At 38.9% G+C, this 576,716-nt stretch overlaps 2 pseudogenes; both read right to left on the bottom strand.

Annotated features, from left to right (window-relative positions):
• Window positions 1-36,452: 36,452 nt before the first annotated feature.
• Window positions 36,453-38,646, bottom strand: LOC149239442 (phenylalanine--tRNA ligase beta subunit, cytoplasmic pseudogene; annotated as a pseudogene).
• Window positions 38,647-47,290: 8,644 nt separating this feature from the next.
• On the bottom strand, window positions 47,291-48,440 carry LOC149239441 (phenylalanine--tRNA ligase beta subunit, cytoplasmic pseudogene; annotated as a pseudogene).
• Window positions 48,441-576,716: the final 528,276 nt, after the last annotated feature.

The following is a 576,716-nucleotide window of genomic DNA, read 5'->3' as shown; positions in this document are numbered from 1 at the left end:
CTCAAAAGCTCAGTATCCCTTACTTTCTCCTTGAGTCCCTCATTGACTCCAATACCAAGGTACAAGAAGGAAATTCATAGCAACTAGCTCACCATGGCCTAATCAAAATCCTAGTAGAAGTATCCCTCCATACACTTACACTCCCTATAGCATGGGAAGTTTTCCGAAATATGATAGCTGAGGATGACATAAAGGCATTAACCTATGATGTCAGTCCTGCTGTCAGTGAGGAGGAAGAACAACAAGGAGGAGAAGATGAAGTCAGTGGTGACATAGCAGAGCAAGAAATGAAGGAGGAAAGAAAAGAAATAGAGGAGGGAAAAGTTTAAGAGATAGAAAAAGAGATAGAAGAGGGAGAAAAGGAGGCAGAGAAGGCAGAGCAAGGAGAAGAGTCCCCTAAAACTTTGGAAAGAGAAGCAACAACTGCCCTCACTACCCTCAGTACACCAATCAAGCCAAAGCAGGAGAGGAAAAGAAAAACCTCCATATATTTCAGGGCAAGGAAGAGTACAAGAATTAAAATAAGCAAACCTCAGCCCTCCTCAAAGATTCCCATTACCATTTAAGATTCACCATCTGCCAAGGTGAAAGAATCTCCTTCCAAGACACCTATAACCTATGAAAGGGGGACTCCAAGATCTTCTACATGGAAGGGAAAGGCAGTTCTACAGGACCCCAAACCAGACCTACATGAAGCTGAAACAGTCCTACAGGAGACACTGTCCCAACTACAGGAGACCCCAAAAGCTTGAGAAAAAGGTAGGAGGACAACCGACGATAAAAGAGGAAGCACAAGAGCTACAAGAACCTGATCCCCAACCTAGTCTTGCCTCCTATTACAATCTGCCTGAGGGAGGCAAGATAATCCCACAGAAATTTGCAATTCCATTATTTTTCGAATTGGAGAAAGAGAGAGTGAGAACAAATAGGTGGATGAAGATAGCCAAGTCCAAAGGAGTTGAGGATATTGAACACATAGAAAACAAACTCAGGGAAATGGGCAGGGAATTGAGTGCTCTTAGAGATAGAGAAGTCATCACAAGAAGCCACCTTGAGAATGAGAATGAAATACTAAGGAGGCAGATGCAGGAGAAAGAGACTCATTTTGCATACATGGCCAACTTATCCATGGAAGCATTACAATGTAGAACACCAACCAAGTCTTATGGCCTCTATCTGAAGGATCAATGGCTCCAATTCCAAATAAAAACTTTGGCACAAAGAGGCACCATGCCTTTCCAAGACTACAGGCAATTCATGGATTTGTGTGACCAAAGCACCTCAGAGGATAAAGAAAAGATGGTAGAGTTCTACCTACAAAACATGGCCCTCATAGACATGAATGTGTGGGACCCCAATGCCAAGTTAGGGAAAGCACAATTAATGGCCATGGCCTCATGGATGAACCATGAAGAATTGAGGGAAACAAAAATGAAAAGAGTGTTGGTAAAAGAGTAGAATGAACCATTAATGATAAGAGTTGAGCCATCAGATCCTATGGCACTCATCAGCACACACAACTTGCTTGCTAATGACCCTCAGATTGCCCCTAAATATCTAGCCAATCAGGCACAAGCCATTGCACACTTTGAAGATATGCAAAGGCTACTTGGGGATGACAGTGTGCATGCAAGCATGAGAAGATGCAACACCATACTCCACAGCTTGCATATCAGAGAATACCATTCCCAAATGAGGCTGAGGGAGGCATTGAAAAGAGTGCCAATGTACAAGCACTCCATGCAAAGGCTGAAGGTCAACTGGATTGGCCTCAAGCTGAGTCCTCCACTCCTATTAGGCATGCTGGAAGGCAGAAGAGAAGAAGAAGAGAAGGAGTAGTGGAAGGACATAGACAAAACAACATGATTTTATGGAGAACATGAGCAGACCACATCAAAATCTTGGAATGCTAGGGAGGCCACCGGGGCCACAAAAGATGAAGAGATTGACTAGGTTGCTCAGAGGATGAGCAACACCTTTAGTAGGGGGGGTGATGATGAGCCTCATAAATGGGTAATTATATGGGCTCATTTTACCTCTTAACCTAGTCAAATCAACCATTCTCTTAGCTTATTATATGATTTTCTAATTATATTTATGCTTATAGGGTGAGTTGAGTTAGTTATTATGCCATGTGGTCTAACATGTATTTAATGCAGATTATTGATGGATTTTGAGGTCAAAGTCAAGGATTTAGTGTCCAAACTGCAGCAATAACTCAAAGTATATAGAGGAGAGGACTTATAAGAGGTAATCCCCCTCATTTATTGATTGTCACTTCGAATTCCCATTCATTCAGCTCGGAGTACAAGCAGTCGAATCATGCACTAGAAGGCAGCCGAGCAAGTGGAAGATGATTGAGAGTTATCTCGAGTTTTGGGAGCCAAGTCTCCCTGATTTTAGGGAAGCTGTTGGTAGCTTTAGATGTATAAGTAGAGAGGCCTAGGGCCTCACTAGGGTCGGATTCTTTTTTCTTATGTAAACTTTGCTCAAATTTCGAGCTTATTATTTTGTGATAGTTTCATGTAATCTTGTTATTGTTTCGATAATGAAGATGGAATCCTTTTTGAGCTAGCACTGAGTTACCTTAGAGGGCTAAAGCTCTTGGGTTAGGGCCCAATCCAAGCAGCCAAGCTTCTCTTTACTTGTATTTGTATGCTTTACTTCAGTTTGTAGATTAATTTGTTGTTAGATGTATTTTCCTTATGGTTAAGAATAGGTTGATTTTGATGATTTAGTAGTTTGATTCCATTTGTGCTTTCTGTAGCAGGTTAAGCAGTGATCAAAAAAGATTCAAAAGGCTAGAAATAGTGCCTTGGCCTCTCTTCCTCCATCTGGGACCATGATTTGAGGCAAAGACTCTCTTGCTGCCCCAAAAACACAGATTTTCCTCATTCATAGGACTTCTAGTGTTTGCAGCTCTTTAGTAGGTTGATAGTCCAGTTTTGCTTTGCTTTAGATCTCCTTTATCATGTTCACTTCCTGATTTGCAATAGTCCTTTTTCATGCTTTCCTTTCTTGCAACATTTCTCAGCATTTCATTTCATACATCATACTTTAGACCACTTTTATGAAAAACTTTGTTTTTCCTAGGATGCACTCATTTCATTTGTTGCTTGATTTTCTTGGTTGACTATCAGTTTCTATGTAGCAGATCTCTTCCAGCAGTAGGCCAGCTTACCAGCAATCACACCCTCCATTTGATCCATGCCCTATAGGTCTCCCAAACCTCACCTCAATTCTGCCCTAGTTTCCTTTATTTTCCATAGAACTTATTCCTCTCTCCTTGAGCAAACCCAATAATCTTTCTCTCTCCTGGTGGTTCATGGTATACCTTAGGCACCCTAACACCTCATCCCAACCTTCATCCACCTTTTCCACCCACTCTCACACCCTCAAAGCAGCGAAAATTTCTCTCGGCCTCCTCCTGTAGGCCTCCTATAGTTTTCCTGTTTTCCTCCTGTAGTTTCCCTATGTCCTCCTATAGTTTTTCCTGTAGACTTTATTTTGAAGGTCGAGTGTGGGAAAAGCCTCTAGAAGGCCACCTAAGACCTCCTAGAACCCATCCACGCCATCCTACATCCTCCCAAGCTCCAAAACCGCCCTCTAACGCCACTTGTTCGCTGCCACACTCACACACAATAAATTAGATGCATGATTAAATTCACATAAAAACACATAAGAATCCAAAAGTATGTTTTTCTACTTATTTAATTCTAGAAATAGCATGGTTAGATGTTACTTCCTTGAGTAGGTAATGGAATTTCTTTCATGGTTTTCATAGTGTTTTTGGCAGAAGTAGAATTGGCTTGTTAATTAGGCTTTACTAAGTTTTGCTTTACATTCCAGTCTTTCTCCTTTTTGCAGTTAGAATAGCATTTGTAGAGTAATCTTTCTTTCCTTTCATCACATATAGAGATTCTTCTGAAATCTATAGAAGTTGGCTTGAGCTCCTAGTGATCTTGTGCCGGCTGACCAAGTGACAACCTACAGTGAGAACTAGTACTTGTGCATACAACACTGACGCTTCCAAGTTTGTTACGAACTACCGAGTTGATAAAAGTAAAGTTGGAAGCCTAGAAGTTGCAACATTCTTGCTGCAATACTAGCTCTCACCAATAATGCTTGGGCCATGTTCCAATGTTCTATGAATTACACTTTTAATGATATTAAACATATCGTGCAACCCTATTTAGATGATCTCCATGCTCATTCTAGACATCAAGTTGATCACCCGATGCATTTACGGGTTATTTTCCTCCATTGTACACATTATAACATTTGACTTAACTCACAGAAATTTGTTTTCTATGTTGGTTCTGGTCAACTCCTTGGCTTTTTCATTTCAAAACAAGGAATTCGTATTGATCCCATGAAAGTGAAAGAAATCGTTGATTTTCCTACACCTTCTTCTCTTGTTCAGTTACAAAGACTCCAAGGGAAATCTAACTTCCTACAGAGATTTGTTCCTAATTACGCTAAGCTAACCAAAGGATTCACTCACTTACTGAAAAAAGGGATTCCCTTCCATTGGGATGATGTTGCTCAGAAAGAATTTGATGCCTTGAAAGATGTATCGATTCGGGTATCTCTTCTATACCCCCTTGATTATCAACGCAACTATTTCATGTATCTTGTTGCTGCCATTTCTACTATAGAAATGGTATTGGTCCAAGAAGATGATATAGGGATTGAACATCCTATTTATTATCTGAGTTGCAACCTTAAAGATACTAAAATTAGATATACTCACGTAGAAAAGTTGGCTTTAGCGGTCGTTCAAGCCATCCCAAGGTTTGGCCATTACATCTTGCTTAGGAAAACTATGGTCATTTCGGATTGCAACCTATGACATATATATTGTCACAGAAATTTTTGGGGAGAAAGTACTCTAAGTGGATCGTTATTCTCCACGATTTTGACCTGGAATTCATCAAATCCAAGTCGAAGAAATCCTTAGTTTTCCCCGAGGTAATGTGTGATCTTCCTTCCCCTGATTTTGAATCTACATATGAAGATTATATCCCTCATGAGTCATTTTTTCTAATATCATCATCTGATCCTTGGTATGGATATTTTTTTATTTATCTCTAGACTCAGAATTTTTGACCTAATAGCTCTCGCTCCGAGTAGCAACGTATTCAATACCAATCCTAAAATTATGTTATTATCAGCGACACCCTTTACTATCATGGTATATATACGATCTTATGGAGGTGTCTCGCCCTTGAGGAGGCCAAGAAAGTACTCATTGAATATCACTTGGGGGCATGTGGTGGACATCTATCTGGTTATGCTACCGTGTAGAATATTTTATGCAATGGTTACTTTTGGCCTACTATCTTTCGCAACTACATCCTTGTCGTCCGTAAGTGTCATGCGTGCCAGATCTAAGATCGTAAGGTCTGTGCACCACCTGCTCCGTTGCATCCGGTTGTAGTTGTTGGTCCCTTTTCGAAATGGGGTATCGAATTTATGACATGTAACCCTCACTCGGTCGGGGGCATGGTTATAACATTGTCGTTGTTGGCTACTTTACTAAGTGGGTCGAGGTAATGCCTACATTTAACAACATAGGCGAAATGGTTGCGTACTTTTTCTTCAATCACATTATTTCTAGGTTTGGTGTTTTGCAAGCAATAGTTACAGATCAGGGGAAACATTTCTAGAATCATATGATGACCAAAATAAATGTGAAGTTGGGACTTTCACAATAAAGTTCCACTCCCTATTATCCCCAAGCTAATGGACATGTTGAGGCTATTAACAAATCTTTTAAGACTATGCTTCAATGTATGGTAGGGGTCGACAAATCGGACTGGCACTTGCTTCTTTATGCTACCTTGTGGGCATACCAAACCTCAGTTAGGACTGCTACCAGATTCACACCCTTTCAGTTGGTCTATGGTCTGGAAGCTATCCTCCCCATCAAATGTGAAATTCCATCATTAAAACTAGTTGTCGAACTTCTTCCTACCACTTTCATAGAGGAGGAGTGTCTTTTACATTTTACTGTTTCTATGAAACCCAAAGTGATGCTACTTTAGCCAATGAAGCTCATAAAAGACACATCAAGGTGCAATATGATAAAAATTTCAAGCCTCGTGTCTTCTCAGAAGGAGACCTGGTTCTCTTATATGACCAGGAGGTCGATAAGTTAGGTCCAGGAAAGTTCCAACCCATGTGGTTGGGTCCATACATTTTCAAGCGAGTCCTTGCAAAAGGGGCCTATGAGTTAGTAGACTTTGATGGAGTTCCACTGGCGTAGCCTCATAATGGGTTGTACCTCAAAGGACCAATTTTGTCCCCAATCTTGCAAACATTTCCTTCCAAAACTTGGAAGTGAACTTGGCATCTCTATCTTAAATAATTTTCCTAGGAACACCATGTAACCTCACAATCTCTTTAATGAATATTTGAGCCATTTCACTTGCTAAATTGGTGGATTTAACAAAGTGAGATACCTTTCTCAACTTGTTAATCACCACCATAATTGCATCATATTGTTTTGAAGTTCTTGGAAAACTAGTGTGAATTCCATGGAGATCATTTTTCACTTCCAATCTAGAATGGGAATGGGTTGCAATAAACTTGTTGAATGTTTACATTTAGCCTTCACCTGCCAGCATTATATGCATTTTACAACAAAATCAACCGCCTCCTTTTCAAATTAGGCCAATAATAAACTTTTAGATGGTTATGAGAGTATTTTGGTATCCTGGATGGCTAGAATATGGTTTTGCATGAAACTATTTCATAATCATTTTCTGGTACATAGATTATGTTCTTGAATCGAATTAGACCCCCATCCTTGATATTCCTCATTCTCACCATATTGTTGCAACTTTTCCTTCACTTGCTGATATTTCTCATCATGTTGTCAAACATACTTGATCAGTTCTACGAGATCCATTCATAAGAACTTATGGCTGCTATGTGGTTCAATTGAATTCTTCTACTGAGTGCATAAGAAAACTTGTTCTCTTTTCCTTTGATGTACTTTATCTCAAAGTAGAATTCACTAAGTATAGCTAGTCATCTAGCTTATCTTGAATTCAACTTAGGTTGATCAAATAAATAAATGAGTCCACCATGATTTTTCATGAGCATGAATTTTTTGTTGAGGAGGTAATATCTCCACATACTCAATGCATGACTATTGGTTGCTAGCTCCAAATCATGAGTCACATAGTTTGTCTCATGCTCATTTAATTTATGTGACTTACATCAAACTATCTACCCTTCCTATATCAAAGCTCCAACCAAGTCCTTCCTTGTAGGAATCTATACAAACCACAAAATATTTGTTTGGATCTGCAGTCCTCAACACTGGTGCATTAATGGGCAACTGCTTTAACTGCTCAAAGTTTATTACACATTTAATTGTCCATTCAAGCTTCTTTCCCTTCCTATGCAAGGTCTATCTTGGAGAAGTTTCTGATGAATCTCTTGTAGTAAGTTTCTAATACCATGAATGATATAATATCATTCACTTTTTTCGATGTCGGCCATTCCATGATGGATTTAACCTTTTCCTAATTAATTTATATCCCTTCCTTCGAGATAGCGTGTCGTAAATAGTGCATATGTTTTTGGAATAAATCACACTTGTTGATATATGCATAAATCTTCTGCTCCTTTAGCAACTGTAATATTGTATCTAGGTGCTTCTCATGTTCTTCTTTTTTCTTTGAATAAACCAATATGTCATCAACAAATATAATCACGAACTTGTACAAGTAAGGACACAACACATTGTTCATTAAACACATGAAAATGGTCGGGGCATAAGTAAGCCCAAAGGGTGAAACTACAAACTCATAGTACTCATATATTTTTTGGAAAGATGTCTTATGGATATCTTCTTCTTTAATGTGCACTTAATGATACCTAGATCTTAGATCTAGCTTGAAGAAGATCATTTCTCCTCTAAGCTAATAAATAATAAATTTGGGGCAATGGATACGAGTTTTTGATTGTCACTTTGTTCAACTGACTATAATCAATGCAAAGTCTAAGTGTCCCATCATTTTTCTTCACAAATAATACTAGAGCTCACCACAATGACACACTTGGTCGTATGTAACCTTTATCAAACATCTCTTTCAGATGTAGCTTTAATTCAACAAGCTCAGGCATACTAATCTAGTACAGTGCCTTGGATGTGGGTGTTTCTTTAGGCACTAATTCAATAGAGAAGTCAACTTCTCTATGAGGATGCAGTCCTGAAATATCAATTGGAAACAAATCTATGGATTTTTGCAAGATGAGATGCTTCTGCTACACTTCAATTTTTTCTTTCCCAGCGTTGTCATTAGCTTTTCCATCATTGAAAATTTGTACATAAAATAATTTTCACCCTTTTTAGAAACTATGCTTAGCTTTCATGGCTATAATTAGTCTCACTAAAGTTGGTTATGCTTACTCTGCAAGATTTTTGTTTCTCCAACATCATCCAGGCATCCAATTTCCTTTTCATAGTAGACAACTTTAGTTATGTGCATGTACAACCAATCCATGCCTAATAATATGTTTTATGCACCTAATGGTAGCAGATTTAAGTGCGTTGTTTTTGGTATATCAATGAGCTCAAGTGCACATGATTTCACCCAATAACTATTTTTTTTTCCTAGTTGAATTAACCAAGGTTCTGTGTGCAATTATTTGGCTATCTTGAACTTTTCCACCAACTTCGTACTGATATAAATATAATTATAATGAGGATCAATTAAAATAGAAATAATATGATTACACAGTTTAACTTCCATCTCAATTATGGATGCCTAGTGGTTTTCCTATAGATTATCCACATTTGCATAGATTCTGGGTAGACTTTGTGCCACATCCCTTGTAGTCTGAGCTTCTTGGGAATTATAAATTTTTGGAGCGACATTTTTCTAGTTTGGGTGATCTCCCTTTCGGTGATTTTCCCCACAAATCCAACATTTTAGCTGCTCTTTATCTTCAAATCTACATTTTTCTCCTTCTTGGTGATGTGCACTACCTTTGACAATGTACTATATTTCTGTTGAAATCAATTTTCATTGGATGAATGGATTCCTTCCTACTTTTCCATAGTTTTTTTAGGCCATTTATTCATATCCTTACTATTTTTCCTTTTTTTCCAAACATTTTTAAATTCAAATTTTCACCTTGCTTGTTCATAACAGTGCTTTAATTTCTTTATGGCATCATCCATATCTTTTGGTTCATAAAACTTTATGCGGTATTTAAAAGACACAGGTCACCCACTAATAAATCGTTGAACTTTCTCATTCTCTTCCTTGATATATGGCACATATCTCAACAATTCCATAAATTTGGTAATATATTCTTCATCTATCAAATTCCCATTTTAGCTTATAAAACTCCTTCACCTTCTTGTAATATTATATTTCTGATAAGTATTTTTCATTGAATAATCTCTCAAACTTGCTCCATGTCAATCTCTCTTTATCTATGTCTTTTACACTCTTCCAGTTCTCCCACTATATGTTAGCTTTTCCTTTCAAACTATAGGTGCCCAATTTTTCTTTCATGTTCTCGATATAATCATGGATTCTGAAAATTTTCTTCATGCTAAGAAACCATGCTTCTCCATCTTCAAATGTTTTCATCTCTCCATCAAATGTAGGTGGTTTGGCCTTCTTAACTTTTTTAGGAATATATTCCCTTTCTCTTCTTCTTATCTAATGACGATAATGATGAGAATGATGACAATATATCTTAGTGGCAAGCTAAAATTTATACTAGAGTGATGCCCATGAGTGTTGGTTTTTCTTTCTGATGTGCTCAATGGTGCATCTCCTCTCACAATGTCCTCACTTTCACCTCTATGTCTCTTCCTAGACCCTCCACAATCCACCCCATTTGTTTTCTCTTTTGACCCTAAAGAGTGTTGCTTGCCTCTATGACTAGTTCCATGTTCATGTTTCCTTTGTATTTGCAACTCTAAGAGGCTTTGGAGTATTACTGCATTTACCTTAGCCTACCTTTCTTGAGCCTTCATTAGCCTTTTGTTATCTACTTTTCATATTTGAATCTCAGTCTTCAGGCTTCTCAAGGTATCCATCCAATCAGGAGAGTTTACCCCTCCCCCTTATCCAACTGATCTTTCTTCTTCATTCATCCTTACTGCTTCATACTCGTGTTGTGATTGATTAGAGTTGTATTGTACCATTCTTATCCTCATTTATTTATCTTTCTTGTGTTTTATTGCTTGTGATGTACTGTTTTCATTCACATGCAATTGTTAGATACATGATAATATAAATAACAATAAATCTTACCATGAACTTTCTTTTGCAAAGTTTTCATAATAAGGCCAGTTGTAACAAAAAACTAAGCGAGTACCTATATATATACATGCATTTCCAACAACATATTTATGTCAACACAAATTGTTAGCTCATCAATAACAGTAAAAACATATCAATCATGCGTGAATGCATTAAATCATTCACATTCTAGCTAAACATGCTACTTTTTCTCATGGAACAGCCCATCCAGTCCAAGTGTTGAAGTTGGATGCTCTGATACCACTTTTAAACACACCTCCTCCTAACCCCAAACCCAACCAAAGTTAGAAGGTTGTGGTTACTCTGGTGACCCAGATCCCAAAGTACAACTATGTGAATGGGAGATAAAAAAGAAGTTACTTTCCCAAAAAATTAAATAAACAACATCATTGTGTTGGTCTTATTGAGACGGTTCCAACAAAATAAATTTTTCCTCAATCTGGCTTATGGATCAAAAGTTATGGACCTTTAAATATTTGGCCAATTACACCTTGTCACATCATCATTACACCCAAGTGGCACTTGATGCACCCACGTTGCACCCAAAAAACCCATGTGGTGGCCCACATGACAACTAACACACCCACATGGCATTCCATGTGGTAGGCACAAACCCCGAGGAAGGTCAGGATCAGCCTCCTTCTGAACGTGATTTCTTAATAACGAGTGATATGACCTGCCTCGACCTCTGAACTAGGTCGGGGCTGGGCCCCACTTCCAGTGTCAAACTATTTAACAAGGGTTAGGGCTGACCCCCGACCTCTGACCTAGTTTGAGGTCAGCCCAGTTCTATTAGTAATGTAATATAGAGGGTCGAGTGGGTCCGACCCTCAACCACCTAACTCCTCCTACCTCTGACTTCCCGACCCACAGTATGGAGAGCTAACTCGTCCCATAAATGGTCAGGCAGCATGGCGCGCCAAAGTTCGAGCCTTCTAGGTCAACCTATCAATTCTTGACCTGGATGACCTGTAAAAGTAAATTTTAAAAATTTAACTTAGATTTTCCAATTTCTATTAAACTTATATTTTCCAGTTTTCTATTAAACTTATATATTCCATTTTTCTATTAAACTTAGATTTTCAAAATTTTTATCACTTTGACATTGCTTCAATTTTCTAAATTTTTTAGCATTTCCAACAGTACTTCTAATACTAAATGGTCAATAATTTCATTAGAAATTTGTGACCAAACTTAAGAAACATTCTATCACAGGCATAATAGAAAATTTAATGGCATTTTCAAGTGCATTCTTCACAAAGATGAAAGATAACTATAACAGTTCATTAACATAGTAAAAAATTGACCTTCTTGATTCTTGCATGACAAAATGCAACCACAGGGAATGGAATCAAACTTCCTAACCTTTAATTAAGAATGTACCCAATAGTATGAAATAAATCTGTCAATACTTATACAACAAACTAAACATGCATTCAACACAAGATTTCAAATCTTTCTACATTATTTATTACACTATGAGCACTCATTTCCCCTAGTGCAGCTCAACATTACATAAAAGATAATCTATGCAACCAATATGTTAGTGTAAACCATGCATTCTATGCATCCACACTTTCACATCTTTGTGTAGTTTGAAATTTACACATTAAATATGTATGATCCTGTAATTTAATCAAAACCATATCACTGCAATAAAGAATATTGCATGCTAATCATTGTAAGAACGAAATAAATTCTGCCACATCATGTTCTAGCACCTTTTACTTAGTGATAAGAACTCATTGGTTAATCATAAGATAAAGAAACCACGAATTATGACATGAATAAATGAAATTTTCAAACCAATAATGAAAATAGGCATACATATATATAAATTCTTGGTTTCTTGAGAACATAAGAGATACTTATCTCAAACTAATGGGAAATTGAGTATGGTACTTTGACTCTCCACCCAACCATAGATAACTATAGCCAATTCTCACTTGTAGTTATCACCCCCAAGCTGGATTCCATAGATTGAGGGACCTTTTGCTTCAAGGATCAAATATATTGATTAGTTGAAACAAGGACTCTAGAGATTCAACCACCTCCACCCACCGGTTGAATTAAACCAACAAAAATCATAGGGATTCGAGAGACTAGAGATCTCCATCCTTCAAAACATAACACTATGGTTCCACCCAAGGCAAGGATTCTAGAACCCATTGAAAAAAAAATCAAAACACAACAAAGAAGCTTCTAGAGAACCCCCAACGATTTTCCAAGATTAATTCCTCCACCCCAGCCCTTTGGGATTTACTGAGAAACACCATCTCCATCCTCCAGGCCACCAGGGATTCAAGAGGCAATCAATTCCCCACATGGTGGTTTCTTCTAGCTCCCTTGCTAACTGAAAACTTCATTCCTTTTTGTTGTTCACTCTCTCTTGGTAATTCAAATTCTTTCTTTTTCCAAATCAAATTATTTAGGCCAAAAATCCCCTCTAATGTTGTTCAAATTCCTTTTATCATTTTTCTTGTGTCCCTCCATGTTCCTCATTGAACATTCTTGTGTGTCTCTTCATATTCCTTATTGAATTTTCTACATATTAATATTATTTCTACCAATTAATCACCCCAAACCTATGGAATTTGTGTCCCATTACTCAACCCATCTCTTTTTATCATAATTTTTACATTGCATGCATAATATAGATTAATGAAGGTTGTAACAAATGGAAAACCTAAAGAAAGAGGAAGAACCAAACATGTTAGTATCTACAATGAGGCCAAAATAACGAGGCATTTGACCCTCCCCCTCCCCACCCCCCACAGCAAAAATGTTCCTAATGCGACAACAAGGGGAGAAGGTAAGAGGGAAACTCACGTTATGAGAACCCATTTGTGAGCCTTGGAAATAAATATGTGTAAATCGAAGAGGGTGAATCTCAACACCCATAAGAAAATCCACAAGATAGTGAACATTAGGAGAAAGGTGAAAAGATGAACACAATACGAATTCCTAAACTTTAAGATGCCCCAACAATCCAAACTGTGACATAGATACAAGTCATAGGATGAATAGGGATTCAAATCCCCATAGGAAAGGATGGTTCCCCAAGAAAATCCCATCTCCACTAAGGAAAAGTCAGAAATAGAGGTTGAGCATGAGATGGTGAGAACCAAGTCTACTAGGAAAGTCAGTAAAAATTCCAATATGGAAGTCGAGCAAGAACATGCTAAAAGGGACAAGTAAAAGGGAACTCAAGGGAGTAATAAACAACTCATCATACAAAATAATCAAAAACCAAAAGAAAACCAACAACCAAAAGAAAACAGTCCAATAGGATCCTCCCTTAATGGAGGAGCTAAAACTAGCAGTAAATAATGAATATAATCTCCTAGAATTATAGTGGTTGGGAAACAAAAGATGGGAACAAGATATTAGAAATTTATTAATATTACAAAATATCCACATTCTGCTTCTCTAGAAAACAAAATTAGGGGAAGAATAATTTCTCCTTAAATGTTGAAGGATATGGAAAAACTCCAGTGCTTCAACCTTGGGATCCATGGGTGCATCGAGGGGCCTATGTACCATATGGTCCTCATCACTTTTCCACCTTCTCCCTGAAGATAAGTCTTAGCATTGGATCAACACTAAGTTCTTGCACATCCCAACCAGGAAAATATGTATTGTTTTCAATATATACATGCCCAAAAATTATCAATCCAAAGTTCAATGTAGGGGATATCTCCTAGGAGAGGAATATCAACTCCATAATTATGGCCTCATAATAAGCAAGGACTTTAATGTCACTATTCATCCGTGGTAAAAGGTAGGAGTAATTCTATTAAGAGACTGGTTCCAAAAAAGATGGAGGAACTTATTTCTGAGCTTGATCTTGTTGATGTAAAACCAAATTTTGGAGAAATAAACAAATAGGACCATGCTAGACCTAGTTTTGGTTGGCAGTGAGCTTCTTGACCAGCTAATATCATATCCTCCACCCATCTAACCTGGCGAGGATCTTATCATTACCCAATAAAGCTAGCCATTGAATGGTTGCCAAAACAAGGGCCCATTCCCTTCTAATATAATATGCTATGGGTGAATGAGACATAATTCAAAGCCTTGGTCAATAGTGTTTGGTCTAGATGGATTGTGGGATCACCTATTTTTATATGGGAACTAAAAATAAAAGGCCTAAAGGAGGTAATAAATAAATGGGTCCTTGATCCATCCTAATCTAAATTTGATGAATCCCACCTTCCTCAAACTCAATTAGTAGAAAATCTTCAGCGAATTGAAGATAATCCAGTGACCAAGGAATTACTTCTGAAAGAAAAAGAAATATATGAATATTTACATAAGAAACTAAGAGATGAAGAAGAAATGTGGAGAATCAAATCAATAAGCCTATGGTTAAAATATGGAGACAGGAAAACAAAACTTTTCCACCAATAGAAAAAAATGAGGGAGCATAGTAATAAGGTAAACCAATTTCAGGATAATGGAAATATCATTTCAGACCCCTCCAAAATAAAATAAGAGGCATTCTTGTTATTTCAAAATTTATACAAATAAGAAGGAGATGTGGAGCCACACAAGAAATCAAAATTCTTGAACCATATCCCACATCTTTTAAGTCCTTAGATCAATTCCAAGTTAATGAAAGCTACATCTACCAAGGAAATTTGGGAAATGGTTTGGTCCTTTGATCTAGAAAAGGCCCTAAGACCTTACGGGTTTACTAGCTCATTCTAACAAAAAAAATTGGGAAGTGATCAAATTTGACTTATGTGGGATGGCCTCATTTGGTCAAAAATTCAGGATGAATGGGGTGGGGTTTTTAGTTCCTCCTTCCTAGCACTGGTTCCAAAAGAGGTAAATTCTTCCTCATTTGAATATTTCACCCAATCTCTTTATGTAATTTTTCATACAAAACAATCACTAAAATTGTGTCTAAAATAATGCAACCTATCCTCCCTAATCTCACTTCAAAAAATCAAGGTGGATTTATAAAGTAAAGAAAAAAAATTGGATAAAAGTGTTCTAGTCCAGGAAGCAAATCATTCTAGCAAGTCTAGAGGGGACAAGGGAATGGTGATCAAGCTTGATCTAGCCAATGCCTTTGATATAATATGAAACTCCTTATTCTATGTTCTTAGGAAAATGGGCATTGAAAAGGAATTCTTAAAATGGGTGGAAACCTATATCTCTTCTCCTTATATTTCCCCCTTGGCTAATGGCATCTTTGTTAGATTTTTTCATGCCTCTCATGGTCTCAAAGAATGGTGTTCCCTCTCACCCATCCTCTTCATTTTTGTGGGATAATTGCTAAGTAGGTGCCTTGAACATGATCGCCTCTCCAATCTCCTCTAGGGTTCAATCTAATTCATGGAGGGCATCAAAATTATTAATCACTCTTGATTCCTTGATGATACCATTCTGTTAGGGGGGTAATGTTTCATTATAGATCACATATTTAGATCACTTTTAGATGAATTTATGGAATCTTAGGGGGGGAATGAAGGGAAAATACATCTATATAGTTGGAATATCAACAAAGGATTGCAAGGGTGGACACTTTAAATCCTTATAATATCAAGTAAATATTATGGGACCAAATTCAAATACTTGGGGAGTCCCATATTTTTAAAACCTTCTCCCAACCCTTCATGGAACATTTTTATAGAGAAATTTAAAACTAAATTTGAGAAATGGGGAGCTATATGGTTGAATCCAGTAGGAAGGATAACTTTGATAAAAGTTTTCCTATCAATGCTTCTTGTTTATCAATTCTTTGGCCTCCTAGCTCCCATGTCTATGAAACTGGGAATGGCCCAAGAAATTAGAAATTTTCTTTGGAAATGGGGTAAAAAAAACTCTAGAAAATTTAATTAATGAATTGGAAAACAATTTTCCTTCCCAAAAATATGGGAGAATTGGGAATAAGAGATCCATCTCTTATTAATATTGCTTTTGGAGCCAAATTAGTATGGTGTCTAATAACTAGAAATCATGATTAGTGGAAACAGGTTCACCATCGTAAATAATTTGTTGGGGAAAGACATTCATGCATCCTTCAACCCCTCCCAAATAGGGCAAACTCTTAGATATGGAAAAATTTAGAAGAATCTATTCCATTGATCACATCTAAATTAACCTAGATCCTAGAAAATGGAAAGAAAATTAGCATAAGATATGATAGCATCATGGTGGGCTAGCCTCTAGGCCTAAATCCTTCCATCTACCCCCTTTTTAGAGTAGCTCTGCTATGTTAACAAAACCACCTTAGAAGATATTTCATATTAGATGGAAACTGGCACATGGGAGTCCTAGAACTGGGGAAGCATCTTGGAAAAGTTTATCAAAGCAAGCAAAGAAATGGAATCACTTTTAGTAGGTTGTGCCCCAACCTGAGTCGACGAGGTGTATTCATGTGGTTGGGGGTGGTCGCTCTTCTCTATTAAAGGAGGATATGACCATCTCCTTCTCCCCGATCTAGAACCACCTCCATCAAGGATATGGAGGGAAATATGGACTCATGATTACCTCCCTAAGATCAATGCTTTATGTTGGACTTTGGTCCATAAAAAAATTATAACTACAAAAAACCTCTCAAAGCATTGGATTTAGTGCCTCTCATGGTTTGTACCCTATAAAAACAAATGGGAGTCTATTAATCATCTCTTCCTTGAATTCCCCTTTTCTAGGGAAACTTGGTATATGGTCTTCAACTCTCTTAGGAACAGAATTAATGTTCCTAATAGTATCTCAGATCTAATTGGGAGATGTTTTGGGTGCTACATGGGATCATTTATAGGAAAGAATAAAATGAAAGGGGTATGGGAAAAATCTGTAAAATTAGTGTGTCAGAAAATATGGTTAACAATAAAAAAAAAATCATCTTTGAAAAAGAGGAAGAAAATTGCATCAAAGTTGTTGCAAAGGCAATTTGACTTATAAGAGATTTTTTTTGGGCGACAGAAATAGAGGATGAGGACTCAAAATTTAATCCATAAGAATTAGTCTAGGTAAAATCCTTCAATATTTCCTCCACCCCCTCGGTTTGAAAACAAAGCAAAGAGAATTGGAAAATAAGAATCACAGGAGATGAAATCAAGACATGGACCTCTCAACACAAAAAAATACATTCTATATTTTCATGGTGTTGTGAAAGGAAATTCAGGGGAAATAGGAGTAGGGGGTGATCATTCATCCTAAGAACAAATAGGAATTCAAATTTGCATGGGGATTGTGAGAGGAAACCAACAATGTTGCGGAATCTTATGCTCTATAACAAGGAATAAAACAAGTTGTTTAATTGAATATCTAAGATATCATAGTGATTGGATACTCTCCCTTCATTCTATCCATAATTATAAGAAAAATTTTCCCATGGATATTAAGTTTGCTTAGATTATCAAGCACATCCTTTATATCATATATCTCATCCCCATAAATCAATTCTTCCATGTTCTAAGGGTGAACAACTTGGTAGCATATGAAATGGCCAATATGGGCTCTACTCTCCCTAACGGAGACTTAGCATGCCAAGTCCAGATTGAAAAAGGCCATCTCCCCTAATATTCTCTATGAATCACATCATATGTTATAATTCAATCAAATAAATAAATATGGAGGGTTCTCTCCTTATGCACCCCATATGTCTCCATGTGAAGTAAGCACACCCTATGCAATAGACTGCATCTAGAGTGTTCAAACTGATATCCAGTGGACATATAAAAAGCATGCTTAGGGGTAGTTCTAGTCCCATCATTTCTACACTCACTGTAGGTCTTAACCCTATATAGAAATTGCCCGCAAACAAATTCTTAAAACAAAAAATATACAATGGTGAGAACATAAAATTATACACAAAGATTTTCTTTTAGAACCCAAAACCAGGGAAACCACATTGATTTTTCATTATATTTCGGGGAGACTTAGCATGCCAAGTCCGGATTGAAAAATGCCATCTCCCCTAATATTCTCTATGAATCACATCATATGTTATAATTCAATCAAATAAATAAATATGGAGGGTTCACTCCTTATGCATCCCAGATGTCTCCATGTGAAGTACACATGCCCTTCGCAACATATTGCATCTAGAGTGTTCAAACTGATATCTAGTGGACATATAAAAAGCATGCTTAGCGGTAGTTCTAGTCCCATCATTTCTACACTGACTGTAGGTTTTAACCCTATATAGAAGTTACCTACAAACAAATTCTTAAAACAAAAAAATATACAATGGTGAGAACATAAAAATATACACGGAGATTTTCTTCTATAACCCAAAACCGGGAAACCACATTGATTTTTCATTATATTCCTTTCAATGTTGTAATACAGTATATATATGTCGAAACTTTCATAAACCCCAATCCATTAACCCTGGATTAGAACATAATCGTAGGTCCCTTGAATGTATCTACAAAATACCATAAGAAAAACCATCATTCCCAAAAAACTATGTGCAAAAACCATGCACAAAACCATGGCTAGGTTTGGGCCAACCATCTTTGGGTCAGACCCCATCCTTAGGTATGCTCACTATTAAAGGGTGGTTCTAATCGGGGAAAAAATATAACACACACCCGACGTTATCCCACTTGTCACTTTCTTTCCACATAGGGGGTTGCACGAGTGCATAGTCATTGGTCCCAGGCTGTAATGCCCATTTTTTCTCTACACCAAGAAAAAATCTCGGTGCTCACAGGCTTTGTCAATGCTTCTGCAACATTCTTCAAAGTGCACATCCTTACCAACAACATATTTTTTTGTTCAACCATATCACTCACAAAGTGATACTGAACATAAATACAATTTTTCTTTTAATGATAAGAAGGTTTCTTTGCCAAGAAAATTGAACTTTGGTTGTCACAGTCTGTCCTTATATCTTGTTGTACCAAACCCATACGTGAACACAATATTTATAACCAAACTCCTTCCTTTCTTTCATGAGTGGCGACCATGTATTTAGCCTTTGTAGTTGAAAGTACCACTACAGACTGTCTCTTGCTCATCCAACTGGATGCTCCTCCAAATAGGTTAAACACATACCCACTTGTATATCTTCCCTAATCCATATCTCCAACCCAATCTACATCAACAAAGCCATGTATGTCCAACACTCTGTCCAATCCTAGTCTTCCTTGGTAGCATAAACCATAGTCACTAGTTCCACGCAAATACCATGTGGTTAGTCATGGAAGGAATATAGAACATACCCAACACCTACAGTTATGATGGGAATTCAAACAAAGCCTATGAAGAAGCAGTGGTAGACTACATTCCAGAGGAAGTACCTAAATCCTCAGGAGAAGTTCAAATAAACTCTTTGGAGGTGAAATGTCCAATACATAATTTCAACTGCAGGATACTGTATAGTTGAAACTCATGTCTATGCATGATGGTTAATGGTCGAAAGCTTCATTTGGTTTCTTCTTTTGGTCTATAAATCCTTTGTATCGAACTACCATCTTTGTTTCTCTATGGTTGTTACAATTGTATAAATTCCTTATAGATTCAAACTGGTAATTGTAATATGCCAAAACAATAGACTTGAATCTACTCTACTCATTAGCAGAAACAATTAAATGATCGTGAAATCACGAAGCATATAAGATAAAAAAATTCAATCAACACATTACAAAATGATTTCCTGGGGAAAGCCACAACTAAAAACCACTACTATCTGTATATTGCATTAGTCAGAAAATATGAGAATATTACAATGCTTTTCTCAAGCTCGAGAAACCTCTGCACTATCTCTATATGTCTCGCAACTTCTTAAACAAGCCCATGACAATACTTAACCAATTTTATACCGGCCAAAGTCCTTATTTCCTTGCGTTGTTTCCTTGGGAATTAGCCCCCTATTAATTAGGGAAATTCCTCAATTGGAATTTCACAATCCTCATAGACCTTCCTCTGATTGCATGAACCACCTATATAATTCTGATGATTATACAAATGATAATACATTGTCCCTAAACTCCACTATAACTCTCAGATCTGACATGCATAAGTTATTTATGAGTGAATCATCAGTTTACTAGTTGATCACTGCAGGTAGTACCAGACTACACTGTAGGTAGCACCACACTACTAGGCCTACCACTAGTTCCTCCAACAGTTGGAACTATTGTAACTGACTTTAACTTAGTTAAACTTAATTAACTAATTACAACTCAAAATAAACTCAACCAGGGCTCCTATAAAGTAGGAGACACTCTACATGACTCAAGTTAAACTCTCAACTCAAATTAACTGATCCAACTAAGTCAAATTAACTTAGTTAACTAATACAAGTTATCATGAGATGTGGAATTACAATTTTATTCCCTATTTAATTCAAGGAAAAAATTAAATTAAGATTTTCTTGTTTCATTTTCAACAACAATTTCAATAATGGGTCTTCAACCTTCCTTCTAGAGTGTATATCTCAAAGGTATATCTCTTTCCCCTTCCCTTATGATCTTTTTCCTCTTGGTTTGGAAACCCCTAGCCTCTGTTTTGAGGTTGTCTATATCATTTTTATGTTGATTTTTGGTGTATCCTCTTGGTGTTATGTTTAGTGACTCTCTGAGTCCCTTATTTACTAGGAAATGCTCTCTTCAACCTCAATCTTGTCTTCTTTTTCTTCATGTGTCCCTCTCTCCTAGTAATCTTAGATTCAAAGGTATCATGGATTTATTGAAATATTTGTCTACTGTTTCTCAATATTTTAATGGATGGAGAATGGATATTGATGTTTCCCTTTCTGAATTTTAATATCAATCCCCACAAGGTTGATACCCTACTAGAGAATGTTCGAGACACCAAACATTGTGTTCTTTCTATGTATTGCATTCAAATTCCAATTGCAACTCAAAAGAATATGACTTCTAGGGGAAATTCCAATGAAGACCATAACAATATTTTCCAAGAGAAGAGCTCCTTCTCTATTGTAGGAATGCAGTCCAATCAAAATTACATTTTCAGTTTGAAAATTCAAGTGAATGTTATGTTTCCCCAATTGGATGAGGTGCATACTCCAATGGAAAAGATACAGCAGGAAAATGATGAAGATGAAACCATCCTCAAGGGAAATCAATCTCATAAATAAACATAGTGGATGAATTGCATTTGTTTTTTTTTTTATTGAATACTTATGGTGTTGTTATAAGTGATGTAACACGACTACTAGCAGTGATTGTGTAAAAATGAAATGCATAGAAAACAGAGTTTGCATGAAACTAGAATTAGAAACTCTAGGAAAGGTCTCTCTAATAAATTTTGGCATGTACAATCTAAGCTTTATGACCATGACATTTTAATACAAAAAATTCATGGTTCATGTTAAAAAAAAGAGTTGGAAATGGCTTCATTGCCAAAGCCATTTTTTATTGAACCAACTCCATTGTTAGGCCAATTTCAAGTTCAGAAGATATACTAGAGAGAATTCCAAGGATGAAAGTGGAATCTAGTATACTTTTTGGAATCCAATAGTACCTCTCTTATAATATCAATAAAAAAATCAACACAATCTTATAAATGTGGGCGGTGGTTATGGCTTCAGCCAACCTATCTGTGAGAATTAACTCTCTCATTGGATATTTTCAAAAGGACCTAGAAAATGATGGATTTTTTTATTATAAAGAATAAAGAAGCATTATCTACATTCATTAGGAAAATATCAGATATGAATTGTAGGAAAAAGTAAAGAGAAAAATATTTCATCATAAGGGAGAATCAAACAATTAAAAGCTTATTGGAAGGAAACAATTAAGACACTCTATGAATTAATTTCTAAGTGTAATAATATTAAGACAATAAAAAGTGATTTTTTCTTTAAATTAATTGAGGTGGCGAAAGAATTTGAGGGGCATAATATCATCATATATACAATGCTACTAAATAGGGAGAAAATGCAAGAACATGCTGATGTACTATGTGCCACTTGGGGAAATGACTTCAATCAACTTGTTGATTTCCCAAAGGAACAAATTTATAAATGGTTGATTCATTTCTTTAGTATGAACAAAGATCAATCAAACATAGTACATCAATTCGGTTATTATTTGAAAGATATTGAAGATGAGTTTTTTGAATTATGAGTGAGGAAAGAGCTTTTCATGGCAACATTGCAAGAATTTGTTAAGAAATTGTTAAGTTATGGTATGTTCTATGCTTATAACAGTTTACTTCTTTTTCTTATTATACTCCACAGATTAGTGATCACATGAACATAAACTAAAGTACAGATAGAACATTAAATGATCGACAGAAAACAAGCCAAGACAAGAGACACAAGATGTGGCGGCTAGCCAAGGAAAAACCCCACAATGTGTGGGGAACCCTTTGATCAAATCTTCTTTTATCTTCAATAATTCGGCAGAGAGAAATAGTACAATAAATCTGATTCATATCAGCAGTAGCAAACCCTAGATTAGCAGCATCAACATTAGCGACTTCATTATCAAACTAGGGCAGACGATATCTCACAAACTGACCGTCGAATTGACTTCATTCCACCACCAAAAGTTGCAACTTCCAGAGGAGGTTCAGATGAACCTACAACGTAGTTTAGATGAGGAGATCTTCTAGGCTACTCAGGTCAATCTTTACTTCTACAGTTGCAGCTTCAGTTTCAGCAGTTTCCGACTTCAAACTAGGGCAATCGATATCTTGCAAACCATTCGTCAGATTGACTTCATTCCACCACCAAAAGTTGCAGCTTTTAGAGGAGGTTCAGATGAACCTACAACGTAGTTCCAAAGCGGATATCTTCTAGGCCAGACAGGTCAATCTTTGCTTCTGCAGTTGCAGCTTCAGGTTCAACAACTTCCAGCTTCACATGTGTGAGAGAGAGACCCATTTCTGCGTAGTAGAGAAGAGAATCATTTCTGCGTAGTAGAAGGAGAGAGATGTGATGAGAAGAGTGAGTGAAAATGAGGAAAATTCCTCTTATATTTATACACAATGTTGGTGTTTGAATAGATGCGACTGTTGGGCTTCTGAGCCTACATGAGTTGTAGGCCAGCTTGATAATAATTCCATAATCAAAATAAATTCATATCTCCATGAATACTTATCGGAATCGGATGATCTTTATATCAATCCTACACCTCTCGATGAGAGGAATATAGTAAAAATATTATCAGCCATGAATAAGATGACCCACATGAAGTTTTTCCCTTGTTGCCAATTTTAACACTCCCTCTCAACTAGGGAGAACTGCATCTGCAATCTGTCTATCGGTCGTTACTATTCATCCATCAAATGCATTGCCCTATACAGACTAACCCTTGCCCTGCTCTGCTCTATTCTGCCTGTTCTGCTTTGCCTTGTTCTACCCTGTAGTGATCGATATTGCTTTTCTCTGTTCTGCTTTGCTCTTGCATTGTTCTGTTCTGCTCTGCTTTTGTCCAAATTATGAAGAAGAAGAAATGATCGAGGATGTATCATACTAACTCAAAGTTAGTCTCAGAGTATGTACCACTAGTCCAAGACCAGTCTCAACCAACCCGAAGTCAGTGTCATAGTGAGTACAACTCCACTGGTCCTAGACCAGTATCATCCTCCACTGACTCAAATTCAGTCTTAGAGTGCGTACTACTAATCCCAGACTAGTCTCAACCGACCCGAAGTTAGTGTCATAGTATGTACCACTCTCACTGGTCCCAGACCAGTACTACACTGGCACGAAGTCAGTCTCGGAGTATGTACCACTGGTCCGAGACTAGTCTCAACCGACCCGAAGTCAGCGTCATAGTATGGTACAACTCCTACCACTGGTCCCAGACCAGTATCATTGATCCCATATCAATGGAGGTCATCCTAGCGTAGGGAGTACGGTAGATACAACGATGCGTCCATCGGTACTACTATGGTTCCTAACTTCATTTCCCTTCTCATTGATCAGATGAGAGGTACTTCCCATGAGTCCTGGACTGCATGGGTAGGATGCCTCGATAGGAGAACTAATCAATCCTGTCCTCATAGGAGAACACATCAATCCTGCTACAATCGCCATGGAGAACACATCAATCCAGGCCACCATGGAGAACACATCAATCCAGGCCTCATAGGAGAACTAATCATCCTGCTGCACAGGAGAGAAAATCACCTTGTTCCACAAGAGAGCAAATCATCTTGTCGCACAAGAGAGCGAATCATCTTGTTTTAGTGCGCACCACCAGGGGAGGGTGAGTCACCCTGTGGTCGTATGTTGTTCCAGTAAGAATCGAAAGCCCTCAAAACTCCCAGAGTTCAATGTATGCAGGACCCTTTTACAAGGATTTTTTGCCGACTCCAAGTCATTTGGGAAAATCACAGATTAGATCTTTCCTCGGGGCTTTGACAAGGTGTATCGACCTCTACATCATCTTAATGCGATGGAGCCTCCTTGCTCATTGACTTGCCATATCCCAATTGATGTTTATCTGCTGGAGCAATCGAAGAATACGAGATTCCTCAATAATCAAATCCCACCTCTGGTTGTTACAGAGAATCACAGTGGTATCCAATGTAAATCCAACAACTCACACGAGGTCATGCTAACAACAATATATTCTGCTTTAGCGGTGCTCAAAGCCACCAAATTCTGCTTCCTGCTCATCCAGGATATCGAAGTAGATCCCAAGGTGAAACAGCACCCGAAGGTGCTCTTACGGTACACCACACTGCCTGCCCAATCAACATCAGTATAGCCAAGTAGTCTCACATCTCTGACAGTGTATCTTAACCCATTGTACCACGAAGATATCTCAGAAGATTCTTGGCATCAACCCAGTGAGGCTCAACTAAATATGAGCTCACAATGCTAACTGCAAAACATATGTTCGGATGGAGGTTCACCAAGAACATCAATGCGAATGAGTTTATGAAACTCAGAGGCATTTCCCAAATCTGGTCTGACATCACTACCATATAACTTCTAAAAGTTAAGATCCTCGAGGTAGTCACAGGCTTGCAGTTCATCATACCGAATCTTTCCAATATCTTTACCACATATTTTCTTGAGATAGGAAATTTCCCTTGGCTTTTGCCACACTTCAAGTCCTTGGTCCTTCATTTCAAATTTAGAAGCCAACTCCCTCTTACATTTGTGAATGAGAGGGTTTGCACCTGTTAGAAAGAGGTCATCCACATACAACACCAGTATGAGAGGCTTGTCATCTTCAACCTTAAAGTAAAGGTTAGGATCAACTTCACTCCTAGTGAATCCCAGCTTCATCAAGTAGCTGTCGATCCTCTCATACCATGCCCGGGGTGCTTGCTTCAGCCCATAGAGAGCCTTCTTCAACCTGCATACATGAGATTTTCGATCATAAATTTCAAATCCTTCGGGTTGCTCCACGTAGACCTCTTCTTTGATTGAGCCGTGTAAGAACACAGTCTTGACATCCATCTGATGTAGGTTCCATCCCTGTGAAGCGGCAAGGGCTATGATCGAGCGGATGGTCGTATATCTGGAAACAGGTGCAAATATCACATCATAGTCTATACCTTCCTTCTGGGAGAAACCACAAGCAACAAAACGAGCCTTATACTTTTCCGTACTTCCATCTGCTGCATGCTTTATCTTGTAAAGCCATTTGGAAGTAACAATTGTCTTGTCCTGGGGTCTGGGAACTACTTCCCAGACATCATTCTTCATGATAGACTCATATTCTTTGGTCATAGCATCCTTCCATACTTGATGCTTGACGACATCTGAGAATGATTAAGGCTTATTTTGTATGATCGTGCTCATGATGGTTAGGTATCCCTGATACCTATTAGGTTTCTTACTTTCACAAAAGTTTCCTCAGGGTGCAACATGTCCTTCAGCATCATCAACTAGCCCCCTAAGCTATGAAGGCCTCTTCCTAGAAGAGGAAGGCTCATGTGGAGGAGGATCAATTGGATCAGGCATTGATTCATCATCCTTTTCTTTTGGTTCCCTGGTGTCGGCTTCTTGAGAGCTCCTCAAAGTTGGAAGATTGTTCACCTTGTTGAGAGCCATATCTTCGTCAAAGGTGACATCATGACTAATTACGACTTCCCTTTGACCAGCTACATAGATTCTATATCCTTTAGTATTTTTACCATATCCCACGAAAATTCCCTTCTTTCCAAATGCACTCAATTTATTTCTTTTCTCTTTCGGCACATGAAAATATACAAGGCTTCCAAAAATTATTAAATGAGAAACATCAGGTTTCTTACCGGTGAACTTTTCTTTAGGAGTCTTGGAACCCAATGCTTGATGAGGGCATCAATTTTGTACATATACGGCAGTGTTTGTAGTTTCAGCCCATAGAAAATTCGGAAGTCTTTGATCATGTAGCATGGCCTAGACAACTTCCACAATCATTTGATTCTTCCTTCCCGCCACACCATTCTGCTTAGGAGTACATGGTGTAGTAGTCTCCTTCTTAATGCCAGCCTCAGATATGCCTGAGTGAACCAACTGTAATATATCAGAGGTCTTGCTTTGGCTTGAGGGGAATGGTCCCCTTTTGAGATTTCCTTAGGCACATCCCAAACATACACCTTCTTTCTCTACTTGGAATTTGGGCATCCCTGTTACCATCTGTCTTACATCAGGTAGAGCTTTGTAATGAAGGTGGGCAAAACTCCGATGCCAAAGTTTGCACTGAAGAGTTGTGTCACAAGACATGACACCTAGCGGACTTCCATCGACCTGATATAATAAATCAACACTAAACCCAAGAGTAAAGGCATCTTTAACATTATTTTTCCATATACATACCTTACCATTGCTGAAGGTTACCTTATAGCCTTTGTCTTCCATTTCCGAGATGGACACTAGGTTCTTTTTGAGGTCAGGTGCATTTAATACATCCTGGAATTTCTAGCCTTCTTGAATGGTTGTCCTCTTCCTCAATCCCCAGCTCTCCTCTTACCTTTGCTATTGAATTTTTCATTCCTTTGATTTTCCATCAGAGGGATTTTGATCATCGTCCTGGTGTGAGTCCTTTCTATCAAGGCACTCCCTTGCATAGTGACCCGCTTTATCGCAGATGTAACATCGTCCTTTTCTTCCACCCTTAGGTCCAGCCTTTCCTTTTGATTTTGTCCCGGAATTATTTCTTTTCTTAGCATGAGAAGAAAAGGCAGCAGGAGGACCTTTAGGCATGGGCATTTCTTGCTCTTCTACCCTTGTTTCTTCTTGAATGCATCTAGCCATTAATTCCTCGAAACTAGGAATTACATTATAGTTCAGAAGAGTAGTCCTGAACACGTACCATTCGGATGGTAATCCTCCAAGAGTCGTGAGTGCCATTTCCCAGTCTATCGTAGATTTCCTCGGAGGTGTCCAGTTCAGAGATGTAGGCCACCAAGTGCTTGTCGATAGAGTCCTGGATGATCTTCTATTTTGACTTCTTCAGTTTTCCATTTGTTCCATGCAGCAGCACATGCATTTGATGGAGGCTCAACAATATTGCCTCTTACATGATCCAGCACTCTTGGATCTTCTAGGGTTAGATTGATAGACATCTTCCATGCATGATAGTCATCTTTCTCACGGAGCTTGTCTTCAGCAGGAAAGAGTGTTGAGGACCCCATAGTTCTTTTAGGATAGCCTTGCCAATCTTCTCTTCGGTTATTGCTCCTGCTCTTGCTCGGACTTTGTCTTCACCTCAGCTCTAATTCCATGTTAAGTTATGGTATGTTCTATGCTTATAACAGTTTACTTCTTTTTCTTATTATACTCCATAGATTAACAACCACATGAACATAAAGTAAAGTGCAGATAGAACATTAAACGATCGACAGAAAACAAGCCAAGACAAGAGACACAAGATGTGGTGGCTAGCCAAGGACAAACCCCACAATGTGTGGGGAAACCCTTTGATCAAATATTCTTTTATCTTCAATAATTTAGTAGAGAGAAATAGTATAATAAATCTGATTCATATTAGCAGAAGCAAGCCCTAGATTAGCAGCATCAACATTAGTGGCTTCATTATCAAACTAGGGCAGATGATATCTCACAAACCGACCGTCGGATTGACTTCATTCCACCACCAAAAGCTGCGGCTTCTAGAGGAGGTTCAGATGAACCTACAACATAGTTTAGATGAGGAGATAGTCTAGGCCACGCAGGTCAATCTTTACTTCTGCAGTTGCAACTTCATTTTCAGCAGTTTCCGGCTTCAAACTAGGGCAGTCAATATCTTGCAAACTGTTCGTCAGATTGACTTCATTCCACCACCAAAAGTTGCAGCTTTTAGAGGAGGTTCAGATGAACCTATAATGTAGTTCCAAAGAGGAGATATTCTAGGCCACGTAGGTCAATCTTTGCTTCTGCAGTTGCAGCTTCAGGTTCAACAACTTTTGGCTTCACATGTGTGAGAGAGAGACCCATTTTTGCGCAGTAGAGAAGAGACTCATTTCTACGCAGTAGAGAGAGAGAGATGTGATGAGAAGAGTGAGTGTAAATGTGGAAAAGTCCTCTTATATTTATACACAATGTTGGTGTTTGAATATATGCGACTGTTGGGCTTCTGAGCCTACATGAGTTGTAGGTCGGCTTGATAATAATTCCATAATCAAAATAAATTCATATCTCCATGAATACTTATTGGAATTCGATGATCTTTATATCAATCCTACAACTCTCGACGAGAGGAATCTAATAAAAATATTATCAGCCATGAATAAGGTGACCCACATGAAGTATTTCCCTGGTTGCCAATTTTAACAGAAATTTCTCAAAGATACTTTCAAAAAGGTAGTTGCTTTAAAAAATTTAATCGATAGTTCCAATAGTTTCACTTCTAACATATGCTTAACATTTAAAGGAGGATATTCAACAAAAGAAACATACTTCTTCCAACATTGTAAGTAAACTTTTAGCTTTGGTTTCCCATCCTTCTTCTCACTTAGAAATCGTATAACATTTTTTACTATGGAATCTTCCATAAATTAAGGGCAATTTATAACTGTTATTTATTTTCTCTTCTAGATCCTTAATTTTATTATATGGTTCACGAAATCCCAATTCCTCTCCTTAAATGTATGAATGCCTTTACATTTCTCGAATATTATAGACTTTATTAAAAAAATTGTTTATTCTTTAAGGTTCCTCAAAGAATTATTTAAGAGTTCATATTTAGTGCTATCTTTGAACATTGAGCTTTAAGATTAAGATCGCAATGGTGTATCCATTTTCATCCCAATGAATTTCAATGAACATACGTTTTAAATTCCTCTAAACATGTGTGTCGTGATTTCTTTCTCTAGTCCAAATGTTTGATATTTTTACTTGCAATTATTTTGGAAGATCTACGAAAATATAAAATATTGAAATTTATTTAAAGCTTTTGCATTTTTCAGGCATGGTCCTGTCTTAGGATTCTTTCTCTATTTTCTTTTAAAATGTGTAATTATTGAAGAGGAGTACCACCTCTTTAAAAATGAGGAGAGAAAAATATCCCTCAAATATTACCTTTGAGATTTGGCCAATCCCCATGATTACTTGATGATCAGACTAGGGATTAAACAAAAGTCTAGTTTCATAGACCAATGAGTCTTTTATGACATGAAAAGGTCCAGTACAACCCCAATTACCAAATGGAATTAAAGACTAAAGGAGTATACTTAATTATTTATATGAGATAGTCTTAGAGATTGCACAAAATCAGCAAGAGATTGGACACTCCTTGAAAGTTCTTGTTCAGCAAGAAAGAATTGTAGACTTGCAAAGAGAAAGACAGGTAGAAATACAAATACAAAGAAATTTCATCGAACACTATATTCCCATAAAGATATTCAGGACTTATAACAAAAAGTAGACAAATATTTCTTTAGTTAAATCAAAAGCATCAGTTAGAAAGATCCACTATTTCTGGAAAAAAAAATTGAGAAAAAGATAATACCATTGTTGAAAAATAAGAATAAGAGAATGAATAGCAACCAAAAATTTAAAAATTAAATATATAAAATGATAGAAAGAATCATCAATGAAGAAAAAGATCTAAGCCTCTTTATATTACATGCTAGCTCCATCCTTTTCCTATTCTTCCCCTTGGGATTCTTCATGTTTTAAATGTTGATGGTTTAATGGATAAAAAGAAGAATCTAGATCAATTTATTACTATATGTGATATTCCTCTAATTTAGCACACTAATTTCATGGTCAAAGTTTTTCTACAAATGCTTATTGGACTTGTATACTACTGGTATATTTCACTTACCACCAAGGAAATATCTTCTCTTAATGATATGGATCAAGTGTTCATGTCAAGGACTTGTTTTTTTTATCATACTTTCTTTACAAAATTCACTCAAATTCATCTTGGGAAAAATGAAAGGATCAAATATTTCAATCCCCACTTCTTTGAGGCCCTATAATAAATCCCTTTAGAGTGGTGATTGAATGATCTATTAATATTTGGATGTTACCTTAATTCCTTACCATAAATTGTAAAATACGTTTATTAATATTCCCATATTGTATAATTACAAGAATCAATAAGAAAGCCCTCAAAATATAGAAATATATGATCGAATTCAATGATAACCTAAAAATCATCCTTGGACATGTCCATAGACAAGCCTTAAGATTAACATTTTATTCAAAACTTTCCTCCTCATCAAAACCTCCCACAATATTTGATAGTTGGAAGAGGAACTTCACAAGGTCAACGAATTTAAGGAATTGCAGTTCAAGATCAAGGAATTGGGAGTGGAATCTTTCAAGGAAAACCTTGAAATATAAGGAAAATTTTAATTAGGTCTCAAGAACATGGAAAGTGGTAGAAATTGCACAAATCAAAGAAACTTTGAGAAAAATGAAAAATGAGATCACTCATCTTAAAAGAAATGATAGTTTTGTTCCATGATAAGCATAAATAATAGATAGAAATAAGAGACCCAAACGACATAGACCAACAATGCCTCGTCCTCTTAACCCAAATGCAGTCACAATGGGAGAAAGTGGCATCTTTGAACAAAATCAATATTATCTAGATACTTTAATTGATGAAAGAGATGTAGCATCTAATGTCCTAGAATTGATGCAGTATGAAGAATATGTACAACTCTTACTCAAGAGCATTGTGATGAGCAAGCAAATTTTTAAGTAGATTAGGATAATTCGATTCAAACAAGATCCCAAGAAAGCAATTTCAAGCCAGAAAATAAAATGAACAAAGGAAAATCAATTGATAACAATCATCAATCAACATTTCACCAAGTTGAGCAATGGTAGACAGGTGAACAATCTAATGTAATGGCAATGATGACCTACAACACAATGGATGAACTTATAAAACTATAGATAACTCTCCCTTTTCTTGAGGTGATTAAAATATGTTAACAAAGAGACAATTTTCTAAAATCATTGGAGAATATGAATCTTTTAGGATAAAAAATAGAAGCATCTTTCATATGTAGTCAACAAACACCCACATACTTTCCAGCTAGAGTCGAAGGAAAGGTACCTCCTTTTTTTCTTTCGCTTGAAAAACATGATTTTGTTCTAAATAATTTCATGGTCAATAGCGATGCTACAAATAAAATAATGCCACTTTCAATTATGGAATCTTTAGGATTGGAATGTACCAAATATTATGAAGCTGGAGAAAGTCTATATGTTATTGTTTCAAGAAGGTTCCTCCCTATGGTGAAATCAAATACTGTTGTGCATGGATAAGCTCTACGCTACAAATAAATGCAATCTTCACTATAATTGTAGTTGATCTCCCATCGAATTATGGAGTTGTTCTTGGTTGTGATTAGTGCTCTATGATAGTTAGATACATCATGAATGATGACAATTGTATGATCTTTGCTAATAAAGATGGATCTCTTATTAAAATCTAAAGAGAAAAAAGAAAGCATGTATCCTTTGAAAATAAAGGATCATACCTTGTGCATATTTGCATGGACTTCTTGATGGAGAATATAGTAAGGAAATTGAAAGTAACATTACCCAAGGATTCTGGAAAATGTCATTTGATGATGCTTATTCTAGATCTAGAGTTGGAATTGGGATATTATTTGACATCATGAGTTCTCATATTTACCCTCATGCTTTTATATTGGAGTTCCCTTGCACAAACAATGAAGTAGAATATGAGGCCTTGATTCAAGGGTTGATCCTTGCCACCAAAATACACATCAAGAATTTAATTTTTAAAGGATATTTTGAACTAATAATAACAAAATCAAGACAAATTACAAGAATAAAAAGGAACAATTGAAATCATATGTTATGATGGTTTGGGACATTCTTGAACATTTTAGTTCTTTTAATATAGTTTTTTTCCCATAAGAGAAAAATCAAGAAGTTGATTCTTGGTTGTTTCATCATCCATTTTCAATATAAGAGACCATATATCTAAAAGTTATTTTTATGTAGAGATAATCTACCATCCTTCTGTACCTAATAATTGATAGTATTAGAAAGTATTTGAAAATGATGAATATATTAAAGAATTAATTTATGATCCAAGAGATACATCATCATACAAACCAAGTATAGATGACCCTTGGAAAGATATCAATGATCAAAATGTAAAATTCATGAAGGATGTAAAAAGGATTTATCTTTCCAAGAAATATGTTTGACTCAAGTCTCTATTTACAAGCAATGATAAACTACGAAATCAAAATATGAAGGAATAAACTTCTTTGAGAAGAGTTCAAGATACTCATAATATTAACATTGGTACATTAGAAAATCCTAAATACTTGAACCATTCAGGTAGAAAATGAAAATAATAAATCTAAAATTGAAGCCACTAGTCAATCTTGAAGTTGAGAAAATGAAAAAGATGGTATCATTTTTCTAGTAAGATATTCTTAAAGGATATCCAATTTGGTAGTAGTAAGAAAGAAAAATGTTGAAATTTGTCTTTGTGTATATTTTAGTTATCTTAATAAAGCATCTATAAAAGATAATTATCCATTATCAAATATGGGATTTCTCTTTCAAAAAGTTGCTTACTTAGCTTTAATGTCAATGCTCGACAAATTTTCTAGATACAATCAAGTGTTATTTGCCAAATATTTTCAAAATAAAATTTATTTTTCCACACCATGGAAACATTTTCATATCCTAGAATGTAATTTGGATTACAAAACACTGGGGAAACATTTCAAAAAGTGACGAATTGTGTATTTAAAGACACTATAGGAATGTTCATGGTCGAAGATGATCTTACATTACCTTCAAAACTAAGATAAAAACATATTAGACATTTGAGACAAGTATTCTATCATTATAGGTCATGTGGTCATCTCTTAATCCTAGGAAATGTATATTTGTTGTCTCATAAGGAGAAATTTTGGGCCAAATTTTCAGTAAACAAGGAATATATATTGACCCAAATAGAGTGAAATCCATAAATTATATGTAACCTCCAACTTCCCAAAATGGGGTGCAATAATTCTTTGGGAAAGTAAATTTTGTACAAATATTTATACCAGACTATGCCTCAATAGTGATTCCAATTAATAATTGTTGAAAAAGTATCAAAGCTTTGAATGAACACTTGAAATGCAGATGCTTTCATGAATAACAAGTAGGAAATAATGACAACCCTAGTTTCAATAAATCTATCCTTTCAATGACACTTCATATTTTATTGGTTTTTCTTTGAACATAACATTACTTCCATTCTTAGAAACTATAAAGAAATAATAACTTCCAATTTCATTCATGAGAAAAAAATTACACGATTATGAATTGAAATATTCAAATTTGGAAAAACAAACTCTCGCCTTAATTATATCTGTTTCTCACTTTAGGTCTTATATCATCTCAAATCACATTATTTCCTATGTACCAAAACCTCTTATTAAAACCATGCTTAATCAACAATTCAGGGAAGCAAAATGGGAAAATTGGCTTGCAGAATTCCAAGAATATGTTATCAAAGTAAATCCACTAAGGAAATAATTGGATGGGTATTGTGTTATTTTATCATAAGCATAGAATTTGTAAATACCATTTCTATGGATGATCAATACAACCCTATCATTTCAAGGCGTAATTGGTTTAAGAATATTCTATTTTATTTAAATACTAGACAATTATAGGTTAAGATGACCTCAAAGGAAAGAAGAGCATTAAAGATGTGTTGATGGGAAAAATGTACTGCCAACAGTAAGGGGATCTCCTTGTGTGAAGTCTAAATTAGACCTCGCACTATTTGGGGTAGGACTCCCATCTAGTATGTGGGCCCAACTACCACCATGTTTGTTTCATCTTAGCTTTCGAGTGAAGAGAAGTTACTACAAGGGCAAGAGTGAAATACCCGAAGAGTGAGGAATAATTATCACACAAATGTTAAACTTAAAGAATAAGGTACAAGAATACAATAGCACTACAATAAGACCAATTATATCTCAAGAGGAGATACTTAGCTAAAACCATCCAAGACATACAAGAGTGGAAGAGCACTGGAAATTAATTATGAAGTAGTTCACCAATAATAATCAATGTAATGTATAGAATGAAATAGCACATATTCAAGAAGATGTGTGAGTGATAAGCCATGAATTAGTTCATCAAAATATAACCCATATGAAATCAAACATGCACAAAAAATAGAAGTATCAGATAGCCATTACAACTACCATGAAAGTGAATGAGAATCTATGACAAGAGTGAATATCTTCTTATTTGTGATGTTGCAATATCATGTGCATGCACCACAAGCCCATAAAAATCCAATAGTGGAAAGTGGGTTGCTCATATCCTCTCCAAAAGAAGTCCCTAGCCTCACCACAACTCAATCTAAAAGTTCCAAGTGTAAGAGTGCTCAAAGATACATAAGTGCTAACATTTATCTCAATGCTAAAAGACTCAAGTGCTAAAATCCCCCACCTCTAGAGGCATTATGGTACATTTATACAAATGGGTAGGTGACTATTCACCTTCCCCATGATTGTTCAATTTCCTCATAACCTATTCAACTTCTAGTAACTTTCATATTATTATGACTCTTACATAAATTTTAGCATTTGTTATTTTCATAATTATGACAAGAATAATATTTGTAAAGTGACAAAGAAATACAATGAGTTTTGATGTTGTAGCTTGGGAAGTAAATATTGTATTTCGAAAGTTGACCGCTAGTGTCTTAGCCAAACCCTGTAGTAATTTCAATTCATGATATGAAGACTTATCCAAAATCCACACATACTTCCATCCTGAATATACATAACTCCATAAACATGTCCAATACGCTTTAGTGGAAGCTCTTTAATACCCCCTTATCAAGCTTGTAATGAACATGCTCCTCGAATACAAGAGGTTGCATGCACAATACCACACTCTGATGATAAAACATATATGACTTTTGCAACTTTCCACACATACCTCTAGGTGACAAAATATATGATTGAAGGTTCATTTGCAGGCGTGAATGTTGTAGGCATAATTCATTATGGAGTTTAAATTCTAGAAAAGTTACAATGCATGTTTTCCCATCAAATTTCTCAGGCCAACATATGCCAAATCTCTAAATTAACCATACAAATAACTATAGAGCTTATTTCCAAAAATTTAACCTCGGTGCCCTTTGAATTGTTGTCACATATTTCAATTTAACATTTTTCAAAGTTGTTACCATGCTCAATCCCCAAATATTTTTCACTATAAGACATGTGATCACCTTTAACTTTACCATATCATCCAAATAAGAAACGTAGCCTTTGTTTTTAATTACAGTATGATATTGGCTTTGATTTAAACTAGCATGATGAACTAGAGGTTTGGTTAGTGCTTTCATCACAGGATTCCTTAGGTAAATGTGAAAATATACAAATAAACTAAGTTCCATTGGATGTGTGTACATAAGGTTGGTGGTTTGACTAAGGATAGAAATGTGTCCATCCATTGTGCAAGGGGTGAAAGTATCCACTCACAAAGGACTCTTAATACTAATCAAAGAAGTTGCATCTGAAGTATTGGTGATGAGAAGATGACTCCAAGTGATCATATGAACATTATATAGGTTTTGTTGTACCTTTCAAATTTCTCATCTCCAACAGATTCAAATCCCAAAATTTTCCTCTTTGATGTTACTTTTTCAAGATGAAGACATTGTATGTAAATGCAAATTAACTCCATTTCCTAAGTGTAACTTAGATTCAACTCTCCTCAAAATAGAAGAAACTTCTACTATTCCACCTCTACTGTCACCTAAGAATTATGTTATTTTAAGCTAATTTTATTTAGGGATTTCTTTATTTAACAATATTGGATCCAAAAATATCCAAAATGACATCCTTTCCATTCACCATATAAGATTTCTCTTCATAAAAGCATAATATCCATGTTAGTACTTCTATGAATTCGTCCATGGAAATCTATGATCTTATAAAGTTGTTGATATGATACAAGTGTTTTTACACACATAGGAAATATAAACATCCTCTATTATATCACAGTTGTGGAGAATATCACTTCTAGTTGGTGGAACAAATATCAGAATCTTGGAATTTTGACTTTGTGCAGACAGCTACAATTTTTCCAATAGGCTTATAACCTCAATTATTTTGAGAGGAACACCAATCAACCTATGAATGTAAGGTAAATCAATCTCAAAATTCCAAATGGAGAGGCTCATTTATACAACTAATTTTTCATCTAGGTTTATGATATCAACTAGCTCAACCTCAAACTTCCTTTCACAGTACATAGAAAACATTATCATCATTGTGTTCAGTACAATTTTTGCTTCAGTCAGATCAGTTCATATGCATTCAATGAGGGCATTCTTTTTTTTCAACATGATTGCAGAATGTGCACCATTGATAATGGGATGCAAAGATAATATTGTTCCTTTTCTATCAGAAATCATAAGAAATATCGATGAGTTCTTAATAATGTGTAGAAATTCTTTAATTTAATATCTAACTTGTAGTATTCCATAAACTCGTCATCTCTGAACTCCTTCTTCCCATTCAGTTGAACAAAATTGATTTTAGAAGGTGATAGTGCCTCATATATAATAGTTATTTTCAAGGTGTCCAATTCATGTTTGCAAATAGTAACCAAATCTCTCCTCTTGCACAAATTTTGATGGGGTTTGTCTTGAAGATCAATAAAGTTATTGTACCTAGCTTCATCAAATGTGATCCACATCAACACAATACAAAAAATAAAATGTCATATCAAGGATTTCTTAGGTTTTACGTGCATATTTAGCATAGAACTAACTAGTAAATCCAAAACTTTATAGTCTGGAACCCCCATCTTTGCCAATAAATATGTCCAATGCTTGAGCAAGTCCTTCAAGACATTGTAGATAATAGCTCCAATGAATTCAAGATAGGACCTCAAGATGAGTCTTCTATTTTGACAAATTAAAATTAAAATGATACAGCAAATGGAAGAAATACTTTGGAAAAACGTGGTTCATATAATTGATAGCTAGATTGAGCATTCCCTTGAATATTGACAATAAAAATTTCATAATAAGGTGCATTTGGGCAAGAAATTTTAAATTTTTGAGACTTTGTTGGAGACAAATCCTCAACTTCAACAAATTCAGATAATTTCCAACCATATTCAAGAAATCGATCCAAATTGATATGATCTGAAAAACTCCCTTTTCACCTTGAAAATATCTTAGAAGGGAAGAATAGTCTATGAAATCAACAACCACCCGCACATCTTTGTGGTTTTTGGTAGTTTCCCTGATCATCTCTATCCCACCAATATCAATGTTCTCAATCCCATCCTCAAATCTTCCATGAATTATGTTGGTCGTTTCTTTCAAGAATACATCCATGCATATCAAGATGCAATATTTTCACACAATCATCAAGCTACCTAAGTAGAAGTCGAGCCAGAACTTAGAGCCAATAATTTTAATGTCTTGACATGCACAATCATTCAATATTGTGATCTTTGGAATTAAAGGGTTGGGAATTTGAAACATTTCTATTATATTCCCCTTTTATGCATTGTGACATTGAGAGCCATCTTCCTTTGCAATGTAGTGTTATGAGCCTTCCTTCTTTGCAATGAAGCACTAAAAGGAATTTCCCTTTGTGATGCAATGCTAAGAGCCTTGCTCCTTTGCAATGTAGCTTGAATCTACTCACACATTTCTTATATATCATTTTTATCAATACGTCCATCAAGAATAATAGGGTTATCCTTCAATACATTTATCTTCTTTATGGAACCAAACATATCGGCTACAACCTTTTCAAGCTTCATGCCAAGATATTCTATAATCATTTGACCACCAGTAAGTACAACAAGATTCTCCAAGTTAGTTTTTATATTTTCTCCAAACCCTATAGCTTTGAATGCACATGCCTTGACCCTAGCACGAAATTTATTTAGAATTAAGGTTTCTAGTGCATCACTTCCTACATCCTTAGAAACAATCATAAGAGCTCTTTGCTTTTCCAAGGTCAAATTCATTTCTTAAACAACTGGATTCAAATTTGAAATTTACTTTTGGTGCATCAAAATCAGAGGATTCTCTAATTCTCCATTTTGAGCCTTTTCATTTGTGATAAAATAAAGGGATAAATAACCCTTGTCTAGCTTCATGCCTTCAACAACCTCTAATTCATTATATAAGGTCTTCCAATCTGCAATAGTTATGACTCCCTCCTTTCCAACTTTTTCCATTTCTTTGGAAATATTTTCACAAATTTTCCTTTCACCATTTGCTAATATGATGCCTACCTATGTAATTTCCTTGGATTTACTTATCACCATTGTTGTCCTTTTCAAAATGTGTCACGCATCAACTTCCATGGAAATGTCTCATCTCAATTCCAAGGTGTTCATCCTAGCGGCAGCTAACTTACAGCCTTTTGTGAATATTGCAGAAATGAGGATGGTAGAACATGTAGTGCCATCTCCTACAACATCATTTATAGAATTGGAAACTTGCTTCATAAGAGTTGCACCAACATTATTTCTTTAAATTGCAACTGAACTCAATACTTTTGCCACAGTGACACCATTCTTTGTTAGTTTTGGAGCACCATAACATTTTTCAATAATAACATTGTGACTATTTCATCCCATTGTTAGATTTACAACATCTTCTAGCTGTCCCACACCTTGCAGCATTGCAGTTATGGAATAAACACCAAATATGATATCTTTTGTAGCATAATTCCTCCTCTAACCAAATCTGTTGAAATTATGTTTGTAGCTACTAATCCTACTTAAACAATGGAAATGATGTCAATTCTGGATAATTTTCAATGCAAAGCTTCTTCAAGGTGTCTTTGTCAAGGTTCCTAGGAACTGCAATATGCACATCCATTTTAATCTCTACTAATATGATATTAGTATTTCCAGAAGTATCTTCAAGAACATAATCAATATTCTTAAAGCAAATCCCCTCTGACCTCAGTTCTAATTGATTTGAAGATGTAAAAATGTGAATATCACTTGAAAAAAAGCTTCCTTGGGTACATTATCGATGAGGGACCATCATATTCCAACAACTTGCGAAGAAAAAAAGAAGTGGATTAGGGTTTGAAATACACTTTCCATCTTTCAGTTGTAAGTCATCCTCCTTGTAACAATGGTAAGTTTGTGTATTATTGCTTTCAAATGAACCATGCAAAGAAAGGTATTTGGGGGTTTTATTGTCAACTACAATTGACTTCTTAATAGGTGGAATATCCTTAATCTCAACAGAGTCAAGCATAGTCACCTCATGAATTCATCATAAGCTTGATTGTATGCATAAATAGTATCTCCTAAAAAGGTTAAAAAGAGGTGAATATTTTGATTATATGTAGATTCTCTATCATCAGTGCTCATATTCTCCTCATCTTCAATTTAAGCCCCATTGAGGTCCATAGCTTGAAACCTTGAACCTTATAATAGTTTTGTACTGATAAGATGAAAGATTTCCTTCTAATTAGTTGGGTTGTTGGAAGATTTATTCAAGGAAATCATTATGGCTTCCCTGAAATGTTTTTTCTTAAAAATATTACACTTATTTCAACATTTTGATTGTCAACATTTCATCTTATAAGAGCAATAACACATGCTAGAGTGTGACAAAGACGATCCTTGATAATCAAGTGGGGAATTCCCTGGGATCCATCTAATAGTTATTGTTTATTATCCAGGAAAGGCATTGTGGGAACTGTGGTGGTTAAAAATTGTCCAAACATGGGACCATGGCTACCATGATGTATCATAAGAAGATGTAGATGTTTGTATGTTCTTTATTTCTAATAAAAATCTATTTATCCTTAAAAATATAAGTTGTCACGCCTTGCTTTCTTTCTCTTTCAAAATCATGGCGTCAAGCATATCATTGTGTCCATTTAATGCATATGACTATAGAGATCCATCTCTATAGTAATTCCTTTATGTTGAGATTCATGATTGAGCCACTTCATTATTCCACACATTTAGTAATCATAGTAAAAACTAAATGTTTTATCAATCTATCCTTTCAGGAAATAATGCCTAATAATGGAATTCTTTCTAGTTTGATTGTAACACTTTCCAAACCTTCGACATGCAAATACATGAATGAGTATAGGGTGGATGTGTATTATATGTTTTATAAACCCCTTAAAGCATCCTCCGCATATGGAAATTGATGTTCAACTGTAAACACAAGTTCCAGCTTTTATATAAGTCTAGGAAGGAAAGAATGAAGAACAAAAATATAACGCATATACCACAAACAAACAGAAGAGCATGTCTGGCCATGATTCATTTGTGGGCATGCATTTAGTGATGATTAGTTAATTAAAGATTTTATATATAATGAAAACATCCATGAAAATTTAAAAAGAAAAGGGGGACCCAAAATTTTAAATGTACATGATGAAAATTTTGGGGGTGTTGTAGATGTTACAACAATTGGTAAACCATTGGTAGAATCCAACATATTTTCCTTCATCCCATGAAAGGATAGAGTCTTAATAATGATGTGAGGAGGTATGGAACTGATATTGTAGGTATTTCTTTCAGCTACTTAGCCATTTATAGATATGTCATTTGTTTATCTCATAGTTAGGTCATGTTAGTCCTTGGACACCAAACCAAGAGTTCACATGCATAATTCTTCAAGAATGACATAGATTACATGAAAAAGGGATTATGATTTGAAAAACATAAATTTCATTTTTGGATTTTCTCCATTTCCATCAAGAGTCCGTAGCCCTGACGAAGTCACTCAATAAGTCACAAGTATTGCTTTACTATTAGAGAGCATCCATAGCCTCGACATAGTCACTCAATAAATCACAAGAATTTCTTCACTGCCGCTGAGCATCCATATCCCCCGCTAAGTTGCTTGCAACACCTATTTGTGCAGGAAGCCTTTCTCATGGCTTTACCATTTTATTTGATTTTTTATTTACATGCAATTTTGCATTATTTGAGCGTTCTTTGCACCAAGGAAAATGAGGGATCCTAATTGATTTGTGACTGATTTTATGGGTAGAGAGGTTGTTCCTTGTTTTATATAAACTTAGATATTTTCTGACTTGGGTTTTCCCTCATGCCATATTTCCATGTTACCTCTACAACTCATAGGTGGAAAGTAAACACACAAAATCAAACATTCAAGACGAGACCAGAAATAAAATTCTAGTTATAGATGTAGGTCTTATGAACTCAACGGAGTTCCCCATGTGTATTGACTCGTATTTTCCTCACTAAAAGGTTAGACTCATGAAAAAATGTTCTAGACATAGTTCGAAACTAGGGTCTTCAAGTGATTTCCTCTTGGAGCAACCATCACAACCACACACAAACACTTATGGGATTTTAGCATTTGGGCAAGGTGGGTACAAGAATCTCTTTTAGATTTTTATTTATATACAAGTTTAAAGAAAATGAATGCTAGGAATAATGCTAAATGAAATAATAAAGGAGGAATGCAACGTAATGAAAGAGAAAAAATTAATGCCAAGGAACAAAGATAAATGAAAAAATTGAATGAGCAATGCAATGCAAAAAGTAAATCCAACTAAAAAATCAATTCAAAGAAACATAGCTAACTAGAAAATAAAAAGAAAAATGCATTGGAGCTAACTAAATTTGAAAAAAATTTGGAACTACATGTGAAAGAAAAAAAAAATGCAAGGAATACAACTAGCTATGAAATAAAAACGCATGGAAAACTACTCTAGTACAAGCAAAATAAACTAATCCTAAACCTAGTTAAAATTAATAGAAGATTGGGCTCATGTGAAATCGAAATTCTAATGAATCTATTCGAGTTTCTCCCAACCTGCAAACACATAGATATCATCGATCAATACCCATGTAAAACAATGTGAAAAAGAAAATATGTTTACCTTTATAACATACACAAGAGAGATAAGGTCCAGCCTACTCGCAGAAGAGTTTTCTAGAAAGGATTCTTCTAACCAAGTTGCAATCCTATCTTGATATATAGAATGGTAAACCTGGAAATGTTGAATACCTCTCAAAGATGAGCATCATTAAGTGACATAGTGTTATAAAGGGACTCTTGTGAAAAATCCTTAATATGATCTAGTTCAAAGATTCTATCAGGATCTTGAGATCTTTCGATAACCATCAGCAATAGTTGGAGTGCCTCATTCTCCTAACAATTATTTAAACCTTCAAATGCTATACAATCAAATTTTGGTGGCTTGGTAAGATAAAATAATTTATATGGGCAGCCATCATTAGATGTACCAATGAGATCATTTTCAACAAGATGACAATTGTTAAATAAATGGGTTTGATTAGGTGTTTTGATATTGTCAAACCAATCATCCAAAATGAAACTTTCTTGAAGGATCGTAAAAGGAGATGAATCAACCGGAGGAATTTCATGAATGTCATAAGTGGTGCAATTATCTTCTTCCCATGTTGAGGATTGGAAATAAAAATAAAAATGGGTAGTATTTATATTCTTTTCCTTTTCCAAATGTGAGAACTTATTTCCTTGATTGCAATTTAACTCAGGAAAATAAGAATCTAGAGGATTCAAGATGGATTTTATTGTAACAAATTCATGAAACAAGTTAGGGTACAAGGAGTAATGATTTGTGGAAGAAAGAACATGAAAATAATCCCTTGAAGAAAACTTGATTGCTATCAAATCTTATTCTAACTCTAGGTTTTCATATTCATGTCTTCTTGAAAAATCAGAAAATCGAAATTCATTTTATGCTCTATCGAACCATTCAAACACTCACTATTATCCAAGACAATGTCTTGTTCATAGAAAGGAGGTAAAGCACAGATCATACATATCATGAGCAGATTCGGGGATGGTTCCTAATGGAAGATTAACATAATAAACTTGAATTTCATGAGCATGATAAGGAAGAAATGGTTTTCTAATCTCAATTTTGGCTTGTCCCACCTCTGAGAAATTTATCACAATTTGAGAAATAAGAAAACTTTTTTCTTCTTCATTTAAAATTTCTTGATTGCCTAGATCATTGATAAAAAAGATTCATTGTTAGCACAAGAGATCATTTCATTGTGTGATGAAGATGGAGGTGATAATTTCCTCCTCTGAGGTCTCAAATAACGCTTGAATCACATGCGAAAAAAGAGAGAAAAATTGGCACTACAAAAGTTGGCATAAGTTGTATCGCATTGGTAACTTGCAGATCAATAGAATCATCTGATAATTGATTATCATTATTTAATTCATATTTAGAAAGGTAAACCAATTGTGGAAAAGTTTTGTGCAAATGATCGTAATCCACATCTCTTTCAGGAAATCTATAATAAATATTGATAAATATATATGAAAAGTCATCCAATGATTCATTCGATTTCATTCTAAGCTCACTAATTTCTTTAAATAATTTCTTAGGAATATACCCGTCAAAAGAATATTGAAACTCATCAACGAATTGTTCCATAGAATGGATAGACATGGCTGGTAAGGTTTCACACCATGCATTGATGTGACCTTCAAATGTGAGAGTGAAATTTTTTGCGTATGACATCTTGACGATACACATTATTAGAAACACAATTTTAAATGAATTGAAGGATATGTTCAAATGAAAATATCTCACCATGGCCTTCAAAAATACTTTTTGACATAGTTTAATTATCTTTATGGGGATTATGATATCTACTTTCCTAGGAAAACAACACCAAATAGAGATTTGGGAACCTAGAGCCATCTAACATAAAAAAATTGAGATGAGGGCTCCATAGGGCTAGCTTGTCATCATCCCTCCTGCTAGTGCCAAAATTGTTGATGAGGCAAAATGTAGCACCAACAGTAAGGGGATCTTCTAGGTGTTAAGTCCCAATTATACCTCACATATTTTGGAATAGGAATCCCATCTAGTATATGGGCTTGACTACCACCATGTTTGTTTCCTCTTGTCTTTCGAGTGAAGAGAAGTTACTATGAGTGAAAGTGTGAAATGCCCAAAGACTGAGGACAAATCAACCTACAAACGATAAACTTGAAGAACAAGGTACTAGAATACAACAACACCATAATAAGACTAAGTATATCTTAAGAGGAGTTAGTTAGCCAAAACCATCCATGACATATAAGAGTGAAAGAGAAATGGAAATTAATTACGAATTAGTTCACCATTGATAACCATTGTAGGTGTGGAATGAAACAACAAAGATTCAAGAAAATGTGTGAGCGATAAGCCACGAATTAGTTCATCAACATATAACCCATATGAAAGAAAACATGCACACACAATAGAAGTATTGGATTAGCCATTACAACTACCATGAAAGTGCATAAGGATGGATAATGTTTCAATATCATGTACATGCACCACATCTCCATCAAAATCCAATAGTGGAAGGTGGGTTGCTCATATTCTCTCCAAAATATGTTCCTAGCCTCATCACAACTCAGTCTGAAATTGCCAATAGTAAGAGTGCCGAAATCTACCTAAGTGTTGACAAGTATCTCAATTCTAAGAGACTCAAGTTCTAAAATCCCCCACCTCTCTAAGTGTGAGGAAACATTTATACAAATGGGTAGGTGACTCTTCACCTTCCCCATGACTGTTCAATTTCCTCATAATATATTAAACTTCTAGTAACTTTCATATTCGTATTACTCTTACATGAATTTTAACATTTTTTTATTTTCAGAATTGTGATAAAACTCATATTTGTAAAGTGACAAAGAAATACAATGAGTTTTGATCATGAAAATTGAGAGATAAACATTGTATTTTGAAAGAGAACCTCAGGTGTCTTAGCCAAACCCTGTAGTAATTTCAGTTTATGATATGAAGACTTGTCCAAAACCCACACATACTTCCATCCTACTGATACATAACTCCATAAACATGCCCAATACACTTTAGTGGAAACTCTTTGATACCCCCTTCTCAAGCTTGTAATGATCATGCTCCTTGATTACAAGAGGTTTCATGCACAATACCACAAGGTTATACTCTGGTGATAAATCATATAGGATTGGTGTAGCTTTTATAGACCTACCTCTAGGTGACAAAAGACATGATTGAAGGTTCAATTGCATGTTTGAATGTTGTAGGCATCATTGATTGTGGAGTTTAAATGTCGACAAAGTTTCAAATAATGTTTTCCCTTCAAATTTCTTAGATCCACATATTCCAAATCTATGAATTAACCATACCACTGGGTGAAAATATTATTACCAATAATTTAACCTCAAATACCTTTGAATTGTTGTCACTGATCCAGGTTATCTTTTGTTTATAGATGCATGAAAATAATTACATAAACAGTTTGTAGCTTAACCAAAGAGAAACTTAATTGTGCACATGTGATAAGAAGAAGAAGAAACACATAAGCATGAAAAGAAGACAAGAAGCTTGATAACGGAGTTCTTCCCTCCTGGACTACATCTTCGGGCCTTGCTCGATCAATGGGGAGGCCTTCATTCATTAAAAATGGCATCAAAAGAAGTTACATTCATCAATTTACAAAATGGAACATTATACCTCCATGCTGAAAAGTGCTCGAAAATTGGAGAGCTCTGTTGCAGAAACTGACACCACCAATGGATTCTCGTCGCCGAGAGGTGTAAAATCCATATAAAACTTGCCCAATTCTGAGTCTAGACCAAAATCACCCTCCTGCAAAAATGTTGCTCAAGCAAGGTTCCACCAGTGTTTCTCAGTGCTCAGGGTTCCACCACCTTGTCTCGAAATTCGTGCCACTGACCTCCTCCTTCGCAATGGTTAAGAAATGGGTTTTTATAATTTTGAGGGTAGACTTAACTATAATATTATTATGGTTTATATTTATCAAACCCCATTTTTACATAACCATTTACCAACCGTATGTCCAAAAAATATATAAAATATATGTCTGTTTGACTTTGATTGGGGAGTGGGCCCGTACTCCACGGGACCGCACTCCCCCACCCTATGGAGCATGATTTAAATTAGGCTGTATGTGTGGGCGGCGAGACCACCACATGGCTGCCCCCACCCACCATATCTCCATGCGGATTTCCATATACGTTGCAATACCCTGTTTATACGTTGTTTCAACCATAATCTTTGTTGGGATAAAGTGTATGAGCTTTATATGGGTTACAATTGTGCTATATATGTGTTGTATGGAACCATATATTGTGCATATATAACCTTTTAACCATGAACCATATCTTACTTCCCATACGTAGGTTGGTGCTTTCATCAAAGGACTGCTCAGGCAAATGTGAAAATATATAGAGAAATTTAGTCTCATTGGATCAGTGGACATAAGGTTGGTAGTTTGAACAAGGATGACAATTTTTCCATCCTCTGTGCAAGGGTTGAAAGTGTCCACTCACAAAATACTATTGATAAAAAAAGTGGTATACGATGTGTTGGTGACGACAAGAAGGCTCTAAGAGATCAAATGAATGATGTATAGGTTCTACTACACCTTTACATCTAATTAGTAATGCCTTTTCATCCTTCTCATCTCCAACAGGTTTAAGTCCTGAAGTTGTCCTCTTCGATACTGCGTTTTCAAGATGAAGACATATAGTATATAAAGGAAAATTGACTGCATTTCCTAAGTGTAACTTAGATCCAACTCTCCTTAGCACATAAAAACTTTTGTTATTCCACCTCTGCTATCACTTAAGAATTTTTTCATTTTTAGCTCAGTTTCTTGAGGAATCATTTGCTTTAACAATATTAGATCTATAACTATCCAAAATGAAATCCTTTATGTTCACCATAGAAAAATTCTCTTCATAAGAGCATAATATCCATGTTAGTACTTCTGGGAAACAAACAATGGAAATCCATGACCTTATCAAGACACTGAGATGATCCAAGTGTTATTGCTTTCCATGAGTAAATGACTTTTTTTTAGCCTTTGAGATATTTCTAAACCCATAGGCAATAAAAATGTCATATATTATATCATACTTATGGATAATATCACTTCTAGTTGGTGGAAAAGATACCAGAATCTTAGAATTTTTACTTTATACATATAGCTACAATTTTTCCAATACACTTATAACCTCAATTTGTTTGAAAGGAACACCAATTGAACTACAAATGTAAGGTAAATCAATCTCCAAGTTCCAAATGGATAGGTCTGGATATATGACTAATTTTTCATCTGGGTTTATGACTTCAACTGGCTCAACCTCAAACTTCCTTTCGCAGTACATAGAAAACATTGTTGCCATTGTGTTTGGTACAATTTTTGCTTCGTTCAGGTCAATCCTTGAGCATTCAATGAAGATATTTATTGTTTTCAAAGTGATTTCGAAATGTACACCATTGTTAATGGTAGGCAAAGATAATATTGTTCTTTTTCTATCACAAATAACTGGAAATACTAATGAGTTCTAAATCATGTGTAGGAATTTATTTAATTCCATATCTAACACTTAGTATACCATAAGTTCATTGACTATGAACTCCTTCTCCTGTTTCAATGGAACAAACTTGATTTGAGAGGGTGATAGTGCCTCATATGTAAACGTTCCTTGCAAGTTGTCCAAGTCATGTGTCCCAATAGTAACCAAAGCTCTCCTCCTGCAAAAATAATGATGGAGTTTGTCTTGAAGATCAATAAAGTTATTATACCTTGCTTCATCAAATGTGAGCCCCCATCAATACATTACAAAAAATAAAAGGTCGTGCCAAGTATGTCTCAGGTTTTATGTGCATCTTCAAAATAGAACTAACTGGTAAATCCATAACTTTATATTCTGGAATCTCGTATTTTCCAATAAATATGCGTAATGCTTGAGAAAGTCCTTCAAGACATATTAGATCATAATTCCAATGCATTGAAGATAGGACCTCAAGATGATTCTTCTATTTTGACAAATTCAAAGGACAAATAAAATGGAAGGGATACATCATAAAAACCTAGATCATATAATCGATAGCTATATTGAGAATTCTCTTGAATATTGATAATCAAATTTTCAAAATAAGTCGCATTTGGGTGAACAAATTTAAATTTGTGAGACTGTGTTGGAGATAAAACCTCAACTTTAGAAAAATAAGAGAATGCCCACCATATTCAAGAAATCAATCTAAATTGATTTGATCTAACAAAGCTCCCTTTTCACCTTGCAAATATCTTATAAGGGCAGGATATTCTGAGAAATCAATAACCACTACAACAACTTTGCAGTTTTTACCAACTACTTTGAGTCATCACTAGCCCATATATATCAATTTTCTCAATTCCATATTCAAATATTCCATGTGATGTTATTGTTCCTTTCTTGCAAGAATATGTCCATGCACAACAGGATGCAAGGTTTTCACATGACCATAAATCTAGCTAAGTGGAAGTTGATTCAAAACTCAGATCTAATAATCACAACATCCTGACTAAAATGATCGCTCAATCTTGTGATCTTTGGAATTGAAGGGTCAGGGAATTCAAAATGTTTTGGTTAAATGCCCCTTTTGTGCATTGCAGTGTTGAGAGCCTTCTTTCTTTGCAATTTAGTGCTATGATCCTTCCTTATTTGTGATGTAGTGTTGAGAGGACTTTTTCTTTATGATGTAGCACTATGAGCCTTGCTTCTTTGTGATGAAGCACTATGAACCTTGGTTCTTTGCAATGTAGCATTATGACCCTCAATTATTTTCGGTGTAGCCTTAATCTAATCACATCTTTCTTCTATAGCCTTCTTATAACTACCTCCATCAAGAATAATAAGGTTATCCTTCAATACAGTTACCTTATTTGCTTAACCAAACATATTAGTTGCAACCTTTTCAAGCTTCATGCCAATGTATTATGTAATCATTTGACCACCAGTAAGTACGGCAAGATCCTCCAAGTTGGCTTTTCTATTTTCTCCAAATCTTGGAGCTTTAATTGCACATACCTCAACTTCAACACAAATTTTATTTCGAATTAGGGTTGTTAGTGCATCATTTTCTACATCCTTAGAAGCAATAATAACTCTTTTTTTTTTCAAGGTCAACTCCATTGCTCGAACAAATACACTCAAATTTGAAATTTACTCTTGGTGTATCAAAATCAAAGGATCCTCTAATTTTCCATTTTGGGCCTTTTCATTTGTGATAAAATAAGGGGATAATTAGCCCCTGTCTAGCTTCAATCCTTCAACAACCTCCAACTCATTGTACAATGTCTTCCACTCTTCAATAGTTATGACTCCCTCTTGGCCAAATTTTTCCATTACTTTGGTAATAAGTTCGCCAATTTCCCTTTCACCATTTTCTAAGATGGTGCCTACTTGTGTAATTTCCTTGGATGTACTTATCATCATTGCTCTCCTTTAAAATGTGTCACAACTGCATCAACTGCCATGGTAATGTATAGTCTTAATTCCATTGCATTCATCCCAACTACAACTGGCTTACAACCTTTTGCTAATATCGCATGAAGATGGTAGCACATGTAGTTCCATCTCTTGCAACCTCATTTATAGAATTGGAAACTTGCTTCACAAGACTTTAACCAACATTTTTTATTTAAATTTAATTGAACTCAATACTTTTTGCCATAGTGACACCATCCTTTGTTATATTTGGATCACCCTAAATTTTTTCAATAACAACATTGTGACCATTTTGTTCCATTTTCAAATTTAAAACATCTACTAGTTTTCCCACAGTTTGCAACATTACAGCTCTGGAATCAACACCAAATATGATATATTTTGTATCATAATTCCTCCTCCAATTGAATCTATTGAAACTATGTTTGTAGCTACTACTCCTGCTCAAACAATTGAAATGGTGTCAATTTTGGATAATTTTAGCGTAAAGATTTTTCAATTCATCTTTTCCAAAGTCCCTAAGAACTGATATATCTGCATCCCTTTTAAGATTTGTCAATTTTATATTGGTACTTCCAAAAGTTTCTTCAAGAAACTAATCAGGATTCTTCAAGCCAATTCCCTCTTACATGAGTTTTAATCGATTTGAATATTTCAAACTATGAATATCACTTGAACTGTAGCTTCCTTGTATATAATGTCAATGAGGAGCCATCATATTCCAACAATTTGTAGAGAGAAACAAAAGTGGATCAGAGTGTAAAATAAACCTACCATTTTTTTATTGTAAGTCATCCTCCTTATAGCAATGGCAAGTTTTTTTTAATTGTTTTCAAATGAATCATCTAAAGAAAGGTATTTGGAGGTTTGATTTTCAAATAAAATTTATTGCTTAGTAGGTGAAACATCCTTAATCTCAACAAAGTACAACATAGTCAACTCATTTTCTAAGGGACTTTCATGAGCTCATCATAAACTTGATTATATGCAGAAAGAGCATCTCTCCAAAGGGTTAAAAAGAGAGGTAGATTTTTATTGTCTTTGGATTCTATGTCATCAATTATTTGATTCTCTTCATCTTCATTGCAAGCCCCATTGAGTTCAACATCTTGAAACCTTGAACCTTCTAATTGTTCTTTAGTAATAAGATGATAGACTTGCTTCTAATTAGTTGGGATGTTGGAAGATGCCTTGAAGGAACTCCTTATGTTTGCCCATTCAATGTTTTCTCCTAAAAATATTAAACATGTTTCAACATTTTGATTGCAAGCATTCCAAATTCTATGAGAAATAACACATTCTAGAGTGTGACAAAGACAATCCTTGATAATAAAGGGGGGGATTCCCCAAGATCCATCCAATAGTTGACTGACTATTATCTAGGATGGGAATTGTGGGAATTGTGGCTATTGACAGTTGTTCAAAGATGGGACCATGGAAACCATGTTGTATCATTAGCATATGCAAATTTCTATATTTTCTTTATTTCTAAGAACATCCTCTTTATCCTTAAAATAATTTCTTTTGCCATACTTTCTTTATCTTTCAGAATCATGGTGTCAAGCATATCATTTTGTCCATTTAATGCATATGATTGTCGAGATCCATCTCTATGGTAATTTCATGATGTTGATGTACATGATTAAACCACTTCATTATTCTACACAATGGGTAATCATGGGAAAAAACAAATGTTTTATCAATCTAGCCATCTAGGCAATAGCGCATGTTAATGGAAGTCTTTTTGGTGTGATTGTAACCTTGTTGAAACAATGGACATGTAAATAGATGAATTAGTATAGGGTGAATGTGTATTATATGTTTCGAGAAACTTCTTAAAGCATCCTCCACATATTGCAATTGATGTTCAACTATAAACATGACCAACTTTTATATAAGTCTAGGAAGGAAAGAACGAAGAACATAAAATAATGCATATACTTTGAAAATACAAAAGAGCTTATCATGGACATGATTCATTCGTGGCCATGCATCCAATAATTATTACGTAATTTAAAGAGTTTTTCTACAATGAAAACATCTATGAAAACTAGAAAAGCAAAAGGGGACCCAAAATTTTAAAGGTAAAGGATGAAAATTTTGGTGAGTGTTGTAGTCACTACAACAAGATGAAAAGAAACAATTATGTTTTAGATGCTAGTGTTTCATTTAAACTTTAAATGTTTATGGTGTGTTGTCAACATGTATGAATCTCCAAAGGTCTTAGAAACTTCTTCAAAAGTTAAATGAAGGAATTTTTGGTCGACACTTTGCTCCTCTTGTGATTGCACATAAAGTGATCAAAGTTGGTTCTTATTGGCCAACTTTATTTAAATATGCTTATTTGATAATCATAAAATGTGTTCCATGTCAAATTATTAGGAAAAAAAAAGAGCTATTCCATTAAAACCAATTACATTTGAAATCCCATTTTCATAATGCAGCCGCGATGTTATTGGACCCATAAATTATCTAAAATACATTAAACGACATTCATATATCTTTACCATTATGGACTATTTTTTGTGGCATTGAATATTGCAAATTATAAACAATTAATACATTTTTTGAAAGAAAATATTATGTTACAATATGGTATCCTAGAGAAGTTTATAACAGATGATGGTTTTATATCTATTGGATCCTAGTTTACACAATTCTATGAAGAATGTGAATATTTATCAGACAAACATCAAATTGCTACTGTTATATAAATGATTTAGCCAAATCTACCATTAAGTGCTTAATCCAAGTTAAAATAAAATAATTTCCTCAAATCAAAGAAATCAACATAAGAAATTGTTGGATGCGCTATAGGAAAATAGAATTACTTTGAACAAGAGTGTAGGACAATCACCTTACATGTTGCTATGTGGAAAGGATGTTAGACTTCCCATACATATAGAATTGAGTGCTTTATTGATTTTTACTGGGATGGATGATGAAGAAGATGCTATTTCACTGCAGACAATGTATTATCAACTTCTTCCATTTGAAGAACAATGTATTCAAGCAATGATGAATATACAAAAAGTACAAAAAATAGTTGAGAAATATTTCAATCAAAGATACACCTTGAAGTATTTTTGAAAGGATTAATTGGTCTTATTATGGATAATCCAAAAGAAAAGGTCCCACTACAAGCAAATTTCAAATCTCTTTGGATTGGACCACATTAGTTAAAGAGTATTTGGATTCAACTCTTATCTTCTCAAAGACGCGAATGACATTATTTAGAGATTTATTTTGAACAGGAAACATATCAAACACTTCTTATTCTAAAATTATTGTCCCTTCCTATATATTCTTCCCTTCTTCTATGTATATTTTTCCACAATGTTGAAATAACCCATATTTTTTTCTTATTTTTATGACTCCATGCACCCAATGGGTTAGATCCTCTAGATTCGCAACAACCCACAAGGGGCTGTGGTCCCATAGTTGGAGTCAAAAATTGACCAAAAGTCATTGATCAATTAATTTCAACACCATCATACTCTATTTTAACATTGAACCTTTATTTCCAACACTTATCCCCTTTTATGATTGTGGGTTATTGAACACCTCTTTTCATTACCTCTCTTTAACCCGTGAAAACCTTTATTTATTAGTCTTCCATTGTATGTCGGTTGTAACCCATCCTTTTATACAAATAATCTCTCACGTGCATTCCAAAAATTATAATTTTCTCCCACATTTCTACAACATACAAATTACATCACTCGTATAATTTTTCATTTTCCCTCGCATGCAAGTTTTATAATGATTTTTCATTTTCCCTCGCATGAAATTTTTATAATGACCTTTCTTTACTCCCTATCTTGCATCACTTTGTCCCAATTGACACTCTCAAATACTTTTATACATGTTCATTTCATTCATATGGAGATTGAGAACCTTCCATAATGCCTTTTTAACCCTACATGAATCACCCCCGCATGCTTCCATACATATGTGTTTAAACATACAATTTATGTTTCATGGGGATGTGGGAGAAACTCCTCAGAAAAGTCCCATTCTTATGTCTTGTAACCTACATTCGATATACTTTATTTATCAATCCTTTATAATTTTGAGATGCATTAATTGGTAATTCTATAACATCCCTCCCATGACTAAATTTATTTATGGTATCAAATAAGGTGTGTTTATTGCTATGATTTCATTATCTTTCTGAATCAATATAGTATTTGTTATTTATGAACCATTTCTTTTGTACGAATCTACATATCAAGAATTAATAATATAATTAAAACATTAAACCTATCAAATCAACCACATGTGATTTACTCATTCATTTAACAAGTGTTAATAAGTTTCAAATAGGCATGTCAAATGATAATCCTTTTGTGGAGACACCCTCAATACAAATCTAAAATAGGACTGTGAATCTCAATGGTGAGTAGCTTACAGATGGTATTGAGACCTTAGTGCATAAAAAAAGAATAATAAAAAACCTAGACTTTAGGTATTTTGCATGTTGGATGCATGTTTGAAGTCTTTGATTTATCAGAATTGATTTCATGGTGCGTTGATATATTTGACCCTAGGAAAAGGAACACTCGTACGTTGGGGGCAATCCGTTATCACTAAAAAATTGATCATCTAGCCTAATTTACTAGATGGATCGAAGTATACCATGTAAATCCAATTTTACCCTAGTAAAATTGCTTTCACTGTGAGAAATTACCTAATAACCCACCTTTATTAAGTAATTTATAGTTAAACTCATGAATAATAATTAAATAAATCATTATTTATTTGATTTTCTTCTAGGAATAATTAATTTAACCACTGTTTTATTATTATTCCTTGTCAAATTTGACTCAATCATGAAAAATAAACAGACAAATCATTATTTATCTTATTTTTCTCTAAGAATAATTAATTAATCACTAATTAACTATTATTCTTTGTTAAATTTGACTAAATCCCTTAGGAATAATTAAATAAATCCTTATTTGTTTATTATTCCTTAACTAATTCATTGATACAATAAATAAATCATTTATTTATTTATTATTTCTAAATAAAAATTTAAATATGTTTTCCCTCCTAAACAAATATAATAAAATATCCCAAGTGGTTATTCCAAGAATGGGATCAATAATATTTTATTATTGCTCATTATTCGATGATAACTTAATGTTTTTAAATAGAAGGGTTTTCTATTCATTATTCACTTTTGATTTTTTTTAATGTTGCACTCACTATTGTAACTCTGATTATTTTCATTGTCACACACCATATTTTTGTTGGGTTTATGCATTATAGAGGTGGGAGACTCTACAAAAGCTGAAGACGTTTGAGGATAGAAAAGAACCCATCCCATAGAGGGGCACTGGTAACATTTATCTGTTCTCTTCATAGGTGTTATTATTAAATTATTCTTTACACATCTAGTTTCCATTGGATTTTTTGGGGTTATTACTCTTTCTTTCATTGTTTAACTATGATTGCAGCATAGATCAGGATTTTGGCAGGTTTTATTTCTATCAATAGCTACAGATCTACAATGTTTAGCAGTCATTTATATTGTTGATATTGTTTGTCATCCACAATCTTAAGTGGGTTCTTTTCTTACATCATTGAGAAGAAAACACTACAACAAATTGGCGACTCCACTAGGGAATAATTTCGATTAAAAAACCTGGGTCTCCAATACAACAAATTGGTGACTTAACTGGGTTTTATACTTCAAATACATAAACATGGGTGACCTTTGGTTTTTAGCTTACGGTTTCTTATTTTTTCAATTCTATTAATGTTTCCTAGTGTTTTAACCCTAGATCTGATAAATTTCTGACTTTCGTAAGCTTTCTGGTCATTTCTGCAAGTCACAGGAACCAATCGCGGCAAAGGCGGCACTTTTTTCTGAAATTTGCAGACTGGGAGTCTCGGAACATAAATCATATTTTTCCACCCAAAAGGTGCGATCTGGGCTCTAGAACGCAACTTTCAGCCGAAAAAGTGTGATTTCATCAAAAAACAGGTCAGAACCTGTGATTTCTGGGTTTTAGGGTTTTTCTCAGATCTATTTCTGGGTTTTGTTGAGAGTTATTTGTTGGGTGTCTGACCTCTATCTCATCCTGCTTAGGTCTTGATCCATTATGTTTTACTCGTTGAAGTCGAATTTAGCCTCCCCTAGGGCTTCTAGTACACTTCCACCTTTCTAGGAGGAGTTTAGCTAAGTGAGAAGTCTGAGTTTTTGCAACACTTTCAGCCACATTTTCCAGATTTGTAACCTTTTGTTTCAGATTTGATAAGATAGGTTGCTACCATCCATAGTTTCACATTTAAACTTGTTTGGTCATTCTCTTAGGGTCCCATCGGTTTCCCTACGTGTTTCACCCATCTCCCTATCTTTTTGTAGCGATCTTCCCCTCTAGTTTTTTATTGTTGTTGCACCACTTTCTAGCAACTTAGAGTCACTTGATCCCACTCACACCAAAATTCAGATCTCTTGACCATTTCAGTGTATTTTCCATCAGTTTAGCCATGAAGTAGTACAGTGTTTGCAAACCCAATTTGGGTGGGGTTTAGTTAATTGTTTTGCTGTTTATTTTATGTTATGTATTTCAGTTTATTTATAGCAAGATTTTTTCTTTTTTACAAACACGAACTGGGCTTAATCAATTAATACAATTGCACACAAAAGCACACCTTAAGCGAAGGGTGCTTGGTTTACACTACCAAGCCAATACTTAACATAATAAATTTATCTCACCACATCAGAGACAGAAGATATATTGTTGGTCTCCCTTCACCATTTCCGTGTTTTGTGTGTCCTTCCATCATTGCACCACGAAGGTGTGTGTCGCGGAGAATGTTAGGTCTTCACCCCTAGTTTCTGCTTGGGTGTATTACTCCCCGTCTGGTTCGAGTTCATAGCCCTTCGAGTCCCCATCCTGACTCTTCTCCTGGTCCTTCTGATTCCTCATCTGATTATGAGCCTCCTTCACCGCATATCATCACCATGTCTGGACCCACAGTTGGTGTAGGAACCCAAAATGGTGGTGGCTCTGGTGCTATACCGGTGATCACATCAGGCGGAACAGTCTCAGGAACCGTTCCGGAAGCTCCCATGCTCCCCTATATCGCTAGTTTAAGTCTACCGGATCTTAACCAGTTGATAAATGACCCCATACAACATGATGCTGGTTGGCCCCTTATGCCGACTAAGCTTCTCTCAGACATCCCAAAGTTTGAGGGTATTGCTGGAGAGGATCCTACCAACCATGTTCGATCCTTCCACATGTGGTGTTCGCCGAACTCCATAACTGATGAATCCATTCATCTTCGGCTCTTCCAATGCACACTCACTATAGACGCTGCAAAATGATATGTAGACCAGCCCTTCGCCTCTCATTCTATTTTCGTGATGCTTGCTAAAGCGTTCTTATCGTATTTCTAGTTACCTCTCCGATACGACACTGGTACTAAGCTTTTGACCACATTTTATCAATCCTTCGCTACTCACCTTTATGACCATGTTCAAGAGTGGCGTCGAAGGAGGAGCACATGTCGTGCCCCGCCTTTCGAAGGCCATGTCTATCTGGATTGGTTTCTTAAGATCCTTTTATCCCCCAACGAGAAAGATGTCACATCCCATTTTTCTCAGACCAAGGAAGAAGCTCTCTAGACCGCTTTGAGATATGATCCGATTTATGCTTGATCAGGTTGCATCTATATCATTATTCCAGACCTTCCTTGTCGTGTAAGTGCTAATGCACCGAGGGCATCTCATGCCACCGATGCTATTGTTGGATCCATTTCACACTCTTCACCATATACTCAGCAGAGTTATGGCTATCCGTAGGGGGTCACCAGTTCCTCCAACATTTATGCCCCTCCTGCTCGCAACATGTTTCTAGGGCCTCAACCCATCTATCAAACTGTTGCTCCTTCTTATGCACAGCCTGGTGCTCCAACCCCTCAAGCATTAGCACCGCAGCATCCCATGCATCCTCAACTCCAGCAGCCATCCCCCCCCTCAAGGTCAGGTGTTTGCACAACAAAGTGATACCAATCCCAAAAATTCGAAGAAAAAGAATAAGGGGAAAGGTAACAAGGGTAACCAACGTAACCAAGGTAACCATCCTAGTGAACCCTAGGGGAACCAGCCTAACACCAAAAACTAGCAACAGGGTAGCCAACCCAAGCAGAAAAAGGTTATTCATACGAACAAGCCTTGTGCATGTTGTGGTGTACATGGCCACTATACACATGAGTGTCCTCTTTTACCCCATATGCACCAAATGTGGGAAGCTCAAGCAGATTTTGGAGGCTAACAATCGCCTCAGAATCCTACACCACCTCAATCGGCTGTACTCACAAATCCTTTCTGTCGGCAAGGATTCGTTTCTTCTCAACCCTAGCCAGGTCAAGCTGCCCACCTTCCCCAACCTTCTGGTCCCGGTGACTACCAGATCCTAATGATGAACTCTGATGAGGTTAACCCCTCCCATATCAACCTACAAACTCAATCGCATCAGTATGAAAAGCCTTCCACTTCATCAACTACCGAGTCCAAAACCAAAGTATTTGCTGAGCCTCTTACGACACCAAATGCTCCTTTACAAATCCCTCAACCCAAAGTTGAGGCCATTCCCAAGATCGCAAAGGGACCATTACTTTGTAATGTGGCTTCTAACAGAGTTGTCGATACATACAGTATAATGGATGACTTGGCACAATCACCTACCGCCATGTCAACATTGGAAATCCTCCAGTTGTGCCATTCCCAAAAGAAGGCTCTACTAACTGCCTTGGGTGCAGTGGATCCTTCCGATGATCTTCTGATTGTCTTCTTGGTTGATACATCAGAGCACCCCCCATTACCTTCGTCTATTTCTTTCCAGATACCAGTTAGAGTTCGGAATGCCATCATCTCCAAATGCATTATTGACAAAGGCGCATCCACATGTGTGATGTCCGCTTCTATTTGGAAACAACTCAAGTCACCCAAGTTGTCCCCCTGCACCATTACCTTGCGTGCTTAGGATGGACACCCCTCCCAGCCCCTTGGCATGTACCGAAACTATCCAATGACCCTTTCGGGCAAGACTGTCAGTTGATATCGAATTCATTGATGCCCCTTTAGATTACAACATCCTCTTAGGTCATAGTTACACACATGCCATTTGATTTGTCATGTCTGCGGTGTTCCTCAAGATGTGCTTCCCCCATGAAGGGAAGATCATTACCATTGATCAATTGAATTACTATGAACCGGCATCTATGACCTCCCTCGAGTCCATCATCTCATCGATGTCCAACAACCAGCCTTCAACTCCTTGCGCTAGTGTCTCACTCGGAGTCTATAAGGATTCCTCACCGTTAGGTGCCTTCCCTGGTCCTCCCCCTCCCATTTCTGAACCTACTTCCATGAGTGTTTGCATGTTACAAGCGTCACGGGTTGCCCTTAAGTAGTCTGGTACACCTGATCAACAACCAGCTCCTCAACATCCAGTTGTTTCTCTTCCAGCTAAACCCTCTGGACCCACTCCCCCAGGACCTCCTCCATTCGTGGGTTCCTCTCCTATGTTCCCTCCAAGAACTATTCCTCCAGGTCTTAACCATCCAAGAGCTATTCCACCAGGACATTATCCTGCCAGCCAGATACCTTTCTTATCCTCCCTCTGGGAATTTTTTATGTACTTGTCATGGATTCACTGCTCCTTCCTAACATGACTCTAGGGACCCCAGTATGGTACATCGATCCCCCTACAAACACTTCGCCTGGTCAGCCAAGACCATATCACGCTTTGACTCCAGTTCAACCGATCCTCATGACCCCTGTCGCTGCTTCAGTTCCATCACAACCTCGACAGGAACCAGCTCTTGTTGCAAAAACATCTGGCTAAGGGGGTAAAGACAAAAGGAAAGATTCGATGGACAACGCTCCACAAGCTCCTCTAGCCCCTAAGGACCAAAAGCTGACAACCCCGTGCACTTTGTGTGAAGTCGTTAGGCACGCCACCAAAAATTGTCCTGAACTTCCTCAACTTAAACCTTTGGTTCATGAAGCATTCCCTGAGTCGAATATTCTAGAAGTCCATGTTAACATACCACTCCCACCTAAGAAACTCAAAACACTTCGCACAAACCACCCTTGTGCCCTTTGTGATCTTCATGGTCACTATTCCCATTGTTTCCCTCGTCTCAACAAATTTCGTGATTTCCTTGGGGCAACTCGTGAATATGATGCCACTCATAGTAGAGCCTCTACTCCTCTACTTATGGATTCTAGTACCACCAGTCAACCAGAATAAGGAAACTATAGCCCTCCTATTGTGATCCCTCCTCCCAATGTCGAGATGATGGACACCACAGGCCTTGTTCTTTACCTGTTGTCATCCTTGAGTTCCTCATCGGAAAAACTTCCCGAGGTTGCTGCACGCATTTCTATCAAACCTTTTTTGATAGAATCTAAGGTCTCAACATCAGTAGGCCCTCCATCTACCAGTTTGTCATCTTACATTCAAGACGATGCGTATGTGAACCTTATTCCTCAGGTTGATGCACTAGGTAATGTCATCACATCATGTAGTTAGTCTTCCTCCCATTTTCCCATCTCCCAGCCTGATGAGGGCACCATGGAAGTTATGTCTACCCCTGATTATCCCTACACTTGAGTAAGGGGTCATTCCTTCAAGGGGATTTCGAAGGCCATCTCCTTCATAATTCTCCCAATGTGATCTACCTCCAGAAATGTTTCTCACTGCACATCCCTTTGATTTGCACGTCTTTATTTCTACCATAAAGTTAGGTAGATTGGTTCATATCATTCGTTGTCTTTTGCACATTTCATATGGATCCATCATCCACACTGTATATTGGTCATGCAGACGGTGCATGACGCTTCTCCCAGAATCTAGCCTCAGTAGCCTGGGCCATTTTTACCCCCTTGCATACATTAGTCCTTTCAAATGGCATGTGCATTAGATCTTCCACCAATAATCAGGCCGAATATGATGCAGTGATAGGTTTGTTAGTCGATGCCCTTGCTCATCACATCCTTCATCTTCATGTTCATTTAGATTCCTTGCTACTTGTCATGCAATTGAATGGTGTGTATCATGTGCATAACCAAGTCTTATTTAGAAAGTATCTATGAGTGAAACTATTGGTGCATGAATTTGAAACCACTACTTTTAGTCATGTTCCTAGATCCCAAAATCACTATGTAGATACCATTGCAAACAAAATTCTAGATTGGCATTTATCACATGTATACCACAAAAGACAACCATAAATAAAACAAATGGTGAACCATCATCGTCATATAAAATGCATAATCATATTATGTATCATAAAATTATTTGGAGCCATAGCTCTAAATACATCCGACATGCCCATAGCATGTTACAAAAATCACAATCAAAGGGACCCACATGTCCCTGCATCTAGTCACTATTCGGCGGATCTTGCGCCAAAGGCTCTGCTCCACCTACACGTAGATCATGTAGTGCCTGACCTACCATCACCACGCATTGCATGATACCTCGCCACTTTGAGGGAAGACCGGTGCACTCATCGATGTATCGATCCTATAAGTCGTGCCATCTGCGCTCTGAAACCCCAATCAAGAGTACATCAAACCTACGATGCAAATTATCAAGAAGCGCAGTATCCTCTGGACCTTGTTGTGATGATGATGTCCCCCGGTTTGCAGCCCCAGGTGTTGTGGCTCGGCCTCCATATCCTACTGGCTCCACTAGTGCTATGTCTGCATGTTGTTGGGAAAAGTATCTATTCAGAACGCCCCTATCCCACTCTAAGGTGTGATAGTGCCTTAGCAACAAATAAGGAAAACTACTTGAGTATTCTTCTTTATGAAATGTAAATGAAGAGGAAGGATGTAACTAACCTGTGCCTTTCGCTAGTTTGTTGATCCAATCGCTCCTCTCTTTAATAGCTCCCAGCTCCCTGCTCCCTTACTGGCCCAGCTTCACCGAATTCTTGGAAGATCACAAAAGAGAGGAACTACACGAAGATATAGATTTACACTCATAAAAAGCTTAGGATCAGATTAAGCTAAACATGCAAATATAACAAAACATCATTGATACATAGCATGTAAGAGAAACTCAAATAATTTTATTGATAAGATAAGAAAGTCCAAGAGGAGATACAACCAAGTGAGTCCTGATCTAGCATCTACCTCCCAGCAAAGGAATCCCTTCCTCTCCTCCAACAAAGCATAAATCACCCAATGTACTAATCTCAATCTCAAACCAACAACAATTCTCTGCAAAGTACAAAATTCCAGCCTCTGGATTTCTGGGATGAGGGATCCATATATAGATGTAAGCGGAGAGGATGAGTCAGCTTATGTTTTGACTTGTGGCTTCTCTCTGTCAGTTCTTGCTTCCACTTGGAGACTGAGAGCCTCTTACCCATCACTGGTCGAATTCAGTGAGGCAAGTGCCATTGGAGAAGATTATGGAAGCTTCCATTGTCTCTCCACCTCGTTGAATGACTCTGCCACTTGTCATTTCCCGCTCAACGCACCTGGGTAGTGCATTCAAGTGCGTTGCAACGCACCTAGCCAGTGTATTTGGGTGCTTTGCAACGCAGGCAGCTAGTGGAGCTTCTGAATTGATCCTGATTTGACTAGTTTTGAGCAGTTTCTGGTGGAGAACTTCTGGGAGAAGCTGTCATTGGTTGACCTTGTTCCTTTAGGAGCTATAACAACATCTTTAGGGACTTTGGATCCCTTGGATTATGGACATTTCATGCTCAAAGCTGTAAGGCACAAAAATGTCTATAACAGTTGCCCCCTAAAGTATGAGGCTGTTTATCGGGTGAAATGCTTTATTAGGAGGATCCGAAGTTCTTTCAATGCTGGGAGGAGACCTGTAATAAGATACAATACAATACATTATTTTTCATACTGTTTTCATGATCTAGCTGAGGTGGGCATTCCCATGCTCAGCTTTATAAATTCATTTTTATGTACACAGGACAGACAATCGTCTGATGGTAGACTGATGATTTTGATGAAGTCATCATCCCTTTGGTAGGATGATCATCTGTGCTGCAATGTTGTACATGTCAATGTCTTTATTTTTCCTGAATATATATCGCAGCCTGGATGGATGAAACTAGATCTGGGGTCTTCAATCTCGTCCGATCTTCACTCGAGGTACAAGTCGATCCATGTGAGAAATGTTTTGAAGTCGAACATGGAAAGACATCGCTTGATTACCAGTCAATGATGTAAACTGTTAACAAGCGCGAGAGGAATCACCGATAAGGATGATGAACCTCAAGGTACTGCAGTACAATTCACGTGGTGTGAATAAAGGACTTGGTGTCGAACACCACGCAAAATCTTTCGGTCGAAGGTCATTGATGTATACCTGTCGCCGGAAGTGAGAAACTTGCCATTGAGGCATGCAAGCTTCAAAGTACTGAAGGGGGTGTTCCTAGATCAACTTCTTGGATAATGAGCTGATGTCGACAAGAAGCGATCCGTCAAAGGAGGGCCTTGATGTATCCCACATCAATGACACGGAACGGAGCAAATGATTTTGATGGAGGTGAAAACGATCTGATGATATATGGTTCAGGGTGGCGGTCATGAAAGAATGAAGTATAATGTATGGTAGTGGATGGGACATGGATGACTTCTCTGGATGACTTCTCTTGAACATATCGGCGACACTTATATGATGGATTGGTAGCATTTACCCCAAAGGTGGATAGTATGGCGAGACCATGGTGATGTGACCGATGAATGAAACAACCCAACCCGACTCAGGCACGGAGTGGAAGTGTCATGTTCAAGAGCGACTTGCTACCAATAAAGGTTCTTTGAGTTTCTTCCCAATTTTTCCCCAGTCATTGCTGACCAGTACCTCTTTATTTTTGTCAAGCTTGAGGAGGATAACATATTCTTGTTCTATAATTTGCCCTTCGGGCAAACCCATCGCTATGTTTTAATGAGCCTAGCGATAGTGAAACTCGTTCTCGTCTAAAGACAAGTTTGTCGCTATTAATGTTTTTAACGAGTTTAACGACAAAGATAACTCGGTCGTTTTCATTTTTAGAGAGTCTGAAAAGGTACGTAAAGTTAACTCTGGAGTTCCTTTTTCGTCATCTAATCCCTTAAGTCCGAAAAAGTATAAAACAATACAGAAGGGATGAATTTTCGATAGTTTTAACGAGCCGAACAAAACAAGGGCTCGATCTTTTTGTGCAATAATCCCTCAGGTCCAAAAAGATTAAAATCTAGAGGAGGGATAGCACTTCCGGTCGCTTTAACGAGCTGGAAGGCCAAAACTCGGCAATCTTTTCATATTTTACGAGTCAGATGAAAAGAGCTTAAAGAAGACTCGTCTTTTGAGGAACGAGTGATAAAATGGGAAGCAGCTGATTCCAGGTAAGGGTTGGAATTTTCCAATCACGGCAGAGTCACAAGGATGGCTAGTGAAATCACTCTTCGCAGCTGTTCCTCAAAATGGGTAAACAATCAAATGGAGGTGAATGATCGGCCAATGGAAAAGTGGAGGTGATGGTGCAAACACGACCAAGGATTTAATGGCTGATAATGTTACATTCACGGTGGTTATTTACCAGAGGATAGTTCATTTTTTAATGAGCTTAAACGCGGATTGAAACACTTGCTCGATCTTATGTTTATTTTTTAACGAGCATGAACTATGCGCTAAAACTGCTCGATCTTATGTTTATTTTTTAACGAGCATGAACTATGTGCTAAAACTGCTCGATAAGATGGTCTTGTTTTGATTTTTTACCATAAATAGCTTTGCTTTTCAAAGATAGTACTGTATCTTCAATTGCTTCATCAAACTAGTTAGAAATGAACAACATTTGCTTGAAAATGAGATTAAAATGCTAATATTTTACTTTGAACTACGTAAAAAGCAATTAAAAAGTGTTTTACCTCTCATTTTACCATTTCATTTGAACTTGGTTTGTTGGAGCTTTGGAGGTGCCTCTTCCCCCTTGATTTTCATTAGCTGATTTCGGGAGATTCTGTGGACGATTCTCGGCGCCGTCTGGACCAGGTAGGAGCTAAACCTGAGCTCTTTCATTTCATGGTTCCTTTTCTGCATTCTGTGCTTCAGTCCCTGCTTTTCTGAGCCCCTGGGGTTTGATGGGTGCGTTCTGCCATCAACGCACCCTAGGCATATCGAAACCTGCGCTGATTGTGGGTCATCATGAAGGTGACTTGACATTCAACGCACCCATAACACATGTGTAGGTGCGTTGGGCGCAGAAAGGAAAGTTGTTGCACAGTTTTTAATGGAATTTTTCCCTGTTTCTCATCAAAATTAGGATTTAATCTCCTCTCTTGTTTGTTTTTGCAGAGATATTGGAGCAAAATGACCCTTACATGGCGAGAACGAGAACATGAAGAAGAGGACATGATTGCCCTACATGATCCTGTTACAGTGAACGCGCTGCGGAACTGTGGTTTGCTGAAGTTCTTCCGCATCTCTAGCATGAGACAGCAGATCAACCTAATGTAGTATTTGCTCGATGCTTGGGATCCTATCAATCAAGTTTTCCAGATTAGGGGCAAATCTATCCCCTTGACCACAGTAGATATTTACTTCTTGACTGGCTTGTCGAGGCGGGGTGCCCCCATTTCTTTGTCAGGTTCGGCCCGAGGGAGTGACTCTATGAGAAATTATGTCCGCCAGTATTGTAGGGAAGGATCTCAGCCGAGTAAGGACGGCAAGATCATTATCCGAGATGTCACTGACAGGTCCCTTAGGTCTATCCTGTTTACTTTTGGTAGGATGGCCGGGAGTGCGTCTCTTCATGTAGCCAACAGATCCTATATGAAACATGCCTTGGAATGTCTCCAACCGAAAATATTCAACTGGTGTGATGCAGTACTTCTTGTGATGAAGAGTCAGTTGACCAAGATAAAGGACGGGAGGTTGAAGAACTTTGGGTTCGGTTCTATTTTGACCGCCTTTGCCTTGGAGAAGATACCACTGATGCAGCGGCAGTACATTGCACTCGACATACCTCCTCCTGCTGAACCACGTATGCAGAGATGGGTTGACCATATGTCTAGGCATGCTGGTCAGTCTCAGATTTCGTTTTCCGATACCTTCTTCAGGTGGTTTGATCGGCAGGAGATGGCTTATGCCAAGTATCCATATGCTGGCATGGACTTCCGGGGTGATCCGGATTTAGTACTGCCGGATGGCGAGCAGTGGGGCGCTATTGGTAAAATCTTTGACCATATCACTGTTTACTGTTTTTATTTATAATTTCCTTGTGCTTTATTCTATCAAGACTTTTAATCAAACTCTTGTGTTCATGCAGATGTTGGTCCTGTTAGCCCAGTAGTCCGTTTGAGAGTGCCAGCCGCTGCCCCAGCAGGAGAGGCTGTCGGGAGGGTTATCCTTCGTGACCTTGATGTGGCTGAGACTCTCACAGCTGTACAGGAGCAGGTTGAGAGCCTTACTCTCGGTATTCCCGATGTGAGGATCGACGAGCTACCTTTGCAGTTACAGCGGCATACTACTGGTGTGCCTAGACGATGGACTCGTCTCTTATGCATGATCGCACAGGCTATGACTTGCTATCACGAGCATCATTAGACTAGGGTGCCCCCCAGCATTTTGAGTTTTTGGGTCATGTGACCAATTTTGTCTTGGTTACAGAACATTATATGTAAACCATAAACAGCTATATATATATTTTGATTTTCAGGGTTTTATTCTGGTTGAGCTATATGATCCACATGTAAAACATTGATGATGTGTTTCTTTTTATAAATGTCGCAATTGTCTATCTAACACATAGTTTGCTAATGAGTCGGTTAATGTGTTTAAGTTTCTGGAAATATGTTGGTATTGAATAAAATCAAATTGTCTTTCCAAAATCTTAACCCTTAGGAACATGCGATAAATAGCTGGGTTTCGGACGGAATATATACCATTGAGTTGTAGTACTACGAGTTGTGAGTCTAGCCTGACGATTAGTCGACGTATACCATGGGTGATGGCATCAGAGAGAAGTTATATCAACGCGCTATACTCATCGATGTTATTTGTTGACTGACCAATACATACCCCTCTGAAACTTACTAACTCGCCGCTTGGATCAAAAATGGCCCAGGCTGCGGAGGACAGGTTCTGCGAACTACGACTCGCTCTGTCGGCATATCCAACACATGTATCCAAAAGGTTTGACATCTGCAATAAATTTAAAAATGTGGATTACTCGACCAAAACGAACACTTTAGCGAAAACAAAATACAACAAAAGCATATTGGTTACTATTTAAGCATAGTAACGCTTGAGGTACAACCCATTACGAGGTTGCGCCAGTGGAATTCCGTCATAATCCATTAACTCGTAGGCTCCTTTTGCTAACACTCGTTTAACAGTATAGGGGCCCATCCATAAAGAATTAAATTTACCTGCTCCCAATTTATCGGATTCTTGGTCGTAAAGCAAGACCAAGTCACCTTCTGAGAAGACACGGGGTTTGACATTTTTGTCGAACTGCGCCTTGACTCGTTTCTTATGGGCTTCGTTAGCCAAAGTGACATCACGACGGGTTTCATCCAATTGGATTAATTCCAAGAAACGGGCCTCTTCTTCTGAAGTTCCGGGGAGGAGATCGATTGCGAGTTTAAGAGACGATATTTCGCACTGGACTGGTAGGACTGCTTCCAGGCCATATACCAGTTGGAAAGGTGTGAACCCGGTCGCATTCCTTACCGATGTTCGGTAAGCCCACAAGGCTGAGTACAGGATTAGGTGCCACCTTCTTTTGTGAACTCCGATCATCCTTTGCAACATACGCTTCAGGACCTTGTTGATCGCTTCAACTTGTCCGTTGGCTTGCGGATAATACGGAGTAGAGTTGTCGTGAGACAATCCTAGCTTGGCAGCTAATTCAAGCATCATGTGATTGCGAAAATGCGATCCATGATCCGTGACTATAGCTTGTGGTACGCCGAATCTGGCGACTACATGATTGAAAAAGAAAAGGGCAGCTGTTTCACCAGTGTTATCTAATGTAGGCATCGCCTCGGCCCATTTGGTAAAATAGTCAACTGCGACTATGATATACCCATGCCCCCCGGTCGAGGTGGGGTTACATGTCATGAAATCGATGCCCCATTTGGCGAACGGCCCAACAGCAACTATTGGCTGTAGAGGTGCGGGTGGTCTTCTGGTTTTGCTATCAAAAATTTGACAAGCATGGAAACTTCTGACTGCGGTTATGCAATCTTTGAACATTGTTGGCCAGAAGTATCCTGCTCGTAAGATTTTTTGTGCTGTAGCATATCCAGATTGATGCCCCCCACAAGCTCCTGAATGACACTCATTCAGGGCTTTCTCGGCCTCCTCATGGGTGAGGCACCTTCTCAGAACTGTATCGATACCACGACGGTAAAGTGTATCACCGACGATCATGTAGTCTTTTGCTTGGTATCGTATACGTTTCTGTTCAGAGTGAGAGGTGTTAGGCCTAAAATTTTGGGTTTGGAGATAAATTATTATATCTCCATACCACTCATTGCTTGTGGATATCAGAAACAAATTCTCGTCCACGATTGATTCTTCGGATGTTTCATCGTTGGACGACGATGGGAGATCGCATAATAATTCTGCAAAAACTAGAGCTTTCTTTGATTTGGATTTTACAAATTCCAGATCAAACTCTTGAAGGATTGCTATCCATTTTGAATATTTGCCCCCCAGCAACTGTCGCGACAATATATAAGTCATGGGGTTGCAATTTGACATAATGGTAGTTTTCCGAAAGAGGACATAGTGTCGAAATCTTTGTATCGCTTGAACAGCTGCAAGCGCTAGTTTTTCAACATAAGAATATTTGCTTTCTGTATCATTTAAGTTTTTACTTAAATAATATATAGGGTGTTCAATTCCATCGACTTCTTGAACTAAAACCATTGCGATGGTTGTATATGCTGCAGCCAGATACAGGTTAAAATCTCTTTGATAATCGGGGGCGTACATTAATGATGCTTTCATTAAGGAATCTTTTAAAGCATCAAAGGAAGCTTGCGCAACCTGATCCCAGACGAAGGGTACCTCCTTTTTCAAAAGACGTGTATAACCTTTAGCAAGTTCGGCGTAATTTGGAATGAACCTCCTCAAAAAGTTTGCTTTCCCTTGGAGTTTCTGAATCTGAAGCAAATTTGAAGGTGGAGGCAAATTTATGATTGCCTGTACCTTGCACGGGTCGAGACGAACCCCATCCTTGGAGACTACAAAGCCAAGTAAACGACCAGAACTGATGCAAAATACACATTTGTGTGGATTGAGTCGTATCTTGTAGTGTTGGCAACATAGAAATATCGCTCTTAAATGCTGCGGATGATCAGTCCATTTTCGCGAATGAGCCGGAAGGTCATCAAGGTATGGTTGAACGATGTTCTTGATGTCATGGAAGGCATAATTCATTGCCCTCTGAAACGTCGCCCCTGCGTTCTTTAAATCAAAGGGTAATTTTCGATATGCGAATGTGCCCCACGGACAAATGAATGCAGTCTTTGACTGGTCCTGTGGGCGGATATTTATTTGATTATATCCTGAAAATCCATCCATGAATGAAAAGATTTCGCATCCGGCGCATTCATCAATTATCTGGTCGATGAAGGGTGTAGGGTAGTTGTCTTTCGGACAAGCTTGATTTACATCCCTATAATCGACACACACTCTAATTGTCCCTTGTTTCTTCATAACAGGGACAATATTCGATACCCAATCGGTTAGAGGAACCAGGTAGATGAAACCAGCATGGAGAAGTTTTCGAACTTCTGCCTTAATGGCAGCGGCTTTCTTGGGGTGCACCTGCCTGAGTCGTTGTCGTACCGGTTTGACATCTGGATACATATTAATTTCGTGTTCAACGATACTCGAGTCGATGCCTGGCATTTCACTATATGACCAAGCAAAGACATCTCTGAATTCGCGAAAAAGAGTGTTATATATTTCCAGTTCTGAAGGAGAACAACATTTGCCAACATATATATTCTCTACAACATCTGTTTTAGTCGAGATATTTATGGCTATAGTCTCTTCAATGTTGGATAAGTTTCGCTCGGAATCCACCGTATTTATAGTTTTTGAAAGGAATTCAAAAACTGAAGGATGATAAAGGTCATCTTGAGTGTCTTCTTCATAATCCGGAAGAAGGGAACGATGGTGGCAATCATTCCATGGTGCCCCTTCAATCAACATTGATTGTACAATTCCTTCGTCGGTTCCATGCACTCGCGACCAAGGATCTGAAGGGGTACCATATTCTCTAGACCTATCTACCCAAACGCTTGACGAGCGTTGATTCGGGTTTGCCTCCCATGCTAGAAACATTGATTGCTATAATACTTCTATTGGGCTTGGGGGCAAAACCATTGCATGATCCATGTTGATATCGTTTTCTGAAATCTTTGTGGAAGATATCATATTGCAGGTTCCTATCGACGCTACTTCTGCCAGATTGATTGGAGGTGGAAGAGCGAAAGTTCCCATTAGTATAGGATCTTTTAGTAGGCCTACTCCGATATTCTGAAGCGAATGAGGGCTTCCATGGATCATTGGAATGCTTCCTGTAACTTGAGAACCATTAGGGAGGAAGTTTTGTTGATCGACGATTGTAATCCCTCCTTGGAAGGGAAATGCAATCTTTCTAAAATAGGTCGACACAACAGCTGCCATGGCATATATCCATGATCTTCCTAGTAGGATGTTGTAATCAAGATTTCCATCGATGACTTCAATGTCTATTTCTATTGTTTTCCCCCCTAGTTCAACCTTCAAGTTATTTAGGATACCGTATGGGGTATATGTCCTTCCGTCAAATGCTTTTAATGTCGTCGAAGATCGCGACAAGGTTGGAGATCCTAAAGTTTTCCAGCAACTCATCGACATAATACATGTAGATGCCCCCTCGTCAATAATTGTTCGATGAACAGTTTTGTTGAGGGCTTTCACTTGAATAAGGAAAGCTAGTTGGGCTGGTAACTGAGGATCGTATCCTTTGTGGTCGAAGGATACAAGATTGGAATCCTTAGGATCAACCCCACCAATGGCTGATAACAAAGCTTGCCTTTGGGATGGGCAATTTTGTAGTACTTCAAGAGTCGACATAGCGGATGGCGATTGGGCCAAATCTTCCACTATGTTATAATGCTGCGCCGCTCTAGCGCGAGGATTAAACGTCGACTTGTGTACTACTCCCTTTGGCGGTTTTATTGTTAATTCAGGAATGATGGGTGGTACAACTTCTGTCAAAGTTGTTGTCGAACTACTTGGTTGATCTTTATCCTTGTCGTTTGACAGCTGCGGATTCCCGTAATCCTTGTTCCTTGTCGAAATCAAAGCATCATTTTGTTGTTTCGAAATTGACAACATTAGCACTTACGACGGGGAAGCATTTCCACTTTCAACCAGATTTGTTCCTGGATTTGGAAACGGATCAGTTAACACAGCTGAGGTTTGCGAACTTTTAAAGAATATTTTAAGCTCAGCTTTGTATGGACATTCTCTCGTCCAGTGATTCTCATCACATATCTGACACCCAAAGGGGGGTTTCCTATTTCCAGGAGGGTCTGAAGAAGTTTTTTCAGGAGATGATTCACCTTGTTTCTTCTTCTTCCCTTTGCCTTGTTTCTTCTTGCTTCCTGGTTGTTTGGTTTCTTTGCCTTTATCTGCTGATATGGCATTTACTTCCGAAGCAAGAATTTCGTCTTTTGCATTTTTATCTGAAATCTTACGGACTTTCTTGGACGTAGCCTTTGTCGATTTCGCGTTTGTAGTGCCAATCACGCCATCGTCGGTGTGAGAGTCATTGTTTGATTTAGGGGGAGGAGGAATTAAGAATTCCGGTCTAGGGGCATCAGGTATTTTGTCATAGAGCATGCTGGACTGAGTATAGACCAAGTCCAGATATTGCGCACGAGCGATGACTTGCTCTTCCGTTACGACTCCCCCCTTTGCCACATCTTCCGTTATGGCAGGAAGTAACGACTTGATAAACCATTCAGCTAATAGTTGATCGGGAACGTACGTTTTTACCATCCTACGACGACGTCGCCACTCATGTATATGATCAGATATGTGAGTGGCTGTTGTCTGTTTGAAGTTGGTTAGGATTTCCGTTCCCGTTTCATACCTTATCGGTAATTGAAAATGGGTTAAGAAAGTCGTGGCTAAGGTACCGAAGTTATCGAACGAAGCTCTAGGCAATTCAATATACCATTTTGCCGCTGGACCCGTTAACGTCCTCTGAAAAAGGCGAAGCCTTATCGAATCATCGTTTAGGGTGTTTGACGAACACCATAGATGAAATTTCATCACGTGATTCGATGGATCTTCACCTGGATTTCCATTAAATTTAGGAATATCTGATGGAAGTTTGTGTGGAATCGCTGGCCACCAAGGGGCATAAGCAATTGGATCGTTTGTTAACCGGTGTAAATCAGGTAACTCTAAGGTTGCCATGAATGGCAACTGCTGATTCAGGTTAGGTGAAGCATACAAAGGATACGATGGAATCATCTGAGCAGTCGGCCTTTGCATACCAGCATAATGCAGTTGATGCTGGTATGACTGATACGGTTGGTGGGCATGACCATTGTAAAATGGTTGATTTTGACCGTTTTGAATGTACGGCTGTCCACTGTTCGCAAAGATCTGCTGTTCAGAACCTTGGTATACTTGTTGGAATTGTGGTTGTTGGTATTGCACCAGCCACGGTTGTGAAGCCATGTTCTGTTGCGCTATACTAACCATTGGACCAAGGTGTGGGGTAATTGTACCCGTCTGGACTTGTGTCGCCTCACTAGTTGGCGATTGTGGTTGAGTCACAGGGTCAAGGGGCTGTTGCATTACAACCTGAGAAATCTGAGGTTGGCATACAACAGGCAGCGTTTGAACTTGTGACACCGTCACAATAGCTGGTGTAGTCGGGATGTTCGACATAGGTACACATTGTTGCATAGAATACACAACTCTTGGTTGTTGGGGTAGTATAGGTACCCAACCACTTGACATAATTCCAGTATAACCTGAATACTGTTGTGAACTCCCGTATGGATATCCTCCCGGAGGGGGTAATGAAAGGGCATACCCCCCCCATACGGTGGTAATCCGGAACTCAAGGGGATTGTTTGCCCTTGGGGACTGGATTGCCCAAATTGACCTCCAAATGGATCAATTTGGCGAGTCTCAACATAAGAGTTTCCGGATATTATTCCGTAGGAACAAACAGGAACGGACCATACTGTCGAAATAGCCCCTGGATGGACTCCTTCTAGCGGTTGTGAGCTAGTCGGGATAGATGGTATGCCAGCAAACATTGTCGGTGTGACGGAAGGGAGTTCTGCTGTCGCTGTGTCAGTCGACACAGTCCTAGATGTTGACGATTGTTCAGACATTTTGAGTCTATCCAAAAGATTACCTAGCGATTCTACAGGAACTTCCACTGGTGGTAGACTAACTTCTGATGTCGAAGGAAATAGAGTGACCCCGACTCCAAAATGTGTTGGAGTACTTGCTTGCGGATCTTCTACAATTTCCTCTATCGCAATCAAACCAGGTGGAAGGGGAAGACCGTCAGGTCCGTAAAATATTTCTGGTGCCGAAGAAGGGGTTGAATCGACAGCGACAGATGTTTGAGGAGAAAGACTCTCTGAACCGGTTGCAGATGGAACTGGTTCAGTAACACAAGTGTTTGCTCTCATACTAGGATCAGTATCACTGTCCCTCTGTGGCTGTTGAACTTCTTCTGTAGAGGCAGAGTTTCCAGAAATGTTTGGAGTAACCGGAATCTCGGATGTTGTTGGAACACTTGTTCTAACTTTAATAGGAGATTTCGAACCGGTTAAACGAGTTCGCTTTGTCCGTACTGTTTTCGATTCCGGAGACAAAGACGGTTGACTCGTAAGCCTCCGCGAACGACGGGGTTTCAATTGACTTTCTTCCACGATTGCGGATTACTCGATCAACTAAAATACAAAAGGGGAAATATGTTTCCGAATTAAATGAATTTTAGATGCTTTGGACACAACTTGCTTTTTCAATTTTAAAGAGTCGAGAAAAAGCAAAAGATGACTCTAGTCTCCTTCGATTTTTAATGAGCCTGAAGTGACAAGTGCTCAGATGGACCTTTTCCGTTAAGGAGTCTGAAAAGGAACGAAAGGGACTGCTCTGGAGTTCTAGGTAGAGGGTGTGCCAAACCAATCGCAAAACCACAGAATACTTTTTAGGGTACGGGCGGTCAATCTTCCCGAATGCTGTGTTCAGTGCATTGCGATCAGTAGGGCGGCCGACACGGCTTCCTATGGATAAAGGTTTTATGCCTATAGGGGTCTCCCAATATATACGCGACGGTACGTGGGAGTACAATCCTTACTGGCACTTATCGTCTCTCAGGAGGAATCACCCAACCATCAGTGAGACCGACAGTCACCAGGTTTTACGACGCCGGAACACGTCTCTAGCCTAGACCTCTATGTCGTGCGTTAAGTTACAAAGCGTTGTTAAGTTCATTCAATTTATTTTAGGTTGATATTTCTTAGAAGTTTGCCTTTTTGGATCACCACGAGATGTAGATATAATTCCTAAATGCAGTCTAAAGATGATAAGCAAGCTTTGATCTCTTTTCAACAATGAAAATCCTAGCTACAAGGGGAAAAGAAAGACACAATCTTTTCTCAAAGAGCAAAGAGCACACTGTAAATGCACTTTCCCTAAATCAAACCATACAAACTATCAATATGCAAATGCACATGTGCATGTATTTGTTTTCACTTTCTTAATATTGATGCCTAAAAAGAAAGTTGTTGTACAAATTTGAATTCGATTTCAAGTGAAAAACACAAACAAGCTTCTTTTTGAAATCAAAAGATGATTACGAAACTTTATGATTTTGAAGTAAACACTTGTTTCGACACTAGAAATCCACAAATTCAAACCAAAAGACAAAAGTAAAAGCGCAATCAACTGTCAACAGCAAACAAACTTTCTCTTAAGATCAAAACGACACTTACGACAGGTCTAGATCTAAGGGCGACAGTATGACTAGTTTACTTTTGTACTGGGAAACTGCAAATGATGTAAAAAATACACAAAAACAAATACAGTTTCTTTTATACAACTGAGGCGGAATTAAGGCAAAGAAAAGGAGTTTTCAGATAGGTACACACACTGATAACAGGCTGCAAAAATCAAAGATAAAACTGAACAAAATGAAACAAAGAACCACAGCTGCACAGGGCAAAGGCTGATCAGCGCACCTGTTGCACAGAGAAACTGAATTGCAGCGCAGGTAGCCCTCTCGGGACCTGCGTTGAAATGAAGAATCTCTTCACAGAGCCTGCGCTGAAGCAGAAACGAGAATTGTCTCCGAGTTCTGGGTCACGGTTTGCAGTTTGATCTAAGGTTTTTGGCCGGATAAAAGCTATCAATAAGGTACAATTAGAAGGATGATTTAAAGGAGGACTAAGAGCTATCACAAAGGGCAGTTAGAGCATTTGTGGATCAGTTGTTCAGATCATAAACAGGCCCAGTGAATGGACTAGAGTAGAAGATCTCTACTTTGCATTTGTAAATGGCAAATGCAGTTCGATTCGCCACTCCTAAGTTTATGAGAAGAACAACAATAGAGACACAAATAAACTAACTATATTCCTCCCCAGTGGAGTCGCCAATTTTTTGTTGGGAAAAGTATCTATTCAGAATGCCCCTATCCCACTCTAAGGTGTGATAGTGCCTTAGCAACAAACAAGGAAAACTACTTGAGTATTCTTCTTTATGAAATGTAAATGAAGAGGAAGGATGTAACTAACCTGTGTCTTTCGCTAGTTTGTTGATCCAATCGCTCCTCTCTTCAATAGCTCCCAGCTCCCTGCTCCCTTACCGGCCCAGCTTCACCGAATTCCTGCAAGATCACAAAAGAGAGGAACTACACGAAGATATAGATTTACACTCATAAAAAGCTTAGGATCAGATTAAGCTAAACATGCAAATATAACAAAACATCATTGATACAAAGCATGTAGGAGAAACTCAAATAATTTTATTGATAAGATAAGAAAGTCCAAGAGGAGATACAACCAAGTGAGTCCCGATCCAGCATCTACCTCCCAGCAAAGGAATCCCTTCCTCTCCTCCAACAAATCATAAATCACCCAATGTACTAATCTCAATCTCAAACCAACAGCAATTCTCTGCAAAGTACAAAGTTCCAGCCTCTGGATCTCTGGGATGAGGGATCCATATATAGATGTAAGCAGAGAGGATGAGTCAGCTTATGTTTTGACTTGTGGCTTCTCTCTGTCAGTTCTTGCTTCCACTTGGAGACTGAGAGCCTCTTACTCATCACTGGTCGAATTCAGTGAGGCAAGTGTCATTGGAGAAGATTCTGGAAGCTTCCATTGTCTCTCCACCTCGTTGAATGACTCTGCCACTTGTCATTTCCCGCTCAACGCACCTGGGTAGTGCATTCAAGTGCGTTGCAACGCACCTAGCCAGTGTATTTGGGTGCTTTGCAACGCAGGCAGCTAGTGGAGCTTCTGAATTGATCCTGATTTGACTAGTTTTGAGCAGTTTTTGGTGGAGAACTTCTGGGAGAAGCTGTCATTGGTTGACCTTGTTCCTTTAGGAGCTGTAACAACATCTTTAGGGACTTTGGATCCCTTGGATTATGGACATTTCATGCTCAAATCTGTAAGGCACAAAAATGTCTATAACACTGCATACAACATATTTCACACTTAGTACCATATACATGTAATCGAAATATTAAATGCACCATAAAACATAGCATATTAACACTTACTTTCTGGTCGCCATGCTCACCCGGGCGAAAGTGGCAAGTTAGGATCTCCCTAGTAGTTCATCCTGCTATAAGGGTAGTCATCAATATAAAGGGGCATCTGGTCCCAGTGTGCGAAAACCTTGGGTCGGAACACCCGTCCAACTCACCGTCCTCCTCCTCTTCATAGTAGTTGCCCCAGCGGTGCATCTTGGGCTCCTGTGGGCCCCCATCTCAGATTTGTACATGAGGACATATCATGGGTATCTTCTCAAATAAGAACACACGCAATACTGTACCAAAAGTGTAGTCACGATTCACCTACCTCCTACAAAGACTCAACTGTCGTTTCACCGATGACAGCATCATCTGGGCCCACCCATAGTAGGTCCCAGCCAAAACACTCTCAACTAACATCATCTGCCCTCCAATGATGTGGTGGAATGCCTGGCTGCCCAAGACCCGTAGCACAGTTACGGCAACAGCCTGTGTCTCTAGCCTCTCTAGATCAACAAGTGGGATAGTCGTGCCCTTGACATGAACACCCCGTCGACAATGGCGCTCCATGAACTTAGTAATGTTCCTCCCACAAGGTAACACCAGATGAATATCCCCCACCACTCCAAGGGGAGGAAGTCTGGTCAAGAAGTAAATATCCTATAATGTGAGCTTGATCTTATGCCCCTGCACGACAAAGACCTCTTGGTCTGGATCCCAATAGCTCACAATTCTTGATAGCAAGGGCTCACCTACCCTCATCAGTGGATTCTCTACCAACTTGAGAACCCCATAACGAGCCAATGTCCCTCGAACTGCCTGATCCCCCTGGATCTTGGATCGAAGAGTATCCAAGTCTCATTCATGCCAGTTGATTTTCAGCTCTGCCATATCTGCAAAACACCACATGTCTTTTCAGTTCAGAAAAGAAAACAACAGGCTACACTGATCAACCTATAGCCCCCACCAAGCCAACAAACCAACCCTTCCTCTAGCCAAAAATCACAGTTTTTCATCCCAGAAAGTGCGAGATCGTAGGTTTCTAGCTGTTTCCTATGATCCAGATCGTATTTCTGGACCCAGAAAGTGCGATGTAACCGTGAGCAAGGGAAAGGCTCTATCAGGGAGCTTCCAGGTGCGAAAAATCAAGAAATGAACTAATGAAATTGAAGAGATGAGTAAGGCCACCTACCTAAAGTCGCAGATCCTGACTCCAATGATCGGTTTGTCTGTTATGATCTCCACAAGGTTTAGGGCCTTTTCCTCCTCTCCATATTCACCACAACTCACTTAGCAAATGAATCCAAATTGGAGGAAAACACCCTTTTATAGGAAAACCCACAATTTTACTATCACCCATTGTGACTAGACCGTAGCTCTATTTAATGAACTATCAACACTGTTGGAAAGCTTTCATCGAGCTCTATAATGGATCTTCCTCAGTTTTTGATGACTTGACACTTCACCAAGAAACCATTTTTCCATGTAAGGTCACTTCGTCACCTCCTAAAATCGAATTTCACCATAAAGCGACACTTGTACTTTGAGTTCCACCTCCTCTTAATACTTGTTGTACCATATGTCGATTTTCGTCGTGAGTAACCATCATTTACTCATGTTTTCATGGTCCCCACCGGGCCTAGTCTATGTGGCAGCGTCATTGAGTCACCCTTGTTCAGAGCATCCGTGATGAGTCACCCTTGCATTCTTGGAGTCTATTTCATGTCCCATCATATCATGTCATAGTATTCCATCCATATTTGCATATCGTTCATCTTGTGTTGCCCATTTTGGCCTCCAGTCATATTGTCCCCATCCCCTCCAGAGTTGAGTCAGTTGCTGCCAGGTCAACCATGCACTTTATGCTCTGACAAGGATAGTTGTTTGTTTGTCCCTTAGTCCCCTTTTCCCCATTATCCCTGGTTTCAGTCCATCAGTCACATTACTATTTTCCCTCATGCTTTAGTTGAGGATCCTCATTGCCTCACCTATCGCGGGCCTTATTATGTCGACGTCAGCTCATTTATTCCAGAAGAACAGCCTAGAGGGCGGTGTGTCTTGGTTCCAGCTTCCATTCTTGTTTGACACCTTGGATCAAGTAGAGGGTATCATTATTGCCCTTTGACTTGGTCGCTTCATGTTCATGATCCATACACTTGAAGGTCTAGTGATGTAGCAGATTGTACCAGTGATTCCCAGGTGTGTGTGAGATGTTTCAGACCTCATGAGGGGGTGGCCCTTCAGGTAGCCCCCCACATGCCTAGATGCATACCTATTATGCTACAGCCTCAGATGCAGTTCCACAAAGTTAATGGGTTCAGTTCCTACCGGTCGCAGTGTCCATAGCATGCACGTCTCCTTCAGATGATCTGTTCAATTTTGTAGATCCCGCTGTTCAACATTGCTTCTCTGGTTGTTCTATCCTCTCTCCCACCCATTTCTTGAGGGAAGGGGAGTTGTATCTCATGTACTAAGATATTATTGTATTCAGTCCTAGCTCATGTTTTTACCAGGTGCATTATATATATAGGACACATTGTATTATTTTTTGGCTCTATTATGCCAGCATGTCATGTACCATTCAACATGTACTTTATTACTCAGTTTCATATTTCTGGGTGAGCCATTATTTTTGTACTAAGTCATCTCAGCGGGTATGCATATGCCCCCCCCCACCTCATTGAGGTCCGGTACCACAACATAAAAGGAGACTTGTAATAGTCTCACCCCCTCTATCACTATCCTCTCTTAGCTTCATCTTCATTGGTCTCTGTATCTCTCTCTCCTTGAATCCCTTGTGTTGTCTAAGTGATTGTGTCTTTACAACGTATTACGTTCATACATTTTTCTCCTAACACTCGTACGTTGGGGGGAAATTTGTTATCACCAAAAAATTCATCATCTAGCCTAATTTACTAGATGGATCGAAGTATACCATGTAAAGCCAATTTTACCCTAGTAAAATTTCTTTCACTGTGAGAAATTACCTAATAAACCACCTTTATTAAGTAATTTATAGCTAAACCCATGAAGAATAAAATAAATCATTATTTATTTGATTTTCTTCTAGGAATAATTAATTTAACCACTGTTTTATTATTATTCCTTGTCAAATTTGACCAATCATGAAAAATAAACAGATAAATCATTATTTTTCGTATTTTTCTCTAAGAATAATTAATTAATCACTAATTAATTATTATTCTTTGTTAAATTTGACTAAATCCCTTAGGAATAATTAAATAAATCCTTTTTTTTAATTATTCCTTAACTGATTCATTGAGACAATAAATAAATCTTTTATTTATTTATTATTTCTAAATAAAAGTTTAAATACTTTTTCCCTCCTAAAAAAATATAATAAGATATTCCAAGTGGTTATTCCAAGAATGGGATCAATAATATTTTATTATTGCTCATTATTCGAGGATAACTCAATATTTTTTTATAAATAGAAAGGTGTTCCATTCATTATTCACTTTTGATTATTTTCATTGTTGCACTCACTGTTGTAACTCCGATTATTTTCATTGCTGCACACCATATTTTTGTTGGGTTTATGCATTATAGAGGAGAGAGACTCTACAGAAGTTAAAGACGTTTGAGGATAGCCAAGAACCCATCCCATAGAGGGGGAACTGGTAACATTTATATGTTATCTTCACATGTGTTACTATTAAATTATTCTTTACATATCTGGTTTCCATTGGATGTTTTGGGGTTTATTACTCTTTCTTTCTTTCAGAATTTTGTCAAGTCTTTTTTCTATCAATAGCTGCAGATCTACAATGTTTAGCAGTCATTTCTATTATTGAGATCATTTTTCATCCACAATCTTAAGTGGGTTCTTTTCGTACATCATTGAGAAGAAAACACTACAACAAAGGTTTTATATATATTCATACCTAGTAAATGCCATGATTTACTACAACATGTTTGAAGCTCTCAGAAAGTCGCACCATTATAATTTTGACATTGACCCCATTTAGTTGTGGTATCCATCCCTTTGGAGACACATCAATCAGTTCCATTTCTATTCAGTTTAGAATTATTTTCTGTCAAGATATAGATAATGTTTATTAGTCCACCCAATAGAATATCCTCCCAACAAGCCCTCGCACTTTTAGAAAGAACATGAATTTTTTGGACAGAGCAAGAGTTTTCAAACATTCAGCCAGGGAAAATTTTAAGAACCCCCCCTAAATTTATATGTATAATAAATGGGCGAATCTCCATGGTATATAGGAAAAATGGAAGGCGATTTTATCAATAATATAATATGTATATATAATTTTTTGGCGAATCTCTCACCAGGCATGGCGAATATTTTACTCAATTATAAAATCTTGTAAGATATTGGTGAGTCTTTCACTAAATAATAAAACTTCGTAAGGTCCTAGTGAATCTTAGCATTGTGAACTCTTAGAGAATTTTTTGAAAAAGTATCAAACCATATATGACAAGAGCCACATGGTGGCAATATCACTGTTTTTTTCACATTTCCACGAAATGGAACTTGTTTATAAAATTATAAAAAAGCCAACCAAGTCCCTTATAATATGTTGGTAAGCTTATAACAGATTTTGATACATCTACTATGCTTGTCTTCATTCAAGTGTCATAGCTGCTATACTTAACACTGTGAATCACAACTCTCTCAGAACTCAACTCTATAGTGTAATTAAAACCTTTGGAAATTGAATCTGACAACTCTATAAAAAGGATTAGTGAAATAGAAGCTTTTGTGAATGAGACCACAAATTATCACTGCTAAACAATAAATCTAAACTATGAAGTCTTCCATCTTGATCACAATCGTGCTCACGATCAAGGGAGTGCGACCACCTAGCCTGACATAATGGCCATCATAGCTTCCAATAATCAACAACCACCTTGCAAGGACATCCTAGCTCATGTCTCATGAATTTTATTCATCAATCTTAACTAATATAAATCTTATAAATATAATATTATAATCCTCTCCAGATTCATTGTTAATACAAGGGTAAAGGAAATTTCTAGCTCAAGGCACTAGCCAATACCAACTTTGGTATTTGTGACCCCTTTGTGGGGATGCACCTACCTTGCACCGTTGGGTTTCTGCCTTGTAACATAGTTCAAGGATCACAAGACTTTCCAATCTTCCTACTCCATTAGACACACTTTACATGCTATGCATAGTGAATGGAAAAGAAGCATTATAGAACACATAATTTCACAGAAGGAAGAAAAATATTAGCCAGTTCAATATCAAAATCTTAACCACTGATTAATAAAGAATAACAAGTAGTGTAATGAATTGTTCCGAGTTATTTATTTACAAGCTGTAAAGAATGTAGTGGAATGGAAAATATTACTTAGGCAACCCTTCAATATTTTCTACTAATATGTTTGTGCATGTACATATGAAATTAAGAGCATTGTTGAATACAAAGTTTCCTTTTCTCTTGCCTCCATTTTGACAAATTAGTGTGAAATCAGTGTCACTTTGAATCTCCTTTCCTGTGTGGATGTTTTTACAAATCAATGTGAAATCAAAGTCACTTTGAATTTCCTTTCCTGCGAGGGATCACATCCACAGTTGATTAGTAAAATATAATCTACTATATATTATGTTCAAGAAACTACTGCAATTTACAGTGGAAACGAGACCTCAAATCTTATTCTGAATTTGAATATCTCAGGACAACATAAGAGATAAAAATGCATATGGCCTTAGTAGCTAGAAAACAATCACTCTATCATTACAAGACCACCTATATTTCGGCACTTAATCTAAATAATGGCACTAGTTGTAGTGCTTATTTGCATTAACACCATGGAAAATCAACAACAATGTTTCAAAGTACACTTACTAGAAAAGTTGTAATGTTCTGAGAATATTTAATGATAGCATCTGAACCTCATAGCTATGATGGGGAAACTAGGGAACCCAAATATTGGAAGATATCTCATACCAAATCGGATAAAAAAAAAAAGGGAAAAAAAAATAATCTATAAATCAAGCAATGAATTGTTTACAAATCAAATACAATTCCTTTAACTAATAGTTAAATTGTGGTGATATATTTAAATATTTAGTAAGAGGGTAACTTCAAACCATGGAATATTACCTTTGTCATTACTGTCATCCCTCAGTGACTGAGATTACAAATCAATACTTATGGAAAGATTGTAAGAAATTCTGTGAAATAGTAAAGCATAACCTCTATTTTCAAGCAACAAAATCAAGACATTGTTACATCAAGAGCCATAATTGATACATAATCCATGAATCAAGTCCTTGTATGGCACAAGCCTGTTTCACAACCTCTATTTTCTCAATAACAAAATCAAGACATTGTATGTGGTTATTTCCAAAAGGAAACTGCGTTCTAATTAGGAAGAGGATCTTATCAAAAGACATGGATTTATTTAAAGCTACAAAGCTTAATGGGTTACTAAAAAATAAGTTGGAATATGGGATCATGATACTTAAATTGAAAAAATATGCTTTCCTTTTAGAAACATTACAGTTATACAATGTTTTTTGAAAGCATTAGAATTTGAAATTGGGTCGTTCTATCAAGACAAATTTTCATTAACAGAATGTACTTTCCTACCTAAAACATTGTAGATATCCAAGAAAAACTTGAAAAGCATAAGAGAACTTAGCATAATGTACTTTCTTTCCTTCCTTAACATTCTTAAAGAGTTGAAGTTCCCCAATTCATCAGGTAACTTTCGAAGGAAATGACAGTTAGTAATAGTCCAATTCACAACTGAAGATGTGTCACAAACACAAGGGGGCATCTCCTCCAAATCACAAAAGTGCTCCAGGTTAAAATCTAGCATTGTTGGAAGCTTAATGCTCGACTAATTGTTATTGAACCCAAAATTTTTTCCATTCTTCACTAAAAGCTTACAGATAGCTTCTCTAAGTTCTACATGACTTTACTATGCTCTTGAAGTGGGGGCACATGCAGGCTCTCCAAGTGAATAGTCTTAAACTAAGTGAAGATAAGGCTGATAGATCATTCATTGTGGACCTCTTTAACCCATAATTGAATACTATGTCTCTCTTGAACCCATAATTGAATACTATTAGGACTTTAAAATTTTCATGGAACTCAAAAATGTTGGAAGAAAGTATTTGCTTCCAAAAAGAGTAAAACTAAAGCCTTTGCTTGAGGACAATTGATGTCACACCATTAACACTTCTCCATGGAATCTATATAGGTAAACCACAAATGCATAATTCCATTAGAATATTGTGTTTATTGAATACACAAATGAAATCATTGCATTTCTTTAAAATATCTTTTGAAATCAAAATTAGTGAAATTACATATTGATAACCTAGTGGGTGTAGGATAAAATTCACCCGTGTCATTCACAAAAAGCATGAGAAAAAACCTAATACTATATATAAAACCAAGAAAAATTCAAATTCATCACTTCTAGCGATCTCGTAACCACCCTGCCAATACACAAGTATGTTCCTGTTTGGAGTTAGAAAAAATACCCAAATTACAATCTGTTTACTCCAGCATATGTTGGAAATTTATAGAAGGATGACTAGTGCAATCAATCCATTCCTTTTAGCCCTGGATTTGTTTCAGTTTAAAACAGAAGTATACAAATATACTTGTCCAATGTCTATGCTTTAACCATTCACCTTGAGATGTTTTTACAATATAATTTCCTAAGTCTATTTAATATCTTCATTATCATAAAAACCAACCTATATCCATCTTAACTCCACATCTACCACTCTTAGGGGGATGAAATCTATTTATCCCTCTGAGCACTTGGTAGACCCAGAAGAATTAAGATGGATCTAAGATGATAGAATTTCCCCTTTAAATACTCTATGCTCACATGAATACCATGGTATTACCATGGGTTATCATAAACCTCGAGCTTAAAAATTACTATTAGTAATTTATAAAAATTAATAAAATTAATAGTTGAATTTTATTTTATTTTTTATTTTAACCAAGGTAAAATGTTTAACATACATTAAATTACAACATCCATTTTTACTCTTGATCCACCAAGCCCCGAGAGGGATCAAATATTTTTTCACTCTATGCTAGTTTGCATACCACGATATTTGATACCTCTCGTGGGTTAGTAGATCCAGAGTAAAGATGGATCTATGTTGTTTAATTCCCCCATTTAAATAGGCTACATTCCAAGTGAATACCATGGGTCAATACCATGTGCCATTTTGGTGAATACCATGGGTCAATACCATGTGCCATTTTTAATTTTATTAATTTAAGTATGGGGGATTTACGCAGTGCATTATATTAGATATCATTTTTGGGATTCAACTGCGTTAAGTAAGTCATTCAAACGTATGACCATTTCCATGAGAGGTAGTCGTAACTGACTAATTTCTCATGATTTTTGAATAGTTCACTTAGCACTCATTGCATCGGGTGATGCTCACAGGGGTGAAGAAGTGGGATTGAAACTAGTGAAATGTGGAAATCACGTAGCATCAATCATCACTTCCGGGGCTTGCACCCGGTAACCAGGACTTCCCAGGAGGTCACCCATCCCAGAACTCCTCTGGCTCAAGCGCGCTTAACTGTGGAGTTTTTCCCACAATCAAGCCCACTTAGCTTGCTACCCCATTTGCAAAACCTTAGCAAGTATTGTGCCTCATGAACCATTCAAGTAGAGATCCCTTGACTCTTTTTGAATTTAAGTATGGGGGATTTACGCAGTGCATTATATTAGATATCATTTTTGGGATTCAACTGCGTTAAGTAAGTCATTCAAACGTATGACCATTTCCATGAGAGGTAGTCGTAACTGACTAATTTCTCATGATTTTTGAATAGTTCACTTAGCACTCATTGCATCGGGTGATGCTCACAGGGGTGAAGAAGTGGGATTGAAACTAGTGAAATGTGGAAATCACATAGCATCAATCATCACTTCCGGGGCTTGCACCCGGTAACCAGGACTTCCCAGGAGGTCACCCATCCCAGAACTCCTCTGGCTCAAGCGCGCTTAACTGTGGAGTTTTTCCCACAATCAAGCCCACTTAGCTTGCTACCCCATTTGCAAAACCTTAGCAAGTATTGTGCCTCATGAACCATTCAAGTAGAGATCCCTTGACTCTTTTTGAATTTAAGTATGGGGGATTTACGCAGTGCATTATATTAGATATCATTTTTGGGATTCAACTGCGTTAAGTAAGTCATTCAAACGTATGACCATTTCCATGAGAGGTAGTCGTAACTGACTAATTTCTCATGATTTTTGAATAGTTCACTTAGCACTCATTGCATCGGGTGATGCTCACAGGGGTGAAGAAGTGGGATTGAAACTAGTGAAATGTGGAAATCACATAGCATCAATCATCACTTCCGGGGCTTGCACCCGGTAACCAGGACTTCCCAGGAGGTCACCCATCCCAGAACTCCTCTGGCTCAAGCGCGCTTAACTGTGGAGTTTTTCCCACAATCAAGCCCACTTAGCTTGCTACCCCATTTGCAAAACCTTAGCAAGTATTGTGCCTCATGAACCATTCAAGTAGAGATCCCTTGACTCTTTTTGAATTTAAGTATGGGGGATTTACGCAGTGCATTATATTAGATATCATTTTTGGGATTCAACTGCGTTAAGTAAGTCATTCAAACGTATGACCATTTCCATGAGAGGTAGTCGTAACTGACTAATTTCTCATGATTTTTGAATAGTTCACTTAGCACTCATTGCATCGGGTGATGCTCACAGGGGTGAAGAAGTGGGATTGAAACTAGTGAAATGTGGAAATCACATAGCATCAATCATCACTTCCGGGGCTTGCACCCGGTAACCAGGACTTCCCAGGAGGTCACCCATCCCAGAACTCCTCTGGCTCAAGCGCGCTTAACTGTGGAGTTTTTCCCACAATCAAGCCCACTTAGCTTGCTACCCCATTTGCAAAACCTTAGCAAGTATTGTGCCTCATGAACCATTCAAGTAGAGATCCCTTGACTCTTTTTGAATTTAAGTATGGGGGATTTACGCAGTGCATTATATTAGATATCATTTTTGGGATTCAACTGCGTTAAGTAAGTCATTCAAACGTATGACCATTTCCATGAGAGGTAGTCGTAACTGACTAATTTCTCATGATTTTTGAATAGTTCACTTAGCACTCATTGCATCGGGTGATGCTCACAGGGGTGAAGAAGTGGGATTGAAACTAGTGAAATGTGGAAATCACATAGCATCAATCATCACTTCCGGGGCTTGCACCCGGTAACCAGGACTTCCCAGGAGGTCACCCATCCCAGAACTCCTCTGGCTCAAGCGCGCTTAACTGTGGAGTTTTTCCCACAATCAAGCCCACTTAGCTTGCTACCCCATTTGCAAAACCTTAGCAAGTATTGTGCCTCATGAACCATTCAAGTAGAGATCCCTTGACTCTTTTTGAATTTAAGTATGGGGGATTTACGCAGTGCATTATATTAGATATCATTTTTGGGATTCAACTGCGTTAAGTAAGTCATTCAAACGTATGACCATTTCCATGAGAGGTAGTCGTAACTGACTAATTTCTCATGATTTTTGAATAGTTCACTTAGCACTCATTGCATCGGGTGATGCTCACAGGGGTGAAGAAGTGGGATTGAAACTAGTGAAATGTGGAAATCACATAGCATCAATCATCACTTCCGGGGCTTGCACCCGGTAACCAGGACTTCCCAGGAGGTCACCCATCCCAGAACTCCTCTGGCTCAAGCGCGCTTAACTGTGGAGTTTTTCCCACAATCAAGCCCACTTAGCTTGCTACCCCATTTGCAAAACCTTAGCAAGTATTGTGCCTCATGAACCATTCAAGTAGAGATCCCTTGACTCTTTTTGAATTTAAGTATGGGGGATTTACGCAGTGCATTATATTAGATATCATTTTTGGGATTCAACTGCGTTAAGTAAGTCATTCAAACGTATGACCATTTCCATGAGAGGTAGTCGTAACTGACTAATTTCTCATGATTTTTGAATAGTTCACTTAGCACTCATTGCATCGGGTGATAATGTTTTTTTGGATGGTATTAATAACAATCTAGTTCATGGTATTTTTCCCATAGTATTTTGCCCATAGGTTTCACCTAAATATAACACATTTTTTGCGTGTTCGTAAATATAAGGTGACTTATGGAGTAAATATAAAAAAATATTTTATTTGTTTACCATACCTCTCGTTTATTTATATTTTTATTAATTTACCATACCTCTTTTACAAATATGGTATTTGGCCCATAGGATTCACTTAAATAAAACCTCTTTCTTGAGCCTTCATAAATAGAATGAGGGTTATGGACTAAATATAAAAAGAGGTTTTATTTATTTACCATACGTCTAGTTTATTTATATTTTTATTTATTTACCATACCTTTTGAGTAAGTATAAAAAGACGTTTTATTTATTTACCATACCTCCACTTTACTTATATTTTTATTTGTTTACACCCTTGCATGTATATAAGGTGACTTATGGAGTAAATATAAAAAATGTTTTATTTATTTACCATACCTCTCATTTATTTATATTTTTATTAATTTACCATACCTCTTTTATAAATATGGTATTTGGCCCATATGATTCACTTAAATAAAACCTATTCTTGAAAATGGGCGAATGGAAGGTTGTAACTCCTGTTCCAAGGGCTAAATTTACCTTTTTTACCCTCTCCCTTAAAATTTCAAGGGCTAAATTTACCTTTTTTACCCTCTCCCTTAAAATAAGGTGGGCTATTTGAGGTGATTTTTAAAAATGTGCTATGATACAAAATATTTGCCCACTAAAAATTTAAAACCCCTTAATTCCCCCAAAGGGCGAACATTCGCCCCTAAAATTTTCTACGCATTCAGCTACTTGGATTTGAAGGGAATCCCTTTGTACTCCCAATTTATGTGTACACAAAATTCTTTTTTAAAAAACTATGTCAACGTTATAGGTCATGGGCTCACATTTTCAATGAAAAAAGAAGGAATTAATTTATACCTCTTCCAATTTCACTAGGATGTTTTATGATTAATAATATTTCTGGAATTAACAAGTATGCTACTTATCTAAATGTGTTTAAATTAAACAAGTTGGAAGAAGCTAAAGGTTTTTACCCTGAATCTATGTTTTCTAGTGGATATGGTACTTCATTTCAAGTGAAGCAAGTTGAAGGTGACGAAGACAATCAATTTTTTCCTAATACTCCACGAGATTTTTATTAAAATGCAAGTTTCTTATACAACACTAATTTACTAGAAAGACATGTACGTTCAATTGCAAGCACTAGCTTTACTCCCCAACACTAACAAAAGAGCACATATACTTCTAAGAGTCATCCTCAAGCAAGAGAGCTCAACAAGAAGATTAGCAATAATGTTAGAGAAGGCGGTGATGGAAATCAGCCAGAGTTTAACCTTGAAATATCTTATGTTGTTGGAATTAGTTCAAAAATAAAGATAAGAAACCATCACAACATATTCAAAGATGCAAATATTTAGGTTATGTAAATTGATGATATTGAGGAAACACTAGAGGAACTGAAATGTTCCAAAAGGAAAGTCTTGGAAATTCATGTCATTGTTGAGGAACTAGCTCAACAAGAGCTAGTCGATTTTGAAATTAAGCTAAAAACATTGCATCACAAGGATTACAATAAGAATTTGAAAAATAAATGCCAATAATGATGAAATTATTAGTAAGGTGAATTATGAAATTGATGTCAAAGGAATAAATCCTCTAAAACTATTTGAACTTTATCAAGCTATTTGAGATGCAATGGCCTGCTCCATCATAGAGCAAGAAGTGTAAAATATAACATTTAAGAAGAGGATAAAATAGTTGGAAATGGTTTTACTAGTGAAAACATTGTTTGTTGAACAAATCTCTACTCTTACGCCAATTTTGGCTTTAGAAGACATATCGAAGAGTTGTTCAAGGATCAAAGTGGCATCTAATATACTTTTTGGAATCCAATAATACCTAGATAATAATATCAATAAAAAAAATTGATACTATAACACTCCCTCACACCCCCTTATGCCTTTTCGAGTTGTAGGAGGTGTTACTTGAAAATTTACCCGGCCTCCATGGTCTGTTATGAAGATGGGGTTACCAAAACCTCATTCTCCAAAGTTATAAAAAATAAATTATAATATTACCATTGTATTTGGCTCGTTGAGAGCATTCCGATGATATAAATTCAATATGAATCCAACACCTAGATCAAAAGTTATGCCCATTTGAATTTTTACCAACCAGATAGTGCCACATTAGCGAAGCACCGCCATGTGGCCCCTACTCATTCGTGGAACCACCTCAACTCTTTTACTATGTCAATAAGCTCCACATACTCTCAATCTTAGGTCCCCAACCCATCCCAACCATGGAATTGTATTTTCACTTAGGGGCGTACTATTGGGGCTTAAGACTAATCCCTAACTAATAGAACTTAAGCATGAGATAAGAAACCACCATATCTTCTGACATCACTTGGATAGCTTTGCTTCCAACTTATCATCACCAACCAATTGATTGTTTCCACACCACCCTTCTTCTACCACATCCTTCTAACATTGTACTACCACATGGCATCCACTTGTGGTGCCATGTGTCATCCAAAAATAGACCAATTGGCCACCCAAAGTGGTGATTATAATCACCATATGTCATGCAAATATTGCGACATGTCATCAGCTTGGCCACATCAGTTCCACGTCCTCCTAGTCTCAGGTCTTTGTCCATGGAGCTTTATTTATCCATAGGTTCATGCTACTGAGGTAGAGGCTAATACTAGATTATGGCAACTCAAGCTTTGTCGAGGGCTGGGCTAATCCCACTCTTAGACCTCAGCTATGCTCCTCTCATGGTCGCATGTGGCATCCATGTTGAAATGTTGTTCGCCTATCAACACCTTCCATGTGGAATTAAGTCATGGGATACAACAACCTAGCCCATCATGTTTGAAACCACTCTTCGTTAAGGCTAGCCCACATAACCATGTCATTGTGGGCCTGGGTCCCTGGCCCACTCCAGCTACACACCTTCAAACTTAACCTTGAGATCCTAAGGCCATGCATATGTCACCCCATCTCAACCCTTTTAAAATTGTGCCAAAAAATAATTTACTTGTGGATCTTGGGCCACATGCAAATCACCCCTACATAATCCCACCCCAGTCCTTTTCAATGAGTCTCCAATTTGAATAACCTAGAAATCCTAGGATTATAAGCATGTGAGTTGTTTCAGCTGCACTTCTTTACCTGCAGATGAAGAAAAGGGGAAAATACCAAAAACTTTGTTTCTCTATGCTTGTGGCACAAGGGCTTGATGTTAAGGGGTCACTAATGATGGATGGTAATCAGATATGAGATCAAGGACTTATAAACATTGAGAATACAATTGTTCAAGAGACATGAATGAGAATAAGACCCAACATTAACAAGACACTGCCCTATATCAAATGTTGATTAAAGCTTATGAAATGGCTCTAACAACCATATTTCTCACAAGCCATGCACTAACTATGTTATCTCCATGAACTAATTGAATCCACACATTATATTAGCATAACCAAACACATTCAAGCAACCAGCTCATTCATGTATCTAGATTTGTACCTCATAATATGAGCAACAAACACATAGATGTAAAATATTCAATGTAGCCATGATAGTAGATAAAACAAACCATTCAAGTTGCACATTACAAAGATCTCAACAACCTTTCACATGTTGAACCAATATATACATTTTAATAGCACATAAAAGACATTGTTCATCAACACATGGCACAAATATTTGTAAATTAAATACACATATAATTTACTTGAATGATTAGAAATTAAGGGAGGGACTTCAACTCTCTGCCCAACTTTAGGCGAGCTATACCAAATCCTTTCTTATATCTGACCACCCCCAGGCGAGATCCAAAATCTAAGGGGATGCTCATTCAGGGAATTCACCCAAGGTTTAGTTAGGGTATTTCTCAGTTCCAGGAGTAAGGATCTATCATCTAGGTGGTTGATCAATTGTATTTTCAAGGTAAGAACTGCAAGAGTCTGTAGCCCACTATCCAAGTGGTTTATCATCTTACTTAGCAAGCACCAAGTGGTTTATGATCTTCCTCAGTAAGCACTTAGTGGTTTATCAACTCTTTTCAGCAAGCACCACAGTGGTTTAACTACCCTGCCTAGTGATTTATTAGCCTTATAGAAAGCACTCAAGTGGTTTATCAACTCTTACAACAAGAACTCATAGTCCAATCCTCCATTTATCCTCCCACTGACTATTCAATATTGGACACCACAGTCCAACAACCTCAACACACCAACATAAGGGATCACACCCCAATAATCTAAGTAAAAATATTAGTCACAGATCCTGCTTGCTCCTATGCTCATGCTCTGCATTTTTCCTTAGAGCTCTTTATTTTCCTCTAATTCTCTACCCCCATTTTTTCTTGCATTCTCCCTTTTTCCTTAAGACCCCTCGTCTCCTAAGATACTTTCTAACTTCCATTCACTCACATTGTGGAAATAGGAAAAGCATGGGAATTCCCTCTACCCAATCATTCCTTACCATATACTAGGTGGTGGAGTGTTTTGTTGCACCAAAAAACACCACTCTTCCACTTCTATGTCCCCCCTCAAACTTTGATTTATGTGTCCTCCCTCTCATGCCAACATTTCATATTTAACTATTCTATGACTCAATATCATGTCTTATCCAACCATGGTCTCTATGTTGGCATTACACAGTAATCATTTTAAAATTAGAACAAAAAAGTTTAACATTGTGGGTGTTGAAAATAAAGCCTTATAAGAGTGGCAGGTGGCTATGGCTTTAGCCAACTTATTTTTGTGAATTATTTCCCTCATTGAATATTTACAAACAAACCTAGAAAATGATGAATTTTTTTATAAGGAAATATTAACTACATTCCTCATGAAAGTGTTGGATATGAATGAAGGAAAAAGGAAAGGGAAAAATCCTACATCATAGGGGAGAATCAGACAATTAAAAGATTTTTGGAAGGAAATAATCAAGACACTCTACAAAGTAATTGCCAATTATGATAATATCAAGACAAGGAAAAGAGAATTTTTTTTAAATTAATTGAGGTGGTAAAAGAATTGGAGAGGCTTAGTCTTATCATGGACTCGGTTCTATTACATAGGTAGAAAATGTAGGAACATGTTGATGTACTAAAAGTCACTTCGGGAAGCTACTTCAATTAACTTGTTGATTTATACAAGGAAAATTTGATAAATGGTTAATTCATTTTGTTAGTAAGAATGAAAAGCAATCAGATATAGTACATCGTGTTGGTTATGATTTAAAACATATAGAAGATGAGTTGTTCAATGTACGAGTGAAAAAAGAGGTTACCATGGCACATTATGAGACTTCATTGAGAAATGGATTAAAGATACTTTAGAGAAGGTAACTACTTCAAAATAACTAATCGATGGTTCCAAAGATTGCACTAATATACACCCGACATTTAAAAGGAGGAGATTAAACACAAGAAAGAGACTTCTTCTAGAATTGTAAGTAGATTGTCTAGATTTGGTTTCCTATCCTTCTTCTTTATTGGAAATGATACATCCTCATTTACAATAGGTTCTTCCAATAATTAAGGTTGATTTCTAATTATTGTTTATTTTCTCTTCTAGGTCTTTAATTTTGTTATATTGTTCAGAGGAGCCAAATCCCTATCCTTCAATGGACAAATTCCTTTACATTTTTTGAATATTATAGACTATTAAGACATCTGTATATTTTAAAGGTTCCTTAGAGAATTATTTTAGAGTCCATCTATAGTGGGATAATTGAATTTTGAGTTTTAAGCTTAATATTGTGAGGGTGTAGCTCTTTCCATCTAGAGGGTTTTCAACAAAAATATATTTTAAAGTTCTCTGAAAATGTGTACCGTGATTTCTTTTTCTAGTCCAAATGCTTGGTATTCTTACTTCAAGTCATGCTAGAATATCTATGAAAATATATGATTCTTGAAATGTTAAAATTTATTTAATGTTTCTATCCATATGGATAATATTTTCTAAAATTTTCAGGAATGGTCTTATCTTAAGCTTCTTTCTTTATTTTCTTTCGAAATGTGTAATTGTTTATTAAAGAGAAATACCATCTCTTAAAAAAGTAGGGGTGAAAATTATTCCCTCAAATATTATCTTTGGGATTTTTCCAATACCAATGATCAATAGTGCCAGAGCATCAATAGATGTATCTATTAGCTCAATACTATTGGAAAGGTCTAGAACACGAAAATCATAATGATACTTTATAACAATTTTTATTGCTTGATCATTCACTTGATTTTTATTCTGGCATATATTAAGGGACTAAAAATGAGTGAATTTAGGAGCAAAAGACATAAGTAATTTACTCATGTTCGACATACACAATGATAAAGATAGTTATTGAACACCAATGCAGATTGCCCCTCTTGAGTGAGTACACTTACTAGATCCAATAATTATGGTCATGTTGATGGTGTTGGATACCACCAACATACAGGGTATCTCCCTGATATGAAGTCCCAATTACACCTCACATAGGAATCCCATTCATAATACACCCTGAATACCATTTACTTAAATATATGCCTTGGCTTTAGTAGTTAGCATGAGAGAGAAGCGCACAAGTGATTTTGAATAAGCAAGAGAGTGTGCCTTGTGAATGTTTGATTGAAGAAGTATTAAGGTTCTTTCACTGCAAAGGTGTTAAAATTGGCAACTAGGGCCAAACTCCATGTGGGTCATCTTATTAATGGAAGCTGATATTTTTCTTAGATCCCTCTCATCGAGAGGTGTAGGATTGATCTAAAGATCATCTGATTTCGATAAGTATTCATGGAGATATGAATTTATTTGTGTGATGGGACAATTCGTCAAGGTCGGCCAGCAACCAAATAAACCCCACTTGTGCTCACGGTTTTAGTATAAATAGAGGTGGCCTTCAAGTAATTTCAACACACTTGGGATCTCTTCCGCTCTACTTGTCTTTGGTTTTTAGTAGGAGGAGAAATCCTAAGGGATAACGTTGCCCTAATCCAAAGGGCGAAAGCCAGAATTGTCGGGAACTATCGGAAATGTTGGGAAAAGTCGGAACTACCAAAACTGTCGGGAATAGCCATAATTGCCGGAACTACCAAAATTGCCGGAACTATCGGAACTTCTGGGAAAAGCTGGAACTGCCGAAACTACTGGGAATAGCTGAAATAGCTGGAACTGTTAGGAACTGCCAGAAAAGTCGAGAAAGCTGACACAGAGGGAAGAAGACGTAATAGCCGAAACTGCTGAAATAGCCGGAAAAGCTAACGCATAGGGCAGAAGCCGAAACTACCGAGAATAGCTAGAATTGTCAGAACTGTCGAAACTACCAGAACTTCTGGGAATAGTCGAAATAGCTAGAATTGCCGGAACTTCCATAACTGCAGGGAACTGCCACAACAGGCAGTAAAGCTGACACAGAGGGTAGAAGCTAGAACTACTGGGAATAGCTGGAATTTCCGGAACTGTCGAAACTGTCAGGAACTGTCGGAGGTACCAAAACTACCAGGAACTGTCAGAACTGTCGGGAATAGCCGGAACTGCCAGAACTATCGGGAACTGCCGGAACAGCCAGAGCATCTGTCTCCGAAGGAGAGTAGCATGCAAGGGACAACTAACTATCATTGGGATAGTTGTATGGTACTTAGCAGCAAATACACCAAGCATGCAATGTTACAGCTAGCATGCAAGGGACAACTAGCATGCAACAACAAGCATTCTAAGGACAAAAAGCATGCTAGGGACAACAAGCAAGCAAGATGCAGCCAACACATAGGTCAGTATGGAAACATGGTGCAACAATGGCACATAATGCAATACAGTGATGGTACAGTCATGATTAATGAAGCGTGATGAGATGCAACATAGTGATGATGGGTGTAGCATGGTGCAACGTGGTGAGGTGCAGCTGACGATGAAATGTAGCACAACGATAGGTGAAGGAGTCACCTTGGAGAATCAGTTGAAGCAGCATGTCTTCAACTGATCTCATGTATCATCTTCTTAGAGATTATCTGTGCTCTTATCTAGATAAGTCAAAGTGTTGACTTCTGTTGTAAACGTACTATCTCTCTCTCTCTCTATTGAACTATTGAAGAACATATAAGAAGAATTGATCAAGGGTTTCCCCACATTGGGTTTTGTCCTTGACTAGTGCCACATCTTGTGTCCTCTTGTCTTGGCTTGTCTTCTGCGATTTATGTTTATGTTCTATCTGCAGTTTACTTTAATGTTGATGTGATTGCTAATCTAGAAAAGCTATTGAGCTAATTGTGAAAATTGAAATAAATTGCTCTAAGCATAGAACATACCTAAAATTGACATGGTTTCGAAGCTGAGGTGAAGAAAAAGCCTAAGAAAGAGTGAAAAAGCAATCACCAAAGACAGTTGGTAAAAAAAAAAGGATCAATGGATTCCTAATCCCTCTTCAAATTCACCAAGGGTGAAGTCGAAGTAGAGAATATTATTAGAACAACACAGAAGAAGTTTCTGATGGCCTACCTAAAGATCACTTCAATGGGAAGTCCGGATCTAAGGGTGGAAGGAAAGGTAGATGCCTTGGTTGTAATAAGTTCGGCCATTATGCGAAGGAGTGTCTAAGGAGGGACACGTCACTTGATGATGATAACAATCATTCCAGGGACATCTTCAATGATCAGAGGAATGACAGGTAATGCAGGTCATCAAGGAAATGACCGACTCTTCAGAGAAAGCAAGGAACCCCAAGTATGAAGAATCAAATGTTGTTTCTGATTCTTTGGGAATATGTCTTATTAATCATAGTGCTTCAAGGCACCTCATCTAATAGAAGGGTGCTCTCTTGAACTTAGTAGAGACGAAAACAACCATGGGATTATACTTGGAGTTGATGCCACCTATCCTGGAAAGGGTGTAGGGAATGTTACCCCTCAATTGAATGAGGGTAACTCTATTCATTTACAAGAATTTGTTTTATGTACCTAATCGCAAGAAGAACCTGGTGTCCATGTCGGAAATGGAAGTCAAAGGTTTTAGGGTGGCATTCATCGATGGAAAGGTACGTGTTAAAAAATAGAATTTTCAAAGATGATTTTTCTCATAGGTTCAGGGTTGGTAATTTGTATCAAGTTGTACAATGGTCCATTGGGGATCATGTCAATTGACATATCGCATCTATAACATCGGAGGTCTACCTATGGGGCTTTACCCAATGTGAGTCAAATGGTGATAGGGATGCCTGAATTCAAGAAGAGCACGAAGGTACATGTCTGAGATGTACCGAAGGAAAATCTTATAAGGGGACCATTCCCCTCATGCAGCAGGTCCACAGGTTTGGAAAAACCCGAGGAGTTTGAGATTCATGATTCGGAATCTCATGTATATAGGTGGAAGAAAGCCCTCTATGGCTTGAAGCAAAACACCCCAGGCGTAGTATGAGAGGATTGATAGTTTTCTGATGAAACTGAGATTCACTAGGAGTGAAACCGATCCAAACCATTACTCGAAGGTTGTGGATGATAGACCTCTCATACCGAAACCTTATGAGGATGACCTGTTTCTGACAGGTGCAGACCCTCTCATTTGTAGAAGTAAGAGGGAGTTGGATTCTGGATGTGGAATGATAAACTGCAAGCCTGTGACTACCTCGAGGATATTAACTTTCAGAAGTTATATGGTAGTGATGTCGGACCAGATTTGGGAAATGCCTTTGAGTTTCATAAACTCATTCATGTTGATGTTCTTGGTGAAATTCCATCTGGACATATGTTTTGCAGTTAGCATGGTGAGCTCATATTTGGTTGAGTATCACTGGATTGGTGCCAAGAATCTTCTGAGATATCTTCGGGGCACAATCTCTCATGGATTGAGATACACTACCGGAAATATGAAACTGCATGATTATTTGAATGCTAACTGGGCATGCAATGTGGAGGATCACTAGAGCACTTCTTAGTGTTGGTTCTCTTTGGATTCTGCTTCGATATCATGGATAAGAAGGAAGCATAAGTCGGTTGCTATAAGCACCTGCGAGACCGAATACATAGCTATGAGTATGATCTTGTGTGAAGTTGTATGGTTCTAGAAGCTCTTAAGTGAGTTGTTTGTACACATGATGAATACCACTGTGATTCTCTATGACAACTAGAGGGGGGATTAGATTATTAAGGAATCTCGTATTCGATGATTGCTCCAGTAGATAGACATCAAATACTGCCTTATCTGGGATATGGTAAGTTGATGAGCGAGGAGGCTCCATCGCATTGAGCCTAATGTATAGGTCACAAACATTTTGTCAAAGCCCTGGGGAAAGGTCAAATCTGTGACTTTCCCAAATGACTTGGAGTCGTTGAGAGACCTTCTTATAAGGGTCCTGCATGTTGCATGCATTGAGCTCTTGGAGCTCTGGGGGGCTTGGGGTACTTACTGGAGCAACATACGACCACAGGGTGACTCACCCTCCCCTGGTGGTGTGCTATGTACAAGATGAGAGGTTCAACCTTCCCCGGTGATACCCCGTGGTGACTGTGGAACAGGATGATTAATTCTCCTGTGGGCCGGGATGATTAGTTCTCCCATGGAAACTGTGGAATAGGATGATTATTTCTCTTCTGGGCTGGGATGATTAGTTCTCCCGTGGAAACTGTGGAACAGGATTTGGGCCGGGATGATTAGTTCTCCCGTGGCGACTGTGGGGCAAGATGATTCATTCTCCTATGGACAGGATTATTAGTTCTCCTGTCGAGGCATCCTACCAATGTTAGGACTCATGGGAAGTACCTCTCATCTGATCAATGAGCAGGGAAATGGGGTTAGGGACCATAGTAGTACTATTGATGGATGCATCGATGTATTTACCGTACTCCCTATGCTAGGATGACCTCCATTGATCTGGGATTAATGAAACTAATTTGGGATTAGTATGAGTGGTTTGAGACAATCTCTTGTGATATTGATATGCGATCAATAAAACTGACTTCGGGTCAGTAAGAGTGATGTGACACACTCTCTTCACATGAAACTGACTTCGGGTCAGTAGAGAATGGTATGAGAAATTCTCGATCAATTCTTCTTATTCATGGTTTAGTAGAGCAGAGCAAAGTAGAGCTAAGCAAAGCAGAGCAGTGCAGGGCACTGATGGCAGAGATAGTACAAACGGACATATGGATCAGCGAATGGAGTTCTCCCTAGTTGAGAGGGAGTGTTAAAATTGGAAACTAGGGCCAAACTCCATGTGGGTCATCTTATTAATGGAAGCTGATCTTTTTCTTGGATCCCTCTCATCGAGAGGTGTAGGATTGATCTAAAGATCATCCGATTCCAATAAGTATTCATGGAGATATGAATTTATTTGTGATATGGGACAATTCATCAAGGTTGGCCAACAACCAAATAAACCCCACTTGTGCTCAACGTTTTAGTATAAATAGAGGTGGCCTTCAAATTCATTTCAACACACTTGGGATCTCTTCTTCTCTACTTGTCTTTGGGTTTTAGTAGGAGGAGTGATCCTAAGGGATAACGCTGCCCTAATCCAGAGGGCAGAAGCCGGAACTGCTGGGAAAAGCTGGAATTGTCGGAACTGCCGAAACTGTTGGGAATAGTTGGAATTTTTAGAACTATAGGAACTGCCGAAACTGCCGAGAACTACCGAAACTGCCAAGAAAAGTCGGAACTCCTAGAACTGTCGGGAATAGCTGGAACTGTCAGAAAAGTTGGGAAAGCTGACATAGAGGACAGACGCTGGAACAGTTGGAACTACCGGAACAGCTAGAACTACTGGAACAACCAAGAAAGCTAATGCACAAGGTAGAAGCCAGAACTGTCGGAACTGCCAGGAATAGCTGGAATTGCCGGAATTGCCGGAACTGCCAGGAATAGTTGGAACAACTAGAATTGCCAGAACTACCGAGAACTGCCAAAATAGGCAGGAAAGTTGACACAGAGGGCACAAGCCGGAACTACCGGGAATAGCCAGAATTGTCGGAAATGCAAGAACTGTCGAAACTGCTGGGAACAGCCGGAACTTCCGAAACTGCCAGAACTTTCGAGAACTGCGGGGAACTGCCAGAACTACCGATAATAGCGAGAACTGCCGGAACTTCTGGGAACTGCCAGAATAGCCAAATCATATGTCTCCGAAGGAGAGCAGCATGCAAGGGACAACTAACTAACATTGGGACAGTTGTATGGCACTTAGCAGCAAATACACCAAGCATGCTAGGACAACACGCATGCTAGGGACAACAAGCAAGCTAGGGACAACAAGCAAGCAAGATGCAGCCAACACATATGTCAGTATGGAAACATGGTGCAACAATGGCACATAATGCAATACACTAATGGGTACATCATGATTAATGAAGTGTGATGAGATGCAGCATAGTGATGATGGGTGCAACATGGTGTAGCGTGGTGAGGTGCAGCATGATGATGAAATGCAGCACAACAATAGGTGGAGTCACCTTAGAGAATCAGTTGAAGCAACATGTCTTCAACTGATCTCATGTATCATCTTCTTAGAGATGATCTATGCTCTTATCTAGATAAGTCAAAGTGCTGACTTCTGTTGTAAACATATTATCTTTCTCTCTCTGTTAAACTATTGAAGAACATATATGAATAATCGATCAAGGGTTTCCCCACATTGAGGTTTGTTCCTGGCCAGCGCCACATCTTTTGTCCTCTTGTCTTGGCTTGTCTTCTGCGATTTATGTTTATGTTCTAATTGCAGTTTACTTTAATTTTGATGTGATTTCTAATCTGGAAAAGGTATTGAGCTAACTCTGAAGATTGAAATAAATTGCTCTAAGCATAGAACATACCTAAATTAACAAAAGGGGAAATAAACTAAGCCTTTAAGAGAGAATTAATAGTAATACCCTAATGGAGACACAGATGATTGAGAAGGGCTTGTCTGACATCAAGTGAAATAGTTCACACAGATGCGACTATTTTTACAATCATTACAATACATTTCCAATAAGTTAAGCACCAAAGTCATTGAAATAGTTCAATTACTTCAGTACATGTGAAAGCAAACATGAATCATAAACATTCAAATAGTAGCCTTAAAACATACACAATCCATGTATGAAAATGTGTTGTCTGAAAGGCTTCAAGTATTAAGCAAAAGTTGAAAGATACATAGGTACAATGAACATCACTAGCTCCAATAATGGAGCATTAGAGCCACTACTTGCTCCCCAAAAGTACTAACTCTATCTCTCTAATGCCCTGACGGAGAAGCCAAGGTTAAAATTTAATTACATGAGTAATGAGGATCATTTTATAACTTGAGGCATAAACTTTCACATTGCCATGACTCTTGACTTTCCAACTCCTAATGACCTTTGGACTTATACAACCTTTGGACTTCCTACTGACTTTTGGAATTACATATGACTCTTGGTATTGCATGTCTTTTGGACTTCTATGGCTCTTTTGTCCATATATGACTCCTTGACTTCCACTCATTTGTATTTACAATGATTACATCATAACTTCCACATCATCATGTGATGATACATGAATAGTCACTATCCTTGGTGATTGGGAATAATAGTGACTGATGACATGGACTTTATTCCATGGGTGACATGGATGCCACTTGTGTCTTCATTCTAAATCTAGCTTCTGATCATTGATTTCTTCACCCGCCAAAGGGTCTTTGTGTTATCGGGAAAAGTGTCTATTTAGATCTACTCTATCCCACTAAGGTGTGACAGCTACCTTAGAAACAAACAGAGAAAACTACTTTTGTATTCTTCTTTATGAACTATAAACAAAGAGAAATAGGATGAACCAACCTGTGTCTTGCGCTAGTCCTTTGATCCAATCTCTCTCCTCTTTGACAGCTTCCAGCTACTTGCTCCCTTACTTGTCCAGCTTCACCAAGTACCTGTAAGATCACAGAAGAAGAAAACTATACAAAGACATGGGTTTATATTCATAAATAACTTAGGATCAGATTTAAGTTAACCATACAAATGTAATAAGCATCAATGAAACACAAGCATGGAGAAGAAACTCAAATAGTTTTATTGATATACAAGAAGATCCAGGAGGAGTGACAACCGATGATTCCTGACCCAGCATCAACCTCCCAGCAAAGAAATCCCTTCTTCAACCCCAACAAAGCATAGATCACCCAATTCTCTGATATGTATCTCAAAACCAACAACAATTCCTTACAATGTGCAAAATTCCAGCCTCTGGATCTCTGGGATGAGGGATCCATATATAGATGTATGCAAGGAGGATGAGTCAGCTCATGAATTGATTAGTGGCTTCTCTCTGTCAGTTCTTGCTTCCACTTGGAGACTGAAAGCCTCTTACTCATCCTTGGTCGAATTCAGTGAGGCAAGTGTCATTGGAGAAGATTCTGGAAGCTTCCATTGTCTCTCCACCTCGTGGAATGACTCTACCACTTGTCATTTCCCGCTCAACGCACCCTGGTAGTGCATTTAGGTGCGTTGCAATGCACCTAGCTAGTGGACTTAGGTTCTATGCAATGCACTTGGCTAGTGGAGCAGCTGAAATGATCCTGATTTGACTTATTCTGAGCAGTTTTTCGTGGAGAACTTCTGGGAGAAGCTATAATTTGTTGACCTTGTTCCTTTAGGAGTTAGAACAACACTTTTAGGGACTTAGGAGCCCTTGGTTTATGGACATTTCATGCTTAGAGCTGTAAGGCACAAAAATGTCTATAACAATTGCCCCCTAAAGTATGAGGCCGTTTATCTGGTGAAATGCTTTATTAGGAGGATCCGAAGTTCTTTCAATGCTGGGAGGAGACCTGTAATAAGATACAATACAATACATTATCTTCATACTGTTTTCATGATCTAGCTGAGGTGGGCATTCCCATGCTCAGCTTTATAAATTCATTTTCATGTACATAGGACAGAAAATCGTCTGATGGTAGACTGATGATTCTGATAGAGCCATCATCCTTTTGGTAGGATGATTATCTGTGCTGCAATGCTGTACATTTCAATGTCTTTATTTTCCTGAATATATATCGCAGCCCGGATGGATGAAACTAGATCCGGGGTCTTCAATCTCGTCCGATCTTCACTCGAAGTACAAGTCAATCCATGTGAGAAATGTTTTGAAGTCGAACATGGAAAGACATCGCTTGATTACCAGTCAATGATGTAAACTGTTAACAAGCGCGAGAGGAATCACCGATAATGATGATGACCCTCAAGGTACTACAGTACAATTCACATGGTGTGAATAAAGGACTTGGCGTATACCAAAATATTTCGGTCGAAGGTCATTGATGTATACCTGTCGCTGGAAGTGAGAAACTTGCCATTGAGGCATGCAAGCTTCAAAGTACTGAATGGGGTGTTCCTAGATCAACTTCTTGGATAATGAGCTGATGTCGACAAGAAGTGATCCGTCATAGGAGGGCCTTAATGAATCCCACATCAATGACACAGAACGGAGCAAATGATTTTGATGGAGGTGAAAACGATCTGATGATATATGGTTCAGGGTGGCGGTCATGAAAGAATGGAGTATAATGTATGGTAGTGGGCGGGACACAAGTGGCCTTTCTGGATGACTTCTCTTGAACATGTCGGCGACACTTATGTGATGGATTGGTAGCATTAACCCCAAATGTGGATGGTATGGCGAGACCATGGCGATGTGACCGGTGAATGAAACAACCCAACCGGACTCAGGCACGGAGTGGAAGTGTCATGTTCAAGAGCGACTTGCTACCAATAAAGATTCTTTGAGTTTTCTTCCCAATTTTTCCCCAGTCATTGCTGACCAGTACCTCTTTATTTTTGTCAAGCTTGAGGAGGATAACATATGCTTGTTCTATAATTTTCCCTTCGGGCAAACCCATCGCTATGTTTTAACGAGCCTAGCGATAGTGAAACTCGTTCTCGTCTAAAGACAAGTTTGTCGCTATTAATTTTTTTAACGAGTCTAACAACAAAGATAACTCGGTCCTTTTCATTTTTAGAGAGTCTGAAAAGGTACGTAAAGGTAACTCCAAAATTCCTTTTTCGTCATCTAATCCCTTAAGTCTGAAAAAGTATAAAACAATACAGAAGGGATGAATTTTCGATAGTTTTAACGAGCCGAACAAAACAAGCGCTCGATCTTTTTGTGCAATAATCCCTCAGGTCCAAAGAGATTAAAATCTAGAGGGATAGCACTTCCTATCCCTTTAACGAGCTGGAAGGCCAAGGACTCAGCAATATTTTCATATTTTATGAGTCAGTTGAAAAGAGCTTAAAGAAGACTCGTCTTTTGAGGAACGAGTGATAAAACGGGTAGCAGCTGATTCCAGGTAAGGTTTGGAATTTTCCAATCACGGCAGTGTCACAAGGATGGCTAGTGAAATCAATCTTCGCAGTTGTTCCTCAAAATGGGTAAACAATCAAATGGAGGCGAATGATCGGCCAATGGAAAAGTGGAGGTGACGGTGCAAACACGACCAAGGCTTTAATGGCTGAAGTGCTACATTCACGGTGGTTATTTACCAGGGAATAGTTCATTTTTTAACGAGCTTAAACGTGGGTGGAAACATTTGCTTGGTCCGGGTTTATTTTTTAACGAGCTTGAACCTGGCGGTAAACACTGCTCGATCAGATGGTCTTGTTTTGATTTTTTACCATAAATAGCTTTGTCCTTCCAAAGATCGTACTGTATTTTCAACTGCTTCATCAAACTAAATAGAAATGAACAATATTTGCTTGAAAACGAGATTAAAACGCTAATATTTTACTTTGAACTACGTAAAAGTAATCCAAAAGTGATTTTTACCTCTCATTTTACCATTTCATTTGAACTTGGTTTGTTGGAGCTTTGGAGGTGCTTTTCCCCCTTGATTTTCATTAGTTGATTTCAGGAGATCCTGTGGATGATTCTCGACGCCATCTGGACCAGGTAGGAGCTAAACCTAAGCTCTTTCATTTCATGGTTTCCATTTTGCTTTTTGAGCCTGATTCCCTGCTTTTCTGAGCCCCTGGGGTTTGAGGGATTCGTTCTGCCATCAACGCACCCCCAGTGTATCGAAACCTGCGTTGAATGCTGGCTTGTATGAAGACGGTTTGACATTCAACGCACCTAGAACACTGCTGCAGGTGCGTTGGGCGCAGAAAGGGAATTTGTTGCACAATTTTTTATGGAATTTTTGCCTGTTTCTCACCAAAATCAGGATCTAACTCCTCTCTTGTTGGCTTTTCAGAGATATTGGAGCAAGATGACCCTTACATGGCGAGAACGTGAGCATGAAGAAGAGGACATGATTGCCCTACATGATCCAGTTACAGTGAACGCGCTGCGGAATTGTGGCTTGCTAAAGTTCTTCCGCATTTCTAGCATGAGACAGCAGATCAACTTACTACAGTATTTGCTCGATGCTTGGGATCCTATCAATCAGGTTTTCCAGATTAGGGGCAAATCTATCCCCTTGACTGCAGTACACATCTATTTCTTGAGTGGCTTGTCGAGGCGGGGTGCCCCCATCTCTTTGTCAAGTTCGGCCCGAGGAGGCGATTCTGTGAGAGATTATGTCCACCGATATTGCAGAGAAGGATCTCAGCCGAGTAAAGATGGCAAGATCATCATCCGCGATGTCACTGACAGGTCCCTTAGGACTATCCTGTTTACTTTTGGTAGGATGGCCGGTAGTGCGTCTCTTCATGTAGCCAACCGATCCTATATGCAGCATGCCTTGGAATGCCTCCAACCGAAGGTGTTCAACTGGTCCGACGCAGTACTTCTTGTGATGAAAAGACAGTTGACCAAGATAAAGGACGGGAGGTTGAAGAACTTTGGGTATGGTTCTATTTTGACCGCCTTTGCCTTGGAGAAGATACCACTGATGCAGCCGCAGTACATTGCACTCGATTTAACTTCTCCTACTGAACCACGTATGCAGAGATGGGTTGACCATATGTCTAGGCATGCTGGTCAGTCTCAGATTTCATTTTCTGACACCTTCTTCAGGTGGTTTGATCGTCAGGAGATGGTTTATTCCGAGTATCCATATGCTGGCATGGACTTCCGGGGTGATCCAGATTTAGTACTGCCGGATGGCGAGCAGTGGGGTGCTATTGGTAAAATCTCTTACCATATTGTTGTTTACTGCTTTTGTTTATAATTTCCTTGTGATTTGTTCTATCAAGACTCTAATCAAACTCATGTGTACATGCAGATGTTGGTCCTGTTCGTCCAGTAGTTCGCCTGAGAGTACCAGCCGTTGCCCCAGCAGGAGAGGCCGCCGGAAGGGCTATTCTTCGCGACCTCGATGTGGCCGAGACTCTCACAGCTTTGCAGGAGCAGGTTGAGGGCCTCACTCTCGGTATACCAGATGTGAGGACTGACGAGCTACCTTTGCAGTTACAGCGGCATACTACTGGTGTGCCCAGACGATGGACTCGTCTCTTACGCATGATCGCACAGGCTGTGACTTGCTATCACGAGCATCATTAGACTAGGGTGCCCCCTAGCATTTTGAGTTTTTGGGTCGCGTGACCGATTTTGTCTTGGTTACAGAACATTATGTGTAAACCATAAACAACTATATATATTTTTGATTTTTGGGGTTTTATTTTGGTTGAGCTATATGATCCACATGTAAAACATTGATGATGTGTTTCTTTTTATAAATGTTGCAAATGTCTATCTAACACATAGTTTGCTAATGAGTCTGTTAATGTGTTTAAGTTTCTGGAAATATGTTGGTATTGAATAAGATCAAATTGTCTTTCCAAAATCTTAACCCTTAGGAACATGCGATAAATAGCTGGGTTTCGGACGGAATATATACCATTGAGTTGTAGTATTACGAGTTGTGAGTCTAGCCTGACAATTAGTCGGCGTATACCATGAGTGATGGCATAAGAGAGAAGTTCTATCAACGCGCTATACTCAGCCATGTTATTCGTTGATCGACCAATACATACACCTCTGAAACTTACTAACTCGCCGCTTGGATAAAAAATGGCCCAGGCTGCGGAGGACAGGTTCCATGAACTACGACTTGCTTCGTCAGCATATCCAACACATGGCTCCAATAGGTTTGACATCTGCAATAAATGTAAAAAGGTGGATTACTCGACCAAAACAAACACTTAAGCAAAAACAAAAATTTAACAAAAGCATATTGGTTACTATTACGCATAGTAACGCTTGAGGTACAACCCATTACGAGGTCGCGCCAGTGGAATTCCGTCATAATCCATTAACTTGTAGGCTCCCTTTGCTAACACCCGCTTAACAATATAGGGGCCCATCCATAAAGACTTAAATTTACCTGCTCCCAATTTGTCGGATTCTTGGTCGTAAAGCAAGGCCAAGTCACCTTCTGAGAAGACACGGGGTTTGACATTTTTGTCGAACTGCGCCTTGACTCGTTTCTTATGGGCTTCGTTAGCCAAAGCGGCGTCACGACGGGTTTCATCCAATTGGATTAATTCCAAGAAACGAGCCTCTTCTTCTGAAGTTTCGGGGAGGAGATCAATTGCGAGTTTGAGAGATGAGATTTCACACTGGACTAGTAAGACTGCTTCCAGGCCATATACTAGTTGGAAGGGTGTGAACCCGGTTGCATTCCTTACCGATGTTCGGTAAGCCCACAGAGCTGAGTACAGGATTAGGTGCCATCTCCTTTTGTGAACTCTGATCATCCTTTGCAGCATGCGTTTCAAGACCTTGTTGATCACTTCAACTTGTCCGTTGGCTTGCGGATAATATGGAGTAGAGCTGTCGTGAGACAACCCTAGTTTGGCAGCTAATTCGACCATCATGTGATTGCGAAAATGCGATCCATGATCCGTGACTATAGCCTGTGGTATGCCGAATCTGGTGACTACATGATTGAAAAAGAAGAGGGCAGCTGTTTCACCAGTATTATCTAATGTAGGCATCGCCTCGGCCCATTTGGTAAAATAGTCAACTGCGACTATGATATACCCATGCCCCCCGGTCGAGGTGGGGTTACATGTCATGAAATCGATGCCCCATTTGGCGAATGGCCCAACAACAACTATTGGCTGTAGAGGTGCGGGTGGTCTTCTGGTTTTGCTATCAAAAATTTGACAAGCATGGCAACTTCTGACTGCGGTTATGCAATCTTTGAACATTGTTGGCCAGAAGTATCCTGCTCGTAAGATTTTTTGTGCTGTAGCATATCTAGATTGATGCCCCCCACACGCGCCCGAATGACACTCATTCAGGACTTTTTCGGCCTCCTCATGGGTGAGGCACCTTCTCAGAACTGTATCAATACCACGACGGTAAAGTGTATCACCGACGATCATGTAGTCTTTTGCTTGGTATCGTATACGTTTTTGTTCCGAGTGGGACGTGTTTGGCCTAAATTTTTGGGTTTGGAGATAAATGATTATATCCCCATACCACTCATCGCTTGTAGATATCAGAAACAAACTTTCATCCATGATTGATTCTTCGGATATTTCATCGTTGGATGACGATGGGAGATCGCATAATAATTCTGCAAAAACTAGAGCTTTCTTTGACTTGGATTTTACAAATTCTAGATCAAACTCTTGAAGGATTGCTATCCATTTTGAATATTTGCCCCCCAGCAACTGTCGCGACAATATATAAGTCATGGGGTTGCAATCTGACAGAATAGTAGTTTTCCGAAAGAGGACATAGTGTCGAAATCTTTGTATCGCTTGAACAGCTGCAAGCGCTAGTTTTTCAACATAAGAATATTTGCTTTCTGTATCATTTAAGTTTTTACTTAAATAATATATAGGATGTTCAATTCCATCGACTTCTTGAACTAAAACCATTGCAATGGTCGTATCTGCTGCAGCCAGATACAGGTTAAAATCTCTTTGATAATCAGGGGCGTACATTAATGATGCTTTCATTAGGGAATCTTTTAAAGCATCAAAGGAAGCTTGCGCAACCTGATCCCATACAAAGGGTACCTCCTTTTTCAAGAGACGCGTATAACCTTTAGCAAGTTCAGCGTAATTTGGAATGAACCTCCTCAGAAAGTTTGCTTTCCCTTGGAGTTTCTGAATCTAAAGCAAATTCAAAGGTGGAGGCAAATTTATGATTGCCTGGACCTTACACGGGTCAAGACGAATCCCATCCTTGGAGACTACAAAGCCAAGTAAACGACCAGAACTGACGCAAAATACACATTTGTGCGGATTGAGTCGTATCTTGTAGTGTCGGCAACGTAGAAATATCGCTCTTAAATGCTGCGGATGATCAGTCCGCTTTCGCGAATGAGCTGGAAGGTCATTGAGGTATGGTTGAACGATGTTTTTGATGTCATGGAAGGCATAATTCATTGCCCTCTGAAACGTTGCCCCTGCGTTATTTAAACCAAAGGGTAATTTTCGATATGCGAATGTGCCCCACGAACAAATAAATGCAGTCTTTGACTGGTCCTGTGGGCGGATATTTATTTGATTATACCCGGAGAATCCATCCATGAATGAAAAGATTTCGCATCCGCCGCATTCATCAATTATCTGGTCAATGAAGGGTGTAGGGTAGTTGTCTTTTGGACAAGCTTGATTTACATCCCTATAATCGACGCACACTCTAATTGTCCCTTGTTTTTTCATAACAGGGACAATATTCGATACCCAATCGGTTAGCGGAACCGGGTAGATGAAACCAGCATGGAGAAGTCTTTCAACTTCTGCATTAATGGCAGCGGCTTTCTTGGGGTGCACCTGCCTTAGTCGTTGTCGTACTGGTTTGACATCTGGATACATCTTAATTTCGTGTTCAACGATACTCGAGTCGATGCCTGGCATTTCACTGTATGACCAAGCAAAGACATCTCTGGATTCGCGAAAAAGAGCGTTATATATTTCCAGTTCTGAAGGAGAACAACATTTGCTGACATAAATATTCTCTACAACATCTGTTTTGGTCGAGATATTTATGGCTATAGTCTCTTCAATGTTGGACAGGTTTCGCTCGGAATCCACCGTATTTACAGTATTTGATAGAAAATCAACTACTGAAGGATGGTAAAGGTCATTTTGAGTATCTTCTTCACAATCCGGAAGAAGAGAACGATGGTGGGAATCATTCCATGGTGCTCCTTCAATTACCATAGCTTGTAGAATTCCTTCGTCGGTGACATGCACTCGCGACCAAGGATCTGAAGGAGTACCATATTCTCTAGACCTATCTATCCAAACGCTTGATGAGCGTTGACTTGGATTTGCCCCCCATGCTAGAAACATTGATTGCTATAATATTTCTATTGGGCTCAGGGGCAAAACCATTGCATGATCCATGTTGATATCGTTTTCTGAGATCTTTATAGAAGATATCATGTTGCAGGTTCCTATCGACGCTACTTCCGCCAGATTGATTGGAGGTGGAAGAGCGAAAGTTTCCATTAGTATAGGATCTTTTAGTAGGCCTACTCCGATATTCTGAAGTGAATGGGGGATTCCATGGATCATGGGAATGCTTCCTGTAACTTGAGAACCATTGGGGAGGAAGTTTTGTTGATCGACGATTGTAATCCCTCCTTGGAAGGGAAATGCAATCTTTCTAAAATAGGTCGACACAACAGATGCCATGGCATATATCAATGGTCGTCCCAGTAGGATGTTGTAATCAAGATTCCCATCGATGACTTCAACATCTATTTCTACTGTTTTCCCCCCTAGTTCAACTTTCAAGTTATTTAGGATACCGTATGGGGTATATGTCCTTCCGTCGAATGCTTTTAATGTCGTCGCAGACCGCGACAAGGTTGGAGATCCTAAAGTTTTCCAGCAACTCATCGACATAATACATGTAGATGCCCCCTCATCAATAATTGTTCGATGAACAATTTTGTTGAGGGCTTTCACTTGAACAAGGAAAGCTAGTTGAGCTGGTAACTGAGGATCGTATCCTTTGTGGTCGAAGGATACAAGATTGGAATCCTTTGGATCGATTCCACCAATGGTCGATAATAAATCCTGCCTTTGGGATGGGCAATTTTGTAGTACTTCAAGAGTCGACATAGCGGATGGTGATTGGGCCAAATCTTCCACTATGTTATAATGTTGTGCTGCTCTAGCGCGGGGATTAAACGTCGACTTATGTACTACTCCCTTCGGCGGTTTTATTGTCAATTCAGGGATGGTGGGTGGTACAACTTATGTCAAAGTTGTTGTCGAAATACTTGGTTGATCTTTTTCCTTGTTGTTCGACAGCTGCGGATTCCCATAATCTTTGTTCCTTGTCGAAATCAAAGCATCATTCTGCTGTTTTGAAATCGACAACATTAGCACTTGAGACAGGGAAGCATTTCCACTTTCAACCAGATTTGTTCCTGGATTTGGAAACGGATCAGTTAACACTGCTGAGGTTTTCGAACTCTTAAAGAATTTCTTAAGCTCATCTTTGTACAGACATTCTGAGGTCCAGTGATCCTCATCGCATATATGGCATGGAGTTCTTGGTTTCCTATTTCCAGGAGGGTTTGAAGAAGATTTTTCAGGTGATGATTCATCATGTTTCTTCTTCTTCCCTTTGCCTTTCTTCTTGCTTCCTGGTTGCTTGGTTTCTTTGCCCTTATCTGTCGATACGACATTTATTTCTGAAGCAAGAAGTTCGTCTTTTGCATTTTGACCTGAAATCTTACGTGCCTTTTTGGATGTTTCCTTTGTCGATTTCGTGTCTGTCGTGCCAATCACGCCATCGTCGGCATGAGAGTCATTGTTCGATTTAGGAGGAGGAGGAATTGAGAATTCCGGTCTAGGGGCGTCAAGTATTTTGTCGTAGAGCGTGCCGTACTGAGTGTAAATCAAGTCCAGATATTGTGCACGAGTGATCACTTGCTCTTCCGTTACGACTCCCCCCTTTGCCACATCTTCCGTGATGGAAGGCAGTAATGACTTGATAAACCATTCAACTAATAGCTGATCGGGAACATACGTTTTTACCATCCTACGATGACGTCGCCATTCATGTATATGATCAGATATGTGAGTGGTCGTTGTCTATTTGAAGTTGGTAAGCAGTTCTGTTCCCGTTTCATACCTTATTGGTAATTGAAAATGGGTTAAAAAGGTTGTGGCTAAGGTACTGAAGTTGTCGAACGAAGCTCTAGGCAATTCAATTTACCATTTTGCCGCTGGACCCGTTAACTTCCTCTGAAAGAGGTGAAGTCTTATCGAATCATCATTTAGGGTGTTTGATGAACACCATAGATGAAAGGTCATCACGTGATTCGATGGATCTTCACCTGAATTTCCATTAAATTTAGGAATATCTGATGGAAGTTTATGCGGAATCGCTGGCCACCAAGGGGCGTAAGCAATTGGATCGTTTGTTAACCGGTTTAAATCAGGTAACTCTAAAGTTGCCACGAATGGTAACTGTTGATTCAGGTTAGGTGAAGCATACCCAGGATACGATGGAATCGCCTGAGCAGTTGGTCTTTGCATACCGGAATAATGCATTTGATGCTGGTATGTTTGGTAAGGTTGGTGGACTTGACCATTGTAAAATGGTTGATTTTGACCGTTTTGAATGTATGGTTGTCCACTGTTCGCAAATATCTGCTGCTCAGCACCTTGGTATACTTGTCGGAATTATGGTTGTTGGTATTGCACCAGCCACGGTTGTGAAGCCATGTGCTGTTGCCCGATACTAACCGTTTGACCAAGGTGAGGGGTTATTGTACCCGTCTGGACCTGTGTCGCCCCACTAGTCGGCAATTGTGGTTGAGTCACAGGGTCAAGGGGCTGTTGCATTACAACCTGAGAAACCCGAGGTTGGCATACAACAGGCAACGCTTGAACTTGCGACACCATCACAATAGCTGGCGTAGTCGGGATGTTTGACATAGGTACGCATTGTTGCTTCGAATACACAACTCTTGGTTGTTGAGGTAGTATAGGTACCCAACCACTTGAGGTAATTCCAGTATAACCTGAATGCTGTTGTGAACTCCTGTATGGATATCCTCCCGGAGGGGATAATGAAAGGGCATACTGCCCCCCATACGGTGGTAATCCAGAACTCAAGGGAATTGTTTGCCCTTGGGGACCGGACTGCCCAAATTGACCTCCAAATGGATCAATTTATCGAGACTCAACATAAGAGTTTCCGGATATTATTCCGGATGAACAAACAGGAATGGACCAGACTGTCGAAATAGCCCCTGAGTGGGCTCCTTCTAGCGGTTGAGAGCTAGTAGGGACAGATGGTATGCCGGCGAACATTGTCGGAGTGACAGCAGGGAGTTCTGCCGTCGCTGTGTCAAATGACACAATCCTAGATGTTGACAGTTGTTCAGACATTTGTAGTCTATCCAAAAGATTACCTAGCGATTCTACAGGAACTTCCGCTAGTGGTAGACTAACTTCTGATGACGAAGGATATAGAGTGATCCCGACTCCAAAGTGCGTTGGAGTACTTGTTTGAGGATCTTCTACAATTTCTTCTATTGCAATCAGACCAGGTGGAAGGGGAAGACCGTCAGGTCCGTAAAATATTTCTGGTGCCAAAGAAGCAGCAACAGATGTTTGAAGAGTAAGACTTTCCGAACCGGTTGTAGATGGAACTGGTTCGGTAACACAAGTGTTTATTCTCAAACTAGGATCAGCACCACTGTCCTCTTGTGGTTGTTGAACTTCTTCTGTAGAGGCAGGGATTCCAGAAATGTTTGGAGTAACCAGAGTCTCTGATGTCGTTGGAACACTTGTTCTAAATTTGATAGGATACTTGGAACCGGTTAAACGAGTTTGCTTTGTCTGTATAGGTTTCAATTCCGGAGACAAAGACGGTTGACTCGTAAGCCTCCGCGAACGACGGGGTTTCAATTGACTTTCTTCCACGATTGCGGATTACTCGATCAACTAAAATAAAGGGAAGGTATGTTTCCGAATTAAATGAATTTTAGACGCTTTTGACACAACTTGTTTTTTCAGTTTTTAAGAGTCGAGAAAAAACAAAAGATGACTCTAGTCTCCTTCGATTTTTAATGAGCCTGAAGTGACAAGTGCTCAGATGGACCTTTTCCGTTAAGGAGTCTGAAAAGGAACGAAAGGGACTACTCTGGAGGTCTAGGTAGAGGGAGTACCAAACCAATCGCAAAACTGCAGAATACTTTTTACGGTACGACAGTCAATCTTCTCGAATGCTGTGTTCGGTGCATTGCGATCAGTAGGGCGGCCGACACGACTTCCTATGGATAAAAGGTTTAAGCCTATAGGGGTCTCCCAATATATACTCGACGGTACGTGGGAGCACAAGTCCATACTGGCACTTATCGTCTCAAAGTGGAGGAATCACCCAACCATCAGTGAGGACAACAGTTACCAGGCTTTACGACGCCGGAATACGTCTCTAGCCTAGGCCTCTAAATGTTGTGCGTTAAGTTCCAAAGCGTTGTTAAGTTCATTGAATTTATTTTAAGTTGATCTTTCTTATAAAGTTTACCTTTTGGGTTCACCACGAGATGTAGATGTAATTCCTAAAATGCAATCGAAAGATGATAAACAAACTTTTATCTCTTTTCAGCAATGAAAATCCTAGCTACTAGGGGAAAAGAAAGACACAATCTTTTCGCAAAGAGCAAAGAGCACACTATAAATGCACTTTCCTAAATCAAGCCAAACAGACTGTCAATATGAAAATGCACATGCATGTATTTGTTTTTCACTTTCTTAATATTGATGCCTAAAAAGAAAGTTGATGTACAAATATGAATTTGCTTTCAAGTGACAAACACAAACAAGCTTCTTTTCGAAATCAAAAGGTAGAGATGATTACGACACTTTATGATTTTGAAATAAATACTCTTTTTGACACTAGAAAGTCACAAATTCAAACCAAAGGAAAAAGTAAAAGCATAATCGACTATCAACAACAAATAAACTTTCTCCAATGATCAAAATCGACACTTTACGACAGATCTAAATCAAAGGATGACAGTACGACTATTATACTTTTGCAATGGAAAACTGTAAACGACTCAAAAAACACATAAAAAAATCTACAGTTCTTTTGTACAACTGAGGCAGAATATCAGTAAGGAAAAGGGGTTTGAAACAGTGAAATACTAATCATAGGCTGCAAAAAACAGAGACAAAACTGGAAAAAATGAAGCAAAGAACCTCAGTTGCACAAGGCTAGGCTGATCAGCGCACCTGTTACACAGAGAAACTGCATTTCAGCGCAGGTAGCCCTCTCGAGAAGTGCATTGAAATGCAGAACCTCTTCACAGAGCCTGCGTTGGGGCAGAAACGAGAATTCTATCCGGGTTTTGGGTCACGGTTTGCAGTTTAATCTTTGGTTTTTGGCCGAATAAAAGCAATCAATAATGCACAATCAGAGGTATATCTAAGGGGGGTTCTAAGAGCTATCACAAGGGCAATCAGTTAGTTTATGAATCAACTGTTCAAATCATAAACAGATCCAGTGAATGGATTGAAGCAACAGATGTCTACTTTGCATTTGTTAATGGCAAATGCAGTTCGATTGCTACTTCTAAGTTTATGAAACAAACAACAAGAGAAACACAAACAAACTAACTAGACACGATCCCCAGCGGAGTCGCCATTTTGTTATCGGGAAAAGTGTCTATTTAGATCTACTCTATCCCACTAAGGTGTGACAGCTACCTTAGAAACAAACAGAGAAAACTACTTTTGTATTCTTCTTTATGAACTATAAACAAAGAGAAATAGGATGAACCAACCTGTGTCTTGCGCTAGTCCTTTGATCCAATCTCTCTCCTCTTTGACAGCTTCCATCTACTTGCTCCCTTACTTGTCCAGCTTCACCAAGTACCTGTAAGATCACAGAAGAAGGAAACTATACAAAGACATGGGTTTATATTCATAAATAACTTAGGATCAGATTTAAGTTAACCATACAAATGTAACAAGCATCAATGAAACACAAGCATGGAGAAGAAACTCAAATAGTTTTATTGATATACAAGAAGATCCAGGAGGAGTTACAACTGATGATTCTTGACCCAGCATCAACCTCCCAGCAAAGAAATCCCTTCTTCAACCCCAACAAAGCATAGATCACCCAATTCTCTGATATGTATATCAAAACCAACAGCAATTCCTTACAATGTGCAAAATTCCAGCCTCTGGATCTCTGGGATGAGGGATCCATATATAGATGTATGCAAGGAGGATGAGTCAGCTCATGAATTGATTAGTGGCTTCTCTCTGTCAGTTCTTGCTTCCACTTGGAGACTGAAAGCCTCTTACTCATCCTTGGTCGAATTCAGTGAGGCAAGTGTCATTGGAGAAGATTCTAGAAGCTTCCATTGTCTCTCCACCTCATGGAATGACTCTGCCACTTGTCATTTCCCGCTCAACGCACCCTGGTAGTGCATTTAGGTGCGTTGCAACGCACCTAGCTAGTGGACTTAGGTGCTATGCAACGCACTTGGCTAGTGGAGCAGCTGAAATGATCCTGATTTGACTTATTCTGAGCAGTTTCTGGTGGAGAACTTCTGGGAGAAGCTGTAATTTGTTGACCTTGTTCCTTTAGGAGTTAGAACAACACTTTTAGGGACTTAGGAGCCCTTGGTTTATGGACATTTCATGCTTAGAACTGTAAGGCACAAAAATGTCTATAACACTTTGATCTTATGGAGTCTTCAGGGTACTTTGATCATCAATACTGCAATGTGTTCTTGTTCTTTTAATGCTTCCTTTGTTTTCTTTATTTGCATGATCTTCTTCATGCATGATTTCCATGATGTTCCTGAAATACTTGTAGTTGCAATCACTCATGTAAAGAAACCATCAGAATAAAAATATCCTATTCTAAAATGTTTCATGCAGATTCTATGTTCATCCCTTAATAGTGTGTCTGGATAGAGAAAGGAGAGATTCTAGGAACAAGGGTGCATTTCAAAAGGTTGAAGGGTTGAAGGAAGGGAGTTTTAGGACATCGAGATACACTCATGCGCTCAAGAAAGAGTACACTCAAGGGAGGGCACAAGGAGCATGTCTGAAGGATGAAGGAGGAGGCTTCAGGCTTCCCAAGTAAATTTTGTGCTCAAGGGAGAAAAGGAGGGTGCATGGTGTAGATCTAAAGAATGAAGGAAGAGGCTTTAGGACTTTGGGGTGTGGTCATGCACTCAAGAAGGTAGAGGATGGCACATGACGCATTGTTGAAGGACGAAGGGTGAAGCTTCAGGGCTTCATAGTGTGCTCATGTGCCTAAAAACACAAACAGGGAACATGGCACATTTTAGAAGGCTGAAGGAGTTGAGCTTTGGGTCTTCAAGATGTGCTCATGTGCTCAAGGAGGGCGCATTCCTTCATTTCGAAGGAGAACACTCAAAGGAAGATTTATTTTCTCAAAGGGTGCAGTATGGAACAAGGAAGGGAAAAGGTGTCTTAGGAGTGAATTAAGCACCCTTGAAGGGTGCAAGGTGCACTTCAAACAATGAAGGATTCTGACTCAAGTCTTAAGAGTGCGTTGATGTGCTCCTACCATCGAGGGGTTCACTTTTGCAACAAAAATCTGTCTAAGTCTAAGGGATAAAACAAGGGGCGAACATAATGAGTTTAGACACAAAATCATGTGCAATGAATACCAACTCAATAAGAAAACTTATAAAAGCTTGAATAAGGATGAGTATACATCAAAATTCCATTTTACATAATTCCTGAAGTACAATAGACAAAGTGAGTGTGACTATGACCAAAATGTGTTGTTTTAGAATAACAAAGGTGTTATGACCAAGACATGCGCTAAATATGTTCTAATCAATGTGACGACACATAAGGATGATCAAGAACACCTAAAACATATAGAATAGCCTGAAATGACACTTGAAAACCAAAGAAACACTAGAGACAATGGTGAAGTAGTATCCAAAATTTGAATGTAATGAAATTTTTGGAGGGTGTTGTAGCAGCGACAACACTTGGCAACACATTGGGCAAGCTTCAGATTCTCTATTTGGGAATAGATTTTCAATTAAATGTCAACCCTTCAGGAAGTATTGATTCATCAATCATATTACCTTGACTTGCACCTTTCAACCCAGTTATATACATAATATCTCACTTTATTTCACTTGGTTCAACACACAAAAGATACACCATATCACAATTTTTTCAATCCAGGAAAGGGTAATGTGCGTGGCGAGTTTATGATATTAAGAGTAAAATTTTCCATATTTGGTGTTTCTCCACTTCTAGCAGACTTGGTTAGTACCCTAGTGTAGTCACTTCAGGAGAAAAAATGTTGCTTCGCTACTAGCTGGCCTAGACAGTACCCCGACGAAGTCACTTGCTTCACCTCCGTGTGCAGGAAGCATTTCTCTTCATTCACCCTTTATCTATTTATTTAAGGAATGTGCTTCAAAGCTTATTATTTTCAACAGGAAGAAGAGGGATCCAAACTTATTAAAATCAAAGGAGGTTTCCCCTTTAGAGAATTATTTTTAAGACCTTTGATATAGGTTTGCTCGCTTTAGATTTTCCCCTTATCATTTCTCTACTAGATCGGACAAGCATTAACACACAAGTAGATTCATACCAAGTTGAGTAGTTTGGATATTATCATAGGTGTGGATATAATTGGTTCCCTCAAGGTTTTCCTTTTGGATGTATCATATTTTCCGTTCAAACTTAATTCAACCTATAGCATCTTCCCAAAATAAAGAAGAAGAACAAACCGAAATCCAAGCATTGCGGTTGTCACATTTTCTCTTTTATTCCACCACAATGTCCTTTTCAATCATGCACTTTTACACATGGTATTACTTATGTATAATGACCAAGGAACCAAACAAGACATGACATGACTAACATGACACACAAATGAATCAGACTAGTGAAAAGAGAAGAAAAGGAAAAATTGTACAAGAAGTGTAGCTTGTAGCTGCTATTAAAAGAAATGCTTCAAATCTCCGCCATTTATATGAAGGGGATCTTTCCTCTTGTCTAACAATTTCAACTTAAAGGTATTATGATTGATTTTATCTTTAATGGTAAAAGGGATGATTCATAGATGTTGGAACTTTGTGTGTTTTTCTTTCTCTTCATGGGATTTGTCCCACTTCAGTACTAGGCTACCCACATGAAACTCTTAGCCCATGCGGATTTTTTTTCGAACTAGCACTTAAGATGATTTTGGTGAAAGGAAAAACTCTCTTTGGCTTTGAGCCTTTCTTCCTCAAGTTTAAGTAGTGTGTTTATCCTACTTTGGACCAGAAGGCAACGTCTACCTTAGGACTCTTGGGAGAGTTGCAAGGCCGGGATATATAGGTTCAAGGGCAAGATAGTTGTTGGGATGGAGTCCCTAGGGTCAATTTTGTTGAGTTTTGAGTCATTTTTGGAAAGTGGAGCCCGAAGATAGGTAGAGTCAAAGGGGCTTTAGTCCCTTAAGTTGGGTAGGTGATAGAGTTGTTTTGAGGCCCACCCATGGTCCGCAGACCATGGTATTGTAAAGAAACTGCTATAAATAGATGAGTCATAGCGAGTATTAGAGATAAATTTTGTTGAATAATCATTGTAAATGCAAGGTGTTAAGCCAGGAAAGGTTTGTTTCATGTACTTAGGTGAAAATGGAAGGCTCCTACAGCTGAGTGCGTGGAGACCTTGGTAAGTTGCATGGGCCCTTGCAACTGAGTGCACAAGGAGAAAGAGTCTATAATTGAATGCTTGTCCATAATAAATACTGTTTGGAGCAATTCTGATGCATATATGCCTTGTTATTTACTTATGTTCAAATTTATGTATCTTCTCTTTATGATTTGTTTTATATGAATTAATGGTTATCTACTACGTGAAACAGCTAGATCTGTAATATTTATGCATAATAAGTACACTTAAATACCTTCACGAAGATCTATAAATAGTTATATAAAAATACAGAGATTAATTGTTCAGAAGAATTAGGTCTGGTTGAAGGCAGATCTAAGCTATAAGGGCTTTAGAATACACATCACATAGGCCTCTGAATGCAGAAACCTGGTTCTAGCATTCCCCAATATTGCTTCGGGTGAGACTGCAGCTTGCGCTATGTGGGTTGTTGCCGAAAGGGTCAGCAGTGTAGGGTTTTGTTGGTTGGTGCAGCTAACTCTAAACCTAGGTCAGGACCCCTTAAGCCAACAAATGGTTTCGTTTCTGGGATCGAGATCTATCTGAGGAATGTGTGATGTCAAATAAGTGGTTCCCTACTAAGAAAGAAATTGAGAAGTGGCTCGATCTAAAGGAACACACATTTGCATCTTAGGAGAATATAAATTTGTTGTTATCCAAGGAACAATGGTTGAATAGATACCTATACTCAGAAGAAACCGATAACTTTTTTTGTTTCTTCCCTTGTGAATTTCACGAGTGGTTGTCTAGATTGGCGGATAGTTAAGGTATGTGGATACTTGACGACCCTATTATGTGGACTCCAAAGCTGGTGAGGCTCTTGGAAGCTTTAGAAAATAACATCATGCATGTTGTTGATCACTGGATTGATCGTATCATAGGAGGATTCGTCACTGAGATCACGATTGTTACGTCCATTAGCTACAGCGAAGCAGAGCACAGTCTCTTCAAGGGACTGCAAGGTAAGTATTTAAAATCTATGAAAACTTGGATTAAGATGTTTTTATGTGAAAAATGGATTATTCCATTACCTTGATGTTTGGGACTATGCGAAGTGGAAAACCCTTCAGAAGGAACGAAGAATTGGGCTCTGAATATAGTCTGTTATTGGGATCCTCTTCAAGTGACGACAAAGGAACTATTCTGAATACACCGTGAAGTGCACTGCAGTTGGTAAGTCAGGGTATCCCACGGATACCTCATCCATCCACTCCACCTCCACTGCCACCTCTGCCGCATACACCTACACCTTCACCTCCACCTCCACCTCCACCTCCACCATTCAACATGGAAAACGCAATGAAGATGCCGATCTTCAAAGGGGTAGGGAGCGAAGACCCTGAACAATTCTGGTTCGTTGCAAATGTTGTGTGGACAGTGCAACAAATCGCTGATGATAATCTAAAGAAAGCACAGTTGGTCACAATGTTGTAGGATAGGGCGCTCACTTGGTATATCAAGTACTATCAAGACAAACCTGGCGTGACATTGGCAGAGACTCGGCAAGTGGTGAACAACGAGATTAAGAAGCCTAATTCTTAGGCACAGTCTATTACAAATTTTAAGGAGATACAAAAAATGGTAAATGAATCCTCATGGGATTTCGATCAGAGGCTAATATGAACATCATAGATGAACAACACAAATATCGGTACATTGCTTCATTGTTGCCTCATCTAATATTACCTTTATCACAGTAGAAGATAGCAATGAAAGCCGAATCTATGGAGATCGCGATGAGGTTGGAAGCCTCGTGGGTCCAAGTTAAGAACATTGGAGTACAACATATTCACTCGCAGTTGGCAAGTCTGCACCTAGAGTTGCAGAGCCTGAAGAAGGGAAAGGAAGCCCATCCTAAAGTTCGTGCAGAAGTTTGGTGCTTGAAATGCAAGAGCCACGGCCATGATAAGGATCATTGTCTGGTTTATCAGAATTATCTTATTCGAGGGGGGCATGTCCCCCTAAAGCCAGAAAATACCACTGGGCCAAGCACAGGAGCAACGTCGTGGTGCATTATTTGTCAAGTTATAGGACAACATGCGACAGAAAATTGTCATCTATTATAGAAGTTTGTATAGACCCCTGAGCAGTTTTTTTGCAATTTCTACAAGTCTGTAGGTCATGATGAGCACCATTGTTGAATTTATGAATTAATGATGGATAGAACCCCTACCTATCGAATGTAGGCAAAAAAATTGGCCTTAGGATCAGAGCGCAGGTGTAGCGCACTAAGGATTTCAAGGTCGGGGAAGAGGAAGAGGAGGAGGTGTTGGAAGAGTTCGTGGACAAGTTATTTGTTATAAATGTGGCGAAGTTGGACATTTTGTGGTGACTGTCAAAACCCAACACATCTATCTTATCAATATTGTGGATAGTTCGATCATGTGATAGAAGATTTCCCGGTACATATAGCATAGATGCAGGAAAAGAAGACGCAGGCCCAGCAGCCTATGCAGAATATCTAGATGATGAGGGTGGAGCCTTGCGAAGAAGATCATAGCATCAATATCGTAACGCACAGCGATATGGACATAGGAGAAGATAAAGGAAAGCATCCTGAAGTCGAAGGATGGGTGCACAAGGCTTCTGAGAAAGAAGTTGGATTTTACCTCAACCACGCTAAAAAAAGGTTTATGGAGGCTAGAAAGAATTTTGTTGAGGCTTCTACCTTAGGAAGTGAGGAAAAAACAACTGTACAAAGTGAAGTGCAAGAGGTAGACCCTTCGCTATTGGCCACTTTTTTGAAAACTTGCATGAAGCTATTGAGAGATTAGAAGGTCGTAGAAGGAATACAGAAGATGATATACAATTGTACGAGTAAGATTAAGATTCCTTTAGAATAGCGTGTTGTAAGAAAACTGGGTAAACATAAGAAGTGGACAGGGCGCGAGATGAGGTTGACCGCACAGATAGGAGAGTATGAAATGGACCAAATCATCCTAGATTTGGGTTCTGATGTGAACGTACTTCCTAAGCAGACATGGGAAAGGATGGGGAGACCTACACTGCAATGGTCTCCTATACAGCTACACATGGCCAATCAGCAGAATATCATTCCTATGGGAGCCTGTATGGGGTAACTATGGACATTGAAGGAGCAAGTGTGTTCGTTGACTTTCAAGTAATCAAAATTGTGGATGACAACAATCCTTACCCTGCGCTACTAGGAATCTAATGGGCCTTTGATATGGATGTGGTGATCAATCTAAGGAAGTGAAGGATGACCTTTTAAAAGAAGGCACTCAGGGTTATAGTGCCACTCGACCCTACTGAAGGAGCGCGCTATACTGAACCGGTCCATGATTATGTGGAAGGTGATGATGATTTAGATCAGATATACAAGATAACTGCGCATGATGAAGATTGTATCAATCCCACTATAGATGGGCGGATCACATGAGATAGAGACAACTCTCGTACCTCAGATTCAGATGAAGAGCTTGAACATTAGCAGAACAGGTTGCATGAAGTATCCACACTACGGTGCAATATGATGAAAAAATCGTTGCGCTATGTATCAACAGAGGTAAGAAAGCTTCCCCATTATGATGGTTTTATTGATGTTGATCTATTTTTGGATGACTTCGAAAGGGAAGTACCCGAAGAACATCAATTCCAAGCACTTGAGTTAGCACTGCGCTACGCCTTCCCATTGGTGGGGTACGCACAAGGGTAGATTCACTGGTTGGAAGGAATATAGAAGACTGATGAAGTTAAGATTTGGATATGATAATACCTAGATGACTGAGAAATATAGTAGAAAGGATGATCTGCACGATCACTTGGTGCGATAGACTAGGGCCTCGGGTGAAGAGCCACAATCGGAGTGGGTACATGTCTTTTGTCATAACTTAGATACTATCCCAATGAATTGGTACTTAGAAACAGAGCTTCGCCATGGGACAGCTAAATGGGATATCTTAAGGGAAAGTTGTTTACTAAATTTTAGCTTTGAGGATGGGTTTGAGTGCATTGATGAAGCACTCTAGGAGATCAAGGTTGTTATCTTTAGAACGCTTGAAGAGCCAATGGAATTGGTTCAACTAGACTGGATTACACAGCTGCGCCATGCGCTGGAATGCTACAATATGACTGTTGAAGGAGAAGAATATGATCCAAGAAAAATCAACATTCTAGAGGCTGAAGGACAACGTGATGTTGACATACCTAAAGTAGAGAACCCTGATATATCAGAACCATTGAAGACCAGGGAAGTAAACATTAGATCAGAGGCATAGACCAAGTTTGCGAAGATAGGCAATTCCTGGGACAAAGATATCGTTGATAAGGTTGTGGAGTTGTTGCGTGAGTACCAGGACTTGTTTCCCACTAAGTTCTCGGACCTAAAGAGAATAGTAGGAGATCTGGGTGTCATGAAGATCACTCTAAAGCCTGATGCGAAGCCTATGAAATAGAGACCTTACCAGCTGAATCCCAAGTATAAGGAAAAGCTGCGCAAAGAGCTAGATAAAATGCTAGAAGTAGGAATCATTGAGCCAGCTGACGAATCAAATTGGCTAAATCCTATGGTGGTTCAGGAAAAGAAGAAATAGGGTGAAATCAGAATATGTGTAGATCTGAGAAAGTTGAACAATGCATGTGTGCATGATTTGTTTCCAACACCATTTACAGATGAAGTTTTAGAAAATGTTGGAGGATAGGAGGCTCGTTCATTCACTGATGGGTTCTCAGGGTACCATTAGATTAAGATCGAATCAAAGGATCACAACAAGATGACCTTTGTGACAGATTAGGGATGTTTCCAGTACACAATGATGTCATTCAGGCTGAAGAATGCACCAACGATCTTTTCAAGGGTCGTAATTTCCGTGTTTAAAGAATCTATCCATAAAATTCTCAAAGTATATTTTGATGACTGCACTGTGTTCGGATTGGTAAAGCACCATGTTGCAAGTCTGTGCCTGATACTGGATAGTTGTCGCATATTTAAAATTGCGTTGAATTTGAATAAATGCATATTCTGTATACCATATGGAATCTTTCTGGGTCATGTGGTCTGCAAACAAGGGTTAATGGTACACCCCACGAAGATAGAATTGATTGTCAATCTCAAAGCTCCGAAGAATGTAAATTAGTTGTGTGCAACGTTAGGGTACACTAGTTATTATAGAAAGTTTATCAAGTCTTATGCTCAAATAACCACGTTGATGGAGAAGTTATTGAAGAAAGACGTGACTTTCTGTTGGGACGAGGAGTGTCAGCGCAGTCTCGATGTACTGAAGGAAAAGATGATGAATGTTCCTATCTTGGTGTTCCTAGACTGGAAGAAAGGGTTCCACGTTCATGTGGATCCCCCCTATATCGCATTGGGTGCTGTATTGACCCGGGAAGGAGAAGGCGAAATTGATCATCTGATAGCCTTCGCAAGTAGAAAACTATCAAAAGTTGAGAAGAATATTCGACTATAGAGCGCAAAGGATTGGCAATGGTCTACGCACTGCAAAAGCTTCGACATTATTTATTGGGTGCACATTTCAAAATGTACACATATCACTCCACTCTCAAATACCTAGTCAATAAGCCTATGTTGGGGGGGGGGGAGATCTGTAGGTGGTTATTGTTGTTTTAACAATATGATTTTGAGGTGATTTTGAAGCTTGGACAATTTAATGCAGAACCAGATCATCTATCCAGGATTGAGACAGGAGAAGAGCCAACGAATTTCGATGAAGGATTACTAGATGTGTAGCTATTTGTTGTACAAGTAGCAGATGATCATTTTGTTGATATAATTCAGTTTCTAACTACTGGAACAACTCCGGAAGGGTAATCTACTCAACAAAAGAAGGAATAGGTGGTCCTGCTGACTTTTCTGTGAGAAAGGGACACTTGTATAAGATGGGTATTGATGAAATATTGCGTAGATATGTTCCTTAGTTTGAGCGGTTTAGTATCCTTGCCAAAGCACATGGAGGAGTGGCAGGAGGACACTATGCAGGTAGAGCGACTGCGCAGAATATTTTGCGCGTAGGGTTATGTTGGCCAACAATTCCTAAGGATTCTAAGGTGTATTGTAAGGCATGTGATGCTTTTCAAAGGATGGGAAAGCCATCGCGAAGGGATGAATTGCCCTTAAATCCTCATAGTTCATTACAGGGATTTGACAAGTGAGCTATTGACGTTATAGGTCCGATACAACCACCAGAGAAGAAGGCAAGTGCATTGTACATTATTACTATGATGGAGTATTTGACAAGATGGGTAGAAGCACAACCGGTGAAGGATTGTACTTTTTCTACAGACGCAAAGTTCCTGTTTGAGTATGTGTTGACCAGGTTTGGATGTCTGAAGATACCAATGAGCGATAGGGGTACATACTTCCTCAATGACACTATTGTCACGATGCTCGAAGAATTTCAGGTGTATCATCAGAAGAGTACGCCCTATCACCCGCAGGAAAATGGAACAGTTGAAGCATTTAATAAGAGCCTAGAGAACGTGTTAACTAAGGTATGCAACACGCAGAGGAATGATTGGGATGTGTACATAGCATCAGTTCTATGGGCATATAGGACGGCGTGTAAGAACTAGAAGCTAACACGACAAACCCTGTTCATTCTGGTCTATGGGATAGACGTTGTGATACCCATGGAGTATATTGTTCCAATTTTTTGAATCGCAACATTGATTGATATGGCGGACTGCGAGACTATGGAGGAGCGCCTCGCATAGTTGTTAGAATTAGAAGAAGATAGGTTTTTAGTAGGATTTCACCAACAGGTGCAAAAGGAGCATGAAAAGGCATGGCACGATTGAAATATTAAGTTGTGCACCTTCAAGGTGGATGATTTAGTGTTAATAGACAATAGGAAGTTTCAAATTCATTGGTTGGGACCTTATATCTTTAAGGAGATCACGGATGGTGGCACAATTCAGCTCGCGAAATTGAATGGGGAACCATTCCTAGGAAGATTCAATGGAAGCCAACTGAAGTTGTATCAAGGAGATCCTACCCTTACGTGATGACTATATGATGGCAGGACAGTCTTAGCACTCCACGCAACCGCAAGGAGATACAAGACTATAAACTACACTACCCAAAGAAGGGGGAAACAAATTAACGGTGATATGTTGTGGAATTTTAGTTTTTTTGTGCTAATTTCAACTTCATATTTAAAAACAAATGCTTATCTTTTGCTTCATGTGCATAAGTTCCCTTATGGTGTTTGTGAATGAAAACAGGTAATTTTTGTCAAGTTTTATGTTAAGTTCAAAACCAAGTACTGAACAACAACAAGTAAATGTACAACAAACCATCAAAATGACCACTTAACACAATGTTTTCAGGAAGGATTTCACCCCTCTTGCACTACATCTCCTTGGTCTAGCTTCCATGACTTGGGCCTCTGTATTAGCTCAATAATGGAAAAAATTATGTTTACAATTCTCTAATGCTCTTGAAACCTACTTCAATGTGCTCACAACATCCAAATCATCTAGGAAAACCTTTTCTTGATCCCAATTTGGTCGAATTTTGCAAAAGTTATGGCAAAAATTGTTTCTCCTAGTAAAACTCCAATAAAATTGGATGAACTCCAGTTAACTCCACTAAAACTGGAGTTACCGCCAATTTTGGAGGGACCACTAAACATGCCGCTGAATTAGTTGCAGGTTTAATTATCGATTAAAATCATATTAGTGCATTTGGCGCGATTAAGCTAAATGTTATCTGCTTGTTACACAATAGTGGACATATATGAGCATTAAATGTTAGCGGTTTTGTCTTTGTGTTGGCCGTTGGTTAACCGTAACCGTAGTCACCAAGGTTGTGGTTGCATTCATATGGGAGGGGGCTGCCATGCGGGCTAGTCCTCTCCTCCCCCCAAACCACAAATCGTTACATAATAAAAACATTCGGAAACCGTAGTAGGTTAATATCCAATGTGGTGGTGTAGTGGCAATACGTTGAGTCTATTCGGTCGAGGTCGCGGATTCGACTATGTCGACCTTCCATAACATTTTTTTGAAGCACATTGATGAACCCAACCTTTGGGGAGGGAGACGTGGTGACCTCTGGGCTTGCCACTTGTCCCCTCCTCATTAGTCAATCCTTCATCCAATGAAAACAAGCCACATCACCACACCTGTAGACCAACCACAATATGAAACTTGGTGAAACCTGGTCGGAATTTGACCATCCCATTGACCTGCCTAGTCACTTGCCATGTCAGTAGTACGGACTATTGACTATGTAGTGACTGTACTTTTTTCTTTGCAAAATTCCTTTGTTTGGCAAAGAGGACAGAAAGCATCATCTTCCCCATACGAACTCGGTTTTGAGTGAAACGAGTTGCATTGGTTTCGTATCACCGAAACGGATGCAGTCGTTCAGGTTTTGAGCAATTCCGAGAACTTTGATTTTTGAGCTAAATATTGAGCACCTGATCATTCCTCCCCTCTAAAAGCCTTTTGGACCCCAAAAGATACAATCAATTGTTTAGTAGGTGAGGGTGGAACTCCCTCACCTTCTCGATCTGCAACCATTTGGCCTTAGAAGGATTTTGTCCTTTCAATCCCACTCAAAGATATTCAACATTCCCTCTCTTTGAAGTTCTAGTTCTTCTGTCAAGTATGAGATCTTGCTATAGCTCATCAAGATATTTTGGCGAGAAATCATCTATTGATAGCAACTGAACATGCTCTCCTTTATCATCAATCAAAGGAGGCTCAAACAATCTCAAATTCTCAACATTAACAACAGAGTATATTTGCATATAAGGAGGCAAATCTAGCTTAAATGCATTGTTACCAATCTTTTCCAGAATTTTAAAAGGACTATAATTGATTGGCTTAAGATTTTTACCTTCCCCTTGAAGTATCTCTTTTCTAATATATAACCAAACTTTGTCTCCAACTTGAAATTTATGATCAACGCAGTGTTTGTCACACCTTACCTTGTGGCTGCTTTGACTTTTTTCAAGTTGTTCTTCCACTGTGTGATGTAACTACTGAATTTGCTATATGGACTTCCTTGCCTTATCGATGTCGTTATGACCATCAATGGTGACATATTTCTCAAAGATGAAGTCCAATGGCGATCTTGGCAACTACCCAAAACATGCCTCAAATGGCGATGTATTTGTAGAAGAATGCTTTGCCCTGTTGTATGCATGATGTATGTAATTCAGTTTTTCATCCCATAACTTGGGATGTTTGTTGCAAAATCCTCTAAGAAGATGAATGACTGTCCTATTGACGACCTTGGTTTGTCCATCTATTTGTGGATGAAAAGTTGTACTCTTCTTCAACTTAGTGTCCATCATGTCCCACAAATTTGACCAAAAATTCCCAATAAATCGAGAATCTTGATCAATTACAATGGAAGTAGGAAGACCAAAATGAACCCAAATATTTTGAAAGAAAAGTTGAGTTGGTTCATCTGTAATTTTATTTTTACATGGTGTTAGAATACACATCTTGTTGAACCTGTGTACAACTACATACAAGTAATCATGACCTTTCCTTGGCAATGGAAGACCTCCTACAAAATCCATTGAGATACTCTCCCATGGACGTGAAGGTATCGGCAGTGGGGTGTACAATCCTAGTTTCCTATTGCTAGTCTTGTTGCACACAAAGAACATCCTATAATGAAATGAGATACATTATCAAACATGCGTGACCAATAACAATACCTTGGTAGATTTTCTACTATTTTGCCTACACAAAAGTGTCCAGCAATCAATGAAGTATGCACCTCCCTTATGATAATGTTTCTTTCTCCCTGTGGAATCCATTGAGATACTCTCCCATGGACGTGAAGGTACCGGCAGTGGGGTGTACAATCCTAGTTTCCTATTGCTAGGCTTACTTGTTGCACACAAAGAACATCCTATAATGAAACGAGATACATTATCAAACATGCGTGACCAATAACAATACCTTGGGAGATTCGCTACTATTTTGCCTACACCAAAGTGTCCAGCAATCAATGAAGTGCACACCTCCCTTATGATAATGTTTCCTTCTCCCTGTGGAATACATAACTTGCCCAAGTGATACAACAAACTCTTATGTACATGGTAATCTAACTCTTCAATTTGGTTTCCTTGCCTCAAGCTTGCATAGACATCTTGAAAGTCATTACCATATGCATATTGCTCAATTTAACTTTCATGTAAAACATAATTGTGTTGGAGTATAATAGATGAATTTACAATAGGCCTATAAAGTATATCAACTACCTTACTGTAGGTTCCCTTTTTTTACTTGATAACCAAATGAAAGTTTTGTAGAAAACCCATCCATCTGAAGTGTCGTGATTGCTACAACTTTGACTATGATTATAAGTACTGTAATGGTTGATGGTCGGTATGGATAATGGTCTCCTTCCCCATCAAGTAGTGTTTCCATTTTTTAAAACTTTGTACCAATGTGTAAAATTCTTTTTCATAAGTGGTATAGTTAGTCATAAAACCATTAAAAATTTCATAATGAAATGAAATGGGCTTACCATGACGCATAAGAACTTCTCCCATGGCGTAATCACTAGCATCCGTTTGAATATCAAATGGTTGTCTAAGATCCGGAAGAGCCAATATCGACGTTGAACTAATCTTTTTTTTAAAGCATCTAATGCTTTTTGTTGTACATCTCCCCAATGGAAGACTTTCTTGACACTAGTCAATACATGTAATGGTGTTGCAATGGAAGAAAAATTAGCAATAAATTTCCTCCAATATTGTGTTGCCCCAAGAAATATTCTTACCTCTGTAACTGTATTGGGCTTGGCCAATTCAGAATGACCTCAACCTTAGATGGGTCTATCTTCATCTCACCTCCTCCAACAATGTGTCCCAAATACACTAAATAAGTCTTGATAAATTCACACTCCGACATCTTTGAAAACAATTGTTCTTTTCTCAAGACATCAAGTACTTTGTTCCCATGCATGACATTTTCATCTCTGAATTTGTTGAATATGAGAATATCATCTAAGTAAACAATGAAAAATTCATCTATAAATGGTCTTAATACATCATTCATAACTCTCATGAAAGTATCTAGAGTATTTGTAAGACCGAAAGGCATAACAAGCCACTCAAACAATCCTTGTTTAGTTTTAAATGCAGTTTTCCAAATGTCTTCTTCAGATATTCTGACTTGATGATAACTACTTTGTAAGTCTAACTTAGTGAAATACTTTGCTTACCTCAACTGATCAAGAAACCCATCAATTCTTGGGAGTGGATAACGATTATTTACCATTATTTTGTTCAGTGCATGGAAATCCACACACATGCACCAAGTCCCATCCTTCTTTGGCACCAAGAAAATGGGTGAACCACATGACGAAGTAGATGGGCATATGATACCTTTGTTCAGCAATTCTTGAATTTTCTTCTTGATTTCCATGCTCTCCATGATCAACATGCGATACATGCCAATGTTTGGAAGTGGAACATCCTGTTGCAGTTGTATCTCATGCTGAATTCCCCTTTTGGGAGGTAACCCCTTTGGTTCCTGAAACACCTCACCATGCTTGCTTACCACATCAAACAAATAATATTTTAATTTATCATCAAAACTGTCAAAAGATTCATAATCAATATCATTCTTTTTCTTGATCATGAGAAGCACAAAATGTTTACTTTCATTTACTGGTCTCTTCATCTTCCCCGCATTAACCAAAGAAATATTTAACTTTTTGAGATGGGCTCTCACAATATACTCCACTCCATCCTTGAGCAATAGATATTTTTTCTCATGGTGATAAAATATTGATTTCCTATCATACAAATATGGGCTCCCCAGAATGATTCCTAAGATTTCAAGTGGAACTACATCTAACTCAACTTCATCAATGAATTTTTCAGTAATGGCAAACCTGAATAAGAATTTCCTTGTAACCTGTAAATTTTCATTATTGACTATCCAACCCAAGGGATATGACTTATGATGAGGTACAGTTTCAAGGTTAAGCTTTTTGACCAAGTCTTCTAAAATTAAGTTTTATTGTGACCCACTATCAAATAATGCATTAATCTTTGTATGATTTGAAATTACCCTTACATGGAACAACTCTATCCTTGATTCTTCATTTGGAGTGTTGTTATGACTATGTGAGGAACTAGTGCTTGTAACAACTTCTTTTTCTTTTGTCACTATGGCTGAAATCTTGGTCTTATCACCAGAATCTGATCCACTATCATGTTGTGTGGTAGTGGTCATCTTTTATTTTCCCTTATTGTTTGGTTTCTTAGGCCTTAGTTCGGGATGTAATTTCCAACAATGTGTTTCATCATGCCATGCTTTGGAACAATGTTGGCATATATTTTTCTCCCCTTATTTCTTCACACTTGCATTCTCCTTTCCCTTCCATTTTCCACCCTTCTCTTTCTGCTTCCCCTTGAATGGCTTCTTCCTACTACCCTCTTCCTAAATGTTCTTTCCTCTTGCTTCAAGGTGTGTGGCTTGCACACATACCTCATCTAAGTTGCTTGGATTGGACATAAGGATAGTATGTTTTAATTAGGAATGTAAACCCCCAATATATTTCAAGAGTGTATCTTGGGAATTCAAGTTTACTCATAACAACAAAGCCCTCTTCCTAAACTCCTGGGTATAGTTTTGTGCTGTTTGGCCCTTGAGTTGCCTAAAATTTTGCCAACTCATAATGGATTTTTTCATATAGGCTAAAGGATAAAATTGTCTTTTAATTGCAGAAACAAATTCAACCCAAGAAATGGACATCTTACCATGAATTTACATTTCCTCTTGAGTCTTTGCTTCCCACTAGACTAATGCTACTCCTTCTAGCCTCAATGAAGCCAACTGGATTTTTATGTCATCTTCTTGAAGGTTCTGAATTCTGAAATAAACCTCCAATTGTCAAATCCAATTGTCTAACCTTTCTACATTCACTTCACCAATGTACATGGGAAGTTCAAACTTAATGTCCAATTTGAGTAAGGAAGTTTTTTCCTTTGGGGTTTTTGAATGAGTATGAGCAGTTTTTGTGGTGGAAGTGGAAGATGATGTTGTTTGAGATGATGAGCAAGATGAATATGGTGGATATGGAGGAGGCTTTCTTCCATTACCCTTTGAATCCTTATTTTCATCTTTTTTTATCTCCTGAGCTTCCCTCTCCATGTGGGGGCTTAGAACTCTCTCTAGACATTCTATTATTCCTCTCTTCGTAGAGGACTCTAACCATGTTAGTTAAGTCATAGAAAGATTTCTTGAATGCGTCCTCTTATGAAAGACCTTCAATTTCTCTTGCTCCAGACATGATGGATTTGGATTCAAGCTCAGCTTCTGGTACTACTTGTACCTCCTCAATCTCAATTGAAGGTAGAAATTGAGGTGCTTCAAGTGCAACTGGGATTGGAACTTTGGGTGGAGATTGTGGCCTTGTGGCTCTCCTTCTTCTGGTCACTACCTCAAGAGTTACTGTTAGGTTCCTATACCAATAGGTTTCATTTTTCATGATTGACTGAAGAAGTGCCAAATATGGTCATCCATTCCATGCTGCAAAGGTTCCATATTTACCAAAAAATCAAAAAATTTAAAAAATGTGAAGAGGGTATGCCCTAAAAGAAAAATCAAAGGGAAAAAAGAAGGGAATGGTCAAGAGAAAAATAATAGAAATGAACCCCAAACCAACAGACTAGGAAAGTGTGCTAGTTCAAATGCCACTACTGTTCCATTTTTGAAGAATTTCATTGTGTGCAGGTGGTTGAATCTTGCCACAGTTGATGAATAGCCAGACAGTTCAATCCTAGCTAGGTCATGTTTGAATTTACTTGTCTTTAGAATAGAGAATAAAGGTCTGTCCAAACATTTCAAGCTTGGTAGATGAGTAAATAGGTAGAAAAACAAAGGAGCCCAACTGCTTAATCTGGGCCCTTGGAAGAGATAAGGGTAGACTTAGATAGGAGCGCAGTGAAAAGGAAAACAAGAGAGAAAGGGTTTGCTAGTTCAAATGCACCGTGAAAAAGTGAAGAAAAATGTTAGGTTTGTTAGACTGGGTAGGCAGTTTTCAGGTTGCAGAAGCAGGTTTATAAGCAGTTTGATCTGTTCAAGGTAGTTCATATCTCATGGATATCTGAAATGCAGTGGCAGTTGTTTGGCTGCAAAACAAGTGAAGCATGACTAATTTCCCCTCTCATTTCCCCAAGAACACTTACTAACATCCCTTCAAGGACATTGAGATCTGCTCAGTGGTCCTATTTCATTTCATTTTATGAGAAATACTAAGTGGAACTCTATGTTTACTTATCAAAACAAGCCACATTTCTTGTGTAAAAATAATCATTCCATTTTCCTTTCATTTCCCTATGCCTAAGTTTTTTTCACTCTATAAACTTAGCATTTATTCATACAGTTTCATCCCATATATTCATATTAACATGTTAACTTATTGTATAACTCCCATATAATATTCCCTCCCCCATTATGTATAACATACATAAAAACCCCAAAAAATATAATATCCCTACCCCTGGCGAGTATAGCCATATAGCAAAGTTTCGGGAACTAAAAGGTTCACCAGAAACCTTATAATAGCCCTCCGCGTTCAAAAATCATTGGAGTTTATTTAACACTCAGTTAAATAAACAACCGCACCTAAGCCTCCCACATAAACCATATAATAACACCTGCGTGCATGTAAAAACGTGGGTTTCATTTAACATTCGGTTAAATGAATAACCATTCCGCCAAAATCCAAAGTTAAATACATTATAAACCCCGCAAAAAACATTATTAAATGTTGAAATATTAATGCGGGTCCCCTTGTTATAAACCTCTGCCAGCTACACCACCCGTCAATCGTCGGATCTAACGCCATAGATCTAATGGCTGTCGGCGATATCGAAACCCCCCATGTGCCGAACGTTAGCGTCCGGGGGATGGGTGGTATTTTTGCCGTACCTGAGACATGCGTCGGCTTCCCGGCGTGATCAGAGCCCCCCCCTCCAAAACCACCATGGCCCAATGGCGGTGCGGGGAATACCGCTTACCGCCCCACTGCCTCCCCACTGACGTCATGCCCACATCATCAGCTGACGTCGCATCCACATCACCCGCCACCACTCCGTATCAGCACCATGTCACCTGCTGACATCACCACCTCACCTCTGTGTCACCCGCCACGTCATCCGACATGTCATCCTCCATACCCCGCTACACGACAAAATTACGTCATGCTGACGTCATCTAACAGAAACGCGCCAAAGCCCACCAAAGTCAATTTTTTGTTAAAAAAACCACAAAAGCGTCGTTTTCACTCATTTGTGTTTGTCTCCTCTGCACATCCTCCACATGCTCTTTTACGTTTGAGGCAGCATTTTAACATCACGGTCCGCCACCTAGCAAATTTACTCCATAGCTCGACCCCTCAGCTCAACTCGCCACCTGCTAATCGCTCATTTCACAGTTAAAACAGGTATTTACATGAATTTTGCTCCCAAACCTGTTTTTCTTTGGGTTTTCTCTAAAAAATCGCTTGAAGAACCCAAATTTGAAGAAAAACGTCGTGTTGTCTTCAGAAATATACACCATAACCTATGTTTTGCCCAATTTTAATCAAATATCCGTCAAACTCCATCTCCCTCTGCAAAAATTCGCCCACTGAATTAGACCCGAGGTCACATTGAATTTGCATTTGCTAAATGAAAAATCCCTAAACTGCTTGTGTCTATTTTGTCACTAGAAAAACTCTGTGTACTACTTTTTCCTACAATGTGTATCCAGTGAATTAATTCTGAGATCGAATTCGGTCTGTGTTTCCCAGAAAAAATCCACAGAGCTATTATTTTGCCTATTTCACTTACGCAAACCCAAAAATTCAAATTTCAAAAGCCACAGAATTAAGCTATGGAAGCTCCAATGGCCTTAAATGTTACCCCTCTCAATGCTCCCCACAAGGAATCGGAATCGCTACCTTTGGCCGATCGAGATTATCTAATCCAAGACTTGGTTGGTGACAGAAACCACCTGCAGGTATTCTGTGAGCTCAGGAACAACCATCTAAATAACAATTATTTCTATGGGATATGGGAATCAAATCTACCCATATACTTCCTCCCCTCTGTCAATGTCTTCCCTGAGATAATTCACCTCTACTGTGAAAACTATGAACCAACCCAAAGGGCAGTCAAAACTCCATCTGGGACCATCCTCTTTTATATAACTCTTAATTCCATAAATCAAATGCTAAACTTCAAACCAACTCAGCTTCTATTTCCTCTTACTATGAAATTCTTGCTTGATGAAGGTTCTAAACTCTCCAGCTCAGAGATAACCCGAATTGCCCAAGTATTTACGAGAGCAGATCGCCAGCCTACAGAGCGACCTCCTTTTCACTATGCATGTTTCAATGAAGTGGGTAAAAAAAAAATTGTTGATATGATATCTTATGTTCTAGGGTTCAAGACAAGTGAACATATTGATGAAACTATATTGGTCTTACTGTCCATATTCACCCCAGGGCAGCCCCCTACTGTGAAATACAACTATGCCAAATTCATTGCCAACAAGATACATGACCAGCTCTTGAATCTAGATAGGGAGGGAGTCTTCAAGTATTCATCCTACATCTATCATCTGTTCCTGTATTATCAGTCAAACTATTTCCAATTTCCCATCAAAAAATTGGATTCTAAAGGAGAAAAGAGGTCTGTGATTTTTTGGACCTCAGTCTTTCATGAAGTCTACAACTCTCCCTACTCTTACTGTGAGTTCATTGACATGTTTGTCTATCCAGTCTCTTCTCTCCTAAAGAGAGCTCCTCTTCCTAGACTACCTTATGATATGCAGAAAATATTGCAGCTCTCTAAAAGCTACAAAATAGGTGACTGGTACTTCTACCAGAATCACATTGTCATCAGGATAAATGGCTATGAGCTGTGCCCCTACAGGCTGCCAAAATATGTGCCAATGAGACTATTGCCTTGGAATATTTCAAGCAATTTATCAATTCCGATTTGACTCATTTCCATAGCACCAAGAAAAAGGCTCAGTTGAAACTGAGAGACCAACTAGGCCCCTATGTCATGAACAAAAGGGAAGGATGGCAAGAGGATGATCAGATATTGGGTGAAAAACTCAGATTAAAAAGGAGTTTTTGGTGGGTATCCTATGACCCAAATGGCTTTATCAATGCAAGAAAAATAAAATATACGCTGTCAGCCTATGAACATTGCAAAATCCCAAAAATAGAACAATTTTCCAACCAAGATGAATGGGTAGAAGGCACACTAATTGAACAGTTCACTAAGGAAGAGAAAATGGAGCAAACTATGAAAAATCTGGAAAAAACCCTTGACTTAGATTCTTTTGGGCATGTGTCATTCAAACTTCCACAGCAAATTGGAGAAGGCACATCAACTACTGCAGCTTCACAAGATGCCCAAGAAAGGACTGCACTAGCAGCAGGGACAACAAAAGGCAAGGAGGTAGTAGATACAGAGGAAGCAACAATGACAGACCAGCCAACTATCTCAAAGGAACAGGGTCAAGGGCAAGCCCCTTCACTACAGACAGAGGGACCACAGGTACCAGCATTACAGACTCCTCTCAATGAGGAAAAAAGCAAGAAACGGGACAGAGAAGAAACCACACCTGCAAGTGGGTCAATAGAGCAGCCAGAGGCCAAAAGGCAAAGAGTAGATCCTCAACCTGAAGAGGAAATTAGTGAAGAAATCACAGGGAGTCCAAGGAAGGAGAGGGAAACCAGCCAACAGACATCCACCAACTCTCACAGGCAAGAAATGGAGAGGCAACATGGTATGGAAGTGTCCTCCTCAAGGCGACAAAGTAGCCAACAATCTGGTATTAAAGGAACATTCATGGAAATTAAAGCCAAAAATGAATTACTGAGAATACAAATTTATGATCAATTTCTCAAAACAACACCCTCCAAACAGCAAAGACTAATGGTAGCTTATGACATTAAGGAGGAAAAAATGATCTTAAGTCATTTCAAGCCTAAAGTTCAGCAACCACAGACAGCTGCGGACTACATAAGAACAAATCTAGAAGTTCTCGCCAAAGAAATACACCCAATGGACCAAATTGAGCTGCACAAGCAAACAAGCGAAATGGTCTATGCTACATTAGCGGACAAGGAAATGCTGGCCCACCAATTGAAGGAGTCATTAAGCAATACATCCACCCAATTGGATTTGGAAAAAATATATTCCTTGGCTAAAGACAACAGAATAAAGACCTTGGAGGAAATTATTATTGAACTAAGGCATGATCCTAAGGATGCCAAGAGCATCAAAGCCCTTATAAAGAAAAAGGAAGAAGATATTGCTGCACTTAGAAAGCAATTAAAACTGCCTGTAACCATGCACCCACAAACTACAAAACTTGCACAAGAAAAGGCAGGTGAAGACATGATGGATTTGCCGATGAGGATGAATCAAGGGCTAACTGCAACGGAGCAAGAATTGGAGAAAGCATTGCAAGCCAAGCAGGGAGAGTCGACCTCCCAGCCACCTGAAACAGCTCCAACAGTCACCACTGCCCCTCCCACAGTTGCAGCAGCAATCCCTCCTATCATCCCAACATCGACAACAGGTACATCAGCCACAGATGGTTCAGCAATAACAGCACCAGACTCTAGCATGATTCTGGAAGAACTGATGGAAGCAGTAAAAGAGCTAGAAGTCCAAATGTCAGAGCTGAAAGAGGCCAAAGAAAAGTTGGCCAAGCTAGAGGTGAGCTATGACAAATCCAAGATAACAGTGGCAGAGAAAACCAGAGAGATAAAGGCCTTGGAGAATAAGGTGAAATCCTTGGAGAAAGATCTCACTCTTCATAAACCTCTAGCAGACATTAAAACAATTTTGTGGACCAAAATTGGCCAGTCTATCACTGACCAATGGAAATCAATTCAGACGATACATGAGCAAATAGAATTGATAGAAATAGCCCGAGCAGAGATTCAAAAGGCCAGGGCATCATTGGGAAACATGCCTGAGCAGGCCAATAGACTCATTCAATTTTTGAATACTCATACCAAAGAACAACTAGCAGCTCTTGATATCAGAGATAGAACAGGTACCATTTTGATAGTTAAAAAGGTACTAACCCTGAGGAATTTTGTTCAAAATCTGGAAAGAAAGTGCCAAGAAATGCAGACAGAAATAAATGCCTTTAGAGAAAAGTTTGCAATGTTACAAAGCAAAGGATTACCCAGCTTATTGACCAGCAATGGGAGACTGTTAACACATGAGCAGTATGCTCACATGGTAAATACCTATGTTACCAATCAAATTACAGCATCATCAAGAATTTCAGAAGAGACAGTACCTCCCTCTGGACAGAGTTTATATTAGAAATTGGAAAATCTATTCTATATTGAACATGAAATAAATCATCTTTTTGAAGTCCAGCCCAACTTCTATAGGTATATTGAAGCTGATGAAACACTAACAAAAATACAAAGACATCAGTTTCCAACAAACCAATGGTGGCAGGAAATGTTAGAGGTTTTACCAAGGTAATTTTGGTTCTTTTTCTTTTTGATCATCTGCATATCAGCAAGTTCAAATGCATGGGCCACCTGTTAGAAACTAAAAACAGCAGAAGGAGGAAATCAGGTTGGGACTGCAGCTCATTAATGCAAGACTGCGCACAGATAAAGGGCGGGGACAATAGCGCAGGAATGTAGAATGAAGAGACAGCTACCAGCCAACTCACTCAGTTCAAATATATCTAACAAACTAAACAGCCAGCACACCAACATTTACTTCTGCATTCATTTCTCTCATTTACTTCTCTTGTAGAGTAGGTGGAGGAAGTTATTGCTTGATAGTTTATCTACACGATATTTTGTATCTCCTTTTTGTATAAATACCTCCCCATGAGATGTATTCGTGGTTGGTGATTTCTTCTCTGGACTGCGCTGTAACTCTGAGACATTTTAATACAAAGGCTGTTGAAGTTCAATGCTGCTGGACCATCTGAATGTGGATTTGATGTTCTAGGGCCTGCTACAGAATTCCTGTGTCTTTCTATGGATCAATAAGTTGTTCTAAACCGTGTTTTGTGTTTTCTGTATTTGCAAATTTCATATATGTTTCACAATCTTAGTAACAGGGAAAAAGAATAGCCCAGAATTTGTTTAAATACACTCTGTGTTCAATCTCTGTTGTTAATTATGTTTTCTTCAGAATTAGCATAAACAAGAATTCTTAGCTGCTCCTGTTTCCATTGATTCTTTCACTTTGGATATTGCCAAGGAATTCTTTACTGCTCCTTGATAATATTCATGCACTTTCCCTCTACCAATATGATGAAGGATTCTTAACTGCCCTTCACCCCCTGGCTTACATTCCATCAATTTCCAGATTCTAAAATTGTTCCAAGATCGATTATCTTACTCTGTGGTATTGCCCTTTATCAAAGAAAACACACTCAGTAGTTCATCCTCATAGACTCAATTTTCCCAATGGAATAAACTATTTTAGACTTGCATCCCAGCTCCATTTACGATCACCATCCAACAAACTTAAACAAAACTCTGTACATCATAACTAGCCTAAAATACCTCAAAACAAAGCTAAAATATAAAGAGAGAGCCCTCTCTGGTTGCAAATTGGCTAGAATCTGCAGCTAAAAGACTGGTTAGTGGTTACCTCGGCTGTATTCCCTCCTTAGAGTTTTCCTGGGGAACAACCTGAGTGATAACATCATTGGCAACTCCACTGGGGAACTGAATGACTGTTTGTTACTGCTGTCTATTTTCTAAAGCTACAGGTGGAGCCTGAAGTTAGCCAGGTAGCCTTTGAAACAGTTTTTGCTGTGCATTTACAGGAGTAAATAAATGCTGCTTCAGTCAATCTCCAATCTTGTTTTAGGCTTTAAACAGCTGTCACAAACAGTTGATCAATTTCCTTGTTTTAACATATTCAAAGGAAAGCCCAAAGCCTCCTATATTTCAAAAGAGCTTCCTTCAAAATATTGTCAAAAACTATGATCTTTAAACATTTCCAGAAAATACCAAAAACAGATTTAGAAGCTGGCTCCAAAGAAGAAAGTCCGTTACACTAGATCAAATCCTGATCCAGATCCTCCAGCTATTTTTGAAAATCCTAACTTGATCTCTAAGAGCCTCAGAAGACAAGAAAGTCTAGAAAATTCTACTGATTTACACCTTGATATACTTCAACAAAATCTTACAAAATCCGAGCTTACTCCAGGGAGGGCAGCAGTCCTTTCTGTCAATACTACAGCCTCTCCAAGTTCTTCATCCACACCTCAAAGCATCCTCTCCACGCCCCCATCCACTGCCCATATTTCCACTCTTGTCCCTGTTGTTCCAGCTGTCCTATTTCTTCCTGTTGTCCCATTTATCTCTGCAAATATGGCAAATAGATATGCTCCTCTACTGTTGCCTGCAAATCCAGGGGCTATGCCTCAAGATTATCAAAGAAAAATTACATATTTTGATGGCACTAGCACCTATACAGCTCAACAGCATACAAAGAAAATGCAAGATTATTTTGAGAACTATGAAATTGATGATGATGATGTGAGAATGAAAATATTTGTCCAAAGTCTAACTGGTGATGTAAGGACCTGGTTTAGAGCACTTGCTGCAAACTCTATAGCTGACCCAGATGCCCTCTACCAAACCTTTTTGAACAGATGGGAAAAGAAGAAAGACCCATTGCATATCCTCTCTGAATATGAAAGCCTGAAAAGAGGCCCACAAGAAACTGTCCAAGACTATTGTGCTAGATTCAATAATGTGTACAATGCCATTCCTCAAAACCTTAGACCTCCACCTGGCTTAGCCTTGATCAAATTCCCTGATGGATTTGATTCCGACATGGCATATCAGCTAAGGGAAAGGGCTCCTCCTAGCTTAGAAGACATGCAAAGCATAGCGGTTAGTGTAGAGGCCAACTTGATATCTAAGAGAAATCAGGCTAGAACTGAAAGGAGAACAACTTTCAAAGAAGAGCCTTCTGCATTTGAGCAAAAACTAGATGCAATCATCAAAGGTATGGACAGATTGGGTGATAGAGTGGAAACCATTGAAAGGAAATCTTCTTGGGATGGTCAACCAAGTAACACCACTAGGAATCCAAACTTTAGAAAAAATCAAAATCCTAACACCGGGAAAGCTGGCCCTGATCAGAATATCAGACCTCCATTTCAAGAGAACTATGCCGAAGCCTCAACCTCTAGTGAGCCAACAGAGGACACCCAAATCAACCTAATGGGTTTAAACAGTGAGCAACAAATCTTTCTAACACAAGATGACCAAGAGGCTCATAATTTCAACCAATTTCAAACCAAATCCGGAGAATCATTTGATTTCAGGGAAGGGTATGATGCAGCTGTCTATGAGGTTCATAAACAATACAAATTAAGGAGTAGAATGGTAGATGTGCCTAAAATTAGCAAGCTGAAAGATGCCAAGCAGCCTAAGAAAGCAAAGGATAAAGCGTCCTGACAGAACCCCCTGTTAAAAAAGACCTCAACCCAAAAGAAACCACTATCGAGGACATATCAGATTTACAGCCCTCAAAAAATCAGCCATCCACCTCCTTTCCCTCAAAAGAAAATCTGAACTGTCCTCCTGAAAATAATTTCAAAACAGATTTAGTTCAGAGCAGCACTCATGAGGAAGAAAAGGTCACTGACAACGCAACAAAAAAGGAAAAGCTTGTTGTCCACAACACAAAAATCCAAGTGGAAAAACCCTTCAACCTAGAAACATAAATAGGCAAGTTAAAAATAGCAATTCCACTGTCTGAATTGGCCAAACATGAGGTTTATAGGGAACAAATCAACAGGTCACTTCAAATATCAAAGAATAGAGATGCAGTCAATGTTTTAGATGACCAACCAGAACTAATTTTTGGTCCTGAAGTAAACGGTAAAACAGTAGATGGAGGAGTCCCTCCATTCTATGTAAGCTTAAACATTCATGACAAAGTGCTGCATAATGCAATGTTTGATTCAGGAGCTTCCCATAATCTAATGCCTAAGTCTGTGATGGAAAAGCTAGATCTAGACATCACAAGGCCCTACAAAGACTTGTTTTCTTTTGATTCTAGCCAGGTCAGGTGTCTAGGCCTAATCAAAGACCTCTGTGTATCTCTAGTCCAGTATCCGTCCAAAACAATTTTAATGGATGTGGTGGTAGCTGATATCCCACCTAAATATGGAATGCTTTTATCCAGATCTTGGGGTGCAAAACTCCAAGGATCTTTGCAACTAGATATGTCATATGCCACCATTTCAGTCTTTGGCCAGCCAAAGAGATTGTACCGGGAGACATTGATGAAATATGTGGTCAGCAGTCAAGAGAAACCCCAAAACTTCCCCATTTATTCCCTGCATTCTGATATGGATTCGTTTATCTTATACAATGCTGAAATATGTCCCAAAACTGATGACAAACTACTAGAATTATCACAAGCGAGAGACATAAATGAAGAATCTACTGCCCAAGATCAAAAAATTGTTGAAATAATTGATGCAACAAACAAACAAGACATACCATATGATTCACAAAATCCAAATCTGCCTATTAAAACAGTTTCCAGAACTCCTAAGGTTGGTTACAATCAACAAATATTATGGTACTTAGAGTTTGATGGGTCAGTAAATAAGTTAGGAGCAAGGGCAGGGATTTGGATACACAATATGCAAAATGACCATGCCCAAGGACATGCATATAGGCTAAATTTCAGATGTACAAACAATATGGCCAAATACGAGGTCCTTTTGCTAGGACTTAAGTTGATCATAGGTCTAGGGGCAGCTAGGATTTCCATTTTAGGGGACTCTGACTTGATTATCCAACAGATGAAGGGAAACTTTGTTACAAATGATCTCAGGCTGAGGTCTTATAGAGGGGCAGCAATTGAAATACTCAACACCTTCTTAGAATCTCAGCTAACCAAAATTCCTAGAAACCACAATTTACATGCTCACAGCTTGGCAACTTTTGCCAGCACTTGCAAGCTTCCATTTGAGCCTAATCACCACTTCACTGCTGAAATTAAACACAGGCCCTCTGTTCCAGACAATGTTAAAAATTGGCAGGTGTTTGAAAATGATACACAAATCAATAATTTCTTGACTTTAAGGGAGGAATTTTCAAGCACAAACATAGATACAAGCACCATTTGTGAAGAACAACAAGTAGACAAAATTGAGGAAAATATATCAGCTGAAACAACAAATCACATTTTGCATCCAACAATTTTTACCAGCAAAAATTTACAAGAGCTGAAGCAAATGGACCTTGATGAAATGGCTGAGGGAGAATCTGAAGTAATTGAACTGAAGGATAATTTTCTGCCCACAGGCCTAACTCCTTTGGAAGATATTTTTGACTCAAATGATATTCCAAGAAAGCCAAAAATGCAACCATTGAACACAGAAATTGAGGACTGCAATATTGGAACCACAAAAAATCCCAAAATGATAAAACTGTCCAAAACATTGCCTCCTAACCAAAAGCTGAAATACATTGAGTTGTTTAAAGAGTTTCAAGATGTCTTTGCATGGGGCTATGAGGACCTCAAGTCCTATGATACTTCCGTCATCCAACATACAATACCCTTGAAAGAAAATCAAAAACCTTTTAAACAAAAGCTTAGAAGGGTGAATCATGTCCTCCTCCCCCTTATTGAAAAAGAAGTTAAAAGAATGTACGAAGCTGGAATAATTGCACCTATCAGGTTCTCCGAATGGATTTCAAACCTAGTGCCTACTAGGAAGAAAACGGGAGAGATAAGACTGTGTGTTGACCTAAGAAATTTGAATAAAGTCTCTCTCAAAGACCACTACCCCTTACCCAAGATGGATTACATTTTACAAAGGGTAGTGGGAGCTTCTAGGATCTCATTGTTGGATGGATTCTCAGGATTCAATCAGATTCTAGTTCACCCGGATGATCAAGATAAAACTGCGTTTACAACACCTTGGGGAACCTTCAAATATGTAAAAATTCCTTTCGGACTTAAAAATGAAGGGGCCACATTTCAACGAGCAATGGAAATAGCCTTTGCAAAAGAGATCCATGATTTCTTAGTCATATATCTCGATGATCTCATTGCTTTCTCAAAATTAGACCAAGAACATTTAGAACATTTGAGACAAGTGTTCCTAATTTGCAGAAAATATGGCATATCATTGAACCCAAAGAAATCATTGTTTGGCCTAGAACAAGGCAAACTCCTAGGTCACATAATTTCAAAAGATGGCATTAGAATTGATCCGTACATAATACAAGCTATTCTCCAAGTTCCTCACCCAAGGAACATCAAAGAACTACAAGCTTTTTTAGGAAAGATCAATTTCCTAAGAAGATTCATACCCAACTTGGCTGAACTAATAAGATTGTTGAATAACATGTTGAAGAAAGATTCCAAAGTCAAATGGACAATAGAAGCAAAACAAGCCTTTGAGGATATCAAAATAGCTTTAACAAAAACACCAGTCCTCACAAGCCCCAAGTTTGATAGAGACTTCATAATCTTTTCCTTTGCATCTGAGCATACTATTGCTGCTATCCTATTGCAAAAAGATGACCAAGGATGTGAGAAACCAATAGCCTTCTTCAACAAAGCACTTAGAGATGCACCTTTAAAATATCAGATCATGGAAAAACAAGCTTATGTCCTTGTAAAATCCATCAAGGATTTCAGAGTTTATATCTTGTATTCTCATGTGACAGCTTATGTCCCAAATGCCATGGTCAAAGACATTCTAACTCAAGAAGGAATTGAAGGAAAAAGAGGCAAATGGATAGCTACCATACTAGAATATGACATTGAAATCAAGCCAACAAAACTGATAAAAGGACAAGGACTAGCTAAACTTATGACTGAAACCAACTTTCAAGCCCTTGACATAAATCAACTGGATAATGAGCAAGAGATGGCGACTCCACAGATCAATCAAGCCTTTTTACAATCACCTTGGTATGCTGACATATGTTTTGTATTGTTAAACCTGCAAGCTCCTCCAAGATTATCCAGAACTAAGAAAAGATTTTTGAAAACGAAAGCTTCCAAATTTTGTGTTTTAGACCATGCTCTCTTTTGGAAAAATCATGAAGGTGTTTTATTAAATTGTCTAATCAAAGAAGAAACTGACAAAGTACTTACAGAATTTCATGCAGGGGATTGTGGTGGACATTTATATTGGAAATCAACTGCTGATAAAATCCTAAGGGCTGGGTTTTATTGGCCCACCCTATTTACTGATGCAAAGAAATATGCAACTTCTTGCCACAAATGCCAAATTTTTGAAGGCAAGAAAAAGCTGCTACCCCTGCCCCTCAAACCCATTTCCACTGAAAGACCATTTCAACAATGGGGTTTAGACTTCATTGGGGAAATCCACCCTTCATCTTCTGGCCAGCATAAATGGATTTTGACTGCAACAGACTACTTTACCAAGTGGATAGAGGCCATCCCTTGTAGGCAAGCCAATGACTCAGTAATCATGCAATTCTTAGAAACCAACATCTTGTCTAGATTTGGTTGCCCGGAGAAGATTATTACAGACAATGCTGCTGCATTTAAATCCAAGAGAATGATCACTTTTTGCCATAAATACCACATTACCTTAGGCCATTCCACAGCCTATTACCCTCAAGGTAATGGCCTAGCCGAATCCTCCAACAAAAGCCTGATCAACATCATTAAGAAAGTCTTGGAGGAGAATAAAAAGAATTGGCATAAAAAACTTGTAAATGCACTATGGGCAGACAGATTGACCACCAAAAGATCCATTGGAACAAGCCCATATGAATTGGTTTATGGCATGGAGGCAAGATTCCCTTCATCTTTGGGAATCCTAGTGATAAATTTGTTGCAAGAAATACAGGCAGAACCTAATGATATTCAGAGAAGGATCAATCAAACTATTCATTTGCAACAGACAAGAGAGGAGGTATATCAAAGATCGTAGGTTTTACAAGAAAAACTTAAAAAGGTATTTGATAAAAGAACCAAAGCAGAGGATTTATTCATTGGGATAAAGTTTTAAAGTGGGATTCCAAAAGGGAAGACAAAGGAAAACATGGAAAATTTGATTTTCTATGGAAAGGACCTTTTGTTATTCAGGCTGTACAAGGAAACAACACCTATTTTTTGAAAAGCTTGGATGGTACAGAGGCAGATGATGGGCCAGTAAATGGTCAAATGCTAAAGAATTATTTTGATCCGGTTTGTTGATGAAATCAGCACTTTATTTTGTGCATAACAATGTTTACTTTCTGCAGTTTATTACAACAATATGATAGGGAATAAGATGCAGCAAATTTTGAGGGAAAGGCAAGGAATTGTGCCACCTTATGGTATTACATTTTGAGTTTATCAGAAGAAGTTAAAAAGGAGACTTGGGAGCTGTGAAAATGATGACAAATATTCAGACAGAGTAACCTAAATAGAGTTGCAACTAAGTGAATGAATTCATGAGAAACACTTAAATTTTGCAGAGGCACCATTTTGTGTACAGCAAAGGAGAAATTTCAGAATACAGCAAGAATTGAATATAAGGCCCTCTGACCTACTGTTCTTGACTTTTCACCAGGAAAAGCCATCCCCAAGTGGAGCCACTGTTAGGTTCCTATACCAATAGGTTTCATTTTTCATGATTGACTGAAGAAGTGCCAAATATGATCATCCTTTCCATGCTGCAAAGGTTCCATATTTTCCAAAAAATAAAAAATTTAAAAAATGTGAAGAGGGTATGCCCTAAAAGAAAAATCAAAGGGCAAAAAGAAGGGAATGGTCAAGAGAAAAATAATAGAAATGAACCCCAAACCAACAGACCAGGAAAGTGTGCTAGTTCAAATGCCACTACTGTTCCATTTTTGAAGAATTTCATTGTGTGCAGGTGGTTGACTCTTGCCACAGTTGATGAATAGCTAGACAGTTCAATCCTGGCTAGGTCATGTTTGAATTTACTTGTCTTTAGAATAGAGAATAAAGGTCTGTCCAAACATTTCAAGCTTGGCAGATGAGTAAATAGGTAGAGAAACAAAGGAGCCCAACTGCTTAATCTGGGCCCTTGGAAGAGATAAGGGTAGACTTAGATAGGAGGGCAGTCAAAAGAAAAACAAGAGAGAAAGGGTTTTCTAGTTCAAATGCACCCTGCAAAAGTGAAGAAAAAATGTTAGGTGTGTTAGACTGGGTAGGCAGTTTTGAGGTTACAGAAGTAGGTTTATAAGAAGTTTGATCTGTTCAAGGTAGTTCATATCTCATGGATATTTGAAATCCAGTGGCAGTTGTTTGGCTACAAAACAGGTGAAGCATGACTAATTTCCCCTCTCATTTCCCCAAGAACACTTACTAACATCCCTTCAAGGACATTGAGATATGCTCAGTGGTCCTAGTTCATTTCATTTTATGAGAAATACTAAGTGGAACTCTGTGTTTACTTAGTCAAAACAAGCCACATTTCTTGTGTAAAAATAATCATTCCATTTTCCTTTCATTTTCACTCTATAAACTTAGCATTTATTCATACAGTTTCATCCCATATATTCATATTAACATGTTAACTTATTGTATAACTCCCATATAATATTCCCGCCCCCATTATGCATAACATACATAAAAACCCCAAAAAATATAATATCCCTACCCCTGGCAAGTATAGCCATATAGCAAAGTTTCGGGAATTAAAAGGTTTACCAGAAACCTTATAATAGCCCTCCGCGTTCAAAAATCATTGGAGTTTATTTAACACTCGGTTAAATAAACAACCGCACCTAAGCCTCCCACATAAACCATATAATAACCCCTGCGCGCATGTAAAAAATTGGGTTTCATTTAACATTCGGTTAAATGAATAACCATTCCGCCAAAATCCAAAGTTAAATACATTACAAACCCCGCAAAAAACATTATTAAATGTTGAAATATTAACGCGGGTCCCATTGTTATAAACCTCCGCCAGCTACACCACCCGTCGACCGTCGGATCCAATGCCACAGATCTAATGGCTGTCGGCGATATCGGAACCCCCCATGTGTCGAACGTTAGCGTCCGGGGGATGGGCGGTATTTCTGCTGTACCTGAGACACATGTCGGCTTCCCGACGTGATCGGAGCCCCCCCACCCTAAAACCACCATCGCCCAATGGTGGTGCGGGGAATACTGCTTATCACCCCACTGCCTCCTCGCTGACGTCATGCCCACATCATCAGCTGACGTCGCATCCACGTCGACCACCACCACTCCGTATCAGCGCCATGTCACCTGCTGACATCACCACCTCACCTCTGTGTCACCCGCCACATCATCCGACACATCATCCTCCGTACCCCGCTACACGAAAAAATTACGTCATGCTGACGTCATCTAACAGAAACGCACCAAAGCCCACCAAAGTCAATTTTTTTGTTAAAAAAGCCACAAAAGTGTCGTTTTCACTCATTTGTATTTGTCTCCTCTACGCATCCTCCACATGCTCTTTTACATCTGAGGCAGCATTTTAACAGCATGGTCTGCCACCCAACAAATTTACTCCATAGCTCGACCCCTCAGCTCGACTCGCCACCTGCTAATCGCTCATTTCACCGTTAAAACAAGTATTTACATGAATTTTGCTCCCAAACCTGTTTTTCTTTGGTTTTCTCTAAAAAATGGCCCGAAGAACCCAAATTTGAAGAAAAACGTCGTGCTATCTTCAGAAATATACACCATAACCTCTGTTTTGCCCAATTTTAACCACATATCCGTCAAACTCCATCTCCCTCTGCAAAAATTCGCCCACTGAATCAGACCCGAGGTCACATTAAATTTGCATTTGCTAAATGAAAAAGCCCTAAACTGCTTGTGTCTATTTTGTCACTGGAAAAACTCTGTGTACTACTTTTTCCTACAATGTGTATCCAGTGAATTAATTCTGAGATCTAATTTGGTCTGTCTTTCCCAGAAAAAATCCATAGAGCTATTATTTTGCCTATTTCACTTACACAGACCCAAAAATTCCAATTTCAAAAGCCACAAAATTAAGATATGGAAGCTCCAATGGCCTTACATGTTACCCCTCTCAATGCTCCCCACAAGGAATTGGAATCGCTACCTTTGGCCGATCGGGATTATCTAATCCAAGACTTGTTTGGTGACAGAAACCACCTGTAGGTATTCTGTGAGCTCAGGAACAGCCATCTAAATAACAATGATTTCTATGGGATATGGGAATCAAATCTACCCATATACTTCCTCCCCTCTGTCAATGTCTTCCCTGAGATAATTCATCTCTGCTGTGAAAACTATGAACCAACCCAAAGGGCAGTCAAAACTCCATCTGGGACCATCCTCTTTCATATAACTCTTGACTCCATAAATCAAATGCTAAACTTCAAACCAACTCAGCTTCTGTTTCCTCTTACTATGAAATTCTTGCTTGATGAAAGTCCTAAACTCTCCAGCTCATAGATAACCCGAATCGCCTAAGTATTTATGAGAGCAGATCGCCAGCCTACAGAGCCACCTCCTTTTCACTATGCATGCTTCAATGAAGTGGGTAAATTACTTATTGATATGATATCTTATGTTCTAGGGTTCAAGACAAGTGAACATATTGATGAAACTATATTGGTCTTACTGTCCATATTCACCATAGGGCAGCCCCCTGTTGTCAAATACAATTATGCCAAATTCATTGCCAACAAGATACATGACCAACTCTTGAATCTAGATAGGGAGGGAGTCTTCAAGTATTCATCCTACATCTATCATCTGTTCCTGTATTATCAGTCAGACTATTTCCAATTTCCCATCAAAAAATTGGACTCTAAAGGAGAAAAGAGGTCTGTGATTTTTTGGACCTCAGTCTTTCATGAAGTCTGCAACTCTCCCTACTCTTACTGTGAGTTCATTGACATGTTTGTCTATCCAGTCTCTTCTCTCCATGGAAAATTTTAGGGGCTAATGTTCGCCCAGTGGGCTAATTTTCCATGATTTTTCCACAAAAAAGATTCGCCAATTTCCAATTTTATAAAAGACGATTCGCCCAAATTTTAGAATATAAAATTATTATACCTTAAAAATCGCCAGCATTATATAGAGACTATATATAAAATAATTATAAATTTGATTAATTTTACAAATATATCAATAAACATTTATAATTTGCATATTAGGGATTAGTGAGATTCGCCAATGTTTTAAACTTCAAGAAAATTTTCCATCCTTAAAATTTTCCTTGCTTCTCTCCTAAAGAGAGATCCTCCTCCTAGACTGTCTTATGATATGCAGAAAATATTGCAGCTCTCCAAAAGCTACAAAATAGGTGACTGGTACTTCTACCAGAATCACACTGTCATCAGGATATATGGCTGTGAGCTGTGCCCCTACAGGCTGCCAAAATATGTGCCAATGAGACTGTTTGCCTTGGAATATTTCATGCAATTTATCAATTCTGATTTGACTCATTTCCATAGCACCAAGAAAAAGGCTTAGTTGAAACTGAGAGACCAACTAGGCCCCTATGTCATGAACAAAAAGGAAGGATTGCAATAGCCTGATCAGATATTGGGTGAAAAAATTAGATTAAAAAGGAGCTTTTGGTGGGTACCCTATGACCCAACTGGCTTTATCAATGCAAGAAAAATAAAATATAGGCTGTCAGCCTATGAACATTGCAAAATCCCAGAAATAGAACAATTTGCCAACCAAGATGAATGGGTAGAAGGCACACTAATTGAACAGTTCACTGAGGGAGAGAAAATGGAGAAAACTATGAAAAATCTGGAAAAAAACCTTGACCTAGATTCTTTTGGGCAGGTATCTTTCAAACTGCCACAACAAATTGGAGAAGGCACATCAACTGCTACAGCTTCACAAGCTGCCCAAGAAAGGACTGCACCAGCAGCAGGGACAGCAAAAGGCAAGGAGGTAGTAGATACAAAGCAAGAAATAATGACAGACCAGCCAACTACCTCAAAGGAATAGGGTCAAGGGCAAGCCCCTTCACTACAGATAGAGGCACCATAGGTACCAGCATTACAGACTCCTCTCAATGAGGAAAGAAGCAAGAAACGGGACAGAGAAGAAACCACACCTACAAGTGGGTCAATAGAGCAGCCAGAGGCCAAAAGGAAAAGAGTAGATCCTCAACCTGAAGAGGAAATTAGTGAAGAAATCACAGGGAGTCCAAGGAAGGAGAGGGAAACCAGCCAATAGACATCCACCAACTCTCACAGGCAAGAAATGGAGAGGCAACATGGTATGGAAGTGTCCTCCTCAAGGCGGCAAAGTAGCCAACAATCTGGTATTAAAGGAACATTCATGGAAATTAAAGCCCAAAATGAATTATTGAGAATACAGCTTTATGATCAATTTCTCAAAACAACACCCTCCAAACAGAAAATACTAAGGGCAGCTTATGACATTAAGGAGGAAAAAATGATGTTAAGTCATTTCAAGCCTAAAGTTCAGCAACCACAGACAGCTGTGGACTACATAAGAACAAATCTAGAAGTCCTCGCCAAAGACATACACCCAATGGACCAAATTGAGCTGCATAAGCAAACAGGCGAAATGGTCTATGCTACATTTGTGGACAAGGCAATGCTGGCCCACCAATTGAAGGAGTCATTAAGCAATACATCTACCCAATTGGATTTGGAAAAAATATCTTCCTTGGCTAAAGACAACAGAATAAAGACCTTGGAGGAAATTATTATTGAACTAGGGCATGATCCTAAGGATGCCAAGGGCATCAAAGCCCTTATAAAGAAAAAGGAAGAAGATATTGCTGCACTTAGAAAGCAATTAAAACTGCCTGTAACCATGCACCCACAAACTACAAAACTTGCAAAAGAAAAGGCAGGTGAAGACATGATGGATTTGCTGATGAGGATGAATCAAGGGCTAACTGCAACGGAGCAACAGTTGGAGAAAGCATTGCAAGCCAAGCAGGGAGAGTCGACCTCCCAGCCACCTGAAACAGCTCCAACAGTCACCACTGCCCCTCCCACAGCTGCAGCAGCAATCCCTCCTATCATCCCAACATCAACAACAGGTACATCAGCCACAGATGGTTCAGGAGCAACAGCAATAACAGCACCAAACTCTAGCATGAGCATGGAAGAACTGATGAAAGCAGTAAAAGAGCTAGAAGTCCAAATGTCAGAGCTGAAAGAGGCCAAAGAAAAGTTGGCCAAGCTAGAGGTGAGCTATGACAAATCCAAGATAATAGTGGCAAAGAAAACCAGAGAGATAAAGGTCTTGGAGAATAAGGTGAAATCCTTGGAGAAAGATCTCACTCTTCATAAACCTCTAGCAGACATTAAAACAATTTTGTGGACCAAAATTGGCCAGTCTATCACTGACCAACGGCAATCAATTCAGATGATACATGAGCAAATAGAATTGATAGAAATAGCCCGAGCATAGATTCAAAAGGCCAGGGCATCATTGGGAAACATGCCTGAGCAGGCCAATAGACTCATTCAATTTTTGAATACTCATACCAAAGAACAACTAGCAGCTCTTGATATTAGAGATAGAACGGGTACCATTTTGATAGTTAAAAAGGTACTAACCTTGAGGAATTTTGTTCAAAATCTGGAAAGAAAGTGCCAAGAAATGCAGACAGAAATAAATGCCTTCAGAGAAAAGTTTGCAGTGTTGCAGAGCAAAGGGTTACCCAGCTTATTGACCAGCAATGGGAGACTGTTAACACATGAACAATATGCTCACAGGGTAAATACCTATGTTACCAATCAAATTACAGCATCATCAAGCATTTCAGAAGAGACAGTACCTCCCTCTGGACAGAGTTTATATGAGAAATTGGAAAATCTGTTCTATATTGAACATGAAATAAATCATCTTTTTGAAGTCTAGCCCAACTTCTATAGGTATAATGAAACTGATGAAACACTAATAAAAATACAAAGACATCAGTTGCCAACAGATCAATGGTGGTAGGAAATGTTAGAGGTTTTACCAAGGTAATTTTGGTTCTTTTTATTTTTGATCATCTGCATATCAGCAAGTTCAAATGCACGGGGCACCTGTCAGAAATTGAAAACAGCAAAAGGAGGAAATCAGGTTGGGACTGCAGCTCATTAATGCAAGACCACGCACAGATAAAGGGTAGGGATAGCAATGCAGGAACGCAGAATGAAGAGACAGCTACCATCCGACTCACTCAGTTCAAAAAGTCAAATATATCTGACAAACTAAATAGCCAGCACACCAACATTTACTTCTGCATTCATTTCTCTCATTTACTTCTCCTGTAGAGTAGGTGGAGGAAGTTATTGCTTGATAGTTTATCTACATGATATTTTGTATCTCCTTTTTGTATAAATACCTCCCCATGAAATGTATTCGTGGTTGGTGATTTCTCCTCTGGACTGCGCTGTAACTCTGAGACATTTTAATACAAAGGCTGTTGAAGTTCAATGCTGTTGGACCATCTGAATGTGGATTTGACTTAAGGGGGCCTGCTACAGAATTCCTGTGTCTTTCTATGGATCAATAAGTTGTTATAAACCGTGTTTTGTGTTTTATGTATTTGCAAATTTCATATATGTCTCACAATCTTAGTAAAAGGGAAAAAAAATAGCCCAAAATTTGTTTAAATACACTCTGTGTTCAATCTCTGTTGTTAATTATGTTTTCTTCAGAATTAGCATAAACAAGAATTCTTAGTTGCTCCTGTTTCCACTGATTCTTTCACTTTGGATATTGCCAAGGAATTCTTTACTGCTCCTTGATAATATTCATGCACTTTCCCTCTGCCAACATGATGAAGGATTCTTAACTGCCCTTCATCCACTGGCTTACATTCCATCAATTTCCAGATTTTAAAATTGTTCCAAGATCGATTATCTTGCTCTGTGGTATTGCCCTTTATCAAAGAAAACACACTCAGTAGTTCATCCTCATAGACTCCATTTTCCCAATGGAATAAACTATTTTAGACTTGCATCCCAACTCCGTTTAAGATCACCATCCAAAAAACTTAAACAAAACTCTGTACATCATAACTAGCCTAAAATACCTCAAAACAAAGCTAGACTATAAAGAGAGAGCCCTCTCTGGTTGCAAATTGGCTAGAATCTGCAGCTAAAAGACTGGTTAGTGGTTACCTCGGCTGTATTCCCTACTTAGAGGTTTCCTGGGGAACAACATGAGTGATAACAGTTACAACCAATAGTTTCCCTTCTCCTCTCTGCAACTTTAACCTTGTAAGCATCACAAATTTGCAACCATTAAATCCCTACTTTCACAAAACTCAAGCAATCAAGAAAATAAATCTTTGCTTTGATACGAACTTGATATGTTGTTGAATGTTAGTTTTGTTGTGCTAATTTCAACTTCAGATTTAAAAACAAATGCTTATCTTTTGCTTCCTATGCATAGGTTCCCTTATGGTGTTTGTGAATGAAAAAATGTAATTTTTGTCAAGTTTTTTGTTAATTTCATGAGTAAATAACATGAAAATCAAGTGTTGAACAGTAGCAAGTAAATGTATAGCAAACCATCAAAATGAACACTTAACACAGTGTTTTGATGAAGGAGTTCACCCCTCTTGGGCTACACCTCCTTGGTCCAGCTTCCATGGCTTGGGCCTTTGTATTAGCTCAATAATGGAAAAATTGTTGTTTACAATGCTCTATTGCTCTTGAAACCTACTTCAATGTGCTCATAACATCCAAGTCATCTAGGAACACCTTTTCCTGATCCCAATTTGGTCGAATTTTACAAAAGTTATGGAAATTGTTTCTCCTAGTAAAACTCCACTAAAACTAGAGTTATTGCCAATTTTGGAGGGACCGCTAAACATGCTGCCAAATTAGCTGCAGGTTTAATTATTGGTTAAACTCGAATTAGCGCATTAAGCGAGGTTAAGCTAACTGTTATCCGGCAGTTACGCAATAGTGGACACATATGAGCATTAAATGTTAGTGGTATTGTGTTTGCGTTGGTCATTGGTTAACTGTAACTGTAGCCATCGGGGTTGTGGTTGTGTTCACATGGGAGGGGGCTGGCCCTCTCCTCCCCAAAAACTGCAAACCGTTACATAATAAATACATTCAAAAATCGTAATAGGTTAAGATCCAATGTGGTGGTGTAGTGGAAATACGTTGAGTTTATTCGGTGGAGGTTGCGGTTCAACTCCACTGACCTGCCATAAAAAAATTGTTGAAGTACGCCGATGAACCCGACCTTTGGGGAGGGACTCGTGGTGGCCTCTGGGCTTGCCACTTGTCCCCTCCTAATTGATCCATCCTTCATCCAATGAAAACAAACCACATCACCACACCTGCTAACCAACCACAATATGACACTTGGTGAAACTTGGTTGGATGTTGACCATCCCATTGACCTACCCAGTCACCTTCCACGTCAGTAGTACAGAAAACTGACTGTATAGTGACTATACTTTTTTTTTCAAAATTCCTCTGTTTAGCAAAGCAGATAGAACGCGATATCTTCCCCATATGAACTCAGTTTTGAGTGAAACGAGTTGCATTTGGATCTTATTGCTGAGACAGATGTGGTCGTTCAGGTTTTGAGTGATTCCGAGCACTTTGAATTTTGAGCTAAATACTGAGCACCTGATCAAAGGGGGCTACACGAGGAAAGCAAGCAGCGTTCCAGGAGGAGGTGTGTCAAGAGGGTTGCACCATGGAGGATGGTGCCATGTAGCTGGGTCCAAAAATAGTCATTGAGTTCACTGTAGCTGATTGGATAGAAAAAATCTCATTAGGAGGAGTGGGTAGGAAATTTATGGCACAAATATTTGGAAATCTACCACCAAACATACATTTATGATCAGAAATTGGAGGTAATGGTCGGATTTGAATTCAAAAGCACCTATAAATATGGCATGTTTGCCTGTAGAAGAACACTTTGCCTTCCAAGAATTTTCTATGGGCTTCATTATCTGAAATTTATGAAATGATAAGATTGGGAGCAAGTTATTTCATGACTGGGGTTAGCTATGTTTCCTGAGTGAAACCAAAAATCCTTCTTAGACCACATGACTGGCACCAATCCTGTAGAAGTCGCCATTTCTGAAGTCGCTACCTCTGAAGCCGATGTATCGGATAGCGCAGCCCCTGAAATTGCATCGATGGAAGCTACGCCATCTGTACCTATGGCGCCGAGGTCGCCTAGGCCAAAGTCATCTGCTGCTAAGGAAAAGAAGAAGAAACCTCAAGTTTTTCCAGTCTGGAAATCACCAAGGAAGAACCCCGCGGAGGTTTGGCAAAAAGGAAAGATGGACAAGGAAAAACAGCCATATGAACCCCTGGATCTGGACATAGAGGAGCTTTGCGACAGGGTTGAAGAGTTGGATGTTAAGGAGGGCAAGCCTATCACTAGGCTCTCATATTATATCCCTCTACGAAAGGGCAAAGAAAAGGTACCCAAGGATCCATATTCTGGAAATTTTATGGTCTCTACCCTGCTATTACTAGGGAAAGTGCCATTTGAAGGCATGCAATTACGATGTATCCCTGCACTAAAAATGGAGGATTGGGATCTCACTGATCACGAGAAATTCCCGCATTTGTCCAAAAATAAATATCTTGCAAAGATATGTTATGAGGATACCGAATTTACACGATTGGAGACGATGAAGTGGGTCATGGGGGTTGAAAAATTTGGGTTGTTGAATATGTTATGGGTACCACGCTTTAGCGAACCACTATCAACACGGTGTGCATACACCAACTGATTGCACTGGTGCATGATGGGTATCTCTGGTTGGGAGAGCCCATCCCCATCACAGATATGTTGATCCATCGTGTCACAAGGTTTCCCTACCAAGGGTTGGATCCTACCAAGGAATTTGGAGGCAAGAGTCAAGAGAAACAAATTGCGGACAAAATGAAGCACGAGTATGGCTTAATCAAGAAATTATGTGGATACTCCATCTGCTCCATCACTGATAATGCAGTATAGCTCACTGCTCAGAGCTTTGCCTACAAGATCATGAGGAAATGTCACATGGACGAAGTGTCAGCACCAGTAACCTCATTGGCTGCACAATGTGTGAAGGGGGTGCAATATAACTAAGCGCAGTACCTATGTAAATAATTATTTTTGAAATGTCACAAAGCAGAGGACGATGGAAAGGATTTTCACTATGCCTGGATTTTATTATTTATTATTCTCGTCACATGTAGACTTCCAGAGGATAGCTAGTTCCCTCTAGAGGATGAGGATTTACCAGAAGCCACGAAGTTCGCTTCGCTATGGGCAACGAAGGACTGAGAATGGGTCATGGAAACAAAGGTATTTGGGGTGATGATGGAGATAGAAATTTGCACCATGATTAATCAAAGGCCAAGGCTATCACCAAAATTGTTTGAACAATTGGAGGCCTACGTGGAGTTTAAAGTCGATTTTCATAATGTATCCATCTGCGTGAGGAAAGACCCTAAGAAAATGTGGTACAAGTTACCATACCTAGTAACAGATGCAGATGTATAGGAGGTTATAGGAAAATGGCCAACTGAGTGGAGGTAGCCATCAGATCTCGATGCAGGAACAAGAATGATCAGGGAAAGTTCCTCCGCTCAGGCCACAACAGTGAAAAAAAGGAAAGAGGTTGAGCAGGCTGCAACCTGAGAGAAAGCATCACAACAAAATAAGGAAGATATTGCTAAGGCAGCTGCTGAAAAAGAGCGAGTCACGAAGGAAGCTGCTGACAAGGAGCATGCTGCAAAGGAGGCCACAGTGGTAGTAGATGAGTCTACTTCTCAACAGACTGCAGATAAGGATGGGTCCAGGGAGAAGGAAGGAGGTGGTGGCAAGGAGCAAACCACCCCCTTCAAATTGCAAAATTGGACCAGGGAGACCACTTCCGAGTCCAGAAAGAAGCAAAATTCTAATAAGTAGGCACCCATGGATCCAATGGTCCTCACTAAGGGGAACTTGGATGATATCGGGGACAAGTTCCATGACACAACGACAAATTTGTGGACAGAGTTTGAGCAACAGTACATGAATACATTGGGGAGCATCCATAAGTATCTGCATGAGTTGCAGATTCAAATAGGTAGAATTCAGGAAAGCATGGGAAAAGCGAGAGGGATTCAAGTGAGCACAACAATATTAGACTCAGACCGAACTCTAGACCTCAGAGTTATCCCTTTGCCTGAAGGATCACTACGCATAGAGGAAGTGGAAACACACACTCAGGTCGGGAATCTAAAGAAAGTAGGCATCAATATAGAAGCACATCCCATTTAGACCCTTCACACCCTCCATCAGGGAGTATCAGATGAGATTCGAGTCCAAGAGTAGCGCATGCTATCAGTCATTAGTGAAGTCAAACTAAACAATGAGCATATTTTTGCAGAGAAAGCTCAGGCGCTGAAGGAAAAGGAAGAGTTGGCCACACGTAACCATACACTTGAGGACACCATTGCACAAGTTTGTAAGGAGATGCCAGAATTGAATATTCCATAGGATGTTGCATCAGCAGTTAAAGTTAGAAAAATAGTTGTGGCAGTTCAGGAGTCCAATTTGCATTGCAGATGCAGATTTCGGAGCTATAACTAAAGTTGCAGCCAACTACTCTGCCAAACGTCAGGGAATAGTGCAGAGTAGTTATCTGAGAGAGTATGGATACTTTGGATACCGCAATCACAGGTTGTACAATGATTTTTGAATGAGCCATGGAGTTTTGGAGGAACCTGCAAGAAAACCCAAACCTACAGAAAATCGGCATGAACATCAGGGATTTACAATAGAGGTTTGATGAGCTCAGGGTGACCGCATGCACGTTGGCGCTAATCTAGCGCTTAACCCGACTACAGGAAGGAAAGATGTTGTAATAAAAGATTGAAGAGATACAGAGAAAGGAGGTTGTTTTAAAGGCCAGACTATAGCCATGGACAGAGGAAGCATGTCATCTTACTCTGTCAATCCAACAAAAGCTAATGATGATGCAAAAAATGCAGAGGATGATGCGCCTTGCGGTAGAAGGTCTTACGACAGAAACACTGGTGGAAGAAGTGTAGCAGGCCACACTGCAAGGTTCTTCTAACATCGTATTATTCAGGATCAATTTTTCAAAACTCTTCAACAATATTGAGGCGCCAGCCGAGTGACTCAAGCGTGAGTCACCATATTTGTGTTGGGGGCCTATTAGGATGGGGTCCCTGGAGTCAATTTTGTTGAGTTTTGAGTCATTTTTGTAATATCTTTTTGTAGAGAAGGTAAAGTCTCCACTAAATGTGGAAAGTGGAGCATGAAGCTAAGTAGAGTCAAAGGGGATTTAGACCCTTAAGTTGGGTAGGTGATAGATTTGTTTTGAGGCCCGCCCATGGTCTGTAGACCATGGTATTGTAAAGAAATGCTATAAATAGATGATTCATAGCGAGTCTTAGAGATAACTTTTGTTGAAGAATCATTGTAAGTGAAAGGTGCTAAGACAAGAAAGGTCTGTTTCTTGTACTTAGGCAAAAGGGGAAGGCTCCTGCAGCTGAGTGCGCAGAGACCTTGGTAAGTCTACAAGCTAAGTGCACAGGGAGAAAGAGTCTATAATTGAATGCTTATCCATAATAAATACTATTTGAGTAAATTATGATGCATCTATGCCTTGTTATTTACTTATGTTTAAGTTTATGTATCTTCACTCTATGATCTGTTTTATGTGAATTAATGGTTATTTACTGTGCAAAACGACTAGATCTATAATATTTCTTCATAATAAGTACACTTAAATACCTTCGCGATGATCTAGAAGTCATTAGATAAAAATACAAAGATTAACTGTTTAGAAGAATTAGGTCTGCAAGAAGGAAGATCTAATATATAAGGGCTTCATAGCACACATCACACAGGCCTCTGGATGCAGAAACCTAGTTCTAGCGTCCCCCAATACTACTTCTAGTGAGATTGCAGTCTGCGTTATGCGGGTTGTTGCCGAAAAGGCCAACAATGTAGGGTTTTTCAGTTGGCATAACTAACTCTGAACTTGGGTCAGGACCCCTTAAGCCAACAATAGCTTCATTAACATAAACTAGAAAGTATGGTGAGGTCTTAAGGGAAGGCTTAGGAGTTACATGGTCATCCCATAATGCATTTTTCAAAGCATTGTACCGGTTTTGTTGTCAGAGAATATGGTTTTCTTGATGATGTGGATAAGATTTTTATTTGTCAATTCAGCTAAACCATTTCCCCACAGGAAATAATTAGATGCACGCTTTAATACAATCCCATTTTCTAATGCAAAATCATAAAGTTTCAATAATGAAAAATAAGTTGCATTATCAAATACAAGATACGTTGGAATGCCAAACCTGGTTATAATATTCTACTGCAAGAAGTGGATGACTTCCTTGTCATTTACTTGTCTCAAGGAACTGCTTCTATCCACCAAGTAAAATAATTTATAGTTGTCAAAATATATTAGGGTTTCTTTTACGAATGTGGAAATATTTCTCTGATAACATCTAGGCCCCATTGTTGGAATGGTTCCTCGATTGATACTAGTAGAAGTGGGGCGGCTAACCTCTGATCTCAACCAGAACATCTCTGACAAGTTGGGAACTTGTAGACATAAGCATTATTTGAATAAAATGGGTCAATAATAACCAACCCTCATCATCTTATGTGCAGTTGTGTCACCCACATAGTGACCACCTATCGATTCGTCATGTAGATCTCTAAGTACCGCCTTTGTATCTTGCGGCTCAAGGCATCTTATCAAGACACCATTGTGGTGCTTTCAAAAAAGCACTCCATGAACAAGTTGGTAGTATAGAGATTTTAGGAAAACATCCCTCTTTTGTTTGTTTGATAAATGCGTGGGCAAGGTGTCATGCTCTAAAAAATTCCATATATCAGAATACCATTGCATTGTAGATGTGGACTAGGGAACATGTTCAATGTTTTACATTTCTATTTCCTGTTCCCAACCTGAAATATCTTACTCAAGAGCATCTCTTGCTTCGGCTGATAGCTGACAAAGGCCATGACCCTTTATGGTATGAATTGGTTTAAACTCTAAATCATATTCTTGTAAGCTAGTCATCCAATTTTCCCTCTTCTCACCCATCTCTTGTTTCACAAAGAGTGTTCTTACTATTGGGTGAGGCACAAATATGATCGTGTGAGATTTTAGAAGATAGGGTCTGAAGTATTTAACTGCCTTATATACAACATATTCTTGTTTTTCAATGCCAGGATAATTTAGCTCTAACCCTTATAAGATAACACTCATGAAAGATATAGGTTTTTCATTTCCTTCAGTATCCTTTTGGGTCAATACAGTCGCAATATATGATCGAAGCAAAGGTATAAAGTAGGAAATATTTGCCATAGACAAGACTAAATAAAGCATCTGCATCTTCGATATCTTGTTTAATATGAGCAAAAGCATCCTTTTCCCTTTTATCCCATTTATAAGTTGCATATTTCTCAATCATCTCCTCTATAGGTCTAACTATTTGAGCATAATCAGAGATGAATTTTCACAGGAAAATAATCTTCCCTAAGAAATATTGCATAGCTTTCTTGTTTACAAGGAATGGGATCTGATTTATAGCTTTGACCCTCTCGAGATCAACTTTAATTCCACTTTTTTGAATGATTTTCCCTAAGAGAGTCCCTTCTGACACACCAAAGATGCTTTTCTTGGGATTAAGAGAAATCCCATATTTACAACACCCCTCAAATATTTTTTTCAAATGAAATACATGTTCTAATCTTCTTTTGGAAAGCACAGTAACATCATCCAAATAAACAACTACACTTTGACTGATAAGACGACGAAAAGAGATGTCCATCTCTTTTTGAAATTTAGCACTGACATTGATAAGACTAAATGGCATTCTCTTAAAATGGAATGTTGCCAATGGTCCTGAAGGTGGTTTTCAAATGATCTAGTTCTGCCACTAGCACTTGATTGTAACGAGAGAAACCATCTAGCAGCAAAAACATCTCAGACCCAAATATTGTTTGGAGGATAGGTTCCATGGTTGGCACTAGGTAATTATATTTTTCAGATTCTCAGTTGAGATTGTGCTAGTCTACAGATAACCTTATCTCACCAGAATTATTTTTTACTGGGACCAAATTCGAAACTCAAGTGGAGTGCCTGAATTTAAAAATGATTTGAGCATCAAGCAGCTTTCTCAATTCCTTTTGGATGAAGGGCTCCAGTGTTGGATGAACTTTCCTTAGTTTCTGCTAGAAAGGTTTTATCCCTTCTTTGATGGGAATGACATGTTGGATAATATGAGTATCATATGTCTTCAAGTCATTATATGTCCATTCAAACAGATCACAATATTGTTTGAATAAGAGGATGAATTTTTTTCATTCTTGTGGAGAACAACATGTATTGAGGTTTACATACTTGGATTCTTTTTGAGTTCCCAAATTGACTTGCTCAGATGATAACTTTGAGCTCTGAGTCTTGGTATTGGTTGGTCCTATGAACCAATTTTGCAGGTTGTATCATTTTTACAGGGAAACCACACCTTTAAGCATGGTGTTTCCTTTAATTGCATTAGATGTCTCTTGCAAGGCCTTATCATTCTCATCCTATTCTATGGAAATATATTTAAATACATATGCATTAGCCATGAAATGTAGTATTTGTTGGTCATAATTGAAAATGTGAAAGTTATTGATGTTGTAAGACATAGAAGGTTTATATATAATCTCAATTGAAAAACCATTCCTCAATGGCAACATCCTAGCAGTTGCATTTCCTAATGCATCTGTTGCAGCGTTTCTAAGCCTAGGAATAGAAATAATATTAAAATCCTTAAAATTATTAATTAATCGCCATACCTCTTGTTGTTAGTTTTCAAGATTTGGCAAAACACAGTGGATAGTATCCCATACTTGACAAGTCACCACCTCTGAGTCACCAATTACCTTGAGAAACTATACCTTCACATTGATGGCTTTCTTTAGTCCAAGTATGAGTGCTTCATATTCAGAAGTATTATTGGTACACTCAAACTCAAAATGGCATGCAAGAATATGGTTCTTATTACCTGGTTATATAAGTACATAACCAGCTCCAGATCCATCATGCATCTTTGAACTATCAAAGTATAAAGTCCAAATATTATTAGCTGCTAAAATGTTTCCTATACTATTATTACTATTACTATGTATATCTATATTACAAGATCCATTTGCAACAGCTAGAGAACAGGAAAGGATCTATAGGATTCATTTGCACTGGGTGGGAACAAGAAAAGAGCTCCAACTTTATATAAGGTGGGAACAGTGATGGTTGTGCTTGACAACACTCATGATTAGTTTCCAAGGAACAATTTCCAAAGATTAAATCAGCAAAGGAATCAGGATCATTGTGGCCCTCAAGTGGTGTCACAGTGTATTTCATGTATGATTCACTTTCCACTCGAATCTAGTTATTTATCCCCTTATATGGAAGTCATAAATGTGACCAATCGGTAGAAAAATACCCTTGTAATTTACTAGGCCGGTCTCTACTCAGGAGTAGGTCATAGGCTTCAGGGATGTCCACAATTACTAAATTTATACATTGGTGAACTCAATGATTAGATGATAATTGGATAACAACATTCCTGAGTTCCCCAATAGCTTAGACAAGAGATTTCCCAGCTAAATGATTTGTGCATCAGTATTGTCCCATTTAGCATTTATTTTCTCAGCAACAGATAATGGAATTACATTCACAAATGCACCGGAATCGACTAAAAAATTATGGACATTGTAATTAAAAATATCAAAAGTTAGAAAAAATGGAGGGTAGAGAGTGTTAGCATCTAGTGTTATAGCATTTACACCTTATGAGAGGTAGAATCTTTGTCACCTCGCGAAGGTTGTGAAAAGGATTGGATGAGTAGTTCATTTTGGCCTACTATCTTAGCGAGCTCAAAGATGGAAATATTGGCTCAAGATCTCTTCAAATATTCAACTATGTTATAATCAGTTGTTTCATTTTTAGCAGGTAGTGTCGAAGTGTCTAGAGGAGTGGATTTATTTGACACTTCCAGATTGATGGACTTACTTTTACTACTAGAGGAAGTGTTCTTGGAAGTACTAGCATTTCCAAACTTACTTTGTGCATTCTGAGCAAGATTAACTAGTGGTGAGATTCTTCTTAATAATTGTTCCTTCAATTGTGTTTCGTCTCCTCCTATTCTGAAATATGTCCTTTTCTCCTCAAGTTATATCAACCATTATATTTCTAAGGGGGGTCTCACTTTGAGGTGGTTCTTCAGCACTTTCCTTTTCAACGTTAAGGATACAATAAAAAGCATTCACTGCATGTCCAATACCCATACTTTCTTCAGTCGTTGTAGGTTCTTATGTTTTCTTCTATTTGCTCAAACTGCTAATCTGGTAGTAAGGAATCAACAATGTGTGTGGCTAGAGAATTCATGTTGTGGTTATATCGTAGGCATGTTTTCTCTAAATAATATTCCTGGTGGAAAGAGAAATAGTTATCCATGCCCAAAATTTCAATATTTAACACAATATTCAAACTTTAGGTAGATTTAGTAGGTTGATTGTTGTTGTTGTTATTCCTTTGGAATGGGAAAGACTTGGGGGCCTTGCTACTCGTGTAAGTCTCACTTGACCTTCTCGTTAATTCTAAAATTTCATTGGTAAGTGATTTTATCATTCTGGTCAAGCTTTCAATATTTGACAAATCCATTTATTTAGCCTTAGTTGAAGAAATTTGAGACTTCCTAACAGTCTCCTTGGAGTCTTTAGATTCATCATCATCAGTAATAACTCCAATAGCATGCAAGACTTTCTCCACAATGATTGCTTCTACAAATTTTAGTGCCAATGTTTCATTCACATCTCTTTTAACGAATGATGAAATGTTGGTAGGCAAGGCAGTTGTATAATAGTCAATAGTGATTGAATCGTGAGGTTGTGTGCCCAAGGGAAACTTGTTCAATATGTGATTGAACTTTTGATTGTATTATTTTACTTTCTCCTTTCCCCCATATTATTGTTTTTTGAGCTCTTTAGATAACATGGCGGGAGTCTTTTCATGAGTGAATTTCTCCAAAAATAATTTTTTAAACTCCCTCCAACTATGGATTGAATTGACAGGCATAATATGGTACCATGCTACTACTCTACCTTCTAGTGTAAAAGGAAAAATCCTACAAGAACATCCTTGTACCATACCTCTAACATCTGTAGATGCATGTAGAAATCATTTATATGATCTTCTACCTTCGTCTTCTTATCTGGATCAAACTTTGATAATATATTTTCTTGATGTCTAGCCATTTTATGAAGTTTATCTGGAAGAGAAAGGGGCCCTTGGGCCATCTAATATAGGTCTTGGTTGGCCATGTGTTCATCCATCTATTTAGCCTTAGTTGAAGAAGGTTGAGACTTCCTACCAGTCTCCTTGGAGTCTTTAGATTCATCATCACCAGTAGTAACTCCAATAGCACGCAAGTCTTTCTCCACAACAATTGCTTCTACAAATTTTAGTGCCAATGTTTCATTCGCATCTCTTTTAATGAATGAGGAAATGTTGGTGGGCAAGGCAGTTGTATAATAGTCAATATGTGATTTAAATTTTTATAGTAGTATTTTACTTTCTCCTTTTCCCCCATATTATTGTTTTTGAGATCTTTAAATAATATGGCGAGAGTCTTTTCATGAGTGAATTTCTCCAAAAATAATTTTTTAAACTCCCTCCAACTACGGATTGAATTGACAGGCATAATATGGTACCATGCTACTACTCTACCCTCTAGTGTAAAAGGAAAAATCCTACAAGAAACATCCTTGTACCATACCTCTAACATTTGTAAATGCATGTAGAAATCATTTATATGATCTTCTACCTTTGTCTTCTTATTGGGATCAAAATTTGATAATATATTTTCTGGATGTCTGGCCATTTTATGAAGGTTATCTGGAAGAGAAATGGGCCCTTGGGCCATCTAATATAGGTCTTGGTTGGCCATGTATTCATCTCTAAGCCCCTCCTCCTCATAATTAGATGAGCCTTCTCCTTCACTGTCTAAATCATTGTTGAACTCAAATTCAGTTCCTCTATCTTCTTCGTTATAAAAAACAATGTCTTCCTCGTACCCTTCGTTAATGGGTGGAAGTGAATCTTATTGAACCGTGTCTTCAGAAGACTTTGTTAATTCTTCAAGGGTGGAAAAAACCAAATCTTCCACTGAACAAACCATTACACTGGTACGAGTTTATTCTTTCTTCTTAGGATGATGTGAGAGATTATGAGCAACAAGGAGTAAACCAATAGCTTTTGCAAATCGACGGGTTATAGGTCGAAGTGCCCAGAGTTGTTCATAGGTAACCTCGTAAGACAACTCCAAACTAGGTTGAGAATACCCTCCTACTTCGAGAATAGGAGTTAGAATGATACTCAGAATATTGTTACCTCATCCAAAAGATGAATGAATAGGATGTATGGAGTTATCAGCCATAAAAAATTGGATGCCCTCCTTCTAGCGCCATAATGTTGGTGGTGTTGGATACTGACAACATAAAGGGGATATCCCTTATATGAGGTCCCAATTAGACCTCATACCGTTTGGTGTAGAAATCCCATCCAGAATATGGCTCAGTTTTGTTTACTTAAAGATATTTCTTGGCTTTAGAAGTTATCACAAGAGAGAAGCACACATGTGATTTGAATGAGAAAGAGGGTGTGCCTTATGAATGCTCGATTGTAGATGTATCAAGGTTATTTCAATGTAGAGGGGAAATAAAGTGAACCTCTAAAGGAGAATTAATAGTACTACCCTAATGGAGACACACATGAATGAGAAAATCTCATCTGGCATCAAGCGAAATAGTTCACATAGATGTGATGATAGTTAACATAATTAAATTACATTTCCAATAAGTTAAGCACCAAATCCACTGAAATGGTTCAATTACTTTAGTACATATGAAACAAAACATGAATCATAAACATTCAAAGAGTAGCCTTAAAACATCCACAATCCATGTATGAAAATGTGTTGGTCGAAAGGCTTCAAGTATTAATCAAAAGTTCCAAGATACATAAGTACAATGAACATCACTAGCTCCAATAGTGGAGCTTTAGAGCCACTACTTGATCCCCAAAAGTACTAACTCTATCTCTCTAATTCCTTGTGGGAGAATCCAAGGTTAAAAGTAATTTTCATGAGTAATGAGGATCCTTTTATAACTTGAGGCATGACCTTTCACATCCCCATGAATCTTGACTTTCCAACTCCTAATGACCTTTGGACTTCCAAATGACTTTTGGAATTATATATGACTCTTAGTATTACATGTATTTTATGAGTGAAATCATCCTTTTCCCTTTTATTCCATTTATAAATCGCATCTTTCTCAATCATCTCCTGTATAGGTATAACTATTTGAGCATAATCAGAGATTAATTTTCACAAGAAAATAATCTTCCTTAAGAATAATTGCATAGCTTTCTTGTTTACAAGGAATGGGATCTTATTTATAGCTTTGACCCTCTCGAGATCAACATTAATTCCACCTTTTTCAATGATTTTCCCTAAGAGAGTCCCTTCTGACACACAAAATATGCTTTTCTTGGGATTAAGAGAAATCCCATATTTACAACACCGCTCAAATATTTTTTCCAATGGCATACATGTTCTAATCTTCTTTTGGAAAACACAGTAACATCATCCAAATAAACAACTACACTTTGACGGATAAGACCACGAAAAGCGATGTCCATCTCTCTTTGAAATTTAGCACTGCCATTGATAAGCCTGAATGGCATTCTCTTAAAATGGAATGTTCCTAATGGTCCTGAAGGTGGTTTTCAAATGATCTAGTTCTGCCACTAGCACTTGATTGTAACGAGAGAAACCATCTAGCAGCGAAAACATCTCAGACCCAAATATTGTTTGGAGGATATGTTCCATGGTTGGCACTAGATAATTATACTTTTCAGATTCTTGGTTGAGATTGTGGTAGTCTACAAATAACCTTATCTCATCGGAATTATTTTTTACTGGGACCAAATTCGAAACCCAAGTGGATTGTCTGACTTCAAAAATGATTTGAGCATCAAGAAACTTTCTCAATTCCTTTTGGATGAGGGGCTCCAGTGTTGGATGAACTTTCCTTAGTTTCTGCTGGAAAGGTTTTACCCCTTCTTTGATGGGAATGACATGTTGGATAATATGAGTATCATATGTCTTCAAGTCATCGTATTTCCATTCAAACACATCACAATATTGTTTGAATAAGAGGATGAATGTTTTTCATTCTTGTGGAGAACAACATGTATTGAGGTTTACATACTTCGATTCTTTTTGAGTTCCCAAATTGACTTGTTCAGATAATAACTTTGAGCTCTGAGTCTTGGTATTGGTTGGTCCTATGAACCAATTTTGCAGGTCATACCTTTTTTACAGGGAAGACACACCTTTAAGCATGGTGTTTCCTTTAATTTCATTAGATGTCTCTTGCAAGGCCTTGTCATTCTCATCCTATTCTATGGAAACATATTTAAATACGTATGCATTAGCCATGAAATGTAGTATTTGTTGGTCATAATTGAAAATGTGAAATTTAGTGATGTTTTAAGGCATAGAAGGTTTATATATAATCTCAATTGGAAAACCATTCCTCAATGGAGACATCCTAGCAGTTGCATTTTCTAATGCATCTGTTGCAGCATTTTTAAGCCTAGGAATAGAAATAATATTAAAATCCTTAAAATAATTAATTAATCGCCATACCTCTTGTTGGTAGTTTTCAAGATTTGGCAAAACACAGTGGATAGTATCATGTGCCTAACAAGTCACCACCTCTGAGTCACCAATTACCTTGAGAAACTATACCTTCAGATTGATGGGTTTCTTTAGTCCAAGTATGAGTGCTTCATATTCAGAAGTATTATTGGTACACTCGAACTCCAAACGGCATGTAAGAATATGATTCTTATTACCTGGTTATATATGTACATAACCAGCTCCAGATCCATCGTGCATCTTTGAACCATCAAAGTATAAAGTCCAAATATTATTAGTTGCTAAAATGCTTCCTATACTATTATTACTATACTATGTACATCTATATTACAGGATTCATTTGCACCAACTGGAGAACAAGAAAGGATCTATAGGATTCATTTGCACCGGGTGGGAACAAGAAAATAGCTCCAACTTTATATCAGGTGGGAATGGTGATGTTTGTGCTTGACAACACTCATGATTAGTTTCCAAGGAACAATTTCCAAAGATTAAATCAGCAAAGGAATCAGGATTATTGTGGTCCTCAAGTGGTGTCACAGTGTATTTCATGTATGATTCACTTTCCACTCGAATCTAGCTATTTATCCCCTTGTATGGAAGCCATAAATGTGACCAATCAGTAGAAAAATACCCTTGTAATTTACTAGACTGGTCTCTACTCAGGAGTAGGTCATAGGCTTCAGGGATGTCCACAATTACTAAATTTATACATTGGTGAACTCAATGATCAGATGATAATCAGATAAGAACATTCCTGAGTTCCCCAATAGCTTAGACAAGAGATTTGCCTAGATAAATGATTTGTGCATCAATGTTGTCCCATTTAGCGTTTATTTTCTTAGCAATAGATAATGGAATTACATTCACAAATGCACCGGAATCGACTAAACAATTATGGACATTGTAATTAAAAATCTCAAAAGTTAGCAAAAATGGAGGGCAGAGAGTGTTAGCATCTAGTGTTATAGCATTTACACCTTATGAGAGGTAGAATCGGTGTCACCTCGTGAAGGTTGTGAAAAGGATTGGATGATCGGTTCATTTTGGCCTGCTATCTTAGCAAGCTCAAAGATGGAAATATTGGCTCAAGATCTCTTCAAACCTTCAACTATGTTATAATCAATTTTTTCATTTTGAGCAGGCAGCGTTGAAGTGTCTGGAGGAGTGGATTTATTTGACACTTCCAGATTGATAGACTTACTTTTGCTACTAGAGGAAGTGTTCTTGGAAGTACTATCATTTCCAGACTTACTTTGTGCATTCTAAGCAAGATTCACCAGTGGTGAGATTCTTCTTAATAATTGTTCCTTCAATTTTTTCTCGTCACCTCCTGTTCTGAAATATGTCCTTTTCTCCTCAAGTTATATCGACCATTATATACCTACAGGGGGGGGCTCACTTTGAGGTGGTGCTTCAACACTTTTCTTGTCAACATTGAGGATACAATAAAAATCATTCGTTGCATGTACAATACCCATACTTTCTTCAGTCATTGTAGGTTATGTTTTCTTATATTTGCTCGAACTTCTAATCTGGTAGTAAGGAATAAACAATGTGTGTGGCTAGAGAATTCGTGTTGTGGTTACATTGTAGGCATGTTTTCTCTAAATAATATTCCTGGTGGAAAGAGAAATAGTTATCCATGCCCAAAATTTCAATATTTAACACAATATTCAAACTTTGGGCAGATTTAGTAGGTTGATTGTTGTTGTTGTTGTTGATGTTGTTGTTCCTTAGGAATGGGAAAGACTTGGGGGACTTGCTACTAGTGTAAGTTTCACTTGACCTTCTCTTTAATTCTAAAATTTCATTGGTAAGTGATTTTATCATTCTGGTCAAGCTTTCAATATCTGACAAATCCATTTATTTAGCCTTAGTTGAAGAAGGTTGAGACTTCCTACTAGTCTCCTTGGAGTCTTTAGATTCATCATCATCAGTAATAAGTCCAATAGCATGCAAGTCTTTCTCCACAATGATTGCTTCTACAAATTTTAGTGCCAATGTTTCATTCGCATCTCTTTTAACGAATTAGGAAATGTTGGTGGGCAAGGCAGTTTTATAATAGTCAATAGTGATTGAATCGTGAGGTTGTGTGCCCGGGGGAAACTTGTTCAATCTGTGATTGAACTTTTGATTGTAGTATTTTCTCCTTTTCCCCCATATTATTGTTTTTGAGCTCTTTAAATAACATGGAAGGAGACTTTTCATCAGTGAGTTTCTCCAAAAATAATTTATTAAACTCCCTCCAACTATGGATTGAATTGACAGGCATAATATGGTACCATGCTACTACTCTACCTTCTAGTGTAAAAGGAAAAATCATACAAGAAACATCCTTGTACCATACCTCTAACATCTATAGATGCATGTAGAAATCATTTATATTATCTTCTACCTTCATCTTCTTATCTTGATCAAAATTTGATAATATATTTTCTGGATGTCTAGCCATTTTATGAAGGTTATTTGGAAGAGAAAGAGGCCCTTGGGTCATCTAATATATGTCTTGGTTGGCCATGTATTCATCTCTAGGTCCCTCCTCCTCATAATTAGACGCACCTTTTCCTTCACCGTCTAAATTGTTGTTGAAGTCAAAATTAGTTCCTCGATCTTCTTCGTCAGAAATAAAAATGTCTTCCTCATGTTGGGTTGTGTTATATTCTTTCCATGACTAGCCTACGTAGTTAACCAGGGGGTTAGATGGTGGGCAGAGCCCCCCCTTCGTTGCGCTGATTGTGTAGTGGGGGGCGGGGGGGGGTCACAGGGGGTTAGAGGGGTGCAGGTAACCCCCCTCTATGGGGTCTAAGGTAGTACCCCATAAAATTTTGTTTTCTAGACCCTATATTAGGTTGGGCGGACCTACCTATGGTTTTTTGCATGTTTTTCGCACATGGTTTTGGACGTGATGGTTTTCGTTCCATGGTTTTGGACGCGATGGTTTTCGGTCCATGGTATTGGATGCTTCGGCATGTATAAATATGTATTGTAACATTGAAAGGAACATAATGAAAAATCAATCTGGTAGTACTGGTTTTGGGATCCAGGGGAAAATCTTTGTGTATATGTGTTTTATGTGTTATTCTCTCACATTGTTTATTTTCTATGTTTTAGAATTCGTATGCAGGTAATTTTTGTATGGGGTTAAAACTTACACCTCGTACCCTTCGTTAATGGGTGGAAGTGGATCTTATTGAACCGTGTCTTCAGAAGACTTTGTTAATTCTTCAAGAGTGTAAAAAACCAAATCTTCCACCGAACAAACCATTACATTGGTACGAGCTTCTTCTTTCTTCTTAAGATGATGCGAGAGATTATGAGCGACAAGGAGTAAACCAATAGCTTTTTCAAATCAATGGGTTATAGGTTGAAGTTCCCAGAGTTGTTCATAGGTAACCTCTTAAGACAACTCCAAACTAGGTTGAGAATGCCCTCCTACTTCAGGAATAGGAGTTAGAATGATACTCATAATATTGTTACCTCATCCAAAAGATGAATGAATAGGATGTATGGAGTTATCAGCCATAAAAGGAAAAAATCCTACAAGAAACATCCTTGTACCATACCTCTAACATCTGTAGATGCATGTAGAAATCATTTATATGATCTTCTACCTTCGTCTTCTTATCTAGATCAAACTTTGATAATATATTTTTTGGATGTCTGGTCAATTTATGAAGGTTATTTAGAAGAGAAAGAGGCCCTTGGGTCATCTAATATAGGTCTTGGTTGGCCATGCATTCATCTCTAGGTCCCTCCTCATAATTAGACGCACCTTCTCCTTCACCGTCTAAATCATTGTTGAACTCAAAATTAGTTCCTCAATCTTCTTCGTCAGAAAGAAAAATGTATTCCTCATGTTGGGTTGTGTTATATTCTTTCCACGACTAGCCCACGTAGTTAACCGGGAGGTTAGAGGGGGGGCGGAGCCCCCCCTTCGTTGCACCAATTGCATAGCGGGGGGGTCACAGGGGGTTTGAGGGGTGCAAGTAACCCCCCTTTATGGGGTCCAGGGTAGCGCCCCATAAAATTTTGTTTTCTGGACCCTATATTAGGTTGGCTGGACCTACCTATGGTTTTGTGCATGTTTTTCGCACATGTTTTTGGACGCAATGGTTTCGGTCCATAGTTTTGGACATGATGGTTTTCAGTCCATGGTATTAGATGCTTCAGCATGTATAAATATGTATTGTAACATTGAAAAGAACATAATGAAAAATCAATCTGGTAGTCCCAGTTTTGGGATCCAGGGGAAAATCTTTGTGTATATGTGTTTTATGTGTTATTCTCTCGCATTGTTTATATTTTTTGTTTTAGAGTTCATATGCAGGTAATTTATGTACAAGGTTAAAACCTACTTTTTGTATCAAAGTTGTTTTGGCTTCAAGGGGATGCCTTTGATGCTGAGGGGTTTCGCTTGGGCCTATGGTAGACCCTGTTCAGTGGGAGATCTGCGAGATCGATTCTAGTGGTGAAAGAAGATGGCGAGCAGTGGAAAGATAGAGATCGAGAAATTTAATGGTCAGAGTTTTGAGTTGTGGAAACTCAATATGGAAGATCTGTTGGTGGATAAATATCAATGGATTGTGGTAGATCCGGGTGCTAAACCAACGGGAGTGTCTGATGAAGAATGGAAGAAGTTAGATCGGAAGGAAAAGAGCACAATACGATTGTGTGTCTCAGATTCAGTATTGTTGAATGTATCAGGGGAAGTTATGACGAAGGCTTTTTGGGACAAGTTAGGGACTTTGTACCAATCTAAGTCTTTGGTAAATAAACTGTTCCTGTGGAAAAAGTTGTATAACCTGAGGATGAAAGATGGAGACTCGGTGATAGAGCATCTGGACGCATTTAATACTATGTTAAGTCAGTTATTATCTGTTGATATTAAAATTTCAGATGAAGATAAGTGCATCAGTTTGTTGTGTTCTCTACAAAATTCGTGGGATAGTTTGGTTATTGCAATAGGTATCAATACAAATACCTTGCAGTTTGATGAAATAGTATCATCCTTGCTGACGGAGGATATGAGGCGGAAAAATATGGAGAGCCAAAATGGTGATACCTTGTCTGTACGAGGACGGTCCCAGAACAGAAACAAAAATAATTCATCGAGTGGGAGATCTAAATCTAGAGGGAGATCTAAATCTCCAGTAAAACCTATAAAGGTGGTGTGCTGGAAATGAGGAAAGGAAGGGCACTACAAAAGGGACTGTAAATCTAAAGCTCCTGATAAAGGAAAGTGATTTGATGATGCTCCTTTTGCATAGGTGAAAACCACCTCAGATGAAGGTGGGGAAGTGTACTTGGCTTCTTCAAGTACACAAGTAGATCATGAGGCATGGTTGATTGAATCAGGTGCATCCTTTCACTTCACTCCCCATAGAGAGTGGTTCTACGAGTATGAGAAATACAATGGTGGTGATGTCTTCTTAGAGGATGATAGGAAGGCTAGAATTGTTGGTCATGGAAAAGTAAAGTTGAAGTTGCAAGGTGGAAGGGTTAGAACACTTCCGGGTGTTCTACATATTCCTGCATTGGCTAGAAATATGATTTCTGTAAGCAAGATGGATGATGCAAGTGTAAAAACAGTGTTCGAGAAGGATACCTAAAAGATGGTTCGGGGAGCACTAATATTGATGCGGAGAGTTCGGATTGGAACTCTATACAAGCTGCAAGGTAGCACTGTTGTTGATGGGTGCAACAGCTCTGTGGTTCCTGAAAGTGGAGCAGAAAATCTAGTGGCCTCTGGAGAGAAGACCATGTTGTGGCATCAAAGGCTTGTACATATTAGAGAGAAGGGCCTTTGAATACTTCATGGTAAAGGTATGGTAGAAGGTATGAGTAATAGCTCTCTGGATTTTGATTTCTATGAAAATTGTGTATATGGGAAGCAGAATCGGGTGAGTTTCCCGTCTGGTGGTAAGAGGACGAAAAAGATATTAAAAATTGTGCACAGTGATGTGTTTGGACCTATGAAGGTTCCATCACTGGGTAAGTCTGTGTACTATGTATCATTTATAGATGACTTCTCAAGGAATACATGGATATATTTCCTTAAGAAAAAATTTGAAGTCTTTGATAGGTTTAAAGAATTTAAGGCTCTGGTGGAAAACCAAACAGAGAAGAAGATAAAGGTGTTGAGGACAGATAATGGTGAAGAGTTTTAAAGTAAGGAATTTGAATAATTCTATAAGAAGTGTGGTATAGCACGGTAGAAGACTACTCCATACACACTTAGCAAAATGGAGTTGCAGAAAGAATGAACAAGACATTGATGGAAAGGGCAAGAAGCATGCTCAGTGGTGCCAGGTTAGGATAGGAATTCTGGGCAGAGTTGGTGGAGACAACATGTTACCTGGTCAACAAATCACCTTCATCAGCGTTGGAGGATAAGACTCCACAAGAGGTATGGACTGGTAAGAAACCCTCTCTTTCACATCTGAGGGTATTTGGATGTGATGCATATGTATATGTTCCAAAGGAGAAATGAACCAAGTGGGATAGTAAGTCTGAAAAGTGCATCTTTATTGGGTATAAGGATGGTTTAAAGGGTTATAAGCTTTGGAACCCAGTAACAAGGAAGGTTGTGTATAGCTGAGATGTGGTGTTCAGAGAGGTAAAAGATGTTATTAAACATGAATTCCAACCAAAGGAACTTGAGAAGATAGAGTTTGAGCTTAAGGAGGAAGAATCAAACTCTACAACAAAGTAGGAATCAAAAGATGAAGAGCCACAAACTCCGGGTGTGAGAAGATTAGTTTGAGAAAGAAGGCAGCCAGAAAGGTATAGTCCATTTGCTTTCTGTTCAAATTTTGCTTTATCTATTGCTGACGATGATCCCAAAACTGTGAAGGAAGCAGTAGATTCAGAGGATGGAAAACTCTAGAAAGAGCCATGGTTGATGAAATGGAATCTTTGCACAAAAATGAGGCTTGGGATCTGGTGGAGTTGTCGGCTGGAAGGAAACCCATTGGCAGCAAATGGGTGTTCAAGAAGAAGACAAATGCAGAAGGAAAGGTGGAGAAATACAAAGCTCGGTTGGTAGAAAAAGGTTATTCCTAGGTGCCGGGAATTGATTTTGGTGATATTTTTTCTCATGTTGCCAAGGTAACTACTATTAGATTACTTTTATCTGTTGCTGCTGCTTTTGATTTTGAGGTAGAATAGATGGATGTGAAGATAGAATTTCTTCACGGGGATCTGGAAGAGGAAACCTACATGAAGTAACCTGAAGGCTTTGTGGTGAAGGGTAAGAAAGAACTGGTATGCAAGTTAAAGAAGTCTCTGTATGGGTTAAAACAGTCACCAAGGATGTGGTATCAGAAATTTGATACATTTATACGGGGACTTGGCTTCACCAGAAGCAAAGCATATCACTGTGTGGATTTTAAATTAATTGGTGATTGTGTTATTTATCTGGTCTTGTATGTGGATGGTATGTTTCTGGTTGGAAATGACAAAGAAATTATCCAGGATTTGAAGACCCAATTGTCCTCCAACTTCGACATGAAAGATCTTGGTGTTGCAAACTATATTTTGGGCATGGAAATTAAAAGAGACCGGCAAAAGAGGAAGATCTGGTTAAACCAGAGGAAGTATGTCGAGACTATACTACAGAGGTTTAATATGCAGGATAGTAAACCGGTGAAGGTTCCTATTCCTGTAGGTGTGAGGTTATCTGTTGAACAATGTCCCAAGACACAAGAAGAGGAAAAGGACATGTCTCGTGTTCCATATGCAAGTGCAGTCGGTAGCCTGATGTATGCAATCGTTTGTACTAGACCATACATTGCACATGCAGTGGGAGTATTGAGCAAGTTTATGTCAAAACCAGGGAAGGAGCATTGGACAACAGTGAAGCGGGTTTTCAGGTATTTGCATGGCACTAGTGATTATGGTTTGTGCTACCAAGAAAGACCAACATTGGAAAGAGCGTTGGATATTCATGGATTTGTTGATGCAGACTAGGCAGGAGACCTGGATCAGAGAAGATCTACAAGTGGGTATGTGTTTAACCTATTTGGAGGTGTAGTCAGTTGGATGAGTAAGAAACAATCTGTAGTGGCACTATCAACTACAAAGGCAAAATACATGGCATCCACTCATGCAAACAAGGAAGTAGTTTGGTTGTAGAGATTGTGTTTAAGTATGGGGTTAGTACAGGGAGCTATAAAGATAGACTGTGACAGACAAAGTGCAATTTTCTTGGCAAAGAACCCTACATATCATTCAAATACAAAGCACATTTATGTTCAGTATCACTGTGTGAGGGATATGATAGAAGACAAAAAGGTGTTGCTGGTAAAGGTGGACACTTTGAAGAATATTGCAGATGAATTGACAAAATCTATGAGCTCTAAGAAGTTCTCTTGGTGTAGAGAAACAATGGGTGTTGCAGGGCTATATAAATGATTAAGCTCTCTTGTGGCCCCCTATGGAATGAAAACAACAAGTGGGAGAATGTTGGGTTGTTTTATACTCTTTCCATGACTATCTCACGTAGTTAATCGGGGGGTTAGAGGGGGGGTGGAGTCCCCCCTTCGTTGTGCCGATTGCGTAGCGGGGGGGTCACAAGGCGTTTGAGGGGTGCAGGTAACCCCCCTCTATGGGGTCCATGGTAGCGCCCCATAAAATTTTGTTTTCTGGACCCTATATTAGGTTGGGCAGACCTACCTATGGTTTTGGACGCAATGGTTTTCGTTCCATGGTTTTGGACGCGATGGTTTTTGGTCCATGGTATTAGATGCTTCGGCATGTATAAATATGTATTGTAACATTGAAAGGAACATAATGAAAAATCAATTTGGTAGTAATGGTTTTGGGATCCAGGGGAAAATCTCTGTGTATATGTGTTTTATGTGTTATTCTCTCACATTGTTTATTTTCTGTGTTTTAGAATTCGTATGCAGGTAATTTTTGTATGGGGTTCAAACCTACACCTCGTACCCTTCGTTAAGGGGTGGAAGTGGATCTTATTGAACCGTGTCTTCAGAAGACTTTGTTAATTCTTCAAGAGTGTAAAAAACCAAATCTTCCACTAAACAAACCATTACACTGGTACAAGTTTCTTCTTTCTTCCTAGGATTAAGCGAGAGATTATGAGCGACAGGGAGTAAACCAATAGCTTTTTCAAATCGATGGGTTATAGGTTGAATTTCCCAGAGTTGTTCGTAGGTAACCTCTTAAGACAACTCCAAACTAGGTTGAGAATTCCCTCCTACTTCGGGAATAGGAGTTAGAATGATACTCAGAATATTGTTACCTGATCCAAAAGATGAATGAATAGGATGTATGGAGTTATCAGCCATAAAAAGTTGGATGCCCTCCGTCTAGCAACATAATGTTGGTGGTGTTGGACACTGACAACATAAAGGGGATATCCCTTATATGAGATCCCAATTAGACCTCATACCGTTTGGTGTAGGAATCCCATCCAGAATATGGCTCAGTTTTGTTTACTTAAAGATATTTCTTGGCTTTAGAAGTTATCACAAGAGAGAAGCATACATGTGATTTTGAATGAGAAAGAGAGTGTTCCTTATGAATGCTTGGTTGCAGATGTATCAAGGTTATTTCAATGTAGAGGGGAAATAAAGTGAGCCTCTAAGGGAGAATTAATAGTACTACCCTAATGGAGACACACATGAATGAGAAAAGCTCATTTGGCATCAAGCGAAATAGTGCACGTAGATGTGATGATAGTTAACATCATTAAAATACATTTCCAATAAGTTAAGCACGAAATCCACTGAAATAGTTCAATTACTTCAGTACATATGAAAGAAAAAATGAATCATAAACATTCAAAGAGTAGCCTTAAAACATCCACAATCCATGTATGAAAATGTGTTGGTAGAAAGGCTTCAAGTATTAATCAAAATTTCCAAGATACATAAGTACAATGAACATCACTAGCTCCAATAGTGGAGCTTTAGAGCCACTACTTGCTCCCCAAAAGTACTAACTCTATCTCTCTAATGCCTTGTGGGAGAATCCAAGGTTAAAAGTTATTTTCATGAGTAATGAGGATCCTTTTATAACTTGAGGCATGACCTTTGGACTTCCAAATGACTTTTGGAATTAGATATGACTCTTGGTATTACATGTCTTTTGAACTTCTATGGCTATTTTTTCCATATATGACTCGTTGACTTCCACTCATTTGTATGTATAATGATTACATCATTACATCATAACTTCCACATCATCATGTGATGAGACATGACAAGACATTATCCTTGATGACTGACACTAATAGTGATTAATGACATGGACTTTATTCAATGGGTGACATGGTTGCCACTCGTGTCTTCATTCTGAATGCAGCTTTTGATAATTGATGTCTTCACCCTCCAAAGGTTCTCTGATCTTATGGAGTCTTTAGGGTACTTCGATCATTAAGAATTCAATGTGCTCTTGTTCTTTTAATGCTTCATTTGTTTTCCTTCTTTGCCTGATTTTCTTTGTGCATGCTTGCCACGATGTTCCTAAAATACCTGTAGCTGCAATCACTCATGAAGAGCAACCATTAGCCTAAAAATCTCATATTCTAACATGTTTCATACATATTTTTTGTTCATTCCTTAATAGTGAGCTTGGATAGAGCAAGTAGAGGTTATGGGCACAAGGGTGCACTTCGAAAGGCTGAAGGGTTGAAGGAAGGAGCTTTAGGGCTTCTAGATGTGCTCCTGCACTCAACAAAGTTAGACACTCAAGAGAGGGCACAGGGTGCATGTTTGAAGGATAAAGGACGAGGCTTCAGGGTTCCCAAGTGTGTTGTACACTTGTTGGGCATGGAATCCCCCCACAACATGTTTTAGGGCTCAAAGCCCAAGTTTTGGTCAAATGTATTGTAAGACTTCGTGAATTACGGGCGCGGAGCGTGAAGTATAGGATGAGTCATAGGGTTGTCCCCCCTAAGTATTGTAAAGTAATGTAATTTCATGTCGGCCTACCCATGGTTCACGGACCATGGGGTATAAATAGAGCGAGGCTCTAAGTTGTAAAGATAGCTAAGGAGCAAATAGGAGAAATAGATGAATACGCATGGTTCGAGCATAGAGTAAGAGTATAAGTGTATTGGGTCGTAGTAGTAGGAAGAGGCTCTGTAGCTAAGTGCGTAGAGGCCTAGTAGAGTCCACAGTTGAGTGCGCAGACCCCTACAGCTGAGTGTGTAGGGCAGTGTTGAGTTTGTAATCTTGAAGGAAGAATAATAAAGAGAAGTTGATTCCAATTTCTGTGTATCTGCTTGTGTATTTCCTTCTTTACATTTATACTGTTTTGTTTATTGTGCGCACTGATATGATTGTTGGATATGCTGTTAATAATCACTAGTCTTACACAAATAAGTTGAGTAATCGAGTAATAACAGATTAAATAGCAAGGAACTGGGGCATAATACAGGTCACACCCCGAGTAGGGCTATGCGGAAGTAGCATCATAGGTTGCGAGGGACTAACAGGGGCATGTAGCGACGTGCACGTAGGCTCAAACCGCGGACCTCTAGAAGCTCATCAGACATCCCTAGGGTGTGGAAACCTAGTTCTAGCACCCTCCCATACTACTTCGGGTGAGACCTCAGTCCGTGCTTTGCGGACTGTTGCCGAAAGGGCCAGTAGTACTGGGATTTGCTTGTCTAAATCACCTCTAAACCTGGGTTAGGCCCATACAAGCCAACAGATGGTTCTGTTTTCGGGACCAGGATCCGCATAAGGGATGTCTGATGTTGTGCCACTGGAATCCAACAAAGAAAGAAATTGAAGAGTGGTTGGGCAAGAAGATTCACGAGTTCGTGGCACAGGAAAATAGAAATCTGCAGTATCTAAGGAACAGTGGCTGGAATGCTACTTGTATATGGAAATCCACGAAATTTTCTTTGCATCCTTTCCTTCTGAGCTGTATGAATGGATCGCGAAGCTAGAAAACAGTCAAGGAAGGTGTAGGCTCGAAGAACCAATCGTGTGGACTCTAGAATTAGTGTGTAGACTAGAAGCATCAGGAGATAAGATCGCACGAGCTGTGGACCATTGGCTCGACCAAATTATAGGACGATTTATCACTGAGTTCGCAGTAGATACGACCATCAACTACAGTGAGGCAAAGCGGTGTTTCCTCAAGGGACTGCGAGGTAAGTATATTAAATCTTTGAAAACTTGGATTAAGATGCTATTATGTGAAGAGTGGGTTATGCAAATAAATTAATGTTTGGGACTACGCGAAGTGGGAAGATCTACAAAAATGGAAGTAGTGAAGAATTGGAAACCAGTGCCTTAATTTCCCCCTCGCGGGAAAGCGAGGAAGAGCTCGCGAAAGTTTCTCCAAGAAGCACGGGCAGTCTGATAAGGCAGTGCATTCCGTGTTTACCACCTCCACCTACACTGCCACCCATCTCACCCTCCTCACCTACATCTCCACCCACCCCACCTCCACCACCACCACAATTCAGCATGGCGAGTGCGATCAAACTACCGGTATTTAGAGGAGTAGGGAATGAAGATCCGAACCAATTATGGTTCGTGGTAAGAGTAGTATGGGAAGCACAAGGGGTCATGGATGACAATATAAGGAAGGCTACGCTGGTGAGAGAGTTGCAGGATCACGCATTAACATGGTACATCAAGCATTCTAATGACCATCCAAACGCAGGAATCGCAGAAATCTAGGGCGCACTAAACAAGGAATTTAGCAAGCCAAAGTTGGAAACACAATCAATCATTGGGTTTAAGGAGATCACGATGCTCCTGGGCGAGACCCCTTGGGATCTAGACCAAATATTGAAGGGTATGATTCGCGAAGCCAACATCGTTGACAGATGCATAGCATCGCGCATGGTTTGTAGCATCATTGAAACTGCACTTAAGGACGACGTTGTCACAACAAAAACTTTCCACCCAGGCTGAAGCTTTAGAAATGGCAACGAGATTGCATGAGACCCTTATACAAGACCCTGGTCTAGGAGTCCAACAAATCCATGCGCAATTGCAAAATCTGTGTCTGGAAATGCAAAGTTTGAAATAGGACAGGACACCTTAGCCGGAGGCACGCAAGGAGGTATGGTGCATAAAATTCAAAGGCCAGGGGCATGACAAGGACCATTGTCCAGTGTTCATGAACTACTTAGTAGGAGGAGGGTTGATGACGTTAAGACCTAAGGCACATACAGGACCGAGCGCGGTGCCTGCATTATGGTGCGTGATCTGTCAGATAGGAGGAAAATGCACTACGGATAATTGTCATCTATTGCAGAAATATACGCAGATATCCTAGAAATTGTTTTGCAACTTCTGCAGGTCGATAGGCCATGATGAGAGCACCTGTAGAAGCTACGAACTAATGATGGATCAAACCCCTGCCTACAAGGTGCAGTTCGAAACATGAGCCCTCGACCCGAATGCAGGAATGGTGCGCGCTGGATTTCAAGGGCGCGGTTGAGGTCAAGGTGGAATGGGACCAGGAAGGAGTCGCGGACAATTAATTTGTTATAATTGCAGAGGGCTAGGGCAATATGCCCGCGATTGTACAAACCCAATGAGGACATCATGTTTGTACTGTATTCAATTTGATCATGAGGCAGAAGACTGCCCTACACTGATAGCGAGACTGCGTGAAAAAGGGGTACTTCAGCCCCCTCCAACTCAGAATTTGTAAATGATAAGGTTTGAACCGCGCAAAGAAGACCCGAATGTGAACATGATGCTCAAGAGCGGTATGACCACTAGCGATGATAAAGGTAAGCAACCAGAAGAAAGTGTGTGGGTTTGCAAGGCTCCTACAAAGGAACCCAAATTTGATTTAGAACACGTGAAGGAGACATTCATAGAAGCTAAGAAGAGCTTCACGGAGGCCTCCACTTTAGGTAGTAAGGATTAGTTAGAACCAAAAATGGATCCTTCAATGCTCACTACCTCTCTAGAGACATGCATGAAACTACTACGCGACAGCAATGCAGTAAAGGGGCTACAGGAACTTATCACTAGGTGCATGGGTCAGGAGAACCACGCGTGGTTCAGAAACTCAGAAAGCATGCATTGCGCACAGGAAAGGAAATGAGGTTGACTGTGCAGATCGGTGAATATGAAATGGATCAGGTAATCCTAGATCTGGGATCGGACATGAATGTACTATTAAAACAAACATGGGAACGCATGGGTAGACTCGCGCTATAGTGGTCTCCTATTCAGTTACGAATGGCGAACCAACAGAAGATCTTGCCCATGGGAAGATTGCAAGGGGTAACAATAGATATTGAAGGTGCGAGTGCGCATGTAGATTTTGAAGTGATAGAGATTTTCAATGACAATAATACCTATCCGGCACTACTAGGAATAGACTAGGCCACCAATATGAACGGAATCATAAATCTTAAAAAGAGCAAAATGATCGTTGAGAAAAATTCGCTACGCGTAGTAGTACCGCAAGATCCAGCCAAAGGAGCGCGATACACTGAATTGGTGCACAATGATGATAGTGATGATGATCTCGATTGTATTTACAAGGTAACTGCGTGAAAAGAGGATTGGGTGAATCTGATTGTAGATGGAAGGATTTCGTGGGAGCGTGAAAGCTCCTACACCTCAGATTCAGAAAAAGAGATAGAATGATGGCAGAATCGGCTGCATGAAGTAACAACGCTTAATTGCAATATGATGGTTAGATCACTGCGCTGCGTGACAATAAAAGCAAGGGATCTACCGACATATGACGGGTTGACAGCAGTGGATGAATTCCTAAGCAAATTTGAAAGCACAGTACTAGAACAATAGTGGTTCGATGCACTGAAGTGGGCACTACACGTGACGCCCGCACGATGGTGGGGTACACATCAAGGAAATTTTGAGGACTAGCACAGATGCAGAAGGATGATGTGCCTACACTTTGGAAAACCCTATCTCGGAACGCGAGCCAGTTAGCAGGGGTAGAACAACTTGCACACCCACCTTTCTCAATGGGTACAACCAGCACTAGCGCACACCACTCCCAGAATAGAGAATCGGAACAAATCGCAGCAGCAAGAAAGTCGAAGCGTGCTACCAATTATCCACGATGAAGCATTCAATAGGGTGTGCGAAATACTGAACAAGGTTCACCAAGCAAGAAGCACTGATTGGAACCTGCGCGTGCCAGCGGTTCGATGGGCCTATAGGACCATTTGCAAAACCCTGACCATGGAAACAATTCCAAAGGTACGAAACAGAGTAGAGACCATAATTTTTGAAGAGAATGTAAAGAGGAATCCCCACGTAATAGCTCCAGTAGTTGTGACAGTACACGAAGACCAAGGCGAAGAAATCACACAACACTGCGAGGTCGAACACATAGAGATTCAGGAAGCCATTCGACGAGGGAACCTTAGACTTCACAAACCCGAAAAAGATCGGGTATGACTGAGGAAGAAAAGCATTTTGATGGATCGAGATCAAAAGGCTAGAAAACGAGATCAAGCAAGCAGGTCTCATCGATCAACCAAGGATAAAAAGACAAGGTGCAGATAATCATAGCACTGGAATAGAAGATTGTCGCCAAGAATTTATGACTCTACTGCCATGGCTATAACCCACCTCACCAAATGCAGTAACTAGGGGAGTGCACTACATACAGTAGAACGTGAAGTGCTGGCTGTCGCAAAGGTAATTGAGGAGTTTCTGCGGACTATATTGGAAGGCGAGTTGAAGTCTTGCATAGGTGGTGTGGCCACCTGACTAGCTGTAGGAAGCATAGTCTCAGTGCTCCAGGCAGCTGAAAGAGAGTGCGAGACTATAAAAGAGTCTGTTTGGGAGTTGCACGATGAGGGAGGTGCGCACAGAATCAACATGTCACAAGGGTCGCGACTACGCACAGGGGGCTGCACTGCCACGCAGGTAGGCTGGGAAGTGACCATTGGTGTCACTATTCATGATGAGATGTCAGATTTAAGGCAAAAGGGAGCGGGCAACGGGCATTTAAGACACGAATTAAGGAAAAGATTTGGGGCAATCTACCGCCAAGAAAGCATTGATGGCCCGAAATTGGGGGGAATGGTTGAATTTGAATTCAAAAGGTGCTATAAAACTCCAAGGGCTAGCCACAAGACAACACTTGTTCACTTGAGATTTGAGTGGTTGATTAGAACACAGGGTGTTGAGCCCTGAGCAATATTTGAGCCCCGAAGTTCGCGAACGAGCACAGACAGTTAAAACAGGATGACGACTACCAGGAGAGGTTTGGGCTCTATAGAAGGAACCACCGACGAGGCCGTGCAGAACCCCATGGTACATGATGTTCCTGGAGATACTGGGGTCGCGCCAAAAATCCCAAAATCACCTTGGACGCTGAGGCCCAAGAAAGATAAGCAGGCAGTGGGACCAGTTCGCATGTCCCCGAGGAATCTGCGGTTCGATAAACTCTCAATGGAAGAAAAGGGCAAGGCTGTCACCATTGAGATAGATGACGAGGAGGAGGACCTATAGGCTCTTGTCGATGAGATAGAGGAAGCAGAAGACATGGAAGAGGACATCCAGCCAGTGCACTCTGCAACAAAATTGCCTGAGTACGTCCCTCCGTGGAAAGGGAAAACTAAGATACCAAAGGATCTGGATGCCACTAAGAGCACACTCCAGACCCCACTCCTCCCCGATGGAATTGTGTTTGAGGGCTCACACCTGGGCCATGTGCCCACAATGAAGTTTGAATATTGGGACCTCGTAGATAGCGAGAAGTTCCCACACTTAGAGATGGAGAGCCTCATGAAGCAGAACACAGAGGGGCCAATCACAACATTAGACCCGCGAAAATGGCTGCACGGTGTGGAGAAGGCCAGATTACTTCATCTGCTATGGATTCCACACTTTCACCACACACCCATCACTATTTTCGTCATCAGGTAGCTACTTTGCCTGGTGCACGATGGGTACTTATGGTTGGAGGAGCCTATTCCCATCACGGTGGATCTCATCCATAGAATTTTTCGGCTCCCTTGTAAGCGAAAGGACCCTGCAGTGATAGCAGGAAAAAGCAGAGATTTGGCACTCACAGAGGCCAAGAAGAAAAAATACAAGCTTGAGAAGAAAAAGAGGGGTTACGCAATCAGCAGCGTCAAAGATAAAGGGGTGCGTGTAGCCACCCAACTCCTGGCCGAGAAGGTAATGAGAAAATGCCGCAGCAATGAGGTACCAGCGCCAGTAGTTGCGTTGGCCGAACAATGCACAGAGGGGGTCCAATTCAACTGGGCTGAGTTCCTCTACGAGGAATTCTTGACCAACTGTAAGGAAGCCCAGGAACAGGGCAAGACCTTCCACTACGCGTGGTTTCTCTTATCCATTTTGCTGGTAACATGAGAACTGCTAGAGGACAGTCAGTTCCCTAGCATTGAATAGGAATTACCAGAGGCCACAAAGTATGCGTCACTCTAGGCTACCAAAGACATGAATCAAATTCACAAGACAAAGATCTTCTGGGTGATCATGGAAGCAAGCATCTAGATGTGTATCAATAGAAGGTCACGCCTGTCCCCCATAGTGAACAACAGTCTGTGGAGATTTGCAGACTTCAAGGCGGACATGTATAATATTTACATCAAGGCCCATACGGATTTGGCGAAACAATGGACCAAGCTCTCCTTCATTGCCATTGATGATGCAATCTTTTCAGTGTTAGAATCATGGCCTCCCTAGTGGCACGCCTCGGATCTAGCGGAGCTGGATAGGACAACAGCACAGAAATGAAAGGATGAGGCCAAGTTGCGCATTACTAATTTGGCTGAGAAGAGGCGCAATGAAAAACCGGCCACAAAGGTAAGAGCTATCTGCGAGGCAGCAAAGGCAACTGTGAAGCAAGCAAAGGCTGTCAAAGTAGCATCAGCAATGCAGACAATAGGGGCCACAACAACACAGGAAGAAGAGGGCCCAGAATTGTCTACGAGACAGGAAACAAAGGACACAGACCTTGCAGAAGAAGGTGTGGACCTAGGCATAACTTCAACCCAACTAAAATGGTCGCGCATCACAGAGAGATCGGGTCCACAGAAAAAGGTCAAGGCCTCCAAATTGGCCATCGACCCGATCACGTTAACAGAAGGTGACCTTTACGACATCGGCGACACGGTTCATGACGTCACCAAGGAAGCGCTCCAGGAAGCCATGTTGGAGCAGCAAATTGTGTTAGGGGCCCTAAGGGTGCAGCTGCAGGAACTACAGGTGTGGCGCCCACAGGAAATAACTGTAGCCACCTACGGTGCAGCAGGCACATCAACAGTGGAGCAGCTACTACGCGCAAAGATGGCCAACACCATAGTGCTACCAAAAGGAGTGCTAACAGTAGAGAATGAGGACGACAGAGCCAGAGTGGGCAGGATCAAGGGACTTAGCCTTAATTTGGCTTCCCTTCTGCGAGACACACTATACCAAATATAGGATGGCATAACAGCAGAGCTCCATGCCAGGGAGGGCCGCACGATTCAAGTGATGAGTGAGCAAAAGATCAACATCGAACAGCTCAGCCTGCAGCGTGACGAATTAGTGTCACAGAACAAGCAGATCGTGCAGACAGTTGATGAAGCATGCTAATGAGTCCCAGAGTTTTCCATCGTCGTAGACCTACCAACAGAGATGCAGATCCATTGTCTGGCAAGTGGATTCCGAAACGCGAGCGAGGAAACAATGCGTGTGCATTTGGAGCTGAATATCCAAATTGCCGAGCTGCAGCTGAAGGCACAGCCTTCCACTCCTCCAGAATTTAGAGAGTAGCACGTTAGTGCTATTCAAAAAGGATTTGAAGAAATTGGTTGGGTAGTGCAGGATTGTACCAGTATGTTGGACCAAGCCTTTGGTTTCCCCACATCCTTGCAGGAGGACCCCAACATACAATCCCTGGAAACAGAGGCACGCGAGCTTCAGGAGCAGTACGATAATGTAAGGGGAACTACGCAGACAGTCGTCCTCACTCAACGACTGGCAAAGATGCAGCAAGCAAGGGCACTGAAAGAGCAGGTGGATGCCGTAAGAAAGAAAGAGGCACTTCTCAAAGCACGCATCTAGCCATGGATTGATGAGGCCTTCACCATTACGGCAGATATCGAGGGCAAGCTCACACAGATGCAGGGACTCTATGCACTAAGGCAGGCAGTTGATCCTCACAAAGAAGCATTGGAAGAGCACATGTAGCAGGTCTAGCAAACCGCAGAACAATGCATCGCGGACCTCCAAGCAGTACAGGACCAGTTGGAGGGGCTTCGCACCAACAGAGTGACTTGGGACGAATCACGATGATTGTGTTGGGGGCCTGTTGGGCATGGAATCCCCCCACGGCATGTTTTGGGGCTCAAATCCCAAGTTTTGGTCAAATGTATTATAAGACTCCACGAATTATGGGTGCAGAGCACAAAGTATAGGATGAGTCATAGGGTTGTCCGCCCTAAGTATTGTAAAGTAATGTAATGTCATGTTGGCCTACCCATGGTCCGTGAACCATGGGATTGTATAAATAGAGCAAGGCTCTAAGTTGTAAAGATAGCTAAGGACCGAAAAGGAGAAATAGATGAATACGCATGGTTCGAGCATAGAGTAAGAGTCTAAGTGTATTGGGTCGTAGTAGTAGGAAGAGGCTCTGCAGTTGAGTGTGCAGAGGCCTAGTAGAGTCCGCAGCTGAGTGCACGAAGCCCTGCAACTGAGTGCGCAGGGCAGTGTTGATTGTGTACTGCCTTCTTTACATTTATACTGTTTTGTTTATTGCACACACTGATATGATTGTTGGATATGCTGTTAATAATCACTAGTCTTACACAAATAAGTTGAGTAATCGGGTAATAACAGATTAAATAACAACGAACTAGGGTATAATACAAGTCGCACCCCGAGTAGGGCTGTACGGAAGCAACATCACAGGTTGCGAGGGACTATCAGGGGTGCGTAGCGACGTGCGCGCAGGGTCAAATTGCGGACCTCCAAAAGCTCATTAAATATCCCCAAGGTGCAGAAACCTGGTTCTAGCACCCTCCCATTCTGCTTCGGGTGAGATCTCAGTCCGCGCTCCATGGACTATTGCCGAAAGGGCCAGTAATACCAGGATTTTCTTGGCTAAATCACCTCTGAACTTGGTTCAAGTGCATACAAGCCAAAAACACTCAAGGGAGACAAGGAGTGCACATGGCGCAAAGATGAAGGTTGAAGGAAGAGGATTCATGGCTTTGGGGTGCACTCATGTGCTCAAGAAGGCAAAGGAGGGTGCATGGCATATTGTCTAAGGATGGAGGGTGAAACTTCAAGGATTCAGAGAGTGCTCATGTGCTCAAAAAGGAAAATAGGGCACAAGGAACATTGCTAAATGTTGAATGAGTGGAGCTTCAGGTCTTCGAGTTACGCTCGTGTGCTCAAGGAGGGCACATTCCTTTGGGTCGAAGGAGTGTGTTCAAAAAAATACTTGCTTTCCCAAAGGATACAATACGAAACAAGCATGGGGAAAGGTGTCTTAAGAGTGCGATATTTTCTCTTTGAGGGTGTTAGCACTTAGAATGAACCTCAAGGCTGAGAAGAGGCAATTTTGAGGTAACCACAGACCAAGCTTTTGATCTGGCATCTAGCCCTGCCAGACCAGAGAGGACTCTCTCTTTGCCAACTGAGGGTGGCTGAAATAAATGAATCTTAGGCTAGCTATGAAGAACAAGGATCTGGTTGAAAATTTTGGGACGAAAACAGAAAGAGAAGGGACCATTGTGCTATGGAATCGAGGCTAGTTTCTGCCAGCAAACTTGGGGCAAAGTAAGCACAATGTTCAACCGTATTAAAGATATAATGAGAGAAGAAAAGGGGAAAAAGACCACTACCCTATAGAAATCAATAGGGGATGGATCTATAGTGGCAACTTTAGAAGAAAGAGAAGCACAAGGTTACTCAACAAATCTTCTAACAGAGGATGGATTTTGAAAAGATAACCACTACATTAAACAACATAATCATTGTGAAAGGAGCATTGTGTGTGGATGGATTCCTAACACTTCCCTTAGATAATGTTGTAACGAAATTAGCATAAAAAACAAAGCATGGAAATGAATTTACAAGAAAAACATGCCACACATTAAACACTGTGATGGATCCTAAGTTTAAAGGGCAGAGACTACTCCAATAGAATAATATTCAAAAAAGTTTAAGCTTTACACAGTCCAATAGCAGCTTTCCTCTGCTGAAAAATTCGAACCCTTTACACTCTAAAATTCATAAAATAAATACAATTAGCTCATCCTTGGATGAAGTGAGTTGAGCTCAACCATCTCCCTAAAGATAGAAATAGTTACATTAAATTTTGCATTCCCTTCTAAGAATAAGGACTGAATTTCTGAAAATAGGGGTCGAATATGAACTCATATCTCTTGAGCCATAACACCTGGTACAAAACTGAAAGAGGTTTTGTAGATAAGGTTATTTTTGAGAAAAACCTCTCTCAAAGTTTGGAAATTTGGTTCCAGTTTCTCAGAACATGTGCCACAAAATAATCTCTAAAATAGAAAATCATTAAATATTTAAATCTGTAAAAATAGGCTGTAAAGATCTAGTCAAATATTCCAATTCACGACACCTGTGAATAAAATGAAAGATTTTTTTGTTATATTGCTCGTGGTTGAAAAAAACCTCCTTGGGTTTCTCGAAATTACTTTCCATCTGTTATAAACTGGCACCAAAATATAATGACTAAAACAGTAAAAAAATGCAAAATTTGTTTTTTTTTTAATGTAGGCTTCAAATCGCGCTGCATATCTCCCACATAGTAACACCTGTACATAAAATAAAGGAGGTTTTTTTTATTTGGTATGTGATTGACAAAAACCTCTTTCACTTTTGTAAAATTCATGTCCATTACTTCAGAAACTGATTTTGCAGTAAACTTGTCCCTGTGTGTAGCAAATGACCTCAAAACCCCAAAAAATCATGCCAATCACCTCCTTCATAAATCAATAATATTGAAACTAATGCTTCCACACATTATAGCTCACATAATTGACCATATTTCACTAGATTTGCAGCTATAAACCATGAAAAAGGTGAAGGAAGTTTTCACAATGTAAAATTATAAGAAAACATGCATCATGCATAACCAAGAATCAATCATTCATTTCGATCATATCTTCTGATCCAGGAACCGGTTTCGGGCGTGAAATATACTATTGGAAATATCTTTCCGAGCTGCTTCTGATGAACATACTTAGGATATGATTTGCACTGAAACTCATGTGCAAAACATCTCTGAAAACCAGACATAGTAAGAGCCCATTTTGATCCCTGGTGATAGGTTGTGAAGACTGGAACTAATAGAGGGTACATGGCACACTTCCAAACAATGAAGGATTCTTTCTCAAGTCTTAATAATGATCTCATGGGCTCCTAGCCTTGACAACTTTACTTTGAAACAAAAAATTGTCTAAGTCTGGGGGATAGGACAAAGGGAAAACACAATTAGTTTAGACACAAAATCATGTTCGACATGCACCAACTCATCAAGAAAACTTAGACAAGATTGAACAAGGATAAGTACACATAAAAATTCCACTTTATATACATTCACCAAGTACAATGGACAAAGTGAGTGCGACTGCGACCAAAAAGTGTCGCTTTAGAATTAAAAAGGTATTATGATAAAGACATGTGCTAAAGATTTTCTAATCAATGTGACTACACATAAGGATGATCAATAACGCTTGAAACATATAAAATGACCTGAAACGACACTCTACAACCAAAGAGACAGTAGATATGACAATGAATTAGGCTTTAAAAATTGAATGTAGTGAAATTTTTAGAGGGTGTTATAGTAGCGACAATAGGTTGTTGAAAATGACCACAAGAAATTCCTGATTTAATTTTCCCTTGAATTGAATTAGGAGAAAAATTGTAATTCCACATCACAAGACAACTTGTATGAGTTAACTAAGTTAATTTGTCTTAGTTGGTTTAGGTAATTCGAGTTGAAGGTGTAACTTGAGTCATGTAGAGTGGTTCCTACTTTATAGGAGCCTTAGTTGAGTTTATTTTGAGTTGTAATTAATTAATTAAATTCAACTAAGTTAAAGTCAGTTAAACTAGTTCCAACTATTTAAGTAACTAGTAGGAGGTCTAGCAGTGGGGTGCATCTTCAGTGTTCAACCATTTAACTGAAAGTTCGGCCATAAACAAGTCATGCATGTGTGAACTACAAGTTACCCAGTTGAGATTGGAGTTCAAGGGAAGTGTACTATCAATTGTATAATCATCCAAATTGTACAAGTGATGAATGCAGTTGGAGGAAGGCCTATGATCGATTGCGCAATTCTAATTGAGGAATTTCCCGAATTAATAAGGGCTAATTCCCAAGGAAATAGTGCAAGGAAATAGGGACTTGGGCAAGAAAAAAATTGGTTAAGCATTGGACAAGGTTTTTCTAGGAAGTTATGAGACAAATAGGGATAGTACAAAGGTTGCTCGAGCTTGAGAAAAGCATTGTAATCTTCTCATATTTTCTGACTAATGCAATATACAGATAATAGATATTTTTATTTGTGGCTTTCCCCAGGAAATCATTGTGTAATGTGTTGATTGAATTATTTATCTTGTATGCTTCGTGATTTCTCGATCGATTAATTGTTTCCATTGATTAGTAGAGTAGATTAAAGTCTTTTGTTTTACCATATTGCATAAGTAGTTTGAATCTACAAGGAATTTCTACATGGTATCAGAGCTGAAATCACAATAGAAGAGAAGAATAAAAATTTGTCTTTGTAGGATCTAATTTGCATAATCAAATCTTCAGAGCTAGTAGTATGGTCTTCTATGGATTGAGACTCAAATATGCCCTTGAGGGCAGTGTTGGAAGATAACAGATTGAAGGAATTTGTAGATACTAATATTCCTAGACCTCTAGCATCTGATGCTCAGGATCTAGCAAAGTGAAAGAAGTGTGTTGCAAAAGAGAGGAGGATCATATTGGAAGGAGTTCAAGATCATATTGTTTCAAACCTCCATGGGAAGGAAACTCCATATTCAATGTGGCACTCCTTGATAGAATGTACCAGAACAACAGTGACCATAGGAATTTGGCACTGAAGGACAAGCTTGAAATATCAAAATGGAGAAGGGAAACACAATACCACAGTACTTAAGCAAGTTCACTCATTTTCAGGATGCGCTTGGGAGCGTTGGTATTACAGTTGTTGAAGATGATCTGGTCAGCCTATCACTTCTAGGTCTTCTCAAGAGTTGGCACAACTACCAAGATATGGTAAATGGGAGGGAGCATCTACCAAACTGGGAGCGATTGTGGTCTGACTTGGTGCAAGAAATAATAAGGAGGAACACCAAAGGTGGAATGTGGAATCTCATCCAAGCATGATGATGAGGATAATTGTTCCTTGGATGGAAAGGAAAATAAAGGGAAAGGGAAGAAATCCCAATCCAAAGGAGATTCCAGTCAGGCAGGCAAGAAGGACTTGTCGAAGATTAAATGTTTTCATTGTTATGAGATTGGACATTATGCCACGAAGTGTCTGCACAAGAAGGCCTGCAAGAAGCCGTCAAGGGGAGGAGTCGGTGAAGCTCTAGCTTCACAATTCAAGTTGGATTTCACCCTCATTGCATGCATGGTGACATCGATGATGGGTAGTGTGTGGTATCTGGATAGTGGAGCCTCATTCCATATGACGGGAAACAAATAATTTTTTAGTGACTTGGAGGAGAAGGACCTCTAGATGCACATCGAGATGGGAGATGATGGAAGGTATAGCGCAATCAGAATCGGTACTGTTACTTTTTAAAGGGAATCTAGTTCTCCTCTCACATTAAAAGATGTCATGTATGTTCCAAGTTTGAAGAAGAATTTAGTTCTAGTTTCTATGCTGGAAGATTGTGGCTACGATGTGATATTTAGTAAAGGAAAGGATTTCTTTCGTCACATAGCCACAGGAAAAGTGAAGTAGATTGGGGTTCAGGTGAAGAACCTCTACAAATTTGATGTAGAAGATTGTGCTGCTTTGAGCACAAAAGCAAAGAAGGTGTAGAGCCGAGACAATGGTGATTTATGGCATAAATATTGGTCCATTTGCACCATGTAGCCTTTAATATCATGCAACATAATTCTACAGGACTTCCCAAGGGTTCACTAGAACAACAAGATACACGCAAAGGGTGTACATTGGGGAAGTACACCAAATCCACCTTTCACGATAAGGACATTTGATGGCAAGCGATCCTTGAAAGAGTCCACTCAGATGTGTGTGGATCATTCTTGACAACCTCCACAAACAAGCACATGTATTATGTGATATTCTTATATGATTTGTCATGTAAGTGATGGATATTCTTCATGCAGAAGAAAGACTAGACATTCTGAAAATTTTGGGAATTTAAAGCACTTGTTGAGAAATACACTAGCAGTAAAGTGAAGGGTCTCGAGAACAATAACAGTGGATAATATGTGTCGAATGAGTTCAATAACTTATGTGCATCAGAAGGCATTCAACAAGAGTTAACAGCACCCCATAAGCCATAGAAAAATGGGGTTGTTGAAAGGAAGAACATAAGTATTGTGGGAGTTGCATGAGCGATGTTGCATGATCAGGGCCTACCACTGCACTTATGGGATGAAGCACGCAACACAGTGGTATATGTGCAGAACAAGAGTCCTCATTGGATTCTCAGGATGAGTACACCAGAAGAATCCTTTTCAAGGAAGAAACCAGATGTGTCTCACTTCAATATATTTGGTTCATCAATTTACAGACATGTTACCAAGGATGCAAGGAAAAAGTTAGAGTCGACAACTGAGTTGGGCATATTTGTGTGGTACACTGATACACCTCACAACTATCGGGTGTACCTACCATCTCACAGGATGAAAGTTGTTCATAGAGATGTGAAGTTCAATGAAGAGAAAGCCATGAGATTTTCCCTTGAGAGGGAGATTCAGTTACATGCAGATGAGGAGCATTTAGATCCAAAGGAAGAACCTCAGGATGATGTGAGAATCCACAGGAAGAGGAGCAGAGAGTGGAAGCACCCACTCATGCAAAGACATCCAGATATAGAAGGAAGCACACGAGATAAGTTGACATATTGATGCATGATGTTAGAGAGAATGCGCATTAGGGGAATTTTAAGGTCTAAAATGGGCCTCCTAAGAAAAATGTACAACCACAATAAACTTTATAATAACCAATAGGATTCAAGATGATGAGGTCAACCATGGGGGATGATTCACCATTTTTGGAGTAAAAAAGTAAAAAGATAATAAAATAATAAAACTACTTTTTCAACCTGTATTTTCAACATATCTCCCTAAGGTTTTACTCCAATTTCGAGGAGGTGTACTCGTTGGATGAAAAAATTAATTCCTCATCCAAGGAGTACCCATGTTGCATACTTTCGATGGACCCTGCTACACAAAAAATGTGAAATACAAGAAAAAAAAAATCATGTATTACTCATTTTTCATGTAGGAAGGTCCATCGAAAGTATGCAACATGGGTACTCCTTGGATGAGGAATAAAATCGTGCATCCAATGAGTGTTTCTGCTCGAAATTTGAGTAAACCCATAGGGAGATAAGTTGAAAATATGAGTTGAAAAAATAGTTTTTTCTTTTTTCCCTCTAAAATTTCACGATGCACTCTAATATTATTTTATTATTTCCACTATTATTTTATAATTTCCCTAGGAGGCTCATTTTAGACCTCAAAACTCCCCTAATGGGAGCACCCACATCACAGTGCAGGAAGAAGAGGTCACCAGATTGGTACACAGGCTACATGGCTTTGATGAGTGAGAGAGTAGAGACTGAGTCATCCTCATGTGAAGAGGCAGTGCAACAACCAGTGTGAGTTGATGCCATGGTAGAGGAGTATGACTCCATTATCAGGAACAGTGTTTGGGAAGTTGTCCCAAGGCTAGAGGACAAGTTAGTAGTAGGTTCCAAGTGGATATACAAGGTGAAGCAAGAAAAAAATGGGAGTGTCAAGAAACACAAGGGCATATTATGACCAAGGGGTTCTCTCAAGTGGAGGGAATTGATTATGAGGATACCTTTGCTCCAGTAGCAAGGTACTCTTCAATCATATCTATTCTAGCACTTTCACCGCAAATGGAATGGAAGATACATCTAATGGATGTGAAGACAACCTTCCTCAAGGGAGTGATTGAGGAAGAGGTGTACATAGAGTAGCCAGAAGGATTTGAGACTTTCGACAGAGATTCACATTTGTGCAGACTCAAGCGAGCGATGTATGGATTGAAACAAGCACCACGTGCTTGGTTCACTAGGATCGATAGTTATTTCACTAGGTTGGGCTTCACCAAAAGTGAAGCAGATGAAAACCTTTACCATATTGTGGTTGAACGTAAATTATTGATTATAGTATTATATGTCGATGATTTAATTCTAACAAGTGATGAGAAGCTGGTAAAATATTGCAAATAGGATCTTGCAAGGAAATTCGAGATGAAGGACCTAGGGCTCATTCATTATTTCCTTAGTATGGAAGTATGGAAAGGAGATGAGGAACTTTTTGTATCTAAGGGAAAGAATGCCAATGAGATACTAAAGAACTTCCACATGGAGAGAAGCAAACCCATGGAGACTCCTCTAGAAGGGAATTGGAGGAAGGAAGATACTACTTCAGGTGAAGTAGTGGAGGCTATTGATGAGTCTTATCAATAGGTATATCACAAGGGTCATAATTCCATCCTATAGCTTTGGAATTATCTCTTTCTCACATTTATTTACATTTTTTATTGTAATATTCTTAGTGAGGAGGATAAAATATGTTTTTCTATGTCAAGTGGTCGAACATGGTTTAAATGTAGAAATTGGGACAATTTTGAGATAATTTCAATGCAAGAGCTCGGAGTAGGAAGTAGGGAGAGATTCTATGAGGTTGTCCACCTCCTTAACTCCTTCAATCAACCAATATCACCACTTTGTCTCTCATCAACTCAGAGTCATTGGCATCCAAGCAAGACGAGATCATTGGCATCCAATCCAATGTAGTTCAAGTAAGATCTAGATCCACCTTTCTCGAGTTTTAGGAGACAAGCATCTCTATTTTATAGGGAGATGTTGGTAGCTACCCTTTCGTACAAATAAACATGCCTAGGAACTCATTACTATTTGGAATTTTGTTCGCATCTAATAAGATATTGATCTCAAGCACTTGTGACTGTTATTTTTCTCTTATTATGTGATGTATCTGACATTTCTGCGATGATAATGTGAGGTTTCTTATTGACCCCATCACTAAGTTAGTTTAGAGGGTTGAATCTCTTGGGTTTCTGCCCAACCCCGATAGCTTATGTCCCTATTGTGTATTGATATTATTCTTTAGCTTAGAATGTTTATTATTTGTTGCATTTTAGTAGAATATAATTCCTCAAAAAGCTTGTGATTGTGATCTATCTCATCTCTCTCATGGGAGCCTGACTACAGGAATCCACAATCACAGCCCAAAAAAACTATGTGATGATGTCCTTGCTTATGATTTCTTGGAAAAATATCTACATTATTTATCTTGTTTCACATATGGTTGTTGTAGCTTAGAAGTTAATTCATTGCATAGATTAAATTTTTTAGCATCAGTTAGATAGTTTCCATATGTTTTAATATTTTGCAAATGAAAAGAAGAACAGGTGCATGTGATGTTGTAGAACTATTGGACCTATAGGAAAGGGACCTTTCCACAATCTCCATCCAAGACCTCTCCACTCTCTTTTGATGAATCCCAACAATTGTATTGATCTTTGTTTTTGTCATCACTATGAACATCCCTCTTAGTCCAAATTTGGCCTTCCTGAAGTGTTGAGCTTGGCTAGGGGTGTTGGTCACCTTCCATCCATCCACCACAACCTTCATCCATCTTTCCATCACTTCATCCCATCATCCTTACCCTCCAAACCCTCTCGGCAAACTTCATGTAGCATTACAGGACTTCCTGTAGTAATACAAGAATCTTATAGCAGCTTCGTGTAGCATGCCTATAGCAACCTGTTTTGCCCTTGTTTTTACCTATAATTCCAGTTTGAATTAGTTTAGGAGTAGGTTGACCCCCCATCTTGGAATCCATGATCAAAAGTACCACCTAGGTCATTCCCTCGATTCATTTTCCTTCACTGCAAGAGAAAATAACATTAGTTTCTTTCTCGGATTTAGCAAATAGGACATTACTTAATATGCAAGCATGAATTAGATAAATGATGCATGTCATCTTGAGTTGTGAGTTGGTAGAATAATCTTATGTTTTCAAGTGACTTTGATAGCTAGATAGTTGATTGCAATTAGTGTAGTTTCCTTTCTGCAGGTAGCATAACTCTTGTGTTTTTTTCATGAATTGATTCAATAGGATTTACAAGTGGATGTATTTTACAAGCTTGATTTTAAAATAATTTACTTTTTCTACACTAGGGATAACTTTTGGATTGCACTTTCAATATTTAATTCCCCCTAATTCAGTAGAAGAATGGTCTTAGAACCCTAATTATCAAATGACCTAGTCGAGGGTGGCATGAGTATAATTCCATCTAATGTGTATATAGCATTGTCACCTAGAAGTTTGTACAAACCTCGGGTTGATAAATAGAGTTGACGAGCATGTGGGAGTTGCATCACTCTTGTGTAATATAGGGAAAATTTTAAGGATGGAAATTTATCTTAAAGTTTAGAAACCTTGGCGAATCCCACTAGTCCATAATATCAAATCTATAAAATGTTTGGAGATATTTTTGTAAAAGTATTCAAATTTAGAATATTTTTATATAGTCTATATATAATTCTTTGGCGATTTTTAGGGTAAAATAATTTCATTCTATAAAATTTGGGCGAATCATTTTTACAAAAAATGGAAATTAGCGAATCCTTTTTTTGGAAAACGTATAGAAAATTAGCCCATGGGCGAATATTAGTCCCTAAAATTTTCCCTAGACTGTAATACCAGGGCTCACCACTTTGTGGTACTGTTTTTGGGGAGTTTTCTAGGTAGATGTTATTTCTGCTTAAGCATTTCTTTCTATTTTTCATTCAGTTTTGAAAAAATTCACATAAAAGAAAAAAATTATTTCATCCCTCGTAGGAGTAGAGATACTCAAGGAAAATTCTTACCAAACACCCCCACACCATCAAACAGTCAACCTTCACTCTTATTCTAAGACTGTCAACTTCCCTCTCTGACTACAGGGGAGTTAGAAGACCCCTTAGGTGAACAACCTCAGATTTTTGAAGAACCTATTGGGGAAGAAGAAGAACCCATTTCACCTACCTAAACCATGCCTGAAAATATGAATGAGGAGGTTTTCCCTATCATAGAAACTAATGGAGAGGCTAGAATGAAGGATATAAGCCCTACTGCCCTTCCTCACTTCCATGTATTAACATATGAGGACCCTGACACTTTTATGTTTGATTGTCTTGTTGTCTGTAGGACTTATGAATATACCTATGATGACCAGAAGTTGAAGTTATTCCCATCTACCCTTGAGTATGCAACCTTGCATTGGTTTATGGGTCTACTTGGGGATAACATCACTACCCGGGCCCAAATGTAGCAAGCCTTTAACAACAAGTATAGGGACTATTGTAGCTCCAAATAAGCCAAAGAATAAATCTTTAGGATGACCCTTGGACCTGATAAATCCCTAGAGTACTATGAGGAAAGATTCTAGCTTAGTTATAGGAGGGCCAGATGCACCCTTGATATCGAATCACTCAAGTTAGTTCTTTTCCGAGGGATCAGGGAGGACATGCTTGAAACCCTCAACATGTTTTCTAGGGGAGACATCTATCAGTTTTCATATGAAGACATCAAAACAATGTTCAAGAACCACTCTACAGCTACTAGGAAGAAGGGTAGATCTAGTCAAGCTTTGGTCAGCTCCTCTCCCTCCACAACATACATCAAGAATGAAATTGGAAACATGTTGGAGGATGTCAAATGTGAAATGTTGCATACCTTTGCTTGGTAAATGGATACCATGCAGATCAAGTGGAGTAAAGAGGAAGCAGAGAGGGCCTTAGCTATTTTCTTCCCTAAGTTCACTAGAAGGCACCCAAGAAATGAATGTCCTTTAAATTTCATAGAGGTCTGCTTAGTTTGTAAGGAGAACCATGCCACAGATAAATTTCCTTCTTTACCCAGATTGAAAGTTGTATACGAAGGGGAAGAAGGTGTGGCTAAGACTCTATTTTTTTATCAACCAAAGGAGGCCTCAAGGACCTCGTCCGTACCAGTAAGGCATGCAAGGTGCATCCTACTCTTATTTCCATCCCAACCAGAATGCACCATTTCCACCTTGGTACTCTTCCACTCATCCATAACGGTCCACACCTCTTTCTTGGCCTTATGCACATCAATACCCTCCCCAGCTTGTCAATCATCCATTTCAGCCATATACTTCTCCAAATCCTCAGTGGAATCACCATCACAAGGGTGGAGGCCTCAACTCAAACAACCCACTGCTTTATCGCCTCCACCTCCATCTCAACCACAGCTCACTCATCCTGCTCCACCCAAGAAACCTCAAATGCCTGCTTAAACCGATCTGAACCTGGATAATAAGCACACACAACAGGTCTATAGTGGAGAAACATCTTACCCTGCTTATGTTGTGGAGATTCAAGAAATCAACCCTAGGTCTGGAAGAGTGCTCCCAGATAACCAACCTCCATTTCCACTTGAGGAGCTTGAATAGGAAAAGGAAGAGGGTATCCCTCAAGTAAATCCACCTCCTTTTCCTGAGAAATTGATCAAGCCTAACCAGCACACCCTGAAAGAGACTTTTTCCCCTCCTCCAAGATATTAAGGATGTTCCCATCTACAATAAACTTATCAAATAGAAATGTTTTAAACACCCTGGGAGGAGAAAAAATGACACCCCCACCATCAATGTTATCGGTCAATTATCTGATTTGATGTTGGGGATAGCCATTTGTCCAAAATATTTAGACCCCAAAAGTCAAGTTGTAGATGTGCACATTGATGGCATCATTCTCCCTCGCACCCTGATTGATCTTAGGGCTGCCATCAATGTGATGACTAAGGAAACCATGCTAAAACTAAACCTCCAGGGATCCTTGAGAAAGACCACTATATTGATGTAACTTGTAGATATATCCACAGTGACTTTTGAGGGAGTTGTTGAGGATGTAATGGTCTCTATTGACTCCTAGGAGTATCCTATTGACTTCTTGGTTCTCCAACCCAAAACCAAATTCAATGGTTATCCTCTCATCCTAGGAATACCATGGTTAGCCACTGTTGATGCTTACATAAGTTGAAGGGTTGGGAACATGACCATTAAGAATGGGAATTTATCCAAACAATTGGTATTGTACCCCCCTTCTCAGTGATCTATTGAGCATGACTTACCCCTATGGTTAGGAAAGGAGGGGTAATATGAAGTGTATCACACAACATCCCATCCAATATTTACCCTAGATGTTGTTATAGGAGGGGGGAAACCTGATGAAGATGGCCTCATTAACCAAAGCCTCTAGAACCAACCCCCCGATACCATGCCTCTTGTTGATCTTGTGAAGGAATCTGAGGGTAATCCTTGGAATGAATTATGCCTAGTTGACCTAAGTCCTACACATGTCAAAGTTGTAGAATTTGGTCCATATAGAACCTTGAAGATTAACCCCTCTCTCTCAGTCAACCAAGAAGAGAAGCTGTGCAAAATTCTGAGAAAGCACTTTGATGCTTTTGCTTCAAGCTATAAAAAAATTAAAGGGTTGCATCCTTCGTTTTGTACTCATCACATCTACATCAAGTAGGGATGAAAACTTGTGCGCCAACCTTAGAGGAGAATGAACCCAACCCTCAAGGACATAATAAAGGAAGAGTTGCAAAAGTTGTTGGATGCAGGGTTCATATACCCCATCTCAGATAATGAGTGGGTGTCCCCTCTAGTTTTGGTCCCAAAGAAGAATGGGAAGTGGAGGATCTGTGTGGATTATAGAGAGTTGAACAAATCCACCAAGAAATATCATTTCCCTTTAACTTTCATTGATCAAGTTTTAGATGGTCTTGCAGGGAAGAATTTATTCTCTTTCTAGGATGGATTCAGTGGCCACAATTAGATATAGTTCAGCCCTAAGGATCAATACAAAACTACATTCACATCTCCTTAGGGTACCCTTACTTATAGGGTCCTTCATTTCGAAGGGCAGTTCTAAGCATATTTTCTGAGTTGGTCGATGACTCTGTAGAGATCTACATGGATGATTTCACTCCCTATGGGTGTGACTTCCTGGAGGCTCTCTCTAACCTAGGGAAAGTCTTGAAGAAGTGCATTAAAATTAACCTCTCACTTAGTCCTGAGAAGTGTGAATTCTTAATGAATGCAGGGACTATCCTTAGCCATTCAATATCTTAGGAGGGAATACAAGTGGACCCAAAAAATATTTCCATCATAAAAAGGGTCCCTACTCAAAAGCAGAGGGATGTTAGGAGTTTCTTGGGCTGAGCTGGATACTATAGTAGGCTTATCAAGTACTTCAGAAAAGTGGATTCACCATTGTTTGGGTTGTTGGCCAAGGACTCAGAATTCTACTGGATAGATAATTTCCAAGAGGTCGTTGATATCTTGAAAGAAAAATTGACCACTGCACCCATACTTAGAGGCCCAAATTTGGCTCTACCTTTCCATATCCATGTTGATATATCTGAAAAAGCTGTGGGGGAAGCTTTAGGGAAAATAGATGGTAAGTTACCTTATTTCATTTACTTCATTAGTAAACAATTGTTTAAGTCTGAATTAAACTACACTGTAACTGAGAAAGAACTCCTAATTGTTGTACATTCCTTGAACAAATTCTGACACTACATCACTGGATACCAAAATTTTGTGCACAGTAACCATGCAACTATCAAATACTTGATGAATAAGCCTATTGTGAATTCTAGAATCATTAGATGGTTACTATTGTTGCAGTAGTTTGATTTAAATTTCATCAATAAGCTAGGAAAAGAAAGTGTAGTTGTTGATTTTCTGACTAGACTTGATTTTCCTGCAGGTGATGAAGGGATGGTCAATGATTAGCTTCCATATGAGAACTTATTTTCTATCTCATTTCTCTCCCCATGGTTTCTGACATATCCAAATACCTAGTGGTTGTAATATTTCCTCCAAATCTATCATTTAGGGAGAAGAGCATAATTGTAAGGAAGAGCACCCCTTTCACTTAGATTGGGGGCAATATCTTCAAGCTAGGACCATACCAGGTCTTATGGAGATGTTTCATGGAAGAGGGATAATTTTACATCCTCTCATCCTATCATGATGGGTCCTATGGAGGTCATTTTTCTACCAAGAGAACAACTTTAAAAGCTCTACAAGTTGGCTATTACTAGCCCACTCTCCACCAAGATGCATGAAGGTATACCATATACCAGTAGATGTGATTAGTGTCAGAGGATGGGGAAACCCACACCCAAGGATGAAATTCCCTGCAACCTTAGGTTTCCTTGGAGTCATTTGACAAGTGGGGCTTGGACTTCATTGGGCCAATTGATCCACCATCAGGGCAGAAAAAGTACATCATTGTGTGTGCTGATTATTTGACAAAGTGGGTTGAGGCAAAGGTTGTCAAGGAAGCAACATGGGAGAAGGTGGCTGAGTTCTTAAGGAAAAATGTCTTCTACAAATTTGAGTACCCCAGAGAGATAGTCGTTGATCAGGGAGCTCAATTCACATCACATTTGATCAAGAATATTTTAAGGCAACATCATATCAAACACAAAAAAATTACTGCCAATCACCCTCAAGAAAATGGACAAGTAGAAGTTACAAATAGGGCATTAGAAGGAATCCTCACCAAGGTTGTGAGCAATAGTAGGAGGGATTAGACAAACAGATTAGTGGAGGCCATTTGGGCCTATAACACAACTTGGAAAACAGCTACTAGTTTTACTCCATATGATATGGTTTATGGAAAGAAAGCTTTTCTCTCCATTGAGTTTGAGTATAATACTTTGAGAATGGCAACCCAATTGGAATTATATGTCACCAAAGCATGGTAGGAGAGGTTTCTCCAATTAAATGGCTTGGATGAGTTTAGAATGAAGGCCCTCCTACATACAGAATTCATGCAATTGTAGAGGAAGGTCTGGCATGATAGGCATATCAAGGACAAAGTTTTCCAGGATGGGGATTGGGCCTTACTATATGAATCTAGGTTCAAGGATTTCAAGGGAAAATTGATGAAAATATGGCTAGGCCCATACCTGATAGACAAATGTCATGATAATGGATTTTTCAAATCAGGACCATTGACGAGGAATGGATTCCCTTACTTATCAATGGCTACATATTGAAGGTATATAGAAATCCTATGTCTAAGGAAGAATTTATCAGAACCATCAACAAATAAGTCAATGTGATTGGAAGTATCATAGCTTCCAAGTCACAACATTTCTAGATTCCTTTTTTAAATAAGAAGAAAAACAATAGAAGGCCTAGATGAAAACCTTTATGAGGCGTCTGAGGCCAACTCTTGGTTGAAAACCTCCTTGAGGTAGCCCAAGAGTAAAGAAAAATAAAAAAATAAAGATCCCTGTGTGAAAACCTCTCTTGAGGCACTCAGGGCAGGCATAAAAGTTGAAAACCTCTCTTGAGGTACCTTGTGTCTAAAAAAAAAGAAACAAAAAATAAATAAAAAGCCCAGGACATGGATCCACAACATATATGTTAATTGTTTTTTTCATTTTGTAGGTTTGAAGACAGTGGTGGATTCCGTAGCTATAAGGATGACATACTCAAGACTCTCTTCACCTCTTCCTCCATCCACTTCATATCCACCATCCAAACTCATGCTCACCACTCTCCATCATCCCAGTAGCTCAAAAATCAAAATTCAGCCCCTCTCTGGATTGCTACTGGAAGACTGTAATTGCTACAGGAAGATCTTGTAACACTACATGAGGGCTCCGAAAAGCTACAGGAAGAAAATCCAAATGAAAATACCACCAAGAATGACCTTGCCAAGGGTAAATAAGGTTCTCCCACCATGGTCCACCATCTATCCATCATTCATCCATCCCAGTTCACAAGAAAAATTAATATTTTTCAAAAACAAACCCTCCACTCTATCTCACCCTAAAAATTTCTTGAAAAAAACATAGAGCACATCCTCTCCATTTTTCAAAAACCTACACTGCTCCCTCAGAGCCCTAGCATCATCATCCAAACGCTCTAAATCCTTTCTCATCACCCCCATGCAGTTAAAAGGCCTTGGAAGAGAAGAAAAGGATTGCTACAGGAAAAAAAATCTCCTGTAGCAGCCTATGCAACCATTACAGAAAACCATAATCCTATTTTTTTCGGTGATACTAACTCTGAGGCACTCTATTGTAGCCATACCACTCCAAGTAGGACTCTCCACTAGCAGTAGTAGCACCTTGGACATTGACAAAGGGCATGCACACATAACAACAGCAATCAAATACCATGAGGAGAAGAGAAGAGATACACAGGAATAGGAAAAAAACACAGCAAGACAACTCCCTTGGTGACAGTACAAAGGTTCAACACTCCAGCATGCACATCCCTGCATCATTCAATCACAAGGTAGGCATAGGTATGGAAACCTCTCATCTCCTCCCTATGTATAAATAATGAAAAATGTATGAATGTCAAGAGGAGGTATTTTTATAGGTTGGAGGTGGCCAATTAACTTGGCCACCCTCGATCAGTGAACAAAAAGTGATTATGAGCCCTCATGCAATGTGGAGGTGTCACATCAGTCAAGATAGGATAAAAAAGAGTAGGTGTTGATTACAAGTAACGAGTGAATCATTACTGCAGGTGGGAAAAACGGTCCAAAAGAGGAAACCTTGTGCCTCTGCCAAGTCATCACAACACTCCAAGCCCAAGCCAAAAATGGCATATATTGTACTGGGGCTCAAGTTCTCTTACATTTACACTCGTTTCAATAATATTTAAGGTGAGGATGAACCTAGGGAGCCATCGAAGAGAGTCGAGCCCTGCTCTACCATTTCTATAGGAGGAAACTATAGGAAGCTTGGAGGCCTGCAAAAGCTACAAGAAGCCCGAGAACTATTACAGGAAGCTTAAAAGAGTGAAAGAATTCTACCAAGGGTCGAATTGATCTCTAAATTTTCATATTTATCCCCATACAATGTGGTAGAAGTAAGTGCATCCTCTCCCTCATCTGTCCATAACTTGTATGTTGGTGCACCCTAAATTATATAGGAAATATCATTCAAATAGTGGATTGAAAGAACTTTTATTGTTGTAGATGAGAAGAAATATAATAAATAAATAAATAAGTCATCAACTAGAAATTTCAACCCTCTACTTCCACTGAATTACACATAAGAGCTATTACAGGAAGCATCCCTCCTTCACTTAGTTGAAAAAAGAGAAAAAAGATGGGGGGAGGATTAAATAGAAGGGAGCCCTCAGACACTAAAATAATTCATCTTCACCCTCTTGTGCTAGATATTTTTAGAAAACATTAATGGCTAGGATTCTTTGAACTGTTGAAGGGATATGATGATGACATTTCATAACAGAAGTCAGTGCCACCACTCTAGTGAGGGGATTAGCTATTTCAATCAGTGCTAAGCTAATTAGCAGGGTGACAACCCTTCCCCTAGGGATCCAATGGAAAAGAGAAGACAAAACCACAAATTCCATTGCTAAAAAGAAATTCTTCACTGCGAATGAAACACCTATTGAAGACAAGAATGGAGTTAGGAAGGAGATCCTATCCTATCCCTGGGATGAGTTGGCCTACCATATCCTAAAATATATCTCCTATGAAGGAAGGCTAAATGTAGTCTATGGCTACCATTTTATATTACTCCGTGAACTGGACCAAAGACTCAATGTACCATACTTCCTCCTACAGTACATCAGGGACACGAGTCAAAAAGTGAGAGAGGGGAAACACCAACACCTAGGCCACCATGGCCTCATTAAACTAATGGTGGTAGATACCTTCAACAAACTAAGGATCCATGTCCTTTGGTCAAAATTCATCGATATGAACATAGAGACCTTCATTGGCACTCAAACCATCACACCAAGTGAGACCCCAACCTCTAGTGCTAGAGGAAGAGAGGGGAAAGAAGAAGAAGAAGAAGAGGCAAAGGTAGAAGAGGAAAGAGAGATAGAGGCAGAGAAGGCAGAGGAAGAACTAGAAGCAGAGGTAGAGAAAGAGAAATATGAAGAGGAAGAAGGGGAGCAACAGGGAAAATCAAGCCTTGAGAAAACTATTGAATCTAGAGAAGTAGGGGTATCCCCAGAACAAACAAGGTTGTCTCCAAGACCTAATGAAAAAGAGGTAGCTTCCACCTTAGCTACCTTGAGTACCCCAGTCAAACCCAAGAAGAAGAGGCAAAGGCAAACTCCCCTCTACTTTAAAACTAGGAAAAGCACTAGGATTAAGCAAGGAAGGCCTCAAACTCCCACAAAGGCCCCTATAACAATTGAAGAGTCCCCAAGTAGGAAAGAGGAGGTGGGGCCCACTAAAAGAAAATTTGAGAAGGTCATCTCTCCAGAGACCATATCAAAGACTCCCATAGCTTATGTGATGAGGCCCACCACTAGATCAACCTCCTTTAAACAACCGAATACACCTACCACCCTCCAACAAAAAGGAAAAGGAAAGATAGAGGAAGAATAGAACATGCTACAGGTAAAACAGAGTATGCTACAAGAAAAACAGAGTGTGCTACAGGAAGAGCAAAGGGTGCTACAGGAAAAACAGAATGTGCTACAGGAAGAGTACAGGGTGCTACAGGAAGGGCAAAAGGAGCAATAGTAGGGGAAGAAGGTAACCCAATAGCTACAAGAGTGGAAAGCTTCCCCAAAAACATTTGAGAATGACTTCTCAGAGCTATAGGAGGGGGAATCTTCCCCAAAAACATTTAAGAATGACTTCCCAGAGCTACGAGAGCCTATTCCATTGCCTAATTTGAGCTCCTATTATAAATTCATTGAGGGAGGAAGATTTACGCCCCAAAAAATTTGTAATCCCACTTTTCTTTGAACTTGAAGCAGAAAGAGGAAGAACCCACAGATGATGTAGATTGCTAAGTCCAAAAAGGTGGAAGATGTGGGCCTCATGGAAGAGAAATTCATTGAAATGGGAAAAGAGTTGAGTGAGCTAAGAGATAAAAAGAGCACAATGAGGGAATAGCTATAGGCATAGAACATATGGTTGAGGGAGAAGTTACAATAGAAGGAGACCCAACTGGCCACAATGGCTAGCCTCTCCATGGAGGCATTACAGTGCATACATCCATCCAAGTCTTATGCACTCTTTCTCAAAGAGAAATGGATGAAATTACAAATAAAGACCCTAGCCCAACATGGATCCATGTCATTTCAAGACTACAAACAATTCATTGAATTATGTGACTAAAGTAGCATAGAAGACAGAGCAAAATTGGTTGAGTTCTACATGCATAACATCACCTTAACTGATATGAATGTTTGGGATCCAAATGAAAAGTTGGGGGACATTCAAGTGATGGGCCTATCATCTTGTATGACTCATGAGGAGGCCATAGTTGAGGAGGTAAAGAAATTAATGGAAAAGGAAGAAAATGAACCACTATATATTAGGGCAGAGAAAATAAGCCCCATGGTTGTCGTTAGTAGTCATAACATCATCTCCAATGATGTTGATCTAGCACCCAAGTACCTTGCCACCCAATAATAGGCCATCTCACATTTTGAAGATACACTTGGGCTATTAGGGATAGAAATCTAGCAAGCATGCCAAAGAAGATGGAATGCTTTACCACATAGTCTCCAGATCAGGGAGTATCACTCTCCTTAAAGGTTGAGGAATGCATTGGAAAGGACACCCCTGTACAAAAGAATCATGCAAAGATTAAAAATAAATTGTATTGGACTCAAGCTCAATCCGCCTTTGCTGCTAGTCCTACAGCAAGGAAGGAATGAAGAAGAGGATAGGAAGCAGTGGACAAACATAGGAAAAAATGCATGCTTCTATCCTCAAGAAGGCATGCCATCTGAAAATGGTCATACGTGAATGACTTACTTAATGCAGTTGAATCCCAAAAATGATATCTAATATAATGCACTGCGTAAACCCCCATACTTAAATTCAAAAAGAGTGAAGGGATCTCTTCTTGAATGGTTCATGAGGCACAATACTTGCTAAGGTTTTGCAAATGGGGTAGCAAGCTAAGTGGGCTTGATTGTGGGGAAAACTCCACAGTTAAGTGCACTTGAGCCAGAGGAGATCTGGGATGGGTGACCTCTTGGGAAGTCCTGGTTACCGGGTGCAAGCCTCGGAAGTGATGATTGATGCTATGTGATTCATTTCACTAGTTTCAATCCCACTTCTTCACCCCTGTGAGCATCACCCGATGCAATGAGTGCTAAGTGAACTATTCAAAAATCATGAGAAATTAGTCAGTTACGACTACCTCTCATGGAAATGGTCATACGTGAATGACTTACTTAACGCAGTTGAATCCCAAAAATGATATCTAATATAATGTACTGCGTAAACCCCCATACTTTAATTTCAAGGTTTCTCTTTCTAGAAGTTTTGGAAGTTGTTTTAACTATTTACTATTGGATAATATATCTAACTCCTAATCTTGAGGCCTTATCTCTTATCCCCTAGAACGTACCTCCCCTTAATGTGGATCTAAGCCCTAGAATGGTAAATACAAACCACCTCACTTACCCTATAAATTCACTACCTCCCATAGAGTCTGAGTTGGCTTTTAGAGGCTCTTATTTATGCCCTCATGTTGTTGATTTGTACCTGGAGGTCCATAATCTATCCATGTGCTTGAGGTGTGATTGAAGGCTTGCTATTGCTTCAAAGGAAGGACAATATATTTGGGAGAGATATACAAGGTCAAGGCCTATAAGGGTTGTGTTCTCGCTGCTACAACACCCTCCAAAATTTCACTACATTTAAAATTTGGACCCTACCCCATTATCGTATCTAGTGTCACCTTGGTCGTCAAGTGTCGTTTTGTGTTAATTCATATGTTTTGAGTGTTCTTGAGTGTTATTAAGTGTCATCACATTGATTTGAATATCCTTATATTCATTCCATGGTCACAACACCTTTCTTGTTGTAAAACGACACTTTTGGGTCACAGTTGCACACACTTCACTATTTATATTGGGGAAATGTGCATAAAGTGGTGCTTTGATGTATATTCATTGTTGGTTACATTTTTATAAGTTTTCTCAATGAGTTAGTATGTGTCACAATTGTTTTTATGCCCATAAATCATCTTATTCATTCCTTTACCAATCATCCACACTTCGACAAAGTTCGGTTGAAAAGTGAGCCCATTAAGACCAAGCACACGTGAGTGCACTTTGAATCCTTGATGGGAAACACTTTGTTATTTCATAGTGTGCCTTGTGCCCTCCCTAAGAGTTGGGCGCACTCTGAAAGCGTGAATCCCCTTCGTTGTTCCGAAATACATCCTCTAAGAATTACTAAGTCTTCCTAGATATCACTACTTCAACTCAAATAATTTCACCTTAAGTGCATTGGCACATATTGAAGGCCCAAAGCTTAGCCCTTCATCTTTCCCCAATGCGCCATGCACCCTCCTGAACTGATTGAGTGCATTGTTGCACCCTGAAGGAACGAAGCCCAGCCTTCAACCTTCAAGAGTGTGCATTGTGCCTGCCTTGAGCCCTCTTGAGAACATAAGAGCACCTCGAAGGCATGAAGCTTTAGCCTTCAGCCTTAAGGAGTGTACCCTCCCTCTCTCCCTTGAGTGCATAACGCACTTGAGAAGCCAAAATATTTTCCCTTCATCCTTTGTACTTCCGACATGCACCCGACCTTGATTGCCTTTCTTTTTAGGGTGCATGAGTGCATCGCAAAGCCTTGAAGCTCCTCCTTATCATCCCTCCAGTCTCTTGAAGTGTGCCCTTGCACCCTGCAACTCCTTTGATTGTTTTATGCGCACCAAAAAGGCATGAAGAGTAAAATCTACATAAAACATGGCAGAGTAGGATATTGTCAAATCGGTGGTTATTCATCATGAGTGATTGTAGAAACATGTATTGCAAGGACCTCCTGGAAAGCACACACAAATAAGATCAGGAAAAGAGGATAAACAAAGGAAGCATGAGAATAACCCAGTACGCACTTGAAACTTGATGATCAAAGTACCATGAAGACTCCAATATTGAAGACCCTTCAAAGGGTGGAAGCACCATGAGCAGATTATGATAAACAATAGACACAGTGGCAGCCATGTTACCACTAAAGCAAGTCCATGTCATCAATCACCACTAGTCATAGTCATCCCAGATAATGATGTGTCAAGTTCCGTCATATGATGATATGGAAGACAAAATATATTATTGTAATTACTGTAAAATAAAAGCAAATAGAAGTTCAAGAGTCATATGTAAGCTCAAGAGTCACAAAATTCGAAAGGACATGTAATACCAAAAGTCATATGTAATTCCAAAAGTCCTTTGGAACTTCAAAGGTTGTAGAATTCCAAAGGTCACTAGAAGTTAGAAAGTCAAGGGTTGTGAGGATATGAAAGGTCACTCCTCAAGTTATAAATAGACCCTCATTTCTCATGTAAAGGACTTTAACCTTGGCTTCTCCCATAGGGCATAAGAGAGATAAGTTAGTACTTTTAGGGAGAAAGTAGTGGCTCCAATGCTCCACTATTGGAGCAAGTGATGTTCATTGTATTCATGCATCTTAATATTTGAAGCCTTGATGGCCAGCACGTTTTCAGACATGGATTATGGATGTTTGTAAGACTATTTTGTGAACGTTCATGGTTCATGTTTTCTTTCACTAGTACTAAGCTAGTTGAACTATTTTAGTTATTTTAGTGCTATAGGTTTTAACCCCGTACAGAGATTACCTGCATACAAATTCTAAAACATAGAAAATAAAGAATGCAAGAGCATAACACATAAAACACATATACACAGAGATTTTTCCCTGGATCCCAAAACTGGGACAACTAGCTTGATTTTTCATTATGTTCCTTTCAATGTTATAATACATATTTATACATGTCGAAGCATCCAATACCATGGACCGAAAACCATCACGTCCAAAACCATGGACCTAAAACCATCGCGTCCAAAAACATGTGCAAAAATCATGCACAAAACCATAGGTGGGTCCGCCCAACCTAACATAGATTCTAGAACCAAAATTTTATGGGGCGCTGCCCCGAACCCCATAGAGTGGGGTTACCTGCACCCCTCAAACCCCCCTGTGACCCCTCCACTATGCAATCAGTGCAACAAAGGGGGGGCTCCGCCCCCCTTCTAACCCCCCAATTAACTACATGGGCTAGTCGTGGAAAGAATATACCACAACCCAACAAGTGCTTATTTTGTTGAGAATGTGTTGTAATTGTTATAGTGTTTGCTTCATTCATGTGGACTATTATGTTGGATGTTAGACGAGAAATTCTTTCATGTTTGTGTGTGTCTTTATTAGGGTGGTACTATTACCTCTCTCCTAGAGGCTCACTTTATTTCCCCTCTTCGGTAGAAGAACCTTGATGCACTTGCAACTGAACATTGACCAAGCACACTAGCTTTCTTTTCGAAGGCACATATGTGATTCTCTCTCTTGTTAACAGTTAAAGCCGAGGCATATATTTAATTATACTACAGTCGGGCCATATTCTGGATGGGGCTCCTATCCCAAATGGTGTGAGGTCTAGCTGGGACAGTGTAAGGCATTGCCCCGGACCCCATAGAGTCGCGTTACCTGTACCCCTCAAACCCCCTGTGATGCCCCCGCTACGCAATCGACACAACGAAGGGGGGGCTCTACCCCCCCTCTAACCCCTTGGTTAACTACGTGGGCTAGTTGTGGAAACAATATAACATAACCCAAAATTATCCCACTTGTTGTTTCCTTTCCATAGGGGGCCACAAGAGAGATTAGTCATTAGTCCAGCCCTGCAATGCCCATTGTTTCTCTACACCAAGAGAACTTCTCAGAGATCACAGATTTTGTCAATGCATCTGTAGTATTCTTCAAAGTGTCCACATTTACCAACAAAACCTTTTTGTATTCTATCATATCCCTCACAAAGTGATACTGAACATCAATGTGCTTTGTCTTTGAATGATATGCAGGGTTCTTTTCCAAGAAAATTACACTTTGGTTGTCACAATCTATCCTTATAACTCCCTGTACTAACCCCTTTCTTGAACACAATCTCTGCAACCAAACTACTTCCTTGCTTGCATGAGTGGCAGCCATGTATTATGCCTCTGTAGTTGATAGTGCCACTACAGATTGTTTCTTACTCATCCAACTGACTGCACCTCCAAATAGGTTAAACACATACCCACTTGTAGATCTTCTCTGATCCAGATCTCCAGCCTAGTCAACATCAACAAAGCCATGAATATCCAACACTTTGTCCAATCCTAGTCTTCCTTGGTAGCACAAAACATAATCACTAGTGCCACGCAAATACCTGAAAACCCGCTTCCTTGCTGTCCAATGCTCCTTTCTCGGTTTTGACATAAACCTGCTCAATACTCCCACTGCATTTGCAATGTCTGGTCTAGTACAGACCATTGCATACATCAGGCTACCAACTGCACTTGCATATGGAACACGGGACATGTCCTCTTCCTCTTCTTGTGTCTTAGGACATTGTTCAACAGATAACTTTACACCTACAGGAATAGGAACCTTCACCGGTTTACTATCCTGCATATTAAATCTCTGCAATATTGTCTCGACATACTTCCTCTGATTTAACCAAAGCTTCCTCTTTGCCCGATCTCTTTTAATTTCCATGCCCAAAATATAGTTTGCAGCACCAAGATCTTTCATGTCAAATTTGGAGGACAATTGGGTCTTCAAATCCTAGATAATTTCTTTGTCATTTTCAACCAGCAACATATCATCCACATATAAGACCAAATAAATAACACGGTCACCAATTAATTTTAAAATACACATAGTGATCTGCTTTTCTTCTGGTGAAGCCAAGTCCCCATATAAATGTATCAAATTTCTGATACCACATCCTTGGTGATTGTTTTAACCCATACAGAGACTTCTTTAACTTGCATACCAGTTTTTTCTTACCCTTCACTACAAAGCCTTCATGTTGCTTCATGTAGTTTTCCTCTTCCAGATCCCCATGAAGAAATGTTGTCTTCACATCCATCTGTTCTACCTCAAAATCAAAAGCAGCAGCAACAGATAAAAGTAATCTAATAGAAGTTACCTAGGTAACAGGAGAAAAAATATCACCAAAATCAATTCCTGGCACCTGGGAATAACCTTTTGCTACCAACCGAGCTTTCTATTTCTCCACCTTTCCTTTTGCATTTGTCTTCTTCTTGAACACCCATTTGCTACCAATGGGTTTCCTTCCAGCCGGAAAATCCACCAAATCCCAAGCCTCATTTTTGTGCAAAGATGCCATTTCATCAACCATGGCCTCTTTCCAGAGTTTTCCATCCTTTGCATCTACTACTTCCTTCACAGTTCTGGGATCATCATCAGTAGTAGATAAAGCAAAATTTGAACATAAAGCAGATGGACTATACCTTTCTGGTTGCCTTCTTTCTCGAACTGATCTTCTCGCACCCGGAGTTTTTGGCTCTTCATCTTTTGATTCCTCCTCTGTTGTAGAGTCAGATTATTCCTCCTTTAGCTCAAACTCTATCTTCTCAGGTTCCTTTGGTTGGACTTCATGTTTAGTAAGATCTTTCACCTCTCTGAACACCACATCTCGGTTGTACACAACCTTCCTTGTTACTGTATTCCAAAGCTTATAACCCTTTAAACCATCCTTATACCAAATAAATATGCACTTTTCAGATTTACTATCCAACTTGGTTCATTTCTCCTTTAGAACATGTACATATGCATCACATATAAATACCCTCAGATGTGAAAGAGAGGGTTTCTTACCAGTCCATACCACTTGTGGAGTTTTATCCTCCAATGCTGATGAAGGTGATCTGTTGCCCAGGTAACATGTTGTCTCCACCGCCTCTGCCCAGAATTCTTGTCCTAACCTAGCACCACTGAGCATGATTCTTTCCCTTTCCATCAACGTCTTGTTCATTCTTTCTGCAACTCCATTTTGCTGAGGTGTATATGGAGTAGTCTTTTGTCATGCTATACCACACTTCTTACAGAATTCTTCAAATTCCTTACTACAAAACTCTCCGCCGTTATCTGTCCTCAGCACCTTTATCTTCTTCTCTGTTTGGTTTTCCACTAGAGCCTTGAATTCTTTAAACATGTCAAAAACTTCAGATTTCTTCTTAAGGAAATATATCCATGTATTCCTTGAGAAGTCATCTATAAATGATACATAGTACATAGAATTACCCATGCTACCTTGCAGCTTGTACAGAGTTCCAATCCGAACTCCCCACATCAATACCAGTGCTCCTTGAACCATCTTGGAAGTATCCTTCTCGAACACTATTTTTACACCTGCATCATCCAACTTGCTTATAGAAATCAGATTTATGACCAATGCGGGAATATGTAGAAAACCTGGAAGTGTTCTAACCCTTCCACCTTGCAACTTCAACTTTACTTTTCCGTGACCAATGGTTCTAGCCTTCCTATCATCCCCTAAGAAGACATCACCACCATCATATTTCTCATACTCGCAGAACCACTCTATATAGGGAGTGAACTGAAAGGATGCACCTGAGTCAATCAACCATGCCTCATGATCTACATGTGTACTTGAAGAAGCCAAGTACACATCCCCACCTTCATCTGAGGTGGTTTTCGTCTCTGCAGAAGGAGCATCATTAGATCCCTTTCCTTTATCAGGAGCTTTAGATTTATAGTCCCTTTTGTAGTGTCCTTCCTTTCTGCATTTCTAGCACACCACCTTTACAGGTTTTCCTGGAGATTTAGATCTCCCACTCGATGGCTTATTTTTGTTTCTGTTCTGGGACCGTCCTCGTACAGACAAGGCATCACCATTCTGGATCTCTGTATTTTTTCGTCTCATCTCCTCCGTCAGCAAGGATGAGACTATTTCATCAAACTGTAAGGAAGTTGCATTGCTACCTATTGCAATAACCAGACTATCCCACGAATCTGGTAGAGAACACAACAAATTGATGCACTTATCTTCATTTGAAATTTTAATATCAATAGATGCTAACTGACTTACCACAGTATTAAATGCGTTCAAATGCTCTGTCACCGAGTCTCCATCTTTCATCCTCAGGTTATACAACTTTTTGCGCAGGAATAGTTTATTCACCAGAGACTTAGATTGGTACAATGTCCCTAACTTGTCCCACAAAGCCTTCACCGTAACTTCCCCTGATACATTCAGCAATACTGAATCTAAGACACACAATCGTATTGTGCTATTTGCCTTCTGATCCAACTTCTTCCATTCTTCATCGAACACTCTCATTGGTTTAGAACCTGCATCTACCATGATCCACTGATCTTTATCCACCAACAGATCCTCCATCTTGATTTTCCACAACTCAAAACCCTGACCATTAAATTTCTCGATCTCTATCTTTCCACTGCTCGCCATCCTCTTTCACCACCATAATCGATCTCGCAGATCTCCCACTAAATAGGGTCTACCACAAGCCCGAGTGAAAACCCTCAGCAACAATGGCATCCCCTTCAAGCCAAAACAGCTCTGATACCAAATGTAGGTTTTAACCCCATACAAAGATTACCTGCACACGAATTCTAAAACATAGAAAATAAACAATACGAGAGCATAACACATAAAACACATATACACAGAGATTTTTCCCTAGATCCCAAAACTGGGACAACCAGCTTGACTTTTCATTATGTTCCTTTCAATGTTATAATACATATTTATACATGCCGAAGCATCCAATACCATGGACTGAAAACCATCGCATCCAAAACCATGGACCGAAAACCATCGCGTCCAAAAACATGTGAGAAAATCATGCACAAAACCATAGGTGGGTCCGCCCAACCTAACATAGATTCCAAAACCAAAATTTTTCGGGCGCTACCCTGGACCCCATAGAGTGGGGTTACGCACCCCTCAAACCCCCTGTGACCCCTCTGCTACGTAATCGGCACAACGAAGGGGGGACTCTGCCCCCCCTCTAACCCCCTGGTTAACTATGTGGACTAGTCATGGAAAGAATATAACACAACCCAACAAGTGCTTATTTTATTGAGAATGTGTTGTAATGGTTATAGTGTTTGCTTCATTCATGTGGACTATTATGTTGGATGTTCGATGAGAAATTCTTGTTTTTCTATGTATTTATTAGGGTGGTACTATTACCTCTCTCCTAGAGGCTCACTTTATTTCCCCTCTTCGGTAGAAGAACCTTGATGCACTTGCAACTAAACATTCACCAAGCACATTAGCTTTCTTTTCGAGGACACATATGTGATTCTCTGTCTTGTTAACAGTTAAAGCCGAGGCATATATTTAATTATACGAAAGTCGGGCCATATTCTGGATGGGGCTCCTATCCCAAATGGTGTGAGGTCTATCTGGGACCGCATATCGGGGACACCCCCTTGAATGTTGATAGGTCCAGTACTGTCAACATTTATGGCACTAGAAGGACGACAGCCAGATCTTTATGGTTGATAACTCCACCCACCTACACATACTTCTTATGTATAAGGAATCAACATTCCCATCACTTCTCTAACTCATATTCCTAAAGCAGATGTTTCGTCTCAGCCCATCCCTGAATAAATTTGTGAGATTTCTTACGACCACATCTAGGAAATTTGACCCATAACCTGTAAGTTTGCAAAGGATATCGGATTGATTCCTGGAGCACATAATCTTCCTTATTTTCAAATAAAGAAGAAACCACTCCCAATGGAATAGTGGTGTCTACAATACTATATTTGGTTTTCACTACTCTCGAAGAGTTAGCAGAATCTACAGAAAAAATAGAGCAACCTCAATATTTTAACAAGGGTGACAGGGACAACATTGCACTTTCATATGACACTTTCTACGGGTTAGGAAGATATGAAGAAGAGGAAGAAGATCCCTTATATTTTGAAGAAGAGGAGGAGGATATAGGTGAAGACATAGCAAACCAAGTTCCGGATTGGATGACTTAGGGTCCACTTTCCCTTCGAGATATTTTACATAATATACCAAGACACCCGGAAAAGTTAACAAATTATGACCCTGACAAGGTGCTCAAAGAGAAAGACCATTTGGTCTACCTACACCCGCAAATGCTCAAGGTACATTATGATGATTTTTCATGTAGACTCTTTCCTTGTACCTTAGATAGTAAAGCAGATACTTGGTACCATAGTCTTCCTCTGACTTCAATTCAGAATTGGAGGGGGTTTAAAAAGTTGTTCATTGAAAAGTTCGGGTATGACAAAACTCCAACCATGTTATTAAAAAAGTTAGGGAATCTGAATATGGGGGGGAAATAAAAGGTGAAGGACTTTAATCATAGGTTCAATTGAATATTGAACCAATTCCCTCCAGATATGACACCTCATAACTTGACCACAATTGATTATTATACTTCTGCCTTACGAGTAAGCATTTCACAATTTGTAAAGAGAACAGCGAACGAAACTTTGGCTCAGAATTTCAAACAATCCATTGTTTTTTAGAAGGACTTGAGTGCAATCAGAGTCATCGTTGATAATGATTCATCCAAATACTCCAAGGATATATGTAAAAGGTCTCACGCTTATTCAAAAAAGGAAAAAGATAAAGAAGTTATTGATCTAGAAAGCTTGACCTACACTATCAATAATTTTTCCAATGAAATGGCAGAAATGAAGCAAAGGAAAAGCAAGACCATTGTCAGCTACAAGTCCCCAAAGTTTAAATTCCTTAAGAAGTTCAATAATAGCAGCAACAACAATAGTCATCCGGTTAAGTCTGTATAGAGCTCGAATGTCGTGTTGAATGTCGAGCGTATGGGTATGGACCAATATTGTTCTTTTCACCAAGAATATCATTCAAAAAATACATGCCCACATTGGAATCATAACATGAATTCTCTAGATGTGCATATTATTGACTCAATGATTGTAGATGAGCAGACTGAACAAATAGAAGAAAATTAAGAACCTGAGGTGGCTAAAAACACTGGAAATGTCGAACACACAATTAATACTTTTGGTTGTTCGTTCAACACTAAAAAGAAAAACACCAAAGAACCATCACCGAATGAGGCCCCCACTTATAAGAAAAACAACTGATATAAATTATGAAGTCAAGGGCATGTTCCTAAACAAGAGATTACAAGGAAAAAATTGAAAAACATTTGTTAAGAAAACTCACTCCGCTCGTCAGCCAAGCTCCAAACAAGTCTAGAGACGCTACCAATAAAAAGAACACTTCTGCCAACACTAAAAGCAAGAACATCACACTGGAAGTTACAGGAAAATTCACTCCTCTATACACTTCGGTAATCCCCGTTGCACTTGACTACAACATAGTCAAGGATATGATGAAAGCTCGTGCAAATATTTCAATATTTGACCTCACAAGAATAGAAAGCCAGCGGGAAATTCTTGTTTGGGCCCTTGATCAGACCTCATTAGGTAATAATGCTTCTTCCATGAGGGTATCTAGTAAGTCTTTTGGTCTCCTCGAGGTAGTCGTTAACGCTACAACATTAGAAGCTAATAATCTTTGCCCTATGTTTCTATTGACTTTCGAAATTTTCAATTACAATGTTCACAATTGTTTAGTTGATTCTGGTGCATCCATGAATGTAATGCTACTATTTTTTGAAAAGAAAATAAATTCCAAATGGGACAAAATGGAGGCACATATTATTCAACTGGACAGATATTTGGTCTAGGCTATTGGTGAAATTAGAAATGTGCTTATCAGATTATCTAAAGATGATCGAGTTCACCAATGTATAAATATCATAATTGTGGACATACCAGAAGCATATGCTTTACTGCTTAGTAGATATTGGTTGAGAAAATTACAATGGTATTTTGCAACTAAATGGTCACATTTGTGGCTTTTGTATAGGGGAAAGAACAATCAAATATGGGTGGAAACAGAACCTTACATGAAATACACGGCTACATCCTTCGAAGGGAAAAATGAGTCAGTCACTTTTGTCAATCTAATTTTTAGTAATTTCTTTTTGGAAACTGGCCTTGGGTGTTATCTCTCATAGCCATCACTGATTCCACCAGATACACAATTGGATCTCCTTCCTTGTTCTCCGGCTAGTGAAAATGATTTATGTAATATAGATGTACATAGCATTTCTAGCAATAATAGTAGAAATTGTACAAAAAATAGATTCGTAGCTTGTAAATTTTGGACTCTTCACTTTGATGGTTCTAAGGCGCAGGACGATTCCAAAGCCAGTTGTGTCCTTACAGACCTGCAAAAAAAGAAACATGTACTTTCATGTTTTCTGAAGTTCAAGAACACTAATAACACTACAGAATACGAAGCACTTGTACTTGCATTGAAGAAAGTTATCGACCTAAATGTAGAGTTTCTGAAGGTAATTGATGGGCCTCTAAATTAGACATAAATTAAGGCCCATGCCTCTAAATTAAACATAAATTAAGGCTTATGACCATCCTTCAGCACATTAAACCTCTCTTTTTGCATTAGATAATGTATTTTTAATTTTAATATATTCATTAGGAAGGTTTATGAATAATTGCACATTTGTGCCTAATATTATTTATTTTTGTGGAATATTATGAGAATATTGGGTTGATTATGAAGATTTGGAAGAGGAGATAATTTAGGGACTTTCTCCCTACTACAAGAGGATCAATATTAAATAATAAATCAACAAGATATTATGGAATTATGGCACAGTTTGTGGAACTCCAATGATTGAGAAAATCCAGGAATGTGTTCCCTCCCATTTAATGCAGATTCCTAGTATCGGGAACCAGATCCACTAATCAAGGGATTTTGGTGGGGAAATCTTCCTCCATTCATGGAGATTGATTCCTAATCATTTTTTATAAGTACCAAGTTGAATTTGCCTCTAGGGGGAGATTTTTATTAGTGTTCTTGTGGAGAGAACTCGTATTTCTGAAACTCCATTGTATTTTCTTGCAGGGATGTAATTGTATTGACGAAAATAATGAAGATCGGTGTCATGTTCAGCTTGTAAATCTTGTTCTCCTCCATAGGTCTCTCAGTTTCCTTGGGCTTGGCTATCCCAGGAGCCTTAGAGCCCCTTTGAATCATTTTATTTCCTTCTTTTCACTTCTTATTCACATGCATCTTTTTTTTTTTCCTTCTATTTCTGCATTTAGTATTAATGATTTTTTGTTGTAGGATTGGGTTAAATGGTTGATGTAAGTTCTTTTTCAGGATCAAAAGCATAATTTCATCCTTGGAAAACATTTGGAAGGTCATAGTAATCATTGAGCTACTTGAATTAGTCTTCTTATTCCCAAATCTAGATTTTTGGAACTCCTTTGTGGCAACTAGCAGTAAATTTCTGCTATATTTTAGAGCATGTTAAAGAGCTTCAATCGAGTTGGTTCCACTTGAATTAGATCAAAAACACATTCTAGTTCATAACAAAAATTACCCCATTTCATTTTCACTTGATTTACTAGCTCACTAGTTCTAGAATTTCTAGATTTTCGACTAGTAATTTTCTGCTATTTTTTAGCATGGGTTAACAGAGGTCTTTTTGAGTGATCCCACTTGGAATGGTGACCTAAGACATCCTAGTAAATAAAAAAAGTTGTCCCATCCAATTTGGATTTTATTTTCTTGTTCATTCGATGAATTATAATTCCATATAGAAAATTTGTAACATCTTGTAGTAAAACAGGAGATCATGTAGGAGAACTAGGGGATCCTATAGGGGAACTAGTACATCCTGTAGGAAATCCTGTAGCGGACTGTTTTGAGCCTGAATTGAGAAAAATCATCAGTGAAGCTAGGATTAGGCCCCTGCTTGACCTCCAAGCCATCAAAATCATTGTACCCCTCTTCCTCCACACCTGTGTCCCCTGCCAAAGATCAAAGAAAGATTAGCATTTGCATTTATAAAGCAAAAAGATTAAAAAAATGATTTCTTTTTTTTTACACATGCACATAGTAGTTAGTACTCTCTAGATCAGATTTCATGCTTAGATTAGTTAAAACATCACATGTGACAAATAGGGTTAAAATAGGGTTCTTTTGCAAGCAAAGTGTGTTAATAAGTAGATAGAGGATTTCATGTTACTTTACAAGCATTTTAAAATTCAGTCTTTCATTCTTGCAAATAGGCAACATTTATTTTCTCTCGTGATAGCATAGGAAGGACACACTGTATGCTGCACATATAGTGTCGATACCTCTTAAGTTTGTATGAACCTCGGGTTGATAATTAAAGTCGGTAGAATTGGGATTTGCAACCTTCTTGTTGCAATATTGAGGCTCATCAGTAATTGGTGACTTAAAAGTAGTCACTCGTCAGGTACGAGATACTATACATTGTGTTTCACCTCATCTCAAAAACTACCAATAGGAGGTATGGTGTTTAATAAACCATTTTAAAGCTTTCAATATTGTTTCCATTTCAAGAGTTATAAACGCAACGGTAGATACATTAATTCATAAGGAAGACCATTATTTAAAAAGAAGGGTAAAAGAAGCAATTGAAATCGAAAAATCCTCCAATAATATGAATAAAGACGATGGACTAAAGTTAAGTGACACCTGAAAACCCCTATTAAATAAAATAAAAAAGCAATAAACATAATAATAAATAAATAATAATAATAATAATAAATAAATAATAGATTTATTTTATTTGAAATTTAAATAATAAATTATATATATATATATATAAACAATAGTATAATAAAATTATAACTAAATAAATAAATAATAATAATATATTATAATAAATAAATAAAAATAAATTAATAAATAAATAAATAATAATAATAATAATAATATAAATAATAGATTTATTTTATTTGAAATTTAAATAATAAATATATATATATATATATATATATATATATATATATATATATAAACAATAATATAATAAAAGTATAACTAAATAAATAAATAATAATAATATATAATAAATATAATAAATACCTATCTAAATAAATAGGTATTTATTAAAAATAATAATAAATAAATAATAGATTTATTTTATTTGAAATATAAATAATAAATTATATATATATATATATGTGTGTGTGTGTAAAAACAATAATATAATAAAATTATAACTAAATAAATAAATAATAATAATATATAATAAATACATATCTAAATAAATAAATTAAATAAGTATTAATTAATTTACCATCTATAAGCTGACTTCTAATGAAGACAACAACAATATTTTCAAATAACTATTAATAAGCTCCGTAATTTTCACGCTCTCTCTTCTCAAAAACAAATCTCATTGCCTTGATGATGGACTCACTAAGCTAGTTCAAAACGTTGGTTTCAAAACCGTTCATAGGTTTTTCCTCAAAATAAAAATTTTCTATTGAAATTCTATATAAAGAATATTTAACCAAAAATGTCACTAACTTATGTGTTTTCAATTATGACAAGTAGATACTACACTTTATGGTGAATGTTGATGTATTTAAATATGCTTCCATAGAGGAGTATGATCACGAGCGGGTTCTGTGAGAAGAAACTCAATCACTGAAAGGAAACACTATGCTAAAAGATGTGGTGTGTCTGGAGAAGTTATATGACTTGCAAAACCATTTTAGAGGGCCAACAAGCACAAAGACTCAAATTTCAAATCTTGCATCTAAACAACCCAATTTGGGAACCCCACAAGGTTTGAAGTATGTTAATCTCGATACATGTTGTTCCCCGAAAGAGAGACAAGCATTTATTCATCTATTCAAGAAGTATTGGTATGTGTTCACTTGGACATATGATGATTTAAAGACTTATGATACCTACATCATCCATCATGTCGTTCCTATAAAAGAAGGGGTGAAAACATTCCAGTAGAAACTATGAAAATTTCATCCAACACTAAAGCCCCTTATTCAAAGGGAATTGAGAAATTTGTTAGATGCTCATATCATCTTTAAAGTCAGATATTCCACGTGGGTGTCCAACTTGATCCCAGTAAGAAAGAATTCTGGTGAAATACGTCTATGTCTTGATTTATGAAATCTTAATCGGGCTTCTGATAAAGAAAACTATCCAATGCCATCCATGGAGCAGATACTCCAGATAGTATCTGGGTCTGAAATGTTTTCACTACTAGATGGATTTTCAGGTTATAATCAAGTGCTTGTAGTAGAACCGGATAGGTTGAAGACTATGTTCCGGACTAAATGGGGAATGTTCGCATTCAAAAGAATGTCGTTTGGACTAATCAATGTTGGTGCAACTTTTCAAAGAGTGATGGACATCACCTTTTGTGGCCTTATAGGTTAGAGCATTATTTTCTACTTAGATGATGTCACTGTATTTTCTAAGAAAAGGTCAGATCATGTATGTCATCTAAAGAATATATTAAAGTGGTGTTAGAAGTACGGAATTTCTCAGAACCCCAAGAAGAGTGTCTTTGGTGTGTCTGAAGGGATCCTACTAGGGCACATCATAGCAAAGAGAGGTATCAAGATTGACCCCAAGAGGGTCAAGGCTATCACATAGATCCCATTCCCAGTGAATAAGAAAGCCATGCATTCTTTCTTAGCGAAAATCAATTTCCTCAAAAAATTCATCTCTGATTACGCACAAATAGTCAAGCCCATACATCAAATGGTTAAGAAATAAGAAGTATATAAGTGAGACAAACATGAGAAACACACTTTTTCTTGGATTAAACAGGATATTGTTGATGCACCCGCACTTTTCAGTCTAGACTATAGTAACGATTTCCTGCTCTATACATTTGCTTCAGATTTATTGATTTTTGTTGTATTAACCCAAAAGGACAATGAAGGAAATTAGCAACCTATATCTTTTATGAGCACTAGTCTACAGGGACAAGAATTAAAGTACTATACCATTGATAATAAAAAAAATCCAATATATAAGGTAGTGAATTATTTCAAGCCCTACTTATTAAAATCTCACACCATTGTATTCATACCTCACCCATCAGTAACTACGTTACTTGTGCAATAAGAGTTGGGTGAGACGAGGGCTAATTGGGTGACTTGTCTTCAAGAATATGATCTGGATTTTAAACCAGTTCATACCATAAAGGGTCATGGTGTATGTAGACTAGCAGATGAAGCAAAGGATTCTTATGAATATGATCTCTTAGGATGGGAGTAGGAAATTGAAATGTACAATATTGATCCCATTCCTCAGTCAGCGTCCATAGTGCCTTGGTATGCATAGTTATGGAAGTTTTTGGAACATGGCACCTTGCCCTCACACTTATCGAGTAAATATAAATGGGAAATCTTCTTAAAGGCTTTATCATACAAACTGGTCCATGGAGTGCTTTTCTGGAAGCACCATAATGGAGTTTTTTCAAGGTTCGTTGAGGTGCAATATACGGAGAAGGTTTTGAAGGATCTACATGATGGACAGATAGGTTGCCACTATGTAGATGACACCATAGCACACAAAATCATGAGGGTTGGTTATTATTGGCCCACTCTTTTTAAGAACACTCACACCTATGTCCACAAGTTCCAAGCTTGTCAAAAATGTGTCAGTCGTGATCAAAGGTCAGTCTTCCCACTGCCCCCAATAGTAGTCGAAGAACCATTCCAACAGTGGGGCCTTGATGTTATCGAAGAGATTCTTCCATGATCATCAAAGCAGAACAAGTATATCCTCATAGCTATAGACTATTTCACCCAGTGGTCGGAAGCAGTTCCACTCAAACAAGTAAATGACTAGGAAGTCATTCATTTTATACAACAGAACATCATCGCTAGGTTTGGCATTCCTACATCACTTGTCTTTGATAATGAAACCTACTTCTCATCATTGAAAATTTATAAGTTTGAATTGGAAAATGGGATTTTTCTCAAGAATTAATCTAATTATTATCCTTAGCTAAATGATCTAGTTGAATCGACAAATAAATATCTTATTCGCATCATTAAGAATACCATTTCTTTGAAAAGAAGAGGTGGCATATTGCTTTGACTAATTCCCTTTGGGCTAATCATGTTACCCCTAAGCCTTCTCTGGAAATCTCACCATGTTTTCTGGTGTATGGTAAAGAAGTTATCTTGTGTCTGAACATGTACCTCCCAACCTTGCAACTCTTTCAAGAGTCATAAGGTAAACATTTCCTACTAGTTTAGAATAGGATAGACACTTTTCTAAAGCTTGAGGAAGATTGGCTCAAACCCAAGGACCGATTTGTAGTGCATTAAAATCATATATAGCGTTGGTTTGATAGAAAATCTACAGGGACAAAGAGCTTTGATGTGGGTGAACTAGTTCTGATATGGGATAAACCCCATGAATACAAAGGTAAACATAAAAAGTTTCAACCATTTTCAATTGGACCATTCACAGTTGAAGAGAAACTCGGCCACAACGCTTTCAAGCTCAAATATTTGGATGGGAGACTTGACCCCCTACCCGTTAATGTCTGATATCTCAAGAATTATTTTCAATAGCATCTACAGGCTACAGTTCCTGTACATATTGTTTTGTGTCTTTTCTTTCTTTGTTTGTTTTGTTTTGTCAGTTCTAAGTTTCATGTCTTTTTATGTCCTATTGTGTTGGCAATTATACATAAATAATACTTGTGTGCTAAAGTGCATGGCCCAAGGAATTTGTAGTGCAATAAAAGAGGAATGTGACAACTTCAATGCTTGGATATCTGTTTATTCTCCTTCTTTTTTTGGGAAAAAAAAAGGGCATGGGTTGATCTAAGGCTAGATAGAAAATATGATTCATCCAATACGAGAACCTTGGGAGAACCTATTAGACTTGTTCTTATGCTAGTGTTTGAACCACTGGAATTGGTATATGTCTACTTGTATGTTAATTATTTTCTAATCTAGTAGAGAAGGAATAAGGGGGAAATCTAAAGTGAGCAAACCTAAATCAAAGGTATTAAAATACTTCTATGAAGGGGAAACCTCCTCTACTCTCAATAAGTCGGGATCCCTCTTCTACCCGTGAGAAAAAAAAATAAGTTCCAATGCATAGTTCTACTAAATAAATAAATAAATACTGAAATAAGAGAAAGGATTCTTGCATAGGGAGGTGAAGCAAGCGACCTCGTCGGGGTACTATCCAGGCTCACTGGCAACGAAGTATTATTTATGCCTCTGAAGTGACTTTGTCGGGGTATTATCCAGGCCTGCTAGTCATAGAGAAACACCAGAGATAAAAACTCACTTTGAAAAACATAAACTTGTCGCACACATTACCCTTCCCAGGCCGAAATGGTTTTGATACGGTGTATCTTTATGTGTGTTCAATCAAGTAGAGAAAAGTAATATGATATGTGTAAAAACGAGTCAAAAAGGGGAACTTGTGGCAATCAATAAGTTCTAAAGTTCCAACCCTTAGCTAAAATCTATTCCCAGATTGAGAATTGGAAGTCCGCCTAGTGTGTCACCAAGTGTTGTCGTTGCTACAACACCCTCCAAAATTTCGCTACATTTGAATTTTGGAGTCTACCTCATTATCGCATCGAGTGTCACTTTGGTCTTCAAGTGTCGTTATGTGTTGATTAATATGTTTTGAGTTTTTTTTTTGTTTTTAAGTGTCGTCACATTGATTTGAATATCCTTGTATGCATTTCATGGTAATAACACCTTTCTTGTTGTAAATGACACTTTTGGGTCACAGTCACACACACTTCACTATTTATATTTGGGGAATGTGAATAAGGTGGCGTTTTGATGTATATTCATTGTTGGTTAGATTTTTCTAAGTTTTCTAAATGATTTAGTATGCGTCGCACTTGGTTTTATGTCCAAAACTCATCTTGTTTATTCCTTGACTAATCATCCACACTTAGACAAATTTTGGTTGAAAAGCGAGCCCATTAAGTCCAAGAGCTCATGATCACACTCCAAACCCTTGATGGGAGACCCTTCATTGTTTCTAAGTGCACCCTACACCCTCCATGAGAGTTGGGTGTGCTCCAAAAACATGAATCCCCTTCATTGTTCTGAATTATGCCCTCCAAGAATGACTAAGTCTTCCTAGAGTGCACTCCTTTGACTCAAAGAAGTGCACCCTCCATGAGTGCACTAGTGCATCCTAAAGACCCGAATCTTAGCCCTCCAATCTTCCCCTATGCACCATGTGTCCTCTTGAACTAATTGACTGCCCTGTCACACCCTGAAGGCACAAAGCCTAGCCTTCATCCTTCAGGAGTGTGCCTTGCACCCTCCTTGATCTCTCTTGATCACATGAGCACACTCTGAAGGCACAAAGATTCATCCTTCAGCATTCAGGAGTGCACCCTATGCCCTCCCTTTCTACCTTGAGTGCATAACACACTTGAGATGCCCAAAGCTTTTCCCTTCGTCCTCCAGCCTTGCAACATGTGCCCTGCCTTGACTTCCTTGCTTTTTAAGGTGCATGATAAAATCCCATAGCCTTGAAGCTCCTCCTTCTCAACCCTTTTGTCTCTCAAAGTGCACCCTTACACCCTGTAGCTCCCTTGATTGTTTTAGGCACACCAAAAAAGGCATGAAGAGTAAAATCTACATAAACCATGGTAGAGTAGGAGATTTTAAAATTGATGGTTGCTTGTTATGACTGATTACAGAAACAGGTTTTACAGGGACCTCATGGGAAGCACACACAAATAATATTGGGAAAAGAGGATAAATAAAGGAAGCACAAGAAGAACCAAGAATGCACTTGAAACTTGATGATCAAAGTACCATGAAGACTCCAATATTGAATACCCTTCAAAAGGTGGAAGCACCATGATTAGATGATGATAAAGAATAGACACAGTGGCATCCATGTCACCACTAAATCAAGTCCACATCATTAGTCATCATCATTCCCAATCATCCCAGAGAGTGAAGTGTCAAGTTCCAACATATGATGAAATGGAAGACAAAATATATTATTGTAATTATTGTAAAAGACAAGCAAGTAGAAGTCTAAGTGTTATAGACATTTTTGTGCCCTACAACTCCAAGCATGAAACGTCCATAAACCAAGGGCTCCTAAGTCCCTAAAAGTGTTGTTCTAACCCCTAAAGGAACAAGGTCAACAGGTTACAGCTTCTCCCAGAAGTTCTCCACCAGAAACTGCTCAGAATTGGTCAAAACAGGATCATTTCAGCTGCTCCACTGGCTAGGTGCATTGCATTGCACCTAAATACACTGTGAGGGTGCGTTGCATTTCAAAAGTCCCTTCTATGGGGTGTTATGGGCGAGAAATGACAAATGGCAGTGTCATTCCGCGAGGTGGAGAGACAATGCAAGCTTCCAGAATCTTCTCCTGTGACACTTGCCTCACTGAATTAGACCAAGGATGAGTAAGAGGCCTTCAGTCTCCAAGTGGAAGCAAGAACTGACAGAGAGAAGACACTAATCAAATCAAAAGCTGACTCATCCTCCTTACAGATATCTATATATGGATCCCTCATCCCAGAGATCCAGAGGCTGGAATTTTGCATATTGTAAGGAATTGATGTTGGTTTCTAGAGACAAACATCAGATTGTTGGGTGATTTATGCTTTGTTTGAGGTGAAGAGGGGCTTCTTTGCTGGGAGGTTGATGCTGGGTCGGAACCACTGTGCTCTTCTTATGTGATCTTACAGGTACTTTGTGAAGCTGGGCAAGCAAGGGAGCAGGTAGCTGGAGACTATCAAAGAAGAGAGGAATTGGATCAAAGGATTAGCGCAAGACACAGGTTGGTTCTTTCTATTCCTCTCTATCTATAATTCATAAAGGAAGTACAAAAGTAGTTTTTCTCTGTTTGTTTCTAAGGCAGCTGTCACACCTTAGTGGGATAGAGCAGTTCTAAATAGACACTTTTCCCGGTAACAAAATGGCGACTCCGCTGGGGAATGTCTAATTAGTTTGTTTGTGTATCTCTTTGTTGTTTGTTTCATAAACTTATAAGTAGCTTTCGAACTGCATTTGCCATAACAAATGCAAAGTAGATAACTGCTGCTTCAATCCATTCATTGGATCTATTTATGATTTAAACAACTGATTCACAAACTATCTGATTTCCCTTGTGATAGCTCTTAGATCCTCCTTAGATCTACCCCTGATTGTTGCATTACTGATTGCTTTTTACTCGGCCAAAAACCAAGGACTGAACTGCAAACTGTGACCCAGAACCCGGACAGAGTCTCATTTCTGGCCCAGCGCAGGTACTGTTAAGAGATTCTGAATTTCAGCGCACTTCCCGAGTGGACAACCTGCGCTGCATTTCAGATTCTCTGTGTTACAGGTGCGCTGATCAGACTGACTCTGTGCAGTTGTGGTTCTTGTGCTTCATTCTTTCCAGTTCTATCCCTGGATTTTGCTGCCTGTGATCAGTATATGTCTGTTTGAAACCTCTTTTCCTTGTTGTTATTCCGCCTCCTTTGTACAAAAGAACTGTAGATGTTTTTGTGTGTTTGTTGAGTCGTTTACAGTTTTCCATTGCAAAAGTAGAATAGTCATACTGTCGTCCTTTGATTTGGATCTGTCGCAAGTGTCGATTTCGATCATAGGAGAAAGTTTGATTACTGTTGATGGTCGATTATACTGTTACTATTACCTTTGGTCTGAATTTGAAATTTTCTAGTGTCAAGAACGAGTGTTCATTTCAAAATCGTAAGGTGTTGTAATCATCTCTGTTTTGGATTTCGAAAAAGAGCTTGTTTATATTTGTCGCTTGAAAAGAAATTCAGATTTGTACATCAACTTTCTTTTTAGCATCAATACTAAGAAAGTCGAAAACAAATACATGCATGTGCATTTGCATATAGACAGTCTGTTTGGCTTGATTTAGGAAAGTGCATTTACAGTGTGCTCTTTGCTCTTTGTGAAAAGATTGTGTCTTTCTTTTCCCCTTGTAGCTAGGATTTTCATTGCACAAAAGAGATAAAAGTTTGTTTATCATCTTTAGATTGCATTTTAGGAATTACATTTACATCTCGTGGTGAACCCAAAAGGAAAACTTCATAAGCAAGATCAACTTAAAATAAATTCAATGAATCTAACAACGCTTTGGAACTTAATGCACAACATTTAGAGGTCTAGGCTAGAGACGTATTCCGGCGTCGTAAAGCTTGGTAACTGTTGTCCTCACTGATGGTTGGGTGATTCCTCCACTTTGAGACGATAAGTGCCAGTACGGACTTGTGCTCCCACGTACCGTCGAGTATATTTTGGGAGACCCATATAGGCTTAAATCCTTTATCCATAGGAAGCCGTGTCTACCGCCCTATCGATCGCAATGCACTGAACACAGCATTCGGGAAGATTGACTACCGTACCGTAAAAAGTATTCTGCAGTTTTTCGATTGGTTTGGTACTCCCTCTACCTAGACTTCTAGAGTAGTCCCTTTCGTTCCTTTTCAGACTCCTTAACGGAAAAGGTCCATCTGAGCACTTGTCACTTCAGGCTCATTAAAAATCGAAGGAGACTAGAGTCATCTTTTATTTTTTCTCGACTCTTAAAAACTGAAAAACCAAGTTGTGTCAAAGCGTCTAAAATTTATTTTAAACAGAATATTCATTACCCCTTTCCTACGTTGATCTTGGGTTGAGAAAATGGAATCCACCAACCAAGGAATTCCCCTTGGAGGAAATCCTAGTCCCTTCTCCTCTTGGGGAGATGTTGGTGCACCCCATATGGCCACATTGTCGCTTCCAGGACTGACAATTGGTTTACCTGTATGGCTCTTCTCAACCTCTGTCGTTCAGAACACCACTATTCCTGAACAATCGAATCAGCAATTAGACGAGTCCAGAGTTACCCACCAGCCTTCTACTTCCTCTAATTCTTCCTCTCCTCCTTCCTCTTCGCTTGATGGGGATGGTAAAGCCAAAAGTCAAGTTCCTAAGGAGAAGAAGGAAAAGAAGAAGAAAGAGAAGAAGAAGAAGGAGCCAAAAGCGAATGGGGGCAAACGAGTGTCGTCTAACGAAAATCCACACACTGCACCGACCAGGCCTAAATCGCCATGTGTCATTTGCAAAGGAGACCACTTTCAAAGAGATTGTCCTTGCATCCCTCGGATCTTAAGGGACTGGTCTCCTCATTTGCACAACCTGGTGTCGTCAACCTCTGATGATCATGTTGAAAACACACCGTCAACTAGTGAAAGTGAAGCCCCGGGACAAAAAGGGAAATGTAGATTTCCTTGTAAACTGTGCGAAGGCGATCATGCCGTCCACCGTTGTCCCTTCTTAGACAAAGCTAAAAGAGTTTTGGATGATCGTCCAGTTTCACCATTACGACTTCCTCCTGGATATAAAAAACTCTTGCCGAGTCCGTCACTAGTTGAAAATCCGGCTGACCTGCTCAGGTGGTCAGCCGAAGCATTGGTCATTGAAGATGAACCATCTGAATCCACACCAGACGAAAGTCAAAAGGTCGAGGCGGCAATTGACCCGGTCTTGCCTTCAGAGGTTCCATCTTTAGATGATACAATCATTGAAGAGAACAAGGATGACACCGTCCAAATTCTTTTCATAAGCACAGACTCCAACGAACATGGGGACAATTTACCCGTTCCTTTACCACAGGAAGGAAGTTTGTCAGAGTCGTACCCGGCCATCTATTCGGTCCCACCTCCAAGCAACCTAGTTGTCTCCTTCGACTGGAATCAACTAGGCAGACCCCGTTTACCAGCTAGCGTACCATTCCGAATTATTGTTCAAATATATAGAATGGTTATGGTTGGTACCATCATAGATGAGGGGGCTTCTGTGAGTATCCTTTCCTCAACTGCTTGGAAAGCGCTTCGTTCGCCATCTCTTTTGCTTGAGATGAGAAATCTGACAGGCTTTGATAAAGGAACCAATCGACCGTTAGGGATCCTTCCCAATGTGCCCATAACATTGAGAGGGAAGACAGTTCACATGAACGTAATGGTAGTTCAAGGACCCCTGGATTACAATCTACTCCTTGGACGAGACTATATTTATTGCATGGAAGCAATTGTCTCCTCACTCTTTAGAGTAATGTGTTTTCCGCACGAAGGAAGAGTGGTCAAGCTCGTGGACCAGCTTTCATTTCCCGGATCATACAGAGCAAATAGTCATATACCATCCCTGAATGGTCTTTTCACGCAAGAAATGTCTCAATCTCCAGTCCATCCTCCCGATGAGCGCGAGTGATTCAGAGGGATATGACTGAAACCCAGGGGGCATGCACCCTGGCCTGCTTCGGCAGGAAAACTTCGGGTATAGGGTAGGTTTCTGCGAGAGAATATGACCTCCGTACTCCCGTCCGTGATTGGAAGGGGGAGTTGGACTGGAACAAGATTCTCTTGTCAAAGTTATGTGAGTTGGCGAGCACTGCCGATCACCTTTGTTTATCTCGGTAGACATCACCGAAGAAGTGTTTTGTTTGCGCTGTGAATAGAACAATCTTTGGGTAACCTGTAAGAGGTAGGCCTCTCTCGGTAAAACAAATGTTTTAACGAACTAAAGAAGGGGTAACCTTGAAACTCTATTTTATACCTGGGGGCATGCAAACCTTTTGGAGTGCAAACAAAGAGCGATCATTTATCTGTTTTTTGGATTGGTCCTTTCCTAACTTGCATAAAGAAAGGATGTGGGGCAAAACTGTAAAAGTTGTTGTTTTTATATGGGACATTCTTATCACAAGACTGGATTAATCGAGCAGTTTTAGCACATAGTTCAAGCTCGTTAAAAAATAAACATAAGACATGAGCAAACGTTTCCACCCGCATTTAAGCTCATTAAAAAATGAACTATTCCTCGGTAAATAACCATCGTGAATGTAGTACTTCAGCCGTTAAAGCCTTGGTCGTGTTTGCACCGTCACCTCCACTTTTTCATTGGCTGATCATTCACCTCTATTTGATTGTTTACCCATTTTGAGGAACAGTTATGAAGAGTGATTTCACTAGCCATCCTTGTGACACTGCCGTGATTGGAAAATTCCAAACCTTTCCTGGAATCAGCTGCTACCCGTTTTATCACTCGTTCCTCAAAAGACGAGTCTCCTTTAAGCTCTTTTCAACTGACTCGTAAAATATGAAAAGATTGCCGAGTCCTTGGCCTTTCCAGCTCGTTAAAGGGACAGGAAGTGCTATCCCTCCTCTAGATTTTAATCTTTTTGGACCTGAGGGATTATTACACAAAAAGATCGAGCGCTTGTTTTGTTCGGCTCGTTAAAACTATCGAAAATTCATCCCTTCTGTATTGTTCTATACTTTTTCGGACTTAAGGGATTAGATGACGAAAAAGGAATTTTGGAGTTACCTTTACGTTCCTTTTCAGACTCTCTAAAATTGAAAAGGACCGAGTTATCTTTGTCGTTAAACTCGTTAAAAAGATTAATAGCGACAAACTTGTCTATAGACGAGAACGAGTTTCACTATCGCTAGGCTCGTTAAAACATAGCGATGGGTTTGCCCGAAGGGCAAATTATAGAACAAGAATATGTTATCCTCCTCAAGCTTGACAAAAATAAAGAGGTACTGGTCAGCAATGACTGGGGAAAAATTGGGAAGAAAACTCAAAGAAACTTTGTTGGTAGCAAGTCGCTCTTGAACATGACACTTCCACTCCGTGTCCAAGTCGGGTTGGGTTGTTTCATTCACCGGTCACATCGCCATGGTCACGCCATACCATCCACATTTGGGGTTAATGCTGCCAATCCATCACATCAGTGTCGCCGATATGTTCAAGAGAAGTCATCCAGAGAAGTCACCTGTGTCTCACGCACTACCATACATTATACTCCATTCTTTCATGACCGCCGCCCTGAACCTTATATCACCAGATCGTTTTCACCTCCATTAAAATCATTTGCTCCGTTCCATGTCATTGATGTGGGATTCATTAAGGCCTTCCTGTGATGGATCACTTCTTGTCGACATCAGCTCATTATCCAAGAAGTTGATCTAGGAACACCCCATTCAGTACTTTGAAGCACGCATGCCTCAATGGCAAGTTTCTCACTTTCGGCGACAGGTTTACATCAATGGCCTTCGACCAAAAGATTTTGCGTGGTGTTCGACGCCAAGTCCTTTATTCACACCACGTGAATTGTACTGCAGTACCTTGAGGATCATTATCATTATCGGTGATTCCTCTCGCGCTTGTTAACAGTTTACATCATTGACTGGTAATCAAGCGATGTCTTTCCATGTTCGACTTCAGAACATTTCTCACATGGATCGACTTGTACTTCGAGTGAAGATCGGATGAGATTGAAGACCCCAGATCTAGTTTCATCCATCCGGGCTGCGATATATATTCAGGGAAATAAAGACATTAAATGTACATCATTGCTGCACAGATAATCATCCACTCAAAAGGATGATGGCTCTACCAGAATCATTAGTCTACACTCAAACGATTGTCTGTCCTATGTACATGGAAATGAATTTATAAAGCTCAGCATGGGAATGCCCACCTCAGCTAGATCATGAAAACAGTATGAAGATAATGTATTGTATTGTATCTTATTATAGGTCTCCTCCCAACATTGAAAGAACTTCGGATCCTCATAATAAAGCATTTCACCCGACACCAAAAGGTTAACGGCCTCATACTTTAGGGGGCAACTATTATAGACATTTTTGTGCCCTACAACTCCAAGCATGAAATGTCCATAAACCAAGGGCTCCTAAGTCCCTAAAAGTGTTGTTCTAACCCCTAAAGGAACAAGGTCAATAGATTACAGCTTCTCCCAGAAGTTCTCCACCAGAAACTACTCAGAATTGGTCAAAACAGGATCATTTCAGCTGCTCCACTGGCTAGGTGCGTTGCATTGCACCTAAATACACTGTGAGGGTGCGTTGCATTTCAAAATTCCCTTCTGTGGGGTGCGATGGGCGAGAAATGACAAATGGCAGTGTCATTCCGCGAGGTGGAGAGACAATGGAAGCTTCCAGAATCTTCTCCTGTGACACTTGCCTCACTAAATTCGACCAAGGATGAGTAAGAGGCCTTCAGTCTCCAAGTGGAAGCAAGAACTGACAGAGAGAAGACACTAATCAAATCACAAGCTGACTCATCCTCCTTACAGATATCTATATATGGATCCCTCATCCCAGAGATCCAGAGGCTGGAATTTTGCATATTGTAAGGAATTGTTGTTGGTTTCTAGAGACAAACATCAGATTGTTGGGTGATTTATGCTTTGTTTGAGGTGAAGAGGGGCTTCTTTGCTGGGAGGTTGATGTTGGGTCGGAACCACTGGTTGTAACTCCTCCTGGATCTTTTCTTGCTTATCAATAAAAACTATTTGAGTTTTCCTCCATGCTTTTGTATCATTGATGCTTGTTACATTTGGTCTGGTTAACTTAAATCTGATCCTAAGTTGTTTATGAATATAGATCCTTGTCTTTGTATAGTTCTCTTCTTCTGTGATCTTACAGGTACTTTGTGAAGCTGGGCAAGCAAGGGAGCAGGTAGCTGGAGATTATCAAAGAAGAGAGGAATTGGATCAAAGGATTAGCGCAAGACACAGGTTGGTTCTTTCTATTCCTCTCTATCTATAATTCATAAAGGAAGTACAAAAGTAGTTTTTCTCTGTTTGTTTCTAAGGCAGTTGTCACACCTTAGTGGGATAGAGCAGTTCTAAATAAACACTTTTCCCGGTAACACTAAGAGTCATATGTAAACTCAAGAGTCACAAAAGTCCAAAGTACATGCAATACCAAAATTCATATGTAATTCCAAAAGTCATTTGGAACTTCAAAGGTTGTAGAATTCCAAAGGTCACTAGAAGTTAGAAATTCAAGAGTCATGAGGATATGGAAGGTCACTCCTCATGTTATAAATAGACCCTAATTTCTCATGTAAAGGAATTTAACCTTGACATTTCCCATAAGGCATAAGAGAGATAATTTAGTACTTTTTGGGAGCAAGCAGTGGCTCCAATGCTCTACTATTGAATCAAGTGATGTTCATTGTATTCATGCATCTTGGGAATTTTACTTAATATTTGAAGCCTTGATGGTCGACACATTTTCATACATGGATTATGGATGTTTGTAAGACTATTCTATGAACGTTCATGGTTCATGTTTGCTTTCACCAGTACTAAGGTAGTTGAACTATTTCAGTTATTTTAGTGCTTATTCTATTGAGAATGTGTTGTAATGGTTATAACGTTCATTGCATTTGTGTGGACTATTTTGTTGGATGTTAGATGAAACATTCATGTTTGTGTGTGTCTTTATTAGGGTGGTACTATTACCTCTCTCCTAGAGGCTCACTTTCTTTCCCCTTTGCGGTAGAAGAACCTTGATGCACTTGCAATTAAACATTCACGAGGCACACTAGCTTTCTTTTCGAAGACACATATGTGATTCTATCTCTTGCTGACAGCTAAATCTAAGGTAAATATTTAAGTAGATGGAATTTGGCCCATGTTCCGGATGGGGCTCCTATCCCAAACAATGTGAGGTCTAGTTGGGACCGCATATCGGGGAGACCCCCTTGAATGTTGGCAGGTCCAACATTGTCAACAGGTTGTAATATTCTCCTACTTTTATTAATACAAAAGTTCTTTGTTTTCCTATACATTATGTCTCATTTATGCATATTTATAACAATGAATATTTGGCTTCTTGTTTAGAGTTGTTTTTATATTCTATTTGTATGTTTTGGTTCTCTTGCTTATTTAAGGTGATTTGCAAGTTCCAATTCTAGCAATTGGAGTTAGAGCTAAAGCTTACAAGTAGGGAGAAGGAGGAAACTTCCATTGGATTCGAAGTAGGTATTCTTCCCAAATTTCAAACTTCTCTAAGGAAAGCATAGTAGTTTGTCCTGGTTGTTTCTAGATCAAGCCACTAGGCCTAGGGAGATTACTTTTGTCTGCAGAAGGAATTTTTCCATAAAACAAGTATTATTCTACAAGGGAAAGTTCCCTTTGAGGGCACTAAAAGGATCATGGCTTTAATGTTTTCTTTATAGGATATCGAAATCCAAGTAACTGATATGTTATTTTTACTTTATACACTAGAATAGATCCATGTTAACTCTAAATCCACCAAGCGTCGAGAGGGATCAAATATCGCAAGATGAAAAACCCATTTTAAATGCAAAACTTAACGAAAAGTTTGCACCTCGAGAGATTTGATTCCTCGTGACACTTGGTGGATCCGGAATTAAGATGAAACTATGTTGGTTCTTAATAATATTAAATTTATATTTATATAAATTTCACATCTCTATATATAGAAATATTCCTATTTTCAATAATACAAATAGTTACATGTTTAATAATATTATGATATGAATAGCATGGATGATATATATATATATATATATATATATATATATATATATATATATATATATATATATTATATATATATATATATATATATATCATTTAAAAAAGAAGTTTATTGCAAAAATATGAATTTGTATATGTTTATTAGTAAATTTATATATGAAGTTTATGAAATATGATAATATATATATATGAATCATTATTTATATATATATATAATATATATATATATATATATATATATATATATATATATATATATATATATATAGTGCAGTCTAACTTATAGAGAAAATGGCCTTTTCGTGGGAATTCGGCGATATAATTTCAAGCATGACTATGATTTTTTTTTGTTTAAAACACATTTTTGAATTCATAAACAGATTTAGCACCCTGAAAATCCCCTAGGGCACTCAAATTCTACAAATTAAACAATGAAACTGAATTTTTTTTAAATATTTGTTAGGTCCAATGGGGGCAACTCAATTGATGATCGAAGTAATATGATTCCAGAGAGATATGAGAGATCCAAGGTTCAAATCTCCCCAATTGTGACATGATTTACAAAGAGGAGGACAAGTCATAGACCCCAAAAGGTTTACTTATAGCTAAATGTCAGACAGGCTACTTGATTCCTCTAGGATACAAAAAATATATATACCTGTCAGATTTTGGTTAAAATTAACCCAAAAAAATGCCCCTAAAAAATCCATTTCAGCTATTAATTAGTTTTATTAATTTTCATATGTTTATTAATTATATGTTCTGAAATATGAATAATTATTAATTATTATTATTTAAATTTATTTTAATGTGATATTTATATTGTGTTTAATCGGGAAAAAAAATTGTTTGTGATTTTATTAATAAATTGCAAAATCACAATATAACAAATTTAATTGAATTGATTTATTATTTTCATTACTTTTTACTTTTTATTACTTGATTGAAGATTAATTTTTTTATTCATCGCATCAAAATTAGGAAATCTCGACGTTTCGAACCAGCTTATGTAGTTCATCTTCGGGAAGAAAATTGGATGTGAAGAAATATGACCATGTAGAGAAGAAATAAATATGAAATTAAAAGAAGAAAAAAGGTTGACAAGAAGAAAACTCAAATTTATATTTATTATTATTTTTTAGTATGATTACTAAAGTTTAATGTGAAGGTTAGATTAATAAAAATACCATATATTAATTTAATATAGGTAATGTAAGTTATTGTATAAAAATAATACAATTTTATTGAAATAAATAAATAATGAATACATAAATAATAATAAGATTAATGAAAGAAGATTAATAAAAGAAATGAATTAATTAATATAAATAACTTTATTAATATTAATAATATATGGTCGGGAGACCAGCGTAAGCTGGGGGGATGGTGATCCCGTTTGAGACGGAGGCGAGAGCCATGAGAGAAAACTGGGGCTGGGATCTAGAGAACCCTCCTGTGAGTGAACGATATAGTTAGTATACCAATGAGGGTGGGGAGACTGACGCTAAGCATGCGCAATGGCCACGGGAGGAGCAGAAAAGTGAGGCAGCTCTTTTCAACAAAGGTGTGAGGCAATATCACTGGGCATAGGAGCGAGGGAAGGCAATGTGATTGGGAGTGACAGTAACCTGGCTCGATGGGCTAACGGTGAGAGTCATAAGCGTAAATTCGGTCTGGCACTGTGACACCACCGCTGTGAGTAGGCGAGATCATTGGCATAACTAGGGGGGTGGTGAGGCTATCGCAAGGCAAGTGAGAAAGAAAAGTGAGTGGCGGAAGAGTGGTGCAGCTAAACCAAGCAGAGGAGAGGAACTACATCTTGGGGCAGAGGGGTACCTGGGCAGAGGCAATTGTGACGAGAAGCGTGAGGGGAGGGGAACCCACATCAATCCAGAGAGGCATGAGACCACGTCCTGAGATCTAATGCATCTCGTGTGTGTACAGGCATGGAAAAGAGAAGAGATAGCCCGACCTGCACGTGGAAGAGGACACGATAGAAGGCGGAGGGATTCGACTCAAGCCACATACCCGAGCACTTCGGAACCTAGGCGTGGGAGCAAGCCTGTAGAACGCCTCATCGGTGAAGTGGCAGTAGCTTACAGGAAAGGAACATATGCAGGCATCCATAAGATTTTGGATGAATGGGAGGAGAATATAAAACATGAGGAGGAGTTCGAAGAGGAAATGGAGAATTGGCGGGCTGTAATCTCGGATCTTGGGAGTACTAGGGGAAAACTCCCCCAGTTTAAACAAATGATCTATCTGTATTGGCTCATAAAGTGCCTCATGGGGAAGGCAATGGAGAAAATTTCAGTGGGGATGGCTATGACCCTCCAGGACATACCCAATTACAAAAAAGACTTGCTGACAATCCAATTTCATCTGTGTAAGCAGGACATTCACCTTGACTGAATCCAAAGGCACATCCCCTGCATTATTGAGCTTGCTGACATGCCTGGTGACTCAGCCAAAACTCGACTCCGGTGGAGTCTGCCTCATAAGAACAGCAGGATTAGTCAGTTTCTTAGATGTTTTTTGTTTCTTGTGGGTAGCATTTACTTTCATTGATGCATACTTATGATAGATAGACACATAAACTCTTATCATGATACTAATACATATATATATTGGTTAGATCGATTGATACTATATTGCTTTTGGATGGATTATAACGAGGATAGGTGGCCAACAAACTTGGTTTCCCACTGGGCAAGTTGAGGCCACCTATCTCACATATGTGGCGTAAACTTGTGCTTTATAAATAGAAAAAGAAGGTCCTGCCAAGCTTAACAAAAAAAAAATTATATATATATATATATATATATATATATATATATATAATTTTAAGGTCACGGCCAAGCCAGACACCAAATTGGTGTATGGGAGCCCCTTGTTTGTGGGACAAGGGACGCAACGATTTGGTTGCTAAGTCTACGAAGGCATACATACTCTACCCCCTTCTAGTTTTGAACCTAAGACCTCTTAGGACGAAACACATGCTCTTAAACATCAGGCCCACTCAAGTTGTATACAGTTATTTATATATTTATTTATTGATATAATTAAGTTAATAATATGAGATGAATGAATGTTTGTAATGTTTAAAGCATCTGGATTTTATTTTATATGTATTTTGAAATAATAACATTTATAAATAAATGGAATATATATAGAGAGAATTAAGGGAAGGAAATTTAGTAAATAAATGGTATAAGGGTAAGGGATAATGGTAAGATATAGTTAATAAACAAAGAAAAAATTACTAAATATGCAAGTTAGAGACAGTTCTAGAGGTGAGGGTGGGAATCCACTTTTCACATATTTTCCACCCTTCATCTCTATTTAGGTTATTAGGATGCTTACCAATCTCAGTAGCGTCCCTTAACTTCTTGTGGTGGTAATGGTAAATATTAGTCAAGATACTGACATTTTCAATGCAAATGTGATGATTGGTCTTTAGGGAGTGTTCTACAAGAGCAGAGGAACAAGAGCAATTGTATTTTATGTCAGCAGAATGCTCTTGAATTGTAACTTTTATGGAGCGATTGGTTTCATGCACATAAGATTTACCGTAGGAACAAGGGATCAAGTACACACCTTTTTTGTTTGTGGGGTCAATGGGATTTTTCAATGCTTGTTTTCCTTCCTTCCATGAAACCTAACCTTTCCCACCAACTTGTTGTTAACCTATATAGATTTCTTATTGATCTTCATACTCAAATCCTTCCTGAGAAAGTGTTATAGCGGCTACAACCACCCTCCAAAATTTTGGCTTGCAATAATATCGGAGCCTCCCTTGAGGAGTTTCACTTGATGACTACACACACTCAGGTTCACTTCGTGAGCTCGTGTGAGTCTTTTCATCTACCTTTCTTGTTCATTGTAGTCAAGTCTTTGCATGCTATTGTCTAAGTCATGCTTGCGACCATGTTCTGGCTATGCTCAAAGTATTCACTTCATATGTGTTTGTTACATGTAGATGGATAGGTTCACCAACGGACAAACGAAGCATGCGAAATGGATGAACGCGACGAACATGCACCTTCACGAATAGTTGAGCCTGTCAAGCCTTCCAACATGAAAGAAAGGAATAACATGCTAAAGCTTCATCAAGCGAACCAAGGACCATCAAAGAATCTGTACACTTCATCGTGTGGAGGTGAAGCTATGATACACCATGAAGACATGCATCACCCAGCAACACTATAGCTTGACATTCACTCCAGCAGCAACACGAATGTACCAGCATTGTCATGTCAATTCATGTTGAGTCAAGTCATAAGCATGTTGCCCACATCTCCACTATGGGCTTGTTTTCAATCAATGTGATGTAACGTGGAAGTCCAAGAGACCCACTTGTTGAACATAGAATCATGTAAGTCAGAAAGTCATGGAAGTTGAATGGTCATGATGGTAGTCGAACAACCACAAGGGTCAGTTTCACCCTTGGCTATAAATACCCCCCTCATTTGTACAAGAAAGGACTTTTCACCTCAACTCCTCCCACATAGCCAAGAGAGTCTGTAATATTTTCTTTGAGGAGTAAGTAGTGGCTCCAATGCTCCACTGACGGGGTTAGTGATGTATGGTGTAACGATGTGTCTTGGAAATTTCGCCTAATTCAGAAGCTTTTTAACAGGCCATCGTGTTTTCACACATGTATTGTATTTGTTGTAAGACTGATCTTTAACACTTGTAATGCATGCTGCTTTAACCTGTTTTCTACATCTGCACCGATTCATTTGTTGTAATGCATAATATATTAATGGAAATGTGTTGTATATGCTGTTAATGTTGTCCCGTCCGTGTCAACGTCTCTACCAGACATCAGAAAAACCTTTCACATGAACCTTGTTGTAACAACTGTTGCACTCGTTCAGACTCATCTGTGAGTTTTGTATGTGTTACCTTACCTTGTATGTTGTGACTGCCGCATCCGAGTGGACTGCTCCACTGGAAGCTGTGTATGTCCTTTTGTGTTGTGTGTTCCTAGCCGAGTTGGGACTGATCCCTTTCAACCTAGAACTCGCCTTCACTCTCTTCCCCTCACAATGAAAGAATCATTGACACAAGTACACTTACACTCACCAGGAACACAAACCTCACTTCTCGAAGACAAAGCATACCACTCTCATGTGCTAACAAGCAAGAGTTGAGGCAAATCTTTAAGATAATGGCAACCGGGCCATCGTACTAGATGGGACTCCTACACCAAATGGTGTGAGGTCTATTTGGGACTTCATACCGAGGAGATCCCCTGATGTTGGCGGGTCCAACACCATCAGCATTTTAGCACTAGAAGGAGGGCTAGATGACTAGTTGAGCCCGTACATCTGGGTTGAATCTCTTACCAATGAATAATACACAATTCGTGCTCCCAGGGTGTTTCTCTCATTTCTCCCTTAATCAATTATCAGTCCCTGATGAGCTTCTCTATCACTTGTCCTTGTTAAAGTTTGACGGTGAGGACATAACGTCTGTAATCGAGCACATTTTTTATTTTCTTCATTTCTATTAATTTCATGAAATCCATAGTGATGAGCTTTCTTGCGTACTCTTCTTCCTCTCCCTTGAAATTCGTGTTAATTGATGGTGTCAAACCTTGCCACCTACTTCCCTCCATTCCCTTCTCACTTTCACCATGGAGCTCCATCAAGCCTTAGATTAGTGTGACCACCAAGATGTCTATGAAAGGATCTCTCACTTAAGAATGAAGCCTGGCAAATAATTTGAGGACTTTTCTACGCACTTCCTTCACCTATGTCACGAAATTCCTGAGTAGTTTGTCGACCTTGAATTCATGAGCCAAGAATTGAAACGCTTGGTTCATGTCTCCTGAAATAGTGAACTTCTTGATTTCCATTCTTCCTCAACTCTTGCGGATCACGAGACACCTCATGTCACAAAGAGGGTGCCCCTCACAGCAGTTTCAATGCTGAGAGATCTGCGAAGCATGTTCCTAATCCATCTGCTCAGCTGTCTCCTACCCCAACGGAGGAAATTCCATAATGGTTAGGAAAGCATATGGTGAAAACTCAGCCCTCCATTCTGCAAGAGGAAATCACCGTTCCTAACCCAAGTCTTGAGTCTAATATGCATCTCTACCATCCTCCATCATCTACAAGCCATGAATCCTTGCACCATGACTCACTTGAGAGATCTACTTCACAAGCTAGCGGCGCGCACTCTCTTGATTCTCGAGCTGCTAGCTCAAGTTGCAGTCGTGCGCAAGGTAGTCTCATCATACAGGCGAAGGAGTAGGATGGTGAAGACATAATCAATTCCTCTCAAAACTTTGAGCTTCCATTCTTGATAGATCCTCGATCCACGAATCTTGGTGAAACATCATGCACAATCAATTCTTTCAATCAATCTCTAGTCTTGGGTTGTCATCTCTCCCATGTTTCTGTATGTTGTGATGAACACCCAAGAAAATCATATGATCTATTTTCATCTTATGTACACTCTAAATAAGATTTGGAATTTGCATCAGTCGAAGCAAACATCCATATCGAAGCTTCCTTTGCACCTCACTTACCTTTGTGTCATATCATTCACAGCGCATCAACATGCGTCGAAGACACTCCGCATTCTCTTGCTCCTTCATCTTCTGATTTATCTCCTCGATCGACACAAGGAAATGAGGTTATCCATGATGAAAATAGTTTCAACACATAGGACTCTTCCCACTTGTCATCATCTTATGTGTTGCATGAAGACAGCTCGTCGAGTCAGCTTGCTGAAAATTTTGATGAAGCCTGTGACAGAGATGGCTATCATCCTAAGAGAAGTTTTGAAATCAGTAACAACAACCATCCTCAAGCCATGCATGATCTGGTTCACATCCCAAAATTCAATTTTTCAATTCTGGAAAGTTTCGAGACATGCCAAGGAGTCGAGGCACTTCAACATCCGTTAATGGTTATGTCAGGACCTCGCGACTCTTGTAAGCCCTTCAAACTAAACCAAATCTCGTTTCTCACGCATAATCCATCTATTTTCATGGTTTCGCGCGACGTGGATCCCCGTGTAAAGAATATTTACTGTTCGGGGTATGATATTTCAAAATTTCAGATTTTCGCTAATGATCGAATCCACGAGTCCATTACAACATGTTTGTCTTCATGCACCTCTCTTACATGTAGTTCGGGTTGGGAGTGTTCGTCCCTCATCCCATCATGGGATAGTGAAGTTGATCATCCCTATCTAGAATCACACTTGTTAGATGTTCTCTCTTGTAATCAAATCCTCGGTCTTTTTGCAAATTTTGCACGTCAAATCTTCTCACTCATCACACCATCAATATTCATGTGTGATGATGAGTGCAAAACCTATCACGTGAATCAAGTTACTCTCATTTCGCCACACCCCAACTGGTTTCACACATTCACAGTGTTGGCATCCTTTCTACATTTTTGTGATGACCATGATTCCTGCACACTTTTTCACCAGTTACGGGTGGGTGTTCTATCATGACTAGTGCACAACGAACCTAGTTCCCTCATTTAGAGTGTTCGTACAATTGTTCAAAAGGTTTCATTGCTCAAGTCAAACTGGGAATCTGGCATCTCAACTGACTGGTATGATTTCTCTTCTATCTTAGGTGGTTGTCATGTAGTTCATCATTTTTCCAATAATACATCCAATGATAGCCGCTTTGCGCACTATGATCTTCACCATGTAACATCTTTCTTCTTAGACTTCTGTCAAGCAAGTGAAGCACTTCAGCCCACACTGACGGCTATGATAGGCCCTCACTGTCTTGACATGACTGATGAGAATGGCCAGATCTATCTATCTGTATCAGGTTCCCATCGTGATCCCCTCTCTCAAATCAAGAACCCGTCTACTCAAAGATCACGAATCTTTCAAAACATCCATCACGAATTTTATGATCCAATCGCTGAATGGCTGGAACAATCTTACTTGGTGAGTCATGTGGCAGGTAACAAGCTTCGATCCTTCCTCTCACCCGCTGAGAAACTTGGTGCAAAACAACACACACTCACAAGAGGCCTCCAAGGTTTGTTGAAAATCAGTAGTCACGGAAGAGGTAAGCATGTGTGTTGGGTGGTTGTGACACATTCTTCCACCCACAGGCGATACCTTCTCTCTCATGTGCAAGTTTTTCAATTTTTTTCATTTTTTGGTGCACACTATGGTGGATTCAGGTACGCCTATGGTGGATTCATTGGAAATTTCATTTCACATAACCCCGACCATTTAACGTAGGAGTAGGAGTAGTGTTTTCTTTTTTGCCTATCTTTGCTTTCTGGTTTGCATGATTGTTTGCTTGCTAACTTGGTTGCTTTTCTTGCTTGTTATTGTTTTCACTTTGTTTGATTTGCTTACTATTTTTGTTTATGTTTGTTTGGTTTTCTTGGTATATTACTAATTTTGTTTCCGGAAATAAGTGCTACCAACTACTACGTTCTGGTTTCTTAATAGAGTATGTGGCTGAAATTTGAAGAGACTTGTGACACTGCAGCACTTGGCCAGTCTTATGTTCATCTTCTCTGTGCTTGGTTATAACCTTCGGCCGATGAAGTCTTGACAGAAAATATGAACCATCTGTAGGGGAAGTTTTTTTCCAACCATGAACCTGTGGTCACACTAGGAAGCCCCATGCTTATACTCATCCTTCTGCTCGGTGTGTTCAAGCTCATCCAACTAGTAGAAACGGAGAAGGGGAAATCTAAATGAGCAAACCTATGTTAGAGGTCTTACGTGCTTCTCTGAAGGAACAACCTCTTCTTCTCTCAATAAGTCGGGATCCATCTTCCACCCCAAAAATAAATAAGTTCCTATGCACAATTCTCTTAAAAAATACAAAGGTGAAAGAAGAGAAAGGCTTCCTGCACAGAGAGGTGAAGCATGCAACTCCACCGGGGTACTGACCAGGCTCGCTGACAGTGGATTAATGTGTGTGTTCTTGTGTGACTCTGACAGGGTACTGCCTAGGCTTGCTGGCAGCGGAGAAACACCAAAGATGAAAACTTATACTCTGAAAATCTTCAACTCGCGAGCTAAACTACCCTTCCCCGATTAAAAACACTGAGATATAAGCTGAACTTTTGATTTTGTTTGACTGAGTTGGTAAAGGTGGACCATGTATGGCCATGGGGTAAGTGGGGAAACTGAAGTAACCTGCACAGCAATTCAATACTCCCCGAAAGACCAAGGCCCTGTGCTAGCAATGAACCGAAATAAAGAAACTGGAGTTCTACCAGTGTGTCACCAAGTGTTGTAGCGGCTACAACCACCCTCTAAAATTTTGTCCTGCACCAATTTCAGAGCCTTCCTTGAGGAGTTTCACTTGATGATTGCACACACTCGGGTTCACTCCGTGAGTTCATGTGAGTCTTCACATCTTCCTTGCTTGTTCATTGCATTCAAGTCTCTATATGTTGATGTCTAAGTCATGCTTACGACCACATTTTGGCTATGCTCAAAGTATTCACTTCATATGTGTTTGTTACATGCAAATGGATAGGTTCAACAACAGACAAATGAATGAAGCATGCGAAGTAGACGAACATGACGAACATGCACCTTCGCAAACAGTTGAGCCTATCAAGCCTTCTAACATGAAAGCAAGGAACAACATGCTAAATCTTGATCAAGCGAACCAAGGACCATCGAAGACTCTGTGCACTTCATCATGCGAAGGTGAAGCTATGATACACCACGAAGACATCCATCACTCAGCAACACTATAGCTCGAATTGTACTCCAACAGTAGCATGAATGTACTAGCATTTTCATGTCAAGTCATGTCGAGTCAAGTCATGAGTCATGTTGCCCACATCTCCACTTTGGGCTTGTTTTCAATCAATATGATGTAACGTGGAAGTCCAAGAGACCCACTTGTTGAGCATAGAGTCATGTAAGTTGGAAAGTCATGGAAGTCGAATAGTCATGAGGGTAGTGGAATAGCCACAAGGGTCAGTTTCACCCTTAGCTATAAATACCACCCTCATTTGTACAAGAAAGGACTTTTCACCTCAACTCCTCCAACATAGCCAAGAGAGTCTATAATCCTTTCTTTGAGGATTAAGTAGTGGCTCCAACGCTCCACTAACGGGGTTAGTGATGTATGTTGTAACATGTGTCTTGGAACTTCGCTTAATTCACAAGCATGTTAATAGGCCAGCACGTTTTCACATGTGTATTGTATTTGTTGTAAGACTAATCTTTAACACTTGTAATGCATGTTTCTTTAACCTGTGTTCTACATCTGAACTGATTCATTTGTTATAATGCATAATATATTAATGGAAATGTGTTGTATATGATGTTAATGTTGTCCCGTCCATGTCGACTTCTCTGCTGGACATCAGGCAGACCTTTCACATGAACCTTGTTGTAACAATTGTTGCACTCGTTCGAACTGATCCGTGAGTTCTGTAAATGTTATCTTACCTTGTATGTTGTGACTGCCGCATCCGAGTGGACTACTCTGCCCGAAGTTGTGTATGTCCTTTTGTGTTGTGTGTTCCTAGCAGAGTTAGGACTGATCCCTTTCAACGTAGAACTCACCTTCACTCTCTTCCCCTCATAGTGAAAGAACCATTGACACAAGTACACTTACACTCACCAAGCACACGAACCTCACTTCCTGAGGACAAAGCAGACCACTCTCCTGTGTTGACAAGCAAGAGTTGAGGCAGATCTTTAAGATAATGGAAATCAAGCCATCGTACCAGAGGGGGTGTTACACAGTAATTTGTCACCATTGGTCACCGTCCCTATCGCCCCGTTTCCATACATTGGAGGACGCATTCCGGGACCTGTGAGCAGTGACATAACCCAAAAACACTTGCATTATGTTCCCCTGAGTATGTACTTCATATTCCTTCAAGACACCTTCTGCAAATTATCCCTGAAAAGTGCCCTTTTCCCATTGGCGCAGGTACCCAATGTCTGACCCGCGCCAATAACTCAGATCCTCAAAAAGGGGCGCGACCATTGGTGCTCTGTCTTAGAACAATGCCCGCGCTAGTCAAGTTTAGTAATGTTTTTTGCCAAAAGCACGACTGTATGATTTTTCCTCCCAGATCATGAGCTCCTTTGAGGGAAAAATCCATCTGATAAAGCTCGAGAGTCATCATATCTATCCACAGTAGCTTTTCATGGATGTTGCCAATTCACAACTGGTGTCCTGGTGCATTGAATCTTTCTCCCTTCTTCATCTATAAAAGCTTGTCCTCATGCATTAGACAAGCTAGTGCTAGTTCCAAGTTTATGAGTTCCGAAGTGCTAGTTCCAAGTTTATGAGTTCCGAAGTGCTAGTTCCAAGTTTATGAGTTCTGAAGTGCTAGTTCCAAGTTTATGAGTTCCGAAGTGCTGTAGTTTTGAGTTCTTGAGTTGTTGGAGTAATCCTAGAGAGGTTATGCTGCCGGAAGTCCGAGAGAGAGGTAGTCTACTGCAAGGCATATAGCTGCTCGCCCAGCCAGGGGAAAGGTTCAGCGTCAGAACCTTGGTTGTAACTTTTCCTGTCTATTATTAATTAATGAACGACTGTTATTATAGTTCCAATCTCATTGTCTATTATGGTGATGTTGATTTATTTCCTTTCTGACTGAAATACAGTTGTGCCTTGGTGGATTTTATGCTTGTATCTGTTTCTTCCTTTGCATGTGCAGGTGTCAATTTGCAAGGATCGCAAGGATTGTAACCTGCTGAAGCGAGGGAGCGAGCACACCAACTCTGCTTCGACTATAGCGTTGAATTCCAGGTTGGTCTTCTTAATTCACCTTTACTGTACAACTAGGAACTTGCGTAGCAGCGTGGATTGATTGTGGCTAGTTTTGTTTTAAGCTAGTGGGATCGCCTCTGTCCGCAGAGGGGATTTACCTCACCAAAAATTTGGCGACTCCACTAGGGAGAAGCTATTTGGAGTTTGTTTTGCATGATTAGTTTTCTCTCACTTGCCTGAGTTAATGAACTTTCTGGGTCAGTTTTGAAATTGCTATCTGCTGTTTGGTTCTTCTGGGCACTGTCAGTCAGACCCTAGGTAGTTATATTTTTTTTTTGGGTCAGTAAACGCGGTTGGCGCGTTTTTTCTTCTGACAATCGCGCCAGTTGGTGCATGTTGCTCCATAGGTACCCGCGCCAATTAATTGTTAGCGCGAGTTGCAGTTTCACAGTCGCGCCATCTCTGTGAATTTCACCAGTTTGATAGTTGAAAGCTCCTTAAACTCGGATTTTTTGTTTTTCCATATCTTTTGCTGCTTCTAGAAGTGTGTTGGACCTCTGTGTGACTGGTTGTTACTTTCATCCTTCAGTTGTTTGCTTATTTCTATTGATTTTGTATCCCAGCCCTAGAATACCTAGTGGTTGTGCATGTCGAGCCTTCTGTGGGACGTTGTGGTTTGATCATCCAGTCAGCTTCTTGATTGTTTTCCGCACTCATCTAGTGATTCACTTCTAGCTTGCTTGGATCTTGCTTGACTTCATTTGAACTTAGATCACATGGTTCACTGAACGTCTTTGTGTTTTCCTTTGCTTTGACAGTTCATCTTCATGTTTCTGAATTGGTTCTATGTCCATTGAGTGAATTGTGTTTGTACTCGTGGATATCTCTTGAGGTTTGTTTACATGCATTATGCCATCTTAAAAATCAAAAAACAAAAGAGCTTTTTGCATTATATTAGTTAGCATTTATTGTTATTTGTCGCTTTTAAAAAGAAAAGGAAAAAACTTTTATTTCTTGTTATTAGCTGCATTAGGATCTTTGTTACTTGCTTGATAATCATTTTGTTTGTGTGAAAAAAAATATCTCTACTCTTCTGTAGGTAGAATTCATCGAATGAAACGATATAATTTTGGCATATAGATTGCATTTAGGAAGTTTGAAGAGACCACATACGGTAGGACCAAAAAACTGAAACATAATTGAAGATAAACTATAAAATAAACTCAATGAACATAACAACGCATTGGAACATAACGCAAACACTCTAGAGGTCTAGGTTAGAGACGTGTTCCAGCGTCGTTAAACCTGGTAGCTTACCGTCGAGTGGTTGGGTGATTCCTCCACGGTGAAACGATAAGTGCCAATATGGACTGTGCTCCCACGTACCGTCGCGTATATATTGGGAGACCCCTATAGGAATAAAGCCTTTATCCATAGGAAGCCGTGTCAACCGCCCTACGATTCGCAATGCAGTGAACACAGCATTCACGAAGATCGACCACCCGTACCCTAAAAAGTATTCTGTGGTTTTGCGAAAAGTTTAGCACACCCTCTACCTAGAATTCCAGAGCAGTCACTTTTGATCCTTTTCGGACTCCTTAAACGAAAAGGTGCCTGTGAGCGTCTTGTCACTTCGTGCTCATTAAATATTCGAAGGAGACTAGAGTCATCTTTTCGTCCTTTTCTCGACTCTTAAAAAGTGAAAAGGTCAAGTTCAAAGTTCAGTGTCTTAAAATTTATTTGACCACGATCACATATAACCCGGTTAAATTTCGCTTGCGGTAGGAAGTCAGATTCTTTCTAGCTCAATGGCATCCTTCCCTGAGCCCACCGGCCAAGGTGGTCCCCCGGCTGGTCCGATTCCTTCTGTCGGAAATGTTGGTGTCCAGTATATAGCAACTTTGTCTTTGCCTGGGTTCACCATCGGTTTACCCGTATGGGTGTTCTCAAACTCAGTGGTCTCGAGTGTGATAACTCCTGTTCCACCACCACCTCCTCCACCCGAGCAACATCGTTTTGATTCCAAGGTGGACCCCTCTCCTTCTTCACCTACTGCTGCGTCCTCATCTTCTACTTCGCCTGGTGAAACTCTCGATTTAGGTAACCAGGTGGCTAAGAAGAAGAAGAAGAAGAAGACCAAAAAGAAGAAGTCTCCCAAAACAAAGGTCCCATCTACCCCGAATATAACTGAATTAAAGTCTCCTCCTGCTCCGCAGCAGAAGGCTAAATTTCTTTGTATATTATGCAAGGAAGACCATCTTCTTCGCGATTGTCCTGGTATCCCCAGGGTCTTAGAAGTATGGGCTCATGATCGGGACCGCCCTGCATCGTCCTCTGGAGATCATGGTGATGCTACCCTATCAGCTGAAAGTGTTAAGGGAAAAGGGAAGATTCGAATCCCCTGTAGACTTTGTGAAGGCAATCATCCCCTTCACCTTTGTCCATTCATGGATAGAGCCTCTATTGTATTGGAAAGTCTTACGGCCCCCTCAACTCAACTTCCTGCTGGTTATCAACGTCTCTCTGCAATTGCAGAACATTCCCCTACTAACCAAGCAATCAAGCATGATTCCTCTTTGGTCCAGCTTTCTCTTCCTGAACCTGGCTGTGCTCAGCCTGTTCCAGACCAGTCCCTGGTCGGAAAGAGTGTTGCTTTATAGCCTGTTCCAGACCAGTCCCTGGTCGGAAAGAGTGTTGATTTTCACCCTGTTCCAGACCAGTCCCTGGTCGGAAACGTTGTTGATTTACCCTCGTCGTCTACACACCACTTTGTTCCGGGAACATTTGTCATCAAAGATGAACCACCTGAATCCAAACCAGATGAAAGTCCAAAGGTCCAGATGACAAGTGACCCGGCCTTTCCAAAGGTCCAGATAACAAGTGACCCGGTTTTGCCTTCAGAAGTTCCATCCTCAGATGATGTTATCACTGTAAAGGATGAAGATCACACCGTCCAAATTCTATACATAAACATAGACTCTAATGATCAAGTGAGCATCCCTCTCATTCCTTCGCAGCAGGAAGGAAGTCCATCAGAGCCATATCCGGCCGTTTATCCGGTCCCACCTCCGAGTAACCTCGTTGTTTCCTTCAATTGGGATCAACTAGGCAGTCCCCGGCTACCACCTTCCAGACCATTTCGAATTATAGTCCAAGTCTACCGAATGGTTATGGCCGGTACCATTATTGATGAGGGATCTCCCGTGAGCATCCTTTCTTCAACAGCCTGGGAAGCACTTGGTTCGCCACTGCTTCTGCCTGAGATAAGAAACCTTACAGGTTTTCATCGAGAAACCAGTCGACCTTTAGGAATTCTTCCCCATGTACCTATCACATTAGAAGGGAAGACCATTCAAATGGGCGTCATGGTAGTCCAAGGCCCGTTAGATTACAATTTACTCCTTGGGCGAGACTATATTTATCGCATACGTGCAATTGTGTCCTCACTCTTCAGAGTGATGTGTTTTCCGCACGAAGGAAGGACAATCAAGATCGTAGACCAACTTTCGTTCCCCGGTTCACACTTCACATATAGTCATCTACCATTCCTAAATGGTCTTATTTCCACAGAAAATGCAACACCCAGTCCGTCATCCTGATGACGGCAGCTGACCCGGGCGCGTGACTGAAGCCCGGGGGGCATGCATCCTCCTTTTCAAAATCGAGTCTTTCCAAGTGAACCTTCATTCCATCCACTCACTGAATGCCATGCAGCTTGGGGGGCATGTACCTTGATTTACATTATCATGCTGGGGGCATGCAAATTTATAACAAGCATAGTTTTTTCGTTTCAAGCTTGTGTAAACATGAAACTGAATCCAAGCAGAGTTCTCCATGGTTCAAGCTTGTGTAAAAATGAACCCATACTTGATTTACATTTCGTGATTGCCATTTATCTGCTAAATTCTGCTAGATGAGCCTTGGTTGTTTCATTCCATCGCCACCATCTCTTTGGCCGGTCATATGCTTTCACGTGGTTGTTTTCCTTTCCTAAGGAACCGCAGCAATGAGTGGTTTTATTAGCCAGCCTCTTGACCATTACATGTTTTGAGCAGTTCCACCATTACCGGAACCCGTTGCTACACTTTATACCACTCGTTCCTCTAGGACGAGTCGCCTTTAAGCTCTTTTCTGACTCGTAAAATATGAAAAGATTGCCGAGCATTTTTTCCTTTTTGACTCGTTAAAAAGAATAAAATTGAAGGTCTGCTTTCAGCTCTTTTCTGACCATTTAAAGAGGAAAAGATTGCCGAGTCGCTCCTCTTGACTCGTTAAATGTTAATAAGGGGCGGTCGTTTTAAGTTCTTTTTGTCGACCGTTAAAACTTAAAAAGATTACCGGGTTTTTGTCGTTTCGGACTCGTTAATGGTTACGAAACGACGTGGTTTTGATCACTTTTTTACTTTTTCAGGTCGAAATCACTAATTATGAAAAGTACTCCTCGATCGTAATGATCGGGCGGTTCTTTCGGGTATTATTTTATACTTTTTCGGGCCCGAGAGACACAACTTTACGAAAAAGGACATCCCTGGAGTTTCCTTTTCTGCTGTCTTTTCAAACTCTCTAAACATGAAAAGACGCCGAGTTCTTCCTTTGTCAGACTCGTTAAAACTTAATGACGTCGGACTTTGTCACACCACAAGCATATGCTATCCCCATCAAGCTTGTTAAAAATAACTGGGGTACTTGCCAGAAATGGCGGGGGGAAAAGAAAATTTTGGAACCATAATTATTGTTGTGTCGGCAGTATGTCGCTCTTGAACATGGCGCTCCTCTGCTTTCGTGTCTGGGTGGGGACATCTCATCTTATTTTTCACTTGCCTCCGTGGGATTGGGTAATCCTATTTGACCTCTCATCTGCTCATTGTCTCGTCACTATGACCTCTGATCTATCGATGTCAAATACTGCCAACTCCACTCTAGTGCCGCCGATATGTTCAAGAGAAGTTGACCTCTGCAAAGAAATAACCTCCCTCTGATAGCTCATACAATTTTGATTCACAACATCATCTCTCTGTCTCGTGTCGATGATGTGGGAAACATTATGGCCCACCTTCGATCAAGGTCACTTCCTGTCGACTTCAACTCATTATCGAGGAAGTTGATCTAGAGACTCCTTTCCGGTGCCTTGGAGCCTGCATGCCTCAATGGCAGGTTCTTCGTGTTCGACGTGAGGTTTTCATCATTGGCCTCCGATCGAATGATTCTACGGGTGTTCGACTTCAGATCATTAATTCACACGCCGTAGATTGTACCTATAGTACCTTGAGGGCCATTGTCATTATTGGTGGTACCTCTCGCGTCTGTTAACAGTTTCCACTATTGACTGGTAATCAGACGATGTTCATGCGTGTTCGACTTCAGCTCATATATTCACATTCTTGAACTTGTACTCTTGTTCGGGTCGAGATGGAGCGCAAGACCCTGGATTGTGTCTGTTGTAATCCAGGCGTGATTCTTGATACTTGACTCATTCACTGGATGGCTGCGACCATACCTGAGTCAATTCATTGATCCTAACCAGATGGCTGCGTCCATACTATGGATCTAAATTATCATGTACTCTCTTATGGATGGCTGCGACCATACCACGTACATCCTGTATTTGAGCTATCAATAGTATTTCTCAATGCAGGTTCTCGGCGGCAGCTATATGTGTTCTTGCAAAGCATTTCACCCCTCTCTCTCGCTCAGGCCTCATGCTTTGGGGGGCATCTGTTACACAGTAATTTGTCACCATTGGTCACCGTCCCTATCGCCCCGTTTCCATACATTGGAGGACGCATTCCGGGACCTGTGAGCAGTGACATAACCCAAAAACACTTGCATTATGTTCCCCTGAGTATGTACTTCATGTTCCTTCAAGACACCTTCTGCAAATTATCCCTGAAAAGTGCCCTTTTCCCATTGGCGCAGGTACCCAATGTCTGACCCGCGCCAATAACTCAGATCCTCAAAAAGGGGCGCGACCATTGGCGCTCTGTCTTAGAACAATGCCCGCGCCAGTCAAGTTTAGTAATGTTTTTTGCCAAAAGCACGACTGTATGATTTTTCCTCCCAGATCATGAGCTCCTTTGAGGGAAAAATCCATCTGATAAAGCTCGAGAGTCATCATATCTATCCACAGTAGCTTTTCATGGATGTTGCCAATTCACAACTGGTGTCCTGGTGCATTGAATCTTTCTCCCTTCTTCATCTATAAAAGCTTGTCCTCATGCATTAGACAAGCTAGTGCTAGTTCCAAGTTTATGAGTTCCGAAGTGCTAGTTCCAAGTTTATGAGTTCCGAAGTGTTGTAGTTTTGAGTTCTTGAGTTGTTGGAGTAATCCTAGAGAGGTTATGCTGCCGGAAGTCCGAGAGAGAGGTAGTCTACTGCAAGGCATATAGCTGCTCGCCCAGCCAGGGGAAAGGTTCAGCGTCAGAACCTTGGTTGTAACTTTTCATGTCTATTATTAATTAATGAACGACTGTTATTATAGTTCCAATCTCATTGTCTATTATGGTGATGTTGATTTATTTCCTTTCTGACTGAAATATAGTTGTGCCTTGGTGGATTTTATGCTTGTATCTGTTTCTTCCTTTGCATGTGCAGGTGTCCGTTTGCAAGGATCGCAAGGATTGTGACCTGCTGAAGCGAGGGAGCGAGCACACCAACTCTGCTTCGACTATAGCGTTGAATTCCAGGTTGGTCTTCTTAATTCACCTTTACTGTACAACTAGGAACTTGCGTAGCAGCGTGGATTGATTGTGGCTAGTTCTGTTTTAAGCTAGTGGGATCGCCTCTGTCCGCAAAGGGGATTTACCTCACCAACAGGGGGCTCCTACACCAAACAGTGTGAGGTCTAGTTGGGACTTCATACCGATGAGATCCCCTTACATTGGCAGTTCCAGCACCATCAACAGAAAGGATTGAATTTTTCTATTGCCCCCCGTAAAATTACTATTGAAGAAATAGTATGTAATATCAAATTTGGTATTAAATATCTACCCGATAATATTAAAGAAGAAATTAGACAAGGTTGTTCCCTTATCTTAAGAAAATACAAATATCCTAAAAGTAACATCAATAAACATGAATTCTAGCCCTTAAAACACTAAAAAACAACCCTAACATTGTTGTTATAAAATCATATAAGGGAGGTGTCGTTGTTATCATGAACAAAAAAAATTACGAAGTTAAAATGCTTGACCACCTCATCAATAGCCAGAGCTATCAAAACCTCAGTAAAAATCATTTAAAAAAAAATCTCAAATTGTCTCATATTCCATCAAGACCTGTAATGAATGTGATTACATAAAACTTATTGAACACCATCCCTCTAGACCTAGAGTATATGGTCTACCTAAAATTCGTAAATATGGGATCCCATTAAGGCCTATTGTCAACACAATTGGGTGACCCACCTACCTTCTTGCCAAATATCTCTCCAAAAAACTCAAGCCTCTTGTGGGAAATATTATCTCTTTTTTCAAAGACTCCTCCCATTTTATTAATGAAATCAAAGATATAAAACTTGAACGCCATGAATTACTAGTTAGTTTTGATGTCATTTCCCTTTACACTAAGATTCCCATTGATGATTTCATGAATGTTATTATTAAAACAATTGATCCCAATATAGTCAGGTTAATTGAGATATGTCTTAAATCCACATTCTTTAGTTTGCAAAATGAAATTTGTGAATAGACATGTGGTGTGACTATGGGATCCCATATTCCTTGTTGTTTCTAATTTGTTTATGTAAGACCTCGAAACCAAAGCCATGGATTCTTCCCTTTTCAAACCTAAGCTCTGGAAAATATTTTTTGGCATTACCTCCATCATTTGGTCCCATGGTCATGATAAATTAGAAATATTTAAACAACGCCTTAATAATCAATCTGAATTTATAAAGTTTACCATGAAGATTGAAGTAGATGGTATTCTTTCTTTTTTGGATGTTCTAGTTTCTAGAAATCAAGATGGGTCAATCTCCCATCAATTTTACCACAAGCCTTCACATACTAAACAATACCTCCATGATGATTCCCACCACCATCCCAACCAAAAACTTGGGGTTCTCAATACCTTAGCCACAATAGCCCTAAGAATGTATGATGACAACCATTTAGTCAATAAGAAAACTCATCTCCTTGATGTATTTATGAAAAATGGCTACACCAAACACCAAGTTATTAATGCCTTTAAATATGCCAGCAAAGGACCTAAATCAAAATATGATAACATCAGTAGTGTTTCCAAATTTTGTCCCCCGTACATCCATGGGACCACTGACAAAATTTCTCATATCCTTAGAAATAAAAACATCATTGCTACCTTTAAACCTATAAAAAATATTCGTAGCCACCTTAAATTTGTTAAAGATCCCATTGACCCCACCAATCAAAAAAGTGTGTACTTGATCCCTTGTTCTTGTGGGGAATCTTATGTGGGTGAAATTGGTCACTCCATAAAAGTTAGAATTCAAGAGCATTGTGTTTACATAAAACACAATCGTTCACGTTCCTCTGCTCTTGTAGAGCACTCCCTGAAGACCAATCATCACATTTGCATTGAAAATGTTAGTATCTTGGCTAAGATTGACCATTACCATCGTAGGAAGTTAAAGGAGACTATTGAGATTGGTAAGCATCCTAATAACCTAAATAGAGATGAAAGGTGTAAAATCAGTGAAAACTGAATTTCCACCCTCACCTTTAGAACTATTTATTCTTTCTTTAGTAACTATATCTTACCATTATCTCGTACCCTTATACCATTTATCTATTAAATTTCCTTTCCTTATTCTTATATATATATATATATATATATATATATATATATATATATATATATATATATATATATATATATATATATATATATATATGATATTATCTAAAACTACATATAAAATCAAATCCATATGCTTTAAATTGTTACGAGCATTCACTCGTCTCATATTATTAACTTAATCATATTAATAAATAACTAATTTATATATATCTTTCATTAATCATATTATTTATATATTCATTATTTATTCATTTTAATAAAAATATATTATTTTTAGACAATAACTAACATTACCTATATTAAATTAATATTTGTTTTTTTTATTAATCTAACTTTCACATTAGACTTTAGTAATCATATTAAAAAAATAATAATAAATATAAATTTGAGTTTCCTTCTTACTAGCCTTTTTTCTCATTTCTATTTCATATTTATTTCTTCCTTGCAAGGTCATATTTCTTCACATTCAATTTCTTCTTGAAGATGAACCGCACAAGTTGGTTCGAAACATCGAGATTTCCTAATTTTGATGCAATGAATCTTGAAACTAATCTTCAACCAATCTCAAATCGGAGAAGCCTAAATTTTGTATTGCTTTTTTAATTGAATTGATATTATGTTTTATTATTATTATTTTTTTTATTTAATAATTCATTTTAGGGACACTACAACATTTCTCTCATATTAAGCCAAAATTTAAATGTTTACATTCATTTATAAACACTACAATGTTTCCCTGTATTAAGTCAACATTCAAATGTTTACACTCATTTACGAATGCTACAACATCTTCCCCATACTAGGTTGTAGGACACCTCTTAGCGCAACAAAAGGTTGAATTACTAACATTAGAGAAAAAAACTAAACGAAAGACTCGATTTGTAGAAGACAAGTAATGTTGTTCTCGCCTAATGTATTCATTGGTGGCAAGAAAATTGGAGGTTGCAATATGAATTAATGACTTCCATGGCTATAGGGGTCTCTGCAAATTCAAATCTATACAGATAATTGTTTCCACAAGTTTATATCTTTGGATATATCCAAAACATGTGAGTTCAAATACATTTATGAAGGCCAAAATCTCATAGGGAAAATAGTGGTGAAATTATTTTTTTGTAATTGGCATCATAAGGGTACATGTATTTGTCTTATAATGGTTGGATTTTTCTTTAGTTTAAGAGGGTGTGTTAGGTTAATTTATTACTTAAGTTAAGCCACTAATTAGCAACCAAGTTCAGTAAAATTATCAAGTGTTGATCAAAGTTTAAGAAGGGAATGAAATGAAATTTAGATTTAAAATCAAACACAGAGATACAATGAAACTAAATTCAATTAATAAATAAAAATTTTGAAACTATTTACATGCAAAAGAAAAGAAAACTAACTCAAATGGTGGTAGCTTATCTCTTAGAAGAGATGTGATGGCAAAGAGCCTTCCTAAATTGTGTTACAATGAGGGTCATAGGCATTTTTATCATGAAGAAACAATGAGAACCCCTAAATATCCAAGACCCTAACCCTAGGAGATGAAGCGCAAAGGCTTATGGACCTCGATAGAGTAAGTTGGAACACCAACCTCCCGGGGTTGTAACTTTGGCATGCAATCTTCATTTGGCACACATGATAGCCCATTAGAAAGATTTATTCAAGAAGAAAAACATTTGATTGTTGATAAATCTCAAGATCATCATTGGCTTTTTTCCCCAAATATTGTCATCTATGCCTCTAAACATTTCTGGAAGTTCAGGAACTAAAAACTACGAAAATAGGAAAACTATGTTGTGAGCCAGTGGAATAGTTGGGTGGCCACCAATATCAACTTGGATCAAGTGCATCCACTATATGTGAAGAATTAGTTTTATTCTTTTTTGTGGTTCTATCTAGTAATTAGTACAAGTTTTGAATAAGGTTAAAATGGGAATGAAATTCAAACAATTGAAAAGAATATAAATGATATCTACACTTAAACTACTTCAATGTAGAGTAAAACTTCAAAATAGAGCAATAACTAATATTTCTAATCTAAGGTTGCCATAGTTTTACTTATAGAAAATCAGGCTATAAGGTTTCATTGTGTCAAAAAGGTCAATGGCTCTTACAACAATACTCTATTAACAAGTAGTTTGATGATTTGAAAAATACTTAACACTCATTCATTAATTAAATATTGCTTAACTAAACTAAATGAAAATATGCTTGATTAAGTTTAACTTATTGGCTAGCATACAATGTGGTCTCTAATGGTCACAATCACTAGCTACGGTGTGTTTGTTCAACTCTATGGATGAAAGAATATTATCGCAATACTATGAAGACCAATTCAATCGTTACTAAGAAAACATCGTCAAACTTGATTAGAAATGAAACTACATTTTAATAAAGTAAAATCTGATAACAAAACTAATAAAATAAATTTTATTCTAAAGTTATAGCTTATCAAATGTAATGTAATGTAAAATTTGAAAGAATAGACAAATGATATATATAACAAAACTTAAAATAAATAGAAAGAAGAATTTACCTACGAATATACATAGTAGAAACATCTCTTCTATACATGAGAAGTATGCATAGTGAAGACAAAGTTGTTGTCTACACATGAAAAACTAGTGCATATGTCATAGTTTGATGACCCTCTAGTCATTATCTTTCACACAACAAAACTCACTAAATGTTGGAACTTACAATTGATATATTCAGAAATAAAACATTGGTACGTATATTACATAAAATTTTCTATGTATATGAAGGATATTTTAGTTTCTATTATGCCTAGTTATTTATACAAATGAAAATACAACAAACTGAGCTTTGATTTCTCCTATGGAATAAGTACACACTAATCTAGCTTTCAAACATAACCAAAACAATCCCTAAGATGAGTGGTTGCGTGCCTAGTCATGTGTTCTAGAAGAAATGTGAAGTATGTCCCTGCTACTATGTGATCTTCCTCGTTGGTGTCACATTGATTGGAGCATTGATTGAGGCTTTCTATTCTAGCACCTACAAATCCAATAGGAATTTCACCATGTCATGAAAGCAAGGATCCAAACACATGTTTACATTTTTCCCAAAAGTATCTACAAATATTTCAATGAACAACAATTTACCAAATTAATTTCACCCCTACGAATGCTAATAAAAAATGAATTTGAAATGTTTTATTTTTTTAATTAATAAAAAATTAAATAAAATAGTAAGAATACCTGTTTGTAGTTTTATTCATCCTTTTAAGGGAAAATTCAATCAAAATGTATAAAAGTGGGCAAAAAGAAGGTAAATAAGGCCAAAATCAACAAGGTTTGTGTGTCATTTTAATTACAAATTCAAGTGCCAACATCTCTCCTAAGGAGAATTCACTACATGTCCTCATGCAATTTTATGCTTAAAACTGTGTTACTATATCCACTCTTCAAATAGACCTTGTTTCTTGTAATAAAATATCCACATTAGATGTGGATCGCATGCCTCTATTTATACCATTGCTCTGCAGGTTTGGTAAACAAGGAATTCTCTTTTTGCAATCTTTCTTTCTCTTCCTTTAGCCTATCATTCACCTCAACTATATACATGATTTGTATTTTGTATTAATGTATATTTCCAACACTTGTAACTCCTTAACCTCCTTCTTTAATCCTCTAATCCTTTTCCAATTTTTATTTATAGTTGATTTTAAAAAACATAATAGAATATTTTACCTATTTAGGTTCTTGAGATACCATGGATGTCTCTTTTGAGTAGCAATAGTTAAAGTTGAGAACTCCCTATCCCTAATTACTCCCTCTCTCATTTGCAATAGTAAATGATGGTGATCCATCTTGATTAGCTTCCAGAGACTATGTAATCGTAAAATATTTTTTTGTTGTTCATTAACCTCCACTATTGGTGTGGTTTGAGGATTGTAGAACTTAGTTCTTGGTCTCTTTGTTATTATTGTAAACACATGTTCCTCTTTTTTATTACCCAATCTATCATTTTTACCAAGTTTCTTAGCCATGACCTGGTAACTCTCTTTAGATATTTAATTATTTCAGTGAATGATCAAATTGCAAAGGACTTATAGGAGGCCAGGACAAGACGGAACGATCTACAGGATCTGCTCTGGAAGAAATGAAAAAAATGATGCTTGCTGAATTATCATCTTTTGAGACCACCATGTGGAGATTGTATAGTAGATTTTCCACCATGCACAAGGCAGTTGTCCATCTGTATGGATTTAACAGCAGTTAACAAAGATGGTCTAAAGCCGCAGGGAGAGCTAGACAAAGCACGAACTCGAATGTCGATCTAGAATTATGAGAAGCTCCCTCTGCTCATCACTAGCATTGAGGTTTCCTATGCATGGTTGTTAAAGAGTGTGGATGTCAAAGTGAGGACACACAAGATCCCCTCAATCAAATCCCTCACTCAAGCCATGAAGAAGAACCAAGTCCTACTGGAGGTCAACAGGTACATGGGGAAGTTGATGTGAGAGACCACTAGCAATGACTTGAAGTTGAGCGCAAACCACATGCAGAAGTACATCGATGGTCTAGCTACACTCAAGACAATGTTGTGCATGCTCCAAGACAATTTGGACAAACGTTCCATAACCATATACCTAGAAGCCATGGAGGAAAGAGTATGTTTCCAAAAAGATGTCACCAAACAGTATGGGAACAACATAGCGTAGCACCAAGCTTGGTATCAGTTTGTCACCGAAGACCATCAAGAGGACATTGCCAAGCTAGTCTTTCCCCAGGCTTCTAAATGAGGGTGTTTGTCTTTTTAGGTTGACTCAAGCCTATTTTGTCCCACATGGATATATGTGGAAATTGTATGATTATTTGTAAATATATTGTAAGTGAAATTCCAAGTGTCATTAGTGGAATGCGAATAGTCACTATGTATTGTAAAGAGTCATGAGGGTAGCCATAGAGTCAAAGGGGAATGTCAAGGGTCACCCCACCCTTTTCTATATATAGAACCTCATAACTCATAGTACAGGCTTTTGGGAGCCAAGATTTTGGCTAGCCATTGCTTAGAGAAGGCTTGGAGAGTATTTTGACGAGCCTTGGCTTCTCCATAGCGCAGAGAGAGTACACACCTTTGGAGGAGTAGGCGGTGTTGACTGCAGCATTCCACTATTGGGGCTAGTGGTTGTCAACGATGTATGTATGGATGAAACTTCACTTAATAATACAACTGAGCCATCACATTTTCATGCATATGTTGTTATTATAGTTCGACTATTCTGATTACTTTAGCAATGTATGTTATTTAACTTAAGCACTTGTGTATGAACTATTTTGTATGTGATTGTACGAATCCTGTTGAAGATGCGTTGTTGTGTTAATCAATCACTTTGGTTTGTGGACTATTCCGCTTCCATCTTGTGATGTCATTCAACTCGTGTGTTCCTTTTAGGTTGTGTACTATTATAGGCTTCTAAGGGACACACTTCCTTTTCCCCCTATGTGTTTTAGAACCCCCATGCATCTCACTTGACTCACTGCAAGGTCACACACTTGCTTCTTACAAAGTCATCATACTTACCTTTGCGTGCTACTACGGTTAAGGCACTACTTTACTACACACTGTTGGGACTCCTACTCCAAATGGTCTGATGTCTATTTGGGACTTCTTACCGAAGAGATCCCCTGACATGTTGGCGTGTCTAGCACCGTCAACACTGCCTTATTATGTATTTTTCAGCAATTCCCCTCACAAGATTAGGAGAAAATTATTCTTCCTAGTTATTTAACAATTTCTATTGGAACCCCAAATTTGACAAAAATATCTTCAAATAGGAAATTAAATACTAATTGTTCAATTACTTATTTTAAGGATTTTTTTTCCACCCATTTGGTAACATAATCAATGCAAAGTAGTATGTATCTTTTTATTTTGACAAAGGATAAATACGCCTACAAATTCCAAAGCTCATTTTTCAAAAGGCTCCATAAGAAATTATGGCTAAAGGTGTATCTCATATGTTTCTAGTGGTTGAAAAATTCATTGATAGTTATCACAACTTCTAACATGCTTCTTGACACCTCTAAAAAGATTTAACCAATAGTATCCTAAATGAAGCACCTTGTAAGAAGTCTTTTTATCTCCAAAATGACCACAACATGGTTCATTGTGACATGATTTTAAAATACTAAATATTTCATATTCTTTAATGCACCTATGAATTATCAAATATGGGCTTACATATAAAATATCTCCTTCGATCCCTAGGGAAAAAAAATTGGACCCTATATTAGGTTGGGCGGACCTACCTATGGTTTTGTGCATGGTTTTCGCACATGGTTTTGGACACGATTGTTTTCGGTCCATGGTTTTGGACGCGATGGTTGTCGGTCCATGGTAATGGATGCTTCGACATGTATAAATATGTATTGTAACATTGAAGGGAACAAATGAAAAATCAATCTGGAATCCCAGTTTTGGGATCCATGGTAAAATATCTGTGTATATGTGTTTTATGTGTTATGCTCTCACATTATTTATTTTCTTTGTTTTAGAATTCGTATGCAAGTAATTTATGTACAAGTTTAAAACCTACAGTATTGAAAAATACTTCATAACCAATGATATAATGTTAATATTTATTAATGGCATAAATAACTACCAACATTTCCTTCTTAGTAATGGTATAATTGAGTTTAGCATATGTTGAGTTTTTACTAATGAAATAAATAGCTTAGGTATAAAGGTTTTCTTCAGAATGCTCCTACTAATGTATCAGATGCATTTGTTGAGATGTGAATAGACAAAGTCCAATTTGGACCTCTCAATATTGGTGATGTTGAAAGTTTTTTTTCAAGTGTTTTGAAAGAAATTTAACAGTTAGTATTCCAAGAAAATTCAACGTCCTTTACAAATAATTTAAACATTGGCAAAGCTATTTTGCTAAAATTTTCTATAAATATTTGATAAGTAGCCTACATAACCCAAGAAACTTCTAGCATATCATCGTGTCGATGGAATTGGTAATTTGATAATTACTGCTATCTTGGATAGATCCACTTTTATCCTTACAACAGATACATGATGATCGAGTGCAATTCCCTCCGCTTGCAACGTAAATAATTTTTCATTATCAAGTGTTATATTTTTTTCTAGGCATTTTATTGAAACTTTTTCCATATTAACTAAGTCTTCTTTAAAGGAATCTCCATACACAGAAAAATCATGGATGTAAACCTCTACAAATTCACGTATTAAATCAACAAAAATAACTAGGAGTACGCTTTGAAATGTATCAAGTGCATTACATAGTCCAAAGGGTGGTACCTTACAGGCATATTTCCCCTAAGCATATGTAAAGCTTGTTTTTTCCTAGTCCTCTGGAGCTATTTTAATCTGATTATAGTCATTTAACCCATCAAGGAAAGAAATGTATTTCTTTCCTTCTAATGTGTTCAAGACCTTTTCAATGAAAGGTAAAAGAAAGTGATCCTTTAGAGTTTCTTTGTTTAATTCTCGATATTCAACATATTCACCATTTTCCCTTCATTTTAAGGGCTACCACCACCAAGGAGAAACCCATTGGATACCCAAGACTGGATACATAAATTCTAATTTTAATATTTTTTTAAGTTATTCCTTTACTATCTCTTTTAACCTTTTTTAATGACTAGAGGAATCAGTAGAAGAATCGGCTTCGTGCTCATGTGACACAGGATCGATTCTAACCATTAGAACTATAACATTGATTATGACCACTACCACTATAACCCCTAGGTGACTATGTATTCCCCTTATGCAAGCATGGGAAAGTCGGGGGGATTTAGACCTCGAATCTCCTGGTACATAACACTTCATTTTCACGACACTTTCCAATTGAGTTGCACCCCAAGGGCTACTATCGCTTTTAACATTAGACTCATTATTATTTTTGGTTGCCTAATAAGTGTTATAGAATTATATTCTTTGTATAGGTATCTGGATGGATACCTTCCATGTCTATATAATTCTAGGTTAATTCTTTAGAATATTTTATTAGCAACTGAATTAAGTATCTTCCTAATATTTTTCTAAAATAGAACTAATATCTAAACATTTCATGAGATATATTTCAAATGACTTTTCTAGGATAAGTTAACAGAGATTTTATAAAAAATGTAGTTTGAAATAAATATTGTAAAGAATCCATCATACAAGTTTCATAAAAACCTTGCCCTAACATATGATTAGTGGAAATTTGTTGGGAAGATTCCAATTTTCTGCATAATTTGAATTGCAAATAAAATGATTAAGTAGATTTTCATCATTTTTGTTCTTTAAAATTTATTGTTGGAGCAATCGTTAAAATATGTTGAATAACTTCTTCTTTGAAGTATGTCTCTTCAAACCACATTGTTTTCCATTTCATTTGTAGATTTTGATATGTAAATTGTTGTGCATATTCCATTGGACAATTCATCACAACAGATCGGGTTTTTCCCCTGGAAGGGTTTCCACTTTAAAATCACTATGTGCAAGTGTTATGTGAATGTGGTTGTCTTTCTTATTGTTGGTCATTTGCAATTGATAATATGATTGCTTAAATAAATAAGTAAAATTTGTAATTTACTTATTCACCCCCCTCCCCTTTCAGTAATTCCTTATTCCCAACAAAATATGCACGGTAAAGACGAAGCTTCTATATACACATGAAAAATTAGAGTATATGCCACATTTTAAGGATCCTTCAGACTTTTGCCTGCACAAAGGAAAAACTCACTAACTATTGGAACTTGAAGTTTATAAACATTATTATAGCATTTACTTAAAGGTTTATGTGTATAAGAATGATCTTTATTTCCATTCTCTCTATTTATTTATACAAATCAAAATACAATAAATTGAGTTATGATTTCTCTTATGGAATAAATACACACTAATGTGGCTTCCAAACATAATTAAATTGATCACTAAGATGAGTGATTGCATGCCTAGTCATGTGATCTAGAATAAATTCAAATCATGTCCATGTTGCTACATGATCTTCTTTGATGTCGCATTGACAGTATTGTTGATTGGGACCTTCCTTTCTAGCTTCTATGAATCCAATAGGGATTTCACCACATCATGAAAAGAAGGATCAAAGCCCATGTTTGCATTTTTCCTAAAAGTATCTGTAAATATCCCAATGAATGACAATTTACCAAATTAATTTTACTCTAGTAAATGCTGATAAAAAAATGAATTTTTAATGCTTTAATTTGATAATTAATCAAAATTAAAATAATATAGTATTAATACCTTTTTGTAGTTTTATTTGTATTTATTAAGGGAAAATGCAACCAAAATGTATAAAAATTGGCAAAAAGAAGATAAATATGATCGTAATGGATAAGGTTTGGATGTCTTTGTAATAACAAAATCAAGTGCCAATAGGGGGCATATTTTAAATATTGTAATTGAAGTATTAAACAATTTTTTGTTCACTTCAAAGAAAGGCATGTTTATCAATTATTGAAGATTATTCAGTCAAATTTTGAAAGTTTGGCAAAACAAATTTGTAATTTGTAATTAAAAGAATTGATAAGAGTCAAGTAAAATAATGTATCAATGACTTTTTGAGGCTATTATAGGTCATATATCACTCATTTGTTGTGTGTGTAGTGTCTCTTGTGCATTATATTCTTCAATTTCTTGATTGTGGGCATTTGATAAATCATTCATCATGTCAAAACTAGTAAATTTATTTGTGAAATCAAAAAAATTGGAAGGAACCAAGAACTACAACACTTGCAGCTAACATATGCAAAATACATTAGTATTTAATAATTCGTGGAAAGATATTTGTAATGGAGAGAAAGCCCCAATTAAGCTCATTGATTCTAGATAACTAGCAAAACTAGAAACAAAGAATGAAAAGACACTTGCACTTTTGAGATATTTATTTATTAATGAGATGTATATACATAATAAAAATGTATCTGATATTTGGAATGCATAGAAAACTTTTATAAAGATGTTTGATACTCAATCTAAAGAAAAAAGTGTTGAGCTTCATACTAAATTGCTTCATCAAAATATGAATGAAGGGGCAGCTATTTTAGAATACATCTCTTTTTTCAAAATATATCTAACAAGAAATATTGAAATGTGGTTTTAAAGATGTGGAATAAAGTTTTAAGATCTCCATGCTAATGAACGGTTTTCTACCCTCTTATAAATATTTTCTAGAAACATTACAAAAGCTTGATAAACTAGAGACTCAAACATTTGATTCCCTTGGCGACATTTCATGCAACATGATAAAAATTTTGGTAAAAAGAACTCATGGGAAGATCTTATTTACACTAACTCAAAGAAAATCACAGGAATATATTCTCTATACCAATTCAAAGAAAGGATAAATATGAAGGGAGAGAGGTTTATTAAATGAAATTCCAAATAAAGAGGCTAATAGAATGTGAATAGAAGAGGAAGAGGTGCTTATAATGAAAGTACATGAGAAAGAGGCTCAAATAGTGAAAATTATAGAGGAAGAGGAAGAAATCAATACTTTGGAAATTGTTGCAATAAAAGCCAAGGAAAAGAAAGAAATAATCAAAATCAATAATACTTTAGGATATCTCCACAAAATTTTCAAAAAGGTGACGACATGTCTCAACTTAAATGTAAAAGATGTCTTTGCATTGAACATGTGGTAAAAGAATGTAGAACAAGAAATGGGAATTTACCAAAAATAAACAAACTTACAAACCAAATTTGAATTCTAATCCTTCAGCATTAGCTCAGTATGCAAAAAATAAGGAAGATGATTATGCATTGACAGCAAATCAGGAGAATTATGGGTACGAACAAAATTCCAAGAAAATAATTTGATGACTAGATGTTTGTTGCGGGAGCTACTCGGCATATATGCTATAGAAAATATAATTTTTAGACATATCAATATATTTAACTCAATGCAATTTACTTGGAAAATGATACAACCCATAGACCTCAACAAAAAGGATCAATTTGGTTTTCTCTTATAGGAATTGGAAAAGTATTCTTTTCAAATGTATGCTTTGTTCCAATACTAAAGAAACAATTGTTGTCCTCAATTCTCATCAGAAAAGGAGGTCAATAGATCATCATGGAATATGGATGGATCATAATCACTTCATTAAAAAAATCAAAACAATAATGAAGGGTTGTGAAGATGGGAAATTTTAAGGTTATAGGGAACATTAATTCCTTGCGAATAAGATTTGGCATCATCAATGGATTTACCTCCTAGATATCTAACATTATGGCATTAAAAATTTGTCCACGTGAATTTTGATAGCATTAGTAAACTTAAAACTAATGAGATGGTTAAAGGAATACCCCATTTAAAAAATGATATTTCTAAGTGTGAATCTTGTATTATTGGAAAACAAAAGAGGGATGCTTTCCCCACAAGCACATGGTGAGAAAAAAATGTTTGCAAATAATCCATAGTGACTATTGTGTTCCTAAGGAATCCTCTCTTAGTGGATGAAAATACTTCATTATTTTCATTGATGATTTTACAAGGATGATTTGGATGTATTTTCTAAAGAAAATATCAAAAGCATTCAAAAATTCATACAATTTCAACGATTAGTTGAAAGTACCACCAAGGAAAAGATTTCCACATTGAGAACATATAATGGGGGAGAATTCATTTCAAATGAATTCAATGGTCATTTTAGGGGAAATGGAAAAAAAGGTAGTTTACCAATTCTAATGATTCATAATAAAATGGAGTCACGAAAACAATAAATAGAACTGTTAGGTCCCTATACTACTAGTGTAACCCCTATTGTTACAAGTGCAACCCTGTTATTATATTGTTGTGCCCTTACATTATTATTGTTATGTCGGCTCTGATTATGTTATGACCCCTTAGACTCTTATATATAGAAAGGAGGTCTTGTCATTTGAATCATCCAAGAATTGTTCATTTGTGTAATGTAAAGGAGGTTTCCCCCTCGAAGAGGCTGATTTCTAAGGCATTGATATTTCTTTTGTATCTTTTTGTGAGCTGGTTTCATAACATTTGATATCAGAGCTTTGGATTCTAGGGTTTCACTGCTCCAAACAGGTTATCGTGGAATTTTCACTATAACTTTTTTTCTGCGACAGTTTAGAAGCTAAAAAAAATGCATTTGAGCCGAAATCATTCTGCACCTTGGGTTCGAATTTCAAATCTTGCCTTGTTATATTTTTGGAGATATGATCTGAGGAAGTTAGGGTTTTTGTAGACTCCTAAATTACATTCCAAATAGGTGACCTTGGGAAAAGCGTCATAACTTTCTCTCTGAGCATCAGATTAAAATTTCATAAGAAGTTACAAAAAGATGGCAGACTGTAGTTTCATGTGTATCTTTTTCAAATCTGAAGGTCAAAAAAGTGACATGCGGCACGTCATACAAGTTCGCTCTACTGAAAAACTTTATAATCAGATCATCTTGGGAGATTGGGCATAACTCTTTCTTGGAGAATCCAATTTTTATCAGACTGGTGGCATTGGAAAGAGGACTTAGAGTGCTACCGCAGGAAGCAATTTCAGACCTCGGTTATCCATAATTATAGATATATAACAGATTCAATATCGAGCTTCTATAAAGAAAAAAAAAAAGTTGTATAGTTTTTTTAAAATTTTGCATAAGTATGGGTTGAAAAATTAGGTTGAAGCTCAAACGACATAGTGAAGCATAATTATCATTAATTGATGCCTTGAAGAAATAAAATGGAAACACCTAGTAAGAAACCTAAAAGCTTTAGCATGACGCATGAAGAAGAGGAAGAAATGCAACATGATATATCAAAATTACGAGACCAAATGCAACAAATTTCACTCTCACAAAAGGTAACAGAAGCTAAGATGAATGGCATGGAAGCTAATATGAATGTCGTACAAGTTAAGATGGATGGCATGGAAGCTAAGATGGATGTCATGGAAGCTAAGATGAATGGCATGGGTGCTAAGATGGAAGATTTGAAGAAAGGTTTGACAAAGTTGCTACAAGAAAGGCTTCCTAATGGTGAAAAGGTAGTAGAGGAAACTCATAATGAGAACAAAAGAAATGTTAATCATGATTCAAAGAATGACAACATTGAATATTTGAAGAAATACATGGAAGGTTTGAAGGAAGGTTTGACAAAGTTGCTACAAGAAAGGCTTCTTAATGGCAAAAAAGTAGTTGAGGAAACTCATGATGAGAACAAAAGAAATGTTAATCATGATTTCATAGACTCTAACGTTGGAACAAAGACCCCCCATATTCCAAAGATCAATATGAGGAAGTTTGATGGCAAGGATCCCATAACATGGATACTACAGATGGAGCAATATTTTGATCTCCATAATGTGCAAAACACACGTAAGGTATGCATTGCAACTTTATATTTGGAACCAAATCCGTTTGTATGGTATCAATGGCTTTGCTCTCGTAAACAAATTGTCACTTGGGAAATTTTTACAGAAGAAACAATAGCAAATTATGAGGATAAAAAAAGAAACTTTTTTTAGCCAATTGATAAACCTCAAACAAATGGGTTCAATGATGGTGCACATTGAGGACTTCCAAAAATTGAATATAAGGGTAAAAGATATTCCAGAGGATCATAGGATTGATGTGTTCATAGGGACTTTAAAGGATAAAATCCAACATGAGGTTCGCCTTTGGGAACCTGGTTCATTGGAGAAGGCATTCAGGTTGGCAAGAAAAATGGAAAGCAAAATTATGGCAACAAGGAGGCCTACCACTCACAACCATAGATATGGAAGGGTTGTTGCCCCTAGTCTTCTACAACCTACAAGGTTGGCACCACAATAATTGGAAGAAAAAAGAGAAAAAGGGCTTTGTTACAGTTGTGATAGAAAATACACTAAATGTCATAAGTGTGATGAGAAGAAATTAATTTACATAGATTTTGAAGAGGAGGAAGAAAAGGAATAAGAAATGTCAGAAGAAGAGGATATACACTAGGAAAAAACCCTAGAGAAAGAAGAAATGAATCCGACCATATCTTGTAATGCATAGGCCGGAATTACCACTCCTCAAACTATCGAGATAGAAGGACATATCAAGAAGAAAAAGGTAATAGTGTTGATTGATTCGAGCAATACGCATAATTTTATTCATTGTAAGATAGCCAAGGAATTGAATTGATTCCTATATCCAACACCAGAGTGTCAAGTGATGGTTGCAAGTGGAGGAACCATAAATTGCTCTGGAAAGTGCCATAATATCAAGCTATCCATGGGAAAATATGTATTGAATAGCCCAATTCTTTCCATTCCAATGGGCGGTGCTGATGTTGTACTAGGAGTCCAATGGCTACAATCCTTGGGTATAATAGCTTTTAATTTTCAAGAACTTTTCATGAAATTTTCTTCGAAAGGAAAGGAAGTTGAATTAAGGGGTATCACAGGGAAACTTGGAAAGATAATCAGTTCTAATGGAATGACAAAGCTTCTAAAGAAAGAACAAAGAGGCATGATTTCATAATTATGCTCGCTAGAGGTTCCCATATTGAAATCTTCTATTTCTCCAGGTCTCAAAAAAGCCTTGGACAATCATTCCAAGGTATTTGAGACCCCCAAAGGCCTCCCACCTATTCGTGATCATGATCATGCTATTCATTTGATTCTAGGAAGTGTTCCTCCAAAAATCAGGCCTTGCAGATATCCATTTGCCCAAAGGAGTGAAATTGAACGTATGGTTGCAGAAATGTTAGAGGTTGGTATAATTATCCAACTAAATTCGATAAACAAAGCAAGGGATGAATGGAAGAATGATGAAGCATGGTGGGAACACATTCAAAAGTTGCATAAGATCCTAGTTCAAACAATATTTCTAGAACTTGACAAGGAAGGAAAAATCATATTGGAACCTGAAGAAGTCACAGAACCGAGAAATCCACAGCTGCAAAATAGATCAATTTCAGAGTATCTCATCAAGTGGAAGAACTTACCCGCTGAAGATTTGACATAGATGGATGATAATTTTATACAGAAGCATCCAAAACTACTCAAGCGTTGAGGACAACACTTTTTTAAGGAGAGGGGCATGTTAGGTCCCTATATTACTAGTGTAACTCCTATTATTATTAGTGCAACCCCCTTATTATATTTTTGTCCATGTAGTCCCCATATTGTTATTATTGTGCCCTAGAGAAGCCCACTATTGTTATTGTTGTGCCCTTACATTATTATTATTATGCCGGCATTGATTATGTTATGACCCCTTAGACTCCTATATATATAAAGGAGGTCTTGTCATTTGAATCATCCAATAATTGTTCATTTATGTAATGTAAAGGAGGTTGCCCCCTCGAAGAGGCTGGTTTCTAAGATGTTGATCTTTCTTTTCTATCTTTTTGTGAGCTAGTTTCATAACAAGAACTCTGATGGGAATGGCCAATCTATGTTGAACTTCAAGGGTTAAGCACAAGAAATTAGGAAGACATAGTTCATATAAAAGTTTTTCTAAGGAAGCGATCACCCACATCAACTTTAGATGGAATTAGACCATATGAAGCTTGTAATGGTATTAAGCCTTTAGTTAATCATCTTCAAGTTTTTGGATTTACTTAATATGCCTTAGTTCCTAGGGAAGAAAGGACTAAGCTAGAAAATCATAGTATGAAATGCCTTCTAATTGGCCATTTAGATGAAATTAAAGGATACAGGTCATTATATATTAGAAAATTTATTATTTGAGATGTTTCTTTGATGAGAAAAAAAAAAGTAAAATAGTGCAAGAGCCTGATAATCTCCTTAGCTACATGGAAAAGAAGGTAGAAAAATCCATTCCTCAAATAAAATCAAATTGGATTGAGAAAGACCTAACCTGTAATATGAATATTCATGAGTTAGATAACTCTTCTTCAGATCATGAATCTTTAAACAAGATAGATATATTATAGTAACCATGCCACAAGGACAACATAACAAACCAAAATTGTTCACATAACAAATAAAATATGTTAACAAAGATGAAATCAACAAAATAGGGACTAGAAGTTTAATTAAATTAAATTTCACCTTAGTCACTCATGATTCCATTGAACCGACAACTTTTGCATAAGAAATGAAGCATAAATAATGGAAGAAAACCACGGTCGATACATATGATTTAGTAATTGCAAATGGAACATGGTAAATTGTTGAATGTCTAAAATATGTTAAACCCATTAGGGAAAATGGTTTTACATGAGTAAGTATAATGAAAATGATGAAGTATATAAGTATAAAGCAATACTTGTACCTAAAGTATTTCATCATACAGAAGGAATTGACTATGAAAAATGTTTTCCTTAACAACAAAGTGGAACATAGTTAGGGAGGTGATTAATTTGGCTACATATAATGGTTGGACACTCCATCAACTGCATATAAAAAGTGACTTTCTTAGTGGCGATTTGAAATAAGAAGTCTATATGACTCAACCCTTGGGATTTGAAGTTAAAGGGAAGGAGTATAAATTTTATAACCTCATCAAATCTTTATATGGCTTAAAATAGGCACCTAGAGCATGGTATGCCAAAATGTATGAATACCTCAGACATGTTGGCTTTCATCGCAGTGAGTTTGATGATATTTTGTGTTTCAAGATGAAAGATTTAAACTTGGTTATCATTTTTCTTTATGTTGATGAGTCAATCATTATCAGTGAACATGAAGATCACACCAAACAGGTGAAAAGGAACTTGAAAATGGATTCAAAATGAAAAACACAGTCCTACTTCAATAGTACCTTGGAGTGTAAGTTTCATAAGTCATAATCAAATATTCCTCAATAACACCAAGTATGTCATAGAATTTATGAAGAATTTTAACATGGAAGATCATAAACCCTATCTTACTCCTATGGAGAAAAACTTAAAACTTTAGAAATTTGAAAGGGGGGATTGTTAAACAATACAAGCTATGGAAATTTTATTGGTAGCCTCATCTACTTGAAAACTACTCATCTAGATTTGTCATATGAACTTGTTGATGGTGTTGGATACAATCAACATACAAGAGGTATCCCCGATGTGATATCCCAATTAGACCTCACAATGTTTGGAGTAGGAGCCCCATTCGGATATTAGGTCTAGTCAACATTGAAAGAGATCCTAGAGGTATGCCTTAGCTACCGAACACACATAATAGATCATACACATAATTTTTTGGTAACAAGTATGTAACCTTTGTGAGACACCGATTGTAAAGTGTAAAAGGATATTTCATGAAAGGGATATAATTGATGGGCTTCTAATAGAATAGTAGTAGTACTATCCTAAGAGAGATACATGGATCGGAAGAAAAGAATCATTAATTAACCTACAAAATAGTTCACAAGATAACAACGATCATGAAACATATAACAACACCAATTCAAAAAGATTCATATCTAAATTTAATGAAATAGTTCATTCTCTTTAGTATGCATAAGATAAAAAATATACTACAAACATTCAATTAATAGTCTTACAACATTCAAGATAGATTCATGAAAGAGTGTTGGCTCCAAGAGATTCTGATAATTAATGAAAGATCCAAGTACACTATTACATTGATGAAACACTATCCCCACTAGTGGAACATGAAGCTACTACTTGCTTCTCCAAATAATGATCTCTCTTATGCACAAATAGAGAATCCAAGGCCAGATATCCAAAATTCCAAGCCCTTTGCTTGAGTTATTAGGGCTTATTTATAACAAATGAAAATGACATTTCAACTTCCTCATGACTCTTTGACTTCTACAACCTATGGACTTCTATGTGACTCTTCATATTCCACGTGTGTCTCTTGGAATTCTTTTACATTAAATTTATTATTATCATAAAAGATAAATTACAATCAAAATGGCAGCTATATAGGAAAAAATTACAATAAGAAAAATTTCCTCACGTAGGAGGAAAAGACAAATCAATAGCTTGATAATGGAGCTCATTAGTAATTTAGTAGTGTCATGCTTTGAACTCTATTTCAATAACCTTGAATCTTGCAGATATATATGCATTATACCACATCTTCACCTCCAAAGAATTTGAAATTATAGATTTGGAGTTTGATTGTATACTACTCTAAAGCATGAATAACTTCGTATGAACTTTGGCTGGTCCAATTAGACACTGTAGAATAGTATTTTTGGTCACCTCAAAGAATTATTGATTCATTTCTTTCCTAATTTGTTCAATGAGCTCTTTTAATTCCTACATTATCACATCCTTACCCCTTATTTCTCCAAGTGGGCCCAGAGAAGATATCTTATGATTTTGTGACAAGGACTCTAAATTGATGTGTAGTCAGACATAAACAGTTATAGCTTTGGCCACCTGTTCACCAAGTTGGTTGTAATTTTGAGTACGTAGCCTCAAATATGATATATCCACCTCGAATACTAACCTAACCTTCTTGACCAACCATTTAGGAATATCCAGATAGTTGATGCCATAATCATGCATTAGATCTACAGTTGTACCTACAACCTTCAAAGCCTTCAGGATTTCTTGAGAATTTTTTTGAATATCAATCAGGGTCGCCATCACCTCATCTAGGAAGACAATATCATTGTAGAGTTGCTTCATAGTGTCCTTCATTACCTGTCATTCTTCAAGTATAGCCAACTTTAGCTCCATGGTGCTGATACTGGAAGAAGCAAACCTCTGATTTTCTCCAACGGGATGATTAACTTGTTGTTTTACGATAGTCAAGTCCTTTTTCAGTTGTTCATTCTAACTCAAAAGATACTTTGTGTTATCGTGTGTTGATGTTGTAAAGGCCACATTTTCTATAATGAATACTTGAGGATTTCTCCTGGTGTTAGGTGATATAACCTTCTTTATGGCTATGGAGGCTGGATGAAAATGGTCATTAGGAAAATACCTTCACCTTTCCTGTACAATTCTCTTCTTCAGCTAGTTGAAGGTAAAGTTGGATATATCCATAACCCTATCACTAGGTGGAATAGAAATTCCCATCTCACTGAATGGGATATGGCCACCAGTGAGAGGAGGTCCTGCCTGAATACTTGTCTCAACTTTAATTGGCTCAATGTCTTACTCCTCTTCTAGCTATGTTTCTATGTCACGGGTCATTAGTTCTTCCTCCATTTCATGTGTAGCTTCTTCTCCTAGTTTATTTCTCATCTCATCTTCTTATATATGCTTTTGTTATTCTTCTTCCTTTGATTTCTTCCTTTCTTCGTATGCTTTCTGCTTCTTCAATATTTTCTCTCGTTGTTTCTTATGTAGCTCCTCTACTTTTATATTCTTCATCTCTTCTTTCTTCTTATTCTCTTGTTCCTCATTTTGTTTGTGCTCCTCCTCTCTTTTACGTTATTCTTCTTATTTCTTCTCTTATGCTAACGTTTTCTTCTCCCCCCTCCCTTTGCTTATTTTGTTGCTTCGCCTCTATTGCACCTTTGCAAAGTGGATCAGCTTTAAACTTTTTGTTTCCCTCTGCTATTGGATCATGCTTTGGCCTCTTATTTGATAATACAGTGTCAACTTAGGTAGTCACTTCCTGTTGGATCTCCTCCATCTATGTATCTGGTACCTATGAAATATGGGAGGGCCATGCCTCATCTCCTTGATTTTTCTTCCTCAATTCATTGTACCATCTTTTGATCTTCTCATCTTCAGGAACTGTCATAGGTACATATGGCCATGTGTAACATATATTTTCACTATGGTGTCTACAATTATTTTTGGAATCGTATCTATGAAAACCCATTACTCCAAAATGAAGGCACCTAATTTCTTCAATCTCAGCTTCAGCCACCTTAAGACTCTTAAGCACATATGATCCAATCCGTAATGGAAAAGAAGGCCAACAATACTTCTTCTTCCTTTGGATTTGTGCAGACAAACCATTGTTCAACTGATAGGAAACCTCCTACAAGACCACCTTATTGTTCACATATCTCAGCATGAGATGAGGGGTAGTATGGCACCCAAAAGCTCTAATGTATGTGCCCTATGGTGAATTGAACCAATTTGTAATCTCATAAAGGGCATCCTTCACCTGATCTGTCATGCGGGGAGGTTCTGTCTCAAAAATCATATGATACAAAACTGTAAATAAATGCTTGTCCAGCCTTATGTATACTCCTCTTAAACAGAATTCTAATAACAGTTTGCAATGAAAATAGACAGGAAAAATATGTTAATGGATCTAATTCCATTGTATCCCTGTGAACTCATAGCAAGTCCAGATTCCATCTAGCAGATAAGTTGACATATAAAATTCAGGTGACTGTTTGGCTTGTAAAGTTGTCTTGGGTTGTTTTATATTGATCTGTAGTTCATGAGAGGATGTCGGCCAAGTTAAATATATTACCTCTAGAAACAACCAGGTTGAGCAAATACATCCATCTCTCTTCGAAATATTTTGTGTTATTCTACCCATGCAATCTACAACACATCGCCATAAGAAACTGATAAACTTTTCTCAAGGATTTAGTTCTATAAACTACACTTTACCTTTAGCAAAACTTTGGAGGCTCTTTCCACCATGACCCGAGAATATCCTTAGCCCAAGTTGTGTAGGTTTTGTATTCAAATATTGTCTGGGAGTTACCATATTATAATAGGAATGCAAATCATATGGATGGTAGGTGGAAATCTCCCTTCCGCTTTCACTGCTGAAACCAAATTCTTGTTATCCATATGTAGCAAGATCCATTCAATAGCTTCTGCACAGGGTAGCACTGGAAATTTTCATGCTACTCTATGTATTCTGGACCTCTTAATGTTTATGTATACTTCCATGTCTTCTAAGATTTTTTGGGAACTCCTTTTGCATGAAAGCATCTTTTATGTCCTTCCATGAGACTTTGATGGATTTATCAATGAAGCATTATGTGTCTGATAAGATGGGAATAGTTGGCTTGGAACATTCAACTACCTCCTCAGTACTATTCTCTGAATCTTCTTTTGATGTAGCCTATAGAGTGGTGGGAGGAATTGTTTTTGTAGAGGATGAGAGGGTGATATGTTATGTACTTTTAGCACCTGCAAGTGGAAGATCACTCATGGCAAACAATAATTAGTTTCTGGAAATCCCCTAGTTAGCGCATGAAAACTATGTAAAGATAATGACTGGGAATGAGAATTGGGAAGTTGGTAGCACAAGGTAGTAAATATGAGACAAGGTGGCTTCACTAGCCAATGGAAGTGCACATTGTGCTAGGGTAACGAAGATAGGGTGCAATTCAGGATCACGATTCCTAAGGAAAGCAAGACTGGAGTTTAAAATTGCACCATGCGCACTTGTGAAAGAGAGAGTCTTCATTGGGCACATGTTGCAGTTTCAGTGACCAAGGGTGAGGCACATTGTTGACAAGAAGAGTGAAGTGTGCTAGGGAGGCTCAGCAAGGGCGTAGGTCACAGTTGCAGTGGGCAAAGATGCCTCACTTTGGCTTATAAGTGAAATATGAGCTTTGGAAGGGAAACCTTTTCAGCTAGGCACATTTTGGATTAACAATGGATGCATGTTACTTGCAAATGCATTGTGCAAAAAGAGAGAAGTGTTAAGCTCAAAAATGGCTAAGTGATGATTAGTGATAAGTCAATCGCACGGTAAAAGTGAGAGAAATAAGTTGGCAATTTCTCATATATCCCATCGCAATCATAATCGGAAGGTGAAAGTTCATGGAATGCAAAGAGTTAATAGAAATGCCACTTGCGACAGAAATATGACACTTGTACAAGAAAAAATGGATTAAAATGACAATTCATATGAAAAAATCAGATCAAAATGCCACTAAGGAAACAAAAGTACCATTAAAAATGACAAAATCAAACAACAGCGACATTTAAAATTTGCAAAACTTACCAAGAATCAGCACACTTGTGACCAAGAGTGATAAAACTCCTTGCAATGAGAGAATATGCTAAGCTCAAAGTGAATAGTGATTTTGAGAATGAACAATGAATTGGGCTCCTTATAAATGAAAATTTACATGCAAGTTAAGATTGGGGTTTCAATGCATGCTTGCCACTTGTCGCTTGATCACTGAGTTAGTTGATTTAAGTGGGAGAGGATCCCTATTTTTTAGGAGCACATTGTGCATCCAGTCAAGGAAGTGTGCAACTATCAGAGGAAATGAGGGCGTAGTTACTGATGGCAGGGAATGTGTAGTTGCTAAGGATAAGGATTGCGCTCAACTCTAAGAAGGAAGTGTGCTCTATCTCATGATGGCGCAATTTTCTTCAACAATGCATGTGTAACCACTAAATTTGGAAAGTGTGCTCTCAATAAGGAAGAATAATGTGCTTTCTTACTTATGTGTGGTGTGCACGTTAAGTGATGAAGTTTGGCTAATTCAAATAAAGATAGTGCTTTTCCTATCTTTAGAAAGGCAACACGAAAACTTCCAAAGGTAAGAAAGTGAGCCTTCAGCAACTTTGACCTAGGAGGAAAAGCAACACTTAGAGATGTTGAAAGGATAGTCGACACTAGGAAAACATGAATAAATTATAATATCTCAGTGACAACACTTGGCGACACACTAGAAGAACTCTAGCTTCTATGTTTAGGTATTATTTGACACATGAAGTCTTGGCCCTTCAGAAAATAACAATTCAAAAAATGGATTACCTTGACTTCCCCATATGACCCGATTATAGATATAGTCGCATCTATTCCCTTGTTTGGTTAAACACATTATAAAGCCTGCCAGGTCACAATTGTTTCAATCCATGAGAAGGGTAATATGTATTCGTAAGTTTAAGATAATAAGAATCATAGTTTTCATCTCTGGTGTTGCTCTGTTGTTAGTAGCCATGTTCAATACCCCAATGAATTCACTACAGGAACATAAGCATCGCTTTGCTGTCAGCGAGCTTGTTCAGTACCCCAGCAAAGTTTCTTGCTCCACCCCTCTGTGTAGGAAGCCATTCTCTTCTTTCACCTTTATTTTATTAGTTTTGTAACTTTATGCTCATTGGAATTTTATTGACTTTATATCGCTAAGGTGGAAGAGGGATCTTGACTTATTGAGAAAACAAGTGGTTGTTCCTTCAGAGATAGTTATATATACCTTTGAAATTGATGTGCTCGTTATTAGTTTCCCCTTTGTCTTATCTACTTGATTGGATCATCAATAAAAAAACTATTCAATTACCAAACCGAATCCAGGAATGAAGATCCTAAAATAGATGTGGGCATCATAGTTCTGCTTATGGATTTCCAGTTGAATAAATCGCATTTTCCTTTCAGATATCATCAATTCTAAAAGATATATAGGCCCAAATAAAGAAGATAAAATGTAGGCTAGTCAAGATTTTCACATCGCCACAATTTTCCTTTTCAAATTTTAGCCACATTATCTCAGAGTTGGACAAAACATATTTCATACATAGTCTTATTGAAAACCAAAAGACAAATAACTCAAAACAAGGGAAAACAAAAATGGCATGAGCAATGAAAATAAAAGGAAACAATGTGATGAAAACTAACTAAATGCAACTAGGCCTAACCTATACTAAGAGGCTAGAAGGTCGGACTCATAATAGCCCTTGGTTGATTTTTCATGTAAATAAAATAAAACCAAGGTCATGGGACACGTATTCCAAGCTGAATGTTGGGGAAAACACTATAGTTCGCATCACTTGTGGATTAATTAATGGATATGGAAATTGGAAAAGGCAAAGAGGCAATAATTGGCATTTAATTATGGAAATAAAGGAAAATAGGAAAAAAGGAAGGTGAAGAGACACAGATTTGCATGCAAGGGAAATTAGAGGGAAAATGCACTAAAATGAAGAAAATAAAGGCATTAATGATAAAAAGGCTTCATAGAAACAATTCACAGCTTTTGGTCTTTATAGATTTTGTCAGTTTAGTTTTTGGCTCTCTCATTTCGTTATCTCATTCTCTCATACTCTTGTACACATGGATGATTTTTTATAGCATGCTTTGAGCACCCTAGTATTGACTTGGATTGGATATATACATCAAAGGAAAGTAAGGGAGCGTAAGGGAACAGTTGGTTCAGCAGCTATAACAGGGATATTTTGCAGGTAACAAGTTGCATGTGTGATTTCACTATTGATTTTTGGATGCATGGTACATACATGTGATTCCTTGGTTATGTGTTTTCATTGGCACTGAGATTTTCCTAGATTGACAGTGGTTTCATTATTGCCTTGCCATTTCCTAAATAGCCATGGTGTTGTGAGTTTCCCACTTTTTTTTATGATTTGTGCTTAGGTTCACTATGGTTGTGGTTTGGAAAAAAAAATTGGAAGCCCTGGAACACTTTGGGTTGAGTTGCTAATTCCTGGAGCCATAGGTTGGGACAAACACGTAAGATCCCTTAATGGGTTGAGTTACTAGTTCTTGGTGTCACAGTTGGAACAAAAACTCTCGAGCCCTAAAAGGATGTGCATTGAGTTACTAGTTCATGGAGTCATGGAGAGCTTGGGTAGAGGCCAATCTAGTTGATGTTAGTGATTTATGGACCATATATGTGAGATCACTATGGTTGAGGGTTGAGGCAGTTTGACCTTTGGAAGCCCTGGTTGATTTTGTTTTGGTTTATCCCATGAGATCCCACATTCATGCTTGGAATATATTGCGAGGGTGATTAGGTGAAAGAGAGATTTGGTTCAGCCCAATCTATGGTTGGGTGGTATGAGGAAGTCTCTGGCTTGGATGGCACTATCATATGTTAATAAAATTCATTTTCCTATTGTGATATATGAGCACTTGTATTCATTATCATGTTGATATTATGGTATATTTGCCATGGTTTCCATTATGTTTATATCATGGTTATATGTTGGTTATATGATGTATTTTATATATGGCTATTGACATGTTTGATACGTTATTGAATGGTTGATGAATGCATGGGCTAACAAGTGTTATTTCATCTAGCTAAAGAGGGCTTGGAGCCTTCTTGGTGATTCTTAGATGAAATTCAGAAGTTTATGATCAAATATCCATTCATGACCTGTAGCTTACACGTTTTCCATATGTTTGATGAAATGTTTGATGTGTACTAGGCAGTTTAGGGAAAGTTCTTTATTTAAGTTTGAATATTTTACATTTTTTTCATGTTAATTATTATTCTGGAAAGTTACAGGAAGTTTTGGGAGTGGACTGGAGACTAGCCTAGAAAAGTGGCTAAGATCTTAGAACCACTAGCACTGAACCAGAAAATTTAGGTCATAATCGCATGGAAGTAGGCTTATGAGTGTAGTTATAGCCTCATAATCACACACATGTTGTGTTGTGGGTGTGAATGGGGGTTAATATTGTGAAAAAATAGTTCCAACTCAGGATATGGTCATCAGAGGTTGTGGACTGACTTTTGGGTGATCCAGTGCTCCTGGGGGATGTTTGTAAGTTGTCGATGTGTCGGCCCCACTTCCATAACTAAAACTTGGAGGTTGGGTCATGTCATACTGACACTCGTCTCATGTTTACCTTGGAGATCTTGTAAAAGTGGGTAAATGTGGGAGGAGGCATTACAATGTGGTATCAAAGAGGATTTTGTTGTCTTTGGGTGATATCTGATACCATGGGGTGGTATCAGATCTTCCAAACTCAAAAAATTTTACTGTATGGGGTAGATGTTATTGTTATGCATGCATGTTAGTCATATGCATGTATTGTAGTAGCTATGGTTTTCATGTACATAGTCGGTGTTACAACTTGTGTTATTACACATGATGTGAGATGTTGATAAACTGATGTCATTATATATATATATATATATATATATATATATATATATATATATATATATATATATATATATATATATATATTGTGCTAATCTAGATTAATTGTAGAGACGAGATAGCCTCCCCTAAACTTCACAGAGGTATGATTTTGATTATGTCTACATTTGGTTTATCTAATATGGCATGTTTGCAAGAAATAGAAGGTCGAATATGACGAGAAGAATGGTGGACTACAGTTCATGTGACTCTTCTTACCAGTCAATTAAGAAGGAGATTAGTATTCTCCTTATTTATCATATACACTAAGTAGTTTGAAGGCAGAAATCAAAAGTTGCAAGGCATACAATGACCGGATAATTGAGTTGCAAGAAAGACTTGCCAAATCTCAGGAAGATCAAGAAGAGGTCAATGTAGTGATCTTTGAGATCTTATCAAATTTGGAGATATAGGGATAGCCAATAATCAATCATGGATAGGAGGAAAGGACTAGTGGGGAATATGTTAGCAGGTCTCTATCAGGATACAGGTTGGATAGGGATGACACAGTCAAAGGTGGAAAATGGTTGGATACACCTGACTTGAGAGGTAGTGCGTATGGATTTTTTCTATTTCTAGTTTAGAAAGACATCATGTTCATCACCACCACCATCCTTATAGGAGGAGTGAGAAGCAGTACTTACCAGATGAGTTAAATAAATCCAAGCCTCCTACTTTTTATGGGGATGTGAAGAAACTAGAAGATGCAGAAGTATGGCTACTTGGCATAAAGAAGTTCTTCCAATTACATGATTATACAAAGAATATGAAATCTAGGATATTTATTATCAGTCTCAAGGGAACAGTAGACATTTGGTGGGAAGATATGAAGTGTGTTAGAGGCATCAAGACAGAGGAGTTGAATTGGCATGAGTTTAAAAGACTCTTCTAAAAGAAGTACTTATCTAAAAGGTATTATGATGTAAATGCCAACGAGTTATGTGAGTTGAAGATGGTATCTATGATAGATGAATAGTATATGACTAATTTTCTAGAGTTTTTGAGGTATGTGCCATATCTTAAGGATGAGAAGACAAAGATCCAAAGGTTCATCAGTGGATTTCCATTAGCATTTAAAGATCAGATTAAGTATGACGAGCCTCGGTCATTAGATGAAGTCATTGGGAAGTTGAAGCATTGTTAAGAGAAGTCTAAGTGTAAATCTGAGCCTATGTGGTTTTGGAAGGTAATTATAAGACTAAAGGAAAGTGGGTTAAGAAGAAAGGAAGACCTCAGGATGTAGGAAATAAGGAGAATGTGGCACTTATAAGAATTTCAATGTAGTTGATAGCAGACATGGATTTTAGTCTGAGGAGCATAACAAAGGTGATGATAAGAAGCCTTTGTAGTGGAGAGAACCGCAGGAGAGATTGTCCACAGCATCAGGGTGTCATACCTTAGATTTACAGTACTCAGGAGGCACAGACTGTTGGAGATGTTGGGTAGACTATTCCTCATATCTATGCAGCACTTGATAAATAGTCAGGTGGACCATTAGGAATCTATTATTGAGATGGAAGGTTAATTATATGATCAAGTTTTTTCCATTTTGATTGATCCTAGACCTAATTATAGTTATGTTAGTCCTAACCTAGTGGATAAGTGTGGCTTGAATAAAGAAGTGCATGTAGAGTCTTGGTTGGTATAGTTGGATAAAGGGACCAAGAAAAGAGTTCATCATTGGGTGAGATCTTGTGCATTTTATTTGAATGGTATGCCTACATCATCACATCTAAAAGTGCTTCCTTTGGGTTCATATAGTATTCTTTTAGGCATGGATTGGTTGTTTACTCACAAGACCAAGGTGGATTGTTAAGAGAAGGCTATTGAGTGCCTGGATGATGATGGAGAAAAGAGAATCTTGTAGGGATAAAAGAAGCCTACTTCAGTGAAAATTGTTACAACTATGCAGCAAAAGCGCAGTTACAGGAAAATATGTGTATTGTTTGCAATTCATATTTCTAGTGATGAAGGGAACGATGTTGAGGATGAAGAAGTTAAAGAGGTATCCAGTTTCGCGACAGTTTTAGGATGTGTTTCCAGTAGATATTTCAGAGTTGTTTCCTCATAGGGAAGTGGATTTCTCTATTGAGTTGGTACCAAGAGAAGCACTAGCATCTAAGGCACCATACAGGATGAGTAATCCAAAGTTGGTGGAATTGAAGTTGCAGCTTAAGGAAATGCTTGATAAGGGATGCGTAAGGCCAAGTGTGTCGCCTTGGGGTGCATCACTGTTGTTTGTAAAGAAGAAGGATGGTACTCTCAGGTTGTGAATTAATTATAGGAAGCTGAACAAAGTAACAATTAACAACAAGTATCCATTGTCGTGGATTGATTCGTTTGATCACCTTTTCAAAGATTGATTTGAGATGAGGAAATCATTAGGTGTGCAATAAAGAAGAATATATTTACAAGACTGCATTCTATACCAGGTATAGGCATTATGAGTTTGTGGTGGTTCCTTTTGGTCTTACTAATGCTCCGGCTACTTTCTTGTGCTTGAAGAACGATGTTTTGTGTCCTTATCTAGACAAGTTTGTGATAGAATTATTTATTGATGATATATTGATATTTTCTAAGAATGAGGAATAGCATGCATAGCACCTAGAAATAGTATTGAGATTGTTAAGAGGGAATTAGTTGTATTCCAAGCTTAGTCAATGCAGTTTCTTTCAGACTGAATTTGATTAGTTAGGGCATGTTGTTTCCAAGGAAGGTATAACAATGGACCCGGAAAATATTAGAGCTATCATGGAGGGGCCAACTCCTAGGAATGTGGATGGGGTCAGAGCAATCATGGGACTAGTAGGTTATTACAGGAGGTTCACTGTGAACTTCTCACATATTACCTACCCTATTACATCTTTGCAGAGAAAAGGAAATAAATTTGAATGGACTAAGGAGTGTGCAACTAGTTTTAAGAAGTTGAAGCATTTTCTTACAAATGCTCCAGTCATGAAGATTGCAGATCCTGATAAAGAGTTTGTTATATGTACAAATGCTTGTAAGAGAGGAGGAGTCTTAATGTAGGAAGGATAGGCGGTATGCTATGATTCAAGGAAGTTGAATGAGCACGAGCATAACTACGTGACTCACAATCTTGAGTTGGTAACTATTATTCATGCATTGATGATATGGAGACATTGTCTTCTTGGCAGGAATTGTATTCAGATGAGTGATCATAGTGGACTAAGTTACTTGTTTGACCAACCTAATCTGAATTCTAGGAAATCTAGATGGTTGGATACTCTCACTGAGATTGACTTCGAGATCAGGTACATCAAGGGCAAGGAGAATAGGGCTGCAGATCCTCTCAGTAGAAGAGTGCAAGTGAATCATATTGCAGGTGTAAGCTCTTATGGGATAGATTTACAAGAAAAATTCTTACAAGCAGTACAACAAGATGACAGGTATCAACAGTTGAAGCACAAGTTACAGCAGTAGGGTGAAGATGATATGGATGAGGAGTATCATATCATGGAAGATGGCTTGGTCATATTCAAGAACATGATTTATGTGTCGGATAGTAGTAAGCTCAAGAAGCTTATCTTGAGGGAGTTTCATGTCAATCCACATTCAAGTCACCCAGGATATCAGAAGATATTGACAGCAGTCAAGAAGTTATATTATTGGCCAAACTTGAAGAAAGATGTGGTTGATTCTGTTGCTAGATGTTTGGATTGTCAGCAAGTGAAATCAAAGCATAAGCACCCAATTGATTTATTACAGCCTATTTTGATGCCAAAATGGAAATGGTAGGTCATTTCCATGGACTTCAATGTAGGTTTGTCGAGGACATCGAAACAACATGATTCCATCATGGTTGCAGTTTATAGGTGAAGCAAGGTAGTTCATTTCATTGTAGTGAAGTCTACATATTCAGCTATTGAGTTAGGTGATATCCTCATCAGGGAGATAGTGAGATTGCATGGTGTTCCTAAGAATATTATATCAGATAGAGATGCCAAGTTCACTTCCATGTTTTGGAAGGAGTTGTTTGCAGGTTTGGGGACAAAGTTAGGTTTCAATACAGCTTATAATCCACATACAGATGGACAGACAAAGAGGGTTAATAGGATTCTTTAGGATATGTTGAGGATGTATCTCATACATGAGCGTTGGAATTGGGAGGTGTAGAAATTATGATATATATTTGCAACTGCTTATGGAATTTTCTAAATCACAAAACACAAACCTTCTCTACAGTTATGCTCAAGTTAATTCACAATTTAGAACAAAAATATCAAACATGCAACAAGAAAGCACACACATGCAAATAGTATTTTTTCCAAGGAAAGTAAACTACTAAAAGCCCACTACCTGCTTGCATTAACCTAATGAATAGAGATGTATTACAATTTCTTTCCTCGGTTGAGCACAATCTGCAAGTGCATAACAGATCTCTCTACTCACTAAGAAGCTCAGACCCAGACTTAGTCAATTTCAACCTCTACTTGAGCCCCTATTTGATTGCATAATTCCTGAGGAAATAGGCCCCTATTAATTAGGGATTTCCTCCAAAATTCTTACACAATTCCTCAAGGTTGATCACATGATCTCATGCAACACCTGTACACTCAACTAGTTTACAATTGTTCGTTAACTTCCTTGGAAACTCCACCACAACTAGGAAACTCATATTCTTTGCATGCATGAGCTAATTATTAGATGATTGATCGGTTAACTAGATGATCTCTGAGTTAGACTAGTGTCCCACTCCTTAACTGACCACCAACTAGTTCTATTAATAATTAGAACTAGTTTAACTAATTACAACTAAAATTAACTCAACCTAGGCTCCTAAAATTTAGAAACCCACTACACACAATTGAACTTAATGCCCCTAACTCGAATTAACTAAGATCTAATCCTATTTTTTAAGAATCAACACAAGTAAATTGAACCTCAACTCATTAACTCAAATTGAGTGTTCTTAACTAAGTGACAAGAGACATGTCACCTCAGTTAACTCCTCCAATTTGTCTGCTAATGTGGAATTTCAAATTTCCTCAATTTAATTAAGAAAAAAATAAAATTGAGACTTTTCTTCTTGCATTTTCAAACTCCCTCTCAACAAGAAAGGGATTATTAACTACCCCTATCTTGCATCTTTGGAATGTGTTACATGCAACACTTCTCCATGTTGTTGATGCTACCACAACATTTGCAACTAAGCATCCAAAAAAAACATTGAATCAACTGTGTTTGCAACTATCTACTGGGAAAATTGTGCTATTGTTGACTTTGTTACTGAGCCTCCTATTTTGTTGCCAACACTGCTCTACACTCCTCAGTATATGACTAGCACTGATCCTCCTGCTACCGAATATTGTGGGCCCCCATAGCAAGGTAATGATCCATGAGTAGAACACCTCAATGGACATTGTCCAAATTTTTGCAACTCTTAAGGTAAGGCTCTACATAGCCCCACCTCAGTCCTGGAGGTATAGTTGCATGCAGAGTGAACTCTGATCTACTCATATTTTTTCTACTTCTTTGTTGTTGATTCCACACTGATGTTGTATCTATTGCAATAATGAGCCTGATCTCCATAGATCCTGAAGTACTATCTTCCATTGGGATGCTCCCTCTGAAACTAGGGTCCCTCTGAGTCTCAATCTCCCTGTGGGAAATATCTCCATTCCTCAATCTACCAATGTCAATGATCACAACTCCTCTTTTTGTCAGTAAAAATTGGCTCACTGATCTTCCCACTAACAACCTTCTAGCTCCATTAAGGAGTCTGCACATAGGGTCTTCTAGATGTGCCTTGAACTAGGGCTCCATCAATCTGCCTCCTAACAATCCATGGATCCTTTCATGCATATTGTACTTGAGGTATTCAAGTTGTTGCATACTGCATACGAAATTCATTGTTCACAACTATGTTTATGAATAGTGCACAACCTTCTAGATCTGCCCTATCTTTATGGCATATTAGCTACTACTGTCACTCTTCTTAGGGCTTTCAGATCTACCCACATACAGTCACTCCTTGACTGATCTACAACTTCAATGAGCCCTCTTATCTCTTATTTTTCAAACACCAAACCAGTGAACTAGGGCATCAAAACCAACCCACTTGACTACTCTTGGTTGCTCAAAAAGTCAATCCTTAGGGTATCAAAATACAACCCACTTGTTGTGACAAGTTTTCCACTTGTTCACAACACTTAAGGAAACTATATAGCCACTAATAGGCATCCAACACATAGTACATGGGTTGAATACTTCTTCTACTAGGAATCATGCTCTAATACCATGTAGAAATTATGGTGTATATTTGCAACTGAATATGAAATTTTCTAAATCACAAGACACAAACCTACTCTACTGCTCTGCGGAAGTTAATTCACAATTTAGAACAAAAATCTCAGACATTCAATAAGAAATCACACACATGCAAATAGTATTTTTCCTGGGGAAATAAAACTACTAAAAACCCCAATGCTTGCTTGCATTAATCTGATGAATAAAGATGTATTACAATTGCTTTTCTCAATTGAGCACAACCTGCAATTACACAACTTATCTCTCTACTCACTGAGAAGATCTGACCTAGATTTAGTCTATTTCAGCGTCTACTTGAGCCCCTATTTGATTTCGCATTTCCTGAGGAAATAGGCCCCTATTAATTAGGAATTTCATCCAAAATTCTTGCACAATTACTCATGTTTGATCACCTGACCTCATGCAACACCTGTACACTCAACTAGTTTACAATTGTTGGTTAACTGCCTTGGAAAATCCACCACAACTGGGCAACTCGTTTTCTTTTCATGCATGGGCCAATTATTAGTTGATTGATTAGTTAACTAGATGATCTCTGATTTAGACTGATGTCCCACTAATTAATTGACCACAAACTAGTTCTATTAACAATTAGAACTAGTTTAACTTATTACAATTGAAATTAACTCAACCTAGGCTCCTAAAATTTAGGAACCCATTGCACACAACTGAACTTTATGCCCCTAACTCGAATTAACTAAGCTATACTCCTATTTTTTAGGAATCAACACAAGTAAACTGAACCTCAATTCATTAGATCGAATTGAGTGTTCTTAATTGAGTGACAAGAGCCATGTCACCTCAGTTAACTCCTCCAAGTTGTCTAATGCAAAATTTCAAACTTCCTCAATTTAATTAAGGCAAAAATAAAATTGTGACTTTTATTTCTTTATTTTCAACAGGAGGAGTATATTCCACTGGTGGAGTTTTCATATAATAATGGCTATTAGGAATCTTTGAGGATGATTCCATTTGAGGCTCTTTATGGGCGGACAAATTAGCATAGAGCATTCAAGGATTTTTAGGTTGGGGAGCATGTGTACTTGTGCATCAAGCCTAAGAGGAGATCCTTGAGGATTGGGTCATGTGCCTACTAGTTGGAACCTTAGTATTGTGGGCATTTTGAGATCCTTGAGAGGATTGGACCAGTGGCCTAAATACTTGCATGCTGCCAACAGTGAAAGTCCATAATGCTTTCCATGTTTCATTACTTAAGAGATATCTACGGGATGTTGATCATGTGATTAATTGCTCAGTATTGTAAGTGGAACCAGAGGGAGAATTCTAGCCAGAACCATAATGCACATTGCAGTGGAAATAGCTCATGATCTGAAACAAAGAAATTGAGCAAGTTAAAGTGCACTGGAAGCACTTTAGGCCCAATGAAGCTACATGGGAGATGGTTGATCAGATGGGGGCTATGTAACCTTCCTTATTTTTTGGTTGAGCGGGCCTGTTTGGTATATGTGTTTTGGTTTATGTTTATATATGCATATGTGTATTGTAGATATTGTAATGATTTATGTTATAAATCTCCAATAAGTAGTATGTTGTAAACATTGCATCGAGTTGTGTTATAAAGTTCCAATAAGAAATATGGCGTTCATGGTTTCAAAATTTTGGTATGATGTAAGTGTTGCATCAAGTTGTGTTAAAATATCCATGGCCAGCATGTTTTTCTAGTTATAAGTGTCACTAAACACTAAGGATGGTGTTCCCCCAAGGGGGAGGGGTTTGTAATATCCCCTAGTTTATTTTTCATGTAAAAGAAATAAAACTAATGTCATGGGACACGTATTCCAAGATGAATGTTGGAAAAAAAATATAGTGGCCATAACTTGTGGATTAATTAATGGATGTGGAAATCGGCAAAGGCAAAGAGGCAATAATTGGCATTTAATTATGGAAATAAAGGAAAATATGAGAAAGGAATGTGAAGAGACACACATTTGGATGCAAGGTAAATTAGAGGAAAAATGAAGGAAAATGAAGAAAATAAAGGCAGCAATGATAAAAAGGCTTCAGATAAACAGGTCAAAGCTTTTGGTCTTTACAAATTTTGTCAGTTTAGTTTTGGCTTTCTCATTTCATTCTCTCGTTCTCTCATACTCTTGCACACTTATAACATTTTTAGAGCATGCTTGGAGCACTCTAGTATTCACTTGGATTGGAGAAAGAAAGAAAAGGAAAGTAAGGGAGCACAAGGGAACAATTGGATCAGTAGCTATAGTAGGGATACTTAGCAGCTAAAAGGTTGCATATTTGATTTCCTTGTTGATTTTTGGATGCATGGTATATGCATGTGATTACTTGGTTATGTGTTGTCATTGGCATGGATATTTTCTTGGATTGTTAGTGGCTTCAGCCTTGCCTTGTAATTTCCTAGATAGCCATGGTGTTTTGGGTTTCACAATAGTTTTTATGATTGATGCTCAGGTTCCCTATGGATGTGGGTTGGAACAAATGCTCTGGAATCCCTGGAATAGTTTGGGTTGAGCTACTGGTTCCTAGAGCCGTAGGTTGGGGCAAATGCTCAGGAGCCCTTAGTGGGTTGAGTTACTAGTTCTTGGAGCCGTAGTTGGAACAAACGCTCTATGGGGTCTGGGGTAGTGCCCCGGAAAATTTTGGTTTTGGACCCTATATTAGGTTGGGCGGACCTACCTATGGTTTTGTGCATGTTTTTCGCACATGGTTTTGGACACGATGGTTTTCGATGCATGGTTTTGGACGCGATGGTTTTCGGTCCATGGTTTTGGACGTGATGGTTTTCAGTCCATGGTATTGGATGCTTCGGCATGTATAAATATGTATTGTAACATTGAAAGGAACCTAATGAAAAATCAAGATGGTAGTCTCAGTTTTGGGATCCAGGGGAAAATCTCTGTGTATATGTGTTTTATGTGTTATGCTCTCGCATTGTTTATTTTCTATGATTTAGAATTTGTATGCAGGCAATTTCTGTACGGGGTTAAAACTTACAGTTTGGCTCAGCTCATGAAGATGCTTCTTACAAGTTATTGAACTCATCAAGTATGACTCTTCCAACCAATCTGCAATGGGATCATAAAAATGACCAGCTTGAAAAAATTGCAAAGGTAAATTCACTATGAACACATTTGCATCATGTAAAAGACTAAACGATGATACCATAGATAAAAAATTATCATGGTTTGTGTGCAATTCAGACATAGTGATGGGTAAGAATGAAGGCGTGTCATACTAAGGGATCACACAATAATTTAATATGTACTTTGTTTATGAGTACTAAAATAAAGATTTGCATCAAAAAGGGTGGATCAATGGATATTTATGTATTTCATCAAAAACTGGATCTTGAGGATGAGAGAAATCCACATGAATATATTAAAAATACTTTAAGAGAGAGTCATTCTCCCAAGAGAGGATGATAATAATAGAGTTTTGTGAGAAAATCTTAATCTGACCAAGTTCAAAATCCCCATCGGGGTAGCGAGAACATGACATAACCATCAGTGTAGACTGAAGTTCCCTAACTTCCTAACAAGATTTCAAACCTTTGAATGATGAACACCCAGGCTTAGAAAGTATATTCAGTTTTGTACCTGGGTAAGAACAACTTCCATTATTTGTGTTATGAACTAAAAAAGAGTTGCTTGCATCAAAATATTCATGGAATGTTTGACCATTCTCAAATAGAATTTCAAGATTATGACATAAATTTTCAATGATTAGCATGTCATCATCTTGAAAACCTCTATCTTCTTGTGTCAGTTTGAAATCTAGTTCTGATAAATGAGTTGATTGACTACACATATCCTGACATGAGATGGCGGGTAGGGATATGTGTAGTCTGATATGATACGAAACTCTTTAATGATCATATCAAACTCCAATTGAAGGTTAAGCAAATATAAGTCTTCCTATGAAAATAAAGAACCATCCATCAGACTTGGAAAATCATAATCATACAATTTTATAGAAACAATGTGATTAGGATAATGTTCGTCCAAGGATTTAACATGATTAAAGGATTTTATGTCGACAGGTTGTTTACCAATATAACAAGGTGGATGATTAACGGAATGAGAAGCACCATCATCTTGAGAAAGAGAAGACAAAAAAAGTTTATCTTCATCAATGAACTCTTCAGCATCATAAACACAACCCCCATTTTCTTGATCACCAAGATGAGGGCATGATTCAAGACACATGGGGTCAACAGAAGGAAGAAGTTGAAAAATATCTCTAGTATATATAGTCCCTTCATTTTCATTAGGTTCTGTTGTGGCCAGCAACAACCCCCCTTCTTATTTAGTGTTATTACTAATACTAAATAAGTGGGGACCCTTAGTCAAAAAATTTTAAAAATCAATTAGTGCTTAAATTTCCTTTTTCAATAAAACTTACCATCATAAACTTAGGAGAATACCCTTAAAAAATATAAAAAGCTTAAGTTTTATGATAAGGTAGGATAAAATCACTCCTTAAGAAATATCGCATCGCAAAAAGGATAATGGATACCTCCTAACAAACACAATTCTAAGGTTGCAAGATCGCGATGCGAAACTTCATCGCATCGCATGCATCAAATATCACTTACGCTGAAAAACCTCAAATTGTCGATATGCGATGCATATCGCAAATTGCATTTTGCGGAAAACACATTAACAGATGATTGTCATATGCTACGCTACAGCGATATTGCGAGGTTGCAATAAAGCGATAAAACGATAAAGCGATAGAGCGATATTGCGATGTTGCGATCTGCGATATTGCGAAGCAAATCACAAAATCGCTTCATCGAAAATATTTCGGGCTCATTGTTCAAAAAGGTATTTTCCATAAATCGAGACCTGATTATGCACTTTAATTCTAATTAATGAGTTAGTTTCCAATCATTAGTGAAATAGGGTTTCGTGCTTATCGAAGAGCCATTTCATGTAAGGTGGTATATTTTATATGTCTTCGACATTTAAAGCTTTCCCGTCACCTTTTCCTTATCATGATTCTCACCTCATTTGCAAACTGCAGGAACAAAGAACAGAGAATTATACAAAGCAGTATTCAAGAAAGTATGGTAAAGAAAGGCAAAGCTCCAAGTTTTGAAGATCAAGAAATGACGCCCTTGTATATAGACACCGCCTATAACAGAGACGCTGGTATTACTACTTGGGAAGGCATGTATAGTCTACTTGAGGAAGAGAATCCCAAAATAATGGAGGTTACAGCTACTGCAGGCTCACACGAGTCTTCTGAGGCATCTATTATAGAGCTAGCCTGCTTATTCTTACACCAAATAGCGGCGAGGCCCAAAATTATTCCATACACGGACATGGTTAAATGGGTAATGGACAGCGCCGACATAAAAAACAGGCAATTTAAGACTTAGTGTCAGCAACTTACGAAGCCATTATTTCACAAAATTTAAGCTTTTTATCCTCTAACAAAAAACACAGCAACTGCAAACAGGCTAGAGACAGAAAGCTCAAGAAAAGGCAGAATCGATCAAAAGATTAACTAAGTTGAATTGGGATTCTCACTGGGCACATTTGGTAAAACCACACAGCCAGTGCATGACTCTCAAATGTATCATCAATTCTACTGAGAAGATGGCGCCAGCTCTTGCCGATGCCATTTTCGCAAGATATTTAAAGTCAAAAGTCGGCCAGCCAACTCTTCTCAAACAAATGCTGAATGCTTGCCATTTCAAGGAACAGATACATAAATAGTTAGTTGTTAGTTTTAATTTTAGATTCAATGTTAGTATTAATTTTGCTTTATTTTTGCCTGAAATGAGGACGATCATTTAAACCGTATCCTACATTTTTGTAATAAGTTATTTTTAGATTTAGTTAGTAGTATTTAAACCCTTCTCATGCATTTAGAGAAGGGTCTTGATATTTGTCAAAATCTTGTCCTCATAACATGCACTTTTGCACCCTCCGAGGAGGTTTTGATGAATGAATGGAACAAGATTTATTGATATTTGCATTTAATATCTACTACTGATGTTGCACTTCTGTACTCTTAGTGGATGTTGGATTAAGAAGAGATAAATCATTATCGCTTGAAGCTCATGAGTAGAACTAGTTATAAATGGTACTTCTATCTCTTAACTATTTCTGCCTTTTGTGTTAAAGTGATATTTATGTTCAGTTGTTTATATATTGATGCGTGAATGCTTGAGTTATCATTTGGCACTTATGTACGGTGATAGCTATTTATTTATGCTTAATGTATGAGTAGCTTATTATGCGATATGTTTTTCACAACAGTTTCATCTAACTTTTTATACGAAGTGGTTTATCTCTATTGAATTCTTTTCTCATAACAGTTTAATGATCTTTATTACCAATTGTTATTTGAAATAATTTTAGATCGCATAACGGAAAGATTTCACCCCGGGTTAGTGTAGAATTAGATATTTCTATTTATTAGAATACAATTGCATGTTATTAGATTAGAGTTAAAGTAAAAGCATTTCACTTAGGAACTTTTAGAAAGGAAATATCAAATCTCAACACACACACACACATAAATGGGGAAACTGGTCCCATATCCCCAGTTGGACCCACTATACCAAACAGAAAAGGAGTTGCTAACCAAGGTCCGGACCGGGTGGGTATCCCCCTTGTTGTAGACCTAATTTTCGGGGCTTCAACATATTTGGTGCTAAAAGGAGGGCCCCGAACTGTGAATGGCAAGTAAGTCTAAATCTAAATACCATTCTAAGAGTAAATCACCCTCACCATCTCCCCCGAATTCTCCATCGCACTTAGAATCTTCAAATCTAGAGCCAGAAGTCGAAAGAACAATAGCCGCTGCTACAAACCCTGACATTTTAGAACCATCTACTATTGAACCTCCTGAAGTTGAATCTTTGATCCATAAACTTCGGCAATTTTCTATATCACCTCAAAGATCTGATAAATCTCAAGGCAGCGTGACTTCGCAATATAACCTTGCTCATCCTCTTACCAGATTAAAGAGCGAAAATTTTGGTGTTCAACCAACCGAGTTACCTCTACCTACAAGAAAGAGAACAAGGAAATCACCTAAAGGGTCCGATAGCGAGACTCTTTCATCATCATCATCCATCTCCACCTCTCCACTGTGAATTCAACCATCCACTCCTCCACTTCAGATTATTGTCCCCCCGTCCACAAGAACTTCCACACCTTTTTCTCAATCATATGGAGTCGTAATATCCTCATCTTCTCAATCGCAGGGATCATCTTCTGCACTTTCCTCTGTTAGTGGTTCATCGATGGCCCAATCTCCATGGAATAACCCAGGGGCAGTCTTAATGCCTATGCCCTTGAGTCAGATACCGGCCCATCCTGAAAAATGGCTACCTAATTTTAATCCTGAAATAGGCATGCTAGCAGAAGAACATATAAATAACTTTATGTTATCCATAAATCTCAATGGAGTTACCAACAAAGATGTTTCCATCTGACTTTTCCCTTATACTCTGCAAGGAGCAGCTGGATCATGGTATTTCTCATTACCGTCTGGATCTATCACTAGTTGGGATATCTTCCAAGAACAATTCCTAACTAAGTTCGGTGATGACAGGTCTACGGTGACACTGATCAACGACCTGTCTAACCTTAGGGCCGAGTCAAAGGAACCTATCAAAGATTTTAATTCACGTTTCAATAAACTGTTAAATAAAATTCCTACTGCTTCCAAGCCTAGCAAAGAAGTGCGAAGTGAGTGGTACATCTCTGCTTTACCGTCAAACATAGCAATCTTCATTGATAGGGCTAACAAAACAACTTTAGCCGACAATATGAAAGAAGCAATAGCGGTAGAGAAACGTATCATAGCTCTAGAAAAGAAAAACGCGATAGAAGAACGAAAATCCAAGAAGGTTACTTTCAAGGAAGACCCCAAGAAAAAACAATTGAAAGATCCGTTCGATTTAGAAGGATTGCAAAAAGTTTTGAAAACCATGTCTAACGAAATGGTTGACATTAAGAAACAAGTGGCAGAAACTTCTTCTAAAAAGTTGTACAAGCCTTATAGAAGAAACCCTTCAACCGATTCAAAGCCGCCAAATGCTATCACAAGTGCTGAATCAGAAGAAGAAGAAGAGGAAATTGTTACCGAAGAACATACCGATGAAGAAGAAGTTGTAGAGGTACAAGGTATGTGGGACTTCATCCTCCCAGATGAAGAGGATCAAGAGGCATCCCCGGTTAGTACTCGAAGTAGAAATCAACTTGATCCTCCTCAACCTACTCCTAAGCCAAAGAGCGCAAGCTCAATGACTAAGGATAAAGTCGCAACCAAGAAAACGACACCTAAAGCGACTCAAACCAGCCCAGTCCAAACAGATTCATCAACTCCATCAAAAACATTGATTGTTTCGGATGAAATGGAGTATAATATCATAGAAGACATGAAAAATACTAGGGCTAACATCACTTTTTACGAATTGAGCAAGTTAAAACACCAGCAAAAGGTACTTTTGAAAGAATTACATGTTGTACCAGTTGCACCTTTGCCTGCCGTTGTAATCTCTCAAGCTTCCCATGAAATGGGAAGACCTCCAACTAACGTGATTAATAAATTTGATCCAAACGACATCGCTTTAATTAGAGGAAGGTCGAGATCTCATACTCCCCCATTTCTTCTTACTTATGAAATTTTCAATAAAAATTTGCATAATTTCTTAGTGGATTCTGGAGCTTCATCTAATATTCTACCAAAATCAATACGTGCAAGGCGCAAAAATATGTTGTGCACATAGTTCAGCTAGATCAATCGCAAGTTGAAGTGATCGGCGAATTAAATCAGGTTACCATAAGGTTGTCATCCAATCCAAAGGTACGTCAAGTTATCAACATTTTAGTTGTTGATATTCCGGAATTTTATGGCTTAATTCTTAGCAGAGATTGGTCAGAAAAACTTCATGGATACTTTGCAACTGACTGGTTGCACATGTGGCTACCTTACAATGGTAAACCAAATCAGATAAAATTTTAGCGAGAAAGACATCAGAAATACATAGTAACGGAACTGGAAGGAGAGAATGAACCAGTAGCATATAGCAATAACATCATTGGCAACTACTCAGTAGATTCTTTCTTAGGAAATTTTAATGCTCATACTTCACCTTACTTAGAAAATTTTGTTTTATCTCAAGTAGAAAATTTCTCTCAAACAGATAGTTCCAAATTTATTAATTTTATAGATAGTCATGTAAATGAATCTTTATTTTGGAAGTTATTTTTTGACAGTTCTAAGTCTAACAAAGGAGCAGGAGCAGGATGCGTGTTAATCAGTCCAGAGGGAAACAAAACTATGCTAACTTGTAGACTCTAATTCGATTGCACCAATAATACCGCAGAATACGAGGCTTTAGTCCAAGGATTATACAAAGTAATCGGATTAGACATCAAATATCTTCAAGTTTTCGGAGATTCTAAAATTGTAATTAGACAGGTACGCAATACTATACATTGTTTATTAGGTCATTTAAATCATTACCAATCTTTAGTTCAAGATCTAACTGAACACTTTATAGCATTTAATATTTCATAAATTCCCAGACTCCAAAATGCTAGTGCAGACCTCCTAGCTAACGTAGCTTCCAAGCTCATTCCTTAAGAAGACTATAGCCCTGATCGATTTTCAATCGAATTAATCTTTAGACCCTCAATTCCTGATAACATTACCAATTGTAGGATTTTTAACAATGATCCTGATATTGTAAGCTTTCTCACATCCGAAGGATCTTACACCAATTAGATAATTGATGAGGACCAACATGACATATAATTGCAACAAGATAGCACTAATAATGCTATGCCAAAATCAATAGTCAAGTTAGAAGACCTTTATGATTTGAAAGATCGATTCAAAAGATCTACCAATTCAAAACTGCAAAGTTCAACTTTGAACTATAAATTAGTAAATCTAGGAACTGATGCCAAACCGCAGAATATCAACCTAGGCCTTGGCCTAGCTCCTGAAGAGAAAGTAGTGTATATTCGTCTCTTGAGACAATACAAAAGTGTCTTTGCTTGGAACTATGATGAACTCAAAACTTATGACACTTCTATCATCCAACATACTATCCCAATGCTAAACGATGAAAAACCTGTCCAGCAAAAGCTGAGAAAGATCCATCCCAATCTAGAAAACCAGATCAAATCTGAACTCAATAAGTTATTGAAAGCCAAAATCATTTTTCCCGTTCGACATTCCAAATGGGTTTCCAATATGGTTCCCGTTAGAAAGAAAAATGGAGACATTAGAATTTGCATTGACTTTCAAAACCTTAACAAAGCCTGTCAAAAGGATAATTTTCCTTTACCTCCCATGGAGCAAATACTGCAGGCAGTCGCAGGATCAGAATTAATGTCCTTCTTGGATGGATTCTCAGGATACAACCAAGTGTTGGTTCATCCCGATGATCAATTAAAAACCACATTCAGAACCAAATGGGGCACTTACGCATATCAAAAGATGCCCTTTGGTCTGATCAACACTGGTGCCACATTTCAGCGAGCCATGGACATCGCATTCAAGGGATTAGTTAACAAATCAGTGGTAATCTACTTGGATGATATAACTGTATATTCCAAGAAACGAGGCAATCATCTTAGAGATTTAAAACAAATCTTCCAACATTGTCAAAGGTATGGAATTTCACTTAACTCGAAAAAATCCTTTTTCGCATTAAGTGAAGGAAAACTTCTTGGATTCATAGTGTCAAAATCTGGAATTCATATTGATCCTGACAGAATCAAGGAGATTTCCGAAATACCCCTACCTCACAACAAGAAAGCTATATAATCTTTCCTTGGCCAGATTAACTTTGTAAAGAGATTTGTTCCAGATTTTTCAAGAATCGTGTCTCCTTTACAATAAATGATTAAAAAGAACTTAAACTTCAAATGGGGCCAAGACGAATATGAGGCATTCAATCTAATCGAACAAGCAATTGTTAATGCTCCATCTTTAGCAACTCCAAATTTTTCTGATCCTTTTATTTTATATACATTTGCCTCTGATAGATCATATGCTGCGATACTCACTCAAGCAAATCAAGACAAGGCAGAAGCTCCAATTTCTTTTTTCAATTCAAATTTACAGGGGGTTGAGTTAAATTATTCAGATATAGAGAAACAAGCTTATGTTGTTTTCAAAGAAATTAAATATTTTAGACCCTTTCTACTTAAAACCGATACAAAAATCATAATACCGTTTCCAGCGGTAAGAAATCTCTTAGTACTGAAAGATGTGGGAGAGAAAAGAGCCAATTGGGTTACTGCCTTACAGGAATATGATGTAGAAATCAAACCAGCAAGTATTGTAAAAGGTCAAGGCTTTTGCAAAATGCTGGCTGGAGCATCGTTTATATCCGAAATACCATCTACAGAGATACAAATGTATGAGGTAAGCCTAAACGATGTTGAATCATTATACGCTGATATCATATTTTATCTAAAGAATGGATATGCTCCTTCAAACCTCGATCATAACAAGAAAAGAGCTCTAAGGTTGAAGGCTAAACAATATCAGCTCGTGAACGATGTTATTTTTAGAATAAATTATGATTTTGTTCTCCTTAGATGTCTTGAGAAATCTGAAGCTGAAAAAGTCTTGCAGGAACTCCACGATGGGCCAGCCGGGGGACACTATGCTGGAGATGGTACTGTACATAAAATCTTACGCGCAAGCTATTACTAGCCCACATTATTCAAAGACTCAAATAACTACGTAAGGAAATGTCAAGTTTGTCAAACCGCTGCTAGGAGACAAAAGAAACCATCATTGCTGCTGCAACTGGTCAACATTGAGCAGCCTTTTGATCAATGGGGATTGGACATAATAGGTGAGATCGTTCCTCACTCCTCTAAACAGCATAGATATATCCTTACAGCAACAGATTACTTTACTAAATGGGTAGAAGCAGTTCCTCTCAAGACGGCTAATGCCAAACACATCATCGAGTTCATAGATTAGTTCATAATCACTAGGTTTGGGTTGCCTTCTACTTTAATGTTTTATAATGCATCATATTTTTCTGGTAATGCGATGAATGAATTTGCACTCAAAAGGGGTTTCAAGCTTAAATACTCTGCCAATTATCACCCACAAGGGAATGGGTTAGCTGAATCTACAAATAAAAACTTAATCAAAATCATTAAGCGAACCATTGATCAAAATCACAAAAATTGGCACAAGTCTTTAATATATGCTTTATGGGCAAATCGAATAACGCAGAAAGCCTCCATTGGCACTTCTCCCTTTAATTTATTTTATGGGAAAGAAGTGGTTCTTCCAACTCATTTAGCAATTCCCTCTTTGGCTTTAGTTCAATATATTGATGAAGCACCAACTTCTTCCTTACAAATAAGGAAACTGGAAATAATTAAGTTAGAAGAGAAATGAGAACAAGCCAAAATAACTCATGCTCATCACCAAGCATTAGTAAAAGCTTCTTTTGATTCAAACATAATATCCAGAAAGGACTTTCAGATGGGAGATCTAGTTCTAAAATGGGACAAGGCTCATGAGGAAAAAGGGAAACATACGAAATTTCAACGAATGTGGCTTGGCCCTTTTCAAATCGCAGAAGGCATAGGTCCGTCTACTTTTATGTTACAGGATTTAACAGGAAAAAAAGAATCTTTACCTATTAACGGACAGATCCTCAAAAAATATTTTCCATAGGAGATCATTTTTCTATCTTGTAGATTAGGTTTTTTTTTTCTTTTTTTTTTTAATTAAAACCTGTTGTAAATGGTTACATTCAAAATTCACGAAAAAGGCACAAATTCTCTGTTAGATTTTGTTTTTCACTTGTATAAATAGAATTATTTTAGATAATTGATCTTTATCACTGAAAGATACAGTTGAAGGCTCTAGGCCTAGAAATGATACTAGTTTCAACCTTGTAAATTTTGATGAAAAGCGACCTTTAGTGGGAAATTGTTTTATATCAGTCCAATGAAAGGTATCAATAACAAAACAAAGATTCTATGTAGAAAAGCTCTTTCCAAAAAACTCTACCATTGTCGTCCAGAGCTATCTTAAGGAAAAGATGACTTCCTCACCACCTAGGAAATTACAACGTTCAAGGAATAATCCAATGATACACTTTAACTTAAAGAGTAAGAGGTCTCATCACGAGCCGACTTATCATGATCATAGATATTATAGCTTGCTGACTTTGCCAATACTGCATACCACAACAGGGCAATGACTCAAAGATTGTTGCAATCAAAATACAAGGGGTCTCATCACGAGCCAGCTTGTTCAGCAAAGTTATAAATCAAGTGAATGACACTGTCATAAATTGGCCACCAAACCAAGACATTATTCTTTAAGGGTAAAAAAGAAAAATGAAAGCAATAAGTGTGAATATGGATTTCTCTTTGAAAATTGTATATTTCTCTAAGTGGGATACAGGATCATTGCTGGGTAACAGGTAACCCTGTCGAGGCTATAAATGCCTGCTGGCAGCAGAGGCTCTACCTACGACAAATGAGCATATTTAAAACTGATTTACAGAGAAGGCTTTATTTTTATCTTTATAAACCAAGCAGTGACTGATGTAGATACATGGACTAGCTTAAGGGAGTAAATAATCAAAATCAAAAATAGAAGAAACAAAATATCATTGATAGGTAAAAGCATAATGTACTTTGTCTTTTTATAATAAAGTTTGATTTTCTGGAAAATTTTCTATTTTGGAAGTTTAGAAAATTCAAAAGAAAAGCAGAGATAACTGGTTCTTCCAAGTGAATCGCCAATTGTTGTGGCCAGCAACACCCCCCTTCTTATTTAGTGTTATTACTAATACTAAATAAGTGGGGACCCTTAGTCAAAAAATTTAAAAAATCAATTAGTGCTTGAATTTCCTTTTTCAATAAAACTTACCATCATAAACTTAGGAGAATACCCTTGAAAAATATAAAAAGCTTAAGTTTTATGATAAGGTAGGATAAAATCACTCCTTAAGAAATATCGCATCGCAAAAAGGATAATGGATACCTCCTAACAAACACAATTCTAAGGTTGCGAGATCGCGATGCAAAACTTCATCGCATCGCATGCATCAAATATCACTTACGCTGAAAAACCTCAAATTGTCGATATGTGATGCATATCGCAAATCGCATTTCGCGGAAAACACATTAACAAATGATTGTCATATGCTACGCTATAACGATATTGCGATGTTGCGATATTGCGATAATGGGATAAAGCGATAAAGCGATAGAGCGATATTGCGATGTTGCGATCTGCGATATTGCGAAGCAAATCACAAAATCACTTCATTGAAAATCTTTCAGGCTCGTTGTTCAAAAAGGTATTTTCCATAAATCAAGACCTGGTTATGTGCTTTAATGCCAATTAATGAGTTAGTTGCCAATCATTAATGAAATAGGGTTTCGTGCTTATCGAAGAGCCATTTCACGTAAGGTGGTATATTTTATATGTCTTCGACATTTAAAGCTTTCCCATCACCTTTTCCTTATCATGACTCTCACCTCATTTGTAAACTGCAGGAACAAAGAATAGAGAATTATACAAAGCAGTATTCAAGATACTATGGGAAAGAAAGGCAAAGCTCCGAGTTCTGAAGATCAAGAAATGACGCCCTTGTATACAGACACCGCCTGTAACAGAGACGTTGGTATTACTACTTGGGAAGGCATGTATAGTCTACTTGAGGAAGAGAATCCCAAAATAATGGAGGTTACAACTACTGCAGGCTCACACGGGTCTTCTGAGGCATCTATTACAAAGCTAGCTTGCTCATTCTTACACCGAATAGCGGCGAGGCCCAAAATTCTTCCATACACGGACATGGTTAAATGGGTACTGGACAGCGCCGACATAAAAAACAGACAATTTAAGACTCAGTGTCAGCAACTTACGGAACCATTATTTTCACAAAATTTAAGCTTTATATCCACTAACAAAAATCACACCAACTGCAGGCAGGCTGGAGACAGAAAGCTCAAGAAAAGGAAGAATCGATCAAAAGATTAACTAAGTTGAATTGGGATTCTTACTGGGCACATTTGGTAAAACCACATAGCCAGTGCATGACTCTCAACTGTATCATCAATTCTTCCGAGAAGATGGCGCCAGCTCTTTCCGATGTCATTTTTGCAGGACAGTTAAAGTCAAAATTCGGCCAGCTGACTCTTCTCAAACAAATGCTGAACGCTTGCGATTTCAAGGAATAGGTACAGAAATAGTTAGTTGTTAGTTTTAATTTTAGATTCAATGCTAGTATTAATTTTGCTTTATTTTTGCCTGAAATGAGGACGATCATTTAAACTGTATCCTACATTTTTGTAATAAGTTATTTTTAGATTTAGTTAGTAGTATTTAAACCCTTCTCATGCATTTAGAGAAGGGTCCTGAAATTTGTCAAAAACTTGTCCTCAGAACATGCACTTTTTCAACCTTCGAGGAGGTTTTGATGAATGAATGGAACAGGATTTATTGATATCTGCATTTAATATCTATTACTGATGTTGCACTTATGTACTCTTAGTGGATGTTGGATTAAGAAGAGATAAATCATTATCGCTTGAAGCTCATGAGTAGAACTAGTTATAAATGGTACTTCTATCTCGTAACTATTTCTGCCTTTTGTGTTAAAGTGATATTTATGTTCAGTTGTTTATATATTGATGCGTGAATGCTTGAGTTATCATTTGGCACTTCTGTACGGTGATAACTATTTATTTATGCTTAATGTATGAGTAGCTTATTATGCGATATGTTTTTCACAACTGTTTCGTCTAACTTTTTATACGAAGTGGTTTATCTCTATTGAATTCTTTTCTCATAACAGTTGAATGATCTTTATTACCAATTGTTATTTGAAATCATTTTAGATCGCATAATGGAAATATTACACCCCGGGTTAGTGTAGAATTAGATATTTCTATTTATTAGAATAAAATTGCATGTTATTAGATTAGAGTTAAAGTAAAAGCATTTCACTTAGGAACTTTTAGAAAGGAAATATCAAATCTCAACACACACACACATAAATTGGGAAACTGGTCCCATATCCCCAGTCGGACCCACTATACCAAACGGAAAAGGAGCTGCTAACCAAGGTCTGGACCGGGTGGGTATCCCCCTTGTTGTAGACCCGATTTTCAGGGCTTCAACAGGTTCTAAATTATCATTGGGAATAGTAATATTACTTAGATTGATTGAGGGATTAGTTGTTGTGTCAAATTTGTGGATTTGGGTTTCAAGTTTTCTGACTCTAAAAGAGTCAACAAGGGGAACCCAACAAGGTACAAGGAAAGGAGGAGGATAAGGAATAAAGGGAGCAATAGATTCCTCCTCAGAATATTTAGATTACCACTGGGAAATACCATCGAGAAGAACTGATTGAAAGTACTTTCTTGAAATCCTAACCAAAAATATAAATTTCTCATCCAAGAATTCCAATCCAATTCTTCATCTGAAAACTCACAATAGGTATGAAGAAATCTATCAGCAAAATATTCTAGAGGTTCATTTGATTTCATCCTAAGTTGATTAATCATATTACAAACATATTCATATTCATACTTGTCAAAGACTCGACGAAGCTCCTGAAACAGTTGTTGAAAAGAATGAATAGAAGTAGCTGGAAATGAATAACATCACTTCTTGACACAACCTTCCAATGTGAGGGTAAACAACCTAGCAAGGATGTCTTCAGAATAAAATCCACTTGTAAAACAAAATTGAACAAATTCAACCACGAAATCAAGGACAATTGTTTGACCCTTTCCATAAAACTTTAAATGTGACAAGTTATGTAAAATGTCTGTGGAAATCGAAATATCTAAAGCATTATAAAAACATCTCAGGAGTATGATATGGGATGAATTCATTTAATATTAGAGATTTACACAAACTTTACGAGCTCAAATTATCATTTGGCCCTCCTTCTAGTGTAAAAATGTTGATAGTGTTGGATACTACCAAAATACAGGGGGTCTCCCCAATGTGAAGTCCCAATTAGACCTTACACCATTTGGAGTAGGAGCCCCAACTAGATATTATTTATGGCCACCATTGCAAGAGATCTTTGAGGTATTCCTTGGCTAACAAACACACATAAGAGATCATACACATAATTTTGGGGTAGCAAGTATGTAAGATTTGTGAGACACCAATTGTAAAGTGTAACGGTATATTTCACAAAAGGGAGATAAGACATGGGCCTCTAATGGAAAAGTAGTAGCACTATCCTGAGAGAGATACATGAGAGCAATAGAAAAGAATGACTAATTAACTTGAAAAATAGTTCACAAGATAACAACGATCGTGAAACATATAACAACACCCATTCAACAATATTCATATCTATAGTTAATGAAATAGTTCACAAGATAACAACGATCGTGAAACATATAACAACACCCATTCAACAATATTCATATCTATAGTTAATGAAATAGTTCATTCTCTTGAGCATGCATAAGAAAAGCATATATCGCAAGAATTCAAAGAATACTCTTACAACATTCACATACATGCATGAAAGATTGTTGGCTCCAAGAGATTTTGATAATTAATGAAAGATCCAAGTACATTGTTACATTGATGAAACACTAGCACCAATAGTGGAACATGAAGCTACTACTTGCTTCTCCAAAGAATGATATTCTCTCCTATGTACCACTGAGAAGCCAAGGTCAAATCTTCAAAAGTCCAAGCCCTTTGCTTGAGTTATGAGCGCTTATTTATAATTAAAATTACCTTTGAGCTTCCTCATGACTCTTTGAATTCTACAACCTATTGACTTCTATGTGACTCTTCATATTCCACATGTGTCTCTTAGACTTATTTTACATTAAATTTATTATTATCATAAATACAAATTACAATCAAAATGGTTGCTATATAGGAAAAAATCACAATAAGACAAAATTTCCTCATGTAGGAGGAAAAGACAAATCAATAGCTTGAGAATGGAGCTCATTAGTAATGTAGGAGTTCCATGCTTTGAAATCTGCTCCAATGCCCTTGACTCTTGCCAATAGATTTGTATTATATTGCAACTTCACCTCCAAATCATCTGAAAGTATAGATTTGGAGTTTGATTTTATACTTCTCCATAACATGAATAACTTCATATGAATTTTGGATAGTCCAATTGCATATTGTAGAACATTATTTTTGGTAACCTCAAAGCCTTCTTGATTTCATGCTTGCCTAGTTTGTTCAATGAAATCTTTCAATTCCTGCATGATGAAAACCTTACCCCTTATTTCTCCAAGTGAGCTTACATAAGGTATCTTATGATTTCGTGTCAGGGACTCTAAACTGGTGTGCAGTCGTACATAAGCAGCTATAGTGTTGGTCACATTTTCACCAAGTTAGATGTAGATTTTAGTATGTAGCCTTAAATCTAGTCTATCCAACATGGTTGCTAACCTATCTTTCTTGACCAACCATTCATGAATATTCAAATAATTGATGCCCTAATCCTGCATTAGATCCATAGTTGTACCTTCAACCTTCAAAACCTTCAGGATTTCTTGAGACTTTTTTTGAATATGAACTAGGGGTGCCATCACCTCAAGTAATAATATCATCTCATTGTAGAGTTGCTTCATAATGTCTTCCATTAGCTTTATTTATTCAAGTATAGGTGACCACAACTCCACGGTGTTGATACTGGTAAGAGTCAACCTTTCATTTTCTACAACAAGATGATAAACTTATTTTTTTACGGTAGTGAGCTCCTTTCGCAGTTGTTCATTCTGACTCAAAATATACTCTATGTTATATTGTGTTGTTGTCACAAAGGCCACATTTTTTGTAATTACTACTCGAGGATTTCTCCTAGTGTTGGGTGTTATAACCTTCCTTGTGGCTATGGAGACTAGATGAACATGGTACTTGGGAAAATACCTTCACCTTTCCTGTACAATTATCTTCTTAAATTGGCCGAAGGTAAAATTAGATATATCCATAACCCTATCATCAGGTGGAAGAGAAGTTCCCATCCCGGTGAATCGGAGATGGCCACTAGTGACAGGAGGTCCTGGCTAAATAATTGGCTCATCTGTAATTGGCTCAATGTATTCCTCAACTTCTAGCTTTGCTTCTATGTCACGGGCCATTATTTCTTCCTCCATTTCTTGTGTAACTTCTTCTCCTTGCTTATTTATCATTTCCTCTTTTTGTATCCGCTTTTGTTCTTCTTCTTCCTCTGCTTTCTTACATTCTTCCTCTGCTTTTTTATTCTTCGAGATTTCCTCTTGTTGTTTCTTATGGAGTTCCTCTGCTTTTCTCTTCTTCATCTCTTCTTTCTTCTTCAGCAAATCATCTTGCTTCTTCTTCTCGTTTTCCTCCTTTTGTTTTGGCTCCTCCTCTATTTTATTCTCTTCTTCTTGTTGCGTCTCTTCTGCTAACCTTTTATTCTCCTCCTCCCTTTGATTATTTTGTTGCTCTTCTTCTATTGCACCTTTGCAAAGTGGATCAGCTTTGAAATTTTTGCTTCCCTCTACTACTCGATCATGCTTTGGCCTCTTCTTTGATAATACAGTGTCAGCTTGGGCAGTCACTTCCTATTAGATCTCTTGCATCTGTGTATTTAGTACTTGTGAAATATGGGGGGGCCTTTCATTATCTCATGGATGATTATTCCTTAATGCATTATACCAATTCTTGATCTTCTTATCTTCTAGAATTGTCATAGGTACATATGGCCAAGTGTAACGTATCTTGTCATAATGTTATCTGCAAACGTTTCTGGAATCATATCTATGAAAACGCATTACTCCAAAATGAAGGATCCTAAGTTCTTCAATCTCAACTTTAGCCGCCTTAAGGCACTTAAGCTCATATGATCCAATCTGTAAAGGAAAATAAGGCAAAGGATACTTCTTCCTTTGGAGTTGTTCAGACAAACAATTGTTCAACTGATAGGAAACCCCCTGCAAGACCACCTTATTAGTTACATATCTCAGCATGATATGAGGGGCAGTTTGGCACCCAAAAACTCTAATGTATTTTCCGTGTGGTGAATTGAATGAATATGCAATCTCATAAAGGGCCTCCTTCACCTGATCTTTCTTGCAGGGATGTTTTTTCTCAAAAATCATCTGATACAAAACTAAAAATAAATGCTCAGTCAACCTTATGTATACTCCTCTGAAACTGACTTCTGACAATAGTTTGCAATGAAAATAGACAGGAAACTTCTCTTTAGGAGTTCAATTCCATTTCATCCTTGTGAACTCATAGCGAGCACAGACTCCATCCAGCAGATAAGTGGACATACAAAATTATGGTGATTGTTTGTCTTGTAAATTTGTCTTGGCCTGTTGTATATTGATCTATAGTTCATGAGAGAGGATGTCAACCCAGTTAAATATCGTGCCTCTAGAAACAACTAGGTTGAGAAAATAGATGCATCTCTCTTCAAAATATTTTTTGTTCTTCCGCCCATGCACTTTGCAACCCATCACCATAAGATACGGATAAAATTTTCTCAAGGATTTAGTTCTATAAACCACACTTGGCTTTTGGCGAAACTTTGCAGGCTCTTGCCACCATGACTTGAGAATATCCGTGGTGTTCAAGTTAACCTAAGTTGTGTAGATTGTGTATTAAAATATTGTATGGGAGTTGCCATCTTATAATAGGAATGCAAATCATGTGGATGGTAGGTGGCAATCTCCTTTCCACTTTCACTATTGAGAACTAGATTATTGTTATCCATATGTAGCAAGATCCATTTAATAGCTTCTACACAAGGTACCATTGGAAATTTTCATACTAATCTATGTATTATGTACCTAATCATGTTTATGTATACTTCCATGTGTTCTAAGTTTTTTGGGAACTCATTTTGCATGAAAACATATTTTATGCCCTTCCAGTAGACTTTGATGGATTTATTAATGAACCATTATATGTCTGATAAGATTGGAACAGTTGGCTTGGAACATTCCACTACCTCCTCAGTACGATTCTATGGAGCTTCTTTTGATGTAGTCTGTCAAGTGGTGGGAGGCATGTTTTCTATAGAATATGATAGAATGATATGTTTTGTAGTTGTAGCACTTGCAAGTTGAAGATCACTCATGGTGAACAACAATTGGTTTATGGAAATCCCCTACTTATCGTATGAAAACTATGCAAAGGCAATGACTGAGAATGAGAATTGGGCAAGTTGGGATCACAAAATAGTAAATATGAGACAAGGTGACTTAAGTAGCCATCAGAACTGTCAATTACACATAGAAATGAAGAGAGTGTGCAACTAAGGATCACAGTGCACAAGGAAATAAAAATTGGAGCTTAGAAATGCGCCATGTGCATTTGTGAAAGAGAGAGACTCCTTTGGGCATAGGTCATAGTTTTAGTGAGCAAGGGTGAGGCACATTGTTAACAAGAAGTGCACAGTGTGCTAGGGAGGCTCAGCAAGGGCGCAGGTCATAGTTGCAATGGGTAAAGATGCCTCATTATGGCTTAGAAGTATGTTATCCACTATAAAGGGGAAGAATTTCCAGCTAGGTACAATTTGGATTCGCAGTGGATGCATGTTACATGAAAGTGTGCTATGCTCAAAGAGAGAATTGTTAAGCTCAAAAATTACTAAGTGATGATCAGTAATAAATCAATAGCACAGTAAAAGTGAGAAACATGTTGGCAAGTTCTCATGTATCATGTTGCAATCATGACTGAAAGGTGAAAGGTTGTGGAATGTGAAGAGTTAATAAAAACGTCACTTGCGACAGCAAGACGATACATGTAAGAGAAAGAATGGATAAAAATGACACTTTATATGCAAAAAGCAGATCAAAATTCCACTAAGAAAAAAAAAGTGCCACTAAAAACAACAAAGGCATAACATATCAAAATGCCACTAAGAAAAAAAAAGTGCCACTAAAAATGACAAAAGCACAACAAAAGTGACACTTTGCAAAACTTACCGAGAATCGATGCACTTGTGACCAAGAGTGAGAAAACGCCTTGCAATGAGAGAATGTTCTCATCTCAAAGATTGTGAGAATGAACAATGAAGTGGGCTACTTATAAAGGAAAACTTACATGAAAGTTAAGATTAGGGTTTCAATGCATGATCGCCACTTGTCACTTTATTACTGAGTTAGTTGGGTTAAGTGGAAGAGGATCCCTATTTTTTAGGAGTACGCTTTGCATGTATTCAAGGAAGTGTTCAGTGGTCACAGACAAGGAGGGTACAGTTACTGATGACAGGGAGTCTAGAGTTGCTATGGACAAGGAGTGCACTCAACAGTGAGAAGGAAGTGCACTCTATCTCAATATGGCACAGTTTTCTCCAACATTGCATGTGTACCCACTAACTTTGGAAAGTATGCTCTCACTAAGGAAGAAAAGTGCACTTTCTTAATTTTGTGTGGTTTGCATGTTAAGTGATGAAGTTTTTCTAAGTAAAAAAAAGCTAGTGTTTTTCCTATCTTTAAAAAGACAACACGACAACTTCCAAAGATAAGAAAGTGACACTTGGGAAAATTTGACCTAGGAGGAAAAGAATCACTTAGTGATGTTGAAACGATAGTTGAAAATAGGAAAACATGATCAAATGATAAGAGGACACAAGATAGCTTAGATTGATAGCTCATGACAACATAGGTAGGCTCCAAAATTGAATGGGGCAAAAATTTTGGAGGGTTGTTGTTGTGGCAACAACAGAACTCCATACTATTTGTAAATTAATGTAAACACCTAGAGAAGTCATTGGAATGCGAAACAAAGGGTCCTTAGATACATTCAAGGAATAAAGGATTTTGGGATTTATTTTGGTATTTTGTATAATAAGAACAACAAATTTGCACTTGATGCATATTTATATGCATATTTTGTAAGTAATATTAATGATATAACATCAATATCAAGTTATTTAATGAATCTGGGATCAACAACAGTTTCTTGGAGTTGTAAAATCAAAGCAATTGTGGTAAATTCTTCAATAGAGGAAAAACACATTTCAACTTGGGAAGCAACATGTGAAATTGTTTGACTATGTATAATTTTGTAGGATCTTGGTGTTATTCAGAAAACACTAACCACATTATTCATTGATAATCAAACAACAATAAAACTAACCAATAATCTAGTATGTCATAATAAGACTAAGCATTTTTACACTAGGTATCACTTCATCAGAACATTCATTATCAATAGCATTATAAAGAAAAAATAATTTCCATATAAAGATCAAAATTTGCACGTTTTTTCCAAGCCATTAGGAAAAACAAAATTCACCAAGTTTAGAGAAAAACTTGGCATTTGTAAAAATACACTTTAGGAATAAAGTGGGGGAGTTGTAACCTCATAATCCTAAATTTTATTTACTTATATAATTTTCATAGAACAATAAAATATTATAGATATGTATTTTTTCGAGAATAATAAAGTGAATATAAAAGTATCGTATTCCATAGAAGATAGATAGGCCTTGCCACATGCTTGTCATAATGATCATCCTTGAGTTGTTGATCAAGGGCACATGGCACATTAACATGAAGGTAGAGATGTTATATATATAATATTCCTCTCACCTATTACTAAGGTTTTTTCTCTAATCAATAAAATTCTGTATCTAAGCACACTTCTGTGAAATTTATAAATTTGGAGTTAAGATGGATCTACATTGTGCTAATTAAAGAAAATATTATTTTTGGGTTTAACATGTTAAATCTAGTGGACAAGAAGTTTATATGGAGATTAATTATGAAGGTGTGTCCATTTCACATTAATTAATTTATCAATCTCTATTGTATAACAACTATTGTAATTGAAACTTTGTAATGCAAAATATAGGCTAATATATTAATTTAGGATAAAAAGAGAGAACTAAATTTTTATATGACTATCTTTGTTTTTTTTCATATTTTTATTCTTAATTACTTAAATCTATATTCCGAAATATATTTCACTCTTTACATTCTTCGTGTTTACATATATTCCTATTATTTAGCATTAGTTTTTAACTCATTCTATTCTTCTATTCTTTATTTTATTTTATCTTCCTATTTTTTTTCCTTAATTTACTAATTTTACTTTCCTCTTTATATTGTTTATTATTCTATATTTAACCACTACTTCTCCCTCTTTTTATGTTATTATTTATACCTTGTATGGGGTAATAAGGAGGTAAGGAGAGGTGAGGGTGGTGCAACTACCGGCACCTTGAGGCTTAAGTGTGGGAGATGTTTCTGCCACCCTCCATTATGGTCACAACATGGAACAAGATCAACATATTTTTGATAGTGTTGGCATTAATGTCAAGGTCAAAAGGTCGAGCTAGAAGAACAAGTTCAAGCAAGAGAAGGTAGAAAATAGATCAAGTTGAGAAGGCGCAAAATAAAATAAGCAGATCAAGCCAAGAAGGCCGAGAAGGTTAGCCCTCGGTCATCACTCTTGGTCACAAAGAGCCAACAAGTTAAATCCCAAGGGCTAAGAGCCTATCCAACCTTGAAAGTATCGGCATTGTTTAAAAGCACAAAGACCATATGACATCCCAATATTTGATATCCCAAGGTGATATGGCAGTTTAGGTGGCAATTATAGTGTGGAGTGCAAGGTAGCAAGAACCGCTAACATGGTACCAATAGTGAGTGACACATGGTAGGAAGAAATGGCATTTTTTCCAACCAACTAGAAAATTGACAGGTGACACAAGGTAGGTACAAGTTAACAACTAGACATGTGGCAGGTTAAGACTAGTTGCAGTAGATGATCCGACAGATGACATGGTAGATGATGTGGATGTTGTGGGTTCCATATTAGCTCGCAAGCTATCGGGACATTGTAGTGTTGAATTGGAATGGTAGTAGATCGATCTGAGGTGTGAAGTTCTTAAGTAACAAGAAATTTGTCATAAGTTGCAAATGAATAGGATCATCGTTAGTTGAAGCTCTGCCTATCGAGAACCAGTGTGAAGTTTTATGCATGAAGGTTAACATCAGTAGCTGATGGGATGTGGCATGTATGACGAAGCAGATATGAATTGGAAAGAGGATAAAATGGAAGGTCTTGATTGGTCCATGGTGTATTGACGTGGTAGTCTCTGGGGTCTTGGGATTTGTGCCATGGTAGTGTTTTGGTGAAGGTTTCCTTTGAAGACCACCCCTAATGGGGCCCTTACCAAGCTATCAAAGTACTGGGATGTCAAAACAGATGTGCAATAAGATTTTTCTGGTGCGAGCAATCCCATTGTGATGGGAAAGTTACCATTAAGTGGAGATATTCCATGGTTGGTGTAGAGAACCTATCAATTAATGAGTATCGGGTTAATAATATGAGAGAAAAGTAGACCAACCCATTGTAAGCAGGTATGGTGTGACGAGGAAGTATCTGTTAATTATAGCCAAAGGTAAGAAATATATTCCAGAAAGGTCATGGTTCCAACAGTCATGGTTATGTTGAGGACTCGACCACAAGGCATAGTCCCATAGCATTAAGGGATAAATTTCTCATGTAAGGAAAGGCATTGGGAGAGATCCAAAGGACAATAAGAGCTTGCACCATATTATAAATATGAATAGGTAGTTAAAGGAAATGAGTGGGTGAACGAAGGTGAATAAATTATTCGCACCAATCTAAAAGAAAAAAGGTATATGCCCACACATGATGAGAGGACATGCATGAGGTAATATATGTTAGATTGTGTGTAAGACAAGGAGAACTATTGAAGATATGAGCTAGAAATATTTAGAACACAAAGCACAAAGTATGCATAGTTGTGATTTGGGAATACATGCGATATTTGTAAGAGGTATTTGTTAAACAGTGTGTGCAGAGAAAATAAGTGTGAGATTAGTGCTAGCAAAGAGTGTGAAAAATAGAGAGTTGTATTGTACAGCATGATAGAAGACTACCACTGAATCAAAAAGAGAAGATTGTTGCTAATATAAAAAAGAAAGGAAGGAGATATGAATTAAATATTATTTTCTATATAAGAATTGAAGAAAGTGCCTATGGATCTAGTATGAAAAAGTGATGAAATAGATATATAGGAGGTAAAATACATTGGATAAAAAAATCCAAAGGGGAATGGTGTATCCTACAAGTTGGTGCTTACAAATCTGAGGGTATTGGTGTCTCCTGCAAATTGGTGCTTTTAAATCTTAGGGGATTGGAGTCTCTTGCAAGTTGGTTCTTGAAAATTTAAGGGGATTGGTGTTCATATAGTGGGTTCCTACAAATATTGTAATGTAGTTTGGTGTGTAATTTAATAAAATAGTTAAAATGTAATGTAGTTTGGTGTGTAATTTAATAAAATAGTTAAAATAAGTTTTGTGGTTTTCTCCCGGATGGGTTTCCACATATACCCTATGTTCAATTCTCTTATCTGAATAGTGTATTATTATGTGATTGAATGTATTAACTAGTGTAAAATTGCATTATATTGATTCACCCCCCCTCTTAGTATAATTATTAATCCAACAATTGTCTTAGAGTGTGTTCCTTTAGGAACAGTCTAATCATTGGAAGGTAGATCTTAAGGGAATAAATGGCCATTTAGGATGGATCCTTTGCAAATAGAGATCCACTCTTTGATGGGAACAAATATACTTTTTGGAAGGTAAGAATGAGTGCTTATTTAATGTATCCTCATGTTGATATTTAGATTTTTGTTGAAGATGAATATAGAACTCTTGCAACTCTTCCAGAAGATCTAGATGGAAGAAGGGCCATTACAAAAAATGCAAAGGAAAATAATGCAATTCTGTTTGGTCTTGTTGAATCTAACTTTGTTAAGGTAATACATTGTAAATATGCTAAGGATATCTTAGATAAACTCAAAAGTAGCTATGAAGGAGATCATAAGGTGAAGAAAGTTAAACTTCAAACGCATAGAATGTGGTTTGAAAGTATAAAGATGAATGAAGATGAAAATATTATAGGATTCTTTCTTAGAGTTGATGACATTATAAACACCATTAAAAGTCTTGATGAAAAATTTGATGAAGAAGTTATTGTTCAGAAAGTAGTGATATCACTTCCCATGTGATTAAATGCCAATATTTCATCCATTAGGGAGATGAAGAGCCTGGACACCTTAAATATGGAAGAACTACATGAAATTCTCACATCATATGAAGTGAGGGAAGTTAAAGAGAGGTCAAGACCAAAGGAGGTTTCCTTCAAAGTCTCAAAGAAAAAAAAGAACATCAAGATTTCTCCAGCCACGAGTCAGATCCAAAGGTAGCTTAATTCATGAGGAAGCTAAAAATGGGATCTAGAAAGTATAAAGTTGCCTCTTAAATGTTTTGATTGTGTTAGAATTGGTTATTTTTCTTGTCAATTTCCTTATCCTAAAGTAAAAGATCATGAAAAGGAAAGAGATATAAAAACAGATGTAGATATCATAAATATAAGAAGGGAAAGTATCATAAGAAAAAAACATTATATTCCAATGAAGACATCTACTCATCATAAGGGAGTAATGAAAAAACATTTAATGAAGGTAAATATGAATGCATGCATATGTCCATAGAAACTGACTATAATTACAAAAATAACTAATATATTAAGGAAGAAGTTGAAGGGTAAGTTGACCTTCAAGGAGAACAAATTAGTGCTCTAGATGAATTAAGGTTAGAAGAAAGAAAATAATGTTGAAGGAACAATTGTTGAATGTAGAAAAAGAAAATATTTATTCCAATGAAGGACCAATTAATATTCAAAAGGTTCAATTAGAATCAGCAAAAAGAACTAAAGAAACATTATTAAAGTAGTTAAGGGACAAGAAAAATAGTTGTCAAAGGGTTTAATATAACCACTCCTCCATGAAGGTCATACACTTTCAGGTACAAAAACCTCTTTTATGGCTATTGTTTCTCATGTCATAATTTTGGTCCATAAGGCTCAAAATTGTAGAGCCCATATATATCATAAATAAAAATGTTATATCTAATCAGTTCTTAATGCCTAGCATTGGGAATCATGATTGTCATTAGACCAAAACCCGTAGGTGTTAATCAACGATTGCATCGCTAGAGATAAGGATCCATGAGAGGTGGTTAGTCCATGTCACGAAACACACGGGGAGCATTGGTTTATCCAATTTCCAACAATATCCCCCCCCCCAACGTGAATCAGGTGTGTATTGAAGTCGTGATCTAGCCTCTGATACCACTTGTTGGGAATCATGATTGTCGTTAGACCAAAACCCGTAGGTGTTAATCAATGATTGAATTGCTAGAGATAATGATCCAAGAGAGGCGGTTATTCCATGTCATGAAACACATGGGGAGTGTTGGTTTATCCAATTTCCAACACCTAAACCTAAGAATTCTTATCCTAGAAAGAACAATGCACTTTATCCTCTCTTTGATGAAATTGAATGTTATAATTGTAATAATTTTGGGAATAATTCAAGTGAACGTAGAAGTATATTCATAAATTCCACATGGAAATAGTGATCTGAATTTAAACAGGAACGCAACAAATTACAGATATAACCATAAATAAAGAGATGCAGTAGAAATTAAACTATCTCCCATTAATATCAAATAATGAAATGTGCTTACAAACAGAATGGAAATAAGACTAGCTCGGGTGATGGTAGGTTATCTCTGAGAAGAGATGTGGTGGCTACATGCCTCTAAACTCCACTACAATGAGGCTCAAGCGCCTTTTAATTATTGAAAAATGAGATAAAACCCTAAACAACCAACTAAAAACATGATCTTAATGAGATCGCTCAGAGGAATATTGCCAAAAAAAACATTGTTTAGGGCCTTAAAATGGCTCCGAAAGTTCATGACCCGAAAAATGCCAAAAATAGTAAATTGTGCTATAATTAAGGAAACCAAAAAACTAAAAGAAATAATGGTGGGGGTCCACGTGGAATAGTCAGGTGGCCACCAATACCCACTTGGATCATTCCTCCCCCCCTAGGAAGAAGTGGTCTCCATTGCATTGAGTTCCTCCACGAGATGAGGAAACTTTTGCTGAACTTGGTCCCTAGTGAACCATTTTCCTTGGTGCAGGAGTTGGTTGGCTTTGACAACTCGATACAGATGGATCTTCTGCTAGAAAGTGTTCTTGATCTATGTGTCCATGATCCGATCAGTTGCATCTTGTTCCATGCAGTTTATATTTAACTCTGTTGGTGTGAGTTGTTTTGCAATGTCGAATGTGTCTAGTAATGTTGAAAAGTATGGCCAAAGGAAATCCACATAGAACACTGGGTGTAGGCCAAGGAATGGGGGAATTTTGAGCTCAAAATAATTATCTCCCATAGCCTTAATGATGGTGTATGGCCCATATCGAAGCGGGGGGAATTTTGCAGTGGGGCCTAGTGAGGCGCTCCTTCTGCAGATGTAACCAAACTTTGTCTCCCACCTGGAACCTGTGTGGTACCCGATGTTGATCATGCGCTACTTGTACTTAGCATTGGCTTTTTCCAATATGTCATGGACCTATTGGTGGATGTGTTGAATGTGATCAATGAATCTATTTTCCTTGTCATCATCGGACTAGACATGAGCCGAATCTTCCTGAGTCACTGCAAATGGTATGGCCACATCACTGGGACATAGTGGCTGGAATCCTAAGCCCACCCAAAAAGGTTTGTGGTTGGTCGAGTTGTAAAGAGCCCAGTTGTCGCTGTGCTAGACATAGGGGAGGCTCTCATCCCATGTGTGTGGATGCTTTGAGTTGTACATGTGAATAATGTGTATAATCATTCTGTTGACGACCTCTGTCTGGCCATCAATTTGGGGATGGAAAGTTGTGGACTTAGTGAGCTTGGTGTCCAGCATCGACCAAAGACTGGACCAAAATGTATTGAGGAACCTGTTGTCCCGATTTGAGATGATGGATTGTGGGATCCCAAAGTGTACCCACACTCATTCAAAGAAGAGTTTAGCAGTGGCTTCTGCTGTGATATTCTTCTTGTAGGCCGCCATAATGGCCATCTTCGAGAATCTGTCAATGACCATAAAAGCACAACCATTTCCATGCTTAGTAGAAGGAAGGCCTAACCTGTAATCCATGGAGATGGATTCCCAAGGTCGACTAGGAGTAGGAAGTGAAGTATAGATACCTTGCTTCTTGATGGTCGGTTTGGAAATGGCATAGGCAGTGCTGGATCTGATGTACTTCCAACCATCCTATCGAAGATTCGGCCAATAGAAATACTTCTATAGTACTGCCACCGTTTTCTCAACCCAAAAATTCCTAGCGACCTAACTGTAGTGTGCTTCTGACATCATCTTCACATGCTCACTTGAAGGAACACAAAGGTGTCCCAGGTGGCATAACAGAGCATCCTGGAGGTGAAAATATGGAAATTCCTGATCCTCCAAGAGCGTATGGTATGTGTGGTCAAATTTTGGGTCGTTTTTGTAGAGAAGTGGCCAATCAGAAGTCTCATGCCCACAAGAGTTAAGCACGATGGTTAACACCATGATCAGTGGTCGGTTGAGGCAATCTGCAACATTAGTTGTGTTTCCCTTCTTGTAATTGATATTCAAATGGAATTGTTGTAGCTATCTGGACCACTTCTGATGGAGATCATTCTACAACTTCCCTTGCATCTATATGAACTGCAGGGGTCGGTGGTCTGTGTGGATGATCGTTTCCTTCCCCAAAATGTAATGCTTCCATTGTCGGCAAGCCTACACAATTGAATACATCTCTTTGTCATAAGTGGGATACTCTGGACTGTGTCTGAAATTATCTCACTGTGATATGCCATTGGATGCCCTTCTTGAGTAAGGAATACCCCAATAGCATAGTGAGAGGCATTCGTCTCAATCTCAAATGGTTGTTGTAAGTCTGGTAATGTGAGCCTAGTGCAGAGCAAAGGTGATGTTTCAACTCTGTGAATGCCTTCTATTGATATTTAGACCAAAAGAATTTTTCTTTCACTCCTCCTTTGGTGACTTGACTCAATGGCCAAGTGTTATGAGAGAACCCCAACATGAACCGATGATAGAAGTTGGAAATACCCACAAAGTTGCGGAGCTTCGTCAGAGTGGTTGGGGTTGGCCAATCCCGAATGACTTGGATCTTAGATGGATCCACATGCACCCCTCGTTCATTAATAATGTATCCCAGATACTGAACTTGGGTCATGCCAAAAGTGCATTTCTCCAAATTGGCACACATCTTGTGTTGCTGCAGTGTTTGGAGAACCTGCCAGATGTGGTGGAGGTGCTCTTCCCAACTCTGGAAAAATATCAGGATGTCATCCAATTATACCACTACAAATGAGTTGGTTAATGGTTGCAAGATGTCATCCATAAGCCTCATGAAGGTTGTAGAAGCATTCTTCAACCCGAAAGGCATTACCAATCATTCGAAAAGGACCTCCTTGGCTTTGAAGGCAGTCTTCCACACATCAAAGGGTTTGATTGGTACCTGGAGATATCCAGAATTGAACTCAATCTTGTTGAAATATTTTTCCCCCTTGAGTTGGTCCAGAAGTTCATCAATCCACAAGATTGGGTACCTATTCTAGACAGTGATCTTGTTCAGCGCCCAATAGTCAATACAGAGTCTCCAAGTCCCATCCTTCTTTTGTACCAACGTGATCAGGCTCCCACAGGGCGATGAACTCGGCCGAATGTGACCTTTCTACAGTAGCTCCTGAATTTTCCTCTTGATTTCATCGTTCTCCAGAATGGAGCGTCGATATATTGGTCTGTTGGGTAATGGTGCACCTGGGGTCAGATCGATGGAATGCTTGACCTGACAGTGTAGAGGCACCCCTGCAAGGGAGGTGAAGATGTCCTCATACTCCTCCACGACCTTGTCCATCTATTGTTGTCGTGTAGAGGGGCCCTGTCTGGAGGTCGCGAAAATTGTCTTCTTATTTCCTTGAGGGCATATCATTAGGAAAACAAATTTCATGGTTTTTGAAATGATCTTACTGCATTGTTTTGCACTAACCAGAAAGATGGCGGTAGGCGGTGCTACATCTGGTATCCTGTACAACTTATTTCCCAATGTAACAATAATAGCACGAGGCCTTGACTCATACACAGCATGTCACTTCCACAAGTATGGTTGGCCTAATAATACATCACAAACATCAAGGGGAGCAACGTGACATAATACCTCATTCGTGAAGGGCTTGATGTTGTATGGAAGGTGACATTGTTGGCTCACGCATAGATCACGTCCTTGGTGAAGCTACCTAATGGTGTACGATTGTGCGTGTGTTATGTTCGATAAGCCCAACCACCTCACGACCTCTGCTGCAATGAGGTTCTTTTGGCTCCCGCTGTCGACAATGAACTATAGAGGGTAACCCTTTACCCACATCTGGGAGTGGAAGAGACGCTCCTCCTCCTTTGGATCTTCGGGTTCCTCCTTCTGGATCTTTGTGGTGGTGATGGTGGCGTTGGGCTCTGCATCAATAATATAATTCCCTTTATCATTCCCCTTGTCAGGTTCTGACTCAAAGTCGAAACATGCATCTAATTCTGAAGCCTTCAATTCAGCCACTAGTGACTGCTTGGCCTAACACTCACTTCCGTTGTGGGTGGAGCTCTTATGGAACTCACACCACTTTCCCGTGTCCTTCTTCGGCTTCACAATGGTTTTCCTTTGCTTATGGCCTTGGTGGGTTGTCCTAGGTCGTCCCACCTTCGCTTTGTCCTTTGTTCTGCAGTTTGGGGACACCTTTCCCTTGCTTCAGATTCACAATTCCAAAGCCTCGCTTCTTCTATTTCAACTTCTGCTCAATTTTGACAGCATATCGGTACGTTGTGCCGAGTGAGGAGATGTCCAGGAACTCCATCTCATCCTGGATGTATCTATGTAGGCAATCGCTGTACTTGAGTACCAAATGCTTCTCAGAATCCTTGATACCCAACTTCGTACGAAGGGTATGAAAAACATTGGTAAACTCCCACACATCTTGGTCCCTTCCCTGCCATAGCATGTTCCACTTTATGTATTTGTCCTCGTAGCTCCCAACAGGGTAGTATTGCTCCTTGATGGTGTCCTAGAATGAATTCCAAGTGGGAGTGGCTTAAAACAGTGAGGTCGTACTTTCATCCTTCTACTCACAATAGGTTTCCCACCAGTCCTTGATATCGGGGGTGACTTTGAGAAGAGAAAAAGTAATCTTTTCTCAGCTGGGAAAATCATGAATAGAAAAATATCCTTCGAGTAGATTTAACCATTGATCTATTGCATTTGCATCTATATGGCCCTTAAATATTGGAATGTCAAAGTTTACTTATACCTTATAAGGTGTGGAGCCTCTAGAGTGACTGTTGGATGTGGATGCGTCGTCGGTGGGCAACCGTTGAAGGATCTGGGCAAAGTTATCCATCATTGTGTTCCTTTGTTTCTCGAGGGCCTCCTTGAGCAATATTTTGATAGGATCTCCTGCTCCCTCATCTTTCCTTTCTTCCCCCATGGGAAGTCGTCAAGATTTCCGAGGATGGTCTTGCAAAGGTTCAACCAGTTCGAGCCCTAATTCCTTATATCCCAACCTCGTTGGGGACATGCAAAGAAAAACATAAAAAGAGAAGACTGCTCTGATACCACTGATCTGAATTTAAACAAGAATGCAACAAATTACAGATATAACCATAAATATAGAGATGCAGCAGAAATAACACTAGCTCTCATTAATATCAAGTAATGGAATATTCTTACAACATAATGGAAATGAGATTAGCTCGGGCGATTGTAGCTTATCTCTTAGAAGATATGTGGCAGCTACATGCCTTTGAACTCCATTACAATGAGACTCAAGGGCCTTTTTATTATTGAACAATAAGAGAAAACCCTAAACAACCAAAACCCTAACCCGAGGAGATGTAACACCAAGAGTTTATGGGCCCCGTTGGGGTTAGTTGGGTAGCCAACTTCCCGGGGTCGTAGCTTGGTCATATTATCTCTGTTTGACACGCATGATACCTCATTAGAAATATATCTCTTAGGACTACAAATCAAAATGTGATCTCAATGAGATCACCTAAAGGAATATTTCCAAAAAAACGTCGTTTAGGGCCTCAAAACGGATCTGGAAGTTCAGGACCCAAAAAACTGCCAAAAATAGTAAATTGTGCTACAATTAAGGAAACTGAAAAAATGAAAGAAACAATGGTGGGGGTCCACGTGGAATAGGTGGGTGGCCACCAATATCCACTTGGATCAATTAGTTTTCCAAGCAGTCTCAATAACAAGAGAACACTAAGAGGTGGAAAAAGAAGCCATAAAAGTTTGAATAGTGTGGATTTACATTGTATGCTCACAATCAATAAGGTCAATGGTATATTGACAATGGGTGCTCAATACACATGACAGGGGACAAGAGTAAATCCCTTTCCTTAAAAGAATACAAAGGAGGAAGTGTTAACTTTGGAGATAATGTACCAACTAAGATTAAATGAAAAGGAATTGTAAGCCTTAATGGAAAGATTAAGGATCAAAATATATTATATGTCGATGAAATGAAGCACAATATTTTGAGTGTTAATCAAACATGTGACCAAGGATATGACCTCACATTTCTTTCTAAGGGATGTGAAACTTGAAAAGTTGAACCTTGGACAAATGAAGCCAAAGCAATTAGAACTCCTAGCTAAGTATATGTTTTTTATGGATCCAAAGAAAAATGTTGCATGAGCAAAGTGGATGAAAGTTAGTTATGGCATAGAAGAATGGGACGTGTCAGTTTTGACAACCTGGTAAAAATTAGCAAGATAGAAGCAATGAGGGCATGCCAAAGATATCAAAGCCAAATGATTCCATATGCAAGTCATGTCAGTTTAGAAGTAGACCAGGGTCAAATTTAAGACAAAAGAATATTCATCATCTAGACCACAAGAGATAGTTCATATAGATGTATGTGACCCTACAAGAACCCAAACTATAAGAGGAGAAAGATACTTCATACTCTCCATTGATGATTACACTAGGCCAACATGGATTATGTTGCTTAAATAAAATTCAAAAGCCCTTAGTAAGTTCAAGATATTTAAAGCTCAAGTTGGAAAAAAAATGGATCTAAAGGTCAAGTGCCTAAGATCAAATAGAGGAGGAGAGTTTACCTTATATGAGTTTGATGAATTCTATGAAGAGCATGGAATTAGAAGACAATAATAAATATCTAAAACTCCTCAATGGAATAGAGTAGTTGAAAGAAATAATATATCAATACAAGAGATGGCAAGAACTATGTGGGATGAAGCAAATGTATCAAACACTTTTTGGGGAGAAGCAACTGAAATGGGTATCTACATATTAAACATATTTTAAATCAGAGTAAATAGTGATAAGACCCCCTATGAGTTGTGGAGAGGAAATCCAACTTCATTCAAGCATCCAAAGTATTTAGAATAGTGATATATCAAGATTAATGAAAATAATCTGGGAAAATTTGACTTTAGAGTTGATGAAGGAACCTTTCTTGGTTACTCATCCCGAAGCAAAGTATACAAGTTCTATAGAAAAATACTAGGAAATATAGTAGAATATATTGATGTAAGGGTAAGGAATCAATACCACAAATAGAAAATCCACAAAGTAATGAATAATCAGACGAGACAACAAGTGTAGATCTAGAAAAGGAAGAACAAGAAAGCAAGATGGAGAAGAAGAAGAAGAAGAAGAAATGAAACCCTAGTAGCACAAAACTTCGTCTAGGTATGTGAAAAAAATTATCCTGAAAATGAAATACTTGGAAATAGAGAATTGAGAGTTCGAACTATAAGAAAATTAATAAGCACCCCTATATGTGTTTTGACCATGCTAGTGAATATAATCATTGGGTCAAGGTGATGAATGAAGAATTAGATCAAATAGAGAAAATGATGCATGGAACTTGCACCTAGACCAAAAGAAAAAAAAAATGTAATTTGCACCAAGTTGGGTTTTAAAAGCAAGCCAAATGAAGATGGACAAGTAGTGAGGAATTATATCCAAACTAGTATACAAAAGTATAACCATAGGTAGAAGGCATTGATTTTGAAGAATTTTTTTCTCTTGTAGATAGACCATAAGAAATAAGAATGTTCTTAGCATTGGCATGTTTCAAAAAAATTAAAATGTATCAGATGGATTTCAAATCAACATTCCTAAATAGTGATTAAAAGAAGAGGCTAACTTTGAGCAGCCAAAGGGATTTCAGCTATCTAAATATGTACACCAAGTACATAAACTAAAGAAATCACTCTATGGATTAAAGAAAGCTCCAAGAGTCTGGTATTCAAGGCTTATTAGATATCTACGACAACAAGGATTAAGAAGGGGCACAACATATGGTAGTATTTATATTAAAAATGATACCGAGAATTTACTAATCATTGTTTTATATGTGGATGATATCATCTTTGGAAATGATGTGGATCAAATGGGTTAGCAGTTTGCAAAAAACATGCAAAAGGATTTTGAGATGTCCATGCTGGAAGAATTGTCATTCTTCCCTAGATTACAAGTTGCACAATTAGATAATGGTATTTTATCTCTCAAACCAAATACCTAAAGGAAATATTGAATAAATTTGGCATGGAATATTGTGCACTTGTTAGCACACCTATGGTCACAAGGTGCAAGTTGAGCAAGGATGTTGAATCCCCTCATGCATATCCGAATATGTATAGATCAATGATTGAAATCCTCCTATATCTAATACCCTCAAGACCTAATGTAATGCAAGTTGTAGGATTGGTTTCCAGATTTCAGTTTACCCCTAAGGAAATCCATGTGAATTTAGTGAAAAGAATATTTAGATATATAAAGGGGACTATTGATTATGGACTATGGTATTTAAGAATAGAATACTTGACTCTAACATCATACAAAGATGTATATTGGGCAGGAAGTGTCTATGAAAATTGAATAGCACAAGTAGTACATCCTTCTTTTTTGGAAATTGCTTAGTGTCATCATGGCTAAGTAAAAAGAAAACCTCTATATCACTGTCTATAGTTGAAGCTTACATAGTAGTGTTTTCATGTTACACGCAGGTCCTCTGGATGAAACAAACTATGAAGGATATCAAGGTAGAATATGTTCACTCCATTCCAATGATGTGTGATAATACTAATGTCATTAACATTTCCAGGAATCCTATCATGCACTCAAAGACCAAGCACATTCCTATAAAGTATCATTTCCTTAGAGACCAAGTAGATTATCCCATTGCTGAGCTAGATTATACTGTGACTAAAGAACATATTGTAGATATATTCACAAACCTCTTCCCAAAGAGCCATTTGAGTATCTAAGACAGAGGCTAGGAGCAATATCTCTCTCATATCATTAGCCTTGTAATTATGGGGTATGGCAGCCTCTCAACACATGACAATATTTTAGAAAGTGAGTTGCATGAGAAGAATGATGAAATGGAAAGTTCAAATAATTTCCATAATTGGTATATGTTGGGAGCGGGATCCCCCAAGGGTAGTTTTGGGGCTAAAAGCCCATGTTTAAGTCAATTTTTGTAATATAATTGTAAAGACTCCGCATTTTGTGGTCGCGGAGCACAAAGGCATTATGTGTCAAAAAGGGTAGTCCACCCTTAGTTTTGTAAAGTAAAGCTGGTTGTAAGAGACCTACCCATGGTCTGCGGACCATGGGATTGTGTAAAAAGAGCTAAGATCTAAGTATTTAGAGACACATGGAAAATGGCAGATCATGTAATAAAGTGATAGCTCTGAAGAGGAATTCTAAGTCTTGGGTTGTAGCATAGGTAGAGGCTCTGCAACTGAGTGTGCAGAGGCCTAGGGTAGAAGTCTGCAGCTGAGTGCGTGGACCCTGCAGCGGTGTGCGCAGGGCGGACAGAAGTTGTAACACTTGGAAGATATTAATAAAAGAAGATATTCTACAATTTCTGTGTCTTTGTTTTGTTGATGTGTTTGGATATTTTATGTATGAATTTCCTTTATTATGCTTATATGATGCACGAATGAATGAAATTACATTAAATAATTGAACGCAATTACATCTGCTTACGTTGTGTTAACTTTAAATATTTGATGAGATAAGAGAATCACTTAGGCTAATTGGGGAATCTACACGGCGCACTGCCATAGCAGCGCGGAAGTACCTGAGCAGCCGGTTAGGGCTGCGCGAAGGTCAATTGTACCCTTTCGCAATGGTATGGAAGCACAGAATAGAGGGCTAGTCTTGTAAGCCCTAGAGCGAAGTGACCTGCACGAAGGCAGGGATAAAAGGAATCAAACGACATCATAACCATCTCAAGGTGTGGAAACTTGGTTCCAGCATCCCCCCATATTGCTTCGGGTGAGATTTTGGTCTGTGCTCCGCGTGCTGATGCTGAAAGGGCCAGTAATGTAGGGATTTGTTTGGCTAATTAAAATTGAACCTGGGTTAGGCCCCCTCAAACCAACAAATGGTTTCGTTGCGAGGAGCGGAATCTGCATAAGAGATGTGTGATGCCGTATCACTGCAATCCAACTAAGAAGGAGATTAGAGACTGGTTGGATAGGAAGATCCATGAATTAGTGGCATAGGAGAACAGGAACTCGCGACTGACAAAGGAACAGTGGTTAGACAGATACATGTATACAGAGATCCATGAGATATTTTTCTTCTCTCTCCCTATTGACTTATACGAGTGGATCGTGAAGCTAGTAGATAGCCAAGGAAGGTGGAAACTTGATGGTCCTATTGTGTGGACCCCGGAGCTAGTGCAAAGGTTGGAAGCGTCAGAGGATAATATCACTCGCGTTGTCGATCATTGGCTCGATCACATCATAGGAGGATTTGTGATTGAATTTGTGGTCGACACCTCAGTCAACTACAGTGAGTCAGAGTGGCACTTTTTCAAAGTACCATGAGGTAAGTACGTAGAATATTTGAATACATGGATTAAAATGCTATTGTGCGAAAAACGGGCTATGCAGCTACCTTGATGTTCAGGACCACGCGAAGCGGAAAAACTTACAGGAACAACAAAAAAAAGGGTCTAAAGTATAGTCCCTTGATTTCACCTCTGTGAGGTGATGAAGAAGGGATAATGAAGGTTTCTCCGTGAAGTGTTATTCAATTAATAAGAAAAATATTCCCACGAATACCAACTTCTCCCACACCACCTCCAACTTCACCACCATCACCTCCAACTTCACCCATACCACCTCCACCTCCACCGCGGTTCAGTAATGCAAATACAGTGAAGATGCCTTTGTTCAAAGGCTTGGGAAATGAAGACCAAGACCAATTCTAGTTCATTGTGAGGGATGTATGGGAAGCTCAAGGTGTTACAGATGATCATATAAAGAAGGTGATGTTGGTTAGTTCTCTGCAATATCGCGCGCTAACCTGGTATATTAAGTACTCTAATGATAACCTAAATGTTGGAGTGGCAGACATCCAGGCAGCACTGAATAGAGAATTTAGTAGGCCTAAATCTGAGGCACAGTCAATTGTGGGATTCAAAGAAATTTCGATGCAACCAGGTGAGATGCCTTGGGAACTAGATCAAAGGATGAAGTCTACAATCCACAAAACCAACATGAATTTGACAAATGGACAGCATCGCGAGTGGTTTGTAGCTTCACTACTACCACACTTAAGGAGTGCATTGTCGCAGTAGAAGATAACAACTCAGGCAGAGGCCTTGGAGATTTCCATGAGGCTACATGAAACCCCGATGCAAGATCCAAATCTAGGAGTTCAGCAGATCCATGCGCAGCTAAAGAACCTATGCCTTGAGATGCAAAGTCTGAAGTAGGATAGGACGGTTCGACCAGAGGTGCACGAGGAGGTATGGTGCTTGAAATGCAAGAGTCAGGGTCATGACAAAGACCATTGCTCGGTCTTTGCAAACTACATTGCAGGAGGAAGACCGATGCCTTTAAGGCCAGAAGCTCAAGTCAGACCTAGCGCAGGGCCTGGATTATGGTGCGCTATCTGTCAGGTAGCCAACAAACATGCCATAGATAACTGTCACTTGCTACAGAAGTTTGTACAAGCACTGCAACAGCTGTTCTGTAACTTTTGTAGGTCGGTAGGACATGATGAGCGTACTTGCAGGAGATATGAATTAATCATGGATAAAACTCCTGCCTATAGGGTTCAAGCCGAAACGCGACCCCTTGACAAGAGCGCAGGGGTGACACGGACAGGATTTCAGGGGCGCAGATGAGGCAAAGGTAGGGGAGGATCTGGCAGAGGTCAAGGACAGTTGATTTGATACAATTGCAAAGGACTAGGACAATATGCCCGTGATTGCACTAATCCAATGCATCCGTCGTGCAAGTGTTGCACAATGTTTGATCATGAAACGGAATACTGTCCTACGTTGATAGCTAGGATACGTGACAAAGGGGCGCTACCACCTCTGTCGACTCAGAACCTGTAGATGATAAGGTCTGAGCCACGCGAGGAAGATCCAAACATAAATATAGTGGTCAGAAGTGGAATCACAATAGGAGATGACAAGGGGAAACAGCCAGAAGATGGTACATGGGTTCGCAAAGCTTTGATGAATAGGCTGAGTTCAATTTGGAGTGCGAATGTGAAACCTTAATAGAAGCTAAGAAGAGCTTCATTGAGGCCTCCACCTCAGGAAGCAAGGATAAGCCTGAGGAGGAGATGAACCCCTCTATGCTCACAACTTTCCTGGAGACCTGTATGAAGTTATTGTGTGATAGTAAGGTTGTGAAAGGGTTACAAGAGCTCATCAATAGATGCGTTGGAACCACGTCGGGTGAGCCGCGCATAGTACGAAAGATTGGCAAGTGTAAAAAAAGGACGGGACGGGAGATGAGGCAGATCGCGCAGATAGGAGACTATGAAATGCATCAGGTTATTTTGGACCTGGGTTCAGACGCGAATGTCCTATTGAAGCAGACTTGGGAATGAATGGGGAGACTTGCGCTACAATGGTCTCCAATTCAGCTAACAATGGTGAATCAGCAGAATATCATCCCCATGGGGTGGCTATAGGGGGTGACCGTGGATATTGAGGGAGCGAGCGTGCTAGCTGATTTTGAAGTAATAGAGATAGTGGATGATAGAAATCCCTATCCTGCACGCTTGGGAATTGATTGGGCTACTTATATAAATGAGGTAATCAATCTGAAGAAGTGAAATATGATCTTTGAGAAGAAATCGTTGCATGTAATAGTACCCCTTGATCTTGTTGAAGGATCACGCTATACTGAACCAGTCCACGATTATGAGAATGATGACGACCTGGACTATATATATATATATAAGATAACAGCGCGAGACCAAGATTGGGTGAATCCCACCACGGATGGATAGATTACATGGGATCGTGAGATTTCCTGCACTTCGAACTCCGATGAAGAGATAGAATGCTAGCATAATCGATTACATGAAGTAACTACGCTGAATTGTAATTGCATTGCATATCGTCAAAGGTAAGGAATCTGCCTACTTATGATGGTCTGAATGAGGTAGATATCTTTTTTGGATGCATTTGAAAGGGAGGTACCAGAAAAGCAGCGCTTCCAGGTGTTGGACTGGGCCCTACGTGCTACACCCGCAAGATTGTGGGGTATGCATAAGGGAAGCTTTTAAGATTGGCGTGAATGTAGGAGGATGATGAGAACACGATTTGGCAAGCCTAAGATGTGACTGACAGACAAGTATGATGGACAGGATGATCCACGTGTGCATTTGGCCAAATGAACCCGGACTTATGGAGAAAAGAACCAACCTAAGTGGGTGCACTTGTTCCGTCATACCCTGGATATGGTCCCAAAGAATTGGTACATAGAAATAGAGCTCCACCATGGGACAAGCGAATGGTATATATTGCGTGAAGGATTCATGATGACATTCAGTTTTGAGGACGGGTTTGACAGTATTGATGAAATGCTACAAGAGGTGAAAGCAGCAATCTTTAGTATACCGTCGGATCCTTTAGACCCGATTCAGCCTAAATGGGCTACTCAGCTGAGTCGCGCGCTAGAATGTTATAATGTAACAGCTGAAGAAGAGGATGAGGATCTGCGGAAGATTAACATTCCAGAAACAGAGGGTCACCGCGCAGTTCAAGGACCGCAGATTAAGAACCCTAATATAATTGTGTCGTTGAAAACGAAACAATTAAACATTGGTACTGAGGCAGAACCCAAATTCGCGAAGATTGTAGATTACTGGGATGACACGATGGTGGATAAGGTCACTGAATTTCTCCGTGAATACCAGGATTTATTCCATACCAAGTTTATGGACTTGAAAGGGATAATCGAGGACCTAGGTATGATGAAGATTACATTGAAACTCGACACGAAGCTGGTTAAGCAAAGACCTTACTGTCTCAATCCAAAATATAAGGAAAAGGTCCGCTTAGAGTTGGACAAGATGCTCGCGGTAGGCATCATTGAGCCTGTGGAAGAATTTGTCTGCGTAAGTCCAATGATGGTACAGGAAAAGAAGCAGAAAGATGAAATAAGGATATGCGTGGATCTCAGGAAGTTGAATGATGCTTGTGTACATGATCCTTTCCTGACTCCATTCACTGATGAAGTGTTGGACAATGTAGGTGGCCAGGAAGCATATTCCTTCACTGATGGGTTCTCTGGGTACCACCAAATCAAAATCGTGCTGGAGGATAGGAGCAAGATAACCTTCACAACTGAGTGGGGTTGTTTTCAGTACACTGTAATGTCGTCTAGATTAAAAAATGCGCCTACAATCTTCTCGTGCATAGTTGTTGATGTGTTTAAGAAATTTATTCATAAGTTCCTGGAGGTATATTTTGATGACTAGACTGTAATTGGGTTGGTTAAATGACATGTAGCGAGCTTGCGTTTGATGCTAGATACCTGTCGGAGATACCAGATCATGCTCAATCTCAAGAAGTGTCTATTTTGTGTTCCTTTTGGGAACCTATTGGGGCATGTGGTTTGCAGACAGGGACTGATGGTAGACCCCGCGAAGATCGCAGTGATACTAAACTTGGAAGCACCGAGGAGTGTGAAGCAGTTGCGCGCTACTCTAGGACATATGGGATATTACAAAAAGTTTATCAATGGCTATGCCCAGATCACCGCGCTTATAGAGAAACTGCTGAAGAAGGATGTCACATTTTGTTGGAATGATAACTACAAAAAGAGCTTGGATATATTGAAAGAAAAGATGGTCACCGTGCCAATTCTAGTCTTCCTAGACTGGAAGAAAGAGTTTCATGTGCATGTCGACGCATCATGTATAGCGCGAGTATCAGTACTAACACAAGCTGGAGGAGAAGGCTTGGACCATCCTATCGCATTCGCAAGTCGAAGATTATCCAAAACTGAGAAGAATTATTCCACCACTGAGTGTGAAGGGCCAGCTATGGTGTATGTGCTCCAGAAGTATACGCACTACTTGCTGGGAGGCCATTTCAAGATGTATATGGATCACTCTGCGCTGAAGTACCTGTTCAATAAGCCTATGTTGGGGGGGAAATCCACAGGTGGCTCTTATTGTTCTAGGAGTATGATTTTGAAGTAGTTGTGAAGCCTGGACAATTGAACGTGGGACCAGACCATCTGTCGCACATCGAAACAGGGGAGGAACCTACTAACTTAGAAGAAGGATTGCCTAATGCGCGGCTATTTGCAGTGCGTGTCATGGATGGTCACTTTGAATATGTCATACACTTCCTAACAATAGGAACTACTCTAGAAGGATACACTATCCAGCAAAAGAAGGAATTAGTGGTGTGCGCAGCAGATTTCTCTATCATTGTTGGGCATCTGTACAAGATGTGGACTAATGAGATATTGTGACGGTATGTACTTGAGTTCGAAAGAAGCAGCATCCTCATGGATGCTCATGGGGGTGCCACGAGAGACCATTATGCAAGGAGAGCAACTTCATAGAATATTCTATGCGTCAAGTTGTGGTGGCCAACCCTTCATCGGGACTCAAAAGCATATTGCAAGGCATGCAATGTGTGTCAAAGGACTGGTAGGCCATCGTGGAGGGATGAGATGCCTTTGAATCCACAAACGATGTTGCAACCCTTCGAGAAGTGGGCGATAGATTTTGTAGGACCTATTTAGCCATAAGGAAAGACAGGAGCAAGGTATATTATCACCGCGACAGAGTATTTGACTCGTTGGGCAGAGGCACAGCCTGTGAAGGATTGCACAGGCACGACCGCTGCAAAGTTCCTCTTTGAGCATGTACTAACATGATTTGGCTATCCAAAGATCTTGATGAGTGATCACGGTACGCACTTCTTGAATGAGAGAATCATCGCGCTTATGAAGGAATTTCAGGTATACCACTGGGAATACGCCTTATTACCCGCAGGCTAAGGGGACAGTGGAAGCGTTCAAAAAAGTGCTCAAAAATGCATTGACCAAGGTTTGTAATGCTAAGTGAAGTGATTGGGACCTACGCGTACCTGTAGTATTGTGGGATTATCGAACGACATGCAAGAAGTTGACTGAACAAACCCCTTTTCGGCTTGTCTATGGTGTTGAAGTGGTAATGCCTAATACATCGTGCCTAGTCTACGCATAGCAAAGCTCACAGTTACAACGGATCACGGAGCCCTGGAGGATAGGCTCGCACAGCTGGATGAACTGGAGGAAGAAATAATTTTGGTTGTATTTCACCAGCAGGTCCAAAAGCAGCGCGAAAAGGCATGGCATGATCGACACATCAAGCTGCACACATTTAAGGTAAATGACCTGGTTTTGCTATATGATAGTAAGTTTGATAAATTTCCAGGGAAATTCATGATGCACTGGTTTGGCCCCTATGTCATTAAGGAAATTACCAGAGGAGCGGTACAACTGGTCAAATTAAATGGAGAACCCTTCGTATGAAAGGTGAATGGCAGTCACTTGAAGCCATACACTGGAGGTCCGACCATGTGAGTAAATGAAGGTAGCACAGTCTTAGCACTCTAGGTAGCTGAAAGGAGGCACAGGACTATAAACTACACTGCTCGGGTTGGGGACCAGCATGATTGGAAGATGGTACGAAGCAAGGACATGTTACTGGGTCGCAGCAGCACGGAGGGAGCTGCGCTACCCAGGGAGAAATCTCACAGGTCTTCCAAAAAGTGACCATTAAAGTCACCGTTCATGAAAAGACGGAAGAAGTGAGGCCAAATGGAGTGGGCAGCCGGCATTTAAGACAAAATTTATGGCTTAGATCCTTCAAAATCTTCCACCAATCTGGCATTAATGAACCGATTTTGGGGGGAACAATCGAATTTGAATTCAAAATTCCCTATAAATTAAAAGTGGTTTTCCAACAAAAAACAATTGCCATTTTGAGAATTGGGGTGTTGCACTCTCAGGTGCACATAAACTGTGAATTCTTTCAAGATCTGGTAGCAAGTCCAGAATAATTGTCAAAGGAGACACAGGAACTAATGAATAGCGTCATGTCGACATGCGCAGAAGCTATGAACACCAAAGAAGTGGCAGCCGAGGAGAATGTGTAGTAAATCGATATGGAGGCCGAAGTAGTTGCTCCAAAAGTAGCTGCTCTGGAAGTGGCCGAAGTATTGGCCCCTAAATTGCTAAGAACACTGAGACCGAAGCCAACCCCAACCAAGGAGACCGCGAAGGACAAGAAGGGAAATCATCCTACCATACTGATGCGCACATCGCCAAGGAGAAACCCACCAAAGCCCATTGCACAGGAGAAGGGCAAGGCCATACACCTAGAGGTAGAGGAGGAGGACATCAAAGACATCCCGACGGATGATGAGGATGTCAGGGTTGAAGTAGAGGAGGTTGAAACCCAAGGTGCAGACCCTATTACACGGTTGCCAGAGTATGTCCCTCCATGCAAGCCTAAGTCCAAGGTCCCAAAGGACATTGATGAGAGTAATGCTCCCGTGAAAACCCCTCTACTACCGGATGCAACTACTTTCGACTGTCCGCGCTTGGCTCGAGTTCTGATACTGAAGCTTGAGGACTGGGACTTGGCAGACCATGAGAAGTTCCCGCACCTGGAAACCAAGCAGCTGATGCACCACATCATAGACAAAAATATGGGAGTGATCACGCTGGAGCCGCAGAGGTGGCTCAAGGGGGTAGAGAAGGCAGGATTGCTGAACCTGCTCTAGGTGCCGCACTATAACTGCACCCCGGTGACAGTTTTGGTCATCAAGCAGTTGTTATGCTTGGTGCATGATGGGTGTCTGTGGCTAGAGGAGCTGATACCCATCACAGATATGTTAATCCACTGAATAATGCACCTGTCGTATACAGGGGAAAATATAGCTATGATCTTTGGCGGCAAGGGTGGTAAGTAGGCACTCGCAGAATCAATGAAGGAGAAATTCAAGATGGTAAAGAAGTCATGTGGGTACGCTATCTCTAGCATCTGTGACCCCGCTGTGAAGGTAGCAACGCAGATCCTTGCAGGGAAGGTGATGCAGAAGTGTCGCACCGATGAGGTTTCGGCACCTGCCGTCGCTCTCGCGCAGCAGTACGCAGAAGGAGTCCAGTTTAACTGGTTGGACTACCTTCGCAGAGAGTTCCTGGTGAACTGTCGTGAAGCGCAAGAGAAAAGCAAGACCTTCCACTATGTGTGGCTCTTGTTATCAATTGTGCTGGTAGTGTGGGAGCTACCAGAGGAGAGCCAGTTCCCTTCGGTCACACCAAACCTTCCTGAAGCAGCAAAGTACACTTCGTTGTGGGCGACCAAGGACGCGGAGTGAGTTCGGGACAGCAAGATCTTCTGGATCTTGATGGAAATGAATATCAGGATGACCATCAATTGCAAGCCATGATTTTTTCTCACGATATACGCTAACCTACAGAGCTATGCCAAGTTCAAAGCTGATTTCCATCGCGTATCTATCAAGGCGAGGAAGGACCCTGCGCAGAAGTGGTACAACTTGTCGTACCTAGCCACAAATGATGCCATCAATCAAGTGCTTGATAAATGGTCGGCAGAGTGGCACACCACCACAGACTTGGCGATGAGTGGAAGAAATTTTGTTGCACAGAAGAAGAAGGAGGAGGCCAAGCTGAAGATGGCACAACTTGTCGAAAAGAGGAAAAAGGAGGCCACTGATAAGGCCCAGGCAGAACAGACAGGAAAGGAGGCAGGAAAATAGACAGGTGGCACAGAATGAGGCTCTAACAAAGGCGTGTGATCACCTTCACCTGAGACCGAACAGGAGGACACAGAGCAGCATGACGCGGACCCTCAGGAGACGTCCACTTGCATTAAGTGCCTGAGAGAGCTGGAGAAGGGAGGGTCCGAAAGAAATCCAAAGATACCAAGACCTCGCTGGACCCTATCACATTGACAGAGGGCGACTTATATGACATCAGTGACACAGTCCGAGATGTCACTGTAGAGGTCCTGCAGCAATTTGAAAAGCAGTACCAGATCATACTAGGGGCTATCCAAACCGGGTTGCAAGATCTGTAGACCCGCACATCGCAAATTGGTATGGTGTCTAACAGCTTGGCTATCGGCACATCAGAGGCTGCCGATATGCTGCACACGAAGGCTTCTAGTGCAATAGTGCTGCCAGATGGAGCACTGACACAGAAAATGAGGCTGACAGGCCCATTGTCAGTGCCTTGAAGGGAGTTGGACTGAACCTGGCAGCGCTTCCACGTGAAGCACTCCACCTCTTGCGAGATGGAGTAATTATAGAGTTGAGGGCTCGTGAGCACCGTGCCCTCCAGGTGATCAGAGAATAGAGGATAAACAACAAATAAATGGCCCTATAGAGAAATGCTGCCATCGTCGTTGAGGTCGAGGCGACCAACCAAAGTAAGAAGATCATGCAGGTCGTGGAGGAGGCATGCAGAATGGTCCTAGAATTGTCCATTCCAAAGGAGGAGCCAGTAGAGGTTCGCATCCGCAAATTAACCACATGGGTACGTGACACTCGGATAGAGATGATGCGGGTTCAGTTGGAGCTGAACCTACAGATTACAGAGCTCCAGTTGAGGGCCCAGCCTTCAACACCACCAGAGGTAAAGGAACAGCGGACAGTCGCTGTCACAGAAGCAGTCACAGTGGTGGAGAGTGTAATAGGAGACTGCACATAGTTGTTCAAGAAATCGTTTGAGGTCCTGACCAGCTTGTAGGAGGACCCAAACATCCAGAGGCTAGAGAAAGAAGTGTGCAAACTCCAACATCACTATGACGAAGTTAAGGGTACAATGTGAACCGTCACACTGACACAAAGGTTAGCCAAGCTGCAAGAAGCCAAGAAGTTGAAGGAATAGGTGGACGCAGCGCTACACAAGGAAGAAGTGTTGAAGGTACAACTAAATCCCTAGCTGGAGGAATCTTACGTAGTCACACGAAACATCGAAGGCAAGCTTGCGACCCTACAAGCGACGCAACAAAAGCTTCAAACTGACAATGTAGGAGTAGTAACCGAGAAGACAGTTGAAGATGTGAAGCAGGCAGCAGCTCAGTGCATGGCCGAAGTTGTAGTCATCCAGGTTGAGTTGGACGAGCTTCGCACAAAGATCTCTATGCCTACCGCGTGACTCGAGGGTGAATCACGATGTTTGTGTTGGGAGCCTATTGGGAGTGGGATCCCCCAATGTTGTAGGGAAAAGTATCCGATTCGGATGACCCTATCCCACTCTAAGGGTGATAGTACCTCAGCAACAACTGTAAAGAAAACTACTTAAGGTTTACTTCTTTACGAAAGCAAGAGAGAATGAGGAAATGCACTAACCGTTGCCTTGCGCTTAATGTCGAATCCAAACTCTTCTCTTTGGCTGCTTGCTCCCAGCTCCTTGCTCTTTTGCTGGCCCAGCTACAATGAGATCCTGCAAAATAACAAAGAAGGAAACTACAAGAAGCATGCAATCATAACTGATTCAAGGATTAGCATAAATCAAATATACAATTATCACAATATATCATTGAAACAAGTGCATATAGAAGAACCTCAATAGCTTTTATTAATGGAAGAAGTAAAGTTCTGAGAGTGTTACAACCATTGAAGGCCCCAATCCAGCAACACCTCCCAGCAGAAAGAATTTCTCCTCTTCACCTCCTTCAAGCAATCACCCAATAGTTCTATAGTGAAACCAACAGCATATCATTACTTTGCACAAAATTCCAGCCTCCTGAGCTCATAGGAGAGAGCTCAATATATAGATGAATTGAGAAAGGATGAGTCAGCTTGCAACTGATGTGTAGCTGCCTTGTGTCCTCTCTCTCTTCAGTTGATCTTCAGTTCTTTAGTCCACTTGGAGAACCTTGCTTCCACTTGGAGAAACAGAGCCTCTGACTCATCACAAGGTGAAATCCCTGATCCAAGTGTCATTTTTGGAAGATTCCAGAGCAATGACTCAGTGTGCCACTTGTCCCATCTCGCTCAGCGCAGGTGGCCTTTGTTCCACTTGCTTTGCAACGCAGGTACACCATGGAGGAGTTGAGTTTCAGCGCAGAAGCCTAGTGGAGCACCTGCTTTGATTTCAGGATTGCTTGTTTTTGAGTGTTTTCAAGTGGAGAACTGATCTGAGAGCTGTTGGTTTGCTGACCTTGTTCCTCTAGGGGTAGGAACATCATGTTTAGGGACTTTGGATCCCTTGGATTATTGACAATCCATGCCTGATGCTGCAAGGCACAAAATTGTCTATAACAGATGCCCCCTAAAGTATGAGGTCGTTTATCGGGTGAAATGCTTTATTAGGAGGATCCGAAGTTCATTCAATCTGCTGAGAAGTGTCCTGTAATAAGATACAATACAATACATTATTTTTCATTCTTTTTCATGATCTAGCTGAGGCGGGCATTCCCATGCTCAGCTTTATAAATACATTTTGGTACATAGAACAGACGATCGTCTGATGATAGACTGATAATTCTCTGCTGAAATTATCATCCTTTGAGAAGGATGATCATCTGCTGCAATGATGTACATATCAAATGTCTTTATATCCTGAATATATATCGCAGCCCGGATGGATGAAACTAGATCCGGGTCTTCAATCTCTTCCGATCTTCACTCGATGTACAAGTCAATCCATGTGAGAATTTCTTGAAGTCGAACATGGAAAGACATCGCTTGATTACCGGTCAATGATGTAAACCGTTAACAAGCACGAGAGGAATCACCGATAAGGATGATGACCCTCAAGGTACGGCAGTACAATTCACATGGTGGGAATAAAGGACTTGGCGTCGACCACCATGCAAAATCTTCTGGTCGAAGGTCATTGATGTATACCTGTCGCCGGAAGTGAGAAACTTGCCATTGAGGCATGCAAGCTTCAAAGTACTGAAGGGGGGTGTTCCTAGATCAACTCCTTGGATAATGAGCTGATGTCGACAAGGAGCGATCCGTCAAAGGAGGGCCTTAATGAATCCCACATCAGTGACACGGAACGGAGCTAGTGATTGTGATGAGGTGAAAACAAACTGTGATGTATGATTCAGGGTGGCGGTCATGAAATGGATGAAGGACAATGTATGGCAGTGGATGGGACACGGTTGACTCTTTGCAGAACAACATCTCTTGAACATATAACGACACTGATGTGATGGATTGGTAGCATTACCCCAAATGTGGATGGTGTGGCGAGGACCATGGTGATGAGACCGGTGAATGAAACAACCCAACCCGATGTGATACGGAGGACAAAGTGTCATGTTCAAGAGCGACTTGCTACCATTAAAGCTGTGAGGTTCTCCCAATTTTTCCCCAGTCATTGCTGACCAGTACCTCTTTATTTTTATCAAGCTTGAGGAGGATAACATATGCTTGTTCTATAACCTGCCCTTCGGGCAAGCCCATCGCTATGTTTTAACGAGCCTAGCGATAGGGAAACTCGTTCTCGTCTAAAGACAAGTTTGTCGCTATTTAATGAATTTAACGAGTCTAACGACAAGGATAACTCGGTCCTTTTCATTTTTAGAGAGTCTGAAAAGGTACATAAAGTCAACTCCAAGATTCCTTTTTCGTCATCTTATCCCTTAAGTCCGAAAAAGTATAAAACAATACAGAAGGGATGAATTTTCGATTGCTTTAACGAGCCGAACAAAACAAGCGCTCGATCTTTTTGTGCAATAATCCCTCAGGTCCAAAAAGATTAAAATCTAGAGGAGGGATAGCTCTTCCGGTCGTTTAACGAGCTGGAAGGCCAAAACTTGGCAAACTTTTCATATTTTACGAGTCAGTGAAAAGAGCTCAAAGAAGACTCGTCTTTTGAGGAACGAGTGATAAACAGGGATAGCAGCAGATTCCAGGTACAGGTTGGAATATTCCAATCACGGCAGTGTCACAAGGATGGCTAAGTGAAATCACTCTTCGCAACTGTTCCTCAAAATGGGTAAACAAACATATGGAGATGAACGATTGGCCAAATGAACGGATGGAGGTGAGACTGCAAGAACACGACCAAGGGCTTTAATATGGCTGTCAAAAGTTACATTTACCAAGGTTATTTACCGGTTCATTTTTTCTGAGTGAGCTTGAACTCTAGGGGAAGATTGCTCACAACTTATGTTTATTTTTTAACGAGCATGAACTATGTGCTAAAACTGCTCGGAGATGGATGCCCCCAGCATAATAATGCAGACGAGGCATATGCCCCCTAAACCTTAAGGGGCAATTCATTTTTTAACGAGCTTGAATGCGACCAAACCTTGCTCGATTATACCAGTCATAATACAAGGAACGCCTCAGGTGAGGTAGTTATTTTTAAGGAGCTATACCTCACTAGTTACTCCAATTTGGCAAGTTTTAACTTTTGCCCCACATCCTTTCTTTATGCAAGCTGGAAACGGCTAATCCTACGAGTTTAACGGGTTAGACCTACAGGTTTAAAGGGAGGACCTAAAAATTTAAAAAAATAAATAGTCGTCCCGTGCTTGCACTCCAAAAGGTTCGCATGCCCCCAGGTATAAAGTATAATTTCAAGGCTACCCCTCCTCTGTCCCACCTCTGTTTTTCTACTTGTCGTCTTGCTATATTTTTAACGATACTTGTCTTCTCGTTATTTTTCGGTGCCGACGGTACTTGTCTTCCCATCAGTTCACTTTTTGATTTTTGCAAGATCGCAACAGATAAAACATTGGCGTTACGGAGGGAGGTTTGCCTCTTACTTATTATCCGAAAAATGGTTTTATTCGCTGCCGCAAACTAAACTCTCTTTTCGGCGATGTCTATCGTTAGGTTGCTAAGGATGGTGACTACTTGTTGCAGCAATTTCATCTCTTTCTTTGGAGGCTGCCCCTACTTATCCTTCAAAACATATGTTTTAATGGGTGAGGCTTGCCTTCAAAGATGGTGGCTACTTGCCGCCACAAATGGATCTCCTCCCTCAAGAGAGCCTACTTTTTAGACAAAGGGAGCGAGAAGCTGATTATCTCACTCACATAACTTTGACAAAAGAACTTTATCCTAGAACAACCCTCTCTTCCTTCCTTCGGACGGGGTACGGACTAGTCCCATTCTTCTGCGGAAATTAACTTTATACCCAAGGTTTCCTCTGCCCAAGGCAGGCCAGGGTGCATGCCCCCTGGGTCCCAGTTACATCTTTCCGAATCACTCGCATTCATCGGGAAGTAGAACCGGGGGTGGAGGCATTCCTTGAGTGAATAAACCGTTAAGGGATGGTATTTGACTATTTGCGATGCGTGATCCTGGAAATGAAAGTTGGTCTACGAGCTTGACCATTCTTCCTTCGTGCGGAAAACACATAACTCTAAAGAGTGAGGACACTATCGCCTCCATGCAATATATATAGTCTCGTCCAAGGAGTAAGTTATAAACCAAGGGTCCCTGGACGACCATGACGTTCATATGAACTGTCTTCCCTTCAATGTAACTGGAACATTGGGGAGAATCCCTAACGGGCGACTGGTTCCTTTATCAAAACCCGATAGATTTCTCATCTCAGGTAAAAGCGCCGGGGAACCCAGTGTGTTATAGACATTTTTGTGCCTCGCGACATGGAGCATGAAATGTCAATAATTACAGGGATCCTCAGTCCCTAAACATGTTGTTCTTACCCCTAAAAGAACAAGGTCATCGAACAACAGCACTTCCAATCAGTTCTCCACCTGAAAACACTTCAAAACAGGCTAATTTTGGATCATGTCAGCTGCTCCACTGAGCATCTGCGCTGGAATGCAACTGCTCCTCCTTGTACCTGCGCTGGAAGTCAAATCTAATGAAGGCTACCTGCGCTGGGCGAGATTGGCCAAGTGGCACAGTCATTCTGCAAGGTGTCAACTGCCCAGGAAGCTTCCAAACTGACACTTGGTTCATGAGATTCGCCCTGTGATGAGTAAGAGGTACTTGATCACCATGTGTAAGCAAGGATCTCCAAGTGGACTTAAGAACTGAAGATTAACTGAAGAGGGAGAGGACACTAGTCAGCTCTATGCCAGCCTCAAGCTGACTCATCCTCTCTTCTTCTCTCCTATATATAGAGCTCTTCTATGAGGTCTAAGGAGGCTGGAATTTTGTGTAAAGCAAGGAGGTGCTATTGGTTTACAGTTAGAGCTATTGGGTGATTCTTTTACTAGAGGTGAAGAGGAGAGTTCTTGCTGCTGGGGAGGTGCTGCTGGATTGGAGCCATCATTGGTTGTAACCTTCTCAGAACCCTGTTACTTCTATCAATAAAGTTTTGCATGTTCTCCTATATACTTGTATTGCATTGATGTATTGTATTTACATGTATATTTGATTCATCCTAATCCATGCTTCAGTTATGAGTACATGTATCTTGTAGTTTGCTCTCTTGTTTTGTGCAGGATCTGTGTGTAGCTGGACCGGTAAAGAAAGCAAGGAGCTGGGAACAAGGGACAAAGAGAGAGGACAAGGATCGACTAAGCGAAAGACACCAGGTTGGTTAATCTTTCTCCATTCTCTCTGTACTTTCATAAAGGAAATCATCAAAACTTTACTTTCAGTTGTTGCTAAAGACTGTCACCTTTAGAGTAGGGATAGGGTCATCCGCATCGGATACTTTTCCCCACAACAAACTGGCGACTCCGCTGGGGAGCCTAGTATCTTGTTGGTGTTTGTAGTATTTTGCTATTCATTTCTTGAAGAAAAGAGTACCAAATCGAAAAGCTTTTGACTATATCAAAAGCGAAGTAGAGGGACTGCTACTCTTGCTCATTTGTTGAGCAAATTCAAGATTTGAAGAGCCTATCTACAAAAGACTCTTTACTCTTTGTGATAGATCTTCATCCTCTTGATCATCCCTTAGCCTGTACTTGACCTATAGCTTTTTATTTCAGCAAAAACAGTGCATTTTTGAGCTTTTTATGACCCGGAATTCTTTGTAGACGAAACTCTCGTGAGTCAGTGCAGGCTGTCCACAGGCAGTCTGCATTACAGCGCAGGTACTCCCTTCGGGAACTGCGCTGAGAGTCAAACTGGCAGACTAGAACCTGCGCTGGTCCAGTTAGCCATTGTCTTGCTCAGCTTTCCCTTTGTGTCTTGGCCCTGTTTTCACTGAGTTTTAGCTGATTGCTTGCTGGTCATTGTACTTGCTGTAGACCGCTTCTCCTTGACATTATTCCGCCTCAGTTGTGTGATGAAACTGTGAATGTTCTTTCAGTATTTCTTGTTTCAGTTACAGTTTCCATTGTGAAAAGCGAACCAGTATAGCTGTGACCTCTTAGATCCTGAACTGTAAAAGTGTCTTTGTGATCTTATGAGCTAGTTTTATTACTGTTCGTGGCTGTTTGAGTTTGTTTGTTTTTCACTTTATGGTTTGAATTCATATATTTTGAGTGTTGAAACAAGTACTTGTAAAGCGTCTTTTCATTTAGACAAAGCTTGTTTGTTTACGCTTCAAATTGAATTCGAAAGTCATACAACAGTTTTCCTTTTGTCTACATCAACATTAAAGGAAAAGAAAAGAAATACATGCATCTTGCATTTGCATTTTTGATAAGTTTGTGTGTCTGATCTAGGAGAAAGTGCATTAGTTTGTGCTTTGTGCTCTGTGTGGAAAGATATTGTTTTTCTCTCCCCTCAGTAGTTAGGATTTTCAAAGCTAAAAAGATTGTGAAAGCTTGCTTATCATTTTAGCTGCATTTAGGAATTTGTACCAATACATCTCGTGGTGATCCTGAAAGACAAACTGATAAACAAGATCAACTTAAAATATATTGAATGAATCTAAAAACGCATTGTAACATAACGCTCACAGTAGAGGTCTAGGTAGAGACGTGTTCCGGCGTCGTTAAACGTAGTGACTGTCGATCTCTACGAAGGTGGGTGATTCCTCCTGAGGGACGATAGCACTAATACGGACTTGAGCTCCCGCGTACCGTCGCGTATATTGGGAGACCCCTATAGGCTTTTATCCTTTATCCTTAGGAAGCCGTGTCGACCGCCCTACTGATCGCGATGCAGTGAACACAGCATTCACGAAGATCGACCACCCGTACCGTAAAACGTATTCTGTGGTTTCGCGAAAGGTTTGGCACACCCTCTGCCTAGATCTCCAGAGCAGTTTCTTTTGGCCTTTTTCAAACTCTATAACTGAAAAAGTCCAACCGAGCATTTGTCACTTCGGGCTCGTTAATACATCGAAGGCGACTAGAGTCATCTTTAGCTTTTTCTCGACTCTTAAAACATGAAAAAGCAAAGTTGTGTCTAAAAGCGTCTAATAAAATTCATTCAATACGGAAACATAATTCCCCTTTTTGTATTTTAGTTGATCAAGTAATCCGCAACCGTGGAGGAAAGTCAATTAAAACCCCGTCATTCAGGGAGGCTTGCGAGTCAACCGCCTTTGTCTCCGGAACCGAGAGTAGTACGGACGAAGCGAACTCGCTTGACCAGGTCAAAATCTCCTTTTAAAGTTAGAACGGAAGTTCCAACAACATCTGAGATTCTGGTCACTCCCAATATTTCTGGAATCCCTGCCTCTATTGAAGAAGTTCAACAGCAACAGAAGGACAGTGGTACTGATCCTAGTCTGAAGACAAGTACTTGCATAACTGAACCAGTTCCATCTGAAACCGGTCCACAGAGTCTTGTTGTTCAAACGACTGTCGCTGTCGAAGCAACCCCTTCTTCGGCACCAGAAATCTTTTACGGACCTGACGGTCTTCCTCTTCCTCCTGGTCTGATTGCAATAGAGGAAATCGTAGAGGACCAGCAAGCAAATACTCCAATTCATTTTGGAGTAGGTACCCCTCTTTTTCCTTCTGCATCAGAAGTTTGTCTATCGCCACCAGAAGTTCCTGAAGAATCGTTAGGAAGTTTATTGGATAGACTTAAAATGTCTGAACAACCGTCGACATCTAGAACTGTGCCAAACGACACAGCGACAGCAGAAGTTCCTGCTGCCAATCCAACGATGTTTGCCGGCATACCAGTCGTCCCGACTAGCTCTCATCAGCTAGAAGGAGTCCACCCAGGGACTATTATGACAACTTGGTCTGTTCCAGTTTGTTCTTCCGGTATAATACCCGTAATTCTTATGTTGAAACTAGACAAATTGATCCCTTTGGGAATCATTTTGGGCCATCCAGTCCTCAAAGGCCATCTATACCCTTGAGCTCCGGATTGTTACCGTATGGGGGGCAATATGCCCTTTCGCTTCCCCTTTCGGGGGGATACCCATACGGCAGTTTTCAACCACATTCAGGTTTGACTGAAGTAACGACGAGTGGTTGGGTACCTATGTTACCCCAACAACCAAGAGTTGTATATTCCATGCAACAATGTGTACCTATGTCTAGTATCCCGACGACGCCAGCAATTGTAACCGTGTCGCAAGTTTAATCGATGCCTGTTGTATGTCAACCCCAAGTTGTAATGCAACAGCCTATTGACCCTGCAACACAACCACAATCGCCAACTGCCGGGACGACACAGATACAAACGGGAACCATAACCCCGCATCTTGGTCCGTCGGTTAGTGTCACACAACAAAACATGGCTTCACAACCATGGATGGTGCAATACCAACAACCTCAGTTTCAACAGGTGTACCAGGGGTCTGAGCAACAGATCTTTGCAAATAGTGGGCAACCCTATATTCAGAATGGGTTAAACCAACCACTTTACAGTGGCCAAGCCCACCAACCATATCAGTCATATCAACATCAGTTGCATTATACTGGTGTGCAAAGACCTACTGCTCAGGCGATTCCATCATATCCTGGGTACGCCTCGCCAAACCTGAATCAGCAGTTGCCATTCGTGGCGACCTTAGAATTACTAGATTTACATCGATTGACGAACGATCCAATCGCCTATGCCCATTGGTGGCCAGCGATTCCTCACAAACTTCCTTCGGACATTCCTAAATTCAATGGAAATCCGGGCGAAGACCCGTCGAATCATGTGATGGCATTCCATCTGTGGTGTTCGTCGAATACCTTGAATGATGATTCGATAAGGCTTCGTCTTTTCCAGAGGACATTGACTGGTCCGGCGGCTAAATGGTATATTGAATTACCTAGAGCCTCTTTCGACAATTTTAGTTCCCTAGCCACGACTTTCTTAACACACTTTCAGTTACCTATAAGGTACGAAACTGGGACAGAGATCTTGACCAATTTCAAGCAGACAACAGCCACACATATATCTGATCATATACATGAGTGGCGCCGTCGTCGCAGAATGGTAAAAACCTATGTTCCAGATCAGCTATTAGCTGAGTGGTTTATAAAGTCGCTTCTGCCGGCAATAACAGAAGATGTGGCCAAGGGAGGTGTCGTAACAGAAGAGCAAGTGATTGCTCGTGCTCAATATTTGGACTTAGTGTATACTCAGTCGGGCACGCTCTATGATAAGATACCTGATGCCCCCATACCAGAATTTTCAATCCCTCCTCCTCCCGGATCGAATAGTGACTCTCATGCCGGTGATGGCGTGATTGGAACTGCAAACGCTAAGTCGACAAGGGATTCAAATAAGAAAGCCCGTAAGACTTCGAATCAAAAAGCAAATCAAGAGATTCTTGCTTCGGAGGTAAATGCTGTATCTACGGATAAAGACAAAAACTCCAATCAACCAGGAAGCAAGAAGAAACAAAACAAAGGGAAGAAGAAGAAACAAGGTGGGTCATCCCCTCAAAAAACTTCTTCAAACCCTCCTGGGCAAGGGAAACAATTTCCTCCATGTCAAATATGCGATGAAAATCATTCAACAAAGAACTGTCCGTTCAAAGCTGAGTTAAAGAGGTTCTTTAAAAGTTCCCAAACTTCAGCTGTGTTGACTGATCCATTTCCCACCCCAGGTCAAAATATGGTTGATAGTGGAAATGCTTCTCCGTCTCAAGTGCTTATGTTGTCGGTTTCTAAGCAAAATGATGCTTTGATCTCGACTAGGAATAAAGATTATGGGAATCTGCCGGTGTCGAACGACAAAGGGAAAGATCAACCCAGTAGTTCGACAACAACTTCGGCAGAAGTTGTACCCCCCCTCACGCATGAATTAACAATAAAGCCGCCTAAGGGAGTAGTCCACAAGTCGACATTCAACCCTCGCGCCAGAGCGGCGCAACACTATAATATAGTGGAGGATTTGGCCCAATCGCCATCTGCTATGTCGACTCTTGAGGTACTACAAAATTGCCCATCCCAAAGACAGGCATTGTTATCAGCAATTGGTGGAGTGGATCCTAAAGATTCCAATCTTGTATCCTTTGATCACAAAGGATATGATCCTCAGTTACCAACGCAATTAGCTTTCCTTATTCAAGTGAAAGCACTCAACAAAACTGTTCATAGAACGATTATTGATGAGGGCGCATCAACATGTATCATGTCGATGAGTTGCTGGAAAACTCTTGGATCTCCAACCTTGTCGCGATCTTCGACGACATTGAAAGCATTTGACGGTAGGTCGTACACTCCGTACGGTATCCTAAATAACTTTAAGGTTGAACTAGGAGGAAAAACAGTAGAGATTGATGTTGAAGTCATTGACGGCAATCTTGACTATAACATCCTACTGGGAAGACCATGGATATATGCCATGGCAGCTGTAGTGTCGACATATTTTAGGAATATCGCATTCCCGTTTGAAGGAGGGATTACGATCGTCAACCAACAGAATTTCCTCCCTAATGGTTCACAAGTTACTGGAAGCATTCCCCTGATCCATGGGAGCGACCATTCAATAAAAGATATAGGAGTAGGCTTGCTAAAAGATCCCACAATGATGGGAACTTTCACGTTGCCACCTCCTTTCCATGAAGGGAATATCCCGTTTGTAGCAACATGCAACATGGTATCTTCATCGAAGGTCGCAGAAGACAAAGTCGTCATGGATCATCAAGTGGTATTGCCACCTAGCCCTATTGAAATATTGTAGCAATCAATGTTTCAGGCATGGGAGGCGAGCCCAAATGAACGCTCGTCAAGCGTTTGGGTAGATAGGTCCGAAGAATATGGTACCCCATTAGATCCATGGTCAAAAGTTCATGGGACTGACGAAGGAATCTTACAATCAATGATGATTGAGGGGGCACCATGGAATGATCACCACCATCGTTCCCTTCTTCCAGAGTGTGAAGAAGAAACTCATCACGACCTATACCACCCTTCAGTGTTTGAATTCCTAACAAATACTGTAAATACGGTGGATTCAGAGAGAAACCTATCCAATATTGAAGAAACCATAGCCATAAACATCTCGACAAAATCTGATGTTGTTGAGAACATTCATGTCGGCAAAAGTTGTTCCCCTTCAGAACTGGAAATATATAGTGCTCTCTTTCGCGAATTTAGAGATGTCTTTGCATGGTCATATGATGAAATGCCAGGCATTGACTCGAGCATAGTTGAACATGAGATTAAAATGTATCCTGATGTCAAACCAGTAAGACAACGGCTTCGGCAGGTACATCCGAAGAAAGCCGCTGCCATTAAAGCAGAAGTTGAAAAACTTCTCCATGCTGGATTCATCTACCCGGTTCCTCTAACCGATTGGGTATCGAATATTGTCCCTGTTATGAAAAAACAAGGGACGATAAGAGTGTGCATCGACTATAGGGATGTAAACAAAGCTTGTCCAAAGGACAACTACCCTACACCCTTCATCGACCAGATAATTGATGAATGCGCCGGATGTGAAATCTTTTCCTTTATGGATGGATTTTCCGGGTATAATCAAATAAATATCCGCCCACAGGACCAGTCTAAGACTGCATTCATCTGTCCGTGGGGCACATTCGCTTATCGAAAATTACCCTTTGGTTTAAAGAACGCAGGGGCGACGTTTCAGAGGGCAATGAATTATGCCTTCCATGACATCAAGAACATTGTTCAACCTTACCTCGACGATCTTCCGGCTCATTCGCGGAAGCGGACTGATCATCCGCAGCATTTGAGAGCAATATTTCTACGTTGCCGACATTACAAGATAAGACTCAATCCGCACAAGTGTGTGTTTTGCGTCGGTTCTGGTCGTTTACTTGGCTTTGTGGTCTCTAAGGATGGGATTCGTCTCGACCCTTGTAAGGTTCAGGCAATCATTAATTTGCCTCCACCTTCAAATTTGCTTCAGATTCAGAAACTCCAAGGGAAAGCAAACTTTCTGAGGAGGTTCATTCCAAATTACGCAGAACTTGCCAAAGGTTATACTCGTCTTTTGAAAAAGGATGTACCTTTTGTCTGGGACCAGGTTGCGCAAGCTTCCTTTGACGCTCTAAAAGATTCTCTAGTAAGAGCATCATTAATGTACGCCCCGGACTATCAAAGAGATTTTAACCTGTATCTAGCTGCAGCGGATACGACCATTGCGATGGTCTTAGTGCAAGAAGTCGATGGAATTGAACATCCTATTTATTATTTAAGTAAAAACTTAAATGACACAGAAAGTAAATATTCCTATGTTGAAAAACTAGCGCTTGCTGCTGTTCAAGCGATTCAAAGGTTTCGACATTATGTCCTCTTTAGGAAAACTACCATTCTGTCAGATTGCAATCCCATGACATATATACTGTCGCGACAGTTGCTTGGGGGCAAATATTCAAAATGGATAGCCATCCTTCAAGAGTTTGATTTAGATTTTGTAAAATCCAAATCGAAGAAAGCTCTAGTTTTCGCGGAATTATTATGCGATCTCCCATCGTCGTCCAACGATGAAACATCAGAAGAGTCAATCGTGGATGAAAATTTGTTTCTAATATCGGTAAGCGATGAGTGGTATGGAGACATCATTGTTTATCTCCAAACCCAAAAATTTAGGCCTAATACCTCACACTCGGAACGGAAACGTATACGATACCAATCTAAAGACTACATGATCGTCGGTGATACACTTTACCGTCGTGGTGTCGATACGGTTCTGAGGAGGTGCCTTACCCATGAGGAGGCCGAAAAAGCCCTGAATGATTGTCATTCAGGCGCATGCGGGGGACATCAATCTGGATATGCAACAGCACAAAGAATCTTACGAGCAGGATATTTCTGGCCAACTATGTTTAAAGATTGCATAATAGCTGTCAGAAGTTGCCATGCATGTCAGATCTTTGATAGCAAAACCAGAAGACCACCCGCACCCTTACAGCCAATAGTTGCTGTTGGGCCCTTCGCCAAGTGGGGCATCGATTTCATGCAATGTAACCCCACCTCGACCAGGGGGCATGGGTATATTATAGTCGCTGTTGACTATTTTACCAAATGGGCCGAGGCGATGCCTACATTGGATAACACTGGTGAAACAGCTGCCCTTTTCTTTTTCAATCATGTAGTCGCCAGGTTCGGCGTTCCGCAAGCTATAGTGACAGATCATGGATCGCATTTTCGCAATCACATGATGGTTGAATTAGCTGCCAAACTAGGGCTATCGCACGACAGCTCTACCCCGTATTATCCACAAGCCAACGGACAAGTTGAGGCAATCAACAAGGTCCTGAAGCGAATGTTGCAAAGGATGATCGGGGTTCACAAAAGAAGATGGCATCTAATCCTGTACTCAGCATTATGGGCTTACCGAACCTCGGTAAAGAACGCCACTGGGTTCACACCATTCCAATTGGTGTATGGCCTGGAGGCAGTCTTACCGATCCAGTGCGAAATTTCGTCTCTTAAACTCGCAATTGACCTCCTCCCCGGAACTTCAGAAGAAGAGGCTCGTTTCCTGGAATTGATCCAGTTGGATGAAAACCGTCGTGGCGCCGCTTTGGCGAACGAGGCCCATAAGAAACGAGTCAAAGCACAGTTCGACAAAAATGTCAAACCTCGCAACTTCTCTGAGGGTGACTTGGTTTTGCTTTACGACCAAGAATCCGATAAATTAGGAGCAGGAAAATTTCAGTCCTTATGGATGGGTCCCTATATTGTTAAAAGGGTGTTAGCAAAAGGAGCCTACGAGTTAATGGATTATGACGGAATACCACTGGCGCAACCCCGTAACGGGTTGTACCTCAAGCGTTACTATGCCTAAATAGTAACCTGAGTGCTTTTGTTGTATTTTGTTTTCGCTAAAATGTTTGTTTCGGTTAAGTAATCCACCTTTCTCGTTTGTTGCAGATGTCGAATTATTCTGATACATATGTGGGATATGCCGACGGAGCGAGTCGTAGTACGCGGAATTTGTCCTCCGCAGCCTGGGCCATTTTTGATCCAAGCGGCGAGTTAGTGAGTTTCAGAGGGGTGTGTATTGGACGATCAACGAACAATATCGCTGAGTATAGTGCGTTGATTGAACTCCTCTCTGATACCATCGCTCATGGTATACGCCGACTAATTGTCAGGCTAGACTCACAACTTGTGATACTACAACTCACTGGTATATATTCAGTCCGCAATCCAGCTATTTATCGTATGTTTCTAAGAGTTAAGATTTTGGAAAGAGAGTTTGATTCAATTCAATACCAACATATTTCCAGAAACTTGAACACATTAATAGATTCATTAGCAAACTATGTATTAGATAGACATTTACAACATATATAAAAAGAGATGCATCGGTGCTATGTAAGTGGATCACAAATAAACTGAAATAAACTCCGAAAATCAAAATATATAAAGCTGTTTATAGTTTGTACATAATGTGCTGTAATCAAAACAAAATTGGTCATATGACCTAGAACTCAAAAAGATGCTAGGGGGCACCCTAGCCTAGTGGTGCTCATGAAAGTACGTCACGGTCTGTGCGATCATGCGCAAAAGACGAGTCCATCGTCTAGGCACGCCAATAGTATGCCGCTGCAACTGTAAAGGTAACTCGTCAATCTGTACATCCGGAAGACCACGAGTAAGGCTCTCAACCTGCTCCTGCACAGCTGCAAGTATCTCAGTATCACCAAGGTCGCGAATAACAACTCTCCTAGCAGGCTCTGCTGCTGGGGCAGCAACTGGCGATCGTGGACGAGCTACTGGACGAACAGGACCAACATCTGCATGCACCCAAGAGTTTGATCAGTTTGAACAGTAACATCATGAATAAAAACAATAAACAGTGATATGGTCAGAGTTTTTACCAATAGCGCCCCATTGCTCGCCATCCGAAAGCACCAAGTCCGGATCACCTCGGTAGTCCATACCCACATATGGATACTCAGAAAACGCCATCTCCTGACGCTCGAACCACCTAAAGAAGGACTCAGTGAATGTAATATGAGGTTGACCAGCATGCCGGGACATATGGTCAACCCACCTCTGCATGCGTGGCTCGGTCGGAGAAGGCACATCAAGCAAGATGTACTGAGGTTGCATCAATGGGATTTTCTCCAAGACAAAGGCAGTCAGAATAGAACCAAATCCAAACTTCTTCAGCCCCCCGTCCTTTACCTTGGTCAATTGACTTTTCATCTGAACAAGTACTGCATCGCACCAGTTAAACACTTTCGGTTGGAGACACTCCAAGGCGTGCTGCATATGAGATCTGTTGGCAACATGTAAAGCTGCGCTACCGGCCATCCTACCAATGGTAAACAGAATGGACCTGAGAGACCTGTCAGTAATGTCACGGATATTGATCTTGCCGTCTTTGCTTGGCTGTGAACCTTCCCGGCAATACTGACGGATATAGTCTCTGGTGGAAGTAGTCCCTCGAGCCGTACCTGACAAAGAAATGGGAGCACCCCACCTTGACAACCCAGTCAAGAAGTACATGTCCTCTATGGTCAAGGGGAAGGACTTCCCCCTAATCTGGAATACTTGGTTAACAGGATCCCAAGCATCAAGCATATACTGCAGTAAGGAAATCTGTGCTCTCATGCTAGAGATACGGAAGAACTTCAGCAGGCCACAGTTCCGAAGCGCGTTCACCGTGACTGGGTCATGGAGTGCAACCATGTCCTCTGCTTCATGTTCTCGTTCTCGCCATGTAAGGGACATTTTGTTCAAAGTTCCCTGCAAGCAAACAAGAGAAGGAGTAAGTTCCTGATTTTGATGAAAATCTGGCGAAAAAATCATCAAAAAACGCATGCAAGGTCAGCTTTTCTAGGCCCAGCGCAGGCAGAGAGGCTTCCCCTTGCGCTGTAAGGCAGTCTGCCTTAAGGCTGCCTGAAATACAGCGCAATTTTCGAAAGGGGAACCTGCGCTGATGCCAGGGCGCCCTGATGAAACCCCTGGGGCTCAGAAACCCTGAAAAACATGCATGAAACTGAAAAAGGAAACCATGAAAGTGAAGGGCTAAGGTTTAGCTCCTAGCTGAGGCGGGCATTCCCATGCTCAGCTTTATAAATACATTTTGGTACATAGAACAGACGATCGGCTGATGATAGACTGATAATTCTCTGCTGAAATTATCATCCTTTGAGAAGGATGATCATCTGCTGCAATGATGTACATATCAAATGTCTTTATATCCTGAATATATATCGCAGCCTGGATGGATGAAACTAGATCCGGGGTCTTCAATCTCTTCCGATCTTCACTCGATGTACAAGTCAATCCATGTGAGAATTTCTTGAAGTCGAACATGGAAAGACATCGCTTGATTACCGGTCAATGATGTAAACCGTTAACAAGCGCGAGAGGAATCACCGATAAGGATGATGACCCTCAAGGTACGGCAGTACAATTCACATGGTGGGAATAAAGGACTTGGCGTCGACCACCATGCAAAATCTTCTGGTCGAAGGTCATTGATGTATACCTGTCGCCGGAAGTGAGAAACTTGCCATTGAGGCATGCAAGCTTCAAAGTACTGAAGGGGGGTGTTCCTAGATCAACTCCTTGGATAATGAGCTGATGTCGACAAGGAGCGATCCGTCAAAGGAGGGCCTTAATGAATCCCACATCAGTGACACGGAATGGAGCTAGTGATTGTGATGAGGTGAAAACAAACTGTGATGTATGATTCAGGGTGGCGGTCATGAAATGGATGAAGGACAATGTATGGCAGTGGATGGGACACGGTTGACTCTTTGCAGAACAACATCTCTTGAACATATAACGACACTGATGTGATGGATTGGTAGCATTACCCCAAATGTGGATGGTGTGGCGAGGACCATGGTGATGAGACCGGTGAATGAAACAACCCAACCCGATGTGATACGGAGGACAAAGTGTCATGTTCAAGAGCGACTTGCTACCATTAAAGCTGTGAGGTTCTCCCAATTTTTCCCCAGTCATTGCTGACCAGTACCTCTTTATTTTTATCAAGCTTGAGGAGGATAACATATGCTTGTTCTATAACCTGCCCTTCGGGCAAGCCCATCACTATGTTTTAACGAGCCTAGCGATAGGGAAACTCGTTCTCGTCTAAAGACAAGTTTGTCACTATTTAATGAATTTAACGAGTCTAACGACAAGGATAACTCGGTCCTTTTCATTTTTAGAGAGTCTGAAAAGGTACATAAAGTCAACTCCAAGATTCCTTTTTCGTCATCTTATCCCTTAAGTCCGAAAAAGTATAAAACAATACAGAAGGGATGAATTTTCGATTGCTTTAACGAGCCGAACAAAACAAGCGCTCGATCTTTTTGTGCAATAATCCCTCAGGTCCAAAAAGATTAAAATCTAGAGGAGGGATAGCTCTTCCGGTCGTTTAACGAGCTGGAAGGCCAAAACTTGGCAAACTTTTCATATTTTACGAGTCAGTGAAAAGAGCTCAAAGAAGACTCGTCTTTTGAGGAACGAGTGATAAACAGGGATAGCAGCAGATTCCAGGTACAGGTTGGAATATTCCAATCACAGCAGTGTCACAAGGATGGCTAAGTGAAATCACTCTTCGCAGCTGTTCCTCAAAATGGGTAAACAAACATATGGAGATGAACGATTGGCCAAATGAACGGATGGAGGTGAGACTGCAAGAACACGACCAAGGGCTTTAATATGGCTGTCAAAAGTTACATTTACCAAGGTTATTTACCGATTCATTTTTTCTGAGTGAGCTTGAACTCTAGGGGAAGATTGCTCACAACTTATGTTTATTTTTTAACGAGCATGAACTATGTGCTAAAACTGCTCGGAGATGGATGCCCCCAGCATAATAATGCAGACGAGGCATATGCCCCCTAAACCTTAAGGGGCAGTTCATTTTTTAACGAGCTTGAATGCGACCAAACCTTGCTCGATTATACCAGTCATAATACAAGGAACGCCTCAGGTGAGGTAGTTATTTTTAAGGAGCTATACCTCACTAGTTACTCCAATTTGGCAAGTTTTAACTTTTTCCCCACATCCTTTCTTTATGCAAGCTGGAAACGGCTAATCCTACAAGTTTAACGGGTTAGACCTACAGGTTTAAAGGGAGGACCTAAAAATTTAAAAAAATAAATAGTCGTCCCGTGCTTGCACTCCAAAAGGTTCGCATGCCCCCAGGTATAAAGTATAATTTCAAGGCTACCCCTCCTCTGTCCCACCTCTGTTTTTCTACTTGTCGTCTTGCTATATTTTTAACGATACTTGTCTTCTCGTTATTTTTCGGTGCCGACGGTACTTGTCTTCCCATCAGTTCACTTTTTGATTTTTGCAAGATCGCAACAGATAAAACATTGGCGTTACGGAGGGAGGTTTGCCTCTTACTTATTATCCGAAAAATGGTTTTATTCGCTGCCGCAAACTAAACTCTCTTTTCGGCGATGTCTATCGTTAGGTTGCTAAGGATGGTGACTACTTGTTGCAGCAATTTCATCTCTTTCTTTGGAGGCTGCCCCTACTTATCCTTCAAAACATATGTTTTAATGGGTGAGGCTTGCCTTCAAAGATGGTGGCTACTTGCCGCCACAAATGGATCTCCTCCCTCAAGAGAGCCTACTTTTTAGACAAAGGGAGCGAGAAGCTGATTATCTCACTCACATAACTTTGACAAAAGAGCTTTATCCTAGAACAACCCTCTCTTCCTTCCTTCAGACGGGGTACGGACTAGTCCCATTCTTCTGCGGAAATTAACTTTATACCCAAGGTTTCCTCTGCCCAAGGCAGGCCAGGGTGCATGCCCCCTGGGTCCCAGTTACATCTTTCCGAATCACTCGCATTCATCGGGAAGTAGAACCGGGGGTGGAGGCATTCCTTGAGTGAATAAACCGTTAAGGGATGGTATTTGACTATTTGCGATGCGTGATCCTGGAAATGAAAGTTGGTCTACGAGCTTGACCATTCTTCCTTCGTGCGGAAAACACATAACTCTAAAGAGTGAGGATACTATCGCCTCCATGCAATATATATAGTCTCGTCCAAGGAGTAAGTTATAAACCAAGGGTCCCTGGACGACCATGACGTTCATATGAACTGTCTTCCCCTTCAATGTAACTGGAACATTGGGGAGAATCCCTAACGGGCGACTGGTTCCTTTATCAAAACCCGATAGATTTCTCATCTCAGGTAAAAGCGCCGGGGAACCCAGTGTGTTATAGACATTTTTGTGCCTCGCGACATGGAGCATGAAATGTCAATAATTACAGGGATCCTCAGTCCCTAAACATGTTGTTCTTACCCCTAAAAGAACAAGGTCATCGAACAACAGCACTTCCAATCAGTTCTCCACCTGAAAACACTTCAAAACAGGCTAATTTTGGATCATGTCAGCTGCTCCACTGAGCATCTGCGCTGGAATGCAACTGCTCCTCCTTGTACCTGCGCTGGAAGTCAAATCTAATGAAGGCTACCTGCGCTGGGCGAGATTGGCCAAGTGGCACAGTCATTCTGCAAGGTGTCAACTGCCCAGGAAGCTTCCAAACTGACACTTGGTTCATGAGATTCGCCCTGTGATGAGTAAGAGGTACTTGATCACCATGTGTAAGCAAGGATCTCCAAGTGGACTTAAGAACTGAAGATTAACTGAAGAGGGAGAGGACACTAGTCAGCTCTATGCCAGCCTCAAGCTGACTCATCCTCTCTTCTTCTCTCCTATATATAGAGCTCTTCTATGAGGTCTAAGGAGGCTGGAATTTTGTGTAAAGCAAGGAGGTGCTATTGGTTTACAGTTAGAGCTATTGGGTGATTCTTTTACTAGAGGTGAAGAGGAGAGTTCTTGCTGCTGGGGAGGTGCTGCTGGATTGGAGCCATCATTGGTTGTAACCTTCTCAGAACCCTGTTACTTCTATCAATAAAGTTTTGCATGTTCTCCTATATACTTGTATTGCATTGATGTATTGTATTTACATGTATATTTGATTCATCCTAATCCATGCTTCAGTTATGAGTACATGTATCTTGTAGTTTGCTCTCTTGTTTTGTGCAGGATCTGTGTGTAGCTGGACCGGTAAAGAAAGCAAGGAGCTGGGAACAAGGGACAAAGAGAGAGGACAAGGATCGACTAAGCGAAAGACACCAGGTTGGTTAATCTTTCTCCATTCTCTCTGTACTTTCATAAAGGAAATCATCAAAACTTTACTTTCAGTTGTTGCTAAAGACTGTCACCTTTAGAGTAGGGATAGGGTCATCCGCATCGGATACTTTTCCCCACAACACAGTGCTTTCCAAGCAATAGAGGAAAGGATACTCACAGATGCCCCTTCATCAATGATAGTTCCAGCCATCACCATTCTGTAGATTTGGACGATGATTCTGAATGGGATACTGGCTGGTAACCGGGGTCCGCCTAGTTGATTCCAATCAAAGGATACAACTAGGTTGCTTGGTGGTGGGACCGAATATACGGCCGGATACGACCCTGACGATGTTCCTTCTTGCGATAAAGGAATGGGCGCATTGCCCTGATGCTCATCAGAGTCTGTGTTGATGAAAAGAATATGGACGGTGTCATCCTTATCCTCTTCAGTGATGGTGTCATTTGAAGATGGGTCTTCAATGACGGTGTCATTTGAGGATGAAACCTCTGAAGGAAGAAGCGGGTCAACTGCCGTTTCGACCTTTAGACTTTCGTCTGGTCTGGATTCAGTAGGTTCATTCTCAATGACCGACACTTCAGCTGACCACTTGATCGGGCCAGCTGGATTTTCAACCATCGAGGGATTAGGCACGAGTTTTTGGTATCCAGGAGGAAGTCGTAACGGTGATACCGGACGATCTTCCAAAACTCTCTTCGCCTCATCTAAGAATGGACATCGGTGGATGGCGTGATCGCCTTCACACAACATACAGGGTGATCTTGGTCTCCCTTTTCGTCCTTCACTCTCGCTAGTTGACGGACTGCAATCAACATGACTACCAGAGGTTGATGCTACCGGATTGTGCAACCTGGGGGACCAGTCCCTTAGTATCCGGGGAATACAAGGACAATCACGATGGAAGTGGGCCCCTTTGCAAATGACACATGGCGATTTAGGCCCGGTCGGTGCAGTGTGTGGATTTTTGTCAGATGTCTTTTGCTTGCCCCCAGTCGCCTTCGCCATAGGCCCCTTCTGCTTCTTTTCTCTCTTCTTCTTTTCCTTCTTCTCCATGGGAGGCTAACTTTTGCCGGCTCTACCTCGCGAAGATGAAGGATCAGAGGAAGAATTGTAAGAAGTGGAAGGCTGGTGGGTAGCTCTAGACTGGTCTGACTGTTGATTCGACTGCTCAGGATTAGTGGTGATTTGAACTACATTAGTTGAAAAGAGCCATACAGGTAGGCCAATTGTCAATCCTGGAAGTGACAATGTGGCCATATGAGGCGCACCAACATCTCCCCAAGAGGAGAAGGGATTGGGACTTCCGCCAAGGTGACTTCCTTGGTTGGTGGGCTCCATACTTTTCAACCGAAAGATCAACGTGGGAATAACAGGTGATTATGTTCCGATTAAAATAAATTTTATTAACGACGCTTTTAGACACAACTTTGCTTTTTCATGTTTTAAGAGTCGAGAAAAAGCTAAAGATGACTCTAGTCTCCTTCGATGTTTTAACGAGCCCGAAGTGACAAATGCTCGGATGGACTTTTTCAGTTATAGAGTTTGAAAAAGGCCAAAAGAAACTTCTCTGGAGTTCTAGGCAGAGGGTGTGCCAAACTTTTCGCGAAACCACAGAATACGTTTTACGGTACAGGTGGTCAATCTTCGTGAATGCTGTGTTCACTGCATCGCGATCAGTAGGGCGGCCGACACGGCTTCCTATGGATAAAGGCTTTGTTCCTATAGGGGTCTCCCAATATATACGCGACGGTACGTGGGAGCACAAGTCCGTATTAGTGCCACCGACTCTCAGGAGGAATCACCCACCTTCGTAGAGATCGACAGTCACTATGTTTAACGACGCCGGAACACGTCTCTACCTAGACCTCTATGTGTTTGCGTTATGTTACAAAGCGTTGTTATGTAAATTGAATTTATTTTAATGTTGATCTTGTTTAGCAATTTGCCTTTAAGGATCACCACGAGATGTATGTAACAAATTCCTGAATGCAGTCTAAGATGAGAAGCAAACTTTTCAATCTTTCAACTTTGAAAATCTTAACTACTGAGGGAGAAGAAAGGCAAATCTTTTCACACAGATCATAGAGCACACACTAATGCAAATTTTCCTAAATCAGCATGCAAACAGTCAAATGCAAAATGCACAATGCATGTATTTTCTTTTCCCTTTCTTAATGTTGATGTATTACAAAAAGAAAGTTGTTATATAACTTTGATTTCGATTTCAAGCGAAAGTAAACAAGCTTGTCCAAAATCAAAAGACACCTTAAGATTTACTCGTTTAATCACTGGAAATACATGAAATCAAACCATAATGACGAAAGTAAAAAGACTAATCAGCTATGGACAGCAAACAAGCTAACTCTTTAGACCAGCAAAAATGCCTAACACAGGTTCAGATCTAAGAGGCCAAAGCAAGACTGGTTAACTTTCGTTATGGGAAATTGTAAATGATGTAAGAAATACAAAAGAACAAGTACAATTTCGTTATATAACAGAGGCGGAATGATGGCAAGTAAGGTTGGTTCCAGAATAGGTACAAGAAAGACAACTTGCTGCAAAAACTATAGTGAAAACAGGCAAGAAAAAAGGGAGGAAACCCCAACTGCACAAGGCAAAATTGGGCCAACGCAGGTGCTGCTCAGCCAGTCTGGCTCTCAGCGCAGGTAGCCCCTTCGGGACCTGCGTTGCAAAGTAGGTAGCCTGTGTACTACCTGCTTTGGAAAACGAAAGTTGCGTTTTCTCAGTTTCCGGGTCACAATTTTCTCAAAAATGCACAGTTTTTGCTCAAATCAGAAGCAATCAGTCAAGCACACACTAAGGGATGACAAGGAAGGTGAAAAGATATCACTAAGAGCTTACAAGGATCCTTGTAGATCAGCTCTTCAAATCATGAACATGCTCAGAAATGAGCTAGAGTAGCTGCCCTCTACTTCGCTTTTGATATAGCCAAAAGCTTTTCGATTTGGTACTCTTTTGTTCAGGAAATGAATAGCAAAATACTACAAACAATCAAACAGATACGATCCCCAGTGGAGTCGCCAGTTTGTTGTAGGGAAAAGTATCTGATTCAGATGACCCTATCCCACTCTAAGGGTGATAGTACCTCAGCAACAACTGTAAAGAAAACTACTTAAGGTTTACTTCTTTACGAAAGCAAGAGAGAATGAGGAAATGCACTAACCGTTGCCTTGCGCTTAATGTCGAATCCAAACTCTTCTCTTTGGCTGCTTGCTCCCAGCTCCTTGCTCTTTTGCTGGCCCAGCTACAATGAGATCCTGCAAAATAACAAAGAAGGAAACTACAAGAAGCATGCAATCATAACTGATTCAAGGATTAGCATAAATCAAATATACAATTATCACAATATATCATTGAAACAAGTGCATATAGAAGAACCTCAATAGCTTTTATTAATGGAAGAAGTAAAGTTCTGAGAGTGTTACAACCATTGAAGGCCCCAATCTAGCAACACCTCCCAGCAGAAAGAATTTCTCCTCTTCACCTCCTTCAAGCAATCACCCAATAGTTCTATAGTGAAACCAACAGCATATCATTACTTTGCACAAAATTCCAGCCTCCTGAGCTCATAGGAGAGAGCTCAATATATAGATGAATTGAGAAAGGATGAGTCAGCTTGCAACTGATGTGTAGCTGCCTTGTGTCCTCTCTCTCTTCAGTTGATCTTCAGTTCTTGAGTCCACTTGGAGAACCTTGCTTCCACTTGGAGAAACAGAGCCTCTGACTCATCACAAGGCGAAATCCCTGATCCAAGTGTCATTTTTGGAAGATTCCAAAGCAATGACTCAGTGTGCCACTTGTCCCATCTCGCTCAGCGCAGGTGGCCTTTGTTCCACTTGCTTTGCAATGCAGGTACACCATGGAGGAGTTGAGTTTCAGCGCAGAAGCCTAGTGGAGCACCTGCTTTGATTTCAGGATTGCTTGTTTTTGAGTGTTTTTAGGTGGAGAACTGATCTGAGAGCTGTTGGTTTGCTGACCTTGTTCCTCTAGGGGTAGGAACATCATGTTTAGGGACTTTGGATCCCTTGGATTATTGACAATCCATGCCTGATGCTGCAAGGCACAAAATTGTCTATAACACCCAAGGGTAGTTTTGGGGCTAAAATCCCATGTTTAGGTCAATTTTTGTAATATTATTGTAAATACTCCGCATTTTTTGGTCGCGGAGCACGAAGGTATTATGTGTCAAAAAGGGTAGTCTGCCCTTAGTTTTGTAAAGTAAAGTTGGTTGTAAGAGACCTACCCATGGTCTGCAAACCATGGGATTGTATAAAAAGAGCTAAGCTCTAAGTAGTTAGAGACACATAGAAAATGGTAGATCATGTAATAGAGTGATAGCTTTGAAGAGGAAGTCTAATTCTTGGGTCGTAGCATAGGTAGAGGCTCTGCAGCTGAGTGCACAGACCCCTGCAGCTATGTGCACAAGGCGGATAGAATTTCTAACACTTGGAAGATATTAATAAAAGGAGATATTCTGCAATTTCTGTGTCTTTGTTTTGTTGATGTGTTTGGATATTTTATGTATGAATTTCCTTTATTATGCTTATATGATGCATGAATGAATGCAATTACATTGAATAATTGAACGAAATTATGAATATATGCTTACGCGGTGTTAACTTTAAATATTTGATGAGATAAGCGAATCACTTAGACTAATTGGGGAATCTACACGGCATGCTGCCATAGCAGTGTGAAAGTACCTAAGCAGCCAATTAGGGCTGCGCGAAGGTCGATCGTACCCTTTTGCGGTGGTACAGAAGGACGGAATAGAGGGCTAGTCTTGCAAGCTCTAGAGCGAAGCAACCTGCACAAAGGCAAGGATATAAGGAATCAAAAGACATCATAACCATCTCAGGGTGCGGAAACTTGGTTCCAACATCCCCCCATACTGCTTCAGTAGAGACTTCGATCCGCGCTCCGCGGGCTGATGCCGAAAGGTCCAGTAGTGTAGGGATTTGTTTAGCTAATTAACACCCCCTCAAGCCAACAATATAGTTAAAATTGGTCCAATTGGAAAAAAGAATTGGTCTCAACATCCACATCACTAATTTGTGTCAGTCCTTAATTATTAGTATTAGACCATTCATTAGCACCAATAAATCAATAGTAGTAGTTGTTTCGTATTCATGATCAAGAGGAGAGTTCACAGTAAGGATAAGCATTATTTTAGGGGGAAGTTCTAATAAACGACCTTGCATGATCAGTTGGTATCAAACATGCATATTTGGTATTCTGAGCTATGAAATTGGTATCAACATGTAATTGATATTCAATTTTGCAAACACAATCCTTTTCCATTGATATCAAATGGGGGGAGTTAAGTTTCTTGGCCATTGGATATGCAAGTGAGGTACATGAGGAGAGACTTACCATTAGAGAAAAGTTTAGACATTGTTACAGATGTAAACTTGGTGCAAATCATTTAGACATTGGTTGCAAAATTAGTTCAGAGAAGTGATGTAATGTTTAGCCACTTAGTTGGAGATTGGGTTAGAGAAGAGGGAGAAAATAATTTTTTTATAATCATAGGAGAGATCAGCTACTAGTGTGGTATTCAGCCATTGCAGAGTATAGAAATTGGTTGTGAAAGAAGTTGGTGTAGAGCCTATTTGGTTCAAAGCTTAAAGTGCACAGGGATTGGTGGGAAGAACTCAAAGTGCACAAGGATGCCAAGGGTTTCCATCAAATAAAGAGGGGGGTTATTATTGATAGTGTTGTCATTGATGTCAAGGTCATATGGCTGAGCTAGATAAACCAATTCAAGTAAGAGAAGCATCAATCAAATCAAGTCCAGAAAGTTGAGAAGGCCACAAACAGATCAAATCGAGAAGGACAAGAAGTTTCAGAAGGTTGATCAAGCTAAGAAGATTGAGAAGGTTGAGATAATTATTCCCTAGTCATCGCTCCTAGTCATAAACAGCCAACACCTCTTAAGGATTAAGACCCTATTGGACCTCAGCAGTATCAATATTGTTTAAAATCACAATTACCCTCTGACTCCCTGATATCTGATATCTCGAGGTAGCATGGAAGGTCAGGTGGCATTGATGATGTGGAGTGCAAGGTGGAAAGAACCACAAACATTGTAGGAGCAACAAATGGCATATTTGTCTATCCAACCAGACGATTGTCAGATGACATGTGGCAGGTACATTTTAGCACCTAGACATGTGGTAGGTTGAGACTAATTGAAGCAGATGATGTCACAGATGACATGGAAGATGATGTGGACATTGTGGATCCCCTATTGGGTTGTGGGTTATCAAGGCACCATAGTGTTGAAGTATAATGGGAGTAGATTGATTTGAGGTACAAATTCCCACGGTTATGGGAAATTAGCCATCAGTTGCAGATGGCTAAGTTCATTGTTAGTTGAAGTTTTGTCTACTAGGCACTAAAGTGTAGTTTTATGTATGAAATTCAAGCCTAGTATTCGATGTGATGTGGTAGGTATAAAGGGGCAGAGATGACATGGAAACGGGACCACATGGAAAGCCTTGGCTATTCCATGGTGTAATGGCCTGGTAGTCTCTAACGTCTTGGGATTTGATTCAGGGTAGTGTTTTGGAAAAGTTTTCATATGTATTTTTGTTTGGCCAAAATAGTTGACAAACGAGGCTTTGAACCAAAAATAGCAACTCCAAAGGACCACGCCCAATGGGGCCCTTACTATCCTACCAAAGTACTCAGGTGTCAAAACAAATGTGTAATAAGAGCTTTTTAGTGTGAGCAGTCTAGTGTGATCGGGAAGTTATTGTTAAGAATACATCGGGCATGGATGATGTAAATAACTCCTTAAATGATGAGCATCGCAATAGTAGGATGACAGACAAGTAGAGAAACCTAGTGTGAGCAAGTCCGATGTGATGGGGAAATAGTCTTCAGTTACAGCCAAACATATGAAAGATAGTGATCCAACAAGGTCATGATTCCAATAGTTAATATTCCATCGGGCACTCAATCTCGATGCAAAGTCCCATAGCATTAAGGGATAAAGAAAACAAGTAGGAAAAGGCACAGAGGAATATCTAAAGGAAAATAAGAGCTCACACCTTATTATAAATATTAATGGGTATTTAAAGGACGTGAGTTGGTGAACTAATGTGAACATGGAATTTGCACCAATCCAAAAGAGTGATGAGAGGACATGCATGAGGTAATATCTATGTCGAATGTGTGTAAGATGAGGAAAATTGTCAAATGTATAAGCCAAAAATAGTTGGAACATAGAGGACAAAGAGTGTGTGTAGGTGTGATTTAGGAGCACATGTGAGATCTATAAGAGATCTTTAGTGAACAAAGCATGTGTAGAGAAGGTAAGTTTGTAATATACGTTAGTTGTGTTGTGTAGCATAATCTAAAACTGGCATTGATCTAGAAAGAGAAGATTGTTGTTGAGAAAGAAAAGAAAGGAAGGAGATATGAATTAAACATTGTTGTTTGTATAAGAATTGAAGAAAGTGCCTTTGGATCCAATCTAGAAATTTGACGAAATGGATATCTAGGAGTTAAATGACATTGGATCAGTAGATCCAAAGGGGATTGGTATATCCTACAAGTTAGTGCTGGAAAATATGAGTGGATTGGTTTTTCTTACAAATTAATGCTTGCAAATATGAGGGGATTGCTGCCCCCTACAAGTTGGTGCTTTCAAACTAAGGGGATTGGTGTCTCCTTCAAGTAGGTACTTGCAAATATGATGGGATTGGTGTCTCCTATAGGTTAGTTCTTACAAGGATTGTAACAATAGATTGGTGCCTATTTTAATCAAATAATTAAATAATTTTTATTGTTTTATCCTCGATGGTTTTCCACATATATCATGCATTCAAAGCTATTATGTGATTGGTGTGTTATTCTATGATTGAATTTATTAAATAGTGTAAAATTGTATTATATCAATTCACCCCCATAGTATAATTGTTAATCCAATACGTATTGTCAGTAAGACGTTAATGAGAATTAAGCAAGGTATGTTCCCTCCCGCATGTGGCATTAGATTTGACGGATTGTGTTGACGGGGTTAGACCTACCAACATTTAAGGGGATATCCCCGGTAAGAAGTCACAACTAGACCTTAGACTGTTTGCATTAGGAGTCCCAACAGTGGGTGGTAATGTAATGCATTGACCGTGATAGCATGCAAAGGTAAGTATGATCATTTATGTCGGAAGCAAGTGTGTGACCTTGCAGCGAATCAAGTGAGATGCATGGGGGTTCTAACACACAGAGGGAAAAAGGAAGTGTGCCCCTTAGAAGCCTGTAATAGTACACAGCCTTAAAGGAACAAATGAGTGGAATGACATCACAAGATGGAAGTAGAATAGTCTACAAACCAAAGTGACGGGTTAATCCAACAACATATCTTCAACTAGATTTATACAATTCAATACAAAATATTTCATAAGAAAATGTGGAAGTTAAACAACATACATTGCTAAAGTAACCAGAATAGTCGAACTACAATAACAACATATGCATGAAAATGTGTTGGTTCAGTTATATATTATTAAGTGAAAGTTCCATCCATACATACATCATTGATAGCCACTAGCCCCAATAGTGGAACATTACAGTCAACACCACATGATCCTCCAAAGAAGTATACTCACTCTACGATGTGGAGAAGTCAATGCTCATCACAATACTCCCAAGCCTTCTCTAAGCCTAAGCCTAGCCAAAGGTTGGACTCCCAAAAGCCTCTACTATGAGTTATGAGGTTCTATTTATAACAAAGGGTTGGGTGACCCTTAAAATTCCCCTTTGAATCTTTGACTACCCTTATGACTCTTCAAATCCTTTACAAATAACTCTTTACATTACATAGTGGCTATTCACATTCCACTAGTGACACTTGGACTTTCACTTATAATATATTTACTCCTATACCCATGTGGGACAAAATAGGCTAGATTCATCCTGACAAGACAAACACTAAGACTTAGAAGCTTGGGGAAAGACCAACTCAGTAACATCCTCCTGATGATATTTGGTGATGAATTGATACCAAGCTTGGTACTACGCTATGGTGTCCCCATATTTTTTGGTGATGTCTTTCTGGAAACGAACTCTTGCCTCCATGGCTTTTGGGTATATGGTACTGGAACCTTTTTCCAAATCATTCTGAAGCATGCGCAACATTGTCCTGAGTGTGGTTGGACCATCAATGTACCTCTACATGTTTTCTACGCTTAGTTGCAAGTCATCATTGGTGGCCTCTTACATCAACTGCTCCATGTACCTTTCGACCTCCAGGCGGACTTGGTTCTTCTCAATGGATTTAGTGAGGGAACTGATTGAAGGGATATTGTGTGTCCTCACCATGACATCCAAACTCTTGAACAACTATGCATAGGAAGCCTCAATGCTACTGATGAGTGGAGGGAGTTGCTCATAGTTCTGGATCAACATCTGAATTTGTTCTTTGCCTAGATTTGTCTGTGGCTTCATTACCTTCTACAAGTAAAGTGCGGTTCCCTTATATCTCATTGTCCATTCCTATACATGTGCAATAACAGCGTATATGTCCTTGAGAGTTTGGGCAATCTTGATGCACCACTACTGAAAACCATGTATATGGACAATTTCCTTGTGCACGGTGACAAATCCATCATAAATTTTTCGCATGGTGGTCTCAAGACTCGATACTTCAGCAAGTATCATTTTTTGCATCTCTGCCATAAAGGATCCTGTAGATTATTCTGCCCTCTATCTGGCCGCTTGCAATTCCTTAGCCATCAAATCATTCTATGCTAACAAGAACTTGACATTTGAGCTCGTGGCTTCTACATAATCCTTAGAGGCATCGACCATGGTAGCTGGGTGCTTTATAACATCTGAAGCAATCACCGTTTCCTTTGTATGTGCAAGTGACGTGTGATCATCCGGGGAACGCTTTCCTTGTGCCTATACAATCCTCTGTTGCAACTCATCAAATGACATATTGTACACATCCATCACTGGATCATCATCAAGGAGAATAGTCTCTCTTTGCTTGCTTGGGCCTGGTTCTAAGACTGGAGGTGGTGGAGACTGAGGGGAAACCTTAGATTTTCTCGGCATGAGGTCAGAATCTTGGTCTTGTGGTTGCTACTCCAACTCCATGTCCTTTTCTTTTACCATTTTCTCAATTTGTTGAGCAAGCTCCCAAACCTCCATATGCTCACCTTCTTCTTCGTATGTCAGTTGTTCTGACTCCTCAACCTGTATGGGCATAGTTTTCTTTGGCATCGCACCTTACCCTTCTTCATGTTCCTGTTTCTTCTTCTCTTCTATCTCTCTCCTTCTTAGCTCCTGCTCTTCTTTCAACTTCTTCTCTGTTTCTTTCAACTTCCTTTCAGCTTCCTCCAACCTTTGCTTCTGTCTCTTCTTGTGCTCTACTCTCTTTATGTGTTGTTTCCTCTTTGCCTCCGGTGCCAAAGTTGCTTTCTTAGTGATAGGATCTTCCTCGAACTTGTAGCTTTGCTCAGCCTCTAGGTTCTCGACAATCTTCCACTTACCCTTGTCCTGCACTAGTTTGCTGCTCATTGTTTTTGTTGTTGTTTCTTCCTGAGGTGTTTTTTTTGCAAAGCATCTTTCCATTTTGTGGCTATGTTGACTGGTTCATTGAGCTTGGAGTGGTTGTGACAATACCTCCAAGGGTCCTCCTCTACCCAATGACATGCCCTGTGGATCCATGGATAATACACTATTGCACAATGGTTCTTGCTAATATCATGGGGATATTATGGATTGTAATCTTTGGTGTTGAACTCATACCTCACAATCTCCTTGGCTTCGGCATCTGCATCTTTCAAGCTCCCAATCTCATACAATCCAATCCATAAAGGAAGAGCAAACCATGGTGCCTTCTACCTCCTATACATCCTTATTGATAACCATATGGAGATGTGATATGCAACCTCTTGCATGACCAACTTATTCATGGAAAACCTTGGTAGCACATGTGGAGGCTTCTCTCCAATAAACATCTTGATGAAGGTGCCACTGGGTGAGACATACCAATCTGCAATGTTGAGTATTGCCTCCATCCCTTCTTGGGACATGCAAGGTGGATCCTGCTCAAAGATCAACTTGTATATAGCGGTGATGAAATGGTCAGATAGCCTCGCCATGACTCCTCGGTAGTTGCACTCAAATAGAAAATTGCAATAAATATTCACAGCAGTTTCTTATGGTGTTCATGTCCAACCCCTGCTAGGAAACTAATGTTGGGCATAGGTTGCATCAAGTAGGTATGCAGACATACAGAATCTCGCTTGCTCATTCTTGGGCGGATTTCGGGCATTAGTCAAATTCACTTTCAGTTGAAGAGCCAACAGATCTGACCAGTTGATGGTCTTCCATCATTTTCCAACTAGTCCAAAAAACCACCCAACTCTGCAGAAAGGTCTTCATGCTTTCTTGACCATACAGTTGGCATGCAAAGATGATCAAGAGTTGGTAGGCCTTAATGAGTGACTTAGTCTTGTAAACATGATTAGGTGTCGATTTGAACTTCGACGACTCTTTCACCCAACGCTTTATCATGTCTCTGTTCACATTGTTGTTGGGGGCATAGAAAAGTGCATCCATGCGGTTTACCGGCTGTGGTAAGTGATACATCTGATGATAGTTTTTCGTCCTAAAGGTAGAAAGTTATGTTCCACTGGCACTGCTCAATGTCATTATCTCAGGATATGTATGTGATACAATCCAATGAATGATGTCTGCACATGGGAAGGTGGGTACCTCCATGAAACCTTATATAAGCCCGACTTGTGGATGTTGACATAGACCTGCCAATCTTCTAGATCTTCCTTGAAGATTCCTACAAAGATATCCTTGATTCCTGCCATGTTATCTTCATGTCCTTCTCTATGAACAATTGTGTGCCTGCATAAACTGGAAAGTTCATTTACACTTGTTCAACTACATCCCTGATGCTACTTTCAATTGTATCCTTTAACTGGGCTCTCTTGGAAGCCATGTTACCTGTACTACTGACGAGCTGCACAACAACTGTTGTACCTAGAGACAAAGAGGACAATCATGGCATGCAAATGTTATCTTGAAACCAAAATCACTTCAAGAATAGACCAATCAACAAATTGGGCAGTTTTTGGGAAGGATTATTCAATTATGGGCTTTAGAGGTGATGGATTGTCAGTTGGATATACGCATTGCGCAGTACCAGCTGCCAGTGGGGAGTTGATGTTAACTGGAACTGCGCAATGCACAGTTTAGTCTGGCTTGTGATGGTTGGGACTGCACATTGCGTAATCCCAGTGGCCAAGGCTTTGATACTGGCTCCTGGAAATGCACAGTGCGAAGTTGGAGCCAATCCTTGGAAGCCTATGCGCAATTCCTAGGGCCAAGGCAAAGCCTTGAGATCTAGAAATTTGCACTGCATGCCGGGAAGAGCTAGATCCGAGCCGAGGAAGCCCAGATCTGCCTAAGGGAAACATGAAAACAATCAGATCTGAAAGTGGAAGTGATGGTTTGTGCAGATCTAAGTGAATTCTTATGCATGCAATCAAAATAAGTGCAGGAATCATTCAAACAGAAGAATAGTGAAGCTTGTGGAGAGAGTCACCGCAACAACGACCGCCAATACAAAAAGAAGGTAATGCATGCGACATTTGTGAAAGGAAATGCAAAACTTAAAACAACACTTCTACAAGCTAAAACAAATCAAAATGCCTGTGATCATTCAATAAAACGGGTAAAACAGCACACTCATAAGCCAAGTAAACAAAAGCGACAGAAAAAGCAGCAAAAGACAAGAAAAGAAAGGCTTACCCAGAAAAATTGTGAAGATTGTGCCGAAGGTTCCTAAATCTCCTCGAGAATGCCAAAGCTCCAATATCCAATGTGAAAATGAGCTATGGCAGCATCCGTTAAATATATTTGGTTGACTTAAGGTTTATGATGCAAAGGCCAAAAATCTAGGAAAAAACAACACTTGGCAGCAATTTCAAAAAATAGCTCAAGTGTAACTCCGACTGCTAAAAATAGATCCCTATTTTTTAGGGATCATTTTTCTCTTTTTACTTTTTGCGGGAAAGGCTACCATGCATGCATGGAGAAATTGCACAATTCCAGGGAGAACTGGGAAACTCACTAGCACATGCATCGGGAAGTTGATGAGGGAATGCTTCTACGCAATTCCTGGACTGAGTGGCTTTGGTTGCCTCTCATGATCTACACAGTTTCTTAGTTGAAGGCAGGTTTCTAGCTAGTTCTATGCAATTCTGGAGCCGAAGCTCATTTTTGGCTTGAAATGTGCATTTCCTAAGATCAAGGTTGGTTGCCCTGTAGGATTGCATAGCTCACTAAGGCAGGCTTAAAACCAGAGTGCAACCAAGTCAAGAGGTCAGCTTGTGGTTAGATAGAAAATCTAGTAAGCAAACACAAGATATAAAGCAAAAGATAGAACTCAATGAAAGCACAAGTACCTAGGTCAGTGCGAGATAAGTTGTTGGGATTTTAGTAGGGAGGCCCCAAAACAAAGCATAGGAAAAATTTTGAAGGGTGATTGTAGTTGCTACAACATTGGTGACACACTGGTAGAACTCAAGTTTTATGTATGGACCTTGTCTCGTGTAAAGCGAGTTTAACTCTTCCAAAAGTATTGTTTTATTTTTTGATTGTCCTAGCTTCTTCACTAGCTTGAGTTAAAGATGTAGTCCCTACCATTGTCTTGATTGGTCAAGACACATACCAATACAAGTCAACTGAGTTGTTTTGATTGGGGATGAGGGGTATATTAATGAACAAGTAATATATATTTTCATAGTTTTAGTTTCATCTATGGTGTTTCTCCGCTGTCAGTAAGCCTGAACAGTACCCTGGCGGACTCACTTCAGGAACATAAGCATTGATCTGTTGCCAGCAAGCCTAGACAGTACCCTGGCAAAGTTACTTGCTTCACCTCTCTGCGCAGGAAGTCTTTCTCTTCTATCACCTTTATTTTATTTTTTCATTTTTCAAAGAACTATGCATAGGCACTTATTTATTTCATGAGGTGAAAGAGGGATCCCAACTTATTGTGATCAGGTGCTTAGAAATATGACCAAAAATAAAAGTGTCAGAATCTTCTCAAACTCATCTTCAGCTTGAATATCTCGTCATTCTTAATCCAATGGTGTGAACGGTACTCAAATTCGAGTTCATATGTAGAAGTTAGAGCAAGTCAAAGTTCAGGTTTGGCTTGCCTACATGGCAGGATTGGGATACTGTGGCAGGTCTTTAGCTAATGAGGAGGCACCAAGTGGAAGCCTGCCATTGACCCTTTCAAATCGCATGTCACAGCGGTAGGTCGAAAAGGTGTTAGAAATTGGGCCCCGGTAGGTTGGGTTACGATGCTTTCAAATCGCAATCGCAATCGGTGAAAGGGATCGACGAACAGGTATGGCCCCGACCCCGGCAAGGTTAGCGATGCGATCGCATATCGTAATCGCATCAATAACAGGAATCAACCTCAGTTCAAGTTAAGTCCCAAATCTGAAATAACCCAGATGAGATAGTGTTATATGTCACAGTTTAAAACTCTAGCGGATCCGCGATATAGCAATCACAGCATTTCGTCGAGTAAACAAGACATTTCACCTGCCAAAACCTGCCAATTGTGATCTACGCTACAGTAGACAAAATATGGCCTGCGGTGTGGCAAATTCCTTGCATGATTAGTAAATTTTGGGGCTAATTTGTAGTTTTCTACCAGATTTAGAGCATCTTGTGGAACGAATAGAGGAAGAACTAGGAGAAGTCATAACTCCTTCAGTTCTTATCCAAATTTGATGAAAAAATAGTCAATTCTAGTATTTTTGGGTATTCTGAACTGATTGAGATAGGTTTCAAAGTCATCTGAGTATTGTAAACACACTTTTTATTGTAAACACGCTTTTTATGAAACTATATAGGAAGGAGGCATTCCATTTACTTGTATTCAATATATCTTTTGCTTTGATCGGTTATCTATCTTCTGTTGATGTTTACAGGTACTTCTCAAGCATGTTAAGTACGGGAAGGAGCGACAAGATCGATACAAAGGAGAGAAGAGGAAAGTGAAACTACAAGTAGGTCTTCTCATCTTCTTTGTCTTATCTATTATTTATAGGAAAGGCTAAAGTGCTTTAAACTTTTGTTCTAGATATGGCTACTTATCTAGGGCATTAGTATTTATCCGTAGATACCAAATTCTCCAAAACAAATTAGCGACCATACTAGGGAAAATTGGAAAAAGGGTAAACCACTTTATGGTAGCAGGTCGCTCTTGAACATGACACTTTCACTTCATCTCCATGACTATTTGGGTTGGGTTATCTGCTTGACGGTTATCATACATATGGTCTATCACACCATCCATCACTTCTGTTTTGGGTCAATGTTGCCAATTCATTCAGACTATTTGGGTTGGGTTATCTACTTGATGGTTATCATACCTATGGTCTATCACACCATCCATTACTTTGGTTTTGGGTCAATGCTGCCAATTCATTCAGTGTCATCGATATGTTCAAGAGAATTCATTCAGTTAAACTTCATCCTTTGCAATACCATAAACGTTCATTTTCATGACTGCCATTCCTGAACCTTGTGTCATCAGTCAAATTTTTTCTCCAAAATCATTACACTTGCTTTGTGTCGTTGATGTGGGATACATCAAGACCCTCCTACGATGAGTCGCTTCTTGTTGACATCAACACATTATCCAAGAAGTTGACTTAGAAACACCCTCCCAGTACCTTGAGGCTTGCATACATCAATGGCAGGTTTCTCGCTTCCAGCAATACGTTGACATCAATGGCCTTCGACCGAAAGACTTTGTATGGTGTTCGACATCAAATCACCCATTCACACTATGCAGAATGTACTGCAGTACCTTGAGGATCATTATCATTATCGATGATTTCTCTCGCATCTGTTAACAGCTTACATCATCAGCTGGTAATCAAACGGTGTCTTCCCATGTTCGACTTCAAATCACATATTCACATGGTTAGACTCGTACTTGAGCAAACAATTGAACAAGATAGAAGACCCCGGATCTAGTTTCATCAATCCGGGCTGCGATTACAGGAGTACTAAATCATATGTACAATGGCTTTACATTGACAGTCATTCCGATCATGGGTCTATATCTGTAGATGACTATCTGTGTACATGTAACGAAAGTTTATATGTTGAGCATGGATATGCCTTCACTCAACAATTCATGAAAAAATCAAAAAATCATGATATATGTGTTGTAATTGATGCAGGTCACCTTCCACTTCGAAACCTCCTCATCACATCGTAAAGCATTTCATTCGACATGAACATTTTTTTCGACTTCATACTTTAGGGGGCAGTTGTTACAGATCCATTTGGGCACATCACTCCCATCATCTAGATCAGTGTTTTAGGGCTCATCAAACCCTAATTTCAGTTGCTACATGCCCTAAACAAGTCACCCTTTTGAATGCCTCCTTCCCAGACCGTTTCATGACTTGAAGAAATCCTAAGCCCATGTAAAGGTGTGCTACAGAGCACTTGAGTCCATGCCAGGGTGCTCTGCAGAGCACTTAGGCCCTCTTTCACATGCATTGGGTGAGATTGAGCAAAATTCACATAGGTTTTGGGGAATATTCTTATCTCTTGGAGTCATCTAGAAGTTTCCCTCACTTATCAACTCCTATTAGCTCGAAAATGGATGAGGAATGAGTTAAGATATATCCTATCCTCTCATCCCTTCCTCCATGGAAATAATTCTAAGTATGTAAGGCCATTCAATACCCCCATTTATGACATAACCTCCTTCATATTCCTATAAATTGAACACTCATCTAAGTGATCAAGGGGCTGGACTATGTTGAATTGTAAGGAGATAATGTTGCTATGAGAATTTACTTTGAGACAAGTATTGTTATGCTACAAGTTTTTCATGCTTTTGATGTGATGTGGATGGGATCAAAGCTAGAGGAGTGACTTCAAATCAGAGTTGATGGTTGTAATTCCTTCTTCTATTCAATAAAGTATTTGAACCTTTTTCCCATATGCTTATCTTGTATATGATGCTTATATGTGTGAATGTATCTGATTCCATTTACTTGTATTCAATAGATCTTTTGCTTTGATCGGTTCTCTGTCTTCTGTTGATGTTTACAAGTACTTCTCAAGCGTGTTAAGTAAGGGAAGGAGAAACAGGATCAATACAAAGGAGACAAGAGGAAGGAAGAACTACAAGTAGGTCTTCTCATCTTCTTTGTCTTATCTATTGTTTATAGGAAAAGGCTAAAGTGATTTAAATTGTTGTTCTCGATATGGCTACTTATCTAGGGAATTAGTATTTATCTGTAGATACCAAATTCTCCAAAATAGAGGACCTATCATGACAAAAGATGAGAAGACCTTCAGAAAGGCTTTATTTAATATGACAGAGATGGTTAAGGTCCTCTATGAAAAGAGGAACAACAGACTGCAAGGAGAAAGCTCCAAGCCTCCCAATGGAGAAGGTTCTTTAGGAGGAGGTAGTGGAAAAGGAGGTAATGGGAATGGAGGCAAACCTCCACCATCTTCTTCATATTCTTCTTCGAAAGAAGATTCACACTCTTCCACAAATACCACCATTACTAATACTCATCATCATTCTTCAAAAGGGGTTGGTAAATCACCTTTTCTGAAGCTTGATGTTAAATTCGAGTTACCTATGTACAATGGTGAAGTTAATGCAGAGAAGCTGGATAACTAGATTCGTCAATTGGAGGTGTATTGTAGAAGTCAGAAACTTTAAGAGGATGATATCAAAATTCAATTGGCTTCATTGAGAATGGAGGGTGCAGCACTTGTATGGTGGGAATCAAGGGCTCAAGACGAGATCAAAAAACATGGTAAGATCTCCATTTCTTGGTCTGATTTCATTGCTTCTATAAAAATATAGTTCTGCCCTTTAGTTTATATGCAAAAAGCCATTATGAATTGGCAAAATTTTAGATAGTTGAAAGGTCAAAATGTGTACGAGTATACTCAAGAGTTTAGGAAAAGAGCTCTTATGCTAGGAGTAGACTTACAATCACAAGATACCTTGCTGAAATACATAGGAGGGTTGCATAGCTATCTTCGACATACCATTCTTATTTTCAATCCCACGAATATTGATGAGGTTTTTGTTCAAGCTACACACCTCGAAGAAAGTGGGAAAAATATGCAGGAAGAGGGTAAGAAGAAGCCATTTCAGAGTGGTGAAAAATGGAAAAGGTTTAAAGGAAAGAAAAATAAAACTGCTTCTGTTAGGAAAGAAGGGGAGAAACCCATGTACAATAATTGTTCCAAGGAAGGACAGGATGAAGCGCATTGTTGGAAGATTTATCCAGAATTACGACTAAAGAAATTTAACAACAAAGGGAAACAGAAGACCAATGTTGTTGTAAAAAAGACTTGGGTTCTGACTCAGGAGATGAGACCAAGATCGTAGCCACAGTCAGCAAAGGGAAATCTATGGCAAAAGCAAGCAAAGAGGAATTCGTATCGAACACCAACACAGCAAATAATTCCCATAGCGTTTCAAATGAGGAAAACCGAATCGAGTTGTTCCACATCCAAGTTATTTCCAAACATACAAAGATCAATACGTTGTTTGACAGTGGATCTCAGGCCAACTTAATTTCTGCGGATTTGGTTAAGAAAATGAATCTGGAAACCATGCCCCATCATAAACCGTATCCGTTGGGTTGGGTAACCAAGGATGCCAATTTGCAGGTCACACAGAAATGTGTTTTCAGGTTTTCAATCACCACTAATTTCATTGATGAAGTTGAATTAAACATTGTTCCATTGAATATCTTAGGGATTGTATTAGGAAGCCCGTATTTGTATGACAGGAAGGTCGTTTTCCACAAATTTGAGAACAAATACCATTTGTTCAGAATGGAGTGGAGTACATTGCGAGAGCCCATCATAGGAAACTTAATCTGTCTTTGGCAAGCGCAGGTGAAATGAAGCAACTGGTTAATTCCAACAAGAGTCTCGTGCTCCTCATGATCAAGCAAAAGAATGACACGGAGTAGGAATCCTTTGCATGTTGTGATGTGAAGCTGAAAGCTGAATTGATTGATGTGGTCAATCAATATGGGGACATGTTTCAAGAACCAAAGGGACTGCCACCAAAAAGAGGAATTCAACATGAAATTCAGCTACAACAGGACTGTCCACTCCCAAACATTGGTATGTATCGAATGTCAATTCTAGAAAGTTTAGAAATTAAGAAACAAGTCTAGGAATTGTTAGATAAAGGAGTAATTTGTCCTACTTCGCCATGTGGTTCACCAATTATATTGGTACCCAAGAAAGATGGAACTTGGCACATGTGTGTAGATTATCGAGCTTTAAATAAGATCACAATAAAGAATCGATACCCACTGCCCAGAATAGATGATTTGCTAGATCAGTTGAAAAATGCAAAGTATTTCACTAAATTAGACTTGAGAAGTGGATATCATCAAGTTAGAATAGCTAAGGAGGACATTTGGAAGACTGCTTTTAAAACCAAACAAGGATTGTTTGAGTGGCTGGTTATGCCTTTCGGTCTTTGCAATGCTCCAGCTACATTCATGAGAGTTATGAATGATGTTTTAAGATCCTTTCTTGATGAATTTGTAATTATCTATTTAGAAGATATTTTGATATTCAACAAATCACGAGAATAGCATGTCAAGCATGTTAGGAAAGCGTTGGATGTCTTGAGAAAAGAACAGTTATTTCTGAAGATTTCTAAATGTGAATTCGAGAAAACTTCTTTAGTGTATTTGAGCCACATAGTTGGAGGAGGTGAGCTGAAGATTGACCCTCTAAAGTTTCTCTCATTGTGAATTGGCCAACACTCGAATCAATTACAGAATTAAGGATTTTTTTAGGAGAAGCGCAGTACTGGATGAAGTTTATTGTCATTTTCTCCTCCGTAGCAGCTCCACTACATGTGTTGACCAGCGTGAAGGTTGTCTTCCAATGGGGAGGAAAATAGCAAAAAGAATTCGATGATTTGCAACAAAAGATCAATTTAGCCCCAGTTTTAGCATTGCCAGATTTGAAACAACCCTTTGAAATACAAACAGATGCAAGTGACTATGCCATGGGTGCAGTTCTTTTACAACATGGTAAGCCCATTTCATTTCATTCTGAAATTTTTAATGGTGTTGTTATTAATTATCCTACGTATGATAAAGAGATTTATGCATTGGTGCAAAGTGTGAAGAAATGGAAGCATTATTTGATGGGAAAAGAAACCATTATTCACACCGATCATCAGCCTCTGCAATATCTACAATCTCAAACCAAATTGCAATAGTCAAGGCACTTTTGTTGGATGGGATTTTTACAGTAATTCCAATTGGTAATCAATTACAAGAAAGGCATTTATAACAGAGTTGTTGATATGCTTTCTAGACCAGTTGTAAATGTAGCCATTTTACTCAAGAATAATTATGTTTTTCTTGAAAGTTATGTTGAACAATACGCATAGGATGTTGACTTTCAAGAGGTATATTTAAACTTGAGTCAAGGCCACCAAGTTGAGGAATTAGACTACCATATTCATGATAATCTGTTGTATCATTTGGGAAAACTTTGTGTTCCATAGGGGGGGAGAGTAAAGGTCATAAGGGAAGTGCAAACTTCTCTTATTGTTGGACATTTCAGTGTAAGTAAAATAGTGGCAAATCTTTAGAGGTATTTTTATTGGCCTCGTATGCTAGAAAGTGTGTTACATTTTATAAGAGCTTGTTCGTTGTGTGCAGTCAATAAGCCTAGTAATAGGAAACTAGGATTGTACACACCACTTCTAGTGCCTTCACGACCATGGGAAAGTGTTTCTATGGATTTTGTAGGAGGTATTCCTTTGTCAAGGAAAGGTCATGATTATTTTTATGTAGTTATGGATAGGTTCAGCAAGATTTGCATGTTAATGCCTTGTAAAAATCAAATTACAGATGAACAAACAGCTCAAATTTACTTTCAAAATGTATGGGTTTATTTTGGATTGCCTACTTTTATTGTAAGTGATCTTGATTCTCAATTTGTTTGGAATTTTTGGTCAAGTTTATGGAACTTGATGGACACCAAGTTGAAGAAAAGTACAACCTTCCATCCACAAACAGATGGTCAAACTGAAGTGGTTAACAGGACAGTCATTCATTTTCTAAGAGGGTATTACAGCAAATATCCTAAGTTATGGGATGAACAGTTTCATTATATTTAGCATGCTTACAACCGAGCAAAACACTCTTCTACTCTAACTTCGCCTTTTGAGGCATGTCTTGGTTATTTTCCTAAATCGCCTTTGGATTTCATCTTTGAGAAATATGTAGTTGTAGATGGACATAGTGACATAGAAAAAGCAAATAAATTCATTGAGAAAATTTAGTTGATTCACCAAACAATTCAAGAACAACTAGAAAAGAGTCAAGGCAAGTATAAGGCAAGGCATGATAAGCATCGTGTGGATCATCAATTTCAAGTAGGTGATGAATTTTGGCTATACATTAGCAAGGAAAGGCTTCAAGGTGAAGGTAAAAAGTTGAAACCAATTCGTTATGGTCCATTTAAAATTATGGAAAAGATTGGTAATAATGTTTTCAAGCTTGATTTGCCTTCATATATGCAAATATATTCTGTTGTTAATGTTGAAAATTTGAGATTGTATGAACCTCCTTTGATTGAAGATCAAGGAGAGAATGTTCAAATTCCATCTATTGAAGACTTTTCTCCAAAATACCTTGATGTGCTTCAGCAAGACACTATACTTGACAGAAGGACAAGGACAACTAAAAGAGGAAATATTGATTATCTTCGGGTGGGTCTCAAAGGTACACATCCATCAAAGGACAAATGGATTGAAGTGGGGAAGGTGAGGGAATAGTAACCTCATCTGTTCAATAATTGAAAGTGATCCTTTTGGGGTCCAAAAGGCTTCTAGTGTGGAGGAGTGATCAGGTGCTCATACGCCCAAAAATCAAAGTGTTAAAATCTTCTCAAACTCAGCTTCAGATTGAAGAGCTTGACATTCTGAATCCAACGGTGTGAATGGAACTCGAATCTGAGTTCGTATGCATAACTTAGAGCAAGTTAAAGTTCATGTTTGACTTGCCTACATGGCAGGATTGGGATGGTGTGATAGGTCTTCAGCGAATGAGGAGGCACCAAGTGGTAACCCGCCATTGGCCCTCACAAATTTCATGTTAGGTCCCTATAATACTAGTGATTCCCCCATTACTATTGTCGTTGTATCCCTTATTGTTATTGCTGTGCCCCTATTGTCCCCATATTGTTATTATTGTGCCCCATAGAATCCCTCTATTGTTATTTTTGTGCCTTTATATTATTATTGTTAGGTCGGCTTGGTTATATTGTGACCCCTTAGACTCCCATATATAGAAAGGAGGTTTTGTCATTTGAATCATCCAAGAATTGTTCATTTGTGTAATGTAAAGGAGGTTTCCCCTCAAAGAGGTTGAATTCTAAGGTGTTGATCTATCTTTTCTATCTTTTTGTGAGCTGGTTTCATAACATTTGGTATTAGAGCTTCAGATTCTAGGGTTTCGCTGCTCCAAACAGGTCATCGTGTAATTTTCGCTATAACTTTTTTCTGCAACATTTCAGAAACTTAAAAAAAACCCATTTCAGACTAAATCTCGGTGAACCTCCAGTCTGAATTTCAGATTTTGTCTTGCTATATTTTCGAAGATATGGTCTGAGGAAGTTAGGTTTTTTGCAAGCTCCAGAATCTCATCTAAAACAGGTTATCGTGGAATGTTCACTATAACTCTTTTGCTACGAAGTTTCAGAAGCTAAAAAAAAAACCAGTTGAGAAGAAATCGGTCTGAACCTCGGTTCCTAATTTCAGATCCTGTCTCACTATATTTGCTGAGATATAATCTGAGGAATTTAGGGTTTTTGCAGACTCCCGAATTACATTCCAAATAGGTCACCTTGGGAAAATCGTCATAACTTTCGCTCTAAGCATCAGATTGAATTTTCGTAAGAAGTTACAAAAAGAGGACGGATTGTATTTTTTTTGGGTATCATTTTCAGAACCTAAGATTGAAACAGTGACCCGTGGGATGTCGTACAAGTTTTCTCTACTGAACCAGTCTATACTCAGGCCATCATGGGAGATTTGGAAAAACTCTTCATTGGAGAATCCAATCTTGATTAGACTTGTGGGGTTAGAAATATTACTCAGAGGGTAACTGCAGGAAACAATTTTAGAACTGGGAGATCCAAAATTACATAGATACATCAGATTCAATATCGAGCTCCTACAAAGTGAAAAAAGGTGTGTAGTTTTTTTTTTTTTTGCATAAGCTTGGTTTGAAAAAATAGTTTGAAGGAATTCAAAGAGCATAGTGAAGCATTATTATCGGTAATCAATGCCCCGAAGAAAGAAAATGGAAACACCTAGTAAGCAACCTAAAGTCTCTAGCATGACTCATGAAGAAGAGGAAGAAATGCAACATGATATATCAAAATTACGAGACCAAGTGCAACAAATTTCACTCGCACAAAAAGTAACAGAAAATATGATGGATGGTTTAAAGAAAGACATAGAAGCTAAGATGGATGGTTTAAAGAAAGGCGTGGAAGCTAAGATGGATGGTTTAAAGAAAGGCGTAGAAGCTAAGATGGATGGCGTGGAAGCTAAGATGGATGGTTTAAAGAAAGGCGTAGAAGCTAAGATGGATGGCGTGAAAGCTAAGATGGACAGTGTGGAAGCTAAGATGGATGTCGTGGAAGCTAAGATGGATGATTTAAAGAAAGGCATGGAAGATTTGTAGACAGATTTGACAAAGTTTCTACAAGAAATGCTTACTAATGGTGAAAGGGTAGTAAAGGAAACTCATGATGAGAAAAAAAAAATGTTAATCATGATTTCATATACTCTAACGTTGGATCGAAGAACCACCATGTTCCAAAGATCAATATGAGGAAGTTTGATGGCAAGGATCCCGGAACATGGATACTACAAATGGAGCAATTTTTCAATCTCCATAATGTGCAAAACACACAAAAGGTATGCATTGCAACTTTATATTTGGAACCAAATCAGTTTGTATGGTGTCGATGGCTTCGCTCTCATAAATAGCTTGTCACTTGGGCTATTTTTATAGATGAAATGATAGCACATTATGAGGATACAAAAAGCAACACTTTTTTTAGCCAATTGATAAATCTCAAACAAAAGGGTTCAATGATGGAGCACATTGAGGACTTCCAAAAATTGAATATAAGGGTAAACGATATTCCAGAGGAGCATAGTATTGATGTGTTCATAGGGACTTTAAAATATAACATCCAACATGAGGTTCACCTTTGGGAACGAGATTCATTGGAGAAGGCATTTAGGTTGGCAAGAAAAATGGAAAGCAAAACTATGGCAACAAGGAAGCCTACCACTCACAATCATAAATATGGAAGTGTTACTACCCCTAGCCATCCACAACCTACAAGGTTGACACCACAACAATTGGAAGAAAAAAGAGCAAAAGGGCTTTGTTACAGTTGTGATAGCAAATGTACTAAAGGTCATAACTGTGCCAAGAAGAAATTATTTTACATAGATTGTGAAAAGGAGGAAGACAGGGAATAAGAAATGTCAAAAGAAGAGGATATACACGATGAACAAACCCTAGAAAAAGAAGAAATGAATCCGACCATATCTTGTAATGCATTGGCTAGAATTACCACTCCTCAAACTATCAAGATAGAAGGGCATATCAAGAAGAAAAAGGTAATAGTGTTGATTGATTCGGGAAGTATCCATAATTTTATTCATTGTAAGATAGCCAAGGAATTGAATTTCTTCCTATATCCAGCACCAGAGTGTCAAGTGATGGTTGCAAGTGGAGGAACCATAAATTTCTCAGGAAAGTGCCATAATATAAAGCTATCCATGGGAGAATATGTATTGAATAGCCCAATGCTTTCCATTCCAATGGGTGGTGTTGATGTTGTACTAGGATTCCAATGGCTACAATCCTTGGGTACAATAGATTTTCATTTTCAAGAACTTTTCACGAAATTGTCTTCAGAAGGAAAGGAAGTTGAATTAAGGGGTATCGCAGGGAAATCGGGAAAGATAATCAGTTATAATGGAATGACAAAGCTTCTAAAGAAATAACAATGAGGCATAATTACACAATTATGTTCACTAGAGTTTCCCACATCGATATCATCCATTTCTCCAGATCTCCAAAAAGTCTTGGACAATCATTCCAAGGTATTTGAGACTCCCAAAGGCCTCCCACCTATTCATGATCATGATAATGCTATTAATTTGATTCCAAGAAGTGTTCCTCTAAACATCAGGCCTTACAGATATCCCTATGTCCAAAAGAGTGAAATTGAACATATGGTTGCAGAAATGCTAGAGGCTGGTATAATTCAGCCTAGTCAAAGTTCTTTCTCTGCTCCAGTAGTATTGGTTCACAAGAAGGATGGATCATGGTGCATGTGTCCATAATATTGGGAGATCAACAAGCTCACTGTTAAAGATAAATTTCCCATTCCTGTCATTGATGAATTATTGGATGAATTGCATGGATCAGTTTACTTCACCAAGTTGGATCTTCATTCAGGATATCATCAAATCAGAATGAATACTGAAGACATTCCAAAAATAGCATTTAGAACTCATGAGGGTCATTATGAAATTTTGGTCATGCCTTTTGGCCTTACTAATGCACCTTCTACATTTCAAGGTTTGATGAATTCCATTTTCAAACCCTTCCTTAGAAAATTTGTGTTAGTATTTTTTGATGATATACTAATCTACAGCAAGTCTTGGAAGGATCATGTCCAACATGTTGACATGGTGCTCAAACTATTGGAGGAGAGACAATTATATGCAAAAATCTCCAAATGTTTCTTTGGAGTACAAGAGGTGGAATATCTGGGTCATATTGTATCTCGTGAAGGTGTTAAGGTAGACCCTAGCAAAATTAAAACTGTTAAGGAATGGAAAATTCCTACATCCATAAAGCATCTACAGGGATTTCTCGAGTTGACAGGGTATTATCGCAAGTTTGTTAAGAACTATGGGAGAATAGCAGCACCTCTAACAACATTATTAAAGAAAGATGAATTTTCATGGACTCCAGAAGCAACGAAGGCCTTTGAACATCTTAAAGAGGCAATGTGCCAAGCACCAGTCTTAGCTACACCGAACTTCACAAAAACCTTTATTGTGGAATGTGATGCCTCAGGAAATGGAATTGGTGCTATTTTAATGCAAGAAGAAAGACCCATTGCTTTCGAAAGTCAACCAACCAAAGGAAAGTATTTACACAAAGCTATTTATGAGAAGGAAATGTTGGCATACTACATGCACTTAAGAAATGGCGACCCTACCTAATGGGAAGACACTTCAAGGTAAAAACATATCATGGTAGTCTTAAATACGTTTTAGAACAAATATTATCTTCAGAAGAGCAGCGAAAATGGGTCACAAAGATGTTGGGTTATGACTTTGAAATCATCTACAAAAAAGGGAAGAAAAATGTTGTGGCAGAGGCACTCTCAAGAAAGGATGAGGATGTGGAAGCATTTCTTTGCGCCATTTCTATTATCCAACCAGATTGGATAAATGAAGCAAGGGATGAATGGAAGAATGACGAGGAATCCTAGTACATCTGATACATTTAGCTGGAAAAATGATTCGTTATGGTACAAGGATCGATTATACCTATGTAAGAATTCCCAACTCAAACAAAAGATTCTTAGGGAATTGCACACCTCTCCCTTAGGAGGGCACTCAGGATTTCTAAAAACCTACCATAGGGTTAAGAAGGATTTTTTTGGGATGGCCTTAAATTGGATATTCAAAAGTTTGTGGCTGAATTTTTGGTTTGCCAACAAAATAAAGTTGAAACAATTAAGGCCCCAGGACTATTACAACCTTTATCCATTCCAAGCCAACATTGGGAGGAGGTTTCAATGGATTTTATCATAGGCTTACCCAAGTCCGAAGGAAAGAGTGTTATCATGGTGGTAGTTGACAGACTTACCAAGTATGCACACTTTTGTGCATTATCTCATCCATTTAAAGCGAGTACAGTTTCGACTGCATTTATGGAAACAATTCAAAATCTACATGGAAACCCAAAGACTATTGTAAGTGACAGAGATCCCATTTTCACTGGAAATTTTTGGACAGAATTATTTTCTTGTCTTGGTACTCAATTAGCTCATAGCTCATCTTATCATCCTCAATCTAATGGGAAAATTGAGATAGTAAACAAATGTTTGGAAGGATATCTTCGTTGCTTTGTATCTGATAAACAGACACAATGGGTCAAATGGTTGCCTCTGGCTGAATGGTGGTATAACACTTCCTTCCATACTACAACAAAAATGACCCCATTTATGGCACTTTATGGATATCATCCACCATCCATCACATCATATTTAAGAGAAAATTCTAAGGTTCAAGTAGTGGAAGATCACATCGAGCATCAGCAACAAGTTCTCCAACTCTTAAAGGATAACCTCACCTTAGCACAGAATAGAATGAAACAACAGGCAGATCAACATCGCAGCGAAAGAAGTTTTGATGTAGGTGATTGGGTATTCCTACGGCTACAACCATATAAACAAATGTCCCTCAAGCAAGCTAAGAAGGATAATAAATTATCACCAAAGTATTATGGTCCGTACAAGGTGTTGCAAAAGATAGGTACTATATCATACAAATTGGAGCTTCCTGCAGCTTCCCAGGTGCACCCAGTTTTCCATGTTTCATGCTTAAAGAAGGTTATAGGTGACAAGCTTCTAGTTCAAACAATATTGCCAGACTTGATGAGGAAGGAAAAATCATATTGTAACCTGAAGCAGTCAAAGAAACAAGAACTCGACAGCTACGAAATCGATCAATTTCAAAGTATCTCATCAAGTCGAAGAACTTACCCGTTGAAGATTCCACATGGGAGGATGAGAATTTTATATAGAAGCATCCAAATCTACTCAAGAATTGAGGACAACACTTTTTTGAAGGAGAGGGGCATGTTAGGTCCCTATAATACTAGTGATTCCCCCATTACTATTGTCGTTGTATCCCTTATTGTTATTGTTGTGCCTCTATTATCCCCATATTGTTATTATTGTGCCCCATAGAATCCCTCTATTGTTATTTTTGTGCCTTTATATTATTATTGTTAGGTCGGCTTGGTTATATTGTTATCCCTTAGACTCCTATATATAGAAAGGAGGTTTTGTCATTTGAATCATCCAAGAATTGTTCATTTGTGTAATGTAAAGTGTTAGGTAAACTTGACTCAGGATAGAGTCAAAGTTGACTAGGTTAAACAGTGATGGTTTTGGGGCACATGGTATTGTGCACCCATAGTATTCTTCCCTTGGTATTATATGTAATGGAGCTTATAAAAGGCTGGAAGGACTTCATTGTAATGCAAGACCTGGTGGTGAGCGGTGAAGGCTAACTTGGTCGGATTGGCCAAGGTTTTGGCCAATGCTAATGAGATCTTATTAGGTTGGGTTTTTCCCCGGATTTGGGGCTTTCCCGGATAAACATTTGTGTTTATGTGTTTATGTTTTTATGGTTGTTGCTGGTTATTTTTATATTTATTTCTCTCGGTAATTATTTATGTTAGGCAGTAAATTTATTAACATAAAGGAGTTTTCCCCCTTGAAGAGGCTGAATTCTAAGGTGTTGATCTATCTTTTCTATCTTTTTGTGAGTTGGTTTCATAGCATTTCATATCGGATTGGTAAGTGGAAAAGGTGTTAGAAATCGGCCCCTGGTAGGTTGGGATGTGATACGATCAAATTGCAATCGCAATTGATGAAAGGGAACGACAAACAGGTATCGACCCCAGTCCCGACAAGGATAGTGATGCTTTTTGATGTGATCGCATATCGCAATTGTAACAGTAACAAGAATCAACCCCGGTGCAAGTTAAGTCTCGAATGTGAAAGACCCCGGATGCAATAACGTTATATTTCACAGTTTAAAACTCTGGCGGGTCCGCGATATCACAATCGCATCAGTTTGTCAAGTAAACAAGACATTCCACTCGCCAATTGTGATCTACGATACAACCGATAGAATATGGCTCGCGGTGCAGCGAAATTCTTGCCCGGTTAGTGGATTTTGGGGCTAATTTGTAGTTTTCTGTCGTTTTTAGAGCATTTTGTGGAACGAATAGAGGAAGAACTAGGAGAAGTCATAACTCCTTCAATTCTTATCCAAAATTTCATGAAAATATAGTCAATTCTAGCAGTTTTGGGTATTCTGAATTGATTGAGATAGGTTTCATAGGCATCTGAGCATTTTAAACATGATTTTGATTTAATTTGAGCATAATAGAGAGGCTCAAGCCATTGGAAGCTGGACCAAGGAGACGTAGCACAAGAGGGGTGAACTCCTTTATCATGTACTTGTTGTGTGTTATATTTTGATGTTCTTTGTTGTTCAGAATATGCTTTTATGTTAAACTGTTTATAACATTTACATAAGAAACTCTCATGGGAATCTGTTAATTATGCAAAAGTTTTGAATCGTTAAGCACTTGAAAAAGAAAATGATAAGCATCTTGGGTTTATTTCTGAATGGGGAATTAGCATAGCATTACTAATATTCTCCAATGAGAGCATAAGAGGTTGTCCCTTCATATAAGGATGTTCATATATACCTCTGACATACTTATTAAGGTTTTCCCCCTCAACTTACTCTACTTGACTGAGTTGAAAAGGGTTAACCGAATATAGAAAATCGATTAGAGTAGGTGGTACTAGTTAAAAGTCAAAGTGTTGTGATTTCACCAAGACTCACTCTGAAATGAACGTATTTTCCATCAAGGCATTGTCGACTAAAATAAACACAATATCTTCATAAGGAGAGGGAATAAACAGATAACCAAATGTTGATAGTTGTACAAGTCCTCTTGTATTTCACCCTGCTTGTCTCAGGAATACAAACACGGTTTCATGGGAAACTAATCCTACGTGTCTAAAAACAAACAAACAAAGAAAAGGAAAGAAGTAAGATGAAAACAAAACCAAGAGAAAGAAAGATTGGCGAGAAAAATCAAACAGGAATGCAAACACTACTACTCCTAAGCTAAACAGTGCATGGGGCTACTCACGTGAAGTGATATTTCCAATGCAGCCACCAACGCATTGGTTGGCCCATGTGAATGATGGCATGGTTAACAAGAAAGATATTCAGGCAAACCAGCAAACAAGAAAGATAAAGCAATGAAAACCAACACGTTCGAAGTTTGAATGCATCCACAGAAAAGAAAAGATTAAAATCACATTAAAGGCACCCTGTAGAGGTATCATGGTGTTGTATCACACTACGCGTGGATGAAAAGCATGTACACACTTTCGACCTTGACAAACAAGCAAACATACAGAAAGAAGAAAATTTTCATCTTGCAACAGTGCTCACTGCATATGACTCCTCTAATGCATGAGTGATAGGATCATGTGATTCTGGTGGAGGATGTAAAACCTGAATGTCAAGTTGATTTTCAATGTGAACAAGAGAGTGATGAGGAGCCTGGGGTGATTCAACATTTTTCTAACCAGAAGTGGAACTAGCCTCAAGGCTACAGCTTGAGGGGTTTCCACTTCATCAGCAAGTAGATCATCAAAGACTGGTGGCTTGGAAAGATCAACAACAAGTGAATCAGAATCGTGATCAAATGAATGAGTAAAAATATCACGACAACCATGATCAGAAAAATCGAGATGTACATTGGCATACTGATGATTTGACGAATCATATAGAGGGGTTGATGAGAAACAAAAAATTTCACCCTCTGAATTTCCAGAAATGAAAGATGAGTTATCAAGTGGATTCAGGTTGAAAGATTCATCCTCTCCACAATCATATGACATACTGACATCATGTTTGTTTTGTGAATGATCAGAAGTGGAAACATCTAGGGATAAATTTTCACAAAAAAATAAAAAATGGCATAATTGCAAAAGATGTCAGGATAAAGCAGGCGAGGTGAAAACAGAAGGAAGTCGTCCTTCTCCATAGGTTCTTCTTCAGATTCCCACAAATACTCATAAAAAATGATAGCACAGATTGGCTGCTCAACACCACCTCCATCCACAACTTGATCCTCATGAACATCACATGTGGAATCCGGAATGGACGAAGACACCAACATTCGAAGGATCAACAGAACCAAAGAACGATATTGAGAAAATGAGATCACGTGACAACCAACAGGCTTGCAGTCCAAATCTGTGTAGAAATCTAGAGCAGGTGGGGTGGGAGGAGGTGAAAATTTGACAGGTTGGTTCACAACTTCTCCCACCTCATCCTGTGGAGTTAGAACTGTTTGATAAGAAGAGGACAGAAGGTCACCTGTGGCAGCAACCTTGTCCGTCTTAGATTTCGAATAATTAACACCGAGGTATGATGGGAGGGGTTCAAAATATTATAATTCATGTGGATTATTAGATATGTGAAGAAGATACTGAAATCTCACTCAGAAATTTCCAGTCAATTTCATCTTCTAGGAATTGAAAAGAAACATTATAGAAGCATTGCCAAAATTGCGCAACAGATTCATCAGGTGCTTTGTGTAATTTTAAGATTTTTTTATAAAGTTCTTTACGGTCATAACGAAATAAATCGTGGCATAACTATTGATCATGTGATAAAAAGAGTGAATAGAGGTTGTGGGTAATGTGAGACACCATTGCTTAACATGCCCTTTGAACGTGTAAGTGAACAACCCACAGGAAATTTCATCTGAGGGGACTTCATTCCTGGCATAGAAACCTAAAAAGGCAACTTTGTGTCTCAATAAGGCTATTCCGCGGTCACCATCATATTTAATTTTTGACAAGTCCTAGATGATGTCCTCTGACACTTTGAAATTATGAGCATGCAAAAAACATGTTGGAGTTGAGATTGTGATGTAAGTCATGAATGATGTGTAAAGATTCAAAATAGACTTTAAGGGCTTAGATTGTCATCTGGCCCTCCTTCTAGCATCAGAAATGTTGACGGTGTTGGACCCACCAATATTTGAGGTGATTTCCCTAGTAATAAGTCCCAACTAGACCTCAAACCATTTGGAGTAGGAGTCACGGCATTGGGTGGTAATGTAGTGTCTTGATCGTGATAGCGCGCAGAGGCAAGTATGATAACTTTTGTCGGAAGCAAGTGTGTGACCTTGTAGTGAGTCAAGTGAGATGCATGGGAGTTCTAACACACATAAGGGAAAAGGAAGTGTGCCCCTTAGAAGCCTGTAATAGTACGCAACCTGAAAGGAACACACGAGCGGAACGACATCACAAGTTGGAAGAAGAATAGTCCACAAACAAAAGTGATAGGTTAATCCAACAATGTGCCTTCAACCATATTCATACAATTGCATACAAAATAGTTCATAAGCAAATGTGTAATTTAAACAACATACATTGCTAAAGTAACTAGAATAGTTGAACTACAATAACAACATATGGATGAAAATTTGTTGGCTCAGTTATATATTATTAAGTGAAAGTTCCATCCATACATACACCATTGACAGCCACTAGCCCCAATAGTGTACCATTATAGTCAACACCGCATGCTCCTCTAAAGAAGTATACTCACTCTATGTTGTGGAGAAGCTAAGGCTCGTCATAATACTCCCAAGCCTTCTCTAAGCCTAAGCCTAGCCAAAATCTTAGCTCCTAAAAGCCTCTACTATGAGTTATGAGGTTATATTTATAAACAAGGGCGGGGTGACCCTTGACATTCCCATTTGACTCTTTGACTACCCTCATGACTCTTCAAATCCTTTATAGATAACGCTTTACATTACATAGTGACTGTTGACATTCCACTAGTGACACTTGCAATTTCACTTACAATATATTTACACGTAATATACAATTTCCACATATACCCATGTGGGACAAAATAGGCTAGAGTCACCCTGACAAGAAAAACACTAAGACTCAAAATCTTAGGGAAAGACCAACTCGGCAACATCCTCTTGATGATCTGCAGTGATGAACTCATACCAATCTTGGTACTGCGCTATGGTGTCCCCATATTGTTTGGTGATGTCTTTCTGGAAACAGACACTTACCTCCAGGGATTCTAGGTATATGGTCTTGGAACCATTGTCCAACTCATCTTGAAGCATGTGCAGCATTTTCCTGAGTGTGGCTAGACCACCGATGTACCTCTGCATGTTTTCTATGCCCAGCTGCAAGTCATTGTTGGTGGCCTCTCGCATCAACTACTCCATGTACTTATCGACCTCCAGCTAGACTTGGTTATTCTCAATGGATTTGGTGAGGGAACCGATTGAAGGGATCATGTGTGTCCTCACCATGACATCCAGACTCTTGAATAACCATTCATAGGAAGCCTCAATGCTACTGATGAGCAGGCGGAGTTGCTCATAGTTTTGGATCAACATCTGAATCTGTTCTTTGTCTAGATCTACCTACGGCTTCATTATCTTGTGCAAGTAAAGCAGGGCTCCCTTGTATTTCATTGTCCATTCCTGTACATGCACAATCGCAGCATGTATGTCCTTGAGAGTTTGGGCAATCTTCATGCACTGCTGCTGAAAACCATGTAGATGGAAAAATTCCTTATGAACGGTGATAAATCCATCATAAAGTTTCTGCATGGTGGTCTCAAGAGTCGATACTTTAGCAAGTATCACTTTCCGCATCTCTGCCATAGTAGATCCTGTGGATTATCTGCCCTTTTCCTGGTCGCTTGAAAGTTCTTAGCCATCTGATCATTCTTTGGTAATAAGAACTTGACATTTGAGCTTGTGGCTTCTGCATAAGCCTTAGAGGTATCAGCCATGGTAGCTGGATGCTTTCTAACATATGAAATAATCACCCTTTCCTTCATATGTGTAGGTGACATGTGATCATCTAGAGAATTCTTTCTCCGTGCCTGTACAATCCTTTGTTGCAACCCATCAAATGACAGATTGTACACATCCATCATCAGGTCATCATCAAGGATAAAATCCCCTCCTTGCTCGCTCAGGACTAGTTCTGATACTGGAGGTGGTGGAGACTAAGGAGCGACCTCATATGCTCTCGGTATGAGGTTGGTATCTTGGTCATGTGGCTCCTGCTCCAACTCCATGTTTGTTACTTCGACCATTTTCTCAATTTGTTGAGCAAGCTCCCGAACCCTCATCTTTTCAACCTCTTCTTCATATGTTGATTGTTCTGACTCCTCAACTTGTATGGGCATAGTTTAGTCTTTAATCACGACTTTCCCTTCTTCTTGTTCTTGTTTCTTCTTCTCTTCTCTCTTTCTCCTTCTTAGCTCTTACTCTTCTTTCAACTTCTTCTCTATTTCCTGCAACTTCCTTTCTTCTTCCTCCAACCTTTTATTCTCTCTCTTCCTGTGCTCTACTCTCTTTATGCGGTGTTTCCTCTTTGCCTCCAGTGCCAAAATTGCTTTCTCAGTGATAAAATCTTCCCTGAACTTGTAGCTTTGCTCAACCTTTGGGTTCTCGGAAACCTTCCTCTTACCCTTGTCTTGCACTAGTTTGCTACTCATTAGCATTGTTGTTGTTGCTTCCTCAGGTGTTGTTGTCTGCAGAGTAGCTTTCCATTATGTGGCTATGATGACTGGTTCATTTATCTTGGAGTGGTTGTAACAATACCTCCAAGGGTCCTCCTCTGCCCAATGACATGCCCCGTGGATCCATGGATAATACACTCTCACATAGTGGTTCTTGAAAATCTCATGGGGATCATATGGATTGTAATCTTTGGTGTCAAACTCATACCTCACAATCTCCTTGGCTTCGACATCTACATATTTCAACCTCCTGATCTCGTACAATCCAATCTACAAAGGAAGAGGATGCCATGGTGCCTTCTTCCTCCTATTCATCCACGTTAACCCTATGGATATGTGATATGAAACCTCTTGCATGACCAACCTATCTGTGGCAAACCTTGGTAGCACATGCGAAGGCTTCTCTCCGCTAAACATCCTGATGAAGGTGCCACCGGTGAGGCATACCAATTTGCAATGTTGAGTATTGCCTCCATCGCTTCTTGGGACATGCAAGGTGGATATTGCTCAAAGATAAACTTGTATACTGAGGTGATGAAATGGTCAAATAGCCTCGCCATGACTCCTCAATAGCTGCACTTGGATAGAAACTTGCAACAAATGTTCACAACAGCTTTTGATGGTGTCCATGTCCAACCCATGCTAGGAAACTGATGTTGGGCACAAATTGCATCAAGTAGGTACACAGACATATAGAATATCACTTGCTCATCCTTGGGCAGATTTCGGGCATTAGTCACATGAAATTTCATCTGAAGATCGAACAGATCTGACTAGTTGAATGGCCTTTTGTCATTCGCTAACTGGTCCAACACAACCACCCAACTCTGTGAAAAGGTATTTGTGCTCTCTTAATTGTACAATCGACATGCAAAGATGATCAAGAGTTGGTAGGCCTTTCTAAGTGACTTAGTCTTGTAAACATGATTGGGTGTTGATCTGAGCTTCGACATCTCTTTCACCCAACGCTTTATGATGTCTACAGTGTTCACATTGTTGTTGGTGGCAAAGAAAAGTGCATCCATGCAGTTTAACGGTTGTGGTAAGTGATGCATCTAATGATAGTTTTCCGTCCTAAAGGTAGAAATTTGTGTTCCACTGGCACTGCTCAATGTCATCGTCTCGGGATCTGTATGTGAGATAATCTAGTGAATGATGTCCACACATGGGAAGTCGAGGTACCTGCATGCAACCTTATATAAGTTTGACTTGTGGATGTTGACATAGACCTGCCTATCTTCTAGATCTTCCTTGAAGCTTACTGCAAAGATATCCTTGATTTCCTGCCACATTATGTTCATGTCCTTATCTATGAATAGTTGTGTGTCTACATAGACTGACAAGTTCATTAACAGCAGTTCAACAACATCCCTAGTGCTAATTTCCACTGTATCCTTTGACGCAGCTCTCTTGGAAGCCATCTTACGTATATTGTTGATGAGATGCTCAACAAATATTGTACCTGGAGACAAAGAGGACACTCATGGCATGAAAATGTTAGCTTGAAACCAAAAGCACTTCAAGAACATACCAAGCAACAAACTAGGTAGCTACTGGGAAGGATTGTGCAATTCTGGGTTTCATAGATGAGGGACTATCAGCTGGATCTACGCATTATGCAGTCCCAGCTACTAGTGGGGAGGTGATGCTAACTGGAACTGCACAAATATGGAATTCAATATGGCATGTGCTGACTGGGCTTGCGCATTGTGCAATCCCAGTGGCAAGGCTGGCTCCTGGAACTGCGTAGTGTACAGTTGGAGCCAGTCCTTGGCAGCCTCTGTGCGATTCCTAGAGCTAAGCCAGAGCCTTGAGATCTTGAAATGCACAGTGCATGTCGAGAAGAGCTAGATTCGGGCCAAGGAAGCCAAATCTGCCTAAGGGAAACATGAAAACGAGCAGATCTTAAAGTGCAAGTGATTGTGTGTGCAGATCTGATTGAATGATGATGCATGCAATCAAAACAAGTGCAAGAATCAATCAAATTGAAAAATAGTGAAGCTTGTGGAGAGAGTCGCCGCAACGACTACCGTCAGTGAAAAAATAGGGTAATGCATGCGACACTTGAGAAAGGAAATGAAAAACTTAAAATAGCACTTCTACAAGCTAAAACAAATCAAAATTCCAACGATTGTTCAATAAAATAGGTAAAACAACGCACTCACAAGCCAAGTAAACAAAAGTGACAGAAGAAGCAACAAAAGACAAGAAAAGCAAGACTTACCCAGATAAGTTGTGAAGACTGTGCCGAAGGTTCCTAGATCTCCTCGGTAATGTCAAAGCTCCAAGATCGAATGTGAAAATGAGCTATGGTGACGTCCATTAAATAGATTTGGTCAATTTTTGGTTTATGACGCGAAGGCCAAAAATCTAGGAAAAAACGACACACAGTGGAAGTTTCAAAAATAGCTCAAGTGTAACTCTGACTGCTAAAAATAGATCCCTATTTTTTAGGGATGCTTTTTCACTTTTTTATTTTTGCAGGAAAGGCTGCCATGCATGCACAGATAAATTGCGTAGTTCCGGGGAGAACTGGGCAACTCACTGGCACATGCATTGGGCAGTTCCTGAGGGAATGCTTTTGCGCAATTCCTGGGTTGATTGGCTTTAGCTGCCTCTCATGCTTTGTGCAGTTTCTCAGCTAAAAGTAGGCTGCTAGCTAGCTCTACACAATTCTGGAGATGAAGCTCATTGTTGGCTTGACCTGCACATTTCCTGAGAGCAAGGTTGGTTTCCCTCTAGGATAAGGCAGGGCTAGAACTGGATTTCAACCAATTCAAGAGGTCAGCTTGTGGTTAGATAGAAAATCCAGTAAACAAACACAAGCTATAAAGTAAAAGATACAAGTCAATGAAAGCACAAGAACCTGGTTCAATGCAAGATAACTTGCTGGGATTTTAGTAGGGAGGCTCCAAAACGAAGCGTAGGAAACATTTTGGAGGGTGGTTGTAGCCACTACAACGTGTTGGTGTTTAGATAAAGTATATACACCCTAGTTCATGATGGTGTTCATTGCAATCCACTTTGGTATAATTCATACTTATCCATTCATGTTGATCACCTGCATTCCTATATTTCTCTACAACATGATTGGAAACTTGCCTCTCCATATGTGGGTGTGTCTCCTAGTTATGTTGTGTGTTGTTAAGAATATTTCTGGGTGCTAGACTAGGCCCCCCACCTTGAGTCCTTTCATCTGTCATATGTTCCAATTCTGATTATTAAAGTTTCTCTCTGTTGTTTGGAGGTTAGAATTAGAGGAGATCACAACGAATATTGCAAGCCTAAGCAAGTCAGAACAATTCCAATCTCTTGTTTCCTTTATTCTGTGTAGATACTTCATTTCGTTTAATTTGTGCTTCCCCTCCTGTGTGTGGTCTGTGTGATTATTAGCCATGATTCCTTACAAAAAATGTAGCAATTATGACTCGTCAATGGGCCAGGTCTCGACATGGCATAGGTGGGTGAGGTTCTTCGGAGGGTTCATGTGCTTGAGCCCTATCCTCAAATTAATTATTTTGTATACAAACCCTACCTAATATCCAACAGGAATAAGGGAAGTAGAGGAGGAAATCATCACCTATCATGATCATCATTCTAATTCTGAAGTTATTGTAATTATGGCCAATTAGGTACTTGATATAGGTCATACGAGGGGGTACAAAATCAATATTTACATATTATGGATCTCTATTAACAGCTAAATACACACATTAACAAAGTTATTTAACAAAATGATGCAAAAGATGAAATGGGGGAATTTTTTAGGGTGGTTATTTTTTGGACTATTTTCTTAAGAAAAAAATTGTGTGTGTGTGTGTGTGTGTGTGCAGTTAAAAATTCACCTATTTTTTATGTATATATGACTAAATTGATTATATTCACCAAAATTACTAGTTTTAATAGTAAATTACATGTTTTTTTACTGAATATTCGCCTACATTATATATGTATAATTTTTCAAACCAGAATAATCCCCTATATTACTAGGCCATAAAATTTGAATCCTTAAAAAATACTTGGATGAAATCCTTTTGATAATGGATGAACTCCAAATGTAGTTCAGAGATGTGGACATGCACTTAGCAAGGATCAAGGTAGTCATCATGGATGGAAATGGACCTACTCCTCCTAATAGTCCTATTGACCTACTGCCTATTATGGTGGATGTCTTCACCTCTTCTTAATTCTTTGAATGTTTTGTTTTTTTACATGTTTGTCTTTATAGTTTGTCTAGGCTTGTGATGTCTAATAGCTTTTGTTTAGTTTTCATGGAAGACTCTTTGGCTAATAAACCTTAGTTGTGTACTCTTTTGAATACTTGTATCTATTTATTTTTTGGACAAATGCTCTCCTATTTTGCCAGTGGTCTAGTTTCCTAGTGGTAAACCAAGGACACACAAGGAGATAGATAATCTATAATTCCTTCTATTTAATAGAAAAAATTAATTCATTCAAAAAAAATATTATTCTTTATCTTTTTGACATCCTTTAATTTTAGACTTATACTTTATCTTTATTGTCAAGTATTTCCTATTTTACCTTATTATTTTTAATTTTTATACTTTACTAGTTTCTATTTTACAATATTATTTTTGTTATTCATATTTTATTATTTATATTTTAATGTTTACATCATATGTGCTTTATTGATATTTTTAAATGTTGGGTTTTGTTAACTTATGATTTTTATCTAATTGTAAAGAAAACATTATTTTCAAGTTTAATGTATTATAATTTTTAATTAATATGATTTTCATGGTTTATGTATTAAAATTGTTAATTAAACATTTTTTTAATTTAATATATTATAATTGTTCATTAAAATTGATGAACAATAGGGTAAGTCTATCCATTAATTTCCACTTAATTATTTTTATCAATCTCTATCATAAAATGAGTATTGTCATATAAATTTTATATTGTAAACTATAAAAAAAGGTAACCTACTAATATAGGGAAAAAAATAAAAATAAAAAATAGTGAAGCAAAATGTTTTTTTTGCATAAGTCATTTTCGCACTAATATTTTTTCGAGAAGCATAGATATCATAATGCAAAGATCCAAGGAGCACCATGAACCCAATCAGAAAAACTAACCTAGAGAACACAAGAAACTAAACTCACACAATAAAAGTGAAATTATTAATGCTTTATAATACTTTCAATTAAAACTAGTCAAATATTTTTATTTATTTTTATTTTTTATTATAGCTAAAGTTGCTTTTTATTTAATGAATATTTTATTTTTATTTTTTTAAATATGAAAGAAATTATACATTTCCCTCATATTAAATTGTGTAATATGTTTATTGTCTTTTTTGTATTAGGGGTTTACGCAAATGGGGTAGCAAATGGGGTAGGGATCTCTACTTGAATGGTTCATGAGGCACAATACTTGCTAAGGTTTTGCAAATGGGGTAGCAAGCTAAGTGGGCTTGATTGTGGGGAAAACTCCACAGTTAAGTGCGCTTGAGCCAGAGGAGATCTGGGATGGGTGACCTCCCGGGAAGTCTTGGTTACCGGGTGCAAGCCCCGGAAGTGACGATTGATGCTATGTGATTCATTTCACTAGTTTCAATCCCACTTCTTCACCCCTGTGAGCATCACCCGATGCAATGAGTGCTAAGTGAACAATTCAAAAATCATGAGAAATTAGTGACTACCTCTCATGGAAATAGTCATACATTAATGACTTACTTAACGCAGTTGAATCCCAAAAACGATATCTAATGTTTATTGTCTTTTATGTAAAAAAACTTAAAGGGAAAAAAATATAACTCAAAATATTTAATCTTCCTAAATCTTAAATTAAAATATATTTATACTAATTTATTTTAACCTTCCTAAATTTTAAATTAAAATATATTTATACTTATTTATTTTAATGAAATAAAATTAAAATGAAAATATTATTTTTATATTTCCGTCTTTCGTTTACTCACAATAGTTATATTTATTTCCGCTTTGTGATGGAAGGAATTAACAATTAATTAGAATTACGTAACACAAGGTCATTAATAAGTTTTATATTAAAATAATATTTAGTAATTTCTTCACTCCCCTTTTAAAAAGTTAAAAAAAATTATGCTTATTTTATGATAAAAATAACATTTACAAACTCAGCTTTATTAAATTGGTAATTAAATTTAATTTTGATATAATTGTTTAAAAAATAAAATTTAGGTTGCCGGGAGTGGTCATCTTTTATTTTGATGACTAAAGAGAGGTACAGTGTGTTTGGGACTGGGTATTTCATCAAACAACTAGGTATAATTTTTGGCCTTATGAAGAGTACTAAATTAGCCTTGGCCAAAAGAATAAATAAAGCAAGTAAACAAGTTAAAGAGTGAGGGAAGAAATGTGCAAACCACAATACTTCAAAGGATAGCTTTGTGATTGAAGAAATTTGAAGAGATTGAATTACACCACATATACATGTGATTAAATTCATAGGCAAGCAAGCTGGCTAACAAAGGAGCAATCCTGAAACAAGGTGTTATGGAGTTGGATCATACACAAATCATATTTTCCCTTTTACCATGATGAATTCAAAAATTCATTTAGTTAAAAGTGGTGGTCATTTCGGTCGTCGAATTGGCAGATTAAAAAATAAAGAAATCAATAGGGAGTCCTCCAACATTCCTTTTTCTAGAAATCCCAATAGTGGTTGGCTTCCCAGTAGGTATTGGTACTTATTGAGTAGGGAGGATTCGTGTACAACAGTCACCTTGACATTCGACTCAAAATCCAAAGGAGGCTCATATTTTCCACAAGGCGAAGGTAAGGACAAATGTGGAGAATGGATGAGCATGACCAGCGTTCTCCATTAATAGCATGGATCATAGCAACAAGATCTCGTACACTAGGTTTAAATGCAATCAAACTCAAATTAGTTGGGGAAATTAATCCTCTACCAAGAATGGATCATTGTCACATTGAGCTGATTTGGGCAAATTTGGTAATAAATTTAATTTACTCGCGACAACAATGCTGGAGTCGAGTGCCTGATTATATAGTGCATGCACATGTGAGTGCAATGCTAGATTTATAGAAATAGAATAACATTCTTTCAAGGGTTTTAAGTTGCAGGTAGTTGGAAATGAAAGTTATGGAGGCATTCGAGTGGGGAGGATCAGGAGCATCTAAGTCGATTAATAAACAACCTAACAAAGGTGGTGGTTTCATTGGTGGAGCTGACGAATAGGAGAAGTGAGATGACAGAGCAAGAGAAGGAGGAAAAGCTGGAATTGTTGGAGAAAAAATGTGATTGGTTGCAAAAGAAATTAGATAAGAAGTTGGCAATTATTGAGGTAGAGATTGCAGTGCTAAAGCTCAGAGTGAATGGAATGGAGACACCCCCCAACCAAGAGATTGTGATCAAGCAGGAGGATCTGGAATTTTGCAAGGGCCAACCAGGGAAAGAGATTAAAGGACCAGATGAACAAAGAGAAAGGGTGAAAAAAACAGCAGAGGAAAAAATGTGCAGAACGTCAAAGGTTGGGCCAATAGGAGCAGGTTAAAATTTCAGATATGGATAATATGTTGCAAATATATTATGTATCTAGGATTTTTTTGTAAATATTATGGTAGATATTAATGTAGAATTGTAGTTAGAAGATCTCAAAGAGGTAAGAAAATACTCTTATGGATGTAATAGAAGAGTGAAGCCTATAAAAACACTGAAAGGTGTAAAAGGTTCTAGCCTTGTAACCAACCCCTCCTTTCATATAACATGATAACCATTTCATATATATATATATATATATTATGGAGCCTGCAGCTCAGGTCGGTGGGCTACAAGTAGGGTTTTGTAGTTTTTTTCGTTTTTCAGGCACCTAAGATGGGGAGAAGCGGTAACTGGCAAACTTTTCACTAAAGACGGTTTAAGGCAAGCAGCTATTCCTCCATCTCTTTGTTATAGACATTGCTAGTGGCTTTAGAGTGCTTAAGGTTTCTGATTTTTCGATATGCTAGTAGATGAGTTGGACTACACCATGGACCCCTATGAACACACCTCTATCTGGAGCGATGTGCCACCTAAGGGTCCAGTAGGGTATGAATGGCCGACAGTTGGTGATGTGAACTCAGGGATCTATTCTTCCCTCCCTACTTTGGAATCGGTTCCTATTGTCTTTGAGGCTTTTCCCCCTATCTCAGTGGCAGGTTGTCACGCTTAAAGTTTCAAACAATTATTCGTGACGAAAAAGTAGAAGGAGTTAGGGCTTGGATTTCCAATCTCATATGTGAGTGTGGCCCTCACTCATCACAATCTCTCGATGGTTTTGTCTGAGGCTGATAAGAAAAAGGATTTAACTTTTATCTTTTTGGTTTCTGATGCAAGTGCAGACCTTATTCATCACAATCTCCTGAAATTTTTGTCTAAAGGTTTTTTAGCTAAGCCCTTTTTCTAAGCTAAGAAGGTATGGCCAGATGAGGGTTCTCTTGACTTAAATCCTTGCAGCCCATGTTCTCTTTATGATAGTTTCAGGAAAGTCTATTTAGGGTTTTCAAGGCCAATGGTTGGGGATGGAATCCCCTAGGAGTTTGGGTTTTCTCGTGTAGGTTTTTCTTCGGAAGGTCCAATATACCTCCAAAATTCCTATGTGTTGACTCCTATCCAATTTGAGGGCCAGGAGGGTTCTCAGTCCCTGTTGTAAGAAACCCTTGTTGAAAAAAACTAAGAGGGAAATGTGTCGTTGACGAGAAAGAATAGAAAGGTGCTTAAGTGTATAAAGGCTAAAGCAAACCTTGAAACCTTGGCACTCGACAAAGGTGTTCGCTTTGGGGATATAATGGAAACCTATTAGAAGTTCATTGTTGGTAGAGCTTAAGGATGGATCTTCTTTACCAACATCATCAGGGGATGGATTGGGGATAATTAGAGCAAGTTGATCAAAGAATCCATGTTGGTCAAAATCCTAGCGAGGGGATGGTTCATGTCAAAATTTTCTAGTGCTAATGATTTTAGTTGGGTATTTGGAAAACCTTGGTGTATTGACTCGTCGTCAGTTCTAATCTAAAAGAGGATCCCTCTTTGTGGTGCTAGCAGGGAGAAGCATGGCTATGGTCTGGTTTGGATTAGGTTTGTATTGACGGTGATGGATGTCGGAAAGAGTATGGGGTTTCCTCAATATGAAGTCCCATGTAGACATCACACCGTTTGGGGTAGGAGCCCCATCTGGGAATTTGGCCTGGCCACTGTTATTGTTAGAGATTTTCCTTGGTTGCAATTATCAACATAAGAGGTTATACATAAACTTTGAGATAAGCAAGTAAGTTGACAATGTGAAACATACAATTGCAATGTATATAAGGTTCTTCCATGAATATAGTAGAAAGAGTTATCCTTTAAGAGAAAAGTAATAGCACTATTCAAGTAAAGACACACAAGAGCATAGAAAGAATCATAATTAACCTACGAAATAGTTCACATAGTAACAACAATCATGAAAGCAAGTAACAATGCACATTCAACAAGATGTATACCAAAGCCAACGAAATAGATCATTTTCTTCAGTATGTATGAACACAAACATAGACCGCAAACATTAAAAGAATAGTCTTACAACATCGACGATACATGCATGAAAGTTTGTCATCTTTAAGAGCTTCAAATATTGAGTGAAAGTTCCAAGTTACACAATCACAATGATGCACCACTAGCTCCAATAGTGGAACGTTAAGCCACCACTTTCTCCTCAAAAGGATGATATTCTCTCCTATGCCTAGCTTCATAATCCAAGGTGAAAAGTGCTTTGCTTGATCTAGGAGGCTTTATTTATAACAAATGAGGTGACTCTCCACCTCCCATGTGACTCTTGATCTCCCCCATGACTCTTGAGCTCCCATATGACTCTAGGACTTCCTATTGACTTTCCGCATTCCATGCATTACCCTTGGGCTTCCACACATTTTACACTTTCTCATTTTGGATATAAAAAAATTACATTCCACAAATTGTGGAAAAATACATGGACAACATAAGACATTTGTGATGACAGTTTGAGAAGCCATATTTTGGCGACTATGATATAAGGATTCATTGTGATGTATCAATGCCAAGTTCCTCCCTTTGTTGCTATATCTTCATTTATCCATCATGGATTTGATTTGTACTTCATCTTCACCCTCCAAAGGGCCGGGATAAGTCTTGGAACCTTCTAAGTCAATGTGAGTTATCATCTCTTTGTCATGGTCTAATATTCCATTACTCCTGCATGATGATCTCTTTGTGTCTCATCTCCCTAAGTGTCCTCTTGCAACCTCTCCTTCATGACCTCCTTGAGCATCATATTGCCATGTTAGGATGATAGTACTTAAAAATAGAGTTCACTCATGGCAAGACAATATCAGTCCCAAAATTACCTAGTTTACCTTGTTTCCTTATGCAACATGTTGATTTATGATGGGATAGTACGCAATGATTGAAGGAAAAGGCATTATTGGGTGCAGTGCACAAAGTCAGGAGGCAAGGAGTGAGGGTCTAAACACTATGATTGTGCAATGTGCAATGGCAAGGTAGAGGAAAGGCATAGATTGCGCATTGGGCAAGTCCAGGAGGCAAGGAAGGTTTATTGTTCACTGAGAATGTGTAGTTCGTAGTGCTTGAAGGGACGGGTCTAGATGTTGTGCATTTGAGCACTGCAAGAGCTAAAAGATGACCTTAATGCTTACTCAAAGTGCACAGTGCAGAGTGGAGGCAAGGTTGGTCAAGTCATTCCGCAGTGGTAAAGTTCAGGAGACAAGAGTAATAAGCTTGGGAATTGTGATTGTGTAGTGCATAGTTACTGAGGAAGAGACTCTAGGAATTGCACCGCTGGATTTACCAAGGGTCTAGATATGACCCCACTATTCACTAGAAGTGTGTAATGCACAATGCGTGGAAGGGTTGATCAAAATTGCGCATTGGGAAAATGTAACCAACAAGATGAAGTGATTGTGTTCTAAAGTTACTCAATTCGCAGTTGAAGGAGGTTGTCCTCTAGGATTGCATAGTACGCAATTTGGGAGATAAGGTCGTCATCACTGTGGTTTAGGAATGCACAGTGCATAGTAGCTTGGGGTTGAATACTGGTCATTGATTGTGCAAGTTGTGAGGACAAAGAGAACTCCAAAATTGGCTAAGTGTGAGATCAATAAGACAAAAGAGTAAGAGTAAGAGCATACAACAAGTCCTAAACATGATCACACACACATATATAGTTAGCCACATGACAAGAAGATACACAGTACCTAAAATAAACATGTATTCATTGAAACGACAACAAAGTGACACTTATCTCCAAGTGTGACACTTAAGATGTAACCCTTTATGACACAAGTGTTGACTACAAAGAGAAAGAATGCAATGCCATGGGAAAGTGTCCAACACGTGTTCTAATGATAAATAGCATCAACTAGTGCAAGGGAGTGCACAGGATCTTCCCCTAGGAGATGTTCCATGCTACTCTTAGGGTATGCGAAAACAAGTGAAAGAGACAAATGCAAGAGTGAAAGTGTTGCATGTGAAAAAGAAATAAAACACAAGCAGAAAATACAAGAACGAAAGAACCCAAAAGTGAAATTTTCAAAAGATAGAGCAAGCGAAAACGACACATGTAAGAGAAAAATAAAGCAAAAATGGCACTTGAAAAAGAAAAAGCGACGGCTGAAAAACTCACCCCGAGGATGGGGCATTCGCCACCATGAGTGATAGATTGCTCCTTGTACTCCCAAAGTGCACAAAGCTCAAAAGTGAAAGAGAATGTGAAAATGAGCTCTATATTGGACTTTTTATATAGGGAGAGTAGACATACAATTAGAGTTAGAGTTTGTGAGTGTGCTTCATGCATGTCGAGAAACTAGGAGCCAAGAGTGAATCGACTACCACTAAGAGGTGAGACAGTACTAATTTGAAGAAGAATACTCTCACTGTTAACAACTATTGTGCAATAACTATCTGCAAAGGATGTTATTACACTATCACTGAGAACTACGCAATCATTGTGTTATGAATATAATTCATAACAATTAGTTAAATAAAATAAATATAAATATTACATAATTAAATATTATTTAGGTTAATTAGTCATTAAATTAAGTGAAAAGGCATGTCTAAAAGACATGCCCCTTCACGAAAGGTCACCTGCTGAGGTATAAAAGCAGGGTCCTCATTGTACATTCAAAACATCTTATACATTTTATATAATAATAAATAATTATTTTAAATACCTATGTGTATTTTTAACAATTAAGCCTACAAGCTATCAGTTTCATGCATCAGCATAAGTTTTTATGTTACAGTGGTATCAAAGCCATGGCACACGATATAATCATGCAGGCCTTTGAACGTAGTTTGCCACACAATGTGCCATTACGTTCACATTCTGATTATGTTGAACAAATCAATATTCAAGAAGCAATTCAGCATTTAGAAAAATCATGTGTCGAAGCTGCAACATGTTTTAAGGAGAGTTATGCAGAAATCGATAATAAGGAAGATGTTGGTGATGGTGGAAGGAAACAAGGTGAAGCATTAGATGATTATAATGTTGAAGATTCCAATGAAGCTGACATAGATCAAGATGAGGATTCAAATGAAGATGATCTCAACAAGGATTGGGATGGGGAAGAATAATTCAATCAAAATGTTGATAATGATGAATATGAAAACGATACAAATCAAGAGGATGAATTTAATGATAATGAGGATGAAGAGTTCTGGATCGATGGAGAATTTCTAGAGATCAATGGACGGAAAGCTAAAATTCAGACCACCAATGGAAAAACAGTGGTTGTGGACGTTTCAAATGCACACCCTAAAGATACTGAAGCAGTGCCTGGGAGTGTGGATGATATGACAAAACTAGCTTATTTGCATAAACCGGGAGTTCTACACAATTTGTCAACTAGATATGAACTTGATGAAATTTATACATATACTGGGAGCATACTGATTGCCATCAATCCTTTTAAAAGACTTCCTCGTTTGTATGATAGCCAAATGATGGAACAATACAAGGGGGCTACATTTGGAGAGCTAAGCCCTCATGTTTTTGCCGTTGCATATGCTACATATAGGGTGATGATCAATGATGGAATAAGTCAGGATATTTTAGTCAGTGGTAATGTTGGAACAGGTAGGGGCACAGGAAGGCGCAGTGACACTGACGGTGGCAGAGGAAGGGGAATTGGGGGCACCGGTCCTTCTTCGTCGTGGGCTGATATTGTTGATAATCCAACAGAAGAAGCACCACCAGAGGTGGAGGAGGAGGTTGTGATTGAGGAACCAATTTACAGCTGCAAAGTTAAGGATCTTCGGCCTGGAACCACCGGCCATACTCTAACTGTTAAAGTCATCAATTCCACTCCCATTTCAACTGTCGGCGCTCTACCTGTATCTGAATGCCTTGTGGGAGATGACAGCGCTGTCATTTTATTTACTGCCAGAGGCTCGCAAGTGCATGTAATGAACCCTGGAACCACGGTGGTTCTGCGGAACGCGAGGGTTACAGTATTTAGGGGTTCAATGCGACTTTCAGTGAAACAGCAAGAGCTAAAATCAAATCCTGTTCTTGAAGCCTTTGGCAATGCAAAAACTGTCAGAAATAACAATTCGAGTCGCTTTGGTAAATTTGTTGAGCTTCAAGTTGACAAGAATGGGGGTTGCTTCTGTCTTTTTTTCTTCTCAATTCTCCATATATGTTCTGTCGAGGTTTCTTATAAACAGATTCAAGATTTGTCTGGTTTGTGTGTAACGATGGATCCCCAAGAAGGAAAGCAAGAGCCCAAGTTAGTGTTAGCCCACAAAATTTTTCTGCTCAGACATCTGGATGTTCCTGACATTGAAAAAGTTGAGCTCAAGAATGAGGTTTTCAACCTTATCAAGGCGGAGGGAATGGCGAATTTGTACGAGTCATTATATGAAGAATTTGGGTGGGAGATAGATCAAAGCCTTTTACAAACCATGCGGGGTAAGATAGAGGAGGAACTCAAGAAACTCGACGAAAATGTTAGTGATGCAAAAGAGAATTTAGGTGAAAGCTCTGTGCTTGTCCGTCATCACCACGACTGGACCACTCAAACAGCTTCCGACTGTCCTGTCTACCTCGATTCCGCCATCTGCACGTTGAATAGCCATCCACTTTCCGTCTGGGCCGCCAAACAGGCCGTCAGTTTATCTATTCCCACAGGCTGACAGTCTATTCCATTAAATGAGACTGGAATGCAGGTTGAGGTTGTTCCTCCGCACGTTTTTGATAAGCTGCAAAACTAGTCACTCATTCACTGTTAATTAAAAAAAAAAAAAAAAAAAAAAAACGTTTGTTGCCACTGTCATAGGTTATGCCTCGGTGACACAACGGGTCCGCTAAAAATGGTCCAAAAGCACAGTCATATAACGGTTATGCGTTCATAATGGTCCAAAGCATAGTCGTATAGTCGTATGACGTTAAGCGTTGGTCACACCGTTTGAAAACGACCATTCAGTAAATACGGGTTTTTGATAAAATATTTAGGTTTATATATATATATCTCAAAGAAAAAAATTATATATAAAACTTACACATATATACGTATAACTTAATAAAAAAAAAAAATCTAAAATATATTAAAAAAAAATTAAACTTATTAAAAAAAAAAATTAATTAATTAATTAATTCCAAGGGAATGTCACTGACGAGCTATAAGACGCCAGATTATATAGACACTAGTTGAAGAAATCCCTCAGCAATATAGCTTTGAGGACAAAGCTTCTAAAGGGAGAGGCTATGTTATGAATATAATTCATAACAATTAGCTAAATAAAAGAAATATAAATATTACATAATTAAATATTATTTAGGTTAATTAGTCATTAAATTAAGTGAAAGGCATGTCTAAAAGACATGCCCCTTCACAAAAGGTCACCTACTGAGGTATAAAAGCAGGGTCCTCATTGTACATTCAAATCATCTTATACATTTTATATAATAATAAATAATTATTTTTAAATACCTGTGTGTATTTTTAACAATTAAGCCTACAAGCTATCAGTTTTGTGCATCAGCATAAGTTTTTATTCTACACATTGTTACAAGGCACTGTGTAATCAGTGGTTCACAAGGAGTGCGTAGTGACTACCTCAGGGAACTGTGCAGTCACTGTCTCTAAGACTTGCACAATCATTGGTTCTTAGGACTGCATAATCACTATAGCTAAGAGCTACACAGTCACTATCACTAGGAATTACACATTCATTGGCACAAAGAGTTGCACAACCATTGTTGATAAAGAGTGCACAGCAATGAAATTGTGAAGTATGCTTAGCGTATCTTAAGATATGTGCTATGAAAGCATCAAGAGTTGGGCATGTGCAAACAAGTAGTTCGGTAGTTAGGATTCCTACAGGAAGACTTAAACACTTAGACAACATGACCGAGCATGACATTAATGGCTCGAAATGAAATATGGCATGATCATAAGGAGGCTCCAAGATTTGAATGTAGGCAAAATTTGGAGGGTGTTGTAGTAGTGACAACACTTGGTGACACACTGAAAGAACCCCGGATTCTTTGTTTAGGTCTATCCTTGAGCATGAGGTCTAGCCTTCTGAAATTATTGCCTCATCCTATTGATTACCCTAGCTTCCATGCTCAGCCCAGTTATAGATGTAATTTTTTCTATCCCCCCTTGTGGGCTTAACACATCTCACAAGGCTAGCCAAACTTCAGTGGTTTCAATTAGGCAGTAGGAGTATATGAGTTCCATGAGTTTAAGATGTTCAGAGTTTTATCATTGTCTGTGGTGTTTCTCCACTACAAGACGGCCTATTAATTACCCCGATGGAGTCACTCCAATGAATCACAACCATTGCTTCACTGCCAGTGATCTTGTTTAGTACCCCGACGAAGTTGCTTGCTTCACCTCTCTATGCAGGAATCATTTCTCTCCTTTAACTCTTTATTTATTTTTTATGCTCATTGGAATTTTATCAGTGTTTATTTTTCCAAGGGTGAAAGAGGGATCCTGAGTTATTTTATGAGAAAAAGAGGTTGTTTTTTGTTTTGCAAAGACTCTTATATGTAAGTCTGAAATTAGTATACTCTCTTAAGTTTTTCTCCTTTCTCTTTTCTACTTGACTGAGTTGACACGTTTAAATACAAACAACATAAATGGTCGATTCAAGGAATGAAGATCCTATGATATGTATGGGCATCGTAGATATGCTTGAGATTTTCTTTATGATGAAACATATTTTCCGTACATGCATCATTGACCTTAAAACATATTTAGGCCCAAACAAAAAAGTAGACCAAAGATAATCCAAGCATTGCTAGTTGTCATGGTTACCCTTTCAACCTTTTCCACATTACTATAGAACCAAATAGTACGGGTTTCATACATTGTCTTATTAAAACAAAACATGAACAAAGACATGAAATAAAGGGACATAACATAAAAGAGAGAAATAAGAAAGAAAAGTAAAGGCTAGTAAAGGTTATGTGAAGAACAAAACTCAAATGAAAAAGGAGAAGCAAGAAAAGTGTTGTAATGCAATGCAAACATAACTTGAATGAAACTAAGCAAAGGAACATAACTAATCCTAAATCCTAATATATCTAAACTAAAAGGTAAGGATCATGTGAAATCAGATTTCCAATGAAACCATAAGAGTTGCTCTTGACCTGCAAACAGAAAGATATCAAAGATTAGAAAAGTTATGAAACAATGTGCAAAGATAAAGATGTTTACCTAAACAATTTCCACAAGAAATTGAAGGTCTTGTATAAAAGCATAAAAGTGTTCTCTAAAGACTTTCTTTACCCAACCTATAGATTCACCTTGATGAAGGGAGCTTGCAAATGCATGTTCATCCATATTTTCATTAAGCTCAAGATAAAATTGGAACTTATGATTAACAATAGAGCTTATTAGATACGACTCTTCCAACCAATTGGCAATTGGATCCTGAAACTGAAAACAACCAGTTTGAAAAGATTGAAATTCTTATAGAGATAAGTGATTAAATAGTGCATTATCCCTATGAGGAGAATCCAGTGAGAAAGAGATAACTTGATCTTGTTCAGGAAATTTGTCAAGGTCGTGAGGGTCTGACATAACCATCAACAAGAATTGAAGTGCCTCAATTTCTTGAAAATTATCCAAATAGTGAGATAGTGAATCATAAATATTTGTGGGTTTGATGCCATAAATAGATTTAAGCCATCAAATACCATCAGATAGACTAGTGAGAAAATAACTAATGAGATGACAGTTTCTAGTATGTCAAGAAGACTTATCAGTTAGCATATGAGATCCTATATCATCCAAAGGCAAAGATGTGTCGATTTGCAAGATTTTACAAATTTTATGTACATCCATGTGAGATATGCATTCCAAACTTGATTTCAATACAAGGGATTTACAGGAATCATTAGCGCCATCTTGAGGGTTAAGAATATTAACTTGAAAATTTTGAAAGTCCTTCAGGAGTGAGATTAGATCCAATGAAACAATGTTGAGAAAATAATTATGCAAGAGAATTCTAATCTGACCTAGTTCAAAGATCCTATCAAGATTGTGAGAACCTGGCCTAACCGTCAACTGGAGTTGAAGTGCCTCGACTTCCTAACAAGTCCCTGAACTTTAAATTTTTGAATTATTGAATTTTGAAAGCATGATTAGTTCAACATTTGTGTGAAGGTGACTATCATCAATTATTTCAACAAGATCATTATGAACCAAATGGAAGTTATTGGAATCAATAGTTTCATTGGGTGTTTCAACATCGCCAAATAGATTGCCCAAATTGTAAGAAAGGTGATCAATGATTATCGCATCATCCTATTCATTATGGGAAACCTTACCACCTTGTCTCAACTTTGAATTTGATTCATAATATTGTGAGTTTGAAGAACATGGGATATTTTCGTCATCAGTTATTTACATGCATCACAACACAAGTGATGGTGAACTATGAAAGAAATTCCTATGAGAAACTATTTTATGATCAGATGAGATTCCAGGTAAAATCTTTTCAAATCCAAGTATTCTTTAAAAAATAAGATACCATCCAATGCACTTGGGCATTCATCACCACATATCTCAGTGAATTCATTGGTGTCAGGGTGATGGTTTTCCAGGCCCTCATCTCTGTTAAGAGCTTCGGTTTCATTCAACTGATTGCCAAGATCAAAATATCCTTGATCAGCCAAGAATGTAGAAACATCACCTTGAAATAGAGGCATTTGAAATAGAGAATAAATATGGAAAGTGTCTTCATCCTTTTGCTCCTCTGCTAGTGAGATATTCCTACCATGTACCTGATCACTATGCGAACTAGCACATTGAGAATCAAAAGTATCTAGAACAATTACTAGTAGAGTGGATTGATCAAATGAATTAAGGTAAATGGAGCCATGAGATGTAAATGATAAAGGATGACACGTATCCCTCAAAGAAGAAATACTTTCAATTAGATCATATTCAAGATTTGAATTGTCAATGTCATCTGGAGGAATCAAGAGATCATTCTTCACCTCAGGCTCCATGGATTTATCAAAAAATTAAAATATCCTATGGATAATATCTTGATTATGAGAAGTAAATGAAGGTGGGATAAGTGGATTAAAAATTTGATTTCAATATTTCCTAACTTCAACAACAACACCAGAGATTACCTTGTTTGATAATGAAAAGAGAGTAGGAAAAGGGACAAAAAGGGTAGTAGGTTCCTCCTCTAGGATTCAAGGTGTCTCATGATCAATATAAGTTGGAAGAGAAAAATCAACCATGGATTCAGATTCAAATTGTTTCAAGGATATTAGAACCAAATGTTGAAACTTCTCACTCATGGAATCCCAATCCACATATTTTTCGAAAAATTCATAGCAAAGGTGAAGAAATCGATTAAGAAAATCCTCTAATGATTCATCAAGTTCCATTCTAAGTTGATTGATCCTTTTATATACATCTTGATAATCATACTTTTCAAAAGCTTCACAAATATCCTTAACAAGTTGCTCAAATGAATGAATAGAAGAACCTAGTAACGTATGACACCAAAGCTTGAAAAGACCTTCAAGTGTGAGCGTCACATCCTTAAAATGAATTCCATTAGAAATACAAAAATGAAGAAATTGAATCATATCTCCAAGGGAAATTAGTTCTCCCTAACCATAAAACTTAAATTGAGACAAGTTATGAATAATTTCCACATGGATAGCAAGATCAATATCTTTGGAAAAACATCTTGGGATTAGGATTTACGGATGAGTCATTTCAAGAGGAATATTAAAAATAGAATCAACGAGATCAGCTTGTCATCTGGACCTACTTCTAGCACCAATTGTTGACAGTGTTGGAAGTCTGCCAACATAAGGGGCCTCCCCGATATGAAGTCCCAACTAGACCTCACAACAGTTGGGATAGGAACCCCATTTGGGAATTCAATCCAGCCACCATTATTATAGGATATTTTCTTTGGTTGCAATTATCAACATAATATATCATACTCAAATTTTGAGATAAGAAAGTAAGTTAACAAAGTGAAGTATACAATTGAAATGTATATAAGGTTCTTCCATTAACATAGTAGAAAGTGTGAGCCTTTAAGAGAAAATTAATAGCATTATTCTAGTAAAGACACACAGGAGCATAGAAAGAATCATTAATTAACTTGCAATATAGTTCACAAGGTAATAATGATCATAAAAGCAAGTAACAATTCACATTCAACAAGATATATACCAAATCCAACAAAATAGTTCATTTTATTTAGTATGTATGAACACAAACATTAAAATAATAGTCTTAGAACATCCACGATACATGCATGAAAGTGTGTTGGATATAAGAGCTTCAAATATTAAGTGAAATTTCCAAGTACACAATTACAATGATGCATCACTAGATCCAATAGGGAACTTTAATCCACCACTTACTCCTCAAAAGGATGATCTTCTCTCCTATGCCTAGCTTGAGAAGCAAGGTGAAAATTCATTTTGCTTGAGCTATGAGGGTGTATTTATAACAAATGAGGTGACTCTCCACCTCCCATGTGACTCTTGATCTCCCTCATGACTCTTGAGATCCCATGTGAATTTTGATTTTCTACATGACTCTAGGAATTTATAGTGACTTTCCACAGTCTAAGTGTAACCCTTGGGCTTCCACACATTTTAAATTTTCTCATTTTGGAAAATACAAAATTACATTCCATAAATTGTGGCAAAATACATGGATAAATTATGACTTTTGTGATGATACTTTGAGAAGCCATGATTTGGCAACAGTGGCATGAAAATTCATTCTATCAATGCCAAGCTCTTATCTTTGTTTCTATGACTTCAAATTCTTCATGATAGGTATTTCTTATACTTCATCTTCACCCTCCAAAGGGTCTAGACAAGTTTTGGGACCCTCTAATTCAACACGAGTTGTCATCTCTTTTCCTTGGTCCAAGATTCCTTTACTCCTGCATGATAACACTTTTGTGTCTCATCTCCAAAAGTGTCCTTCTCATAACCTCTATTTCATGTCCTCCTTTAGCATCATCCTACCATGATAGAATGATAGCACCTACAGATGAATTTCACTCATGAAAATGCACTATCAGTCCTGAAATCACCTATTCTATCATGTTCATGCAAGGTTTTGATTGTGATAGGATATTGTGCAAGGATTGGGAGGAGGGGCCTAGGAATTGCACAAGTTTTCACTACAGGGAGCCAAGGAATGACCTTGTTTTCCACTGGGATTGTGCAATGTGCAATAAAGGGAAGTTTCATCAAGACATTGTGCAGTCATAGTACATAGGCTTGTCATTCTTGTCTCCTACCATGCTCAACTGCACAATGACTTGATCAAATTTTGCCTCCACTATGCACTGTGCATTTATAGTGGATAGTGGGGTCATCCCTCAGCCCCTGCATTTCTAAATTGTGCAATGCATGGCTTCCCTTCCTTGAGCACTGCACATTATGCATTCTTAGAGAGCAGACCTAGTAATCTTATCCTCTACACTTGCCCACTGCACAATGTCTTGGTGAACCTTCCCTTTATTGCGCATTTCACAATACATGTGGATAATAAGGTCATTCCTTGGCTCCTTGCAGTAGCAACATGCACAATTCCTAGGCCCCTTCTCTCAATCCTTGCACAATATCTTGTGACAGATAGCACCTTGCATGAACAAGATAGAAAAGGTGATTTCATGACCGATATTGTCTTGTCATGAGTGAACTTCATATGTAGGTGATATAATTATATCATGGCAGGATGATGCTCGAGGACATCAAGTAGATGTTAAGAGAAAGACACTTGTGGAGATGAGACACAAAGGTGATATCATGCAAGAGTAAAGGAATCTTGAACCAAGGCAAAGAGATAGAAACTCATATTGACTTAGAACGTAATTCCAACACTTGTCTAGACCGTTTGGAGGGTGAAGATAAAGTACAAGCAAGACCTATCATGAAGAAGTTGAATTCATAGCAACAAAGATAAGAGCTTGGAATTGATACAATGAAGTCTCATGCCACAGTCGCAAAATCATGGCTTCTCAAAGTATCATCACAAAAGTCTTATGTTGTCCATGTATTTTTCCACAATTTATGGAATGTAATTTTGTATTTCCAAAATGAGAAAATGTAAAATGTATGGAAGCCCAAGGGTCAAAAATGGAATGTGGAAAGTCACTAGAAAGTCCTAGATACATGTAGAAACTCAAAAGTCACATGGGAGTTCAAGAGTCATGAGGGAGGTCAAGAGTCACATGGGAAGTGGAGAGTCACATTTGATATAAATACACCCTGATAGCTTAAGCAAAAGGACTTTTCACCTTGGCTTCTCAAGTTAGGCATAGGAGAGAAAATCATCCTTTTGAGGAGAAAGTGGTGGCTTAACATTCCACTATTAGAGCTAGTGATGCATCATGGTAATTGTGTACTTGGAACTTTCACTTAATATTTAAAGCTCTCAAGGCCAATGCACTTTCATGCATGTATCATGGATGTTGTAAGACCATTCTTTCAATGTTTGTGGTATATTTTTTTGTTCATACATACTAAATAAAATGAACTATTTCGTTGGCTTTAGTATATATCTTGTTGAATGTGCGTTGTTACTTGCTTTTATGATCATTATTAGCTTGTGAACTATTTTGCAGGTTAATTAATGATTTTTTCTATGTTCTTGTGTATCTTTACTAGAATACTAATATTACTTTTCTTTTAAAGGTTAACTCTTTCTACTTTGTTTGTGGAAGAACCTTATATACATTGCAATTGTAGGCTTGACATTGCTAACTTACTTGTTTATCTCAAAGTTTACGTATGATATCTTAGGTTGATAATTACATCCAATGAAAATCTTTAAGAATAATGGTCTCCAAGCCAAATTCCCAAATGGGGCTCCTATCCCAAATGGTGTGAGGTCTAGTTGGGACTTCATACCGAGCAGAACCCTTGTATTGGTGGACTTCCAATACCGTCAATAGGTTGTCAAGTTTTGCTCCTGAACTCTGGTCTAAAGATATATTTAGGATCATTGGTGATAAATTAGGCTCTTATGGGGATGCGAATAGATATCATGAGATGAATGGTCAAATAGTTGTTACTCAATTCCTGGTTAATCTGGATACTTGATAAGACTTAATAGTGGAGCTAAATGTCACTTACAAGGGCTATGCACACTAGAAGATTCTTGACTATGAATGCATCCCTTTCCACTATCGAAGGTGCCACAAGGTAGGCCATGTTTTAAAGGATTTCCCCCTAATGTATGTCAAAAGAAATGGTAGGGTGTTTCATGGAGAAGAGGCCGCTAGAAGAAAAATTAAAAGGTGGCTTTAGGGTCTTCACCCAGATAATCAAACCTAGAGAAGAATGTTGCTTCAAAGGAGCCTACTCTTATGGAAGATGAGCCATGAGTCAAGTCCGAGAGTGCCAAATATTTGGTTCCCACTACTAAGGAATTCAACCCTTCAACTCCGACTACCTATGCGTTGGGTATTGGCTCTCTTTCCCTTCTTTTCTTAAATAATATCGATTCTTTGATTTTTCTTGCTACGGGGTCGCTTTTCCCTCCCTTTGATTTTATTTTATCAAACGTTGGGGTTTTTGGTTTGGATATTCATTCGGTACCTTGTTTTATTCATGTTGTCCCTGTATGTTTCCCATCCTCGATCCCCTACTCAACCAGATGCCTTTTAAATTCATCGAAATCCTACCCCCTATATAACCTTAGGTCAAATTATAGACAATTTGACTCTTTGATGGCCATGGGGGGTCTTGGGACCTCTTCCCCATCCAAGGTTATTAGAAACCCTCAGGATCGTCAATCATTTATCTCCCAAGCAAATCTCAAAGCAATCTAAGAGGTTGTTGTTGCAGACAAAAAACTCTTGTTGCATTCTTAGAGAAGTGTAGGTCCCAGGGGAGGTTTCCCCATTATATTCATCTCCTTCAACTATCATGGGCTTTCTAGTCACCCTAAAAGACTATCCCTGAGAACATTGTTTCTTTTGGAACGCATTGATGTTATCTTTCTTCAAGGGACTCTTGTGAAAGGTGAGGTTATTGAAAGAATGCTAGAGTCTCTAATACCTGTATGGAATTTTATGGCTAATGTTGTGAGTGGAAGGTCGGGTGGGTTAGAGATTGAATGCAACCAGAAAATTGTTAAACTTCTTATATCCTGGGGTTTGGAAGGGGTTATGGGGGTTGACATTTTTTGGCTGATATGGGTATTTAGCTGGAAATTGTGAAAATTTACGGTCCCTATCAAGATAGGAACATTTTTCAGAATTGGCTAATGGGATGCTCATTCATGAATGTTGATAATGTTACTGTGGGGGGGGTCTAAATTTTTTCTATTGTAGCATCCAAAATATGGGGAATTCATGCTCATCTTGATCCTCTGGCAAACTTTTTTCCCAATTACTAGAATCCCATAAACTTTGTGATGTTGACCCCGTTAAAATTAAAACTACTTAGAGACACAAGTGAATCAGTGAAGGGTTAGTTTCTAAAAGGATTGATCATAACACTTATGGGAAGCATCCCCCTTGTCCATCAATGGGTTGGTGTGGGGGGGCAGTCATACAATCATCCAATATTCCTTGAATTAAGAGAAGAGTTAAATAAGTTGAGGGCTCCTTTTAAATTTAATTATGGTTGGCTTAAGAATGAAACCTTTCACAATATTTTCATTGAACAAAGGATCTACTATAAGCCTAGGAACAAAGGTTCAACAGTGGCCCAATTTGTTGCTAACCTAAACAGGGTTAACAAGGTAATGAAAGAATTACTTTACATAAGAAACTAAGGGATGAGGAGAATATCATACAAATTGAGCAAGATATGGAGCATTTAGAGGATCCTAAAGGAGAGGGCCACTCATTGGAGGAGACCAAGAAAAGAATTATACAATTATAATCCTCTAGGAAAATCATTTTGAAGGAGAGAGAGGAGGCATGGAGGCTTAAGAGTAGAGCAATCTTGCTAGAAAGTGGTGACAAAAAAAACATTTTTTTTCCAAAAAATTGCTAAGGTTTAGAAAGCTATAAACACCATCTGGTAATTGGATGATCCAAATGGAGGTAGGGTTACTTATTTTGATGATTTGGCTTGACTAGGGTTTAATCACTTCTGTAATTTGTTCAAGGCTCCACAAGTAGCCTCCCTCACTGAGACAATTGTGCTTCCTCAACATTTCCCGAGTTTCAAAAATTATGAAGTTAACCAATCTCTCATGGAACTTGTATCGGTGGAAGAGGTGCAAAAGATCCTTCACATTTTTCAATAGGATAAAATCCTAGGTCCTGACAGTTGGTCGCTGGAATTTTTCTCAAAAAAAAATTAATTCTTGGGAGAAGACCTGTTGAAAGTGATTGAAGAATGTTGACTATCAAGAAGGATGTATGAGGCATTCAATTCAACTTTCATTGCATTGATCCCAAAATCCAATTCTCCTGGGTTGTTTGATGACTTCATGCCCATTTCCTTATGCAATATTGTGTATAAGATGATTGCGAAAATTATTTCCAACATAATTAAATCGGTGCTATCAAAAAATGTTGCAAAGGAGAAATTTGCTTTTCTTAAGGAAAGGAAAATTCATGACGCCATTGATGTTTCTAAGGAGGGCCTTCATAGCCATAAAAAAAATTGAAGGGTATGGTTCTAAAGATCAACTTATCAAAGGCTTATGACCAGGTGAACTAAATATACATCAGAATGTTGTTAACAGATTTGGGCTTTGAGATTTACTTTATCTACTGGGTTATGTTTTGTATTATGTCTATATATTTTTTTATTCTCATCAATGGGGTTTCCTTATATTTTTTTGGTGTTAAAAGGGGAATGCGTCAAGGCTTCCCCCTATCTCCTTAATTATTTATCCTGGTGGCTGAAGGTTTAAGCAGACTATTGGTGGAAGCTAAGAGATGTGGAGACCTCAAGGGATTTGTCGTATCGAATGACCTAACCATTACTAAATTGTTTGCAGATGAAATTATACTCTTTTGTGATGGTTCTAGAAGAGATATAGTAGTAATCAAGTCAACTTTATCCCTTTTTGAAAGGGCTATAGATATGGTGATTAACCTTCAGAAATATTCTCTTTCTGAGGTTAATTTATCCAGGTGATGAGCCCCAAATTTGGTAACATTTTGGGCTCATTTGGCCTAACTACCCTTGCTCAATCCTTCATTTTTCATAACTTATGCATCATTTTTTAGTATGTTTATGTCATTTGTACGAATAAGGGCAGTCACTATTCCTAGGTGGCTAACACGTGCTCATTTCAGGTTTTTTGACACATGTTGGAGCAAAACCAAGCAGATAAGGGCTAGGAGACAGCCAAGATGGGGTTGAGGATTCGTAGGAAGGTTGTCCACGGCATTAAATAGCCTTCCTCGGGATCTTCACCCCCAAATCCGAGCTCCAAAAGCCACCACAACCGGATCTAGAAGGCAGCCAAACAGATTTTGTGGAAGCAGTTGTTCACTCCCAGTTTGGTCAGCCAAGTCCCATAGCTTTAGGAGGCCAGCTTGGGGCCTCGTGATGTATAAATGATAAGGCTTCAGCCTTCGAAAAGGACTTTTGAAAAACTGTTGCACATTCTGCACTACGAGCTGCCAGCTCTGTTTTTGCTCTTTTGTAGCCATCATTGGCATACATCTTGACTTATGATTAGTATTTTTTTAATGAGAAGCAGTCAGATTTGATCTCAGCTCTGAGTTTCCAAAGGAGCCATAGCTCTCGGGGTTGGGCCCAACCTGAGAGCCTAGGGCCTCCTTCTCTTGTATTGATATCTTTTCTTTCAGCAATATGGTTTTCTTTACATGCATTTGAAACGCAGTTTGTTGAGTTAGATTTCATGGTGTGATTAAGTAGGTCATTGTTAGAAGATAGAGTTGCTTCAGATGTCCAGAGTAGAGTAAAGAGATTAGAATTGATAAGAGTTCCAGAAAAGGGTTGCCTGCACTCTCATTTTCACCTCTTTCTAGGGGCTGGAATTGCAGACAGTGCTACCCAACAAAAACACTAGTTTGCGTACTCATGCAATCTTTGGTGTAATGTTTTCAGTTGTAAAAGTTATCCATGCGCTCAGACCTCTTGGAATGTTTCTTTGCTTCAGTACCATACATGGTTCTCTTTAGAAATAACATTGTTGTTCATTGGTTTCATTAACAGTTAGGATGGATTGGTAATATTTTGATTATGTGTAGGACGTGGATGATTTGGTTCAGTTTACACTGTGCAGTGCATCGCCATCACTCTCTCGTCCATCTAAGCTTCGTCCAGGCCAACTGCTCATCTCCAAATTAGACCCCTCATCTCACAACTACTCTGCTGCCCACGTCATCCTACCTCTTTGGCCTTCCATTCCCTCTGCCCTCTTTAAGACAAACTAGCTTTCCACACCCTCTCCTCACCGCATCTCTCTGTCACTAAGTCATTACAAACCCCTCTCCTACCTCCCTATCCATCCATGCAGCCTCTTCCACTCACCCATCATCTAAAATCCAATCGTAGAACATCCTGTAGGAATTGCTGAACATCCTGTAGAAATTCTGAAACATCCTGTAGAACCCCTGCAGACTTCCTGTAGAAGCTCATAAACGCGGTTTCTTGGCAGCCAAACTTTTTGAAACTCTCTAGAAAGATGTTAGAGACTCCTTAGACCCTCTCCGAACCTTCCCGACCTCTTCTAAGCATTTCTCCTCCGTGATCCGCCTTTGCACAGTAAAAAGCCAGTTAAAAGCACATGCATGATAATTCTAAATAACTTATTCAAAAATACAAAAAGATGTTTTCTTTAGGTGGAAGTAGTCTAGACCCATGCATCTTACCTTCATAGAAGTAATGGCATCTCTTTCAGTAGTTTGCATTCCCATCTTTGCATCAGTAGGACTAGCTGGTAAAATTAGGGTTTGCTAGGGTTTGCGTTTCTTGTTGGCTTTCAGTTTCTTTCCACAAGTAGATTAGCTTCCTTTGAGTTAGCTTTCGTCCATCAGTTAAAAAGCTTCTTCTAAGAGGTCATAGAAGTTGGCTTAAGCCCCTAGCGGACTTGTGCCAGCTGACCAAGTGACAGCTGCGGCAAGAGCTAGTACTTGTGCATACAGCACCGTCGCTTCCAAGTTTGTTACGAAATACCGGGTTGATAAAATTAAAGAAGGAAGTTTCAGGAGTTGTAGCATTATTGCTACAATATTGTAGCCCACCATCTTTTTTGCGCCATTGCCGGGGAAGCGTCAGAGTATTGGTGATTGTTGCTTTTCTTCTATTTTCCTACTCTCGCCTTCTGCTAAGTAGTTTATTTCATTTCCCTTCTGCAATTTCCTTTCCGCAAAAGTAGCATAGACATTTCTTGCTTTCATAGATTAACATTTCAATTCCGCAATTTCATTTCTGCAAGCTAGATTAGCATTTCAATTCTGCAAGCGTAGCCTATCATTTCATTCCTGCAATTTCATTTGAGCAAAATAGATTAGTTCTTTCATGCTTTCATTTCAAATCCGCATTTCCATTTCAGCAAGATAGTTAGTTGTAGTTCAATCTGTTTTAGTTTTGCAGGTACCAGAAAAAAAAAAAAAAAAAAAAAAAAAAAAAAAAAGCAATCAAAAGTCTTTCCATTTCATGCCTCGTAGAAATCGAGATAAAATAGGCAAATTCTTACCCAACACCCCCACCACATCACTGAGTCACCCTTCTCTCTTCTCTGGTGACAGTGATCCAGAAGAACCTATAGGCGAGCCTCCTGAGATATACGAAGATCCTATAACAGAAGAAGAGTTAGAGAACACTCCATCTGAAGCCATGGCTGACAATCGGGGAGAAGATGAGAGAATAGAAGGTGCCTTCCCCATCTGAGATACCAATGGAGACATGAAAATGAAGAACATAAGCCCCTCCGCTTTACCTCACTTCCATGGACTGACTACTGAAGACCCTGATACCTTCCTGTTTGAGTTTGTCATCCTTTGTCGAACCTATGACTATATCGAAGATGAGCAAAAACTGAAACTCTTCCCCTCTACCCTTAAGGATGCAGCATTACGCTGGTTCATGGGCTTACCTGGGAACAGTATCACCACTTGGGTCCAGATGCAGCAAGCTTTCAATACCAAATACCGGGACTACTGTAGGTCCAAGGAAGCCAAGGGAGAAATCTTTCGGATGACCATGGGGAATGATGAGTCCTTAGAAGATTACGAGGAAAGGTTCCAACTTAGCTATAAACGGGCCAGGTGCACACTTGACCCTGAATCTCTCAAGTTGGTCCTGCTCCGAGGAGTCCTTGAAGACCTCTTAGATACCCTTCACATGCTAGTTGGAGGAGATATTTACCAACTACCTTATGAGGATATAAAGATTGTGTTTAGAAACCACTCTAGGGCAGCCCGAAAAAGAGGTAGAGGAAACCTTCTCTCAGCTAGTATTCCTTTCTCTAAACATGAGTTTGCAAATCAATTAGAGGACCTCAAGAGTGAGGTGAGACAGACCATTGCCATGCAACTTGACACATTCCGAATCCAGCAGAAGAAAGAGGAAGCTGAGAGGGCTTTGGCTATCTTCTACCCTAGGTGTACAAGGAAGCACCCTAAGAACGAGTGCCCATTACATTCGGTTGAGGTATGTTTTGTTTGTGAGGAGGACCACCCCACAAACCAATGTCCAACCTTACCTGGGCTTAAAGCCATGTACCAAGGGACAGAAGCGCCCACTGAACCTCTCTATTTCCTCAATCAAAGGAGGCCACATGGACCTAGACCTTACCAACAGGGGATGCAAGGGACACCCCAAGCTTATTATAGCCCCAACCAATCTGCTCCTATGCCTTCCTGGGGTCCCCCTGCTCATCCTTCCTGGTTTGTGCCTCCTCCATGGTCTTACCCGCCTCAGTACCATACTCAGCCCACTACTCATTCGTTTCACTCACATGCCCAGCCACAGCCTCAGTGGAATGCACCTCAACCGGGGTGGAGGCCCCAGTACAATACTCCTCCCGCCATTTTGCCTCCACCACCAGCTCAACCACAACCATTACCTCTTGCTCCTCCAAGGCAACCCCAAATGCCTGCTCAACCGAACCCGAACCCCAACAACCGATAGGCCCAGCAGGTATATACTGGGGAAACATCATGCCCTACATATGCTGTGGAGATCCAGGAGATCAACCTGCGATCTGGAAAGACTCTTCCGAATCGCCAACTTCCTCCCCCAGAGGATGAGGAAGATAAACAGGAACGTGAACCAAAAGCCATTCCACCCTTTCCTGAGAGACTAACGGCCACCACACAACCCAACCCAGAGGAGGATGAGCTTCTGGGAGAACTCAAACAGTTGTGTGTGAGAATACCACTTCTCCAAGCCATCAAAGATGTACCTATATACAACAAACTGGTTAAGGAAAAGTGTTTCAGACACCCAGGCAGGCGAAAAAGAGACGCTTCAACCATCAATGTCATAGGACAACTGTCTGATCTTATGTTGGGGCAAGTAATCTGCCCAAAGTATTTGGATCCTGGTAGTCCTGTAGTTGATGTCCACATCAATGGCACCATCATACCACACACATTGATTGATCTGGGGGCTGCCATTAATGTGATGACCAGAGATACCATGCTCAAACTCAACCTTCAAGGTTCCTTGAGAAAGACCTCGACAGTCCTGCAACTAGCAGATCGCTCCACCGTGACTCTCGAAGGGATTGTAGAGGATGTCTTGGTCTCTGTTGACTCTTGGGAGTACCCTGCAGACTTCTTGGTTCTGCAACCAAAGGCAAAGCTTACTGGATACCCCCTTATTTTGGGAAGGCCTTGGTTAGCCACTGCAGATGCTTACATAAGCTGCCGTGCAGGAAACATGACCATCAAAAATGGTCCTATGTCCAAGCAGCTAGTCCTGTACCCTCCTGCCCAACCCTTATTAGAGCATGACTTACCACTTTGGTTGGAGGAAGGAGAAGAGGATGAGGTGTACTCAGCACCCTTGTGCACCCTAGACACCACTAGGGGAGGCCCCCCAACCGAGGATGATTTGATTGAGACCTTGATTCAGAATCCACCTCCCAGTGCATTGTCCTTAGAGGAATTGGTGGAGGATGCCCAAGCCAGCACCTTAGTGGATCTTTGTGTGACCAACCCAGTTGCTCCCAGAGTCAAAAATGTGGAGTTCGGCCACGAGAGAACGTTAAAGATCAGCTCCTCCCTATCTCCTTCCCAAGAAAAGGAGCTGTGTAGTCTGTTGGCCAGTCATCTAGATGCTTTTGCTTGGAGCTATAAGGAGATGAAAGGAGTCCATCCTTCGGTCTGTACCCATCACATCTACATCAAAGAAGATTGTAAACCGGTTCGGCAACCCCAAAGGAGAATGAATCCAGCCCTTAAGGACATCGTCAAGGAAGAATTGCAAAAACTGTTGGATGCCGGATTCATTTACCCCATCTCGGATAGCGAATGGGTGTCCCCTCTGGTGTTGGTTCCCAAGAAAAACGGGAAGTGGAGAATCTGTGTGGACTACCGAGAACTGAACAAAGCCACCAAGAAAGACCACTTTCCTCTACCCTTCATAGATCAAGTGTTGGATGGACTGGCGGGAAAGAAGTTTTTCTCTTTCCTAGATGGGTTTAGCGGGTATAACCAGATCCAAATCAGCCCGGAAGACCAAGATAAGACCACCTTCACTTGTCCTTGGGGTACCTTTGCTTACCAAGTTCTCCCCTTTGGACTATGCAATGCTCCTGCCACCTTCCTGAGAGCTGTCTTGAGCATCTTTTCTGAGCTGGTCCATGATTCGGTGGAAATCTATATGGATGACTTCACTCCTTATGGGTCCAACTTCCAGGAAGCATTGTCCAATCTGGGAAAAGTCCTAACCAAGTGCATTGAGATGAACCTGTCCCTTAGTCCTGAAAAGTGTGAATTCTTGATGACTGAAGGGACCGTGCTAGGACATACCATTTCTCGCCAAGGGTTACAGGTGGATCCTAACAAAATTGCTCTCATCAAGAAGGTTCCACCTCCTCAGAAGGTACGAGATGTTCGAAGTTTCTTAGGTTTAGCAGGGTATTATAGGAGATTCATTAAAGACTTCAGTAAGCTAGCCTCGCCATTGTTTGGCCTCTTGGCAAAAGATGTTGAGTTTAAATGGACTGACGATTGTCAGAAGGCTCTGAATGAATTAAAGGATAAGTTGGTGTCTGCCCCAATCTTGAGAGGTCCAAATTGGACCCTACCTTTCCACATCCACACTGATGCCTCGAACAAAGCCATAGGGGCAGCCTTAGGACAAGTTGAACAAAAACTTCCATACGCCATATACTTTGTCAGCAAAAACTTATCCAAGGCAGAACTGAATTATACTGTAACTGAGAAAGAATTCTTGGCCGTGGTCCATGCATTGAACAAGTTCCGACATTATATCACTGGCTATCAAACATTTGTACATACTGATCATGCTGCAATTAGATATTTAATGAATAAACCAGATGTGAATGCTCGTATTATTAGATGGTTACTTTTGTTGCAGCAGTTTGATTTGACTATCGTTGACAAACCAGGTAAAGAAAATGTTGTTGCTGACTTTTTGTCTAGATTGGATTTACCTGCAGGTGAGGATGGAACAGTGGATGACCAGATGCCAGATGAACATCTATTTGCTATCGCAGTACTCTCTCCATGGTTTGCTGATATAGCAAACTACCTTGTCTCAGCACAGTTCCCTCCGCACCTATCCTCAAGAGAGAAGAGCAGAGTTGTAAGGAAGAGTGCCTCATTCACTTGGATCGGGGGCAACCTGTTCAAGCTTGGCCCCGATCAGATCTTAAGGCGTTGTGTAAGGGAGGAGGAATTCTTTGATATCCTCCTAACTTGCCATGACGGGCCTTGTGGAGGACATTTTGCAGCCAAAAGGACTGCCTTCAAAATCGTACAGGCATGCTACTATTGGCCCACGCTTCATCAAGATGTCAGAAGGTATATCAGCCAATGTGACCGATGCCAAAGGATGGGGAAACCGACTCCAAGGGACGAAATGCCTCTCCAACCTCAAGTGACTCTTGAGCCATTTGAGAAGTGGGGTATGGATTTTGTGGGTCCAATCAATCCTCCTTCGAGGCAAAGGTCTTACATCATTGTGTGCACAGACTACCTGACAAAGTGGGCAGAAACCAAGGCAATCAAAGCAGCGACAGAAGAAAAGGTGGCCGAGTTCTTAAGAGAAAACATCTTCTACAAATTTGGCTACCCAAGAGAGCTAGTCACCGATCAAGGAAGCCAGTTCACCTCCAACTTAATTGAAGACCTACTCGCTCATCACAAAATCAAGCATAGGACTTCCACCCCCTATCATCCTCAAGCAAATGGGCAGGTGGAAGTCACTAATAGAGCATTGGAAGGGATCTTGACTAAGGTAGTGAGCAGCAGCAGAAAAGATTGGGCAGATCGCCTGGTTGAGGCCACGTGGGCTTACAACACCACTTGGAAGACCACAACCGGCTTCACACCTTATGAGCTGGACTATGGGAAGAGATCTTTGTTGTCAATTGTGTTTGAGTACAACACCTTGAGGATGGCAGCTCAGCTGGACCTGGATCTCAGCCATGCCCAACAAGAAAGGTTATTCCAGTTGAATGGATTGGACGAGCACCGAATGCAGGCCCTTCTCCAGTCAGAAGTGGTTCAACTTCAGAGGAAGGTATGGCATGACCAACACCTCAATGACAAGCAATTTCAGCCGGGAGATTGGGCGCTGTTGTACGATTCCAGGCATAAGGATTTCAAGGGGAAGCTGAGAACCAGATGGCTGGGACCATATGCAGTGGAAAAATGTAATGACAATGGGTCTGTTCTTATTCGGACCATTGATGAAGAGGCCATCCCCATGCTCGTCAATGGGCATCGACTAAATATCTACAGAAAACCTCTTTCAAGGCAAGAATTCATCAAAACTGTGGAAAAATCAGTGCTGGTCATAGAGAAGGGTTCTGCCTCTGTTTTGGGCATACCCTGAGCATCTCAAAAAAAAAAAAAATGTATATAATAAATATCCTTGGGTGAAAACCTTTCTGAGGCTCCCAAGGCAGATGGTAGGGGTGAAAACCTCATTGAGGCGTCCCTGCTGTCTTTCTGAAAATGTTTGAAAAAAGACCCTTGGGTGAAAACCTCTCTGAGGCGCTCAAGGCATATGGTAGGGGTGAAAACATCACGGAGGCGCCCATGCTGTCTTTCAAAAAAAAAAAAAAAAACGAACAAAGAAACAGGGAAAACAGGTTCAAGATTTGACAATTCATGCAGGTTGTAGGTATTCCATGCAGGAAAAGAGGTCCCTCAACTCAAGGACAAGGGTCCCTACTATGCTACCAGGTGACCTCACCAGCACTCCCTCCAGAAACACTCATCTCTTCCAAGGTCTGGGCATGATTTGATCACAGTTTAGCCTTCTACAGGAAGCTACAGGACTTTCTACAGGAAGTTCTGTATTTCTACAGGAAACTTCCTGTAGAATCTTTGGACGGCCCAGGACCGACTGTGTGGGAGGATTTGAAGCCGAGGTCCAATACGGAGGCATGCAAGCCAATGTTTTTCTCCATCACCCACTACTGTCACCTCCTTCTACCACCCTTGTTGCCATGCAATGGAAATACCTGCACAGTCAAATCAGAACGTTGGATTCTCAGAAGAAACAATTCTCAAATGGAATAAAGGATGCAGAGGCCCCATGCGCTACTTATCAAAGCCATCCGAGGACCCTGCGACCGTGACCGTGATGCCACCATTTCCACCGTTTCGGCATGCACCCGAGGAGGAGAAACGGCTACAGGATATCCTACAGGAATCCTGTAGCAGTTCATCCAGCTAGAGCGAACACCGTGAAGGCACCTGCAACACATAGAGCGGGCACATGCACCATCCTCAGCCAGGTAACAAGTCTCGTAACCAGCAGCAGTCGGCAAGAAGGAACCCCTGTTCCTGTGCATGAAGCAGCAGCAAGCGGATCCGTCACCCTCGTCCTGAAGCCTGAAAATAACGTCGCGACCGCACAAGTAAGTGCCTCACCCTTTTTCGTCAAATTACATGAACAATGCTCTAAAATGTATGTGAGTATGAAAATGAATGTGTTGAGCCAGTCGTGTAGCCATTCAACTGGCCACCATGACCAGTCCGATGGTCTCGTCAGATTTGGAAAGTGTTGGTCGTGTCAAGCAAGACAGGAAATGGACACGTGGGAAGCGTCCAGTCGGGGAGAAGCGGCGATCTAACAGAAATGGCGGCGGTAGATATGCAGGGAATGATGCGACGATCAGGCAGACTTACAGTGGAATAATCATAGGTGACATCGTCCAACGGTCCGGCAGGGACAACTCACCCCCGCGCCACGAGTTCCGCAGGGATTCAAATCCACCGGCTAGATCGTGTATGGCACTCCACTCATTTATCATCAACCGCTTTGCAGTCGAGTAAGCGTCCAAAATTCCCTGAAGCCTGTTACTCCGAGTCCTCGGCTTGTTCAAACGTCTGGTGGTTGCACAGAAGGCCCAGAACCACTGACGCGCTCTCCAGAACCCGTGCGCGACTTCTACAGGAAGCTGCGCTACAGGAAGCTCATCGCTACGGAGGAAATCAATCTATTCACGACAAAGGTGGCGAATTGGAAAAGGTAAGCCTGAACCTGGTCCTCCCATGCAATTGGTTTGAAGGGTGGCGAAGTCGACGTCCTAAAAAAGTAGAACTACAGTTTGCGTGTAAATTTGCAAGCGTCGTCTTCCTTCTGCATGAGAATTATCGTCGTAGTGTATATGCGGGGTTTTCTACAGGATTTGGTTCGTAATCGAGCCCATGTCAAGGCTCACCTGTAGATAGCCGAGAATTCACGAACTGTGTGCTTGACAGAGGCGTAATTCTGCGCTCTGTCTAAGGAAATCCCAAAGGCTCATCTTTTGATACGGGCCAGCCACCTCTGGTTAACACAGCAAGCTTTCACCATGTCGGGTGGTTTCATTAGGAAAGAACCAACAGACTCAAAGAAGCTACGGGAGAACCCTGAGGTGGTAGACCTGTTTTCTCGTGCACGATGGATGTCGTTCTGCGACAAGCTTCAAGGTTATGATGACGAGGTGGCAGAGGAATTCCTACGAGCTTTGAAGCCAAAATCAAAAACGTTGGCCGTTGTCAATTTTAGGGGTTTGAATCTCAGACTCACCCCATAGTTCATCAGCAGAGTCACTGATCTCCCGATGGGGGTACCGTGGGATAAGGAGGAGAGAAAGCTAGGCCAGAAGGCTAAGAAGGAGTTCTTTCTGCCGGAGGAGCAATTCTCAGAGGATAAGAACGGGGTTCGCAGAGCTAGCCTACAGCCACTCTGGAGTGAGGTCAGCCTCCAAATTATGAAATATATCACGTGCGAAGGACGATTCAGCATCGTATATGGGTACCATTTCTGGCTGCTCACCGAACTTAGGCACCAATTGGACCTACCTTCAGAAAACAAGCTAAGTATTCCTTACTTCCTCCTGCAGTCCATGACTGAATGTGCCACCAAATTACGAGAGGGCACGCTAGACCTGGTAGCCCATCATGGGCTCATTAAGCTCCTCGTGGAGGATGCACTCCACACATACACCGTCCCTCTCTCGTGGGAAGCCTTTCGAAATTTGACTAAGGATGGTGACATCAAAATGTTGGCCAAGGAACTCACCTCCTCCAACAACGAGGAGAAGGAACCAATACAAACAGAGGAGAAAGGAAAAGGCCAAGAAACCATGGCCAAAGCACCAAAGAAAGAACAAAAAGGGAAACCAGAGAAACACCAGGTTGCCGAAACAGAGGATGACAAACCCACAGTGACACCCAGGGAGAAAAGGTTACAGAGTAGGGTGGAAAGGACTGAACAAGTCCACGTCAGCGAAGGCACCTCGAAAGCAGCCTCAGCAAAGTCAAAAGACAAAGCACCCTCAGCCAAACAGGCTAAAACGGTGCCACCTGTTTCTACAGGAAAATAAAAAACGGCTTCTACAGGAAGCCAGAAATCAGCCGCTACAGGGCTTTCTACAGGAAGTCCTGAGAAAGGAAAACAGAAGGAGAAGATAGCCGAGATCCTTGCAAGGGAGGCAGCAGCCGTGCTGGCCACCCTTAGTACCCCTCCCAAGCCGAAGGAAAAACGAAAGAGGGAGATCCCTCTGTATTTCAAAGCCAAGAGAAGTGTGAGAATCAAAACAGGCAGGCGCCAACCTCCATCCAGCAGTCCAATTACCATAGAAGACACCCCTACCTCGCCAAGGGAGAGGTCCCCCTCAAAAATATCAGTCACTTATGAGCGGGGGAGCCCGAAGACAACTGCCTGGAAGGAGAGAATGGACAGATTGGCTTCAAAAACCCCGCTACAGGATGCTGAGGCCGTTCTACAAGAAACATTGGCCAGGCTCAAAGAGACCGAAAGAATGGAGGGGGAGGCAGCCACATCACCACTTAGGGAAGACGGAGCAGAGCCACTGAGGGAAGAAGAGGTGGAGCATATTCTGGAACCTAGTCCCCAACCAAGCTTGAGCTCGTATTATAACTTTTTGGAGGCTGGAAAAATTATTCCATAGAAATTCACAGTGCCGCTTTTCTTTGCGTTGGAGGAAGAAAGAGTGAGAACCCACACGTGGATGAAGATAGCTAAATCTAAAGGAGTGGCAGATATAGGCCCCTTGGAGGAACAACTCAAGGAGGCATGAAGAGAATTAGCTATGGCCAAACACGTGGGAAACTGCCAGTGGGTATTCCTACAGGAAGAGAATGAGAAACTCAAACTGCAGCTACAGGAACAGAGGAAAGAAAGGGGCACATCATCAGGAGACACTACAGAAGAACCTCAAAGCAAAGAAGGACTACAAGTTGGTCTTGGGGAGCTAACCTCGCATCTACAGGAAAGGGAACTGCAAGCACAAATCGAGATACAAGCTCTAAAACAATAGTTGCAACAAAAAGAGGCACAACTGGCCTGCATGGCCAGTTGGGCCATGGATGCTCTACGATGTAGACAACCGGCCAAATCTTATGGCCTATACCTACGGGACCAGTGGCTGCAATTCCAAATTAATGCATTGGCACAGAGGGGTATCTCCCAAATCCAAGACCCCCAGCAGTTCACAGAGTTATGCAATATCAGTTCATCAGAGGACAAGGCCAAGCTATCAGAGTTCTATCTCCATAATTTGGCCCTTCCTAATGTGACTTCATGGGATCCCAACACAGTCATAGGAGATATGCAGTTGATGGCATTTGCCTCATGGTTGAACCATGAAGAAAAGAGAGCAGCAAAGGTCAAAGAGGTCATGAACCGAGAGTTACATGAGCCAGTGCTGATTAGAGCAGAGCCAGGGGATCCCACTGCATTGATATCGGCCCACCAACACTTAGCCACCAAACCTCAAGCTTTATTGAAATACATGGATCAGCAGGCTCAGGCTATAGCACATTTCGAGGATATGGAGCGACTATTAGGGGACAATTGTGTTCATGCTTGCACCCGCAGATGGAACACATTGTCCCACAGCCTCAAAATCAGAGAATATCACACTCCAACTCGAATGAGGGAAGCTCTAGTACGGTTCCCCCTCTACAAGAAGTCCATACAGAACCTCCAAGCCAGCTGGATTGGCCTCAAGCTAAGCCCACCTTTGCTTTTAGGATTGTTGGAAGGCAGCACAGAAAAAGAAGAGCATAAGCAGTGGGAAGAGGTGGAAAGGAAGGCTGGGTTCCATGCCAGTGAGGAGGATACTACTTCAGAAGCCTGGGATGTGAGAGTGGCGGTGAAAGCAATGAAGGACGAGGAGCTGGATTAGTTGCTCAGGGATGAGCAATCATTTTAGCTGGGGGGTGATGATGAGCCCCAAATTTGGTAACATTTTGGGCTCATTTGGCCTAACTACCCTTGCTCAATCCTTCATTTTTCATAACTTATGCATCATTTTTTAGTATGTTTATGTCATTTGTACGAATAAGGGCAGTCACTATTCCTAGGTGGCTAACACGTCCTCATTTCAGGTTTTTTGACACATGTTGGAGCAAAACCAAGAAGATAAGGGCTAGGAGACAGCCAAGATGGGGTTGAGGATTCGTAGGAAGGTTGTCCACGGCATTAAATAGCCTTCCTCGGGATCTTCACCCCCAACTCCGAGCTCCAAAAGCCACCACAACCGGATCTAGAAGGCAGCCAAACAGATTTTGTGGAAGTAGCTGTTCACTCCCAGTTTGGTCAGCCAAGTCCCATAGATTTAGGAGGCCAGCTTGGGGCCTCATGATGTATAAATGATAAGGCTTCAGCCTTCGAAAATGACTTTTGAAAAATTGTTGCACATTCTGCACTACGAGCTGCCAGCTCTGTTTTTGCTCTTTTGTAGCCATCATTGGCATACCTCTTGACTTATGATTAGTATTTTTTTAATGAGAAGCAGTCAGATTTGATCTCAGCTCTGAGTTTCCAAAGGAGCCATAGCTCTCGGGGTTGGGCCCAACCTGAGAGCCTAGGGCCTCCTTCTCTTGTATTGATATCTTTTCTTTCAGCAATATGGTTTTCTTTACATGCATTTGAAACGCAGTTTGTTGAGTTAGATTTCGTGGTGTGATTAAGTAGGTCATTGTTAGAAGATAGAGTTGCTTCAGATGTCCAGAGTAGAGTAAAGAGATTAGAATTGATAAGAGTTCCAGAAAAGGGTTGCCTGCACTCTCATTTTCACCTCTTTCTAGGGGCTGGAATTGCAGACAGTGCTACCCAACAAAAACACTAGTTTGCGTACTCATGCAATCTTTGGTGCAATGTTTTCAGTTGTAAAAGTTATCCATGCGCTCAGACCTCTTTGAATGTTTCTTTGCTTTAGTACCATACATGGTTCTCTTTAGAAATAACATTGTTGTTCATTGGTTTCATTAACAGTTAGGATGGATTGGTAATATTTTGATTATGTGCAGGACGTGGATGATTTGGTTCATTTTACACTGTGCAGTGCATCGCCATCACTCTCTCATCCATCTAAGCTTCGTCCAGGCCAACTTCTCATCTCCAAATTAGACCCCTCGTCTCACAACTACTCTGCTGCCCACGTCATCCTACCTCTTTGGCCTTCCATTCCCTTTGCCCTCTTTAAGACAAACTAGCTTTCCACACCCTCTCCTCACCGCATCTCTTTGTCACTAAGTCATTACAAACCCCTCTCCTACCTCCCTATCCATCCATGCAGCCTCTTCCACTCACCCATCATCCAAAATCCAATCGTAGAACATCCTGTAGGAATTGCTGAACATCCTGTAGAAATTCTGAAACATCCTGTAGAACCCCTGCAGACTTCCTGTAGAAGCTCATAAACGCGGTTTCTTGGCAGCCAAACTTTGTGAAACTCTCTAGAAAGATGTTAGAGACTCCTTAGACCCTCTCCGAACCTTCCCGACCTCTTCCAAGCATTTCTCCTCCGTGATCCGCCTCTACACAGTAAAAAGCTAGTTAAAAGCACATGCATGATAATTCTAAATAACTTATTCAAAAATACAAAAAGATGTTTTCTTTAGGTGGAAGTAGTCTAGACCCATGCATCTTACCTTCATAGAAGTAATGGCATCTCTTTCAGTAGTTTGCATTCCCATCTTTGCATCAGTAGGACTAGCTGGTAAAATTAGGGTTTGCATTTCTTGTTGGCTTTCAGTTTCTTTCCGCAAGTAGATTAGCTTCCTTTGAGTTAGCTTTCATCCATCAGTTAAAAAGCTTCTTCTAAGAGCTCATAGAAGTTGGCTTAAGCCCCTAGCTGACTTGTGCCAGCTGACCAAGTGACAGCTGCGGCAAGAGCTAGTACTTGTGCATAAAGCACCGTCGCTTCCAAGTTTGTTACGAACTACCGGGTTGATAAAATTAAAGAAGGAAGTTTCAGGAGTTGTAGCATTATTGCTACAATACTGGAGCCCACCACCAGGGATGAGCTTGTTCATGCTCAGTCTTTGTTCCCCTTTCATATGATGAAATTTGAAGCACGAATGAAGTATTTGGGTTTCCATCTAAAACCAAATGACTGTAGAAAGGGGGATTGGATTTGGCTGATTGCAAAAATTGAAAAGAGGCTAAAAGTTTGGAGTTACAAAGGCCTTTCCTGAGTAGGAAATTTTGTGCTTATAAAATTAGTATTGCAAGCCATTCCTGTATTTTTTATGTCTCTTTCATGGATCCCAAAATGGATTCTTAATTTAATTTGTCAATTCTATTTTAGATTTTTGTGGAAGGGTCCAAAGAATGTGTGGGCTTTTCCTTGGGTAAGGTGGGACAAAATCACATTACCAAAAAAATGGAGAGGTTGGAGTTTAAAGAATATGATTCATTTCTCTAAAGATTTAGCAGTCAAGGTTGGATGGAGGCTTATATATTCTTTAATTCTATGGACTGAAATGGTAAATAGGAAATATATACACCCCGTATCTATGGAAGAATGGATCATACCCCCAAATAAATCCAGGTTAAATGTCTACGTGGTCTGGAAAGCATTTTTGGCATCTTTCAACATGATTGAGAACGGTTTGGCATGGAAGGTTGGAACTATAGAGAGAGTTATAATTGGAGTAGATATGTAGGTTGGAGGTGGTGCAAATTACTAGTTGCCTCCTACCTTGGTGGAATTTTTTTAATGACAGTGGAAATTTTACTTTGAATCAAGCAAAGAACCTAGAAAGCACATCCATATGGGCTCATGGTTGGGCAAGTGTTGCACAATTAACTCTACATAATAATTTTTTATCCCTTTTATAGTATTATACAAATGATCTCAATATCTCACATGTCAAAATAACTGAGAATGCAGATACTTTACAATGGGTACATGTTCTATCTAGCAACTACTCTCCAAAGATGGGATATTTGCACATCATTGTTGATAAAGAGTTGGAGAATGTGGAGTGGTGGTGGAGGAAAATTTGGAGGTTGGGTTGCCCTAACAAAGAAAATTTATTTCTATGGTGCATCCTTGAAAATAAGGCTCCCATAGGGGATATTTTACAGAAAATATGTTACATGGGGCCAAGTTGGTGTGCTCTATGTAAAAACATAGAGGATACAATTTATAATTTATTATTTTATTTTCCTTATTCTTCTATTATATGGAACACAGTAAGCATGCATTTATCTTTAAATCTCAAATGGAAGGGACCTTCGTGCAAAGAAGCCTAGAAAATGTGGTGGGAAAGTGCATACCCAAAAAACCTCATAAACCTCCCCCCAATTTTATGTAGGGGTATTTGGCTTGCTAGAAATAAAATCATTGTTAAATCTCAGTATCTCTCCTCCGACAGAGTGGTCGACCAAATCACTGCTATAAAATATTTAATTACCGATGAAGTTGTATCAGACAAACCCAGGATTATTGGTGTTAAAATGTACCATTTTATCCCATGGGTATATTTTAATGGGGTGTCCCTTGATAGGGGTGTGTGCAGTGGTGGAGAAATATTATACCTGTTTGAAAATCACTCTTTTAAGCTTTAAAGTGGGATGGGAAGGGGATGCAGAAGACTTCAGACTTTTGGAAACTCTTTGGTTGTTATTAAATGGTTTAATGAGAATAATCGATGTCACACTCACACATTGTTTCCTATTCTTAATGAAGTTTTGTGATTAAAGATTTCTTTTGATCAGATTACATGTGCTCACATCTATAGGAAAAGGAACATTATTGCAGATGCTCTTTCCAAGGTTGGTGTAGAATAGGCTATGGGGGTTTGGAAGATTCATGAGAAATTAGTGGGAACATCCCTGGAGTATTATCATAGGCCTTTCTTTGAAGGCCCACAGATGGTTGATCAAATCTCATGATACTTTCAGTTTTCTATTTATTTTTTATGGTTCTCGGGATTTTCCTCCTTTAAAAGTTTGACTTTTAGTTTTGGTATTTTTTATTTTTGATGATCTATATTTATCTAATGGACATATTATATGATGGGACATGATATGAGATTTAAAAAACCAATTTTGATTTTTTAATGACTGACTCTTTTTTCACAAAACAGTATTTTGGCATGCACAAAGTGCATATGTAAAAATCTAATTTTCACTATACTTAATGGAAATTATATTATAGTTTATGTGATTTTTTTAATGTATTAAAATAAATTTGGTTGTTAAGAGTTGTGTTGTGTAGCATAATAGAAAAGCATCATTGAACCATAAAGAGAAGATTGTTGTTGAGTAAAAAAAAGGAAGGAGATATGAATTAAAGATTGTTGTTTGTATAAGAATTGAGGAAAGTGCCTCTATATCCAGTCTAACAATATGATCAAATAGAGGTCTAGGAGATAAATAACATTGGATCAGTAGATCCAAAGGTGATTGGTGTCTCTTACAAGTTGGTGCTTACAAATATGAGGGGATTGGTTTCTCCTGCAAGTTGTTCTTCCAAATTTTAGGGGATTGGTGTCTCTTGCAAGTTGTCCTTGCAAATCTGAGGGGATTGGTGTCTCCTACAAGTTGGTGCTTGCAAATTTATGAGGGTTGATGTCTCCTACAAGTTGGTGCTTACAAGTCTAACGGGATTGACATCTCATGTAGATTCGTGCCTTCAAAGATTGTAATAGTAGGTTGGTGCCTCTTTCAATCAAATAATTATAAGAAGTTTTGTGGTTTTCTCCTGGAAGGGTTTCCATGTATATCTTATTTTTAATGATCTTACATCACTAGTTTATTATTATGTGATTGAATGTGTTAAATAGTGTAAAATTGTATTATATTCATTCACCCCACACCCCCACACCTCGCTCTCAGTATAATTATTAATCCAACATATATTGCCTAGTAATATGTTAACAAGAATTAAACAAGGTATGTGCCCTCTTGCATGCAACATTGGATTTGGCAGGTTGGTATTTGGACACAGGAAGCTTCTAGAAGTACATCCACCCTAGTTCATGATGATGTTCACTGCAATCTAGTTTGGTATATTTAATACTTATCCACTCATGTTTGATCACTTTCATTCCCTGCATTTCTATGCAACATGATTCGAAACTTGTCTCTCCATATGTGGGTGCCTCTCTTGGATATGTCATACTTTGTTAAGAAGATTTTTGGGTGCTAGACTAGGCCCCCCAAACTAAGTCCTCCCACCCATCATCTGTTCCAATTCTATTTATTAAGGTTTATCCATGTTGTTTGGAGGTTAGAATTAGAGGAGATTGCAACAAATGTTACAAGCCTAATCAGCTCAAAATAGTGTCAATCTCTAGTTTCCTTTAGTATGTGGAGATCATTCATTTCATCTAATTTGTGTTTCCCCTCTCATATGTGGTATGTGTGATTATTGGTCTTTATTCATCATGAAAATGTAGCAATTATGACTTGTCAATGGGTTGCGTCTCGACATGGAATAGGTGGGTGAGGTTCTCTGGAGGGTTACTATGTAAGAGCTTGAGCCTTATCCTCATCTTAAATATTTTGTATAAAAACCCAGCATGATATCCAATAGGAATTAAGCGAAGCAAAGGAGGATATCATAACTAATCATGACCATCATTCTAATTATAAAGTTATTGTAACTATGGTTAATTGGGTACTTGACACGTGCCATGTGAGGGAATGCCAAAATCAATATTTGCATACCATGGATCTCTATTGGAAGCTAAATACACTCTTGGACAAAGTATATATATATATATATATATATATATATATATATATATATATATATATATATATATATATATATATATATATATATATATATATATATATTCAACCATTTGGTTAAAAATTCGCATTTTTTTGCATATATCTGATTAATTGATGATATTCACCAAAAAATTACTATTTTAATAGTAAATTACATGTTTTTTAATTGAATATTCACCTACATTCTATATGCATAATCTTTCAACCCAAAATAATCACCTATAATACTATACATAGGTGTAATATTTGAATCCTTAAAAATACCCTGGATGAAATCCTTTTGATGATGGATGAACTCCAAATCCAGTTCAAAGATGTGGACATGTGCCTAGCAACGAACAAGACAGTCATCATGCATAAAAATGGACCTGCTCCTCCTAATAGTCCCATTGACATGCTACCTATTATGGTGGATGTATTCACCTCTTCTTAATTCTTTGAATGTTTGGATTTTTTTACGTTTCTCATCATAGTCTGTCTAATTCTTTGATTGTTTGGAGTTTTTTACATGTATGTATTCATAGTCTATCTAGGCCTATAAAGTTTGATAGCTTTTGTTTAGTTTTCATGGTAGACTCTTTAGGTAATAATCTTTGGTTCTATACTATTTTGATATCATTTTACCTTAAACTTGTACTTTATCCTTATTTTCATTTTCCCCCATTTTACATTATTATTTTTATTTTTTATATTTTACATTACTATTTTTATTCGTCATATTTTACTATTCATATATGTGTACTTTGTTGATAGGTTTATGTTGGGTTTTATTAACCTGTAATATTTACCTAATTATAAAGAAAATATTTTTTTAGGTTTAATGTATTACAAAAAAAAATTAAGTTAATTTGTATTTCCTCAAAAAATCAGATTATATCGTATCTTCATCACCAATGATCATGGTACACCAAACTACATTTACTGCATTCCTAGAATTAGATCCCATGATTGGTCATGGATTTTTCCTTTTTTCCTTTTCTTTTGTGAATGTCAATCCATCCCATTGAATTATCACAATAGATAGATTATTGACATCATTTCTTTGAGAGAGTTCCATTGCCAAGGATTCTACCATGTTGGTTGTCTCCTTATCACTATTTGATTGATCTGACTCATGGGTTAGTTTTTTCCCGCTCATTGTAGAAGCCAAAAATATGGTTTAACATTTGAAGGATAACTCTCCTCCATTGAAGGCTTAGATGGTGCCCCTTAAGGTTGCACTAGGTATGGAGGAGTTGATTTAGTGGTAAATGTTGTTTGTTGCTGAGGGTTACTTTTCTTTTGCGTTGGAATATTCTTGGATCGTTTTTCTCCCTTCAGATCTTTCCATCCACAGCTTGTTTATTTCATAGTATAGGGGGAAGAGGTCCCTTTGCAAAGGGTCATACATTTTGAATATGTCTAGGTTGTTGATAACTCCTACAATGGAAGCAATATTTTCATAGTCCAGTGGTTGTAAAAAATCTTACCCTCCCATTTTAATAGGATTTTATTTGGCAACCCTTTACTGAGATCCACTTCAGTACATATGCGGAAAAGGGTGAGAATTCCTTTTGAAATTCTTTCAGCATCTATTTTTTTGAAGTGGCCTATTAAATTTCCAATATCTTCTAATATATATGATTATGAAAAATGGATGGGTAAGTTAGGAATTCTTACCCCTACGGGATTTTCCATAGATGTCATGGCAAGAGGATTAAATTCCAAAAACCATGGTTTCATTGAGAGACCAAAACGACCCAAAAACCAGGGACTATGTTCAAAAACCCTTTGTCGGTCCTCAAAATTATTGAAGAAACATACAACGAACCCTTTTGAGTAAATAACAGCTCAATAATTTGAGACTAGTTCTGGTTTACCCATTCCTGGAGAGTTGATGTTGAGGGCCAAAACCATTAAAATGGAGTGTATGTTGCTTGGTCCACAACAAATGTTGGCCTTAAGAGATATTTAGGGTTCATAGATGAATGTCTTAGATTTAGGGCCTCCTTTAAAGACTTAGGTTGGGAGGATGAAAACGTCCACCAACCTTTGGCTCCATCTCTCAAACTAGTAATTAAAGAGATAGAGGCATCCTTTGATATGCCATATTCTCTAAGAGATTTCAAATCAAGTCTATCCATTAATTTTATCAATATTTATCATAAAATTACTATTTTCCTACAAATTGTGTTCTATAAAGTATAAAATAAAGGGTGTCCTAATAACTTAGAAAACAAAAAACAAAAAAATAAAGTGCACAATTTTGTAAGATTCACTTTTGCATTAATATTTTTTCATAGAAGCATAGATATCATAATCCATAGGTCGAGGGAGCACCATGAACCCAATGAGAAAAGCTAATCTAGAGAACACAAAAAAAAAAAGCCAACACACTAAGAGTGAGATTATTGATGTTTTATAATTATTTCAATTAAAACTAGTGAGATATTTATATTATGGAGAATTTTCTAGGGAAACTATGTTAAGGATTTCTAATCCGTCCAACGTTTTGAGTGGACACTCCACCCATCGTCAAGGACCATAAAACATCATGATATTCAAAGAGTATTGAGGAGTATTTAATTGGAGCAAAATATAAAGTAGTCGTTAAGAAATTAATATAAAAATAATCAAGGTAGTTGTTACAGGAATGGATTTATAAGCTCAAGTTGAAGGGTTTGAATTAAAAATTAAGCAGAAATAAATTTTAAATAAAATAAAATCAAAGATAAAATAGGGGTGTTATATTTTAAGTTTAATAGGGGCACAAGGATTAAGAGATTCAAATTAGGGGAGCCAAACCAAAACTAATATAAAATTAATAATATTAATAAGTTGAGTTGTGTTGAGAAATGTTGGCTTAGTGGGTCTTGACCCAGGTTCAAAGTTAAGTTTTGCCAAACAAATCCCTACACAACTTGCCCTTTCGGCATCAACCCACGGAGCGTGAACTGAAATCTCACCCGAAGCAGTATGGGGGGTGTTAGAACCAATTTTCTGCACCCAAAGATGAGCGTGATGTTGTTTTATGCCCTAAACCTGCCTTCGCGTAGATTGATAAGCCCTTGGGGCTTATCGGTATAACTTCTCTTAATCAGATTCTATACCTCCGCGAACGTTCATGACTGCCTTTTGCAGACCCTAAACAAGTGAATCAACCACTTACGCGCCTCTGTGATTACTCCTAGTTCTGTATTTACAATAAGATATTCTTCGTGTAAACAGTTATCATTACTTGTGTTCATATGACAATATAAATCAGGTAAAATCGCACATCAATACAGTAATAATTCGTAAATCCATCATTCATCATAACATAATAGTGCATCCATTCATAACAGAAATAAGTAGATAAACACAGGAATTTCCGAAATAATCTCTTTATTAATACTTCAGTTCTTCTTACAGACTCAAGACTTCCCTACGCACTCAGCTGCAGGGGTCTACGCACTCAGTTGTGGACTCTACTCTACGCTTTTGCGCACATAGCTGCAGAGCCTCTCTTCTACTCTAAGACTTCTTCATTCTTTCTTCTACTAACCCATTACATTTATCTTCATAGATATCTCCTCTACCTTAGACTCTTCAAGACTCTCCTTTTTATACAATCCCATGGTCTGCAGACCATGGGTAGATCTATTAAAATCGACACAAATTACATAAAATAAGGGTAAAACCATTTATGACACTTTACTATCTACACACTCCACAACCACATCTTACGGAGATTTTACATTCTTTACAACAAAACTTGGGTTTTTTCCCCAAAACTTGGGCTTTTGCCCCAAAATTGACCCTAGGGGACCCTGTCCCAACAAGCCCCCAACACAAATATTGCGACTGACCCATGAGTCACTTTGTTGGCGTGGAGATCTTACTACAGAGACCTCCCAACTCAACTTGTGCTACTTCTACCTCAGTCACGCTCTGCGTGGCTGCCTGTTTGATTTGCTCCACCAGTTGCTCTGTTGTTGGTCCTGCACTTTCGTCCTTGATCTTTTGTTGTGTTCTTTGTAGGCTTTCCAGTTTTTCCTCAATGGTGGCGGAGATAACATAGGCCTCATTTATCCAAGACCCCAATCTGGCCTTGAGGGCCGCCTCTTCCCTTTGCGCTACATCCACCTGTTCGAGCAATTGTTTTGCCTCATGTATCTTGGCCAATCACATTGATATAGCGACGATGCACACCGTCTCTCTTGATTCATCATACTTTTGTTGCAATTCACGAGTTTCTGTGTTCAACCTCTTTAGGGTAGGATCTTCCTGGAGCGTCGTGACTACCTCCATGGACTGCTCAAAGAGCGTGGTGCAATCCGCCACCGCGGCATCTACTATTGTGACTCCATCCTTTACAGCTGCTTCACGTTGTTCTCTGACCTCTGGTGGAGTTGAAGGCTGTGAATTCAACTCGAGCTCTGTTATCTTCAGGTTCAATTCAAACTAAACCTTGGCCACTTCTATTTTTGCGTCACGCACACCTGCAGCCAACTTCCTGATCTTTGCGTCCACCAGCGCTTCCTCCGGGATATGCAATTCAGGGACTGTCCTACATGCCTCGGACACCACATCTACAGCTTGTTCATTTTGCGCCTGAACCTTCTTCCATGCTTACAACGTTGTTGTCTTCTCCACGAACATCTCTTCATTGCTAACCTTGTACTCATTGATCATGCTCAGCATGCACTACTCCAAGGCCTTAATCTCTGTGATCACACTTTCTTGCATTGTGTGAAGGAACTCACTGGGGAGCACAGATCACAGTATCTCGTCCAATCCCATCTTATACAAGTGACCTGCAATAACAGAAAAATCTGCCGCGCGCACCACCAATTCCTTCTTCTGTTGACTAGTGTATCCTTCTGGAGTTGTTCCTGTAGTCAGGAAGTGGATAATGTCTGCAAAATGATTGTCTGCTATGCACACCGCAAAGAGCTGCACGTCAGGCAGCCCCTCCTCTAAATTGGTAGGCTCCTCTCCTGTTTCAATGCGTGATAGATGATCTGGCCCTGCATTCAATCTCCCTGGCTTCACAATTACTTTGAAATCATACTCCTAAAACAACAACAACCATCTGCATATTTCCCCCCAACACAGGCTTGTTGACTAGGTACTTTAATGCAGAATGGTCTGTATACATCTTAAAGTGTCTGCCTAGAAATTAATGCTTTAACTTCTAGAGCGTGTACACCATAACCAACCCTTTGCGTTTGTCGAGAAATTATTTTCAGCCTTAGACAGCTTCCTGCTCACAAATGCTATCAGGTGATCAAATTCTCCTTCACTGGCCTGCGTCAGCACTACTCCTAACACGATACATGATGCATCCACATGCACATGAAATTCCTTCTTCCAATCTGGGAAAACTAAGATCGGCGCGTGACCATTTTCTCCTTCAATACACCCAGACTCCGCTGACATTCCTCATTCCACCAGAATGTAGCGTCCTTCTTCAATAACTTTTCCATCGGCGCGTAATCTAAGCATATCTCTTGATGAACTTTCAATAGTATCCAATATGACCTAGTGTTGCGCGCAGCTGTTTAACACTCCTTGGCACCTCCAAATTAATTATGACCGTGATCTTAGCAGGGTCCACCATTAATCCTTTCTTGCACACTACATGACCCAGCAAGATTCTGAAAGGGACACAAAATAAGCACTTATTCAAGTTTAGCGCAATCTGATACCTCCGGCATGTATCCAGCATCAAGCGCAAACTAGATACATGGTGTTTTACCAGTCCAAACACTGTCCAATCATCAAAATATACCTCCAAAAACTTGTGAATGAAATCTTTGAACGTCACAATGACTGTGCGTGAGAAGATTATCGTTGCATTCTTAAGTCCAAAAGGCATTATCGTATACTGAAACCATCCCCACTTAGTCACGAAGGTAGTCTTACTCCTATCTTCTAGCGCGATCTTTATTTGATGGTATCCAGAGAACCCATCAGTGAACGAATATGCTTCCTGTCCGCCAACATTATCCAATACCTCATCTGTAAATGGAGCTCGGAAAGGATCATGAATGCAAGCATCATTCAGTTCCTGAGATACACGCAAATCCTTATCTCATCCTTCTGCTTCTTTTCCTGAACTACCATTGGACTCACCCAATCGGATTCCTCCACGTGTTCAATAATACCCGTTTCCAACATCTTGTCCAACTCCATGCAGACCTTTTCCTTGTACTTAGGATTAAGGCGATATGGCCTCTGCTTAACAGGCTTCACGTCTAGTTTCAAAGTTATTTTCATCACCCCCAAATCTCCTATGATGCCTTTTAAGTCCAAAAACTTTGTGGGAAAAAAATCTTGATATTCGCGGAGCAACTCAACGACCTTATCCACCGTAGCATCATCCCAGTAGTCTCCTATCTTTGCAAAATTTGGCTCCACCTCTGTTCCAATGTTCACTTGTTTAGTTTTTCAGTAATGCGTGACATCTGGATTCTCTATCTGCGGTCCCTCAACTTCGCGATGACCTTCTACCTCTAGAATTTTAATGTTCCTTGGATCCTCATCTTCTTATTCAACAGTCACATTGTAGCACTCCAACGCATGGCGCAGCTGGGTGGTCCAATATTGTTGAATCAAATCCAAGGGATCCTGCGTATTCTGAAGATCGTTTCCTTGACCTCTTACAACGCTTTGTCAATACATTCGAACCCATATTCAAAGCTGAAAGTTATTAAGAATCCTTGTCTCAAAATATCCCATTCATCTGTGTCGTGGCGGAGCTCTATTTCCAAGTACCAATTCATTGGTATTACATCCAAAGTATGACAGAACAAATGCACCCACTCTGGTTGTGGCTCTGCTCCATAAGTGTCAGTCCATTTTGCTAAGTGATCGCATGGATCACTCCTCCCATCATATTTCTCTGTCAGTCGCACTTTTGGGCGACAAAACCGCACCCTCATCATCCTTCAGTATCCGCACCATCCATCGAAACTATCTTTATGCATACCCCACCATCTTGCGGGCGTAGCACACAGCGCAAATCTAGTGCTTGGAAGCGATGCTTCTCAGGAACTTCCCTTTCAAATGCATCCAAAAATCTATCTACGTCAGTTATACCATAATAATAAGGCAAACTCCTTACCTCTGATGATACACAGCACAACGATTTAGTCATCATGTTACAGCGCAGAGTAGATACTTCATGCAACCTATTATGTTATTTTTCCAACTCTTCATCTGAATCTGATGTACAAGAACTTCCGCGGTCCCATGAAATGCATCTATCTTCTATCAGATTCACCCAATCTTGGTCCCGCATTGTTATTTTGTAGATCTGGGCCAAATCATCATCACTTTCATAATCGCGGACCAGTTCAGTGTAGTGCGGCCCCTCTGCAGGGTCCAAAGGTACTACTACGCAAAGCAATTTCCTCTCAAATGACATTGTCCGCTTCTTCAAATTGATCACCCCATTCATATCAGTAGCCCAGTCGATCCCAAGGAGCGTGAGGTAGGGATTGTTTTCATCGACAATCTCTCAATTTGAAATCAGCCAATGCTCTCGCATCTTCAATATCTACTGTCACTCCCTGCAATCTTCCCATGGGGATAATCTTCTGTTGATTTTCCATCCTCAATTGAATCGGAGACCACTACAACGTAGGTCTCCCCATTCTTTCCCATGTTTGTTTAGGAAAAACATTTTCATCTAACCCCAAATCCAGAATAAATTGATCCATTTCGTACTCCGCTATTTGCGCAGTGAGCCTCATCTCGCGCCCTGTTCTTGCCTTATGCTTCCCATTTTTTCTGACTATGCACGGTCCTTCAAGAGAATTTTCTTTTCTGACACACTTATTTATCAACTCTTGTAATCCCTTCATGGCCTTGCTATCGCGAAGCAACTTCATACATGTCTTGAATAACGTGGTAAGCATGGAGGGGTCCATTTCTTTAAACAATTGATTCTCACTTCCTAAGGTAGATGCCTCAGTGAAGCTTTTCTTCACTTCCATGAATGTTTCTTTCGCGTACTCTAAATCAAATCCAACCTCTTTTTCTGGAGCCTTGCAGACCCACTCACTTTCTTCAGGCTGCTTTCTTTTATCTTCGCCAGTAGTAATTCCACTCTGTAGCTAGATATTCACATTAGGATCTTCTTCACAGGGTTCAACCCTCATCATCTGTAGGTTTTGGGTAGGTTTTTGAGGTTACTTCCCCTTTTCCCGCATCTTAGCTATTAATACGGGGCAGTCTTCTGTCGTGTGGTCAAACTGAGTACAGTATCGGCACGACAAGTGTGTCAGGTTCGTACACTCTCATGCCTAGTGTCCTGACACTCCACAATTGTACCAAATAACCTGCCCCCGACCTCTCGCAGGTCATCCTCCACCTCGGCCTCGTCCGCACCCCTGATATCCTCCACGCACTCCCCCACTGCCTTGATACGGAGGCTAAGTTTCTGTCTACATCCAATATGTGGGTGTTCTTTCCATCATCAACTCATAGCCACGAAAGTTACACTCATCGTGGCCCACTGATTTGTAGATGTTGTAGAAGAGATGTTGTGGTGTCTGTACAAATTTTTGCAGCAAGTAACAATTGTTTGTTACATGTTTTCCAGCTACCTGACAAATAGTTCACCACAGGGTAGGCCCTATACTTGGCCCAGCTTGAGCTTTCGGCCTTAGAGACATTGGCCCTCCTCCTGCAACATAATTCGCGAAGACCGGACAGTGATCTTTTTCATGCCCCTGGCTTTTACACTTCAGGCACCAAAATTCTTCGCGCACCTCTGGCTGAGTCGCTCTATCCTTCTTCAGACTTTGAAACTCTAGGAAAAGATTATGCAACTCCACGTGAATCTGCTGAACTCCCAAAGCAGCATCTTGAATTGATGTCTCATGCAGTCTCATTGCAATCTCCAGGGCTTCCTCCTAGGTCCCAATCTTTTGTTGTGATAAAGAAACCCTTAGGTGAGGTAAGAGCGAAGCTACAAACCATTCGTGTTGTTGTCCATCTGTAAGATTCACGTTAGATTCGTAGATCTTGCACTTCAATCTTTGATCCAGCTCCTAGGGTGTCTCACCAGGCTTTATCATGATTTCCTTAAACCCAACGATTGATTGCGCTTCAGACTTGGGCCTACTGAATTCCTTATTCAGCGCAGTTTAAATGTCTGCCAACGCAGTCGTCAGGTTATCGGTGTAGTACTTATTGTACCACGTTAACGCACGATCCTGTAAAGCAGTAACCAACGTTGCTTTCTTCATCTGATCATCTGTAATATTCTGGGTTGTCCACACGGCCTTCGCAACGAACCAAAACTAGTCTAGGTCCTCATTTCCCAAGCCCTTGAAAACCGGAAACTTCATTGCATTCGGCATATTGAATGGTGGCGGAGGTGCAGGTGGTGTGGGTGAAGGTGTATGATGTGGAGGTGAAGATTGAGGTAGTGTGGGTAGATGGGGTATTCGCAGGAACCCTTGCCTTATTAACTAGACAGCGCTCTTCGGTGAAGCTTGTGCTACTCCTTCGTCGTCACTCAGAGGAGGCTCAATCAGCGGCTATATTCAGGGCTTGTTCTCCCTCTATCCTTGAATAACTTTCCACTTCACGTAGCTCCAAACATCAAGGTAATTGCATAACCCACTTTTCACACGATAGCATTTTAATCCAAGTATTCAAAGATTTTAAATACTTACCTTACGGTCCCTTGAATAAGCGTCGCTTTGCTTCGTTGTAGCTAACCGAGGTATCGACCATGAATTTTGTCACAAATCCTCCTACAACACAATTAAGCCAATGATCAACAACATGCGCGATCTTATCTTCAAAGGCTTCAAATCTCCGCACTAACTCTGGGGTCCACACTATTGGACCATCAAGCCTCCACCTTCCCTGGTCATCTGCCAATTTAGCGATCCACTCATATAGCTCAATCGGGAAGGAATAGAAGAAAATTTCGTGTATCTCTATGTACATATACCTATCCAACCACCATTCTTTTGTCAATCGTGGATTTCTGTTTTCTTGTGCCGCGAATTCGTGGATCTTTCTATCCAACCACTCCTCAATTTCTTTCTTTGTTGGATTCCAGTGATGCGACATCATACATCTCTTTATGCATATCTCGTCCTGGCAACAGAACCATTTTTTGGCTTAGTGGGTCCTGACCTAGGTTTAGAGTTAAGTTTTTCCAAACAAATCCCTACACTATTGGCCCTTTCAGCATCAACCCGCGAAGCGCGGACTGAAGTCTCACCCGAAGCAGTATGGGGGGATGTTGGAACCAAGTTTCCGCACCCAGAGATAAGCATGATGTCGTTTTATGCCCTAAACCTGCCTTTGTGCAGATCGATAAGCCCTTGGGGCTTATCGATATAACTTTTCTTAATCAGATTCTATACCTCCACGAACGTTCACGACTACCTTTCGCGGACCCTAAATAAGCGAATCAACCACTTATGCGCCTCTGTGATTACTCATAATTCCGTATTTATCCATAACGGCTTAAGTGTTTGATAACTTTAACATACAACAAGATATTCTTCAAGTAAATAGTTACCATTACTTGCGTTCATATGACAATATAAATCAGGTAAAATCGCACATCAATACAGTGATAATTCATAAACCCATCATTCATCATAACATAATAGCGCATTCATTCATAACAGAAATAAGTAGATAAACACAGGAATTTCTAGAATAATCTCTTTATTAATACTTCAATTCTTCTTACAGACTCAAATCTTCCCTGTGCACTCAGTTGCAGGGGTCCATGCACTTAGTTGTGGACTCTACTCTAGGCTTCTGCGCACACAGCTGCAAAGCCTCTCTTCTACTCTAAGACTTCTTTGCTCTTTTTTCTACTAACCCATTGCATTCATCTTCATAGATATCTCCCCTGCCTTAAACTCTCTAAGACTCTCCTTTTTATACAATCCCATGGTCCGCAGACCATGGGTAGATCTACTAAAGCCGACACAACTTACATAAAATAAGGGTAAAACCCTTTATGACACTTTACTATCTACGCGCTCCAAGACCACATCTTGCAGAGATTTTACATTCCTTACAACAAAACTTGGGCTTTTTGCCTTCAAAACTTGTCAGGTTTTTGCCCCAAAATTGACCCTAGGGGACCCTATCCCAACAAGAAACCAATCTCTCTCTCTCTCTCTCTCTCTCTCTCTCTCTCTCTCTCTCTATATATATATATATATATCTATATATATATATATATTGGAATAAGGATAAAGAGGGAATGAAGGGGGCTGGATGAAATGATAGGGGTTTAAAGAAGGAAAGGTGTAAATGAAGTAGTTTGAAATAAAATATAATTTTTTATATAAATATATATGAGATATCTTAGTCCCAAGAGTTGGATCAAGTGATTTAGAGCCAGATGTGAAGTTCTTTGATATTGTTGCTAGTAGTTGTTGATCACAGCTTTGACTCTCTTCAATTCCCTTACAACAAGGCACGACTGATGATTTACCCAATTAACCATCCATGAAATGTGTGGAAGTACTCTGAACATGAAGTTCTTTGATATTATTGCTAGTCGTTGTTGATCACAAGTTTGACTCTCTTTGATTCTCTTGGGGCAAGGCCCAATAATCAAGGTCAACGGTTTTTCAGTTTATCATCCATGAAAAGTGGGAAAGTACTCTAAGGCTTCCCGTGTTTTCATTTCAAGTATATATATATATATATATATGGGAGGTTAAGAGATTGAAACATAGCTTAAAATGGATAAACTGGAAAGGTGATATGAACAAAAGATTAAAAATTAAAAGAAATTTTATAAATAATTTTTAAGGATCAAATTTTTTTGGAAGAGGGAAGGGGAGGGATTTTTGAAGGGAAGAAAGGCAAAAAGAAAAAAGCAAGAAAGGGTTTTTTTTAACATAACAAATGTTTTTTTTTAATATAAATATTTTATTTTTATTTTTAAAGATATAGAGAAATCGCATGATTGTAAGATATATTTTTTGATAGAATAAAACTGAGAAAAAATTATACCTCAAAATATTTAATTCTCTCAAAATTTAATAAAATTAAAATTAAAATATTTTTATATTTATTTATTTTAATTGGATAAATTTTAAATTAAAATAATATTTTATAATTTTATATTTCAATCTTTTATTTACTCACACAATGTTTCAATTAAGTAATAATAAAAAATTATGGTTTGTGATGGATGGAATTAACAAGTACGCAGATCTCCCGGATGCGGGTGCTAATAGTTTTAATGCCGCGTGTTAATGGAGTTAAGAGGCATGTGGCTTGTCACATGGGCCTCTGTCAGCCCGGACAAGCCACGCCACTCCACGACGAAGGCTCCTTAAATTCGCCGGAAGGCGAAGCAATGAGCGAGTCTGCAATGGTTTATGCGGAGGGGAATGTCGTTAGTCTGTCTAGTCGCTTGCAGGGGAATGCTGTGGGAATGTACAGTCGTTTGCAGGCGCCATTCAATGCGCTGCAACATCCGAGGAGTATGGGAGCTATTAAGGTTGCTACCCAAACCACTCTGCCGCATCTCAAGCCGTTTGAGTGGGTGATCGCTTGGTGTAAGGTTTCTCAAGGAATTGCTGGTGTGGGAAGCCATTGTCAAATGTCAAGGGAGAGGCTCAGGATGAGCAGTCGCAGAGGAGGGTCACGGGGTCGTTCTGCCTCTCAGAGGCCTGAGATATCACCATCCTCTTCAGTAGAGATTACCTCTGAGCAAAACAGGCCTCCGGGCAGCAATGTTAGAGGAAGCTGGGGCATTCCGGAGTGTGGTCACACGGAACACCCGGCCATTCGTTACAGAATCCCCTGTGCATTTGCAAACAACACTCTGATAGTTTCGGTCACCGTGGAGCATTGCAGCAGTATTCGGGGGCGCTTGGAAACTGTGAATGTTCCGAGGGTTGATATGGAGACTCCCACTGTCGACTTCAGGCGTCCAGTTCAGAAGGATGAGGCCGGCCCCAGTGAACCTGTTCAGAGGAGCTCGTGCCAGGATAAGGAAGATTCGGAAAAGCTCAAGGGTCCTGCAAAAGATGAGCCTCACACCACGGATGAAGATTAACTCAGAAGACGCCAAGTCTGGGCAGCAAGGAATGAATTTCTCTGACCATCTCATTTTGCTGTTTTTGTATATTTGTCATGGGGTTTATGCTCGCAGTGTCGGTCCAAATCACCATAGTCTCAGTCCACGCGTCAGTCAACATGTTCACCGTGTCGTTTTCTATATACATCGTGTCGAATTATGTTCACCGTGTCAAGTAATGCATCCATCGTGTCGATTTCTGTATACACCGTGTCAAGTCATGAATCCATCGTGTCGAATACTGTATTCACCGTGTCGAATCTCTCTGCAAGGTTAGCAATGACTGATATCTTCTTTGAAGAAACAGGGCTTCGGCCCAGATGTAATATTTGTTGTAATTTTGACTTTTTTGTAATATAATTAGCTCAGTTTTATCGAGAAAAAAAAAAAAAAACAAGTACGCAGATCTCCTACTTCCATAACAAAAGGTCCTTAATAAATTTTATATTTATGTCAATAGGCATTTCTTTTGAATCCGTTCTCCTGACCATTTCGTCTACCATTTTTACGAGCTCATGACATCTATCCAATACTCTAACTCTATAGCTTGACATTTGTCCTTACACCTACGGTTTCCACCTATTTTAACTTATGGGATGTGAGTTAGCGGAATCCAGGAGCAGCGCTTTCCAAGGCAGGAGCAATGCTTTTCAAGGCAGGAACAACGGGTTTCAGCAAGAGTTTTAGAGTGCTTTGTGGGACAACTGCAAGGTTATGTGGGTTTGGAGTAGCGGGTTTGGAGTAGCGGGTTTGGAGTAGTGGGTTTGGAGCAGCGGGTTTGGAGTAGCGGGTTTCACCAGCGGCGGCAAGTTAGCAGAGTGCAGGAGCAACACTTTCCAAGGCAAGAGCAACGCTTTTCGAGGCAGGAGCAACGCTTTTCAAGGCAGGAGCAGCAGCTTTCAGCAGGAATTTTAGAGTGCTTTGTGGGACCATTGTAGGGCTATGTGGGAACAGGAAGCATGGACGAGACAACAGACAGAGGGACCTAGTCTTTGCAAGGGCCATTATTACCTCAGCAAGCTGAAGTCAAAGCATTTAAATCAAGGTTTCAAAACTATTAAAGAATTTTTTCTCCTTTTCTTTTGTCTCTTATGATTTAAGTTGTGTTTATCTCATTTAAATTGGTACAAACTAATTGAGATCAATATAAAACTAAAGCAAAACACAATAAAACAAATATGATGGTTAATTTGGAGGACCCAAAGGAAAGGTTGCCACTGTTGGGAGAGGAGTCCAACATAGAGGAGACACAATATCACTTTTTAACACAACATGAAACAAATTTGCAAACTATTCGATTACTATGGGTGGGGTGAGGTACAACGGTGGTTTGTAATCGCAAGTGAAGGGTTCGCTGCCATGTTTAAACCTTGTTCATCAAGTAGGTGGGAGATCTTATTGGTAGCACAACCTTCAACTCATTAATGGACCTTCATTTCCTCACCCTGACATAACATTGGAGGATTCAACAGGATGATGGGGTTCTTCTATGGCATATTTTCTTCAGAATGGCAATTACAACACAGACGAGAGATTGGTCTATGTAAATGAAAAACAATATAAGAGGATTTTAAGGTGTATGAAGATCTGAAAACTAAGACAAACACCTAAGAAAAAATTCACAATGATCCTGCCAAAAGTAAACAACATCTCTAGCAAGGCTTCTCAAAACAATCTTGAGAAAAGAGAAGTTATTAAGGGTCTCGAATCAAGTTGGAATAGAACAAGGGGTTTTGTAGAAAGCAAAGAAGATAAAAAAGTATATAATCACGACAACAAAGGCATATATATTCCTACATCAAAACCATTAAAGTGCTCATCGAGGCTATATGTGGAAGAGTTCATGAGCATGAAAATGAGACTCGAAATTTTAGAAGCGAAAAGGTGGTCTGAAGGCAAAAAAGTAAATGAATTTGTGGAGTACAAGGGAAATTAGAGAAGGAAAATAAAGCTCTTAAGGAACAAATCACAAACATGCAAGGTAAAAATGAAGAAGGGCAACAAGAAGTGGCTTCCTTGAAACAAGAATTAGAGAAGATAAGGGTAATCAACCTTGAGAAGTAAGAATTGGTAAAAGAAGAGGACACAACACAAACAAAGGAGATTAGTTAACATTGGCCAAATTGGAAACTAAAGAAAATCAACTAAAATATCATATAGAAGAGGCTAAGTCATGGTCACAAGTTGTAAGTGGATCGGCAAACAATAAAAAAGGAATCAATGAGAAGCAAATGAAAATTAAAATAAAAGAAGAACAAGAGAAGCAAGGCAAGGTTGAAAATATCATTATGAAAGGGTTGAGAGAATACAGTGAAAATGAAATGATCTACATCTTAGCAAGGGACTTCCTTAAAGATCAATTGAAGTGGACAGGGTGTATTCATCAAGCAAGCGGGATCAGAAAGAAGGTAGAGGGAGGAAGATATAGACATGTAAGAGTTATCTTGAGGAGTATAGATGATAAGAATACGATCATGTTGTAGTGGCTACAACCACCCTCCAAAAATTTGCCTTAGCTTCGTTTTGGAGCATCCCTACCAACCATCCTCAGCAGCATGTCATGCACTGTCAAGTACACAAGCTTCAATGGTTTTCAAGCAACATAATAGCATGTGCATGATAGCATGTTGCATTCCCCTCATAGGATGTCTCTTTGGACTTTATCCAACTGCAGGCTGAGTAGCTCCCTCAAGGAATTGTGCAATTTTGGAGGGGAACCAGTCTTCCCTCCAGGAATTGTGCAATCTTGACTAGCAGTGCGCTGGGCTCAGAAACTGCGCAATCCTATCAGTCAACCTTCCCAGTGAAAACTGTGCAATCTTGCCCAACAGGACTGCTCAGCCCAGAAATTACACAATTCTGGGCAGCAGTCAGCTGCTCCTCCCAGAAATTGTGCAATCCCTCTGGGAGCCAGCCCAGCTTCCTCCCAGAAACTGCGCAAAAGTTACCCTCATTGAAGCAGGTTATTGCATGTGCCATCAGTTTGACTGGTTCCACTCAGGACTGAGAAAACTTGACTTGCATGCATGGGCTTCTTTTTCCTAAAATAGAAAAAAGCAACATGCAAAAGAATCCCTAGATTTTAGGGGGCTATTTTTAGCAGCTGGAGGTTACATGAAAAGATCGTTTTAAAATCCTTCCTCCAATTGTCACTTTTTCCTAGATTTGTGGCATGCGCTTCATGAGCCTCAAACTTATTTATTCAAGGCTTCAGAGCTCACTTCTTCACATTGATCTTGGAGCTCTGACATCCCACAGCACATCCAGGGGTCTTCGACACATCCAGCTCAGCTATTTCCGGGTAAGTCTGCTTAACTTGTCTTTTGCAGCATTTCTGTCGCTTTTTGTGTTTTGGTTTGTGTGAGTGCTTTCTGCTTGATTTCTATGAATGCTTGCTTTCATTTTCATGCATATTAGCTTGTACTAGCACCGTTTCAGTTTTTGTTAGCATCTCACTGTTGTCGCATGCATCACACTATTTTGCACGAACGGTCGTCGATTTGGTGACTTGCTTCACCCACATGCATGTTGTTCCATTTTTTGAATCTTTTATTCATTGTTTGCATGCATGATCAGTCACTCCTACTTACACTTAGTATCGCCATGCATTCACATCCACATTTTATTTCAGTTGCCCATCGGCGGGTCTAGGCAACCTTGGCCCAAACTCTATCTCACCAAGAGAGCATTACGCAATCCTAAGAGGGAAGGCCCTGCCTTCCTCCCAGAAAATGCGCATTTCTACCCAGTGACTATCCTCCAGTCTTGCATTGTGTAATTCTGAGGGGCAGTGATTTTCGGCCCAGAAAATTGCGCAATCCAGTCACTGGGCCTGCAACCCTTGCCAGCCGAAATTGTGCATTGCGCAATCCCCGCACCTAGAAGGCCAGTCTGGATTGCGCTTTGTGTAATTCCAGTAGCCAACTAGACTTCAAAAAGTTTGGACTGCCTTTTGCGCAGTTCCAGCATCCAGTCTCCCGACCTCCCAAGGAAAACTGTGTAATCCTTGCCAGTCAATCTCAAGGTATGTTTCATGTCATTCCTCAAGTTTCCTTTGGTTTTAGCTGACAGATTTCTTTCCATGCATGTCGCCATGTCTCCAGATCTAGCAGGCGTTCATCCACGTCTCAGCAATTTAAGATCAATGGCCTCCAAGAGAGAAGGATCAAAGGACACCGATGGAAGCGCAACTGGAGCAGCAATTGAGCAAGTGTCTACAAGTTTTCCAATCTATGAAGACACCAAGTTGATTGTAGACAAGGAGATCAAATTGAAATGGCAAGAGTTCAATAACATATTTGCAGGCACATTTGGGGAAGACCTCAAAGACCTCCAAGTCTATGTGAACATTCTCAAGTCCGGCTTGTACACGATTGCATGCAAGTATCTCATGTTCCCATGCATAGACATGATACATTGGATCGTCTCACACACTGATCATGAGACAATAACATTGAGTAGCGTCAGCAGGATAGAAGTTGCTACCTTCAGGGCACAGTATTATGAACAAATGTACCATATGTCGAAGCTAGTGATCACCATGGAGACACCCTTCAGCATACCCAGTAGCAATGCAACTCCAAGGATATCTTGAAGAACTGGGTGAAGGAGCCTGCCAAATTCAGGGTGACACACAACCAGGTTTACAAGATGAAGATATTATGGAAGGCGTATCAATACTTGGTCATATTTGCATGTCAATTGTATGGCAAAGAAAGCATGAAAACCTTCCCGCAGAGTTGGGTGATCGGTGAAGGAGCCGTCCAAATTCATGATGACACCCAACCAGGTTTACAAGACGAAGATATTGCGGAAGGCATATCAATACTTGGTCATCTTTGAATGTCGATTGTATGGCCAAGAGAGCTCGAAAACCTTGCCGTAGAGTTGGGTGATCGAGTTGGACCAACTGGCCATTGAAGGCAAAGCATGCAACTAGTCTGACATGTTGGCTCATAGGCTGAAGGAATAGGTAACAAGGGCTCGGAAGCCGCCCAAAGGTTAGCAAGCAGAAATCTACATGTGTGCTTACATCTTGGATGCAAACTGTGCCCGTTAGGATTTCCTGGGCTTGAATTGGGCATGGACATCGGCGGAGACCTCTGTGAACACTTGTTGTAAAATGTTGTCTGAATGCAACTTCAGAGGAGTTATCACACAGTTGCCAAATCATTTTTTCACCCTGGTGTACAGGATGATATTTGAGCAGGATCCACCTTCATGTTGAAGGCAGTAATAGAGGCACTGATCGACATAGTGGATTGGTATGCCTCACTGTCCGGCACCTTCATACGGATGTACAGCGCGGAGAAGCCTCTGCATGTTTTGCCGAAGTTTTCCATGGACAAGCTCATCATGCAAGAGGTAGCATACCACATCTCAGCAAGACTGTCAGCTAGGTTGCACCGGAAGAAGGAGGTGCCTTGGCCCGCTCTTCCATTGAGGATTAGGTTATATGAGATACGGAAGCACGCGGATGTCGAAGCAGAGGAGATCAAGAAATATCCTTTCGACGCCCGAAGCTACAATCCGTATGACCAGCATTGTTTTGTAAAAGATTCTTGCGTGAGAGTATAGTTTCTATGGATCCATGGGGCGTGTCATTGGGCAGAGGAGGACCCATGGAGATATTGTTATAGCTTCTCCAAGCCCAATGAACCAGTCAGCATTGCTATGGAATGGTTAGTGAAGCAGCGTGAAGCAACATCCAGGAGATCACCAGCAGCAGCAGCGACAGAGGTAAACATATCGACGCATGACAAAGGCAAGAGTAAGATTGTCGACAACACGAAGGAGGAAAAAAGCTACAAGTTCCGAGCAAACCCGCTTGTGCAGAAAGTAGCTTTGGCAATAGAGGCGAAGAGGTAATAGCGCGACAAGAGAAACGCGCAAACGTAGAGAGAAAAATGGAGAATGGAGCAACTTCGGAAGGAACGTTGCATGAGTTGAAGGAGAAACTCCGGAAGGAACAGGAGTTGCGCAGACAGGAGAAGGAAGCGCAGCAGGAACAGGTACAGCAGGGGGCACAACATGGACAAACAGATGAAATTGCGCCCGTACAGGTAGTCAACTCATCCGAACAGCTAGCACCAAGCAGACAGGGTGAGCAATCGCAAGAGCGGGACTTTTCTCAAGAGATTGAACAAGCACTTGAGCAGATGGATACAAATATGGAGCAACAGGAGTTAGAGCAAGACATCGACCTTATGCCTTACCACCAGGAGGTCAACTTACCAGCTTCACCACATCTGGAAGCGAAGTAAGTCCCAAATGACCAAGGAGACATTGAGATCCTTGGAGACAATCCGGAAGGAGAGATGCACAACATCTCATTTGACGAGTCGCAACATAGAATTGTGCAATCTCACAGAGTGTCTACTCCGTATGATCACACATCTCTTGCGTAGTTTTAGGAACAAGTGATTGTGTGTGACATGCGTAAACATCTAGCAGCATTGGCCGATGCTACCAGAGCATATGTCAAAGCCACTAACTTGAGTGTTTGCTTCCTTATAGCAGAGAACCAACAAATGGCTAAGGTGTTAAAGACGGCCAAGTAGGGAGGAGAACTGGTTACAGCATCTGCCCAAGCAGAGTTGAAGAAGGAAATATTGGATGAAGTATTGTCCCTTGAGTCAGTCATGCGGGCGTTGTATTCCAAGTTTGGCACCATGCATAAAGCAGTTGTCCATCTCAATGGTTAGCATGATGTTGTTGATTACATGCAAACATGGATAATGAGATACAAGGGAGCCTCGTTACACTTGCCCAAGATGATGAAGCCCAAAGCGGTCGAGATGAAGGCACGCATCCGGAGCCAGATTCAGAACTATGAAGATCTCCCGTAGCTCATCAATAGTTTGCAGGCTTCCCGTGCACATGTATTTAGGAGTATGGATGTTGTTGTGCGCGCACACATGATCCCATGTATTGGAACACTCACCCAGGCAAAGACAAAGGCACAGGTCCGACTGGAGCTTGACTCGTACTTTAACAAGCTGATGCGCATAGACACCAGCCCAGACTTGGTGATCAGTGCAAACACCATGCATCAGTATGTTGCTGGACCAGCCACACTCAAGACAATGATGCGCATGTTATTAGACGACTTGGAAAGAGGAGCCCGAGTAGTGTACCTGGATGCAATGGAGGCAAGAGTTCATTTCCATAAATATGTCACCACATAGTACATGGACATTATCACAGACTACCAAGCATGGCATCAGTTCGCTACTGTTGACCACCGTGAGGATGTTGAAAAGCTGGTCTTAACACAGTTTTTTGAGTCATAGTGATGTCTTACATGGCTTGCTCAAGCCTATTTTGTTTCACATGGGTACATGTGCAGATTGTATGTAATGTCTTGTCAAGTGGGATTTCAAGTTGATAATTCGATGTAACAGTCATAGAGTAGATGAAGAGTCATAAGGGTAGATGAACAGTCATAAAGGGGGATGTCAAGGGCCACCCCACCCTTTGCTATTTATAGTACCTCATAACTCATTGTAAGGGCTTTTAGTCAGCCAAGCTTCCAATAGGAGTATCTTAGAGAGAGCTTGGAAAGTATTGTAACGAGCCTTGGCTTCTCCACTGTGCAGATCTAGTATATCTCTTTGGAGGAGCAGGCAGCAGTGACTTTAACGTTTCGTTGTCGGAACTAGTGGTTGGTCATGGTTGTATTGTATGACAGGAACTTTCATGTCTTAATATAATAGAGCCATAATGTTTCACGCATATGTCGTATTGTATTTTAGTTATCTTGTTTACTCTAAATGATATATGTATATGTTTGCTTACGCATGCATGTGTAGCTATTTTCTGTATATGTATGTATGAATCTTACTGAAATGTGTTGTTGGTTTAACCATCACTTTGGATTGCTAGCTCACTTGCCTTCCAGTTTGTGATGCATCTTAGCTTGTGTGTTCCCTTCTTAACTCTATGCTTTCACAGGTTTCCAAGGGGTGCACTCACCTCACCCTCCATGTGTTAGAACTGCTCATGCACCTTCCTTGACTTGCTGCATATGTCACACCCTTGCTACCAACAGGGACATCTTACTTGCCTCTGTGTGAAACTGCGGTCAAGGCGATACCATATGACCCACTACTGGGACTCCTACACCAAATAGTTTGAGTCCTAGATGGGACTTCTTACCGGGGAGATTCCCTAACATGTTGGCGGGTCCAGCACCATCAAAATTTATGGCACTAGAAGGAGGGCCAGATGACAAGCTGTGTCCTCTCATCTTGTTTTGAACCTTTGTACATCTATCATGGATTCTATCGCACTCACCCCTCCATGATGTTTTTCGCATGTCGAACCTCTCAACATCATGAGGGAGTTTTTTAATCTCTTGTCTGAATTCACATATGATGGTGAAGGCGAAGTGGCCTAGCTTGAGTACTTAGTATACTTCTATGCATTCCTTGATAATGCAAACGAGTTCTATGCAGAAGAGGTCAGTTTGTTGCTTTCATACACACTTCATTAATCCCCACAATGGTGGTGCTCCAGCCTACCGGCTGACAGCATGCACTCACTCGAGTAGTTATATGATCTCATTGAATCTACCTTCCATCATTTCAATCCAGAACCTCTTGACCAAAAACTGTTACAACAACGAAAGGCCCCGGATGAATCATCTACCGATTTTTTGCAGCACTTCCGTGTTTTGCAGTTTGAAGCTCTGAAAAGTCAGATGAAATTTCCTTATCTTTAGGATAGATTTGAATATTGTCTTAACAAATCAGTCCATCCCAAGAAGAAGTTTGAGCTCAAGCCCCGCTCAGTATACTTCAATGATGGAGCTACACAATCACAGGCAGATACAGTCACTGTCACTAGTGACTGTCCGTCGTCCCCCCATCAAACAGCTCCACCACTACAGAGTGATGCGGGAGAATAGGCACACACATCTATTCAACTATCACATCCTTCCAACATCACTTCACTTAATTTTCACACAGATTTGGTTGTGATTCCATTGATTTGCCACATGTATTTTGTACCTCAACCTCCGTCTTCGTACTCGGATGATCCTCCGAATGATATTGTCTTCTGTTCTTCCATTCCATACTCTACATTTGTTGTGAACGAGGATCAAGCCATCGACGGAGTTGCAACCAACATGTGCTATCATTCATAAATAGTATGACTGGGAGCTTGAGCATCAACACTAGGCAAAGGATGACTCCCTTCTATCCAAGCCTCCTCCATTTTTTCCTAACATCTTTGGTGAACCTGCCATCCATGATTTCGCATGTGTAACTCTGTCTACGGATGCACCCATTGTTGATCATTCGCAGGACACACCGGATGTCATTCCATCATCCGAAAACAAAGAGGACCAATTATTCATTTAAAATCCACTTGACTTTTCATCTGCTTTTTCCGGAAACACAGAGGGTGAATTTATCCACTTCTCATCTGCCCCTCTGTTTGATTCATCAGATCATGAGGATGTCGATGAAATAATTGGTTTCTCTTATCGTAGTTGTCGTGATCTATTTACTCCCCTATTTGATCACGATGATGATCCTATCGTAGTTGATTTTTCAGAGTTGCCTGTTTATGATGATCTAATTGTCGATGACGTTGAAATCCCACAAACTTTCGAGGCACTTCAGCCCGAGCTAATGGTTATGTCAAGCCCTCGCTGTCCTGAGGTTGATTTCACTTCCGATCAGGAAATTGTTGAAACACCCAATGCTCCTTATCACTCATCTGTATGCATTGAAGATCAATCTCACACACAGATCATACTTCCTCCACTCGAACTACATGATCCCATCACTCATGTATTGGAGGAATCTTATATTTCAATCACACGTGCACGAGGCAAGTTGTCTTTGTTTCTTTCATTTGCTTGCATGTCATAGTCAAGAGTATGTGTATGCTTAACAGTTACATGCAATGTCGCATAGCACCACAATAAGTCCACGGACTACTTGTCATGTGTTTGCACTCACTTATGTTCTGTGGACACAGTAAATCTTGAAGTTTTGTTTATCTTCATTGTTATATCTTTCTTGTTTGTTGGTTCGCACAACTGTGTTGTTTGCAAACCATGCCTTCACCAACATGGGTCAACCAATGCACTGGTGGCTGCATTGGAAGTATCACTTCACGTGATTAGGCCCATGCACCGTTAGCTTAGGAGTAGGAGTAGTGTTTGCTTTTGGTTGTTTGCTTGCATGCTTGTTTGCTTACTTACCTTGCATGTTTGTTTGTTTGCTCTCTTGTTTGTGTTGACACCTAATCCTCTGCGATTGGGTGAATGTGGAATGTGAACAGTCATCAAGAAGATGAACTGATCAGTCACATTCATGTATATAACAATAGCTACCTAATGAAATAAATGAATCAGTTTTTCTGCCAAGTTTGGAGTTACTCCTGGTCTGACATGGTATCAGAGCCAACTCCTTGTTTTAGCTATTATGCTCCTGTAACTCCTCTGTCCTGGCCTCTGCCTCTGCCTCTACCTTATTTCCCTCAGTCCTGAAATAACCTGCCTCTGCCAGTGCTGCACATCTGTTCATACTGTCCAGACAGAAGCGCTTTGAATGCGGTATATGATATCAGTTGAATGCGTAAGGGTCTAGACGTTTTAAGGATGGATTGCTTGAAAGTTTTTTGAAGCTAAACGAAGGGAAGCTGCAGCCATTTTTTATTCAAAAGAATACTCGTAAGTGGCTTATGCGGAGAGCATACATTTACCTCCATTCAGCGGCCATTGCTATACAGGCTGGAGTTCGTGCATCTTTTGCACGTCAAGCATATCTTACGAAAAAAAAAAAAACAATTGCTGCAGTTAAAATTCAAGTATATTTTCGATGTGCTAGAGTGGTCCTGGTGTGACATGCAGTTAAACTTGTAGATGAAACTTGAAGATTGTATCATAACATTTGAATGCAGTCTCTACCGTCACCCTTCCCATTATTGTTTAAAACGCTGATACGTTGTTCAGTGATACGCTGTTTATTTAAATCGTTGTCCCATTAGTGTTTAAATCGTTGTCCCATATTTTTTTGTTTAAAACGCTGTTGGTGCCGTTGCTGTTCATTCAAAGCCTTGTGTATGTAGCCAAACAAATAATAGCACATAACATCTGTCTGTCTCTTACGCTGGTAAACACCCGAATTCTTTCCAATTGCTATTTTCGACCACAAATTGGCTTGGTTTCTTCTAAATCAATAGTTGTGCCCTAAAAAAAATGGTAGAGCATTGGGGCTGGAATGTCGAGTAGGAGCTAGAGGCACATTGGGCTCTCATTCGATCCTCGCTGCTATCTTAATTGTGATTGAAGATCTCGGAGCTTCGGTGCTCTGTCTGAATTCGCTTGGCCGATTCTCGATAGAATCCACAGCGAATTTGAATGCAAAAGGGGCTCACGTATGCATTGAAAGTAATTTGCATTGAACAAAAATTGTTTCAAGTGTTGGATGCTCGGAGGCTGGTTCTCTGAAACATTTTTTAAAATCAATTGTGCATGAAAAGTTACACTGACATTTTACATGTGCTGAATTTTTTAATGTTGTGCTGAAGTTTTTTTTTAAAAGTTGTCCAGCACTTTAGTAACATTGCCATATTTTTTATTACTGGCTTCAAGGTCTAGAGAATCAAAGGGATTTATGGTGATTTTTTAGTCTCTTCACTGAACTTTAAAATTGTAATACCGTTGCTGCTCCAACTTTGTAGAGCTCGCGGTTGATACCGTTGCTGCTCCAACTTTGTAGAGCTCGCAGTGAATGATTGATTATTTCCCACGGAGATTTTTTTTTGAATACAATTTCACTGTATATCAACAGAAGTATTTTTTTTTCAGAATGCATTCAATCATCTCTATGGTAGGAATAGTTCTCACTGGTAAAGAGAACTATCCTGAATGGTCCCGGATGATAAAACACACCCTCATCTTCAATGAGTTGTGGAAAGGAGTGTGTGTCGGAGAAGGAGACAATGAACCAGTGCAGCCTACATCAGACAAAGAGCTCGTCATTTGGGAAAACAAGAACAGCAAAGCCTATGCATTAATCGCAGCATCTGTAAATGAAGAAGTAAGTCGCCATATTTCATCATATTCAACTGCCTTTGAAGCTTTACAAAAGCTGAAAGAACTCTATGACTCACATTCTGCACTTGAAGTTGTTCAGCTCATGATTAAACTCTTCACTCTTGAACTGAAAAATAATGATCCTCTTGCTCTTGCATCTGAAGTAAAGTCTATAATGCATGATATTAAATCCACTAAGGTTGAGCTGGATATCCCTCTTATTGCTTTTCTCAAGGCACTCTATCCTACTTACTCCAATTATCTTGAGTCTCTACAAGAAAATGGAAATCTTAAAGATATAACCTTTGATTCTCTTGTGAAAAAGTTTGCTGAAAGAGAGAAAACCTTTGGAAAGAAGATAGTCCCTGAATCTTCTGAAGAGACTGTTTGCCTTGCTCATAAAGAAAAGCATCATGCTCAAGATTCTACAAGAGGAAGAGGTGGACGAAGAGGAAGAGGAAGATACTTCAGAGGTAGGGGGGGCAGACATTCTCAAGCAGAAAAAGTAGATCTGCATTGCATTCACTGCAAACGAAATGGATCACATGATGCTTCTACATGCAAGCTACCATGGGACAAAATTGAGCAGAAAAGAAACCAGCAGAAAGGTAAAACTGATGATACAGACAAAGGTAAAGCACTTGAATCCGCTCACTATATTGAGGCACAATGTAACATTGGAGTAAATGAAGATTTTTTTAATGCTTCACTTGCTTCTTCGAAAAATGATTGGTTGCTTGATTCAGGAGCAACCTGTCATATGAATCATAGGAAATATTTTTTTGAAGATTTCACTGACAATGTTGATGGAGCAGTATACTTTGCAGATCAGTCAAAAATCAAGCCATCAGGGCTTCGCACAATCAGGCTTAAACTGCCTGGTCTTCCAGACTTTCTTCTAGATCATGTTCTATATCTCCCACAGCTCAAGAGAAACTTGTTGTCCTTGGTCCACATCCGCCAGCAAGGTCACTCCATTCATATGTTTGATGGCAAGCTTGAGGTAAGAAAAGCATCTGACCACTCACTTGTCATGAGGGGAATAGAAGAAGAAAGGCTTCTCAAACTGCAAGGAACCTCTGCTCATGCACAACATTTCTCATATATTTCTCATCATGAAGAAGGTACACTTCCATCAAGTTTATTATGGCATGCTAGATTTAGACATTTAAACTATGACAGTCTCCGCTTATTGAAGAAAAATGGTGTTGCTGGTTTGCCTACAATTCCTAGGAAACATAAGCAATGTGATGCTTGCATTCTAGAAAGCATAGCAAACAGTCTTTTCATGATTCACATTCAAGAGCACATAGGAAGCTTGAACTCATTCATTCAGATTTATGTGGTCCAATGCCTGTTCCTTCTGCAAATGGAAATAAATATATCATGACATTTATTGATGATTACCCCAGAATGTGTTGGGTTTATTTATTGAAGAACAAATCTGATGCTTTTCAAACATTCAAGAATTTTCATAAATGGATTGAAAATGATGCACAATCTCATATTGGGTCTATTCGCACTGATAATGGAAAAGAATATACATCAAATGAATTTGAACACTATCTTCGCCAACATGGGATTAAACATCAAACAATTGTGCCTTATAATCCCCAATAGAATGGTGTAGCTGAAAGAATGAATAGAACAATCTTGAATATGGTACGATCCATGCTCTTTTTCAAAAATGTAAAGATAATGTTTTGGGCTGATGCTGTTCTATGTGCTGCATATATAAAGAATAGATGTCCATCTAATGCTATAAGAAACAAGACTCCTTATGAATTGTGGTATGGACATGTTCCTTCGGTAAAACATCTCAGGATCTTTGGTTCCACCTGTTATGCTTTGATACCAAAGGTACATAGAAACAAACTTGGTGCTAGAAGTCGTAAGTGTATCTTCCTGGGGTATTCAAACACCTCTAAAGCATACCGCCTCTATATGAAGTAAATAAAAAGTTTGTTGTATCTAGAGATGTCATTTTTCTGGAATCATCCAAATCTGACAATGTTGTTGAGCGGCAACTTGATCGCTTGGATAGATTCGAAAAAACAAAATCATTTCAAGAATTTGATAATCAGATTCCACATCTTGAAGGGGGGATTCCTATACTAGATCAACATGTGGAATCTTCTTCTGAAGAACAATCTCCCCTGCATGAAACTCCAACAACGGATGATGCTTTAAGTGATGTAATTGATAGAATTGGGAGACTCAATCTTGATTCAGTCCCAACTCAATCAACAGAGCAGCCTGGACCATCTCAGAAAGGTCCCCCAAAGTGGCTGAAAAAGACACTTGAAAGTGTTCATCCTGATGAAATTGGAAAAACAGGAACCAGAAATTCAAACCGACAAAATGGAGGTGATGTAGATGACTCTAATTCACCTGTTGATATGGATGTTACTTATGATTGTGAATTGAACTTGTCTACAGATTTTGAACCAACTTCCTTCAAAGAAGTTGCTTCTCATGATGAATGGAAAGAAGCGATGAAAAAGGAGTATGATGCCCTCATAAAGAATGGCACTTGGAAGCTGGTTGATCCTACATTTGGAACCAAACCAATTGGCTGCAAGTGGGTCTACAAGAACAAATACAAAGCTGATGGCTCACTTGACAAGCACAAAGCTAGGCTTGTGGCAAAAGGCTTTGCACAGAAGGAAGGGGTCGATTATGAGGAAACTTTTTCCCCCACAACAAAATAGGCCACCATCCGGACACTCTTTGCACTAGCTGCTCAGAATGGTTGGAAAGTCCATCAAATGGATGTAAAAACTGCATTCTTGAATGGAGATCTAAAAGAGAATGTTTTTATGTCCCAACCTGAAGGATTTGCTGTGAAAGGACATGAACATAAAGTATGCAAACTTGTGAAGTGCTTGTATGGCCTCAAACAAGCACCACGAGCCTGGTATGAAAAACTAACTGAGCATCTTCTGAAACTCAACTTCAATCATTTTGATCTTGATGATGCAACTTTATTTGTCAAGAAAGTTGGCAAAACAGTTGTATATCTTGTGGTATATGTAGATGATCTTTTAATGACAGGGAACAATGAAAGCTATATTGCATCCATAAAGAAAGAATTAGGAAAAAGTTTTGAAATGACTGATTTGGGCTATGTTCATTACTATATTGGCATTGAAGTAACCCAACATCCAAAATCCATATTTCTTTCTCAAAAGAAATACATTGGAGATTTGTTAAACAGATTTGGCATGACAGAGTGCAATCCTCTTTCTACTCCAATGGAACAAAACTTAAAGCTCACATCTATTGAAGGAAAGGAATTTGAGGATGCAACAAAGTATAGACAGCTTGTAGGAAGTCTCATCTACCTCACTACTACCAGACCAGACATTTCATTTACTGTTGGAATCCTCTCCAGGTTCATGCAAAAGCCTTGTGAGGGACATTGGTCTGCTGCAAAAAGAGTTCTAAGGTACTTGAAGGGAACTCAAGACCTTGGAATCAAGTATACACAGGTGGACGACTTCAGCTTGATTGGATACTCTGATTCAGACTTCGATGGAGACAAAGAAACTGGAGTATCTACTTCAGGATATGCTATGAGTCTTGGATCAGGAGTTGTCTCTTGGAGATCACGCAAACAATCAGTTCCAGCAGATTCCACAATAGAAGCAGAATACGTGGCAGCAGCTGAAGCAACGAAAGAAATTGTGTGGCTCAGGAAAATTCTTGAAGATTTGCAGGTAAAACAAGTACAATCAACTCCACTCATGATTGACAACACCTCTGCAATAAAGTTGGCCAAGAACCCAAAGTTCCATGATCGTACAAAGCACATCAATACTAAATATCATCTGATCCGACATCATGTTGAGGCCAAAACAATCCATCTTCATCATTGTTCCACAAATGAGCAAATTACAGACATCTTCACCAAAGCGCTTGGAAGAGAAAAGCTTGAAAGATTCAGAACGATGCTTGGACTCACCAACATCCCTTCAGATTAAGGGGGGGAATGTTGACACCTAATCCTCTGCAATTGGGTGAATGTGGAATGTGAACAGTCATCGAGAAGATGAACTGATCAGTCACATTCATGTATATAACAATAGCTACCTAATGAAATAAATGAATCAGTTTTTCTGCCAAGTCTGGAGTTACTCCTGGTCTGACAGTTTGCTTTCTGGTTTTCTTTTGCATTTACTTCTGCTTTTGCTTTGTTTTGTGTTTTTTTGCTTGTTTTGCACTCGTAGGTTAGTTTCGCATGGAACTGCGACTAACTCTTGAAACAAGCTGGGTAAAGTACAAGAGGACTTGTGTAGTTATCAATACTTGGTTATATGTTGTCCTACCTCTGTATGAAGAACCTATTATCTTCAGTACATGATACGTAAATGGAAAATACGTACTTTTCGAAGTGAACCTTGGTGAAAACACAACGCTTGCGCGCGAACTAGTATCACCTACTCTAGTCGGTTGTTTTTGGGTTAATCCTTGTCAACTCAGTCAAGTAGAGTGAGGTGAGGGGGAAAACTTTAACAAGCACATCAGAGGTATATATAAACTACTTCTCTGAAGGAACAACCTCTTATGCTCTCAATAAGTCGAGATCCCTCTTCCACCTCTAAAATGAATAAGGGTTATGCACAGTTATGAAAATGCAAAATGTAAAAAATGAAAAGTGAAAAAATCTAAAAGAAAATGAAAAATGAATAAGGCGAAAGAAGAGAAAGGCTTCTTGCACAGAGAGGTGATGTAAGTAACTCCGTCGGGGTACCAACCAGGCTTGCTGGAAACAGAGAGATACTTGTGTCCCTGCGTGACTCCACCGAGGTACTATCCAAGACTACTGGCAGCAGAGCAACACCAGAGATGAAACTAAGACTCTAACGACCATACTGCTTGTGCACCAATATACCCCTCATCCCTAATCGAAACAAATGTGTTGACTTGGCTTGGAATGTTTGTCGACCGACCAAGAGCTTGGCAGATGCTACATCTCACAATCAAGCAAGTGTGGAAACCAAGATGAACAGAGAACTGAACAATACTTCTGGAGGTGTTAGACTTACTTTTCATGAACAAGGTCCATTCAAAGAGCTGGAGATCTACCAGTGTGTCACCAAGTGTTGTAGCGGCTATAACCACCCTCCAAAATTTTTCCTTAGCTTCGTTTTGGAGCCTCCCTACCAACCATCCTCAACAACATGTCTTGCATTGTCAAGTACACAAGCTTTAGTGGTTTTCAAGTAGCATAACAACCTATGCATGATAGCATGTTGCATTCCCCTCACAGATTGTCTCTCTGGACTTGGTCCAGCTGCAAGCTGAGCAGCTCCTTCAAGAAATTGCGCAATTCTGGAGGGGAACCAGACTTCCCTCCAAAAATTGTGCAATCATGAGTAGCAGTTTGTTGGGCTCAGAAACTGTGCAATCCTGTCAGTCAACCTTCCCAATGAAAACTGTGCAATTTGGCCCAGCAGGACTACTCAGCCCAGAAATTTCACGATTCTGGGCAGCAGTCAGTTGCTCCTCCCAGAAATTGTGCAATCCCTCTGGGCAGCCAGCCCAACTTCCTCCCAGAAACTGCGCAAAAGTTACCCTTAGTCAAGCAGCCTGTTGCATGTGCCATCGGGTTGACTGGTTCCACCCAGGACCGAGAAAACTTGACTTGCATGCATGGGCTACTTTTTCCTGAAATAGCAAAAAGCATCCCTAGATTTTAGGGAGATATTTTTAGCAGTTGGAGGTTACATGCAAAGATCGTTTTAGAATCCCTCCTCCAATTGTCGCTTTTTCCTAGATTTGTGGCATGCGCATCATGAGCCTCAAACTTATTTATTTGACGCTTCAGAGCTCACTTATTCACATTGATCTTGGAGCTCTGACATTCCACATCACATCCAGGAGTCTTCGACACATCCAACTTATTTATTTCCGAGTAAGTCCGCTTAACTTGTATTTTGCAGCATTTCTGTCGCTTTTTTTTTTTGTCTTGTATGAGTGATGTCTCTTTGATTTCTATGAACACTTGTTATCGTTTGCGTGCATATTAGCTTGTACTAGCACCGTTTCAGTTTTAGTTAGCATCTCACTATTGTTGCATGCATGACATTGTTTTGCACGAACGGTCGTTGATTTGGTGACTCACTTCACCCACATGCATGTTGTTCCATTTTCTAAATCTTTCACTCGTTGTTTGCATGCACGATCATTCACTCCTTCTTACACTCAGTACCGCCATCCATTCACATCCACATTTGCTTTCAGTTTCCCGTCGGTGGGTCTGGGCAACCTTGTCCCGGACTCTGCCTCACCAAGACAGCATTGCACAATCCTGAGAGGGAAGGCCCTGCCTCCCTCCCAGAAAATGTGCATTTATGCCCAGTGACTATCCTCCAGTATTGCATTGCATAATTCTATGGGGTAGTGACTGTTGGCCCAAAAAATTGCGCAATGCAGTCACTGGGCCTACAACCCTTTCTAGCTGAAATTGCGCATTGCGCAATCCAGCACCCAGCAAGCCAGTCTGGATTATGTATTATGCAATTCCAACAGCTAGCCATCCTTGAGATAGCCCAGACTGCCTTTTGCGCAGTTCCGACAGCCAGTCTCCCGGCCTCCTAGGAAAAATTGCGTAATCCTTGCCAGTAAATCCCCAGGTATGTTGCATGTCATTCCTCAAGTTTTCTTTGGTTTTAGCTAACAGATTTCTTGTCATGCATGTCACCATGTCTCCAAACCTAGAAGGTGTTCGTCCGACTCTCAGCATTTTAGGATTAATGGACTCCAAGAGAGCATGATCAAAGGACACCAATGGAAGCGCAACTGGAGCAGCAATTGAGCGAGTGTCTACAAGTTTTCCAATCTATGAAGACACCAAGCTTATTGTAGACAAGGACATCAAGTTGAAATGGCAAGAGGTCAATGATGCATTTGCAGGCACATTTGGGGAAGACCTCAAAGACCGCCAAGTCTATGTGAACATTCACAAGTCCAACTTGTACCAGATTGCATGCAGGTATCCCGTGTTCCCATGTGCGGACATGATACATTGGATCGTCTTGCACACTGATCCTAAGACGATGACATTGAATAGCATTAGTGGGACAGAGATTGCTACCTTCAGGGCACCAGATTATGAACAGATGTACCATATGTCGAAGCTAGTGATCAACATGGAGACACCCTTCAACATACCTAGTAGCAATGCCAACTCCAGGGATATCTTGAAGAATTGGGTGAAGGAGCCTACCAAATTCAAGATGACACCCAACCAGGTTTACAAGATGAATATATTGCGGAAGGCGCATCAATACTTGGTCATAATTTCATGTCGAATGTATGGTTAAGAGAGCACAGAAATCTTCCCGTAAAGTTGGGTGATTGCGTTGGACCAACTGGCCAGTGAAGGCAAAGCATGCAACTGGTCCGACATGTTGGCTCACAGGCTGAAGGAACAACTAACAAGGGATCAGCAGCCGCCCGAAGGTCAGCAAGTAGAAATCCACATGTCCGCTTAGGAGTTCTTGGGCTTGAAGTGGGCAAGAACATCGGCGGAGACCTCTGTGAACACTTATTGTAAAATGTTTCCCGAATGTAGCTTCGGAGGAGTTATCATACAACTGTCAGATCATTTTGTCACCCCAATGTACAAGATGATATTTGAGCAGGATCCACCTTGCATGTCGAAGGCAACAATGGAGGCACTGATCGACATAGCGGATTGGTATGCCTCACCGTCCAACACCTTCATACAGATGTACAGCATAGAGAAACCTCCGCATGTTTTGCTGAAGTTTGTCATGGACAATATTGTCATGCAAGAGGTATCATACCACATCTCGGCAGGACTGTCAGCTAGGTTGCACCGGAAGAAGAAGGCACCTTAGACCGCTCTTCTGTTGCAGATCAGGTTATATGAGATACAAATTTTCAAGCATGCGGATGTCGAAGCAGAGGAGATCAAGAAATATCCTTTCGACGCCCAAAGCTACAATCTGTATGACCCGCATTGTTTTGTAAAAGATCATTGCGCGAGAGTATAGTTTCAGTGGATCCACGGGGCGTGTTATTGGGCAGAGGAGGACCCATGGAGATATTGTTATAGCTTCTCCAGGCCCAATGAACTGGTCGGCATCGTTGTGAAATGGTTAGCGAAGCAATGTGAAGCAGCATCTAGGAGAGCACCAGCAGCAACAGCAGCAGAGGTAAACATACTGGCGTACGACAAAGGCAAGAGGAAGATTGTTGACAGCGCGGAGGAGGAACAAAGCTGCAAGTTCCGAGCAGACCCACTTGTGCAGAAAGCAGCTTTGGAAATAGAGGTGAAGAGGCAACAAAGCGACAAGAGGAACATGCAAAGGCAGAGATAAAAAAGGAGAATGGAGGAAACAGAGAAGGAGTTACATGAGTTGAAGGAGAAACTTTGGAAGGAACAGGAGCTGCGGAGGCAAGAGAAGGAAGTGCAGCAGGAATAGGTATAGCAGGGGGCACAACATGTACAAACAGATGAAACTGCGCCCGTACAGGTAGTCGACTCATCCAAACATTTGGCACCAAGTAGACAGGGTGAGCAATCGCGGGAGCAGGACTTTACTCAAGAGATTGAACCAGCACTTGAGCAGATGGATACGGATATAGAGCAACAGGAGTTAGAGCAAGACATCAACCTTATGCCTTGCCACCAGGAGGTCAACTTACCAACTTCATCGCATCCAAAAGCGAAGCAAGTCCCAAGCCACCAAGGAGACACTGAGAACCTTCAAGACAATCTGGAAGGAGAGATGCACAACATCTCATTCGACGAGTTGCAACATAGGGTTGTGCAATCTCGCAGAGTGCCTACTCTGGATGATCACACATCCCTGTGCAGTTTGAGGAATGAATGATCGTGTATGACATGCGCAAACATCCAGCAGCATTGGCCGATGCTACCAGAGCATATGCCGAAGCCACTAGCTCGAGTGTTCGCTTCCTGATAGCATAGAACGAGCGAATGGCTAAGGAGCTACAGATGGCCAAGCAAGGAGGAGAACTGGTTAGCATCTGCCCGAGAAGAGTTGAAGAAGGCAATATTGGATGAAGTATTTTCCCTTGATTCAGTCATGCGGGCGTTGTATTCCAAGTTTGGCACCATGCATAAAGCAGTTGTCCATCTCAATGGTTAGCAGCAATGATGTGCTAGGAGAGCACGTATCTTGTCAAACGTGCATGTTGTTGTTGATTACATGCAAACATGGATCCCTGTTACACTTGCCCAAGATGATGAAGTCCAGAGCGGTCAAGCTGAAGACACACATCCAGAGTCAGATCCAGAACTATGAAGATCTCCTTTCGACCATCGTGAGGATGACAAAGAGCTGGTCTTCCCACAATTGTCTGAGTCATAGTGATGTCTTACATGGCTTTATCAAGCCTATTTTGTCTCACATGGGTACATGTGCAGATTGTATGTAATGTCTTGTCAAGTGGAATTTCAAGTGTCAATAGTTGGATGTAACAGTCATAGACTAAATGAAGAATCATGAGGGTAGATGAACAGTCACAAAGGGGGATGTCAAGGGCCACCCCACCCTTTGCTATTTATATTACCTCATAACTCATTGTAAGGGCTTTTGGTCAGCCAAGCTTCCGATAGGAGTATCTTAGAGAGAGCTTGGACAGTATTGTAACGAGCCTTGGATTCTCCACCATGCATAGCTATTATATCTCTTTGGAGGAGCAGGCGACAGTGATTGTAACGTTCCGCTGTCGGAACTAGTGGTTGGTCATGGTTGTATTGTATGACAGGAACTTTCACGTCTTAATATAACAGAGCTAGCAAGTTTCATGCATATTTCGTATTGTATTTCAGCTATCTTATTTACTCTAAATTATATATGTATCTCTTTGCTTACGCATGCATGTGTAGCTATTTTTTGTATATGTATGTATGAATCTTATTGAAATGTGTTGTTGGTTTAACCATCACTTTGGATTGCTAGCTCACTTTTCTTCCAGTTTTTGATGCATCTTAGCTCGTGTGTTCCCTTCTTAACTCCATGATTTCACAGGTTTCCAAGGGGCGCACTCACCTCACCCTCCATGTGTTAGAACCGCTCCTGCACCTTCCTTGAATTGTTGCATATGTCACACCCTTGCTACCAGCAGGGACATCTTACTTGCCTCTGTGAGAAATCGCGGTCAAGGCGATACAGTACGACCCACTACTAGGACTCCTACACCAAACGGTTTGAGGTCTAGTTGGGACTTCTTACCGGGGATATCCCCTGACATGTTGGCAGGTCCAGCACCATCAACAGATCCTTAGAAATAGCACGGGGGATTCACTAGGGGAGCAATACCATACCACGTGCATTCATATTGGGGGATATATATTGAGGAAAAAATGGCATAATATATTGAGCATATAATAGGGGGTAAAGGGTTTTTATATTGACAAGGATAAGAAATGGAGCTTAAAATTAATGAAAAAATATAAAGGGGTATAAAAAATATTATTGAAAATATGGATTACTACAATATCTAGTGAAAGTAGGGGTTTCTTAAATTAGGAAGGTGTATTGGGTTCATATTGGTAGGGGGTTAAATAATGTGATTTTTAGAGGTATTTCCCAATATATAGTCAAATTAAGGGTATTGTTTAGTATGCCATTAACGCACGTGCTATGTTAGAGGTTTGTTGAGTGAAGCCCCCATGAGAAATAGAGGATTTCTTACATGCACACACATCTACCTAGATGAGGACTTGACTCTTGCTCAACAAGATCAACAAAGAAAGGAGTGGGAAAAAGTGAAAGCAACAAGAAATGAGGGAAAGTGGGCATGGTTGAAGAACGGGAAAGCTCAAATCAGTGATCGGTTCCCAAATAAGAAATAGGAAATAGGGGCCCCACTAGATTACTTACAGGTAGTAAGTTGGAATTGTAGAGGTTATCCATGGAGAAGAGGTTTGCGGTTGGGGCCCATAGCAGAGGGGAAGGATATTATCATTCTTGTAGAAACACATGAGCACAATGGATGCAAGGTTCTAGATTTCGAGGGTTACAAGAATATTTCAGTTTGGAACAAAGGGAATGAGACAAGCAAAGGACATGGGGGGTCACAATGCTAATAAGTGAAAATGGTGTGGAATTGTAAAAGTAGAAAAAGAGGATCCGAATAAACAATACACTTGGCTGCAAATAAAAAAAAAGGAGGTTACTTTCAGGTTGGTGGCTTGTTACTTTGCCCCAAAAAACTCAAAGATATATAAAAGAATAAATTTAGACAACGAAGACATGTATGCCTCATTGAAGAGAGATATATCTTTATTCAACCCTCTTAGGGAAATATTGTTAATATGTGACTTTAACGCAAGGACATCTAATAACCAATCCCTCCAGTTGAGCAATGAAGAAAGAGGAGAAAACAATCCCCTATGGTTGGAAGAAGGGGGTATTCAACCTTGGGAAAGGGATTCACAAGATGAAAATGGGGGTGTGACGCACTTTGGGGCAGAATTACTAGGGCTTTGTAGTTTGTTTGGCATGGTTATTTGCAATGGAATGAGAAGGTGGCCAACTTCAGGAGGTATCACATGCAAAACTTACAATGGTCAAAGTGTGGTAGATTATGTAATCTTCTCTCAAAGTTTCACCTCTAGACTGTTGAAGTTCGATATTGGGGACTGTCCTATCGAAATGAAATCTGATCATGCCCCTCTATTTGTTAAGTTGAATTTTTCCCATAGTAGTCCACACAATAGGAAAACTCTTGGAATACAAAAGAAAGCTCTTTACAAAGGAAAAATCCTCATAAATCAAGAAAACAGGGAATGTTTCTCTTAAGCAACAATTTAAGACTATAGAGCATGGTGTGGTAAATAAGACAACCAATGAGGCGGTTTGTCATGTTCATTGCAATTTGTTGATCCCAACAATTCACAAGGCCTTAAGTGCATGCAAAAGGTCCCACACTACGATCGGAATTGCAATTACTTTTCCAACAAATCCATGGTATGATGAAGAATGCAAGGCAACTAGGAGATCTCTAAAAGAGAGAAAGTGGAGCAGAGAAAACAAGAAAGAATATGAAAAATTAGTACAATAAGAAAAACAAGAATATGTAAATGGAAGAAGAAAGGAGTTAATCTCTCTTGGAAAGCACAACCCCAAGGGATTTTGGAAAGAGCTAAAGCAAGGGAGAAAGCAGATTGAAAACAATATTACAGGTGGCCATCAGTTGGAGTATGTGAGGCTCCTCTATCAATGGGTGCACGAGAAAGATACTCCCCCCCACAGGGGCTGCACTAGTGGGGAAATACCATACCACATGGGTTCATATTGAGTGATATATATTGAGGGGAAAATGACATGATATATTGGGGGATATATAGGGGGTGAAGGGTTTTTATATTGTCGGGTATAAAAAATGAAGTTCAAAGTTAATGAAAAAATATGAAGGGGTGTAAAAAATGTTAGTGAAAAAATGGATACCTATAATATATGGTGAAAGTAGGGGATTTTTAAATTGGGAAGGTTTATTGGGCTCGTATTGGTAGAGGGTTAAATAATGTGATTTTTAGAGGTGTTTTCCAATATGTAGTCAAATTAGGGGTCTTGTTTAGTATGCCATGAACGCACGTGATATGTCAGAGATTCATTGAGTGAAGCCCCCATGCCCCCCCCCCCCCCCCACAGTGAACACTTCAGTGGAACTATTCATAGAGTATGATATCAAGAAAGCAATAAAGAATTTAGCAAGCGGTAAAGCAAAGGACATAGATGGGCTTAAAGCTAAATTCCTAAAATGGGGAGTTGAGCGCCTTGCTCCTCACTTAAAAGGAGTTTTCAATGGGATCATCTAGGATGGCTTTCTGGGAGAGTGGACTACTAGTGTTGTCATTCCTCTCTTTAAGAGTGGAGATATCAATAACCCTTATAACTACCACACCATTATGGTCAACCCCCTCATGGGCAATCTTTTTGGGAGCATGATAGAGTGAAGAATCAGCAGTTGGGCAGAAAGTGAGGGAAAAGGGGAAAAATGATAAGCAAGCTTTAGACCTAAACACTCTACCATTGACCAATGTGTCTCCCTTAGACATTTGATAGAGAAAGTTTGGAATAAGCAAGGTGAAATAGTGTATTGTTGTTTTGTGAACTTCAAGAAAGCCTTTGAAATAGTGCCTAGAGCCAAACTATGGAACAGAATGGAAGAGTTTGGTATCCTAGATGAGTATAGAGCAGCAATTCATAGACTGTATGAGAAGGTTAGAGCTAAAATTTAAACAAGTGAAGGAATGTCTGAATGTTTTAGTAGCTATATTGGTGTTAAACAGGGATGTCCTTTATCCCCCACCTCATTCAGTTTATATAATGATAAGCTAGAAGCTTGGTTAAGCAAAGTGGATGGAGAAGGGGTTCATCTAGCAAGCTACGTGGTAAAGTTGCTCCTATACGCAAATGATCTTATTCTAATCTCAAAAACAACGCATGGATTAATATAACACTTAAAGGCCTTATAACACTTTTGTCGAGAGGTTGGGATGCAAGTGAACATTAACAAGACCAAAATCATGATTTTCTCTTTAAGTAGAAAAGACAAACCAAGCACTTTTCTTTTCGAAGGTAGCCCTTTGGAGATAGTGAAGGAATACAAATATCTTGGGATTGACTTCCACCATAAGCTCAGTTGGGAGACTTGTAGGGCGAAAATAATTCAGGGAGGATGGAGAGCCTCATACTTACTCCAAAATAGGTGCAAAAAAGTTGAACTTTGGGATTGGAAAACCAAGAAAACCCTTTTTGGTTTGTTGGTTACGTCAGTTGTTCTCTATGGTTGTGAGGTATGGGGAAGTAGCATGTCAACTTGTAGTTGGAGACAGTTAGAAAGAATATAGAAACAACTAATTACTAGCAATCTCAAAGTTAAAGCCACAGTCCCGTATGAAATCCTTTTGGCTGAAGCAGGGACTTTCTCATTGGAGGCAACAGCGATAATAAGCTATTTAAAGAAGGTTAAAAGCATGGATAACCAGCGTTGGCCCAAGATAGCTATGGAAGAGGAATTGGATCGTAGGAAGAAAAAGCAAAACAAAAATTGGTTGACTAAGTGGGATATCAAGCTGCATGAATGTCCTAACACCAACAAAGAAATAAAAAAAATTGTGATGGAAAAACTTAAAACTGCCATGTGGACTAATCACAATGGATGTAAAAAAGCATACTACATCAAAGAGTTCAATCCAACTTGTGACCATGGGTAGAAAACATATTTAGGGGCAGCTATTAAAGGAAAAGCAAGGGTGCTAGTGGCACAGTTGAGGATAGGATCACATCACCTTAGATGTGAGACTAGTAGGTGGAAGATTCCCAAGGAGGTTTGGGAAGAGAGAACTTGCATTTTCTGAGATAAGGGTGTGGTGGAGATGAAATGACACTTTGTCATGGAGTGTGCAACCTATGAGGATATTGCAGTCTGTGTGAAAACAATCTAAAGATTGACAACATGCACCATCTATGGGCCCATCCATGTTGAGTTAGAGTAACTGTAACTTGTAGTTTTCTTCCTAGGAATTTGGCTTCGCACTAATTTCATCCTTAAAAGCACTTGTGAAATCAACTGTAATTTCATCTTCTTTCTGGTAATTTGGCTTTTGCACTAATATTATCTTTCAAACCTCGATTGAAATCAAAGTAATCTCACCTCCGGGGTAGGGAGATGGTTGTTTAATTTACTTTCAGAAGCGCTTAAGACCTCTAGTAAAATTAATTGTAATTTCATCTCTATGTGGGGGATGGTGTTATAGACAATTTTGTGCCTTGCAGCATCAGGCATGAATTGTCAATAATCCAAGGGATCCAAAGTCCCTAAACATGATGTTCCTACCCCTAGAGGAACAAGGTCAGCAAGCCAACAGCTCTCAGATCAGTTCTCCACCTGAAAACACTCAAAAACAAGCAATCCTGAAATCAAAGCAGGTGCTCCACTAGGCTTCTGCGCTGAAACTCAGTTGCTCCATGGTGTACCTGCATTGCAAAGCAAGTGGAACAAAGGCCACCTGCGCTGAGCGAGATGGGACAAGTGGCACAATGAGTCATTGCTCTGGAATCTTCCAAAAATGACACTTGGATCAGGGATTTCGCCTTGTGATGAGTCAGAGGCTCTGTTTCTCCAAGTGGAAGCAAGGTTCTCCAAGTGGACTCAAGAACTGAAGATCAACTGAAGAGAGAGAGGACACAAGGCAGCTACACATCAGTTGCAAGCTGACTCATCCTTTCTCAATTCATCTATATATTGAGCTCTCTCCTATGAGCTCAGGAGGCTAGAATTTTGTGCAAAGTAATGATATGCTGTTGGTTTCACTATAGAGCTATTGGGTGATTGCTTGAAGGAGGTGAAGAGGAGAAATTCTTTCTGCTGGGAGGTGTTGCTGGATTGGAGCCTTCAATGGTTGTAACACTCTCAGAACTTTACTTCTTCTATTAATAAAAGCTATTGAGGTTCTTCTATATACACTTGTTTCAATGTTATGTTGTGATGATTGTATATTTGATTTATGCTAATCCTTGAATCAGTTATGATTGCATGCTTCTTGTAGTTTCCTTCTTGGTTATTTTGCAGGATCTCATTGTAGCTGGGCCAGCAAAAGAGCAAAGAGCTGGGAGCAAGCAAGCAAAGAGAAGAGTTTGGATTCGACATTAAGCGCAAGGCAACGGTTAGTGCATTTCTTCATTCTCTCTTGCTTTCATAAAGAAGTAAACCTTAAGTAGTTTTCTTTACAGTTGTTGTTGAGGTACTATCACCCTTAGAGTGGGATAGGGTCATCCGAATCGGATACTTTTCCCTACAACAGATGGGGAGATGGTTGTTAAGTTTAAGTTGAGAAGCGCAATGGAGTTTAATTCCATGGGCATCGAAAGATTGCAGAGCAAAAGAATTGGAGTTCCATTCCATGGGCATTGAAAGATTGCAAAGCACAAGAATTTGAGCAAATGCAAAGATTTCAATCTCATCGTCACTGATGCTCAAACCTAAGAAGGTGTGGTTGTCGAATATTTGTGCAATGAAGTGAATAGCAAAACGATAACATCATTTATCATTAATTGGATTAACTATCTTACACAATAAACAAACTAATTTAAATTTTAGATTTATTTTTTATAAAATTAATATAATTTAAAAAATTTAAAAATTAATCAAATTTTATGACGTTCAAAATTTACTATATAAATATTTTTTATTCAATTTTAAATCTTAAAAAAATCTGTTAAAATCTTCTCAAAATCATATCAGGGAGATTTCTAATATATAAATATTTTTTTTCACTTTTAAATTAATATAAAATAATTATTAAAATATATATTATTATTTTATTCACTTTTAAATCAATATAAAACATCCAAAAAAATCTACTAAAATCTTCTCAAAATAGTATCGGCCAGATTTTCAATATATAAATATATTTTTGTCACTTTTGAATCAATATAAAAATTGATTAAAAATATATAAACAGCTTTTATTCACCTTTAAATCAATATAAAACATCGAAAAAATCTATTAAAATTGTATCAACCAAATTTCAAAACAATGCAACCTTTGACTTCTGATATCGTTACATTTTTAAATTCCAGCAAATGATTGTCAGAGAGATCTAAGTTGGGATGGAGTTGTCCATAAAACAATTCATTCACCCAACTTTGGATTGCTCTGTTTAATAAAAAAATAATTTGGTGATCTGATCCCTTCGAAAGCCATGAATCATGTTGAACGCAGTTTTCAAACAATTTGAGTAAAACTCTCGGAAAATGAGGTAACTTGATTGTACATCACATTACCAAGTTGTTTTTTTAAGTTTTTTTTTGTTTTTTATTTGATTTTTCTAAAATTTGGTAGGAATTTATTTAAATCACAAGTTTGATGGGTAACCCCTATACAATCTGATTTCTTTAAAATCCAGCAAGAATTTATTTAAATCACAAGCTTGATGGGTAACCCCTGTACAATCGAAGTGCCCTAGGGTTTTTCAAGGTGCAAATCCATATATACAGTAAAAAAACCAGTTTAAATAACACAAATCAAAATTTCATTTCAAATTAAGATAACTGAAAGTCACACTAAAAACAACTCCTTAAATTATACGGACATAACCATGGGCCATCGTGTAGTCCCCCCAACCTCGGAACTAAAATTATGTAGAACTAATACATTTGCCATGGAAATTGAGAAATGCACATGGTTCATAGCTAATAAGTTTATTGCTTATTTATTATAGTAAACTTATTGTAAAAGAAAAATGATGGAGTTATAATTTGGTTGTAAGATTGTGAATTTAGTTATTTAAGATGTGTTTTTAAATGTATTTATGTTTTTAGTATTTAAAAATATTTAAAGCATTTAAATTATTTGAATTTTTTCATTTATAAAATTAAAAGATATAATTTTAATAAATCTCTATTAAACTTGAAACAAATTTCACTAAAGAAAAAATTAAATTTAATACAAGAAAAATCTTAAATTTGTTGCAAAATTGACCAGGGAACAAAATTCACAAAGAAAACTCAAATAGGGAACAAAATTCACAAAAAAAACTCAAATTTGAAACGGGGAAAAAAACTTTAAAAGATGATTTTGACTCTACTATGTTTAGATTTTGCTTAAGAATCTCTCGAAATTAGTGTCTTTGATTTGCCATCACAAATAGATGATCATAAATTTATTTGATATATTTTTAAGTTAACAGAGATTTATTTTCCACTAAGGTAGGCAAGATAAGCATATATATTTTTATATTATTAAATTCATATAGATTAATTTAGCAAATCTTGTAAAAGAATAAAAATTATAATTAATTAATGAACAAATTTAATTTTTTCATTATTTAAATCATTTAAAATTTTAAAGAAATTCAAGTTCATATCTTTAAAGATCACCCACTCAAATATTAACTTTTACAGAATTTCACCCACTCAAATATTAACTTTTACAGAATTTCAGTGATACGTAAGCATTGTGAGAGAATTTTAACATGTTGAACCCATTTCTAATTTCTATTTTTTTCTTATTTAATGGATAAGAATTTTAATTATGAATTGTTCTCATAATATTTATTTGATATGGACATTGAGCTGGTTTATAATGAATATGATTATGATTGTAAATTATAAATTAAAAACAAAATAAAATCACAAATACACTAAACAATCTAAATTTAATATAACAATTATTATTTCAAACCAAAGTACAATTCTTTTAGCATTTTTAACGGCATCTCTTTTCACTTTTTGAGGCAATTGCGACTAAACTATTATTTAATAATTTCATCAACAAAAAATTTACACTTATTTTATGATGAAAATAGTATTTACAAAATTAGCTTTATTAAATTGATAATGTATATAGTTACAAAGTCAAAGAGTGTGATAATGTATATAGTTTCAAATCAAAGAGTGTGGTAATGTATATAATTACAAAGTCAAAGAGAATGGAACATTTCAATGGCGTTTTTTTATTAGTCCTTGTTAAAGTAGGACTCTCGCAATGGATTTGTTTGTTGATTTGCTTTATCAACTTATAATGTTTAACTTTGAAAAATAAATATATATTTTTTAATATTATTTAAAAAAATATATTTTTCAAACATTTGATTGAACTATAATTTGAAAGTCTTAATGGCATGTAAAATAAATATATTTACCAAAGGTTCTCAATATTATTTATGTTTTCCTCAACACTTATATAGGAGTAAAATTGTAAATGTATCAATTTACATGCAGGTTTGTGTGTGTCTCTGTAAGAAATTAATTTATTCACTTCACATCATAATTTATTAGCTCCTCCCAAAGCAAGACTATATGAATCCATTTCCCTATTAACCACTATTAATTTAACTAACATTGACCATTATAAATTATAATTTTTTATGCAATTTTTCTAATTGCATTTGTCTTTAGTGCAATTTTTTGGACTTTGGAATCCAGACGAAAAAATTGAGGTGAAACCTTGATTTGTGTTATTTAAATTGGTTTTTTGACAAAACCCCCTAAGGCATTTCGATTTGCAGGGGTTACCCATAAGCTTGTGATTTCAATAAATTCCCACAAAATTTTAGAAAAATTAAATAAAAAAACCACCCAAAATACTTCAAAAAAATCTCACTAAAAACAACTCTAATATAATCACATGCATGAACTGGTATCTAGTACCTCTGAAGCATGGATTGGATTTATTTTATTTTAATGGAATTATCCAACTTAGTGACGATGGTGGAATCCTATTTTTAAGGAGCTCGCATGTGTTGACCCACATATAGGTGAGAGTTCTATGTTGCTAGGATTTGTGTGCGCTCAACTAATAGTAAGTATATTGCCGTTTTCAATAAATTTGTAAGATTGAGTAATGGATGTGATAATTGTGTAACATTTAAATTTAAATTTAAATTTAAATTTAATTATTTTAAATATTTAATAGTGTTTTATTAATATTTAATTATATAAATATATATATTTAAAAAACTTAAATTAAATTTATTATTTTCAAACATAATTATGTTTAATTTACTTTTATCACATTTGTTTTCATCATACTTGTTTTGCAAGACAAGAATCTTTTTCCTTTCGTATATTTAAATAGTATATTATAAATATATGTGATCAATGTGGTTTGATTTTTAATAATGGATTTTAGTGTAAATAGGAGTTATTAGTAAGCATAAAATACGAATTTAATAAATTATTTATATTATAGTTTATGTAAATTTTTTAATATATTAAAATAAATTTGGTTTATTTTATATATATATATATATATAATAATAATTGAAAATTAATATTGGAAAATGGACTTTTTATTATATTTAATTATTGAGTTGAAAGGTGTATTTTAGATTTCAGAATGAGGACAACGTGTGATTTAGCCTGTACTTAATGTGGAGTTGACACATGTTTTTTTTAAATAAACATAAAATATTTAGAAAAGCATTGTTGAATACACATGCTCACTTAGTTTTAATTAAAAGTATTGTAAAACATTAATAATACCAACTTCAATATCGTCACTTGATTTTCTCGAAGCTCTCTAGCCCAGTATAAAAGAGATGTTGTAATGCTGTGTCTTTCGTGTCCTATCCTGTTATGTAAATATTTTGACTCAGTCAAATTATATTAAAATTAAAAAAAAATAAAACTAAATAAAAAACTAAAGTTAATAATTAAAATAAAAATAACCGATTTACTGTTTTGGCTCCAAGTTTTGACAACCCATAGTTTTTTACATTGTAATCTTAACTCATGGTTTTTCCCATGATATTCTTCTCTAATGTAATCTATTTAAAGGCATAAAATTCCAATAAATTTTTCTTTTTCCAAAAAAAAAAGATTTGATTACACTTTGGGTGTTATTTACCAATCCAATGACGAAAAACCACTCTAAAGAAGTCTATGGTATTCAGGATAGCAAATTACTAATTTGTCGTTTTATTTTACCACCATCATCCTCAAAAAATATATATATAATATATATACTAAGTAATACATGTGTGTGAGATGAAATGTGTGCGTGTGATGAAATCTCTTAAACTATTTTATATAGCCTATGCCCAAAATCGGTGTTTCAAATATTTTCCATTATGATCTATCTTCACTTTGGTGAATTTTTCTAATTAAGCATTTTTCACTAGAATCACTAATTATATCAAAATGACATTTATATTAGTGATAACCTTGGAAAGTGGTAATATGTTGGTTTCTTTTAATTAAATTATAAGTTGTTCTTTTAGAATATTGTTTAAGATATTATAATTCAAGGAAAAGTCATTATTGAAAAAAGGTTTATTTAATTTTGTGTGTTTAGACATTAATTAAGCATTCTTCACTAGAAACTCTAATTATATCAAAATGACATTTATATTAGTGATAACCTTGGAAAGTGGGTAATATGTTGGTTTTTTTTAATTAAATTCTGAGTTGTTCTTTTAGAATATTGTTTAAGATATTATAATTCAAGGAAAAGTCATTATTGAGAAAAGGTTTATTTAATTTTGTGTGTTCAGACATTAATTTTATTGTGATGGTTTGTGATCGATTCGTGCAATTTTAACAATGAATAAAAGTGGTTTTAAAATATATTAAAAAAATTTAATGTAGAAAATTTAAATTACCACTTTAAATTCAATCACTTCACAATATATGAGAATATATTCTCAATTTTAAATCAATAAAAAAGGTTTAAAACATTGTTGAATATATAAATATATATTTTATAGAAGATTTTATAAAATTCTTTTAAATATAAAATTGAAACCAATTTATGCACACATATCAAAATAGTTTTAATAAAACTAATAATTAAATCAGGCTATATTCATCTTAACTCATTCGAGAGGAAACAAAACTCTTTTCACTCTAAAAAAGTTGCACCTCAAGAAATTTGATCCCTCTAGGTTGTTGGTAGATCTAGAGTTAAGATGGATCTAGATTGGTTAATATGTTACAACCCAATGTGGTAAAACTATTTCATTCACTCTAACTAAAAAATAAAAAGTGGTAAAATTATTTCATTCACAAATAAAATATTTAGATGTCCACATGACGTAATATAATTCCATATCAACTTTAATAAGAGATGAAGTAATTAAAAAAATGAGCATTATGTTCAAACTTTATACTTTTCAAAATATTTCAAGACAAAATATAAATAAAATATTTGAATTCACTAATTTGTGTAGATATCAACTTCATATATATCTATATGTAGAAAGAAAATGTTAAAATAAAATATTATAATATTCTATATTGTAAAATATGTAATGTCTCAAGAAAAGCGTAATTGAAAGATAAAAAATAAAATAAAAAATATCAAGTACTTCCTAATAAGAATAATAAGAGTGGGGGGAGATGGTTGAGATGAGTGCTAGGGTTTCCTGCGATGCAAAATGCATTGTTTGAGAGTTTTTGCTCGTCTGTCGTTCTCGCGGTGATCCACCTAATGGGGATCTCATATTATAATGGGTGATGGAGGAGGGTTGCAGATACTTTGAAACAATCTTAGTGGGGAGATGGTTGGATCAAGACCATTTGAAATCAACGTTTTGCGCAACCAACAGGATTTTGGCTCCTGTGAATTCTCTCTATTGGGATCACTTCCATGTAGGATCTCTTCTTCATAAACCCCGATCTATCATTTCATTGTGGTTTTCTTGTAGAATATGACATAATAATGTTTTGCGCAGATAGTTGGGGTTTGGGCTTCATGTTTATCTCGTTTGTTATAGATCACTGCAACATAAAATCGGATCTACATTTCATATTTTGTCTTTCTACAAGATTTAGCATTATTGGGGTTGAGAAGTTAGCATGTTTGGGGAAATCATGGAGGTTAGATATGGTTTCTCTTTCATATATTTCCATGTATCTAGTTGCAGGGTCTCTGTGGTTTATAAAGATCTGGCATTATGTTCCTTTCATTCTAGGAGAGATGGGTATGGATTATAACAGTTCACATCAGTATCATGGGCATAATCGAATGACCTCGCCTTAGATTTGGCCTCTTGTCTCAGATCGGGAACCCATTTCCTTATGCTCAAAGGCTCGTTTGTCATCAAACAAATATGGATCTAAAGGAGCCTTTCCAAATTTTCACAAAAACCCTAAATGGGAAATCACATCTCTTAGAGACTAGGACCTCATATCTAGTAAGAGATTTGAAATAGAAAGTCCAAAATAACATGGGTATACCGTCAAATCTTTCAAGTTTGATTTATGAATGAAAATTGTTACAAGATGACATCTGGTTGAAAGACTACTGCATCGAACGTAATTCAACTCTCATCATAAATCTAAGGTTGCTGGGAGGAAGTCCAGGAATGAGTAACCCCAATAACGCAAACCCTATAAACCCTATTGTATCTATTTCTTTTAAGGATGCATTGAAAGGAAATCCAATCGCTTCAGGTGATCAAGCCCAAAATCTTCTAGGACCTTACATCGTTGAGAAAATGGACAAAGTACCAGCTATAGATATAAAAACCCCAAAGGTAAAAACATATTTTTTTGATTTACAAACTCTAGCATTGATTTTTCGTTTTAATGGTTTCTAATCGAAAACTGAAACGTATATTAGTGGTTATAATCCTCTTGGACTACAAGCTATGATATATATTTACGCTCCAAAAGGCTTCTTCATGATACAATTATTTTCACATCTAGATATTAGCAACGTTCTAAACAAAGGGCCTTGGTTTTGGGGTAGAACTGGCCTCTTTTTCACCCCATGGCTTCTGGAGTTTGATGCTAGTAACGTGGTGGTAACAATGATGTCAATTTCAGTGAGTTTTCCAGACCTCCCTCTTCCTTTTTGGCACCATCACGTCTTAGAGGATATCAAAAACACCCTGGGAAATTTTAAAATATCGATCTGGACAGAATACCAAAAGGTATTTTTATCTTTGTTAGGACATGCGTAGAGATCCATCTTAGTAAATGCCTTCCTGATCGTCTCCTCTTAAGATATGAAAACTTTCATTGGACACAAGTATTAGATTACGAGAACGCAACCTTCAGATGCAAATATTGTTTTCAAATGAGACACTTGTAGAACACATGTCCACAGTCTAAAAATGCCCCAAAAATAAAAAGAGGTAGACCACAAAGCCAACAGGATGGTAGTTCCCTGACACCTTTGAAGATGAAAGAGAAGAACCCAAGGAAAATAATCCAAACATAGAAGCACAGACTCAACCTGGTAGCCAATCAAATGGTGATGGGGGGGGGGTTCAATCAAGAACTGTGGCACCTAGTCTGAAGGACCCTGAATCAACAAAGATCATAGTAGCATAGCAACCAAAAATGCAAACATTCAGAGAAACTGAAACAGGAGACATAACGAGATCCCATATATCTGAGATCTCGAACTTCTATAAGGAACTACCCTCGCAGGTAAATGGCAATCAAATGGCAATAGTAACAACATATCCCAATAAAATTTCTTATTGTGCATTAGTCGTCAAGTTGATATGATCAAATTCTTTTGAGCATCTACAAAAAATAATTTTGTTCTTTGAATAAAATTATGATTTTTCCTTAGAAAAAAAATAATAATAAGAGTGAGTCCTCGATGGAGGTGATGGACCTGGGCAGTATAGAGGTCAGTGAGGAGGCTCAACACCTAGTAGATCACGATAAAGGACAATTGGGATAATGTGGAATTCTGACATTATGCACCCTCGTGGGGAGTAAATAATACCTATGGAGGGACGAAGAGCTATTTACAAGCTGGTTAGGGAGGCATTTGTAATTGTTTGAGCTTTGGTATGGAAGATAGAGGGGTGAGAGTTGGTTTCAGTAGGCATGAGGAAGATGGCACTATGCATGCATTGAGAGGGGCAAGGAACTCTAAGTTGGAGGCTTGACACTTTGTTGTGGTTGGGTGGTATGTTGGTGAAGGTTATAGGGTAGTCTAGGGGTTCCAAATCTGGGACATTGGCATAAAGGGGACCAACCAAAAAATTACAAAAAGATCAAAGAAAGCTTCAACACTATGGGGCTCTTGCATGGTCGCATGTCGGCTAGAACTAACCTATAAAACTCTGCGCAGGAACTTGGTAAGGATTTATGGCTTCTCTGAGTGGTTTTCTTGTGCAAATGTTGAATTTTTAGATGGGTATTCTCTCTTTGTGGAGTCTTGGCTAAAGTACCTGAGTCATTATTGGGGTATGGATAGTGACATTGCTTTTCTCTAGTGGTATGTCGATGGGTTGGGTTGGAGGGGTTTGATCCCTATCTTTGTCTTTGCCAGCCATGCTCGGTGTTTGGTTTTGTTGAGGGGTAGCGCCATCTGTCTAAGGTTGGATATTTTAGAATGTCATTGTATGAATGTTGTCACAAGGGGGGATATAAGGGAATTCTTTGGACCTGTTTTTTGGTATGGTAGCCAATTGAGAGGCCATGTGGTTGACTCCTTCAGTTTGAGGTCAGTGGCTTGGATAGGGGGTGGGAGGTGTCATGTTGTTCTCTGAGTTGTAGCAGGTTGTTGGTGGATCTATGTATTGCCAGAGTTAAGGTATGTAGGTGAGGTCATCAAAGAGAGTTCTCACTATGGGGTTGTGGTTTACAAACTAAATTGACCTTTGAGTGGAGGGTTTGGTTGTTTTCCTAGTATTCTTAGTTGTTGATTCACGATTTTTTTCGTGGATTATATATATTTAGGGGGGGTTGATTAGCATAATATGCATCAACAGCGAGGCAGGGTGACGAGGGGTATTGGCCCTAGGGGTGAACATGATGAACACCCCAAGGGAGACCACGGACTAGGTGAGGTGATAGACCCCTTACCAACACAGTCCCCTATAATAGTGGAGCTTCCCCCTCCTTTTAATATCCTTGACAATCAACTTAGATATGTGACTCTTCGCCTAGAGCGACTTAGTAGGGACCATCATGATGACCGAAATGCAGTTATAGGATTCTTGAACATTATTCAGTGTAACCAATGGAAAATGGAGGATCATCTAGCCACCTTACAAAGGGGTCAAAGGAGAATCTATGAGAACTTGAAACATATGGAACGACAGCTAGTGCATTTGGAAAAGCATGCCCATTATGATTTCAAGCCACCTGCAACACATGGCGCTAAACTAAAGGACCGAAGCTGCTAAACCGAAGAACCCAACTCCGGTTCACTCCTCTGATCCCTGATGGATGTGGGTTGTATTATAATCTTAAATTTTTCCTAGTCTAAATGGTCATTATGGCTCTGATTAATTAGATTGTATTGGCTTCTTGTTATTTGCCTTGGTTATTATCTTTTGGCCAACAAATTTGGTAGGAGTGAGGCTAGAAGAATTTTGAGGATCTATAATTTTGTGATGCATTTTCTCCTAATATAATAGAAAGCCCTTGATTTACAAAAAAATAATAATAATAATAAGAGTGAGATGTGCAATTCATTCAATTCTTAAAATAAAATTGATATGTGACATTTAAAAGTATTCATAATCATATACAAGAATTTCAATGTGGGTCATCAAGAAAATATTTTAATATGCAGGATTAAGTAATATTGACATATACTTAAAAATATATTAATAATAATAATAATAAAACATTTTAATATGGACAATGTAGTCCATAGATAAAATATCTCAATGCACATGTTATGTAAAATATTTTAATGTCAACTATATATACATTATATATTATTTAAAAAATTAATGTATGTATCATATACAACACTTGAAAAAAATAAGTTTTTATGGTTATATAAAGCTTAGTTTTTTTTTGGCCTTACAAGTTTATGCACTCTGTATCAACATTTTGGTCTATTTTTAGGTTTTTTGTTTTTTTTGGAGTTGCAAGTTTATGTACTCTATATCCATGCATCTATATTGGTTCTAATAATACACCTTCCTAACCATTAGTCATTCCATATGAATCATTCTTATCATAAACTCTTAATCTACTTCATGAAGGATTATGTAATACCAATTTTAAATAATAATTATAGAAAAGCAAACCCATCAAAGACTTGAACCTTGAATCTCATGGTTTACATAAGACTTCATAACTCAACAATTGTTAATTGAGCAAATCACTTGAGTTTATGTTAGTGAGACTTCGTAATAATTAATTTAAAGTATGAAAAGTGCATAAAAATTACAAATTGCACTTTAGGATATTTATAGTTTTGAAGTTAAGGTAGATCTAGTCTTGTTTAGATTTAATTAGCATATTATTATATTATTATATTATGATCAATTTATTGCACTCTGAAAAGTGTGGGGGTATTTACAAGTCAATAGGAGAGATATGTATAATGTGTGTGTCTAACATTGGCTTAGTCAACACAATATAATATTTAAAATAAAATGAATTTGAAAAAAAAGGATTACAAACACACATAAATATAAATCTATTTTAATTGGAATATTTTAAGAACCAAGAGATTTGAATCTCAATTTATTTTTGATCTCCCAATGCTTAATAGGTATGAAAAAATGGATCTACTATGATTAAATATTAAATTATAACTATTATAATGTTTTCATATAAGAAAGTCAATATATGTGCATATGTCTCCCACCTGAATTGTAGAATGCATCTTTTGGGATAATAGCATACTAATAAAAATATTATTTAAAAATGATATTTGAGTTGTGTACTTATACATAAAGTAGGCAGTCCTCCCAAGATGGGTTGTGGACCCATGTAGATAGGATGCAATCACCAAGAAGGTTTTTCAATCTATACATCAAAGTTGACTAGGTTGGCTTTAACCATAACCTAGTAATACAATAAATGATGATATTAACTATTATAAATGCAAGGTCAAATGCATTAATGACACAATATGAAATTTATGTGGTCACATATGAATATTACACCATTTTCAACATTACTAACCTAGAGTTGCAACATTTCTAAAGAAAATAATTGGAGGAAAATCAAATAAATCTTGAAGTGTTTTATAGTTTATAACCTCAAATTTAAAATCAACACACCTAATCCAATCCTCCTCTTGAAAGCAAGGCTTCAACCTATTGAGAATATTTCCATGATTAGGAACCCAATATACAAGCATAAGTTAATTTGCAGGAGGATAAGAGGATTCCTAGCATCGCTTCAATTCCAATAAAAGTCACTTGAGACTTAAAAGAGGCTGACAAAAGGAGGTTAATTATTGGCTAAACCATGTAGAGGATAAAGAAGCATTCTGCTCTACAAAACATAGATAACATTAAAAGCCTTATCCCTGGTCATTTTAAAGAGAAATTGTGATGCAATGAATAAATAAAGAATAAGATAAAGTTGATGTTAGTATGAAGAGATCGTCAAACCCAAGTTAAAAGAGAAAATGTATTTTTTCATTATACCTAGTTTAAGTAATAAAATTAACATTTCAAAAATTATAACGAAGTCTCATGAACTTCATAGTGACGTCAAGAATTCAAGAGTACCTAAAACATAGTGAGAAGAAATAATCTATTACTTTTTATGCTAAGAAAGTGGAAGATGAATGGTGGGAAGAGGAATAATGCAAAGTGATTCCTTTTCCCTAGTTGACTTTGCTTTCCTACATGTATCATTGGAGGAATACACATGAATTCTCTTGCAACTATATTTCACTGCAAGATGTTGACATCATCATTGTTACAAGTTTTGGTCAAGCAGTCATCCATGATGGATTTCTTATGAGTGAGATCCTATGATTTATGACTTGTGGAGGATCACTTATAGGTGGATAAATGAGTGTTAATATTTCTTTAGAGGTATAATTTATCAAATGTTTTGTTTTTTCTCTAAAGCAAAGCAATGTAAAACAACCTTCTCAAAGAAATTTGTGAAATAAATAGAAGTCATCATTCAGCTAGAAATTCCATCTATGGAACCAAAAATTAAATCCCTTGTATTCCTATCTGAGCATGCTCTCATTGGAAATTTTGTAGGCCTTAATTAGGGGAATTTTGAGGTCAAAAATGGGCCTCAAAGCAAAAAATACACTAACACAATCAACTTTAAAAGAATCAATAATATTTAAGATGATGATCTCATCTGCAAGGGTAAATATTTTTCAAACGAAAAGAAGAACACTACTTTTTTTAATTGTATTTTTGGCTTCTATCCTTATAGAATTATTCAAATGACAAGTATAGGAACTCATTGGATGTGGATTAAATTATGCATCCAACGATTACACACTCTGCATACTTTTGACCAGACCCATAACAAAAAAAAAAAATGAAAATACATGAAAAAGCATGTTTCTTCATGAAAAAAATGTCCCTTTCAAGAAACACATTTTGTTCATGTATTTTCAATTTATTTTGGTATGGATCTACTCAAAAGTATGCAAAGTGAGTACTCATTGGATGCATAATTTAATTCCAATCAGTGCTTACTATTGGCATTTTAAGTAAATCTATAAGGAGATAAGTTAAAAATACAATTTAAAAAAAATATATAGTTTCTTTTATTTTCTTTAAAAATTCATAACCCTTATTTTATTATTTTAACTATTATTTTATTATTTTCCTTAAGAGGCTCATTCAAGACCTTAAAATTCCCTTATATGGTGTAGACTGAGAGCTATGGTGTAATGGTTATAGAGCACTAGCCACCCAAGATTCATGGTGTAATACAATAGTTTGCCTCTTGTTGAGGTTACTTTATGTTTCTCTTTTTTAACAACAAGGATTGTAACTTGATATTTCATTCTAGACATTATTTCATGGAATCAAAGGGAGTGAATTTATCTCTTTCAACTATTAATTTCAATCAAAAAGAGGAAATTATCCCTCGTATGGGTTAGGCTACCTAATATCCCTTTAACATTTTTGAATGAAAGATCTCTCAAAGATATTGGGAACAAAATGGGTATATTTATATACAAAGAAAAGCCAAAAGAAATATGTACTTTTTCACACACATATATCTGAGGAAGTGGACCTATAGAAGGGACTCTTGTAGGATCTACAAATCAATATGGATAGGTGAAGCCATTGATAAATCCTAGATTATGAGCAACATCCTTTCAAGTCCAAATTTTCAAGAGGACTAGCCACCTTTAAAGCAGCTATTAAATAAAGCTAATGAGTTTAGAAAGACACCTAGTAGGTGCATAAATCCTTAGCATAAGAGGACATAGCTAGTAGAATCATTCTAGCAGGATCCTTCCAACTCAAGAAATAATATATTTAAAGTTCTTTAAAACCTAGAACATTCAAAAAGAGAAATTGTAAGGGACAAAGGATTGTTGAAAGATCCCATCTTTGATGTCATCTATACTGAAGGTGGTGGTCCAAAAATTTCGTGGATGTTCCACTGGATAGTTCCTCATATTAGAATTAGTAAAATAAATTGAAAATACTATGAGGTTTAATTTCCTTAGACTCTGGATTTATTAATTACTGATTTCAGCTTAATCATGTAAAAGATAAGATGAAAAAAATAGAGAACAATAAAATGCAATCGCAAACCAACCACAATAAACAAAATAAACACTCTCGGCAACCCTTACGAGAGAAATCCCAGCTGGAAGGTGTGCTTGCTTTGCTATATCTTACTCTAAACCGGAAATAATACAAGTGTGAAAGGAGAAGGCACTCTCTATGGGGTAACTTGAGGCCTATGGCCTAATAAGCTACTATAGATACTAAAACTTTTTTTTAATTCTCTCTCACTCACACTCTTGAGTTTCTCTTCTACTATGGAATAAGATATAATCGAAATGAATTCAACCCCTTCTCCTCCTAGTGGCCCAATTTTAACACAGTTCAATAGCCAACTATGGGTTAGGTTTGAGTCCTTAAAATCTCAATCATAATTACAACTTGACCCTTCTAGAGTCTTCTTCATATTCCTCATGTGGCTAACCCCTTTTCTATGAGTAACAAGGGCTAAAGTAACCTCCTCTCAAACAATGGTGGTCAAACACAGTAGGTCAACTTCTTGGAGATATAACTTTCTCATACGAGCTCTAGATGAGGAGATTCTTATGCCATTGGAAGGGTATCGATGTGTAGAATATGGAATCTTAGTCCATAGTAAGTATAGGACCACAAAAAAATTTCATTTAATGCCTAAACATATCTCTATAAAAAATTCACCACCAATTTTTTGAACTTGGATTGCTAGTAAAAATGACCTTACAAGTTGATTCTTATCATTTTTCCACTCTAAAAGCATAGATGAAAAATAATATAATGGTATAATACAAATTAGGTTGTGTGGATATATCCATGCTCCAAAATGATCCTGTTATTATTCAATAATAATATAATAGGAGAAAGCGTAGGAAGAAGAGGAAGAAATACAAGAATTAGAGAAGGAAGTATAAAAAGAAGAGGAGGAAGCGTGGGAGAAAGTAGAAAAGTGTTAAGCCCTATATAATCCCATGTTAACATTAAAACCTCTTATTAAATCCTCTATTGAGTGATTACATTTCAATGGTTATATTGTTATGTAGGCTAGAACCTTTCATGGTCATATTTTATTTTAATTGTAGGCTTTGTCTCCTATATGCATATGCACATGCATATGTTAATGTATATGTATATGCATATGCGCATGTATATGTATATGCATATGCATATGCATATGTATATGTATATTCATATGTATATGTGCATCTACATACACATACATACATACATACATATGAGACAAATTGTATGCAAATCTTATCGTATGCATAGTATTTCATTATAAAAGGAGGCTTCCCCTTTAAAGTGGACTGTGATTATTGGTTCTTATCATTTTTAGGGCACACGGTTCATAACATTTGGTATCAAGCATATGAACCTAGTGTTTTGGTTCTTTAAACTAGTCATCTTAGAATGTTTTTTACAATATTTTGTGTGAGACATCAAAGATAGTGAAATTTTGGGAGTATTGAGGCAATCTTGTGAGAAAAAACTTGTTAACATTTTAGATTTCTCTACACTTTTTTATATATACATTGTGGAAGTGAGGATTGGTGATTGGTCTTGAAATTTGTTTGAAACGAGGCATCCCTACATTTTCTCTATAAATTTTTTTAGGATGTTTCAGACTATGAAATTTTTTGAGAAGGAATCACAAGGTATCTAGTAAAAATCATGTATTATGGTTCACTATAATTTCAATAATATACCCTATGGAAGTTAGGGTTTGTGAATAGTTCTAAAATCAGTTTTAAATGAGTGATCATGGTATTTTTGCTATAAATTTTTTAATTTTTTTAGGACACTTTAGGCTATGAAAGTTTAGTATATACGGAGAGACATAATGACGTACCTTAGGTAAAATTTTCATTATTAGATTTGAAGAACTGGACAAGTGGCATGCCATTCAAGTTTTCTCATGGGAGGAGGCCAAAAATTAGCAAGATTTGGGAAATTTATGATAACTTTCACCTGGAACATCAAATTGTGGTCAGACCTATGGAATTACTGAGAAGACATATTAGAGGATTATAGGCCAAAATTTATGTTGCATAAGGGCTCAAATATCAAAGATATATCAAGAAAAATGTTAGCCATTTAGATGTTCCCCAAATTAAGGTTTTAAAGATACATTACTTACAAGTTACATAGATTTTGATTCTAATATCCAATTTAATTTGGTGATTGAAATTTGTGATAAATAGAACTACCATTATTATGCATCCAAAGAAAGCTACTATACCAACTCAAATCTTGGAGGATTATCCAAGACTCGTGAACAAAGTGAAGGCTTAGAATTTAGGTTCTTTGAATTCGAGAAGAATGTTAATGAAGTGGATGGTAATTTGTTGAAAAAGGTGAATTTATTAGGTTCTCAAGAAAACCTTGAAACATAAATTATGAATGAAATGGAAAATAAGATGAATGAAAACAACGAAGAAATACAAAAGTGCATGAATTCCATGGAAAAGGTTCTCTTGGAGAGGCTTCCTAAAAGGGATATTGAGATCCAAGGAAATCATCTAAATAAGGATAGTAATTTTGTTGGAACTCAATTACCTATAGGGAGTATTTTGTCATAATTGGTGGGCACAAATATTGAGTCACATAACCATAATAATGATTTTTCACTCCAAGGTCCACGTCATCATGGATTCAAGTCAGCACCAAGGAAATACTACATTTTGAAGAAAAATGTGAGGAATTCTTATGGTAATGATCCTATAATATGGATACTCCAAATGGAGCAATACTTTGATCTACGCCAAGTGGTAGCTTTTTGGAAACTATGTTTTTAGAGCAACATCAACATGCATGATATCAAGGGATTGATTCAATCTCACAATGGTTATGAAATTTAATCATTGCACTTAATGTGGTCCAATCTGAATGCATCGATTGATCGAGTTATGGTCTTAGTGATCAATCTAGTCAAATATGGTGTTGAGTTTTATTGTTAAAAATCCAAGTATTGTATCGATTTGGGGTTAGTTAGTGTGTTTGAATGAATTGTGTGAATTGAGAGAGAAGCCACATGGTGTGCATTGCAAAACAATGGAGAAATTATATGAGAAAGTGTTTATGTGCACATGGAAAGGTTAGACAGAGAAATTCATGCAAAGATCAAATGTTGTATTGTGTGATTTATAGCCAGTGTGAGTTGTGAGTGATCAAGTGAAGTGTGTATTGTGTGATGGAAATGAGTTAATATGCCATTGCATTATTTTGTAAAAAGGTGAGCGAATATGTGTTTTTTATTGTGCACATTTGTTGGAGTGTATGGTCAGTTCAATAAGGTTTTGATGGAGTGCGAGTGCACATTTTCCAACGTTAGCACTTGTATGTATAACTTGTAGAGTGTGAACTACCTTGCATGTTCTCATTATGGAAGAGTGCGATGGACATTACATAGCGTATGACAGAATATAGTGCGCAAAGACCAAAACATGGACATATGTAGAAGTTTATTCAATGACGAGAATGTTGGTGTGATTTGGTCAATAGCATATAGAGATCATTAAAAGAGAAAAGGGTAGAGTAAAGGATGGAGGTTGTTGTTACTATGGGTATAGAGTGTTAGCATATTTTCTTTGTGTTTATGTATTTCTAACTATTTTTGTGGAGAGAACTGAGTATTTAAGCATGTTGTTGGTGATCATGGTTATTCTATGTTTTATATGTCTTCTTTATCTTGGAGCATTTATCTTAGGTCATGCACATCATCTAGTGATGTATTATTGATGGTTGACTATGCTTATTGTTAGAGATATTATCTGGTTGAGTCACAGTGATGGTGCTAGAGCCTTGTCCAGTGAGGTTATGCAGATGTTGAGTGATGTTCATATGATTAATGTAAGTTGATAGCACATGTATGGCTAAGTGGATTTTCAGTTGTCTATTTTATTGCTGAGAGAGGGATAATTGATCAAGAGAGGTTGTTTGAGTTACATAGGGTTTGAGATTGTATTCAATTGCTATTGAGCATAAGAGTCATTGTGGGTCTAATATGAAAATCAATGAATTGAGGCCCATGGTTGTTTGTATGAAGTCAGGTGGATCTTAGTCTGAAACATTTTGAAACATGGTCCATGAGAGCTTGAAGGTTAAGGCCCTTAGTGGGTGAGTGGTAACTTGCTAGAAAGTGGTCGCTCATGGATCCACAATATAGTGGCATCCTTTAAGTAGTAACTTGAAGTACTTGGGAGTGGTGGATTTCTTCTATTATTGGTTGGAAGACTATTGGGTGTTATGGCATCCAACAGATGGTAGCCTACATAGTCGTGGGAGTGGTGGCTTCCAAAATATGGGGTCTACAAAGTTCAAAAAGTGGTGGCTTACATCAAGTAGTGCCCTGGAGAGAGAGTTTCTCACATTATTAACATGTTGTGGCTCGCACACTAGTGGTGGCCTATGAATATGTAAACAATATTTTGATTAATGAAAAGAAGAGGAAGAAGAGAAAAAATGGATGGTGGTTTTTCTCCTGGAAGGGTTTCCACCTTATATATGGTGTTCATGTGTTGATGGTTGCTCTCATGCTTATCTGTTTATATGTATTATTTCTTATGTTGCATGTTACGTTTAGATATGCTCATGTATTAGGTTGTTAATGATTCAATTATTGTTAAGAAGGGAAAAAGGCTGTTAAAATTGATCCATTTGAACAATATTGATCACCCACCTAGTGAGCCCTAGTATTGCACCAAGAGTGCTGCAACTCCTAGAGGCTCCTCAACTCTATTTATCAACCTGGGGTTCATACAAACTTTGAGGTGACAGTGCTATATACACAGTAGATGGAATTCTACTCATGCCACCATCAACTAAGTCATTTGATCATTGGGGCTCCAAGACCATTCTTCTACTGAACTAGTGGAGATTAACTACTGAAAGCATAACTCAAAAGCTAGTCCTAGTGTAGAAAAAGTAAATGTTTTTCACTTGTAAATGTTTTCAATTGTAAATGCTATTGAATCAACCCATGAAATAATGCAAGAATTATGATACCCCCTCTCCACATTCCCACACCACGAGTGATTGTCAACATTGCTGCCAAAACCAAATTCTCTTCCTCAGTTGATCATGGAGTTGTGTCTTCTCTTTACTGCAAAAAGGAAACTACACTAATTGCAATCAACCATATAGCTATCAAATTCACTTGAAAACAAAATATTATTCTACCAACTCACAAATCAAGAATTCATGCATCATTTATCTATTTCACACTACAGATTAAGTAATTCCCTAATTGCCAAATTTGTGATGAAGAAACTAATGTTATTTTCTCTTGTAGTAAAGGAAAAGGAATGGAGAGAATGGCCTAGGTGGTACCTCTGATCATGGAGCCCAAAATGGTGGAACCTACTCCTATACTAAGCTACATTGCCATTACAGGTCAAAACAAGGTCAAAATAGGTTACTATAGGCGTGTTATAAGAAGTTGTTACAGGATCCTTGTATTGCTACAGGAAGTCCTAAAGTGCTACAGGAAGGGTGTCAAGAGGGTTTGGAAGGTAAGAATGATGGAATAAAGGGATGTAAATATGGATGAAGGTTGTGGTGGATGGGTGGAAGGTGACCAACACCCCTAGCCAAGCTCAACACTTCAGGAAGGCCAGTTTTGGACTAGGAGGCTACTCACGATGACCTAAAAACAGAGATCAAGAACATCAGTTGGCATTCATCAAAAGAGAGTGGAGAAGTCTTGGATGGAGATTGTGAAAGGATCCCTTGCCCGCAAGTTGAACAGTCTTGCAACATCACATTCACTTGTTCTTCTTTTCATTTACAAAATATTACAACCAATGGTGGACAAGATGAGTTGAATTTGGAAACTATCTAATTGATGCTAAGAACTCTTATCTATGCAATGAATTAACTTATAAGCTACAAAAATCATATGTAAATCAAGATAACAAATGTAGACTTTTCCAAGAAATCATAAACAATAAATCACATCATGTTTTTGGGTTGTGATGGTGGAGTCCTCTAACCATGCTCCCATGAGAGAGATGAGATACAGGCCACAGTCACAGACTTTTTGAGGAGTTATATTCTACTAAGATGCAACAATTAATCAAACATTCTAAGCTAAAATAAATATCAATACATAAAAGGCACCTAAGCTACTGGGGTTGGGCCCAACCCAAGAGCTTCAGTCCTCTGGACTAACTTAGTGATGGATCAACAAGAAACTTCTCATTATCATTGCAGAAATGTCAAACACATCACATAATAATAAAAAATAGTACTCGCAAGTGCTTGAGCTCAATAGCCTCTTACCTAAACCAAAATTCGAATCCTAATGAGTTCATTGGTGTGTTAATTTATACAAAAGGGTAGTTACCAATAGCTCCCTAGAAAATATAGATGTATCTCTCCCAAACTCGAGAAAGGTGGATCTAGATCTTCTTTGAACTGCACTAAATTGGCTGCCAATGACCTCGTCCTGCTTGGCTTCCATTGACCTCGAGTTGATGAGAGATAGAGTGGTGATATTTGACTGATTGAAGGAGTTAAGGAGGTGGAAAATCTCCTAGAATATCTCCCTATTGTCTTCTCTGAGCTCCTGCATTCAAATTATCTGAAAATTGCTCCAATTCCTGCATTTAAAACATATTAGGCCACGTGACATAGCAACACATCTTTTACCCCTCACACTAAGAATAATATAACAAAATATGTAAATAAATGTGAGAAAGAGACAATTTTAAAGCTAGAGGATGGAATTGTGACCCTTATGATATACCTACTGATGAGCCTCATCACCACCCACCTCTTAGTATTTTCATCGAAGCAAGGGATTTCGGGTGCAACTTGATTGTTAGAAAGAAAATCCAAAAATATTAAAAAAAAATGGAATGAATCATCAAGGTGTGTATCTGCTCACTACTATAAACTCTTAGGTATGGACTCAAAAGGTTAAATTTGAGTTATGAGCTTATGGATGTGACATTTGGAAGTTAGTGTGTGAAGGTTGTGGCCTAGATCCTATCTCAGCTAAGGTGATGGAGAAAATGCACAAGTGAGGTGTGCAATCTACAAAAATATTCATAATGCGGATCTAGAGAAGATTGCAGATCTGAAATATGCAAAGGAGATTTGGGATAAATTGCAGGTGTTGTATGGAGGTAATAGTAGCAGCAGTAATGGTGAGAAGAATAACGGAAAGAAAAATATTAGTTAGACATGGTGATTAATGATAGATTATTTGTTAAAGTTAGTAGAGTAACAACAAAATGCAAAGATCAAGAAAAGTTATTCCAAATCTGTGATGAAAGGGAGAATGAGATCAAGGAGGAGATCATCAGTTTAAATACCTAGTTAGAATAGGCTAGAAGAATTGAGGATGTAAAGGTCAATTTACAAAAAGAAAGAAAAGGCCAAATTAAAAAGCTTAAGGCTAAAGTGGTCTCCATGAGGAAGCATCTAGTTAAGAAAGACATTCAGTGGAAGTAGATGAAGAGTACCAAGGCCTTGGATAACATGCTTAGCATTCATATATATCCCTTAGTCAGATATGATATTGGCTTTCAGAAGGGAGAGTCTAGCACATAGGCACATGTAAATAAGAATGCAGATCTCAAAAATCTTGTAGTAGAAAATGTCACCAACAATAGTAGAAAATAAGGAAGAAAGAAAAAGAAGATTCAACAACAGCGAAGAAGAGGATCCAAAGGAGCACATGTGTCAAGAATATATTTTTCTCCTATAGTTAATGTTGGCAGATTTCAAAGGAGTCAAAACCCCTTTGCTCCTTTGATGGATGAGGTATTGTGTTATAACTTCCATGATTATAGACATGTTGTAGGTAGTTGTTGAAGGAAAGTATTTGAATCTAGTAAACAGAGCATGCAACAACTTTGGCAACCAAGGAGATTAGCCATCAGGTATACGATTCCATTTAATGTATTTTGTTTCTCATGTAACTTTTTTGGCCATAAGGTAATTAATTGAAAATCTAGTCCATGAAATAGAGGAAGATTTTATGGGAGGTGGAGATCTGGCATGGTTAGCAGAGGATTTGACCCTCTAGCCACCTATCTAGGTTATGTGAGATGTTATGCATGTCAAAAATTTTGTCACATGGATAGAGATTGTATGAAGTCCATTTCTTCAAGGAAAATCCATCAAAATGAGCAGCAGATCCAGAGTAGACTCGACAAGAAATCATAGAAGAATGCACACATCAAGAAGTAGCCTACCACAGTATGGAAGAGGGAGGAGGAGTAGCAGATGATGTGTGGGATCCTCCTATGCACATTTGATCATGATGACCAATGGTATATAGACAGTGGTTGTTTCCATCATATGTCAGGGGACAAGAGTTGTTTCCTCTCCTTGAGGAAGAACAAAGATGGTAATTTCATTCTTGGAGAGAATACACCTGCTAGGGTGTTGGGCAAAGGAAATTTCAGTCTTGGTGATGAGAAGACTAATGCAGCTAATGTGTTACTAGTTGAGGCGTTGAAGCACAATATATTAAGCATGATTCAGATGGTAGATGGAGGCAAGGAAGTGATCTTCAATTCCAAAGGGTGTTGCATTAGGAAATAGAAGTCAAAGAGAATGGTTGCCAAAGGAATCAAGACCTTGGATAATGTGTATGTGTTGAAGGGAAGAGTGATTAGAGGCAAAATATTAAGGACAATCTCTTCCTCTTCATATTCTAAGTAGGAGAATGCAGTCCCTACTACAATCCATTGTTACTTGACAAATCTATTTAGATCAGACTATAGATGATCTATAAGGAGTGTATAACCTCAAGGGGGTGCATGGCAGTATTTTGGAAGCTTGATGAAGTATTGAAGATGAGTATCAGCAACAACATGGTTTAATCTAGATCCTAGATGCATGATCAATTCTATAGGATCAATGAGGAGGTTAGACTGATAAGAAGGAATAATGAGCTCACGGGGGAGCTATGCATGCATCTAGGGTTCAAACCTTTATTATCATTTTCCCTCTGTCTTTCACTCAATTCTTTTTGTAGCACCATTATACACAGTAGTATGAGTGAACGACATGTTAATTAGCCTTGTTGTACTTGTTCATGATAATTACTTGTTGATATGATTGGGTAACCCTAGTATGAGTCATGTGTAGGAGAGTGAGTCTTTGTCTCAAGCATACTTGCTAGAGGTGAGTCATGTTTCATTCTTATATGTTGTTGATTTCATCATTCAGTATGTCTTATAGAGATTTATTAGTCTTGGTCATGCATAGGACCAAATTATTTGTATCACTCACATATGTTCATGCTTTTTGGTCTATTGTTGAGTAGATCTTGTGGAGAGAATCACATGTATTTTGGCATGCATTGAAGAGAGTCATTATACATTTTCTCCAAGTAAGCACTATTAAATGCACTATACAACTCTAAACCTTGTTTCTTTTATCCATTGGTTGATGGTTGAGTGGTCTAGGCATGCATAGGGAATAAAGTCACTATCATAATTATGCATAGAGATGAGTCATGTTACAACCATGAGTGGACTTATGGATGCCATTGAAACCATGTATTTCAATGATGTAGCCATGTATCGTGCTTATGAAGCCATGTATTCATTGTATATCATTTGGTCATGATTGTTTGTGAGCCTTTGATTCATGAGATGTAGCTTCTTGCAAGTGGAAAGGTCACTTATTGCAGAGCAGTAGAAGTTTTTGTACAACAACATGGAGAATATTTTTGCAGCCCCCATTACATGTTCAAGGGGAGTATATTTAGAAGTGCGTGGTGTTAGTAGCAAGGCATGTTGATTTCATGTTGATAGTATTTTCTTTGGTTCCTCGTGACTAGTTTGTAGTGATGTTGGTTGTTGATCTTGTTTCATAAGCGAATCAATTAGTATCAACATTATTTATTGATATCTACGTGGTGTATTCAGTATGTCAGCATGGTGTTTCAATGTGATTTGGGCCACCCTTCTCCATTGATGTCCAAGGGGGAGAGTGACATGACCACTTGAATAAGAGTGAAGACTAGTCATTCAGAGAAGATAGTAGTGATGAAGATCAGTTTGGATGTATGGTTGAAAGTTTCCAGAGTGACACAGCCACATGAGAAAGAGTGAAGGTTTTCCAATTAGAGAAGATAACAGTGATGAAGATTATTTTGGGTGTGTGGATAAATGTTTCCATCAATGCCAAGGGGGGGAGAATGTTGGCAGAATGGTGTTGGCATTGATGTCAACATGGTGCGAGTTGTGTTGGCATTGATGTCAACATGGTGCGAGTTGTGTTGGCATTGATGTCAATGGGATTTTGGAGCTTGTGATGATGTCAAGGTTTACTAATGTGTTGCTGAAGTGTGCACAAGTCTTAGAGGTCCTTAAGGATGTGATGATGAAGTGGCGGCAATTTTTGGGAAATTTTTTGTGATTTTTCCATGCCTTAGGGAACTAATGCAATCTAGTAGAGGCCACAAAGTGACACTAACTCAGTGTTATGCTCTACTCACTCTGTGCTAGTGTAGTTTGTTGTTGGCTACCAATTCTATGCCAACGCAGTTTGTTGTAGGCGCAAAAATGAAATACTGCAAGCACAAACCTCGGTAATTTCCCAAGGTAAAGATTGGAAGGTTCGAATGAGGTGGTTTGCAACATTTTGGCTGATCCAGTCTCTAGTGAATGGTGTGAACATATTAATTCTTCATGTGATGGTGTAGTGATCAAAATTAGTCTTCGAGTAATTAACCATTGGATTTGCTCTACAGGTTGTGGAATGCATTGATTGTGATTGAGCATTAGTGGCATTAATCTAGTCATAAAGTAATCGTTGAGCAATGTGAATTGTTGAGATATGTATTGTTCACTTGATTCAGTCTCACATTGGTTATGGAATGTAATCATTGCACTTGATGTGGTCTTATCTGAATGCATCGATTGATCGAGTTATGATCTTAGTGAGCGATCTAGTCAAATATGGTGTTGAGCATTATTTTTAAATGGCCATGCATTGTATCCATTTGGTTTTATTTAGTGTGTGTGCATGAGTTGTGCAAATTGAGAGAGAAGCCACATAGTGTGAATGGATACATGATATTAGAAAGTGTCTTTGTGTGCATGGAAAGGTTAGATCGAGAAATTCATGCAGAGATCAAATGTTGTGTAGTGTGATTTATAGCCAATGTGAGTTGTGAGAAATCAAGTGAAGCGTGCATTCTGTGATGGAAATGAGTTATATTCCAATGCATTGTTTTGTAAAAAGGTGAGTGAATGTGAGTTTTTGATAGTGCACAATTGTTGGAGTGTATTGCCAGGTCGATAAGGTTTTGATGGAGGGTGAGTGCACATTGTCCAACGTTAGAAATTGTATGTATCACCTATAAAGTGTGCACTACCTTGCATGGGCTCATTATGGCAAAGCGTGTTGGACATGACAAAGTGTATTAAAAGGTATAGTGTATAGAGACCAGAACATGGACATTTGTAGAATTCTATTCAATGATGATAATGTTGGCGTGATTTGGTGAACAACATACAAAGATCATTGAAAGAGAAAAGGGTAGAGTAAAGGACAAAGGTTGTTGTTGCTATGGGTATATAGTGTTAGCATAATTTTTCTATGTTTATGTATTGCTAACTATGTTTGCACAGAGAACTGAGTATTGAAGCATGATTTTGGTGAGCAGGGTTATTCTATGTTTGGTGTATATGTCTTGTTGCTCTTGGTGCATTTATATTAGATCATGCACATCAATTAGTGATGTATTATGTGTGGTTGAGTATGCTTACTGTTAAAGAGTTTGTATGGTTGAGTCATAGTGATGGTGCTAGAGTATTTCCTAGTGACGGTATGCAGATGTTGAGGATATTAATAAGATTGATGTATGTTGATAGCACATGTATGTCTAAGTGGGTTTGCAACTATATATTGTATTTTTGAGAGAGGGATAATTGATCGAGAGAGGTTTTTTGAGTTACATAGGGTTTGATATTGTATTCAATTTCTGTTGAGCATAAGAGTCATAGTGGCTCCAGTATGAAAATTGATGAACAAGGCCCATGGTTTCTTGTATTGAGTCAGGTGGACCCTAGTCTGAAACATGGTCCACAAGAGCTTGAAGGTTTGGGCCTTTAGTGGGCGAGTGGTGGCTTTCGGATCTAAGGTATAGTGGCATCCTTCATGTAGTGGCTTGAGAAATTGGGAGTAGTGGATTCCTTCCAATGGTGGTTGGAAATACTACTAGCCGTTCGGGCATCTAGCAGGTGGTGTCCTACATAGTCATAGGGATGGTGGCTTACAGCAAATGGTGAACTACAAAGTTCAGGAAGTGGTGGATTCCATCAAGTAGTGGCCTGGAGTGAAAGTTTCTCGCATGATTAGCAATTTGTGGCTTGCACACTAGTGGTGGCTAGTGCATATGTAAGAATATTTTGATTAATGAAAAGAAGACAAAGCAGAGCAAAATCGGGTGGTGGTTTTTCTCTCGGAAAAAGTTTCCACATTATATACTATGTTCATGTGTTGACGGTTTCTCTCATTCTTATAAGTTTATGTGTATTGTTGCTTATGTTGCATGTTATGTTTAGATCTGATTATGTATTAGGTTGTTAATGATTGAATGATTTAGCTATTGTTAAGAAGGGAAAAAAATGGTTAAAATTGATCCATCCCTACTATATTGGTTCACCCCTCCCCCTCTTAGTATGGTTTATCTTACAACAAATTTTGGGAAGGTTTTAAAGTGGATGTGCAATTTTTTTTGGTTGAATGTGTGGTATGCTAGCAAAATAAGAAGAAACAATCAAGACCTTAGGGCTCCTACAACCATTAGCCATCCCAACCCAGCATTGGAAATAATTTCAATGAATTTTGTTACAATTTTATCAAAATCCCAAGGAAAGAATGTCATTATGGTATTGGTATATCGAACGACAAAGTCTGCCCATTTTTCTCTCTTTCTCATCCTTTTAAAGAAAGTACAGTGGCAAAAGCATCTGTGGGAAAATGCAAAAGCTACGTGGAATACCAAAGATTATTGTAAGTCACAAAGATCTAATTTTCAATGGAAATTCCTAGACTGGATTTTTTTTTTATTTGGGTACTCAATTGGCTCATATATCATCTTACCATCCTCAAACTGTTGAGAAAATTGAGATTGTGAATAAATAATTAGAAGGATATCTAAATTGTTTTGCATCTGGTAAACAAAAATAATGAGTAAAGTGGTTTCCCTTGGAAAAATGGTAGTACAACACATCCTTTCATATTTCATAAAAAAATGGCACCGTTTCTGGCACGTATGGATGTCATCCTCCATCGATCACATCACCTTCGAAACTGACTATAAATGTTAGGTAATTGTGTTGCATTCTTTGTACGATTATCTCCACACACTTTATGTTACATTGGGCATAGTAAGAGGGCAATAAGGGGGAATCCCCCTTGCATGGGATTTTGGTGGCAACATCCTGGGAAAAAAATTATTGCCTTTTTATTTATGCTTTTGGTTATTTTCAACACACGATTTTCTCCTTTAGTATTTTTGTGGAACATGGTAGTATAGCCTATGGTTTTGTAGTTTTGGTTGAGGAACTATAGTTGTATTCTAATCTAAGATAAATGGATTGGCAGTTAGTGGATGTTGCGGGATATAAATATTATATCATAATACTATAAAGAAGTAATATATATTGAAAATTATTTCTAGTTTTCCTAGTTTGGGTTTCCAAGGTAAAATATATGTGTTAATGTGTGTCTTTACCATTGCATCTTTTCTGATTTATTGATAATATATTTGTGGTGATAAATTATATAAGGTTAAAACCTAAATTTGGTATCAGAGTTGTTTTGGCTTCAAGGGGATTCTTTTGCAGCTAAGGGGATTTTCTTAGGTATGTGGTAAACCTTGTTATAGTGGAAGATCTACAAAATCAACCCTTATGGTGAAAGAAAATGATGGGAAGTTCAAAGATAGAAATTTAGAATCTCAATGGGAAGAGTTTTGAGTTGTGGAAGCTCAAACTGGAAGATCTATTGATGGAATAAGATTAGTGGATTATTATGGATCTATGCATTGCACCAACACAGGTGTCGAAAAATTAGTGGACCAAGTTAGATCAAAATGAAAAGAGAACAACACAATTGTGTCTCTCAAATTAAGTATTGTCAAATGCTTTAGGAGAAGCTACAAAAAATGAATTATGAAAAATTTAGGTTTGTATCATTTTAAGTCATCGATGAACAAATTGTTCCCATGGAAAAAGTTGTATAACTTGAGGATGAAAAATGAGACTTGGTGACAAAGAATCTAAACACACTCAATACTATGATAAGCTATCAACTATTTATATTAATATATCGTATGAAGAGAAGTGTATCAATTTGGTGTGTTATTTACTAGACTCATTGGATATTTTGGTTGTTTCCATGGGTAGTAATATAACTACTTTAAATTTCAACAATAAAGTCTTTCCCTTGTTATGAAAGGAGTTGAGATGGAAAACTATGGAAATCCAAAACACATATGCCTTGTCTATAATAGGATGATCCAAAAATAGAAATAAAAATAATTTCTCAAGTGGGATATCTAAACCTAGAGAAAGATCTAAATCTCCATGAAAAATCTTAAAGGTATGGATGAGGTGCGAAGAAGAATGGAATTGCAAAAAAGGCTATAAATCCAAAATTGTTGAGAAGCGGAAGGGATTTGATGATGCTCCTTAAATATAAACAACAACAACCTCCTCAAATGAAGTGTAACATACCCAATTCCCTCATTGAATTACAGAGGTTACAGGGTACCCAAAATCTTCTTTTTCTTTTTACTAACTTGACAACAAGCTATGATACCACTTTGTCAAATACCCCTACTAGATATATCTTAACCACACTTACAAATACTTTATTTTCATCTCTCATACATTTTTTCAAACACTTTACATGTAAACCTTTCTTCAAATAACTTTGTATGCAACCAATGAAGTAGTATTTCTCTTGTAGACATTTTGTCAAACACTTTGTATGAAATCAAATAAGAAATATTGATTTTATTCCACTTGTAACATACTAACTGAAATATACCACTTAATCAGGTAACTTTTGATTTTTGTCTTTGAGGTATTTTATCAAATAGTTTGTATGCAAATTGTGATACAACGCCTTTAGCACATTTATTCAAATCCTTTGCATGCAAATAGGCATAGATCAACTACAACAATACTACCATACAACAATAATATCCCAATCCACAAAAAAGAATTTTCGTTAGGGTATTTCATCAAACAATTTGTATGCAATGAATTATTAAACCATTTAGGTATTTCTTCAAACACTTTTTATGCAAACTAATATAGCAACTTCCTTAGGGAATATATCCTAAACTTTAGCATTCAAGTTCTAAAAACTCATCTACATTATAAATGGGAGTTTCCCTCATTATGATTGAAGTTTTAACCTCTGGAACGTCTCATATGAAAAGTTATAGCAGAAATGCCAACATGACCTCTATGATGCATGATTTTAGGAGCTTCTAGGAAGCTCGAAATCCTTTGATCGTATCTCATAAAATATCGTAACCCAAGATCTAAAAGTTTGAAAAGATTATAAATAGGATTTCCCCTCACCATGATTCGATTTTCATCTTCTACAACCTCCCAAAAGAAAAGATATAGCAAAATTTCCAACATGGCCTATTTAAATATGCATTTAGGAAGCCCAACTTCCTCTAATTACATTTCCTAAAATTTTGAGACCTGGGATCTAAAAATTGGACCAAAGGATCCAAAGGATTTCCCTACATTATGATCCAATTTTTAGCTTTTGGATCCCCCTAGAAGAAAATTTATAGAAAAAAATCCAACATGCTTTGTTTAAACAAGAACTTAGGTATTCTATGTTCCTCGACTTGTGTTGTTACAAAAATGTAATACGTATTAAAAGCTACAACCGAATAGTATAACATCTACAAACATGATAACTTTTTTGAAGGGTAAATACATGTACATATAAACTTGCGTAAAATAGCAATTAAACAATCATGCATGTCACTAAACCATCTATACCATAAGTATAATAACATAGAAATAAATATTTACCTATCGCAACTATAAATATATTGGAAATTGAAGTATGGTGAGCTATGTTCCACCCCATCATATGCTTAATTGTGATACAATTTTTCTCACATATGGCCACCCCCGAGCCAAATCTTGATGCCTTCAAGAAAACTTAACTTAGGGGTATTTCACACACACAAATTCAAACTAGATTCTAACACCAGAAGTGAAGGCCATTCTCCTTCATAAATACACAGGAAAAATCAATGATCATCTTTTCCATCTTTGACCAAGATCACATTCACAAAAAGACTATGCAAGTGTGCACAGAACAAGGGATTCCTCTTATCTTTGTAGTCCCTCAACCCTCCCCTCTTCAATGTATATATGCCACACACAACCAGGACCATTTCCAGTCCTCATAGTCATCCAATCCAAAGAAAAAGTGTTGCAACACATTCATTTCCTGTCATATAAGTTATTTATCACTCACAACTCTTAACTAGTCATAAGGTATGAACCTCTTTGGGTTCTATCATCAATCATTTTTCCAATTCGAATTTTCTGAGTGAGAGAAAGATATGTATGAGAGAATAATAGAATAGAGAAAAACTAAAAGCTAAAGAACCAAGAAGAAGAACCCCTTCATTACTCATCCCTTTTATTTTTATAATCACACATTGACCCTTTATCTTCTCAACCTTTCAGCTTCTTGGGAAGACTAACCACCACATCAAATGAAAATATTCACCCAAGGTATATTTTGCCTCTTAAGTCAAGTTTTCCCCCTCCCCAATGCATCATAATTTGTTGGATTTCCCCTTTCCTTAGCTCTAGTATTTTTATTAATAAAAATAAATATTACATCATGTAATAGATTTTGACATTGTAGTATTAATGATGCCACCAAAACATTATAAGTTCTTAATTACATTACAAAATTTGTGGTAATGAATTCCCTCCCCCTTTAAGGAACATCGTCCTTGGGGTTATACTATTTGTAGAACCATTCTGTGCAGAAGAAGGGATATGACACTTTCATGTTAGCAACATTTTCCATTTCCTTAGTTTCCACTTCGAGCAATGTCATTCAATTTTCATTATCTATCTACTTCTATACCTCCTATCATTCCAGCACACTCTTGCATGGTTATCCATTTCTTTATGAGGCTTCCACATGGAAAAACTTTAGCTCTTTGTTTCTTGGACACACCCAATGCATTCATGATCCCAATGAGTATGCACATAAATGTTTCCAAACCAATTCATTCAAGTATCCCCTTCCTTGCAGTCACATACCTTCCAAGTTTAGGTATCCCCTTCTCTACCTCCTTGGTACCTCGGGTGATCCATCCTTAGAAAGGTTTCCTTACAAAGGAATATTCTCAAGAATTATGGAGTATTACAACCAAGGCATCCCTCTAGCTTGATCTAAATAGCACAACATATTTGTTATAACATAACGCATGGTGATCAATGTATGTCATAGGGCTCTCGTGCCACCACAATGGTCTTGTCCCTAGAATTTTCAACTTCACAATGATCACCTATCCTTCCTAGATTATTCATCATCTCACCTATATCACAAGCGTACATTTTCCATGAGATTAATCATAATAATTTAAACCAAATATTCTTCATTTTTCTTTTCTTTTCCAAATTTTCTTCATATTAGAATCAAATTTCATAAACATGTGATTCTTCTCAAGATGTTTGACTCTTGCATATGGTAGTACTCATCCTTCATTATCATAACCAAAGCCATTTCAACTGTGAACTACACTTTCAATAATCCAAATAGTGGTAAGTGTCCATACATAAAACATTGGAAATGTGAGCTTTATAACATCCCCTAAAGTGATCTCATAATTATTATACACATAATAATTTAATCACATTCAAATGATTTAAAAAAAAAAATCGAAATGAAGCTATCTTTGCATTATTTATTTGCATCACATCATTCCAAGCATTTCTTAATGCATTCAAAAATTTATTCCAACATTTAAAGGGTCAAAAATATGGGTGGAAAGATGGGGAGCGGTCTTGTATAACCCCGAAGGAAATCTTGTTAAGAGGTATGCATGGGGATTGGGACAAATGAAAAACAATCAGGTAGAAATGCATGGATTATTTCAAGTCTAATATTTTCCAAAATGGCACAAGTGTCCAACATTAGAATATTGGGGGGCTCGCTTGTCATCATTTAGCACTTATTCAAAGGAACCTCACCTAGGGAAAAACATTTGGAAAACCTATTAAAAAAAATAAGGAAGATTATGAACAATATTTCAAACAAAAAGTACTTTCATATCCTAAGAAGTCAAATGAATAAGTTGATAAGTGTGCAAATCACACTTCCCGGCTTCAGGAAGGGAAATTAGAAGTAAATAGAGAATTAGGGTGGTGGAACCTACCTTAATCCTAAAGACTTAAGCTTTCTTTATGAAAAAAATATGAGCTATTTTTCCTTATTAAAAACTATCAAAGGGATTACAATAATTGGACAAGAATCATGGGATGGAATCATTATAAAAGTTTTCCAATGGATTTCGTGGAACCCCCATTACATTTTGGTCATGTAGACGTCAGACTCTCACATCTTATACACAGGACTAAGACAATTAGCAAAACTCAGTATAAAAGAAACATAGGACAACCATCCTCGATGATGATGCCATTCATGGAAAAGGAATTAATGAAGTGTCATGTCATTTCTATGCAGGACTCATGTGGGATTAGAGCGATTGCATGTGATTTAACATCAACGTAGCATAATAGTTCCCTAGAAATTTACATTTTGGAATATTGACTCGGGATAAATTATCGACGGAAGCGTAGAAGAACTTGGGAAGTTCCCTAGGAAATACCAAGAAACTAGCTTGGTGAATCATCTTCTCATGCAAAGATAATTCAATTATAGGATGGTCTCTGGCCCTGTTTTGAGTTCTAGGTAAATGGGAGGAATACTTAAGGCACTTCAATAGCCTTTAATGGGATCAACTTCTGGTTATGGAGGCTGCAACACTAGCCCTACGACTTTGGCAAGAGTGCTTGGTGGATGTTTAAAATTTAATGTTTGTCTATGAGCTTGATAATCTATAATAAGTATAGAAATGCCCATGGATAGCCTTATTTAGTATGTGTCTATGAATTGGGGCAACATCCTAGTTTAAGGTCCCCCTCTGTAATCAAATTACTGAGAATTTGCGCAAATTAGGTAGCACGAGATAATCAATGGAGCTCAAGCGAGGAAAAGGCATGTTATGTTTATGAAATGAATACCCTAACACATAATGAATTGAATTGGGAAGAATGTAATTCGCATAAGCACAGCCTAGGTGGAGCAAAGACAAAAGGTATCCCATGTTGCAGACTAGCTTGGCCCCTAGAGGTGGGGGTACTATTTGAAATATTGGGTTGCAACTACCTCTTAAGGAATGTTTGGTTCACAATGAGGCCCGATAGAGAGAAATATTTTGGCACCAACAATCAAGAAAGATATACAAGTTGCAAGTGAAAGGAAAGTGTCTCTCAATTATGAAAGAAAATGGAGGAATTACAACTTGACCTGATGGTGATGAATATGATATTGAAGGAATAGATGGAAACAAATGTTGATGTGTTGGAGAAGGTATAAAATCTGAAAGCAAATCCAGCCAGGCATGGGGATGAGTCAAAACCTCTTCATAAGCATATTGTTGATTTGCAGGAATAAGTCCAACTTATGTGCATCAGCTTTAATGTTTCCAATTTTACAAGTTGGAGTGAAGTGCAAAAGTGTCCCAACCTCAGCAAGCCACTAACAGAGGAAGATGATGATCTGTTGTAGCGGCTACAACCACCCTCCAAAATTTTTCCTTAGCTTCATTTTGGAGCCTCCCTACCAACCATCCTCAATAGCATGTCTTGCACTATCAAGTACATGAGCTTCAGTTGTTTTCTAGCAGATTTCTAGCCTGTGCATGATAGCTTATTTCACTCCCCTCATAGGTTGTTTCTCCAGACTTGGTCAAGCTATAGGCTAAGCAAATCCTTCAATAAATTGAGCAATTTTGGAGGGGAACCAATCTTTCCTCTAGAAATTGCACAATCCTGACTGGTAGCCTGTTGGGCTCAGAAACTATGCAATTCTGACTGGCAGCCTGCTGGGCTCAGAAACTGCGCAATCCTATCAGTCAACCTTCTCAGTGAAAACTGCGCAATATGGCCTAGCAAGACTACTCAGCCCAGAAATTGCGCAATTCTGGGCAGCAGTGAGCTGCTCCTCCCAGAAATTGTGCGATCCCTCTAAGCAGCCAGCCCAGCTCCCTCCCAGAAATGTGCAAATTTCTCCCTCACGCAAGCAGGTTGTTTCATGTGCCATCGGGATGACCCGTTCCACCCAGGACCGAGAAAACTTGACTTGCATGCATGGGCTGCTTTTTCCCGAAATAGCAAAAAGCAACATGAAAAAAGCATCCCTAGATTTTAGGGAGATATTATTCGTAGCTTGAGGTTACATGCAAAGATCGTTTTAGAATATTTCCTCCAAGTGTCGTTTTTCCTATATTTGTGGCATGCACTTCATGAGCCTCAAACTTATTTATTTGATGCTTCAAATCTCACTTATTCACATCAATCTTGGAGCTCTGACATCCCACAGCACAACCAAGAGTCTTCGACACATCCAACTCAGCTATTTCCGAGTAAGTCCACTTAACTTGTATTTTGCAGCATTTCTATCACTTTTTGTGTTTTGGCTTGTGTTAGTGTCATCTACTTTATTTCTGTGAATTCTTGTTTCCATTTGCATGCATATTAGCTTGTACTAGCACCATTTCAGTTTTCGTTAGCATCTCACTGTTGTCGCATGCATGACACTGTTTTGCACGAACGGTCACCGATTCAGCAACTCGCTTCACACACATGCATGTTATTCTATTTTCTGAATCTAGCATTCACGGTTTGCATGCACAGTCATTCACTCCTGCTTACACTTAGTATCGCCATGCACTCACATCCACATTTTATTTCAGTTGCCCATCAGTGAGTCTAGGGAATATTAGCCCGAACTCTACCTCACCAAGACAGCATTGCGCAATCCTGAGAGGGAAGGCTCTATCTTCCTCCCAGAAAATGTGCATTTCTGCCCAGTGACTGTCCTCCAGTCTTGCATTGCACAATTATGAGGGGCAGTGACTACTGGCCCATAAAATTGCGCAATGTAGTCACTAGGCCTGCAACCCTTTCCAGCTGAAATTGCACATTGCACAATCCCAGCACCCATCAGGTGAATCTGGATTGGGAATTTTGCAATTCCAGTAGCCAGCTAGCCTCTAAGAAGTCTGGACTACCTTTTTCGCAGTTCTGTTAGCCAGTCTCCCAGCCTCCCAAGAAAAATTGTGCAATCCTTTCCAGTCAATCCCCACGTTTGTTGCATGTCGTTCCTCAAGTTTTCTTTGGTTTTAGCCGACAAATTTCTTGCCATACTTATCGCCATGTCTCTAGAGCCAGCAGGTGTGTGTCTGCCTCTCAGCAGTTTAGGATCAATGACCTCCAAGAGAGCAGGATCAAAGGACATCGACGGAAGCGCAACTGGAGCGGAGGTTGAGCAAGTGTCGACAAGTTTTCCAATCTATGAAGACACCAAACTGATTGTAGACAAGAACATCAAGTTGAAATGGTAAGAAGCCAATGATGCATTTGCAGGCACATTTGAGGAAGACCTCGAAGACTGCCAAGTCTATGTGAACATTCACAAGTCCGGCTTGTACTGGATTGCATGCAGGTATCCTGTGTTCCCATGCGCGGACATGATACATTGGATCGTATCGCACATTGATCCTAAGATGATGACATTGAGTAGCATCAGCGGGACAGATATTTCTACCTTCAGGGCATAGGATTATGAACAGATGTACCATATTTTGAAGCCAGTGATCACCATGGAGACACCCTTCAGCATACCCAACAACAATTCCAACTCCAGGGATATCTTGAAGAACTGGGTAAAGGAGTTGGCCAAATTCAGGATGACACCCAACCAAGTTTACAAGACAAAGATACTACGGAAAGTGTATCAATACTTGGTCATATTTTCATGTCGCTTGTATGGCCAACAGAGCACGGAAACCTTCCCACAGAGTTGGGTGATCGAGTTGGACCAACTAGTCAGTGAAGGCAAAGCATGCAACTGGTCCAACATGTTGGCTCACAGGTTGGAGGAAGAGGTAACAAGAGCTTGACAGATGCCAAAAGGTCAGCAAGAAGAAATCTACATGTCCACTTACATCTTGGATGCAATTTGTGCCCGTCAGGATTTCCTGGGTTTAAAGTAAGCATAGACATTGGCAGAGACCTCTATGAACACTTGTTGTAAAATGTTGTCCAAATGCAGCTTTAGAGGAGTTATCACACAGTAGTCAAATCATTTTGTCACCCCAGTGTACAAGATGATATTTGAGCAAGATCCACCTTGCATGTTGAAGGCAACAATGGAGGCATTGATCGACATAGCAGATTGGTATGCCTCACTGTCCAACACCTTCATACAGATGTACAGCATGGATAAGCCTTCGCATGGTTTGTCGAAATTTTCCATGGACAAGCTCGTCGTGCAAGAAGTATCATACCACATCTCGGCAAGACTGTCAGCCAGGCTGCACCAAAAGAAGAAGGCACCTTGGCCAGCTCTTCCGTTAAGTATCAGGTTATATGATATACGGAATTTCAAGCATACGGATGACGAAGCAGAGGAGATCAAGAAATATCCTTTCGACACCAGAAGCTACAATCAGTATGGCCCACATTATTTTGTAAAAGATCACTGCGCGAGAGTATAGTTTCAATGGATCCATGAAGCATGTCATTGGATGGAGGAGGATCTATGGATATATTGTTACAACTTCTTCAGGCCCAATGAACCGATCGACATCTTTGTGGAATGGTTATAAAAGCAGCGTGAAGCAGCATCCAGGAGAGCACCAGCACAAAGCTACAAGTTCCGAGAAGACCCACTTGTGTAGAAAACAGATTTGGCAATAGAGGCAAGGAGGCATTAGCGAGACAAGAGGAACGCACAAAGGCAGAGAGAGAAACGGACAAAGGCAGAGAGAGAAACAGAGAATGGAGGAAATAAAGAAGGAGTTGCATGAGTTGAAGGAGCAGCTCCAGAAAGAACAGGAGCTACACAAACATGAGAAGGAAGCGCAACATGAAAATGTACAGTAGGGGGTGCAACATGTACAAACAGATGAAACTACACCCGTACAAGTAGTTGACTCATCCGAACAACTAGCACCAAGTAGACAGGGTGAGCAGTCGTAGGAGAAATACTTTGCTCAAGAGCTTGAACAAGCACTTGAGCAAACGGATATGGATATGGAGAAACAGGAGTTAGAAAAAGACATCGACCTCATGCCTTACCACCAAGAGGTCAACCCACTAGCTTCACCAGATCCGGCAATGCAAGTCCCGAGTGACCATGGAGACACTAAGATCCTTGGAGACAATCTAGAAGGAGAGATGCACAACATATCATTCGACGAGTCGCAGCATAGAGTCGTGAAATCTCAAAAAGTGTCTACTCCGGATGATCAGACATCTCCTGCATAGTTTAAGGAACGAGTGATCATGTCTAACGTGCGCAAGCATCCAACAACATTGGCTGATTCTACCAGAGCATATGTCGAAGCCACTAGCTCGAGTGTTTGCTTCTTGATAGATGAGAATCAGCGAATGGCTAAGGAGTTACAAATGGCCAAGTAGGGAGGAGAACTGGTTACAGCATCTGCCCGAGCAGGGTTGAAGAAGGAAAAACTAGATGAAGAATTGTCCCTTTAGTCAGTCATGCGAGCGTTGTATTCCAAGTTTGGCACCGTGCACAAGGAAGTTTTCCATCTCAACGGTTGGCAGTAGCAATGTGCTAGGAGAGCTCGTATCTTGTCAAATGTGCATGCTACTTTTTATTACATGAAGACATGGACGATGAGATACAAGGGAGCCCCATTACACTTGCCCAAGATGATGAAGACTAGAGCAGTCGAGCTGAAAGAACGGATCTGGAGTCAGAGACGAAACTATGAAGATCTCCCACGACTCATCACTAGTTTGCAAGCTTCCCATGCATGGGTATTCAGGAGTATGGATGTTTTTTTGCACGCACAGACGATCGTATCTATTGGGACACTCACCCAGGCAAAGACAAAGGTAAAAGTATGACTAGAGATTCACTCGTACTTTGATGAGTTGATGCGGATAAACACCAGCCCAGACTTGGTGATCAGTGCAAACACTATTCATCAGTATGTTGTTGGTCCGGCCGCACTCAAGACAATGATGTGCATGTTATCAAATGAGTTAGATAGAGGAGCTCAATCAATGTACCCGGATGTTATGGAGGCAAGAGTTCGTTTCCAGAAAGATTTCACCTTAGAGTACACGGACACCATTGCGGACTATTGAGCATGGCATTAGTTCGCTACTATCGACCACCATGAGGATGTCAAAGAGCTTGTTTTCCCACAGTTTTCTGAGTCATAGTGATGTCTTGCATGGCTTGCTCAAGCCTATCTTTTCTCACATCAGTACATGTGCAGATTGTATGTAACGTCTTGTCAAGTGGAAGTTCAAGTGTCAATAGTTGGATGTAATAGTCATAGAGTAGATGAAGAGTCATGAGGTTAGATGAACAGTCACAAAGGGGAATGTAAAGGGCCACCCCACCCTTTTCTATATATAGTCCCTTATAACTTATTGTAGAGGATGTTATCGAGGCAAGAGTTCGTTTCTAGAAAGATTTCACCTTAGAGTACACGGACACCATTGCGGACTATTGAGCATGGCATCAGTTCGCTACTATCGACCACCGTGAGGATGTCGAAGAGCTGGTTTTCCCACAGTTTTATGAGTCATGGTGATGTCTTGCATGGCTTGCCCAAGCCTGTTTTGTCTCACATCAGTACATGTGCAGATTGTATGTAACGTCTTGTCAAGTAGAAGTTCAAGTGTCGATAGTTGGATGTAATAGTCATAGAGTAGATGAAGAGTCATGAGGTTAGATGAATAGTCACAAAGGGAAATGTAAAGGGCCACCCCACCCTTTGCTATATATAGTCCCTTATAACTTATTGCAGAGGATTTTTCTCATCCAAGCTTTCGATAGGAGTATCTTGGAGAGAGCTTGGATAGTATTGTAACGAGCCTTGACTTCTCCACTGTGCAGAGCTAGTATATCTCTTTGGATGAGCAGACAACAATGACTGTAATGTTCCGCTATTGAAACTAGTGGTTGGTCATGGTTGTATTTTATGACTGGAACTTACACTTCTTAATATAACAGAGCCATCACGTTTCATGCATATTTCGTATTGTATTTCAGATATCTTGTTTACTCTAAATGATATATTTATATGTTTGCTTACGCATGCATGTGTAGATTTTAAGTATATGTATAAATGAACCTCACTAAAATGTGTTGTTGGTTTAACCATCATTTGGATTTCTAGCTTACTTGCCTTCCATGTTGTGATGCATCTTTGCTCGTGTGTTCCCTTCTTAACTCTGTCCTTTCATAGGTTTCCAAGCGGTGCACTCACCTCACCCTTCATGTGTTAGAACCACTCATGCACCTTCCTTGACTTGCTACATATGTCACACCCTTGCTACCAACAGGGACATCTTACTTGCCTCTGTACGAAACCGCAGTCAAGGCATACCATATGACCCACTGTTGGGACTCCTACACCAAACAGTCTAAGGTCTAGTTGGGACTTCTTACCTGAGAGATCCCTTGACATGTTGGTGGGTCCAGCACCGTCAACATTTCTGGCGCTAGGAGGGCCAGATGACAAGTTGTGTCCTCTCATCAAGTTTTGAACCTTTTCACATCTATCATTGATTATGTTACACTCACCCCTCCACGATGTTTTTCACATGCTGAACCTCTCAACATCAACAGGCAGTTTTTTGATCTCTTGTCTGAATTAACATATGATGGTGAAGGCGAAGTGGCCTATCCTGAGTACTTAGAAGACTTCTATGCATTCCTTGAGAATGTAGACGAGTTCTTTGCAGAAGAGGTTAGTCTGATGCTTGCATACACACTTTGCGAATCCCCACAATGGTGGTGATACAGCCTACTGGCTGACAACATGCACTCACTCGAGTAGTTCTGTGATCTCATTGAATCTACTTTCCATAATTTTGATCCAGAACCTCTTGACCAAAAACTGTTATAACAATGGAAGGCCTTGCATGAATCGCCTATGTATTTTTGCAGTGCTTCCATGCATTTAAGTTTGAAGCTCCGAAAAGCCAGATGAAATTTCCTTATCTTTGGGATGATTTGAGTATTGTCTTAACAAATCAGTCCATCCCAAGAAGAAGTTTGAGCCCAAGCCTCACTCAGCATACTTCAATGATGGAGCTGCGCATTCATAGACGGATACGGTCACTGTTACTAGTGACTGCCTTCTGTCCCCTCATCAAACAACTCCACCACTACAGAGTGATGTGGGAGAAAAAGCACACACATCTGTTCAATTATCACATCCTCCCAAAATCACTTTGCTTAATTTTCGTGCAGATTTGGTTGTGAATCATTTGAGTTGTCACATGCATTTTGTACCTCAACCTCCGTCTTCATACTCAGATGATCCTTCGGATGATATTGTCTTGTGTTCTTCCATTCTGGACTCTACGCTTGTTGTGAATGAGGATCGATGGAGTTGGTGTTGCACAACCAACATTTGATGTCATTCATGAAGAGTATGACTGGGAGCTTTAGTATCAACACTCGGCGAAGGATGACTCCCTTCTATCTGAGCCTCCTCCATTCTTTCCTGACATATTTGGTGAACCATCCATGATTTCACATGTGTATCTCCATCTATGGATGCACCCATTGTTGATGATTCGCAGAACATACCAGATGTCAGTCCATCATCCGACAATGGAAAGGATAAATTATTCATTGAAAATCCACTTGACTTTTCATCTGCTTTTTTCGGAAACACAGAGGGTGAATTTTTTTGCTTCTCATCTACCCCTCAGTTTGATTCATCAAATAATGAGGATGTCGATGAAATCATTGATTTTGTTTATCCTAGCTATCGTGATCTACTTTCTCCTGTATTCGATCACGATGATGATTCTATCACAGTTGATTTTTTGAAGCCACCTGTTTATGATGATCTATCTATTGATGAAGTTGAAACCCCCCAGACAGTCGAGGAACTTTAGCCAGAGCTGATGGTTATGTCAGGCCCTCGTTGTACTGAGGTTGGTTTCACTTCCGATTAGGAAATTATTGAAACACCCAAGGCTCCTCATCACTCATCTGTATTTATTGAAGACAAATATCACACACAAATTATACTTCCTCCACTTGAACTACACGATCCCATCGCTCATGCATTAGAGGAATCTTACATAGCAAGCACATGTGCACGATGAAAGTTGTCTTTATTTCTTTCGTTTGCTTAGATGTCACAATCAAGAGTGTGCTTATGCTTCACAGATGCACGTAGTGTCATACAACACCATGACGAGTCCACGGACTGTTTGTCATGCACTTTCACTCACTTATGTTTTGTGGAAACATTAAAACTTGGAGTGTGTTTGTCTTCATTATTATATCTTTCATGTTTGTTGGTTCGCACAACTGTCCTATTCATGAACCATGCCTTCACCAACATGGGTCAACCAATGCACTGGTGGCTGCATTGGAAGTATCACTTCATGTGATTAGGCCCATGCACCATTAGCTTGGGAGTAGGAGCAGTGTTTTCTTTTCATTTGTTTGCTTGCATGTTTGTCTTCTTACTTGCTTTACATGTTTGTTTTTCTGCTTGCTTTTTTACTTACTTGCTTTGCTTTCTCATTTACTTCTACTTTCGTTTGTTTTGTCGTTTGCTTGCTTGTTTTGCGCTCGTGGGTTAGTTTCGCATGAAACACTGTGTGACTCTTGAAACAATCTGGGTAAAGTACAAGATAACTTGTGAAGTTATCAATACTTGGTTATGTATCGTCTGACCTCCTTATGAAGAACTTGTTATCTTCGATCCATGATACGCCAATGGAAAATGCGTACTGTTCGAAGTGAACCTTGGTGAAAACAAAAACACTTGCGCGCTAACTAGTGTCACCTACTCTAGTCAGTGGTTTTTGGGTTAATCCTTGTCAGCTCAGTCAAGTAGAGTAAGGTGAGGGGCGAAACCTTAACAATCATGTCAGAGGTATATACAACCTACTTCTCTGAAGGAGCAACCTCTTGTGCTCTCAATAATTCGGTATCCCTCTTCCACCTATGAAATGAATAATTGTTATGCACAGTTATGAAAATGAAAAATGAAAAGTGGAAAATTTCAAAATGAAAATGAATAAGGTGAAAGAAGAGAAAGGCTTCCTGGTCAGAGAGGTGATGTAAGTAACTCCATCATGGTACTGACCAGGCTCACTGGCAAGGAAGCCATGCTTGTGTTCCTACGTGACTCCGTTGGGGTACTGTCTAGGCCTGCTGGAAATGGAGCAACACAAAGATGAAACTAAGTCTTTGATGACTATACTGCTTGTGCACCAATATACCTCGCATCCCCAACAAAAAAACTGTGTTGGCTTGGCTTGGAATGTGTGTCGACCGACCAAGAGCTTGGAAGATGCTACATATCACAATCAAGCAAGTGTGGAAACCAAGACGAATAGAGAACTGAACAATACTTTGAGAGGTGTTAGACTTGCTTTTCACAAGCAAGGTCCATTCAAAGCACTGGAGTTCTACTAGTGTGTCACCAAGTGTTGTAGTGGCTATAACCATCCTCCAAAATTTTTCCTTAGCTTCGTTTTGGAGCCTCCCTACCAACCATCCTCAGCAGCATGTCTTGCACTGTCAAGTACATGAGATTCAGTGGTTTTCTAGCAGATTTCCAGCCTGTGCATGATAGCTTATTTCACTTCCCTCACAGGATGTTTCTCCGGACTTGTTCCAGTTGTTGGCTGAGTAGATCCTTCAAGAAATTGCGCAATTCTAGAGGGGTACCAGTCTTCCCTCCAGAAATTGTGCAATCCTGACTGGCAGCCTGTTGGGCTTAGAAATTGCGCAATCCTGTCAGCCAACCTTCCTAGTGAAAACTGTGCAATCTAGCCCAGCAGGACTGCTCATCCCAGAAATTGCGCAATTTTGGGCTGCAGTCAATTGATCCTCCCAAAAATTACGCAATCCCTCTAGGCAACCAACCCAGCTCCCTCCCAGAAATGCGCAAATTTATCCCTCAGGCAAGCAGGTTGTTGCATGTGCCATCAAGTTGACCCGTTCCACCTGGGACAGAGAAAAATTGGCTTGCATGCATGGGTTGCTTTTTCCCGAAATAGCAAAAAGCAACATGCAAAAAGAATCCCTAGATTTTAGGGAGCTATTTTTAGTAGATGGAGTTTACATGCAAAGATCGTTTTAGAATCTTTCCTCCAAGTGTCCCTTTTCCCTAGATTTGTGGCATGCGTGTCATGAGCCTCAAATTTATTTAAATGGCACTTCAGAGCTCACTTCTTCACATCGATCTTGGAGCTCTAACATCCCACAGCACATCCAGGAGTCTTTGGCACATCCAGCTCAGCTATTTCCGGGTAAGTTCGCTTAACTTGTATTTTGCAACATTTTTGTCACTTTTTGTGTTTTGGCTTGTGCGAGTGTCATTTGCTTGATTTCTATGAATGCTTGCTATTGTTTTCATTCATATTAGCTTGTACTATCATCATTTTAGTTTTCGTTAGCATCTCACTGTTGTCGCATGTATGACAGTTTTTTGCACGAACAGGTGCCGATTCAGCGACTCACTTCACACACATGCATGTTGTTCCATTTTCTGAATATGACATTCAATTTTTGCATGCATGATCATTCACTCTTGCTTACACTTGGTATCACCATGCACTCACATCCACATTTGCTTTCAGTTGCCCGTCGGCAGGTCTAGGCAACCTTGGCCTGGACTCTGCCTCACCAAGACAGCATTGCGCAATCCTGAGAGGGAAGGCTCTGCATTCCTCCCAAAAAATGTGCATTTCTTCAAGTGACTATCTGGTAGCCTTGCATTGTGCAATTCTGAGGGGCAGTGACTACTGGCCCAGAAAATTGCGCAATGCAATCACTAGGCTTGCAACCCTTGCCAGTTGAAATTGCGCATTGCACAATCCCAACACCCAGCAGGCCAGTGTGGATTGCGCATTGTGCAATTCCAGCAGCCATCCAACCTCCCAACAGTCTAGACTTCCTTTTTTCTAGTTCTGGTAGCCAGTATCCTGGCCTCCCAGGAAAAATTGCACAATCCTTGCTAATCAATCCCTAGGTATGTTGCATGTCGTGCCTCAAGTTTGCTTTGGTTTTAGTTGACATATTTCTTTCCATGCATGTTGTCATGTCTCCATATCTAGCGGTGTTCACTCGCCTCTTAGCAATTCAGGATCAATAGCCTCCAAGAGAGCAAGATCAAAGGACACCGATGGAAGCGCAACTGGATCAGCGGTTGAGCGAGTGTCTACAAGTTTTCCGATCTATGAAGACACTGAGTTGATTGTAGACAAGGACATCAAGCTGAAATGGAAAGAGGTCAATGATGCATTTGCAAGCACATTTGGGGAAGACCTCGAAGACCGACAAGTCTATGTGAAGATTGCATGTAGGTAAATTGTTTTAACTTGAGACAAGTAGCAAGCTAAGTGGGCTTGATTATGGGGGAAACTCCACAGTTAAGCGCTCTTGAGCCAGAGGCAACCTGGGATGGGTGACCTCCTGGGAAGTCCTGGTTACCGCGTGCAAGCCCTAGAAGTGATGATTGACACTATGTGATTTATTTCACTAGTTTCAATCCCACTTCTTCACCCCTGTGAGCATCACCCGATGCAATGCGTGCTAAGTGGACTACTCAAAAATCATGAGAAATTAGTCAGTTACGACTACCTCTCATGGAAATGGTCATAGATGAATGACTTACTTAACGCAGTTGAATCCCAAAAAATGATATCTAATATAATGCACTGCGAAAACCCCCAATACTTAATTCAAAAGAGTGAAGGGAACTCTACTTGAATGGTTCATGAGGCACAATACTTGCTAAGGTTTTGAAAATGGGTTAGCAAGCTAAGTGGGCTTGATTGTGGGGAAAACTCCACAGTTAAGCGCACTTGAGCCAAAGGTGATCTGGGATTGGTGACCTCCCGGGAAGTCCTGGTTACCGGGTGCAAGCCCCGGAAGTGATGATTGACACAATGTGATTTATTTCACTAGTTTCAATCCCACTTCTTCACCCCTGCGAGCATCAACCGATGTAATGTGTGCTAAGTGGACTATTCAAAAATCGTGAGAAATTAGTCAGTTACGACTACCTCTCATGGAAATGGTCATAGATGAATGACTTACATAATGCAGTTGAATCCCAAAAAATGATATCTAAGATAACCAAAATGTCAAGTATTTAAGGTTGTGTATGTGTTGTATTCCTAGCAAAAATATCCCTATGCATGATTTATATGTGTCGAGCACAATAATATGGGCATTTTTTATTCCATTTTTTGTAGTTGTTGGAAACAATCTTTAATACTTGGGGGAGGGGTTGAATTAGTATTAAAGCTAATTTTAAATTTTATGTCAATTTATAATTTACATTCAAGCTTGGAATTCATTCATGTGAGCAGCAACCATCATAGTATGTGCAACAAAAGAAACCATTGCATAAACGTACACAACAAAAGCATGAGCAGCAAACACATAGAACACATAGGATTTAATGTGGAAACTCGAAAGGGAAAAACCAAAAACCTTTTTTTTATGATGTAAATATGAGCTTATACTCTATTACATCAATTTGCTTGTGAGCTACCACTCATAGGAAGCACCAAATCCTTTATCTTGATTGTTAGCAACTAGTAGAAAGAAGCAACAACACCCTTCTTCGTAGACACCTGATCAGCTTACCATGAAGCACCAACTTCTTAGATTTGTTGCAAGCACCAACTTGAAGCTTCATGGATTTATGCAAGCACCAACTTGCAGGAGGAACTGACCTCCAAGCTCTACACATACACCCACTAGATGGAAGCTCCAACTCCCTATTTTGTAGGCTCCAACCCACACTCAATAAGGAAATCTTTGATTTATGTAATGGCACCCACTTGTCCTGATTTTAGCTCTGCATTCATCAACTTGTCCCTCAGTTCTCAGCATCATACACTCAAGCTTCTCCTCATTTTGTTTACTCTGTAGCAGCTCTCTATTTTCTGCTATTGGCCCCCGTACAATCAACACTCAACAACTCTCAACCATTTTTTCTCCTCGTGCTCTCTTAGCCTTTCATAGCAACACACTTACACTCATAGACCTCCCCACACATCTCTACACAATGCTACATTCCCCCCAAATTGAATTATTGCGATCCATGGTTTTATTACTTTGCTACACAAAGAATAATGTTGGAACTTATGCGCACCACACTACCTGAGTGTACTCCAAACATGGCTAACCATATTTCCATATCATCATGTTTCTGAGCCACTGCAACTGTATTAAATTAAAGAGTAGATTTTTGAGCATTTTTCCATAATGATAATTATATCTAAGTCCAACATGCACAATCAAGGAGTACCACCATTAAATTCAGCTTATTTAATCAACATGGCTCTCCTTTGCAACTCTTTAATTCTCAAAGAGCTCGAGATGTACTTCATCATGTCTCTCTATGTTGTGGTCTAATCCCCATTATTCTCAGGACTATTGCCTCATGGAGAAGAAATTGAACATGTAGTCAACCTTCTTAAATTCTTGATATGGATATTCTTGCCTGTAGTTGATCTATTATACAAATCCTATGTTTAGGTAGGTTCCCCATGCTATAGGCAGAGCTCCATTAATCAAATCTTATAATCATGGCCCTTGTTGCCTTGTTTCTCCATTCCCTACAATCGCCATTAATTCCAGTAATGCCTTTGGTGCACTCTCACTCTATCTTTAGCTAGCTGCCAAATATGGAAATATTATCCAAGTATGGAAATATATGCCAAAATTTTCTTTAGACCCATTCATGTCCAAACACCCATAGGTGGGACTAACAGCTAAACGCCCGACCTCCGACTTGTCGAAAACCTGACTAGGTTGATTGCCCATTTGGCCACTTGTGTTTTTCATAAAACAAACCAACCACCGACTGGCCAAACTCCGACAATCCGAATGCCCCTAAGTCCCAACTAGGTCCAAAAATCACATAAGTCCAAAATTTCTTTAACAAAGAAATTCCACACAAAACACAAGTTCTATGTAAAACCTTGAACTTTGACCCTTTTGATCTGCATACTTTGATGAGCCATATCTTTCACTCAAAGAAGCCTTTCTTAGACTTCATCATACCATTGGAAGTATCTCTCCGAAGAATATCCAATTGTGCCATTTCCAGGAGCATTTGAACTAGTTTTCAGAGGTAGAAATGCCTTCAAATATTGGGCCACCTCACCACCATAGCTATAATATTTATAGCTTCTTTAGTTAACCTGCTATTGTGATGGATCTCTAATAAAGACTATAGCAACCATAAGACTCCCCCTAATCTTAACACTCGATGAAGATCAATGTCAAACACATTATGCATTTGATATCAATGCTAGCCCCGTTGAAATCAATGCCAACACACTTGATGCCACCTATCATCTTAACAATGCTAACAGTTCAAAAATCTCCCCCTTTGGCATTGATGGCAACACCTCATTTATCTACGTTGATGGTCACTCCTCATGCTATATCCAACAAACATAATGTAAATCAATGAATGGTTATCATTGAGATTTTTCTTCTCTTCATGAGCCACTAATATCTTTCTCTCCCCCTTTGACATCAATGGAAAAAGGCTACAAACTACTTTCTCTCTCCTTTCAAATAATCTTTGGGGGTTGAGATGATAATGTGGATTCTTCTTTGCATACTTCTCTTCTCAACTAAAGTTATCTTTTTAATGAGGCACTCGAAGCTTGCCATTCAAATGTAGCTACACCATCATGGGCAAAGACACCTTCAAAACCAAGCATTAGTAAAAATGTCTTTGTGTCTCCTTATAGTTGATGATACTAATTTAGGAACTGAACATATATGATATGCTCCCCCTTAACATATACCATATCTTCTTTGAATTTTCATCCAGTTATGAACACCTTATGGTTTCTTGGCATTTTTCCAAAGCATCTACGTATCCATCAAAACTTCACATGGTATTGTTGTTGTTGCGAATACCAACTGGTAGAGATGCATTTCAGTTTGTTTTTCACTATTGCTGCTACTACAGAATCTTTTCTCACTTCATTTTAGCAAGCTAAACTCTTCTACCCATGATATCATGCTTCTACAAGTAGGGATTGTTGCTTACACAACACCAATTGTACCAAGAAATTGATACAAATTGGACAGTGCACCAGGAAAATTCTTATGACTTCTTCTAAAAAAGAGATGTCCATTTATACAAAATATTACTTCACGTGAACCAAAGACTACCAATTGACATATAGATACCAATTAAAAACTAAGGAACATGCAAAGCTTGTTTCAATCATGTTCATGAACCCAAAATTGCTATGTATAATCAAATTCATAACTTAAATAAAATAAGGGTACTTCACCCAATATGTAAACCTTTCATTTCTTGACCATTCATTCTTCCTGAGGGTAAATATTGTTTCCTGCTACTTCTTATAAATCAACTCCCCTTAAGCCAATGCTCTCTTATATTTTGATATCTTTGCATCTATCTTCTTGCTGATCTTGTGTATTTGATCTTTCTCTGGATTCATTATCACTCCACACTTCTACTACAACCCCTCTTCTTCTCACAACATAAAATGTTGTGAACTCCCTCTGGAACCATGCTAAATGCACTTTCCTTTCTTCTACATTGTTGATATAGAAACAAATAAATTCATATTTGTACTCATCAAAGTGCCTCTACCATACCTCCAACCATTCAGATGCACATCTCAATCAATTCTTTCTTGAAGCCTGCATATGACTTCTTTGGCTTCTTTTGAATCCATTCTCTTCTTTTAATTGAGAGAAACAAAAGATATACTCCCGCTGAGTAAATTATCCTCCCTTTTCTTCCACATATTCATTGGTTGAGTTTTGGTAGGAGCATCACCTTCTAACCTTTCATTTACCCTTGTTATGGATTTATCTCCACTTTGTAGGACTAAAAAACACTTTTCTTCACCTCCTCTTTCTTCACCCAAATATTATATATGTCGCCTTCTGCTTTACCTGATGGAGAAATAAATGTTTTGTTACCTCCTATGTTTTTTAGATGCTTACACTTGATATATCTAATGCTTACAGAGGGGTCTTCCACAAGGCTAAGAGGATCATTATTCTTGATTTTATTATGATTTTTTTCTCCTTTTTTCATCATGTTGTCTTCACACACAACGCTAAATGCAAAACTCATATTTATCTACTCTTTTATTTATTTTTGTCTTCAATGATTGAGATACCACATTTGCATGCATATTTTGAGAGCCATGTCATGTCTTCTCATATTTGTAGTTTACTGCTTTGTGCCCAAAAGTGCCATAGTTGTAGCATTCAATATGACTTAGGAATGGGGCAAAGGAGTTTTGATTTATCACAACATTTTCACTATTTCTTCTCTTGTTGTTTTCATACCCCCTCCTTGAGTAATAATAAACTCTATTATTTATACTACTATACTCCTTCTCAAACATCCTATGCATTCTTAAATTGTTGCTACCCAACACATTTTGTTTTCTTTTGTACCATCCATAATCTATGGCTTTATGTCCAAAATTGTTGCAAGAAAAACAATAGCCATAAAAGAGATTTGGATACTTTATGATACCTTTTCCTTAAGACCTTTTTCCCTAAGCTATAAAGGACCTTTGTTGGTTTGCCATGCACTCTTTGTGGCCATTTGAATTGTTGCCTTGAGCTATTCTATGTTGTTGTTTAAAATGCTATCGCTTCTTTTTCTTCTCTTGTTGTTGTTGCAGTTGTCCAACAACTTATTTTCCTTTATTGTTGTTAGGACCTTCGACTACCTTTGCTTAGGTAGCTACCCCTACAACCTTTGCTTTCCTGGAGCTTGAAGCTTCTTTCAATCCAAAACCAATCTTGATGAGAGGGGATATCTACTTAACAAGCGTCTCATCTAATGCCTTTGTGGTCTCCCCAAGCTTTTGATATCGAGACAACCCTTTATTTACCCTTTCTAAGTCATGTCTCAATGACACTACTTCAGCTTGTAGTCCCTTACAGTAAGCCTCTCTTTCATTAAGCTGACTTGCCAACATATCATTCAATATACTAGCCTCTCCTTGTTGAGAATTTAGATCAATAATTTTTTTGCTCAACTTCTCATTCTTAATCTCATATTCATGTAGCTACTCCTATTGCTTGAGATTTAATTATGATAGTTCCTTGATCTCTTTAAGAGCATAGATGAGCTTATTTCTAAAATATATCTTCTTATCTAAGTATTTTTCTTCTTTGTCATAAGTACTAACTGATCCACAAACAAGATCCATTTCACTATCAGATGTCCTAGCAAAATCGTCAGCAAGATCTAGATCCCTTTATGTATATAGGGATTCTTCCACAACCCTGAGAAATATTCCTTCTTCATCATTACCACGGGTACTTTCATTTTCTCCTATGGATGAACACTAATGGGATCTCTCTTCATTCTCCTCAAGAGTTTTTACTTCCTCTTCTTCAGAGGTACCCTCATTAGCTAGTGATACAAATGTAGGTCTTTCTCCATAACAATTGTTAGATGTATGACTATCCCTATTCTTAGAAGATGCATATGAACATCTAGATGATAAAAGACCTATTTCTTTACAATTATCACTAAATAATAGCTTACCTTCTAAGTGGCCTGGCCTCTCATCTAAGTCTTCTTCTTCACCTTTGGAGTGAATATCAGTAGCTTGCACATTTTAAAGAATATATTTGGACTTTAGAGCATCTTTCCTCAGGGATGTCTTCTTCCTCTCTCTCCTTTTCATGTCTATATCACCAAAAATAGCTTCTACGAAGTCTGGTTCACTAGTAGAGCAACAAGGTTCACCAACCTTCTCTTGAGCCTCATGACTGTCCCCTCCATATACACAATGTATCTAGTCCCATATTTCTCTTGAAAACTTGCAATGGATCACTTTATTAGAGTCTAAATCTAATAGTCCCTTTAAGATAATACTTATTGCTTCACTATCATTCTCACATTCATTATACAACACCATGCTTCTAAATTAAAAACCATTAAATAGGCTTCCATCCTAAAATTCCAGACCACATAATATGCTCCATTCAAAAATGGGGCTCCTTCTGCTTTTATCCCAACTTGATTAGCCTTGTTTCCTTTTGATCTACCTTCAAGCGGTTAAGATATTCCTAAAGGAATCCTCTCTGATACCAAATTGATGGAAACAATGTTTAATACTGGAGGGAGGAGGTGAATTAGTATTAAAGCTCATTTAAACTTTATGTCAATTTATAGTTTTCATTCAAGCTTAGCATTCATTCATGTGAGAAACAACCATCATAGCATGTGCAATAAATGAAATCATCTCATAAACATACACAACAAAATCATGAGAAACACACACATAGAACACAAAGGATTTGACATGGAAATCCAAAAGGGAAAAACCACCAATATTTGTTTTATGATGTAAATATGAGCTTCTACTCTATTACATCATTTTGTTTGTGAGCTACCGCTCACAGGAAGCACCAAATCCCTTAGATTGTTTGATGGCACCTACTAGAAAGAAGCAAAAACTCCCTTCTTCATAGACACTTGATCAACTTACCGTGAAGCACTAACTGAAGCATCGACTTCTTGGATTTGTTGCAAGCACCAACTTGCAACTTCATTGATTTATGCAAGCACCCACTTGCAAAGAGGCACCAATCTCTAAAATCTACATAGACACCCACTAGTTGGAAGCTCCAACTCCCTATTTTATAGGCTCCAACCCACACTCAATAAGGAATTATCTTCTCTCTATAATGGCACCCACTTGGCCTCATTTTAGCTTTGTGTTCATCAACTTGGCGCTCATTTCTCAGCAACATACACTCAACCTTCTCCTAATTTTGTCCACTCCATAGCAACTCTCCATTTTTTTCTCTTGATCCTCATACAATCAACACTCAGTAGCTCTAGACCATTTTTTCTCCTCGGGATCTCTTTTCCTTCCATAGCAGCGCACTTACACTCACAAAGCTCTCCACACAAATCTAAACAATCCTACATTCCCCCCAAATTGCATTATTGCAATCCATGATTTTGTTTCTTTGCTACACAAAGAACGATGTTGTAACCTCTATGCATCACACTGCCCGAGCGTTCTCAACATGGCTAACCATCTTGCTATATCACCCTTTTTCTTAGCCACTACAATTATATTAAATTAGAGAGTGGACTTTTGAGTTTTTTTTCCATACTGAGAATTATATCTAAGTCCAACATGCATACTCAAGGAGCACCACCATTAAATTCAACTTGTTTAATCTATATGGATCTCCTTTGTTTCTCTTTAATACTCATTGAGCTTGAGATGTACTTTGTCATGTATCTCTATGCTATGGTCTAATATCCATTATTCTCAAGACTATTTCCTCATGGAGAAGAAATGGAACATGCAATCAACCTTCTTAAATTCTTGATATGGCTCTTTATGCCTGTAGTTGATCTATTGTACAAATTCTATTCTCAAGTATGCTCACCTATGATATGAGTGGAGCTCCATTAATCAACTCTTATGATCGTGGTCCTTGCTGCCTTTTTCTATGTTCTTTGCAATTTCCATTAATTCCAACAATGCCTTTGGTGCGTTGTCGCTCTATAATTGGCTAGATGCCAAATATGGTAATATTCTCCAAGTATGGAAATTTGTGCCAAACTTCGCTTCTGGCTCATTCGTCTCCAAACACCCATAGAGCTTTAAGTAAGGCCCTTAGCAATTAAGTCCTTTCGTATATCCAAGCCTGCAACACTTCTTAGGCTCCCATAATTTTTTTCCCTTACATAATCCTACAGGCCTAAACTTGTAAGCCCACAATGCTTGGTCATTTTTATTAACACATGCTCATGGTGTTTTTCATTGTAATAAGCTCGTACTCCCAAGGTCGTGTTACACATAAAAACACCACAAAAAAAACCTTTGGGCACACCTTCCAATGTTGGTTGGGAGGTCAAAGGTTGAACTGCATTACCTACTAAGTTCCTTCACTTTTCATGACTCACTTGGAGGCCCAACTAGCCCGAAAGCCTGACTCAGAGTCATTTTCTTTTGATTTTTTCCACTAAAGACTATTAAAAGAAATACACATGAAACCCTTCACAAAACGACCACCCCCCCCACCCGACGCAGAATTTGAGGTCCTACCACATTATTAACTTATGCCATACATATATCATGTTGATGTCATCAACATGACGTAGTGTCTCTAGGGTGGTGACTCATGTCACCCATATTTGGCCCACTTGGACACCTAAGAGTGTTGAAAGCACTTGCCACATGTCCTCTTTCTATGTTGCCACATCACTCTGTGCTTACATCAACTGCCATTTTGGTTGCCACCTGTAGCTGGTCCCACATCAGTTGGGGGTTGGAGCTTTGTATTCTTGCCAAAATTGAGGTAAACGACCGACCTCCAATTGGTTGAAAACCCAACTAAGTCGATGCCCGCCTAACCACTTTTGTTTTTCATAAAATGAATTGATCACCGACTAACCAACCTCCAACATGCTTAATGTGCCTAAGTTCCGAGTTGGTCCAAAAATCACCTAAGTCCAAAATTTCTTTAACAAAGAAATTCTGCATAAAACGCAAGGTATGTGCGGAAATTTGAGCTATGGAACCTTGAACTTTGACCCTTTTGATTTGCATACTTTGACCGGCCAATTTACGCCAGGAAGTTTGTTTCAGACTTCAACATACAGTTGGAAAGATCTCTCTGAGCACTATCCAACTGCTCCATTTCCAAGAGCATATGAATTGGTCTTATGATGCAAAATGCCTTCAAATCGTGGGCCACCTCACCACAATAGCTATAAGATTTATAACTTTGCCATTTAATCTACTACTATGATGGTTCTCTATTAAAGAATGCAGAAACCAAAAGACTCCCCTCGAGCTTAACACTCCATTCAAATCAATACCAAACACATTATGCATCTGATATTAATTCTAGCCTAGATGACATCAACGCCAACACACTTGATGCCACCTGCCATCCTAAGAATGCCAACAGTGCAACAACAACTTTCAACATATTGTTTTTTCTCTTAGTAGTTTTGTGGGGCATGTTGGTTCAACCCATGGTTTTGTAATTCTAATTAAGAAACTATGATGGTATTCTAATCCAAAGTTCATTGAGTAGGGTTTATGGATGTCATGGGATATACATATTGTACTGTAACATTGTAAATATATAATATACTAAAAAATCTGTATGTTTTTCCCAGTTTTGGTTTTCTAAGGTAAAATCTTTGTGTTAAAAGTGTGTGCGTGGGTGTGGGGCACGTGATAATGTATATTTTTAGTTTTTGTTAATAATATATTTGCAAAAATTAACTATATTTCATTAAAACCAATGTTTAGTATCGAAGCAGTTTGAATTTGAGGGGAAACCTTTGTGGCTAAGGGTTTTGCTCAAGTTTATGGTAAACCATATTGCAGTGAGAGATATAAGAAATCAATTCTTATGGTGAAAGGAAATGGAAATAAGTTTAAATATAGAGATCAAAAAATTCAATGAGTATAGTTTTGAGTCATGGAAACTTGAAATGGAAGATCATTTGGTGGATGAAGATCACAATATTGTTACAGGATCTACGTATTGCATCAATGGGGATGTTGATAGAATACTACGACAAGTTGGATCAAGAGGAAAAGAGAACAATATGATTATGTCTATCAGATTCAATATTACTGGATGTTTTAGGAAAATTTATAGTGAAGGGATTGTGGAACAAGTTAGGGGCTTTGTATCAATGTAAGTCCCTAATGAGCATTTTTTTCTTGAGAAAGAAGTTGTATAACCAGAGGATGAAGGATGGAGACTCGGTGGAAAAGCATCTAAATGCCTTCAATATTTTCATAAGTCGGTTATTATCTATAGATATTAATATTTCAAATGAAGATAAGTGTATCAGTTTGTTGTGTTCTTTACCATACTCATGGGATAGTTTGGTTGTTTCCATACGTAGTAATGCAACAAATTTAAGTTTTGATGAAATAGTCTCATGTGTGTTATCAGAGGAGATGATATAGAAAAAAAATTGAATTTTAGAACATATATGCCTTATTTGTAAGAGGATGCTCACTGGATAGAAATAAAAATAAGTCCTCAAGTGGGAGATCGAAATACTAATGAAAATTCAAAGAGGTATGTTGGAGTTGTGGAAAAGAAGGGCATTATAAGAAAGGTTGTAGATTCAAAACTGTTGAAGGGAGGAAGAAATTTGATGATTCTCCTTCTACAAAAGCAAAAACCTCCTCAAATGAAGGAGTGGATGTATACTTAGCTTATTCAAGAACATGTGTAGATCATGAGGCATGCTTGGTTGATGCATGTGAATCTTTAAATATAACTTATCATAGGGATTGATTTTTTGTATGAAAGGTATGATGGGGGTGATGTTTTTCTAGGAGATGAATCGATAACTAGAATCATTAGATGAGGAAAATTCAAGTTGAATATAATGGATGGAAGGATTAGAACACTCCTTGATGTTTTGGACATCCCATTATTGGCCATAAATTTGATTTTTGTAAGCAAGATGAGCTATATAGATGTAGTAAAAGTGTTTGAAAAGGAAACCTACAAGATGGGTCACAAAGCAATGGTATTGTTGAGGAGATTTCATATTATAAGTATGTATAAGCTTCTAAGAAGCATTATTATTGATGGGTACAATAGTTCCATTGCTCCTAAGAGTGGAGCAGAAGAAGGAAAAACTCCTAATGTCTCTAGAGCAAAGAATATGTTGTGGCAATAAAGACAAGGACATATGTAAAAAAGGTCCTTTGAGTACTACATGATAAAGGTATGTCTAATTACTCGTGGAATTTGATTTATGTGAACATTTCTTATATGAGAAGTAGAATTGGGTAAAAGTATCCTTTGGTGCTACGAGGGAAGAGGGAATACTACAGTTGGTGCATATTGATGTGTTTGGACCTATATCGGCTCCATCACTAGGTAAATCTATATAATATATCTCATTTACAAATGAATCCTCAAGGAATACATTGGTTTTTTCCTTGGGAAGAAATCTAAATTCTTTGATAAATTTAAAGAGTTAGAGGCTTTTACAAAATTATGTAGGCAAGAAAATTAATGTGTTTGATTATGGATAATGGCATAGAATTATATGAAAATAAATTCAAGGAATTATGTAAAAAATGTGATATAGAAAGGCAAAAAACTACTAGATACACACCTCAACATAATTGAGCTATAGAAAGGATGAACAAGATGTTGATACAAAAAAGTAGGGAGCGCCCAGTGGTGCCAATTTAGAACATAAATTCCAGGGAACGGCAATGTACTTCTTGTTGCCTAGTAAATAGATCATCATCATCAACATTGCATAATAATACATCTTATGAAGTATGGACTGGTAAGAAACCCTCTCTTAAACATCTTAGGGTATTTGAATCTGAAGCTTGTGTACACACTCCAAAGGAAAATAGAAGTAAGTTCGATGATAAAGCTAAAAGGTGTATCTTTGTTGGATATAATGATGGTATAAAAGTTTATAATCTTGGAACCCATAAAATAAGAAGGTTATGTATTTTCAAGGTGTGATATTTAGAGAAATCAGAGATGTTATCCAATAAGAAGTCTTACCCAAGGGAGTAAGAACCCAAAAAAAAAATTACCTGCAAACAAATACACAAAGATTTTCCCCTGGATCCCAAAACCGAGACTACCAAATTGATTTTTCATTATGTTACTTTCAATGTTACAATACATATATATACATGTGGAAGCATTCATAAATCCCAATCCATTAACCTTGAATTAGAATCATCGTAGCTCCCTTGAACGGATCTACAAAATACCATGGGCAGAAAACCATCATCCCCAAAACCATGTGCTAAACCCACGCACAAAACCATAGGTAGGTCTGCCCACCTAATATAGGGTCCAAAAAAAAATTCTCAGGGCACTGCCCCAAACCCTGTACAGAGGGGCTACCACCCCCTAAAACCCCCCAATACGGGGGGTTATGCCCCCCCGTGCGTGCGACTAGTCATGGAAAGAATATAACACACGCCCAACGTTCTCCCACTTGTTGTTTTCTTTACCACACAAGGGGTCACAAGAGAGATTAGTCATTGGTTCAGCCCAACAACACCAATTATTTCTCTACACCAAGAAAAAACTTTAATACTCACAAACTTCATCAGCGCATCTGCATGATTCTTCAAAGTATCCACCTTTACCAACAACAACTTTTTGTCCTCAACCATATCCCTCACAAAGTGATACTGAACATCAATGTGTTTTGTCTTTGAATGATAAGCAGGGTTCTTTGCCAAGAAAATTGCACTTTGGATATCACAGTCTATCCTTATATCTCGTTGTACTAACCCCATACTTGAACACAATCTCTACAACCAAGCTGCTTCCTTGCTTGCATGAGTGGTTGCCATGTATTCTTCCTCTGTAGTTGAAAGTTCCACTACAGACTATCTCTTTCTCATCCAACTGATTGCTCCTCCAAATAGGTTAAACACATACCCACTTATAAATATTCTTCGATCCAGATCTCCAGCCCAGTTTGCATCAACAAATCATGGATGTCCAAAACTCTATCAATCTTGATCTTCCTTGGTAGCACAGACCATAATCACTAGTGTCACGCAAATGTCTAAAAACCCACTTCATTGTTATCCAATGCTCCTACCCTAGTTTTGACATAAACCTGCTCAATACTCCCACTACATGTGTAATGTCTAGTCTAGTATAGACCATTGCATACATCAGGTTACCGACTGCACTTGCATATGGAACACGAGACATGTCCTCTTCCTCTTCTTATGTCTTGGGACATTTCTCAACATATAACTTTACACCTATAGGAATAGGAACCTTCACCGGTTTACTATCCTATATATTAAACCTCTATAATATTGTCTCGACATACTTCCTCTGGTTTAACCATAACTTCCTCTTTTCACGATCTCATTTAATTTCCATGCCCGAAATATAGTTTGTAGCACCAAGATCCTTCATGTCAAATTTGGAGGACAATTGGGTCTTCAAATCCTACATAATTTCTTTGTTATTTCCAATCAGCAACATATCATCCACATACAAGACCAAATAAATAACACGATCACCGATTAATTTAAAATACACACAGTGATCCGCTTTGCTTCTGGTGAAGCCAATTCCCCGTATATATGTATCAAATTTCTGATACCACGTCCTTGGTGACTGTCTCAACCCATACATAGACTTTTTTAACCTACATACCAGTTCTTTCTTACCCTTCACCACAAAGCCTTCAAGTTGCTTCATGTAGATCTCTTCTTCCAGATCCTAGTGAAGAAATGTTGTCTTCACATACATCTGTTCTACCTCAAAATCAAAATCAACAACAAAAGAAAAAAAGTAATCTAATAGAAGCTACCTTGGCAACAGGAGAAAAATATCACCAAAACCAATTCTTGACACCTGGGAATAACCTTTTTCTACCAACTAAGCTTTGTATTTCTCCACCTTGCCTTTTGTGTTCATCTTCTTCTTAAACACCCATTTGCTTCCAATGGGTTTCCTTCCACCTGACAACTCCACTAGATCCCACGCCTCATTTTTTCCAAAGATTCCATTTCATCAACCATGGCTTCTTTCCAAAGTTTTCCATCCTCTAAGTATATTACCTCCCTGACAATTTTGGGATCATCGCCAATAATATATAAAGAAATTTTTTAACAAAGCAGACGGACTATACCTTTCTAGCTACCTTCTTTCTCGAACTGATCTTCTCACAGCTGGAGTTTGTGGCTTTTCATCTTCTTATTCTTGTTCTGTTGTAGAGTTTGATTCTTCCTCCCTTAGCTCAAACTCTATCTTCTCAAGTTCCTTTGGTAAGACTTCATGTTTAATAACATATTTCACCTCTCTAAACACCATATCTTGGTTGTACACAACCTTCCTTGTTTCTGGGTTCCAAAGCTTATAACCTTTTAAAACATCCTTACACCCAATAAAGATGCACCTTTCAGATTTACTATCTAACTCGGTTCTTTTCTCCTTTGGAACATGTACATATGCATCATAGCCAAATACCCTCAAATGTGAAAGAGAAGGTTTCTTGCCAATCCATATCTCATGTGGATTCTTATCCGCCAACGTTGGTGAAGGTGATTTGTTGACCAGGTAACATGCAGTGTCCATCGCCTCTACCCAGAATTCCTGTCCTAACCTGACACCACTGAGCATGCTTCTTGCCTTTTCCATCAACGTCCTATTCATTCTTTCTGCAACTCCATTTTGCTGAGGTGTGTATGGAGTAGTCTTTTTTTGTGCTATACCACACTTCTTACAGAACTCTTCGAATTCCTTATTGCAAAAATCTCCACCATTATTTTTCCTCACCACCTTTATCTTCTTCACTGCCTAGTTTTCCACTAGAACCTTAAATTCTTTAAACCTCTCAAAGACTTCATATTTCTTCCTAAGGAAATATATCCATGTATTCCTTGAGAATTCATCTATAAATTATACATAGTACATAGACTTACACAGTGATGGAACTAACACAGGTCCAAACACATCACTGTGCATAAGCTCTAATATCCCTTTCACCCTCTTAGCACCAGAGGGGAAACTCACCTGATTCTTCTCTCCATATACACAATGTTCACAGAAATTGAAATCCAGAGAGAAATTAGACATACCTTTTACCATACCATTACCATGTTGTATTCAAAGGCCCTTCTCTCCAATATGTCCAAGCCTTTGATGCCATAGTATGGTCTTTTCTCCAGATACCACTAGATTTTCTGCTCCACTTTCAGGAACCACAGAACGGTTGCATCCATCAATAACAGTACTACCCAGAAGCTTGTACAGAGTTCCAATCTGAACTCCCCACATCAATACCAGTGCTCCCCGAACCATCTTGCATGTATCTTTCTTGAACACTGTTTTTACACCTGCATCATCCATCTTGCTTACAGAAATCAATTTTTTGGCCAATGCATGAATATGCAGAACATCCGGAAGTGTTCTAATCCTTCCACCTTGCAACTTCAGCATGACTTTTCCACGTTTGGTGATTCTAGCCTTCTTTTCATCCCCTAAGAAGACATCACCACCATCATATTTCTCATACTCGCAAAACCACTCCCTATGGGAGTGAAGTGAAAGGATGCACCTAAGTCAATCAACCATGCCTCATGATCTACATGTGTACTTGAAGAAGAAGCCAAGCACACATCCCCACCTTCGTCTAAGGTGGTTTTTGCCTCTGTAGAAGGAGCATCATCATATACCTTTCCTTTCTTGGGATCTTTAGATCTACAATCCTTTTTGAAGTTCTCTTCTTTTCCAGATTTCCAGCACACCTTTACAAGGTTTCCTAGAGATTTAGATCTCCCTCTAGATTTAGATCTCCCACTCAAGGGCTTATTTTTGTTTATGTTTTGGGACCTTCCTCATATAGACAAGGCATCTCCATTTTGCCTCTCTATTTTTTTTCATCTCATATCCTCCGACAACAAGGATGAGACTATTTCATCAAACTTCAAGGTAGTTATATTGCTACCCATAGCAACAACCAGACTATCCCACAAATCTGTTAGAGAACACAGCAAACTGATGCACTTATCTTCATCTAAAATTTGTATATCAATAGATAAAAAATGGCTTACCATAGTATTAAAGGTGTTTAGATGCTCTGTCACCGAGTCTCCATCCTTCATCCTCATCTTATACAACTTTTTCTTCAGGAACAATTTGTTCACCAAAGACTTAGATTGGTACAAATTCCATAACTTGACCCACAAATCCTTCGTCGTAGCTTCCCCTAATAAATTAAACAATACTGAATCTAAGATACACAACTGTATTGTGTTCTTTTCCTTCCGATCCAAATTCACCCAGTCTTCTGCTGACATTGTCGTTGGTTTAGTACCCGGATCTACTGCGATCCATTGATCTTTATCCACTAGCAGATCCTCCATCTTGAGCTTCCAAAACTCAAAAATCTGACCATTAAATTTCTTGATCTCTATCTTTCCACTGATTACCATCTTCTTTCACCGCAAGAATCGATCCCACAGATCTTCCACTAAATAGGGTCTACCACAGGCCTGAGCAAAACCCTTCAGCAGAAAAGGCATCCCCTTGAAGTCGAAACAAATCTAATACCAAATGTAGGTTTTAACTCTATACAGAAATTACCTAAAAATGAATTCTTAAAGAATATAAAATATACAATGGCGAGAAACAAAAAACAAATACACAGAGATTTTCCCCTAGATCCTAAAATCGGGACTACCAGATTGATTTTTCATTGTGCTCCTTTCAATGTTACAATACATATATATGCATGTCAAATCATTCATAAACCCCAATCCATTAATCCTGGATTAGAACATAACCATCGTTCCCTTGATTGGATCTACAAAATACCATGGGTAGAAAACAACCATGCCCAAAACCATTTGCAAAACCCATGCACAAAACCATAGGTACGTCTGCCCACCTAATATAGGATCCAAAAAAAACTTCCAGGGCATTGTCCCGGACCCCGTATAGGGGAGCTATCTCCCCCAAGAAATTCCCCAACAGGGGGGCGCATGTGACCCCCATGTTGCGCCTGGCGCAATGAACAAGGGGACCTATCCACCCCCCCCCCACCCCCCAATGCGCGTGCGACTAGTCGTGGAAAGAATATAACACACACCCAACACCACATACTTCGATATTGAGGAGATTGTTTTGGGAAAGAAGGAAACCATAAAGGTATAATAAACTTGATCGTTATTCTAATTTTGCTTTGTTTATTACTAATGATGATCCTAAAATGGTTAAGGAGGTATTCGATTTATAGGATTGAAAATTATGGAAAAGTCCATGATGAAAAAATGGAATCCTTAGTTAAGAATTAGGCTTAGATCTAGCGAAGATGCTAACTAGAAGAAATTCCATTGGTAGCAAATAAGTGTTTAAGAAGAAGTTGAAGGTAGAAGGAAAAATGGACAAATACAAAGCTCATTTAGTAGAAAAAAGTTATTCCCAATCAAAGGGAATTGACTTTGGTGATATTTTTTTTCTCCTATTGCATGGTTAACTTATTTTAGATTTCTTTTATATATTGTTGCTACTTTTGATTTTGAAGGGAAAGAAATAACTGGTATGTAGGCTACAAGAGTCTTTGTATTAGTTACAACAATCCCCAAGGATGTATTATCCAAAATTTGATACATATATATTGGGACTTGGCTTCAAGGAGCAAAGCACATCAATATGTGTATTTGAAATTAGTTAGTGATTGCCTTATTTATTTGGTCTTGTATGCGGATGATATGTTGTCGAATGGAAATGATAAGAAAATCATCTAAGATGTAAGAACTCAATTGTCGTTTAAATTTGACATAAAGAATTTTGGTGCTACAAATTTCATTTTTGGCATGGAAATTAAAATAAACCAAGCAGACACAAAACTCTGGATAAATTAGAGGAATTATATTAAGACAATATTGTAGAGGTTTAGTATGTAGGAATGTAAACTAGTAAAGATCCTTATTCCTATAGGTGTAAAGTTATCTACATATTAGTGTCCCAATACATAGGAATAGGAAGAGGACATGCCATGTGTTTTGTATGCTAGTGTGTTTGGAAACTTTATGTATGCAATGGTATGTACTAGACCAAACATTGCACATGTAGTGGGAATATTGGGTAGGTATATGTGTAAACCAAGGAAGGAGCATTGGTCAACAATAGCATTGGGTAGGTATTTTTGTAGCACTACTACTTAATTGTGTTTCCAAGGAAGAATGTTGCAAATTCACTAAGAAATTATGTGAACACAAATAATTTCTCTTATATTAGAGAATCAATGGGCATTGATGATTTGGATTGTCGATCATCTACTCATGTGACCCCTTATATGCGAAAAAAAACAAGTGGGAGAATCTTGTGTATGTGTCATATTCTTTGAATGATTAAACCCATGTGTGATTTTTATGTGCTAGGTGCAACAAGGGGGTCACATGGGGGGTGGTAGCCCCTCTTATTTGGCGTGTTCGTAGAGGGGATGGAGCCCTCAAAAAATATTTTGGATGGTTGTTTTCATCTGTTTTTGAAAATTTTGAGTACATGATTTTTACTTTTAGTGATATTGTGGTACATGGTGGTTCAACACATGGTTTTGTAAGTATAGTTAAGAGACTAAGATTGTATTATAATCCAGGGTTAATGGCTTGAAGTTTTATGGATGTTGTAGGATATACATATTATATTATACCATTCTAAATATATAATATATTGAAAAAGCCTTTCAGGTTTTCTTGGTTTTGAGTTTCCAAGGTAAAATATTTATGTTAAATGTGTGTGTGTGTGTGTGTCATTGCATCTTTTCATTTTTTATTAAGCATATGTTTGTAGCAATTAACTATACAAAGTTAAAACCAACATTTAAGAGGTTAATTCTTTTGACTTCAACTTAAAACATATACACCTTTGCAACAATAACTAACTTATGCAATAATGTAAGAATTTCTCTTAAAATATATATATATAAAGTACATAAGGCAAAAACCTTTAAGGTAAAGTCACAAATAAAAGCCAGGATGGCACTGAAAACATGCGTAAGCGTCTTTTTTAAGTCAGTAGGGTGAGAATGTTAGTAGCAAATTTACCGACGATTTTTCTTTATAACATTGGCACATCATATATATAGATATATATATATATATATATATATATATATATATATATATATATATATGATGTGCCAATGTTATAAAGAAAAATCGTCGGTAAATTTGCTACTAACATTCTCACCCTACTGACTTAAAAAAGACGCTTACGCATGTTTTCATCGCCATCCTGGCTTTTATTTGTGACTTTACCTTAAGGGTTTTTGCATTATGTACTTTCATCAATAATTCAAAAAAAAATTCAAGCAATGGAATCCTTGATCAACATATGGATTTATGTGCAACTACATTTTTTACAACATTAACATTTCTCACTTTTTTTTATCAAATATCATTTTTTTAGGTTTTACCAACAACTTATTTCACAAAGCACAATCATACAACCTTTGATTATTCCCACCAACATAGCACTAGAGAAATTTTGAACATGAATTTTCCTTCTCGAGAGACATCGATGTTGGAACCATTCTTGAGATGCATGCAAACAACCTCCTTACATAATACAGAATTGCTTCAATTTATGAAATTACAATGAAACTTGAGAAATCTTAACTGCACTTCATAACTTCATGTGATAATGTTTTAGTGATTCCTTTAAGTGCATGGCTAACACATTAGAAAGCATGCATATATATATATATATATATATATATATATATATATATATATGTATATATATATATATATATATCACAAAAGAAAAGCCATAACAATGTTAAAATTTAACCATTACATAAAATGTAAAATACATATAATAAATAAAATTTGAACATGTCAAATGGTTTCCAAGGAACAATTTCTCTCTTAGACATAACAATCTGATATGAACACCACCCTAGTGTTGGGTATAATGTGACAAGATAATGAATATTTAGTGGCTTGTTTTTCTATAATGACTTCCAAAAATGTTATCCTGAGTTGAAGTTAGACAAATTATTGAGCATTGATATGACAAGTATCACACATTAACCATATTGGTGGAAATTTTGAATAACTAAATGCTAATATTGATTGAAGCACATCAACAATTTGTGACTGCTAGCACTCATACTAGCTTGACCATCCCATTATCAATGTATTGATTGCACAAGAAACCATTTATGGCTAACTACAATTTTGTCACAATATTACCAGGTTGAGCTAAAATTATGGCAATGGTTCAAAGTTCTAAAGCACTTTACTACACTTAAAACTTCACTCCCTGCTAATAGAAACTTGGTTAATCATGGATTAGGACCAAACCAAGAATTTAGCATCTATGCAAGGATGCTCTTCCCATACTATCAAGCCCACACTGAATCAACAATGTCTCTCCATTATCAATGCATATCTAGAAAGAGGTCCCATAACATATGGGTGCCAACAAAAGTGAAAATTACCTTTCAAAATCTCCAAAAGGGATAAACATATCCATGGAGAAAACATGTCCATGGAAAGGAGAGTTGTCCAAAATATGAAGTACACATGGCATTGTGGAGGTACCACCTTGCATTTGCATGGATAAGGATTTTAGAGGTCAATTCATACCTTTTTGGAATGTTTCACCAATATCGTGCATGGAGGAAGACTTGAGGGGACAATACATGTCGTGTGGTCACAACATAACCCTTTTCTTGCTCTTCAAGTAAACCATTTGTATGTTCCTTGTATTACTATGCTTTTCACATTACATCATGTTCATTTAATTATTAAATCAAGAAAAGATAAATGGATTTAAATAGTGAATACTAGAAGTAATAAAAGCATCAAGTCCTAATTTATTGGTTGGACATTGGCCTTGGGATCCTAACTACGGACTTAACAAATTCCATATTTATATAACAACTATGTATATTGAGGAAATTTTTAGTAAGTCCAAATAACTAAACCTCAAAATCAAATTATCATCTATCTACAAGATATGTATCAAAATGAGGTGTACCACCACTATAATTTATGAATGAATCATGTCCTTTAGGAGCATGTAGTGTCGGACATTATTTTGATGAATTTAAGGAAATAATATTGTAGTGATAAACACCATTATAGCACACCCAACCCCCTGAAGTTGTATTAGGGCTATGGGATGTAACTAAACTTGAGTTTCAAGTTTTATTATGAACATGGGTTTATCATAGTTCCTCTTTCTTCCATCGCCTCATATTTATGATAGTGTAATCGTCTTCTACGCATTAAAAGATTTCCAATGACATAAATTTCATCTTGTTTTGAGCTATGGGCACATGGTTATGCCCACTTGAAGATCTAACCCTTAGTGGACACATCATCATTCTTACATTCCACATGGATGACACATGTCATACCTTGGCCATGTGTCACTCTCGCACTAGTCCTCATCTATTGGTAGTCCTTTATATTGAAGCCCTTCCATATTGAGATTTTATAAAAGTGCATTTTTCCAATGTTCCAGTGATATGATATCCCAATATTCTAGTATTATGATATGCCAATATGCCTATTTCCATAAACCTCCAATATGTCAATATATTGATATGTTGATATTTTCATATGGAATGTAGAAATTCTAACTGTAGATTAACCTGATTATGCAATATAACTAAAGCAAAATACTTAATCTACTTCTACAATCAAACTTGTGGATGCTTAATAGATTTGAGCAAGATCAAGCGGAACACATATAACAGAGAAGAAGAATCAATACACATGAAACACAGAAGAATACTCTGGGGAAAGCCTCAGCTAAAAACCCCGCTATTTGTATTATCATACAAGTGGAAATATATCAGGATTGTACACAGCTTTAGCTCTCACAACTATCCAGCTCTTAGTACAATCCCTCACTGCTACTCATAGACAAAATAGACTGCTCATATGCCTTCTCCTCTGCCCCCCAAGCCTCCTATTTCCTTGCATAGTTTTCCATGGGTGATCCAGCTGTAACCTTGTGTGACACTGATCTCACACACTGCTCCAACACACTGTAAAACTGCGCAAATCTCAAGGAATGAATTCCTTCTGAATGCAAGAGTTTTCCTTATAGGAAAATTCTTGCAACTAATAGTACATTGTCCCTGTCATTAATCTCAACTGGGTATTCCTTTGAACTGTCATGCATGAGTTATCGATGAGAGAATCTTCAGTTATCGATGAGAGAATCTTCAGTTATCGATGAGAGAATCTTCAGTTATCTGGAGTACACTAGTTTGATGCATGCATGCATTAACTAACTGAACTCACAAATAGTTCCTCAAATTGTTTGGAACTAATTTAACTGGAATTAACTCAGTTAACTGAGCTAACTAATTACAACTCAAATACAACTCACTCTTATCTCCTTAATCAAGGGATAATCTCCTTAATTTAAGGGATAATTGTTGCATGACTTCACAAAGAATTCTAGCTTGAATTTCTCCAACTAATTAACTCAAGATGAATTAATTAATTATTTTTCAAGCAGCTAGTGAGACTAAATTCGAATTTTAATTCAAGGACAATTTAAAATTGGAATATTCTTGTTGCCACATTTCAACACTCCCTCTCAACAAGAAATGGATTATCTGCCACCCCGATCATGTCTCTATGGAACTTGAATTTACACTTTGACAATGCCTTAGCCAAAATGTCAACATCTTGCTCCTCGGTCGAAATATACTGCAACAACATGATCCTCTTCGCCACACAATCTCTGAGATGATGATACCAGATGTCAATGTGCTTGGATCGATCATGAAATATTGGGTTCTCATAGAGATTGATACAACTTTTATTATCACAGTAGCTCACAGTTGGATCCATCCTCTGATCAAACAAACCAACTAGAATTTTCCGCATCCAGATGGCCTCACATGCTACCTGACTTGCAGCCATGTATTCAGCCTCTGCTGAGCTAATGCAACTGACCTCTATTTCCTGCTGTACTAAGAAACTGCAACTGACCCAAGGTTGAAAATTCCTCCTGATGTGCTCTTTCGATCTGATGGACTCCCTGCCCAATCTACATCATTAAAGCCCTATAGCTTCACTCCCTATGTTCGTATGTACCATAATCCATATTGAGATCTTCCTCTGAGGTATCTCAAAACATGCTTAGCTGCCTTCCAAAACATCTTGTTAGGCTGAACCATTGCTTGACTCAACTGGTTCACTACATAGCACAAATATGGTCATGTGTTCACTAAATACATTAGTGAACCCACAAGCTGCCGATACACAGTAGCCTCTATTACTTCTCCTGAAGTAGCATCCTCCTTCCCCTAGTTACCTGCTAGAGGAGTCTGCATGGGCTTGCACTTCTCCATGTGGAATCTCTTGAGTATCTCATTGGCATACTTGCCTTGAGACGCAAACACTTCCCCATCCTTCTACCACACTTCCATGCCAAGAAAGTAGTGCATGAGACCCATGTCTTTCATCTCTAATTCTCTTGCAAGGTCCTCCTTGCAAGACATGATCAACTGATCATCACCTGTCAATATGAGATCATCAACATAAATTACAATGATCAACTGCTTACCTTCCACCATGATGTGATACAGGTTCCCATCTGCTTCACTCTTTTTGAAGCCCAACCTGGTGAAGTAGTTATCAATCCTGGTGTACCAAGCACGAGTTGCTTGCTTCAGTCGGTACAAAGCTCTCTTGAGTCGGCACACATGCGACTCACGATTGAAGGTCTCAAAACCTTTTGGATGCTCTATGTACACCTCTTCCTCAATCTTGCCATTGAGGAATACAGTCATCACATCCATCTGATGGATCTTCCAACCCATCTGTGCTGATAGTGCCAACATCGATCTGATAGATGAGCACCTTGCGACAGGAGTAAAAGTCTCATCATAGTCGATCCCCTCGACCTGTGAAAAGCCACAGGCAACAAATATTGCCTTATGCTTTTTCCACACTATCGTCAGCAGCCTGCTTTACTTTGTAAAGCCAACGGGAACTCACAACTGACTTGTTCTCTAGTCTTGGAACCACATCCCAAACACTGTTCCGAACTATGAAGTCATACTCCTCCACCATAGCATTAACCCAAATCAGCTGTTGCACTGCTTCCTCAAAGGAAGATGGCTCGATCTCAACACATTCCCCAACAAGGGCCATGTAACCAGTGTACCTCTCAAGTGACCTCCTCTGTCTGCGCTGAGAAGATGGTTCTCCCACATTCTCTCTCGCATCCGACAATAATCTATCAGCTTATCTTGTGCACTTTTGTCCCTCTCTAGAAGACTCTGCTTGAGTGGATGTCTCCACTCCTAGAACCTCTACATGCGGCTACTCCACATCAGTCTGAGGCTCCTCCTCCTTAGGAACTAACAGCTCCTCCACAGCCTATAGTTGGAGCTCCCTCTCAAGGGAAACTCGCATGGCCTTCTGCTCATCAAACTTGAGATCTTTGTGAACCATGGTCTTTCGACTGGTAGGCAAGTACACCAGATAGTTGTGGGGTGTACCAGTGTATGCCACAAGTATCCCCAACTCTGCTGTCGACTCAAGTTTCTTCCAGGCATCCTTGGTCACATGGCAATATATAGATGAGCCAAAGATCCTGAAGTGACCCACATCTGATCTCTTACTGGAGAAAGCTTCCTCTGGTGTCTTCATCCCAAGTATGCGATGCGGGCTTCTATTCTGCAAATAGACTGTTGCGTTGCATGCCTCAGCCCACAAATGAAGTGGTAGGCCTTGGTCATGCAGCATCGCACGAGCTTCCCCCACAATCGTTCTATTCTTCCTCTCGGCCACCCCATTCTGTTGTGGGTTATGAGATGTCGTCAACTCCTGTTTAATTCCTTATGCTGCAGAGAAGTCCTTCAGCTATTGAGAGACATACTCTCCACCATTATCGCTTCTCAAGGCTTTGATCTTCTTCCCTGACTCTTTCTCAACAAAAGCTTTGAACTCACAAAACTTTGAGAAGGTTTGGTCCTTCTTCTGCATGAAATAAATCCAACATTTACAAGAAAAATCATCAATGAAAATCACATAATACCTTTGCTTCATGGTGGATGTTGTTGAGAATGGTCCACACAAATTAGTATGAACTCGCTCTAAGATCACTTCAGCTTGACTATATCGATCATGAAAGGAAGACTTGGCGTACTTTCCCAAGGTACAACCTTTGCATGTGTCCACTTGCTCAAGTTTACCTTTGGGAAGTCTGGTAGAGATCTGCTGCATTATCTTCAAGGCCCCATGATGCAAATGGCCCAACCGCATGTGCCATAACTTGCCAATGTCTTAGCTTTGCACCAATTCTGCTTTCGAGCTCAATGCAGCATAATCATCCACCTCTATTTTATAGAGATCCTTCACTCGAATCCCAATCCTCTTGGTTTGACCCGTGGCTATGTGTCTTAGGAACGCCTTTCCTTTACTGAAGACAACATCGTAGCCTTTGACCTCCAACATCGCGACCGATACCAAGTTCTTCTTCAGTCCAAGCACATACTTTACATTATTCAAGGTCAGAGGAGCTCCATGCTCCCTCTGAAAAGAAACTGTGCCTTCTCCTGAAACACAATAATTTCCATCATCACCCATCTCTATGCATCTTGAGGTGTTTCTCCTCCAAGGTACTGAATAAATTTTTATCATCGATCATGTGGAATGATGCTCACTGTCCAGATACCAAACACAACCCACCATCAATGAAACCATGCATGAAATGAGGGTAAAATCCCATTTGAACTGAGAGGCTAATGCCTCACCTTCTGATCCTTTCGAGGATCCCTTCTTGGATTTCTTCAATGGGAAATTAGTTGCATAATGGCCCATCTCATGACAATTAAAGCATCTCACTTTAGATTTGTCAATTTTCTTCCCTCCATGAGAATAATTAGATTTGGAATGGGAAGCCTTCCCTTTCCCTTTCCTTGCCTTACTTGCCAAGGCCAAATTTTCTTCATCATCATTCTTTGATGAAGAACCATCTCTTGTGATCCTCTTGATCTCCTCCCGCATCAGATCTGACCACAGTCATTCCCAATCTGACATTTCTCTCTTCCATTCATAGATTCTTGGTAGCTATTCCATCTCTTTGGAAGGTTGAGGAGAGCGAAGCTCGCCATATCATCATTGGCAGTAGTTATTCCCACAATACTAAGCTCATCTCTATAGGTGGTGAGCTTGTTCAGGTATGTGGAAATCGTGTCTCCCTTCTCCATCTTTATTTTCCAAATATTATCCTTGAGCGCTAGTTTCCTCTGGTCGCTACTATTCTGATAGAGGTCCTTCAATGTCTTCCACATTGAAAACAAAGTCTCCCTCCTGTGGAGACTCGAGACAATAAGGTCTCGAACTCCCTCCAGAAGAATATGTCTTGCCTTCGCCACACACTTCTTCCATTCAGCCAATTCTTGTGCATTAGCTGCAACTGGCTTGGGGATTTCTTGATCAATGAAATCCTTCAAACTATTGTCTTCTAATACCCCTTCCATGCAATCTTTCCATGCTATGTAATTCGAGCTGCCATCCAGAGCATACTTGAGTCTCAAGCCATTGAATGCCATTGGTGAACTTTGAAGTATGATAAGAATTTGATTTTGCACCTACAACCAAGAGCTTCAAACTTCAAATTTCCCTTCTCAGTATACTATTCACAGCTTCGATCACCTATTCTCTGATACCATGTAGAAATTCTAATTGTAGATTAACCTGATTATGCAATATATCTAAAGCAAAATACTTAATCTACTTCTACAATCAAACTTGCAGAAGCTTAATAGATTTGAGCAAGATCAAGCTGAACACATATAACAGAGAAGAAGAATAAATGCACATGAAACACAGAAGAATACTTTGGGCAAAGCCTCAGCTAAAAACCCCGCTATTTGTATTATCATACAAGTGGAAATATATCAGGATTGCACACAGCTTTAGCTCTCACAACTATCCAGCTCTCAGTACAATCCCTCACTGCTGCTCATAGACAGAATACACTACTCATATGCCTTCTCCTCTGCCCTCCAAGCCTCCTATTTCCTTGCACAGTTTTCCCCGGGTGATCCAGCTATAACCTTGTGCGACACTGATCTCACACACTGCTCCAACACACTGTAAAACTGCGCAAATCTCAAGGAATGAATTCCTTCTGCATGCAAGATTTTTCCTTATAGGAAAATTCTTGCAACTGATAGTACACTGTCCCTGTCATTAATCTCAATTGGGTCTTTCTCTAAACTGACATGCATGAGTTATCGATGAGAGAATCTTCAGTTATCTGGAGTACACTAGTTTGATGCATGCATGCATTAACTAACTGAACTCACAATTAGTTCCTCAAACTTTTTGGAACTAATTTAACTGGACTTAACTCAGTGAGCTAACTAATTACAACTCAAATACAACTCACTCTTATCTCCTTAATCAAGGAATAATCTCCTTAATTTAAGGGAAAATTGTTGCATGGCTTCACAAAGACTTCTAGCTTGAATTTCTCCAACTAACTAACTCAAGATGAATTAATTAATTATTTTTCAAGCAACTGGTGAGACTAAATTCAAATTTTAATTCTCAATTTTAATTCAAGGACAAATTAAAATTGGAATATTCTTGTTCCCACATTTCAACATGGAATAGTGGGATATTGATAATTTTCTTTAACTACTAGTCCTTACAAATTCCCAATATTTCAATAGGTTGATAGACAACTTAGCATGCTACATAATTTCTCTAACACCCAATAGCCATCTAACACATGGCAAGTGGCCAACATGTACTCCACCACATGGCATCACTAACATGTGTCACGTGTCACTCACACTTACACATCTAACAAGCCAAAATATAAAATTTGGGTGACACGTCATATATATGGCACTGCCACATCATCATTTATGACGTCATGTTGATGTCATTCTTCATGATTCCTCGATACTCCAGCATCTGGTGCCATCATTTAATGTGCCGAGTTAACATAAATTTTGTCATCAAATGAAGTCTATCAACTTAAGCCATGCCATACCAAAGAATTCATTATATGGGCATTTCTCCCATTTTTTTGGTGGCTTGGTATTAAGTAAATCCCTCCTTCTGCCTAGCTCTAGGTCATGGCTCTCATCAAACCATGTGACCCAGGGTGGAGGCTAAGACTTCCAAACCCCAAATTTCAAGGAGTAAATCCCTAAATTTCTACCCAAATCCTCCAATTCCTAAACCACCTCTAGAGGATCGAAGTTAACTTTTTAGGTAAAAACTATTGCGCAAATACTTTGAAAAATTCAAAGCTCTTCAACTGCTTATAAGGGAAATCAAACCACTTCCTTCAACTATGAAAATTCAGGCTTCCTCCTCTCTATCACTTAGGAAAAAGAGAGGAGGATTGTAAGTTGACCTAACTCTGGAGACATAAGTGTTACAGATCCATTTGGGCACATCAAATCCCAACATTCAGATCAGTTATTTAGGACTCATAAAACCCTAAAATCAGTTGCTTCATGCCCTAAACAAGTCAACCCTTTGAATGCCTCCTTCCCAGACAGTTTCATGACTTGAAGACATCCAGAAATTGCCTCTAGAGGGACTAGCATAGGTAAGCCCTTATGAAGGTGTGCTGCAGAGTAGCTAAGTCCACTGCCAGGGTGCTCTGCAGAGCACTTAGGCTTCCTTTCACCTGCACTGGGTGAGAATGAGCGAAATTCACATAGGGTTTGTGAATATTCTTATCTTGTGGAGTCATCTAGAAGTTTCCTTGTCTTATCAACTCCTATCAGCTAGAAAATGGATGAGGAATGAATTAAGGATCATCCTATCCTCTCATCCTTTCCTCCATGGAACTAATTCTATGGAAGGACATTTAATTTTACCATTAATGACAAAACCTCCTTCATCTTCCTATAAATTTACCACTCATCTAAGTGATTAGGGGCTAGATTATGTTGAATTGTAAGGAGATAATGCTGCTATGAGACTTGACTTTGGAGCAAATGATGTGATGCCACAAGCTTGTCTTGCTTTTGATGTGATGTGGATGGGATCCAAGCTGGAGGAATGACTTTGAATCAGACACTGATGGTTGTAATTTCTTCTTCTATCTAATAAAGTGTTTGAACCTTTTTCCATATTTGTGTTCTTTCATAATGCTTATATGTATGAATTGCTTCTGATTCCTTTCATTTATATTCAATGGATCGTATGCTTTCATTAGTTTTCGTCTTCTATGTTGACAGGGTACTTTTCAAGTGGTTTAAGTACGGGAAGGAGCGATGGAATCGGTACAAGGGAGAGGAAAGTGGAACTACAGGTAGGCCTTTTATCCTCTCCTCTTATCTATTGCTTATAGGGAAAGTCTAAAACACTTTAAACTGGTGTTCTAGGCACAGCTACTTGTCTAGTGAATTATTATTTACCAGTAGATGCTAAATTCTCCAAAACAAATTGGCGACTCCACTGGGGAAGAATCCTCCTTCCTAGTAGCTTATCCACCTCCTAATACATCCTTGTAGACTCTATTTGTTTTCATAGATTGTAATTCAATTGTTTACATTGAAAAAATTCGTCAAAACTGTGTCAGATTGCCTCTTGAAATGGCTTATTGTCACCAACGCAGGCTTGTGAGGGACACAATACACTGCAGAGCATCCCTGGCTTAGGGACAGTGCTCTGAAGCACACTGTCTCCCACCCTGGGCTGCGTTGATCCTCCTAGGATCAGTTTCCCACCTTTGGAAAGAGTTTTTTACCAAGTTTTCTCTGTTTGACTGTTTGTTGATTGATCAATGAATGGCATGTCTCTGAAAATGAGTGTTTATCTCCTGGTCTAGCCCGAGTTTGGTTGAATTGATTAATGTTTCTTCATGTTTTCTTTGTCATTATCAATCAATAGTCAAAGTTAGGATATAATTGATTAATCTTCATTCGAAAGAAAGTGTTGTAAAGTCTTCTCTTCCTTCGAATCTGAACTGTCGTAAAATTCTTCGTTCATATGAAAGATTGATTGATTGTATGTGCATATTTCCTTTTTGTTCATATTCACATTACGAGAATAGAAAATAAATACATGCATGTTGCATTGAAAAAGTTTGTATGTGCTGATAGGAATAGTGTAGGGAAATTTCATTTAGATTGTGCTCTTTGCTCTTTGATCAAAAGAAATCTGATTGCTCTATCCCTAAGTAGCTAGGTTTTTCATCGTTAAATTGAATGGAAAGAATGCTTATCATGACAGTTTCATTCCTAGGAATTTCAGAATACATCACATGCTGAACTTGAAAGGTAAATTCCTAAGCAAGATCAACTTAAAATAAACATCAATTTACCTAATGGAGCATTGTCATTAACAAGAACATTTAGTGGTTCTAGGCTAGAGACGTTTTCCGACGTCATAAAACAAAGCAGTTGTTACTAACTTGTCTGCAATACATCCCGAGTGTGATACGCCATTCCATGTACATGAGTATATCGTAGCTCATCCACGTACCTTCAGGTATATAGGACGGTGTTACAATACGTAAAGTATATGGGAATGCTCTCACTGTGCGATTTTGCATTAGACAGCACTTATACGGACTAGGCCTCCATGTACCTTCGTGTATATATGGGAGGAAAACTCTAGGTTGCTATCCATCCTTAAGTAACCAAGTCGACCACCTTGTAAACTGTGATACACTGAAAACAACATTCGGGGAGATTGCCTACCCATACTTCTTGGTTCACCAGGAGGTATTCTGCAGTTCACAGTTGCTTGGTAAAACTTTTGCCTAGTATACCCCTTTTTGTTTATTTCTTTATTGATAATAAAATTAATCAGCAATCGTGGAGGAACATCAACCCATACCTCGTCGTTTGCGGAGAACAACGAGCAAACTGCCTTTTCCACCCAAAGCAACACCAATTCGGGCAAAGTGGTCTCGCTTAACTGAGTATAGTACATCAAGAACTCCTAGTTCTTCATCTGAGTTACCTGAATCATCTATTTCAGTAAGTACAGAGACTCCAGTTACTCCAACATTTTCTGGCCCATTTGTTTCTGAAGAAGAAGTTTCACAATTACCTGAGGACATTAGTACTAATCATAGTGAAACAGTAACCGAGGTTGTTCAACAACAAGTTGATCCTCAACTTGAAGTTGCCTAACAAGAAAGTACTTATGAACTTGAATCAATTCAACCAGAAGTTAATCCAGAATCTATCCCAGTTCAAACAGAAGTTACATCTGAACCTGAAGTTGTTCAGGAACCTCTTTCTGAAACTGTTGTTCATTTACCCGAACATCTGGACTTCGAATTTGAACATTCAGAAGTTGTTACTTTACTGGAAGACGATCAACCGATTACCCCTCAGACATCAGTAACTATTGAAACTTCAACTTCATCAACACCAGAAATCTTTTACGGACCTGACAGTGAAATTCTTCCACCGGGTTTAATTGCTATAGAAGAGGAATTGGAAGAAGATTCCACACCTGGAACCCCGTTTCACTTGGGAACTGGGATTTATGTTTACCCTAAACTCCTGATTTTTTCGCTTCATTTGATCCTGCTTATTTTCAATTACCCATCGATTCTTTAGGACAAATTTTGGGTCAGTTAACTATGGTTGAACAACCGTCAACATCTCAGACTGTATCATCTGATGCAGCTGCAATAGAATCTTCTGTTGTAACCTCTTTGATGTTTTCTACCACACCTGAGTCGCACCTGTAAGGTGAATCATCCATCCTGGTTGGTTACCAATCATTGTCTGGAACCCACTTAAGGGTTTATTCTACACCATGGTCATCACCCATATCCTCAACCAGAATTTTACCTAGTCCTTCTGATCCGGATTTAAACAGGAACGCAACGAATTACAGAGATAACCATATACACAAAGATGCAGCGGAAATAATACTTCATTTCATTAATAGGAAATACTGAAATATGCTTACAATCAGAAATGGAAATAAACTAGCTAGGGCGATGGTAGCTTATCTCTGAGAAGAGATGTGATGGCTACATGCCTCTGAACTGTGTTACAATGAGGCTCGAAGGCCTATTTATTGTTGAGAAACAATGGAAAACCCTTAACATTCCAAAACCTAACCCTAGGAGATGAAACGCCAAACTGTGGGCCCCGTTTGGGGGTAAGTTGGTACATCAACTTCCCGGGGTCGTAACTTTGGCATATGATCTCCGTTTGACGCGTACAATAGCTCATTAGAAAGATCTATCCGAGCACTATCATTGTTGGAACGGGCAACACCAGTCCATTCCATGGACTCGTGTTGCCCCTAGATTCCCCAAAAAATGTCGTTTAGGGCCTCAAAACGGCTCCGGAAGTTCAGGACCCGAAAAACTGCTAAAAATAGTAAGTTGTGCTACAATTAAGGAAACTGAAAATGCTGAGAAAGACAAAGGTGGGGGTCCAGGTGGACTTGGCAGGTGGCCACCAATATCCACCTGGATCATTCCTCCCCCCTTAGGAAGCAATGGTCCCCATTGCGTTGAGCTCCTCCATGAGATGAGGAAACTTCTACTGAACTTGTTCCCTGGTGAGCCACTTGCCCTGCTGAAGGAGTTGGCCTGCTTTGACAACTCGATACAGTTGGATATTTTGTTGGCGAGTGTTCTTGATCTGTGTGTCCATGATCCGATCAGTGGCAGCTTGTTCCATGCAATCTGGATTTAATTCTGTGGGTTTGAGCTATTCTGCAATGTCGGATGTGTCTAGCAATGGTGGAAAGTATGGCCGAAGGCGGTCCACATTGAACACTGGGTGCAGGCCAAGGAATGGGGGAATGCTGAGCTCAAATGCAATGTCTCCCACAGCCTTAGTAATGGTGTAAGGACCATATCGGAGTGGTCTCAATTTCCGATAGGCTCCAGTAAGGCGTTCCTTTTGCAAATGCAACCAGACTTTGTCGCCCACCTGAAACTTGTGTGGCACCCGATGTTGATCAGGTCGCTGCTTGTACTTGGCATTTGATTTCTCAAGAATGTCATGGACCTGCTGGCGAATATGTTGGATGCGCTCAATGAAGCTGGTGGCCTTATCTGTATCGGACTGGACATGAGTTGAATTCATGTGAGTGGCTGCAAGTGGCATGGCCACATCAATGGGACATAGTGGCTGGAATCCCAAACCCACCTGAAAAGGGCTATGGCCAGTGGAGCTGTGAAGAGCTCGGTTGTAGCTGTGCTGAACATAGGGGAGGCTCTCGTCCCATGTGCATGGATGCTTTGAATTATACATGCGCAGAATGTGCACAATCATCCTATTGACAACCTCTGTCTGGCCATCAGTTTGAGGATGGAAGGCTGTGGACTTCGTGAGTTTGGTGTCCAGCATTGACCAGAGACTGGACCAAAATGTGCTGAGAAACCGACTGTCCCGATCTGAGATGATAGACTGTGGGATCCCAAAGTGCACCCACACTCGTTCGAAGAAGAGTTTAGCAGTGGCTTCTGCTGTGATATTCTTCTTGCAGGCCATCATAATGGCCATCTTTGAGAACCTGTCGACGACCACAAAAACACAGTCATTTCCATGCTTAGTGGAAGGAAGGCCTGACATGTAATCCATGGAGATGGATTCCCAAGGTCGACTAGGGGTAGGCAACGGGGTATAGAGGCCTTGCTTCTTAATGGTCGGTTTGGCAATGGCACAGGTAGTACATGATCGGATGTACTTCCCAACATCCTGTCGAAGATTCGGCCAATAGAAATAATTTTGCAGTACTGCCACTGTTTTCTCAACCCCGAAATGCCCAGCAGCCCGACTGTAGTGTGCTTCCCAAATCATCTTGGCACGCTCGCTTGAAGGAACACAAAGGTGACCGAGGTGGCATAATAGGGCATCCTGGAGGTGAAAATCTACAACCTGCCGACCCTCCAAGAGTGTCTGGTATGTGTGGCTGAATTCTGGGTCGCTTTTGTAGAGAAGTGGCCAATCAGAAGTCTCATGCCCGCAAGAGTTGAGCACGGTGGTTAGCGCCATGATCGGTGGTCGACTGAGGCAATCTGCAACATTATTGGTGCTGCCCTTTTTATACTTGATATTCAAGTGAAACTGTTGCAGGTATGTAGACCACTTCTGATGGCGATCATTCTGCAATTTCCCTTGGGTCTGTATGAACTGCAGAGGTCGGTGGTCTGTGTGGATGACCGTTTCCTTCCCCAAAATGTAATGCTTCCATTGTCGGCAGGCCTGTACAATGGAATACATCTCTTTATCATAAGTGGGGTACTTCCGGACTGTGTCTGAAAGTGTTTCACTGTGATATGCCACTGGATGTCCATGTTGAGTAAGGACTGCCCCAATAGCATAGTCAGAGGCATCTGTCTCGACCTCAAATGGTTGTTGTAAATCTGGTAACGCGAGCACTGGTGCCGTGCAGAGGCGATCCTTCAACTCCCTGAATGCCTTCTGTTGAGATTCAAACCAAAAGAATTTTGCTTTCGCCCCGCCCTTGGTGACTTGACTCAAGGGCCAAGAAATATGAGAAAACCCCAACACAAACCTGCGGTAGAAGTTGGCAAGACCTAGAAAGCTGCGGAGCTCTGTTAGAGTGGTTGGAGAGGGCCAATCCCGAATGACTTGGACCTTGGCTGGATCGACATGCACCCCCTGTTCATCAATGATGTATCCCAGATACTGAACCTCGGTCATGCCAAAAGTGCATTTCTCCAAATTGGCACATAGCTTGTGTTGCCGCAGTGTTTGGAGAACCTGTCGGATGTGGTGGAGGTGCTCTTCCCAACTCTGGCTGAAGATCAGAATGTCATCCAAGTATACTACTACAAAGGAGTTGGTGAATGGCCGCAAGATGTCATCCATTAGCCTCATAAAGGTTGTAGGAGCATTCGTCAATCCGAAAGGCATGACCAACCATTCGAAGAGGCCCTCCTTGGATTTGAAGGCAGTCTTCCACACATCTGAGGGTTCGATTGGTACCTGGTGATATCTTGACTTCAGATCGATCTTGCTAAAATATTTCGCCCCCTTTAGTTGGTCTAGGAGGTCATCAATCCGCGGGATCGGGTACCTATTACGGACAGTGATCTTGTTCAGCGCCCGATAGTCAATACAGAGTCTCCACGTCCCATCCTTCTTCTGTACCAACACTATCGGGCTCCCACAGGGCGAAGAACTCGGACGGATGTGACCTTTCTGCAGGAGCTCCTGAATCTGCCTCTTGATTTCATTGTTCTCCAGAACGGAGCGCCGATAAATTGGTCCATTGGGTAGCGGCGCACCTGGGGTCAGATCGATGGAGTGCTTGACCTGACAGTGCAGAGGAACCCCTGCCGGGGAGGTGAAGATGTCTTCGTACTCCTCCACAATCTTGTCCATCTGCAGCTGCCGTGCAGAGGGACCCCGTTTGGAGGTCGCGGCCACTATCTTCTTCCCTTGAGGGCGTATCATCAGGAAAACAAATTTCCTGGTTTTGGAAATGATCTTACTGCATTGTTTTGCAGTAATCAAAGAGATGGCGGCAGGTGGTGCTACCTCTGGTATCCTGAACAACTTATTTCCCAATGTGATAATAACAGCACGGGGCCTTGATTCATACACAGCATGTCGCTTCCACAAGTATGGTTGTCCTAGTAATACATCACAAACTTCAAGGGGAGCAATGTCACACAATACCTCATCCGTGAAGGGCTTGATGTTGTACGGAAGACGACACTGCTGGCTCACGCGAAGATCTCGTCCTTGGTGAAGCCACCCAATGGTGTATGGCTGTGGATGGGCTGTGGTCGGTAAGCCCAACCGCTTCACGACCTCTGCCGAAATGAGGTTCTTTTGACTCCCGCTATCAACAATGAACTGTATCGGGGAGCCCTTTACCCACATCTGGGAGTGAAAGAGACGCTCCTCCTCCTCTGGATCTTCGGGTTCATTTTTCTGGATCTTTGCGGTAGCAACAGTGGCGCTGGGGTCCGCATCAATGATCTGCTTCCCTTTTTCATACCCCTTATCGGGTTCTGACTCAGAGTCGGAACATGCATCTGATTCTGAAACCTTTAGCTCAGCCACCAGTGACTGCTTGGCCCGACACTCACTTGTGTTGTGAGTGGAGCTCTTATGGAACTTGCACCATTTTCCAGTGTCCTTTCTCGGCTTCGCGGCGCTGTTCTTTGCTTGCAGCTTCGGCTGGTTGTCTTGGGCTGCCCCGCCTTGGCTTTGTCCTTTGTTCTGTGGTTTAGGGGCACCTTTCCCCTGCTTTGGATTCGCAGATCCAAAGTCTCGCTTCTTTTGTTTAAACTTCTGCTCGACCTTGACGGCATACCGGTATGCTGCGCCGAGCGAGGGGATGTTTAGGAACTGTATTTCTTCCTGAATGTACTTGTGCAGGCAGCCACGGTATTTGAGTATCAAATGTTGCTCCGAATCCCTGATACCCAACTTTGTGCGAAGGGTATGGAAAAGATTGGTGAACTCCGGCACATCTTGGTCCCTTCCCTGCCGCAGCGTGGTCCACTTTATGTATTCATCCTCATAGCTCCCGACAGGGTAGTACTGCTCCTTGATGGCATCCCGGAACGAATCCCAGGTGGGTGCGGCTGAAAATAGTGAGCCAGTACTTTCATCCTTCTGCTCGCAGTAGGTTTCCCACCAGTCCTTGACGTGGGGGGCTGCTTTGAGAAGAGCAAAAACAATCTTTTCCCGACTCGAAAATTCATGAACAGAAAAATAACCCTCTAGCAGATTTAACCATTTATCTACGGCATCGGCGTCTATCTGACCCTCGAATATGGGGATTTCAAAATTCACTTGTACCTTAAAGGGTGTGGCGTTTCCAGAGGAGCTGCTGGAAGCCGATGCGCCGCTTCTGGGTAACCGCTGAAGGATCTGCGCAAAGCTGTCCATCATCGCGTTCCGTTGTCGCTCGAGCGCTTCTTCGAGCAAGATTTTGATGGGATCTCCTGCCCCCTCGTCTTTCTTCTCGTCCGCCATGGGAGGCCGTCGGGATTTGCAAGGCTGGTCTTGCAAAGGTTCAACCAGTTCGAGCCCTAACTCCTTATATCCCGACCTTGTTGGGGACATGCAAAGAAAAACAGAGAAAAAGCAGACCGCTTTGATACCACTGATCCGGATTTAAACAGGAACGCAACGAATTACAGAGATAACCATATACACAAAGATGCAGCGGAAATAATACTTCATTTCATTAATAGGAAATACTGAAATATGCTTACAATCAGAAATGGAAATAAACTAGCTAGGGCGATGGTAGCTTATCTCTGAGAAGAGATGTGATGGCTACATGCCTCTGAACTGTGTTACAATGAGGCTCGAAGGCCTATTTATTGTTGAGAAACAATGGAAAACCCTTAACATTCCAAAACCTAACCCTAGGAGATGAAACGCCAAACTGTGGGCCCCATTTGGGGGTAAGTTGGTACATCAACTTCCCGGGGTCGTAACTTTGGCATATGATCTCCGTTTGACGCGTACAATAGCTCATTAGAAAGATCTATCCGAGCACTATCATTGTTGGAACGGGCAACACCAGTCCATTCCATGGACTCGTGTTGCCCCTAGATTCCCCAAAAAACGTCGTTTAGGGCCTCAAAACGGCTCCGGAAGTTCAGGACCCGAAAAACTGCTAAAAATAGTAAGTTGTGCTACAATTAAGGAAACTGAAAATGCTGAGAAAGACAAAGGTGGGGGTCCAGGTGGACTTGGCAGGTGGCCACCAATATCCACCTGGATCACCTTCTCTAAGGGGAACTCAACAGTTCAATCCTGCATATCAGTATCAAGCTGGGAAATCTGGTCAAAAAAGACCTATGTATCCATTAAATATTGGATTTCCACCATATGGAGAGCAATATGTTTATTCACCATATCCTCCTTATTCTGGAGGACTACCATATGGTAATATCCCACAGTATTCAAGTCAATCTGGAATTAGAGTTTGTCAATGGGAACCAACAATTCCAGTTCAACCGAGGCTTGTGTATCCAACACAACCAATGCAAATTCTGACAGCTATTCCTACTACACCTGTTGTTACAACTGTACCACAGTCACAAGTTCAAACTGTTGTATCCCAACTGGTACAAATTGATCCTTCTACCTTGCAACCACAAGTTTCAATTCAAGAAGTTCAAGTTCCTCAAGTTGTTGTACAACAACCACTTGTTTCTGGAGTTCAGCAACAACCTCAGGTTAGTGTACCCTTATCTGGACTGACCCAGGCTTACACTGGTATAGTTTATTCACAACCTGGCCAACCTTTCATTGTTGGACAGCAACAACCGTTAAATCAACAACAGTTGTACCAACAACAACAACAGTTGATTCAACAACCATGGTAGCCTCAATTTCAACAACCCCAATTCCAGCAATTCCAACCCCAGTTTGGACTTGTTTCACAGGCTCAACCTGGTTTTGGTCAATCTCAAGCTTACCAAGGTCCTAGTCAACAAGGCTTTGCAGGTTATGGACAACCACACATTCAACCTGGTTATCAACAACCACCTTATACTGGTTTTGTTCAACAACCATACCAAGGTTACCAAATGCAGATGCCCTATGTCGGTATGCAAAGACCTATTGCCCAGGCAATTCCATGATATCGCGGATATGCTCAACCTAACTCGAATTACCAGATTTAAATCAGCTCACTAATGATCCAATCTTATATTCACCTTGGTGGCCGGTAATTCCGCATAAGTTACCATCTGACATTCCGAAATTTAACGGAAATCCTAGAGAAGACCCGTCAAATCATGTCATGACTTTTCATTTGTGGTGTTCATAAAACTCCTTAAATGATGATTCAGTTAGACTTCGTCTTTTCCAAAGAACATTTACTAGTCCAGCTACTAAATGGTACATTGAATTACCAACAGCTTCTTTCGATCATTTCACCACATTAGCCACTACATTTTTGACCCACTAGTTACGTATCAGATATGAGACTTGAACGGAACTCCTAACCAATTTTAAACAAACTACTGCTACCCATATATCAGATCATATTCATGAGTGGCGGCGTCATTGTCTAATGGTTAAGACATATGTTCCCAATCAACTTTTACCTTAGTGGTTCATAAAATCCTTGTTGCCAGCAATCATCAAGGATGTGGCAAAAGGTGGAGTTGTCACAGAAGAGCAAGTTATTGCTCATGCCCAATACTTTGATTTGATTTACACACAATCTGGCACGCTTTATGATAAAATTCCCAATGCACCTCGACCAATTCTCACTATTCCCCCTCCTCCACAATTGAGTGAGGACTCTCATGCCAGCGATGGTGTGATCTGTTCTTCAAGCACACAAACAGTAGGAAGACCATTTGGTCAAACTCTTGTTGTTTCCAATCAAACAACCAATGCATAAAAAAATACTCTTTCCTTTGAAATTAATGTCGTGTCATCTGACGAAGGAAAAAATCCAAATCAATGAGGGAGCAAGAAAAAGGGGAAAACAAAAAGAAACAAGAAAATTCCCCTCCAGAGAAATCATCTGATTCCTCTACTTCGGCAAGGAAACTTCGTTATCCATGTCTGATATGTAATGACGAGCATTTACAAGAGATTGTCCACACCGCTCTGAGGTCTCTAAACTTTTAAAGACTTCAAACGCATCAGCAATGTTGACTGATTCGTTTCGAACCCTGGAGACACATTTGGTTGCAACAAACCATGCTTCCACATCACAAATACTCATGTTATCCATCACAAAGCCACAAAACGAAGTTTTGGTGTCAACGAGAAACAAAGATTGTGGAAATTCGTCACCATCATTGAATAATCAAGCCATTGATTAACCTAATCCTTCGACTTCAACTACATCTGAAGTTGTTCCACCTATTGTACCTGAATTGACAATAAAACCACCAAAGGGAGTTGTGCACAAATCAACATTCAACCCTCGGGCTCGAGCAGCTCAAAATTATAACATAGTGGAAGATCTTGCTCAATCGCCTTCTACTATGTCGACACTTGAGGTGTTGCAAAATTGTCCCTCCCAGAAGTAGGCTTTACTGTCAGCAATAGGTGGAATAGGTCCTGTGGATTCAAATCTTGTGGTTTTTAACCATGCAGGATATACACCACAGTTACCAGCGCAATTAGCTTTCCTAATCCAAGTGAAAGCTCTCAATAAAAATGTTCACTGAACTATTATTGATGAGGGGGCATCCACTTGCATTATGTCCATGAGCTGCTGGAAAACACTTGGTTCATCGTCGTTGTCACGATCACCAACCACGTTGAAATCTTTTAATGGAAGAACAGATACTCCATGTGGGATTTTGAGTAACCTGCAAATCGAACTAGGAGGCAAAACAGTTACTGTTGAAGTTAAGGTAGTTGACAGACCCCTCGATTACAACATTTTACTTGGAAGGCCTTGGGTATATGTTATGGTTGTTTTGGTTTCCACGTACTTTCATACTATTGCATTCCCCTTTAAGGGTGGAATCATAGTCATTGATCAGCTAACCTTCTTTGCCAACAGTTCACAAGCTATGGGAAGCATTCTGTTGGTACACAGACCCTTGCTGTCACTTCAAAGTGTTGGAGTAGGTCTCTTTAAAGATCCTTCCCTAATGGGTACTTTTACCCTCCCGTCACCATCTGATTTGGTGGAAGTGGTAAGAGTAGAGACTTGCAACATGATTTCCTCCACCTCATCTGATTTAAGGAGAATTACCAACAAAGTTGAAGTTGATAGTAAGATTGAGGTTATGTCGTTAAGCCCCATTGAATCATCATAGCAATTAATCTTTCAAGCTTGTGTAGCAAACCCAAATCCGCACTCAACAATTGTATGGGTAGATAGGTCGTTATAATATGGTACCTCTTCGGATCCTTTTTCATGTATACATTCTACGGATGAAGGAATCATCCAATCAATGATGATAGGAGAGGAACCATGGGAAGATTATCATCATTGTTCCCATCTTCCAAATCACATCGAAGATTATTCGAATGAACTAAGCCACCCATCAGTCGTTGATTTTTTATCAAATTCAATTTTCATAGACACGATCGAATCTAAGCGAAATCTGTCAAATATTGAAGAAACGATTTCTATCAATATTTCGACCAAGCCTAATATTGTAGAGAACATCCATGTCAGAAAATCTTGTTCTCCATTGGAACTTGATAAATATCGTGCTCTTTTTCATGAATTTAGAGATATTTTTGCATGGTCTTACGAGGAGATGCCAAGCATTGACTCTAGTATTGTTGAACTCAAAATTAAAATGTACCCTGATGTCAAGCTAGTTCAACAATGGCTTCGACCTATTCATCCAAAGAAATTTGTTGCAATTAAAGCAAAAGTTGGAAAAATTTTGTGGGCTGGTTTCATTTACCCTGTTCCTCTTACTGACTGGATTTCCAACATTTTTCCTCTCATGAAGAAACAAGGAATAATACGAGTGTGCGTCGATTATAGGGATGTAAATCAGGCATGTCCAAAGGACAATTATCCTACACCTTTTATCGACCGATTATTGACGAATGTGTCAAATGCGAAATATTCTCATTTATGGATGGATTTTCCAGCTACAATCAAATCAATATACACCCACAAGACTAATTGAAAACAACTTTATTTGTCCATGGGGCACATTCGCCTATGGGAAACTCCCATTCGATTTGAAGAACGTTGGGGCCACATTTCAGAGGGCTATGAATTATGCCTTCCATGACATCAAGCACATTGTTCAACCTTACCTTGACGATTTACCTACTCATTCACGAAAGCGAATTGATCACCCGCAACATTTGAGAGCAATATTTTTACAATGCCGACACTACAAGATTCGACTCAATCCACACAAATGTGTGTTTTGTGTTGGTTCTGGTCGTTTGCTTGGATTTGTAGTGTCTCAAGAAGGGATTCGACTGGATCCATTAAAGGTTCAGGAAATTCTGGATTTTCCTCCACCTTCAAATCTTTTACAATTACAGAGACTCCAAGGGAAAGCCAACTTTCTGAGGAGGTTCATTCCTAATTACGCTGAAATGGCTAAAGGTTTTACACGTCTTTTGAAAAAGGAGATACCCTTTCATTGGGATCAGGTTGCGCAAGCTTCCTTTGATGCTCTTAAAGATACCCTGATTAGAGCTTCATTAATGTACTCTCCAAATTACCAAAATGACTATTACCTGTATCTCGTCGCTGCAGACACAACCACTGGCATGGTTTTAGTCCCGGAAGAAAATGGGATTGAACATCCTATTTATTACTTGAGTCGTAATCTCAACGATACGAAAAGTAAGTACTCATACGTAAAAAAACTAGCTTTGGCAGTTGCGCAGGCTGTTCAAAGATTGCGCCACTATATCCTATTATGGAAAACAACTGTCATTTCAAATTGCAACCCTATGACATACATTTTGTCACGTAAATTACTGGGGGGCAAATATTCAAAATGGATAGTTATTTTACAGGAATTTGATTTAGAATTCATCAAGTCTAAGTCAAATAAATCTCTAGTTTTCACTGAGTTACTATGTGACCTTCCCTCGACCTCCATTGAAAACATCCAAACCATCAATTTTGGATGAGTCTCTATTTCTAATTTCGTCATCTGATGCCTAGTATGGAGATATACTGATCTATCACCAAACCCAAACTTTTCGGCAAGATACCTCTTGCTCGCAACAACGACGTATTTGTTACCAAGCCAAAGATTATCTGACCATTGGCAACACTCTTTATCGTCGTGGTATCGAAACGGTTTTACGAAGGTGCCTCACACGTGAGGAGGCCGAGAAAGCATTGAATTATTGTCATTCAGGTGCCTGTGGTGGACACTTATCTAGATATGCAACCGCACAAAGGATTCTTCGTGTTGGTTACTTCTGGCCAACTATATTTAAAGATTGTATTATTATTGTCCAAAGTTGTCATGCATGCTAGATATAGGACCAAAAGAACAGATTACCACCTGCACCACTGCATCTAGTCGTTGTTGTTGGCCCATTCGCTAAATGGGGTATTGACTTTATGACATGTAACCCCACCTCAGCCGAGGGGCATGGGTATATTATAGTCGGTGTTGACTATTTTACCAAATGGGCTGAGGCGATGCCAACATTTAACAATAGTGGCGAAACGGCTGCTCTTTTATTTTTTAACCATGTGGTTGCCCAGTTTGGTGTACCACAAGCCATAGTTACAGATCATGGGTTGCATTTTCACAATCACATGATGGCTGAGTTGACTGCTAAGTTAGGACTGTCACATGATAGTTCTACTCCGTATTACCCGCAAGCGAAAGGACAAGTTGAGGCCATCAACAAGGTCCTGAAGCAGATGTTGCAAAGAATGATAGGGATTCATAAAAGAAACTGGCACTTAATCCTGTACTCTGCCTTGCGGGCATATTGAACCTCGGTGAGAAATGAAACTGGATTTACACCCTTTAAGTTGGTGTATGGTTTGGATGCAATCTTACCGATACAATGTGAAATTTCATCGCTCAAACTCGTGATTGACCTATTACCTGACACTTCTGAATAAGATGCGTGTTTCTTGGAATTAATCCATTTGGATGAAACTCATCGTGATGCCGCATTGGCTAACAAAGCACATAAGAAACGTATTAAGTCGCAATATGATAGGAATGTCAAGCCTCGTATCTCCTCATAAGGAAACCTGGTCTTGCTTTACGATCAGGAAGTTGATAAACTTGGAGCAGGGAAATACGAACCAATGTGGATGGATCCTTATGTTGTCAAGCGTGTTCTTGCGAAATGAGCCTACGAGTTAGTAGATTATGATGGGATTCCATTATCGCAGCCCTGAAATGGGTTGTACCTTAAACATTACTATGCTTGATTAAGTGTAGTAAAACTCATTGTATATATGCTTTCATTGCATGTGTGTCTTTTAGAGATTTTTATCTGGTTAATAATCCGCTTTTCATTTGTTGCAGATGTCAGAGTCTTCGGAACCTTTTTTTGGTTACGCCAATGGTGCTAGTCGTAGTATGCAAATTTGTCTTCTGCAGCATGGGCCATTTTCGCTTCAAGTGGCGAGTTAGTGAGTTTTCAAGGGATTTGTATCAGTCAATCGAAGAACAATATCGTTGAGTATAGCATGTTGATTGAACTACTCTCTGATGCCATTTCACTTGGCATTCGCCAAATCATCGTTAGGCTGGACTCGCAACTTGTTGTACTACAACTAATAAACATTTATACTGTCCGAAATCCAACAATTTTTCATATGTTCCTTAGAGTTCGTATTTTGGAAAGACATTTTGAACACATTCAATATCAACGTATTTCCAGAAGTCTTAACACATTAACTAATTCTCTAGTGAATTATGTGTTAAATAGACATTTGTGACATATGTAAAAGTGATGTTTTCAATTCACATCTTCAGTTGAATAGGATTGCATATAACCATAAAAAACTCTAAAAGTAAAATAGATAGGTGTTTTAAAAGTTTTTACAAAATTTGTGCCCAAGACATATTTGGTCATCTGACCCGAAAACTCAAAAATGCATACAAAATATCCTAAGTAGATCTAGTGGTGCTCATGGTAACAGGTCACAGCTTGTGCTATCATACGCAAAAGCCTAGCCCAACGGCTAGGAACACCAATAGTGTGGCGTTGCAGCCTCATAGGTAAATCCTTTATCCGGATATCCGAAATGCTAAGGGTTAATCCCTCTATGTGATCCTACAACTCTGCTAAGGTCTCGGCCAAATCCAAGTCCTGGAGAACTACTCTCCCGATGTTTCTCTGTGCTAGCCCACCTACAACCTGTTGGTGTACCGCAGGTCGAACAATACCCACATCTGTATGCATAAGAGTAATTTTAGTTTAGTCTTGGAAACATTAAAAAACACAAAAAACATGTAGAAACTTGAAAAATCAAAAAACACTTTGGTCAAACAACTTACCCATAGCACCCCATTGTGCTCCAACTGGTAGAATCAAATCTGGATCTCCACAATAATCCATCCCTAAGTATGGATGCTTCTCGATAACGACATGTTGTCGCTCAAGCCAGCTGAAAAATGCAGGGGAGAAAATGATTGTTGACTGACCAACATGTCGAGCCATCAATTCAACCCACCTCTGCATACGTGGATCTCTCGGACCAGCCACACCCAGTGATACATGTTGTGGTTGCATCAATGGGATTTTCTCTAAGGCAAAAGCAATCAAGATCAAACCATAGCAAAAATTCTTTGTCTTACCACTTTTCACCTTAGTCAGTTGTTCTTTCAGCAGTGAAAGTACAACCTCGCACCAGTTGAAAAATTTTGGCTCTAGACACTCTAGTGCATATTGCATATAAGATCTATTCGCCAGATGTAGTGTCACACTGCCAGCCAATTTTGCAATCGTAAAGAGGATCATTCGTAAAGGCAAATCACTCACATCCCAGATGTTTATTTTCCCATCCCTGCTAGGCTGTGTACCTGGCCGACAAAACTATCTGATGTAATCTCTCACCGATTCACCTCCACAGGAAAATCCAGAAAGTGAGATGGGGGCACCTCGCCTCGACAGTCTAGTAAGAAAGTAAATATCCTCAATAGTAATAGGGACCATCTTGTCCCTAATGTGAAATGTTTGATCTGTCAGATCCCATGAACAAACAAGGAACTGCAATAGTTCTATTTGTTGCCTCATTCCGGACAACTTGAAGTATTTGAGTAACCCGCAATTCCTAAGGGCCTCAACTGTACCTAGGTTATTTAGGGCAACCATGTCTTGTTCTTCATGCTCTCTTTCTCACCATGTAATCGACATTCTGATCTGGTGAAAGCTTGAAACACAATCATAAGCTAAATTAGGATCCATTCCATGCAAAAAACAGGGCAAATTTTGGAGCAAACAGCTAAAACAAACTTGGGAAATGCGCTCAGTGTAGCCTAGACACAGAGACAGTGCACTGCAGAGCATCTAGCCTTCTATTTGGGTGCTCTTCAGCACAGTTTTTGATGTGAAAGCCTGCATTGATCCCAGAGCAAAAAAAATGAAACCCTAAGGCCCCCAAAAAACCCTAAAACTTGCATGAAATGACAAAAGAACGGACCAAAAAGAAATTAGAGAGGTTTAGTTCCAACCTGGTCCGGACGGCTCAAGAAACAGTCCGTAGAATATTTCGTAATTAGCTGGTAAAGTTTGAGGTAAAAATTGAGCTCAGAGCACAAAACTGGATGGTAAGTTCCAAATGGTAAAAATGATATGGTAAAAACTTATTCTATGTTTATTTCATGTTAATTAATTGACTAAACATTAGTATTTGCCTATTTTTACTTATGAAATAGATATTTTTAATCCATTTGGTGATGTTTTGAGCAGGTTTACAACTGATTTGCAAAATTCAACGTGCTGGATTGTAAGTTGTACTTTTGACCATAGAGCACACTTTTATCTCTTTTTCGAGCTTTGTTAAAAATGAAAAAGGAACCCCCTTGGAGTCCTCTTTTAGCTCTTTTCAGACTCTCTAAACATGAAAATATTGTCAAGCACTTGTCCTTTCCAACTCATTAAAGGATTGGAAACGATATCTCTCTTGTATTATTTTAAGCTTTTTCGGACTTGAGAGATTAATTTACGAAAAATAACTAGTGGAGTTTTCTTTTTGTCCCTTTTCAAACTCTCTAAACATGAAAAGGACAGAGTTATCTTTGTCGTTAAACTCGTTAAAAACATCAAATAGCGACAAACTTGTCCATATAGACAAGACTGAGTTTCACCATCGCTAGACTCGTTAAAACATCAAATAGCGATGGATTCGCCCGAAGGGTGAAATTATACAACAAGCATATGTTATCCTCCTCAAGCTTGATAAAAATAAAGAGGTACTGGTCAGCAATGACTAGGGAAAATGGAAAAAGGGGAAAACCACTTTATGGTAGCAGGTCGCTCTTGAACATGACACTTTCACTCCATCACCGTGACTATCTGGGTTGGGTTATTAGCTTGATGGTTATCACACTGTTGGTCTATAATACCATCCATTGCCTTGTTTTGGGTGAATGCTACCAATTCACTTTAATGTCACCGACATGTTCAAGAGAAGTCATTCAGTCAAAATCCATCTTTTGCAATACCATAAACCTTCATTTTCATGACCGCCATTCCTGAACTTTGTGTCGTCAGTCAAATTCCATCTCTAAAATCACTACACTTGTTTCGTGTCGTTGATGTGGGATACATCAAGGCCCTCCTGCGACGAGTCACTTCTTGTCGACATCAACTCATTATCCAAGAAGTTGACTTAGAAACACCCATTCAGTACCTTGAGGCTTGCATACATCAATGGCAGGTTTCTCGCTTTCAGCGATAGGCATACATCAATGGCCTTCGACCAAAAGACTTTGTATGGTGTTCGACATCAAATCATCCATTCACACCATGTAGAATGTACTGCAATACCTTAAGGATCATTATCATTATCGGTGATTTCTCTCGCATATGTTAACAGCTTACATCATCGGCTGGTAATCAGATGGTGTCTTCCCATGTTCAACTTCAGATCACATATTCACATGGTTAGACTCGTACTTGAGCAAACGGTTGAACGAGATTGAAGACCCCGAATCTAGTTTCATCCATCCGGGCTGCGATATCAGGAGTACTAAATCATATGTACAATGGCTTTACATTGATGGTCATTCCAATCATGGGTTTATATCTGTAGATGACTGTTTATGTACATGTAATGAAAGTTTATAAATTGAGCATGGGTATGCCTTCCCTCATCTATTCATGTAAAATAAAATATCATGATATATGTATTGTAATTGATGAAGGTCACCTTCCACTTCGATACATCCTCATCACATCGTAAAGCATTTCATTTGACATTGGCATTTTTCCGACTTCATGCTTTAGGGGGAAACTGTTACAGATTCATTTGGGCACATCAAATTTCAACATTCAGATCAGTGATTTAGGACTCATCAAACCCTAAATTAGTTCTTTCATGACCTAAACAAGTCAACCCTTTGAATTCCTCCTTCCCAGACAGTTTCATGACTTGAAGACATCCAGAAATTGCCTCTAGAGGGACCAGCGCAAGTAAGCCCTTATGAAGGTGCGCTGCAGAGTAGCTAAGTCCACTGCCAGGGTGCTCTGTAGATCACTTAGGCTTCCTTTCACCTGCACTGGGCGAGAATGAGTGAAATTCACATAGGTTTTGGGAATATTCTTATCTTGTGGAGTCATCTAGAAGTTTCCCTATCTTATCAACTCCTATGAGCTCAAAAATGGATGAGGAATGAGTTAAGGATCATCCTATCCTCTCATCCCTTCCTCCATGGAACTAATTCTAAGTATGGAAGGCCATTCAATGTCACCATTAATGACAAAACCTGCTTCATCTTCTTATAAATTGACCACTCATCTAAGTGATCGAGGGCTGGATTATGTTGAATTGTAAGGAGATAATGCTGCTATGAGACTTGACTTTGAAGCAAATGATGTGATGCCACAAGCTTGTCTTGCTTTTGATGTGATGTGGATGGGATCCAAGCTAGAGGAATGACTTTGAATCAGACACTGATGGTTGTAATTCCTTCTTCTATCTAATAAAGTGTTTGAACCTTTTTCCATATTTGTGTTCTTTCATATTGCTTATATTTATGAATTGTTTCTGATTCCTTTCATTTATATTCAATGGATCGTATGTTTTGATCGGTTTTCATCTTCTATTGTGTTGACAGGGTACTTTTCAAGTGGTTTAAGGACTGGAAGGAGCGACGGAATCAACACAAAGGAGACAAGAGGAAAGCGGAACTACATATAGGCCTTCTATCCTCTCCTCTTATCTATTGCTTATAGGGAAACTCTAAAACAATTTAAATTGTTGTTCTAGGCACATCTACTTGTCTAGTGAATTAGTATTTCTTAGTAGATGCTAAATTCTCCAAAACAATAAGGAACCTCAGGCTCATACCAACATACAAGTCTCCCTTTACCATTTTAGTTCATAAACTACTATTATCATAGTTAGTCCTTGTAGCCACACTAAACATCTCAATTTAGATATTCATGATACATTGTGATTACATATAATCATTTAGAAGGTTTCCCTACCAGAAAACAACATATTCATAAAGAGAATACTAACCAACATTCAAGCAATATATGCTAGTTACTCAGCTCAATGCTCATACATATTCCATAATGCAATACAAATAGACTTAAGCTTATCATTAGAATTACATACATAAATGCAACATGTTAATAAGCATGACACTTTAAAAAGCATTTTCATTTCATTGACAACAAACTACATTTCACTTATCTAATTCAATTAAACTCGTTGGGCACTAAAGAAGGAACAACCACTCTCCACCCAATAATAGGCACAACTACACTATAAAAAAATTGTAGTTGGCCACCCACTATCTAGATCCAATGTCTAAAAGATGCTTTGCTTAGGGAAGTTCAACATCGTTCAACTTAGGGTATAAAGTATGAAGGAAATTCCCCTTCACTTGTAGGAAATAGGGATGCCACCTCTCAAGCATTGAGTTTGGGCTAATTGTACAAAAAAATACGGCCACAAATGGCCCACATAGTGTTGAAGGAAATCCCTTTAGTGCTCTATAAGATCCCTCAATGATTCACCTTCGCTTCAATTCTTCTTGTGCACATAATAACTAGATAGTCGAGTTCCTCTCACTCTACCCAACTCAATTTGAGGACTTCCTTGTGGATTTCGTCAACTATCACATTTCAAGCATGGACTCCTGCACAAGTTTTTTGTGAGTTAGGGTAATATTTTATCTCCCTCTATCCAAGTCACTTTCTTGTAGCCTCTACGGTTCAATTTCCAAACATGAGTTTATAAGTCACCTGTACAAAAGGGAATATTGGGTTCACATCGCATAGTCTCCCTAGTTAGAAATTTGTACCTCACTTCTATTGTATATCTATCTCCAATGGTGAGCATCACATCCTCCCCTTCATGACTGCTACGTCATATATGAGAAATATTGGGTCCCTCCTTAGGCTTTCAAGTCAACTATTATGTATGGTATGTAGCCCATGCTTGGGCATTATAATACCTCCTCCCCCATCTCTCTCACAAATACCTAGCATTAGGTAGATCAACTAGAACATCAAGATTCAAAATCTTTAATTTTAGAAAGTATAGGAAGAAACTTCCAAATCTCCCTTACAACCTTCCTTAAGCAAGCTATCCTTTCAAACATTGGGATCCATAGACGTGGTCCTTCTCTTCAAACTTAGTGATTCATTTTTTAATTTAATAGGATATTTACATCAAACAGGTATGCCAATATGCCATGCTATCCATCTAACATTATCATCATTTAATTACATTTACAAAACTCAAGGATTAGAAAAGCGATACTATAATCCCCTCCCCTTTAAAGGAACACCATCCTCAATGTTCTATTATCTGTAGAACTGAATCGATATAGAGAACACAAATGTGTATGCCTTTTCATGCATCCTCCAATTCCCAAGTTTCTTCATCTAATACAAAGTGCTTCCAATGCACCTTGACCTTCATCATGACTTGATTCTGAAGTGTTTTCTCCCTCCTATTAAGTATGCATTGAGGCTCTAATTATAATTATCATTCGGGATCCACCTATATCGATTCCCAATCAATAGTATCATTAGTGTCATGTATATAACTTTTAGGAAAGTATATATGAAGCACATTATGTTCCTTCAATATGGTAGGCAAGGAAATTATGTATGCTATTGGCACTACTCTCTCCAAGATATGTCAGGGTCCACAGTATCTACCAAGTGTGACTCTATCTACTTTATTATCCCAACTATTTGGGATATTTCACTTCCTACCATACAGGGCTTCAAAAGGGCTCATCCTTAATGACTCTTGATAGCCATTGTTGTAATCAAATTCCACTAAGCATAGAAAATATTCACACTCCTTAGGGTGGTGCATAAGATACATCTTGAGCATGTCTTCTAATATCATGTCCACCCTTTCTAATTTTCCATTGGTTTGAGGGTGATAGGTTGTGTCAAAAGCTAGTTGGGTTCCAAAACCTAGAAATAAGTCCTTCCAAAAAATTGAGGTAGACTTTACATCCCAATAAGATATGATCTCCTTGGCCATGCCATGCAATCTGAAAATATCCTTTATAAAAAGTTGGACAATATTAATTGTCTTATGTGTAGACTTCATGGATATAAAGTGACCTACCTTGCTCAATTCATTTACCACCACCATGACTACATCATGTTGTTTAGGGTTTCTTGGTAGACCGGTGGTGAAGCCCATTAATATGACTTCTCACTTACAAAATTTGTATTGGTTGTGACAACCCTCTTGGGTGTTTCATTCCACTTTGAACTATTGGCATTCTAAATATATAGCAATATATTTAGTAATTTCCCTCCTCATCCTTGGCCAATAACATAAGTTTTTGGTGGTTGTTATCATATTTTGATATCATGGATGACCTGCATATGGTCTTCTTTGAAACTCATCCATTATGAGCCTATTTAAGTCAGCTACATAAGTTATGTATAATTTTCCTTATATAGTAATAACCTTATTCCATTAGTTGGTAGTTATCTCTCATTGGTCCCTTAGGCTCTTGTTGCAAGAATTTACTTACATGATGGAAGTGATCATCTTCATGTAGCACTTATATGATTCTTTCCTTGATGTTTTCCTGACATGTACTAATGGTTACAATGTGTATCACCTTTATGCTTTTGCTGAGTGCATCACCACTCGATTTTCTTTATCCTTGACGTGTTTGATCTCATGGTCAAATTCACTAATAAGTGTCATCCACTTAGATTTCCTATCATTTAATTGAGTTTGATCAAACAAATACTTAAACCCATTTTAATCCATCATTAAGATGAATTTCCTTCCAATTAAGTAGTGCCTTCACATTTCTAAGGCATGCATAATAGTTTCAAGCTCCAATTTGTGTGTCACATAATTCCTCTCATGTTCATTTAATTTCTTGTACTTGCAATTGATCACATGTCCATTTTGCATGAGAACTCCATCAAGTCCCTCTTTTCAAGCATTGATCAAACCAAGATACCTTTATCCAAGTTTGCAATCTTTGGGATAGGGGCATGTGTGAGAAGGTGCTTCATATATTCAAATCTCTCTATGCACTTTGATGTCCAGTGAAACCTTACTCCCTTATTTTGCAATGTTGTAATTGGGTGCCTAATCTTCCAGAATCTTTGAATCGATATTATGTAATATCTTGCTAGCCCATAAAAGATCTTATTTTTGTTACATTATGGGGAATAGGCCACTCTAGTATGGCTTTGATATTTTTAGGATCAACTGCTACTCCTTCTCTTAAGATAACATGACCCAAGTAATGCAGTTTTGATTGGAATAAGTTGCATTTACTAATCTCGATGTATAGTTGGTACTCCCACGGCATTTGTAACACAACCTTGAGGTGTTCTTTGTGCTCCTCTTTAGTCTTTGAGAAGACTAGAATGTCATCAATGAAAAACGACATGAAATTGTCCAAATACTTGGTGAGAATATTATTCATAAGACACATAAATGTGGTTGGTGTGTTTGTTAACCTAAACAACACCATAATTAACTCACAGTGTCCATATCTAGTCTTGAATGTCGTCTTGTTAATTTCACCATCTTTGATCTAGACTTGATGATATCTCAATCTCATATCCATTTTGATAACATTGTGGCTCCTCTCAACTTCTTAAAGAGATCATCAATCGTAGGAAATGGATGTTTGTTTTTTTTATCAATTTCCTTATTTAGTTATCTATAATATATACAAACCCTAAAGTTACCATCATTATTTTTCACAAATAATGTTGGAGCTCCATATGGTGACACATTGGCTCTAGTATACCCTTTATCTAACATTTCATTCAACTATATATTTAGTTCCACTAGTTCAGACATACCCATCTTGTACAATGCTCTAGATATGTAACCACCCCTCCCACATTTACCCACTTTAACTGGCCCACCAGGGTAAA

Source organism: Pinus tabuliformis, chromosome 8, assembly GCF_031772625.1.
Source record: "Pinus tabuliformis cultivar Carrire ecotype Pingquan chromosome 8, CPIR1, whole genome shotgun sequence".
NCBI classification, from domain to species: Eukaryota; Viridiplantae; Streptophyta; class Pinopsida; order Pinales; family Pinaceae; genus Pinus; species Pinus tabuliformis.
Note: the sequence above shows the minus strand (reverse complement) of the source record. Positions and strands in the feature narration are given on the sequence as shown.